The 438,762-nt window shown below is 38.0% G+C and overlaps 11 protein-coding genes, 1 long non-coding RNA gene, 1 other non-coding gene and 1 pseudogene across 30 annotated transcripts; 6 read left to right on the top strand and 8 right to left on the bottom strand.

Annotated features, from left to right (window-relative positions):
- Positions 1 to 2,506: 2,506 nt before the first annotated feature.
- Positions 2,507 to 46,346, bottom strand: LOC114089037 (dixin). 4 transcript variants are annotated; one of them, XM_071616703.1, is made up of 16 exons: positions 46,072 to 46,136; positions 42,728 to 42,840; positions 40,827 to 40,975; positions 38,022 to 38,111; positions 36,843 to 36,896; positions 35,416 to 35,466; positions 33,099 to 33,203; positions 32,648 to 32,701; positions 32,091 to 32,183; positions 31,939 to 32,010; positions 31,184 to 31,273; positions 30,564 to 30,725; positions 29,874 to 29,940; positions 8,206 to 8,311; positions 7,158 to 7,266; positions 2,507 to 5,803 (listed from the first exon to the last, which is right to left on the bottom strand). In XM_071616703.1, exons 3-16 carry the CDS (start codon positions 40,860 to 40,862, stop codon positions 5,723 to 5,725), a joined length of 1,170 nt encoding a protein of 389 aa, XP_071472804.1. In that variant the 5' UTR covers positions 40,863 to 40,975; positions 42,728 to 42,840; positions 46,072 to 46,136; the 3' UTR covers positions 2,507 to 5,722. The 4 variants fall into 4 exon arrangements, with proteins under 4 accessions (XP_071472804.1, XP_027786588.1, XP_071472803.1 ...); XM_027930787.3 differs by lacking the exon at positions 46,072 to 46,136 and adding an exon at positions 45,381 to 45,490; XM_071616702.1 differs by lacking the exon at positions 42,728 to 42,840 and having other exon boundaries at positions 46,072 to 46,346.
- Positions 44,673 to 45,298, top strand: LOC139706905 (uncharacterized). Its single transcript, XR_011708603.1, has 2 exons — positions 44,673 to 44,704; positions 45,118 to 45,298. It is a non-coding gene; the product is annotated as an uncharacterized lncRNA (long non-coding RNA).
- Positions 46,347 to 49,592: 3,246 nt separating the features above from the next.
- Positions 49,593 to 89,611, bottom strand: LOC139701328 (dixin-like). The gene is made up of 6 exons (XM_071616992.1): positions 89,295 to 89,611; positions 58,627 to 58,648; positions 55,560 to 55,689; positions 52,587 to 52,712; positions 50,306 to 50,537; positions 49,593 to 49,735 (listed from the first exon to the last, which is right to left on the bottom strand). Exons 1-6 carry the CDS (start codon positions 89,609 to 89,611, stop codon positions 49,624 to 49,626), a joined length of 939 nt encoding a protein of 312 aa, XP_071473093.1. The 3' UTR covers positions 49,593 to 49,623.
- Positions 89,612 to 90,534: 923 nt separating this feature from the next.
- Positions 90,535 to 97,225, bottom strand: C9H11orf52 (chromosome 9 C11orf52 homolog). Its single transcript, XM_027930601.2, has 4 exons — positions 97,194 to 97,225; positions 92,065 to 92,102; positions 91,017 to 91,078; positions 90,535 to 90,783 (listed from the first exon to the last, which is right to left on the bottom strand). The coding sequence occupies exons 1-4, from the start codon at positions 97,223 to 97,225 to the stop codon at positions 90,535 to 90,537; spliced, it is 381 nt and encodes a 126-aa protein (XP_027786402.2).
- Positions 97,226 to 101,667: 4,442 nt separating this feature from the next.
- Hspb2 (heat shock protein family B (small) member 2) lies at positions 101,668 to 102,882 on the bottom strand. Its single transcript, XM_027930598.2, has 2 exons — positions 102,728 to 102,882; positions 101,668 to 102,255 (listed from the first exon to the last, which is right to left on the bottom strand). The coding sequence occupies exons 1-2, from the start codon at positions 102,819 to 102,821 to the stop codon at positions 101,801 to 101,803; spliced, it is 549 nt and encodes a 182-aa protein (XP_027786399.1). The 5' UTR covers positions 102,822 to 102,882; the 3' UTR covers positions 101,668 to 101,800.
- A 657-nt stretch (positions 102,883 to 103,539) lies between these two features.
- On the top strand, positions 103,540 to 107,047 carry Cryab (crystallin alpha B). 3 transcript variants are annotated; one of them, XM_071617170.1, is made up of 4 exons: positions 103,540 to 103,589; positions 103,684 to 104,081; positions 105,153 to 105,275; positions 106,707 to 107,047. In XM_071617170.1, exons 2-4 carry the CDS (start codon positions 103,881 to 103,883, stop codon positions 106,908 to 106,910), a joined length of 528 nt encoding a protein of 175 aa, XP_071473271.1. In that variant the 5' UTR covers positions 103,540 to 103,589; positions 103,684 to 103,880; the 3' UTR covers positions 106,911 to 107,047. The 3 variants fall into 3 exon arrangements, with proteins under 3 accessions (XP_071473271.1, XP_034491718.1, XP_071473272.1); XM_071617171.1 differs by lacking the exon at positions 103,540 to 103,589 and having other exon boundaries at positions 103,626 to 103,687; positions 103,879 to 104,081; XM_034635827.2 differs by lacking the exon at positions 103,540 to 103,589 and having other exon boundaries at positions 103,597 to 104,081.
- A 13,458-nt stretch (positions 107,048 to 120,505) lies between these two features.
- Cfap68 (cilia and flagella associated protein 68) lies at positions 120,506 to 124,583 on the bottom strand. Its single transcript, XM_027930746.3, has 4 exons — positions 124,126 to 124,583; positions 121,544 to 121,774; positions 121,020 to 121,086; positions 120,506 to 120,799 (listed from the first exon to the last, which is right to left on the bottom strand). Exons 1-4 carry the CDS (start codon positions 124,165 to 124,167, stop codon positions 120,627 to 120,629), a joined length of 513 nt encoding a protein of 170 aa, XP_027786547.1. The 5' UTR covers positions 124,168 to 124,583; the 3' UTR covers positions 120,506 to 120,626.
- Positions 124,548 to 129,355, top strand: Fdxacb1 (ferredoxin-fold anticodon binding domain containing 1). The gene is made up of 5 exons (XM_027930747.3): positions 124,548 to 124,746; positions 125,017 to 125,173; positions 126,398 to 126,601; positions 126,761 to 126,919; positions 127,740 to 129,355. The coding sequence occupies exons 1-5, from the start codon at positions 124,575 to 124,577 to the stop codon at positions 128,914 to 128,916; spliced, it is 1,869 nt and encodes a 622-aa protein (XP_027786548.2). The 5' UTR covers positions 124,548 to 124,574; the 3' UTR covers positions 128,917 to 129,355.
- A 1,494-nt stretch (positions 129,356 to 130,849) lies between these two features.
- On the top strand, positions 130,850 to 215,712 carry Alg9 (ALG9 alpha-1,2-mannosyltransferase). 5 transcript variants are annotated; one of them, XM_027930705.2, is made up of 16 exons: positions 130,850 to 131,060; positions 131,930 to 132,068; positions 133,809 to 133,943; positions 138,810 to 138,880; positions 143,628 to 143,716; positions 146,292 to 146,427; positions 148,950 to 149,037; positions 149,207 to 149,312; positions 156,267 to 156,389; positions 160,223 to 160,377; positions 162,895 to 163,024; positions 163,838 to 163,985; positions 165,226 to 165,355; positions 194,862 to 194,992; positions 212,077 to 212,195; positions 212,474 to 215,712. In XM_027930705.2, exons 1-16 carry the CDS (start codon positions 130,930 to 130,932, stop codon positions 212,509 to 212,511), a joined length of 1,869 nt encoding a protein of 622 aa, XP_027786506.1. In that variant the 5' UTR covers positions 130,850 to 130,929; the 3' UTR covers positions 212,512 to 215,712. The 5 variants fall into 5 exon arrangements, with proteins under 5 accessions (XP_027786506.1, XP_071472798.1, XP_071472800.1 ...); XM_071616699.1 differs by lacking the exon at positions 130,850 to 131,060 and adding an exon at positions 131,117 to 131,229; XM_071616696.1 differs by lacking the exon at positions 130,850 to 131,060 and adding an exon at positions 131,269 to 131,653.
- A 12,847-nt stretch (positions 215,713 to 228,559) lies between these two features.
- On the top strand, positions 228,560 to 262,365 carry Ppp2r1b (protein phosphatase 2 scaffold subunit Abeta). Of its 5 annotated transcripts, XM_071616692.1 has the most exons (18): positions 228,560 to 228,703; positions 229,443 to 229,533; positions 229,951 to 230,051; positions 232,998 to 233,063; positions 233,238 to 233,470; positions 233,756 to 233,903; positions 235,991 to 236,146; positions 236,346 to 236,460; positions 236,840 to 236,910; positions 237,269 to 237,403; positions 238,777 to 238,950; positions 242,390 to 242,450; positions 246,812 to 246,966; positions 247,341 to 247,483; positions 248,047 to 248,138; positions 252,442 to 252,563; positions 261,161 to 261,260; positions 262,216 to 262,365. In XM_071616692.1, the coding sequence occupies exons 1-17, from the start codon at positions 228,590 to 228,592 to the stop codon at positions 261,224 to 261,226; spliced, it is 2,043 nt and encodes a 680-aa protein (XP_071472793.1). In that variant the 5' UTR covers positions 228,560 to 228,589; the 3' UTR covers positions 261,227 to 261,260; positions 262,216 to 262,365. The 5 variants fall into 5 exon arrangements, with proteins under 5 accessions (XP_071472793.1, XP_071472792.1, XP_071472794.1 ...); XM_071616691.1 differs by having other exon boundaries at positions 261,161 to 262,365; XM_071616693.1 differs by lacking the exon at positions 232,998 to 233,063 and having other exon boundaries at positions 261,161 to 262,365.
- Positions 259,079 to 380,869, bottom strand: Sik2 (salt inducible kinase 2). 4 transcript variants are annotated; one of them, XM_027930720.2, is made up of 16 exons: positions 380,575 to 380,869; positions 368,479 to 368,595; positions 365,686 to 365,749; positions 304,790 to 304,951; positions 289,992 to 290,116; positions 289,442 to 289,565; positions 287,911 to 288,131; positions 286,178 to 286,330; positions 279,227 to 279,391; positions 271,648 to 271,876; positions 268,638 to 268,922; positions 268,337 to 268,500; positions 267,283 to 267,393; positions 266,603 to 266,694; positions 265,266 to 265,880; positions 259,079 to 261,332 (listed from the first exon to the last, which is right to left on the bottom strand). In XM_027930720.2, exons 1-16 carry the CDS (start codon positions 380,707 to 380,709, stop codon positions 261,320 to 261,322), a joined length of 2,775 nt encoding a protein of 924 aa, XP_027786521.1. In that variant the 5' UTR covers positions 380,710 to 380,869; the 3' UTR covers positions 259,079 to 261,319. The 4 variants fall into 4 exon arrangements, with proteins under 4 accessions (XP_027786521.1, XP_027786520.1, XP_071472791.1 ...); XM_027930719.2 differs by having other exon boundaries at positions 259,079 to 265,880; XM_071616690.1 differs by lacking the exon at positions 265,266 to 265,880 and having other exon boundaries at positions 380,575 to 380,868.
- LOC114088960 (Golgi apparatus membrane protein TVP23 homolog B pseudogene) lies at positions 268,930 to 271,640 on the bottom strand (annotated as a pseudogene).
- LOC114089058 (U6 spliceosomal RNA) lies at positions 334,509 to 334,615 on the top strand. Its single transcript, XR_003582114.1, has one exon. It is a non-coding gene; the product is annotated as a U6 spliceosomal RNA (small nuclear RNA).
- A 37,621-nt stretch (positions 380,870 to 418,490) lies between the features above and the next one.
- Layn (layilin) lies at positions 418,491 to 438,362 on the bottom strand. Of its 2 annotated transcripts, XM_071617169.1 has the most exons (8): positions 438,121 to 438,362; positions 437,498 to 437,521; positions 434,780 to 435,077; positions 429,079 to 429,236; positions 424,656 to 424,688; positions 424,023 to 424,106; positions 421,373 to 421,475; positions 418,491 to 419,724 (listed from the first exon to the last, which is right to left on the bottom strand). In XM_071617169.1, exons 1-8 carry the CDS (start codon positions 438,305 to 438,307, stop codon positions 419,361 to 419,363), a joined length of 1,251 nt encoding a protein of 416 aa, XP_071473270.1. In that variant the 5' UTR covers positions 438,308 to 438,362; the 3' UTR covers positions 418,491 to 419,360. The 2 variants fall into 2 exon arrangements, with proteins under 2 accessions (XP_071473270.1, XP_027786473.2); XM_027930672.2 differs by lacking the exon at positions 437,498 to 437,521.
- Between the last annotated feature and the right edge of the window lie 400 nt (positions 438,363 to 438,762).

Below are 438,762 nucleotides of genomic sequence, written 5' to 3'. Positions count from 1 at the left end.
ATGTGCCCTTTCTGCAAGGCCCAAAGTGACCCGGCTTGGGGCCTCGCCCTGTGCGGGCTGTACTAGGTTACAAAGATTTAATTTCAGGTTTGTAGCCCCTCCGGACACGGCAGTACCAGGTTTTCCAGCCAGGTGGTGTGAAGGGCAGCCAGGCGGAAGGCACATTCCCACAGTCAAATGTACTCTAGTAGGATTAAACCTACTTCCTGTATGAAGATTTTAACAAGTTTGCAAAACAGATTTGTGTTACCTCCTAATCACCACAGAATTCCTTTAAATAGCCAAAAAGCCTTCCTTTAAGGTGCAATCATGAGAAATTTATTGTTAGTCTATTTTGTGGTTGTGTGAACAGAGTGCTACAATGTCACTAGGCGATATAATCTTAAGGGCTCGCCATCATATATTAACCAAACACCGTTATGTGGCTCATGAGTGTATTTCATGTCAAAACCAAATTATCCCAGTGGGGGCAGGAATCTTTGTACTGTTCTTCGCCATCTTCAGAGTTATAGTATATATAGTACCTGGTAAATAGTGGGTGCTAAATGCATTTTTGAATTAATGAACGAAGACTTATGTACACAATTTGTTAGGTACACCTCTATTGTACAGTTATTTCATAATTAGAAAACAGCTCATTATTTCTTAGCTGAAGATGACATTGGGAGGAAGTCCCCATTGTACACATGGTCAGGGAACGCCAAGAACACAAGAAGAAATTGGGGGGAAATCAATGTCTGAAAGCATTCAACTTCCCTGATAATTAATTTGGAATAATAACAAAGAAAGCCTCGTGAGACTATTTCGTACCTACTTAAATTAGGAATGTTTAAGCAGGCACAACTGCCCAACAATTTTATGTAGACATCATAACTGAGAAATAAAATTTCCAGATTAAATGAAAATGCATGTTTGAAATAATTAAAATTGAGTAGTAATTTTGTAAAATTTTTACTTATGAGTAACAATTGGAAGAAGCAATGGAAGATTAATTGATGAAATGGCTTATACTGTAACTTAATAAGTGGTTATAAAAATGCTGAAACTATTTTTAATTGACTAAAATATCTTGCTACTTCCACTGCATTTTAAAGGTTGGTTCTAAGCCTTTTTTATAAAGTATAAGGTGATCTGCAGTTTTACTGTTCACTTGAGTAGGCTTGCATAAACCTTGTTTTGCATTTTTCAACAATAGTTTGCATTTTGAATGTACTTTACATTTCGGTATAACTAAATTGTAAGAGAGCACAGCTTAAATAGTCCAGGGGTAGCAAGTTGATCCTAGAATTAGGAATTTGATTAATGGAATTTTGTTTTCAAGTCCTAAAAGAACAGCCTGGAGTTGCCTAAACAGATTGGATAAAGAAAATTGAAAACTAAAAGACTCAAAAAGTCCTAAATGGAAATATCACTGATACAAAGTAGGTAGATGGAAAGAGATGTTAGTTAGTACTGAAATATTCTGAATTGTTTTGAACATATTTAACAGTAACATAATGATGGGATAGCCAATTAATAGTTAAAAGTATGTACTCAGGCCAAGCATGGTGGGGTGGCCCATGCCTCTAATCCCTATAACTCAAAAGGCTGAGGCAGGATTGCAAGTTTGAGGCCAGCTCAGCAATTTAGTGAGGCCCTAAGCAACTTACTGAGACCCTACCTCAAAATAAAAAATAAAAAGGGCTGGAGATATGACTCATGGTTAAGCACACCTGGGTTCAATCATAAGTTACCCCCCCCCCCAAAAAAAAAGCCAAACAAAAACACTCAAGGCTAAAGGTTTAGATTTATCACACATTTAAACTGCAGTGCTAAATAGAGCCTACTTAAATTTTGAAGCTTTCAGACTGATTTGGAAATTCTAGTTCTTTTAACTACATGTCTCTGCCTCGGTCTTAGTGCTGACCTGTAGTCTGCCATTCACAAGATTCACACTTGAGCCCACCAAGAGGTGGAAACTAGCCCAGGTAAGACAGTGAGACTTCATCTGAAAATGATAAGTAAATACACATTTTTGGCTGGAGGGGTGTAGTTTAGTGGAATAGCATATAGTGTTCTGGGTTCATTTCTCAGCACCAAAAAAGAAATCTCTGAATCTTTCCTTAGTGTTTGTATTTGCAAATTAGAGACTTCTTTTGTCTCTCTGAGGCTTTTATTTTTACTTTTACAGTCTGAGGATGTTGCTTAGTAGTAAAGCACTTGCCCAGCATATGTGAGGACCTTAGTTTGATTCTCAGTACCACCCAAAATAAATAAATAAGTGTATTTGTGTATTTACATATAATTTCAAAAGAAGAGCAAAATTACATAATCCTCTGATCATAATTTTGTGCTTAATTAGAAATACCAGTAGTAAACTATCTGTAGCAATAAAGTAATCTTCATCTCTACTCTCCAGATAATGAGTAAACATGCTACCAGGGAGAACACTTGAGGAAATCTGCCTTCACTAAATGTAATGGCTTTATGATTAATCTCAGTCAATAAATGAAAATGATTGATGGGATTTTGTTTGCAAACTCCATTTTATTCTCTCTGTGTGTGTGTTTTAATTCACAAATCTGGTACAGGCAGTTAAAACTGGTTATTAATAATCAGAAGCTGCTGGTATAACATAGTTTTCATGAAAACACTGTAAAATGGAGAATACACAATAATAATCTCTTTGAAAGCAATGGTTGCAAACGTCCATGTTTCTAAGAAAATATAATTTTACATATATATGCATTTTAAGCAAGCTATACCTCTTACATAAATTCAGACAATTGAAGGAGTGTGCAATCATAATACTTATTTAATGGAAAAAAATGAAAATAATTTTAATCAACAAATGCTTTTAAGTATAGTCCTCTTAGATTGGATGTAAAACATAAAGATATTTTCCCTTACGACCATCTCAGTCAAAAAGAGCTGAAAAGTTCATAAGTAGGATTACCATTACCAAGTGTATTTAAACCAAATTCTTTAGGTACAAATTGTGACGTGTTCTAATCCCAGCTAATTTAGGGAATGAACCAAGAAGAGAACCAGTCTTCAGTTTTTAAATGACTTTTTTTTAAAGAACTGAGCTCTCAACTAGTTTTGTTTTTAACCAAACATGGTTTAGAAATTATGAACTCTATAAACATTCTAGTTCTTCACTTTTTCTAATGAAAAGAGAACTTCAGCAGTAGCGGGATGGTCTATCCCAGTAGCACTAGAGGACAACACTATACATAAGTCACAAGGCCCCCTAGAATGCCGCCAAATAGAAGTCTATTGAAATACAATGAATCAATGCCTATACCTGCTCAGAAGCTCCTCTCACTTTAGAAACCAGAATGATTACCACAACAATTCACACAGTTATGAAAGTGATGTCCTCCAGTAGGATGCTTAGTCATTATCCATGGTACATGAGCTAAAGGTTGGGAAGTTATCTTTTGTGTTCTCCCCTGAATTCAAATTACACTCTTTATGGAGGGATGAAGGCCATATAGCTCCTTTTCAAAAAAGAGATAAAACACAAAAGTAGAGGACTGAAATTTTTCTGATTTAATTTTCCTGAAAAGTTAAAAATCCACATAATGGTAAGACTGTTCACTGAAAAAAAACAAGTAAAAACTGATTTAAGAGACAGACATTCAAGATAAATTTACTGTAAATACAGTAACAAACTTTTGGCCTGATAACCCTCATGCTGTCATAGAGGAAAACACTAAAATTCATGCAACAGAGAAACTGGTGACATAAGAACTTTTTCCAGACTTCTTGGGGGAGGAGGAAAAAAAACCTGAAAATATACTGTTTTCTTCTGTTTGCTTTCATAATGAATTATTACTGCTATGGCTGGCTTTCCCAAACTTTCCCAGTTATTTCTGACGAAAAAAATCATTCTTTAATAGAAGACCAGGTAAGCTTACACAAAGACCTGATGCCTTTTGAACTCTGTCTATCTGCTAGAAGAGTAATAAACTGGATTACATAGAACTACCTCCATAACTAAAATAGCAAGTAGAATCGGACAGGAATTAGTGGCCATTAGTGTAATTGTAATAAAATTAAGTTTGTTCTGAAACCACAGAGGTGTAAGAAGAGACTGTATAAAAGCTACTGGGTTCTCTAGAAAATGCGACACAGTATACAGAATGTGAGAGTATATAGAACTCACACTTGAGTTATAAAAATAGACATGGTTCTCAGACAAAAAACAAATGAGTACAAAAGAATTCTCCAAACATGAACTATTTTTAAAAGACACATCTATATAAAACAAGATGTTATTTCAAGAGTTCCAAGAGTAGTCTGTTCAAGTGGCTGAAAAGGGGAGATGAATTGGACACAGGTCAAGAACCCAGAACTGAGATCTGTTCTACTCTTCTATTTGGCAGTGTACATTGGTGGTTCAGACTGCTTTTGGAAGTTGTGTGGTGTGTGTGTGTGTGTGTGTGTGTGTGTATTTAATATACATATATATGTATATATATACATATATATATATATGTATACACACATATGTATATGTGTGTATATATATGAATAATGGCTGAGTGGTTGATGGTACTGGTGGATGAATGAGAAAATTCAGGTTGTTAAATAAACTCTGAAAATTGAACACTTGTAGCTTCTACACTTGACAGTGTTGCATATGCGAAATGATTCTAGGTTTCTTCACCCTGAATCAACTTTCCCATTTACAACTCATGCTCCATGCCCCATGGTTTCTATTATGCCCTAGAGGATCAGCCTAGACTAAACGTATAGTAGAAAATAACTCTAGCCTTGAAATGAGGGGCAGACCAGTAATTCATGTTCAATACGCATAAATCACAAAGAAACACTGAAATTAATGGTCTGTCTCCTCTTAACTGCAAAGATGATGTTATGAGTTAAAGAAAGTCATGAGACAAAGTCAAGAAGATATGGGTAGCAGCACCTTTCCATACCCGCCTGGATTTTTAAGGAGCCTTTCACTCCTTATTCTTTTCAAAAACAAAGTTCATCTGTTGGAAGAAAAATAAATGGCTCTAAAGTTTAAGAGTCCCCAGAGAAAACTAGCAGTACATGAAATATGCCCTATGTGGGCTGAACGACAAGATGCAGAACCAGATAAGACCAGAAGAGGCAGCCCAAGGTCTTAATTATGGTTTTAGAATAGAATAGCACAATTTGGGGCAGCCCTTTTTCCATCCAATCAAAAATTCAGCACCATCCATGTCCAGTTCAAACAATTATTGAAGAGTGGGCTTTCATCTTTGGTACCACCTCACGAGTTATTCTTGGTTTGTGGTATCTGCAAAGAAGCAGAAAAGTTGGTACCTTTGCCTTGTCTGTGAGTACAATGCTGGGACTCTGATTGCTGCAACCATTGAGGCCAATTAAATTAATACTGTAACACACAGGAGTAATGCATCCAATTCCTAGGTTCCAGATAATAGCAGCCATGCCCCTACAGGAGCGGGATCATCCATCCCCATTGGTTAAGGCCTTCGGTTTGTTATCCTCAGAGTGAACAAAACACTTCCCATGGACAAGGAACTCCAGATGAACCCATGGTCCACATATGGACAGGGATTTTAAGTACCAGACATGCCAGGCACAGAAACAGGTCTAGCAGATAACCATCATACTTGGAGAAGCTTCTGTTTTGGCAGCACAAATTAGAAACTTCTTAATGTACTCTGGTTTAAGTCCCCTTTCCTGAGTGAAGCAGCCAGGAGTGACCAGGTTCCAATACTCGGCATTAATTCTCTCCATGGTCTTCTTCCACCCAGGCTACAATTTTCCCTTCCCATCCTGGGATGGCATCATCATCATGAAAAACCTAGGTAAACAAAAAAGCCACAGTGAAAAAAAATACAGAGTATGGTAGGTAGTTTCACTAAACAACTGCTGCTGATAAAAGAATGCAAACATTAGGGATAGAGTATAGAAGCAACACTGGGAATTGTAGAACATTAATCTCAATGACTTGGGAGGCTGAGGCAGGAGGGCTGAAAATTTGAGGCCAGCCTCAGCAACTTTGTGAGACTCTGTCTCAAAAAATAAAAAAGACTGGAAATGTAGCTCAGTGGTAAAGTGCCTCTGGATTCAATCCCTAGTACCAATAAAATAAATAAATAAAAACAGGCTGGGGATGTACCTCAGTGGTGAGCACCTAGGGGTTCAATCCCTAGTACTGCAAAAGAAAAAAAAATGTAAAAGGAAGCTTGAGTGTTTATTTCTCTTTGGTTTTGTCCCTAATGTTGCAACTGGTATTTTATTTGTTTGTTTTGCCTTAGTTCCACATTTATGAAATGGCTTTTAAAAAATCCCTAATGCTGCTTTGTTCAGAGATTTATAAGAATTAATGAATTGTGAATCACAGACTACTCTGGGCTTCTTAGGACAAAGCAGCAGTAGACACATTTTTAAAATGAGAAAGGGAAAAATTTTGGTATTGGACATTGTGAAGAAAGGGTTGGAAAGAAGACCAACTCTGAGACACAGTTCTTTTCATTCATTTATTCAATTCATTTCCTAAGCCACTAACAAAATTAATAAAACAGGGTATTAAAACATTTATTTAAGTGAGGAACCTTTGCAAAACATTAGGTTTTCCAACTTTTTCATTCTGTAACTACAGTAAAGGTATTTGCAATAATAATACAGCAGAACCCAGAATTATCTTCCCCCAAAATGGCTATATTTGGCAAATGGATTATAAAGAGAGGCATAGGATAAAAAAAAATACCCAAGGAGTTGGAAATCAGCATAGATGGCTATCCAGAAGTTCTTTGTTCTCACTAGGAGAAACCACCACCACATAATATATAGTTCTGAGTCTTTGTGCCTGTTTATTTATTTTGTTCGATGTAGGAAAAAATTCTAAGATGCAGCTACAGCTAGAAAAGTCTTTATTTTATTGTCTTGAGGTTTTTATTTTCCCTAACAAAATAAAACCTTTTCCTTTTCAAAATAAAAATACTATCCAAAGTCTCAGTCAAGATGATCAAGTTCTAGAACTGAAGAAGCTATCATCTTGGCCATTCTATGACTTTATTAGGCCAAAGGTGCCAGAAAGTTCCTCTGACCAGATTAGGGAATTTAGGTACTCATGAGTACTAGTCCTTAAACAGGAGGTTGTGGAGTTCTAGTATGACCAGTAATACTACCCAGATTCCCCATGGATTCTGTACCTCCTCTTTGACAGTGCCAAACTCAGGATCCAATGCTTTGAAGTGATACCGATGATTCCCATCTCGATCAATAGCTGCTTTAAAATCCTTCAAAGTCACTTCTCCCAACCTGCAATAAAAGGAGAGTATCAACAAAATAATGGGTTGGAAAGATAAGGTGTTAGCTTTAAACCAGGCCCATGCCAAAGTCAACAGGCAGAAACAGCATGACCTTATGAGGTCACTGCCCCTGGAAACCAAGATAACTCTAAAATAGCAGAGGTTAGGAAACCAGTCACCACTAGGACATGAAAATAGCATTAAAAATCCAGTGAGCTGAGAATTTAAAGTAGATTTACTGCGTCAGCAGTAGCCAGATCACTTTTCTGTTTTTCTTTGGAAATAAGACATAAAGTCTCTGAAATCAAATTTGTGAAATAACTATAAACATGCTTAAGCTCTCTTGATTTCCTTCTTTTCTACAATATTCCAGTTCCCTAGGCTGGTAGAATTAAATCAGGTATCATTATCTTTATCTGTCTAGCTTTAGAAAGCTGTCTTTCAACCCAGATCAGATAACTAGATTCTCTGGGAAGGAAAAATTCCATAACTTCTCAGTACTTGGCTCCAGATTTTTAAAATCTATATTATCATAGGAGGAAGTATATTAACTGAGTTTTTGGAAAGCTTTCAACATAAATTCTCAATGTGGATTAGTTGCACTCATTAAATAGTAACAAAGATCAGTGAGTAAAAGCCAGACACAGTCCCTGTCTTTCAGCAGACCAATTTTGAACACTTAAAAAACATGTTTCCAAACCTGGAACATACTTGCATTATTACCAGGATTGGAAGTACTGTAATAACTATCTAGGAGTAGATCATGATTTGTCCTTTATAATGCTACTGGTTAGTGACAAAGTTGGCACTTGAATCTCCTGGGCTCTTCTTCATAGACGTGTGGCTTTTTAAACACCTTTCAACTGTTCGTTTGGGCAGAAACCAATGGTTCTGCCCTTCCTATTTATTTTACAAAAAGAAAAAGAAAAAGATGATCACAGCATCTCACCTCTTTGGTATATTGACCATGAAGGGTGTAAGTGACCGGTCAGTGAAATAGAGCACTTTTGTGCAGGTGCTGCTCACAGCTGGAGAACTCTGTGAGTGAGGCAATTCTGCAATCAAAGAGACTCTGTGGTTAGGACATTCAATTTGTTCCATAACACCCCTCACTTAGTTACGTAAAATGTCTCAGGAGAATGAGGCTGCATGAGGTCACAGCAAAGCTCTCACAGTCTTGCTAAATGCCATGTCCATAGGACAAGATCCAAAGGAAGTCACCACTAGAACCATGAGGAAAAGAGGTGCTTCAGGCATGATCATTATCACAAGGACCATCATTTCTCAACCATTCCAGGTATTTATAGCAGGGGAACTGCAACTGATCTGACAGGCACTGTTGCTAAAGATCAAAAGCAGACAGAGAAGCCCAGCAAGAGTTCAGCTGAGTCAGTGTAGACATACACAGCAGGACCTGCAAATTCTGCTACAGCCAGTTAGTAGTAGAGAATACTCATGTGATTCGTAACACACACACACACACACACAACAGGAACAAGAACCACAGAGGCAAAGGCAGTTTAGAAACTCAGATTCCAAGAGGTCTGTGATTCTTGTTTTAAAAGTACAAGATCTACTTTAACTCTTAACTATAATCTGTATGTGTTGGACCTGCGGACTTTAACTCAGGTTCCAAACTTGTCTCTATCCTTTAAAAAGGTACTTCAGAAAAAGTACAATTAGGGCTGGGATTGTGGCTCAGCGGTAGAGCACTCCCCTAGCATGGGCGGGACCCGGATTCGATTCTCAGCACCACATAAAAATAAAGGCATTGTGTTGTGTCCATCTACACCTAAAAAATAAATAAATATTTTTTAAAAAGTACAGTTAATTAATGAGTACTTATAATTGTACTTATAATTGAGACTAGGAGAAAAGACCAATCAGAAACTTTTGTCATAAGGATCAAAAACTTTTATTAAAATCTATACTGCAATTTCATGTACACACAACTTCTTAACTTCCTTAAGATGCTGACACCCATCAAAACAACAGCAACAATTCTGGGAAGGGGTTTAAAATAAGAGTATGAGGGAGTTTTTCTTCAAAAACTACCCATTATCATAACATACGTGCTATGATTTTCCAGCATCTGGAACATGGCAGTTGTGAATATATATTTACTTCTGGTATAAAATCATATAACTGATTCATTCATTCACTAAACATTAATTGAGTACCTTCTACACATTAGATTTTGAGAATATAAAAATCAACTACAACATGCATCATGGCACATGCCTGAAATTTCAGCTATTTGAGGGATTGGAGCAAGAGTATTGCAAGTTCGAAGTCAGCCTGCACAACTTGATAAGACCTTGTCTCAAAATAAAAATAAAAAACTGGGGGTATAGCTCAATGGTAGTGCACTTGCCTAGCATTCATGAGGTCCCAGGTTAAATCCCCAGCACCAAAAGAAAAAAAAAAAATCATAAGATTGACATGTTGCAAAGGCACTCCAGAAAGAGGGTAATGCACATGCAAAAGATATGAAATGGGAACATGTATTTAAGAAATGCATCAAGAAGTAGTGCATAGGCAGAGCCAGTCACAAGGACTCTGACTGGCTAAGATTTAAGATGTAGGTCCTGGGCTGGGGCTGGGGCTCAGAGGTAGAACGCTCGCCTAGCATGCGTGAGGCATTGGGTTTGATCCTCAGCACCACATAAAAATAAAATATTGTGTCCTCCTATAACTAAAAAATAAATACTTAAAAAAAAAAAGATGTAGGTCCTGCTGAATGCAATGGAACACACCTACAATCCCAGTGACTCCGAAGGCTGAGGCAGGAGGATCACAAATTTGAGGTCAGCTTCAGCAACCAAGCTAGGCCTAAGCAACTTAGTGAGACTGCCTCAAAATAAAAAGAGCTGGGGATGTAGTTCAGTGGTAAAGTGCCTCTGGTTTCAATACCTAGTACCAGAAAACAACAACAACAACAACAACAACAAAATGATGTAAGTCTTAAAGCTATGAGAAGATACTAAAAGGAAGTGATACATTAGACTGCACTTTGGAAAGATTAATCTAGCAACAAAGTATGAGTTGGATGGGTAAACACTGGAAGACAGAAGCCTCTTTAAGAAACAACTGAAACAAATTGTAAGATGAGGAAGGGTAAGATGTACCCCTGGAGCCAGAGAAGGAATGGATTTGAAAAACCTTTAGAAGGTAAAAGTCTTGATAGTAACTATACATTGAACATAGAATATTAAAGGAAAAAAGTTAAAAAAAAAAAAAGCCTTAAGATTTATAGTCTGGGGCTCAGGTTGTAGCTCAGTGGTATGGCACTTGCCTAGCATGTGTGAGGCACTGGGTTTGATCCTCAGCACCATATAAAAATAAAATAGATAAAATAAAGGTATTGTGTCCACTTACAACTAAAATTTTAAAAAAAGATTTATAGTTTGGGAAGACAGATGCACAGTGATACCATTATCTATGATATGAGCACAGAAGTGAATGACTCCATCTAATTATTCATTTAAAATGTTTATTGAGTGTTTATTGTGTATGAAGTATTAGAGATGAACAAATAAATTAGCAAAATTCCCCACACTTAAGGATCTCAAAATCTAGTGGAGGAAGAAAAAGGTACCATATAATAAAATACATACGCAAGCTAAAGTTGCCATGTCCTCAACCCCAAATTCCTATGTTGAAGCTCTAACCCTTCATGCAATCATATTGGAGAAAAAGGCCTTTTTTGTTGGGCAGGGTGTGGGGGTAACCAGGGATTGAATTTAGGAGCACTCGGCCACTGAGCCACATCCCCAGCCCTATTTGTATTTTATTTAGAGACAGGGTCTTACTGAGTTGCTTAGCACCTTGCTTTCATTGAGGCTGGCTTGGAACTCATGATCCTCCTGCCTCAGCCTCCCGAGGAGCCACTGGGATTACAGGCGTGCACCACTGCGCCCCGCCCTGTCTACTAATTCTATTGATTATTGCAAAAGGAATATTAAAGTCTCCAATTGTAACTGTGGATTTATTTACTTCTCCTTTCTATCAATTTGTGCATGATGTATTGCAATCATTTCGATCTTCAGCACTACATAAAAATAAATAAAGAGCTATATGATAAAAACTGATTTTTAAAAAAATTACCTTTTTCTTACTTGTAATATATTTGTTTCATGTTTTCATGTTTTTTGTTCCATTTTTCTTTTATCTTCCTTTTCTCCTTGCCTCCTTTTTTTGTTTTGTTTTTCTGTTTTCTAGGGGTTTTTTTGTTGTTGTTTGTTTGGTTGGTTGGTTATTTTGAACTAGAGATTGAACTTAACCACTAAGCCTTTTTTACTTTTTATTTTGAAACAGGGTCTTGCTAAATTGTTTAGGGCCTTGAACTTGTGATCCTCTTGCCTCAGACTCCCAAGTTGCTGGGATTACAGGTGTGTACCACTGCACCTGGCTCTCCTTGCCTCCTTTGGACTGAGAATTTTACCTTTTTTCCCATATTATCTTCAAATACCAGTGTGTTTTAGATTTTCAATTTTGATACATATATCAGTTCAATATAAAAGCAATATTTTTAACAATGAGATATTTCACATTCTCTTATTTTTGATACTGGATTGAATATATAATTTCTTTTTTATCGCTACTATAAACTATTTAATTTTTAAAAATTAATGGTTACTCCTAGACTTACAATGTACATTTTTAATTAGTCACAGTCTGTTTTTGTTTGTTTTATTTAGTTTGTTTTGGTGTTTAGGATTGATCTCAGAGTCTTAAATATACCAAGCACGCACTCTACCACTGAGCTACAGCCACAGCCCCAATTTTCAAATGACAATAGTATAGCTCATCCCTGCCCGGCCAGTTGAAATTACAAGTTTGCTTTAATTTGATTTCAATTGGAGTCGGTGGTCTTTTCTTTGCGTTCAACATTCAAGATTCTCTCTTTTATGTTTGATTTTCAGTAACTTGAATGTTTGTTATTATTTTTTTTAATATTTATTTTTTAGTTTTAAGTGGACACAATGTATTTTACATTTATGTCTGCTGAGGATCAAACTCAGTGCCTCAAGCGTGCTAGGCGAGCACTCTACCACTGAGCCACAACCCCAGCCCTTGTTCTCATTATTCATCCTTCTCAAGGTTCTGAGCTTCTTGAATCTGTAGTTTGATATCTTTTACTAATTTTTTTTAAATTTAGCCATTAGTTTTTCAAATATTTCTCTGTCCTGTTCTCACTCTTCTCCTTCAGGGATTCAATTATACATGTTTTAGTCTATTTGATATTGTCTCCCACAGGTATTGATGTGCTAGTTTTGTTTCTTTCCCTTTCCCTGCTCTTTTTGTCTTTGTGTTGAAGACTGGGTAACTTCCATTCGCCTATCTGCAAGTGTGCTGAGTCTTCAGCTGGCTGTGTTGAGTCTACTTAAGAACCCGCTGAAGGCAGTCTTTGTCTTTATTTTTATTTTTAGCATTTCTATGTGATTCCTTCTTAAAATTCCCATCTGAATGCTAAAATTCCTCATCTATATATGAATTTTAGCATTTCCATTATAGCATTTAACATATTAATCATAGTTATTTTAAATTCCTTGTCTGATAGTTCCAACATTCTTGTTATATCTGAGTTTGGTCGTATTGATTGCTTTGGCTCTTAACAGTGGCTTATTTTCTTTTTTATTAGAATTTTTAATAAAAAAATTTAGTCAGGAGATGAACTGGGATTGAGGCTTTGGTTGTTAAGGTTACCTTAGTGCACCATCATCTTCAAGTTCCTCTTGAGTCATGTTAAGGAGACACCTGTTTCCTAGAGGAATCTCCTTCAATGTTCCTGACCCACTCTTAGTGACTGACTTTCAAGTATGCCTTTGCCTCTGACTCAATTTCTCTATGCTTATGCCCCTCACTTAGAGGCAGAGTGCTGTTGCTTTTTACACAGAGCTTGCTCTCCTGGTTAAGGGAGGTGAGAAGGGACTCTGTGGCGTTGATCCCAGTCTTGAAAGTAGGATTTTTCTGTGATCCAGTTCCTACCCCAATGGTAGGCAACCTCTAATAATCTGAGCCCAAAATAGTTTCCCTCTCCTCTGTCAGAGGGTTCTCCCCCACCCCCCATTTCCCTTCTCCCTAGCAATAATGGATCCTCACTTTTGCCTGGAACAGGAAGGGAGGACACAAAAAAATTTTGCTGCCCTCTCCTAGTGGTTGAGGGATTTTGATCCACAAAGAGTGGTCCAGATGGGACTTTTGTGCTTCTTCTACAGTGGCAGATGCTCCCTTCCTCTGGGCTTGCACCACTGGAGGAAATTTGTTTTTTATATATGTTTTTTTTTTTTTTTTTTTTTGGTTTTGTGGTACTGGAAATCGAACCCAAGGCTTCATACAAACAAGTGCTCTACCACTGAGCCACATCCCCAGCCCCTGAAGGAGGTTTACTTTAGACTCTATCCCTACAACCAATCCTTTTCATAAGAACTCAGTAAAGCGGGTGGGGTTGTGGCTCAGTGGTAGAGCGTTCACCTAGCACACATGAGGCACTGGGTTCGATCCTCAGCACCGCATAAAAATGAAATAAAGATATTGTGTCCAGTAAAGCTCCACAGGAAAAGTCTCTAAAAGTTGGGACACACTCCTCTTGTATCTGTGGCCCCCAAGGTTTTCCTGCTTAGTCTTCAATGTTATTTGAAATTCATTAAAGATCTTAATTGCATCTTTCTGTTTGTATAATGGCCCCATCTTCCTCCCATGCTCTGGTACAAGTCCAGGGCTTGCTTCCTACTTCTCTTTGGAGGCCCATGCTTCTACTTTAGACTACTTGATTTCCCTGTGATCTCATCTTTCTAATGAGTTCAATGAAATTACAATATTTTAGATTATCCAACTTTTCTTGCTGTTCGAGTAGAAGTAAAGGTTCTACCACCTTTCTACATGATAGGCAGAAACCAGATCATATGGCTTTTTTTTTAGTTGTAGTTGGACACAATATCTTTATTTTTTTATTTTTATGTGGTGCTGAGGATCAAACCTAGGGTCTAGCACATGCTACGCGAGTGTTCTACCACTGAGCCACAATCCCAGCCCCTCACATGGCTTTTTAAAATTGTTTTGTGAGGGAGTTGGCTTAGGGCCTAAGTTTCTGAGGCTGGCTTCGAACTTATGATCCTCTTGCCTCAGCCTCCTAAATCACTGGGATATAGGCATGTGCCACTGTGCCTGGTTTTTTAACTCGCTTTTTAAAAAATGAGGTAAGGGGCTGGGGATATAGCTCAGTTGGTAGAGTGCTTACTTGGCATACACAAGGCCCCTTGGCATACACAGCACCACCACCAAAATAAAAATAATAATAAAAAAATTTAAAAAATGAAAAATGAGGTAAAATTCACATAACATAAAATATATAATTTTACCATTACAAAGTAGCATTTAGTATATCCAATTCAGTAGCATTTAGTATATCCAATTCAGTAGCATTTAGTATATCCACAATGTTATGCAAACAATCCCCACTATCTAGTTCCAGAACACTGTCATCATCCCGAAAGGAAACCTGTACCCATTTCTCCCTCCATCTCTCCGGTTTCTGGCATCTGTCCAATCTACTTTTCTTTCTCTATGGATTGCTTATTCTGGACACTTTGTATCTATATCTACAGATGCATACAATTTGTGCCATTTTGTGTCTGTTGTCTTTCGTGTAGCAAAAGGATTTCAAGATTCAACTGTCTCATCTGTGTTGTGGCACATGTATTAGGACTTCATTTCTCATATCAGCTGTTTGCATATAACAAATTTGTTTATCCCTTCATCAGCTGACAGACATTCAGGTAGTTTCCACTTTTTGGATATTGTTATTACTGATGTATGAACACATACATACCAGTCTTCCAAACACCTGTTTTCAATTCTTTAGGGTATATACCTAGAAGCAGAATTGCTTGGTCCTATGATAATTCTATTTTTAATTTTTTGAGGACTCACTAAACTCTTCCACAATTCCTGAACCATTTTATATTCCGAAAGCAACATATAAGGATTCCAATTTCTCCACATCTTTGCCAATACTTGTTATTTCCATTGTTTAGAAGCATCAAGTAGGTGTGAAGTGGTGTATCAATGTGGTGTATTTTTTGGTGCTGGGATTAAATCCACAGCCTTCTACATTCTATGCTCATACTCTACCCCCAAGCTACATCTCCAACCTTCACTGTGGTTTTAGTTTGCATTTCCCTAATGGCTAATGGGTTTGAACATCTTGTCATGGATCTATTCACCATTTGTTTATCTTCTTTAGAGAAATGTCTCTAAAAGTCCTTTGACCATTTTATATCATATTTTTTGTCCTTTTGTTGTTAAGCTTTAAGAAATCTTTACACACTCTTTTTTTCTTTTGCGGGGGTACTGGAGTTTGATTGAGGGGCACTCAACCACTGAGCCACATACCTAGTCCTATTTTGTATTTTATTTAGAGATAGGGTCTCACTGAGTTGCTTAGCACCTTGCTCTTGCTGAGGCTGGATTTGAATTTGTATCCTCCTGACTCAGCCTCCCAAGTCACTGGGATTACAGGTATATATTCTTTTTAACTATATGATTTGCAAGTATTTTCTCTTATTTTTATACACAAATTTTTTTAATTTTTATGACATCCAATTTTTCTATTTTTTCTTTCATTGTACATGCTTTTTTAAAAAAATTATTATTTTTTTAGTTGTAGTTGGACACAATCCCTTTTTTTAAAATTTATTTATTGTTACATGGTGCTGCAGGGTCTTGTATTGAGAAACTAGCCTCTACCTCAGAGCAAAGCCTGTCCAAGGAAGTGGGGCATGACCCTTGTCCTTGGAAAAACCCACAGAGCAAAATCCTAGGCACATACCCACCCGCTGAATTGTTTATCTACAAATAACAGGAGAGATCTGTGGCATCAGGTGTCCCTGACTCAGTCAGGCTAGGTGAGGACCCATAGCAACCCCCTAGTAACTACCAATTGTTGAGAGCCACAGCTGAAGGGGCCCCAGCAAACTTCCAGCTGCCAGCAAACTTCCAGCTGCCGGCTGATGATTGGCTCACAGCGGCCCCAGCAACATCTAGCTGATTGGCTCCTCGGCCCCAGCAACATCTAGCTGATTGGCTCCTCTGCGGTGATGCTCATTGGACTGTTTCCCTGCCCTTTCAGACCACGGAGCTGCTCATTGGGGGACTTTTTTGGCTCCGCCCACGTGACCCAGCCAATCGGCCTCAAGAGCAGGAGGATTGTGGGAGGTGGGGAGAAGCTTGTGTGGGAGAGAGAGGCTTGTGGAAAGCCGGTGGTGGCAGTTGAGGCTCTGGGGGTTTTTCCTGAGAGGCTGTTTTGTTTGGCGTGTGTGGTTCTAAAAATAAAGTTAGTTTCTTTTGACAAGTGGCTCCTGATTGTGCCCAGCCAGACTGCGGCATCTGGTGGCCCGCACAGGGAGCGACTGAGGGTAAGTGAACTGCTCGCCCCTGAGGGCAGGGCAAGAGGATGGGTAGCCATTTTAAGATTCCTCTTTTGTTATTTTGTTTCACTTTTGTTCTAAGTTGCCTGTCCCTGGAGATGTGTAAGATGGAAGAAAAACCGCTCACATCTGAGGAACAGATAGGGAGAAAGGACGGATGGACATTTCAGGAGGCTATTATAATGATTTTGTGTTGTTCCAATTTTGTTTCACTCTGTTTCAGTTTTGTTAGGCGTTATCTTGTTGGGTTGTATTATAGTAGAAATACGGGATCAGAAATTAGTAAAAAACAAACTGAAAGAGTGTTAAGTAAATTGTTAGAGGAAGGAGGCATCTCAGTAAAATCAAGAACAATCAGGGCATACGTTGATACAATACAAAAATGTAGCCCATGGCTTTTTAAGGAGGAGTTGTTAAATATATCACAATGGAACCATCATGGTGAAGATTTAAAAAGAATAGAAAAGAAAAGCCCAGGGACTCTGCCAGTTGGCACATTGACATTGTGGGCGTTGGTGTCTTGTTTGCTTAGTCCAAAGCCTTCAGTTCAGACAATGGTAGAGGAAGGAGAAGACATAATGATTCAAGTAAAAGAGAAGGCCTCTCAAGCTAGTCAGACAGAGGAAAAGATTCAAGTAAAAGAGAAGGCCTCTCAAGTTAGTCAGACAGAGAAAGAAAGTGTAAAACAGAAAAAGCCATCAGGGGGAAAGTTACAACAGGAGACTGCTACTAACACCTTTCTATCACCAGAGGGTGTAAGTGTCCAACCAACAGCACCACCTCTACAGGAGACTGCTACTAACACCTTTCTATCACCAGAGGACGTAAGTGTCCAACTAACAAGGCCACCTCCATATGCTGGGAGGTCCCCAACCCCCGCAGTTGATAGTTGGGATCCTGAGACAAGATCTCAAATATTAACATGCCCTGTATTTGAGGCAGGAGGGCAGCGATTTTACCAAGTTTTAAATTTCAAAACAGTGAAGCAGCTAAAAGAGGCTGTAACAACCTATGGTCCACAAGCACCCTTCACTGTAAGCATGGTCGAATCCATTAACAACTTGAACATGACGCCAGCAGATTGGGCTAATATGTGTAAAGCTGTGCTAAATGGAGGACAATACCTGTTATGGAAGGTTGCCAATGAGGAATTTTGCAAGGAGACGGCTAGGCGAAATGCAGCAGCTGGTTATCCTCAGAGAAATCTAGATATGTTGTTAGGAAAGGGACCTTATGAGGATCAGCAGCAACAAATTGCATATGATCCTGGCGTATACGCACAAATTGCTGCAGATGCAATTAAGGCATGGAAGACTTTACAAGGACATGGAGGTTTACAAGGTCAATTATCTAAGGTAATACAAGGAGCTAATGAACCTTATGCTGAATTTGTAGATAGGCTTATTCAAACAGCTACCAGAGTTTTTGGGAATACAGAACAAGCAATGCCATTACTAAACACCTGGCTTATGAGCAAGCGAATCGTTGGTGCAGAGATATCATTAGACCATGGAAACATGAAGATTTAAACACATATATTAAATTATGTAGAGACATTAATGAACAAGAGCAAGTCGTGGCAGCTGCAGTAAAACAGGCTTTAGATGCCAGAGACATTAATGAACAAGGGCAAATTGTGGCAGCTGCAGTAAAACAGGCTTTAGATGCCAGGCCAAGAACATGCTACAATTGTGAACAAACAGGACATTTTAAAAGGAATTGCCCCATTGGAGGAGGGTTTAACAAAACTAGGTATCAAAGGAGTAGAATACCAGGTATTTGCCCACGATGCCGTAGAGGGAGACATTGGGCTAATGAATGCCGTTCTCAAACCACCATAGAGGGTACTCCATTATCAAAAAACGAACAAGGACCAGGTGTTTATCCACGATATCGTGGAGAAAGGCATTGGGCTCCATTGCCAAAAAATGGACAGGGGGGCCCAATGCTCCGGGGCCCAAAACCACAAATATACGGAGCACTGGAGGAACCCAGCAACCCCATCAGGGTAGTGCCCAGGACACATTGTCCATCAGATCCCTCATCAGACAAACCAGAGGGAGCGCAGGGTTGGACATCTGCGCCTCCGCCAGAGCAGTACTAACTCCAGAGATGGGAGTTCAAATCATTCCCACAGGGGTGAAAGGACCTCTTCCCAAAGGAACAGTAGGCTTATTATTGGGACACAGCTCTTCTACTCTAAAAGGACTTATGATAAGTCCTGGGGTAATTGATCCCGATTATGAAGGTGAAATAAAAATTATAGCCAGTTCTCCAAAGGGTATATCAGTAATTTCACCAGGAGATAGAATAGCACAGTTACTAATAATACCCAGCCTACATGATAAATTTTCCAGTCGTACTGTAGAAAGAGGTTCCAAGGGATTAGGCTCCACAGGTGTAGATTGGGCTATGCTTTCTTTAAATTTAGATTCTCGCCCCATGCTAAAACTAAATATTCAAGGACATGAATTTAATGGGCTACTGGATACAGGTGCAGACCTTAGCATCATCTCTCATCAAGAATGGCCAAAACATTGGCCATTACAACAAGCCACTCAAACGCTTCGAGGCCTAGGAGTGGCGACTAATCCCCATAGAAGTGCAATGGTATTAGATTGGAAGGATCCTGAAGGATGTGAAGGAACTATACAGCCATATGTATTGGATCATCTTCCCGTAAATTTATGGGGACGAGATGTCCTAGATCAATTAGGTTTGACATTAACAAATAACATCAACCAAAATGCACCCACTATTATGACTAGACAAGGTTTTAGGAAAGGAAAAAGATTAGAAAAACAAGAACAAGGTATAGCAGCACCAATACAAATAGATCAAGGAACAGAAAGACATGGGTTGGATTTTCAGAAAGGGCCACTGAGACAATAAAAATTACTTGGAAATCAGAAAGACCAGTATGGGTTCCTCAGTGGCCCCTGACTAAAGAAAAGATACAAGCAGCCCATGACCTGGTCAAACAACAGTTAGCGGAAGGACATATACAACCTTCTGTATCTCCCCATAATACTCCCATTTTTGTCATCAAAAAGAAATCTGGTAAATGGAGATTATTGCAAGATTTAAGAGCCATTAATAATGAGATGGTTATTATGGGACCTGCTCAATCAGGGATTCCTCAGTTGTCTGCTTTGCCAAAAACCTGGTATGTTTTAGTTATAGATATTAAAGATTATTTTTTTTCAATTCCAATTCATCCTGAGGATAGTCCACGTTTTGCATTTACTATCCCTGCACTGAATCATGAAGGTCCTGATCAGAGATATGAATGGAAAGTACTCCCTCAAGGGATGGCTAACAGCCCAACTATGTGTCAAATTTATGTTAACAAAGCAATCCAGCCACTTAGAAATCAAAATCCTGAACTACAAATATTTCACTATATGGATGATGTATTATTAGCACACAAAGATAAAAACACATTGCTAGAATGTTATGCCACACTTACAAACTTATTAAAAAATTATAATCTAGAGATAGCAATAGATAAAGTACAATTAAATTTTCCAATTAATTATTTAGGAGTTCTATTATCCTCAACCATGGTCCATCCACCAAAAATTCAAATACGAGTAGAACAACTCAAATCACTTAATGACTTTCAAAAGTTATTAGGAGACATAAATTGGATAAGGCCTTATTTAGGTATACCAACAGGAGAGTTGGGACCTTTATTTGATATCCTAAAAGGTCCATCAGATCCAAATTCACCCCGAATGTTAACGCCTGAAGCAAGAAAGGCATTAAAAATCATTGAAACATATATGGAAAATATGCATTTGGATAGAATTGATATAAGTTTGCCTTTATTATTTATTGTACTACCAACAAAAAATATTCCTACAGGAGTATTTTGGCAAGAAGGTCCATTATTGTGGATACATTTATCTTATTCTCCTAACACTATTCTTACTAGGTATCCTGAGGCTGTAGGACAATTAATACTCAAAGGAATAAAAGCAGCAAAGGGAGTGTTTGGAATTTCTCCCAATAAAATTATTACTCCATATACTATGAATCAAATTGATGAGTTAGCTAATGAGTTAAATACTTGGGCAATAATCATGTGCAAATCTAATGTTTCATTTGATAACCACTTACCATCTAATCCTTTATTGTCTTTTTGGTCATTGCATCCTGTAATTTTTCCAAAAATGACAAGAAAAACACCTATCATGAATGCTCCAAATATATTCACCGATGGGTCAAATAATGGTACAGCAGCAGTAGTTACCCCTGATCAAACTTTTACATTTTTAGTACCCAAACAATCAGCTCAAAAGGTAGAGCTTAATGCAGTTTTACAAGCTTTTGTGATGTTTAAAGATTCTGTATTTAATTTATTTTCTGATAGTCAGTATGTAGTTAATGCTATAGTATCTCTTGAAGATGCTGGTAGGATTTCCCCTTCTTCTACTGTTTTCTCTTTGCTTTCCACTATACAAAGTCTAATCTGGGACAGAAAAGATCCATTCTTTATAGGACATATCAGGGCACATACAGGATTGCCTGGAGCCCTTAGTTTGGGCAATGATTTAGCAGATAAAACTACACATGACATACATATTTTTTCTACACTAGAAGAAGCTATAAATTTTCATAAAAAGTTCCATGTCAATGCTAATACTTTACAAAAGCGTTTTAAAATAACTAAGGAACAAGCTAGACAAATAATAAAACAATGTCAAAATTGTGTGACCTTTTTACCACAAGTTAATCTTGGAGTCAATCCTAGAGGATTGATACCTAACCATATTTGGCAGATGGACGTCACACACTTGCCAGAATTTGGAAAATTAAAATATTTGCATGTTACAGTTGATACTTCTTCTGGATTTTTGATGGGCTCCCTTCATGCCGGAGAAAAAACTAAAGATGTTATAGCTCATTGCTTACAAAATTTTGCCACTGTGGGTGTTCCAAAACAGTTAAAAACAGATAATGCCCCTGGTTATACTTCTACCTCTTTTAAACAATTTTGCTCAACATTTGGCATTACTCATATAACAGGAATCCCATACAATCCACAGGGACAAGGCATAGTTGAAAGAGCTCATCAAACTATTAAAATGTACTTATTAAAGCAAAAAGAAGGAATTGGGAAGGGGTATATATTCCCCAAAGATAAACTTAAAATAACCCTTTTTACTCTAAACTTTTTAAATTTGGATTCATCAGGACTTAGTGCTGCGGAAAGGCATATGTGTCCAAAAAATGTGCATAAGCCCAAGGTACTTTGGAAGGATATTCTAACAGGACAATGGAAAGGTCCTGACCCAGTAATTGTCTGGAGTCGGGGGTCTGTTTGTGTGTTTCCACAGGGAGAACAGCAGCCGATTTGGATTCCAGAGAGATTAACCAAGGTCCTGACCCAGTGATTGTCTGGAGTCGGGGGTCTGTTTATGTGTTTCCACAGGGAGAACAGCAGCCGATTTGGATTCCAGAAAGATTAACTAAAGCGATTTCTACAGACCAAAAAGAAGATGATTTGGCTCAAATCCATAACAACTGATATCCAAAACTCCAGTTTGGCTATTCTTACATCTGCAACAGAACAAGGATGCTTTTTTCAATATCTATTTTATTATTGCCCTTTGCCATATCATGAAGTTCTATTTTGTTTTTTGAGCTCATACAGACCTAGGTTAATGTTTTGCTGATCAGTTCTATTTTTTGACTATAGAGTTTTTAAACATTGCAATGGAGATTTCACCTGTAAAAAGTTATAAGGCCTTTACTATAATGTTATGTGTTGTATGTATTATATTATGTGTGCACAGTTGTGTTTTGTGTTATATGTTTGAATGTACGTATGTCCATATATCATATATGATGAGCGCTCATGATAAAATGGATCCAAATATTTTTTTTTCACGTGATTTATATGGTTTAATTTAAATTGGGTAAACAACTGTTGAGGATTGTTTTAATATGTAAACAAAAAAGAAGGTTAACAGATCTGTTTGTTTACTTTCACCTTTCCTTTTCATTATATTTAATAATTCTCTTAAAGATAATGTAAATTGTTAAGAAAATTGTTTTCTTTTAGTGCCTTCTGTAATGTTACATAATTTTTTCTTTAGCCATTATTGCCAGAATTCCTATCTTCATCCCAGTGCCGGTGAAGACAATGTAAATTGTTAAGAAAAGTGTTTTCTTTTAGTGCCTTCTGTAATGTTACATAATTTTTTCTTTAGCCATTATTGCCAGAATTCCTATCTTCATCCCAGTGCCGGTGAAGACAATGTAAATTGTTAAGAAAATTGTTACATAATTTTTTCTTTAGCCATTATTGCTAGAATTCCTATCTTCATTCCAGTGCTGGTGAAGTCAAAGATAAAACCAATCTACAGCTTCTACAATAGCCATCACTGAACTGCTTGCAGAACTTGCCTGAACACATTGTGAGCTCACCTGTATGCATTGTGAACTATCTGTTGGTGCAGCGACTTGTGGTAGTGTTGGGGTATTTTTGCTGATGATGTCACCGGTGGTACAATTTTTCAAAGGAGCCCTCAATTGGCTTAATGTCATGGCATTTTGCATCCTCCTCTACTAGTGATGGTCTAAAATTTGGGGGCCAACAGAGGTGAGGCAAAGAACCTCACCCCCCCCCACTGGTGCAAAGGCCTATCCACAAGTATAGCTGTATGCTGGACCGGTAGTCAGTGACGGGTATGATCCAATTGCAGTGGTACCAACCTAAGACAGGAGGCTGACGCCTAGAGGTCAGTTCATCCGATGACGGGTAAGGACCATATGTTGAATTGGACTGCCTAACAGACACGGTCCCTAAGCCACATGCTTATTGTTTAAACAGAGAGGGGGAGATGTTGAGAGCCACAGCTGAAGGGGCCCCAGCAAATTTCCAGCTGCCAGCAAACTTCCAGCTGCCGGCTGATGATTGGCTCACAGCGGCCCCAGCAACATCTAGCTGATTGGCTCCTCGGCCCCAGCAACATCTAGCTGATTGGCTCCTCTGCGGTGATGCTCATTGGACTGTTTCCCTGCCCTTTCAGACCACGGAGCTGCTCATTGGGGGACTTTTTTGGCTCCGCCCACGTGACCCAGCCAATTGGCCTCAAGAGCAGGAGGATTGTGGGAGGTGGGGAGAAGCTTGTGTGGGAGAGAGAGGCTTGTGGAAAGCCGGTGGTGGCAGTTGAGGCTCTGGGGGTTTTTCCTGAGAGGCTGTTTTGTTTGGCGTGTGTGGTTCTAAAAATAAAGTTAGTTTCTTTTGACAAGTGGCTCCTGATTGTGCCCAGCCAGACTGCGGCAACCAATGAGCATGAGACAGGGAAAATACCTGGGATGCCAGATGACCCCCCAGTAGTTTATGGTGGTTTGATAACATGTTGGGAAACCATGAGTTCAGCAGCACACCCCTCATGGCTTAAACCAATCAGTTCAAACGAATCCCCCCCCCCTTGTAGTAACCAATCACCCTTACCCAACTTGTTCCTGCCAATGAATATGCTAATCATGTTTTAAAGTTGTTTTATGATTTTCCCGTGGTGTGTGATGATTTTCTAAGAGATGCTATGATGTATGTGAAGTCCCTGCCTTCCCCGAAGAGTGTATAAAACTGCCGCAAACCCTGGGCTCGGGGCCTCTCAGCGTCACCAGTTGCTGTGTGCGCGTGGAGGACAGAGCTAGCTCGCATTAAACACCTCTTTGCTGCTTACATCAATTTTGGTCTCTGGTGGTCTTTTGGGGGGTCCTGAATTCGAGTATAACAGTACGTGCTAGGCAAGCACTCTTACCACTGAGCCACAACCCCAGCCCTACTGCACATGCTTTTGATGTTGTATCTAAAAATCTGTTGCCAAATGAACACTTTCCCTATGTTCTTCTGAAAGTTTTATAGTTTTAGCTCATATACTTTTAGATCACTGATCCATTCTGAGTTAATTTGTATATGGTGAATGGTAGAGGCCTTAGTTCATATGGATATCCAGTTGTTCCAATGCCATTTCCCTGGTCAACTGACTAGAGATAAACGAGTTTTTATCTGAACTCTCAATTCCATTCCACTAGTTTACTGTACTACTTTTTTTTTTTAAAGCACTAGGGATGAAACCCATCTGAGATACATCCCTAGTCCTTTTTAAATTTTTGGTCTTGAGAATGGGTCTAAGTTGCTGAAGGTCTTGCTAAGCTGCTAAGGCTGGCCTCAAATGATTTTGTGATCCTCCTGCTTCAGCCTCCTGAGTCACTGGGCCTATGCCATCATGACCACTTGTATTCCTTTTAAAATATGTGACAATTGTTGTTTTCTCTCAAGAGTAAATGGTAAGCAACAATATATGTAAACTTTGTAAAACGGTATTTAAGAAACAAAAATCAACTTCAGAACTAGAACAATTCTAAGTTTTGTACAAGCTCTGCCTTACCTGAGATAAGGCTTTGGGTGAGGATGGCTTTTGGCCTGAGCCTAAGCAACTCCATTTTAAAAACTCCAGTTTGAAAACTTCAGTCTCACCAGGCACATCCACAGAGCCCTCCAGTAAGGCCTCAAACAAGTTACTTCCCCTCACCCTGATAAACAGAGTGATGCCCCAAGTAGGCTGTCCTTGCCTGATAAGAAGGGAAAGGCAAGAAGATCAGGGTGGAGACCACCTGACCCCAGGGTAAATGATGTCATGGAAAAATCCAGTGGTAGCTGATAAGGATCAAAAGGGGGGGAGGGTAAAAGCCCCAAAATTTAGTATAAATAATAGAGCAAATGAACAGGGATTCAGCCAGCTGAAACAAGGATTCACTCAAGCTGGAGAGCCTGATGAGGATATGGATTGATATCCCATCACTTGTCATTATTTCCTGAGCCTCTGTGTGATCCTCACCACTCTCAAACTCCACCACCTCATCTGCACCTTGGTGAGAGCTGCAACTCCTCCTTACAACCCTCTCCTTAACCAGTCATCCACTCCAAGCCAGGAAAAGCCTGCCTTGGTTCTGGACCTGATCACCACGGTCTGAGTGATTGTGCATGTGCTGGACTTAAAGCCTAAGGCTTAAGATTTTTGATATGACATTTGAATTTAGCACGCAGAGGGAATGTCTGTCACTAGCCTGTCATAATTAAGTTTGTTTTACAGTGCTTAGAATTAATCTAGAATTGTCTGCAGTAAATTAATTAATCTAGAATTGTTTGCTGTGAATGGATAATGTCTACTGGAGTGCCTAGCATTAAGGATTGTCATTTTCTTCGTTAAGAATCTATAGATTGAAATTGTATTGAGTAATTTGAGGAAATAAAGCATTGAAAAAGGAAAAAAAAAGTAAATGGTAAGAAAGGAAGGGAGTTCAAAAAGAAGGCCAATTTTTAGTAAATTTGGTTGGTATGAAAGAGAAAGGTCATAGCCAGGGGGCAATAAAAGGAAGGTATTTTGAGACTTAACATTCACTTTATATCTTTCATATACCCCACACTTTACCAGATCATTTCTACATAATATTTCATTTAATTCTCAAATATTTCAAGTATATCTCATTCCATAAGCAAGAAAGTTGTGATTCAGTAACATTAATTGACGTTCTTGTCCACAGTCACACACTCTGCTAATCTAAGTGACAAAGTCAAAGTTATACCTCAGATCTGTCTGATTTTATTTTAACCTTTTTGGTACTGGGCATTGAACCCAGGGGTACTTAACCACTGAGACACATCCCCAACCCTTTTTATATTTTATTTCGAGACAGGGTCTCACTAAGTCACTTAAGGCCTTGCTGAGTCGCTGAGGTTGGTATTGAACTTGCAATCCTCCTGCCTCAGCCTCCCAAGGCACTGGGATTACAGGTGTGAACCACTGTGCCAAGCTTGTCTGATTGCACATTTTGTATCTTTCCTACTTGAGTGTTTTGTGGACATAAGTTTGAAGTCCTTCGGACCCGCAAAGAGAGAACTAACTGGCATTCAAAAATACATCCCTGAAGCTCAGAAAAGAGTTTGAAATTAAAGATAAAATTTAAAAATAATCAGTTCATAAGAGCAGTTGAAGCCATGGAAAAAGTTCACCTAAAGAGAATCTGAAAAGGTCTAGGTGTCGGCCTCAAATGGAATCCCAGGGCACATATAACATTCAAGAGGGAGGAGGAGGAGGACAGGGAGGAGGAGAGGGAGGAGGAGGAGGAGGAGGAGGAGGAGGGGGAGGGGGAGGGGGAGGAGAAGAAAAGGAGAGAGAGAGAGAGAGAGAGAGAGAGAGAAGGAGATTCAAGAAGATTTGGTAGTCAGAGAGTTAGAAAGAAAACAGGGTTATCTAGCTCACTAGATAGCAGGTCCCATGAGGGAAAGTACACAAGCCAGGTGCGGTGGCACAGGCCTGTAATCCCAGTGGCTTAGGAAGCTGAGGCAGGAGGATCACAAGTTCAAAGGCAGCCTCAGCAGAAGCCCTTGGCAACTTAGCGGGACCCTATCTCACAAAAAAAGAAAAAAAAAGGTCTGGAAATGTAGCTCAGTGGTTAAGCACCCCTGAGTTCAATCCCTGATAACAAAAACAAGTAAGCAGTTCCTCTTGTTCATTTTATATCTCCAATGTTAAACACTGATGATATAAAATGAATGTTCAGCAAATATTTGTTGAATAAGTAACTGGCTGACACTGAAGCTGAAGGAGAAGAATGTTTCCAAGAGACTAGGCAAGAACATTAAATGCTTTTGGAAAGACAATGAGGACCTGCAAAGATTACTAATTAAAAATGTGTATACTTTTCTCAGTTTTAAAAAATAGGACAGGAGCAGGGATTGTGGCTCAGCAGTAGAGCGCTTGCCTAGCACAGGCGGGACCCAGGTTCGATCCTCAGCACCACATACAAATAAAGGCATTGTGTTGTGTCCACCCACACCTAAAAAAATAAATATTAAAAAAAATAGGACAATGAAAGACAAGGTGTGAAAAGTGATCACTTGATTAGACAGTGAGCAAGACAGCAGTCAACAAAAAGAAAACTAAGGGGTTGGAGATATAGCTCTGTTGGGAACATGCTTCCCTCGCATGCATAAGGCCCTGGGTTCAATCTCCAGTACCACAAAGAAAGAAAAAGAAGATTAAGTCGAGTAACTGAGAAAAGTCAACTTAGTGGACTAAGCAGTGAATGGAAGTGAGGAAGAAAAGAAAAGCAGACACTATCATTTTAAGAAGTTTGATATAGGAGAATAAGAGAAATAAGTCAGTAGTTAAAGGGACAGCAGAGTGACACAAGTTTTTGGTTTGATGAGATGACAGACATTTCAACTTATTTGTGAACTTAAGTATCCCTACAACTTTTAACACTCTAGTGTACAAGCCACTGTAAACTTGTTTGTAGTGTTTTTGATAAGCACTATGTGTGAAAGAAAAGAATTTTTCTAGGGAGGGAGGAATTTATTGAATTTTTGAAAAAGAATTTCCAAATATTTAGAAGTATTTACATTGGCAGTTTACACCACTCACCTAGAGAAAATACTGAAAAGGATAACAAAAAAATTAAAATATTTTCAAAAAAACAGAAATGACTATTACAAAGCATTACTAGGAAAAGATACTCAAACTCATTTTGAGACTAAAATAATTTGTTTCATTCCCAACACAGATACCTTACCCAAGAGAAAAAAACGTATCAGAGGCTTGAGAATGCTATTTTTATTAACTCTACAAAAATATTTTTAATATTTACTTTTTATTTGTAGTTGGACACAATACCTTCATTTATTTATTTTTATGTGGTGCTGAGGATAGAACCCAGGGCCTCACATGTGCTAGGCAGGCACTCTACCATTGAGCTACAACCCCAGCCCCACTATTTTTTAATAATAGACATTTAAAAAATATTTTTTAGTTGCCAAAGGACATTTATTTTATTTACTTATACGTGGTGCTGAAAATCAAACCCAGTGCCTTACATATATACTAGACAAGCGCTCTACCACTAAGCCACAACACCAGCCCTACAAAAATATTTTAATTTCATATTTGTACACATATTTTAAGAATTTTTCTTTAGGATCTGTCTTTTAATGTGTTTTTTGTTTTGTTTTCTAGTAGTAGAGATTGAACCTACGGTTTCATATATGCTACACAAGTACTCTACCACTGAGTTACATCCCCAGTCCTTTTTAAATTTTAAGACAGGATCTCACTAAGTTGCCCCAGTTGGTCTCAAACTTGTGATCCTTCTGCCTCAACCTCCTGAGTAATTTATGTGATTTTTAAAATTGTATATATAACATAGGAAACCAGTTCCAGTCAAATTTTCACTATTTGGTTTTTATAAATTTTTTTGTTTAGTTTTAGATTTGAGTAAAAATAAGACAATGTAAATATCATTAAGCAAAAAGGTAAGATGTAAACTAAAATAAAAATTGACAGGCAAGGTAGATTTCCAACAAAGTGAATCTAACGGAAAAAAACAGAATGAGAGGGCATGGAGAGGGTTAAAACGTAATTCATAGCTATGGACACTAGATGGTGCAAATATTTTCCAGGACTTAAATTTTATTGACCTAATTACTCAAAACTTTTAAGGAAAATTCCCCCAAAGAAATTAAATTTCTTGACTCTATGAGAAAATTGATCTTTTTCTTTCTTGTGTGTGTATGTGTGTTATTTATGGCTATAGGGTGATTTGTATGTGTACATGTGTATCTTTGTTGTTTTCCATTTTGCTTTTGCTTGGCATAAATGTGTTGAACTTGCATATTTTCCAGATATCCTAGCCCTTCTGAGTCAGCAGCATCCTGCATGTGCCTAAATGACTGTTGGGTTGATGGTGGCGATGATTATGATATGTGCCCTCATGGTTTTAGAACTAACTCAATTCTACCACTGCTAAGGAAAAACATAAAAGCGAAGTACCACAAGAAAAATCTATCCCCCAAATATTGTTGCATGGAAAATAGCAAATTTCTTTTTTTTTTCTTTAAAAGTAGAAGTAAACTAAACTTACTTCTATTTTATTTATTTTTTTTCCAAATCGAAGTAAATGAGGTTTTCTGATCATTTATTTTTCCAAAGGTAAATTTAAGTACCATATCAAGCTAACATCACAAAATCCCATCAACAAACTTTAGCTATCTAGCCCTCTTTTAGATTGAAAGAATTGTATGGCTTTTCTACAGTAAGTCTTAAAAAATAGCAAATTTCTGGTCTAAGATGCTAGAAATTCCTACAGAGCCATGATGAGTACTTACTTGAATTAGGGGGCCAGGATTCCCGGTATTCACTACCTGCTTGCATTCTGGGTGACTTGCTCCAAACCTGGGGAGCCACACAAAAATCACAGAAGTTATGATCAATGAAAGAACTTAACCAAGAAACTTAAATCATAAAAGGAAACCTAAAATATATACTTTTCTACTACCTCTTCCACAAAATACAAAATTTAATACATTTATCTTAATGATAGTTGTGTCAATTTATGATAAGCTTTCTAGCTTCCAATGCATTTCTCATATATTTTTTCATCCAAGGCCAATTTCATTATGGCAGAAAAGGAAGAAGAATAAGCATTAAAGAGAGATCATGCGGTCAAAAGCCACAATTAGACAACTATGCAGCTGCTAAGACTAAGAGTTACCATGAAGAGTTCCTTCCCTGGATTGTCATACCATGATGAATACATTTCCATTGAGAAGAAAACCAAAGAGCAAACCAACTGGAATCTTCATCTTTTTTTTTTTTAACGTAAATTTTTTAAATTTATATATGACAGCAGAATGCATTACAATTCTTATAACACATATAGAGCACAATTTTTCATATCTCTGGTTATATACATAGTATATTCATCTTTTAGTGCTGCCTTCATCTAAATTAAAATTCATAAAACCAAGCTTGCTCATGGAGCTTGCTTAAGCGAAACATGGCAACAAGAGAATTACCTTCCTTTCTTGTTTCTTCTGTGTCTCCATGACGTGGAGGCGCTCCATTAGGCTGGAGATGCCCTGCTCCAGGCTGTCAATGGTGTGGTGCTGAGGATCATGGCCACTGAAGCTGTTGCGCAGGCTGCGGAGAGCATCTCGAACAATCTGCAAGTCACTGGTCTGTGGATGAAAATAAGGTGCTGTTGCCAAAGTACAGTACCATATTATTAGTCATGTCCCAGCCACTGGACTTAAGAAGGTAAAGGAGAGAAGTAGATCTTTTATTTTTGTGGAAGAAAGTTTCCTCCTCAGACACAGGCCTACTGTTTGCCCACTAATTCTTAATTTTAGTTAGCTAGTGCCTCACATCTTTTTTTAAAATTTTTATTAGTTATTGATGGACCTTTATTTATTGATTTGTTTATAAGTGGTTCTGAGAATCGAACCCAGTGCCTCACACATGCTAGGCAAGCGCTCTATCAGTGAGCCACAACCCCAGCCCTAGTGCCTCACATCTTTACACATCCATCAGAAGCAAGAATTAGGGGACTAGAAGCCTAGTCAATAGGGGATGGCTGGGACACTGTTCTGGTTTCAACAAGAAGTGGCAGGACTGTGTTCTACTCCTAGGAACCTACCCCTCTGTGGGTGATGGAAGCAGCTCCTTTTCCTGCTGTTGGAAGGAGAAAACCATTGCTTTGAGAATTGTGACTGTTGTAGTTGGTTACCTGTAGCAGCCAGAAGAAATGATGCCTGTTAAAGGGGAAGTTCTGAATCAAGACACCCTGTTTTAGTTTTCTTCTTTACATTTTTATCACTTCCTGACAGAGTATATAGTTATTTGTTTAACATCTCTGTAAAAATGTAAGCTTCACGAGCACCAATGCATTTTCCCGTTTGTTCCCTGCTAAATCAATGTTGTACTCAATGCTTGCAAGGCATGGTGGATGTAGAATGAATGAAAGAAAACTTTGGCCTGGAGGCCAACAAATTAGCCTCTGTCACAGTCACTGGAGGGTCTCCTACTCTAAGCACCTCCTCCCTTTGCTTTGTAACAAAATAAGAACAGTGTAATATTTTTTGAACCTGACTGTGGGTCAGGTTGCTTAAATACAACCATATTAGTTATGTGGATTATGTCAGTAGTATTTCAATTTTCCAGATAAGTCTTGCACTTAGGGCTCATCTTAAGGTCACACAGTGTAGACACAATAAAGCTGGAATTTGAAACCAGGCTTTTTTTTTTTTTTTATCTTGGAAGCTGCACTCTTAACCCCCTCCCCATATAGCCTCTCAGAAAACTGTCTGTGGCATTGGTTTAGCTCTTGGTGACAAACAGAATCTCCCTCTTTGCCAGGAAATGTGGGAGGGAAAACACAAAATTCTAGGTTACCTCATCTGCCTCTCTTTTCATACAGTGAGCCAAAAGGACATCTTTGTGTTCTAGTTCCCGTTCTAGATCCACCTGCAAAACAGAGATTAAATCAAAAAAGGGTTTCTTCAAGCCAAAGGGACAGGAAAACCAGTAGCTGAGTATGTTCTGACCTGCTGATGACTGGCATCTGAGAGTTTTCGGAGTGCTTCTTCCAGCTTGACCTGGTGCTGTTGAAGGAGGCGATCCTTCTGCCCCAGCTCTTTCTGTAATAGAGACAGTGCTTTCAGATGTGTAGCGAAACCCTATGTAATGCAATTACACAGAGCCTCAGCAGGCAGGCCTTTCCCCAATATACCAGGAAGGCGTGACACACCACAACAGCCTTACACAGTGCAAAGGATTCTTGGAAGGGTAAAGAGGATGGGAACTACCATTTGTAAGAGGACCACCATGTGCCATCCAAGCTAGTTAAAGACAAAGATAAACCTGGAACTGAAGTTTCCAGACTCCAGGTTCCGTGATCCTCCTAGAAATGCTATCTATTCTTTGGGGCTAGTAAATCAAGGAACAAAGAAAAAGATTTCCTTCCAGAAAACAAGGATGAAAACAGAATACTTTAGTGTTCCTTGAGCAACAGCAACAATGGGCTATTCATAAAAGGTCAGTCAGGTGGAAGTCATTTCTAAAACAATATTCATTCTTTTTTTTCCCCAATATTTATTCTTACTTTATATTCTCCCAAGAGCCGGTTCCTCTCGTCCAGCTTCCTCTGCAGATCCACCTGCGATGATATAAAGAATTTACTGGCATGTGCAGCAACCTTCCTAGAAATGAGCTATTTGGTAACCAGCATTAATGTTGGCAGTTACAGCATACAGCACAGAGAGGGCATAGTTATGATAAAAACACACAGCTTCTCTCTGTGTCTTTAAGTAAGATAATCAGACTACAGAACTACAATTTTGTCTCACTGTCCTCAAACTTCAAGAGGTCAAGGACCTTCCTGCCCAGTGTGGTATGGGCTTTCACCTAGGAAAAAAATTAATCTGATGGGAAATAAAGATAACTGCAGACACTGAAGGCAGGCATCTCAGAAGCAAGATAAAGAGACATCAGGATGGCGGATCTACAAGCAATAAGGGGTCTCACTGAGGTCAGAGATCATACATTTGACTCACATTCTGGTTCTGAAGCTCATCTTTGTCCATATTTGCCCTCAGTAGTTCTTGTTTGAGCTGAAGAACAGCTGTGTCCTGCTGAGTCAATCTCTGTTGCAAGGCATCCTGGGGGAAAAAGCATACTAATTATTACGGTTTCAATTAATCAATTAGTCAGTTATTATCAAAAGTTACTAAATCCTTGACCAACATTAGTTAAGGTAAACTGGGAGACAAAAAGAGTATACGGATCTTGCAATAAGAAGCTGACATCTGTCTTTTTTGAGGAGAGTAGCATCTAAGGAAAACTTTATCCATTGTCCTACCAACCTGACTGAAATTGGATTTTTTTTTTTCACCTACCACTCTTTCCTACCCTAAACTTCATTCCTGCTGCCTGGTGTCCTGAGAATAGGATCAGATAGACCTAGACTCAAATTAAAAGTCTACTTTTGTGACATTGACTTGGACAATGAACTCTCCCTTCTCCTACCCTGGCTTTCTCATCTATATCTTGGGCATATAAATACCAATCTAGGGCTGGAGTTGTGACTCAGTGGTAGAGCGCTTGCCTGGTATGTGTGAGGCACTGGGTTAGATTCACAGCACATATAAATAAATTAATTAAATAAAGGTTCACTGACAACTAAATATATTTAAAAAAAAAAATACTGCATCTAGCTTAGCTCTTTTTCCCTCTACCTCTCTGTACAGTTCCCATTTCCTAAAGGGATGGTCCTATCCCCAATCACCTCTCTGCTCATAAAGAATGCCGGGGATCACTTCCACTCTGGCTTCCAGAGCCCTGCTGCTATCCCACTTCCACTGGCTTCCAAAGCCTATTCTGAACCAGGATTGGGATTATATTTCCACTGTCAATGTGTTCTTGGACTGATGGCTCCTCATTCCAATTTATAGGATCTTACAGCTGTAGGCTGTCTTTCCCCCAACGTGAACCCTCTTAGTTCCTACCATGCCTAGGAAAAGATAGGCTGGATGTACTTACTTGGGGCCAGCTGTAACACATTTCCCCAACCCTCATGATCTCAAATGAACTACTGCAACGGGGCTGCATTCAGTATATTTATCCTGACTTTTCTCTCTTTACAAACTGCAAAGAATGGTGCAGGCCCTGAACAATGTGGGAGCCCGTTCTTAATTATGCTAACTGCCATGACAGTACATGGCAAAGGCAGTCTAAGATGTCCCTGGCATTGGTAGTTTAGAAGAACATTTGCAAAGTGTGCTCCATGGGATGTTAATGAGTTACAAGAAAAAAGTACTTTTTTGGTTAATAATTCTAATTTTTTTTAGGTCAACCTCTTTATGACAGACCTTCTCAGATCCTTTAACATGCTACTATCCACTGGGAATCTTCAAGATACCATAGCACTTCCCAAACTTCTTTGATCATGAAGCATATTTGTGCTTTCAAATATTTCAAAACACTAAGATTACAAAATACACTTTGGAAGATGCTTCTGAGTTATATTTCAGGCTAGTCCATGACCAGCTATGCAAGGAAGAGGGGAACAGCAGAGGCTTAAGAATATCCTCTTCTACTTTTGGGTATTTATTCAGTAGAAAAATTCCACTTAGATGAAGTAACATACATTAATGGTTATTAGCTAGATCATGGGTATTAGCAAAAGATTGGAAAATAAAATACCATCAATAGAAATATGATAAATACATTAGCATATATGTGTATACTAAAACACTATGAAAATATAAAAAATGCCTAAGAAGGTCTTTATTGAAACAGAATGATCTACAGGATCCCTTGCTAAGTGCAAAAAGCAAAGTGACAAGCTGTATTTACAGTATACTACTATTTGGGTGAAATAGACATTATACATATGTATATTTTACAATATATATACACATTTGCTGATAATTGATACGTTACCTCCAGGAAAGAGAACTAGATGACTGGGGGGACAGAAACGGAAGGCAGACTTTTCCTAATCTGTCCTTTCATACCTTTAAACCACTTGAATGTTATTAACTATTCCAAAGCTAAGTAAGTAATATTTTTCTTTGGGAATAAAAAGGACATTCTTTCATATTGAAGAGAAGTACTTTACACGTGGAGACAACTGAGATGGCACAGAGGGAAATGGTAGCACCATGAATCATAACTACCAGACATAAACCTCAGCAAAACAAAGATACATTCTTCAACATGCCTCAATTCCCACCCACAATAGTACAAAGCCTATTAAAGACCCCTAGCAAATTAAAATGATTCTCCTAGCACCCAACTATTGCCACTTACCAATAGACTACTTTACCTTACAGAGACTTTATTTAAAGAATTAAATATCTTCCTTTTTACCTTTATACCCTGTAAGTTTCTGGCTTCTTGTTTACATTTCAGCAGCTCTTTCTGCAAACCAAATATAGTTACATCAGATGGTGGCATCTGGGTTGCTTCAGAAGCATTACCTCATTCTGTCAGTGAGAAGACAAAACCCAGTTGACCATCCCATGAACGATTAACCCTCTACTGAGGCAGACAGATGTGATCCAATAAGCATTAAAGGCTGACCCACAAAAACAAGAACAGGACCTACTCCATTCTTCTCTGTGGCATCTCAGCTTAATTGCCCAGAAACAGTCTTGCCAAGGAAAAAAACACCCCATCAATCTCCACAGGCTCTCTATATTTTTCATTCTTCACCAACAAGAAAATCTAATCATAATAATCTAAATCCCTCTCACTGAAATATATAACCATATCTAAATATGCCTATGTCCATGTCATTAAATAATTATCTCAGTTCTTAAGGTTCAGCTAAGGATTGGAGAGCTTCTGGACTCCACTCTCTTCTTTTCCTAACACATCATATTTAATTTGCATTTCCCAATGCATCATATTTAAAATGCATCCATTTAATTAACATATCCAAAATGGGATTTTTGTGTGTGTGATACTACTGGGGATTGAACCCCTGAAGATACACCCCTGCTCAGAGCCACTGATCCAAACCCCACCCTTTTTATTTTGAGACAAGATCTCACTAAGTTGCCCAGGCTGGCTTCAAACTTGTGGCTCTACTGCCTCAGCCTCCAGAGTCACTGGGATTATAGGGGTGTGCTACCACACCAGGCTCTAAAATGGTATCCTTAACCTGGACTCCACAGATGGGATTGAAAATTACCCTATTAAAATTCACATCTGTGGGCTGGGGTTGTGACTCAGCGGTAGAGTGCTCGCCTAGTGCGTATGAGGCCCTGCATTCGATCCTCAGCACCACATAAAAATAAATAAATAAAGGTATTGTGTCCAGCTACAAATAAAAAGTAAATATTTTTTTAAAAAATTCACATCTATGAGTATGTGTGCATGCACACAGGTATATTTCTGGGGAAAGGGTTAACGTCTTTAGTCATATACCTATGACTCAAAAAAATTAAAAACCACTGACCTAAAAGAATTCTGCAAAGTATTCATAAAAATACCACATTGATATTAGACCCATTTTTTCTTTTAATTAGAAAAGAAATATTTCAAACATAGAGAAAGTACAACCAATTATAACACATATATCTATTACCCACAACCATGATTTAAAAGGTATTACTCTTTTTCACATGCTTGGATACATCTCTGTCTTTCAATTAAAGACAAAATACAGGTAGGGGTTCAGCTAACATCCTGATTCCGCATCCCCTTCCCTTCACACAAAATTGTCTTGAAGTTTGTGTGTAACACTCCCATTATTTTTTTTCAAAGGGTAAAAGGCACATGTCCTGACATACCTTTAGGTCCTGATTTTCCACCATACTCTGATCCAAACGACTTTGAATTATAACCTAACATAAGACAAAAACAGATGATTATACAACTATGATATGAAATTCAGAAGCCACTTTGTTTGAAAAATATTTATCAAGCACCTTCTAGATATCAGCTCTGCACTGAGGCTACTTAGAAGAGGAAACAGTTCCTGCCTTCTGATGGAAACATAGGCCCAAAGTGCAGCAAGTAGAACAATATGAATAATGCTTAGAATAAGTATGTGTGTATTGGGAGCAGGGGATAAGATAAAGGGAGAAAGAAAAATGACAAGAGATGAAGTTGCAGAAGAAAATAGGGGCCAGATCATGAAGGGCCAGTAAGGATGACAGGAAATTGATGAAGTCTTATGCAAAGAGATAACAAAGTGAAGTTGGCCTCTAGGAATATTATTCTTGTTATTTTATAGAAAACGAATTAGAGGACAGAAGAGGAATTAGGAGAACCAGTTAGCAGGAAACTAGAATGCTGGATGAATGCCTGAATAAATTAGTGGCTATGAGAATGGAGACAACTACATGTAGAGGGAAGGATCAGAAAGGATTCAAGGATGACATCCAACTTTCTGTTTGGGACATTGGGTAGATGCAAAGAGATGTACAGACATCCAAAAGGACAAGTAGTTTTGGCAGTTGGGTGGAAGACAGAAAAACTGTTCAGTTTAGGTCTCACTAAAATTGAGATGTTTATACCATATATAAATGAAAACAGTCAGCAGGCAGCTGCATGTTGCATATACAAATCTAGAACTCCAAAGAGTGTTTTGGACTGCAAATACAAAAATAAGAAACAGATGGGAAGTGAGTAAAGACACGGAGGCAGACTATACTGCCCAGGGGACTACATAAGACAGGTGAGGACCCAGAGTAGAACACTGAGAGGCACTAACATTGAAGACATAGTCAGTAAAAGGGAAGCTTCAAAGGGGAGCTGAATTTAAACTCTCTGAGGGTAGGGTCTTAGGCCTGTTTTCCTACTACCATATCTTCAGCACCTTGAAACAGCGCCATGCAGAGTCAGCAACAAGAGTTAGAGTCAGCAGAGAGCAGATTCCAAGAAGGTGTGGTCAGCAGAGTCAAATGCTAAGAATAAGTAAAATATATACACTAGATTAGTGTCCAGTAACAAAAGATGGAGCTCACCAGTTGTTCCTCCGGATTGGCTCCTGGTTCACAGAGGGCCAAAGGCCTTTCCTGTTCATCTTCAGGTAAGGATCCATTGAGCAACAAGGCCTGAATAACCAAAAAGGCAGAAAGAAACTTAAATTCCCATCAGATGACTTACTCTAGAGATGGGCTTGGTAAGCTCACTCCAACTGAAATCACAGTCTGGCTTCCTCCAGAAATCTCCTTGGTAATTTTGCCCCTAAATACTTCCAATTCCTTTCCTTGGGACCAGCTTCTTTTGTCAGACCCATGCTCTAGGCCTCTTTCATCTTTCTGTATACAAGTGAACCCTCTGCTCCTGGGCTCCTTAGCCCCAGAAGAAAATCTAAAAACAAATCTTCCTTTCAGAAGTGACAGAGCATATTTAAAACCAGAGCTGCTCAAACTGCTCAAACTAGAAAGGGTCTAAAAGCAGTAAAGAATTTTCCTGGATTAGAAAAGTGTATCATAATGACTTATTTGGAATACACATGACTTGAGATTGTTTGATTTTTGCTTTAATAATTCTTCATTTTTACTTTCTAAGGCAACCTGGATAGAATAAGAAGGAAGACTTCTTTACAAAGATGTCCTCATTCATTTTAATTCCAGGCTCTGTTTGCATTAGAATATTAGGGAGTTTCCAGGAATCCCAGGGACTTCAGAGGCTGAGGTAGAAGGATTATAAATTCAAGGCCAGCCTTAGAAACTTAGGAAGTCCCTCTTTTAAACTTTTACAAAATAAAAAGGACTGGGGATATAACTCAGTGATACAACACCAGTAGGTTCCATCCCCAGCACTGAAAAGAAAACAAAAAATTTAGTGACTGGAGGCGGGCAGTTAAGGAAGTCCAGCTTTAGGCCCCCTACGTGTGTTCTCTCAAGACCCTATCCTAATATTGTATTTATATTTCAAAACCTTATTCTTAAAGTTGAATGTCTCCCCAAATTGTATACTTTAGCACTCCCAAAACTTGGATCTGTCCCTTTAGGAAGGTATTATGAGACCTATCAGACCAGTGAAAGATTAAAAAATATGTTCCTATTTTATAATACAATTCTGTCTCAATTCAAAAGAGAAGAATTACAGAGGTTAAATCCTGGTTCAATTGATATAACACAATTTCATCATAAGTGTTGATAAAAACATCTTAAAGTCCAGCCAGTGATTGATCTACTAAATACTGCTAATAAAATATTAGTAAATCAAATTAATTTGGCTATTTCATAGGGTTATGGAGAGAAGCACAGACATGTACAAGACATGTATAGTCAGGGCTATACAGGGGCTAAGGGAGAGTAGCAATACAGAAATAGTGACTAATGGAAAATTGTTCAACAGGTTCTAACTAAGGCATACTAATAAATCGGAAATCCTCAATGTGGCTTAGCATGTAATTTGTTCATCCGTGAAAGAGTTAAGAAGTCCAGTGGATGCTGTGAGTCCTTTTGTATTCTACAATGGAACTGAATTCTCATTGTGATCATGTGCCTATGAATTAAAACTCCCATTTGCAGGGAATATTAAGATGCTGACTTTCTGCCTGTCAATTATCTTCTGTTTCTGTTTCAGCTGCCATCATATTTCTCCAAGGCTAAGAAATACAAACCAAACCAAGAGCTAAATTGATGGATATACATGCTCATATAATGCAAATTATCCTGGGAAAAACCTGACTGGCTACAATCCCAAAGTTCTCTATGGAATACGTCCTAGTCAAGCACAGGAAAAAAAAAAATCATTAAGATATTCCTTAATGGAGTGGCAGAAAAAGGACCTAAAATGCCTCATAAGCTAGATGTTTTTAAAATATGGAGCAAATAAAGGAAAAACCAACAACTTTCTTTGGGAATGTTTAGGCAGTAACATTCCTCCAAGCCTTCTCAGTTCCTGGGGATACATTATGCAAATTATTTTACCACAGCACCAATATCCTTTTTTCTTTAGGAACCCTTTGTGTCCCCACCCTGTTGCTGGCTGGCTGGGAGCACACCCTCCATTGCCTGCCGGCTGCCAGAGCCACACACATAATGTGGGCTTTGTTTATGTGTCCATAAATATTTCACAATTCAGAAGTGGTGCAGTTCCCAGCATAAACAGAAAGGAATATTCCTAGGCAATTTCAGGGTCATCAGCACACTATAAGGGCTCCCCCAAACAGAGATGGTCACACAAAGACAGAGGATTGAGGGGGTCATTCAGGATGGAAACTATGTCAAGTGGGTCACCAGTCTCTGAAGAGATTTGCCGAGCTGACACTGCAGGTACAGGAAAAACTGAAGGGCTTTGTTGCTCAAGGAAAACCTTTTCTACCTGATCATTGTGACTTGGCATCCGCTTGCAAATGCATTAGGAGTGGGCTAAATCCCTTAGCTAGAGGAAAATGGAAACCTGGCGGCATTACTTGCTCTTCTACCTTCCCTAGTGAAGAATTCCTGGGAGAAAATTCCTGACTATTCACAGTGCCATTCTTGGCTGAAAGCTGCAATTGCAGATTTGTAACCACCTAAAGAAGACTGCCTGTGAAGCAGAGTCAGAATAAGTGCTTGGTAGGGGCTGGTGATGGCCCCAGAGCTTGCAGAAATCCTAACAGCTGTGCTACAAACAGTCCACAAAGTCCATTTAAAGCACTCACATATTAGCAATTTTTGTTTTTGTGTACTACTCTATCTAAATTCCCTCATTCAACTCTGATCTCATATAAAACTAAAATCAGGGTTTTTTTTTTTCAATTTATACTAGTGACTTAAAAATAATAATCAATTGGTGCACTGAAGACAAACAACAAGAGAAAGAGCTACCTGTAGTCCTGATATCATTTTCTTTGCTTCCTCCATTTCTTTTTCTAAATGTTCTTGTTGTTCCAACAGCTGTTCTTCCCATGAGGTCTCCAGATAGGTTCTAGGGCTCCCAGGTCGCCAGTCTCGGGATAATGGAGAGTCTGTCTCCTCTACAAAATGAAAGGAAGGGGTATAGTTCATGTTGGAGGACACTGATTTCCGGCAGAAAGCGTTCACAAGAGTAGTTTACAGGTTCAGGTCACCTGCTTTCTGAACCTGTCCTCACATACAAACTGAACTCTCCACCAGGTGGGGTTTGTGAGGCATAAGGAACTGACTGTTAACTCAGGTTTCAGGACCAGCGAAGCATCATTCACTCTGCTATGGAAAACCATTTCTTAAACTCTAAGGAAGCAGTAGGACTCCCACCATCAGAGTCTTAATTCTCTAGAATTGGCATTCCCAAAGCCTAAATTTGCCAGATACAAAGAAAGAAACTGTCAGGTGTAATGAAAACAAAATTCCTGTTGGTTATGCTAGAGTTTTAGAAGGGAGACCATGATTCAATATTCCTTTGATTCCTTTGCATCACGACTGAACCCCTTTCACATATAACACTGTGTGAGTCACACAAGAAACAAACTAATAAAAGCTTGCTTACAAAACTGTTTAATATCACTCCCTGGTTTTATTTCCCTACCCTTAAGGCTTCTTTGCTCTGGTTTTCTCATCTATTTTATCTTAATTGTATTCAGAGTAACTTAAAATTCATCATGAAATAAAAAAGAGTATAAGCTCTTGGAGTAAATGTCTTTATTCATAAAAGGAGTATAATAATTCCTCTGGGTTGTGGTAAAGATTAAAAGAAGTAACTTATGAGTGCGGGATGTAGCTCAGTGGTAAAGCACTTGCTTAGCATACACAAGGCCCTGGGTTCAATCCCCAAGACCATAAAACAAACAAAACAAAAACACTTCTGTGCAGGGACTGGTGGTACCTGGTTCGGAGCAGGCACACAATAAATATTTTCCTCCTCCCTCTGTAAGGTCCCAGGAGTTTCTGACTCAGTAGTATGACTAGCTTTTTGGCCCTAATGGTAGGACTGAGGGGTAAGAAAGTATGGAAAAATTTAATTACAGCTTTTCTTCCAAGTACTTCGGTTTCATTACAATACTTATGAGTGAATGAAATTCAATGTAACTTTTATGCTATGCTTCTTCTTTGCTTTTCTTTATGTTTAGGTTAAAAAAAAAAAAAAAGGAGACCAATGAGACTGACCATGGAGAAGCCTAAACAAAGGGAAGTCTTTGTGGTCTCTCTGAAGCCTCATGTCGAGCCTGATGTAGACTTGCTCTCTACTGTGTGTTCTCCATTCATACTCTACATTCCTGGCCCTAATTTAAGTTAGAGAAGTACCAAAATTGTTTGTAAAAAAAATAGGAATAATAAAAGTTGTTGGGCTGGGGTTGTAGCTCAGTGGTAGAGTGCTTGCCTAGCACGTTTGAGGCACTGAATTCAATCCTCAGCACCACATAAAAATAAATCCACAAAATAAAGGTATTGTGTGTCCATCTAAAACATATATATATTTATATAAATTTTAAAAGTTGTTTACCTAAGTAAGGCTTCTAAATGTTCTAAAGGTCCCTAAAGTCCTTTCCTAATTAATAGGCAGCCAGACAGGAAAGGGCCTATCTATGCTGCTGCAAGATTTTTGACAGCTAGAATACCAGAAAGGACAGTAAGAGGATAACTACATTAATTGGCTCTTGGGCATTACAGCCCTCCACAGCTGACCCCACATGCACAGACCACAGAGAGGGACAAGGCTAGGGAGCTTAGAGGTAGATAATCAGGACCTCCAAACGCTTCAAGTTCAGAGACTTTCCTTGAGCCAACCCAAGCAGGCAGACAGACAGTACCTGTTCTGTTCTCTATTCCTTCAGAGGGAATAATCACAAAATCTGCCTTCTCCTCTGACTGTGTTATAATGGACTCACTCTTTGCACTGTGAATTGGACTGGGTGAAGTCAGGCTGTGATTGAAGAAAAAGGAAAAGAAGCAATTACTACAGTTGTTCAGAAGCCAACGTTCATTATTTATCCCAGAGAGAAGTCTTAATCATCTTACCCATAGTGCCTAACACAGTACCTAACCCATAGTAAGAACTATTTATTAGATGATAAACTTGTTTAATGAATAATCCAGTCCTTGAAAGTCTTTTCCACAACAAGGCTGCCTTTAAGCATCACTGATTAGAGAAGAAAATTATCAGGACAGGTAATCTAGCATTTAAATAACTTTAAGATTTTGTTTTGTTTTGTTTTTTATCTCTCACTACCTCCACCGTCACCATTCCCCAAGCCTGTGTTCTGAGACAAATGCCAGCATGTGTCCTAGTACCTTTTGGAGCTAGAAAAAAACTTTTATTTCCAATACACTGATCTCTTACACAAGCAATACCAGCAGAGTGATCACAGATCAGCTCTATCCCAAAAGAGATAGGGTCAGGATAGCTCGGGGTAGAAATTGCTGGAATGAATATAGTGTATACAGGCTGAGCAGAGGGGCAGTGATTTATCAACAATTGAGCCAGAAAATAAGAGTAAGATGTCAAAAGGAGAAAGATCTGCAAGGAGTAGTGAAATAAGGGTTCACTTGATTTACTCCCATCAAAGTAAATCATTACATATCTCTGCCGCAGTATTTTCAAATTGTCATCAGAAACCTCTCAATAATTCTTAAGTTCTGATATAACTACTATCCTTCAGAGGCACTGTTCAGATTTTCAGGGAAGAGGAATTTTAAATCTTTGGAACCACAACAAATAATAAGACTAGATGGGAATGTGAGGCTGATGCTTCGGTCTGAGAGGGATAAAGGAGTCTGAAGAGCCATTTCTCCCTGCACTGCACCTTGAGAATATCAGCACTGAAACAATCTCAGGGGCTGTGGGGTTTGCAGGCCCAGCCCCCTTATAGAATTCCTTCCAAATTCATCACCCAGACAACAGTGAAAGTGTCTAGGATTCACTGACCCACTTAATGTGCCCCTGAAGTCTTCCAGGCTAATCCTCACAACAACGATCAGGAGTTAAGATATCATCTTCCTAGAAACCCACAAAAAACAAGAGCCAACCACAGTGAAACAGCCAAAGACTTCAAAACCTCATGTAAAGCAGCCTGAGGACTAGTGTCCACAGTTGAAGTGTTTTGGTGGATATGACCTTAGTGAGTACTATATTCTGTTTCTTCTTAGAACTACAGGAAAAAAAATTTATAGTTTTGTGCTACTCCACATTAAAAAAAGTTGCTTAATAATATGTATAGATCTCCAAAAGGGGTAAGGAGGATGAGAAACAATGAGTGCTTTCCAGAACTCCTGTTCATCTCTCACCACCTATGCAATCTGAGTTTCAGACCAGCATGAATTAAAATGCTGGAAAAGCTCTCAACTAAGACTGCTATGTCATTTATAAGATTTATGACTGCTCAGGCCTCAGCATTTACCTCTTATAGAAATGGGAATCCAGGTGCAGAAAGAAACCTACAACAGCTGCTCCTCTTTGAGGAATAAGGCAGCCCCACTTTCTCAGATGACAAGGTGCTATTGCTGAGATGTTCCACTGCCTGCATCTGGCTGGACCACAGGAAGTAGGTGCCAGACAAAGCGAGGACGGGGACAGGGGTAGTGTGAACTTAGGATGCTGGAAAACTGCTTTCCTAAAAGCGCAGACGCATGCTCCGTTCCTCCTCCTCCTCGTAAGTGAGTTGTTCCCCATATAAGGGCAGAAGGGGGCGGATGCCTGGATAACCAACCCCTTTGGGGGCGTGGCAGAGCAGCCAAAGGAAAACAACATTTCTTTTTCTTGAACTGAGGCTGCCTGGGTGAGGCCAGAGGTAAGACCAGGAAACTAGATGGCCAAGTCAAAAAAGGGGAAAGACCTGAGAGAAAAATCCAGAGGCGCAGGCCAGAGCAGGGAGGGTGCTGCCTCCCTAAGTATTTCACGGATAAAGGAGATGCATTAAATCCTCTACCTCAGGTCAGAGAAAAGTATTTTAATGCTAATTAATTCTAAGACTTTGGCTCCTCCCGGACTAGTTTAAAAGACCTAAAATAAACAAAAAATCCCCTACTTGCTATCATAATCCTCTCTGAGGTCAGAGAACAAATGATTACAAATCAGGTCCAACTGGTAATATTTTTTAATTCCCACAGGTCTAATATCTCTCCAATGCTAATTTATTAGACAAGAAATCTCCCCGGCAAAGACCCTTCAAATTAGACTCAAATCATTTTTTTTTTTTTTTAGGCGATGGGCGATAAGGAACAATCCTGTCTCCTCCCGAAGACACCTCCTTTAGCAGAAACAGAAAAGGGCCAGTCCTTCCTCTATAGCTGGCTCCAGATGCCTAGAACCACCGTATTTTATAGTTATAATCCCAGGCCAGCAGCCTGTCCTCCCCAATAAAGCGCCACGACTGATCCCCGTCTCTGTGGCCAACAGCATCCTCCAGTCCTGGCCTTGTTCCCACCCATGCCCCCACCTGCAAAGCCCAAGTGGCTTCAGCTCACCATTTGACTTGGGTCCCTCCCATGGTCCCCCTCCTGGATCGGGCTTCAGCAAGCCTGCTTCTCTGGGTGAAGTGGAAGGCTGAGAGTCACAGCTCTCCCAAATCAGGCATGTCTCCCCGCTCTGGGGCCCGAAGAACGACTCCCGGGAGGAGCCAACCCGCGGAGAAGCTGGTCCCAATTGCCGGAGAAAGTATAAAGGGCAGAGGCCGGCGTCTCGGCACCAGAGACAGGGATGCTCCCGGGTGTGAAGCGCACTGTCCCAGCAGCTCAGACTCTGCCGCAGCCCAGCCTCGGAGGAAGCCGCCTCCTCTTGTCGACAGCCAGTTCCTGGCAGCTGCATCTTAGTCTCCGCGGCCGCGCGGCTCTGGGCATCCCCGGAGGCGAAGGCATCTCAACCCATCTCCGACCCGGAGAGAGGCTCCCAGCAGCTCGGGCTGCGCGTCGAGTCCCCAGCCGTGAGCGTGCGGGTGATCCCGCTCCGCACCGCCTCCCCTATCCCTCCCACCTCACCCGCCTCCCTCCCGAACCTTCCCAGGCTGTCACGTGCGACAAGGCAGCGCTGGGCTCGGACCCAAGCGGCTCTGGGCAAAGGTAGGGGTGCGAGCTGGGGATAGGGGCGGGGTCCGGGCAGCCGGGGACAGTTTGGAGCCCCAGGATAGGCGGGGGAAGGGCGACGGGTCGGAAGAATTACCCGGAGGGCTCGAGTGATCCTGGTCCTAAGAAGCGCAGATTGGAAATCGCTACCGCTCCACTGCGACCCCTCCCTTAGTGGACAGGGTCTAACGCGCTGGTTTAACCCGCAGGGAGCCCAGCCCGGCTTCCCGCAAGAGGGGGAAGCTAGCGGGGTGGAGACTCAGGCTGTCCCTAGGAAACCCGTTGGACGCCCATTTCCTCCCACCTTCCCCTCCGGCATTTTATGTTTTCTCCTCCCTCCCCCGCCCACTCCCCCCCCCCACACACCGCCGCTCTCCCCACCAAACTGAGGATCTTTTTGCTAGGATACAGTGACAGACTGGCCCGAGGTTATGGAGCAACAGGCGGGCAGGGCTATGCCCGGGGTGTTCCTGGAGCTCCAAGGAAAGGGGATCAAACCTAAGGGGCTATCCTTCCTATCTTCCGAGCCACTCTCCGGACCACCCACATCCCTGGGTCTCCTATCAAGTCTCCTATCCCCTTCAGGGGTACTCCCTGGGGCGGGGCGGTGGGCGGGGACAGAAGTGCCAGGGCCTGCTGGTCCCTGGTAGCTGTGAGAAGCCCACTGCTTCCCTGGGCACTTCCGGAAGAAAAGGCAGAATGTGAATTCTCAGTGAGCTGAGTGAGGGACTGGCAGAAGAAGAAAATGGCAAAACCAGGAAGGAGAAGAAAACAAAGGAGAATGAATACAAATTATTCTCCTCCAACCCCTCTCCTAGAACAGTGTCCTGAGCAGCCTTCTTTCCAGTGGGTCCCTCAATTACACAATCTCAGGAGCTCCAGCCCCAATCTAAGTCCTCCTGCTTGGAGGAAGGAAGCAGGTGCTTTCAGGAGGAGATCCATTTCCTCATCTCTGTCTAACTAAAACAGGCACTGTCATCAGAAGAGTAAAAGGCTTATAGACTGCAGGAAGCAACAGATCTCATTATACAAGGAAATATCTTTTGATTCTGTACCAACTGATAGTCCAAGCAGAAAGCAAAAAAGCAATGGTTCAGACTGTCATTAAAAGCACACATATTGCTCAGTGGTTATGGGCTTACTTTTGGGATGATGAAGATGTCTTCCAACGGGATAGTGGTGATGGCTGCACATTATGAAGATACTAAATGAGTGTGCTGGATTGTATACTTCAGAATGTTTAATGGTTGATGTATGTGCATTTTATAAATAAAAAAGAACACCTCTTAAATGTGAAAATTTTAAAGTTGATCAAGGTTACCAGTATATTAAAATGCTGGAAAGAGTTCCATATGACCTCAATAAAAATGGTCTGTCAAAATAGGATGGATTTTTATGAGGGAAAGACATAAGAGAAAAAAACAAATATATAGAAGGAACAATTAGGCTTAAACAGAATAGACTTCACTGGTTAAGGTACGAGAAAAAAGTCACTACAGCGTAAGTAAAATATGATTCATCAATAAAATGAAATTAGTAAATAAGCTAACATGATCTGAGGATGTGTTTGCAGGAGTGTGATTTACATGAGTCAGGAAAATAATCTTTTTCTTTCACTACTCTTGGCATTGGTCAGGCTTTTATTAGAGCAGTGTCCTGTTCTTGTCTCTGCCCTTGGCTCTAAAGGAGACTGAGACAGCCTCTCCACCTAGAGTCATAAACATTATTAGCCCACTCAAATACATACTGATCTGCCACCATTCCCAGCCCTGAAATTGAATATTGGAATACTCTTAATGCTTCAGACAACTCTGCTGAATTTCCTTTCTTGCTATGAGATTTATACAGCTTTCTCCAGACATAACTTAAGAGTCATACTCAGGATCCAAGACAGTGCAATGAAACTGGCGGTCATAAACACTGGCAGCTCATTATGAAGTCAAACAACAACAAGTGCTGGCGAGGATGTGGGGAAAAGGGTACACTTGTACATTGCTGGTGGGACTGCAAATTGGTGCAGCCAATTTGGAAAGCAGTATGGAGATTTCTTGGAAAGCTGGGAATGGAGCCACCATTTGACCCAGCTATTCCCCTTCTCAGTCTATTCCCTAAAGACCTAAAAAGAGCATGCTACAGGGACACTGCTACATCGATGTTCATAGCAGCACAATTCACAATAGCAAGACTGTGGAACCAACCTAGATGCCCTTCAATAGACGAATGGATAAAAAAAATGTGGCATTTATACACAATGGAGTATTACTCTGCATTAAAAAATGACAAAATCATAGAATTTGCAGAGAAATGGATGGCATTAGAGCAGATTATGCTAAGTGAAGCTAGCCAATCCCTAAAAAACAAATGCCAAATGTCTTCTTTGATATAAGGAGAGTAACTAAGAACAGAGTAGGGACGAAGAGCATGAGAAGAAGATTAACATTAAACAGGGATGAGAGGTGGGAGGGAAAGGGAGAGAGAAGGGGAAATTGCATGGAAATGGAAGGAGACCCTCAGGGTTATACAAAAGTACATACAAGAGGAAGTGAGGGGAAAGGGAAAAATAATACAAGGGGGAGAAATGAATGACAGTAGAGGGGGTAGAGAGAGAAGAGGGGAGGGGAGGGGAGGGGAGGGGAGGGGGGAAAGTAGAGGATAGGAAAGGCAGCAGAACACGACACTAGTATGGCAATATGTAAATCAATGGATGTGTAACTGATGTAATTCTGCAATCTGTATATGGGGTAAAAATGGGAGTTCATAACCCACTTGAATCAAAGTGTGAAATATGATATATCAAGAAATTTGTAATGTTTTGAACAACCAACAATAAAAAAATTAAAAAAAAAAATAAACACTGGCAGCCGGTACACAAATGTCAGCACCACTAGGCTGGGATCTGACAGGTCCCAGGCATGCCCCCATGTGGTCACAGCTAAGCATTGGCACTGAGGCTCCACAGTTTCTCTGTGCGAAAAATTCACCAGCCTCATTCACTTCCTGTCAATACAAAATCACATGCAATGCTGAGGGCTCTCTTTTAAAAGTCAAACTGAGGATAGGAAAAGAGGTTAGGGAGCTGGGGGTGTAGTTCAGTGGGAGAGTACTTGCCTAGCATGTGTGAGGCACTGGGTTCTATCCTTAGCACTGCATAAGAAAACTAAACAAACAGGGAGTTGGGGTTGTGGCTCAGTGGTAGAGCTTGCGTAGCATGCTTAAGGCATTGAGTTCGATCCTCAGCACCACGTAAATGTAAAATAAAGATATTGTGTCCACTTGAAACTAAAAATATAAAAATATTTTTTAAAAACTAAACAAATAAATAAAGGCATGCTGTCCATCTGTAACTATAAAAAAAAATTTTTAAAAGAGGTTAGGGGGGCTGGGGATGTGGCTCAAGCGGTAACGTGCTCGCCTGGCATGCTTGGGGCACTGGGTTTGATCCTCAGCACCACATAAAAATAAAATAAAATAAAGATGTTGTGTCCACCGAAAACTAAAAAAGAAATATTAAAAAATTCTCTCTCTCTCTCTTTAAAAAAAAAAAAAAAAGAGGTTAAGTGTCTTAGTTGCTTGTTGTTTTGCCACCTGAAGTTGAGAACCCTGAGAATACCCAAAAATTCAGCTGTAGTATAAGGAATCTGAGGCCAAATTACCTGGAGCAGCTCGACTCAGAAGGAGACCTTTGCTGTCCTTCATACTGCTGCACTAGTGCCCGCACGCTCCAGTATGGATTCTCAATCTCCTCATCCATGCTACTATTCCTAAAGCCAAAGAGTAAAAAAGGGGAGAGTATCAGTTCTTCAAATCAGGTCAACTCTAAAAGTACTGATACTCTAACACTCTGTGAGCACCATAAGCAAGAAAATGAATAAGGCAAAACCCACCTCAAAGAAATCTAGTAGGGAAGGCAGGCCAAAAAAAAAAGGAATTTCATCAATCTCTGCAACATTTCAGGATTGTTCTCTCCCTCATCATATGCATAATCCCCAAAGGACCTTCTGCCATGACTCTCCAGGACAGCTCAGTCTTCTGGATATATACCAGGGTAGATCCTCCCCCAGACGGACTAAAGTGTTACTCCTACATCTCTCTCTGTGAACCAGAGGAAAAACCGAACACATATAGTTCCCTTACATTCTAGTAACTGCAAATAATCATCTCAAACAGAAATAAACTTTTCTCTTGGAGTACCTTCCCAAACCTCCACTCCATGTTCTTTTCTGCAATGTGGGGCTATTTAAGTGATACTTCCAATTCCTGCACTAGTATTGTCTAAGAGAAGAAATACCAGAGAGAGATATCAGTTTCCATCCCCAGATTTCTACTCTTACCTCTGTCTGTATCTGAAGACATCCCGTCCTGATCGTGACATGTCATGGCACACATCAGCTAAAGCAGCAGCTGCTCCTTGAGCCACGGCAGTGGCACAATGTGGCTGGTGACTCTGTAGAGGGGCTCTGGAGTCTTGTCCTTGGCTCACCATCCTGCTAGAGCCAGGTTTGAAATGAGCTGCCAACGCAAGGACCAGCCTCATGATGGACTTCAGGTTTCCTTCCACGATATCTGAGGACCAAACAGACCAAGAAGTCCTGAGAAAGAAGCAGAGGCTGAAGACTTGCGTTACAAAGTGCTAGTGACACACAAGAAAGGAAGTCAAAGTCTTGGTCTTCACAAAGCCATGTTCAACAAAGGAGACAGAAGGTCTAAAAGCAATTACATAATAAGTACAATAACATTCTGATCACAGAAGTACAGAAGTCTTTGGGAGCTCAGAGTAGAGGCATCTTAGAGGCTCAGGGATATATTCTTAAAGGAAGTGAGTCCTCAACTGAGACTTGTTTGATGAAGAGTGGTCCATGAGATGAGAGAAGGGAAAAAAGTAATCTGGGAAGAAGGAAAAGTAGGTTTAAAGGGCCTGCAAGTGAAAGAGCTGTACTGTCTGACATAGGAGCCACAAGCCACATGCTGCCACTAAGCATTTTAAATTTCACTACTCTGAATTGAAATGTGCTCTAAGTATAGTACTTACTTAATACACACACAAAAAGTGAATGACAAATATCTCATTAGACTTAGTACAAAAATAGAATATGAAATATCTCAGTAATTTTTGTACTGATTTCAGAATCAAACAATAGTATTTTGGATATATTGAGTTAGATAAAGTATCATCTCATTAATTTTTTATAATATGGCTATTAGAAACTTAAGTTACCAGTGTAATTTATGTTATATTTCTGGGGCTCAGCTTTGTGGTGAAGGAACTGAGAGAAGTTCAGCATGGACAGAGTACTGGATCCAGAGGAAGAAGGGAAAGATGAGCAGTGATGGAGAAATAGAGGTTGGTCATACAGGACAGAGTAAGCCATAGGAAAGACTTTGGATTTTATTCTAAGGGCCCTCAATGCAGAGGAATAGCATAAGCATACGCATTCTTAGATCATTCTGGCTGCAGTGTGGAAAGCAGAAAAGGAAGGGGGAAAAATCAATGCAGCAGGACTAATTAGGAAACTGTAGTGCTTCTCCAGGTAAAAGACAATGATGCCCTGAATGGCAGGGTTCCCTTAAAAATAGCGACTTTACTGGGCCAGATCCCCAAGCCCACTCCACATGGGGACCAGATCAAAGATATGGTTCTCTAAATTCTGCCCTAGAAAAAAAGGCAAAAAGTAATGTGATAGAACTGGTGAAAATTAACTCAAGGTAAAATTCTCTTTATTTAGCCTCTTAACCTTTTAAATATACAAAACTTAGAAAAGGATTATTTGATACGTCCTCTGAGTGTTCTCAATGGTTCAGCATTTGCCCACCTGAATGACCCCTACACAAAGAATTCCAATAATCCATCATGAAAGGAAGGCTCCCTTCTGACTCCATTCTCAGACAGGCAATCAGACCCAGAAACTGAAGCTGCAACAGAACTAGATCCAATCAATTCTAGAGAAACAGCAAAGGGTTAGGGAGCCTGTGTTTTCTAAGGACACCTATATTGCTCTTTCTTTGCAGCCTGGTCAAACCCACCTGGGTCATGTCAATACAGAAGAGGGCATATTCAGAGGCCACAGAGCCTGGAATGTATTGATATTAAGAAAATGCTATAAAATATTTTCCTTCTAGAAAACTGGGAGAAAGAAACATGTTATGATAATGTGAAATAATATTTGGTAAAAAAACCCAAGGAACTTGAAAAATATTATCTATTTCTATTTTTGAAAACTTAGAAATTCTAAAATTAATATAATTTTGTCATTTATTTTTGTACCATTAATTCTCCCATATATACTCAAGGAGATCTGTATCCAACTACAAAGAATAGAGAACTTCTATCTCCACCCAGGTTTCCACAGCACTCAGATTCTGATAATCACTCCATCCCAAGAGGATAACTTTTGTTATGGAAAAATGACATGAGGCCATTCTACAACCCTTGGCTAGCTGAGAATGTGGCTCCGTGGAAAAGCACTTGCCTGGCATGTATAAAGTTCTTATCTCCAGCACCAGGAAAAAAAAAAAGAGCCAGTGGCTACACAACCAAGAGTGTTGCTTCTAAGACTGGCAAACACCAGTAAAGCTGAGTGTGTTCATCCACCAAGGATGTGAAGAGACACCAACCTTTAGCTGAAGTCTGATGCATACGAATCTTTTTGGAGGCCACAAACTGTAGTACTTTCTCCACATTATTCTTCATCTCTTGTTGGTTACTTGGACTCAACTGTACCCCACTCAGCTTTTCTCCTGCTGTTAGAAAAGAAAAACAATATATATATATACATACGTTACATGGAGAAATATTATCAAAATTACACGGCAGCTAGACACAAAGGAAGGGAATATTTGATATGAACAATAAAATTATCCAGAAAATATGAGTAAATTACATCCTGGTTTTTGTAATTTGGATGGGGAAGAAGAAAATGAAAGCCTTTTGGAGGGCCTTCAAATTTTTATATCTAAACCCATGGACCTATGAAGGTAGTACATATACATTTATTCATTCAAAAAAATATTAAGTAAGCACCTGCTGTGTGCCAAGCACTGTTCATGGCATCACAGAGAGCAGTGAACAAGGTAACCTTTCCTTGGGGAGTTTCCATCTCTAGGGATGGCAGATTACACATAAATGCTTAATATAATTTCAGATAATGAATGATACATGCTATGAGGAAAAATACAGAAGTGTGATCATGGCCTCTCTGATAATACATTTGTGCAGAGACTGAATAAATGATGTTAAGACTTAAAAATATTAAGTTGTTAAGATTTGAAGAGGAAGCATTCCAAATTAAGAAACCACAGGTAGGATTGGAGCTCAGCATATCTGAGGCATAGGAGCAAGACCAGTGTAGCTGGAGTGGAGTAAGCACAGAGTCCTGGGAGAGGCCAGAGAGGTAGCAAGGCCAGGTCCTGTAGGGCTTTGTGGACCACAGTAGAGAGCCTAAAATTTTATTCTAAGTGTAATGAGAAGCCAATGGAGAATTTATTTTATTTCATTTATTTACAACCCAGGAGAGCTTTACCACTGAGCTACATCCCCAGTGCTTTTATTTTTTGAGACAGGCTCCCATTAAATTGCTTAGGGCCTCACTAAGCTGCTATTGCTGCCCTCAACCTTGCAACCCTCCTGCCTCAGCCTCCTGAGTTACTGGTATTATAGGCATGCACCACATTACCTGGCAAAACCAATGGAGAGTTTAAAATAAAGGACTAATGGTCATCTGGTTTATGTTTTTCCAATTTGAGTTTGTGTATATTGATTAGGCGAAGAAGATAAAGGGAGATTAGTTAGGAAAATAATGAAAATATTCATGACAGATAATGATGGTTTGGGGAGAGGAAGAGATGGTAAGAAGTCATATATTAAGTATATTATAAATATAAAGCAGAAACTACATGTAAATGATTAGGTTTAAGCCACAAGAGAAAGAATTAAGAATGATTTCTAAGTGTTCTGCTTTAATGACTGGTTGAATGGCAATGTAATATATTCCTTAGATGAAAAACCTTGGAAAGGGATCAGTGAAAGGAGAAAATCAAAATTCTGATTAAGACATGTGATGTTAGAGCTGCACACTAGACACCAAGTAGAGATGCTGAATAAGAAGCTGAATATTCATATCTTCAACTCAAGGGAAAGTTAGTGGCTAACCATACGAATTTAGGGAGATAACTTGAGGTTATTTCTATATAGCAAAGTCACAGTGGAAAGTAGGGTTCAAGGGCTGAGGATGTAGCTGAGTGGAAGAGTACTTCTAGCATGTGAGAGGCTCAGGGTTAGAGCCCCAGCACAAGAAATTAAACAAGATAGAAAGAGATTAATCCTGGCAGCTGCTACTAGTATTGACGTTGTTATTATCATTACAAATAAATGCTCTGATGAATTCACCAGCTGTCCCAACAAGGTAATGCCTGTTGCAAACTTTGCTTCTTCCATACCACTCGTAAGCCCTACAGCCCTCAAGGACTCTAAGCATGGTCCATTGACTAATACAACAATAAATGTTTGAGTACCTACTAGGTCCCCATGGTTAGAGGTTGTGGAGATAGAAAAAAAAAATGATACTGTGCATTCTCTTAAAGAGTTCAGTCTTTACAGAAGAAAGGTAGATAAATAAACAATTACCACAAGTAATTACCATTTGGTAAGAAAAACAATTGCAGGGCCGGGATTGTGGCTTAATGGTAGAGTGCTTGTCTAGCATGAGTGAGGCAATGGGCTCGATCCCCAACACCACATAAAAGTAAAAACAACTGCAGAGCTATGAACATAAAATTACAGTAACATCTAGTAAAAATGGTGCCAGGGTTTCAAGAGCAAAAACCCTTTTATGTAGTGAGTATTAGAAAGGAGTGTTTTGCTGGTAACATCCTCATTTTGCCTGGCTACTACTTCCTTTTCTGGTCTTGGTTTAGACATCAGTTCTTCTGGAAGGCGTCCATTTAAACATCTATCTATCTATGTATCTATTTATACACACTAGAAATTGAACCTAGGGGTACTTAATCATTGAGCTTTAGCCACATCACCAGCCCTACTTATTTTTTATTTTGAGACAAGGTCTTGCTAAGTTGCTGAGGCTGGCTTTGAACCCAAGCTGCTGAGATTATAGGCATGCACCACAACACCCAGCAGACGTCAATTCTTTTGGCAGGCTTCAGTTTAGACATGAATTCTTCTGGTCAGCCATCCCTGAACCCCTCAGACTGGGAAGGGTGTCCCTTCTATGCACTTCTTTCTGTGTTCATCCCATCAAAGCACCAAGCACATTAATGGAACTGACTTCACTTTCCAGACTTTCCAATTAGATTGAGAGACTCCTGAGAACACCGACTGCATTCATTATGTTCCCAAACTTAGAAACAGTGCCTAGTACACAGTATTGACCAATGAAGAAATGATTTAAGTTTTGCCAAGTATCTTGTATAACTAAAAAGGACAAATGAAAAAATTTTTAAAAAGAAAAAAAAAATTTGGCAAGTATTTTTTTCTCCACTTCCACTGCTATATATTCTAAAGAATCAACCTGTGTCAAAGGGCATATGAAGGATAAAAGTCTATGGTAACATCAGAGTCCAGGGCCAACTGACCAACAATTTCGATGAGATATGCCAGGATCACCCCATCGCGGAGATCCTGTCGCAGGTCCTGCACAGGCCTCACTGATGGCCTCTTCTTCAGCTGTGCATTCACCCAGGCCACATAGGCCTGGAGCTGTTGCTGGAAAATAAAAAGTGGAAATGAGGGAAAGGTAGCATATTAGTCTTATCCCCTATCCTGCACCTCTAAGGCCACATGAGAGGTCGTAGTATGGTGGACAATCTATATCCAGAAGAAGGAGATTTTAAGGAAAGAGAGAAGGAAGCTTGTACAGGCCATACCCTCTAATTTTATGCTAATCTCTAGGGATAAGCTACCCTGTGACTTAAATGGCATTGGAGAGATAGAAAAAGAGATGAGTGTTTAAATTATTGTCATTCCTCCTCTCCTTGAATTTCGCTCTGTTGACAGGGCTAGACCCAGGACTCCAGCCAGTTTTCAGGCATAATCACTGCGGCCAGCAACCCATTATGCTTTCCAGTAACAATCCCTCATGCACCATATTCACAATGGACTGTGATACTCATACAAATTGATCCTGTGGAAGGAGAGATAAACAATAACCCAAGCTCAGAGCTGCCTCTCCCATAGCTGCTTTTTTCAGAATGAAACTTAACTGAAATCATCTCAAAGTCAACCCAAGATTTATTCTCCTGAGCCCATAATCCTAGGATTGCTACAGAGTTAGTTTTAATCCGCGCTTTATGTTGTCAAAAAGGATCTGATTAACTAAAACCACCACAAAGAAGGGAAAAGAAAAAGGATATAGTGAGAAGGGTATAGTTACTGAAGACTGAGGGGCATTTTCATTCACTTCAGACAAAGTTAAGGCCCTATATTATCAGAAATCTGCCAGGGGTCAGATGTGATGGTCCATGCCTATATCCTTTGGGGCTGGAAAATCACAAGTTCAAGGACAGATTAGGCAACTTAGTGAGAGCCTATCTAAAATTGTGAGCCTGTTCAGATATTAATTAATTAGTAAAATTTTGATGAAGAATGGAAGTTTTATATAGTTTCAAAGTAATTCTCTATAGTATATTTATTCATGTGAAGGGGTAAAAAAATCTTACAGTGGAGAAGTCTGGCTGATACTACTTTAATCAAGCTATGGAAACGACTGCTGTCAATAAAGGACAAACTGAAATGGTGCAATAACAAGAATAAAAAGTCTTCTTCCTTCTCTGCATACAAATAGTTGCCCTTCCCCACTTTTTGAAGTTAGGCATGACCCCATGACTTGTTTGGGCCAATGAAATGTGAGAAGTGACATAAGTCACTTCACTTAGATAACTCTGAAATAGGTAAATGGCTTTACCATTTAATTTTTATTTATTTATTTTTTGGGGGGGTACTGGGGACTTAATTCAGGGGCAATTTACCATTGAGCCACATCCCCAGCCCTCTTTTATTTTTTTTTATTTTGAGGCAGGGTCTCAGTAAGATGCTTAGTTGCTGAGGCTGGCCTCAAACTTGAGATCTTCCTGCCTCAGCCTCTTGAGTCAATGAGATTACAGAGATAAACAATAACCACCATGCCTGATTACATTTTCAAAATAAATCAATTTAAGGCTGAAACTGAGAAAGAGAAGCCACAGATATCCTCCATGTATTCCATTTAAGATTTAGGAGCCAGTAGGTGATTAACTACTTCTCTGATTTTTTTCACCTGTTCTTGTGAGCATGTGTCAAGATGAAACCCATGTTGTCCTCGCTTCATTGACTATACTAAAAATCCCTCCCAATTCCACCCTGTTTAGACATATAGAATGATAGAAAAACAAATAATTGTTGTATGAAAAATAAATAAAATAATAAAATTTAAAAAGAGTTGGGGATGTGGCTCAGTGAAAAAGTGCTTGTCTAGGATGTGTAATCCCCAGTACTCGGGGAAAAAAAAAGAAGAAAAGAAATAAAAAGAAACCTGTGGAGCTCTACATAGGGACAATATAACTCATTTCAAACCCTTGTTCAACCTTATATATTTCATATTTTGTCCACTAAACAGAACTTTTATTCAGAAGGTTATTATGATTATTTGGTCAGAAGAAGAGCCAACATCTAAACAGTATGTAAACAAGGTCGTAGTCCAGGCAGCAACTCCATCTGGTTTCTATAGCAGCCCAAGATCCTGAACCTAAATATTAAGTTCAAGGGCTAATTGTTTTAAAATTATAATTTGGTTAAAGTACCATAGATTTCAAAGTCCCAAGTACTTCCTTAATTAAATGATGTTGGAAATAACTCACTGGCTGCTTCCTGGCTTAAATTAACTGTCCATTAGTTTCACTCTCTGTCAATTTGTGGGAATAAAATCATTGGGAAAACAGTGCTAAGGTAATCTATCAGCGACTGACAAACTGTAGGACGTACAACGATCAGGAGCAGGTTGGGGAGTAATCTAATGTTTACTGATTACCTACCATGGAGTTTTATACAAATATATTTAATTAATGATATACCTGGCACAGGGCCTGAAACACAATTGATACTTACTAAATGGTCATTATTGTGATCATCACCATCATCATCCAATTCAATTGTGTCCTCTCCTCACCCAGGGGCGCTTAACCGCTGAGCTATATCCCCAGCCCTTTCATTTTTTTATTTTGAGACAGGGTCTCACTAAGTTGCTTAGGGCCTCACTAAGTCACTGAGGTTGGCTTTAAACTTACAATCCTCCTGCCTCAGTCTCCTGAGCTGCTGGGATTACAGACATAAACCACTGCACCCTGCTGATTCAATTCTTGAAAAAGCACCAGTCTGTATTATCTCCATTTTACAGATGAGGTTCACAGAGGTGATATAACTTCTCCAATGCCCCCATAGCTTCGACATTGCAGATTTAGTACTGAAACCCAGTAAATGCTGTCCAAGCATTTACCAAGGGTCTCCTGCTATCCAACTCACTTTGTAGAACAGAAATATAAAAGCTGCACCTTCTGCCTAACAGGACCAGACACCCATCCCCAGGAACTGGATGAGCTATGTAATGCTCCAAGGTCTGCTTGCATCGCACAGCCACAGCTCTTCCAGAGGCACACAAGGCAAAGGTACCTCTGGAGTGAACCACTCTTGTCTGAGGAAAAAGGGGTAAGACCATAAAAGGCATTAAGAGTAACTGCTAGGGTCTGATTAATTGGCTTATATATAAAACTCCTAACCAATTTCTCTCTAATAGCTGTATATAATATCACCCTCAAAACATTCCTGCATAAAGACTCCCATTATCTTCGAGATAAAATCCAATCTTCTTAGCTGTCATTTAAGTCAGTCATATGCAGCTAGCCCTTGCCTGTACTCCAGCTTCACCCACTACCCCTCTGCATCCCCCACATTTCAGCTCATTCAAACTATGTGTGGTTCCTGGCATGCTTTCCTGCTGCTCTACCTGCACCTACCTGCTATCTTTTTCTAAGTCTCAACTTAAATATTACCTTTTCCAGAAAGCCATTCCTGACTCTTACATATTTCAGACATTTTGAGAGCATCATGTGTTACACAATCAGATCAATAACAATTTCAATGCAGGCACTATACTAAGGATGGGACAACAAAGAGCCCCGTGCCTTCAAGAAGCTTTCAGGAAAGAAAGGGAAGAAGAAAAGCTTGCAGATTGGTTGAGGCAAGTGCTATGACAGGGTGCACAGGGAGCTAAGTAAGTATTAGCCCAATATTAAGACAAGCTTCAGAAGGAGGGTTTCCTGAAGGAGGAAAGAAAGCAAGCACTCAGAAGAGGTAAGATCTGAAATATGTTCTATGCAGAGTGTCAATAACAGTTAAAAATTATTTGACTCTTAAGAGTAGCAGATCCTTGGGGCTGGGGCTCAATGGTAGAGCGCCTGCCTTGCACATATGAGGCACTGGGTTCGATCCTCAGCACCACATAAAAATAAATAAATAACAATATTGTATCCATCTTCAACTAAAAAAAAATTTAAAAGAGTAGCGGGTGCTCAACAAATATTTGTTTTGAGCCAGTAAACCATTTGTCACTTTTCATTAGGCCAAGACCTCAGATGACTGCAAAAGTTAGTATACATATGGAGTATGGTAGTGCATACCTGTAAACTCAGCAACTCAAGAGGCTGAGGCAAGAAAATTACAACTTCAAGGTCAGCCAACAACATAGTGAGACGCTGTCTCAGAATAAAAACCAAAAAAGGATGGGGATGTAGCTCATTGATAGAACACCCTGGGTTCAATCCCCAATGCCCCAAGGGGAAAAAAAAAAAAGTTCATTATGAGGGATAAACAAAAACAAGTATCTAAAGGAATTTAGACCAAAATAATTTCTACTTAAAACCATAGCCTTCCCTTCTCTGTAGAATAGAAGTTGTTTCTGATGCAAAACTGATTAGAGGCTCCTAGCCATAACTTTCATGCACATTATTCACAGTTTTGGTCTTCCAATAAAAGAGGATTCCCTAGCATACATGATAAAAGTTACCACTTTTCTGAATGCCTATTCTACTTTATTGCTTTAAATATATTTTTTTCTCATTCTAATCTGCCAGGAAAATGTTAAATAAGGTGAAACAAATTATTTTTAAGGTCATCCAGACAGTGAACCATTGGATTCAGATCTAACTCCCAAACCAATGTTCTTTCCACAACTAAATACATTTTATCTCTGAGGTTTAAATGACTTCACTAAAACTTTCAGTTTGTGCCTTAATCTAAACCACCCTCTTACCACATCCTGGGCTTGAGTATATAGTGTAATAATCTACACTAACTGGCTGTCTCCTAATCAAAAGGTGGTTACCATATCAGCAGCATTGGCACCACTCTGGGATCTGTTAGAAATGCAGACTCCCAGGCCCCTCCCGAGTCTAACCTACCAAATCAGAACTTCTATTTTAACATGAACACCTAATAACTCACATGCAGAGTTAAGTGTGACCAGCCCACTGTTCCCATACCTGGTTGCATATCAAGGGAACAAAGGAAGCTTTTCAAAACAGACCTTACCCCATGTTATGGTTTGGATCTGGAGTATCCCCAAAGTCTCATATGTTGAAGGCTTGATGTCCAGCAATGTCCAGAGGTGGGACTTTGGGGAAGTGATTAGATTGAAAGATTTCTGACCTCATTAATGGATTAATCCATTGATAGCTGAAAGGACTACTAGAGGTAGTAGAAACTATAAGTAAGTGGGGCATGGCTGAAGAAAGTAGACCTTCCCTCACCCTTCCTGGCTGCAATGAGCTGAGCAACTTTCCTCTGCCATGTCCTTCCACTAACTGCCCTGATGTTTTCTGCTTCATCTCAGACCCAAAGCAATGAAGCCAACAGACCATGCACTGAAACTTCTGAAACCATGAGCCAAAATAAATCTTTCTTCCTCGAAGTTGTTCTTGTCAGGTATTCTGGTCACAGCAACAAAAAGCTAATACACTCCAAATATACCAAATTATCTCCAGGGATAAAACTCAGCTTTATTTGCCTAATCTCTCCAATATGATTCTTCTAGAGCTGACCTGAATCTTTTTCTAGCTAAATATTCCAGTTCCCTTAACCAAAGAATTCATATCCCTGGTTACTCATCAGAATCATCAGCAACGCTTTTAAAAATAATAGCACCTTGGCCCCACTCTATAGTGGGAATTATATAGTCAGAATTTCAGAAGGTGAGGCGCAGGTGTATCAATATTCTTTTTTTAATATTTATTTTTTTAGTTGTAGTTGAACACAATACATTTACTTTACTTATGTTTTTTTCAATGTGGTGCTGAGGATTGAACTCAGGACCTCGCACATGGTAGCCGAATGGTCTACCGCTGAGTCACAACCTTAGCCCCTGTATCAATATTCTTTGACTGCCTGTGCTACTTCAGTGTTACATGCTTCATGCTTGTGTGTGGCTGCTGCTCTCTGGAATACTCTAAAGCTGGAATACTTCCAAACACAGAGTGTTCCTAGGTACATGCAGAGATATGAACCAAGGGGAACCATTCCTGACTTAAATGATTATAATTGCTGGGCACACTGGCACATTCTTATAATTCCAGTGATGTGGAAGGCTGAGACAGGAGGATCTCAAGTTCCAGACCACCCTGGGTAACTTAGTGGGGCCCTATCTCAAAATAAAATATAAACTTACATCCAGTGAGGTTAAAGCGCTCCTAGCAATAATTCCTTACAGTATAGAAAAAAAAAGTTAAAAATTATTGCTCTTCTGGGGCTGGGGATGTGGCTCAAGCGGTAGCGCGCTGGCCTGGCATGTGTGCGGCCCGGGTTCAATCCTCAGCACCACACACAAACAAAGATGTTGTGTCTGCCGAAAACTAAAAAATAAATATTTTAAAAAAAATTCTCTCTTTCTTCCTCTCTCACTCTCTCTTTAAAAAAAAAAAAAAAGAATTATTGCTCTTCTGCTTTTTTTTTTTTTAAGTCTCAAGCCTTAGGCTTTTTTTTTTTTTTTTTTTTTTTGAGAGAGAGAAAGAGGGAGAGAATTTTAATATTTATTTTTTAGTTTTCAGCGGACACAACATCTTTGTATGTGGTGCTGAGGATCGAACCCGGACCACACACACGACAGGCAAGCGCACTACCGCTTGAGTCACATCCCCAGCCCACAATGCCTTTATTTTATTTGTTTACTTCTTTGTGGTGCTGAGGATCAAAGGTCTGAGGAGTTTCCTTTGTACCTCATTGTGCAAGGCAAGTGCTCTGCCCTTGAGCCACACAACCCCAGTCCTCAAGTATTATTTTTTAATTCATTTAACTTTTCATTGTGAAATAACTTCAGGCTTGCAAAGAACAAACAGTATAAAGAGTTCCCTATACTCATTATCTAACTAACCAAATTGTCTACATCTCAACAGAACCACGTACAATGACCAAAACAGGAAACTAACACCAACAAAATACCTTTAACTAGAGAACTTATACAAATTTCTTTTTACATTTTATTTTTAACTAATACATAAAACATGGTAATGAGGTATCATGTAATGTTTGATACATATATACATTACACAATGTTTAAGTCAGGCTTAAATATATTTATCTCTTCAAACATTTATCATTTCTTCATGGTTTATTCAGATTTCACCAACTGTCCCACTGATGTCTTTTTTGGGGTCCAGGATCCAATCCAAAAATCTCACACTGCATTTAGCTGTCATGTCTCCTTTTTTTCCTCCAATCTGGAAGAGTTTCTCAGTCTTTTTCTTTCATAATTTGGGCAATTTTTTGAAGAGTATTGCCTAGTTATTTTTTAGTGTCCCTCAGTATGGATTTCTCTGCAGTTTCCTCATGATTAAATTCATGTTATGGATTTTTGGTAAGAATACTGTGCCCTTCTGAGGGCATCATCTCATAAGCCACATGATGCCAATATATCACATTATTGATGAGGTTAGCTTTGATGGCTTGGTTAAAGTAGTGCCTAGTAGGTTTCTTTATTGTAAAGCTGCTATCTTTCCTTTTGTAATTAACATCTTGTGGGAAGATGCTGTAGATTGTGCAAATATCCTTTTTCTCATCATTACTTTTCCCCATTCATTTTAAATTTAAGATCCATTGATTTTTATTTCCTGCAGCAATTATTACTATGGTGTTTCCCAAATGATGATTTTTCTAATTCTATCATTCATTCTCTATTACTGGGAATTCTTCCCGTGAGGATGAACTCTCTTTTCCCTCATTTATATTAATATGAGCTCATGGATAATTTTTAAAATTTATTCAAAAATTATATTAATCCATTACTATAACTCTTTATGTTGCTGCCCAAATTATTTCAGATTTGGCCACTGAAACACCCTCCTGTTTATTCCTGTATCCTTACCACACGTCCAGATCATTTCTTTTTGTGATTAAAAAAAAAACAGAATTTATCATTGTAACCATACAGTTCAGTAGTGTTAAGTATATTCAGATTGTCCTACAATAAATCTATAGGCCTTTTTCATTTTGTAATGCTAAAACTGTATACCTTTAGAACAACTCTACATTTTCCCCTCCCCCTAGTCCCTGGCAACCATCTTCTACCTGTCTATACAAATCTGACTACTTTAAGTACTTCGCATAAAAGGAATCATATACTATTTGTCTTTTTGTGACTAGCATATTCCACCTAATATAATGCCTTTAAGGTTCATCCATGTTGAAGCATATGAGGAGTTTCCTTTCTTTTTAAGGCTGCAGTATTCCCCTGGATCATACACTATATAGTTTGTTTACCATGCATTCATTGATGAACAACTGGGTTGCTTCCACCTCTTGGTTACTAGGAGTAATGCAGCTATGGGCGGCATGTGTGCAAATATCTCTTCAAGATCCTGATTTCAATTCTTTTGGAAATTACACCCAGTGAGGTTCCTGGATCATTTTTGAACATTTCTTTACTTTCTTGCATCATAAGATATTCCTGACTCCTCATCTTTTACTTTTTCTGTCCCAGTTCTAGAATTAGCTATTTCTCAAAAGAACTCTGGTTTCTTTTATTGGAGAATGGTTTTTAGAAACCAAGATTTGGATATAACATACGCTCAACTGTTACTGGGATAGCAATTTAGGTCCTCTCGGCAGATGGAATTAGAAAAAAATATATATACACATACTATATCTACCTATCTTGATAGATATATATATGTATGTGTGTATATGGTGTGTACATGTTTATATGTATGTTCATATAATTTATACCATAAATTACACCAATACCTCTTCTAACTTAGCGCCACACGGTTCATCTTTTATTTTATTTTTAACTCCTTTATCCATTTTTACTTATTTGCTCAATTCTAGAATAGACACAATAGTTTTACCTATTCCTTTGTGAAAAATAAGTGTACTAATCAGAAAGCAGAATTTATATAGTATTTTGTCTTTAGCCTTGCAGCATATAGTCAAAGTACTGATTTCAACGTTACATAGTTTAGTTCTTTTCCTTTCCATCCCTTTCAGTGTGATTGTTATTTAATTGTAGTACAGTTAGGCTCAATTTTTACTGTTAATAGTCTATTTTGGGTTCTCCTCACATTCGGCTATATTTTAGTTATTTATATTTGGTAGGTAAAACATGGCTCTAAAAGTCAAAACTATTAAATAAAAAAAAGTCATTCTGGGTGTGGAGATGTAGGCCTGTAATCCAGCTACTCGGGAGACTGAGGCAAAAGGATCACAAGTTCAAGGGCAGTCTCTGGAAACTTGGTAAGACCAGGTCTCAAAATAAAAAATAAAAAGGGCTAGCGATGTAGCGCAGTGGTAGAGCACCCCTGGATTTAATCCCATATGTACTGCCAAATAATAATAATAATTTTTTATATTAATGTCACTTTCTTCCTAGCCCACCCATTTTCTCCATTCTTTGCCCCATTCCCATCCACTTCCTTGTAGGTAAACCAGTCTCATCTGTTTCTAGTTTATCTGTGGAGAAATCAGATACACATTTCCTTATTTCCCATATTTCCTTGTTTTTATTTTCATTTTTTAATTATAATAAGTTTGAACCTCTTTTCACAGGTTTTGAAATCTGTTTATATCTTCAGCTTTCATTTTTCTTATGTTCTCTATGAATTGTCCCTTTTCCCCACTTTTCTACTGAAGTTTCTGGTTCTCTGCCCCTCATTTTAAAGATTTCTTTATGTACTAAGAACATTAGCCCTTTGCTTTCAATATATGCTGCAGAAATTTCCCAGTTTGTGAGCTGCTTTGTCACTTTGTTTATGGTGTTTTGTTTGCTGTTTGTTTTTTCAAGGGATAGGGTTGGGTAATAAAAAGGTGTTGTTGTTGTTGTTTTTAATGTTTTTTAGTTGTAGATAAACACAATACCTTTATTTATTTATTTATTTTTATGTGGTGCTGAGGATCGAACCCAGTGCCTCACATGTGCTAGGAAAGCACTCTGCCACTGAGCTACAACTCCAGCCCAAGGGTTTTTTGTTTTGTTTTGTTTTGTTTTTGTTTTTTATTAAGACCACACTTACTGGTATTTTATTTCTCTGAATTTTGAGTCTTTGTCAAAAAATCTTTCCCTACACAGAAATGAAAGAAAATTTTACCCATCTTTTGCAGTTCTTATATGATTTCATTTTTAGATTTTTGATCTTTGATCCATTTGGAGTTTATTCTTATATATGATATAAGAATACAAGTTTTTTCCAAATGGCTAACCAGATGTTCCAACACCATTTTTAAAAAGTACCTCATTATCTTCATGATTTGAGATGCCATCTCTATCATATACTACATGATATAGAGTATTCCTATTCAAAAATAGGGGATATTTTTCCATTTGTTAAAGTGTGTTTTTCAGAAATGTTTTAAATTTTCCTCCTGCAAATTTCACACACATCTTGTTAAGTTCATTCTCAAGTATTTAATCTTCTCAGTTGCAATTGCAAATGAAGTTCTCCCTACCATTACATTATCTAATATAATATACATGAAGCCTATGCATACATTGATTCTATATCCTATTACATTACCTTTTATTGTTTGAGTTTTATTACTGATTTTCTATGGTTTCCAAGATTATTATTATATCATTTACAAAAGATAAAGTTTTCTTTTTTCTCAGCCACATAAAAATAAATAAATAAATAAATAAAGATTTTTTTTCTTAAATACAGAGTCCTATTTTCTCAAGTGTTTTCAATAAAGAATGGATGTTGTTTTTGGCAAGATTTTCTAGCATTTATGAAAATAATTTTGGGATTATTTTTCTTGAGACCTATTGATGCAGTACATGATATTAATGGATTTCCTTATAATGAACCTACTTTGCATTCTTGAAATTAGTCTCACACACATAGTGAATTATACTTTTAATGTAGTGTTGGGTTCTTTTCAATAATAAAATATTTATTAGTGCTATATTAATGCTATATATTTTGGACTTTTCTATGGATATTCATAAATAATATTATATAGTTTTTTTACAGTCTTTATAATATTTAGATATTGATATTATGCTAGCTTCACAAAAGCAGTTGGGAACACTCCCTTCATTTTTTTTTCTTTTTCTTTTTTTTTTTTTTAAGAGAGAGAATTTTTTTTTTAATATTTATTTTTCAGTTTTCGGTAGACACAACATCTTATGTGGTGCTGAGGATCGAACCCAGCACCCTGCACATGCCAGGCAAGCGCGTTACTGCTTGAGCCACATCCCAGCCCCACTCCCTTCATTTTCAGTGCTCTATAATTTATAGAATATTACAGTAGTTGAAAGTATAAAAGAATTGTCCTTTGAAATCATCTGGGACTGCTACTTTTCTTGAGAAATACTTCCCTTAAGGTTCTCTATTTCTTCTTCAGAAATTGGTCTGTTTAAATTTCATATTTCTACCAATTATGGTAATCAGTAGTTCCCTAGGAAATTATCTATTCCATCAAAGTTTTTAAATGTATTTGCATAGAGGCTTAATAAGTCTCTAGTAATTTTTTTTTCCAGTTTCTTTTCCATTGTCACTTGTTTTGTATATTTGTGGGGGTTTTTTTGTGGGGTAGGAGGTTCTGGGGATTGAACTCAGAGGCACTCGACCACTGAGCTAATACCCAGCCCTGTTTTTTTTTTAATATCTATTTTTTTTAGTTGTAGTTGGACACAATACCTTTATTTTATTTATTTATTTTTATGTGGTGCTGAGGATCAAACCCAGGGCCTTGCACTTGCTAGGCAAGTGCTCTACCGCTGCGCCACAACCCCAGCCCCCCCAGCCCTATTTTGTATTTTATTTAGAGGCAGGGTCTTACTAAGTTGCTTAGCTCCTCGCTTCTGCTGAGGCTAGCTTTGAACTCACAATCCTTCTGCCTCAGCCTCTGGAGCCGCTGGGATTACAGGCATGTGCCACCCCACCTGGCTATTTTGTATATTTGTGCTTTCTTCCTTTTTCTTTCTAGTTGAATTAACTAGTGATTTTTCTCTTTTAGTTATTTACCAAAAAAAAAAAAAAGACAAAGCAATTTCAAGAATTGTTTAAGGGCTGGGGTGTGGCTCAGTGATAGAGCGCTTGCCTTACAAGTATGAGGCACTGGGTTCGATCCTCAGCACCACATAAAATAAATATATAAAGGTATTGTGTTCATTTACAACTAAAAAAAAAAGTGATTTCAGACATCTGGCCTCCAGGATTGTAACACAATAAATTCACATTGTTTAAAAAGAAAAAAAAAAAGAATTGTTAAAAAAAAAGAAAAAAGTAACTGTTACCTTCTGGTCGAAGTACCCTCTGAAGCCACAATACCTAGAATCAGGCAAAAACTTTGAGTATGAAACCAGACACTCAGGTTTCTCATTGATATTTCTTTCTATTCTTTTTTTTTTTTTTTTGTCATCACCTCATATGGTTGATTCACACTGAGCTGTCAACCAAAGCTCCTGAATAATTTTAACATATTCTGCTGTTAAACCACCTCTCTTTCATCTTTGTACTTGTAAATTTTGTTTTCCTGCTCTATACTTACCTTTAATAAACTTCAACTTGTTAGTTCTGTCTCACAAGCATTCATTTATTCCAACTAACATTTCCTGAGTCTGGCATGTGCCAGGCCAGTGCTTACAGACACAGATATAGCTATGTTACAAAGTGATTACTGCTGCACTGGAGAAACACTAAAAAAAAGCCACCAGTGCAGAGAGGGAGCAGAGCAACAAGATGGGAGAATGAGGGATCAGGGAAGAGCCAAGAAGGCAGGAGACATCTGCTGGTACTTTAGGATATTCACCAGTGCAAGGTGGCACAAGGGCAGAGACTGCAGCAGGAAGGGCTGTGAAGGCATCTGGTATCTTGAAGCAACAGCCACTTAACAAGGTAGTGTGGGTAAAACTGCCAGTGGCAGATGATGAAGATAGAGAAACAGGTAGGCACAAGACATACCAGCTCTCAGACTTAAAGCTAAAGACATTCAACAGGAGAGGGAGGAATTTTTAAATAGGAGAGTGAAACTGTTAGGTCTGTGGCTTAGTGATCTCTCTGGATACAAAATAGAATGTGAGATAAAAGAGGTACAAGCACCCAGGCGCCATGGCTCAGGATTGGGAGACTGAGGCAAGAGAATGCCAAGTTCAAAGCCAGTCTCAGCAACTTAGAAAGGCCCTAAGCAACTCAATAAGACCCTGTTTCTAAATAAAATATTTTTAAAAAGGGTGGCTGAGGATGTGGCTTAGTGGTTAGGTGCCCTTGGGTTCCAGCAGATTGGGAGAAATCAATGAGGAGATAAGGTAACAATTCAACTGAGGGAAGATAAGAGCCTAAATTGAAGTGGTGGCAGTTAGAAAAGGACAAATTCCAGAAGCAAATCAAAGGTATGAAAGGATGCAGGCAGTCCAAAATGACATGCCTGAATGACTGGCTAACTGGTGATGCTTTATGTGAGATTGAGAATACATAGAGAACAAGTACTGGGGGGAACCAAATAGTTCAGTTTTGAGCAAGAGTAGAACACTGGGGTAGAGATATTCCACAGCAGATTGGCACAAGAGGTAGGAGTTGGGCACAGGATACACATTTGAAAGTATCAATGTGTAACTTTGCAAGAGATAATACCTACGCAAATGAAATAACTATCATCAACTAAGTACTTACTGCATGCCCAGTATTATGCTAAGCATGGAATCCCATCTTTTCCCATTTATAGTTTCTCATGGGACCAATTTTCTTACATATATTTCCTCATGGGATCAACTTTACAGATGTGGAAACCAAGGTTGCCAGCAAAAACATGTTCCAAGTCATACGGTCAGGAAATGGCAGAGCAAGGATTTGAACTCAGTCTTTATTCCCTCCAAATCCTGGGCTCTACGATATTTCAAAAAGTAGGGTGACTGAAACAAAGCTACTTGGCAGGAAAAGGAGTGGGAAAGGAGGGCACTGAAAGGAAATAAAAGAACTCAGTGCACTGAATGCCACCTCATGTCAACCGGTGAAGGAGGCAGTTTTATGTATTATCTTTAATTTTCACACACAACTATTAAAGTCAATATTATTAACCCATTTTTCATATAAAAAAATTTGCTCAAGATGATAGTGCTGATAAGTGGTCTACCTGGGATTTGAACCCACTCCATCTTTCCCCAAGATTATATTATTCTAGCCAGAATGGTAGTGATGCATGCCTGTAATCACAGCAACTTGGGAGGCTGTGGCAGGATAACTGCAAGTCTGAGTCCAGTCTGAACAACTTAGAGACACCCTGTCTCAAAATTAAAAATAAAGAGGGCTGGAGATGTAACTTGGTGGTAGAACACCTCCCTAGCGTGTACAAGGCCCTAGGTTCAACACAGCACTGAAAGAAAGAAAGACAAGTGAAGTGAGATGATATGGGTTATGTGGGAATCCGGGGAAGAAAGGCAGTTGATAAAGTCAGTGCTATAGAAAAGTCAGGCTGAGGACTAGAAAGACAATTTGATTTAGTAACCTATTTGAGAACCACTCACCACTAGTGGTGACTAAAGTCAGATGGCAGTGAACTGAGAAGACCCCAGGAAGCAGGAAAATAAAAACAACCAATTGATGAGAAAGAGTATTAGCTAGAAGGGAAGGTGGGATAGAGAGTGAGGGTTTTGGGAGATGAGATTATTCGGAGGCTGGGTGAAGGAGTCAGTGAGGGAGAAACAGAGATCAAGAAAGGGTTAAATGGTGCAGTGAGGTTTCAGAAGAGAAGTAGGGACCTAAGTGGTAGAATGCTGAGGTGGAGAGAAGAGCTAAAGGAGTTCAATCCCTCATTCATATGAGGTGGGCCAGCTGATCTGCTGAGAAAGAAAGGGAGAGTGAGAATGAAGGAGGCTTCAGGAAAGGTTGGAGCAGACCCAGTGGGAAGCTGGAAAGAAAAGTGATCACTAAAGACATCCTGGCAGCACCAAGAACTCAGCTATGGCTGGAAACCATGATGCTGTGAGTCAGTCAACCAGCTGTATTACGTGATTTGCTCTAGCAGTGCTCAGCAGGCCTGGTCCAAGAAGGGGTCCATCTAGGGCTGGAAATGGCCAGAGGCCTGATCACCAGGGGAAAAGGAGTGAAGGTGATGGTGAAAGTATAATTAAAGTGACTGACTGTGAAGTCTGAGCCAGGGAGAAGAAATTAAAAGAGATCAGATAAGCTGAAAAGACAGAGAACAGTAAAGAGAGGACAACTTGGTAGAAAGGGGAAAAAAAAGTTTAATGGAAATGTAGGAGTGTGAAAATTGGGGTTTTGAGCACTGAAGAAGTTTAAGATTTCAGGGATGGAGCCACACTGTGAAGTAAATTACAGGTGTGGCCTGGGTATGTGGTTTTGTTGAAGTGGCATAGAGGGGGACAGTCGCTGCAGCAGAACAGTCCAGGTACTGGGAGGCTAGCCTATCACCATCCTGGATCCTCACATCTTCCAGGGAGAGTGGCAAACTCTAAGGTGCTAAGGATACTTAGTATTCTGCTCAGATTCATGTAATTTGAAACACTGATGAGCAAATCATCAATTAGACCATTGATTTTTTTTTTAAAAAAAGACCCTTAATTGAAGAAAGGTTTTTGACATATCACCATTATATCTCATGGTAACATCTAACAGAACAATCAGAAATAAAAAATTGTGTGATGCAATTTTTACCCACAGGTGAAGGGTTACACTGGGATTGTCTAGGTGTCTACCTCTCCTTTAAAGTCTACTCTGGGGAACCAAACTTGAAACTGAGTGTCTGTCTTCCCATGGTTGCACTTCTCAACCAAGGGGTCGATGAGACCCTTTTCTCAATACAATGCCCGCTGCTGTCTCTGAAAAAACTGACTTGAAGGACAAAGTTGACACTTTTGAGGACCAGCCACACCACCCACTTCTCCCACAAACATGTTTATCTTAGAAGCAGCCTGTGATGCAAGCCCAGGGCAAGTGCTCTACTGCTTGGTGCTATTGTTTTAACAATAGATCAAGGATTCTCCTTCCACAGCAGATGAAATGCAGCTTTTTTGCAAAAGGCTATTACTCTCCAAGAGTTGAACTAGTTGTTTGTTTTTTCATATATATTTTTTCTTTTCTTTTCTTTTCACAATATTAGGGATTGAACCCAAGGCCTTGCAAATGCTAGGCAAATGCTCCATCTCTGAGCTACATACCTGGCTCAATATTTTTTTAAAATAATAACTTACGCAAAAGCCAGATTTTTTAAATAGGGGAAAGCAGATCTTCTCTGGCTAGGGGAAGGGACTCAGAGTGCAGCTTATTCACCCTCTTTTTCTTCCTCCAAGCCATCCTCCAAATCCCCCAACCCACCAACCTCCTCCCCATTCCACCTGTACCCTGGCATCTAAAGCAACTTCTTAAGGGCTTCTTGAAACACACACACACACACAAAAAAAAAAAAAAAAAACCTCACTGCATTTTCTTTCCTTTCAGCACTGTCATTTTATAAGTCTATTATTCAGTGAAGACGAGATGCAACAGGTTCACATAATAAAAATATCTAAAATATTAAGATTATCTGATCATGCCCCTAATTCTTGGTCTGTTTCCAACGACAGCTGGAAAGGCACAGTAGGACCATGACAGATTCCAGCCAGGCCTGTGGCAGAGATATAGCTAACAGCCCTTGGGGTAGCTGCCTGGCTCACACTCACTTCCTCTTCTATGGGAAGATAGTCCTCTGTGTACACAGTGGTGAGCCCCATGACCAGGATGGTAATTAGTACATTACTCCTTCCACTAGCCATAGTTGATTGGTCATAAAACTTAGTTGGTGCCATATGCCAGGCTGCCCACTCAAGAGTGAAAAGCTATCCATAGTAGAAGGAATAAAGCCACCACGGCAAGTGGAAACAGGCAATAAGCAAGGGGGGAGCCATCATTCCAGTGTTTGAGCTCCTACTTTTTACTGTTTCTGAGACTCTGCCCTCTATATGGTTTAGTTTTTCAGACTTTCCTAGGATTCCATGAGTCAGTAAATTCCACTTCCTATCTCTGCTAATTCAAATTGGGTTCTTGGCATTTGCAACCAAATTAAAAAAAAAATAGGCAAGATAGTTGGTACATACTGTCAGTGGCAGTGTAGAACTAATCTTAGTCCCACCCGAGTTTTATCTCGAACTTGTTCTGCAGAACCTAGAAAGATGCCAGTGTAAGGCAGAATTCTAGAAGGACTAAGTGTTTTTATGGTAATATCTTGAGACAGGCCCCAGGGGAAGGAAAAGGAGACACAGGAAAGTTCTAAGCTATTTGGGCAGGATTTTGGTCTGATGAGACTAGACTCCCCTAAAGTTGAGAGTACTGGTGGTAAAATAAGGCTTGACCAACATGAAGAGGTCTCTCCAATCCCAGTCTCCATCAGCCTCCAAGACACTGCATATAGCCCTGTAATTTGAGTTCAAACTCTTTCAGTATAGACAATTCTGTCCATGTTCTTCACTGAGCAGGAAATCTTGACCTTGAAAGCTTTCTTGCCGCCAAACTTTCTGTTTTTCTTTAGGACCTGCCCTTCCTTCCAAACAACTTTGTAAATCTAGCCTCTGTTCTCTATCTTCTCCAAGACTCAAGGTCAAAGAGAATTCCTGCAGGGGATTTGTTTGGTTAGAACTGCAAATGCACTGAGTGGGTTTTACTTTGGAAGTCTAAGGGACCTCCTGTTCCTAGTGTAGAAATATCCAAGTCAGCTCTACTGCTTCCTGCTGGCAAACAAGTAAAGCTGGATGCTTTTGTGATGTGCTGTGGATAGTTCAGGAGCAGACATGAATGGTACAGGAAGGAATTTAGTTCTTCAGTGAAACAAGACACTAGTTTAGAACTCTGAGACCCTCCCGCAGCAGATATTGCATTGGGGCAGGGGTGGGGGTGTTGCTGAGAAATGAAGGACAGGTTTGGAAACTTTAAGTTATGACTGGCCTAAATTAAGCCAGTTTAAAGAACACAATATTGTATTTCTTTTCTATTAAGTCTTTTTAATTTTTTATTGAACCGGGAAAAGTTCTTTGTTCATTGTACTTGATGGCTGGTAAGGTAAAATTAAAATTCACAAGTAAAAATAAGCTTAAATTTCTGCTTTTTCATATGGAACAGGGCTCTTCATATTAGTATTAAGCCCAGAGGTCAAAGCACAATGTATCCAAAAGTGAAAAGCTAATGATTTTCTGAAAGACAGCATCTTATTATGGTTGAGGTATTAAGTATTCCCCAAAAGCTCACGCATGAGACAATGCAAGAACATTCAGAGGTGAAATGATTGGATTCTGAGATCCTTAACACAATCAATAAATTAATCCCTTGATGGGATTAACTGAATGGTAACTAAAGGCAGGTAGGATGTGGCCAGAGCAGGAGGGCACTGGGAATATACCTTTGGGATGTATATTTTATATCTGGCAAGTGAAGTGCCCTCCACCTTCTTTTCAATCATCTTGTGAGTAGCTTCCCTCTGTCAAACTCTTCTGTCATGACTTCTACCTTACCTCCAGCCCTGAGGAATGAGCTGGCTTTCTTGGACTCTGAATTTGTGAGCCCCCAAATAAACTTTTCCTCCTCTAAAATTGTTCTTGTCAGGTCTTTTAGTCACAGCAGCAAAAAAAAAAAAAAAAAAAAAAAAACTGACTAAAACACATCTCCTTACCTTACTTTTTAAAATTATCATTTTAAGTTCTCTAAACACTTTCTGTTCCTTCCTGAGTACATGTTATAAGGAAAGTGCTCAATAAATGCATGAGAATGAAGGAAGGAAGGAATGAGGTATCTCTATAGTTTTGGCTGTTCCTTATCCTAGAAAAAGGACATAGAGCCCAACATTAGGGCTTTGACATTGGTCCTCTATCCCCCTACCACACCTGGCCACTGAAGGTTATATCCATAACCACTTCAATGGGAACTAGTTTAGGGGATAACAAACACAGAAATGCTTTAAGGAAAGTGATGGTTTAGCCTTTGGTCCTTACAACCCAGAGAACAAGGCCTGTTGTAGCAGATGAAGCATTTTACATGTTCCCCAGACCCTCTAAACTGCCTGGGAGAATGGCACCCAGCTACAGTGCCCTATCACTGCTCCACAAGCCTGACCAGCCCATCACTCAGCACGAAGAACACAAAGCTGCCTGATAGCCTGTGGCCAAGGAGCATCTGTTAAACTGGCATTGACTCTTTTGGGAACAAAGCCAATGAGCCAAGGCGGGGAGAGGAGAAATTAGGATTAAAAAAAAAAAAAAGGAGGCGGCTGAGAGGTGGTGCTTTGTTAACATTAAAAACTTAACAGGCCGTTCATTTATACAGCAAAGCAGAGGAATTCATTGTGGAAATGTCTGAAAGGCTCTAGCTGGCTCAGTGTTGCAATGCTACTCCACAGAAGGCATGAGGCACTCAGGAGGGATGTTGGCGGCAGCTGCTCCACCTGCCAATCCTTTTTCTCACTCAATGTTCCCCTTATGGGGATAAAGCCAGATAATGGCTTTTCCTGTCTTTCTCAGAAACATCCAAGTTGATGAGTTTTGTTTTGGTTTTTTTTTTCTTGAGGTAGGATCTCATCTCAAATTAGACTCAAGTGATCCTCCTGAATCAGCCTCCTAAACAGCTGGGACCACAGTTGTGTATCACCATGGCTGGCCAAGCAGATAAATCTTAATGTGGGATTTCAATTTCTACTTTTCTGCTAAGAGGAAAATTGGTAGGGAAGATCTGCCAAGCCATATGTTCAAAATGTTAAGGCTCAGACAACTGATTTCCTTTCGACTAACCTTTTCATAAACTATTCCCACAAATTTCAGCCTCTCAGAACATTCACGACACAGTTTGGTATGGGTTCACTCTTCCTCACAAACAAGATATCTATATGACCACAATTTTCCCAAGTATGATACTTTGAACATTTACTTTTTTATCTTTATTGGCTTGTGAGCTTCATTAGGGCACAGACTTTATTATTTGACTTCTATTTCTAGAGCCTGGCACAGTGCCTGGCAAACATAGTAATTCATCCAATGTCTGGTGAGTGACTGCTTACATGCAAATGCCAGACAAGGAGGAAAAACATCTGGGCTCAGTGAGCAAGAAGGTTGGTAAATATTTGGTGCTTTTTCTACATTAACTACATGATATCTCCACAATCTCCCACAAACATTAGTTTTTATAACATTTATCATAGTGAGCATCCTATTATGATTTTTCTAGTTCCTTGAAAGCAGGAACTGGGTATTTTCAATTATTTTACCTATTCCCTCACCCAATCAATAAATGACTGAATACCTAAATGAATGAATGATGCACAACTGATTCACAACAATGAATGCTTTTGACCAAACTATATTACAATCTCAGGTCCATTAAAATCTTCTCACAAGCACAAGTCTTCCTTCTTTTTTCATTTTTTTTTTCCTTTCTCCCAGTACTGGGGATTAAACTCAGGGCCTCATACATGATAGGCAAGTGCTCTACCACTAAGCTACACCTCAAGCCCCTTTATTTTTTTATTTTATTTTGAGACAGCATCCTGGTAAGTTTTCCAACCTGGTTTCAAACTTGCAATCCTCCTGACTCAGCCTCCTGAGTAGCTGAGATTATAGGTGTGTGCCATTGCATCCACCCAAAGTCTGTTATAGAAAGTTCAGTCCTTAGATTGAGTGTGGTGGAAATGTAGAAAAAGCACCAACTATAATCCTAGCTACTCAGTAGACTGAGACAGGAGTATCGCAAGTTTGAGGCCAACCTCAGCAATTTCCTGTCTCAAAATGAAAAATAAAAAGCTTCAATCCCTAATACCAAAAGACGAAGAAGGAGGAGGAGGAGGAGGAGGAGGAGGAGGAGGAGGAGGAGAGGAAGGAAGGAAGGAAGGAAGGGAGGGAGGGAGGAAGGAAGGAAGGAAGGAAGGAAAGGAAGGGAGGGAGGGAGGGAAAAGAACAAGACAAAAAAGGTGGAGACAAGTTCAGTCCTTAGAAAAACACTGGGCATAAATTCGTGTTGGCATATAAACCAATGTTCATATAACACCACCAATATCAAGTGCCATAGAAAACAAATAACATTGAGGCAGATGCAAAACTGGGAAAGTGTGAACTACAGAAACAAAATAAAACTGTGCCCAGCTCTCCAAAACGGAGCTGGGCACAGTGAAAGCTGGGCACAGTGGTGCACACCTGTAATCCCAGAGACTGAGGCAGGAAGATTGAGAGTTTGAGGCCAGTCTCAGCAACTTAGTGAAGCTCTAAGCAACTTAGTGATACCCTGTCTTAAAATATAAAATATAAAGGGCTAGGGATGTGGCTCAGTGGTTAAGCATCTCTGGGTTCAACCCCTAGTACTCTCTCCAAAAAAAGTAGAAAGTCCAAAACAGAGGAGATAAGGTGGTTTGCAGAATGCAGAAGTACCTAAAACTTGTGACTAATTTGGTGAAAATTAACCATGTCAATAAAAGAGATTGCACTGACATCAATGACATGGATCAATTCTGAGTTGCCTGGCATATAGAGGCCAGGGATCTATGCAGGAAATGTGAGAGAAGAAATTTCTATCATGCATAGTTATACATAGTGGCATGTGGTTTGAGAGCAGAGATCAACAGTGGGTAGAGGAAAGCTTTGATTCAGAGGGCAGGGTTTCTCTCTGCTGCAGGGTTTCCTTATAATTACCAATTAGGGTCATAGCTCTGTTTCCTGTGGCAGTTTTTTTCTACCACAGAGAATGAGGTCAGAGCCCTAACCACATAGATCTATAATGCATCTAGGTGATGAAGAATATCTTCAAATATACTTGGATCATTCCCAGGAGATAGCTGGATACATGTGTGGTATTCTTAGCCTCAGTAGAAAGAGTTTCTCAAAGGAATTAAAGTGTATTCTGACATTAGTTTTTAAATCTCCATTTACATCCTTACATGATGCTAACATTTATATGACTCTTAACAAAAGAGACTGAATATTACTGGATTTAGCAACCTACAGGATGGAGTAGGTCAAACAGGGCCCCACAGACTCTGAAGTTACCAATCACACCATTATTCAGTAGCACTAAGTGTGATACTATATGTGCACATTTAACAAAATTTATTATATACATGAAAGAATTACTTAGAGAATTTTCACCATTCAAGATTAACAAATCACTATTATTTAGATGATGTAAATTTTTTCAGAGAAATTAAAAGTATGCATTCAATTTCACAGTTTAAATTTACTAAAGGAAATAGATGTTGGGGCTGAGGTTGTGGCTCAGTGGTAGAGTGCTCACCAAGCATGCATGAGGCACTGGCGTTCAGCACCACATAAAAATAAAATAAAGATATTGTGTCCCCCTAAAACTAAAAAGTAAATATTAAAAAAAGAAGGGAATAGATGTATATTAGTCTAAAGAGGGGGTGGAGTAAAGTTTACAGGATGAGTAGAAAAATCAAATATCAGAGAGGGAAAAGAGGCATTATTGCATTATTCTCAAGATGAATTAATTATAAAGTTAACTGGAGGTTTTATGAAGACTCCATTACCACCACAGAAAGAACTCTACTGCTCCCCTTTTCCCTTGTTTTGCAAAAATTGGAGATCAGGGAAAGTAAGAAAAGACAGTCAATTTTCTTGGTTTACATGGTTCTTCAGCTAAAAGGTTTAGAAATGAAAATGAGCAGAAAGCAGACTAGGACTGGCTTTAGGTGGTTCCTCCTCTTAGTGGGTCCAAATACCTGGGAGCTGCATTAAAATAAAAACAGGAAACAGGGAGAGGCATGAGAGGACCAATGGAGCTTCTGCCATGATTGGTGAATGAGTCAGACCTATGCAACTAAGGACCAAGGGAGGCCCAAAGACAGAGAAAGAGAAAAAAGGAACCAGGAATACCAGAAGCACTCAAAGAGTTAGGCTTCCTGGCTCTTGTGTTTAAACTCCCAGTCTGTAGCTCTTTGTTAACAATCCCCTTACATGTGTTCAGACAGAAATGATGCAAGGATGAGGAGCCCTACAGTGCAGGCCAGATGCAAGTTCTGCCCGTTAGTGAAGGCTGCAAATACATCTCAGCCAAAGGAAAATTCCAGCTTAGTTGGTTAGGCTGGGACAGCATTTCCTCTGTGTCAGGAACAAGGTTGGGGCAGAGGGGCCAGGACTGGGGAAGGTTTTGAGGCAGGTCAGGCTGCAGGGCTTCTTAATTAGAAACAGGAATCAAGGAAAGAGCCTGTGGTGCAGCTGCAGAAAGAAAATCTTATACACAAATTCATGAGACTAGTTACTTCTGGGGAAAAGGCTGGGATGGAGAGCAGGGTGGCCAAAGGCACTTTAGCCTTGTCCTTAATGTTCACATTTAAGAAAAGAATAAGCAGGTAGAGCAGAGGTACAGCACACACTTAGCCTGTGTGAAGCCTTAGATTCAATATGCAGCACCAACCAAGAGAAGAGAATGCATTCATATGTTATATGACTGAAAACTGATTTAAAAAAAAAAACTTGAATTTAAGGAAGAAAGTGAGAAAGGGAAAGAAAAGGAGAAGGAGAAAGGAAGGCACAATTAACAGATTAAGGCTTTCATGGATGCTGGGCTAAAAACAACCAACCCAAGAAGGTGGGGTTCCAAAACAAGGGAAAATGGCAAGGGATAAAGGTCTCAAATCAGAGTCGCCTGGGTTACAGGAGAATCGGATGGAAGAGACAACAGAATCGTGAGATAAAACATGTGAGGGGACAATGACCCTTGATTAACCCTAGCCCATCCTGACAAGAGTGAGGCCCCCATAATGGCTCTCACAGAAGAATGCCGGTTCCCTGAACTGGGCCCAGCTCCTCATTCAACCATGTCCTCAGTTATGGAAAAACCTACTGCCCTGTATTCAAGAGATTCAAATGTGGAGAAGGCCTTCCTGTGAACCATCTGCAGTCTCCTGCCCTCTCTCAAACTTTCTACCAATGCTATGCCACCCCACCCCTCTCTTGGCTCAACTGGTTAGCTCCTGAAATAGAAATGGGCACCTCTGCCATAATATTCATGGTTTCCCCGAGGATTTCCCTCGGGAGAATCCGGGGGAGGGTGGAGACCACCTTTTCTGGAAGAAGATGACTTCAGAATCTGTGGTCCTGTCCTATGGGCTCAGGTAAGTGAGCAGGGAAGGTCACCGCCTAGCTTAGCTGGAGGCCAGCAGCCCTTTTGATTTCTACCGGTTCATCCATCCACACCGCACCCACCACCTTTGCGCCCCTAAGGTTCTGTGGACGATTTGCTGTGGGGGTCTCTGAGAAGATGGTGACCAAGAAGTACCCCTTCGGAGATTAGGCGGGAGGCTAGGGGTGGGGGGAGGGGAACTGGGGAGTGGGAGGAGCAGGACAGTTACCTCATTGAAGCCCTCCTGCAGGACGTCCAGTAAGTTCCCACGGGTCAGGCAGGCTAGCATTGTTCCTACCGGGGGCTCCCCGGGCGGGGTCTCCAGCCGGGCGGCTGTCGCCGCCGCCTCCTCCCTCTGCACACAAAGGCTCTCAGCTCAGCTCATTGGGCTCTCTCTGGAGTCCCGCATGCCACTTACTGGAAACCTAGACCCGAGCCAAACTAGAGGTTTGCACTGGGCATGCTCACGCGGGGGCCTCTGCCGGAGGGGCCCGGCGCCGCCGTGGTTCCTATAGAAACAGCTGGGCGCGCTCTGGATGAAGGGGCTGCGGGCGGGCCGCCCCAGGCCCGGCGTTCGTGCGGGGAGCCCGCGGGCGCGCAGGCGGGCGAGCTAACGTGTGCGTGCGCGCGTCTCTCTCTTTCTCTCTCTCTCTCTCTCTCTCTCTCTCTCTCTCTCACTCACACACACACACACACACACACACACACGCTCTCACTCCGGGCGGTGGGATGGACGTTTGTGGGTGCGCTGCAAACCCCGACACACACCAGTTTTGCTGGCAGGGGTGCGGGTATCCGCGCGCGCTGTGCGTGCATTCAGTCTTACACATACACCCGCCGACACACAGGCGGGCGTGCCAGTGTGCGCATATGTTTGCAATCACACAAACGCGCACACACCAAGCTTGCAGTTGGTGTGCTGGCTAGAGCGTGCATGCATACACACACACACACACACACTGCTGGTTTAAGGCCGCAAGCACCCCCACCACATTCACAAGGTGGGTGGGAAAGGGAATGAATCAGAGCAAACAGCAATCTTTTTTCCATGTGGCAGTACAGTGAGGCTAGGATAAAATAAGAGGAAGCAGAAAGGAGAGGAAGAAAAAAATAAAGAGGGGTTAAAGAACTTTGGGTAGTGATTGTAACATATTTAACAGGACAGTGCTAAACAAATCACAGGATCACAGCAAAAGCATCAGTAAACAAGCATGACCAAGGCTTAACCAAAATGTGTTTCTTCTTTCTTTTAAAGATAAACTGCTAAAATTTAAAACCCAGCCTGGGCTCAGTAATCCCAATGACCGAGGAGGCTGAGGGAGGAGGATACAAGTTCCAGGACAACCTCAGGAATTTAGTGAGGTCCTAAGCAATTTAACAGGAACTTGTTTCAAACTTTAAAATAAAAAGGGGCTGGGACTGTGGCTCAGAGGTAAAGTGCCCCTGGGTTTGATACCCAGTATCCAAAAGAAAGAAAGAAAACCCATACTTATTATTGAGGTTTTTTTAATAAATAGGTTTTAATTAAAATTAAAAAAAATCACAAAAACGCCCTGGTGCATTTGAAAGAGCTAAAATCTTCCACAAGGGAAACAGAACTATTCCCCTCTGTTTCTAGGTTATTCAGGCCACAGCCTTGATTATTTATTTTGAAGAACATTAGTCATTTGCAAGTTCAGTGCAAACTTATTTTTATAGAAAAACAGGAAGCTGATTGAATGCCCATCTTACATTCCACCTTACCATCCCAGATAGAGGGGAAAGGTTTACACAGCTTGTGAAGACTTAAAGAGAGGTCTGGGGCTGTAGGTCAGTGGTAGGGCGCCAGCCTCACATGTGTGAGGCACTGGGTTCGTTCCTCAGCACCACATTAAAAAAATAAATAAAGATATTGTGTCCACATACAGCTAACAAATATATATTAAAAAAATATATAAGAGAAATTCAGGGCCAGGCACTGGGACACAGCTGGTCAGTGAGTGGCAGCTCAAGAAGCTAGGACTCAGCTGGGTGTGGTGGTGCACGCCTGTAACCCCAGCTATGTGGGATGGGGAGTTGAGGGGACAGGCAGGAGGATCACAAGTTTGAGGCCAGCCTGGGAAACATTGTCCTAGAATTTAAAAAAAAAAAAGGCCAGGGATGTAGCCTAGTGGTTAAGTACTTGTCTAGAATGTGAAAGGCCCCAAGTTCAATCTCCAATACTGCCAAGAAAAAAAAAAAAAAAACTCTACACATGATTTTCCAGAATGCCAGATTCCCTCCTCAAACCCCCATAAGTATCTTAGCAAGAACACTCAGTAATGAGTCTTATTCAACCTAATGACTTCCTCTTCAGGTCACTAAGAAAAAAAAAAAAAATACTGGAGCAGCCAGATTAGCAATATCTTGTCTGAATGTCTGTTAAACACAAAAATGTTTCTGGAAAAATACACAGAAGCAGGAAGCATAGAGCCAGCACAGGTGTTGAGCAGCTGCTGTAGGTTAAATGTTGTAGACTCAATTCTGGATAAGACTAGGAAAAGCTGATACCAAATCAAACTGAGCATGAGCTACCATTTATAGTCAGCTGGAGAGTTTTAACTGGCTAGAATTCCCTGCACCATTATGCCAATTTGTGGTGTAATACCATACCTATGTTAATGCAATGAAGACTTTTATAAAAATAAGTATGAAATTTCCAATTCCACAGAATTGCATGCAAAACATTAACATGCATAAAGATGTGAAACAAGCAACCAGTTGGTGGTTTCATAGGTAGAGAATTCTGATTTTAAGAGCCCATCATGCTTTGGACAGAAAATACTCAAGACACTGAGGCTTACTGACAATTATCTATGCCAAGAAATCTCTGTTTTTCAAACTTAAGTTTTGTCAAAGTAAGACCTATTAGCTCAAAGCTTTGGGAGAAGGACTTATTAAGTAACTGAATTTTGGCTCAACTCCTTATTTCACATAAAAAGGAATCAAAGCTAAGAGAGGTGCTCACAGTCACTCTTAGCAAGCCAATATGGGAGCTAAGATCTGAATCAAAGGCCTTGGAGCCTGACCCTGTGCATGGCCTTTCACATCATGCTGGAGAAATTAAGAGAGCATTGTAGTGACTTGATAAAAGATTTATTATAGGGAATATGGTTCAAGGTTGCACTATTCCCTGAAAGTCTGTAACTTTATCATTCACATATTCTAGAACTTTCCGTGAAAATGGAAATGTTCTATATCCACACTGTCTAATACAGTAGCTACTGGGCACATGTAGCTACTGAACACTTGAAATGGGTCTAAGGGCAACTGTGGAACAAAAATTCTTAATGGTATTTAATTTTAATTCATTTAAGTGTAGATAGTCTGATTTCAAAATATTGTTTCATTGTCTCTACACAACTATTGAAATGTTCCAAAAACACATTAATTCACATATAGTCAGCCTTTCACACTTGGAAGAAGCACAAAATCCCGTTGGACCGTATGATGTCTTTTTTTTTTTTTCTTTCGGAAGATATGTTCACTATACTTATCATGATCTGTCTTAGAAAGTGAACCAAGAACTAAGCATTAGCTCTAAGCAACACTAAGATTTATTATTCCATTATCCCTATGCTCCTCTTGTGATAGCAACACAAGAGTTGGGAAAATAAGTGGGTTAGCTGAAAGAACTAGGATAACTGGGGCAATGATCAACATCATGTAGTCCCTGTATGTGGGAAAACTGCAAGCAGTCTGGTTAGCTGGAACCACTCCCACTGCTGCAGGCCTGTCATTCACTCTGCCTAGGAGAAGCCAAGAATCGCCCCAAACTGCTTTCTGCATATCTCTGCCATGCTATTTGATTTCTGAACTTATATCTGGTCTCCTCAGTCCTGTATTATTTTGGCAATAATGACAAACATTTCCCCCACAAACTAAAAACTACCCAAATATCTAATATAATAGTAAAACAGCAAGTTGAAATTTCACTATGTGCCAAGTCCTATACTAAGCACAAATATGTATATATTTTTTGGGAGGTCACTATTTCCATAATGTGTGTGTGTGTGTGTGTGTGTGTGTGTGTGTGTGTGTGTCTTTCTCTCTCTAAAATATGAAGGACAAGAAGTTTGAAAGCTAAGTAATTTACTCCAGGTGCAATAGCTACTAAATGGTGAAGCCAAATTCCAGGCTTTTAACCATTATATAGTACTTTTATAGGATGCTTGCTACATAAAAAGTACTCAATAAATGAATGAATGAGTAATGAATGAACCAATGTACAGTTACCAAACACATTCATTATCCCTTCTATTAATAAATCCAATAATATGTTTCCCTAAGTATGACTTTAAGCCTTAAACAAAGCTGTCATTTGGTGAAAATATTGCCTGTGACTTCTTTCTGAGTAAAAGATGTGTGAAATTCACACCTATGAGAAATTTAACACATCTATAATGGGCAATCATTCATGACCATAAAGAAGCAGAAAGGCAGTTTCAATAAACAAATAATTAAAATTATCAATGAAAATATATTAAATGACCTTCTGAAACAATTTCTTCATCATTCTTCTGTTTTCTCATGTTAGCTGAATTCCTTGAGAGTAATGTGTTTACAACTTCTATTACATTTACATTCAGAGGTATCAGCAAAGACCTACAAAAAGACTCATACCTGCCAGCAAAGATTATGAATAGTCCTGGCTCCTAAACTGTGTATTTATTTGTTTGTTTATTTATGTATGTCTTGCAGTGCTGGGAATCAAACCTAGGGCCTCTCACATGCTAGGCAAGCACTCTACCGCTGAGCTATACCCCCACCCTAAACTGTTCCCTTTGTCTCCAGACTTTTCCATCTGCCAGTCCACATTCATCTAAATCTTTTTTAGACAATACGTTCTCTTTGCTGCTCTATATCTTCAAACACTCATTTTTCCTAGTATATCAATAAATTCTTTGTGTTCAACTCTTAAGGCCTCCTCCAGAACATTCTGTTCAGGTTTTAGAGCTCCTCACTATCTCACAGTTTCACCGAGCTCATTTTCACCTCCATTCCTCTGCCAGGAATGCCTCACACTCTTTCAGTCACCCAAATCATCGCTATGCCTACCTAGTTCGAGTTTCATTTTTTCCATGAATCTCCTCTGACCACTGGGTTTATTTGCAGTGCTGGAGATCAGACTCAGAGTTTCATACATGATAGGTGAGCAGTCACTATTACTGAGTCACTCTTGATTTTGATCTCTGGTCACTCTTTTTTTTTGGGGGGGGGGGTACCAGGGATTGAACTCAGGGGCACTCAACCACTGAGCCACATCACCAGCCCTATTTTGGATTTTATTTAGAGACAGAGTCTCACTGAGTTGCTTAGTGCCTCGATTTTGCTGAGGCTGGCTTTGAAGTTGCCATCCTTCTGCCTCAGTCTCCTGGGCCACTGGGATTACAGTCGTGCGATTATAGTGTGCATCGCTGTGCCTGGCTTCTGGGCACTTTTTGATTTTGATCTGTCTCAAACACTAGTTTCCCAGATGATCTCTGGCTCACTTCTTCTCCTCCTTCAGGCCTCAAATGTAACTTTATTCATTCAGCTTTCTCTTACTTCTTTCTTTCCTTTTTTTTTTTTTGTTTTGTTTAATTTTCATTACAGTTTTCATAGTGTAGACAGTTCCACTATAAAGATATGCCTAAAACCCAAAGGATTTTCTGTAAAAAGTTTTACCACTATATTGACATTACTTGTTCATTTCATCCATTATCAGCCTTCCCCTGAAAACTAGTGAGGGCAAGGAATTTTATAAGTTTTATTATTGGTTTATCCCCAGAACCAAGAACATTGTCTGGCACATAGAATATGTACTGAATGAATGAATCTTCCTCTTTTTTAATATCTAGCATGTTCAATACTGTATCATTTAGCATTTAATTACAGTTAATTTAGGACTATAGATCTTTGTCTCCCTCTCTCTTTGGGCTTTTTGTTTGTTTTGTTGTTGTTATTTGTATTTGTATTTGTTGTTGTTGTTGTTGTTTTGCTTTGCTGGCAATAGAACCCAGGGCCTCATGCACACTAAGCAAGTACTCTACTAATGAGCTACACCACCAGTCCTTTTTGTTTCTTTAACTGTATTCTCAAGTCAAATATAATTTTTGATGTCCTGATATATTTTTGTCTTCTTTGTCCATGCTTTATTTCATTAAACATTAATTAAATACAGGTTGAGCACCTATGTCATATGCCAGAGGTCCTATTCTTTTAGCAAAAAGTTGAAGCACTGACAAGTACACATACATATGCACATAACACATAAAGGGGAGAAATAAGACCAGAAGAAAGTATATTAAAAGGAGGACAAGTAAAACTAAGAACCCAACATTAGGACAGAGGAACAGAGTGCACAGGGTGAATGTGACAGACCAAGTGGGTAGAAGAAAGAAAGTGAGACAGAATAGTGAGAGACTAAGACACTGCCAAAGTAATCACCAGATGGTAAGGCTTAATATAAATTGCACCAAAGCAGATATGCAAATATATTCTACATGAATTTTTAAAATTCACATTTCAAGTTATCTGCTAGCTATCCTGTGGATAAAAATTGGATCAAGATAGCGACATCTGGTGGACATTTTAGAAGTGACCCTGGAGTTTCTCTACAATGAAACCATAAATACCCCCATGCTTCTACACTGACAATCATAATGTGTTAGGGCTCCACATTACAAGAGTAGCCAATGTTACTTTATATGTTTGATCTTTCTTTTTGTGTGTGTAGGGGGAGATAATGAGGATTGAACACAGAGGCACTCTATCACTGAGCACATCCCCAACCCTATTTTGTGTTTTATTTAGAGACAGGGTCTCACTGAGTTGCTTAGCAACTGGCTTTGCTGAAGCCAGCTTTGAACTCTAGATCCTCCTGCCTCAGCTTCCAAAGCTGCATGATTACAGGCATGAGCTATCGCACCTGGCTATGTTTGATCTTTCTATCTCCCAATTGACTTCCAACTGCTCTGAAAGGATGTATACAAAAATTACAAAATCTGACATCACAATTCTTCTTTTACAAGATAATTTCTTATTGTAAATGTTCACATCCTTTTAAGTTGTCTTAAATTACTTATTTGTAATATGAGAGGCAAGGCTGGAGAATCTAAAAGTCCAATGACAAAGCACTGGTCAAGAAAAATCACAACCCTTATAAAGTTTACCAAACATATGTAGCCCCAATAAAACAAAAATTTTAACAATTTCCTATTAAGAAACACGGAGGGCTGGGGTTGTGGCTCAGTGGTAGGGTGCGTGCCTAGCATGTGTGGGGTACTGGGTTTGATTCTCAGCATCACATGTAAACAAATAAAGTAAAGATCCATTGACAATTAAAAAAAAAAAAAAACTTAAAAAGAAACATGGAGTGATCTGGGCATGGTGGTACACACCTGTAATCCAAGTAGCCTGGGACAGCTGAAGCAGGAGGATCGCTATGTCCAAAGCCAGCTTTATCAACTTAGCAAGGCCCTAAAGCTACTTATCCAGGCCCTGTCTCAAAAATAAAAAATAAAAAAAAGAAGCACTGGGGCTGGGGCTCAGTGGTTAAACACCTTTAGGTTCAATCCCTGGTACCAAAAAAAGAAAGAAAGAAAGAAAAGAAAAAGAAAGAAACATGGGGTGAAAAAAAAGCAAAGTCAAAAGGCTGGCACATAAGCTGGGTGTGGTAGCACATGCCTATGATCCCAGCTATTTGGGAGGCTGAGGCAGGAAGATCATAAGATTGAGGCCAGCTTCTACAATTTAGCAAGACCCTATCTGAAAATAAAAACGGCTGAGAATGTAGCTTAATAGTAGAAATATTCTGGGTTCAACTCCAATACCAGAAGAAAAAAAAATTTAAACTTGTACATAATATGATCTCATGTAGAACATTCATAAAGAAAAAAAGATTAGACAAATATATTCCAAAATATGAACAATGTTTACTTCTGGATGGACAACTTGTGGCCTGGTGTTTTTTTTTTTTTTTAACTTCTTTTTGATATTTATCAAATACTTTGTAATTAATATATGTTATTTCTAAGTCAAACTTTGTCTTTTAAACAATGCATATGTTCTTATTAACTGCTAGAGTTTTTCAACTTTTGTCTGACTTTATTAATTTCAGAAAAAGATGATGAATCAAGGCTTATGTGAGCTAGAATTTCCATAAGGAGAAACAAGAAAAGAAGGCAAACATAAAAATTCTGTTCCAGGATGTGAGTTCTAGTGGCGAAATCCCCCCAAATATAGAGGTATCCTGAAATTCCAGTAATGTCACCACATTCCTCTCAGTAGTGCACCAGACTTACAGAGGGCTTTGCTGGCACCAAGGAGTTACCGAATCTCATAATCACTTGAGTTCCCATCTTCAGAGTCCCCAGAAGGCCAAATCAGAGCCACCTTAAAATAGGAAAAGAAAGAAATGGGCAAATATTCAGGAAGAGAAAGAAATTCCACAAGCTAAAACAACTAGTTGGATCAGGCCCTGTCCCCCAAACCTATCTTAAGCATCTTGAAATACCAAAATAATACCTTGGTTAGCAGGAAATCTAGCCTAAGGTATTATAATCACAACAGAGCTATGCCAATGGCATTTTAAATTCCAGTTACTTAAGATTTCATAGTAATAAAGAGCAATTCTCCTATCCATTTCCCTCATTCATTCACTTATCAGCCAAGGGCCATAATGTATATTCTGAAGATAATTAGGAGAAATATTGGAAGCTTTGCTTCTTGGCATTTATTCTTTAATTCCCAGAATTCATCCTTAACTCCAAAACGTATAATTCTAATGTAGAAATGTATATACAGCACTTTAAGCTTACAGAGTAAACCTTGGAATTAGGGGTAATTTTTTTTACCCCCAGGCTAACATATAGAAAATAGGGTAGGCATAAAGAAAAATTAAATAAATCATTTCATTTTCAAGTTCATGGAACTTGACATCATTATTTTAAGTGAAATAAGCCAAACTCAGAACCTCAAAGGTTGAATGTTTTCTCACACATGTGGAAGCTAGAGGGGGAGAAAGGAAAAGAAAGGTGGGGAGTGATAGAATAAAAAGCAAAGGGAGATCGTGAAACAGAGAAAAGGGACCATGGGGTTGTGAGGTAGTGTTGGGGAGGGATATTAGCCAAATTATATTGTTGTATTGGGTGCATGTACTGATATGTAACAACAAATACCACCATTATGTATAACTAAAACGCACCAGTAAAAAAGAAAGAAAATAGGGTAGGAGTTGCTCCAACAATTAGTGGTGGCAGCCCCCCTGGTCCACATTGTATAAATCTACTTGCACTACCTAGGTCTGCACCAAAGCACAAGGAGAACAAGCCAGTAAAATAATAATGGTGATGATGATAGTGGCAGCCAACATTCGAGTACGTATTATACACTGTTGCTAGTCCTTTAAATTCTCACAAGCACTCTCTGATGTTGATACTATTCTTACCAACTTTTTTGTGCTGGGATTTCATTTTCACTACTCTTACCCACCTTCAGAGATTAATCCGTCTTAGGGACCAACAGAGGGTCAGCGACATTTGGGTAGGAAGGTGTGCAGGTTGAGAAGGGGAAGCGCGATACCCCTCGTCTCTATACTCTTGAAGTCTAAAACAGAAACTGCACACTAAGAATCTCCAGGGCTCAGAGAGGAATCCGTCTCATTCTTCTCATCCCACCGTCTCCCCCTCGCTCGATCCGATCTGGACATTCATTCGTGGTAATATTTTCCAGTTACCAGTCACTTTTAGCACCTACCTTTCAAAGTACCGATATGTCTGGTTCAGCATCTCGGTCCCCAGCCATTCTGGACTCGGCCTGCGCTTTCTCTGGCGTCGCCGCTGCGTTACCGCTGCCATGGTAACACGGAGGCGTCCCCGCAGCTCCGCCTTCCTGCAGCCAGCACGAGCTGGCCCGGTCCGGCCCTGATTCCACGCCCCCGACTTCCGGACCCCGCCTCCAGCCGGCCCGAGCCCGCCCCTGCTAGATCGCGCCCCGGACGCCGGGGACCCAGACTCTACCACCTGCCAACCCAGACTCCGCCCCCACCATCCCGTACCCGCCTCCCAACCCATCAGACCACCACTCCCCGCAGGCCTTGATCTGGCTGTCCCCCTGGCCACGCCCCCTGCGAATCTGGACCCTTGTCCTGCCGGCACCGCCCAGGGCCTTCCTTCAACCAATGAGAGTCCTCCCACTGTTCAGCCAAACTACACCCGAGTCCCGCAGCTGCGCGGGCAGAGAATGGGGTCGCTCAGGTGCTAGTACTGGTTGAATTTTCTGCTGGGCGGGGACTCGCTTCAAAACCCCGCCCCAGAAAACGGACCAGGCTTGTTCCTCACGCTGTTTATTGATTTTGCGGCTCCACGGAGCAATAGCTACCAGTTCAGCCAAGAAGAGTTTCCGGGTTTCTCCACGCTGTTTGGTGACTTGAAGTTCCCGTGGCCAGTGGTTGGAGAAAGCTTCTTCCGTGCCTCAGCGCACGCCCCCATTTATCTCCCTAGGTGTGGGACCCTTGATCCCGCCGCCACTGAGGGAACTGCCCAAGCCAGCCCTGGAGGCTGTATGCAAAAGCTCAGAATGGTTTTCCAGAGCACCCCCTCTTCAACTTTGGAGTTTAAGGTGTGTAAAAGTGATACCATTAAATAAAACTTAACGCAATCAGCTCATCGTGAGCCGGATTTTTCCGCACTTGAGAGCCTGAGCAATGTTAGGAGTCAAGGGCCTACCTTCCTGCACAGTTCACTTAACCTTTTTTTTTTTTTTTTTTTTTTGTGGAACTCTTTCACCCATAACTAACCTAATCACAGCTCCAAGCTAACAATGGCAAATAAGAAGCCTAGGAGAGAGGCTGGAGACATCCATAATTCCAAAGGGCTCTGGAGCTCTTTAAGATTAAAATGTGGCCAACATCCCTGGGCCACTCATTCCCCAAAGCAGTGGATTCTCCCCACAGGAGTAGTGGTAAAAAGATGGAAACTGTTCTTGCTCCGGAGGCTCACACCAGAGTCCCATTCTTGCTGTCATATCGAGGTGTGGCCTGGGGGAAGCAAAGGGTAGCATACTCTGTAGCATTTTCTAAATACCAGTGTTTCACTTCACTGGCGGAGCGTGGTTGGGTAAGACTGTTCACTTGAATATCTGCATAATGTAAGTTGCTCTCCTCCAACTTGAGGTCTTGATTCCTCTTTTGAGATTTAGGCTGCTGTAACACCTGCTCATACATGTGTCCTCTTATTTCATGGTCCTGCAAGGAATTGGCAGAATTAAAGATGATGCTTGGCTTGGTTTTACCCCTCACCGCTAGTGCAGAGCAAACTAGACTGAGGTCCCTTTACTTTGCTCCTTAGGGACAGAGGAGGCTAAGCAGAACCAGCAAATTCTACAGATGACTGAGATGTGTTTGTCCCAGGGTAAAAAAGATAAATACTGGGATCCCATGTCTGAGTAGTCCCAAGAGGCGATGAGGCCTGTCATTACCTTTGTGAAATTCTGCTGCAGCTGTTGTTGCTGCTTCTTCAATGTGCGTCTTGCTTGGCTCCCTGCAGGGAAGAAATCCAACTTAACTCCATTCTCTGTTTCTGCTGAGACCGCCCTTTTCGATCTTTAGTTAACTACTGTGGGGGGCTTCTACACTTCCTGTCTCCATTCCCAATTCTTTCACTTCTGTTGTTCCTACATCTGAACTCCTTCGCAGGGTATACCATCTGTCTTTTTCACAATCTGGTCATAATATCTTCCATCCTCATTTTCCCCAGCCCCTGACATAGTTTCATAAATATACGTTGAGACTCTGTGCCACGTTTTAGGGATAGAAGCATGAGGAGGCGGTTTCTACTGCTTCAGGGAGCTTAGAGACTACTGGGGCAGACAAATTAGTAAACAGACTGACTACTATGTGGTAGGTTAGTGCTCAGTCACATTAGTGGGCCACTTTCAATCAAGTCTCTCTCACTTTCTCCTTTCTGTATCTTTCACATGAGTGAGTATCTATTACAGCTATAATGTTATCATTATTTGTTTACATGAGTCTACCTCTCAAACTTGATTTTCAGCTCTTCCAGGGCTGAGACCATGTGCCCTTCTTGTGCTTCTTTGCCTCCACCTCACAGAGTGGCTCACATTCAATATAAATGCTCTGTGATATTTACTAAATGAATGAAAGAATGGGTGCCCCAACCTGCCACTCTGAGATAATATAAAAGAAATAAGATCCACAGACTCAGGGCTACTCTTGAACCCAGCAAATTAAAGATTCTCTTTGGTGTATTATCTTCCTTTTTTGCATCCAAGGCCACTTGTTTTTTTTACCCTTATGCCCTTTCCTTTATTATTTTTTTATTATAATTATTATTTTTTTAGTGTGTGTGTGTGGTGCTGGGGATTGAACCCAGGGCCATGTGCATGTGAGGCAAACATTCTACCAACTGAGCTATATCCCCAGCCCCACCCTTTATGCCCTTTCCTAAGATATCATTTGTCTTGTCTCCTCTAATTTGCTCTACCCAGGGCTTTCCCTCAAAGTTACCTTTTTTCTTTTTCTTCTGGAAAGTTGATGGGCAGCTCCTGTGATAGGAAAAACAGATCACCTATGTGCAAGAGCTCTGACCTCCCTTCTTTCATTATTTGTTCTGTGGTCTCTGTAACATTCCCTAAAAATTCATCCTGAGCCAGGTTCAGCCTGAAAGCATTTCTCAAGGGTACCTCTCCCAGATGGATGGTTCTGGAAGGTAGAGTGGTACAACTGACATAACCAAACCCAAAATACAGCTTTAGGCAACCAGCACTACATGCCAGGGAAATGTTGCTGGCTTGAGGGCTATTCTGGGATTGTCTAACAAGCTAATCCCCAGCAGAGGGTAAGGGAAACCTGCCAAATAATGGGATATTCCTGGATCCAGAGACCCTCTTGCTTCTTCTTCTGTACTATTTTTTTTTTCAGGGTCTTTACCAACTTGAGACTTTCATTCTGGGAGTCATAAAAGCTGTTAGAGCTAATTAGTTAGGACCCCTCAAAGTCCTTTTCCAATAAGTGACCTCCCTACTGGCTTCCCTGTCCTTGCTTTTAATTAGCAGAAAGTGAGAGATGTTTAACCTTTAATGTCCTTTGGAGTACTTTGTCTACAGCACAGGGAGCACTGAATTTGGTGAGTGACTCAGCTAGCTTGCCCTCACTGCAGGACAGACCTCTAATATTAATTTCTAAGCCCCTAGGGTCCCCAGAGCAGCCAGTGTGTCTATGTAGTTGTCAACTGTTTGATACCTAAAGAAAAAACACTTGTCTGAGGAAATAGGCTGAATAGTTTTGGACTTACTCGGATGCTTTTTCTTGCTAGTACATTTCCAAATCTCACCACAGCCGACCCTATTTGTCTGTCTGATTTCTCCTCTCCCCGGGGAGTTTCCTTCTTTTGCTAATTGAAAAGAAAGAGAGGAGACAGACTTCTAAATTATGTTGACTGTACTATTGTAGAAAAAAATCAGGATTTTTCCTTATACTTTTGATAGAGGTCTGGGTTTTGGTGTGATTTTTGGTTTTGATGCCTACTGAGTTGAGAGCAGTTACACTTCATCCAAATGCTACAAGTAAGTGGTTCAGCAGAAAAAACAACTTCTCTCTTTCAACTTCCTCCTCTACCGCTTCAGTTTTTGTTTTGTGTTACAGCTGCCCGCTAATAGTCTTATCCTAGAAGCCAGAGAATCGCCTAATTCCTTGCCCCTTGTCTTACTGCTTTCCTAGTTATTTCTATTTAAATGGATAGAAAAAACATCAATTCCAAAAGACATGACTAGCCAGGTGCAGTAGCATACACCTGCAATTCTAGCTAATTGGGAGGCTGAGGTGACAAGTTTGAGGGCAGTCTAGGAAACTTAGAGAGACCCCAACTCAAAAAAATAAAGGGGGGGGGCTAGAAGGAAGCTCAGGGGCAGAGTGCCTCTGGGTTTAATCCTCAATACTGCAAAAATAAATAAGTAAACAAACAAAATGACTAGGGCTAACCAATTTTAGTAAACAGAGCCTCTTTCCAAATTGGATATTGCACAGTGCTTGGATACAACCCAGAGTGTTAATAGGTGACAATTTATTTTTACATCAGACTTCAAGAAACTAAATGGGCACTCACAGTTGTAGTAGGCTCAATCCTTCCAAAATGCAATTGGAAATAAGCATGAAAAGCCTTAAATATAGCAATTCTATATCCTAATAAATAATACATCATGTGCAAATATGGCTACTCTTTGTAGCATTGTTTATAATTTCAAAAAATAGAAAACACCATGAAGTTCAATATTTGGTTACTGACCAAATGGTATATCCAGTCAATGGAAAAAAATTGGGGGGCTGGGGATGTGGCTGAAGTGGTAGCACGCTTGCTTAGCATGCGTAAGGCACTGGGTTCAATTCTCAGCACCACATAAAAATAAAGATATTGTGTCCACTTAAAACTAAAAACTAAATATTAAAAAAGTCTACCTTTAAAAAAAGAAAAAAAAGTTTTTTACATAGTTGTAGATGGACAGCATGACTTTATTTTATTTATTTATGTGGTATTGAGGATCAAACCCAATGCCTCACACATGCTAGGCAAGTGCTCTACCACTGAACTACACCCCAGCCCCACTCAATGGAAATTCATGTAACCACTTTAAAAAGGATGTCGGGAGAACACCTAATAGCATGAAAATTTTACTTTTTATTAAGTTAATAAAAAGATAAGAAGCTGGGCACAGTGACACATGCCTGTAATTCCAGAACTCCAGCTGTTGAGGCATGATAGTAAGTTTGAGGTCAACTTGGGAAACTGAGCAAGACCTGTCTCAAAATAAAAAATAAAAAGGGCTGGAGATGTACCTCAGGGGAGAGTGGGTGCCTTATTGATTTTTGTTTATTTTTAAATTGATTTTCATTTTCTTTTTTTAAAATATTTTTTTAGTTGTAGTTGGACACAATACCTTTATTTTATTTATTTTTATGTGGTGCTGAGTATCAAACTCAGTGTCTCGCTAGGTGAGCGCTCTACCACTGAGCCATAACCCCACCCCCTCATTTTCTTTTCTTGGTTATTTTCCAAATTTTCTGTAATGAATGTTTATTACTTTTTTTTTTTTTTTTTTTGTACTGGAGATTAAACCCAGGGGTACTTAAACACTGAGCCACATTCCCAGCCCTTTTCTATATTTTATTTAGAGACAGGGTCTCACTGAGTTGCTTAAGGCCTCACTAAATTGCTGAAGCTGGCTTTGAACTTGTGATCCTCCTGCCTCTGCCTCCCTAGCCTCTGGGATTACAGGCATGCACCACCACACTCAGCTTATCTATTACTTTTATAATCTGAAAAAAAAAAAACAACAACAACAAAGAATATTTTAAAATAAAAATCTTTGGGCTGGGGATATAGTTCAGTTGGTAGAGTGCTTGCCTAGCATGTACAAGGCCCTGGGTTCAATCCCCAGCACCACTGTAAGTAAATAAGTAAATAAATAAGTAAAATAAAAATCTTCACTTGTCATAGTATCATTAAGTCTTTGAAGGTTTATTGAGATAACTAGAAACAGAACCATTTTTATCTGATCCTATTAATATTTTAATAGGAACAAAAATAGATTTGGTTAGAATGTCTGTCAAAGTGTCTCTAGAATGGGTTTTAGAGTCAGACTGACTGGTCAGGTTAGCTGTAAGACTTCAGAAGGTTTTGAACTTCTCTAGTCTTCTATTTGAGCATTAATGAGGATGATATTAGAATCTAAACATCATGGGGCCGGGCACAGTGGTGCACATCTGTAATCCCAGTAACTCAAGAGGTCTAGGCAAGAGAAGATCCCAAGTTAAAGGCCAGCATGAGCAATTTTGTGAGACCCTATCTCAAAATAAAAAATAAAAAGGGCTGGGGTTGTAACTCAGTAGTAGACCACCCTTGAGTTCAATAAAGAATATGGAGGAGGGGCTGGGGATGTGGCTCAAGCAGTCGGTCGGGCGGTAGCCTGGTATGCGCGGAGATCCTCAGCACCACATAAAAATAAAATAAAGATGTTGTATCCGAAAACTAAAAAAAAATAAATATTAAAAAAAGAATATGGAGAAGAAGAGAGGGAAGAGAAAGCAGAGGGCAGGAGAAGGAAAGAGAGAATCTAAACATGGGACTATTGTAAGGATTAAATAAAATAGTGAAGATACTACGCACATTTCTGTCTATAATGAGCATCAATAACGAAGCTAAGATGACTATCAATAATTACCACCATCAGAAATGAACAAACCAATAATAAAGAACATAAACACTTGGGAAGATGGGGAGTGAATGAGATGTTATATCCCCTTCTCTAGAAGCTGTTCTGCTACTAGATGTCCTGTTTTATAGACATCTCACTATTTTAAAGAGTGTTTTTTATTAAATTAATTAATTTATTTAAAAAATTTATTCTAATTTGCTATATATGTTAAAGAGTATTTTGTTTGTTTGTTTTCAGTGATAACAACATTCTGGAAGACATGTACTTTTGTTCCCATTTTATAGATGGGTCAACTAAGGCCTTATAACTTTGGTAACTTATTCAAGAAGGCAAGGATCAAATTTATTTTCTTTTTTTTTTTTAGTGTCTTCTGCATCTATCACTGTGCCCAGTATATATAGAATGTTCAATAAATATTTGTTTAATAAAGGAAAATAAATAATTAGTAGGGATAGGACTTGAATCCAATGTACTGACCCTAAGTCCTATTTGCTTTCCAATGTACCTTGCTTGTCTCTTCAAATATAGGGATTTTTTTTTTAATCAACAAGACAGCCTTAATATTAGTGCTGACTACAGAATGATAGTGGTCAGTATTAGGTCTTGGAGTTTATGGTGAAAATTCTGCAAAAGAACAGCTACAATACCACAAATAACTTAGTATGAGGTTTTCACATATACTATATTCTTTGCTCTTCAAAACAAAACAGTGATCTAAACAATAAGAGTTACGTTAATCTATATTTTGCACAGAGAAATTAAAGGATTTGCCTAAGATCACATAGCAAATAAGTATGAAAGTTATATTCATATATTCCATGGATATTCTCCTTTCCACTTCCACCCTTTTAAACAGAAACTTTTTCTAAAGCTGATCTGCTTGATCTGTGATTACTAGTGGTGGAAGAATGGGTTGTGAGGTCAGGCAGGCTTGGGTTGGAACCTTGCTTTACCTGCTTCTGGCCAGGTCACAGGACCAGAAAGTTAACTTCTCACCTCTCTGAGCCTCAGCTTTTGGCTGGCTATAAAGTGGGAGGAGGGGTAAGACCACTTACTCATAGAAGTGTTGGGAAAATTAGATGAAACTGTAGAGTGCCTGGCATAGAAAGCTCTCAAATGCTACAACTATTGTTATTACCTGGGGAAGGAGGGAAAGGAGAGAAGGGGAAAGGAAGAAAGAGAACAAAGAGAAACAATGCCAATTCACCATGTCCAGCCCTGCTAAGGACACTGGAGTGGGGTATTGCTGTCTTTTCTAAGGTCTCCTGAAAGGAGTAAATGGGAAGGAGATGCTGTTCTGGTGTGGGGACCAGGAGGTACCAGGCTGAGGAAGGTGGCAGTGGGAGGCAGTATCTCCAGGCTCTCTGATTCCCCACATATACCAACAGAGATGATAGATACCCTCTGCCCTTCCACCCTACTCACCAGCTTCCCCTGCAGCAGAGCTGGTTTCCCATGGCGTATGGTCCCCCGGGGAGCACAGCTGTTTTCCAACATAAAGAGGCTTGTGCATTTCCTGGTTCCTGGTTTAGCTTTCTGTGGCAGCTCCTAGGGAGTCTCTGTCAGTGTCAGATTTCAACCTAGCAGGTTGGACTTTGGAAGTCACCTGCTGGAATGATTCCCAGGTGACTGTTCCCAGCCAAGAGTAGAACAACATACAGGGCTCCAGGTGACAACTATCTCACCGTCGGGATTTGAGGCTTCTTTTAATGAAACCATGAACTTTGAGCTTCCAGCTTCAAATAAAAAAGAAACCTGAGATAGAAAAGGACTCTGCATTTCCTTAGGAAAGTTTTTCCACTAGATCATGCTGCATTTGAAATATAGCCTCCATAGTAGAGTCTCCCCTATTTTCGCCAAGCACCTCTCAAATTTGAGTTTCATTCCCAAGGTAATTGGTACCAATTGTTTATGATTTCTGTCCAGAATCTGGGTTTGAATAATAGAGTGTCTTGGAAACTGAATTTTAGGAAAATGGATTTCTTTTATATTCTCTCTTGCTATTGGAATTAATGTGGGCAAATCACTTAAACTTTTAGAGACTAGGTTTTCAGGATTGTAAAGCAGAGGTAATAAATTTATCATCTAATCCGCTTTCTGGTATAGAATCAGATGATTCTATGATTGGAATGGTCTCAGCATTTCTTGACCACTAACTTCCCCATCCCTAGTTTCAGGACTACAAAATCTTCACACAGCTGTGGCTTCTGTCTCTAAGTTAGACTCATTCCCCACTTTCCAGCAACTAGGATGCAGCTAAGCAAATTCCTCTGTTGAAATTATGAGTTCTACAAAAGTATATAAAGCCCACAAATCTTGTTTTCAGTATTCTCACCTCATCTTTAGTGTCTTCCTCAGCTCTGGACTCCACAGAACACCCTGGACTCTGAACTTCTCCCCATCTTCTTAGAAAAATGTGGATAAGAATGACAACCTCATAGGATTGTGGTGAAGATTGAATGAGATATATGTAGGCAAAACACTAGCTCAAGGCCTGACACATGAGAAGCTCTCAGTAAGTCTTAGCTGTTGTTATTATTATTGCTTCTTGTTCTCCGGTAATTATCTTATATTATTACCTGTGCCCCAATCTTTGCATATGCTCCTGCCCTGCAGACCATTTTGTAGTCTACCATTAACTGTGTTCTTTTCATCCTGTTACCTGCTCATCTTCCCCCCAGTCAAAAGCTATCAGTAGGGCTGGAATTGTAGCTCAATGGCAGAGTGCTTGCTTAGCATGTGTGAGACTCTGGGTTCAATCCTCAATATCTCATAAAAGTAAATAAAATAAAGGCATTCTGTCCATCAACAACTAAAAAACAATGACAACAACAAACAAATAAAAACTATCAGTAATTTCCTGTTACCTACGTGATAGAATTCCAGCATCTTTTTTTTTTTTTTTCAGATTCTGGGGATTGAACCCATGGGTGGTCTACAATTGTGATACATCCCCAGCTCTTTTAATTTATTTTGAGATAGGGTCTTGCTGAGTTGCCCAGACTGGTCTTGAATTTATGATCCTCCTGCCTCAGCCTTCCAAGTATCTGGTATTGCAGGAGGATGCCAGGGCGACCGTTTTAGAATTCCAGTTATGGAAGCTTTCCATAATTTGGTCCCTTTCCAACAACCTCTTCTGTAATTTACAGGAAATCACCTAAAAGATTTTTAGATATCCAGAAACTCCATACAGTGCATTTGTGGCAGAAAACCTGATGTGTTTTAAGCAATATTAATAGGAATGTAGAGTGATAAATAAGGTTATTGATTATTCTACTGAAGTCTCTAGTATACTAGTCAATTCATGCTTGGAATAATAATTTTAGGTCTGTATGTTGAATTTCAAGTTACACTGTCAAATGGCAGTGTGTTCAAAAGAAATCTGTGTAGTATGTGGTATGGAAAGTGCTATAACGTATAGCTGAAAGAACTAGGCACAATTTCCCAGAAAAGGGATGCATAAAAAAAGCAATATGATTTACATTTAAATATTTGAAGGACTTTCAAGTGAAAGATAATTGCATTTGTTTTCTGTACATAAACAGACCAATGGACAGAAGATACTCAAATGCAGATTTTGGAACAGAAGGAAGAATTTATAAGTTATGTCCGAAAAGAAAATGGAGTGGGCTACTTGATGAAGTTCTAAGTTCTCTGTCATTCAAATTGCCCCAGAAGCTGGACATGGTGACATACATCTATAATCCCAGCAACTCCAGGAAGATGGCCAGTTTGAGACTAGCCCAGGCAACTTAGGGAGACTGTCACAAAATAAAATAAAAATATAAAGGGCTACGGCTGGGGTTGTGGCTCAGCGATAGAGCACTCGCCTAATATGTGTGAGGCCCTGGGTTCAATCCTCAGCACCACATAAAAATAAGTAAATAAAATAAAGGTATTGTGTCCAACTATAACTAAAAAATAAATATTTAAAAAATATATAAAGGACTAATGATGTAACTTAGTGGTAGGGTGCTTACCCAATATATGCTTACCTTGCATATTGGGTAAGGGCCTCATGTCTGTCCTGAGGTCAGTAGGAAGGAGAGAGAGCCCTAGTTGAGGGGGGGTGAATGGGGAGTTTGAGTGGGAGATGGATTTCAGTTAAGCCTGAAGTGGGTTCAATCTTCAATAATGAGAAAAGAAAAAGGGGGAAAAAAATCCCAGAAGTTGATTAATAACTAAATTTATTCTTTTAAGAAATCCTTTTCTTTAGGCAGAGCTCAGAAGCTGAGAATGTAGCTTGGTGGGAGAATTCATGCTTTTTTAAAAATATTTTTTTGGTGCATTATAATTATATGTAATAGTGGAGTTCATATGCATTCATACTTAATGGGCATAAGGCCCTGGGTTCAATCCTCAGTCCCCAAATAAATAAATAACGGAATAATATGAAGGTATTCTGGTTGAAGTCTGAGTAGAATTCTTTTTTTTTTTAATTTTTTTTTTTTTAGTTGTAGTTGGACACAATACCTTTTATTTAATTTATTTATTTATACGTGGTGCTAAGGATCAAACCCAGGGCCTCACGCGTGCTAGGCAAGTGCTCTACCGCTGAGTCACAACCCCAGCCCTAGAATTCTTTTTTTATTCTTCTCAACTACATGGTAAGATTTCTGAGTATATAAGAAAGATTTTCATTTTTATAATTCATATTTATAATGTATATACCCCTAGTGCATTACTTGGAGTTTGATAAATATTTGTTGAGTGAATGAATGGATCGATGGATGAATGAACAGTTGAACATAATATTATTTCTTCTAAGTGCATTTTGATCTTTAATGGAAGACAGTCCTTTAATCAATAATTGAATTCTTTAAGTGAGGATTCTTATCCTAGGGATCCACAATCCTTAAAAGGGGCATGAATGGATCCCCAAAATTGTGTGAAACTATTCAAACAGTATTGTCAAATTTGGGAGCATGTGCATTTTTCTGGAAGAGTATCTACGGTTTCATCAGATTTTCAAATCAGTCTGTTACCCCCAAAAGTCAAGAAAAATCACTTAAATGGAAGAATTTCAAGTGTCTACCACCATCTGGAAAAAAATACACTCTGGGGCAAGGAAATCTTCTAATGTTCCCCAAATCATAGACGTGCACAACCGCTTGATTAAAGAGTAGGTATGGGGATAGACCCCCAGGCTTTCCTGAACACACCATGCCCATAGCCTTAAGACCTTACTTACAAGGGACGCTTCCCTGCTAACCACCAACCCAGTAAGAGACCTAGATCCCTGCATTTAGTCTTGGATTAGGTGAAGTGATGCAGTAATTCCTCTTTTTGAGACAATGCTTCCTCACATGGGCCTCCCTTGTACAGAGGATGAGGAGGCTGTGGGGTTCAGTGACAACGGTGGAGGCTTTTGTGCCCATGTATGCATACTCAGACCATCAGAATCAGAAACCATTTCAGAGGACAGACCTTAGTATGGAAAAACAAAGCATTCACTCCAGGGCTTTAGGCAACTCTCCCCAGCCAAAAATCATTTTCCCAACCCCTACCCAAAAAGGGCCAGACAGTCTGGAGACCCTTGTTTTTGTGTCTCTAATCACCAGCTCAGACAGTGCCCTCTGGGCTGTTTGGATGGCATATCCCTTTTCCCTCCCAGGATCACTCTCTCTTTTGTTGCATTGTGAGAAAATTATGATTAGGAATTTGATCTGGAGCCAGTGTTAGCTTCCGGCCGTGATCTCAGCATCTAAGTGTGAGCTCAGGGTACTGTGACGTTGAACACATATAACAGGACCTTTTTGTCTAGCTGGCTATGATCTCTCCTTCCCACCCATCCCATTTTCCAGGCCACAGAATACTGAGCAGCACAAAGGAGGCCCCAAGATTTGGGTTTATTCAGTTCCACCCAGAACTAAACCAAATGCTATAACACGTCCCCAAAAGACCAAACCATACACTGTGGACCATGCACCTTTCCCTTCCCCCAAGGATGCTGCTACCTCTGGGGTGGTGGGCAGCTGCTCAGATCACTTCGGGAGGTAGAAGGGACTTGCTGGGTGCTGGGTCTATGGCAGTCAGGACTCAACTCTGGCTGCTTCCTCCTCTTCCTCTGGATCAGGAGGTGCAGAGAGCAGGGAGATGTAGACCTCATTGACCTCTGTGTCCAAATGACGGCCACCTCGTGGTGCCTCCAGGTTAAGGATGCCATCATGGGAGAGAGCAGCTTTGACTCGCCAGGGGTCAACATCAGCAGGTAGAACATAGGTGCGGCAGAACTCTCGAGACACGAAGCCGTGGCGGTCCAGGCGCTGGGGGTGCTTGGCAGACACCTCCAGTAGGTTGTCCACAGTCCTCACGGTCACCTCATCTGGGGTAAAGTGGCTCACATCCAGAAATGCCTGGAACTTGCCCTCACTGAGCCTGAGCTCAGAGGCCCCTGCCCTGCTGCCCTCCCCAGCTTGGGTGGCCCGAGGCCGCACATAGTAGCCATGGTAGAGGGTGGGGGTCAGGATCTCTTCTGGAAGTAGGCCTGAGGGCAGAGAGAGAAGGCAAGAGGCAGGATGAGGGAGGATAAGGTGGGCACAAGGGTGAAATGAGAGATCATGAGATGCAGGAATGGGAAGAGCCGGAGGGGAGTCAAAAGTAGGGAAGGGGAACCAGGCAGACAGCTGGGAAGAGGGTGGTGTTGAAAGGAAATGAAACTGCAGTAGAGCAGGGAAGCCAAGCCAGGATTTGGTGGGTAGAAGGGACTTAGGGAAGCGCACAAAGAAAGGAAAGATGCAGGTATCAAAGCACTGCAGGGCCCCATGTCTGTCTTGAGGTCAGTAGGGAGGGAAGAGAGCCCTGGTTGAGGGGGGTGAGCGGGGAGTCTGAGTGGGAGATGGCTTGCCCCAGGAGTTCAGTTAAGCCTGAAGTGGGGTGGAAGCCAGTAACTTTGGGAGGTCAGCCCAGAATATCGGGAAGTGGGGGTGGGAGGCACTGGGGTGGCGACCGGCCCATACCTTCGCCAAAGCGCTGCTCACCCAGGCGGCTGGGGTTGGCAAATTCGTACTCGGCGGTGGCCGGGTGGGCATGTGGCACTGAGCGGCCCGACATGGCGGCAGTCGCTGCAGCAGTCCTGCTCCGAGGTGCGGCCCCAACAGGCGCAACGCGACCCCTCCAGCTGCCGGGAGAGCTAGAGCTCAGTCGAAGGCGGAGGCGGGGTCTACACCACCCAAAATAGTGCAGAGCCTCTGCGGGGAGGGCAGGGAGCAGGGGCCCCGAGTGCAGTGATGAGGGTGTGACCAACGCCGCCTGACCCAGACCCCCAGTCCCCTCCTCTGCACACGCTTCAGCTGTCGCAGGGGGCCTGAGAGGACAGCTGGGAGTCCTGACCCTGGAGTGAGCTGGGGAGGGGAGCTGGTGCTAGCTGAGACCCTCACCTAGCTGAGACCCTCACCAACAGTTTGCACATTTCCACATCACCTTTTCTCCTCAGGCTTAAGCAACATGCATGATGCTTAATAAACACTCTAGATTTAATGTTATGCCAGCCCCACAGCATAAAAGATATAAGAAACTTTACTGCCCTTTTTTGGGAGCACTGCCCAGATTGTCAGGGTCTTCTCCTGAAACCAGGTCAACCCAGGGCACCCAGTATATGCTTGCTACTGACATATTGGCATTCACTGCTCTCCCCCAGGGACCCACAAAGAGTTAATGTCCCTGGGGCCCAGCCTAGGAAGATTCCAGTCCCTGCCCAGGCCCAAGATAGTTGCTGGCTCAATTCCCCTGGCATGCAGTACTGGAAGGGAGGAGGAGGGGCCGGCCAGCGCCTGCTTGGGATTCCTGACTCTGTCCAGATCTAGAGAACAGAGGATGGGGGTGGGTGCCACTGGGTGTGGACAGAAATCCAGTGAAACAAGACCATGACAAGTCACTGGCCAGCTCAGACGTGTTTGTGTTTCTCTTTTCTTAGCTCAGTGAGTACCGGGTATGTGTCACACTGCCAAATCCCCGATCACAAGTCTCCATGAACTGGCGGTGAGCTGGGATAATAAAACCCCTGACATCACCATTCCAGAAGCTTCACAAGACTGCATATATAAGGGGCTGGCTGTAGCTGCAGCTGAAGGAGCTGACTAGCCAGCTGACCCCTGCATTCACTTAGCAGCCATGGACATCGCCATTCACCACCCCTGGATCCGGCGCCCCTTCTTTCCTTTCCACTCTCCCAGCCGCCTCTTTGACCAGTTCTTCGGAGAGCACCTGTTGGAGTCTGACCTCTTCCCAACATCCACTTCCCTGAGCCCCTTCTACCTTCGGCCACCCTCCTTCTTGCGGGCACCCAGCTGGATTGACACTGGACTCTCAGAGGTGAGTCTCCCTTTTGCCAGGACAGGAGCCCTTCCTGGAATCTCCTGAATATTCTCTATTTTTCTTTTTTTTCCCCTGCCTAAGCCATTTAGGCACATGTGTCCAGAATTGAAAAAAAGTGGGGTTAGTAATGCTTCCTTCCCCCAGGCACCTGTTTCTATTTGATGCTCCTCTGTATCCCATTTATTACATTTTTTTAAAATACACAGTGAAGATCATCCTCTGTTCCCTTTTAAGCAGGATAACCCTTTTGGTTTGATTCATAATAATCTACAAGGAAAAAGCTGTCTTCAAACTCCTTTGCTCATCTCTGCTAATATCTCATACTCCTAGCAGATTTTATTATGAAGTTCTAGAGCCAGGGAGACCTATCTCATCCTGAGCTCTTCATCCCCACTGAGTGGAGCTGGAGATAACAGTCAACTGTTTTCTTTCATTCTGTTCTCTCTATGGTTTTCCAGGTGCCTTAGGGCTGTGGCAGGGCAGTGGCCTGGAGCCAACCCTTATATGGAAATAACCAGGGTCCAGTCTTAGGACCCCCTTTTATCCTAAGAGGGTGGGAAAATGTGGTGAACAGAGGCTATCATAGATAAGCTCTGGTTTAAAAATATTTAAGTGTGAGTAAACAGCAGCTGAGTGGGCAAGGGCTTTGAAAGGACAAGCAGGATCAACAGAACATTCCAGATTGAGTGGGTGGGAAATTTGGCAGAGAACTGAGCAAAAAGAAGGGGCCTTTGTCTCACAGACAAATGACAAAGCTAGGCACTGGGTCAGCAAGGCAGCAGAAGCCAGGCCCACATCCATCCTTGTGACGGGTCTCCTAGGTGGTCAGTATTCTTTCCTGTTTACCTAAATAAAGTTTGGGCCTGTGGCCAAGAAGTAGGCCTTGGGTACCACTGTGGTGGCTACCCTGAGCCAGAGAGCCATGTTTATTCAAAAGTTATTTTTAATACACAAGAGGAAGATGAAATACCTAGATAGAAAGCAAGTCTGCAGAATGAGACTGCACCAGTGTAATCAACATTCTTGCCATCTTTTCTCTTCCCTACTCACTTCCCTTGCTGTTTCTAGATGCGTATGGAGAAGGACAGGTTCTCTGTCAACCTGGATGTGAAGCACTTCTCCCCAGAGGAACTCAAGGTCAAGGTGCTGGGAGATGTGATTGAGGTGCATGGCAAGCATGAAGAGCGCCAGGTATGGAGTTTTTTTCCCTTATGCTCATTCAGTGTATCCTGTACACCAGGTACTGCCATCAGCCTCTGAGACTGGAAAACTAAATTAGGGATAAACTTGTTTTGTTTGCCCAGAGAAATGGCCTTTGTTGTTCTGATTGCTTTGGATAGGGTGTTCACTCCCCATTTAAGCCAGGGGTTTTCAACCTTGGCTGCATTAGGATCATGAGAATTTTTTTAAATTCCAAGGTTCAGGCATACCCCAGACTAATTAAATCAGAATTTTTAGGGGGTGTAATTCAGGAATCAGCATTTCTTAAAGTTCCCTGGGTAATTTTAATCTATAGCCAAGACCAGAACCATTGCCTTAGGTATAGTGTTGTCTTGACACTTGGTTGCTTTACGTAATTACATAAACTACATTCACCCTGAAGGCACTGGAGTTTGTGACTTTTCTTTTAGATGTTCAGGCATTCATTTCTCTTAAGCCCATCTGAATGTTAAACTACTTGGTTTGCCTACTTTTCAAAGCTTATCAGCACCTAATCCCTTGTAGGTGGATGAGGAAATCAGTTAATTGAAAGTTTATTTAGATAGATGTTTGGGATTCAGCAGGCATAAAGTTTACAGTCAACTGTTTGATTTTTCTATTTTATTACTGGAGATTGAACCCAGGGGGTGATCTACCACTGAGGTATTCTCCAGCTCTTTAATTTTTTTTTTTTTTTAATTTGAGACAATGTCTTGCTTAATTGTCCAGGCTGGCTGGCCTTGAATTTGTAATCCTCCTGCCTCAGTCTCCCTACTAGCTGGGATTGTAGGCATGTGCCACCATGCCTGTTTAGGGTCAATAACTCTTGCAGGGGGATTCTGAAACATGCAATGGTTTTCCATGACTTTCTGAAAATTTAAAAATTGCTTCTGAACAATTAATGATAACTCAGAACCTTTTCAAAATTTGTATAATTTAATGTCCTCAGGCTGTTTCAGTTTTGCTCATGTGATTTCAGACCGGGTCAGTCTCCATGGAGTTGTTTTTTGTTGTTGTTGTTGTTGTTTGTTTTTAAGCAGCAGTCCTGTGTGTCTGGAACATTCCTGAAGAGTCTGGACAATTTCTGGGTTTTCTCAGGGACTCAGATTCTCAATGTCAGAATGAGATTCCAAATCTTGTAGGTCTAGCCAACACTGATCTAAACCTTTGTAAAATACCCCTAAACATAACAGTGCTTCAGTGTTATAAAGAACTAGTTTGAGGCTGTTGCAGGTTTCTCAGACTTTTATTTGTAGGAGTGACCCTCTAGGCAACCTTATCCTAGCCACAAACCTGAAAAGTTGTTGTTATTATTGTCTCATGTTGTTATGGCTTTTGGTCTCCCCTAAGGGGAATGAGATATCTGAGTTTTGGGCAAGTGATATTTACTTCTTTGCTTCTTTCTTTCTTCTCATGGATTAGGATGAACATGGTTTCATCTCCAGGGAGTTCCACAGGAAATACCGAATCCCAGCTGATGTGGATCCTCTCACTATTACTTCATCCCTGTCATCTGATGGAGTCCTCACTGTGAATGGACCAAGGAAACAGGCCTCTGGCCCTGAGCGTACCATTCCCATCACTCGTGAAGAGAAGCCTGCTGTCACTGCAGCTCCCAAGAAGTAGATGCCCTTCCTAATTGCATTTTTTAAAATAAGAAAGTTTCCCTACCAGTGAATGAAAATCTTGTGACTACTGCTGAAGCTTATTAATGCTAAGGGCAGGCCCAAATTATTAAGCTAATAAAATATCATTCAGCAACAGATAGCTGTTTTGTGTTTGAATATTTTATATGGTTTTAAATAAACACACAAATACAGCAGATTCATTTTAATCATCATATGATTTGGGGGGTTCCAAGTATTTAAGAGTCAGAATGACTGGTTTCCACCACTTATTAATGACAAAAATTTAGGCAAGTCACTTTATTTTCTCAGTCTTCAGGCCTTCCACTTATAAGATGGGTACTGATTTGTATAGTAAAGAGTAAATTAAGGAGAAAAATTATGTGAAGGGCTCAGTGGTAGAGCATTCGTCTAGCATGTGCGAGACCCTGGGTTCGATCCTCAGCACTACGTAAAAATAAAATAAAAGGTATTGTATCCAACTACACCTAAAATAAATAAATAAACAAATAAATAAATAATGTGAAGCCCCTGAGAAAACTGGAGGAATATCAGTTCTTCTCTCTTTCCTCTTTGAGATTGTAGCTCTCAATTTCAATGAATGAACTCTGGCTAACAATACACAAAAGACCTAGTGCATTTCTGAAATTAATTACATCAATGTGGTGACCCTAATGTTATTTGATATTTTTCTACCGGTAAGCGGTGTCTTTAGCTGATTCAACACCCAACAAGCCATCAAGTATAGTCTAAATTATCAAGCAAACGCCTAAAGTAAGGCTGCAAAATATTCAGTGATTTACCACAAAAGGTTAAATTTTAGAATTACAATTAATTACTGATATATATGTATTTCTATTGTTTAGCTTAAACAAAGAAATACTACTCTATAAAAAAATAGAAATAAAACACTTCTCCTGCCCCCAAATATACCCACAAACCTCTTTTCATTTCACTTTTGTGAATCTAAACAAGACTTCTGATTCACTTCTGATTTTGAAAAATAGCCCTTCTATAGGTTATCTGGAATAAATGTTTAGAAAGACCACTCTTATTTTTTACCACCTTCAGCTGATTTCCATTTTTTTAACACACACACACATATACATATATATATTTATATTTATTTATTTTAGTTGTATATGGACACAATACCTTTATTTTATGTGGGAGTGAGGATTGAATCCACCATTACCATTACCTCGTGCATGCCAGCGCTCTACCACTGAGCCTCAGCCCCAGCTCCTATGTTTTTGAGGAACCGCCAACTGTTTTCACAATAGCTGCATCATTTTATATTTCCATTAACAGTGTATGAGGATTCCAATTCCTCCATTTCCACATAAATATTTTTTTATTTTCTGTCTTTTTGATTATAGACATCTTTTATGTATCTGACAAATTCTTTCTTTTTTTTTTTTTTTTGGTGTTTGTGTGTGTGTGTGTGTGTGTGTGTGTGTGTGTGTGCGTGTGCGCTGGGATTGAATCCAGGGCCCTATGTATGCTAAGCATGCATTCTAACACTGAGTTAGAATGTAACACCTCCAGCCCCTTTGACTGAATTATTAACATTATATAGAACTTAGTAATATGCAGAGGGGAGATATATATAGGAAGAAAGAACAGCATGAAGTGCTCAGGCATTTAGGTTTGGCTGGAGCACTGGATATATGAGGTGGTATATGGGAAATTTGGCAAGAAAGAAAGAGGTTCTGCTAATTAGTTTGGTATTTATTTTGAAGGCTATAAAAGCCAATGAAGGAGTTTAGCAAAGTTAATGCCATAATCAACTTAAAATTTTAAAACTTCTACTCTAGGGGCAATATAGTGATGGATCAGTAGGGACCAAAATGGAAAATAGAGACATTGACAAAAATGGTATTGCAAAAAACAGCATGATATTGGCACCAAAACAGATATGAAGACCAATGGAACAGAATAGAAGACACAGAGACAAACCCAAATGCAGTTATCTCATACTAGACAAAGTATGAGATAAACATAAACATACATTGGAGAAAAGATAGCCTTTCAACAAATGGTGCTTGGAAAACTGGGAATCCATATGTAGCAAAATGAAATTTAACCCCTATTTCTCACCCTGTACAAAATTCAAAGTGGATCAAAGACCTAGGCATTAGACCAGAAACCCTGCACCTGCTAGAAGAAAACAGACCCAAGACTCTATCACATTGGCTTAGGAACTGACTTCCTTAACAAGACTTCTAAAGCACAAGAAGTAAAATCAAGAATCGATAAATGGGATGGTATCAAACTAAAAAGCTTCTGAACAGCAAAAGAAACAATCAAGAACATGAAGAGAGAGCCTACAGGATGGGAGAAAAATCTTTGCCACCTGAACCTCAGATAGAGCATTAATCTCCAGGATATATAAAGAGTTCAAAAAACTTAACACACACACAAAAACAAACAAACAAAAATAACACAATCAATAAATAGGCAATGGAACTGAACAGACACTTTACAGAAGAAGAAATACAAATGGTCAACAAATTTATGAAAAAACATTCAACATCTCTAGCAATTAGAGAAAAACAAATGAAAACTATACTGAGATTTTATCTTACTCCAGTCAGAATGACAACAATCAAGAATACAAGTAACAATAAATTTTGGCAAAGATGTGGGGGGAAAGGTACAATCATACATTGCTGGTCTGACTGCAAATTGGTGCAACCATTTGGGAAAGCAGTTGGATGTGGGAGACCAACCTTGCATGTGACTGAGTCACTCCCCAGCTGGGTTATTGAGGCAGTCATGCAACAGCCATGCCACTAGACTGCCCCGCCCTTCTTGGGTCTTCGTGCATGGGTGTGCCTTCCTACATCCCCACGAGTGGAGCTATGCTTACCTGTTCCTTTATAATATTACCCCTTGTCCTGTTTGGGATAGAATGTTTCATGGAAACACCTTTTGTGTGTCCCCTTATTTTACTGTGCCCTTTGGTATGGCCTACCTAGATGTCAGTCAACCTGCTGAAAGCAGGCATCATTAAGCTAGACTCAGCCCCTTGAAACCTGACCCCTTGCCTCATTTGAACAGCTTCTCCTCATTAAAAGGGGTCAGCATGTGCCGGCTTCTCTCTTTATCTCTCTCTCTCTCTCTTCCTGCAGTCCCTTAAGGTCAGAGGAGCCATCACAGCAACCCCAAAGGAAAAGGTATTTCTGTCTCTTGTGTGGTTATTTCACGCAGCCCAGTTAGCCCAGTTCCCCTGGAGTGACCCCTGAGTGTTTTAGTCGCAAGAGTTGGCAATTCCTCAGAAAACTTGAAATGGAACCACCATATGACCCAGTTATTCCACTCCTTGGAATATACCCAAAAGACTGAAAGTCAGCATATAAGAGTGATGTAGCCACATCAATGTTTATAGCAACTCAATGCACAATGGAACCAACCTAGGTGCTCTTCAACAGATGAATGGTTAAAAAAAATGTGGTATATATACACAATGAAACATTACTCAGCCATAAAAACAATGACTTTATGACATTTGCTGCTAAATGGATGGATCTGGAGACGACTACTGTGCTAAGTGAAATAAGCCAATCCCACAAAACCAAAGGTTGAATGTTCTCTCCAATATGTGGATGCTAACACACAACAAGGTGGGGTAGAAAAGGAAAAACAGAAGTTCACTGGATTATACAAAGGGAAATGGAGGGAAAGAAGGGGGACAGGAATAGGAAAGACAGTGGAATGAATCTAACATAACTTTCCTATGTACATATATGAATATACCACAGTGAATCTCCACACCATGTACCACAAGATTGAGATTCTAATCAGAATAAGAGATACTCCATGTTTGTGTAAATATGTCAAAATATACTCTACTGTTAGGTATAACTAAAAAGAACAATTTTAAAAAATTAGAAATGAAGTAAATACAATTAAAAATTGAAAACAAACAAACAAACAAAAAACACCCAAAATGGTGTTGCAGCAGACTGGGTGAGAAATAATGGGAAACTTAAAAAGAACAAAAGCAACAGAGATATAACAAAAGGAATCAAGAGGAAATATGGAAATAGAATTTACAAGACATGTATCTATTTGGCTGAGGAGGATGAGAAAGGAGAAGATAAAATAATTCTTTAGTTTCTATTTTTGATAACTGTGTGAGCTTGTTATATAACATTTAATATTAAAAATAAGAAAGAGTGGTTAAGATACATAAAAGAGAGCTATGAAATTCACCAAGATACAGGGGCTGGGGATGTGGCTCAAGTGGTAGCGCATTCGCCTGGCATGCGTGAGGCACTGGATTCGATTCTCGGCACCACATAAAAATAAAATAAAGATATTGTGTCCATCTAAAACTAAAAAATAAATATATAAAAAAGAAATTCACCAATATACAGAATACACTAAAGAAAAATCTTCAAGATACAAGATTATGGCTGAGCATGGCGGTGAATACCTGTAATCTTAGCAGCTTTGGAGGCTGAGTCAGCAATATTGAAAAGTTCAAAGCCAGCCTCAGCAAAAGCAAGGTGCTAAGCAACTCAGTGAGATACTGTCTCTAAAATAAAATACAAAAGGGCTGGGTATGTGGCTCAGTGGTTGAGTACCCCTGGGTTCATTCCCCATTCAAAAAAAAAAAAAAACCCAAGATTATGAATACAATTTATATTGTGTTGACTTTGTGGGTTCTTTAAATTTTAAATGGAAAGGCTGGTGTTATAACTCAGTTGGTAGAGTGCTTGCCTTGCATGCACAAAGATCTGGGTTCAATCCTAAACACCAGAAAAAAAAAATCCCAATGGAGAACTTCAGTAAGTAGTTGGATATTTAAATCCAGTGTTCTAGAGAGATATTGGGATAGAAGTTCAGGTTAAGAATTGTAATCATAAAAGTGTGAGTGAAAGTATTCGAGTAGATAGTTCACCTAGGATTAACAAAAGCTTTGGCCAAAAACAAAGGGCCAAAAACAGAATCATGGGAAAGGCAAATTTAAAGATTTGTCAGAGAGGGGCTGGGGATGTGGCTCAAGTGGTAGCGCGTTCGCCTGGCATGCATGCGGCCCGGGGTTTGATCCTCAGCACTACATACAAACAAAGATGTTGTGTCTGCCGAAATCTAAAAAAAAAATAAAAAAAATTCTCTAAAAAAAAAAGATTTGTCAGAGAAAGATGAGCTCATAAAAGAGACCTAGAAGTGATTAGAGAGATGAGGAAAAAAATCTGTTTGACACAATGTAATAGAAACCAAAGGGAATGAGGTTCAAGAAAGAATTAGATGGTCAAGTGGATTATCAAATGCAGAATATAAAAGCCAAATAACATATGAGCTGGTGTGTCCATTATATTTGACAAAACTTTGACTTTCATAGATTCACAGTTTCAGGGAAGTGTTGGATTAAAAAGAAAATGAAGGAAATATTTGACAGAATAATAAGCTCATATTTAATGCATGGCCTCTGCTCTAAATGCAAAGCAATGGTGAATTTTAAAGTAGCAAGATAAAGATAAGTGATGATATGGAAAAACTATAAAGTATTTAAATAAATAAAATTCAGGAGAGTGGGCATAATGGAATTCTAGCAGTAGGCAGTGGCAGCTGATGAGTTTGACCCCTATTGGGTTAAGAAACTAAAAGTGCTCAACCCAAAACGGAAGAAAAAACTTGGCTCATTCTTTAAACCACACGTGGCTGTGGTGCAATTTTCCCACTTGTGAAAGAAAGCCAGAAAAATCCTGTCTATCTGCCCTCTCAGGCTAAAGTTGAATAGAAACTCTGGGCTTAGTGAGTCAGGAAACCAACAGATAGCTTTATGATTGGGAATTTATATATGTTATCCTGTAACTCAGTGATATATCGAATGTGAGAGCAGGACAGTAGCCCCATTCATCATTATAAAACCTGTTTTAGAACTGGGGAAGGGAAGTAAAGTGTATAATGAAGGCAACTATAAAACTACTGGGGAATAGGAGATGATGAGCACAGAGGCAGAGAAAGAAATAAAGAAAAGCAAACCAAAAACTTCCCATTGTGAATTGAAATTCCAAAACACACAAAGAAATCTAATACTGAGAAAGATAAGACAATAAAATCAACAAAAATAAAAATAAAGGAATAGATTTGAAAATAATAAGAAATATTAAATAAAAACAAGTAAAAATTTAAAACATACAGAGATAAAAAGAACCATTCAGATATATTAGAAATAGCTGGGCATGATGGTGTATGACTGTAATCCCAGCTACTCTAAAGGCTGAGGCAGGAGGACACATTTGAGGCCAGCTTAGGAAACTGAGCAAGACTCTATCTCAAAATGAAAAATAAAAAGGGCTGGGGATATAATCTAGTGGTAAAGTACTCTTGAGTTCAATCTTCAATACTGGAAAAAAAATAGAAAGAAAGGAATGAATGAATGTTATAAATTCTGTAAGGGATAAAACTATGGATTTATAAATTTAAAAAGCTGAGGAATTCACTAAGAATACTACACATAGGGGAAAAAGACCTTAAAAAATAAAAATGATTAAGATATATGAGAGAATGAAAGACTGATATATATCCAAATAGGTGTTTGGAAGAATGAATGGAAGCAATGATAAAGAATTATTTGAATCAATTTTCCAGAATTGAGGATGTGAGTCCTTAGATATGGGGCAAGATAAATAGGATTTAGTATGCATTTAAACATATGACTATAAAAATTCAGAATAATAAGGATGAATGGATTTTTTTTGGCAGTTCTAGTGATAGAACCCAGAGTCTTGCAAGTGCTCTACTATTAAGCTACATGTCCAGCCTTAAAAAGAAAATACTATAAGATAGGAAGACAAAAACATGTATCAATTACAAATAAATTATAATTATATCGACAGCAGGTATCTCAGCATCAGTAAAAATCAAAAGACAATAGAGAAATGGCTTCAAATCACTGGTGGGTAGAAAGAGCTGTTAGCCAAAGTTTTAGTTAAATTATCACTTGAAGTAAAATATCCCAGGATTTTAAGGATGGTATAATATTGGAAAATCTCTCAATGAATTTACTCTATCAATAGACTAAAATAAATTAAATCTTACAATGTGTTGCTAAATGATGGTTAAATAAACCAACTGATGCATGGTTCAGACTCCCAATTTATAGAGAGGGAACCTCTGTTAGTCAACTAGTAGTAAAAGGAATTTCCTAGCTGGGTGTGGTAGTGCATACCTGTAGTCCCAGCTACTCAGGAGACTGAGGCAGAAGGTCAAGCAAAAAATGTTCAATACTAGGCTAAGCATCATAGTGAGATTTTTTCTTAAAAAAGCAGGGGAGGGAGGGCTGGAGTTATTGCTCAGTGGTAGAGTGCTTGCCTAGAGTGTGGGAAGCCCTGGGTTCGATCCTCAGTACCACATAAAATAAATAAATAAAATAAAGATATTAAAAAAATTAAAAGGGGGGGAGGATGGGGGATTTCCTTAAGTCTGTAAATATTATATAACAAAAACCTATTACAAACATTATACTTATCAAAGAAAATTTAAATACATTCTTTTTATTATTATGAACAAGACAAGGATGCCCTCTATCACTCTTAATATTTAACTTGGTACTAAAAGTTCTAATCACTTCCATAACAGAAGAAAAATAAAGAAGAAATGTAAGAATTGAAAGGGTACTGAGGAATGATACTGACCAGAATATATTGTTATATTGTGTGCATGTATGAATTTGTAACAACAAATCCCATTATGATGTATAATTATAATATACCAACAAAATACGAAAATATTGGAAAGACAAAAATGCAACTATTGGGCTGGGGATGTGGCTCAAGCGGTAACGCGCTCGCCTGGCATGATGGGGCGCTAGGTTCGATCCTCAACACCACATAAAAATAAAATGAAGATATCGTGTCCACCTAAAACGAAAATAAATAAATAAATAAATAAATAAATATGCAACTGTCATTATTGTGAATGATAATAATCTGCCCAAACAAATCCCAAAGAATCAACAGACAAACTATTAGAACTAACAAGAGGGTTGAAGATGTAGTTCAGCTGTAGAGTACCTGCCTAGCATATGTGAGGCCCTGGGGTGTATCCCCAACACTGCAAAAAACAACAGCAACAACAAAAGAAAAATAAGGAGAAGGAGAAGAGGAGGAAGAGAAGGAGGAGGAGGAGAAGGAAGATAAAGATGAAGAGGAGAAAGAAGAGGGGGAGGAGGAAGAAGAGGAAGAAGAAGGAGAAGAATGAAAGGGAGAAAAAGAATAAGAGAGTTTAACAAGTTTGCAGGATAAAATATTAATTTATAGAATCCTGTTCCAGTTATATATTCCTACATATTGTACTACTTCCAAATTTAGTTTTTAAAGATAATCATTATATTAGACCTAATTGGTAACACAGGGCTTCAGCACCCCATGGCATTAAAAGGGGTCACTTTTTGGTATTTAAACAAGCAGACGTTCTTCTCTATAGGTCTTATGGTGGTTTTTACCCTTGTTCCTGATGCCTTGGCAGGGATGTATGCCAGTAAATTGCAAATATAGATGAAATAAATAGATTTCTGAGAACACGTAATTTCCTAAAACTGAATCATACATAGAACATCTGAATAGATCTATAACTAGAGTAAAGAGATTGAACCAGTAATCAAAATAGCGCAACAAAGAAAAGCCCTGGACAGATGGCTTTACATATGAATTCTACCAAACATTTACTAACATCAACTTTTATCAGACTTTTCCAAACTGCAGAGAACACTTCCTAACTCATACTATATGAAGACAGAATTACCCTGATGCTAAAGCCAAAGATGTTAGAAGAAAACTACAGACCACTATCCCTTATTAAGACAGTAATATTGGAGGCTAGGGATGTTGCTCAGTGGCAGAGCACTTGCCCAGCATGTGTGAGCCCTGGGTTCGATCTCCAGCATAACAACAACAACAACAACAAAAAAAAAAAAAAAAAAAAAAAGGAAGGGGAGAGAGAATTAATAATACCACCATAAAGAATCAACTAAATACCTTAAGTAAACTTAACACATAAAACAAAATACTTGAACATTGAAAACTATAAAACATTGCTGGAAGAAATACAAAAGACATAAGTAAATGGAAACACATCTGTTATGAATTGATGAACTGTAAGACTTACTTCTGTTAAAGTATCAGTACTTGCCATGGTGACTTAGAGGTTCAATGAAGAATTATGAAAATTCCAATGATTTTTTTTGAGAAGTAGAAAAATGCTATCTCAAGGGTCCCTGAAGAGCTGAAACAATCTTGAAAAAGAACATTTTAAGAAAGACTAAGACTTCCTTATTTCGAGACTTATTACAAAACTATAGTAATGAAAATGGTGTGGTATTGGCATAAAGACAGATCTATAGGCCAATGAAATACAACAGGGAGTCCAAAACAAACCTTAGCATATACGGTCAAATGATTTTCAACAAGAGTGCCAAAAAAATTCAATAGGAAAAGCACAGTCTTTTCAGCAAATGGTGCTGAGGAAACTGGATATCAACATGCAAAATAATGAAACTGAATCCTTCCCTTTTACCATATATAAAACTTAACACCAAAAAGACCAAAAATCTTGTCATAAGAGCTAAGAAAAAACACAGGGGGAAAGCTTCATGACACTAGATTTGGCAATGATTTTTTGGATAAAATTACTGAAAGCATAGACAGCAAAAGAAAAAAATAGGTAACTGAACTTCATAAAAATTTAAAACTACTGTGCATCAAAGGACACTATCTAGAAAGTAAAATGACAATCCACAGTATGGGAGAAAATATTTGTAAATCATATATCTGATTGGAGATTAATATCTAGAATATATACACAGTGCACACATATATAACTCCCACAATGCAACAACAAATAAACAATCTGATTTACAAATGGGCAAAAGACTTGAATAAACATTTCTCTAAATAAGATATATAAGTAGTTAATAAGCACATGAAAAGATGCTGATTAGGGAAATGCAAATTAAACTGGACACAACTTTATACTTACTAAAATAACTATTATAAGACAAAAACAAAAACAAAAAATAGTAAGAAGTGTTGGTCATGATGTGGAGAACCTGGAACCCTTGTGCATTGCTGATGGGAATGTAAAATAGTAGAGAAGCTATGGGAAACTTTGGCATTTCCAAACTATTACACATAGGATTATCACATGATCATGATCCAACAATTCTACTTCTTAGTATAGGCCCAAAAGGAATGAAAAAAAAAATGGACTCAGATACTTGTATACAAATGTTCACAATGGCATTATTCACGAATCCAAATCTAAAAACCAAAGTGTTCATCAACAGGTAATGGAACAGCAAACTATAAGTATATACATGCAATGGATTATTTTTAAGTCTTAAGATTTTTAGATAACATAGGTAAAACTTGAAAATGTTATGCTAAATAAGCCAGACACTAAAGGGCAAATATTATGTGATTCCATTAAATGAGATACTCAGAATAGCTAAATTCATAGAAAGTAGAATAGAGGTTATAAAGGGCTTGAAGTGTGGGGGAAGAAAGATGAAAAATTATCGTTTAATAAATACAGAGTTTCAGTATGGGAATATGAATAAGTTTTGAAAATGAATTGGTGATGGTTTCTTGATATTGTGACTATAAGCCACTTAATTATTTATAAAATAGTTAAAATGGTAAATTTTATGTTATATTTTATCTCAATTAAAAATGTTCTGGATTCATAGAGAATAGAATAAGATATATAACATATAAACATAATTTTATATGACAAAATGTGCCTGTAAAACAATATTCATGTTGCAAGAACACACACATGACTTATTAACACTAGTGAGACAAGAACTCAAATATATTGACCTAACAATGCAATGTACATTTTTAAAAAATTATTTTTGTAGTTGTAGATGGACAGAATGCTTTTATTTGCTTATTTTTGTGTGGTGCTAAGGATTGAACCCAGGGTCTCACACACTCTAGGCAAGCGCTCTGCCACTGAGCTACAGCCCCAGCAATGTACTTTTTTTTTTTTTTTTTAATGTTGATGGACCTCTATTTTATTCATTTATTTTATGCAGTGCTGAGAATTGAACCCAGTGCCTCATATATGCTAGGAAAGCGCTCTGCCACTGAGCTACAGCCCTAGCCCCTCCAATGTACTTTTAATCAATATACTAATAGTAAATTTTTTGTAGAATAAAATGATCCTGAATTTTTTTTATCCTGAATTTTATATGAAAATACCAAGGGTCAAAAATAGCTAAGAGATTCTCTGAAGAAAGGTCAAAACGGGGGCTGGAGTTGTAGATCAGTGGTAAAGCACTTGCCTAGCATGTGTGAGACACTAGGTTCAATTCTCAGCACCACATATAAAACAAATAAATCAATAAAATCCATCAATAACTAATAAAAATATTTAAAAAAATAAAGGGCAAAAGGGCTGAGATTGGGCTTCAGTGATAGAGCACTTGCCTGATACGTGTGAGGTACTGGGTTTGGTCCTCAGCACCACATAAATAAAATAAAGTTATTGAGTCCATCCACAACACCCCCCCCCAAAAAAAAAAATAGATGACTAGATAAAAAAGTGATATATATATATATAATATATATATTATTCAGCCCATAAAAAAGAATGAAATTATGGCAGTGAATGGATGGAACTGGAGAGTATCATTCTAAGTGAAATAAGCCAATCCCCAAAAACCAAAGGCTGAATGTTCTGAGATGTGGATGCTGACACACACTAAGAGGAGGAGGAGGAAAAAATAGAAGTTCAATGGATTATACAAAGGAAAATAAAGAGGAGGGAGGGGAGATGGGAATAGGAAAGAGAGTAGAATGAATTGGACATACCTCTCCTATGTTAATACATGAATACATGACCAGCGTAACTCCATATCATGTACAACCACAAGAATGGTAATTATACCCCATGTATGTATGATATGTCAAAATGCATTATACTGTCATGTACAACTAAAAAGAATTTTAAAAAATTTAAAAAGTATTTGATCTATAAGGCTTAATTCTTATACAATTATTATAATTAAGATAGTGGAATAAGTAAGGCAATGTACTAAAGATAACACAAGGAATAATAATTAGCCTAATACAAAGAAACAACAGCCTAATAGAAACAAATCTACATATACATAGACTGTTGATTTACAATAAAATGGTTTTGAAGAACAGCCGTGAAATTATGGTCTTTTCAATAACTAATGGTAGGACAACAGGATAGCCATATGGGGAAAAAAAAAAGAAACTTAGTCACTACCTAACATCATAAGCAACATAAATTCCATATATATATATATATATATATATATATATATATATATATATATGGAACATAAACAATGAAGGTTTGGGAGATAATATGAGAGAGATTTCCTATTTCCTATTTAAGAAGATAATACAGCATATGGGATCCCATGAACAGTATATTATCATCTTCTTTTTTAAAAAATACTTTTTATTTATTTGTATATGGTGCTGCTGGGCTTTGAACCCAGTGCCTCACACATGCTAGGCAAGTGCTCTGCCACTGAGCTACAGCCCCAGCCCCCAGTATATTATCTTTTTTAAAAAAAATTTTAAAAATATTTTAGTTGTAATTGGACACAATATCTTTATTTTATTTTTATGTAGTGCTGAGGATCGAACCCAGGGTCTCACACATGCTAGGTGAGTGCTTTACGCTGAGCCACAATCTCAGCCCCAGTATATTATCTTCTTAACCAGAAGATAAAGAGGAAATAATGATAAATTTAACCATATTAAAGATTATTGACTCCCTAAGTTTACCAACTCTAAAGATTTACAACCTTTTCTTAGTCCCTCTATCAGTTTTCTGCTTTGAAAGATCCATCTTAAACCAGTGTCCTACTCAAACACCTCCCTTTTTAACTGTTATCAAGACTCTGCATCAAGTTGATGTTCTTCCTTGCTCCAGTAGGTTTAATAAGCTCAGCTTTATTTGATCAATTGACAATTTACAGGGTTTTTTGAGATATATACTGAAATCATTATAGATGAAAGTATATTTCTCAGATGTGCTCCAAAATAAATTCAATGAAGAAGAAAGTAGGTAGAGAGACTACTCATTAAATTGTTGATACTGCATAATGTTACATGGGAGGTCATTAGGCTATTCAGTCTACTTTTGTTTATATTTTAAATTCTTTGTAATAATTTTAAAAAGTTATTTTTCTTTTCACAGTCCTCAACAGGGGCTGTTCATTAAGGTCACAAGACAATTATGCTCCATGACTATTACTACCAGACTTATATTGAGAAAATATCCAGCAAAAACCTGTTTTACTAGATTTTGCAGTTCTGTCACTGATCAAATGCAAAGTGGTAAAGATTTCAGAGACATATCTATTTAAAAAAAATTTTTTTAGTTGTTGATAAACCTTTATTTATTTACATGCAATATTGAGAATCAAACCCAGTTCCTCACTCACACCAGGAAAGTACACTACTGCTGAGCCCCAGCCCTAGCCCGAGAAAATAGCTATTTTTAATGCCTTTCACAACACTTCTGATACAGAACAAAAAATAGATAAAATTAACTTAAATGACATTTAAATGATTAAAAGAAAAAAAGAGGATATTTTCTGTGTCTTGTGCTTTATTTAATCAAAGAGTAAAACTGTGTTAGGGTGAGCTGAGTTTTAGAATGTGCTCCCTCTTACATTTTATTCTAGAAAATTGAAAGTTCTTATTCTTTCTTATCATCTTGGACCCTGAAATTGGTCAATATTAGGATTCCATACACACGGAGAGTGATGCTTGATTTGAGGTTTAGAATAGTCAGTCATGTAAATTGACTTTTCTGTGCATTTGTATTGAGAAGGACTCAGTTCAGGTTGATGTCCTGGGAACCAATGAGGCTCTCGCTTAAATCCTGAGGGAAGGAAAGACAAATGGAAACAGTCAACAAGGAGTTTTAACCGATTTTTCACTCTTATTTGAGTGAATAGACATCAAGACCTGTCAAAAGTTGAGAAAAGAGAGAAAGTGTTCAATTATTCACCCATTTAGTTTACTGTTTATTTCAGTTCCTTCTATGTGCCAGACACAGTACAGTTCTGAGAATGTAAGAATTAAAAAACTAGTCCACCTACTATGGGTTGAAAGTGGTATTTTGCTGTTGTAGCTTGTATCATATGTTGTTTCAAAGTAGTGTCCAAACTGGAAAAGAAAAATTCATAGATTAAGAATCTAGGAGTCTATAGCTAATATTGGAAAATAAAGGATAATATAATATGAATTCTAATGGGCTCTGTCATATTTGAGATAGCCTAGAGGCCTACATGTTGTTATCCCCATCCTACTAGCTTTCATATCCTTTGTATGTTTAGGAGATATTTAAAGGCAAGATTCAAATAAAAGTCAAGTCCAGATGGATTAACAGATGAATTCCAAACAGAAACAACAGAAAAAGTGTACTACCCATCTGGTTGATACCTTACACATAATATTCCTCTTGATAGTAAAGTTGGATAGGTGGTCCAGCTTAAGACTGCTCCCCTCCCCCAATCATTTTTTTTTACTGAATGGAAACCTGAGAAGTTATCAGATTCCTGCCTCTCAAATGGCCATTGGCATTTTCTTCTGCAAACAGAAGGAAATAAGAGAGAAAGATTACCTGGGAAGGCAAAGGTTTGGGCTGTACAATATTTCTTATGTCATATCTTTCTTGGTTCCAGTTGCCTACCAGGGTACGGTTTGAATAGGAATTTTCATTAGTGGAACATCTCCATCCATATTGGAAAAATTTTGATATATCATTCCAATCTGTCCACACTTCGCCATGGCCATCTGCATTAATGAGGCCGCCACAGTGTGGATTGATGAGGACACAGACAAGGTTCTTTCCCTGGAAAAAAACAAGAACAGAAAAGCTTATTGCATAAACCAGAGGACAGAAAAGTCATCCCTTTCTATCCTCCTCTGCTTTATATAGCAGGATATAACATAAGTCCACCTTTCTAATACTCGAGGTTTTCCTTCAAATTAAATTGATGTTTCTTCCTCTCCAGGTCCATCAATCCCTGAACCTATCCTCTCAAATCAGCAATGGATGACTATATAAATGCCACCCTCACCTTGAAAAGACAGGAAAACCTTCAGTATTCCCAATACTATATGGAGAATTCACTGAATATCTTGGTAATTTTGAGATGTAGAAGTTGAGGGACTGGGGCTGGGGTTGTGGTTCAGTGGTACAGCGCTTGCCTAGCATGAGTAAGGCACTGGGTTCGACCCTCAGCCTCACATAAAAATAAATTTAAAAAAATAAAATTCCATCAACAACTTAAAGAAATTTAAAAAAAAGAAGTTGAGAGACTGAGGGTATTGATGCAGACAGAGAATGAGAAGAAATAAGAATTGAATAACCAGATAACACAATTATCAGGTGATGATAAATTCTTTCCTTCTAGGCCCACTCAAAGAATGCTTTCCCTGAAGTTAACTTCTCTTTCCTTTTATCTCATATACAACTTTATCTTTGCCTCTTTCACTGTATTATATCTTCCTATCACATTATAGTTCTTCAAGTATATGTGTTATCTCCCCTACTGAACTATATGGTCCTTGAGCATAGGGTCTGTTTTATTCATTATTGTACCCTGTTCCTCTGCCTGCCCTCCCAATCAATAGCACTTAGCATATACTAGAAGATCAATATCCGAATTTCATTTTTTTGGTAAGGAAGGAGAAGTGCAACCTTTTTTTTTTTCTTGCCAAAAAAATTAGTCCCCTGGCTTAGGAACAATGCAATACCTTCTCTGAAGAAGAGCTCGAAGAGACTAACTTCTTTAAAAATTTAAAAGAGTTACAGTAATCCTTATGTGGTTGTTCCATGTCTGTTGGGAATATGTCAGCAAACCTGGTATTCCCAATTTTCCAAGGAAAAAAAATACAGATCACTATGACCACACGGTCATGATTTTGGAGCCACGACCCAGCTGCCTTTTGGCAGGCAGAGAAAAAGCAAGTATGGCAGCATTAAAGGGTGGCATCTCAGATAACTGCCTTCACACCAAGTGCCTTTGTGAAGACAGATGCATACAATGATGTCACCAAACAGTATGATGACTAGAGCAGCAGGTCCCACATAGTCCAATAGGCCTAATGCTTAGATTGGAGAACTAGGTGATGCTGTCCTTAGGGCTGAAATGAGACATTGCCATCCACTGCTGTCCAAGTCAGAAGCCTGAGACTTCTCTTTCAGAATTCATCAAATCACTTAAGTCTTGCCGATTTTTGAGTCAGTCCACTACTCTCTATTTTCACTGCCAAGTTTCAACTCAGGTCACTGTCAGTCTTTGTTTCCATTGCTGTGGTAGCCTTTTATTTGATTTCCTTGCTATCAACTTTGTTTCTCTCCAATCCTTTCTCCACAGGAAAGTGGATTTTTTTTAAAAAATATTTTTAGTTGTAGATGGGAATACCTTCATATTTACTTATTGATTTTTATGTGGTGCTGAGGATCGAACCCAGTGCCCTCACACATGCTAGGCAAGTGCTCTACCACTGAGCCACAACTCCAGTCTAGAAAGAATTTTTATTTTTTATTTTTTTAGTTTGACACAATACTTTTATGTTATTTATTCTTATGTGGTGCTGAGGATCGAACCCGAGGCTTTGTACTTGCTAGGCAAGCGCTCTACCACTGAGCCACAGCCACAGCCCCTAGAAAGCAAAATTTTTGAAAACAAAAGTCTTATTGTGTCTATCTTCCTATTTAAAATCTTTCAGTGGCTTTCTGTTTTCAGAATAAGGTTCAGGCTGTTAAAATGGCTTACAACAACCACTCTATATGACCTAGCCCCTGCTTAATTCTTCAGTCTCATGTTACCCACTCACCTCAACTGTTTCAGACAAACTCAATCATTTTGCTTTTGCATACATTGTTGCTTCTGCCTCATCACTGCTTTGGATGCAGGCAAGTCTCCCCCGACGCCTCCTATTAGCTTTCAACTCAGATTCACTTCAGGAAAATTGCCTCCAAACTTAGTAAGGTTCTCTTTTGTGCTTCCATGGAACCCTAAATTACTACACTCAAAGCACATACCCCGCGATCTGAGCTGCCTCTTCTGCTGTGTGTATTCTCCACTAGGCCACATCTTGTCCACCCACATATAGAACCGCCCTCACAGTAGCCTGGCATATAATAGGCACTCAATATTTCTTAAATGAATAGAAAGTAGGAGTTAGAAGCACCTGGTTAAATTCTGAGCAGCAGAGAAAATGGGAGGCAGCCATTTGGACAAGATGAAGGCAGTTACAATATCTGAGTCAGGAACCTGCAGGACACAGCCCAACCTCTTCTTGGCTTCAGCCCCACCCCGCTTTTTGCACTCATTACTCAACCCTCTGCGCTTGTGACCTCATGCAGGTGTGACGAAGTCGCTCAAGGCAATCCAAGAACTAAAAGGCATTTTGATGTTCCCGAGAGGTGAGGTGAGAGAACAGATGGATGGATATCTCGCTTTTGCCTTCATGGTCATAGTCCTCCTAGGGAGTCGCTGCACTAGTTTGTCAAAGACAACCAGGCGCTGTGGGTGCGTCATCAAACAGTGACCGGTGGGGAAGGAGCGGGCAGAAATCTGTGAAGGAAGTGACGTCAAACGAGCGCCACAGAAAATGCGTGAGGTGAAGCAGTGAAGGCCATGGGCCCTCGGCGCCTCCTGTTGGTTGGGGAGGGGAATTTCTCCTTCGCCGCCGCTCTAAGCGAGACCCTGGATTCTAGCGTTTGTCTCACTGCCACTTGCCTTCAGCACCCGGCGGAGTTGGCCCGGGATCCGGTGGCCCAGGAGAATCTGCAGCGCTTGCGCGAGCGAGGTAGCAAGACCCGCCCTCCCGCGAAGCCCCGCCCCCGCGAAGCCCTGCCCATCCGCCTGCACCTCTTAGTGGAAGGGATGGGGATGTGGGGATTGCTCTGGAGCTTCCTAACCATTTCGCAGGAATCCTTGTGTGTTGCTAGGCCAAGACTGGTTTGCATGGCAGCCTGGAGGGTTTGGGAGTTGTTTTCTTTTTCTTTTTTTTTCCCTGTTGCCTGATCTTAAGACATTTTCCTATCTGTATTCTGCGCCTCTAAACTTCCTTTGCCAGGTACCGAGATACGTTTCTGTGTAGACTGCACCCAATTGGCAAATGCTTTTGAACCACAAGACAGAGAGTTTGATCGAATTTATTTTAACTTTCCGCACTGTGGACGCAAAGCTGGAGTAGCTAAGAACAGGAAGCTACTTGCCAAGTTTTTCCAGAGGTGAGGAGAGCCATCACAAGTAAAATGTTTACAATGTACAAAACATAGTGCACTCAAATACTATAAGTTTAGAATATAAAGCTCCGAAGGACTCCAAAGCTTACTTGGAAAGGCATACATACAACCCTGAATGCTAAATAAAAGTAGAAATAGCATGCTTTTGGTAATAAAGGGGATAATATTATTTTATATTTATTTATTTTTTTAAAAAATAATTATTTATTTATGTATTTATATGTGGAGCTGAGGATCGAACCCAATGCCTCATACATGCAAGGCAAGCACTCTACCACTAAGCTACAGCCCCAGCTCCTTATATTTATTTTTTAAATTTTTTTTTAGTTGTAGATGGACACAATATCTTTATTTATTTTTATGTGGTGCTGAGGATCGAACTCAGTGCCTCACGCATGTGAGGCTTGTGCTCTACCACTGACCTACAACTTCAGCCCAAGGGATTATTTTTAATGCAAAATATTGACAGCCAGTATAGTTGGATGCTGAGCGTGGGTTTAGGAGCTAAACTGCCTGGATTCAAATCTGGCCCACCACTTAACAGTTGACGATTATAGGCAAATACTTATTCCATTAGGTACTTATATTTTCTCTTCTATAAACTGAGGATACTAAAGGTAACTGCCTTATAAAATTATTGAGTTTAAAATCATACTAGAATTTATAGTTTTGTTTTTTTTCCTTTGGGTACTGGCGATTGAACCCAGGGACACTTTACTATTGAGCTACATGCTCAGTACTTTTTATTTTAAATTTTGAGTCAGGGTCTTGCCAAATTGCTTAGGGCCTCCTAAGTTGCTGAGGCTGGCCTTGAACTTGGAATCCTCCTGCCTCAGCCGCCTAAATTACTGGGATTACAGGTTGTGTCCCTGTGCCCAGCAAAGTATTATAGAATTTTGATAGGCAGAAGGCAGTGAAAAAAATTTCTAAATGGGAAGAAACAGCCCAAGCAGTGAATCATGTATAGGAACTTTGCAAATATTGAACTTTCTGTGACATATTAATGAACAACACAAATGCATAGCAGATGATGAATGTTGTTAAAAGGCATTTGACTACATTGTTCTTGTATGTTTGCGGTTTAGCAGACCTTGCAAGTATGATTGGGTTTTAATTATTTCAAGGCTAAGCTATGTGTATATTACTGCCCTTATGGTAATTTCTACTTGTTTCTGATAAATTTCTGTTTTTTTTTTCCCCCTGTACAAGCTGTGTAGATGTTCTTGCAGAGGAAGGAGAAGTGCATGTGGCATTGTGTAGAGGACAAGGTGGAACTTCTGCTGATAAGCCCCAGAGAGAATGGCACAACAGTTGGCAAGTGGTTGCCATGGCTGCTCTTGGGGGCCTCATTTTAAGTGATGTGCTTCCCTTCAGGTGTGAGGCTGTGCCAGGATACAAATGCACTGGATATAGGTGAGTACCTAGGCCTTTTCCTTGTTCATCTCTCTCACTAATGACAAGAAATACTATAGAGATTTCCCCTGCCAATTTCCCAATCCAGTCTCTAGAAATATTAGAAATACTTGCTTTCTTTAATAATGATAGATTTCATATTAATGTCTTTTCTGCCAGGAGTCAAGATAAGTCCTTTCACATAGAAGGTGCTTTGAATCATATCTTTACCCGGAGCCTACCTTTTGAAGGTTCTCAGCCCAGAGTCTTCAGTATAAAACTGGGAGACCAGTGGTTTTCCTTTTCAGAACCAAAAGCACTTGCAGGAAAGTTGAACAGGTAACTTATTATTTTGCTGGAAATCACTTCCATTTCTAATTGTATCCTAATTATCTTGGTGGCAATCATATTTTGAATAGATGGTATATAAACTGTTAATGAGGTTGTGCTGTGAATGCTTGTCACTAGGGCATATTGTAGGGGTGGTGGCTGCCAGAATTCTGGAATACATGTTATCTCTCCTGTGCTAGCAGTGTAGTTCAGTGGTCAAAGCTCTTACCTATCATTTGTGAGACTCTGGGTTTGATAGCCAGAACTGGAAACAAACAAACAAAAAAGACCAAAAATCCTCTGTGATAGTTCTCTTTATGGTAGACCATTTCTTTGTTTCCTTTCAGGGTAAACTTAAGGATAATTCTTTTCTTTTTTTGGTACTGGGGCACTTAACTACTGAGCCACGTCCCCAGCATCCCCAGCCCTTTTTTTTTTTTTTTTAGTATTTATTTTTTAGTTGTAGTTTGACATATTACCTTTATTATTTATTTATTTATATGTAGTGCTGAGGATCGAACCCAGGGCCTCGCACGTGCTAGGCAAGCGCTCTACCACTGTGTCATAACCCCAGTCCCCCTTTTTTATGTTTTATTTAGAGACAAATTTTCACTGAATTGCTTAGGGCCTTGCTAAGTTGCTGAGGCTGACTTTGAACTTGTGATCCTCCTGCCTCAGCCTCCCAAATCGATGGGATTACAGGTGTGCATCACTGTGCATGGCAAAGATAATTCTTTTCTGCATAACCATTTGTGCTTTCAATTCTAGCTATATTATAATTATTATTTTAAGTGAGAAAAGCTATTTTTTTGTGTGTGTCTTTAAATAGGGGTTTCCTGGAAGCATCTTCTTGTCATCCTATCAAAATCATAAATGAGAAACTCATTGTTGAATTGGGCAAAATTTTCCCTCTTAAAAGGCTGAAGTGTTCCTTCCCTTTGCTGCCACTGGAAGGTACCAGTGTTCTCCCTTCCTGGAATTGTGACAGTATGTTTTCCTTTTGGATCAATCTCCATGAAGATAACTCAGATTCTGAGTTCCTAAATGGTGAAATAACAAAAGAAATGGAGGACTTTCTTGTGTCATTTTCACAATTTAGCATTTACAAGAGTCCTAGAAGAGATGGCAAAGAAGTTCATGAAGGAATCTCTGGACAAGCCAAAGTCTGGCTTAGATCTTCTCTTCTAGTTCATGTTCAGGCCATTATCCAAGCACCAGACTTCCTCCCAGGTTCTTTGTATATCCTCAGTGGACCTGTTTTTCGGAAATGTCACATTTTGCCTTTCACGATGCCGGCGTTTCATGAGACTTTATTAATCCTTGGGTTTAATCAAAGTCTGAAGGATGGCTGTCTTCCGTCACTGCTGAATCACCTGACAGGAATTCTAGATAGCTTCCTGACCCAGACATTGCCAGAGGGATCAATGCTGAGCAGTTCAGTGGAATTTGTCCCTCAACTGAATGCAAACAATTATATGATTCACGTGAAGTCTCATAATTTTGGTCCAGATTGTGCCAAGGATCTGATCATTGGATCTGTCACCTCATCTGCTGCAAACATAACACATAAAGACCAGTATTTTGTGTTTGTGTCTATAAACTTGGACTTATTAGCCATGCTTACTTGGGGTATCGCTGATTGGAGAATGTTGTGGACCTTTGATAACCGTTTCATGAAAAAGTTTGTTCCTGGAGAAATAGAACCCTTTAAGAGTTATTCCCTGTATCCTCCATGTTATGTACATGATATTAGTTTTTGGTTAAATGAGGAGAAAGGATTTGATGAACTAGAGTTTCACACTGTGGCTCGAGCAGTGTCCCAGGACACTATTATATCCATACAATTCCTTGGTCGTTTTCATCATCCAAAGACTGAGCAGGTCAGTCTCTGCTATAGATTGACCTACCAGACCTGTGATAAAGCCCTCACCCAGCAGCAGGTAGCATCAATGCAGTCCCAATTTAGGAAGGAGATTCAACAACAGCTACATGTTATACCTCGATAGTTTAGTAAATTCATTTTTATAGTATGATCCTTTGTTGGTGTGGTTAAAAAACAACAACTTGGACAAGGGATGTAGCTCAGTGGTAGAATGCTTTCCTGGCATGCCCAAGGCATTGGGTTTATTCCCCAATACTGTAAGGGGGGAAAAAATAAAAGAAAAAGAACAACTTATAACTAGTTGTCTTTTCTGGACTGTGTTTTATATTGTAATATCATGTTCTTTGTGACTCTATCATTGTTGGTTGACCTTAAAGATAATCTGTGACTCATCATTTAAATTTTTAGACTGTAATATGATCAGTGACCCTTGGAATTGTGTGTTATTTTTGTCTGGAGTAATGAATAAGACAACAAATAAAACAGTATTTTGTACTTCAGATGCTCTATTGCTGAAGAGGCAGTAGAATTTGGATGTCTTATCAAATATATTCATAAATATATTTTCCACATTGTCAGTTCTCTTCCCTTAACTCTATTTATCATCTCACTAAATCAATTTATGAGAGTGTTTTTGGGAGTTAGATCAACATCTCTTAGGTTGGTAAGTTGTAACTTATTTTTTAAATAACATATTTTTTAAAACATATTCTTTTAGTTATACATGGGCAATATCTTTATTTTGTTTATTCATTTTTATGTGGTACTGAGGATCAAACCCAGTGCCTCACACGTGGTGAGCCACAACCCCAGCCCTGTAATTGGCATTATTATCATTGTATCATTGTATGCTTTTTAAGGTTATTTCTCATAGCTTCTCTTATTGTATTTCTTTTGTGGTTGACCATTATGAAAGTCATGGAGCTAGTAAGTATCAGATTATGGTTAACATTTGGGTTTGACTCTAACGACATGTTCTTTCTGTTATTTTCTGTTACTACTTTCAATAGGAAACAGATATATTAGATATATCCAAGTTGGATATTTGACCTTGTTAACTCAGGACTGCATGTGGGAATTGAACAATATGATCAATCTCCATTTTTTAATACTGAGAAGTTTCATTATGAATCATGATCTTCTGGGGCCCTATCAAGTTCAGCACGTCCTATGTAAACTATTTAACTTACTGTTACAAACCTCCACAGGGCAGGACAGAGATGCTGAGATTGGAGAATGGACAGTGTTAGGATTAGATGAATGATCACTGAGAGTTGCAGATATGTTATCAGCAATGTGCCTTTGTAAAAATGCTGTTAAGTCAAGCACTTTGCCTTGATCTGGTGGAAAGGACATAGGTTTGTAGTCAGTTCAGTCAACAGTTGGAATATAACTCCACCATTTGCTAGCTGTGGAACATTTAATTTCCTTCTCAATAAAGCAAGGTTTCCTTCTTTATTGAGAAGAAATAATTTCCTTCTCAATAAAGCAAGATTGTGAGAAATTAAAAAAGGATAAAATAGTACTACGGCATCATAGTAGTCATTTTACCTAATGACAATGACTTGTGTTTGGTTAAATTTGCTCCACAGAATTTCATAAGTCTTTTACTTTTCAGTTCATATTCTGGCATTACTGTTTTGTGTCTCTAAAAGCAGTCATTTATTAGCTACTAGCTCTGTTACTATCACCAAAATACAGAGAGGGCAAGGTGTTAAAGTGAGCGGTTAGGGACCTTTCCTGTGATAGACAGTTGTGCTGTGATCTTTAACTGAATTCTCTGCACAACTCACTTTCCAGGTCGTTTAATCACTTTGTATTTGTGCTTTCATTTAATTAGGGTAACTGAAGGACAGATTTTTGTATGTAGAAAGAATGCTGAAATTTGAAGAGGAATGTTAAAGTGGGGAGGACTGCCAGGGCTGGAAGGAGGAAGGGATAGCCATGATGGGGAAAGATCCTATTTCTTTTCTAAGGAATTTGCCCCAATTGGCCAGTAACATTATAATTTAGTCTTTTCTGCGCATGTCAAGGTCTTTTGTCCCTCGGCGGACACCGTTTGCCAGCCAAGCTATGTGTGCGCTCTGGCCGACTTCGTAGCGTGTTGAATTCTACCTTTTTAGCCCCTTCTCTTGTCATGGCTAGCCGAGGGGGTCGGCAGCGCCTGAAGGGCGGTGGCGGCAGCGGCGGGGAAACGGCATCAGCCGCGGACAAGTTGCGGGAACTGCTGGGCAGCCGAGATCCGGGAAGCTCAGAGCACCGGCCGGAGTACGTGTGCGGGAGCGGCGGGGGCGTGGCCGGCCGCCGGCGCTGTCGGGGCTACTCTGGAGGATTTCACCCGCGCGGCCTCCCTCGGCGAGGCCCGGGCCCCTCCAGCCTGGTGCTTCCACTCTTTCGGGCGGGTCGGCTTCCGAGTTCGGTTTTTGCTATGCCTTAGGTCTCTACACCTCGGGATCCTTGTCTAGTTTAGAAACCTTGAGAATGCGGGTCTGTGACGCTCTGGCCCAGGCCCAGAGTGGGCAGGCTTCTTAGTCTTGAGTTGGCAGAGCTGTGGGAGATGTTGGCAGGATCAAAGAGTATGCTTTTTAAGGCTGTTTCTCACAGCTTCTCTTATTCTCCCCGAAGGCCCCCTTTACTCTTCTGCGTGGGCCCCCCCAGCCTCCAGCACCCGCAGCCACCTCTCCCCAAGCCAGGAGACTGCAGGCTAGGAACTGTCAACACGTGGAATTCGAAGAGGTCATGGACCTTGCACATATTAGGCCTCTATTCATTTGAACACATGGGAAAATGAATAGAGCCATGGAAAGTAATGACCTTGTTAAGGAAAGAAAGAAAAGGAGAATGAGCTTTGAGGCCTTAAAGTGAGTGAATAGTTGGTTTGAGATGAAGTGTTGAAGTTGCAACAAAATAAAGTGTATGAATGAACTTATGCCTTAAAAACAAAGTTGAAGGAGTGATTAAAGCCTTAATTCCTTACACATTCTACTCAGAACAACAAACGGTTCACCTTCTTAGGTGAATGACTTAAGTGCTTTCATCTCCCTTGCCTTTCTTGTCCTAATTTTAGTCCTTTTGGTTAGTAGGTCCTTCCTGACACATGCTTTTTATTGTTTGTTTTGTTCTTTGCTTCTGAGCAGGTTATCTGGAAACAAAGCAGGACAGGTCTGGGCACCTGAAGGATCTACTGCTTTCAAGTGTCTGCTCTCAGCAAGGTTATGTGCTGCTCTCCTGAGCAACATCTCTGACTGCGATGAAACATTCAACTACTGGGAACCAGTAGGTGATTCCTTTAGTTTTTGGGTTTTGTTCCTGATTTTGCTGCTGGGTTCTTATTACAATCAAGATACAAGTGTGACAACTAGAACAATAGCTTTTCACTCTAGTAGCCTAAAAACTTGACTTATCTACTATTGAAGATGGAGGAAATTTCAGTGTTTTACTCAGAAGTGTTATTTGTAATTACCTTTTAAATGTTTTCTTGGGCTGGGGTTGGGGCTCAGCCGTAGAGCACTTGTCTCATGCGGGACTCTGGGTTCGATTATCAGCACCACATAAAAAATAAATGAGTTAAATAAAGGTATTGTGTCCAACTACAACTATAAAATAAATATTAAAAAAAATAAATGTTTTCTTAAAATAATACTTGGACATTGTTTTTATAGTTAACAATTACTACAAAACTCGGAGGAAAAACAGCTCCTTATTCTACTTCTTATGTCCAAGTTCCACTTCCTATAGGCATTCACTTTCTTTCAATCTTTTTAGTTATTTCTTCTGATGTACCAAAATAAACTGTTACTAAATAATATGCTTACAGTGCTGTTTCTTTTTTCCCCCTTTTTCACAAATATTTTATTGGTTCATTATAATTATATATAATAGAGATTTCCGTACTTACACTTAACATAATTTGGTCAATTTTATTTCCTAGTTCCTCCCCTTTACCTCCCCTCCTCACATCCTGTCCCCTTCCTCTATTCTGTTGGTCTCCCTTATATTTTCACAAGATCCTTTTTATCCCCTTGTTCTCTCTAGCTTCCATGACAAAATACATTGACCCTTGACCTTCTGGATTTGACTTATTTTGCCTAACATGATGCTCTCCAGTTCCATTCATTTTCCTGCAAATGATTGAATTTTATTTTTTTCTGGCTGCATAAAAATCCATTTTTATAGCTACCACATTTTCTTTGTCCATCGATCCATTGAATAATGCTGTTTTTTTGATTTATATATTTATACATTACCTGTGGCTTCTTTTTATAGAAAATTCACAAGTAAAATTTTCTGATCATATTTTGCATCAAAAAATGGAGAAAGGATGGTTAGTGTGGATAGTAAGGAAAGTGTAGGATTTAGAATTTGGGCTGGGCTGAAGTTCAGTGGCACAGCACTTGTCTAGCACTTGTGAGGCTCTGGGTTCGGTCCTTAGCACTGCATAAAAATAAAAGGCATTCTGTCCATCTACAACTACCAAAAAAAAAAAAAAAAAAAAAGATTTAGAATTTGTCTATGTTGCCTAAAGACTACTAAAAAAAATAGGAGTAAAATTTAAACTTTCGGTGTTGACTAAGCAGCAATCTTGTAGAATTTATATCATAATATTTTATTTTTATTTAAAAAATTTTTTTTGGTACCAGGGATTGAACCCAGAGGTTCTTTACCACTGAGCCACATCCTCAACCCTTTTTCTAATTTTAATTTTTATTTTGAGATAGGGTCTTGCTAAGTTGCTCAGGGCCTTGATAAGTTGCTAAGGCTGGCTTTGAACTTGGAATCCTCCTCCCTCAGCCTCCCAAGTTGCTGGGATTATGGGCATGCGCCACCATGCCTGGCTCTTAATATTTTAAATATTGGGTCATTTTGATTCTGATCCACTGGTTTCAGATGTTGAGAATTTTGCATTTTTGGTGTACCTTTGTCTCTTTAATATTTTTACTCAGAAACTTTATGTGTATCCTCTTAAGAGAGATTTTTGGTCAATATAATCCTGAATCTGTCTGTTTGTACTTGTAGACACACTACCTCATCTACGGAAAGGGGTTTCAAACTTGGGAATATTCCCCAGTGTATGCCATTCGCTCCTATGCTTACCTGTTGCTTCATGCCTGGCCAGCTGCATTTCATGCAAGAATTCTACAAACTAATAAGGTAAGGACAGGCCGACTTGAAAGCAATCACAGCTGATTAAGAGGTAAGTCTCTGCAACAGTTTGAAGAAGAGACAAAGCTGATTGATAGTTAAGAGGGGACCTTTTTTCCTTTCCTTTCTTCTTTCCAGACAGGATTTTGTTACGTTGCCTAGGCTGGTCTTAAACATCTGGGCTTGCATGATTTTCCCACTTCAGCCTCTGCAGTAGCTAGAACTACAGGTGGGCACTGCCACACCCAGCCAAGAGGAGGCTTCTTTTGGAAAAAAAAATATTTATAATACCTCATTCAACAAATATTAATGGAATAGCTTTTATTTACTAAGACGTTGTGATATGGCTATAACAATGACCAAGTAAGTTCTTGCTTTATGGAACTTATAGTTCAGTGGGAAAGATGAACACTGAACAAGTCATTCTAAGTGGCGGTAGGTTTTACAGGGGAAGACAATACATCCAAGGTGCATACAAGGTGCAGTAGGATAGCATTAGGAAGTACTGATTTAAGCAGAGTGCTGAAGAATAATTGATTTAACTGGGACCTTACCTGATTAGTTTTCAGGAATTTGATTATGATGTCTTGACGTGGAGTTTTTTGAGTTTGCTCAGATTGTTGTATCTTTAAGTTTATGCCTTTTGCCAAATTTGGGGACTTCTTGAGTACTTTTTTAGTCCTGTTCAGTTTCTCCTCTCCTTTCGGAATTTCAATGACAAGAATTTTTTGTTATTAGTCCTACAGGTCCCTGAAGTTCTGATCTTTATTTTTCCCCTAATCTGTTTTCTCTGTTATCCACATTGAATATTTCTGTTCTTCTGTTTTCCAGTTCACTGATTGTTTCCTGTGTCTCTTCTATGCCAGTATTGAGGCTAGAGAGACAAGCCTTGATTGGAGTGTTTTCTATATCTTTAGAATATTCTTGAGTGCATTTTTAATATTTTATCCAGAGTTTTTTTATTTACTTAGCAAGAGGAATAGGGAAAAGGCTCATCTTCCTTAAAGCAGAAGTCTCTAATTAGAGAACTGAAGAAGTTGGCTTGATGAGACTAAAGAAGTTGGGAAGAGCCTTGTAGACCAAGACCTTTAGCCTGGAAAGAAGCAGCATGGTCTTCTTGAATAAATAGGTTTGAGTCTTGGAAGAGATAGAGAGGGGTTGAGTGGATTAGATGAGACTGAGGAGGTAGGAAGAGGCCAGATTATATAAGGATCTATCAAGGATTTGACTATTTTTTTTCCCTCCACATTTATAGAGCATTAAAAGGTTCAATACCTGGTACCAAAAAAAAAAAAGAAAGAAAAAAGAAAAATAAAAAAATGATCAGAAAGGTAGCACTGGTGAAAAGTGACAGAATGACAGAACACTGTCCCTCCCTCCCTCCTCTACCTAGTATCTCATTTCTGTTTTTCAGTTTGTCAGAGGAGAGAAAATATAGGATGAAAGACTTAGTAGAGAACTAAAAATATGCAGTGTTTGGCATTTTTTATTTCCATTTGTATATCCACTTTAAATTGACATGTTTGACATAGTTTTTCTCTTAAATCAATTATCCTCTTTTTTTTTAATAGATGGACACAATACCTTTATTTTTATGTGGTGCTGAGGATTGAACCTAATCAATGCCTCACACTTGCTAGACAAGTGTTCTACCACTGAGCTACAACTCCAGCCCTCAATTACCCTCTTATATCATTGATGTGAACAGCAATTTCCTTCTTCCTGTTAGTTCTGTCAATGGAACCAAAAGAGAACCATCTGCCAAAGGGAATTGTAGTTCAGAGAGTCCCTGCCCCAATATAGTAATGCTGAGGAGTAGAGAAAGATGGTTGTTGCTGTGAGAGTATGGTAATAATTCACACCTGTAGTGATGGCTACCTTTCTAACTTCTTGCTACTCCAAACGAGAACACCTTTGTATCATCTCCTTCTGGATCTGTGTATGAATTTCTCTGAAGTATGCGCTCAGGAGGGAATGCCACACATGGATCCTTAGGCTTATTTACCTCTGAGTCCTGCCAGATTGCTATCCATATGGCTGCACAAAATTGAGGTTCTAGCTTCGTCACTTCACTTAAGTGTTTGATATTTTTTACTTTCTTGTGAAAGTGAGATGCTTCTCATTTTGATTCCATTACTCTGATACTGATGAGGTAGAATGTTTCTACATATATGTGTTAGTCTTCTTATTTCCTTTCCTGTGAATTACCTGTTCATGTCCTTTGCTTATTTTTCTATTGGGTTTTTGCTCTTTTTTTTTTTTTTCCCCCTGATTGGGTTTTAGATATTGGACATCTTTCTCTTGGAGTGTCATATGTCATTAACTTCATGGTCTTAGTGAGCAGAAATTCTTAACTTTGATATAGTCTTGAAATCAATCAATTTTTTTCTCAAGGTTGGTGGGTCAGGGAGATATTTATATGTGTTCTCTTTATAATTTTACCTTTCACTTATAAGACTAATCATTTGAAGTTTAATTTTTATAAAAAATTAAGCCGGAAAGATCCAGCTTTTTTTTTTTTTTTTTTTGCTATGTGGTAAAGTGAATTTTCTAGCACCATCCACTAAATCTCTGAGACTGGACCCACTCCCAAGAGATAGCATTAATTCATTCATGAGGGTGGAGCCCCATGGCCTAATTAGTTTTCTTTGTTCCCTCTTAAAGTTCGCTCTTTTTTTTTTCTTTCAGAATCTTAAAGTTCACTCTTAACATCACTGCACAGTGACCATGCTTCCAGCACATGAAGCACCGCATGGTTTGGATAAACTGTTTCCAAACTATAAGAGTATATTTAGTTTCCACCATTCTACTCCTTTTATCTTATTTATTTATTTATTTATTTTTGGTGTGTGTGTGTGTGAGTGTGTGTGTGTGTGTGTGTGTGTGTGTGTTTGTACCAACTAGGTACTGTGTTGAATATTAGTAGAGGTGGAGCATTGTTGTCTTGCTTCTTAATACAATTCTCATATAAGTTCATGTTAATCTTTAACTTTCTAAATGTTTATTTGCACTCCCATTAGGAGTCCTTAAACAGACAATTGCCAAAAATTATCTATGTATATCTCTTTATATATGTATATATAGATGTATATGTGTGTGTGTGTGTGTGTGTGTATGCACATGTATATATTTAAAATTTTGTTGTTGGTGTTGTTTTGTTTTTTGGTATCAGGGAATGAACCCAGTATCTTTTTTTTTTTAGAGAGAGAGAATTTTTTTAAAAATATTTATATTTTTTTTTAGTTTTCAGTGGACACAACATCTTTATGTTTTTAATTTTTATGTGGTGCTGAGGATCGAACCCAGCGCCCCGCGCATGCCAAGTGAGTGCGCTACCGCTTGAGCCACATTCCCAGCCCCGCCCCCCTCCCCCCGCCCAAGCCAGGGGTTCTTAACTGCTGTGCTACATCCCAGCCCTTTTTATTTTCTATTTTGAGGCAGAGTCTCCCTAACTTGCTTTGGGCCTTGCTAAATCACTCAGGCTGAGGCTGGTCTTGAATTTGTGATCCTCCTACCTCAGGCTCCCGAGTCACTAGGATTACAGGCATAACCACATCTGGCTATCTATATTCTTGTGTGTGTGTGTTTGTGTGTGTGTGTGTGTACTGGAGATTGAACTCAGGGGCACTCAACCACTGAGCCACATCCCCAGCCCTGTTTTGTATTTTATTTAGAGACACGGCCTCACTGAGTTGCTTAGCACCTCGCTTTCACTGAGGCTGGCTTTGAACTCGTGATCCTCCTGTTTCAGCCTCCTGAGCTGCTGGGATTACAGACGGACGCCACTGTGTCTGGCCCCATCTGTATTCATTTTATTTTTCTTTTTAAACATTTATTTTTTAGTTGTAGATGGGCACACTACCTTCATTTTATTTTTATGTGGTGCTGAGGATCGAACCCAGTAGCTCACACATGCTAGGTGAGCACTCTACCTCTGAGCTACAAACCCAGCCCCCATATCTGTGTTCTTAATAGCATCTATAGTAGTATTCATTGTATAGTATATTTTATTGTATTAATGAACCTGGAATTACTTGGATCATTTTATTGGACTCATTTTGAGATTTTGTTACAATAACGAACATGGAAAGTATTTCCAACTTATATGTATTTGTATTAATCATACTTTGTATTTAGTGCTTATGTTCTGAGGAATTCAGTGCTCTCACAACATATGTATTCTGTAGTATAAAAAGCTATTCAGTATAACTACTTTTTTTGTTATTTTTTGTTTTTAAAATTGATGTCCTTAATACAAATTAGTAAAACCACATTACAGAAGTTTGGAAGATAGAAGGAAAAATACTAACTTAAATTCCATCAGGCTGCCACAGCTATGCTTACCATGTATTATAGTTCTTCACAGTCTTTTCATATACATATAGTTTTCATAGCTGTAATTCTAATGTATAATAATATTGTATTGTACATTTTCACTTAGTCATTTGTGAGAAGTTATTACTTAATATATTTTGTCTGAAGTGCTTGTGGAGTGAATGAGTATTATATTGCGAGAAATTGTCTACTATCATTGTAATTATGAATTTTAATATCTATATAATATTTCATGAAATCAACATAGCATAATTTATTTAACTATATCCTTGTAATTGGACATTTTTAAGTTTTTAAGACAGTTTTTACTAAATTAATTGCAATTGACATTTTCATGAATGGCTCCCCTTGCTGCTGGAAATAGGTATCATGAGTCTAGGGATATGAAAGTTTGTGTGGTTCTTTATACATATGGCTTTTCAAAAACTTGTATCAGTTGATAGAACAGTTTGTTGATGATGACAAATGACAGTGATTTCATTTTTATGAGTTTTGTTTCCTATCTGTGACTTCTGTTTTATTTTTCTGGGTTTTTTTCAGATTCTTGTCTTTTACTTTTTGCGATGTCTTCTGGCTTTTGTGAGCTGTATTTGTGAACTTTACTTTTACAAGTGAGTATAAAAGCTTTGCTAAAAAAAGTTCTAGGAGAAATTTCATTATAGCATAGATCATTTCTCTGATTGTCCAGGCAATGATCAGAAATAGAATGTACTTTCCTTCTAGCTCTGAAGTGCAACTTCTTGTTTGCAAAAATAGTTGAAGAGGAATATTTCTAATTATCATTTTCTTTTCTGTGTGTGTGTATACACACATATATATATATTTCATTATATATATACATCTTGGAGAAGTTCATATATCATATCATTAATTTTTTTTATGGTACTGGGGATTGAATCCAAACCCTTGCATATGCTAGGCAAGTATTTTACCACTGAGACATATTCCCAGCCCTCATATTATCATTATTTATTTATTTATTTAAATATTTATTTTTTTAGGTGTAAATGGACCCCACAGAATGCCTTTATTTTTATGTGGTACTGAGGAACGAACCCGGGTCCTGCCTGTGCTAGGTGAGCGCTCTACCTCTGAGCCACAATCCCAGCCCCAGGCGCTCATATTATTAATTTTAATTCTGTTAATCCATTAGTAGGATTTAATAGAACTTTATTTTTGATTATAAGTTACAGAATCATGATTTATCTCTCCCCTAGAGCATATCTGATAGAAACTATTCCCAATGCAGGGTTCTTTGCTCTTATTGGCACAAAATACATTGACTTTCATAAAGTAACTATCAGTTGATTGAATGTTAATGGTATTATTAAGCATTTAAATGTTCTAATAACAAGAATAGTTCCCATGCCGGGTGCGGTGGTGCATGCCTGTAATCCCAGTGGCTCAGGAGGCTGAGACAGGAGGATTGAGGGTTCAAAGTCAGCCTCAGCAATGGCGAGGTTCAGTGAAACCCTGTCCCTAAATAAAATACAAAATAGGGCTGGGGATGTGGCTCAGTGGTCAAGTGCCCCTGAGTTTAATCCCTGGTACCTAAATAAATAAATAAAAACAAGAATAATCAGTCACTTTTTTTTACATGGCATATAACAAACATTTTAGTAATGCTTTGATGTATCAAAAGGTATTTGAACTTAACGATCATTATTAAAAATCTTCCTACAGCTAAATATGTCAGATTTAAAATAAACCCTTTTGTCTTAACTTTCAGTGGAATAGAGGAAAAAACAAAGCCAGTGCTGATTTTGAGAACTATAGCCATAAGTTGGTCTTCAGATGGTTTGGGGCATGAGTTCAAATTACCCAAGTAGTTCCCTAAACCCAAAGTTGAAGATTTGCTTTAAATTGTAGTTTCCCCAGGCGTCTTATAAAAATTTCTGTTGATAACTGGACCTTTAACCCAGATGTCAAAGAATTACCAGATATAAGATCCTAGTGAACAAGAAATTATAATAAATGTAAATCACAAAATAGGGCAATCACAAAGACAGGAGTAAGACATTATGAATTAGAGCCAGCAGAAATAATAATCCCAATGACTTTCTTCATAGAACTAGAAAAAGCAATCATGAAGTTTTCTGGAAAAATTAGAGACCCAGAATAGCCAAAGCAGTGCTTAGCAAGAAGAGTGAAGCAGGAGACATCACAATACCAGAACTTAAACTATACTACAGAGCAATAATAACAAAAATGTCATGGTATTGGCACCAAAATAGACATGAAGACCAATGGTACAGAATAGAAGACAGAGGCAAACCCACATAAATATGGTTATCTCATACTAGAGAAAGGCGCCAAAAATATACATTGAAGAAAAGATAGCCTATTCAACAAATGGTGCTGGGAAAACTAGAAATTCATATGTAGCAAAATGAAATTAAACCTCTATCTCTCACCCTGCACAAAAATTAACTCAAAGTGGATCAAAGACTTAAGCACTAGAACAGAGACCCTATAATTTAATAGAAGAAAAAGTAAGCCTAAATCTTCATCATGTTGGCTTAGGACTTGACTTCCCTAACAAGACTCCTAAAGTGCAAGAAGTAAAATCAAGAATCAATAGATGGGGGGCTGGGGATGTGGCTCAAGCGGTAGCGTGCTCTCCTGGTATGCGTGCGGCCCAGGTTCGATCCTCAGCACCACATACACACAAAGATGTTGTGTCCACCGAAAAATTAAACAATAAAAATAAATAAAAATTATTTAAAAAAAAAAAAGAATCAATAGATGGGATGGATTCAAACTGAAAAGCTTCTTCTCAGTAAAGGAAACAATCAAGAATGTGAAGAGATAAACTAGAGAATAAGAGAAAATCTTTACCACTCGTACATAAGATAGAACACTAATATCTCCAGGATATATAAAGAACTCAAAATACTTAACACCCAAAAAACAAATAACCCAATCAATAAATGGGCTAAGGAATTGAACAGATTCTTCACAGAAGAAGAAATACAGTCAATTAACAAACATTAAAAATGTTCATCATCTCTAACAATTAGAGAAATGCAAATCAAAACTACTGTAAGATTCCATCTCACTCCAGTTAGAACGGCAACACTGAAGAGTAAAATCAACGATAAGTGTTCATGAGAATGTGGGGAAAAAGGTACACTCATGCATTGCTGGTGGGACTGCAAATTGGTGCAAACACTTGGGAAAGCAGTATGGAGATTCCTCAGAAAACTTGGAATAGAACCACGATTTGACCCAGCTACCCCACTCCTTGGTTTATACCTAGAGGACTTAAAATCAGCATACTACAGTGACGCAGCCATATCAGTGTTTATAGCACCTCAATTCATAATAGCTAGACTATGGAACCAACCTAGGTGCCTTTCAACAGATGAATGGATAAAGAAAGTGTGGTATATATACACAATGGAATATTACTCAGCCACAAACAACAGTGAAATGATGGCATTCCATCCTAAATGGATGGAATTAGAGGCGATCATGCTAAGTTAAATAAGGCAATCCCAAAAAGCCAAAGGCTGAATGTTTTCTCTGATAATTGGTGCTGATCCGTCATGGTGGGGGGAGTGGGTAGGCAGAATGAAGGAACTTTGGATTGAGCAGAGGGGAGTGAGAGGAGAGGAGAGGGTGTTGAGGTAGGAAGGAAGGTGAAATGAGAAGGACATTATTACCGTATATACATGTATGACTAACTGTGTGACTCTACACTGCATACAGCTAGAGGAATGAGAAGTTGTGCTTCAGTTGTGTATAATGTGCCAAAATGCATTCTGCTGTCAGTATAATTAGAACAAATTAAAAAATAAATAGTAAAGAAATAACAACAATTAGCTAAACTGTAAAACTTTACTTATTAGGTAAATATACTAATATTTTATTTAAATATACTAATTAGGTAAATATACTAAATATATTTAAATATACTTATTGAAATATACTTATATAAATATACTTAAATATTAAAGTATATTTAAATATATATTTAAATATACTTATTAGGTAAATATACTAATATTTTTCTTTAAATATACTAAATATACATTTCTTTAAATATACTAAATATACATAAGTATATATAGTATATTTAAAGAAAAGTAAAATAAGTATATTTAGTATATTTAAAGAAACAAAAAAGGGAACTGAAAAAATGAACAAGAGAAAAGAGACTACAAAAAGGACCAGGTAAATTTGAAAAAAGAACCAGAACTTGTAGAAATGACAATATAATTATATTCATATTATTAATTTTACATAATGTTGTATAATAAGCAATATTGATATAATATTCGTAATACTTATATATTATAGATATTTAAAACTCAGCAGGTAATTTTAACAGCATTTTTTGGATACTGCTAACAAGTAAACTAGTAAACCGGAAGACTGATTTGAGGGAATTATTAAGAATACAGTATTGATAGACCAAAAGAAGAAAAAGAAGAAGAAGAAAATATAGGAATATGTCAGAGGCTAAAAAGTATGTAAGGTAGAGCTGAAAGATTTGATATAGATCTCATCCGAATTTAGGAAATGATACAGAAAATGAGGAGAGGCAATATTCAGGAAATAGTAGCTGAGAATTTTCTAGAATTGGTGGGAAAAGTGATAATCTCTAGATTTAGTAAATCTTATATATCCCAAACTATATTCATGAAAAGAAATCAGTGAAACTATGTAAAACCCCATGGACAAAGAAAAAGATGTTAAAAGTTGACAGAGAACTACTGGAATATCTATAAAGGAATACTAGAAAAAATATTAGACAAAAAAAGGTGTCTTCAAAGTGTTGAGAGAAAATGGCTGTCATTCTAAAATTGTGTATTCAGTCAAATCATCTCACAATCGAGCTAAATAAAGGAAGGCTTTTCAGAAGAGGAATAAAAAAAAAGAATCCAACCAACCAAAACCCAGAGGATTTACCATTAACAGATTCTCATTAAAGGAATTTCTAAATGATGTACTTGTAAAGAAACAAAATGATTTCAGAAGGAAGCTCCAAGCAAAATAAGGAATCTGAGCAAGGAAAAGGCTATCACATAAGTGTATCTGAACAAAGCAATAATAATATCTAAAAATGTTTAATTTGTGGAGTTAAAAAAAAAAAAGAGACCTGGGGCGGTGATTGTGGCTCAGTGGTAGAGTGCTTGCCTGGCTCATAATTTTAGCATGTAAAGTATGTATTTCCTCTTGGATAGGGAACTTCACTCCTATGTCAGGAGTAAGATGCACATGAAAATGCTAGCAAACTTATCAAATGAGTTCTATATTTGACTTTAAATTTTCAGTATTATCTCTGATAACATGTTCTTTGATTTAAAATGTCTGTGTCTATTATCTGTGATACTAATAGTCTTTGCCTTTTAGGGCTGTGTGCAAAAAGTTTGGGCTCCATGTGAGTCGAATGATGCTAGCCTTCTTGGTGCTCAGCACTGGCATGTTTTGTTCATCATCTGGTAAGTAAAAGTACAGGTGAGGGGATAGCAGTTTCTTCCATGATTTGCAGTTGTATTGCAAGGAAAAATTTGTCCAGACATAGGTTATATTTGTATAAAATGTCAGTAATTTGCAGAGCACCCTTATCTACATTATCTTGATTAACCTTTACAACAGTCCCGTGCTATAAATAAGAGAAACATTTTCTCATTTTTGCAGGTGAAGGCACTGAAACTTAGCAAGGTGAAAAGAACTTACTAGATGTCAAAATTCATAACTGAAACTCACCATGGTGCTTTTTATTACATTCTTGCATCAACCACCCACTTCCTTTCTTGGCCACTATGGGAAGGGAAGTGATTTTTTTTTTAAGAAGTTCTTTGAGAATGCTGGGGCTGTGGCTCAGCAGTAGCACACTTACCTGGTATGTGTGAGGCATGAGGTTCCATTCTCAGCACCACATACAAATAAATAGAATAAAGGTCTATCAACAATTAAAAAGGGCTGGGGTTGTGGCTTAGCGGTAGAGCACTCGCCTCGTACATGTGAGATCCTGGGTTCTATTCTCAGCCCCACATAAAAATAAACAAGTGAAATAAAGGTATTGTGTCCAACTACAACTAAAAAATAAATATTAAAAAAATTTTAAAAAACGTTATTCTTTGGGCCTAAAAACTCTTTTCTTGATTATTTTGTTTTCTGCCCATTATTTGAAATGTGCAATCTTCTATTTTTTTATTTATTTTGATTTTGAAGTTAGCTTCTAGGAATTTAGAATAAAACCTTTCAAACTGTGCTGCCATTGAGCATCTGTGTTTTGTGTGCTGAACCAATACAGCCTGCTAAAAAGGTATACTGTCAATTACTAGTTCTCTAGAAAAATTAAGTTACTAGAAAATTAAGTTACTAGGTGTCATTGTCTCAATTTTAGTTTCTGCTTGTATAATCTAGAATCTAATGTGCATACTAAATATATACAAAATATAGTATACACAAAAATAGTATCTGGCACAAAATTACATGTTTACTTTTCCACTGAATATATTGAAATTAATGTTGCTTTGTGGAAAGCTCAGGGTTCTACCCTGGAATAACTTTGAGATCCATTGTCATAAATTTGTTGATGCTTTATCCTGGAAGCTGGCAGAGACCATGGATACCTCTGTACTTTTGTCCTCTACCTCAGTAGGTGGAATTGATAGCATTGGATGGCATCATATTATGTAGCATTTATTTTTGAACGTTGTACCTCATGTTTTTTTAGTTACCTTGCCACTCTAAAAATTGAGTTTTATGTGTGGGAGATTTCTGGGAATATCTTTAATTTTGTATAATCAGTTGAGGCACAGATAAGTTAAAGGAAGCTTTGATACAGAGCCTCTGAACCCTGTTCTGAGTTTCTTAAATCTCACTGCTTCTTTTTTGTAGTTCTTAAAATCAATTGATTTTTCTTCTCTAGTGCTTGCTGTACGATCAGATCTTTTGCAGCAGGAGAGATTCAGATTTGAATTTTTTTCCCCAGTACTAGGTATGAGCCCAGGGCCTTGTACATGGTAGGCAAGTTCTCCACCAGTGTCCTACATCTAAAATGCTGCCCCCACTCCTTTTTAATTTTGAGACAGGGTCTCTCAAAATTGATGAGGCTGCCCTTGAATTTGTTATCCTCTTGTCTCAGCCTCCCAAGTAGCTGGAATTACAGGCATGCCCTCTTACACCTATTCAGATCTACATTTTTGTTCAGAGTTTTTAGAAATACTTTGATTGTTGTTGCAGAAGCCCTGAATATGCTCATTCCTCTGCTGTATACCACAACAAGGTTAAGGTACATGTAAATAATTAGGAGACTATCCAAAGACCAGATTCTTTATGTCAGTGGATGCAGGATGCAAAGTGGTGCTGCTGAACTGGCATGGTAGGGCAAGCACGCCTATAACCCAGTGACTTGGGAGGCTGAAACAGGAGGATCGAAAGTTCAGAGGCAGCCTCAGCAACTTAGCAAGGCCCTAAGCAACTTAGTGAAACCCTATCTCAAAAAAAAAAAAAAAAAAAAAAGGCTGATGATGTGGCTCAGTTTTTAAGTGCCCCTGAGTTAAATTCTTGGTATGAAAAATAAAATAAGTGCTGCCATCCAATGTCTGGTCCTTGAGTCAGACTTCCTAGAATTACTGTAAGGTACAGGTTAGGAACTAGGACAGTCTCAGGAAACTATTAAAAGATAACTTTCTTCAGAAATAAATTGTTGGCTATGGCTATAAGACTTTTAAAGCATTTGTCTGCCTGGAAATATAACCTGGAGTAATTCCTGAGGAAACTGGAATTTATAAGTTTTAGATTTGAGGAACAGGCTAGGAGAAAAATGATGAGGTTAGTCTATAATTGGGGCCGTGTGTTGATACCTAAAAAGAGTGAGAAAATAAGAAAATCATTGAACATTCTTTTTAAAGGAAGGTCCCTTTACCGGCTATTTCTTGTATTGTATTGCCCAAAATATGTTGCTAGTTATTGACATTTTTCAGCGTAAGTTAATTTTTAATAATTGATACCTAATCTTAGACTCTTGTCCCCTTCCCTCCTTTCATTTCTTTACTCTTATAGCATTCCTTCCTAGTAGCTTCTGTATGTATACCACGTTGATAGCCATGACTGGATGGTATATGGACAAGACTGCCATTGCTGTATTGGGAGTAGCAGCTGGGGCTATCTTAGGCTGGCCATTCAGTGCGGCTCTTGGGTAAGATACTAACATAGTTCCTCTCATATATTCCTGGGCATAAGGTAAATCTTAATGTTGAATTAACTCCATATTATCTAGGTATCACCTAAAGTTATAGGAATCGATTGTGCCTATGAAGATTCTGGGAAGCAATAGCATGTTTTTATTTACTTTTTTTTAAATATATTTTAAGTTGTAGATGGACATAATACTTTTATTTATTTATATGTGGTGCTGAGGATTGAACCCATTGCCTCATATATGCTAGCAAGCACTGCACCACTGAGCTACAACCCCAACCCAAAAGCATGTTTTTCTTAATGCTTATTATTATGATTAATTCTAATAATAGTAATGGCTGTTAAGCATCTGCTGTATCTGAGGCACTGCTAAACCCTTTGTAAACTTTATTCCAGAACCTGACAACAGCTCTGCAGGAGATCATTAGTGCTTTATAATTGAAAAAATAGACTCCAAAAGTTTGAGTAATTCATATTTAAGATTATGTTTGCTTTTGAATCGAGGCTTTCTGATTGTTTAACTGATATTTTCCCCCCCCACACTGCATCATACTATGCTATACATTTTCTTCTTCATCAAGGCTTGAAATCTGAATTTGCTTCAGTCCCTTTTTCCTTGTCCCAGTATTGTTTTTTGTTCTTGGCAGAGGACGGTGGGTTGGTACAGGGGATTGAAATCGGGGGCACTCGACCCCTGAGCCACATCCCCAGCCCTATTTTGTATTTTATTTAGAGACAGGATCTCACTAAGTTGCTTAGTGCCTTGTTTTTGCTGAGGCTGGGTTTGAACTCACGACCCTTCTGCCTCAGCTTCAAGAGCTGCTGGGATTACAGATGTGCACAACTGTGTTGAACTCCAGCTTTATTTTTTCCAAGTTCAATTGTATCTCTCATTCCTTTCCTTTACTCTTTGTTCTCATATCTTTTATTCTAATTTGTGCTGCTTTAACTTATTGACTGTTCTAATAATTAAAAAAAATTTTTAGTTTGATATTAAGGTTATTATAAAAGTAGTATTTCTTTGCTTAAAAAAAAAAGTACCAGAAAGTGGGTGGTAGCTAGGCATTTGCCTAGCATGCAAAAGGCCCTGGATTCAATCTTCAGCACTGGAAAAAAAAAAAAAAAGTTGTATGATTTAAAAGGAATTCCTAATTCTTTTCTCTTCTAGCCAGTCCTCAGTGACAGTCACTGCTAATAATTTTTGTATGTCTTTCCAGAAATTATCCTTGTGTCTATAAATGCATAGGCATACACACACACACACACACACACACACACACACACACATACTTACCACATTTTGAAATAAATAGAATTATTCTGTACATACAATACCTTTTATTTTTTTGGTACTGGGGATTGAACCCAGGGGTACTTAACCACTGAGCTATATCTCCAGCCTTTTTTACTTTTATTTTTTGAAATGATGTCTTGCTATGTTATTTAGGGCCTTGTACACCATTGTGCCTGGCTATTTATCTTTTCTTGAGCACAGATTTATGTCATTCTCTATCAGTTGCATAATGTTCTATTATACAACTGACTATACTATAATTTATTTAACCATGCCTTATTGGTAGTTTTTGTTACTGAACATAATGTTTCAGTGAACATTTTTTTTGTGTGTGTGTGTGGTACTGGGGATTGACCCCAGGGCCTTGCACATGCTAAGCAGGTACTCTACCACTGAGCTACATGCCCAACCCTTCAATGAATTTTGTACATATATTTTTGTATACTTGGTAGAATTTCATTATGGCATAAATTTTTAAACAGGAAATTACTAAGAGGATGGGTCATTTAAAATTTTCTTCATTTCCTTTTAAAAGTCTGGTTTCCCTACCTCCAATATGATCTATTCTTCGTATCATCCTAAAATTATTGTATCTTTAAGATTGTATCTTAGGCTGTTTTCTGTAAGTTCTGCTGTCTATAAGTTCTGAAGGAATGTAAAGGAAGAAGAGTTAATGGTGTTGGAAGAGGATATATCAGAATTGAAGTCAGAGTTTGTGATATTATATTGCTAAAAGCCTGCTAAATCTTATAAGAGAAAGATCAGTATTTATTTGCTGAGATCGGTGAAGGATAATAGGGTCCAGTTGCTTATAATTAATATCTTTTTTTATATATTATATTTTTTTAGTTGTTGATGGACTTTTTTTTATGTGGTGCTGAGAATTGAACCCAGTGTCTCACAAATGCTAGGCAAGTGCTCTAACATTGAGCCACAACCCCAGACTCTATAATTAATATCTTTTAAATGTCCATTATACAGAAATATGTATAAAATGGAGTTTGTTTAGCAACTCAGTATTTAGATTTGTATATGTATGGGACACATTGATCTCTAGGTCCCTATGAAAAGATCACGTATTTTTCAGAAGATATACTCTCACATACTGGTTTTCTTTCCCTTTGTCACTGATAGAGACATTTTATTCTCAACTTGGCATAGATACGTGTGAATATGGCCTGTTAAGTATTTTACATAACTTCCCATTTTGTTTCTCTGTTGAATAGTTTACCCATTGCCTTTGATTTGCTGGTCATGAAACACAGGTGGAAAAGTTTCTTTCATTGGTCACTGGTGGCCCTAATTCTCTTTCTGGTGAGTTTTCTTTTTTCTCGTTTTGTTCTCATATCATAATGAAAATAACTTCTGATGTGGAAAAGGAAACATTAGGAGGTGATTTTGTTTTTCATTCTCAGCATTTTGAGAATATTCCTAGAGTAAAACTCCATAATTCCTGTACTTTCTGTTTTCTGTTCTGTTTTAGGTGCCTGTGGTGGTCATTGACAGCTACTATTATGGGAAATTGGTCATTGCACCACTCAACATTGTTTTGTATAATGTCTTCACTTCTCATGGACCTGATCTCTATGGTAAGGATTTATGAAATTTGGGGAAGAGTAGAAAATAGCTTCACTTACCTAAACTTCAAAATTTTAATTCAGTTATCTTATTTCATTAAATATAGCATTTCTTTGCTGGTGATCTTTTCCCGCTTTAAATTTAAAGAGAATGATATTTGACTGGTTATGGTGACACATGCCTATAATCCCCACTACTCGGAAGGATAATGCAGGAGGATCAGAAGTTCAAGGCCAGCCTGGGAAACTTATCAATACCTTCTCTCAAAATAAAAAATGAAAGAAAGGGTTCAATTCCCAGTACTGCAAAACAAACAAACAAAAAACCATTTGAATGTAGCACAGTGATGTCATGTAGCCACTTAAATACTTCTCCTTGAAAAATGTGATATTCAGATATTAGTCCTCTGTCTTGGTATGTTACTCCCAATTTCCAGAGATAGAGTTTTGAGAACTATTGAACGTCCATGGCTTTTGATGCTACTTTTTTTTGTTGTTGTTTCTGATGTTGAGGATTGAATCCAGGCCCTTGTTAGGCAGGCTTTCTACCAATGAGTTCAACCTCTATACTCTTTTTCCCCTTTATCAGAAAATTAATGTGATAACAAAAAGAAAATAATAACATCATCCCATCATTTCCATGTGGCTATTGTTGACACTTGGAAGTATATACCTCTAGACATTTTCTGCACACACAGATACTTTATATTACTTTTTTTTTTTTAATTTGCATCACTTCAATACCAGATATTAGGAGAGAACATTTGGAAAAATCTGTAAACAAAGTGTAACAAATGGGAATGGAGTCATCAAGAGATGGTAGGTAATTTGGTCATTTAGGGTTAAGAGAAAAAAAATTGAATGCCGTTAAACTGGGCTGCTTCATCCAGTGTACTCCCATCTTCACTCCTCCTTTCCTGCCTTTCTCACCAGTTGTTGAGCCAAGGTTTTGTTTTGACCCCTGAAGGCATATGAGTTATAGCTACATAGGTTTGAGCTGGAGATTTTTCTGATCAGATCGGCCATGGAGAGAAGCAGATTTTTCATTAGAATAAGTATAATTTCTTCTACTTTAATCTTTTAATCTATAGAGTGTTCTGAATATGTGAATGTCTTGCCTATTCTATGAAGCTGGTCAATATTGTCACCTTGTTTGCCTATTATAAATTGAAGTCTTGTTGCTAGCCATGTCCTTCATTTGCCTGAGCCACGGTATAAGTAGATCCAATAGATTGCACGAGAAGCTTCAAGTGAGATTTACTTGAGCTCTGGTATTTTGGAAATATTTTCATTTTAGATAGCAAGTAATAGGTCACAATAAGGAGTGCTTTGTTTGGTGAACTATATTCACAAATCACATAAAGAAAAATTGCTAAGTGAAAGAACTTTCAAAGGCTCCTTTATGGTTCCAAGGTCCTCAAGGATCTGAGAAAGGCCTCTAATTCTAAGCTCTTGCCTCTAGATGTCTCCCTTCAACTAGGGAAAGTTTGCATGTTTTTAATTGTTCCTTGTTTTAGTTTATAAGATTTTATTTGAATCTATAAGACAGTAGAAGATTTAAAACCCAGATGGCATTGATAAAAATTGTTTACATTCTGTATAGGTGAGATAATTTCTACTTATTTTGAAAAATTGGCTTCTCCAGTATTATGAATGGGTTATAATATAATAATATTCTGATTGCTTATTTATAAAACCTTTGTTAGAGTACATTAAGGTGACATTTTTTGTAGCCCTCTAGATTGATAAAGCTTATAAATCTAAAAATAATAATGTTGGTAGGGAAGTAAGGAAGAAAGAATACATTCTGATTTTACGTTTATACTTCTAGTTTAACTATGGGTTGGTCAGGGTGCTGTGGTAAGTTTGAGGATCCAATAGAGTAGTGTCCTGTTCTTCTTTGGACATTAGCATTTGTTATTCATTTCAGCTAATGTTTTACTAGGAAAGAGTCCTTGGGGCTTCTGTTCTGCTTTGGTGTACCTAGGATGGCTTTGGTTCAGATTTTCCTGTTTTGGATATAGATAACTGATCACTGTTCTAGTGGTGGCAAAAGCTTTGTTGGGATAGTGGAAATAGTCAGACCAGCCATGAATAGGACTGATACAATGCTGTAGTAGCTAGCCTTAAGGGAATTATTCCTCAGTAGTAGAATTTTTGAGCTTTTATCTCATCTTTGAATTGACAGATTGTTTTGGTCTGATTTTCATTCTTTAAAGAGTATAGGCTGGGTTCAGTGGCATGTGCCTATAATGCCAGCTATTGAGGAGGCGGAGGCAGGCAGATCATAAGTTCAAGGCCAGCCTGGGCAACTTAGTTAGGGATTTTCTTCTCTCTCTCTCTTTCTTTCTTCTTCTTCTTCTTTTTTTAAAATGTCCCCTCTCTGGCTTGGGATTTCTTGATATTGAACAGGAATAAAATAGATATAAAATACTTAAAAATACTTTATAATTGTCAATCCATTCAGAAAATATCAAAGACTTATTTTATAGGTGCATTGATGATGTAAAATTATCAAACAGTGAGATGGTATATCTTCAGTGTTGGAAGTTCTATTTCATTTACGTATGTGTTTGGCACATTTTGTATTATTTTGACTATTTTATAAGGGTTTCCTGCTCCAAGTGCCTCATTAGCTATTGTAGGCACACACTTTATCTGAAAATGGAAATGCATTATGCTTATAGTGTTTTACATATTTTTTAGTGCTGCTTCTGATACATAGGAACATAAAAAGCCTACATATACTTTTTGTATGAATAGACTTCAATTGAAGAAACAGTGAATAAATTGCCTTTCAATAGACTGTCTCATAAGGCTGCAGGCATACGGTAATTATAGTACAGTGTATTATGTGTTACAGTGGGATGAAGAGAGTCAGGGAATCATAAGAGCAAATTCCTCTGATGGTATCAGGAAAGATGTAGTGATTGAGTTGAGCCTGGAAGGAAGAGTAGGAATTTGCCTAGTAGATGCTGGGGTGGGGGTCATTTCAGACAAATGGAGCGTAAAGTATAGGGACTGCTGAGGAAAAAAGATTGAATACTGAATTATTTTTAAACACAACATTTTAGAGCATTGACTGAATTTTGGGTAGAAACTGTTTGGTCATGAGCAATATGATTTTATTATTTCCATTGTGATTATAATAATATAAATATTTACCTTCTCTATTGTTCTTGGTTTTCAAAGAGAACTTTCTACCTTTCTTGGCTAGATAGCATATATTAATGATACATTGCAGACCTGAGCTGACTACTTTGTTTTGAAATCAGGGAAAAGTAAAGGAGTACTTCTGCACAGATAGCAATCACAATGCCTTCTGTTTACTGAATGCCTGTTACATTATATGCCAGAAAATTTTCACATACCATCTTCTTCCCCTCATAAAAACTCTGTGAGATAAAGATAGGCATAAATTATGCACAGATGAGGAAACCAAAGTTGAAGTGGTGAAGAACTCAGCACTTAATTAAATAAGTAGAACAAATCAGATGAGAGCACAGGATTGTCTGACTCCCAGGCCTGTGTTCTTTCAATTGAAAATACCCTTAGCAAAACCCTGGAATTTAGCCATTGAGATTCTACAGGAGAACAAGTTTGCAAAAACAGGCAGCATGAGTTCAGAGTAGTAGAAGGTAAGAGTCAACCCAAGGAATGAGGGGAAGTGGCACCTTTGAAGGGTTTTGGCCTTGGAGGGCTCAGAGGGCAGAGTGATATGCATGCTGGCAAGCTGTTTGATGTGGGAGCAATGTGCTTGATCCCTTTTGAAGAAAGAAAGAATGTTTTGATAAAGTAAAGAATACTTGGTGTAGGAAATTTAGAGTGGTATAGACTAAAATTGTAAAGTCATAAGCAAGATCTTACATGATTTGTAGGGTCGAAGATCAACAGGTAAAACAACATCGCAGAAAAGAAAAGTGATTCGTTTGGCACTGATTTTTGCCTCTGGTAATGTTTCAAGTTTCCAGATGTTGATGTGGGTGAGTTTTGTTGTCTGGTGTTTGCATAGAAGTGCTCTCTTATGAGGAATTCATTGGCCTGGAGAAGGTATGGGAGGCACTTAAATGAATCACTTTTCCCTCAAAATCAACAGTGGGTCTACTCAAGACTGTCACTTTGCAGCTTAGGACAGGACCCTAAACCTTGTTTATGTGTTTTGTCAACATTAGTCAGATCACTGGACAGGAAGTTTCAGAAGGTAAAGGCAAATGCCTGCTGTTTGAAGGCTTGCTGTTTCCCATCCTTGCAGCAATACAGGGTAAAGCTCCAATGGAGTCTTATGACTGCTTAGAGTTGACTGCCAGCCAGAACTGTTCTGGAGCCTTCATTCTCTTGTTAATCATTTCTGTGGAATTTTGGTGGCTTTTCCCTCTTGGGGGTACAAATTTGACATTTGTGAGGATGACTTGCTGTAATTTAGTTCCTACATACCTGTTAAATATCAGGCCCATAAAAACGTTCTCCTTCATTCAATCTGTTGAACAGTAAATATCATTCTTTCTTTAAGCCTCTTTCAAAACACCCTTTAGATCATTTGATTGAAAGGAATTGAGGCATTTTCCAAAAAGGGAGAATTGTGAGTCACTCCCTGCAGAAACCCTGCTGCCAGCTTGCTTTACCTCACATCTTGCACAGGTTCAGTGCTCTGCTTATCATTCTGAAGTGTTTTTGTCTGCATTGTTCAGCTTTGATATTTTTTGAACATTAGTTTTGAGTTCCCTGGAAGAAAATACAAGTTTAAACCTTTTTTTTTTTTTCCCCCTAAGAAAGTATCTCAATATGTAGGGAATGATACTAGCTAACAAAATCCCCCCCCCCTTTTTTTTTGGGTCCCTGTTCACCCTTGTTTATTAAGACTGTTGTCACTTGAACTTTCTTTACTCTTGGCTTATCCCCCAATTTTTGTACCATCCTTCAGAGAAATAACAGCCTGTTATGAAATGCTCAAAGCCTAGCTCACAACTTAATGCTTCTATACTTCAAAGTGTAGTATACCTAGGTAAAAAGACAGCTCAAACAGAATGGTATAATAAATTGTGATAGAGACAAACTTTCTATAAGTGGAACAGTTTTTCTGAAAAAAAAATCTATATTTGCAAATATCAAAGAGACAAGAGGCTTTTTTCTTTTGATGCTTACTCTCTGTAATGCATGGTGTAAAATATAACCCTCTTTCTCTCTGGTCACTCTGTGTTTTCTTTACAGGCTCAGATTTTCAAAATTCTGTTAAGAAAAAAAGGAGTTAAAGGTTGATAGCACTGCCTCCACACTGATGGTCAAGAGAGGGTTATGTGAAAACTCCTCTCCAGTAGCTGGAATCTAAAGGACTCAGTTTATGTTTTTAAGTATTAATTAAAACCCAGAGAAGGCATGTATTTCTGTTTTGAAAATAGCACCATCCAATAGTTTTTCATAAAAAAGAGTGGTATATAAAGAATACAAGATTAAAATATCCCTAATGTTCTTGCCTGGGTCAGGATCTCTGTTGCTGAACAATCCAGTTAGTATTAATTTTTTTAACACATTTTAATTGTAGAAATTGATGGGTTTTACTGTGACATTTCCATGTGTGCATGTATTGTTCATGGATCATGTCCATCTTCCCTTTTGTCTTCTCCTCACCTCCCTGCTCTCCCTTCTTCCCTGGCCTCCTTCCTGATCCCTAATTGTTCAGTCTTTGTGTTTAGACAGGAAGGAGTGAACTTTTCCCAAAGATTACAAGAAGTTGAACTTGAACTCTTCCTTAGTATGCCCTCCCCTGCCTTTTACTCCTTCCCTAAATGTTTCTAGCATTATGAAGTTTGGTTTCTAATCTTATTTTGCTGTGCAAGCTGCAAAAATTTTGTCAGGTTTTTCTGACTATTCCTCTGCCTCCTGATTACCCTTTTAAGCAATGCTGATTGCAGGAAATTGCTGTGGTGCAAGGCGGGTGTCACAACACGCAGTGATTAAAACCCGCATGTGTCATTCACTGCCTGATTGAAGTAATCATACGGAGGAAAAAAGCAGATGAAAAACCTGCTAAATGTGCAGAGGAGGACTGTTTCTCATTTAGATTTAAGGATTTTGAGCTAAAGATTGAAATCTGTGAGTGAGGCTTGTGTTTTCAGCATTTTGCTTCATTCTGAATCTTCTAAGCTTCTGAGCACAGCCTGATCTCAGTATGATCCTACAAAACCAAATTTGTTGCTTCTGGTGATATTAATAGGTACTCTGTGTACAGGACCATAAAATAGTGGTTGAACATATCAGGGGAAAGATGCTAGAATGTAAATGCATCAAATAGGTGTGAATAAGATGGCAGAGGCCTGAATATCTCAGACCAAGTTTCTTTATTACTCTTTTTTTTTTTTTTTGGTCTGTAGTGATAAGAGAATAGTTAAATTGAAGTGGCATTTTTTATAATTTTTAGCTCTTTGTGGCTCTTTTCCTAAACTATTTAAATTATTTGGTGGTTCATAGTAAATTTCTGTCTTTGTTTGTGCTGCCATAACAAAATAGTTGAGATTGGTAATTTATAAAGAACAGAAATGTATTCCTCACAGTTCTGGAGGCTGGGAGTCCAAGGTCAAAGCTCTCTGACAGCTTTGATGTCTAGTGAGAGTTGGGTCTCTACTTCTAAGGTGGTGCCTCATTGCTGCATCCTCTGGAAGGAACTCTTCATCCTTATGTGGTAGAAGGGAATATAGATAGATAAATTTTCTATAAGTAGCCAAGAACAGCTAAATATTTAAAACTTAGTTTCTATCTAAAACATCACAACCAATCCATTTCTCTTCTCATCTTCTGATTTTGTGCCACTGTGTGTGACTGAGCATAGAAAGAGAATAGACTTTATAGAGTCTTGGTCACTTGAGGCATTGGATCCTCAATATTATTTGAACAAAGAACATTGTGAGTCAGATACTATAATAGGTGTTGAAAACATCCATTAATGATTTCTTGCCTCTTTTTCTCCCTCAGGTACAGAACCCTGGTATTTCTATTTAGTTAATGGATTTTTGAATTTCAATGTAGCCTTTGCTTTGGCTCTTCTGGTCTTGCCACTGACTTCTCTTATGGAATACCTGCTGCAGAGATTTCATGGTGAGTGGCATAAGAGATGGAAGGTTTGGGGGTAGGGGAGGAAAGAGCAAGAAACAACGTGTACCAGTAAGTGAAAAAGAATTCTACTTATTTTATTCTCCATTTTCTTTATATGGAAATAGTTGGTTTATGGGATTTTCAGTCTGTATTTGTAGATTATGTGACCCTACTGAAGATTTAATTAGTTGTTTCAAATTAGACTAGAAGGAAGAGCTTTACATCTCTTTAAGTGACAAAGTCAATATAATTTACACAGTTCCAAAGGAAGCAAAAGTATTTATAAATCTCAATATAACAAGCCTTTTTGAGTTTTCTGTCTGAATACTGTGTGTTAACCTGATAGATTGCTTACTATATAATCCATTCTAGAGGCAGACTTTCTTTGGGAAATTATTTCAACCAAAAATTTGAAAACTGAACCATTCAGGGATTCCCTGAATTTGATACTGAAGTAAGAGAATCTTTGGACTTCCTAAGAAGCATGATGCTTCTCTTGGTTCCATTTTGCTTCTATGTTTGCCTTTCTGTGAAAGTTTGGTGTGTCATTTATTTTACTTGCTCTGATTCTGTATTGCACAGCTGATGTTTTCTCAAGTTGTCATGGCTCTGGATATCTGGAGCCTAGATTCATTTATGGGAAACAGATTAGAGCATAAATTCATATGAGTTTAGAAAGATTTAATTTCAGACTTTTCAATCTTATTTGGATGTCACATGATTGATTCCTCTTCATCTCACCCCAATTCTGCTTTTCTATTGTTAATTGTTTATAGAGAGTTCACTGTGTTAAAAGATTAGAAGGTGCAAGCGGGCTTCAGAGTCATGTTGTTTTAATATAACCACATTGCCATTATTCTAAAAAATTAACATAATCCCTTAATATCATCTAATACCCAAATGATATTCAGATTTCCTAGATTGTCTGAAAAATAGGTTTTTACTGTTAGTTTGTTTAAAGCAGAATGTAAACAAAAGTTACGTACTGAATTTTTTGTTTCTTTAAGCTTTTCCTGAAATGTCTCATCTTTTTCTCCTAAAAAATTTCTTTCTTTTTTGGTACTGGGAATTGAACCCAGGGGCACTTTACCACTGAGCTACATCCCCATCCCTTTTTGAGACAGGGTCTTGTGAAGTTGTGTAGAGCATTGCTAAGTTGCTGAGGTTGGCCTTGAACTTACAATCTTCATATCTCAGTCTCCTTAGTCACTGGGATTATAGTGTCTGACTCTCCCAAAGATTTCTTTCTTTTCTTTTTTTTTTTTTAAATATTTATGTTTTAGTTGTAGTTGGACACAATACTTTTGTTTTATTTATTTATTTTTATGTGGTGCTGAGGATCGAACCCAGGGCCTCACATGTGCTAGGCGAGCGCTCTACCACTGAGCCACAATCCCAGCCCCCTAAAGGTTTCTTAAAGAAACAGATCTTTCGGGTTGTATAAGTATCCCACATTTTAGATTCAGATGTCTGCTCCCTTGAGGTAACTTGTTCCTCTATCTCCATCCCTTGTATTTACTAAATATCACTTTTTCCTTTTTTAAAGTAACTTTGTTTTGAACTATAAAAATAATTTATGCTTGTGGAAAAACTGAAAACATTTGTGATGTGAATTAAAAAACAGGATGTTCTCTACAGTATGAATCAAATTTTGATTTTAAAATGTTTATAATGTACATGTGGCCACCTTATAAAAATATGAGTGCTGGGGCTGGGGTTCGGCCCAGTGGTAGAGTACTTGCCTAGAATGTGTGAGGAACTGGGTTTGATTTTCAGCACCATATAAAAAAAATTTTTAAATATTGTATCCATCTAGTACTAAAAAAAATTTTAAAAACAAAACAAAAATATGAGTGCTTTCTGACTTGTATTTATACTTGTATGTGTATTTTACAATAGAAATGATACTTTGTTTTTTGGTACTGGGTTTTGAACCCAGGGGTATTTTACCACTGAGCCACATCCCTAGCCTTTTTAAAATTTTTTAATTTAAAAAAAAAATTTTTAGTTGTAGGTAGATACTGCCTTTGTTTTATGTGGTGCTGAGGGTTGAACCCAATGTCTCATGCATGCCAAGTGAACGCTCAACCACTGAGCCACAGCCACAGCCCCATTCTCAGCCCTTTTTATTTTATTTATTTATTTTTAAGGAATTTTTTTTCATAATACCTTTATTTTATTTATTTATTTTTATGCAGTGCTGAGGATTGAACCCGGGGCCTCACACGTCCACGTGCCAAAAAAGTGCTCCACCACTGAGCTGCAGCCTCAGCCCTATTTTTTATTTTGAGACAATATTTCACTAAGTTGCGTAGGGCCTTCCTCGTTTGCTGAGGCTGGCCTTCAACTTGCAGTCCTCCTGCCTCAACCTCCAGAGTCACTGGGATTACAAGTGCATGCCACTGTGCTGGGAAAAAAAATTAAAAATATAAAGAGCCAGGAAAGAAATTACCCATGATTCTACTATATACCACTGTGGTTAGTGATTATATATATTTTATATAGGACATTTCAAATTTTTGATTATATTTTTTAAAAATTATGTTTGATTTTAAAGTACAAAAGAGAAAAAGACTTTATAGTAAAGTTTATTTTCTTACAATAAAAAAAATAAAATATACTTACCTGAAAAAGGTATAAATCTGAAAGTATAACCTTAAATCTTGTGATAAAATCTTAGAGTGAAAGATTTATAAAATAAGCTTGCTAATGAAGTTCAAAAAAATTTTTTTCCCTAGGGAATTCTGCAGAGCGACATAACCTAGATAGCTAAATTAGGCATTCTGATAATTGTCCTGGACTAAATTTGCTCACTATAAACTTGATCATTATAGACATAGTGGACACCAGGGGGCGCTGTCTACCTATCCTTTGCCAGCATTTTTATGCACTGTTCATTATCTCTAATATAAACACAGTAGGAGATGCCTTCACTGTGAGTTGCAGTTTTATTATTCAGTGCTCATGTACCTAACCACAGGAACTTTCCAGCAGGTGCCTGGATCTTAGTGTTCATTACATTCCTTTAATTCATTTACATGCTTTAAGTACATTTTTTTTCTAATTTTGAGATTCAGAGTGGTTGGATATTATAGAAGAGGAGTGAAAATCAGTGAACTTTCTTTAAGAGTATTTTCACGTTTACCTTAAAACAGCTGTCATTTGTGGCTTGATGAAAGGGTTTGAGAATCCAACTGTTTTGCTTTCTTTTGATTTAGGTCTGCTTGAACAATTAGACAATTGGTGTACAGATAAAAATAACTAATGTTTAAACATAGGAAGTAAAACTCAAGAAGTGGGTTTACACTAGGCTTTTGGTTAATCTTAGGAATGATTAGTCTTTAGTCTTAATGGTGGGACTCGTTAGAGGGAAAAGGCTTTCTTTCTTCACCCAGTGTAGAATTTATTAAGTTCTATTAACCATTAACCTGATTTTCATTTTGCTCTAGCCACACCCAGTATTGTATCTCTCTTTAAATTTTAGATTTTCTTGGTAAAGTTAAGGAGTGTGTTCCTCTTTTTATTGATGTGTTTGGAGAAAATGTGAATATATTAGCTGCAACATTTTTATGATGTGCCTTTGGACATACTTCCAAATTTTAAGATCAAGAGAGCATTGAGGGGCTGGGGATGTGGCTCAAGCGGTAGCGTGCTCGCCTGGCATGCGTGCAGCCCGGGTTCGATCCTCAGCATCACATACAAACAAAGATGTTGTGTCTGCCGAAAACTAAAATAAATAAATAAATATTAAAAAAAAAAAAAGAGAGAGCATTGAGACTAAAGATGTTAATTTATTCTAATATGATGAAAGGTGAATATTTTTCTGTGTCTTGCAGTTCAGAATTTAGGCCACCCATACTGGCTTACCTTGGCTCCAATGTATATTTGGTTTATGATTTTCTTCATCCAGCCTCACAAAGAGGAGAGATTCCTTTTCCCTGTATATCCACTTATATGTCTCTGTGGTGCTGTAGCTCTTTCTGCACTTCAGGTAAGTTTCAGGGAAAACATTTGTGCCTCATTCTGTTTCACTTATTAAATCATTGCTCATAAAACTTAAGAGCAAATTATAGAGTACATCCATCTAAGATATTTTACCCATAATGTTATACCTAATCCAGATCATATTATTAAAAAATTATGTATTGATAAAGCTATTTATCATATTCTTATTTGCTAATTAAATATTTGCATTATTAATTTTTGTTGTAATTTGTCTCTATTGTCAACAGGAATCCAATTGCTAATAAAGGTGCATTTTTTTATGAGGTAATTTTTTTATAGCTTTATTTTTTTATTCATTTATTTTTTATGTGATGCTGAGGATTGAACCCAGGGCCTCACATGTGCTAGGCAAGTGCTCCATGACTGAGCCACAACTGTATCCCATAAAGGTACATTTTTAAGTCACATGATAGTGGCACCTGAGCAGAGCTAACAAATGTCTGCTCTGCTGGATCAGACTAAAACTTGCTCAAGACTTTGGGATTACATCAGGCAGTTATGTAATCCTGGTTTAAAACCTGTCCAGGTCAATTCCCTGTCAGAGCTAATCTTAACTTTGAATATCTCTGTATTTATGGCCTCAGCAACCTCTGGATACTTTCTTGCCCTCTGCTGTCATTTTCACTTGGCAGAAAAAAAAAATAGATGATAGATTTTTGTTGTTGTTGTTGTTGTTTTTTGGGGGGGGTATTGGGGATTGAACTCAGGGACACTCAACCACTGAGCCACATCCCCTGCCCTATTTTGTGTATTATTTAGAGTTGCTTAGCGCCTCACTGTTGTTGACTCTGGCTTTTGAACCTGAAATTCTCCTGTCTCAGCTACCAGAGCTTCTGAGATTATAGGCATATGCTACCACGCTGGCAGATGATGTTTTATTGTTAACAGATTTATTGAGATATAAAATCCACAAACCATGAGTTCACCTATTTAAAGTGTATGATTTCAGTGGTTTTTAACATATTTACAGATATATGCAATCATCACCACAGTCAATTTTAGAACATTGTCATCATTTCAAAAGCTTTGTACCCTTTGACTATCATTACTTCTACCTTCTTTTCCATAGCTCCTCATCCCTAAGTAATTAGCAATCTATTTTCTATGTAGATTTGCCTATTTTGGGCATTTCATGTAAATGGACCATAAAATATGTGACTCATTTCTTTCGATTAGCATGTTTTCAAGGTTTATCCATTGTAGAATGATAGTTTAAAAATAATTTCAATTATAAAAGTAACTGAATTTCATTTCAGATAATTTAGAAAGTCGTGAAAATTCTTCACCTTTTAACAAAAACACTTTCTAGCATTGGCTTATTATGATTGTAATAATAAGTGTGCATATAACGTTATATCCTTTTTAACTTGGTATTATGTCATAATGTTGTCTGTGTTGCCATTTCTATATCCATCATTTAAATAGCAGTATAATGTTCTATTGATTTGGGTATAGTATATAATAATTGGATATAACATATATAACATATTGAGTTGTTAATATGTAGAACAATGATATAATTCATGTTAGAATTTAGGTTACTCATTTATTTAGCATTATAACTACTAGTAGAATAAATATTTTCATTTAGTTATTTAAATATTTTCATTCAGGTATTTAGATTATTTCCTTAAGATAGATTCCCAACTTCTGCCCCATTTGTTTTTTTAGTGGTGCTGGGACATAAACCCAGGGACTGACACATGCTAGGCAAGTTGCTTTACCACTAAGCCACATTCCCAGCTCTTCTCTAAAATATTAAAAGCACTCTACATATTTACGGCATTTGTTATATGTTGCTAAACTTTTTTCCAGAAATAGGTTCTATCTAGGAAGGAAGGAAGGAAAAAAAGAAATCTGAGGAGAAGGTACTTAAAGATAGCAGATGGGCTGGGGATATAGCTCAGAGATAAAGTACATGCTTAGCATGTGGGAGGCCCTGGATTTGATCCCCAGAATCACATATAAACAAAAAGAGCAGAATTCATACATGCATGTATATATGTTATATAACCATCTAGTTTATTAAGTTGTTAAGCAATAATTAACAACATGTTCCTAGTGTTCTATGAGAGGAATTCTTTTTTTCTTGTTTGGTCATGAGACATTTTGTTCATATTAAAATCTTCAATGAAAACTTGAGGGTAAGGAAGTAAAGATAAATTCTTATATCAAAACAGATTTAAATACTTCATATGTCAAAGAAAACTACCAAAAAAGCATTTAAAAATAATTTGAAATAAGTTATTAGGACTTTAAGTACAAGCAAAATATCTAAATAATTTTCTTGAAAGCTAGTAAGAGTATTGGCAAGCCAGATAGGCTGACCCCCAGATAGTATTAGAGGACTTGGCTTTAATCTTTGTATTTGGAAAGGATTCCTTTCTAAGTGTTCCTGCTCAGACTCAATCTCTGCATTCTTGGCTTTTCTGTGATGTTTCATGATTATGTGTATTCTGCAAGGTGTATCTTCTTTTATCAATACAATTTTCTTTCCTTCTAGAAATGTTACCACTTCGTGTTTCAACGATATCGCCTGGAGCACTATACTGTGACATCAAATTGGCTGGCCTTAGGAACCGTCTTCCTCTTTGGGCTTTTATCATTTTCCCGCTCTGTGGCACTATTCAGAGGTAGATGTGCTATACGGGTATCTTAACTCACCCTCACAAGGCTCTTCACCTCAGGTTTCCCTTCATGCAGGCTTGTTTAATACATATTCAGCTTATGCTAGGAAGAGGTCTTCTTTTTTTTGAAGGAAGGGGGTGGCACAGGGATTGAACTCAGGGGCACTCACCCACTGAGCCACATCCCCAGCCTTATTTTGTATTTTATTTAGATACAGGGTCTCACTGAGTTGCTTAGTGCCTCACTATTGCTGAGGCTGGCTTAGAACTCACAATCCTCCTGCCTCATCCTCCTGAGCCGCTGGAATTTTAGGTGTGTGCCACTGTGCCCAGCAAAAAAAGGTCTTTCTTGAAGGGGGAGCATATAGAATTAATGAGTATGATGTGACTTCTTTACCTCATGATTGAAAAAGAGATTGAGAATTCCTCTTGGTATGATTAACTACACATTTTTTCTCTGTTTTTATTGATTTCCCCCCCTTTTAATGGTTATTGATGAATTAAGGAAGCCTAAACTTTGTGCTAAATTCTCATGATTATATTTTCTTACAATCATTATTGGGATCTAAAATATGAAAGTATGCTGAAAAAAACAAGATGTTTAAAGGGCAAGAAAGCCCTTATATTTGGCAAAATAGGGTCTCTGCTATAGCTATCTTCCTAAAAAAGAGACATTTTTTTATGTGTAGGGCAGGCTTGGCCCTTCACACTTCTTAAATTTTATGTGGATTATAGTGGAACATTAACATGTATTATAACTACATGTCAGAAATTCATCTTACTCATCTTTGGCTTTTATTGACTATTCCTTCCTTCCAGGATACCATGGGCCCCTTGATTTGTATCCAGAATTTTATAGAATTGCTACAGACCCAACTATCCACACTGTCCCAGAAGGTAGACCTGTGAATGTCTGTGTGGGAAAAGAGTGGTATCGATTTCCCAGCAGCTTCCTTCTGCCAGAAAAGTAAGTTACCCTTTAATTCCCAGAGTTTTAAATCAAGGAATAAAATTAGCAATCTTATGGCAGGGACTTTTTTTTTTTTTGGTGGTGCTGGGAAATGAACCCAGAGCCTTGTGCATGTGGGGCAAGCACTTTACCAATGAGCTGTATCCCCAGCCCATATGGCAGGGGCTTTTTAATTTTTGTTTTGCTTTGGAGTTTTTACAGAAAGTTATTGAATCATTTCTGTCTCTGATTGCTGTGGAATCTGCACCACACACCTATCTCTTGTATTCATTAGACTAGGTGCCATGTGTGGGTGTGCACCCTCCCCTACTTGTATCTACAATGTCAGAGGACTTTTGAAAATGTTCTGGGCTCTAGGCTTCTGCTGACAACTCATTCTGAAAATTCCTGTTTATAATTCTGTAATTATTTGATATTAATCCATTTCCTAAAGGGTCTTTAGAAACTCTAGCTAGAAAAGTATTTTTAGAGAAGAATTTTTTTTTTCAAACAATAAGTTTTTCACCAATGTATGAACACTGGGGAAAGCTATTATTAAGACATCTGTACCAGTTTCCTTTACTCTGTTGATTTGATAGCATATGCCCTGGAGTTCCTTAATTCTTTTTTTTTATTTTGGTCCTATTTAAGTAAAAGGGAAGTCTGGTTAAGATGAGTCATATTGTTCCATTTAAGACTGGCTTCAGCAGCTTAGCTTTACCTGGTAGTAGTATTATGCTTAATAAAAATCCTGTAACAAATTGAAACTTATTTTTTAAGGGGTTGACTTTGGCCTTTGCTGTTTACAATTGAAATTGTTTCATAACTGAAGATACTTTTAAGGATTATTCAGTAACAAAGTTCTGCTCCCTTAGCATGTTCTTAGTGCCAATATCACATTTCATCTTTTTCATTATATCTGATGAGTTTGCCTCAATTTTAATAAGTCCCTTTGATCACATGGTAATTGGCAATAAACTTTGACATTTCTCTGGTTGTTTCATGATATAACCATCTGGTAGCAAATTTCACTTCTGAAACTTGGTGAAAAGGATTGAGAGACCTCTAGTCACAAATTTCTCAATGATTTTTGGATTAAATTGTGACCTCTGCCTTTATGCTCCCTGGTTAAGGTTTTAGCAGAAATATTTTTTTCTTCAAATGAAATGTCTTCACATGATTTTTGTTTGTTTCAAGTACATTTAGCAATATGATCCCCTTGTGTTTTTCTTATTCTTCTTATTTGTGTTTCTGACAGTTGGCAGCTTCAGTTCATTCCATCAGAGTTCAGAGGTCAGTTACCAAAACCTTTTGCAGAGGGACCACTGGCTACCCGGGTTGTTCCTACCGACATGAATGATCAGAACCTAGAAGAGCCATCCAGATATGTAAGAACTACGTTCTCTTCTTTGAAAATAATTCTATCCCTAAAATCTCTTAGCATGTATGTTAGAATATTGATAAAAGGAGAGTTTCTTAGAAAGTGATTTCTGTAGAATGAGGGGTATAACAACCTTTGTTGAGAAAGACCAAACAGTATCACTTTTATCTTCAAATTACTTTTTATATTCTATGTAAAATATAGAATTCAATATAACTTCTAAGCTTTCCAGTGGGCTAGAAATTTTCTTATGTTTCATTCTAAAACACATTTTGGAACTCATATGATTCCTTGGCCTATTAAAATACTTGGTGGGGAACTTTCAAGTTATCAGGCTACCCTTGACCTAGCTATGACTATATTCTGGTTTTAGTACATGAATAATCAGGAAGACTATTTCCATAGTAAGTGCCATGGCGCAATCTCTGTCAGTGCCATGATCTTCTACCTACTTGACTTTACACACTCTGAGATCCCAGATGGATTTTATTTCAGTTCCTTTGAAAGATGACACTTTTTGGGCTGGGATTGTAGCTCAGTGGTAGAGTGCTCACCTCCCACGTGTGAGACCCTGGGTTCAATCCTCAGCACCACATAAAAATAAATAAGTGAAATAAAAGTATTGTGTCCAACTACAATTAAAAATTTTTTTTTAAAAAGAAAGATGACACTTTTGACATTTGATACATATAAGATCTTTGATGGCAAAAAAGGTGAGAGTAGTAAAGATTGTGCTCCTCTTGGTTCACAGAGGCAATGAAAGTTCATTTTATAAACTTATTGGAGAGCACTTCTTTTTTTTTTTTTAGCAATCTGTTAAAGAAATACTTAATAGTTTAAATGTCAAATATATTTAATTTAGGTTTTTTAAAATATCATGTTCTTAAAATGTAAAATAATGAGACTTTTACTTCTCTTCTGAAGCAAACTGGTAGCCACATATGGCCTTCTTCTCCAGATTGGGGCTGATTATACTTTCATGGAGACCCTTAGGGTTTGTTAATAGTGAGTTTTACTGTGTGGACCTTAGCTATAGTTTGTGTAAATGTGCATTATTAAACATATCCTTGGTCTGGTTCCCTGAGAAGGTAAGATATGCATTCCTACCATTCTTTTAAAGGAAGACCCTTATTCTTGTTAAAATGAAAATATCCTTTGTCAGATATGATGGCACATACCTGTGATCTCAGCTACTGGGGAGGTTGAGGCAGGAGAATCATGAGTTCAGGGGCCAGTGTGGGTAATTTAATGTGATTTTTGTCTCAAAAATATGAAGAGCTAGGGATATAATTTAGTGGCAGAGCACTTGCTTAGCATGTGTAAGGACATGGATTCAATCCTCAGTACTGCAAAAAAAAATTTTAAAATAATAAAACAAGTAAAAAGGAAAAATAAGAAAAGAAAATACCCTTTGTCAAGGTAAACTATTACAGGTCATTTTTATTTTAGCTGCAATCATTCTCCTGAAAGCAGGTTTTTATTTATGTACGGGGGATCACCATAGAGACACTGGAAAATCAAAAAGAAGGAAGCATGCACCATGAGGGGGAGACAATTTGAGTTTAGAGTGATGTTATTAGAGACTTCTTTAGGAAAAGGTAACATGGGGAGGTAAGGAAAGAACATGGACTTTGGATTCAAATAGCCTAGGTTTAAATCCCAGTATTATTTTTTTTACCTTAATGACCTTGGGCAAATTAGGTAATTTCTCTGTTTCACTACTTTGTTTCTGTCAATAAAATGGGAATAATGATACCTACTTTGGAATTATTATGAGATTTGATATTGCATCTCTATCATATTTAGCATAGATTTTCCGCATGAATGTTCTTAATCTGATATCCTTAAGAGGAAATATACTCTGCTCAAATCTCTCCTTCCCTACTGTAAATTTTTCCCAATCTGGTTTTCATTCCAGTCCATGCAGGCTCATCATTCATTGTCTTTTCTGCCTCAATGTTTTTGCTTATGTTAGTGACCCTGCCTGCTTATGTTAGCTACCCAAGAAGCCTACTATTTAAGTCTGTATTGAGTAGTTCTTCCTTTAAGGATCTTAAGTATTTATCTGTTCATTTAGCCTTTTAATTTCATTCTCTTATTATCTAAATATTTCTAATATGTATGTCATACCATTCCTCATCAGATTTGTGAATGCTATGAAGGGAATGACTACATCTTATTTCTTTTGTATTCTCACCAGCTAAGTGCCTAATGGTTAACCTTTAGAGTAGTCTTCTCTTACCTGCAAGGTTTTCAGGAGATTCCCAAAACCATGGATGGTACCAAACGCTATGCCTACTACGTTTTTTTTCCTGTGCAAGCATACCTATGGTAAAGTCTAATTTATGAATTTGTCACAGTAAGAGATTAACAATAAACAATCACAAAATAGAACAATTCTAACAATATACTGTAATAAAATTATGTGAATGTGGTCTCTTTCTCAAAATGTCATATTGTACCATAAATCTTAGCAACCTCATCATATTTTTTTTCTTAATAATTTGAAAAATTTTACCTCTTCACTTAAAGAGAGTACTTTATGGCTTATTTTGGGCATACCCAAATTGCCAGCATCACTACTTTTGTGCTTGGGACCATTATTAAGTAAAATAAGAGTTATTTGAACAATAGAACTACTGTATTATTATAGTTGATCTGATAACTGAGATGGCTACTACGTGACAGGTAGTACAAACAGCATAGATATGCTGGGACAGTGTGATTTCACCATGCTACTCAGAATGGTGTACAATTATAAACCTATAAATTGTTTAGTTTTTGAATTTTCTATTTAACATTTCCAGACTATGGTTGACTAAGGGTGACTTGAAACCATGAGAAAAGCAACCTTGGATAAGGGAAATACTTACTATATGTGCTTTCTCAGTGGAGAATGAATATTCATCATCATTGTGCTAAGGAGGTTGAGAGAAAGCTGATTAGAAAATCTACAGTGACCTTTTACAATATATCTTAGGCTTTGGAGACTGATTAGATCTGGTTAGATCATCTTCCCATATTTTCTGCAATCAGACATTATGAAATTTAGTTAAGTGACTATGTATTAGCTTTACCCCAAAGGTGGGGATTTTTCAGAATGCCAGTAGGAGTCACCATAACGCCAGCTGATAATAGAAGGGACAAGCAAGTCCTTTTCTGCTAGGCATAAAATCTCCATTCTTGTGTTTGTCCTTACTTTTGTGGCTAAGAGTTATCCTTCAGAGTTCCCTGTGTTCTGCATGCCAGGGAAAGTGCCCACTCACCTTTGGCCCTTTGTGAAGTAGCAGGGACATTTGGTGATTTACTACTAATTTTACATATGAACTGTGATCGAGGATCACGTGTTTTAGCTGTTTTAAAAAATTGTTTTCCTGTGATAATAAAAGTGGTAAGCATTCATTGTATGAAATAATGAAAACTATGGACAAGAAAAAAATAATCTGTCATCTGACTACCTAAGTGTTAACCACTGTTGCCATTTTAATGTGTTTTGTTTTTCTTTTTTGCAGATATGTACATTTGTATATAAACAGAAATCTAAATAATTTTTAAATTTTAATGTGTTTAATTCTTTAAGAAATAGTACCAGAATTATGGCTGTCATGTCTAAATCTTTGCTGTGTTACACTCATGTTTGTTACTTTTGTATCAGCCCTAGTTGTAAGTCCAGGTTCATTCAAGAAGGTATGGAAATTCGGTTCTCCATCAAATCTGAGTATCCTCACTAGTGGCATTATTTTTACCTGCCCTTTCGCTCCGAGTAACAGGTTTTTGCCAGCTCATAGTTCAATCTGTCCTGTTTCTGTTCTGCATAGAAATGAGGAAAAATGTATGACCTCCTTCATTTCACTATACTCCTTAACCTCTGAGTTTGTCAAGATTTAGGAGTATTTGTAAAGGTTCTGTGGTTTCTATCGTTCTGTTAAAACTGTGTTGCAGAACTAATTTTTTTCCTGCATATGTACTTTCCATGGTAGAAATCGAATAGCTGTTGAACATTCCATTATCGAACAGTGGACATTTACAATAGTTCATGTCAAGATTTTCTGTTAGAATCAAGGTCCAAATTTATTTTATTTTAGATTTTTTTAGTTGTGCTGAGGTTAACCCTAGGGCTTCATATATGTCAGACAAGCACACTACTCTTGATCTACATCTCCAATCCCCTCCAAATCAGAATTTAGAAGATAATGTTCAGTGTCATTGCTCTAGTTATTGAGAAATTTAAACTTTTGTGAGTGTGTGAGGGTGAATGATATCTTTCTTACTCCAAATCTGCTATTGGATTTGGGAGCTATCTAGTCAATGAGTAAACCTCTGGAAGAAAGTAGCTGTTCAGGAGAGAGCTTATAGGGAAAGACTTGAAGCATAAGTGGACTTGCCTATATATAGTATCTTTGAAAAATAGAGTTTGATCATTGATTAATTTTTTCCTCAAACAGCAATATAATAATTTATGCTGCAATGAAGCTAAAAGTCATTGTTCAGTAAAACCCACAAGATTAGTGGGGAAATGGGGTTAGGGACACAATATTTGAAAACTTAGTGATATGTTAAAAAAAAGAGGAGCCTGATGTGGTGGTGCAGGCCTGTAATCCTAGCAGCTCTGAAGGCTGAGGCAGGAGGATCACAAGTTCAAGGCCAGCCTCAGCAATTTAGCAAGGCTCTAAGCAACTTAGCAAGACCTTGTCTCTAAGTAAAATATAAAATAAAAAAGGGCTGGGGATGTGTCTCAGTGGTTAAGCACCCCTGGGTTTAATCCCTGGTACAGGGTGGGTGGGGTAAGGAATCAGGCACAGTGATGCACACCTGTAATCCCAGTGACTCAGGAGGCTGAAGCAGAAGAATCCAAGTTCAAGATCAGCCTCAGAAACTTGATGAGACCCTGACTCAAAATAAAAAAACAAAAAGGGACTGGGGTTGTGGCTCAGTGGTAGAGGACTTGTCTAGTACATGTGAGGAACTGGGTTCCATGCTCAGGACCACATAAAAATAAATAAAATAAAGGCATTGTGTCTATCTACAAGTAAAAAAAGAAGGACTGGGAGGGAGGTAGCTCGGTGGTAAAGTGCCTCGGAGTTCACTTCCCCTGTAAAAAAGAGAATAAATAGGAACCTAATAAAAATGTAGCACAGCTTTTTACATGTTAAATGGTTAAAAGTTCATAAATATTATAATAAATATGGCAGTTTACTTTGTAAATGTTTGGCATTTGCTTTTGGGATGGTGTTAGAAGAGTTGCATCTTGAAGTAGTGGATTATCTGAATCTGACAGTGTTAATACCATAGTGGATTGGTGAGTGTGATGTGGGGAACTGAGGAGGGTATGGATATTTGTGTGTGCTTTACGTCCTTTTTAATTTTCCTTCTGATTGGTTCAGCTGGGCACAGTTTCCTGCGTTCGCCTAGTGTTTCTTGTAGATGAAATGATACATAACCAAATGGAAAAATTAAATTATGCTCATAATCTTCCCTAATATATCTGTTGTGTTAACAAATTTGTGTTTTCAAAATAAGTATTAACACAAAACTGTTTATTCAGTTAAAGCTTCCTTTATCTCATTTTTCTTTATCCGTGCTTTTTCCAGTTACCAATAGGAACAATTATGGATTTAGAAGGGAACTTAAGGTATCAAGTCTTTGATCTCCTTCATTTTATGGGTGAAAGACTTCAGGTTTAGGGAGATTGGAACTTGACAAAGATTAATCTTGGTATAAGAAGCTTTGTTTCAGGATCCTCAGTAGTCTTTTCTTTCCCAATAGTGAGGATTGAACCCATGGGTGTTCTACCATTGAGTTACATCCCCAGCCCTTGTCTTTTTTTTTTTTTGTGGTGCTAGGGATTGAATCCAGGGCCTTGTGCATGCAAGGCAAGCACTCTACCAACTGAGCTATATCCCCAGCCCGTCATTTTTTATTTTTGAGAAAGAAAGGGTTTTTCTAAGTTGCTAGGCTGGCTACAAACTTGTGATCCTCCTGCTTCAGCCTCCCAAGTTTCTGAGATTATGGGCAGTCACTATGGCACCCAACTCTACTTTAGATTATTTATGACCTTCTGGAATTTCATATAAATAGAATTACAAATGTATGCAGTCCTTTATGTCTAGCCTTTTTTTCCTCAACATTTTTTTCCCCCAGTACTTGGAGATTGAACCCAGGGCCTTACATATACTAGGCAAGTGCTCTATTACTGTGTACGTTCCCTTTTTTATTTTTTATTTTGAGACAGGTTCTTACCAAGTCACCCAGGCTGTCCTTGAACTTGTGATCCTCCTGCCTCAGCCTCCTAAGTTGCTGAGACTATAGGTGTGCACTTCTGCATCTGGCACCTGGATGTTCTTTTCTTACCTCTTCTTTCATGTTATCACATGATGGTTAATCATCTTTGATGTAACAAGATTGAATACATATAAATAGCATTATTTTTTTCAAAGTCACTTTTCATTTCTAGAGCTGTTTTATTTGTGCCACATACTTTCAATAGTAAATATTGTGTTTATCTATAAATAGAAATTATTGGGGTATCACCCCACTTCTTTCTTCTCTTTTTCTCTCAATTTGTTCTTTTTCCTTCCCTTATTAGAGGAGAAAATAAATCGCCATATTGGTCTCCTTTCTAATTACCAGTGTCGGGTATCAGAGCAAGCAGATTCAAATTGCTGTCATAGATACAATGTGATCAAATTGGAATCTACCAAGAATTTAAATGGAACTTTTCAAAAAACTTTTTGCTTTAAACTAATCCCCTAGTTTTCATTATGTTGATATTTAGGAAAATTAATTGATGTTTTCATGATGTATAGGGATTGAATGACCAAAAATTTTTACATGTAAGTTTACATTTTTATAGTGTAGTAAATTTTTTCTTGCAAGTTTAAAGATTCAGTCAACAAATACATATTTAGCATAACTGTATGTGGGATAGGAAAACTATAAGATAGTCTGTGCCTCTGGATGGCGACTACATTTTTTTAATTTAGCTGGAGCATATATAAAAGAGGAAATGAAAAGCTAGAAAAATACTTGAACTCTTTCCCTCTCTAATGTTTCCTCCTAGGCTTAGTGTTCTTATTTCAATAAAGGAATTACACTAGGAGAATACTGATGATGGGTAGCATGATGTCATTCGCAAAAGCACTGACCAGGAGTTAGGAGAGCATGAGTGTCTTTTGGGAGCCCAATGAAGTGTATATTCTTTTTAAATGACAAGGATTTTCAAGACCCTTGCTTTTTTTTTTTTTTTTTTTTTTTTGGCATCTCTTTCCAATTTGCAATAACTATATCTGAAATCCAGTTGGAGTGTTTATATCACAGTTTATTCTTTTACTTATTTTCTTATCAAATACTTTATGATGGTAAAATTGACTTTGAGACATGATTCCTGGGCATGTACCTCATGACCAAAGATAGAAGTGGACTTACTGCTTCTGTCCCAGAGGTGATGAATAACTAGTAATAACTAAAAACTAATAACTAAAAACTATGAGGGACTGACTCTGTGCTGTACTGATGTGTGAGAGTTGAGAAATTATCACTGCAATCTCAAACTCTGACAATGTTTCCATTGCAGACAATATTTATTTTATTACTGCTTAGCTCTCCTTGGTTCATGCCTCCCCTGACAAAATGCACACCTTGTATTATTGGTATCTTAGCCTCTATCTCAGGTCCTGTTTTCTTTGAGGATATGTATTTTTGTTTACTTTTGTGGTGGCATTAAGTTGTCATTCTTCACATGTTTATTGATGTAAACAGTGTAAAATCTATGATCATTAAGTTAACTTGAATTTCCTCACCATTACCTGTTTTTCTTTGGCTTAGAGGTACTCATTTGTTCTTCTCCAAAGCTTCTAGTGGGTTGGTTAGAAATGGAAAATAGTCACATTTCTTTCAAAATGAGTCTTAAATGCTTGTGTTTTACAAAATTTTAAATTAAGGCATATTTTTAGCTTCGACAGCTGGTTGATATGTAGCCTGTGACTAATGAAATGAAACACATTTTTGTTTCACGATCATGTGTTAATGTCACCCTACAATTTTGTTATTTTTGATGCAAGAAAGAATGATTAAATCTGAAGAAACAAAAAAAAAATGAGCTCTTTGCTTACACTTAAGGCAGATTTAAATCTAGTCTTTTGATTTTTGAATTGTAGATGATGTAGTTATGGAGCATAATCTCAGATTTTGCAGTATGAGATATTCATAAAATTGAGAAAAGAAACTATTCTTTCTGATTCTAATCCAACTAGTATTACTTTAGCTTTTAGAGCCAAGGGGCAGTAGATATTTGGTGATACCAGGCGTTTAGACTGAGGAATTGCAAACTAAAGATGGGTTTTTACTAAAATGGTATATGTAACATGATCCAGGTTTTGTGAGGAAAGTCAATGTCTGCAGAGGAAAAGGTCTGGAATATTCACTGACAGGTTGGTGGTGATTTTATTTGGATAAGAGTGGTGTGATTTATTTATTTATTTATTTTTGTACTAGGGATTAAACCCAAAGGAGCTCTACCACTGAACTACATCCCCAATTATTTTTTTTTATTTATTGCCTTGAGACAGGGTCTTGCTAAGTTGCTGAGGCTAGCCTTAAACTTGGCATCCTCCTGCCTCAGCCTGCCAAGTCACTGGAATTATAGGCATGAATCATCACACCCTGCCACATAAATAATTTTTAAAAGTACTTTTTTCTTACATTTTTTAATAATAAATCATATTGTACTTTCATCATTCAAGAAAAATAAATAAAGATAGTAGGTTTATAGACATCAAACCTTTGAAACTGCCTGGAAGATCTATCTGAGGTGTCATTTAAAAACCACTTAGCATGTTGTCAGTGATCTGAGTTTCTGTCTAGGCACAAGGAGAACTTTCAGCTCAATATTGAGAGAATTTTTCTGTTAAGTCATTTTTTGCCTCTTAGCCTTTGGCCTCTTAACTAAATTAATTAAGTCCTTATATTTAAGGGCTAAGGTTGTAGCTCAGTGGTGGAGCGCTTGCCTAGTACATGTGAGGCACTGGATTCAATCCTAAGCACCACATATAAACAAACAAACAAATAAATAAATAAAGGTTTTGTGTCCATCTACAACTAAAAATAGTTTTTATTTTATTTTTTGAATGTGATAAAGCTTTTAATGAAGAATTTATTCTTTTTTTGCATTTTATTTTATTTATTTATTATTTGTTTTAAGTAGTTACACATGACAGTACAATGATCTTGACATATCATACATTTGAATCAGATGGGGTGTAATTTCTCATTTTTCTGAGTGTACAGGTTGCAGAATCATATTGGTCATACAGTCACGTATATACACACAGCAATAATAATGTTTATTTTATTCTGCTGTCCTTCCTTTCCCCCCTCCCCCTCCATCACTTCTCTCTACCCAATCTAATGTGACACACTTCTTTTTTTTTTTTTCCCTCACATCGTCATACATGTATTCTGTATAACAGTAAGGGTCTCCTTCCATCTTCCGTGCAATTCCCCTTCTCCCTCCCTTCTCTCTTCCCTATTTAGTGGTAATCTTCTTTTCATGCTCTTCCTCCCTATCCCATTTTGAGTCAACCCCTTATATCAGAGAAGACATTCGACATTTGTTTTTTAGGGATTGGCTAACTTCACTTAGCATAATCTGCTCTAATGCCATCCATTTCCCTGCAAATGCCATGATCTTGTTATTTTTTAGTGCTGAGTAATATTCCATTGTGTATAAATGCCACATTTTTTAATCCATTCATCTATTGAAGGACATCTAGGTTGGTTCCACAGTCTAGCTATTGTGAATTGTGCTGCTATAAACATTGATGTGGCTCTTTTTAGGTCTTTTGGGTATAGTCCAAGAAGGGGAATAGCTGGGTCAAATGGTGGTTCCATTCCCAGCTTTCCAAGGAATCTCCAAACTGCTTTCCAAATTGGCTGCACCAATTTGCAGTCTCACCAGCAATGTATGAGTGTATTTATTTCACCGCATCCTCACCAGCACTTGTTGTTGTTTGACTTCATAATGGCTGCCATTCTTACTGGAGTGAGATGATATCTTAGAGTAGTTTTAATTTGCATTTCTCTGATTGCTAGAGATGGTGAGCATTTTTTCGTGTATTTGTTGATTGATTGTATATCCTCTTCTGAGAAGTGTCTGTTCAGGTCTTTGGCCCATTTGTTGATTGGGTTATTTGTTTTTTTGTTGTTTAACTTTTTGAGTTCTTTGTATACCCTAGAGATTAGAGCTCTATCTGATGTGTGAGGAGTAAAAATTTGTTCCCAGGATGTAGGCTCCCTATTCACCTCACACATTATTTCTCTTGCTGAGAAAAAACTTTTTAGTTTTAATTCATCCCATTTGTTGATTCTTGGTTTTAACTCTTGTGCTATAGATGTCTTATTAAGGAATTTGGGGCCTGACCCCACGTGATGAAGATTAGGGCCAACTTTTCTTCTATTAGATGCAGAGTCTGTGGTTTGATTCCTAGATCCTTGATCCATTTTGAGTTAACTTTTGTGCATGGTGAGAGAAAGGGATTCAATTTTATTTTGTTGCATATGGATTTCCAGTTCTCCCAGCACCCATTTATTGAAGATGCTATCCTTTCTCCATTGCATGCTTTTAGCACGTTTGTCTAATATAAGGTAGTTGTAACTTTGTGGGTTGGTCTCTGTGTCCTCTATTCTGTACCATTGGTCTACCAGCCTGTTTTGGTGCCAGTACCATGCTGTTTTTGTTACTATTGCTCTGTAGTAGAGTTTAAGATCTGGTATAACTATACCACCTGTTTCACTCTTCCTGCTTAGAATTGCTTTAGCTATTCTGGGTCTCTTATTTTTCCAGATGAATTTCATAATTGCGTTTTCTATTTCTGCAAGGAATGCCGTTGGGATTTTGATCGGAATCAAAAGTCTTTAGGGGCTGGGGCTAGGGCTCAGTGGTAGAGCGCTTGCCTAGCATGTGTGAGGCCCTGGGTTCGATTCTCAGCGCCACATACAACCAAATAAATAAATAAAGGTCCATCAATAACTAATAAAAATATTTTTTAAAAAGTCTTTACATTTAAGTCTATCTTTACTGCTCTTTCTGCAAACTAGATTTAGATTGCTTTAAAGAAATAGATGTGGTTTACCTATTTGTAAGCTCTGAGGAATAACTTTTTTAGAAACCCAACTAAAGAGGATAACTGTAGTGGGTAAGGCAAATAGACTATGTTAAATTCTTCCAGGCAGGAATGAAATTAAAGAATCAAATCTTAAATAAAATAAATTTACCTATTGTTGGGGTTTGGACAAAAGCCTTGTCTATTTGGTTAGGATGCTAGATACTGCCTGTTGACTGGGGCAGTCCCAACAGTCCTGGGTCACTGGCTTACAAAGACAATGATCTGAAACTTTAGTAGCACAATATTGTTAATCTCCAATCCTTTTTGTTCATAGTCATTTTGAAATGTTTTTTTAGCATCATAATCATCAGCTGTTTCATCTACCCATTCACTCAACTTATTGTTGTTTCTGATTGTGCTGAAAATAGTCTTGTCACTTAAGAAGAGTTCCTAACAGAAAAGGGGGGTGGTGGTGTGATAAATTGGCGAAACCACAAATGATAGGAAAAAATTTAAATTTCTATAGTCACTATTCTCTGACAGATTTAACATTTGGTATTCATAAAATAAAAAAAAACCATGTTTTGAAAAGGGAACCATAGGAAATACGAACTTACAGAAATTAAAAATAAGATGATGGAGATTTTAAAAATTAGTAGAAACCAGACACAGTAGCATGCTACTGTAGTCCACTACTAGGAGAGGCTAAGGAGAGGATCACTTGAGCCAAGAGTTTGAAACCAGTCTGGCCAATATAGCAAGATGCCATCGCAAAAACAAACAAATTTTAAAAAGTGAGTATGTGATTAGAGAGTAAAGTTGAAGCACTCTTCCATACCATGAAAACAACATTGAAAACCAAAGAGTAAAGAAATTAGGAAAGGAACAGTAATATCTAGCATATAGCTAGTAAGAGGTCAAGAAGGAGAGAACAGGCGAGGGGCTGGGATTGTGGCTCAGTGGTAGAGTGCTCGCCTAGCACTTGCAAGGCCCTGGGTTCGCTCCTCAGCACCACATAAAAATAAAATAAAGATAATGTGTCCACCTACAACTAAAAAATAAATATTAAAAAAATAAGAAGGAGAGAACAGGTGAAACAGAGTAGAGAAGATTGCCAAAGATCATGTGAAAAAAGTTCTCAGAAGTTCAGGTCAATAGTTTTCAGATTGAAAGAGCCTAAAGAGTAAACTTGAAATGATGAGTGAGAAAAGATCCATATCAAGATTATCAAGTACAAAAAGAAGTTAGTGTGCATTATTATTTGATAATTTTAAAAAATCAAAAGCTACCAGGAGAAAAAACACTGGAAGAGTTGTGAGTAGTTGTTTCTGGGAGGCTGGTCCCTGAAATATGAAGGGTCCTGATGATTTTTTAAGCAGTTTTGTGTACTACTTAAGATTTTTAGTTTGTGTGCTTTTATTGTTTTGATAAACCTAAAGATGAATTTAGAGTATTGTAGGAGAGTCAGACTATTATTATTCAAAGTGTAAAATGAGTGCTATTATATGCTGTGGGAATATAGAAAGAGCGAGAGGAATCTTCCTGCTTCTCTATTTGGGGATAACTTCACAAAAGAGGTGGCAGAGGAGCTGGATCTTAGAGGATGATTTAAGAGTTCTCTAGCAGAGGAAGCGGCTATTGACATTCTAGCCGAAGGGAAGGGCATATGCAAAGGCTTAAAGTATGCCAGAATATTGTTTAAGAGAAATTCAGTGGTTTGAGGTTTCTAAGTTTTAGTTAATTGGGCGTAAGCATATTTCATTTATTCCCTGTTTCATTCACTTTCACATATAATTTATATAACTACATTCTTCACTAAATTATACATTTATTTAAGGACAGTAGTTTACATCTTTGTCCTTAATCTTTGAAATTGACACAGGACCTAGAACATAGAACTTTACACAACAGATGATTTTTAAAAATTTTTTTACTAAAATAGCTGGGTGTGGTGGTGCACACCTGAAATCTCAGTGGCTCTGGAGGTTGAGGCAGGAGGATCATGAGTTCAAAGCCAGACTCAACAACTTAGTGAGGCCCTAAGCTAAGTTATTCTAAATAAAAATATAAAAAAGGGCTGTTGATGTGGCTCAGTGGTTAAGTGTCCCTTGGTTCAATCCCTGGTACCCTAAATAATGATAATAATAAAAAATGTGGCTCAAGCGGTAGCGCACTCGCCTGGCATGTGTGGGGCGCTGGGTTTGATCCTCAGCACCACATAAGAAAAATAAAAATAAAGATATTGTGTCCGCCTAAAACAAACAAACAAAAAAAAATACAGAACTAGGGCTGGGGATATAGTTCAGTTGGTAGAGTGCTTGCCTTGCAAATATAAGGCCCTAGGTTCAATCCCCAGCACCACAAAAAAAAAAAAAAAAAAAAAAGAAAAACAGAACTAGCCCTCCATTTAATCTTGAACTAAAGAGAGGTCTCCCCAAGTCGTGTTAATAACAGAAAGGCTAATTAGGACCCTAGACATTTTTCAAGGTCTATTTAAACTTCAGGAAGAGTAGTAGGTTACAAGATACTAGAGGACAGGGATCATGCCCAGTTTTCTTCTGTCATTTGTTTCTAATGTGAATTGGCAGAGGTTAGTATTTGGAATGTTCCCTATCAAGTTTGGTATATTATATGGAAATGGAATACTTTTCCTTTAGCTATATTAGGTCTCTTTTACATCAGTGCTTTTAAATTCTCCAGTCAGGGTCATTTATGGAACTCTAATTGAAAGCATATACTAAGCATGCATGGGCCCTGGATTCAATCCCCAGCACCAAAAAAAAACAAAAAAAAAAAACCTGGGACTCAAGTCTACCTTAACTTATTTTCTTCTACCTAGCCTGTTTCGTTCACTTACGTCTGTGAGTCTTTACAAAGATAATTTATTGTTCCCATAATGCCAGTGTTTTCTAATTTACCACCTTTTTTCCCACCTAGTCTGTCAAACCACTTTTCTGTCTGCTTATCTGTTTTCTATGGAAAAAAATCTCCTTTGAAAAGTAGAGACTCAATATAGTAATCACCAGAAAAGTGATCATCTTCAGTTCTTTTCCACCGCCTAGCTCTTCTCAACATTTCAAACCAGAAACAAGACATGTAATTTCAATATAGATTGATGCAAATCTCTTTTTTTAAGATTTTTTAAAAGATCTTTACTTTATTTATTTTATCTATTTTTACATGGTGCTGAGGATCAAACCCAGTACCTCATATGTGCGAGGCAAGCGCTCTACTGCTGAGCTATAACCCCAGCCCCTGATGCAAATCTTAACCTGGGTAGACCTTCACTTATTTAATTTACATTCTTTTAAATAACTGAAAAGTTTTGGGTTTAAAAAGACAAGCAAGTCTGGTGTGGTGACACAAGCCTGTAATCCCAGCAGCTCAGAAGACTGAGGCAGGAGGACTGCAAATTCAGCCTCAGCAATTTAGGTCCTAAGCAACTTACAGAGACCCTGTCTCAAAATCAAAAGTAAAATGGATTGGGGATGTAAGGTCAGTGGTTAAGTGCTCCTGAGTTCAATCCCTGATACCAAATAAATAAATAAGTAAAATAAAATGACAAACCAGGTGTGGTAGCACATGCCTGTAATCCCAGTGAGTTTGGAGGCTTAGGCACGAGATTGCAAGTTTGAGGCCAGCCTCAGCAACTTAGCAAGACTCTGACTCAAGATAAGAAATAAAGAGGTCTGGGATGTGGCTCAATGGTAAGCACCCTTGAATTCAATCTCTGGTACCAAATTTTTTAAAAAGACAGTTTTTCTTAGATGGCAAAATATATACCAGGAACTGATAAGAATGTCGGTTAATTGATTAAACAGAGAAAATGATAATAGCAAAAGATTTTATAATTGAGTTTTTCCAACTCTGGATAATTGAAAATTAACTTCCCATTATTTTTTTCAGTTATGCTTTAGTATAATGGCTTTATTCTGTAGGCTAGATGCCATTTAAAATTTATGTATCTGATATTGTCTATCTTGAATAGTAAGCTTCTAAAATGCAGTTATCTATCTCTATATGTGTCTTCTTTTGGTCCCCTTTTAAACTGTAATGAGAACATAAACACCTTAAGGAAAATAAAGAAATTTTTGACAAAAATGATATTGAACTTTTTGGATACTTAAAAAGTATTACTTAACTCTAAAGTAGAACTTCTCTAAAAAATTTTTTTGTTGTTGTTTATTTCTTAATTTAGTACTTCTTTCTTTTTTTTTTTTTTGGTTCTAGGGATTGAACCCAGGAGCACTTTATCATTGAGCTACATCCCTGTTTTTTTGTTTGTTTGTTTGGTTGGTTGTTTGGTTTTTTTCTCTTTTCTTTTTTAAAGATAGGATCTCTCTAAGTTGCCCAAGGCAGGCCTGAATTTGTGATCCTCTTGCCTTAGCCTCCTAAATTGCTGGGATTATAGGTGTGTGCCGCAATACTTGGCTAAGGCCTTTCTTTCTTTCTTTTTCCTTTATTTTTTTTTTTTTAGTTATTGATGGACCTTTATTTCATTTATTTATTTATATGGGGTGCTGAGAATTGAACCCAGTGCCTCACACATGCTAGGCAAGCGCTCTACCACTAAGCCATAACCCCAGCCCAAGGCCTTTCTTAATGATGGTAATGACAGTGACTTTTTTTTTTAAATTGTAGTTAGACACAATACCTTTATTTATTTATATGTGGTGCTGAGGATCAAACCCAGGGCCTCGCACATGCTAGGCGAGCGCTCTACCACTGAGCCACAACCCCAGCCCTGACAGTGACTTTAATCATAAATACTAATGAATTTCATATTGTCACACAAATATAGTCTTCAGATATTTTCCATAAATTGATATTTTTGAGTACAATTTGGGAAAAAAAAAACCCAAACCCGAATTAGTTGCTATAAAACAAATCACACAATCTCCCATGATTTCTCAATTTTCTAATCTGCATTTTTATATAAAGTAGGAGGTCTGTTTCTATTGCATACATTGTTGAGAACTAAGTGATATAATCAGATTGGGTTTCATTGAGTTGCAATTCAACCATCCTGGATGTTCATCCCCTTATACTGATCTTACAAGGTGGTCAATAGTTTCTTTCTCCCCCTCCCTTTTTAAAAAAAAATTATTCATTCTTTTTTTTTGTGATGGGGGTCTTGCTGTGTTACTTAGTCTGGTCTCAAACTCCTAGATTTAACTGATCTTCCTGCTTCAGTCCTCCCAAGTGCTGGGATTACAAGTGTTCATCACCACTCTTGACTACAAATAGTTTCATTTCATTTAATACTTATCATCACTTGGTAGTGACTGACTGGAGCCCGGTATTAAAAAGCATGAGACTGTGTTTAAACTCAATAGAAGAATGCCACAATTGATTACTGAAGTCTGACACAAACAGTAGGAAGGTGTATTAGTCCATTTTTTGTTACTATAATGAGATAGCTAAGGCATACTAACTTTATAAAGAAAAGTTTCTTGAACTCACAGTTTTGGAGGCTGAATGTCCAGACAGCATGGCACAGGTTGTGGCAAAGGGCCCTTTTGACGTATCACCTCCTAATGGATGGCAAAGGCAGGAACTTGTGTGGGAGGAAGAGATCCCATTAATAGGCAGGAAGACAGAAACTGGGATCCCATTGGTCATGAGATCCCCTTCCCAAGGTCATGACCCTCATGACCTTATTAAGGACCTCTTTAAGGTCCTTATTTAACCTATTAAGGATCTCCTATTAGGCCCCACAGCTTAACTGTCCCACCTCCCAAAATAACCACCCTGAGGACCAAGCTTCCAATATGTGAACCTTAGTGGGGACAGACAATATCCAAACCATAGCAAAGGGAAACAACTGTCAGAGCTTTCTGTATTTGTTATCATCCAATTTCAGGTTAGATTTATGTGGTAATTCTAGGCTTTGTAGGTAAGACATGATGTATTCCCAAATCATGTCTTTTATGTTGATAAAACACTTGGAGGAGTTGTGGCTCAGTGGCAGAACACTTGCCTAGCATGTGTGAGGCACTGGGTTTGATTCTCAGCACCGTGTATCAATAAATAAAATAAAGGGGCTGGGGTTGTGGCTCAGTGGTAGAGTGCTCGCCTAGCACGGGCAGGACCCAGGTTTGATCCTCAGCACCACATAAAAATAAAGGCATTGTGTTGTGTCCATCTACACCTAAAAAAATAAATATTAAAATAAATAAATAAAATAAAGATTCATTGACAACTAAAAAACTTGGAATTCAAGAAACTCTATAAAAATTTAGAATATTTCAAGTATGCAAGCTCACAAAATTCTTCTAACCCTTTCAATATTTAACAATAATAATATATTTTTTTCAGTTTTGTTTTTTTAGTACTTGGAATAGAACCCAGGACCTCAGGCATACTAGGCAAATGCTCTACCACAAGCCATAAACACTGGTTTTATTTTTATTTTTTAAAAATATTTATTTTTTTAGTTGTAGTTGGACACAATACCTTTATTTCATTTATTTATTTTTATGTGGCGCTGAGGATCTATCCAGGGTCGCGCATGTGCGAGGCGAGCGCTCTACCGCTGAGCCACAACCCCAGCCCCTTAAAATATTTTTTTAAATTTATTTTTTAGTTTTAGGTGGACATAATATCTTTATTTTTATGTAGTGCTGAGGATCGAACCCAGTGCCCCATGCATGCTAGGCGAGAACTCTACCACTGGGCCACAACCCCAGCCCCTAAACCCTGGTTTTAAATAGCTCCTTGACATTAACAAATTGAGAGAACTTAATAATCTTCTTTTGCCTTTACCATTCATGATAAATACATATCTTGTTTATTTTTGTTTTTGACACAGTTTCTCACCACATTGTCCAGGATGACCTTGAACTTGAAATTCTCTCATCCTGTTGAGTAGCTGAGATTACAGGCATGTGCTACCATGCCTGGCTCAAATATGTATCTTCTATGTTTAGTATAAGAAGTAAAACATAGACTTTCTAATTGCTCACATCACGGTAGTATAAAAAGCAGATCCTGTATATTTTCTCCCTCTAGCACAGAGCTAGCTGTCTTTTAACATAGTAATAGCATCTAATGATGAGTAGCAGTAGTTCAGAAAAGAATAGAATCAACCATGTGATATGTGTTTACAGTTTTAATTAATTTTTCAACAGTGGTCTTTTCTAGAATTGAGGGAATCTTAGTGGTTTATAGTCCACACCTTTTAGAGGCATGGTAAAACCTCTCATGCTAGGTTAAGTGACTTTCCCAAATCACAGAGCCAGAATTTAGCAGTCCCATTTTCTAACAAAAGTCAAATATTAGATAGATTTAAATATGAATAGCACTTAGTTAGAGGCAGAGGATACAGAGCATTATTTTTGCTTTTCTCTGTTAGTTTGGAGAGTTGCCTGCTTCAAATACTAGTTTAATTGTGTGCTGATATAATCCATATCCTAACTTGCCTGGGCATTGCAACAAGATTTTTCTTTTGTTACTATTTATAATAAAAAATTCTGACTAAGGGCTAGGGTTGTGGCTTGGTGGTAGGGCTCTTGCCTGTTATGTGTGAGGCACTGGGTTCATTCCACGGCACCACATAAAAATAAACAAATAAAATAAAGGTATTGTGTCCATCTACGTATATATATATTTTTTTTACTAAAGTGAAGTTAAGAGGTATCTTCTTAGAGAAGTTCTTAACATGCAGAAAGTTCTGCAGAACTACAGAGTTTGACTTGGTTGTCTCTTAACATCTTGTCTACATAATGACAAAACCAAGAAATATTTCAAATTGGAATTTGGATTCACGCTATGATTTAAATATGTCCCCCAAGTTCATGTATGGAAATTGATTTCCTATGAAGTACTGTTGGGAAATGGGGCCTAGCAGAAGGTGTTTGGGTATGGGGTACCATCCTCTTGATGCAATTGTTGAGAGAATGGTTTTATTCATGAAAGAATGAGTTTAGCCCTCTCTTGCTCTTTTGCCCTTATCCTCCTTTAACCCTTCTGCCATGTGATGCCTTCTGCTGTAGGATCAAGTGAAAGAAGGCCCTTATCACGTGCTCATGCCTTGATCTTGAAATTCTCAGCCTTCAAAATTATGAGGAAATAAATTTTTGTGCTGAATCAATTATCTATTGATAATTGTTATAGCTGAACAAACAGATAACAACAGTTGCTCTTAACTGTGATTTTTTTGTTTATTTCTGTTCCCTTTGGGTTCTCTAATTTCCTTCTTAGTAGCAGAAGCACACTCATAGATCTGAATGGAGTGGTGTATTAGGATCACAGTAGTGGAATCCAAAAGGCTTAGTCAAAATTAGTAGTCAGTTTACTGGAGCTTGAACTCATTTTGTTAATTAGAGATGCTTAATAGATTTATTATAATATGATTTGCTCTCTATTATACAATATTATGGAGGAAATAGATTGTCATCCAGGGGCTAGAAGCTCAGGGAAGAAATTTTTGGCATTTATAGATACTTGGTCGTAGTTTTGAACAACTTGGTGTTTGAAGTATTCAGCATCCTGGTGAAGCTAGTTACCATTTCTTCTTCAAATAACTTTTGGACTGCCTGATATATGCCAGGTATGGTACCAGGCACCATGGATGCAATGGTGAAAAATGAAAAACCCAATCCCTTCACAGAGCTTGTAGTACTCAGCTATAAAAAAGCCTGCCTTTGATTCATTTCCTCACAGAGGAATATAAGGAGAAATGGTAAATCAAAATTTGTTATATGTTTGGAAAGAATTCTCAATACTGCCTTAAAATTGAGTATTAAATTAATAGCATATGTCAGCCTTTGTTGCTGTTGGATTGCTTCAGTTAGTACCAAATTTTACTTAGCTATGGGCAAAATGTCTAAATGGTGTTTTCATCTGTAATCCTTGCTTGCCTTGGAAGTTACAGGGCAATTGATTTCAAATGATCTTTTACATTATGGTTTGAGACTCTTAAATAGGAGTGTTTACTGCAGTTGTTTACCAGAAAACTTTGAGTGACATCTGAGAAATAAGATCTGTCTTATATGTAGAGATGGTTTCTCTGTGATGTTCCCTGAACTTTACGTTGGCTTTGCCAGAGATCTCTATTTTTACAGTTGTGTGCGTCATTGTTGTTTCCAGCTGATAGATGTCTGAATGCAAATTCACATCCTTCCTGTTTTAGAACTTGTGGGGCTTGGCTTCAGCAGCTGGATAGACAGCAGGGAGGTCACTGAGAATAGAAGGTTAGACTATTAATTCTTTCCTTGTCCCCATACAACATTCTGTGTTAAATTTATTTGCTACATTAGTTGAAAGCATTTCAGCTGTTACATTTTCTTGGTCTTCAGCCTCCTTACAGCCTTTCTGTTTAGTTTGAAATCCACTCTCCTACCCTGATTTTCAAAACTGTGTACTTCTTTGCTTCTGCTCTTGTGTTCTCTCTAGTGATCCATTCTGTTCTTGCATCTTTTACCTATCTTTTCTGCCAAGTATGAATAGCAATTTCCAAAGCTTTTTCTGAGGCCTTCTCTTCCTTTCTGTTCCCTTCTCAACCTCCCTACCCTTTCACCTTTTCTTTTTTCCTTTACTTCCTCTCAGTTTTTCAAAAGCATTCTTGTGTCCATTTGCTAAATATACATTTACTTGGCACCTGTGGTGTGTTTTACTGTACTAGGGTTTTGGAATATAGGAGTGAATGAGATAGGCACAGCCCCAGACTTCATAGCATTTACAGTGAATTTACCAATTAATTCATAGATCGTAGTTGTGAAATATTTTGAGAACTACTGGTTGATGTAAGAACATGTAATTTGGCAATCTGTTATAGTTTAAGTGATCAGTGAAGTATTCCCTAAGGAAATCATTTTCAGCCAAGATCTGAAGTTGAGTAGGATTTGTGAGGTGGCAGCAGAGCATGTTCCAGAAAGCAAGTCCCTCTCAGTATTCTAGTCATATCTGTCCTTTATTTGAATACACCATGCTTCTTCCCACTTCACTAGGTATGATATGCAAGTTACCGTCTTTCCTCAATCCCACCTAAACTGATTCTTTACTGTAATCCCCTTTCCTCCCCAGTTCACTGAATTAAAACTTTTTGTGTCCTTGATTTCCTTTGAAATAGATTTGAGATTTTCTCTTTCTTCTTTATTTTTTGAGACAGGATCTCATTAAGTTGCCCAGCCTGTCCTCAAATTTATGATCCTGCCTCAGCCTCCCAATTAGGTAGGATTGTAGGTATATGCCACTGTGCCCAGTGAAGACTCAGTTTTTATCGTTTTACTCCTTGGCTAAAAAACCTAGATTGCTGATGCACAAGATCCAGATTCTCCTCATTTGGGTCCTTCATTATCCTCCTCAGACTTTCCAGTTTTCTTTCTCAGCACACACCTTTTAGGACCAGCAGATATTCCTCTAGTTCCCCCTGTAAACCATGCTCATTTTGCTCTTTTTGCCTCTTCCTTTCTGTTCTCCCTTTAACTTTTATCATCATCTTCAGGAAAACCTTCTTTCCTTCTGTTGTTGTTTCCAGTACTTGGGATCAACCCCAGGGCCTCACACTTGCTAGGCAAGTGCTCTACCACTGAGCCACATCACCAGCCCTTCAGGAAATCTTTTCAACTGCCGCGGCCCTCAGCAATCTCTTCTGTTCTGAACTGATTGCTCTTACTCAATTTTCATATATGTTAATGTCATTTTCTGATCTAAATTATGAATTTAAGAATGGGGACTAGACTTACATCAGTTTTGTATTCTTCAGTTTAGGATTCACCAAATAGGTACTTAATGCTTTGATGATGCCCACAGATTGATTTGATTTGATTTAGTGGTTATTAATTCATTTTTTAGATATCATCTTTAAAAAAATCTTTTTATTTTTAATGTGGTGCTGAGGATAGAGTCCAGTGCCTCACGTGTGCCAGGCAAGTGCTCTACCACTGAGCCATAACCCCTGCCCTATTAATTCATTTTTAACAAGGGACTGTGAGTGGCTAATGTTGTCACTTTTCTATCCTACATGTTGAGTTTAACTGAAATGAACAGTAGATACCAATCTAGATTGAAACAAGAAAATAATTCATTTTAGTGGGCTCTACTACTCCAGGGTTATTTTCTACCAGTTAAATTCTCATATTTACAGAACCTGGCAAAAATTTCTTTTAATATTATAGCTATTTCTATAGTTCTTGAAGTTTACAAGTTTTATTTAAATGATTTAATTTAAAGAAATTAAATTTATTTAATTTATCCTCATCACAACTTTTTTGAGTTAAGTAACATTATGTTCATTTTACATAACAAGAAATTGAGGTATCAAAAACATAAATAACGGTCACCCAGCTAGTTCATAGTAGAGCTCTGACCTGAATGTAGGCCCACTGACTTTAAACTCCTTTGCTAATAACCTTAGTTTTCTTAATCAAGAACCTGCCCTACCAGGTGTAATAGTGCATATCTGTAATCCCAGTGATTACCTCTGGAGGTTAAGGTAGAGGATCACAAGTTCAAGGCCAGCCTTGGTAATTTAGTGAGACCCTGTCTCAAGCAAAAAAAAAAAAAGACTGGGAGATGTTGCACAGCACAGCACCTGGGTTCAATCCCCAGTACCAAAACAAAACAAAAAGAACTTGCCCTTGGGCTGGGCTGGGGATGTAGTTCACTAGTAGAGGACTTGTCTAGCAGGTATGAAGTCCTGAGTTCTATCCATAGCCCTTGATCAGTAGTAGTACCTAACCATTGTCTTGTGAGGACCTTTGTCATTGTGTGTTTTAGTTTTTAGCAGTTTCTTTCCCGAAAGGATGATAAAGAAATTAATTTTTTTTAATGGGTTAGGGATCCCAATGATTTTGCCTTGGCATCTTTCTAAGACTTTAACTTAGAAAGAATTTATATGGAATTTACTTATGAATAAAGTGATGATTTAAGCCTAAACTGACTGATGTAGTTCAGTATTAATTAGTTACTACCTATATCTCCAGTAGGCTGTGTACTCAGCACCAAATCTCGATGCCTGACTTTTTCTAGTCAAGTATTAAAATGTATTACCAGGGCTCCTTCTGCAGAAGTGTCTATGAGTGAGACCATAAAAGTCTCTGCCTCTTGCTGGTTTTGTCTGATTACAGAGGCATGGCACTTGTAGAATTTAAAAACTTATTTTGTGTTCTTACAATGCTTAGGAGCTACAGAGTGGGTGTTCAGACAAAAAAGCCTACTTACTGAAGTGTTTATGCAAAGGATCATTTTTAGAGAGTTATGTGGAATGGAATTGGGTCTGACGTCAGTATTCCGTGTGTTTTCTCTCCCTTGGAGGAATAGCCCATATGTAGAGACAGATGTGAGACTTAAGTCTTTTTTACATATAAATAAAGCTGGAGAGAATGAGAACTTCACTGTAAAGTAGAAGTTAGGAAAGAAAACAGCTTATGTAAATGAGAGATGACCAAGTTTCTCTCTCTCTCTCTCTCTCTCTCTCTCTTTTGTACTGGTGATTGAACCCAGGATGTTTTACCAAATTATCAAGGCTGGCCTCAAACTTGGGATCCTCCTCCCTTTCTCCTGAGTTGCTGGGATTACAGGTGTGTACCACCATGCCCAGCTTCGAGTTTCTTCTAAATGCACTTTTTTAAACCTTAAGTCATGTATAATCTATAAACTAAATGTACAGTATAATTTGATAACAATAGAGCAGGTACTTGTGGGACTATCACCAAGGTCAAATAATAGAACATTCTAACCTTCTAAAAGTTCCCCCTGTTAGTTCCTTTTGATCCCTTCCCACAACCACACTTTCAGTGGCAGTCTGCTGACTTTTATGGTGATAATTTCCTGAATTTATCTTTTGATTCACTGCTTCATTATACATCCCTAAATGATTCAGTTAGTTTTGCCTGAATCATCCTATATTTATTCTTTTATGTTTTGATCTATCACTTAATATTTGTTTTAATAATCATACTTGTTATTATATATATCTGTTCTTAGTAAAATATTTTATTGTACTAAAATTTATTTATTATTTTACTATTGATGAATGTTTGGTTGTTTTCAGTCTGAGTCAACTACAAATAATATCACTTTGAACATCAGTGAACTCATTTTTTGGTGTAAGCATTTCTGTTGGCTATACTTGAGCTTGAACCATATGAAAACCATTTTTGTGGATCAAACATATTGATCATATGGTATTACTGATCATTAGATCACATCATATGATACAATGTCTAGATTTAGGTATTAAATAATTTCCTATGATTGTTGGATTTTAGGATATAAACATTCAATTTTAGTAGATTCTACCAAATAGTTTTCTAAAGACTTTGTATCAACTTAATCTCTTATCAGCAATGTATATATAATTGTTGCTCCACATTCTGGCCAATATTTGGTATTATAATTTTTCATTGTGGTTTTACTTTGCATTTTCTGGGTACTAATGAGATCAAGCACTTTTTCATTTGTTTTGGCTTTGAGGTACCTATTCAAATAATTTGCCATTTATTTATTTATTTATTGTAGATGGATACAATACTTTTATGTTATTTATTTATTTTTATGTGATGCTGAGGATTGAACCTAGTACCTTATGTGTGCTAGACAGGCACTCTACCACCGAGCTATAGCCCCAGCCCTTATTTGACCATTTTTAAAGATTTGACTATATCTGATTGTTTAGCAAGAGTTCTTATATATTTTAGAAATAAATACTTGATGGTTAAATGTTGCATATATCTGCTCCTGTCCTATGCTCATCTTTTCTTTCTCTTAATGGTACCTTTTGATGAACAAATATTCCCGATTTTAATATTATTTCCAAGAAGTTTGATTTTGTTTTTTCTCTTTTAAGTCTACAGTCCATCTAAAGTTGACTTTTGTGTGTGAAGTGAGGTTGAAGTTAGGTTCCATTTTTCCCCTAATGAATATTCAGTTATGCCAGCACCAGTTCACAAAAGGACTGCCCTCTCCCCACTGCTTTCTGGCATTTGTCTGCCATAAATTGGGGTCTCTATATGCCTGCATGCTAAGCTGTCTATTCTGTTTCATTGGTCTAGTCCTGAATCATTAACTTCCTGTCATAATTACTATAGCTGTATGGTAAGAAAGCCTCTCATCTTATTTTTCCCCCAGTTTTTCCAACAAGTTTAATCCTATATAATTCCAAGACATTTTCTTTTTTTAAACAAATCTACACAGGAAACATGATTTTTAAATATAAACAATAACTTAAATGCCCTATCTTGACTACATGGAAAGCGTGTGGCATCTTTGCTGAGTCTGAAAGGAGGGCTGCCCAGATGACTCGTGAGAGGAGGTTAAGAGGAATCTCTTCCTAGGACCTTGGTATTGTGAGGGCCTTCCTGTGCCTATTCCCTGGGACACAAGGCAAACCTCCTTCCTTGCAGTTGAGTGCAGTCCAGGAGCGATCAAGTCCATCATCTTTTTTCCTGAGTGCAGATGTTCTTGTTGAAACTGCCAAGCTGAGAGGACTGCTTCATAGCCCTCCCTCTTGTAGTCAGAGACGGTGTAGTCTGTGAGCTGCACCCACCGACTGATGGCAAGGGCTGCTGCTCTCCTGCCACTTTATGACTGCACACATACCATGTGCCCTGCAGCATGCCATCTCTCTGCACATAGTAGTTATGAAATGAGTGGACTTGGGCCCCCAGCAGTGCACCCAAACCCATTCACTGAACTGACCCTGTAGGCAGGGGCCTGCCTCAGCCTCTGCTGTCACCCAAAGCTGTGTTATTCTGCTTATAGTGCAGGGAGGAGTACAGCCAGGGATCACTTTTTTTTTTTTTTTTTTTTTTGGTAGTGGGGATTAAACCCAGAGGCACTTTACCACCGAGCTACATCCCAGCCCTTTTTATTTTTATTTTTTTGAGACAGGGTCTTACTAAGTTGCTAAATGCTGGCTTTGAACTTGCAATCCTCTTGTCTCAGCCTCCTGAGCCAGAGATCACTTTTCATGACAAGATGCTGCAACTGGCCATGGTCAAGTTTTGGGTGTTGAGGCCAAAGTGCCTGCTGGCCTAGGGGAATCTCCCAAGGGTCCCTGGCTTTCAAGCCTCACTCCTTTCAGATCAGAAGCTGAGCCATAGACTGGGGAGAGAAGATTTAGGCTGGCCTCAGCCCTCCTCTGGCCCGCGAGCTGCTCCTATGATGTTATTCTCTTATTCTTTTTTAAGAGTGCCTTGGCTATTCTTATTCTTCTGCATTTCCATGTACGTTTCAGAATTAACATGTAAAGTTTCATGCTGGGTTTCTGTTCTCCCGACTATAAGGCTCAGGGGTCATTCCAGGTAAACTGGGCTAACTGGGCTGTGCAAAATAACCACACAAGAGACACAAATACCTTTTTCTTTGGGGTCACTGTGATGGCTCCTCTGACCTTAAGGGTCCACTGGAAGAGAGAGAGAGAGAGAGCATCGCATTGACCCCCTTTTATTGAGGAGAAGCTATTCAAATGAGGCAAGGAGTCAGGTTTCAGGGGGCTGAGTCTATCTTCATGATGTCCACTGTCAGCAGGATGATTGACACTTGGGTAGGCCACACCCAAGGGCACAGTAAGAGAAGGGGACGCACACAAGGCACTTCCATGGAAGATTCTATCCTAAACAGGGCAAGGGGTTATATTTCAAAGGAACAGGTGAGCATAGCTCCACCCATGGGGCTGTAGCAAGACACACCCATGCAGGAGACACCGACCCTCTAACCCAAGAAGGGTGGGGAAAGCTCTGCCACATTTCTGTGATTGAATGCCTCAGCACCCAGCCAGGGAGTGTGACTCAGTCACATGTGAGGTTGGTCTCCCACAGTTTCACAAGTCTGTGGGAATTTCGGTTGTTTATAATCTACCAATTTATTTCTAATTGACATCTTTATAATAGTTTTTGTCTAGGAATAAGGTATATCCATTAATAAATTCTACTTTATTGCCTCTCAAACATTTTTCGAGGTAATATTTGTTATTTCAATTTTTTTAATTGAAAATAAAATATATATATAACAAAACTTACCATTTTAAGTGTATAATTTGGTGATTTTTATTACATTAATAATATTGTGCAACTATCACTAATTTCTAATTTTAGAATATGTTCATCACCTCTCTTTCCTGAGAAACCCATACCTATTAAACTGTCATTCCCCCAGTCACTAGAGACCTCTGCTTTCTGTCTTAGAGGATTTGTCTGTTCTGGACATTTCATGAAAATGAAATTATTTAATACCGGCCCTTGGTGTCTGATTTCAGTTATAAGTGTAATGTTTTTAAAGTTCATCCATGGTGTAGTATATATCAGAATTGTATTCCTTTTTATGGGAATACTATTGTTTTGTATGGATGTCTCACATTTTAATTATGTGTATATACCACATAAAGTCATTAGCTGATGATCATTTGTCAATGAAATTTCATAATGTTTTTAACAGAGCAGTCTCCCGCCTTTTATTATATTTTCAAATTCTTGTAAATTATACTGTTGTTTATTTAGTTTATTGATGTATACAAGAATATATGATTTTGATTTTTATATCCTGTGAGTGTAAAGTTTAATAAACTGTGTTAGTAATTGCAGAAAGTTGCTGGGTGCAGTGGCATGTGCTGTAGCCCCAGCTTTTCTGGTCACTGAGGCAGGAAGATCACTTGAGCCCAGGAGTTGAGTTCAAGACCAGCTAGGGCAACATAGAGAGACCCTGTCTCAAATCCAAAAATATTCTCTAGATTCTTCTGGACTTTATATATATATCAGTCATATCATAATGAATGAGTTTTGTTTCTTTTTTTTTCTATGTTTTCTCCCAGTTGCTTCTTTCTTTAAAAGAAGACAGGTTAATGCTGCCTAGAACCTCTAGCATGATGTTGAACAGAGCAGTGATAGCAGGTAGCTGTGACTTATTCCTAATCCCAAAGGAAAAGCTTCAACTCTTCACCACTAAATATGAGATTTGCTATAGATCTATTTGTGTCTTAGGTGGTCTCTATTTTAGCTGAAGGCTGGCAAACTGAAAGGGCTTTCTGGTGTCAGTTTTTGTATGTTTTTTGTGGTGCTAGAGATTGAACTCAGGTCCTGGAACATGCTAAGCAAACATTTTAACACTGAGCTATACTACAACATCAGCTCTGGTTTTTTTTTAAGGAAAATTTAGATGAGCTCCTTAGAAAACTTTGCCTATGATTCAATTTTTTCACTCTTGAGATATGGCTTTTGAAGTCATACTGACCTAGTTCCAAATATGGCTCTGCTATATGCTCATATGATTTTGTGAGGAATATCCTTTTAGGCAGAAACTGTCATATTTATTTGTTTCTGCATCCTTAGTTCTAATTTAATGTCTGATACATCACAGGTACTTAAAATGTGTATGTTAACAATATGAAGTTAATTTGTCTGAGTCTTGACTACCTTATTTATAAAATTGGAATAATTCCTTATAGGCTTCATTATGATTATTTAAAAATAATATATGTAACATAGTTGGCATGTAAAAAGCATAGAAATGATTAGTTTCCTTGAGATTTAATTTTCTTTAACTGATTACATTAGTAATCTGTTTTCCATCTTTAGGAAAGAAGTTTCTCCTAGAAACTTTTTTAAAAAACTTTTTAAAAACTTAAAATGTTTAAAAATTCTCCTGTGGTTGCTAAATATTCTGATGGCTTGGAGATGAGAGGGAGAATTTGATTCTAATTTGAAATGAACTTTTTAAGAACAGAAGGAACCTACAGATGGTGTAGTATGATCCATTGAATTAGTCAATTTTGTGAAAAACATAGTACCAACCTGCTTTTAAATGAATATATTAATATTCTACTATGAGTTCTGGTGAATTCATATTGTTTGCAACTAAATGACTCTAGTTCTGCTAAAACATATTTTTCATAATCTTCTTCACCCATGCAGTTCTGATATCTCAGTTGTACTAAACTTTTGCTGCAGGAACAGTTCTGATGTCTTGGTGTCAATTATGTTGACTTTTCAAAGGAGATGATACACATGATATTGCTATACCATCCATGAGGTACAGTGTATCCTTCATGGCTCTGTCAGAAGTGTCAGGCTTCCTCACATATTAGCTTTTGAATTTAGTCATGCCCTTTTGTTGTCTGGAATAGAGGTGATAGATTGGAATGGGGCAACAGTAAGCGGAAAGGAGGTTTTCCAGAAGTAACTTGTAGACTCAAGATGACTTCAAAAGTATCCGTGGGACTAGAGGGATTTAAGAAGCCAAACTATAAAAAGACCACCTAAAGCTTATATACATGTTTCCCCACCAATCAGTAATCTAAATAATACCCTTCCACTCCTATTTAAGTGAAGAAAGCACAGGTTACATTGTCTGAGGGCATGACTGTTTGTTCCTCTAAAACCCTGTGGAAATTCTTAGGATTGTAATTAATGTTCCCTACCCTGCAGGGACCTTTGCAATTACTGATGAAAAGTTGGCCTTTCTCCATTTCAGATTGACATCAGCAAATGTCATTATTTAGTGGATTTGGACACCATGAGAGAAACACTGCGGGAGCCGAAATATTTATCCAATCGGGAAGAATGGATCAGCTTGGCCCATAGACCATTCCTTGATGCTTCTAGGTATGTGGCTTTAATCCTAAGAGAAATACTAAGAACAATAGGGTGAAAAATGGATTATAGGATTAAATAGCTACTTCAATCAGCCAGGACTGGAAGTTATCATTTCTTTTTTTTAAAAAATGTTTTTGTCATTTCCTGAGAAATCTAAGAATGCTCTTTTTCAAGGCACCTGGAAACAAAATATACTGAGGTATCATTCAGATGAAAGGCTTCTAAGTAATGCAGACGGGTCTACTGTGGAAAACTCAAATAAATCAGTGTTCAATACTGATTATTTTTGGTAATCAACATAAGCTACGTAAACTGAGAGTATTCTGACACTATTAGGAAGATTGTGTCCTTGAGAAGCTAGAGGTTCATGTCTATAATTTTCAGTTTCAAATCTCAGTCAGCATTGGGATAGGTCGTATTAGATCTTAAATAGAGACACCTTATTTGGTTTATTTACCAGGGCTTGTCTGACTCTTCAGAAAGGTCTCAGAATGAATGATAGGAGATCAGGAGATTCAGGTGTAGGAGTGAAGGGAATGGTGATTTGGTGGTTTGGAGATGGACAGGAGAAACATACAATAAATATAATAAGACATAAATTATATAGTATATTAGAATATGATAAATGCTAAGGGAAAAGATTAGCAAGTTCAAAGGACTGAGAGTTAACTAGAGCTAAAGGCTACATACACCTTTAGCTACATGGTTAGGGTAGGCTTCACTGAAAAGATGGTGTTTAAACAAAACCTTTGAACAAGGGAGGAAGGAAGGCATGTTGGTACCTGGTGGAAAAGCTGTGAAAAGACTTTGGTGAGGAAGCAACAATAGGAGGTTAGTGAGGCTGGAGCTGAGCAGGAGTGGGGAATGACAGGCTCTGTGGCCAGGGTGTATTTTTCTAGTTATGTATAGCTGTAGCCACACTAGTAAGGCACAGATTAGGTAAACTTAACAGGGTTGATTTTTTTTTTTAAATACAACTTTATTGAAGTATAATATATAAGCCATTTTTAGTGTACAACTAAATAATTATTAGTATTAGTAAATTCATCAAATTGTATAATCATTACCACAATTTACTTTTATTATTTTAAAAACCATTTTACTTACTTTTATCTTTTTGTGGTGCAGGGAATGGGACTTGGGATTTGATTGGCTGGGCAAGTGCTCTACTGCTAAACTACAGCCTCAGTCCTAAAATTCTATTTAACAACATTTTCATCTTCCAGTAAGATCTCTTTTTCCCACTCCAAATACCAGGGATCCACTAATCTATTTACTGTTTACATATATTTGGCTTTTCTGTATTTTTTGTTTTCCATGGTGCTGGGAATGGAACCCAGGGCCTTGCATATGCTAGGCAAGTACTCTACCATTGAGCTACATTCCCAGCCCCTACTCAGCATGTTTTTGAAGTCCATATGTATTATAGCATATATCATAAATTTTCCCTTTTTATTGCTTAATCCTATTATTATTTACTTCTAAATCATGAATATACAAGTTGATGGACATTTAGATTATTTGTATTTTGGGGCTATTATGAATAATACTGCTGTTATGATTAATATGTGCACATTTCTGTATATGGATTTGGATTTTAGACAAGAAATTTTAACAAGCAGGTGTGGTAATGCACACCTGTAGTCCCAGACACTTGGAAAGCTGAGGAAGGAGGATCACAAGTTCAAGGCCAGCCTTGGTAACTTAGTGAGACCCTGTCTCAAAATAATTTTTTTTTTTCCCATTTGGTATAGGGTATTGAACTCAGGCACTCAACAATTGAGCCATATCCCCAGTCCTATTTTGTATTTTTAATTTAGAGACAAGGTCTCACTAAGTTGCTTAGTGCCATGTGTTGCTGAAACTGGCTTTGAACTTGCAATCCTCTTGTCTCAGCCTTCCCAGCTGCACCACTGAGCCCAGCCCAGCTTTCAAAATACAATTTTTAAAAAATAGCTGGGGATATAACTCAGTGGTAAAATGCACCTGGATTCGAGCCCTAGTACTGCCAAAAAAAAAAAAAAAATTAACAAAGTGTGAGAGGGGACAGAGAAGTTGGTTTATGCAGGGAAATGATTTAATGAGTGGTATTGCTTTAACTTGGCAGCAAGGGATATGGCAGAGGGCATTTGGTGGGTGAGAGACAATGAAAGGTGTTGAGATGTGGGATGCTCAAAACAAATTGGGGTAGCAACAGAAGTGAGCTGGAAGAGTGATGCAGCAGTGATGGTGTGAAGGTCTGTACCTCACCCGTGTTCTTGCTGTCTGGCTTTTTTTTTTTTTGCTGTAGGACTTGAGATAGGTAAGAGCCTTTAGTTTTCAGTTGAGACCTGAGTTTGGAAAGATGGCTAGCTCTGAGGGAACAGCAACTCCCAGACAGTTCTCAGTTCTGGTGAACTGAGGAATGCCTTCAGAGGGGTTTTATTTCTCATAAATTGTACTCAGGGCATCATTTTCATGACCTATGCTAAAGTCATTGGCTTGCAACTTGAAGAGGCATGGTTCACATGGAGGTGAGCAGAGCACAGTGAAGACAGTGTGGGGTTTGAACCTGTGAATTTACTCCTGGCCACTTGCTTCTAGTACCTCTCTCTGATTCCCAAATTTCCTCATCAGTTTAACAGAATTAACAATATTTTATCTACTTTATGGGGTTGTTGTAAGGATTAAATGAGTGAGGAAAAATGAAAGTGCTTTTAAATTCTAAAGTATTATTGAAATGTCAGATCTTTCAATTAATTAGCAAGCTGCCTAGGGTTCCAAAATTATGCTGATTTTCTTTAAATTTCTCTTCCTCAGCTTTTCCTGCTATTTATTCGTCTAACTACAGAAACAGCAGGATCCTACAGTCCCCTGCCACAGCAATTTTTATTGCCAGCACCATGACATCTCATGTTGCTGACTTTGGACCAATTAAGTTAGATGGTACTGTCAGAATCTGTAAGCCTCAGAGCTGTCACACTGAGGTTATGTGTGCAGTGCTTTGGGGTACATGATCCCAAAATGCCTCAAACCTATTCACTAGGACTGTTAACATTTTCTCTGTCTTCTAGAAATGATGGCTTTGTACTTGAGCAATTTACATAACAAGGAGAAATAATGGTACCTTCCAGATGAAATGGTCACTCATGTTTTAGACTTTAGATCAGATGGGGCAATAGACCTGCCTATTCTCTAGCTCTTTCTTTGGAACGGGCAAGGTTTTAGTAAGCTTGTGCATATAGTCACCTGGTTTCTTCAGAAATGTAAGTAGATTGATTTCTCAAATGTTTAAGTCCCTAAAATCTTAATCTGCTTTCTTTATGTTCGTTTCTTTGAGATAATTTATTCTATCTTCCATTGTTCATCTGTCTTTCTATTCATCATCCATCCAGTCAGCAGATGTTTATAGTATACTGGCAGGTTCTATGATGGATCACAGGTAGACGGTAATGATCAGTATACACCAAGTTCCTGTCCTCTTGAACCCTACAATATAATGAAAAGGCTGGCATTAGATAGATAGTTATACAAATCAACATGGAATTATCAAATGTGTTAAGTGCTTAAAGGACATGTATTGGGTGCTGTGGGAAGAGTGAGCAACAGGGAGGTGCCAGAGTCTCTTGTTAAGTTCTTAAGCCAGCTGGTTAAGCAGGTTTGGAAATCAGAAAGTCTTCATTGAGTATCTATTATGTGTGTCTTGCCATAGAGCTAGATTAAACCTAGGGGTGCTAAACCACTGAGCTACAAACCAGCCCCTTTTATTTTTTTATTTGAGACAGGGTATTGCTAAGTTGCTTAGGGCCTTACTAAATTGCTGAGGCTGGCTTTGAACTTGTGATCCTCCTGCTTCAGCCTCCTGAATCCCTGGGATTATAGGCATGTGCCATCACACCTGGCAGAGCTAGATTCATAAAAATATGTAAAAGAGGTAATTACAGACACACTTTGCTCTTGAATAGCACTCAATGTGGGAATACTTACACATATGAAAGCAATTTGAAAATAGTGCTCAAAGCCAGGTTCAATGGCATATACACTTATAATCCCAGCTACTCAGGAGACTGAGGCAGGAGAACTACAAGTTTGAGGGAAGTCTGGGCAACTTAGACCCTGTCTCAAAATTAAAGAAAAAAAGATCTGGGGCTGTAGCTCTGGGTTCAGTCCCCACTACCAAAAAAAAAAAAAAAAAAAAGAGAGAGAGAGAGAGAGAAAGAAAGCAAGCAAAATAGTACTAAGGCCATAGAAATGCCAAATTATGTGCTAGAACTTCAAAGGAAGAAGATGCAAAGGAAGTTAGAGAACACCAAGAGGGCTTCCTGAAGGAGACGGTACTTGAGCTGAGACATAAAGGAAATGTAAGATAAGTGTTGGTGGTAAAGAGGTAAGACTCACTTATTTAATTCAAGGAGAGGAAATCATGAGTGTGGATGTAAAGAAGCCTCTTGGATGAGGGACCTGAGGATGAGTTTAATATACCTCTTTTACTGGTTTGAATTTGCTTTTGTGTAATCTGTAATATATCATTCAAATCAGAACTCTTTTGAAAATAAAAAAAAAAAAAAGCTCTGTCTTGGGCAGATAAATATAGATGATTTCTGCTTTAAAGTGACAAAAGAAAGAGGCTTGTCCTAAAAAGGGGCAAGAGAATGAAGCATAGAGATGTAGTTTCTTTGTGCATAGTCCATGCTTACTATATGGATTTGACCATAATTTATTTACTTGTTTTTTTCATTATTTTTTTTATTGGTTATAATTATACATAATAATGGAATTCATACCTGCACATGATATAATAATATAATTGGGCCCGTATCATTCCCTAGTATTTCCCCCTTTCCTCTTTTTCCTCCTCCCTCCTCCTAGGTTTATTTGATTTTATTTTATTTATTTTTTTTTTTTTAAATATTTATTTATTTATTTTTTAGTTTTGGGCGGACACAACATCTTTGTTTGTATGTGGTGCTGACATCACTTATTGTTGGAGCCTAGATTGGGTCTCAGGTATCTGAAAGGGAAGCAATCAGCATAGGTAGAAAACAGTCCCAGCATACTAAAAAAAAAAAAAAAAAAAAAAAAAAAAATCCTACTCTCAAGTGTGTGTTATTGAAGATTTCTTGCCAGGGAGAAGCAACCTAAAGATTATTAGGGTAGTTTTATGATTGGGGCAGACTTAGGAATTCCAAAAATTAGTGAATATATGAAGAAGCTTATTTTTTTGTTGTTGTTGTTGTTGAAATTATTATAAGATAAGGCGGCGTTTGCTGGTGAACTCATGGAGAGTAAAGTTAAAGGTAAAGTAAAGCTACAGGGTATCTGCCCATTTGGGAGAATGACAGCTCAGCTTCTCCTCCACTTCTTTTCCTAATTGGCTTTTTTGCTTTATCAGAGGCTTAGGAGGGACACAAGACACTATTAGCTTGAAAGAAGATCTAGGAATAAGATCTCAAAAATTAGTTTCTAGTCTCCACTCACACATAGCTGATTCTAGAGCCATATTTTCCTCTCCTTGGGTTTGCTGTGTCTGTGTCTGGCTAATTTTATTAAGAATTATGAGATTCCTAGGATATGGGGTCTAAACTAATTGGTAGTATCACTTTTTATACCAGACATATTTGTCACTCTATGGCCATCTCATATTATATACTTTCTAAAATAAGAGGATTTTTGTCTTTCTTTGAACCATGATATAATTGCTACTTGTATGAAATAGCTTGACAAGTGGGCGGTTATAATGCCTACTCTGAGATTCCCCAGAGACAGTGAAGGGAGAAGATAGCAATAAATTACCAGCTTGGTGGTGGGTTCCTTTCTGAATGTGGTAAGAATGTTGGGCTGTGGGAGCCTGGTGGGAAGTGCCTCTCCAGGATGTTGGAGCTGGCCTCCTGAGCAGCAGGGTGTGTGTGTGTAGCTCTGGAAACAAGTTGAGAGGCCCTGCTAACTGCTTTGCACAGCCACTTCCCACTCACTGTTTCCTCCTTCATTATAGGTCCCTTTTGTCAGGTTTGCTGTGTTTTCACCTGTGGTCTTGGGGTTGTGAGATTTTATACTTCCCTATTTTAGAGCATGTTAACCTTATCTAATTGAATTTTATGCTTGCCTGATTAGAGACTTTAGACAATTTTGGGGGACTTACACAGGGCAGGATTTCAAAGCCCTCCATATTTGTCATTATAGGTGAAGATCAGATGTAAGAAAGGAGAAGTCAGACCCCTCAGCTGATATGGTAGGAGAAGGGTCTCTTCTAGTGAAAGGACCTGCACCCCAGCAAGGTTGAGAGTGTGCTGATAACGTGCTGCTTATGTTCTTTCAGTGCCAAGCACAGAATTCACAGTGGCCACTGAACTTTAACTGCTCTGGAGAATTTTTACTAAGACCATGGCTCTAGTTTTAACCTCCAAGAAGAAGTAGAAGGCTTAAAGATCCCATGGAACCTGTGCCCTTCATTTTTGTCCTATTCCATAGGGTGGTCTGGTTAATGGAAGCCATTGTCGCTGCTAACCCCCCAGCTCTGGCTAAGCAGAATCATTTATTTCTGGAAGATAGTAAGACCACTGGAGTAATAGCAATAAGAGTAAATTATGTATGTATAATATGTCACAAATAAATTCTACTGTCATGTATAACTAAAAAGAACAAATTTAAAAAGTTTAAAAAAGAGTAAATTATGTTCTAGTTATTGCAGTATAACAATTATCTAAACTTATTGGTACAGTACAATAGTTTATTATTGTTTTTTCTTTTGGTTTTGGGATTTGACTGGACTTATCTAGCCAGTTCCCACTCAGGGTCTCTTATGCATTGGCTAACAGATGATGGCCAGGTTTGGAGACATCTTAGAAACTTCCTTACCCATACTTCTGGCAGTTGATGCTGCCTCTTAGATAGATCTCAGCAGGGGTGTTGACCAGAACCCCTCATACATGAGGTTTCTCCATGTGATCTGGGCTTCATTACAGCATGGTATCTAATTTCCAAGGGGAAGCACTCAAGAGCTGTATACTTTTTATGACCTAGCTTTGGAAGTCACGCAACATCACTGCTGACTCATCCTATTGGTTGGAAGCTAGCCACAGGAATAGTTCATGTTCAAGGGGAGAGAAATTGGAAGTCTCCTATTGCCGCAGTCCGGCTGCAGCAAAATAACCAGGGGGTGACGAGCAACTTGTGTACATTGATACAGCAGGAGTGGGAGCCGTTTATTGTAGGACAGGAGGGGTATATATACATTCCACACAGCTTATCTTAATTAACATAAACTAGATACAGCAGTCAACCAATAAGGAATCTCCACACTTAATGGCTCACTGGCGTTACTTCACAAACCACTCCCTCTGGCATTTTGCCAGGCGCCATCCTGACTTGTTTACAGACCCTAACATCCTATTTATGGGAGAAGTGTCAAAGAATTTATGGATATGTTTTAAAATCACCATAGTTTTTTAAATGCTGTTCTCCTTCCAAAATAAATAATTTTTCCTTTAAAGGTGATTTAAAAATAGGCATAAGGTGTACAAGATTGTCTGACAGGCTGTTTCCTTCTGCAACTTCTTACAACTCAGGTGGAAAGGGAGATGACACCCTGTGACATCTATGAATTTGGTTGTAGGCCAAGGGTTTTTTTTAATATTTATTTTTTAGGTGTAGATGGACACAACACAATGCCTTTATTTTTATGTGGTGCTGAGGATCAAACCCTGGTCCCTCCCATGCTAGGCAAGCGCTGTACTGCTGAGCCACAATCCCAGCCCATGTAGACCAAGTTTGACATGCTTCCAATGGTGTTCCAATCCTTTAGGTAGCATTAATTCTCCTGAGAAATAATTTAAGTGAGCTTGTGTTTTCCTCACTGATGCCAAGAACACTGAGAAATAGTAAGAAAGAAGATACCAACATTTCTGTACTTTCGTACTTCTTTATCAGCTTATTATTCTCTTATGCTTACTGTTACATTATCGTTTCTTGGCTTTTTCTCTTTTTTCTTCACCCCCAGATGCTTTCCTGAGACCCTTCATCTGGCAGTTTCCCCATGCTAGATTTGTCTTCAAGACACATTAGTGTTTTGCTCAGTATATTATTCAGTTGCTTAATCATTGAGATCTATTGACATTTTAGAAAGAATAAAAAGAATAAACATTTATTCTCCTGAAGACTTAGTCTGCTTTCTAATTGTTGTGAAATTCATTCTTTAGAAAGAGGCCATCTGCAGGCCACCTGGGTTCCAAGTCCATGCTATAGAGACTCAAGTTTGAAGACAGTGTACATAGTGTACAGATTTTTAGGACTGCTACTGCTTTTAACTAGTAGGCTAAGTGTCTGGAAGCATTAAAATCTTTGTTCTATGTTCCTTGAGAACATAGATAATCAACATCTAATGGTAATTCTTTACAGCATGTTTTAGGGTCTCAGAAAATATTTAAATATGTATTGATTATTTATTGTAGTTTACATTCTTCTTTGGGGGAAGGGGATACCAAGGATTGAACCCAGGGTCACTCAACCACTGAGCCACATCCCCAGCCCTTTTTATGTTTTATTTTGAGACAGGGTCTTGCTAAGTTGCAAAGGGCTTCCCTAAATTGCCGAGGCTGGCTTTGAACTTAAGATCCTTCTGCCTCAGCCTCCAGAGCTACTGGGATTACAGGCATGCACCACTGCACCTGGTAGTTCACATTCTTAAAACTGCATTTATATTAGAATAAAAAGGAAAAAAATGTGAACCAAGGATTTCTTAAGAAGTGTCAGGTGTCCTTATTTAGTAAAATAAAGATCACTGAATTATTTTAAAGTATATCTATTGTTTATTTCTTCTCTGTAGAACTTTGGCCCCTGAGTCATTTACTTAATGTGACTTCCAGAGGTTCTTCTGTTTTTCATATAGAGGTAGCCCAAATGAGGGTCCAAAAAGAAGGGGCAGAGACCCTCTGAATGCTGTTGGGCATCTTCTTGACAGGAATGATGAATGGAGCATATGCCATCTATATCTTTCAGTAGCAATCACTGAGAAAAACACTGGAAAATAGCGTTTCCCCAGTGGTGAGACTGAGGTCAGAAAACGTCCAGTTGTCTAATAGCAATCCTTTTTCCATTTTCTACTTCTGAACACTGGCTCAAGGTGACGGGTCAAGAGGTTATGATGTTATGCCCAGTGTTGATCAGGGCCACAACTCAGCAGAGTGATTCACTCTGGATACCAGTGCTGCAGTGCCATGATCCCAATTTGTGCCTCAGCAACATTCCTACTCATTACACATATGGGTCCTTGGAGGCTACTCCAAATAGTCAAAACTGAGAATATATTCTTTGAATAACAAGAGTTTTTTGTATATGCCTGCTGAAAATAAAGTCACATGGAAAATAAAGTCACACTGGTCAAATTGGTAATGATGACTCAGCAAATTCTATGTAAACCCAAATCTGGAGAAGGTTACCTGACCAAAGGCAGTGATATTTTCTTTGCTAACAGACTCTTCCCATATTTCACTTGCACTCTAATATCCCATGGGCTACCAAGCTCCCCCTCCACTCCACACATACTGCAGGCACCTGCTTTACTTTGCCCACCTAATGGTTATAGTACCAAGTTGTTTGGGAGGAAAATATAAATAATGTCATTGGTTTTGAAATTTCTTTTTCCTTGTGGAAGATGAATATTTCAAGAAAGGAGAGGGGAGTAAGCCAGATGTTCTAAGAGTCAGGGCATATTATGTTGTTCACAGAATAATACTGAGCACTTTCTTTGGCAGTAGATAGGTAAAGTTCTGTGCTCAGGGAACTGGAGTTCTAGTGGAGTAGAACATATAACATGTCACTCCCGTGTCTATTTTCTTTTGAGGAACAGGGTTAGAAGTCCCTCTGCTCTTATTGCCATTAGTGTTATGTCCCTCATCCCATTTTCTGTTAAAGACTATTAAGAACAATCATATTTTTGCTCCTCACCAACTTTTTTGAGCAATTCTTAAATTGCTCAATAAGAGATAATAGGTTGTCTACAGCTAAGTCTTGAAGGAATTCTGAGATTGTCTGAAGAAGTGAAAGTAGCTGTGAAAGGTCTCTCACTTTGCTAAGCACAAGAGAATAAAGAGAGAAAACCAACTTTAAAAAAATAAAAATAAAAAAGCCCCAGCCGGAAAGAGAACTAGCAATAGGCCTGTGTACATGTTTATTGGGGATATTGATGTTTTAATGAATGGATGGATAGGTAGATTTAGATTTTCTAAATGACAAATTGCCCCAGCATTTCCATTTGTGCTTGCTGAACTGGTGACATCAGGGACTGGCAGCCAATCTTCCATTGACGTCAGCAAGTGCAGATTTAAATCTCCACAGCAAAATTCTCCCCAGCTCTGATAAATAGGGCTAGTAATTGAATTAGAAACATTCCAAGCTGTCAGCTAATTATGCTGTTCAGGCAATTGCTTTGTCCAGATCTGTTTCATCCTTGTATCGCTTGAGTGACTTTCTCACTAGGAGGGGAAATATTTCAGTTTCCATAATAGAGGTACATATTTCATGTCTCTGTGATTTATGCTGTGCTCCCTGGGGTCATTTAGCTTTTCCCTTTATTGCAGACATTGTTGTGTGAGTTTTGATAGGCATGAATTTTATTCTAGTTTGTGATTCAATCTAATCTTTGCTTCCGCGCATGTAAATGTGTGCACATCCATAGTATTCTAATACTCAATTGCTTTCTTCTTTCACAAAGGCAAATAACCAATTTGATTACCTTTTTTTGGTACTAGGGATTGAACTCAGGGGTACTCAACCACTGAGCCACATACCCAGCCCTATTTTGTATTTTAGTTAGAGAAAAGATCTCACTGAGTTGCTTAGTGCCTTGTTTTTGCTGAGGCTAGCTTTGAATTTGCCATGCTCCTGCCTCAGCGCCGCTGGGATTACAGGCGTGCACCAGCACAACACAATTTGATCATCTTTTTCCAACAATTATACAATAAATTCAAAATGCTCCAGTCATGCTTAACATATTAAAGCTATTGATGGTAAAGAAATTAATCCAATAGAAAGTTTAGTTTGTTGGGGCTGGGGCTATAGCTCAGTGGTAGAGCGCCTGCCTCACGTGTGAGGCACTGAGTTCGATCCTCAGCACCACATAAAAATAAAGATATTGTGTCCAACTACAACTAAAAATAAAATTTTAAAAAAAGAAAGTTTAGTTTGTTAATTTAAAAAAGAAAGAAGGGCTGGGATTATGGCTCAGTGGTAGCGTACTTGCCTGGCGTGCGTGAGGCACTGGGTTCGAGTCTCAGTACCACATATAAATAAATAAAGGTCAATCAACAAATTAATAAAAAAAAAAAGAAAGAAAGAAGTTGAGATTAGCAGCTGTAATGTTAGAAACTGAACATAAGCCAACTTGTTTTTTGGTTTAAAAACAAACAAAAAATTTAACAGAATTTTCTCATCCCAGCTCAGAGATGAGAATGGTATACCTTGACTGGTTCCTTATTACTTCTAGAAGTCATTTAGTGGCTGTGCATGTTAAGATAGATGATGCTGTCAAGATCACACCCAGAGTTGGCAAGAGAGAAGGAGGTTCATTTTTTGAGTGAGGGTTTCCTAGTGCCATACTAGAAAATAGATTCTTCTTAGCATCTCCTTATATTTAATCCCCATCTTTTATACAGTTTCATGTTCAGACTTAACTAGAAATGCCTCCTTGTTTTACAAGCACATTATTTAGAACTAGGTACTGATTACATAATAGTCTTATTACTGAAGGAACATAGCAGAATTGGGTGTTTCTTGACTTTCTTGATGTATTGAATTGAAACCCATGTTTGTACTCAGTGAGATGGTTTTCCCAGACCACAGATTCTTGGATTTTGAATTCCTTATTGGCAATAAAAACCCTTTCTTGTTCATCATTGCATTTCTGGCACTTATTTAACTCATTCTTGCTGTAGTACTCAGTTACTTGGGGTTGAACTAAGTTGACCTAAATTAATACCTTGTTTGTGTAATATCCCTCCCTTGCTCTCTTCGTTCATCTGTTTGTTCATCCATCCATCCTTCCAACTTTTTTTTTTTAACATTTATTAGTGCCAGACACATATTGGTAAGTAAAGCAAACATGGTCCCTGAAGTCTAGATGTGTGGGTGGAAGGAAAGACAAAAAACAAGTTAACCAACAAATAATTACAGATCGTGAAGAATTCAATGAAAGAATTTGCAAGGCACACTGAGACAGAATAAGTAAAAGTAGTGGAAACCTAGTATTTTATAGGATGGTTAGACATCCTCTCAAAGTAGGTAACTTTTAAGCTGAGACATGAAAAATGAGGTGGACTCAGACATTAGAAAAACAGATGGAAGGGTGTTCTAGTCTGAGGAAACAGCATATTCAAAGGCCCTAGGATGTGAAGGAATGTGGTGGATATTTATTTTAGGGAGGTACCAGGGATTGAACTCAGGAGCACTCAACCACTGAGCCATATCCCTAACCCTGTTTTGTATTTTATTAGTGACAGGGTCTCACTGAGTTGCTTAGCGCCTCTAGTTTACCTGCTGGCATTGAACTCTTGATCCTCCTGCCTCAACCCCCTGAGCCACTGGGATTACAAGCGTGCACCACTGTGCCTGGCTATTTATTTATTTTTGTTGTTGTTTTGTGGTACTGGGGATTGAACCCAGGGTATTCTTCCTAAACTATATCCCCAGCCCTTTTTTATTTTTTATTTTGACATGGAGTCTTTCTTAGGTTGGCCTTGAATTTATAATTCTCCTGCCTTAGCCTCCTGGGGCTCTGGGGTTGCAGGTGTATGCTAGTATGCCCAGCAGGTACTTGTGTTTTTTGAGAATTGAAAGGAGGTTGGTGAGGTAGGAGCATAGAGGGGAAAGAGGAAAATGACAAGGTGGGGTGGGACCAGTAAGCCATAAGGAGCTACATCCCCTATGGCATTGTAGTCCATGAGAAAGAATTTGGAATTTATTTAGTTTGTCTCTAGTTACTGTTGAGTGGACAGAGCATTTAACCTCAGATCCCCATGAATTTGGTTATGATTGGAGAAGTTGCTTTTTTCACTTTGTACCTTGGAATGTTGAGTGGATAAAATTAAATGATGTAGGTTATATGCTTTTTTGCAGCCTTCACAGTTCGATCACAATATTATCATTTTGAATTTGTGTATCAGTGATTTAGTATTTAGAATATGCTAAATTATAGTTACATGTCATCTGTATTCTTTTTCTTCCAAGTAGATTGTTAGCCCTTAGAGAATAGACTTTTAGATCTACCTGGCCAGTATACAAAACCTTACACATAGTAGGCACATAGGTTTTCTTAGGTTTTTTTTTTCTAAAGAATTTGAGGTTAACTTTTTTGAAATTTTTTTCTACTAATTGTACAATAATAAGTATATATATATTTGTACCCAGGGACACTTTATCATGAAGCTCTATCCACAGCTCTTTTTATTTTTTGAGACAGGGTCTCACACAGCTAACAAGGCTGGCCTCGAACTTCAGATCCCTCTGCCTCAGTCTCCCAAGTTGCTGGGATTACAGTGTGCATTACCATGCCTGTTTGTTACCTATTCTTATATATGTTTGAATTTTTCTGTTACAAATGGAAAATCAAGTTGTTTGTGAAACAAGAAAATAAATAAATGAGATGGGGGGCTGGGGTTGTGGCTCAGAGGTAGAGCACTTGTCTAGCATGTGTGAGGCCCTGGGTTCGATTCTCAGCACCATATAGAATAAAAAATAAAAGGTTCACTGACAGATTTTAAAAAAATACTTGAAAAAAATTAAAAGAATAAATGAGATGGTATAAAGTAAAAACTAAAACTACTATATCATAGGGAGTGCATAATTTTTAAAAAATATTTTGTTTTAGTTGTAGTTGGACACAATATCTTTATTTTTTATTTTTATGTGATGCTAAGGATCAAATCCAGTGCCCCACATGTGCTAAGTGAGCGCTCTACTGCTGAGCCATAACCCCAGCCTCGATAATTTTTGTTTTAATTGATATTGCTAGAATTGCCTTTTTAAGTGGCTGTGTGGATTTACATTTTCACTGGTAATGTCTGTTTCCTAATTCTTCACCAGTATTTGATATTGATCAGATTTTTTAACTTTTGCAAGCCTGATTATTGAACATTATATCTAGGTTTGCATTTCTGTGACTACTAGGAAGATGCAGCATCATTTTAGGTATTTATTGGTCATTTGCATTTATCTTCTATTTATATCCCTTATCATTTTCCCCGAGTTTCTTGTCTTCTTATTTATTGCAGGAACGTTTTATATGTTGTAGATATTAATCCTCCATTCTATGTACTGCAAATATTTTCCCTAATCTCTGCTTTTATCTTTTTTCAGTTGAACATTTGTACTAAAAAATAATGCATAGGAGTTTTTCTTCCATTTTAGCCCAGTCAGCATTTTTGATGATGGTATGTCCTATGTGCAGCCCAGGATAGTTTTCCAAAATATCTTTGGAACTCCCTGGCACAGTCTGTCAGCATACCAGGAAAATAGTCATCACCATCTACTGTCTCAGTCCAGTGGACTGTTTTTATACTTTTAAGCTATTTTATATGTAACTTACAAAAGTAAGAATAAAAGGATAACAATTTTTTTTTCATTTGAAAATGTAATAATAACTTAAATATAACAACTTTTTCCATATTCTTGTAATTGTAAACACACATATACCACTGAAATGAACATTGTCCCTGAATGTAACTAACTACTCATTAGCTGTCATATTTTCTTTGTTTTTTGGAAGATTCTTAAAAAGAATAAAATTGTAAATAGAACTCGTCCCCAATAGCAAGGAACTTCTCCAAAAAAGAAAGTATAAAACTGCACATGGGTCCAGTGAACTCTGATGTCATACCAAGGGCTGAGTTGATCAAAAATACATAATGAATATATTGATGAAGCTTTTTTTTTTTTTGTGTGTGTGTGTGTGTGGTGACATCTGGAATGGAAATAACTCCTAGGTTTGCAGGAGTTTGCTCCAGCTTGCATCTTTATGTTCTGATCATCACCTTATCTGTGCATCCTGAACAAAAAGAGTAAACTAACTTCCTTTTGTCTGAGGCAGGTGCTTCCTCTTCCTGTTCATTCTGTTTTCAGCGGCCCTGCATTATCTTGTGTGTCCCTCCTCTAAGCCTCTTTTCTCTATCAAAGCCCTTGAGCTGTTAGTTGCTGAAGTGAAGTGCATCTCCGAGCACAGGGCACTGCCAGCATCCCAGTTGGGAAGTATTGCTAAGAGGTGTGTTTGCCAAGCACACGATATCATTGTGTGCAGGCATTGCAGGAGTCTGCCAAACCTAGAGGTAGGCTGCCAGTACAAATGCCACGTTGACATGACATTTACAAGTTTAGAATTTGGAAAAAGACTGGCAGTGGAACACCCCTGAGCAATCTCATTTAGGATGGCAGTAGGTGGGCCAACTTTAGATTTTCAGACTCAGAAATCAGTCAGGAAGTAAAGCTTCATATAGAATTTGAAGCTGTTTCAATAAAAGAAAATAAAATCATGGCATTTGCAGGTAAATGGATGGAGTTAGAGAAGATAATGCTAAGTGAAGTTAACCAATCCCAAAAAACCAAATGCTGAATGTTTTCTTTGATATAAGGAGGCTGATTCATAGTGGAATAGGGAGAGGGAGCATGGGAGGAATAGATGAACTCTAGATAGGGCAGAGGGGTTGGAGGGGGAGGAAGGGGGCATGGGGTTATAAATGATCATTATTATCCAAAGTACATGTATGAAGACACTAATTGGTGTGAATATACTTTGTATACAACCAGAGATAAAAAATTGTGCTCTATATGTGTAATAAGAATTGTAACACATTCTGCTGTCATATGTAAATTTTTAAAAAGTAAAAAAAAAAAAAAAAAAAAAAAAGAATTTGAAGCTGTCACTACAACTTTTTTCTAGGAAAGGATAGATTCTTTTTGCCTATTCCTGGGATATAGGATAAACTATAATTGTTAAGCATGCAGACTCTAGAATCAAGCCTGGATGTGAATGAATCTCCATTATTTACTGGATGATCCTGAACAACTTACTTAACCTGTGTGACTTGGAGCAAGTTTAAACCTCAGTTTCCCATCTATAAAAGAGGGGCTGGGATTGTGGCTCAGCAGTAGAGTGCTCGCCTAGCACATGTGAGGCCCTGGGTTCAATCCTCAGCACCACATAAAAATAAATAAATAAAATAAAAATATTGTGTCCAGTTACAACTAGAAAATAAATATTTAAAAAAGAGGGCTAATAATGTCACTTTGCTCATAGGATTAGCAGATTGATTGAATTACACATTTAAAAGCAAATTTTCTGCACTTATTACTTTCTTAAGAAACTCTTGAGAAATTCAGGTTTTCAGTTTTCATATTTCAGTGATAAGTAGATACAATTTTCCAGAGACATGTGTAGACTCTCAGGAAACAGATTTCTTTACCTATCTAGAAAAATTCAGATCTGGAGTCAGAATCATTACAGTATTGGGCATCACTACATTTTCTTAGATGTAGTAACTATTTGGGTGTTAAGAATTCATTTCAGGAATAGCAGCCCTTTGATTGACCTAGAACTCTTTTGTGGCACAGTTTATGCAAAATGAAGACTTGAGAGCTATTTTGAAGGGCATACTGTGATTTATTAGGGAGACTGTTTGTCATGAGTAACAAGGTACTTGTTCTTAAGTATTTTATCATGAACAGGCTTTTTTGTTTTATGAGCTGTTTGTATAAGATGTAATCCTCACAGAGGAAGAACTGGGGAATGTAGTTGACCCAATTATTCTGTGTCCATGTATGAACATATTACAGTGCATTCTATACCAATTAAAATATACCAATTAAAAATAAGTAAATAAATAGAAAGAAGACCAGTAAAGTAGAGGAAGGAGATCAGTGGGAAGGAGGAAGGGAGGGAAAGACGTAGCACTGGGGATTGAAATGGAGCAAACTTTCTTATATGCATTTATGGATATGTCAAAATGAACCTCACTATTGTTGTATAACTATAGTGCACAAATAAAAACATAAAAATAATCCTTACCATAGAGTTTCCTTTAAGTATCATTAGTAAATTCTCCCAAGTGATAAATTTTTTCCTTTTTTTTCAGATCTTCAAAGCTGCTTCGGGCATTCTATGTCCCCTACCTTTCAGATCAGTATACAGTGTATGCAAACTACACTATCCTTAAACCCCGGAAGACAAAGCAAACCAGGAAGAAAAGTGGAGGTTAGCTACACACCCATGGTCCCAAAGGACAACCATCTTGTTAATTAGTGATTCCTCTGACCCGACTCCCTCCAAGTCATTGCCTGTAATATTTGTAATAAAAGTCGTCTGACATGAATACTGGAATCTGCGTGTTTTGGGCTAGTCATAGTTGCATTTGCTTCTAGTCTGTCTCTGTTCTGCATGTAAACTTCTTGCAAATAGAGAAAGGCCCTGAAGCAGGGAGAGATATATTGCTCCATATCTCATTGTCTTTCTTCTATTAAATTATTCACTAGACCGGAGAAGAGCAGAATCATCTCACAGGAAGAATTGAAAGTCCCTGGACTGGATGCCTGTGTTAAGCTGTTCTCCACACTCTGGCCTGGCATCTGAGAACTAGCAAGGCTCTCTTAGGCCATGTGGGCTCCTCCACCAAAGCTGTTGGCAGCTCCTAGCAGACCTTGTTCAAATCCTAATGCTGAAATTGAGCATAGCCTACTTGTCATCTCCAGCAAGACAAAGCTTCTATCAAGCACTTCACAGGACTAGTACCCTGTCCTGGAGCTATCTCAGGAAAAAGGCGACCATTTGAGGAACTGTGACCCGATTTTATTATATTTGATGCCTCTAATTTTCATTTTATTTCCTTTATAACTAACTTTCACTGTATGGTTAGTTTTTTGTTGTTATTGTTATTTTAAGTTTTAGCATGCTGTATAATTCTAAACTTCTCTGTATAAAGGTATCAACAGACTAAAATATAACTGAGTAGGGCATCATTGACGAAATTTGGTTCTATCAGTTGGTAGATTTGGATGACATCATGTTTTTAAGTAATGTATTCTAAGGCCATTTCTGAAAAAAAATTGTTTTTTTTTTTTTTGTAACAACCTAGTGAAAAGGACTAGTATATAATTATAGCACCTATTTTTCAGCTCTATTATAAGCACATCCTGCATGGGGCACTTCTAGGCAAATAGGCAATGATAAGGACCCAATTAAAATGTAGTAAGTGTATACTATTACTTTACCTTTACATTGTATTTCACAGTTGACAAGACACTTTCCCAACATCTCATTTGATCCTCACAATCAGTGTGAGGTAAACAAGGCAGGTGATTTATCTCCATTTTACAGATGAAGAAAAAGACTAAGGATTGGAGGTAAAGTGACTTGCCTGAGGTCACAGTCAGTAAGTAGTTGAGCAGGGGCTAGCTAGAACCTATGTTGCCTAACTTTTCTCATCTAGTGCTTTTCCATGCTTCCTCAACTGTGAAAACATACTGATGATGAGGTTGACCAGAGACCTGATTGATAGTGTAACTTTCTATTTTAAGAAAGAATTTTATTTATATTTCTTTGAGTTCTTTGGAGCCTTCAATCTGCCTGAATGTTAGATAAACCAACAAAGCAGTGCTCTGTGATATAGCCAGGCCCATGGCCAGAAAGTACTGCTTATTTTGGAAGTCATGTTCCTTTGCAGTCACACAGGATCCAACTATCAGTACTATTTCTATTGTCCATTGGGGGCCACATTATAGGTGCCTTATTTCCTTAAAGGTCAATATTTTTGGTATCTGAAAACAGAATGAATCTTTAGTTTTCCATCTTTTACTTTTCAAGAAAAGATCTTCCCCACAGGAACTGAACCCAAGAAAGGAGAAGATGTGATAACAGGAAAAATGGGAGTTATAATAATAAAAAAAAGTCTCTCTGGAGATTCATGCTAAAGGAATATCTGAGCTGGAGTTGAAGCACTGGAAAGGTAATAGGTATAGACAGTAACTAGAAAGTAAAGATAGACTGAAGTCCCACTTGTTTGAAAAATCTCCGGCTTTTAATTCTCAATATTTGATTACTGTTTCCTAAAGCAAATAGTGAATATATGATCTGCCCACAGGACAGAGAACTGTAATTGAAGCATTTTGCCTACTTACTTATAAGTAGAAAAGTTCAGTGATGGAGGTCAACAGAGAGTGCTTTTTTTTTTTTTCCTAATGAAAGTGGTACAGTAGCTCTGTTGTAGAGCATATGCTTAGCATGGGCAAAGTTCTGGGTTCAATCCCCAGCACAGAAACAAAAAAGTGTTAGAATGCTTATGATTTTATCATCTTGCTTGTTTTTGGGGAAAAAAAAATGTTTAAAAAGACCTTTTAAGCGAGAACTTAATTATAGCACCAAAAAAAAAAAAAAAAAAAAAAAGTCCAGAATTGATGCAGGGCCTCCTTGGGAATATCAGCTCCTATCCCTTTGAAAACCTTATTTTGGCTTTCTCTGTTCTATGTATCTTTAGTGAGAGCACAACAAATTGCAAAGCACTGTGCCATCTGCTATAGGTAAGGAATTCAAAATGAATGCTTTTTGTGTGAAGGTGTTTTTTTTGTGTGTGATATTTTATAAGTATGTTTTAAAGTGTCCATCTCTTAGCAATACAGGGATGTTAGCTTTACCTCATCTGGTCAGAGTAGCATTTCTCCTCCAAAGAGTCAAAATTCAGCTTGTGTTAACTCCTCTGATCCTGGTAAAGAAAAAGTATCTAAGATACTTATTACTCCAGAGATTATTAAATATTGAAGAATGAGGACTACAGATTATTCATAATAGACCTTGATTGTAAGCCTTTAATTGTGGCAAATCTAGGATTCTCTCATCTCCAGCTCTCGGGCAGCCATCTGAAACTGAATTTTGTGACACTTAGTACCAGCCATTACTGAACCAGTCTGTGTGGTAGACACCTATAACCAAAACTTACCTCACACCTGGTAGGTGTCATCTGATAAAAAAGAAGACAGGTCATTTTAATCTTTTGGGATAATCAAGCAAATTGTAACCCATACTTTTTATTTCTGAATTCAAGTTCAGAAGCAGATTCTTTGATTCAAATCAAGGTAATTCTTGATCCCAGCTATTTATTTAGGTCATACATTCTAGTTTGAATTTCTGAGAAAAAACTTTGAACACCCTATGTATTTCTGCAGCATGAGATCTGGGGTAAACAATCCTATCTTGTATTTTGCATTTCCTGAGATTTATAGAAATAAGAATTCACTGTGATTGTATACTCACATGGCCATACCAGGCAGCCCTGCTCTTAATTTGGTTAATTTTAGTTCCTCTAATGAGAGAAAAGAGGCATAATTAAATTTGACTCCCACAGACATAGTAAATCTCATATGTTAATCCATTCTTATACCCCTACATTAAATGCCTTGACTAAAGCAGATAAATGGACATGGAACTTAGCTTTAATTTTTTTGCAACAGAAAGATCAAAATTCCATATGGCATTGTTGGATTTTAGAGGCTCTCTGGTGTATTTGTAAATCTGAATGTTGCCTTTAATTTTTTCAATCTATTTAATCATGTGATTTATGCTGCAAATGAAATCAGGAAGCAGTACAGCGTGGAAGCAAGAGTATTATCCAATTCATTTGTCTTCCTGATCTTGTACTTTATTTCTTGTGTCAGTGTTTACATGCCATACTTAACTGTATTTTCTGTGAAAGAAAAAGTTAAAATAAATCTTGACACTTTAATTTTCCTTTTCTTAGGTGATTTGTTTTCTTTTGCTTTCAGCTTTTAAATCCTGCTTCCCTGAAGCCCACCCCTCAATGCACAAACTTTCCTTCTACCAAATAGTCCAGAATATTTGTCCTGAAACTTTTGGATGAAGCCTTTGGGAAGCTCAATGAGGGCTAGTTCTTTTTTTTTATGGAAAAAAAACAGGTACAGCAGGACTTACTTAATGTTTGAAAACCATACCTAAAAGAGTTAAAATTCCTAGATCCATGTTAAGTTTTTGGATTGAGAATCTCTAGTCTGTGAAATTCTACTTTTCAGAGAAATTCTGATTCAGCTATATCTAACATTTGGATAATTTCCCTGTTGTTGAGGGTTGTCAGGAGGAATAAAACATTTTTCTAAACAAATTTCTAACATCATCCTATACCCTCCACCTTATATCTAATAATTACTTCTAGAGGCCATCAGGTTTTGTACCATTGTAATCATTTTTCTCCCCATAGGACCCAAAATGGCCTTGAGATTTGGTTTATTCCTCTCATGTTGTTTAGGAGGAGAATGCCTTTATTAATTGAGTTCAGTAGGGAGAAAGTCACAGCCTTAATTTTTTCCCTCTGTCTAGAATACCATCTTCTCTGTTACTCCTTTAGGTCTGAGTCTCTTCTAAAAAGCCTTTCTAGACTTCACACCCTGTGATTTCTTCTTTTTCTGAACCCTGTTGGGTACACAGTGTCTTTACTAGGGCATAGAACTTGAATGTAGAAACCTTGTCAGCCTGTCTCCCAAGAACATTGTTTACACATCTGAGATAAGCACCTTGCCATGCTTCTGTGTATCCCAGTGTTTAACAAGGTTTCTTGTACACTTTGGTTCTATCCATGTTTATTGACAATGAAGAGCAAAGACACTTGGAACTAATAAACAACTGTTAATCTGATTTTGGGATGGATTCTTGGACCACAGAAAATATAGCAGGTCGTAAGTCCTGCAAGTCCTGAAAGGGCAATTTATGAATGAGGCTTCGAGTGTGTATAGTTCAGTAATTCTCCTGAAGTACACAGTCTTCTGTACAAATTCCTCAGGGTAACTTGTAAGTAGAGAATGTTTTTTCCCTTGAATATTTCTATTATCACTTGATTTTGAAGCATCATACCTATTGCAGGAGACCTTCTGAATGTGTGTGTGTGAGCAAGCCTGGCCTGCAGGTGAGAGTCCTACTCACAACATGCCTCGCTAGGGAAAGGGTGTCTGACACAAGATGACTTTGTAGTCACACATTCAGATCAAATAATATTAAATAGTAAGTGATATTTTAAAAATCTGTTTTGGCTGTCTTCAGCTGTGGAGTTCACATAGACCTGACATTTAAACAAATTATAACTGACAAATTTGATAAATGAGGGAAATCCCAATTAGGGATATGAGATTATGGAACTGTAGTGATAAGGACAGACTAAAAATTTCCTATTGTAGTTTTGCAGAATAAACAGCTCATGTTTAAATTAATAATTGGGAAAAAATAACAATTGGGTTCAAGTAGCATTTTACCAGAATATCAGCCTTTATTTGTCTTCTTAAAATGTAAGTGAATCTTCGAATACCTTTGTGAAATACTTCAAGATAAGTAGAGATTTTTTGTTTTGCTTCTAATTTCTGGGCTTATTCTGTCATTCCATGCTTAGACATAAAAGCATAAATCAGGTGTCTTCCCAATGGTGCTAATAGCCAAAAGTGCGTGATTTAAGACAAACTTCTTTTTTTGTTTTGTTTTAGTTGTAGTTGGACACAATACCTTTATTTATTTTTTTAGTACCTTTATTTAATTAATTTATTTATTTAATTTTATTTATTTTTTATGTGGTGCTTAGGATTGAACCAAGGGCCCTGAGCCACAACCCCAGCCCTAAGATAAGCTTCTGATGAAGGTTTTCCTGGGACCTACAACCATGGATTCCAGAATTACCTACCTCAGGAGGGCTGTTTGGTCTTTTGCTTGCAGAAACAGTGTTTGGCAACTGGTGCCCTTGACCTTTGATTTGTCATTTTAGCTCAGAGTTCCAAGTTGCCAAATGAGAATGGGCTGCTTTTCAATTTGTTTGCTTGCTACTTCAGCAGGGTTGTAGTCAGTGCTGGAAAGTTGTACTCTATGAGGCAGCTATTCTCAGCCAGAGTTGCATAAGAGAGTTACCTGGGGACCTTTTTTTAATTATTTTATTTTTTTACCTGGGGACCTTTTAACATTGACACTCTGGTTGACCCCAAGGAATTCTGAGTTAGTATCTAGGTGTGAGTCCAGGCACCATTACTTTTAAAAAATGCCATAGATGATTGAGCATATTGGTGCACACCTATAATCCCAGTTTGAGGCCAGTCTGGGCAAAATAAAAATAAAATAAAAAATAATAAAACAGTTTGGGAGTGTAGCTCAGTGGTGAAGCACTTCTGAGTTCAATCCCCAGAACTGCAAAAACAAAAACAAAACAAAATCTCTCTAGACGATTTTTCTGATTGTAGCTAGAGTTGAACACCACTGCTGTTGACAAAGACTACAGGCAAACCTCACAACAAAGATCAAAGATAATTAAAAAGAATATTTCATGGCTTTTTCTAATTCTGATCTAATTCTGGTTACCTAGACCTTCATGTAGGCCTCTTTCCCCTCACAGCCCCTTTTCTTTACCTACTCTGACCTGTCAAACCTTACTTGCCCTATCTCCCATGCCCTTTGGGCCCAACTTGCCGGGAAACAATTAACTAATATAGCACTGAAGTACACTAATGGATGTTAATAATTTACTGCAGTTCTCCTCCCATTGATTCTCATCTGAGTACATTTAATGATAATACATCTGGAAAAAAAAAAGAGATAACTATAGTTTTGGCAATTTCAGACCTATTCAGTGCCGTTTATTGATTTATTTATTAGGAAATAATGAGCAGGCAGGTCACCTTCAGGCAGACTTCCTGCCTTGAACCCTAACATTTGGTACTACTTAGCCTACTCAGGTAGGACCTGTGGCTGTATTGAGTAGGATAGTGGGAAATAAAATGTCTGTGGATATTAAGCTCTTCATACAGCTCAGGACACACTGGGGAAGTCAGCTTTTACAGTTTTAAAAAACATTAGTTCTGTTTATTTGAGATGAGTACAGTAAAGACCTTCCTTTGTTCTTTTGCCACTGGTCTGTAGAAGGAGCTTCCCTGGGGCTGCTGCTACCCCCTCACACATGAGAGCAAAGGTTAATCTCATTTTGAGAGAAATTACCTAAAATGTGTTCAGTCACCCAACAAGAAGACACCATGTTCCACATATAAGTTGGTCTCACCTTTTTATTGTGTCCCTATTAAACTATGTCTCTAACCCTCCCTGGTATTTCCTATACCTCATTCCAATTCTTTTCTTGCCAGTGAACTTTGTGGAGATATGTAGGAAAGGAGGCTGATTTTTTAGTGCTACATTTATAAAAGAATCTTAAGAATTTTTCTGACTGTCCTACTCCCTTTCCTTGTCTTTTTCTATATTTGTGTTCTTATAGCCTGTGATTACTAGAGATATTCTAAAAAAAAAAAAAAAAAAGCAGTACTAAAGTTTAAATTTGCCATAAGCTTTTTTTGTTGTTTATTTTGCTGTCTCACAACTTTAGGCCACCTTGTCTGCAATGCCATTGTAGAGGATCCTCTACTGTCCAGCAGAGGGCATCATACTCTCACTAAAAACTTCAAAACGTCTTTCCCTCCTGCAGTAATGTAGTTTGTTTCAGTATTTTGTATTCATGGTGTAATTTCAATATGTAGATTGTATTTTTTAAGAATCATGCACCCTACACTGCTTTCTTATAACCTTTTAACAGTTGCAAAACTTTCTTGAAGAAAACCATATCCACAACTTAGCAGGGGATGAATTGTCCATCCTAACAGTGATTCCTTGGTAGATGATCTATAAGCGGACACTTCTCCATTAATTTCAGTTCTATTTGCCCTGACCTTGATTGTATATGACCATAATAAAAGATATGTATTTAGTTGAAGGGGGAAATATATCAGCCACCTGCCCATTTTCAAATTTTCATATGAGAGCAAACCATACCACATACACATTGCTACCTTTACCACTGCTAATTTTTACTGGCATTGTCAAAGACAACTCAAAGGATATATAAATGTCTAAGTTTTTCTCCTTCAAATGCCTAAACATCATCTATAGCTCAGTAGTTTAATGGAGGGCAATAACATTTAGCAGAGTCTGAGACCTGTGAAAGAAAGACCTTAGGATATCTTCATGTTCCCCATGCCTACACCATGTTGTGAAGAGTGAACATTTGCAGAAGGAAGTAGAATTTGCTTTTTTTTGGGGGGGGGTGGGTGGGTATCAGGGATTGAACTCATGGAAACTTAACCCTTTTTATTCTTTATTTTGAGACAGGGTCTCCTTGAGTTGCTTAGGGCCTTGCTAAAATGCTGAAGCTGTCTTTGGACTTGCCATTTTCCTGCCTCAGCCTTCTGAGTCTCTAGGATTACAGGAGTGTGCCACTACACTCGGTTAAACTTTGCATTACAAAAGTGTCAGATAACCCACCTAGGCAGACTTGGTCCTTGAGGAATAAGGTCAGCTCTGCCAGATATAGAATGGGGATTCCCTTCTTCATGTGTGTGACACATGACACCTTCCTTTGAGTGTAACATTAGAAACATGGGGACTATGTGGGTTTGGGGCTGGTATTTTGTTTGTTTGTACTTTTTTATGTGTATGTAGTATTGGGGATTTAATCCAGGAGCACTCCACTGCTGAACTACACCCCCAGACCTTTTTACTTTTTTATTATTTTGAGACAAGGTCTCACTAGATTGCCGAGTTTGTCCTTGAACTTGTGATCTTCCTGCCTCAGCTCTGGAGTCACTGGTATTACAGGCGTGCAGCACCATGCCATATATATATATATATATATATATATATATATATATATATATATTCTCTAGATTGTCAGATTTGCTCTGTGGAGAAATAATGCAAATAACAATTAATACTTAAGAAGCATTTGGGCTGAGTGTTAGAGCAATTGCCTCTGCATAACACCATGTTCAAGACCCTGAGTTTGATGCTCAGCACTGCAAAGAAAAAGAAAGAAAATGTTTGCTTTATGTCAGGAATGATTTAATTTGCTTCTTCTCTCATGATCCTTACAACAATTTTATGAAGTAATAACTATTAACCTCTTCACATAGATGGGGAAACTAATGCTCAGAGATATGGTGTTTTGCCCAAGATCATCTAGGTAGAAAATTGCAGACTGGGATTCAACCCAGCAGTCTGGTTCCAGAACATCTCTTTTTAACCATGATCTCCCTGAATTATGAACTCTTTGTCATCATCCTTGACCTGATTGTTGCTGTTTTGTGGTGCTGGGAATGGAACCAGGTCCTTGCCCATTCTAAGCTTCACCATTGAGCAATATCCCTGGCTCATTTTGACCTCTTTGAAGTCCACAATCTTTGACTTCCTTTCTGGATGTTATGATGGACAACCTGGAAGGATTAGATGGGTAGAGACAACAGGATCTAGTCAAAGTTGTTTTTTTTTTTTTCTTTTTTTGAAATCCTCTTCTTAATCCACTTTCCATAACCAGAGCCTGAAGATTGTCTTCTGAAGACACAGTGTGTAGATAGTACATTCAATCTTTGTAGGGGCTTTTCTAGAACACTGTGGGGCCCAGCTAATTTTAATCACATAGCTAGATCAAAGAGGGAGCTAATTTCCTGAAGTCCTAGAAGTTAGTGGAAATTCCAGTTTCTGATTACAGACCCAGCAGGATTTCTGCGGAGATATGAAAGGCATGTCCAGGGGATCTTGGCAGTGAGCCCTTCTCACTCCTGTGACTTTTCTCCTAACAGTTCTTTGGGGAGATCAGAAAAGGAAGCAGGAAGGAATATCATCTTCAGGGTAGACTCCGACCACAGGCTTTCTGGGGAACAGGAATGTTTTAAGTAAGTCCTGCCTTTGTGAAATCAAACTTCTGTGTAGCTGGAGCCTGAGGCAGTGTGCCAGCTGCTGAGAGCTCTGCTTACGTTGGCTGGGTCTAGTGCAAGACATGGTGATAAGAGGCTTGCAAAAGTAAGAGACAGGAAGCAAATCTGGCCTCTACCTTCTGGATATAGCAGGGCCCTAACAAGGAATAGCTGGGCAGGAGGAATCTATTAACTACATATACATCTGTGGATGTCACAGGCAACAATAGCCAGGAGGAAGCAGAGGAGCCTGCAGTATGGTAACCAAGACCAAAAGGTTTGTTTAATAGGTAATAATCTTCATGGTTCAGAATTAAAAAGCCTAGATGCAATGGGGTATACAGAATTGAATCCTGCAACAGAAAAGGGGCAACAATGAGAAAATGGATGAAATTTGAGTAAAGTCCCAGATTTGGCAAGTAGAACAAAATAAGGTACAAATTTATGCATTGAAAAATCTCCTATGTCTGTTTCCCACATACATAGTTATTTTACCACATCAACCAGTGTTACAAGTACATGTCCTTCTAGAGTTTTTAAAAATACATATACAAGCACATATGTGTGTATTCTTTTTTAAACAAATGGTAAGATACTATATGTACTGTCCTGGTTCTCACTTAAAAAAAAATTAAGATTTTTTTTTTCCCCCAATGGTGCAGGGGATGGAATCACCTAGGGCCTTGTAATGCTAGGCAAGTGCTCTACCACTGAGCTACACTCCCAGCCCCTAAGAGAATTTCTGATATCTATTAAAATCAAATTATCCACTTAGGAGGAATCTATTCTGAACATTTGCAGCTCAAATTATACCTGCAACTTCAACAAAACTATATACCCTGCTTTTTCACTCGATACTGTAACAAATTTTTGTTGAGCTATGTATAACATCCAGCAAGAAAACCAGGGGTCCTATCTGGAAAACATTAGAGCCTATAGCAGGACTTGGAGGCCAAGACTTTTCAGAAAGGTCCGTGTGCTTGTTTGATCATCTTAAGTCTACCACAGGGGGTAGAAGGAAGTCTAATTCTGGCTGCTGTTCTTGGGGAGTTGGGGTGCATTCCCACCTTAAGCATAGGTCTCCAGATGTTCTCTTTTTGTGTTTGGCATGGGCACCAGATTCAGTGAGTCCTTGGTAATAAGTGACACAACTTCTAACATTTGTGTAGTGTTTTCTATTAACAAAGCACTTAACATTGTGATCATATTCCTCACAACTCTTGAGAGGTAAAATTCCTATTCTACAATGTAAAAAAAAAGTCTTATAGAAAGTTTTATAGAAGGCCTTGAATCAGGTCTTCTGAGTCATGTACCCCTTTCATTCTTTTATACAGTCTTCCCTGTTGGCAAAACTTGATTGACCAGAATGTTTTCTTACCTGCTTCTACTTTCTCAGTAGATAATTACTATTGATGGCTAATATTTGAGGCTTCCTATTGCCAGGCACTAATTAAGCACTTTATATGAATTTGATCTTCTTATCAACCACATAAAGGTAAGCTTGACAATTCCACTCTATAGAGGCAAAACCCAAGATTCAGAGAGGATACATTTTTTGCCTGACTTTATGCAGCTAATAATTGGCACAGCTGGAATTCCTTCCTTCCTCTCCCCCACCTGCCTCCAGACAGAATCTTACTAAATTTCCATGGCTGGTCTCGAATTTACAATATTCTTGCCTCAACCTCCCCAGTCACTGGAATTATAGGAGTGTGCCACTCTATCTTCCTTGACTTCCAGAGCATATTCTCTTAACGACTATATGTACTGTCCTGAACTAGAACTGACAGTTCCATTTCTTTAATTTGCTTGTTCCAAAACTTCAAGCAAAGTTTTGCTCTGGAAAACCAAATTTAAACGAAGTCATAAGCTGTGGAATAGTAGGGTCAAGGCAGGGAGTAGTGATATACCTGATTATGATTTCCACAGCTTCATCTGATTAAATTGTGTGACTTCAGGTAAAGTCTTTTTTTCTTTGTTAGAGAATTCCTGTCTATAAAAAATAGGATTAGAAATTTGCCCCCAAAGTAAACAGAGAAGAGAAAAAAGGCAAAAATATTGAGGGGAAATGAGTTCCACAGAATGATGACATTGTTTGCATAAATATAAATTTAAGATATCATTAATTGATAATTACTACTTTGTAATTATTTAAGTATAGACCCAGGAATTAGTTTACCAGGGTCATCTCGCTAAATGAATACAGTTGTCACCTCCTTATCTGAAGGTTCTGCACCCATGGATTCAATCTACTATGAAACAAAAGTATTTTTCAAAAAATTATCTGTGCTGAACATGGAAAGACTGTTTTCCTTGTCCTTATTCCTTAAACAATATACCACAGCAACTATTTACATAGCTTTGACATTGTATTAGGTATTATAATTAACCTAGAGATGATTTAAAGTACATGGGGAAGACATATGTAAGTTATATGCTGTTTTATAGAAGTGGTTTCAGCATCCTAAGGTTTTTGGCATGGGGAGGGGGTCCTAGAACTCATCAAATACTGAGATACCTAGGAATGACTGTAGTTGGAAAGTACCTCTGTGTGCCTTAAGTTTTCTGTACATGAACTAGGCCATCTGCCACTCTCTTGATGGCCCTTTCAATAGGACAATAGTCTGGTCTGCCCTGAGAGAACCACCCACAGTTCTCCTGCAGCTTATCTTCTCTCCACTGGCTGACTCTGGATCAGATCAGCATTTTTTTATTATTATTAGTTACACATGACAGTACAATGATCTTGATATATCATACATTTGAATCAAATGGGGTATAATTTCTCATTTTTCTGAGTGTACAAGTTGCAGAATCACATTGGTCATATAGTCACGTATATACATCCAGCAATACTATATGAGCACCTATTTGTAAATCCCCATCACTGTGAGAAAGAAGTAAGCTTACTAAATATGCATCTAGGGGCCCAGAGAGGATGATAATGATGTCATTCAGATTCCTCAGAATTGATCCTTTTCTCTTGTGACATACTGAGAGCTGTTTTACACCCAAGAGGTGATGGCTGTCAATTCCACCTGCTGTGTCTCCTCATATTATTGATGTTTTGTCTTATGGGAACTGGGCAAGTCCAAACCTGTCTTTCCTGGATTCACCCTGGATGAATGAACTGCACATGGGTGTCAGAACTCAATGCTTTTGTGCCAAGAATGTCATTGTTTCCTGAGAGCTGCCTTAAACCCTCAACCTAATCTCAGCCAATGCCTCCGGTGCTCCCTGGTCATTAGTTTTTAGTGGTGAGTGAGGAAAGTAGAGAGGAGGCCAAAGGGAGCAGTAGAGAGGAAAGGAAGATGTGGAGATTGCTCAATGCCACAGTACTGAACTGGTAGAGCTTGGCTACCTTCCAGGAATCCAGCAAGATGGATCATCTTGTTAATCTGGTAGAATCCATAGCTAATAGGAACAGAACTGCTTATTGATAAGAAGCTAGAATTATTGTTTGCTTTTATTCTGGGCAGAAGTGACCTCCAAAGATTCTTTTCAGATCCTACCTGAGTAGATGTTTGTTCATTGACATGGAAATTATTTTTCCAAGTGAACTTTTTAAATGGATGTCTTTCAAATGTCAATTCATGTTAGAATTACTAGGGAGCACTGTAAAACATCTGGCTCCATTCTTAGGGACTCTGATTCAGTTGGTCTAGAGTGGAGGCCAGGAATCTGCATTTTTTTTTTTTTTTTTGGTACCAGGGATTGAACCCAGGGTGCTCAACCACTGAGGCATCCCCAGTCCTGTTTTTGGTTTTGTTTTGAGACAGGGTCTCACTAAGTTGCTCAGGGCCTTGCTAAATTGCTGAGGCTGGCTTTGAACTAGTGATCTTCCTGCCTCAGCCTCCTGAGCAGCTGGGATTACAGGCATGTGCCCCCACTCCCAGCAGGAATCTACATTTTTAACAGACATTTTAAGTGATTTAGATGGTAAGCAGACCACACTCCACCAAACACTGTCTTGGCCCAGTTTTTGAAATAGCTTCTTTCTTTCATAGTCTGTTTGATCACTTTCTTTATTGAAGGATTTATTGGCATTTCCATGTTTATTACCTGAGTTATTCTCACAGCATCACAGAAACTAGAGCAGGAACCAGAAGTGGTTAGCTCTATTTTATTGAGAGTGAGGGGGCGTAAGGTACAATTGAGGCATAGGGAGAGGTCATGAGTCAGATGGCAGTGGGAACTGAAGTCCAGCATTGATGACTCTAAAACCAGACAATTTTCTGGCGCCTATTTTCTCAGCTTGTGATTTCATATTTAATCATAGTTATTCTTTAGGTCTCCAGTTCATTGGCTTGGGTAAGCAAATCATATCTGAATTTTAAACAATATAGCTTAGCATCTGTGTGTCAGTTTTTGTTAGCCTATTAGCTCTTCTAAGCTGAGCTAATATCAGCGATGATATATGTGGAACTGACTTAATCTGCTCTCTGAGCTTGCTTCCTTTGTCATTTCTGAAGACTTCTTACATAAAGAAAAAAGGATCAGATTCATCCTTTCCATAACAGTAGGAACTCTCTCTGATCTTTTAACTGGTAAAGTACTAAATGAAAAAACTCTTATCCCTCTGTCTCTCAAATTTGAGTAGTATATGGGTCATTTATATATATATATATATATATATATATATATATATATATATATATATATATATATATATATTAGGTGTAGTTGGACACAATGCCTTTATTTTATTTACTTATTTTTTATGTGGTGCTGAGGCTCAAACCCAGGGCCTCGCATGTGCTAGACAGCACTCTATCGCTGAGCTACAACCCCAGTCCTATGGGTCATTTTTAAAGGAAAAAAAATTCTGAAAACTCTCAGTCAACTTAAATTATCCTGACTATAATGTAACTTAAATTTACAAATATAAACTAGGAATATAATGTTCTTTTATTTTTTATTTGTAATTCTCATACAATTACAAAACCAAAACAGACTTACAAATGAAATACAATCACAAAACTAATACTGGCATGGTGCGGTGGTGCATGTAATACCAGCGGCAGGGAGGCTGAGGCAGGAGGATCACAAGTTTAAAGCCAGCCGCAGCAAACTTGAGGCACTAAGCAACTCAGTGAGACCCTGTCTCTAAATAAAATACAAATAGGGCTGGGGATGTGGCTCAGTGGTTGAGTGCCCCAGAATTCAATTCCTGATATTAAAAAAAACAAACAAAAAACCAAAACCCCCCACAAAAACAAAAACTAATACTATTCAAGTTATTAACATGAAAAATGATGTCTTTTGCTAAAACTAAAGCATTTCTTATATTGTGACTATGATATTGCCTGTTAAAGTTCAGCTTATTTTGAGTTCACCAAATGACCTATGGTATCTTAATTTCCTCACCTCTTTTGGAACTATTGAGACCGCACAGCCCTGTGATATCATTTGGCTTTTATTTTGTGCTTAAAAGCATCTTTTTCATTTTAAATCTGTCTCTCTTCTTTTCTCATTATCTCAGAACAATCAAAACAGTACTGAAATACACAAGTAGATGTAGGTTCTGAACTTATGTCGCAATACTGACTTACAGTCATCCTAATAATCTGAACATGCTTATGTAAATCTAAAAAATTATAAAAACTAAAATTTAAACGCTAGAGAATACATCTACCCAGAACTAATTTGAGAAAAACTGTTCAGGTCTACTGATTCCCAAACTTTCACTACTACTAAAGGCTCTGTCACATGGACATGTGAGGAGCATAGTGAAGAGAAGAATGTGGTTTTTGTTGACTTCCCAGAGGCTCATGCTTTTAAAAAACTCTCCTAAATTTATTTATTAGCAATTTTAGTTTTATTACATGTATAATCATTTCAGAGCTTATCATTCTAAGTTGCTTAAATTCCACTCCAAAACAAACATAGACAGGACATTTTAGTTATTTTGTGCTGACCTAAAAGGGTAAGGGAAGACTTTCCATAGCTTTGTAAGAAAAAACTCCCAGATCCTGTCTCTTCCTACTGCTGCCTTTGAGGACTCTTGGAGGTCTGGGGAGGCCAATTTAGGACTTATTGTACAAGCAAAGATTCTACCCCACCCAATTTGGAAGGATTAAAGCTTGTCCTAGTTTTGCTTGATTGTTGTACTTCTTGCATGCTAAAGAGCTAAAAAATGGGAGGAAGAAAATACAACAGAAGGCACCATTCCAGTACCAAACTGAAAAGAAACACAAAAACAAGAGAGCAGCATGTTTTCAACAGCTTGCGTGGAAAAAATATTGACTGGGGAGTTTGGACAGCACTGTTCATTTTCTCTCACCGCCCGCGTTATTTGTCTTTCAGAGCAGGAGCCAGGCCAAAGGAAGAGGTGGAGTGGGTTCTGTAAAGGCTTGAGGCCAAGAGGGGGAAATTAGGGCTGGCGACCCAATGGCTGGGCGCCAGGATTAAGCCAGAGGAGACGCCAAAGCCTTTTTCCTCCTCGCCTCGGGCACCCTCTTTGGCTGACTGAGTCCTGAGCAGGCACAACACGCATCACTCAGGTGAGGTCCCTGGTTGCTTCAGACCACAATGGCCAGGATGAATCCCTGCCCCTGTTTCTTTCGGATGGGTAAAGGTCACAGGGGTTCCATTAGCTTTCTTAGCCCACCCTTTAGGAATTCAGACCTACACCTCCTGCAGTGTGGGTCGGGAGAGAGACTTCATCAGCGAACCAATTTAGTTCTCCCACCCGCTTGGAAGATAGGCACCAGTTTCGGCCCAGCCCTCCTAGGCGCGGGGCGGGGGCGGGGCCTGGGCGCGGGGCGGGGCCTGGGCGCGGGGCGGGGCCTGGGCGCGGGGCGGGGCCTGGGCGCGGGGCGGGGCCTGGGCGCGGGGCGGGGCCTGGGCGCGGGGCGGGCGGCGGCGACCAGCCGGAGAAGAAAGAACATGGCGGGCGCAGCGGGGCCCGGGACCGGCCTGGGGGCAGCGGGCGGAGATGGAGATGATTCGCTATACCCGATCGCAGTTTTAATCGACGAGCTCCGCAATGAGGATGTGCAGGTAATGGGCTGAGGCCGGGGAGTTGAGGTGGGCCCAGCAGGGCGTGTGGTTGGCGCCCGCGATGGTGGAGGCCCACGGGTTGAGAGACCGAACTCGGAGCAGAAACTTGAGGGGGAGGCGAGGAAGGACTCTCGGGGGTCTATGATGGCCGCTCCCGACCGTCCTTGGGACCTCTCCCGCACCCTTTCCCCGGGTCTGTGAGGCGTTGGCTTGGTGCCCGTCAGTGCCTGGCGACCGTCGGACAGCCGGCTTCCCGTCTCCGTGCTCCTTCCGTGCTACGCCGCGTCCAGCGCTGGGCCGGCGTCTTGTGGATGAGCCGTCGCGAGCGACTGGGGCGGCCTGCGGGTCTCAGGATGCCAAGGGGCCCTTTGAAGTTCAGTGTAATGCCTTCCTCGGTTTTGGAAACTGGCCGGGCTTGTTGGGTGGAAGAAGGTAGGGATGGCTGATTAACCCAGATGAGTCGGTGTATCAGCTGCGATGAAATTTTTCTTTGAAAAGGCAGGTGTATTCAACCGTTTCATGTGCTTCACTACTGCCAGAGTTTGTTCTTTTTAAAATTATCTCAGTTCTTGAGTATTTTCATTCAGTCCTTTCTCTTATGGGCTCTTCAGTGTTTTGCCTAGGAAATCTTTATTTTTATACCCGCATGCCCTCATTTCACCTGTTTGCCCCTTTTGTTTTTTGGTCTGAATTGCAGTCATTTCTTAGTTTGTTCTTATTTCCATTTTCTTTTTTAAAGCTCCGTCTCAACAGTATTAAGAAATTATCAACAATTGCTCTAGCACTTGGAGTAGAAAGGACCCGAACTGAACTGCTGCCATTCCTTACAGGTATGTATGTGTCTTTGTTTAAAGAAAGGCGTGGACATTCTGTTTTCCAGTGACTTTCAAAACTTTTTTTTTTTTTTTTTTTTTTAGAGTTTGTTACCCAGCATATCATTAAGTACAAAATTGATCATGGTGCTTTCTGTGCGAAAGAAATAAAACATATTGTAATGTTAATAGCTAGGTATATTCAAACATTACTCATTCAGCTAGTGGGAAAGTAACTGATCTGGGAGTATGATTTTTTAGTTCTGTAAAACATATTCATGAAGACTATTGATAAAGAATGAAGAAAATGCTGTTAGGATTTTGACTAGACCATCTTACTATGTACATGTTGAATCTGTTTCTGTTTTTGTGTGTGTCCTGCTCAGGCCATCCATCTATTCTTATTGATGAGTGTCTGGTTGTTGTCATTTCCAGATACAATTTATGATGAAGATGAGGTACTGTTAGCTCTTGCTGAGCAGCTGGGAAATTTTACTGGCCTAGTGGGAGGTCCTGATTTTGCCCACTGTCTGCTGGTAAGTACTTATCTCCTGCCTATCCTCCTTCTAGAACTTTTGTGGTATAAATGACACATTGTTTGGTGATAGACACATCAGCATTTTTTATGCAGATCATTTTATAGGTGCATAATCATAATGTTAGCCATTGAGAGAATAAATAATTTCTTAATTTTTCTGACTGAATATAAAAACTTCACCTTTATGCTTCTATAAACTTACTAGTGTAGAGGAGGGGAGGAAAAAGATTTGATTGTTTTCCCCATATTGGAAGCCTTAATTTTCATCTAGCAACATTTTGTCTTTAATTGTTCTTGTAACTTTTGCTTCTGACTTTGTGAATTTGATAAGTTCTATTTAGTTAACATTTATGAAAGCCTAGTGTGTAAGGCACATTGTAAGTTATAGTATAAAACCAGTATGAATCGAATGAGGGTTTTGTCATTATGTGTAGACAAATTATTACTATACAGTCTTAAATTGGAAAATATAAACACATGTAAAGTACCCAAGTAATAGCAAAAGGGGATTAATTTAGCATCTATAGTTTCCTTCTACTATTCCCTCCCTCCCACTCCCGGAAGACTTCTTGGAAAATGATGTCTATGCTAGGTTTTAAAGGATGACTAGGAGTTCAGCAGTTAGACGAGGTCAGCAGTTAGATGAGGTAGGGATGTATGCTTCAGAGCTTTAAATATTGTCTATGTGATGCTGGCTCTTGTGATTTTTTTTTTTTTTTCAACATGTAACCATTTTATGGAACTCCAGAGATAAATGGATTAATAGACAAGTATAGATTTATACAGATCAGTTAGATATGTACTATATATATGTATTTCTAAGTATGTCTGCCTGTGATTTTTCTACTTGAATGTCAAATAGATACTTCAAACTTAACTGCCTAAAACAACTCAGTTTTTCCTCACAAATATGCCTCTTATTTAGTTATATCACCACAATATCATCACTATATCACCCAGCTACACAAGCCAAAATGTAGATTTCTTTTTCTTTTTCTTTTTTCAGTGCTAGAGATCAAACCCAGTAAATCACAGCTCCTAGTCAGCCACATGATCAGGGTACATAACTGATTCTCTACAGTGTGGTTGAACTGTGATTGTTTGGTAGGTTAGGTATATTCAAGGTATTTTCAATTTATGATGGGTTTATTGGGATAATTCCTTTGGAAGTGGAGGTGCATCTGTAGTTTCCTTCCACTATTCCCTCCCACTTCTTCAGTTTATTTTTCACCTAACATATGTGTCACTCTGCTGTGGTTCCAGGAAAATCCAAACTCCTTAGCTTAAAAGACCTTTCTGTGACCTGCCTCTATAGGCTTATCATATATCATGCTTCCTCTTCATAACTTCATTCCAGTCACATTGGTCTTCTTTTTATTCAAATAAACCAAGCTAATTATTGCCTTAAGACTTACTCTTAAGTATTTTCTTTATTCTGTTTCTCTATGGAGTATCAGTTACCTACCAACTGATTGATTGTCATTCCTCCATTAGAATGTAAACTTCCCTAGAGTAGGGAACCTGTTCACATATTTCTTCTGTATCTTCAGTGCTAGAACATAACAATAATTGCGTATTGAAAGAATGAGTTTTGTAGACTTGGATTTGTGAAAGTTGTTGGGTTCAAAACTTCTGGAGAGCCGACCATGGTGGTGCACATGGTGGTGCAGCTCCCAGCAGCTCAGGAGCCTGAGGCAGGAGGATTGCCAATTGAAAGCCAGCCTCAGCAAAAGCCAGGTGCCAAGCAGCTCAGTGAGACCCTGTCTCTAAATAAAGTACAAAATAGAGCTGGGACTGTGACTCAGTGGCTGAGTGCTCCTCAGTTCAATTCCCGGTACCCTGTCTACCTCAAAAAAACAAAACAAAACAAAAAACAAAACTTCTGGAGAATGAAGAGTTGGGGCTAGAAATAAGCAGGTAGTCAGGAGCCAGGAGGAAAAGGACATGGAGAAGTGGGCAGAGTTCAAATTAAGCAACAACTCACAAATGGTTCTGTAGAGTTTGGCCTTATTCTATAGTAGTGATAGAGATTTAACTAGTGGTATTGTGTGTGAGGAAGTAATATAGACAGAGGCCAGATCATGAAAGACCCTAGCAAGTAAAATATTTTTTAGAGGACTTCTGATATATCCTCTAGGGAAGCTGAGTACTGTCTACCTCTGTATATCAAACAACTTTTGAAATATATTACTTGGCAGACATAGAGTCCTTATTCTTCTGTTCACTTTGTTGATCAACGCGCTCTGTGTGGGGTTTTGTGTTTTTAATATGTGCAGCTTGTGTATCCTGAATTTACTTGGACTAGATATAAACCCAGGAAGGCAGTGTTTCATAGATTCTCTTTTACTTTTTCACTCGGTTATGTCATATTTATTTACTAACGCTAGTCCAGATTATTAACCCCTTTGCTCTCTTCTGTAAAGCAGCAAGAAAGGTCATCTCCCAGCTCTACTCTTCACTTGATTGATCTGTGAGAAGCTCTTGCCCTTTGCTCATGGAAAGATTCTGAATATTTTCTGAAAAAAGTGATTTTTTAATTTTAATTTTTTGTAGTTGTAGATGAACTGCATGCCTTTATCTTATTTGTATGTGGTGCTAAGGATTGAACCCAGTGCCTCACACATGCTAGGCAAGTGCTCTGCCACTGAGCTATAACCCCAACCCCAAAAGTGGTTTTTGTATGAGCCTTTATAGGTTAAATGAATTGATGGTGTGGAGCCCATAGACAGGGTTGCTTGCATATCCAGGAATGATAGAATAGTGCTCAAAAGACCATGGACTCAGTGACCTGACATGATGTCATCATGTAATCTTGGTGCCCAATGTTGGTCAAGGAAATATACACAAACTTGTCTGAATTTGTCTATGTATCATTTGAATCTAGTGATTTGGCTCCAAATATTATTAATATTGTGTCAAGTCTCTTCCACTGTGTCATTTGTAGACACCATCTGGGAATTGCCATCTGGGACATGGGATCTTGGCTTTCCTACAGAAGTCGTGTCTTCAGGTTGGCCACACCATATGTTATCACTGTGTGAACTGAAAGTAACCATTTGGTATGATATAGCTAACATTCTGGTTACATGTACCACTTCCCTTTAGTCACACTAAAGGTGACAATTTGTATTTAATGTGATTCATTTAAGTTTTCTTCTCTGGTTTTCCTTTATGATTTATGCAGCCTCCTTTGGAAAGTCTGGCGACTGTGGAAGAGACTGTTGTTCGAGACAAGGCTGTGGAGTCCCTGAGGCAGATCTCCCAGGAGCATACTCCTGTTGCTCTGGAAGCTCATTTTGTACCTCTGGTGAAACGCCTAGCAAGTGGGGATTGGTTTACTTCTCGAACATCTGCTTGTGGTTTGTTCAGCGTTTGCTATCCCAGGGCTTCAAATGTTGTCAAGGCGGAAATTAGACAGTAAGATATCACATTTTTTAGAAAAACATTTGGGGCTCTTGGGGACACATGGCTGACAACTTACACAGTACTCTGTTACCAGTGAGTTGCCAATACCAGGATAGTAGAAATGATGGCATCATTTTTATCATCAAGTTGAATGTACTAGTGTTTTTATTTTGTTACTTCTATGAGTAGGAACCTAATTACTGATATTTGTGAAGTAAAACCTTTAAAATGTCTGTGTGGAGGCATATTCAATTGAGAGTATATGGTAGAAAATGCTTTCATTATTTTGTGCTGCAGGCACTTCCGTTCCTTGTGCTCAGATGACACACCAATGGTACGACGAGCTGCTGCTTCCAAATTGGGTGAATTTGCGAAAGTTTTGGAATTAGACAGTGTGAAAACTGAAATTGTTCCATTGTTCACTAATCTAGCTTCAGATGAACAGGTAACATTAACTCTTTAGTATTAAAGGAACACAGATATGTTCCTCTCCTCCAACATCTTAAACATTTCTTTTGAGTAGTTTTGATTCTTACGTTAGGATTCTTTTTTGCAAAGTTAATACTTAATTCTGTCCTTAATCCTAGCTTATCTGAGTGTCCTTATGTTTCTTTCTTAACCAGACCATAATTTTTCTCTCTTGTATTGGTAGCTTTAAAAGAAGGAGGAGGCAAAGTGGAAAGGGGAGTCCTAATTAGAAAGGAAGACCAAAACTGTATCAAGGGATAATATGCCTTTGGAAATTGGCTGTATTGTGAGATGGGGGAATAAAGTTTCCTGGAATTTTGACTTTAAGATAAATAAGCATAGAATGTGCTATTTGATTTTTCACTAGTATATGGCATTGCTTTGCATAATAGCAATTTTAAATCCAAGGATTTAGATTTCATTGTAGTAGAAATAGTAATAAAAATAGAAAACACCTAAATAAAGTACTTAATACACTTACAGTTGTCATTTTGTATGGGAGCCAGAGATGATGGCTGTGAACTCAGGTGGTAATAGTCAAGATGGAGAGGATCTCCATATAAGGTTTGGAGGTGGACACGATATTTTAATACTGTTGCATTGGATGAAGGGAAGAAGAATCAAGATGTTCTAGATGGTGGTGTCATTGCTAAGATGGAGAAGTGTCTGGAAGGAGAAATAGGTGTGGAGGAGGAAATCAGAAGTTCTGGAAGAGAAGTGATTAACAGATTAACAAATATTTGTGCACATATATTTTAATAGATGTCAGTGGTTCCTTAATTTAGCATCTTTTTTAAAATTCAAAAATGCCTCCATAACAATGACCAAGAATAGTTCTGCTTTTTTTTTTTTTTAACTTTTTTACTCATTCTTATAGAAGAATGAGTATGTCTTAGACATACAGTCAGTTATTTTTGATCTACAGTTTTTTTTTTGTTTTTTTTTTAATGGGGATTAAGCCAAGGGGTGCTTTACCACTGAGCTACATCCCCAGTCCTTTTTTACTTTTTATTTATTTATTTTTTGAGACAGGGTCTCAGTAAGTTCCTTAAGACCTTAATAAGTTGCTAAAGCTGGCCTCAAATTTACAATCTTTCTGCCTCAGCCTCTTGAATTGCTAGGATTATAGACATGCACCACCACGCCCTTCTTTGAGTTTTTATTTATTTATTTATGTATCTTTAGTTTTAGGTGGACACATTATTTTGTTTTTATGTGGTGCTGAGTATTGAACCCAGTGCCTCATGCATGCCAGACGCACACTCCACCCCAGCCCCTCTAATTGAGTTTTAATTGTATATTTCCACTTGCTCAGAGAAAAGATGTGTCACGTTCACATTTGGCATTTACATTGGAAAACCGAGTTCATTAATCCCATACCTTTCTAATACTTTCTGCTGTGTCTTTCTAGACATGGTTACCTCCCAGCTGAGTCTGTCTTTGATTCTCAACATTTAAATTCCACTGGGTGCTGTGGCACATGCCTGTAATCCCAGTGTGTTGGGAGGCTGAGATAGGAGGATCTTGAGTTTAGTGAGATGCTGTTTCAAAATAAAATATAAAAAAGGGCTGGGGATGTGGCTCAGTGGTTAAGCACCCCTGGATTCAATCCCTGGTACTAAAACTAAAACCAAACAAACAAAAAAACATATAAAATCCATTCTTTTTGGTACTAACTTCATTTGTTCTGTGTGTTTCTTTCCAAATCACAATCTCATGCCTAAATTTTTCTTATTGCCACTTCAAACTGAATATTTTGAAAATTGAACTTCCTAAGTGATTTCTGTTATAAGTTATGCAAGTATAATTTTCATTTTTAGACATCTTTAAAATATTTTTTCCACTTAATATTTACATTTTATTTTCTTTAATAAAAACTATTCCAGCATAGGTAATTTTCTTTTCACTTTAGAATAAAGTCATTTCTATTTTTATGTCTTTTACATGTTTTATTTATTTTAGTTGCTTATTTTTCTTTTTTTTCAAATACAGCAGCACTGCCTCACACCACACACAGTGCTCCATGGCTCTTGGTGTACTAATAGAAAATTTTTGTTCCTTTAGGATTCAGTGCGCCTCCTAGCTGTGGAAGCTTGTGTTAGTATTGCCCAGTTATTGTCTCAGGATGACCTTGAGGCCTTGGTAATGCCTACACTTCGACAAGCAGTAGAAGATAAATCCTGGCGAGTGCGCTATATGGTAGCTGACAAATTTTCAGAGGTAAAATGACTAGACTGGCATTTTTAAGTATTAAAAAAATAAAAGAAAAAAACTCACAGGTTTGCTGTTACATAAAAAGTTGGTGAATTAATTCTTTTGAATGGATAGTATGACAAAAGTATATACTTGAACATTGCACTGTCTTGTTCCTATTCATTATTTTGTTGGTATATTAAAACCAGTAAAAATTCTTTTATAGCTCCAGAAAGCAGTGGGTCCCAAAATCACCTTAAATGACCTCATCCCCGCCTTTCAGAACCTACTTAAAGACTGTGAAGCTGAAGTCCGAGCAGCTGCTGCCCACAAAGTAAAAGGTTAAGGAATTTAATTTGTGTTGCAACATGTGTTATGTATTATTCATTTTAGTGCTTTTTTTAATGCCTGTGAATATACATATTTTTTATTTTAGAATAGGTTTCAAATAGAGATGATTCATTGTGTGAAAATGTCATATTGTCATATAAAGTTGCTTTTTTATATTTTAAGCCAAACAATCATTTTGTCTTGTTTCTATAAAAATGCACTTAAAGATTAGGTTTGTATTTGATACATAATGGCATAAAGATGATAGACAACCTGCATTTAAAATAAGAGTCATTTGCTATGATTTGATTGAACTTGCAACTGTTAAATTTCATCATTTGACTATAAAAGGTTCTATGAAAGCATTATTTTTTTCTATTTCTCTTTTAGAACTTTGTGAGAACTTGCCCATTGAAGGTAGAGAGACCATAATTATGAATCAAGTTCTACCCTATATAAAGGTACTTATAATGTCAGTTTATTTTGTTTCACTCTGCCCTATATGAAGTTAAATTAAACCTTACTTCAGTTTTGTTTTTCTTTTGCCTTAAAGCTCTTGGAGTTTAAAAGGTGGGTAAGGGATGAATGGGCAGATATGTTAATTTATGATATTATTTATCACTTGTCTTTATTTATTATAATTTTAAAATACTGTTTGGTACTTAGAGCATTTTAGTTGGATCTCTTGCTTAACAGATGATCTGATAAAATGTCAACTAATTAATCTATGTTGAAATAATGTTGTCTTTAAAATTCTTGGGAGATGGTATGGAGGTTCTGTTATCTTGCATAAAAGACTTCATTTTGATTTTATTTTAGGAATTAGTATCTGATACCAATCAACATGTCAAATCAGCTCTAGCTTCTGTAATTATGGGATTGTCTACCATTTTGGGCAAAGAAAATACAATTGAACATCTTCTACCTCTTTTTTTAGCTCAGTTAAAGGATGAGGTAAGTCTGGCTATAAATTTTCTTGCTTCTGATAGTCATTAATAGGATGTGATTTTGGCATTGGGTTTCACGAAAATAGGAACCAAACTATGGATTTTTTTTGTTGTTGTTGTTGTGGTTCTAGGAATTGCACCCACGGCCTTGTGCATGTGAAACTATGGAAACTTTTTATAAATTTTTTTTTTTTCAGTACTAGAGATTGAACTCAGGGGCACATCAAGATACACCTCAGGTCCTTTTTATTTTTTATTTTGAGACAGTCTTGCTAAGTTTCCCAGTGGTTTTTTTTTTTTTTTTTTTAAATATTTGTTTAGTAGTTGATGGAACTTTATTTATCTATTTATATGTGGTGCTGAGAATCGAACCCAGTGCCTCACACATGTGAGGCAAGTGCTTTACCATTGAGTTATAGCCCCAGTCCCCCAGTCTAGTTTTGAACTTGGCTATCCTCCTATCTTAGTCTCCTGAGTAGCTGGGAGTATAGGTGTACATCATAGAGCCTGGCTATATAACTTATTTTAAAGCTGTTGGGATCTGGGGTTACAGATTATTCAGGAAATGGGGACAGGGATCTCTTAAAATGGGTTTCTTTAAGTTAATATATCTTTGATTTAAAATGTTTTATTTAATTTTACAGTATCAGAAATTATAACGATAACTAACATTTATTAAGTAATTAATATGTGCCAGGTATGATCCTGTTTTATTACATGTAATCCTCACAGTATTATGAGATTATTATAATCTTTTTTTTAAAAAAGAGAGAGAGAGAGAGAGAATTTTTTAATATATATTTTTTAGTTTTTGGCAGACACATCTTTGTTTGTATGTGGTGCTGAGGATTGAACCTGGGCTGCACGCATGCTAGGCGAGTGCACTACCGCTTGAGCCACATCCCCAGCCCTATTATAATCTTAATAATATTCCTATTTTATAGAGGAAACTGAGGGCCAGAGATCTTAAAATAACTTGCCTCAGGTTTTTCAGCAATGGCAGATCTGAGATTTGAATATATTTAATTTAATTCTAGAACCTGTATTCTTTATCATTTTATGGATTTTTCATAGAAAGTTCTGGTTCAGATCAGTTGCATTTATGTGTCTTGAATTATTTGTGACTCAGTATTTAGTATTTCTTTTCAGTCTATCCCCCACACTCCTCATGATATTGGGGATGAAGCCAATCGCCTTATTCATGGTAGGCAAGTGCTTTGCTACTGAGCTACAACCCTACCCCTATACATTTTTTTTATTTGATTCAGTACTTTATAGTTTTAAAATTTGCTTTAGTAGTTTTTACATTATGACAGTAGAACTTAAGACAGAAGACTTAATGTTTATATGTGGTTTTTGGGGACTTATGTATTTATATAGTGTCCTGAAGTTCGTTTGAATATCATCTCCAATTTGGATTGTGTAAATGAAGTGATTGGAATCCGTCAGCTCTCTCAGTCTCTCCTTCCTGCCATAGTGGAACTGGCTGAAGATGCCAAGTGGCGGGTCCGGTTGGCCATCATTGAGTATATGCCACTGCTGGCAGGCCAGCTGGTGAGTATATGTGCTTCATGAACCAGATGGTAGCATTAAATAATAGAGATTAACTATGGCAAGTAGAAGGCCCTAAAGGCCTATCTGATTCTGTTCATTTAGATGCATGAGAGTGTAATCTGGTTCTTGTTGCTTATAGGATATTCTTTTGTTTTCATTATTGTATTAGCTTCTAATAAAAAGGGTATTATAGAAACACATTTCACCTTGCTGCTATCTAAAAGCAAAGCTATAGAAGGATATAATAAATTTCTTGGTGTATATACAAATTTTGTCATATTTAATACCTGTATGACATAAGGACTAATGAACAGAAAAGGGAAATGTGATTTCAGGATAAGTCAGCTTAACTTTTTGTTCAAGGCAGCTTCCCTGTTTGTCTATATACCAAGAAAAATACCCCTAAGAACCACTTTTCTGTTCTGATTAAGGGAGCTAAGGAATCACCACCACATAGAAAAGTTTGTAATGCTAGTTATTTTGACCAAAGCCTATATTATCATATTATCTCTTTTTGTTTGAATTTCATGATTAGTTTTAATCTGATATTACTGTAATCAAAATGTCAAAGCTGGACTTTATAGCCATATTGCTTTTTTTCTTCTTCAGTAGGTGCTCTAGACAATTCTAAGTTTGATATACTCTTACTTGTGTTGGTAGCATTTATTACAGTGTATTATAACTATTAAAATCTAGTTGAGGAGAAAATGATCTATTTTAGGGAAGGGGCTCTGTTTGGTGCTTCATTTTTAGTGGCTGCTGTAGTTCTTGTAATTCATTAGGCTCTTAACATTTGTCGACTGTTGAATAAATAAGCTTGGGAAAACTCATGATATATGTCCCTGTTCTGCTGACATTAGACCAGTTTATACTTCCCCAGTCCTATTTCCATTATTTTCAGATCCCAATGTATGGGGTTTATTCTTTTCTTAGACCACTGAATTTGTATTGCTGATTTTGGTACATGTAGTATATGAACATGCATGTTGTTTTATAAAATTTGAAGTGTCCCTCTTCTGATTGGATGACAAAGATATCAGCATATCTTTTTTAAAAAATTTGTTCTAATTAGTTATACATGGCAGTAGAATGCAAATTTTGACACATCATATATAAATGGAGTACAACTTCTCACTGTTCTAGTTGTACATGATGTAGAATCACACTGGTCCTGTAATCATATATGTACATAGGGTAATGTCTGATTCATCCTATTATCCTTCCTACTCCCATTTCCCCTCCTCTCCCTTCACTCCTCTCTGTCTTATCCAAAGTACCTCAATTCTTCCGTAGTCCCCACCCCCTTATTGAATTAGCATCCACATATCAGAGAAAACATTTGGCTTTTGTTTTGGGGGATTGGCTTATTTTGCTTAGCACAATATTCTCCAGCTCCATCCATTTACCTGCAAATGCCATAATTGCATTCTTATTTAAGGCTGAGTAATATTCCATTGGGTATATATACCACATTTTCTGTATCCATTTATCTGTTGAAGGGCATCTAGGTTGGTTCCATAGTTTGGCTATTGTGAATTGAGCTGCTATAAAACATTGATGTGGCTATGTTACTGTAGTAATCAGCATATCTTTTTAAAAATTTTTTTGGCTGGGCACGGTGGCACATGCCACCCAGTGGCTCAGGAGACTGAGGCAGGGGGATAGCAGTTCAGAGAGCCAGCCTCAGCAAAAGTGAGGTGCTAAACAACTCAGTGAGACCCTGTCTCTAAATAAAATACAAAATAGGACTGGGGATGTGGCTCAGTGGTTGAATGCCCCTGAGTTCAATACCTGGTACCCATATTAAAAAAAAAAAAAATATTTTGGTACTGGGGATTGAACCCAGGGGTGCTTTGCCACTGAGTTCCATCCTCAGTCCTTTTTATTTTGTTGAGAGAGGGTCCTGCTAAGTTGCTTAGGGTCTCCCTAAATTGCTGAGGTTGGCCTCAAATTTGCAATCCTCCTGCCTTAGCAGGAGTTGCTGGAATTACAGGTATGTGGCACTGTGCCCAGCACATATCAGCATATCTGATAGGGTGAGATACTTCTGTCACCCTTTTCCACTATTACTTCCAAATGCTGAGGGGCGTTTTCTGTTCTTTGCTGGTGACTGTCATGGATCATTCTCCAGGGTGGAAAGCAGCTAATGGGTTTGCTGAAAACTGAAGGAAGGAGGTTGAATTTTAGTGCCATTTCTTTAAACCCCTGCTTCCCCTAGACCTGCAGTCTCTAAGGGCTGCTAACTGTACAGAACAGTATAGAAGTAAGACTAATGATGCCTGTCTGGCAGAGTGACATACGTCAGTCAGTCATGGATGTTTTGTTTAACAATTTCAATCTTTTGTTATTATGTATATTGTCCTTAATTTTTCTTTTTGTGTAAAGATTTTTAAAAATCATTTAGTCAATTCATAAAATTCTCTCAAGACTGTATACATAGTCTGGCTTATAGACCATAGTGAGTAAATATAAAGTTAAAGCACAAATACCAGGAAATAAAAGTTAATTAAATTAAGTTAAGACTGAAGGAAAATCCTCTACCTGAAATTAAAAATTTCCTCACTCTTCTAGTTGTACACGATGAAGAACTTTTGAGAACTTTTATGGTAATCTTAGTGTCTGCCAGAATCAATCACCGTTTCCAGAACTTTTAAATTATATCTCTTTATTTAAAATATTTCATCACTGGTCAGGAATTTCATTCCTAGAATTTTCATTTAGGAATTTCAAAAAACCAAAAGTCTAAACATGTAGACCTCAGAAGGTAATCACCAGTAAAGTACCTATTATAGTGCTTACCCATGTGGTATGAAGCCAGGGCAAGAGGTCTGTGTAAATCAGCTCCTAAAGCTTTTCCCCAGCCTGTATTGAGGTGGCCCCATTAATAAGAGGAGCAGGGATGGGAAAGCCAGCATGGTTCTACTTGCGACTTCACGCTGGAGCCTTCTATTCTTGTTCCTGCTTTATTCTCTCTCCAGTACTTTCTCCCATCATCCCAGAAATAGTCTCTTTAATTGAGGATAGCCAATTCCTAGAATTGGTTGTATTAACCAAAAAGGGAAGATAAGTAAGAGTTATATTGACAGATATTTTCCTGGGTAATTTATTTTTTACAAATGAATTTTGCTTCATAGACTATCTACATTGCATTCTTCCTACTGTTCTCTAGTATAGTGTCTGCCCTCTGAATACTCTCTTCTCTCCTGTTTAGCAAGCCTGTACCATCTCATTTATGCTTCTCTTATAATTTTTATCCAGTAAAATAGATTTATAGTTAGTAAATTCCATGGTTTTCTTTTTATGGTGGTTTCATGAATTCAATTTATTGGAAAACAAGTTTTGTTTTTGTTTTTTAAATCATTCAGGTAATCTTTATAATAGAACATCTTAATTTCTAAACTTCAGAGATGTGTGTTAATGGAATCTTCTGTATCCATAGGGTGTGGAATTTTTTGATGAGAAGCTGAATTCTTTATGTATGGCCTGGCTTGTGGATCATGGTGAGTAGACAAGTTAAAAACATTATTATGGTAATTCTAGGATTTTTGCATATATCCCATTCATGTTCACATACTTTGCTTTAGAAAGGAATCCTGCTCTGACCAAGAATTTTGTCTTAACAATGTAGTGGTGAAGAAAGTCTTTGATTAAATTCCTTTTAGCTTTCTCAGAATACAAATGTGACATTTTTACTTTATTATTTTTTTTTTTCTATCTTACCTTTATTTTTTCCATTAAACAGTTTCTTTGCCCTATTTTTTTTTTCCCCCTTTTGTACTAGGGATTGAACCCAAAGGCATTTAACCACTGAGCCAGATCCCTATCTCTTTTTATTTTTTTATTATGAGACAGGGTCTCATCTCAAACTCATAATTCTTCTGCCTCGGCCTCCCAAGCCACAAGGATTACAGGTGTGTGTCACTGTGCCTGGCTCTTTGCTGTATTTCTTACTCATCTGATTGTGTCATCTTCAGACTCTTGTGTATATACTTATTCCTTTCTTATCCTAGGGTCTTCTGCTTGCCATGCTGCCATTCAGCAACTATAGGTTAGACAGGGATTGAAATCAGATGGAAGACCTGGGTGGGAAGAAATGACTACTTGATTTTTCTGAGGTAACATATAGAGAAGGAGATACATGATAAGACGCTATAGTACAGAATTCTTAGGACTGGGAGACATTACCTGTTCCCTGGGATAGAGAGAGCTTGGATTTCTCTTTGGGGTGAAAGGAAGGTTTCCTGTTTGCTCTCTGGCTGATACTGCTATGATGCTAAGAGAGGGAGAGCTCAGAGCAAGTTAGACAAAATAGAGGAATGAGTAGCTGACTTTTGGTGAGGTCTCAAGTAGATGTATATGTACATATCTTCTTGTCTGCTAGGTAGCAGTGGGTAGCAGATATAATCTGTGTGCCACCTAGGTTCCAGATCCAAATTTGGCCACTTTGTTGTAGCTTTAAACCTGATTCGGTGAATGCTGTTGAGTGCTTATGTGACATTGTCTTGTGAGCTTTGGTTCTGTATTTTGGTGGACATTATAAGCATTCTGTATCAGTTATGCAGTGTTCTATATGTGCTTTATCTGTGTATTGAGTTTATCTGTGAGTGCTGTGTATTTATTTGGGAGGAATGAGGATACCGCAGGTAGCTGGTTTTGTTAAGAGCATATTTGTATCATATGGGAGATCATATGGCTAAAAGTTATGAAAAAAAAAAAAAGGAAGGGTGTTAAAAATATGTGACAATCTGTAAGGGCACATACACACACACACACACACACACACACATATATGTATATAGATGATGAATACTTTTTTCTCTAAAGTTTTCTTTAGATGGCCTGTTTTTTTCTTTTAAAATAAAACTTAAATTTTGCAAATTATAGGAAAGTAATTCCTGTTTTCTTTAAAACTTTAAAGTGTTTATATTATTTCTGATAAATATTTTTTTATTAGTGGGAATGGTGTGTCCCAGCCGATCATTCTATACTTCCTTTGAAAGCTGGCATTCTAGATTAAGACAGTTTTTAAAGTATTCCTTGAGGAATCAATTTTTTTTTTTTTTTTTTTTTGTACTAGGGATTGAACCCAGAGGCACTTAACCACTGATCCAGATCCTCAGCCCTTTTTCACATTTATTTAGAGACAGGGTCTCTCTAAGTTGCTTAGGGAGCTTGCTAAGTTGCTGGCTTTGGACTTACCATCCTCTGCCTCAGCCTCCTGAGCCACTGGGATTATAGGTGTGTGCTAGTACGTTTGGCAAGAATCAGATTTTTTGACACATATTCTATGTAGGCTTGTACCTGTGTATAATTCAGCTTTTCTTTCTCATTTTGGGTTTTTTTTTTTTTTTTTTCCAATTTGGGAGCTGGAGAGACCCTTGTTTATTTTCCTGTAGCAGAATACCAAAGTGGGGACGTAGGCATTCTTTGAACCAGTGATATGGCCATTCTGAAAATGTTCTGTGAGTTACTGGTAATCACAAGAGTTTTCTGTTCTTTTGCTTTTGCATTTCATTTTAGAATTTTTAGTGTGTTTTATAACTTGAAGAAAAACTTTGCTTTTGCATTTTAGATAAGTATTATGTAGTGATCACTGATCATCTAGATTTTTAAAAACATTTTTCCTGGTTATTAAATTATTAAAAGAATATTGTGGAAAATCCAGAGAACTTTAAGAAAAAAAAGTGTGATTAAGCAATGTTCCTATGGTTAAGTGGTCACTATTGATCAGAGGGAGGGATTTATAAGGAAAATTATATTTTTTATAGGAGAAAGGAAAAAAGAATCAATGTTGGTGAGCATAGATTGAATTAGACATATGAAGAAACGTTACTGATCAACTGTACCTTAAGGGGAAAGAGAGCAAGAAAGAGCAGACAAGGGGAGAAAACAGAATTATAGAATGGTTTGCATTCTTCTGTCAACAAAATCAAGAAAAAATAAGAACATAGTAGAACATAAGAACTGGCCAAGTAGAGTTGAATGCAGTTAAGGCCTTAGTCAGGGCTGAGTATTTGTGTGCTTGGTTTCTGGTTACTCTGGCAGTGTGATCCCTTCCTATGGTAATGGCATTGTGATGAGAAAAATCTCAAAATACATTAAAAAACAGGAATTAGAGGAGAAGTAGATGTTCTAGTTAGCTCCACCTTAGAGGAAAGGGCATAGGAGGGGTTTGGGCTTAAAAGACTGGATATTACCGAAAGAATATCTTTTGTGTAAAAAGGTTGACTTGAGCTTGCTCCTATGTACTTCTGAATGTTCTTGATAAATTGCTTCTCCCAGAGTCTTTGGTCAGTTTAAGCATTGGTAAGAAATTGTATAGTGATTTGTATATTCTGTCTTGCTTGTTTCAACATCATTGCCTAGAAGGATCTATAGACTTTGGAAAAGTTCCATATTCTTCTCTGGAGGCCTGTATAAATTATCTGTGCTCAGGGCTGTGGCTTGGTTAGCCATTCATATCTTACCTTGAAGATTGGGCCTGGAGACAGAAAGAGAATAAGGAATCACTACCTACTACTCTTGATTTGTTATCTAAACTCAAATTTTGAGTCTTAGCAGACCTGTGAAATGAAGTGACACAGAGGTTTATCTTTGTTTGTGGCTGCATATACCAACTAATTGTGAGAAGGTAGTATCTCAGACCTAGATGATCTAGATTTATGATTATGTGTTCAATAAATGATTTTATAGGTGGTCATTAGATTTTAAAGTAGGCATATATATATATTTTTTTTTTTAAAGAGAGAGTGAGAGAGGAGAGAGAGAGAATTTTTTAATATTTATTTTTTAGTTATCGGCGGATACAACATGTTTGTTTTGTATGTGGTGCTGAGGATCGAACCCGGGCCGCACGCATGCCAGGCGAGCACGCTACCACTTGAGCCACATCCCCAGCCCTTAAAGTAGGCATATTTATCAGAAGATATTTGACTTCTTGTCTGACCTTAAACCTTTTTATTGGAAAAGAAGCAAGTTGATCTTAAATTTTTATTTGCTCTTGTATAGATGACCACAGTGACCTCTCCAGTTTTCTACTTGATGTCCTTGTACTCTCAGCTTTTCTTGCCACTCTGGATAATCTTGCTAAAATACTACATTGGTCATCTGGTTTATCAAGAGTAAATTTAGCTTTCAGAAGTTCTGGGCCCATTCTTAACTGTCTAAACTCAGACTCAGAGATTGGGGGTTTTTTTCCTTTGTGCCTTGGGTACTTCCCCCGCCCTCCCTTTTCTGGAATTCTACTGCTCTTCTGTTTACACAAATCCTCCCTGATCTTCACTGCCCCAGTATAGTGCCTCTCTCTTTTCCTCAAGCTGTCTCAGACTTCCCTGTTCACTCCTCTCTAAACCCTATAGTCCTTACAGTCTTTACTACACAGTACCATACTTCACTGAAATCAGTCTCATGCTTTGTGATTTCTTGGATTGCCTTAGCTTTCCTTTCTCTGATAAGAGTATGTGATCTTTGACCTGATGTATTCTTTTTTTTTTGGTGGTGTTGGGGATTGAACCCAGGGCCTTGTGCACACGAGGCAGGCACTCTACCAACTAAGCTACATCCCCAGCCTTCTGATGTATTCTTTCTGTAGCTCATAGCTCCTTGTAGACACTTGTATTTGTTAATTAATTGATGATGCATCTCATGAGTTTCTGGCTTCCCTTTTCCTTGAATATATACATTTTGAAACTGTAATAGCAAATCAGTATGACTTGTGGCCCAAAGTGCTTATCATTGTGGTATGAGTATATTTGGGGTATTGTTTGTAGAGAGGTTTTGGTTTTGGCTCATGTTTGATGTTGATGTAAGTAAATAAGGTTATTAAAAAAAAAGAAAGTAAGGACTGACAATTTGTTTGCAGTATATGCCATTCGAGAAGCTGCTACCAACAACCTCATGAAATTAGTTCAGAAGTTTGGTACAGAGTGGGCCCAAAATACCATCGTTCCTAAAGTGTTAGTAATGGCGAATGATCCTAATTACTTGCATAGAATGACCACTTTATTCTGCATTAATGTAAGTATTATGTAGCTATTACTAATCAACTCAGGCATGAAAGCAATTATTCACAAGTATATTTCTGAATTCTGATATGTACTGTCTTCTATTTGGAATATGTTTTTTACCGTGATTAAATTTGGACAGTTAGAAAATGAGAGAAAATGTTGACTTTAAAATTGATGTTAAAATTTATAGTAGTTTTTTAATAGTTGCAACTTAGTTGTAAATTCTGGTCTAGTTCTCTGATTCTTTGAATGCTACCTTGTGTTCCTCATTTAGATGCTGAAACTAGAAGTATTTTTTTGTTGGTCACTTTCTTATTAAATATTAATTTGTTTCACTAGATTTTTTTTAAGTGTTTTAAGTATGCCATTTATTTATTTTTCTAGGCACTGTCTGAAGCATGTGGTCAGGAAATAACCACTAAGCAAATGCTGCCCATTGTATTAAAAATGGCAGGAGATCAAGTAGCAAATGTTCGTTTCAATGTGGCCAAATCGCTACAAAAAATTGGACCAATTCTTGATACCAAGTAAGATTTTAGTGCTATTCTTGTTTTAAACGTACATTTTAACTTTTACCTAGTAGGTAATAATAGCTGAAATTAAATTATTTTCACTTTACTTAGGATATGAGTTTGTTTAAAGAAAATAATTAACCATTTGAGGATGTCTACTCTGACTTTTGTATTTAAGCTTAGTATATGTGTAGATCATTGTCCAAAGCTAATTTTGCTGAGAACTTCTTTAGATATTATTTAGTGTATTTGTCAAGTTTATAAGTGTTTTAAAATAGTTTTTGTTTTAGCCAGGCACAGTGGCACATACTGGAGAGAGTGAGGCAAGAAGGCAAGTTTGAGGCCAGCCTAGGCAACTTAGCAAGACCCCGTTTATGGGGGGTGTGGGGGGAAGGACTAGAGATGTAGCTCAGTGGTAGACTTCCTGGGTCAATTCCCAGTACCACCAAAAAAAAAAAAAAAAAAAAAAAAAAAATTTAGACTTCAGAGGAAAAAAAATTACTGTGGAGCATATGCATAATAAAGGATTTCTCTGGCCCACTAGACTGCCTTTCACAGATAATACTTTTAAATTTTAGTGCTTTGCAGGGAGAAGTTAAGCCAGTATTACAGAAGTTAGGTCAGGATGAAGACATGGATGTCAAATATTTTGCACAGGAAGCTATAAGTGGTATGTATTTTATTTTCTGCCTTGAAGCTTACACTTTTATTAATGAGGGATTAATTTCTATTGTGTGAGGGGTGGAAAGTGGGAAGGGTAATAAGCATGTTGGCAAAGAGGGAGGGTGCTGAGCTCCTGGAATGCTGGGGCCCTTCTTTGGTTAGAAACTTCTTGGCCTGCCACTCTCTCCTAAGTGAGCAATCCATTTTTCCAGTTCCACATCTAGGATTTGGTAGGATTATGATTCTTATTGGCAAGAATAGTTTTAGTTTGGACTTTTATTTAGTCTTTAAAGTTTAACTCCTGATTAGACTGTAAGAGTAAAGAAACTGACCATAGTGGGATGTTAGTTTCATGCATTGGGATCATTGTTGCATGCTTAACCTTCATATAGGTAGATTGTTCATGAACTTTCTGTACCACTAACCTGATTTTGTTTGGAATTTTCCAGTTCTTGCATTGGCATAATGAGGAACAGGAGGGAAAAGCCTTTACTAAATTCTTATCACAGATTTCTAGTCAATGTGTCCTTAAACTGGGTGGAGAAAAAAATGGAAAACCTTCAAGATCTCATCCAAGCAAATGGCAGCAACTTCGAAGAAATCAAATTTCAGTGACTTCTTTCTAAAGATGAATGGGATTGTTTTTTCACTCATCTCTTTGTTGAGATAATTATTTAAGCCATTCTTATTGACCAATTCCTGATACTCTATATCTCATGTTGATTCAGGCCCCAGCCACTTTAAATATTCTGGAAAAAGGCTGGATGGGTTTGGATTCAGACATGAAGTGGAGTGATTCTTTTAGTGTTTACATATATGTGTATACCCTCCACCTTTCTAAGTTAAATGTACATGATTTAGAATAATTTACAAACTCTCTATTGGGAGATAGATTGAAATTTGAATGTAGTAAAAGCCATATTTTCCTAGATTATGATGGTCTGCATCAATGTCTTACATGAAAGGGGAATGTGGAGTCTCAGGGTTAATGTATTTGGTTGTTTTGATTTTTATTTCCTTGATTTTGACTGTAATCATGTCATTTAGAAACCTAGTGTGGATGTATCTTGCTGCTAACGTGATGTTGAAACTTAACAATTTCAACAGCTCACCACTGTGACTGCCTTGAAAGATTTTTCTCTTCTTTCCTGAGAAACTAACTTTAGTGCCTCCTAATAAGCAGTAGTTCTACTGTTTGATTTTAAGATTACAGTTTTGTCTTTCAAATTAGTGTAGGAACCACTACTATGATACTGTGTGGATTTTCCTGCTCTTTACCTGGTTCTGCTTCCAGCAGTATTAGCATCCCATTCTTTGTCTATAGTAGCTTTCCAAACTGAAGTTTCTTTGCTAATTTTTTTGGTGTAGGTGATGCTAGAATCTTTTTGAAATGTTTGTTTTTCTACTTTCACAGTAAAGCCTTATTAATTCATTCTAGAGTTGAAGATAATGGGTTAAGCTGAAGTATTTGCTGAACAAATTCATAGTATAGAAGGAAACCTGTTAGAACTACTTAAACAGTTTTAAAGCTCTCTTTAGAAAACACCCATTTACCAATTGACATGCCAGTTACCAATCAGTCATTCTTTTCAGTTATATCACATACCTTCCATACGATCTCTGATAGGTCACACACAGATAAATTCAATATACTTTTTGTCCTTGAAATATATACATTTATGTTTCATGGAGAATTTAAATATTTTTCTAGTAAATTTATTTACATTTTTCACCTAATCAAACTTACTTTGTCTCTAATAAGTTTTAGTTACTGAGGTTTTACTGTAACTTATTTTTCTCTGAGTGCATCTTGCTGTAGTAGTTTGGTATTTCTAGTTTTGCTTTTTGAATTGTTGATTTCATTCACAAGCTCTTTTAAATCTTGTGAGCCTGTTCTGTTTTGTGAAGACCCAAGAACTATAAAATTTTGTACTTTATAACTATTACATGAAACCAATTTTGACTGAATATTTTCAAATTATCTTACCTTAGGAAAACAGAACAGAATTTATATCAGAAATTATCTGTCTGCATTTTATACTGCCAAGTGACCTTGTAACAAGATTCCATTTTATGTGTTCTTGTGTCATGGATTAAATATTTTCCTAAGCAAAAATCTTTTTCTGCATTCACATTTTAATATTGTAAACTGTTACGTTATAAACATTTTAATTTTAGTGTCATGGATCTTATTTGTTTTATTACCTACAGGTTATGTTCCTCTTTATTTAATTCCACATATGAGAGACTCTTATCTTGATTCTTGAAACAAATTTGCACTGAAACCATTCTCTGCTTTACTCTTTGGTTGGAAATGCCATTGTTTTGGGGTAGACTTTTAAAATGACCTTGTGGCTCCCTCTGGAGAGCCCTGGGCATAATCTTTCTGCTCTACACCGTGAGTTCTTACTTTCTGAAATGTGGGCCATGGAGCAAAACAGAGTCTCTCTTTTTAGGTGGTCCCTTAGGGACTTCATTGTTTCTTTTTGACTTAAACAATAGGAAATCCGTTTGAATTTAAAAGAATTTATTCTTTAGAATAATTGTTCTTTGGCCAGTAACTTGGCCATTTTCTCCACGGATTAACTTTTTTTTTTTCAATGTTGACCAGATTGGTCTTAAACTCCTGGACTCAAGGGATTCTTCCTTCTCAGCCTCCCAAGTGCTGGAACTACAGGTGTGTTCCATTGCACCCAGACAGGATTAGTTTTCCCATCTTGATTTCACTGGAATGTAAAGTCTAGGAGCTCTATGAGGGCAGGGTTTTTGTCTGTTTTGTCTTCTGTTATCACCAGTGACTGGATCAGTGCTCAATAAAAATGTGTTCAATGAATGAATTTATAAAGTCTCCTCTGTGTTGCATGCGTGGAACAAAGTCATCAAAGGTACTTGACGACCGTCTCATTTTCCCACTGACAAAATCTAAGGTTTTCTACTCTTAGGAAACAAGCTTTATGTGGCCCTTTTCCAGTTCCACAGCTTAGGCAGTAGTTACTTTTGGATTTGACTGATTGCCTTAAACATACATTGCTGTTGCTTTTCATCCTAGGCAGTTTATATTGTTTGGTTTTCCAGGAAAGGAAAGCCAAGACATACACACATACACTGATGCCAATAAAAATGTCTCATCAATAATGGAGAAACACCTTGGTATTTCTATAATTTGTGTGGGTTTTACCCCTCATGGGCTTAAGAGATCAGATCTTGTTTCTCTGTGCTGCCAAAAAGATAGGAATATGAAGATGCATCTTGTTTCAAAAGAGTAAACAGATTAATGTGTGTTTTTGAATGAGGCTTTGATGAAATAAAGGGCAGACTTTAGCTCACAGAAATACCATCACTTGAGTACTGTAACACAGGACTGTGGTGGTAGTGCTGGGGTCTTTGTTGGACAACTGTCTGGATCAGCAGAGACAACAGCTTTTGAGCTGCCTTGTGCAAGCATTCAGGGTGCTTGCATAGACCTCCAGGGGAAATAGACATGTCATCCCTGGTCCAAGGTTACACTGTCTCAGGGCTTTCTTGTTGCAGTGTTTATCCACTGTTGTTACTGAGCTGAAAGTCTGGTACTTTCCTATAAAAATTACATTGTTTCCATTCTCCCAGGGATGGCTGGGTAGGGTGGCCAAACCAGTTGGGTGCTTGTCCTTTCCTCTCACCTTTTCCTGAAATTCCTCAGACATTTTGCTTTTTCTTGGTACTTAACCTTAAAACCTAGATATAGCATGGTGAAGGAGACTGAGTGTTCTTAATTTAGCAGATGAAGTGATAGCCTTCCTTTCATCCATCCAGTTCTTTGCTCCTCTCTCCTATTCTCTCACACGTCTCCAGTCCTTTTCTGTACCTAGAATAGTCTTCCAATTCCCTGTGTGCCTCCACAGGGCTGCTGTTTCCAGGAAATTACATAATGTTCAGTTGAGATGGAAATCTGGAGGATGAAGTTTAATTACTCACTGGGTAGAAAAGCCAAGTCATTTCTTTCTCCAGAGTTGTCTTAAACTGATATTATCAGTTCTGAAAGGAGTCAGGTCTTTTCTCTTTGTTCAGAGTTCTGTAGGCTGTATAGCCAAGGTGTGAGGAACCCCCAGCTGGTGCCCTAAACCCAATGGTGAGGATTTCTGAGGGGGAGACACTTTAAGGTTCTGGGGTGAGCTGGCTTTTTCTGCACAGGGGCCCATATCCTCATAGATTGTTGGGCTTCCTATTGCAGTACTGGAGCAGCTGAGAGCATCCTGGCTGGGAAGTGCAGGTGGGTTTGGGAGGGATGTGCCCTGGTCAGGGACAGTCACAGTGCTGCTGTCTATCTCTAGTGGTGGCACAAAGGCTGAGGAAGCTAGATTTTCCTGTGAAGGACAGTGAAGAGCCCAGCACCCCTGGGGCTGACAAGAACCATTTCCTGAGACCCAGAGTGCTTGGAGAGGACACTGGGAAGGTAAGTGCCCCAGAAACCTGGGGCCAGAGTCCTGCCCACTTAGGGCTTAGGGCAGCTGGTGTGTGTGGCCTGGTTGGATCAAGGTGGGCAGAGGCAATACCTCATACTCTGCCCTGGGGAGATAGCTGTTTTTAAAGGCCAAAAGAGTATATACATTTTTAAGCCTGCTGCTCTCTTACTTCTGGAAATGTGTTTGGAGGTGGGGGCCTCACTTTCCAGAACTCTGTCACTCCTGCAGCTTGAGACCTATTGTCTCCCCCTATTCAGAAATGGCAAGACCCGTGCAGAGGACAAAGGTGAACTGGTGAAGAGCTGCTTGTAGAAACAGGATGTTTCCAGCCTGTTTGCTCAGAGACTAGAAAATTATTTTTCACAATTCCTCATGGGTAGTCATTTTCTTTTAAGATAAAAATCATCTCTGTCAAGTTTTTTTTTTTTGTATACCAATCTCAATATTTTACAAGCTCCATTTGATGCCACTGCTTGGAGAAGGGTACAGATTTCCAGCTGAAGGTGATGTTGGCCATGGCCCCAGGGCTGTTCAGAGGAAGGGCAATTTGACTCACAAATATATTCAAAAAAGGAGCACAGTGGGGCTTAGCTGCTCTGTGCTGATGTCAAGCTGCATTTAGTTTGCTGGGAAGAATTTGGCATTTTCACACCCTAATTGGTTTGCTTGGTGAAAATTCTACCAAGTTTGTTTTTTAGCCAGATGCAGTGGTACCTGTTTGTAATCCCAGCTACTTAGGAGGCTGAGGCAAGAGGATTGCAAGTTTGAGGCCAGCCTGGGCAATTTAGTTAGACCCTGTCTTAAAAAATGATAAGGGTAAGGGATGCAGTTCAGTGGTAGAGGCCCTGGGTTTAAACCCCTGTATAGGAGGTGGGGGGATGCCTTTTAAATCTCCATGGCTTTTCATTTTATGTGAACCAAGGTCTTGGAAACTATTCTTCCTGTTCTCCAAGTCCTGAACAGCAGCCAGTGTACTTGCCTTCCTGTGGGGTTGCATACTCTTTTCCCCAGGCCTGAGCTGTCAGGCTACCTATAGTTCAGGCAGCCCTGGGCCTTCTGCAGTGGTTGCCTGGTAAAAGGAAGTGCTGAATTACTGTTACTCACAGCCTTCTCAATTCCTGGGCCCTGACAGACATCTGAGGTGGCCAGCCCTTTGCATCTTTATGTTCACTTCATATAACTTAAGGGAGAGACTTTGGCTGAATTAGTGAGAATAACCATTATATTTTCTTAGGCCTAAACCAAAAACTTCTTAGGAAGAAAAGGAGATGTTTTTGTACAAATTCAGGGGTACCTGGCCATGCCATTAAACACAGAGTATGTACCTGAAGAGTGCTGATCATTGAGATGCCTCCTGCCGTGGCTGACTTGCTCAGCTCTGAAGGCGGCTCAGAAGCTGAGGACAGCATTAGCTGCATTCCCCTCCTGGGTAACTGTAGCATCTTGTCAAGCACTTGACCAAATCTTATTCAATTCTCACAACAGCCTAGGACTAGGTATTGCCATTTGTTTCAGATGGTCATGAACTTTCCCCTAGAGGCTAGCTGTGCTAGGCCTCTGGGCTGCAGTTCATTAAACCCAGACAAATTTGTCCCTTGACTTGGGGAGCCTTCCCTATATTTGTTTCATTTAAAGAAAATGAGGGTAAGATGGAAAGGGAATTGGCTGTTGCCAGGCAGAGGCCTGTATGTCAGGGGCCAGCGGCCAAGTGAGTGATCCAGGAAGTCATCCAATTGCAAACCAGAAATTGTTCTTAACTCCTCACTGTCTCTGGTGCACAGCAAACACACTGCATCTGCCCCAGATACAGTGGGGTAAGAATGAAAATCCAGTTGTTACAGCCCTGGGAACTGTCCTCAGTTTTTGGCCTCATGGTCCTGAGGGAACTATTTGACATCCCAGGGTTGTGCATGCTGCTTGGTCCAAAAGGGATCTCATGGGTTGAGATCTGGGTCCTCTTGAAGGGTGCCTCCACAGTGCCTTGGAGATGGACTATTGAAGTCTACAGAGCCTTCTGTACACTTGATGTTATGTATCCCTCATGCAGGACCTGCCAGGGAGCAGTGTGGGCCACCTCCCACACCCTGCCTCCCTAAGGTCAGCTCAGCTACTCTCTCCTGGATGGTTTGCAAGTTATTTTCTGATGACAGTGCTGCTGGCGGGCCTTTCAGGCAAGGGTTAACAGGGGATTTGTTTATTGAATCTGAAGTAGCTGTCACATGATTTTAATCAAAACACCATTACCCTGACAACAGTGATGTCAGTCTTGTTATTGCAGGAAGGAGCAGCTGTGAGGGACATTCAGTCTCCGTGCTGAGCCTAGGTTTGGATACTCAAATCAAGTGAAGCATCCATAAATAATGGGTGCAGACACTGGTTTACGGGATCCACCCTCCTCTTCCTTTTCTTCTTTGGACAGTGTGTCCTGTTCATTGACCAGAACCCAGTCCCTGTACCTTGGGTCTCAGCTAAGGCTGCACCTTCTGTATCCCTTGCTTCTACCCTTGGTTCTGCTTTTCTGTTTTTCCAATTTTCCCAGACTCAGAGAGTCACTTGGGTCCCTGGGGTCTGTCTCTGGCCTGTAACTTCCGGCATCTGTCTTTTTTTTTTCTCAGATCTAAACCTAATGAACAAAGCTGTTTCAGCTAGCCTGAAGTGGGGGCCATTCTGCCTCTCAGGAAGGCTCATACCTTAGATTGAGGGCTGGGGTGTGTAATTGCTCCCTGAGGGCGTCAAATTCTAAGGAGCCCAGATGTAGATGCCTGAGGTAGGAGCTCAAGGGCCCAACCTTTGGCCAGAGGATTAATTATCTTGAACCCAAAGACTATAGGAGTCCAGTCATAGGACTGATAACAAAGACCAAAGCCCAGGGATGTCTGATACCATCACCCCCAGAAGCCCTCCAGCTAGGGTGTTTGGATCCCAAAAGCCACCTAGAGGTCAGAAGTAGGTCAGAGGGCCAGCAGAAGCTGTTACCTTAGGCTCTGGCCTCCTTTCTGGGTCTTTACTACTGTGGGGGCTTAAGGACTGTCTGTGCACAGGAAGAGTCCCCTGGGTCTTCGAATCCCTCTCCATTCGGAGGGATGAAAAAGGCCTTCTAGATGGGATATAGGTTCTCAAGGATGGCTTATGCTGTTATGTTCTGCAGCTCAGAACTCATTTTAAGAAATCAAGAAATCATAGAGTAAGTGCTCAGAAAAGGGCACTTTTCTTAAATCTGATGAGAGATTTCACAGGCACTAAGCAGCCATTATCTAGTCTGGAATTGGGACAGTCAAGAGTTAAAGCAAGACAGGTAAAGTGAATGCTGTAACTAGTTCTCAAGGGGAGTTGGTGGAGTTGTATGGATGCTCTCATGTTAGAGGGCTGTGCCATGCCAGGCCGAGTTTGAATCTCACAATAAACTTGGAGAACAGTCTATGTTCGTTGAACGTTACCATTGGAAATGAGTATTTACAATGATTTTCCCAGATTAGTGGCAGGACTGGGAGCAGTGCCAGGGGCTGAGGAGTGGGTCAGAGGTTCTTGTCCCTGGCAGAGAAGGGGTAGACTCCACCCTACCTGGAGTGCCTTTCTGGCAGGGTGGCTGCTCTGAAGGTTGGAAGGCTTGGTCCCTTTCCCAGTCTTGCTCATTGCTCTGCCTTTCATCCCTGGGACCCCCTGACTGCCTGCCTGACGCTTGGTCTTCACTTTGCTGGCACAGGGAACTTGTTAAGACATTTGAGTTTCTCTATATTCCACTGGGTCCCAGGCCAAAAACAGGCGAGACTGAACTGAAAGTCCTTTGCATTGTTTATTTCAAGGAAAGACCTTGGTGGCTTTTTCTCAATTCAGTTGTGTCCTATCCCATCACCAATTGTCCAGGCAGCCCTTTAGGGCATTTTAGGCCCCATTATTCCATCTTGAGGAATAATGTAGAGGGAGAGCAAGTCAGAAAAACTCTTGTCTATCTGATGGGGAGAGTGACTCAACTCTCCTGGGGAGAGGCTGAATCCCTAATGTCTCATTTTCTTTGGGCCAAATTTTCTGAACTTTCTGTCCAGCCAGCTCTGAGGCCTGGCTCCAAGGGAAGCCTGCTTCCCATGTGCAGTGTCTCCAGGCACCTCCCCTCCAGGCACCTTTCTTGTTGTACCCAGACTTGGAGCCTCTCTCGGTCAATTTCAGGCCAGTTTGAGTCAGTCATTCTTAGGAAAGCCCTGCAGACAGACACAGAGGAAGGGGTCAGTGCAGCCTATGGGCATTTGCGACCAAGTGCAGAGGAATTCAGCCACAGTGTGGGATGGGACATCTGTAGCAGAAAGAAAGACCTGTGGCTAGAGACACAGCAAGTTCCTCACTCTGCCTGACTTCAAGTTCAGCTTCTCAGATTTGAGATCCAAGTAGTACATCTGGGAAGAGGCAGGTGTGCCAGTGTTGGCTCCTTGTCTGAGGTGTGAGGTGAGCATCCAACCCCTCAGGTCAGTTACCTATTCATGGCCATTGCCCAAGATAATCCATGCATAATGTTCCACTTCTTGACAGCTGCTCGACCTTTGATGTCAAGATTTGAGGGCTGAGCCATGCTCTCTCTTCAGCTCCCAGGGTGGAGCAGCTACTGTCTGAGCAAGTCCATTTCTTTTATAGCCACATAACACTCAAGATTTAGTGTACAGGGCTGGGGTTGTAGCTCAGTGGTAGAGCACTTGCCTAGCATGTGTGAGGCACTGGGTTCAAGTCTCAGGACCACATATAAATAAATGAAGTAGAGGTCCACTGACAACCAAAACATATTAAAATTTTTTTTGTGTGTGTGCAAAGTCCAGAACTACTTCCCACAGTGTCCTTGGAGGCAGAGCAGGTGGCTCCTCCTTACCTGGATCTACCCAGGGAAGGATTAGAACCTCTTAACATGGAGGGTCCTTGTAAGAACTCAGGAAAGCCTGGATGCTAAGTCAGGGGTTCTTAACATTGGTTCATGGGTGGGATTCAGGAACCAGCTCCTCCCTGGAAATTGTGTAAATCTCTAGTATATGTCTATGAAGGTGTCTTTCTGGGAAGAGAGTCCAAAGATTTCTCAGCATGTTAATAGGATCTATGATGCTTCAATTCAAGAATTAGGCAGAAAGGAGCAATTAGCCAAGAATAGAACCTTGGGTCTGTTCACTCCTAGCTGTGTGGTGACAGAGGACTTTGGAGGTGTGGGCACTGCCAGCCTCTTCTGTACATAAGCTCATCCAGGCAGAGGCCCCAGAGCTGGAGCTGAGCTGGTCCACTCTTCTTCTCTGCTGCATGAAGCCTTCACCTCACAAAGGCCACCGAAGTGAAGGATGGTTGGAAAAGTGTGGGGTGTGGGGACCTGACTGGCTGCTGAGCGTCTCTGGCCAGTGTCTGCTGGCAAGTCTGTTATTGCCTATACCCTAGGGCACTGGGGTTGCTTTTGGCAACACATTAAAAATGATGGAGAAATTTGGTGAAAAGGGGAAAGTTTGCAAAACACAGTTACTAAAACTTAGTGCTTTCCTTAAAAAAAAAAAAAAGAAACAAAAAGAAACAGTGAAACTGATTTCTCCAGTAACCAAGGGGTAAGAGCCATTTTGAAGACAGGAAATGAGTGCCTGAGAGCAGTGCTAGGCCTTGCAACCCAAGGAGGGGACTTGGCTCCTTCAGCCCTGTGCTGTGCAGCCTCTGCCTGCTGCAACCCTCTGTGTCCAATACTGCAGCCAGCCAGTGACAATTCTTGTTTGGGAACTCCCTTGGTTCTATATAACATGGGCTTTTGGGACAGCTTGAGTGAAACCAAATCTCCAGTTGAACTTGCTGCCAGAAAGCAGGGTTTAATCCTGCCCTTTCACTCAGGGTCTGGCACCACACAAAGTCCAGAACTCATGAGAAGAGCTTGACAAATGGATTCTCTAGCACCCTGAGGGCACAGTTGGGTCTCAAAGGATAGTGGACTGAGGAGTCCATGGTGTGTGTGAATTGGCAGTGTGGGCCTTTGGCAGACTTCAGAGCAGAAGTGACATTGTGACTCAATAGCAGTGTCTTGCTGACTTTCCTGGCAGCTTGGAGCACCTCCCCCCTCTGTCCCACCACTGGCTTTGCAGCCTTGTCTGTTCTGGAGGAGCTGGACAGCCCGGGACAACATCCCCATGTGCCTGACTCCCTCCTCCTACTGCAGCAGAAGGCACTGGCCCAGACTACCTGGGTTGATGGGCTTTGTCCTGAGACTCTAAATCAAGGAGCATTAATTAGGCCCAGCGGGGCCCTGTCTGTGTGCAGGCTGCGGTTAGCAGCGCTTCCGTCAGCGATCCACAGTGGCGAACGTGTACTCAGGCGATTCAGAGCAAGGTATTATTTACCCTGCTGACGTCAATGAGAACATATTATCCACTGTCCTTTTCTGAAGCCTGAAATGAGCACCAGAACTTAGAGAACACAACCACCTTCCACACACTTTTAAAATTCCATCCAAGGCCCCATGAGGTAGAGACCAATCTCATTAGTCTCACATTCATATCAGCCAGGCTCTTAGAAAACAAGTTGTTTTTATTTTAATTCAAGAGGGTTGGAAACATAAAAACAGTACATTTTCCTTGCAGAAAATTACCCCATTTAAATTACCGTTTGGTACAAAGATCATTTATTAAACTGCATTTTAGGCAATTTTCTAACATTGACATGTTACACTTTGATTTTTTTTTCACATTGGAGCTATTATGATTTGCACTCAAAATACCAAAGCTATTGAACTCACCAAATTTTCTTAGTAATTAAAAAACAGCACACGGAAAAAATAACTACAATTAACTTTATCAAAAGTAATTCTTTCACAGACCACACATCCATCAAGACCACCCTTCTCCCTTCAGAAATAAGCAAATAATCTTGCCCTTTCTAGAAAGTGCAAATACTTCTATTACTTTTATTTCTTAAATTGCAGTCCCTAAAGAGAAGCCAACCTCTGTTTTCTCTCTGCTTCTTTCCCCTTCAGAGATTTTGGTGAAGGCAGATTTCTTTCACCCTCAGTAGAGGGAAGGTACCACTTGAATTCTCTTGTCTGAGCAAATCTTGAAAGAGAGGCATCACCCAGCCAGCGGCAAGTCCCAGCTATCTGTATTTGCTAATGTAACATTTTTCCATCTGGGGTCATATTTTTCCAGGATGTTGTTTTGTAATTCTATTTTTAAAGCTCCCTGTTACCCACCCTCTTTGGCTCTGAAAAGTCAAAGTATTCATTCAAAGCATGTTACTGTTTTTTAATCCTAAAAGTGTCTAATAAGCACAAATTGACTAGATTTCACGGTAAAGAACCTTACGCCCTTCTTCAGGTAACAGTGAGTTTGTGATTCTTCTCTTGAGTAGCCCCCTTCCCTGGGCTTGAATGAGTGACCTGCAGCAGTGGTGGGCTGATGCCCTGCAACTTGGCCCCTTGGCAATCAAGGGTGTGTCCTTCCATCATATACTTCCACAGGGAATCACTGTGTGTGTGTAACTTGGAAAAGGTAGGGTCTTTGATGTGACCCTAAAATTCTGTAGTTTAATGGGCACTGAGGGGATGGTCAGTTTGTGGGTTTTGTCTACCTCAGCCTGGACCAATGCAGGGCACCTGGACAGCTGCTGAAGGGCACCTCTCTCCCAAAGCCAGGCAGCTGCCCAGTGGAGAGTGCAGCTGTGGGGACAATGTTACGTTCACCCGGTGCTTGGCCACAATGGGTTTATATAGCTGTTTGCTTATAAAAATAATCAGGTACTACTGAGGGGAAAGAGAAGCCTTCGAGAAGCAAGTGCATGTACTGGCTCCTCCACTTTTAACTAGAGTTCTGTGACCTCAGATAAGTCACGTACACACTCAGAGAGCTTTGGTTTCCTCAGCTGGGACAGTACCTCCCCAACCAATTTCATAGAATTGTTGTGAGGATTATAAGAGATGACTTGAAAATGCTTGGTAAGTTAAAAATAGAAGTGAGTGCTCCTTTTGGACAGGCAAACTGAATATTTGGGGAGGGATCATCAAAACTATCACTGATTGTCCCTGGGCAGCAGTGCTGCTCCCTGTCTCAATATATGCAACAGTATATGTCCCATCTGCCAAATGTGTTGAAATCCACCCAGATAATATGTGAACATAAGATGGTGGTGCAACTAGGATGGCTGGGAGTCTGTTAGAAGTCAGCCAGGTTTACTTAATTGGAAAAAACCCAGTAGAACAAATATGTGAGAGGGTATTGAAGACCAGAGACTCTAGGGCCAAAGGGGCCCTGGAAGGCCACTGCCTTGTCCACCCAGCCACCTTTGAGGGCAGACAAAAAAAGCTCTGGAGTCTCAAAGTCATTTGCCTGTGTCACAGGCCGGGGAGGACAGACTATAGAAGCTTAAGGGATGTGTATATATATATATATATATATATATATATATATATATATATAAATAATATACTTTTTAAAATGTTTTGTCCAGTTTAAAAACAGAGGCAGATAGGTGATACTGCTTTTGTCTTCCACAAATTCACTCTGAAGATAATAAGTTCTGTAAAAAAATTTTCCAGAAGCAACAAAATGATCAAATATCCCTGCCTGTACATGACTCCAACTTACTACCTGTTCTCCAGTTTTTACCTTTGATGTCTAGGCACAAAGAGACCGAGCGGCTTGGGTGGCTTCCGAGGAGGCAGTAGAGGCAGCCCAGTGTGGGGTACAAATGCAGCAAAGGTCAGTCCCGGCACAGGGATTCCGCAGCTGCTCACTGGGACCAATGTTGTCAAGTGACACTATGTATTGTCTCTAAAGGGGGAGGAATGTGAAAATGTTACCTAAAAATTAATTTTCTTTAAACCAATATAGGGAGCTTATATAGGTTTTTAAGTGTAATCCAGAACAGAAAAAGCTGATCCCAATACACTTCAGAAACTGGGGCTTGCCCAGAGGTTGGAGAACCCCGCAAAGGAGGCAGCACCTACTGTGTCCTGGGTGCTGAGCAGTCCACTCCTAATCAAAGGCTGTTCTCATGCTCTCATACCTGGCATGTGTGTGGGCATGGGAACAGCTTGACCAACTGGCCAACTGCCACTGGAAGCTGCTATTTTTCACCTTGCCGTAGCTTCTGGCTTATCATCTAATCACTCTCCAGCTGCGAACATGTTCTCCTTCCCAATTCTAACAACTAGGCAGAGGTCTTCATGAGTTCCCTGCCTTAGGTAGAACAACACCCAGTGCAAGGGGGGAGGAGGAAGAGGTCAGGGCAGGGTGGAGGGCATTACTCCATAGGGGCTCCCCGTAACAGTGCAGAGCCCCCATCACTCGAGTCAGAACAAAGCACAAAAGGCAAGGGCTGACTTCAGTCCTGCCTCCCCAACACCAGGACATGATTTAAACACTTGGGAATTCTTGATTTCTGAGGAAGGATTTTTTTCTTTCCTAGGGGACAAAAGTCTGACAGGAAGGGGTTTTGCTCCTGTCACTTCAACAGTAATTCAGTTTCATCTCTAGTCCTCCTGGTGTTTCTCTGTTGTCCCCTTTCCTGATCCCAAGGTAGTAGGAGGGCAGTATAGGCCAGAGTAGAGGTGGTGGTGGTGGAGCTGGGGCTGGTCAGTGGAGCTCCTGAGGAATTTTAAGTGTTTTCCCCCTCCTCTTTCTCTTATATTAACATGCTCTATTTGCCTTACAGGGACCAGCATGTCAGTTGCATGTAAATACTAGAGACACATTCGCCCAACTGGAAACTGCTGAACTAGTGCATTTTCCTCAAAGCAGAGACTAATACCCCTGGATTAAAGAGATCATAAACAAAAAATAAAAAAGTACCACACGTATTGCACTTTTTGCTGAATGAAATTTTTACCTCATGTTCATCTTACCAAAGTCTCTTCAGAGAAGTCTGGTTTACAAGCTAATAAAGCTAATAATGATTATTACACAGTAGTGTACACACTGCTGATGTGAGACAGACCGGCAAGCAAGTCAGTACTTCAGGAGTGGTCCTAAGCCTTCTTAGTGTTACTGTAGTATTTGTGAAGGGAAAACTCGCAGAAGCTTCCACAGGTCACTAGTTAAGGAACAGAGCCATTCAGGCGACAGATAGCAAACACCTAACAGGTCAACAGAAACAGTCTCTGCTTACCACTACATTTCAGGAAATACATGGGCTGTGGAATTTATTGATTTCTGCTGGGAATCAGTGACAGAGGCAAACAGACGCTTACAACAGAGGTTCCAGCAGGAGGGTTGTGCTCTTCACAGGTGACTTGTCCATATCATCGCCCTGTAAGTGCCTAACAGGCCTGGCCACTGCTGGTGCTTCCCCACTTATCTTTTGGTCCTGTAACCTTCCAACAGCCTCTCCGGCGCAGTCCCTCATGTTGTCATGTAACTGTCCTGACATAGCTCCTAGGTCTCTTGGGCTAAGCGGCTCACAGCCCTGTTTGGGGACAGGAGTCTATGCCAAGCTGTAATTGTGCCATTCCTGCAGTCCTGAAATGAGTGGCCCCCAGTTTCATTAAGATGCTGGGAGGCATTTTAATTTCGATGACATCAAAACACTTCTGTAGTATTTTGAGGAAAACATCCTCCTTCAGTCTAAACAAATCAATCCCTGTTTAATAACTGGCTTTTTAAAAATTATTGTTGTCTAATATTTTTTTATTTTTGTGGTGCTGGGGATTGAACCCAGGACCTTGTGCATGCTGGGTAAACACTCTATACCACTGAGCTATTCCAGCCCCAGTAATTGACTTATTTTGCAAAGACTTAAAATAGATCTTCATGAAATGATGAAAAGAAATAATATTTTCTATCTCAAGAAATCCATATTAAGCACAAGCAGGAATAAACAACCCATAAAAGGAGCATAATTCACTCTTCCTGGATTTTCATTGTGTTATTAAATCACAAAAATGACAAGTCTCCCCCCTCCCACTTTCCTGTTGATACCCAGAGTCCCAATCCAAGCAGAGTTCCTTTGTGAAGCAGCCTGGCATCAATGGGGAGCCCCTATGCCTACCAGTCCCTGGCCACTTTCAAGGACTGCTAAATTCACCAGCACTGGCAGGGGCTGGGCTGGGTCCAGAACAATCTCCTCCACTTGCATGCTTCCTTTCCCTGCCTGGACACTTACTACAAAGAGGAAAGGCAACTTAAAGGTGTTTCTAGATGCAGCGTCAGTGTGGCGTCTCTCTTTGTGCTTTAAGGAAGACGCTTTGTGCTTAACGCTTTCATCTGCTGATAGGACAAGCCACTCTAAAGGACAGAAATTATGGTTTTTGTAAATAATACTGAATTTGTAACACCTGGAGGTCACTGTCTAAATTGACAGATTACTCATTACTTCTAGGTATACAGTTAACTAATGTAGCATCTATTTTTCACTTATTGTGATGAATGATTGTAAGGGTTCAATTTTTCTAGTAATATAACATGTTTGGCAGATGATCTGCTTAAATGGTTAACACATTTGTGTTGTTTTGAGTATTGCTGTAATACTTTTGAACATTGCATTACAAGTCAAAACTTTAAGGAAATTAAGAATGCAGATTCCCACATGGTGGAAAATAAACTGAAGTGACTTTGGATTTAGCATTGACATTAATGGAAAACTTGATTTCTATAGAAAAGAAAGAATTAAAGCATGGTGGGGAAAAGGCACAGCACTACCACTTCACATGGGACATAAAAGTTCATTTTTTTGTGTCCTTAAAATTTCTAAGCCCTATATGAAACTGTCGAAATATACAAAGCTCAATAAACTACTAGCAACATAGAGTGTAAAGTCAAAGGAGTTACTACACTGTAGAAGACCTGAGAGGTCCTCTGGAGACCAAATGCCCCAGCCTGAAGTCTCCTCAAGAGACCGTGCAGAAAGAGCCTGTCTCCTGGCCCAGGGCTGGTGCTCCTGATACTTTCTCCAGTTTCTTGCCCCCAGCCTCCACTGTGGTGGGTCTCCTGTTGGTTCTATGGGTGACATCTTTGGAGCCCTGAGTATATTCTGACACATGGTAACCTAGTGGCACCTTCTGAAGAGGTGTGTCGCCTTCTCCCAGGTGGAGACGACTGCAGGTGTCAGGGGTCAGTACCAGCTGTTACTTAGTGGGCCCTGAAACAGCTCATGCTCCACTGCTTTTCAAGTCTTGGGAACAACCTGCATCAGCAGCTGAGAACTTAGGATTCAATGACAAAGTACAACTTTACTCCTGTGCATCAAATTCCATTATGTATTCTTGATTTGCCTTGAAGCAATGCTGTTGCTTGACTTCAGTGAAAAATATATTGTATTTTTGTTTTGCCCTATACACACGTGCACGCACACGCATTCCTACGCAACAGCACACATTGTTCCTGCTTTCACCAAGGTTTCCCTCAATAATGAACTGGTATAATTTTGCATAAAACCCAGGTCTGAATGTTGTTGTCTTATAAAAAACATTTGTTGGTGCCTCCCTCAAGTGCTGGCTTCACTTCACCTAAGGACATGAGCTTTAGCCTGCAACTATGTTCCAGCATTTGCCCACAGAAAACTTTGTGGTGGGACAGAGCCAGGAGGAAGCACATCCATCCCAGCCAAGTCCTCTGATTCCAGTTGGGCGACTTGATTTTTCCCCATTAGGAAGAGGACAAGAAAATAAGCTTTAAATTTAAAAGGCTGGAATAAAAATAAAAATACACAGTCTGCCTTTACTAGATCCACCTCACTTCCTGTGCTGAGATTAATTCACCAGGACATACCCATTGTGTTGTGGATCCACCGCATCTAGCATTTCACAATCAAAGAGTCCAGGTAACTCAGAGAGGGCTAGCGGGTCATAGCTGGAGGGCGCCTCTTGCAGTCCTGAGCTCCTGGGACAGTCCGGACCTGTGAGGCCACTCTGCTGGTCTCCATCCACGGGATACTGACAGGAAGTGGGATAGTCTGGCGCAGAGGAAGTGGCACTTGATAGCTCACAAGTCTGATAGGAGAACTGCAAGGGGGCTGGAGCAGCTCCAGGCTGTTGTGGTGGTGGAGGAGGTGGCGGAGGCGGTGGCTGCTGCTGTTGCAGCTGTGTGGGCAATGGAGGAGGAGCCCGGGGGCCAGGCGTGGAGGGCAGAGGCTGCAGCTGCATCTCCTGGTACTGGCTGAGGAAAGGGCTGTATTGTATTTGCTCAGAAGAAGGCTCCAGGACAGGGCTCAGGGGCTGGGTCAGGCTGAAGGGTGGGGGCTGTTGGGTTGGCGGTGGAGTCTCCTGGTGGGGAAGGGGCAGCTGCTGACTTGGCTGAGGGTAGGAGCTCTCTGCTATCTGCATCTGATTAAAATACGCCTGGAGCTGAGACTGCTTCTGGAGAAAGAGTCGCTTCTGTTGGAGCCTAAATTGGTAATACCAAAGGAGAGCGTTTTTAGATCTTCTCAGGTGATGGTGATCTTAATGAAAATCCAATACCAAGAATTAGCTTCAGGTCCCCATTTCTTTCTTTCCCATGTAAGGAAAACAAACTGCAAGTAGGAGCCCACTGTGTTGTGCTTCTAAAACCTAATTTCACTTTTTGCCCCCTAATTTTCACTGTCCCCTTGGAGTTAAGTGAGCACAAATGCTTATCCTGCAAGACACTGTTTCTCTCTCTATGAAGTGAGAGACTGCTTTTTCATCTGGATTGTATGAAAGAGAGATCACATCTTGGCCTCTATGGGTTGCCTATAGTTTAGGGTAAGCCTTGGTCAAGCTGTTTCTACTAGTGAGGCCTCTGGGTGGCATGAGCAATGGCAAGAGAGGAGGCTTTCCTGCAGTCTAACTCACTCAAACTGCTTCAGGCCACTGGTCCTAAAATCTGAGGGTTATTCATATTCCAAAATGGAAGTATTAGAAGAAAAGGAAAACAAAGCACATTTTGGGGCTGGTATTGCCAGACAGGCCCATACTTCACAGATGCTGAAATAGCCTCATTAGCAATTGTGCTTGAAAAGGCCATGGGACATGCAGCAAAACCTATGTTTCTAGCAGAGGCAAACATGAATGGGAAGGGAAAATACACAGCATTCTTAGGGCTTCCACAAAACTCAGCGACTTCACTGGCCAAATACCCCATCTTACCTGTGTTCTTGCAGCTGCTGCTCAAGGCTCCGTGGTGGTTCTTTACAATAAAGCTGACAGGTATTCTGCGCCTTTGACAGAAGGCTAGGCTTCTGGAAGCACAAAAACAATACAAGCATGATCATGTGCTGTCACCCAGGAGGCAGTCATCTCACCATGCTTCTGTTTCAAGGGTGAATCCAAGGGCAACCTCCAGATTCTACACAGGACGAAGGGACTGACATGCGCTCACTGAGACCCTGGAAGGGCACTGGTGAGCAGGCTGGGGTGACTCAGTTCTGATCTAATTTTTTTCCACTTCTGAAAGTCCTCTAGGATAATGAGGTTCATGGTGATTCAAAACAACGAGAAAAGTAGCCATAAATCTTGATAGTAAAGGACCAGCACTTACTGAATGAATGTTTCATTCTTAATGCATTATTTCTTAGAATCTTCATATCCTAGTGCAGACAGACATATTAACATTTTGCAGACTTCCAGATTTTCATTTTCTTTATCAGTATAGAAGTATAGAATTAGAAACGAAGAAGTCAGGTCTCCCTTTCCTACCACTCCTTGTCATATCCTTTGAAAGGCCTGAAGACCAGTCCTTTCCTACTACTGACACAGCATAAGGCTGTGCAGAAAGGCAGATTTTGAATGGACAAAGTGAGCTGGGTGAACAAGGAGAAGGATCCCACCTGGAGTCTATGCTGTAGGTACTGGGTTTCTAGACTCTGCCGCTGGGAAAGTTGAGGATGCACACTGGTAGGCAGAGTGGAGACACTTTCCTGCTGCTGGGAAACTTCCTCCTGAGGAGCAGGGGAGTGAAAACAATTTTCAACTTTCCATGTGGGAAAAAGTTTTAATTTTTAGTTTAAGTACCTTTTCAAATGACCAAGAGGAATCTCAACTCTCTGATATAACACTCCAATCTTTTCCCTAATTAGTAGGTTGAAGTTAATTACTTTGCAGAGAACTCATACATGTATTAACTGTTGTCAACAACTACCTAATCAGGATCACAGCAAAAGCTCCTGGTGTCATCAGGAGGCCATCATCACCTACAAAGATTCTTAGTGTACTAAAAAGAGGCTCAAAATAAAGCATACAGTATAAAAAAACAGTATTTATTGTATTTTTAGTATGAATGGTCCACTTGTTATATTTAATAAACTGATTTTCTGTTTTTTTTTTAATTTTGGTACTGGGGATTGAACTCGGGGGCACTCAACTACTGAGCCACATTATCAGCCCTTTTATGTGTTTTATTTAAAGACAGGGAATCTCTGAGTTGCTTAGGGCCTCACTAAGTTGCTGAGGCTGACTTTGAACTTTCGATCCACCTGCCTCAGCCTCCTGAGCTGCTGGGATTACAGGCGTGCACCACTGTGCCTGGCCTTAATAAAGTGATTTCACATCAAAAATAGTGGCAAAAAGCTTCATATTTGGGTAATGTTTATTACTCTTCATTTTTGTGTATGCATGGGGGTGAGGGAGTTCAAGGGCTGTAAGAGTCACCCACATACAATCTGTCCTGTGAACCAAACCTAGCTAGAGCATGTCTAGGCCTCCATCTGGGGCTGACACCTGGCAGTGGTGTGGCTTGGTCTAAGCTATCAGCAACAGAAGCAAGGAAAGCTTTCGGGCTATACTCTTTCCAAAAGAATGTCCTTGTCTAGAACTGGAAGTCCTTTAACTAAAACCCATGCATCTTCACTCAGAGTCATGGTGGGAAGGGCCTAGATTACCCACCTGAGGGCAACTGCTGTCGAGGTCTTGGAGCTGAGGGGCAGCTGATGTCAAATTAGGGTCTGCCTCTGGTCCCATCTGTTCATAAAGCAACTGCACTTTGTTCAACTCCAGAATTCCTTTGGTTCTAGCCAGATTCTGAAGATGTTGTCTAAATGCTACAATTCCTGAAAGAAAGCACAAAGACCAAACAGTTTAAGTAAAATACAAGGTCTTTCAGTGATCACAGGTTCAACTAACACAGCAACAAATGTCCCTCAACTGCTACAATGTAAGAGTTTGAAAAGCTAGAAGAAGCATTCACCTTGGGTGAGGGAGGTATCAGATGCCCTGCGGCCCTCTCTGAAGCTCACTGGTGATCTGTTGTGGGCCTCTCGTTTCTGGGAACTCAGAGCCTGCATGGCTGGGTTGGTAGGCCTCAGGCTTATGAAAGGAGATGTCATGCGGGGTGACGGTTGATTGGCTAACATGATGTCCTTAAGGGAAGGGTTGTCCTCCAGAAAATTCAGGTCTCTCTGAGCAGACCCCATATCATACTCAGAGTCCACACTATCAAGGGAGGGGTTGTCACTCATGGAGAAAATTTTACCTTTAAGAGAAAAAACAAAACAGAACAGATAGAACAGCAATAGCATTTTGAACTTAGAATAAAAGGATAATAAGCTTTAGTCTTTTTTTTTTTTTTTTTGCTTTGTAAACAATAGTTTTATACAAATATAAAGTTGTGCACCTTCCAAGCTATCACTCCAACACACATTTATTCAACTAAAACAAAACATCTTTAAAAATATTTTAACAATGTACAAATACATTCACAACATAATCTGCCGATTAAAAGACTCCAACAAAGTTTCTAGTACCTACAACAAAATTTACAACTGCCTACAATAATTTGTAGATTGGTTTAGTTTACAGTTAAATATATTGCCTTGTTTAAGAAATATTATTAATACAAATGTATGGTTTACAATATCCCTATTATAGCAAGAAAAATAGATTCATATAATGTCTTTAGGCATTTATTATGCCAAGTATTTAAATTATTATTCTTACTATGACATAAGAACAATATTAATTTAGTACTAAAGGATTTTATTAGTCCAGAGACCACTGAAGAGTTTCCAGGAAGTTCCAAAATAAAATCTGACTATCCTTTCCACGAAATAAATAGAACAGCAGCAATCCCTTGGGTATCCCTTAAACATAAACTATAAAGATTCCTTTTATTATTTAGGCCTTAAGTAAAAAAATAAATTTTAGAAACTAGTTAACACTACCAGCCTGAATTTGGTTTTCACTTGTGCATGTCTAAGGTAAGCAATTTCAACATGAAGTATATATTTAAAATTAACAATTTTTTTCTAATTTTAACTCATACACAAGCCAAGTGTTTACTCTTAATCATGGAATCAACTTATTTCTGAAAATAACCTACAGAAATAGTATGTAAACACACATACCTTTGACTAAGAACATTCTATTTTCTATGGCTCAAAATGCAAATATCTCTGTAACATATGTAAACTAACACATTAATTTGGGATATATGGATACTTTACTATATGCATACATATGTACACCATAAAATAAATTCTGACAATGTTCTTAATGATATCATACTTCCCAGCCTCAACTACTAGAAAAAATAAAAATAAAAACTTTGTTTAAAAAAAGAAAACAGTTTTCATAGTAACTTTGTAAGTGAAAACAAAACAAAACAAAACAACAAAAAAAAACCAATGCTCCTCTTTGCAACTGGACTGAGCTCTAAACAGTTTATAATCAAGAATCTCTTCAGCCATTCCTCAATATCACAGAAAACATAATTTTCTCTCTATTCAAGAAGTCTGTTCATTTCTGGTGTTTTATTTTAAAAACTGCTTTCCGAGATACGAGGTAGCCATGCTGGTTAAATTCTTCTGGCTGCCCACTTTGCACCTGATGTAACCATACAGGTTGGCACCCTGTAGTACCACACCCATGATAACCACTGCCAACCATTTTACTCTGAAGGAGAAGAGAGCACTAAAGGCACATATCACCCACAGTATTGGACAGGCAATTAGTCCTAACCAAAAGATTCTTGATTCAGCTTCTGAAACAGTTTTATTCTTCTGAGGAGAGGCCTTCCTGGACTCAAACACCCAATGACTCTTTCCATCCTCATCAATATGATTCCACCACCGAAGGCCTACCATCAGTCTACCTGTGACATTCTTCACTGCCCAAAAGTCACATGACAACAACAAGATAATTATCACCATACAGGCAATAAAGCTGCTGCTGAGCAATTCACAGAGAAGATAGACTATAATGGCACCGACTCGGAAGAACAAATGGAAAAATGATGCCACTGGATGTCGCATTTTGGATTTTCTTGGTCTATTAGTTGTCTCTTCTTCTGCATCAAACAATGAAACATCTTCAGTGTCATCATTGCTGTCCTGAGACAACATGGCCATAAGCTTTAGTCTTGACATCAGCAATGTTCTCACTATCCAATCAAAACATCTTTTCAAGTGGCAGAAGCCTGCAGTCCCAGTTTCTTGGGAGACTGAGGCAGAAGGATTGCTTGAGCCCAGGAATTTCAGAACAGCCTGATCAACACAGTGAGACCCTGTCTCAAACGAAAAAATGAAAACCCAAAACAAGCAACACCTTTTCAGGGGTGGGGAGATACAGCTTGGTAGTAGAGTGATTGTTTAGCATGTGTAAGGCTCTGGGGTTCAATCTCTAACACTGCAAAAAACAAACAAACAAACAAAAACCCAACCAACCAACCCAACACCCCCTCAAAACAAAACAAGAAAAACAAAACAAAACAAGAAAACCCCATATTTTCAGAACCCTTTCATAGGTCAATTTAACCATCTTCAAATTTAGTGGGGGAAAACACTCCAGAAGCTGCACCTTATGAAAGGAGATGTCATGCAGGGTGAGGGTTGATTGGCTAACATGATGTCCTTAAGGGAAGGGTTGTCCTAAGAAAGTTTAGGTCTCTCTGAGCAGATCCCGTATCATACTCAGAATCTACACTGTCAAGGGAGGGGTTGTCACTTCCAAAGAGTGGTTGCTCCCAAAGAGCCTGTCTCCGATGAAGCACCCCTACGAGTAAGGGGAATCAACTCACAAACATTCCATTTTAATCTTTGTCAGCTGCTGAGCAGGCCTAATCCTACAACCTGCTGCAACTGCTCCACAAAGGAGTAAGCACAGATTATATTCCAGGGACTGGTTGGTTTCATTACTTTGTGGTGACTTGAGTATGAGCTGGTGCCATGAAGACTTGACCTGATGCTTCTCTGATAACATACCTGCCCCAGGCATCACGACCAGTTGGTTGGTCACTTCTGACAGAGTGTGCCGTCTCTGCCCACTGCGCGTGGACTGAAAAGCTTCAAAGGCATGACTGGGGTCCTCCTCAGTCTCTCCTTCTGTCTCCAACCCTTCGTCAATGGAGGTCTCCATCATGTTGCTGGGCAGTGACTGGCATCCTTTCCTCATCAGGATAGGAGGCACAGGGTCAAGCAGACAGCCATTTACCTAAATGTCAAAGGTGTGACAGGAAACTGTTAGCTGCTGCTCTGCCGAGACATCAGAAAAATCCACAAAGCAAAAAAATGCCACGACTTATGGCAAACTAGAAATTAAGTAAAATATTAAAAGTATTCACATTTTTTTTCTAATGACAACATACAGAAGTTAAGGCAAGTCAACTGCAGTGCTTGGAGACAAGAGACCCTTATGACCCAAAGTGGCACTGCCACCCAGGTTCCTCTGAGTCATCATTATTACAATAAACAATATTGTTAGTGGTTTCCAGATGAACAGGGGGTATATTAGCTTGAGGCCTACCAGTTATTTATTTTTTTTTAATAAGAGAAATGAAGAGGGGGAAGATGAGATTTTGTTTTTTAAGTACATGGCTTATAAACTGAAGTGCAGTATCAACATTCTTCTAATTTTCAACCACGAGACATACTGGAAGGCTCTAGATATACTTCTATGTTCATAATTTAAGTACCTGCCCATTTGATTCAGTTTGTAGTTGGTTCTATGTGCCTCAAGAATGGAAAGTAAGAATTCTTTGTTAAAGACAGAGTGATACCACAAAAAGGATTGAAAAAAAAATTAAATGGCAAACAGCCAAAGCCTTCCATTATAGAATAACAAATGACTCACAGGCCCAAAATTCCTGCAGAGGTTAATAAGCCCCAGTGCATGAAATTCTCTCTTCTCTGGCAGTGACACACTATCTATGGCTCCTACCCACAGGGATGGGCTCAACACAGCTCCTGAGTGAGCACACTGCCTTCCTGGCAGTTGCCAAGCAAACCACCATTAGGCAGGCAGAAAGGCACACAAAGGGGAGTTGTGGTTTTGAGCTCTTCTGGCTGGTAAAAGCCCCAAAGAGGAGGCAATTATTTACCTCATTACCTTAACTATTCCCCTGTGGAAATCAATCCATTTTCTCCTATGAATAGCTGTTCAGGAACAGCCAGCACAGATGCTCAGTTCTAAGTACGACTTTCACCTGGAACATACTGACTAGAACTGTTGTTTCCTCTGGAAGCAGGAGCAGCTCATGTATGTGAGAGGTGATGTGGACATCCCTGTGCCAGACACAGGAAATTCCCTCTCATGGCAACTGTGTGAAGATATTTCATGGCCTTCTATTTGGAGAGGGGGAGTTAGGTGACTCAGATCTTTGTTTGCTTGGGGGAGGTGATGCTTATTCCATAAAAATTGTTCTGGGGCTAGAGCCATTGCCTGGGTAAGGTGACTAAGGCATTACAGTGTTGTAAAGTGATAAGTGGTCACTTCCCCATGGCACCAGGGAAAAAAAATCTGCAATCTGGCTAGCAGCTCTCATTCTTTCCTTGGACCTTCCTCAGGTTTGTTTTCCTTTTCGATGACATTTAACAGTTTTCTTGCAGGAAAGAATGGTTGAGAACTTACATTCACACTTCCAGGCTCCTTAACTATCTACTAATACAATTTTCTAAGACTAATCGAGGATGATTTAGAAATGAATAAAGCAATGGAGAAAAGGATGTTATTAAGTAATTATATACTGAGCGTTTTCATACAGCCTCTGTCAGGTGGCTCCTGCAGGATAAGTCATCTATATTCTTTATTTTTCCTTAATGGAAGAAAGTCACCTTTTCTTGAATCACTCAAAAAGCCCTGCAGTCTCCCTGAATTTACAATTTTACTTAAATTGTTACCCTATAAATTTATCCCATCCAAACTAGATGAATTATGTTTTTGATTAAGAAATGTTTACTGAAACAAATTTCATCCTCATACCACTAGAAAACAAGGATCTGATTTTTTTCACAGACCTGACTTTTCATCCTGGGGCAGCTGGAAAATAATAAACTAACTTTTTTTTTTTTTAAGGGATTGAACCCAGAAGTATTTTATCACCAAGCTACACCCCCGGTCCTTTTATTTTTTATTTTGAGGCAGGGTCTCAGTTGCTTAGGGACTTGCTAAGTTGTTGAGGATGGCCTCAAACTTGTGATCTTCCTTGCCTCAGTCTCCTGAGCTGCTGGGATTACAGGTGTACACCACCATACCTGGCAATATACTGATGTCCTGTGGGGTGGCTCAGTTCAGTTAACAGGTGTGAGTACTTCCAGTTCCAGGGTTTTATGACTGAATTACTGGGTTGATCTGCCTAGGTGACCTAAGCTGCTGGAAATAAGACCTTTTGCTTTAGGAACAGGAAACAATCTAGGCTGATGTGAATTAGAGAAACTTAAAATACAATGTGGGTGAAATGTAGTTTTCTAATATATTTTGTTTTTCCTTTAAGCTTAAGTCACTTCACTTCCAAGAGACCTTTTATGTAATACGTGATAAACATGTGGGGATCAAGTCCTCAGAGACCCCAAAACTAATTGAGAAAGCCCAAGAGTCTACATCAAGTACAAGATTCTAGCATAAGAGACTGGAAGACTGCTATGGACTGAATGTTCTATCCTTCCAAAATTCTTATGTTGACCCTAACCCCAACGTGGCTGTATTTGGAGACAGTGTTTCTAAGGGAGTAGGGCCCTGACCCCCAAAGGATTAGTGTCTTTATAAGAAGGGACAGCTGGCAGGCTTACTCCTAACTCCCCCTGGGGCACATGAGAGGTCTTAAGACAATGAGGTGACCATCTGCAAACTAGGAGAAGGAAGCTTATAAGAGACTGAATTAGCTGGAACTTAGATCTTAGACTTCTCAGGCTCCAGAACTGTGAGGAAACTCCTGTTGTTTAAGCCACTGTGGTATTTCATTATGGCAGGTGAGCAGACTGATTTAGTACACCAAAGCAGTTTGGTGAGTTTGGAGGCTGGGAATGTGTCTTAAATAATTTTATCCTAAGTGCCTGGTAAGTCTGCTACTTATTGAGGAAGTGCTATAGGCTCAAATCTCAGCTCCACCACTCAATGGTTAGAATTGCTTAACTTCTAACTCAATTTTTGCACTTATTTAACACTTTTAAAACAAGTGTTTTTGCTATTTTGAGGCAAATTAACTAACAAGGTGAAAAAGCAAAAAAACAAAACAAAACAAAAACAAAAACAAAAAACAAAACAAAAAAAAAAAAACTGAGTAACATCATTTCTAAAAATCTATCCTAAAGGAATAACCATTGGAATTAGATATGAACATTTACCTTAAGCATAAATAAGGATGAAAAAAAGCAAAGGAGAGCCATTAAATAAAGTGATGCCTAATACAATGTATTAGGCAGTTGTTAAAACTCATGCTTTAAAAGAACATTTCATGATGTGGGATAAATGTTCATGCTATACTGTAATGTAAAGAAAGATACAAAATTATATATAATAGAATATAACTTTGTTTTAAAAGTCCTTCTACCTACTGACCCATACTACCCCTACCCACCTACAGAAAGCACATCAAAATATGCTTATTTTTTCCAATTAATTTATTTATTTAGTTAGGTACTGGGGATTGAACCCAGGATGCTTTACCATTGAGCCACATCCCCAATCCTTTTATTTTTTTTTGTTTTGAGATATAGTCTCACTAAGTTGCCCAGGGTCTTGCCAAATTGCTGAGGCTGGCCTTGAAGTTGTGATCCTTCTGCCTCAGCCTCCTGGGTTGCTGGAATTACTGGTGTGAGCCACCACATCAGGCAATATGCTTATTTTTGGATGGTGATATTATGGATAAATTGATTTTTCCTTTATCCCCTTCTGAATTTTAGGCATTATTCTGACTGGTTTTATTTTTGATTTTAAATTAATATTTGTTATTAAAATTTAATTTCAGAAGTAAAATTGGAATTTCTTCTCCAAAGCCTTAGAGTTAGCATCTACTGAGAGTTTGATAAATATTTCCTTTTTAGAGCTTCTCTTTTTTTTATATACTTATTTTTTAGTTTTAAGTGGATACAAATCTTTATTTTTATGTGGTGCTGAGGATCGAACCCAGTGCCTCACACGTGCTGGGTGAGTACTTTACCACTTGAGCCACAACCCCAGTCCCTCAGAGCTTCTCTTATGTATACTACTTATATAATAAAAAATCATAATTATTACTTTTTTTTTTTTTGGTACTGGGGAATGAACCCAGGGTGTTTACCACAGAGCTATGTCTCCAATCCTTTTTTTTAAATTTTGAGGCAAGGTCTAAGCTGCTAAGGTTGGCCTTAAACTTGTGATCTTCCTGCCTCAGCCTCCCCAAGTCAATGGGAATACAGGCATGTGCCTTGATGCTCAGCTTCAAAAAATTATCAAATGTAAACGGACATGAAATACCTCTATCATAGTTGCATTTTCATGGTTTACTCTTATAATTCTTCTGTCATCCAGCTACAAAGATGCTAACTAAGAAATTCCTTTTACTATAGTCTAATAAAAAGCTAAAAATGACTGGCCTATTTGTGAATGTGTAGAAAAAATATCCATTATTTACAAAGAAACACTCAAGTGAGGATATATGTGCTCTGTAGGGTTTATGCACCTGCCATTCCACATGGTCCCTGTGTCACCTGTGGGTCTCAGTTACTGTTTTTTTTTTTTTTTTTACCCAGAATGGATAACTCAGAAAGGTGCTGGTTTTTGCAGGAACCCCAAACCAAAGTGTCCATTCAGACTCCTTAAGGGATTTCACTGACAGTTTTAAGCACTGAAGATATCCAGGAGGGAAGGAGAGGTGTGCTCTCTTGGAAAAGCACAACACTTATCCCTGATTGACAGCAGAAATGAAATGAGCAATATGTGTAGCTGTGAAGCATCTTTCAGAAAACAAAATGGGCATTACAGTAAGTATAAATGAAGGAAAATGAATAAAAGGAATTGTATTTCTATCTGGGAGTTTTGTGTATGTGCATTTATTTATGGGCCCTAAAGAAAAAGGCAGTAGGGAGGGAAGAAGAACAAACATTTTACTGCAAACCAGGAGAAGGAACAATCTGCAGTAAGACCAGCGGATGTTTATGGCCTGGCTGAGTGTCACAGTGGCAATGCCAGTGTGGGTGGCCAGTTCCAGCGTGGCACTGCTCTTCCTGCAAATGCAAATACACCATCTAGCTACTGTCTATATCTTTCACAAAATCATTCATTTCCTGTCTGTTTCCTAGTTACGGTAACAATCACAAGCTTTAAAAATAGCTTGCCCTATATAATATAGCAGACAGTGCCCAATCTGTGTTTTGGGCCTGGTGCCCTCACAGACAAGACTTTAGCAGACTGCATTTTAATTTTTTTGAGAGAATTATATCTTTAAAGTAAATGAATTACATTACTCTAATTTATGTCTGAATTTCTGAGCAAGAATGTACCAGTAATTTATAAGGTTATTTAACATACAAATGCAGGCAGAGAAAACAGACTGTTCAAAGGAAGTGGAATCCTAAGGGGCTGTGACACCAACAGGTCCTGTTCATCAACTGGACTTAACACCTGCTGGGGAAGCCTGGGCTTGAGCTGTCTTCTCGGCTGTGCTCTAGCTAAACTGATTATTTAACTTCTGAACCAACCAACTGGATCTTCAGAGTTCCTGATTTCTGAGAAGGCACTTATACTCCCAATAATCAAAATCTTGTTAAGGCTTTTCTCTTAACCCTGACATCCTATCAATTTTATCTTCAGTCTCAATGCAACCATCCCTCCTCTTCTGTCCCATAACCCCTCTCCCAGTTCAGACCCACATCATCTCCTTTGGAGACATGTGCTCTAACTTCCCATTCTCCGTCACCAGTCTCCCCTGTGTTCTGCATGCTAGGGAGCCAGCCAGCCTAATTTTCTGAAGCGCAGAATACATATAGTGCTTCCTTGCTCAAAATCTTCAATTGTCTCTCGTTACCTTAACTCTTCAGTTGTTTCATTTGATACTGAACCCCACACCCATGTTGAAAGCACCCACCAACAGAGCAAGTATTAATTGCCTGGCTTGCCATTCTAAGCTAACCTATCCATTTTTATTTCACACAACTTCTCTCCATATACTTTTTCCCTCAGATAAACTGAACAATGCTCTGATTTAGATGAGCCTTGAAATTCCTTAAGTTTGTTTGTTTTTGTTCAGGCTTTTGTCTCCATTGAAGACATCCCACCCTATTTTCCACCCACTTTGATTCTATCCACTTCTCAATTACCTGCTTTGACACTTAACCCAAAGACTCTCCTGATCAAACACTAAAAGCAACTCTCCTTGCCACCTTCTAGTTTCACTTTGATTTATATCTCCTTACAGGGCCAATTATATTCTCTTTTATCAATTTATTCAACACTTGGCACATTGCTTTTTTTTTTTTTTTGGTATCAGAGATTGAACTCAGGGTCATCTACCATTGAGCTACATCCCCATCCTTATTTTTGCTTTTTATTTTTGAGACAGGGTCTTGTTAAATTGTGGAATCTGGCCTTGAACTTGCGATGCTCCTCTCAGTCTCCCAAGTTGCTGGGATTACATGCGTGTGCCACCATGCCTGGCTGGCACATTGTCTTTTGTTGTGTATAAGGTTTCTTCTGTTAGACCATAGTCTAGCAACATGAGGCAGAGTTCATGTCTGACTCATTTTTTTTTTTTTAATTACCTGAAGAGGCCAAAAAGACAGAAAACCAATATTTACCGAGTATGTAAAATCTTCCCCACTTCTTACAAACACTATCTCAATCCTCATAATAGTCTCATAAATTCGGTATTCTCATTTTACACAAGAGAAAACTGAGGTTCAAAGAGTTCACACAACCTGGTAAAGAACACAGTCTGAATATACTCTAAGGTCTACATTCTTTTGTGACACTCTGCTACTCATTAATATGATCCTTTGTATATCTCTTGATGCTAAGTATATACAACTCATATTAGAAGTTAAATAAATGTCCATTGCTTGAGAGAAGCTGTCATCTTCCATATCCTAAAAGCCAACTTTATAGTTTGCCAAATGTAAACTTGACTCCTTCAAGCATGTCCAAACTAGACCAAAAACAGAGGTTTAGCTGACCAGAAAGCCCATCATTTTGTATCTATAGTATTCTCAGCAGAAGAGAAGCAATACTGACAAAAACAAAGCCCAATTCAGCATAGCAAGTTAACTTTTTGTTTTCAGAATTACAATTTGTTAAAAAACAAATAAAGCTAAACACTTGTGAGGAATTTAGAAACTTGAAGAAAGAAGGAGGAAAAAAAGGGGCTTCTGGGGGAGGAGAGATCTGATGAGTTATGTTATAAAACAGCTGTAATGATAAAACACTGATGAGAATTTAGCTTTGGACATTTCTTAGGTTTTCTCCACAAAAACAACATTCCTGACTGACTTGACAAAATGAGAGTTCAGCTAAGCCACAGCACAGCACTGCAGGATCAAACAAGTCTACAGCCATATGGCAAGCTCTGAGTCTCTCAAACACATCCATCTGTACCTTTGGAGTGTCGACACACTCTTCTTCCATAAATGCAGCTTCCGCCTGACAGCCGGAAGCTGGAAATGAAAAGGCCTCCACGTTGGATGTCTGTGGGAGGAGGGCAGATCGCATCAGCCTCACGTTTGGGGAATGCATGGTCACTGGGAGTCCCACAGTTTGTGCCTGCAAATATAGCAAGAACAGAAAGCAGAGGAACATTAATACTTTCTCTGTAAATACATCGAGTTCTTAGAATAAAATAATTATTCCTGGGACAATTAAAGTATAAACAAGTTATTTATTAGAACTCCCCTCCTCTGGAAAAGATCTGATGAAATATGTATAGAAAATATACATTCATATATAGGGTATTAACTTGAATCAATCAGATATTCTGAAAAGGTTTGTATAGAATTTTATTTCTGTTCCATATTGAGAAGCCTAAGTTTCACACAGATGACAAGAAAGCTTGTCTCTGAGGAGTCAAAGAATATCCTTGGGATCACGAGTTCAAAGCCAGCCTCAGCAACGGTGAGGCACTAAGCAACTCAGAGAGACCCTGTCTCTAAATAAAATGCAAAATAGTGCTAGGGAGTGGGGATGTGGCTCAGTGGTCCAGTGCCCCTAAGTTCAATCCCCAGTACCATCCCCTCCCCCCCAAAAAGAATGTCCTCTGTTTCAACTCAGAAAACATATATTGCCTTCTTCTTTAAATATATTACCTGGAGAAGTATAAGGGGGAATAGGAAAGTCCCTGTTGGTATGATTCTGTACTCTGAACCAGGGATAGATACATACACCCTACAACCAACTATAATGCAAGGGGCACTGAAGTGAGTTCTGTCTCTGTCTCTTGGTGGGGTGGGATGATACTTATTTCTTCATGCGGGTGTGTGGGACAAGCAAGAAAAGAAAAGCAGCAGTTCCTTGGATATGACAGGACTGTCGTCCTTCCTTCAAGGACGCACATAGCCTGCTGGCCCAGTAGAAGGAGATATGCTCATTGCAGTGCAAGTTATGACCTTGAAGTCAACCTACTATAGGAAACTCTGGATGACTTTAAGTCCATTCTTCTGTCTCCTTTGTGAACTACTTTAAGAAGCATCACAAACAATTCTTAAAAGAGAATCTTCCTAAGACAACTGGCAAGGGTTGATTTTAAAGATGAAGCTGCTGGATGATCCTTTTATCCTGATCCCTTCAAAACTAGCAGAATAATTTATTAGATATGTTTTGAACATAAGAGACACTGCAAAACATCTGAGGGAACAGTCATCACGCCAGACTATGACAGGCAGAGGACTGGCCTATATTCTTCTTGCTATAGTCACGTCAAGGGATATAGGATGGTGAGTTTTAGATTCAAATAAACAAAAGGCACAAAATGGTATTAGGTTCTAGTTCTCTCTCAGGAAGTGGGCTTGATTCTTGGCTCCATCATTGGCTCATTGTGTGAACTTAATCAGGTTACCTAATTTCTTTGAATCTTATTTTCTTCACCTGTAAAAAAGGGCATAAATCCTATTTCACAGTGAAGTTAGGATTCTAAAAGGTAACATATAAAGTCCTAATTCAGTAAGGTTAATTCCTCTTCTTTTTCTTCTTTTTTTTTAAAGGGGGGGGGGGAGAGAGAGAGAGAGAGAGAATTTTTTTTTAAGTATTTATTTTTAGTTTTCGGCGGACACAACATCTTTATTTGTATGTGGTGCTAAGGATTGAACCCAGTGCCGCGCGCATGCCAGGCAAGCACATTACCATTTGAGCCACATTCCCAGCCCCGCTCTTTTCCTTTTTTAAAGTCCTAAAATCATCACAAAAATATAGGATTTACACTGTAAGATGAATGTAGTTTTGTTCTCAGATTCTATTTAATGGTTCCCAGTTAGAATTTTCAGTTTGACAGCTGTTCAAGAATGGGAGTATATGTTACTACCATACTTTATATTTCAACATATTTTGAATATACATAGGATATATTTTATATATGGCAGATCCAAATATTGCTATCTCCAGATATACCACATGAGATAAAGAATAGAGGAACAGGGCTGGGCCGGTGGCTTAGTGGTAGAGCACTTGCCTGGCATTTGTGAGGCGCTGGGTTCGATTCTCAGCACCACATATAAATAAATAAAATAAAGGTCTATCAACAACTAAAAAATATTTAAAAAGAAGAATAGAAGAACAACAGCAAAGTCTCAGAATTATATGAATGGTAAGAACAGGAAAAAGATTACTGCATACCATTCTGCGTATGATAAAGAAATTTCTTTTCTTTTGCATCATTCTTCAGGCTTACACCTGTGCCACATTTGATGTTAAACAACTTTTTTTTCTTTTCAAGTATTAGTCATTTAATTTCTCTAGTCAATGTCACAATGTGAAATTTAAACTTTCTAATTTGTTACAGTCTTCCAACCCTCATTGTTGTATTTTCAATCAAAGGATAGAACTGAATTTTGATTTCTATTTCCCAAATGTATTATTCTGTTCCTTTTATATGAAAGTAGGGAAACTATTACCTGGGACACTACAATGGAAATGAGATGGCCACACAAAAACTACAATGTGCTGCTCCTTCTCAGTCCTGACTTTCATCAGCTACAATTCCTTAAATGGCAGGGCTGCTGTGCTAGACCAAGGATTGTACATTTTCCTTGAAAACTTTTGCACCTAACCTGGACTATAATGGACCCATGAACTTGGAAAGGATGGAGGAATAACATTTTGTTGTGATACTTACTTCCCAGGAAATAGGATAGTAGGTATCATACATCTGCTTTTTAGAAGTCTTGCAATTGCTAAGGGGTCTAAGGTAGTCTGTCTGGGCTGGGGTGTGGCTAGTGGTAGCGTGCTAGTGGTAGCATGTACAAAACCCTGGGTTCTGCAGGGCATGGTGGTGCATGCCTATAATTCCAGTGACTTGAGAGGATGAGGCAAGAGGACTGAAAGTTCAAGGCCAGACTCAGCAACTTAGCAAGAGAGAGTTCTGGTTGTCTCTTCCTCTTATAAGAACTAATTTGGAGATAAGGCTTTTAAGGAGGTAAGTTAAAGTTAGATTAAGTCATAAACATGAGATCTTGATCCAAGAGGTCTGGTGTTCTTATAAAAGGAAGAGACCACCAGAACTCTCTCTCCTCAATTGACAGATGGAGAGGCACATGAAAAAAGAGTAAGAAGGCAGCCATCTACCCACGGGAGTTAGCCTGCACCAGATGCTGATGGCTTCAGGAACTGTGAGGAAATGACTTTTCTGTTTGAACCCTTCAGTCTGGCATTTTGTTATGGTAGCCCGAACGAATTAATACAATGCCCACATTGGTGAGGACAGTGCCTGACAGATAAGTGCTCTATTTGCTGAACTCAACTGCTGGTTCAGGTTAACTAATTTTTACTCAGTAGCAATCTTATTAAGTAGGTATTGCCATTTCCATTCTATATTTAAGAATAGAGGAACTCAGAAATTCTTAAGCAAAGTCACCTCAAAATCATGCAGACCTTCTGCATGGAACTAAAATTCTGCAGGATTTTACAGTTCATGTGGTCTTTGTATAGGATAATGTTGTTTCCTCAATTTATTTTCTTTGGTACTGGGGACTAAACCCAGAGGGACTTAACCACTGAGCCACATCCCTAGCATCCCCTCCCTTTTTTAAGATTTTGAGACAGGGTCTTGCTAAGTTGCTCAGGGCCTTGCTAAGTTGCTGAGGCTGGATCTGAACTTGTGATCCTCCTATCTCAGCCTCCCAAGTTGTTAAGATTACAAGCGTGCACCACCATGCCAGCTGTTTCCTTGATTTCTTATTGCTATTATCAATATAGCAATCTGTGGCCTTAGAGGTACCTAAAAAACTGTGCCTGACTTTAAGGAGTTTATAGTTTGGTGATAAAGTACCTGTTATTATTATTATTTAGAATACAGTGAGATTTCTTCTTAGATAGATTTAAAGTACTTTTTATTTGCTGTACAATATGCTGGAAATGTTGCATTTGACTTACTTTGGATAACTACTGAGAAAAATGTCTTGCTTTTTTTATCTTATGAACTCTGACCACTGGTTTTTAACAATTTTGCCACTCCATGGTTTGTATCAATTGTAAGCAAACACGAATGCAATGGGCATCTCAGCTATTGAATTACGGATTAGGAGTTGCCCACTGTAGAACACAGCATAGTATTAGTGTGCCCAGGCTGCCATAACAAAATGCCAGACAGGAGGGGCTCTTTAAAAAAAAAAATTAGAACATAAAGGAATTAAAACAAGAAGGCTCTACTGAAATTTTGAGCATATTTAGTATCCATAAAACCAGAGAAATCTGTACTAAAAAGTAGAACGTGCCCCTCCGAGGGAAGGAAGTGTTTTCCTCAGCAGCGCTGCCTCCTGATTAGCATCCAGCAGCCTTTAAGACAAGTTTGTAGATGAACACTGAAGACTTCCATTTGGATTGCATGTATTTTAAATTACAGTAAGTAGGTTTCTATGATGACATGGGTCAATGCACAAAGTGCAAGAACTCATGGGAGGCTTGGTAAGGAAACAAAGTTAGCAGACGTAAGAAGCCATCTTATACATCTCAACTCCAAGCCAAATTAAATAAAATTTGAGATATCCAGGGGAATTTGCTTAAAGTCTAGATAGGAAAAGATATCAAATAACATATGCACATGCTCAGGAGCAGTTGTTTATGTAACCCTTTACCACTCACTCACTTGCATGTTTAAGAATAAAGATACTTGGCGGTGGGAGGGAAAGGGAGAGAAAAGGGAAATTGCATGGTAATGGAGGGAGACCCTCATTGTTATACAAAATTACATATAAGAGGTTGTGAGGGGAATGGGAAAATAAACAAGGAGAGAAATGAATTACAGTAGATGGGGTAGAGAGAGAAGATGGGAGGGGAGGGGGGGATAGTAGAGGATAGGAAAGGTAGCAGAATACAACAGTTACTAATATGGCATTATGTAAAAATGTGGATGTGTAACCGATGTGATTCTGCAATCTGTATTTGGGGTAAAATTGGGAGTTCATAACCAACTTGATTCTAATGTATGAAATATGATATGTCAAGAGCTTTGTAATGTTTTGAACAACCAATAAAAAAAAAAAAAAGACACTTGGCAAGGAAAGCCTGCTACTGCACTGGGAGTCTCTGCCTCCTGTCCTTTTGCCTGGCTGCACTTGCAAGAAGGAAGGGACACCATCCCAGCTCATGAACTCTCATTTCCCCTCTGTCTTGTAAGCAATACCTAATTAAACTTTGAAGGTTTCTACATGTGAGAAAGTCTAACTCAAATATCTAGAATAACATTGATAACATTATTTAACTCACATTTGTTTTGGTACTCACATTTTCTATATAAAGCATATAAACAAAAATACAATTTGCCTATGAAAATCAAGATTTTTAATTTCCTTGGTTTTTTTCTTTGTACACACTATAAAAAAATGCCAGAATTTCTTATAATCTTGCAAATTTTGTAAACCTGCCAAAGAAATTCAATATGAAAATTCTACTCTTAATTTCACTTTGAATAGAGTCACTCATAGAAGAGGACAAAAATCCTAATAGAGCACTGGAACAAGCCACTCTTCTCCTCAACCTCTATACAGATGATTCCCCAGACCTCTCTACTCCAGCATCTCTCCTGGGATCTATGTCCATATCCCCTCTTGGCAACTAAGTTAATGCCACCACTGTTCTCTCAGGCCTAGCTCAAGACAGAATTATCCCTAACTCACTTTTGTCCTCTAATCCCCCAACATTTACTTATATACAAATACTTACATAGCACTCACTTACTATGTAATAGACACTGTTGTATGTATTCCAAAAATATTAACTAATTTTACTGGCACAACATTCTTATAATCTTATCTATTTACACACAGGAAACTGAGGCACAGAAAGACTTTAGAAATTTTAACCACCATAAGAGCTACTTCTCCAAACCATCACTAGGTTTATACAAGATATATCTCTGAGGTTCTTTTACTTGCCTCTTCCATCTGTTTCTACCAGTGCCACATTAATTTAGATCTTCAGTATTTCTTATCTCAAATACTATAATAATCTCCTAATCGATCTCTCCAAATTTCTTCTCTTCTCTGTCCTGCCCATCATTCCCAATGCTCTCAGATTAATGATTGTAAATAATAACGATATTCTACCACTCTTCCGCTTAACTACTTTCATAGTGCCTTACTTCTTCCTGAATTGTAAGTAAACGCTTTACCATGGCGTGTGGACCTCTTTACAATGTGGCTTCAACTTATCACTCCAACTCCTTATTTCCTTAGACTTCAAGTGTATTTATTGGAACAAGTCCTACAATTGCCAACATAAATACTTCTGCTCATCTTCCGCTGTTTCTGTCTACCTAAAATGCCTTCAAGTACTGCCTCTCCCTGCCACTGTTCCACACATCTGTGAAGATCTGTCCTAACTGCCACCTCTCTCATGATTTCGTTCCCATTCAGATGTGACTCTCTCATCCTTGTCCTCAGTTCTTTAACAGCACTAATCTTTCCCTTCTTTGAATTATGATTATTTGTAGTCTATTCTTATTTTGCTTCCACAGTGTAATGACTCTGAGGGCAAGGAGTGTACTCTACACATCCTAACTCCTAGAGTACCTAAGAATAAAGGTCTACACATGGTAAATCCACAATAAAAATGTGTACATGAAACTGAATGTATAGGTTAGTTACACTAATTCTCAACAGAAGCAAGGGATTAAAACACAAAACATCTCTTTATGAAAAAAACTGTTTGAAATAAAGTTAATCCTTACAAACAGAAAGGTGCGCCAAAACATTTGAGAATTCAGTGAATGATTGAGGGAGAAACTTTCTAGAAAAACAGAGTGTAGAAGATGAAATCCTAACCTTTGTACTACAAGATAAAAAATGTGTCAAACATGCGAATAGGCACATGCACAGATAAGACTATTGGCTAATGGGGCGTTACCTTGGCAACTGTTTGTTCAGCAATGGTGCTAGGCCGACGCTGTCGGCCATCTAGTCTCTGCTCCACAGGAAAACTGCTTCTATGTGATTTCAGGCGCTCCACCAACAAGAAATAAATGGCAGCAAAGTGGTTATAGCTCTTGTTCTGCAAAGACTGAAAGAGAAAACAACTGTTGGTTGAAAGTAGAGTACCATAAAAACCAATCCAATGATCTGTACCTTTCTAAAGCAAAAGTGGGTGTTCTTAAAAGTAAAATAACAAAGTATGCCTCAGAATGAAATCTAGACCTGAAGGCAGACAATTTCAAGTCTTTAGTATTAGTTAAATAAAGGTTGATGCTTTAAAATTACTTGACTGGACCTTTTACATTATCAAGATCTATTTATTTTTCTGCACTAAGAGAAAATGCCATCACTGTTTTATGTAAGCATTCTCACTGCTGTCACACGGTTCCATCTCATAGCTGTAACTACGGTAGAAGCGCAGTTAGCACCCCGAGCCCAGAAGCTCTAATTGCACTGCTTCAACCCAAGTCCAAATCACTGAAAACCATGAAGTGAATGATTAAAGCCTTTGGGAACTTTCTGGTGATTATTTTGGGCTGGAGAATCACATCTGGATACTAGATGGAGAGACACTGTGTCTCCATTCTTAGGTAATTTTTTCCTCTTGTTTTTGCAGTCCCACCCTTTTGAAGCCTTGAAAATAAAGTTGCTTCCCAAATTTTCACATCTTTAGCCTGCCAGTTTTCCAGGATGCTAGTGCAACAGAGAAGCAACTGCTCCTCTGGCTTCTAATTGTACCTGACAGCCTGCATGGGTGCTGGGCAGAGTACCCATAAATGAACGTGGAGCATTCTCAGCAAAACTCACAGGCCAGCAGAACCACGCTCACAGCTGCCATTCTCGATCTACTTCATGGATAAGTACAGAAAAACATCACTAGGTACACAATGAACCAGGCAGGAAAGCCAGTTTATTTTACATACAGCTATGACAGGGGAGGAGGCAGTAGTTTGGATCCTTGGTCTTTCACAGCAAACATGGGGGCATTTGATATTCTTTCTTGTTTCGCTTCTTCCTTAAAAGCACTGTTTTGTTTTTTTGTTGTTGTTGTTGTTGTGTTTTCACTATTGTGGAGGTATTAAAAACATGTATATTCTATATTATGCTAACCACTAGAGGACAGGAAAAAAAGCCAAGAGGAATTTTCCAGGTTCACGACCTTTTTAGTTCTATTATCCCTAATATTTCCAAATCAGGACCCCACCTGTTTTTCTGCCTTCTTAGTTTCTCTAGTTCACAATTAAATCCCACTGGCTTTCTTAAACCCAGTGCCTTTCCTTGTTTCCTGCGTGACCTTCAGCCTTGTTCCATATCTGCATATTTACATTCTACACAAGCTAGTATAGTGCTGATATGAAACTTAATGCTTCGTCTAGAAATAAACTTTCTATCTTGTTCTTTTTAAGCTTCCATCTTCAATTTTCCTGCATCTTCTATAAAACCTCTTGAACTTTTTGGCAGATGAGGCAAAGGAAGGAATTTAGATGTTGAATAAAAGCAAATATAAATAGAGTCTGATGTAACTGTCAGGGAACACTGAACAGTAGGCCTAGGTGCCAGAGATGGATGTGCTAAAAGACCAGGATGACAGGTGTGAGAATGAAATTTCAAGTTACTAACTGCAGAGGAATCCTAACATATATTTAGTCAAATCTCTCGTCACTTTACCTCAACAGTTTTCTGTTGATCTATTCCGAGGCTGTGCATCAATCGCAGGACCTGTTCATTAAACTCCCCAATAGATGGCTCGTTTTCTTGTTCTTGTGGATAGAGAATAGGTCTCTGTACAGGAACTTCTATAAGCATCCACTTATGCTCCTTGATTTGAGCTATGGTTAGTCGTTTGGACGGATCTAGGACCAACATCCTTCGAATAAGGTGCTCACAATCTGTAGAAAACACAATGTTATAGAAGTCGCATAAATCACCTTGCACTTCAGGATTATTTGCTTGACTCCTGTGACTTCGTATAATGGTATTAATCTCTGTGCCCTCCACTGGAAAGTAGACGGTCAAATAAAAAAATGAATGCATGGAAGATACTTATATTTGTCAAGTTCACATGGTGAACTAAGAAAAACAGGAATGTATGGGTCTGAGTCTCTGCTAAATGAGCCTTTCTACTAACGTTGCAACTAAAAATATCTACTCACAGACTTAGTTTTGTATTAAAGAAAAAAACTAAGCCTCACTCCTAGAATGAGAAAATGATAAATTGCTTCTCAATCACACTCAAGGCTGATACACTAAGGCTATGCAGGTAAGACAGAGATCTCCAGTGGGCTGTTGCTTTTCTCATGAGTGCTGCTGAGAAAAAGGTCCACAAAACATTATTTACTTCTGATTACACTAGGAAAACTGCACTGCTGCAACTCTGAGCACTAGCTGATTCTCTGAGCTGATATCATGCTCTTCATCACCCTCACACGAGGGGGTGATGTCATATCACTCACTACACCTCAAGCACCACGGTAAGTGCTTTGTACAGAGTAATTATTCTCATGATACCCTAGGGTAGAAACAATTATTATTTCCATTTTATAGATGAGGAATTGAAGCCAAGAAAGGAATATGACTGCCAAAGCCATACGGCTGTGAGTGGTGGAGTAAGGATTAAAACCAGGTAGAGTCTGGATATAAAGCTCCACAAACTATGCTCTTATCTGCTCAAAAGCATTACTTCTACTATTAGTAGGAACACCAGAGGTAGGATGGAAAAAAAAAAAAAATCACAAAACTAAGGAGTAAATTTAACTACTGCCTATGTAACAACCCAATACAGATAGGCAGGGATTATGGCATTTCAACTTAATTCACTAGAGTTCTGCCAGTTGGCTTTTAATTTAAAATTTTTTAATTTTGCAAAATCCATTTTGTACTTAGAGTAAAATGGTTGTGAGCCTGTATCTATGAAGTGCTTCTATAAGTCTAAAATAAACATGGGACATTTATAGACCCAGAGTGAATGGGAAGACTTGCTGCTCTTAATCTGGGAAACTTCTGTTCTCAGTTATAAGTAGGGAGGCTGGAACTTGTCTCATCTACATGATGGAGTGGGTAGCTTATTTCTATGGCTTTTAAAATGACTAAGTCATTTTATTTGTACCCAAATCTCAGAAAAAGGGAAGCTTTAGCCTAGGCATTTCATTTGGGACAAAAATTCTATAAAGTACACAATTAGTAAGAGACAACTTGTTACCTTCTGACATGAAATATGGAATCCGGAATCTTCCTTCCAAAACTCTCTGCCTCAAAATTGGAAGAGTTGGTCCATCAAAAGGCAGAGCTCCACAGACCAGGACGTACAAAACAACTCCCATGCTCTAGGGAAGAAAACAGTACACTTTCCAGGGAGAACTTTAAACACTCTATCTTCCTCAAAATCCTCAGGGCTCTTAAAATCATACGGACTGAAATATTCCTGTCCAAATTTATTACTTTCTCAGAATTTTGGGGGAAAGAAACTCCAACCCTGACTACTGCAATAAGTATAAAAAATAACAAATGATCTGAATTTCATCATTTTGCTTACTGCTTAACTTTAAATTATTGCTAATATTAGGATGATAACACCTGTCCCTAGAAATTCTTTCCTAGGGATTGATTTCAAGATGCTCTAATTACACTCCAGCAGATGGGGAACGTATGAAATACTGCTTATGTGTCAAGTGCCAGGAGTTTCTACCATGGGCCAAAGTAGCAAGTATTATCATTATAGATGCATTTAACACAGCAAAGCAAAGCAATACCCAAATATCCAGCTGTGGTCCTTCATACTGCTGCCCTTCAAAGACTTCTGGGGCTGCATAAGGGGGGCTGCCACACCATGTTGCCAGCAGTTCACCACTTTTAAAGAAATTTCCAAAACCGAAATCTATTGGAATGGAAATAAATGTTACTTTCATCTATGCTCTCAAACTACACTGCATTTCTCTGCAATAGATTTTATAATATGCTCCATTAACAATGTCACCACTATTCACTCTGTGAGAACTGAGATGACATCTCTCTAGTGAGGAGGCTTCCCTAGCAATTAGCACAATGACCCACAAATTTCAAGTACTCAATAAATATTGATGAATGAATTGTATACATGAATTGAGGTTTCTTCTCAAAAAAGTGAATGAGAGACTGGAAAAGGACTTTTTAAAAGCAAGTATTTTTAAGGTTCAAAGAAAATTTGCTGGTGTGGATAACCATCATGAATTTGATAATCACAGAATTTTAATTACTTGCTGATTGATAAAGATTTTTTAATCTCATATGTTCTATAGGAAAAAAACAGATGAGTAAAACATATTTAAGTGACTGTGGCTGCTCTGACAGCCACTACCTGGGGGTAGCAAGATATATATAGATCGATCTATCTATCTATCTATCTATCTATATCCTTTTAAGGCAACAAGTACAGTTTCCTAAGCAATCACTCTCTCAGTGTTCATCCATGCAACCTGTTTTTAACCAGATACCCATATGAATAACTCACTAATACAGATGGCATACGGCCATCCAGGATGGTATTTTTCCATCCTTAGGCCACCTAGCACCATTATCATTTATTTACTCATTTATGGAATACAACGGCATTATACTTCAAAACAGTGAATAGCCTTGCCCTTATACTCCTCCTCATATGGTATCTACAACTTTTATATGCAGAATGCTCTCTGAATATCTCCTGGCAACATGGGAATCTGAAGCAGAAAAATGCCAAGATCAGGGTCAACCTTGGCAACTTAGTGAGACCTTGTCTCAAAAAATAAATGAATGAATAAATAAATAAATTAATTAAAAAGGACTGGGGATGTAGCTAGTAGTAAAACACCGCTGGATTTAATCCCAGTAACCAAACCAAACCAAACCAAAAGTCAAGTTACAGGGCTGGGATTATAGCTCAGTGGTAAGAGTGCTTGTCCAGCATGTGTGAGGCATTGGGATGATTCTCAGCACCACACATAAATGAATAAATAAAAAATAAAGGTCTATCAACAACTAAAAAAATACAAAAAACAAAAACAGAAACAAACAAACAAACAAAACCAAGCTGCACTCTGGAAACATTGTACTCAAATGTGTACAATATGCACAAAAAGCCCAGTGCAGTGGCGCACACCTGTAATCCCAGCAGCTTGGGAGGCTGAGGCAGGAGGACCTTGAATTCAAAGCCAGCCTCAGCAACAGTCAGGTGCTAAGCAACTCAGTGAAACCTTGTCTCTAAATAAAATGCAAAAAAGAGTTAGGGATGAGGCTCAGGGGTTGAGTGCCCCTGAGTTCAATCTCTGGTACCCTCATCCTCCAAAAAAAAAGCACAAAAAAATTTAGTGAGCTTTGGCATGAATTCAAGTTTCCTATCTTGCTAAGCCTTTGTACAATCTCATGTTCTAACTGGAAAAATATATTCTAACTTTTTGTAAGCTACATGCCTACTGTTTGATGTTGTCATGTACTATCTTAGGGACTGACTACTCCCAGCTGGTGCACAGCATTGTTATGCATAGTAAACTTTAAGAAATTCCCCACAAGGGACTGGATCCAGTTTCCATTGCCAGACTGATTAGCTTCGGGATTTTGGTGAGCCTTAGCTTCCCCACTTGTAAAGTTGCAATAATAAAGTACTCAATCAGCAGCTTGTTGCGAGGGTCCATGGTGTTAATGTGAACTCCGGCTCAGTTCACACCTTCAGACCATGCACATTTGTACCTCACGCAAAGTACTCTCTCCCTTGGATGACATAAGAACTGGGAGCAAGCAGCCCTAACAGTAATAACAGTAACAATCCTCATCATCTCAGCTTCACGGGGAAAGCACAACCATGAAGTCAGGGAGAATAAAGTGACTTTAAGTTTTGCCACTTTCTAACTTCCTGTGCCCTAGGGAAGTTAACTTCCCCACACCATAGCTTCCCTATTTATAAATGTGGGGATAGATAATTCATCTACCCGTTAGGATGCTGTGAAAATTAAATGAGATTAAGAATGTAAAATGCCTAGAGCATAGATGTGAAATGTGAGCACTCCTTCTGTGAAACCATTATTGCCAACTATTTAGAGAAAAAGTCCCAAGGAAATATACAGGAAGGGTAGAAAAAGTGTAGTAATAGTTTTTAGGTTCAGAAGAGAAAAGGGAGTGCATCTGTGAAAAGAATGTTTGACACAGTCTAAACCTGGTGGAATCACATTGTGGATCAGGAGGCAAAGGGAAGCCAATGAGAACTCTTCACAGTGTATCCTCAGTTCAGTTCTGTGTTCCAATTTCCAAAATGGCTGTCAGAGAGTTTACCTTCTCTATGCAACTTAGGACTAACCACTCCTATTCACCTTGGAACCCACATGTACACACAGAGATACATGTTTCTTATTTTCTGGAAAACCACAGTCTCAAATGAGTCAAGGACTAGATGTTCAAGAATCTGGTTTAAGGAAGAAAAGGTTAATTTCAGTTACACTGAAAAGCATAAGAAATTCTGGGGTGTGTATGTGTGGAGATCCTGAAATAGGAACTAAAATGGTTGTACTTTAAACCATAATCACAGGCTGAGTTTTAGAATGTGTAAGTTGAAGATACCCTCCAAATAGCATTGTGAAATTTCAATCTCAAAGAGTCCTTATAGAGCCACTTCATTCTGATCTTCCCCACATCCTGGTGAAATTCACAAAAGTCTGATGGGGGTGGGGGCAGGCCTGTCAGGAAGGTGGTTTGGTCAATGTGGTCTTTGGCTCTCTCCTTGGTGCAATTCATAGCAGGAGAGGGAGAGCTAGGGAAGCATCACCATGCCTGTAGTAGTTCAGTTGCAATACTGGTTTTGTAGACTTAGGACCAACAAAGCAGTTCATTCACAGGAAGAGAAGTACTAAGCATTGTGTACTATTTTCTGTAGTAACTTTCAACAGGAACTTGAGATTGCGGGAATATTAAAAGAAACACCAAAATGTAACCAGGCTCACTAAGCACTACAATATCGTATATGTAGAGGTCTTCCACAACCTTGTCAGGGCATTTCAAATATATTTATAATCACCTGATGAATGGATTAAGTAAGACTCTGCAGTCAGGCAAATTTGGGACCAAACCCTGGGTTTTCTACTTAGGCATGTATCTTGGGCAAATTACTTAACTTCTCAGAGCCTTGATTTTCTCATTTATAAAATGGTAACACTATTACTATCAAGAAAGTTGTAATAATATAAGTAGAAAACAAATATAAAGCTATTGAAACACAGAAGGTACTCAGAAAATGGCAGCAGTTTTTGATATTACCATTATTGTCATTATTATTTCACTTATAAACCAGATTAGAGGGAAGTAGAGTGTGGAGGAAAAAGACAGTCTGAACTCCCAGCTGTCCCAGCCCCACATCATACTGTCTGCAGACAAGAGTAATCCAATAAAGATTTGCTACATGATTATTTTGTCCATCTTTCTCTCTTTTTAAAAAAACATTTTTAAGACGTTGATAGACCTTTATTTAATTCATTTATTTTTATGTGGTGCTGAGAATTGAACCCAGTGCCTCACACATGCCAGGCAAGTACTCTACCAGTGAGCCCCAACCCCAGTTCCCATCTCTCTCTATTTATTTGGCAGTTCTGGGGAAGTCAAACCCAGCATCTCATGCATGCTAGGCAAATGCTTTACCATTGAGCCACAACCCCAGTGCAAGTCCTTATCTCCTTTAAAAGTGCTTCACTATGTTGTACTAGGTGCTGGTCTAAGTTCTTTGAAGATGTCTTCTTAGTAACCCTATGAAGAAACCTTATTTTAGAAGAAAGTTATACTGCTAGCTATTATGCTGTGCAGCTTGAATAAAAACCAAGTATGACTAAAGAGTTCTCACTGTTAAGTGCCACCTTTTCTTCTTTCCCTGGCACAGTGATATGTAGCTATTTTTGAGAAAGTTACTAATTGTCAGCCTTAAGAAGTGGTAATGGGAAGGCACTTAAAAGACTTTATTTCTTCACAGGAATCTGGATAATTTTCTTCATTCACGGTCTGTGGCTTTCTATCTAAAGCATATAGTGAAACAAGAGTCGAGTAAATGGGATGGAATATGAAAATTCAGGTGTTTCTTTTCTTTTAAACTTTTTTAGTTGTAGATGGACACATACCTTTATTTTATTTATTTATTTTTAATGTGGTGCAGAGGATCGAACCCAGTACCTCACACATGCTAGACAAGTGCTCTACCACTGAGTTATAACCCCAGCCCCTCAGTGTTTGTTATTGCTATTTATTTAAATGGAATGGACTATACACAGTTGTCCCTCTTTATTTGTGGGAGATTAGTTTCAGGGCCCCTCATGAACACAGAATCCACAGATGCTCAAATCCCTTATTTAAAATAGTGTAGTATGTGTATACAACTTACATATATCTAGATTACTTATTACTTATCTCTTAGATTACTTATATAATACAATGTAAACGCTATGTAAATAGTTGTTATATTGTATTGATTAGGGTATAGTGACAAGAAAAAAATCTATACAGGTTCAATACAGAAGCAATTACTGCAGGCCTATCTACCAACTACCTTTGGAAAACAAACATACAATTTTCCCCCTGAGTATTTTCCATCAGTGGTTTCCTGAATTCCAGCAGGTGGAGCCTAAAGATACGGAGGGCAGACTGTCTTGATATTTCATCATATTAAGCAAATCCATTCATTTCTTCATTAAATATTTGAAGGCCATTGATATGTTAGCCACTATAGAAATGCCTAAGAATCACACAACAACAAAGAAAAAAGACCCCACAAAGTCACCCAATTTTGGAAAGTATTATGAATACACTGAAATGTCTCTTGGTCTAAGACAGACTCAGGTGTTCTTGGCTTTGCTGGGAAGGAAACAACCTTTCTTGTTTAATTCTCTGATCTGCAAGTCAATGCCTACACCTATGGCTACCATGTTCCTCAGACATTTTACTTGCTCTTTCTGTCATAAAACATATGTCATGCAATTTTGGACCCACTTTGTATTTCTTTAACTTTTTATTTTGAAATACTTCAAAATTTTCAGAAGAATTTCAATGAGTAGAATTTCCTATGCCCTTCACCCAGCTTCCCCTAACACTTACATTTTACATAACTCTAGTAGTACAGTGATCAAAACTAAGAAAGTAACATTGATTTTACTATAGGCTTTATTTTGATTTCATCATTTTTTTTCATTGATGTCCCTTTTCAGTTCCACAATGCACTTAGTGTCATGCCTCTTGAGTTTTCTTCAATTTTAACAGTTCCTTAGTCTTTCCTTGTTTTTCATGATGAAGAGTATTAGTTATCTTTTGTAGACTATCCTCACATGGGGTTTGTCTGATGCCTTCTCATGATTAGATCAAGGCTATAGTCCTCCAGGAAGAACATCACAGAGGTGATGTGCTTGTCTCAGTGCATACATAAGGGGACAGTGGTATTATGTCTAATTACTGGTGTGTTTTGAGCTTGACCACTTAATTAAGGCAGTGTCTGCTCAGTTTCCGCATTGTAATGTTACTATCTTTCCCTTTGTAATGAATATATATTTTTAAAAGATACATTGAGATTATGAATAATCTGTTTCCCTTTGAATGTTCATCCACTAGTGTTAACATTTGCTGGTAGATCTTGGTTGCATCAACAATCAGCTGCCACTCTAATGATTAGCTTTAATTTCCCTTATTCCTATTTATTTAAAAAATTTTACTTTCAATTGACAAATAATAGATATATACATTATGTTTATGGGATAAAATGTGATGTTCTGATACACATTTACATTGTGGAATGATTCAATCATGCTCATTTAACAAATCTATCACCTCATTAATAACAATTCCTAAGGAAGAGTTATCCTTTCCCCGCTTTGTTTATTTATTCATTTATTATCCTGCTATATTATATACTGCATCAAATATTTTATTTTGAGTTATCATTCAATACCATTGTTATTATTTTGATGCTCAAATAGTTCCAGGTTTGGCTATTAGGAGCTGATTCATGTTGAATCCTGTGTCTTTGAATTGCTCCCATTTTTAAAAATTTTGCACTTCCTTAATGGCACCAGAAGATCTTCCAAGTTCATCTTTTATTTTCCCTGCCTTGAAGCAAACACTTTTCTAAGGAACCATGTTTTTTTTTAACTGAAAATGGTATTTAGAAACTAAGACCAGGGCCTAGATCTGCTCTTGATGTGCCCAAGAATCGACAGCTGCAAATGACTTAGCCAGTATTCAAATACAGGTCAGATGTTCTTTTTTACTATATCACAGATGTTCTAAGGATATCACTAATCCAAAGCTTAATCCAATTTAATATTAGAGGTGAAGCTGTCATAGCTCAGGAAAAATCCTTTACATTAAGATGAGAGATGTCCTAATTTATCACAGGGATATAATTACTATAAAGCTATGCTAACAGTATCCTTACCAAGTGAATGGGAATAATGAGGATGTTTATAGACTAAATATCAGAAATATATATCTACATTCATTTTAGCAATCTACATTAATTGGAGGAGTACATGATGTGCTAAATACACACATCTTATCCTTATTGTGCCAAGATGATACATGTTCTGTTCCATGATACCAAGTCATGTACCTCAAGGTTTTACTCTCACAGTGGTTTTGAGATTTGATATTTCCATATTCTCATCTAATTTCTGTGTTGCCTGAATGTTCATAGGAGATAGGATCTGGCTAGAGTCTTTAGCCACAGAGCAGTTACTGGCTCTCTTGGAAATCAACTAGTCCCAAGGCTGAGTCCTGTAACTATCTCTAATCTGACTAACCAGTAATAGGCCATGGATATACTTGACCACGTACTAGAACTCCTATTACTGTTTTCTGTTCTATATTTTCAAAGTTGACTGAACTTTATCTTCCTGATAATAAAAACCATTATTACATAAATTATCAGTGCCCAAACAGCATTAGCAAAGAGCCAATGGTTTAGGAATAACAGTCTTGCATGGAGTAAATAAGCTGATCCTGGTGATAACTGTCTAACAGGAAACAAGCATAGGAGAGAATTCTGCTTGTTGGAAGGAAATAATAAAATAGATCCAACATTTAAAAAGCACCAGGGGGATTGCTAAAATGCAGATTCTGATTTGTAGGCCTGGAGTGGGCTGAGATTCTGTAAGTTTAATAAGCTTCAAAGTGATGCTCATGTTGTTGGTCCCCAGAGCACTATGAGAAACCAGAGAACAGAATAAGAGAAGTTGTGAACAAGATACAAAAAACTTGTAACAGTTTTATCAGTGTTTACTGTTGCAAAATGATTATAATTACTAAATACTTTTAGGATTTTTATTTAGTTAGAGAGAAGTTGTTAGATAAACTTAAGTCATTTTTTAAAAAAAGAGGTTAAAAACAAAAGATTGAAAAACCTGTCTTCAACCTAAGAAAAAACAAGTAACTTCTAGGAATCAATACAACCAAGGTAATTTTTAATCTCTAGAAGCATGTTATAATGTCTAATTTATAATTTAAAAAGTCCTCCTACAGAGCAGCAGATGGCTTTGGGGTTAAATTTATCCTTGTTTCTCAAATTACCAGTAAATTTAGTAATCCAGCTTTGATGAAGAGTTACACATTGTTTGTAATTATTATAATAGAGTGAGAAAGACAATTACGAGGCAATGAAAGCTGACAAATGAAAGGTAGGGGAACAACTGGGACAAAGCTCACCCACTGCACAAACTGAATACCTAGCAGCCAACACTGATGTCAGTGAGGAGACTTTGTTGTCTACTAGTAAGAAAAGGCCATTTACACAGTTCACTTCCAAACATCAGTCACTCTCCCTGACAGAAAAGCAAAGGAATACTCATTACAGTTGAGATGCTATGTGACCTTAAGACTGGTATGCCATTTATTTTTCCTATCAGGGAGGTTCAGTGAGCTAAGAAGAAAATAAGTGATCTTCCTTAGCTTTAATGGAATAAGGGTGGGATGGGGGAAACCAGACTAGCCAAGACCTTTGAGCTCTCCTCCATGTTCCAGATTTAATATGCTGCTCCTACTAAGCAGGACTGAAGGACATAAGTCTCATTGTGCTTGCTCATGCAAGAAGGCTCTTATACTTTTCACATAGCAAAAGGATAACAAATGGAAGACTTCTAATAAATGTTTTCCCAATCCTGTCTTCATCACCCTCCACCCATTTGTAGTTCTAAATTGCATACACGGAAATCTTAGATCATCTAATAGTAGAAAATTTATTAGAAGTAAAGGCAGAGATGATGGGCTACTACATCAAACCAGAAAGAAAGCATCCTTTTTGAGCTAAAGACAAGTGTCTTGTGATGCACAAGCCACATTAATTAGCCCAATTAGTTAGGAGTATAATTAGCACATGCCTGTAATCCCAGCAACATGGGAGGCTAAGGCACGAGGAATATAAAATTTGAGGCCAGTCTTAGCAACTTAGAGAGAGACCCTCAGCAACTTAGTGAGACTTGTTTCAAAAACTGGCTAATATACATTACCAAATACATTTAAGATTTCTCTCAAAGGAAAAAATTAATCTGCACCAAGTAGAGAAAACTTTGAATATAGATGACAAATTTCTACGCCTTTAAAATTTGTATTAAGGCTTTAGGACTGGTTAATTTTATGTATGTATGTATGTATGTATGTATGTATGTACATACATACGTACGTATGTACTGGGGTTGAATCCAGAGGTGTTTTACCACTGAGTCACATGCCAGCTGTCTTTACTTTTAGAGACAAGGTCTCATTAAGTTGCTTAGGGCCTTGCTAAGGCTGGCCTCAAACTTTTGATCTTCCTTCTTTGGCCTCCAGAGTTATTGGGATTACAGGTATGTGCTACTGTGCCTGATTAGGGTTGGTTAATTAAAGGGGAAAAAAAAATGTGAAGGGGGCTTTATGGCTATCAAAATATAAGGCTTTATTTTCACATGAAATCAATTATTTATTAAATACAAATAATAGCCATCTTTTATTGAGTATTTACATGGTGCCAGGAGCTTTAATTAACAATTTACTTAACAAATACTTAAGCAGCACTCTGTACCAGGCACTATTCTAAAAGTATACTCTACAAATATTCAGGTAATAACCACTATGAGATATGAACTCGTCTCATTCCCTTTACAGACAAGGAAACAGAGTAGAGAGAGGTTCAGAAATGCGTCCAAGGTCATTAAGCTAGTAAGTGGCAGTGCCAGGATTCAAACCAAGGTAGCCTGGTTCTACAGCTCATACTCTTACCTAACGCCATGTAGGCCTCCTGGTCTCTAACAATCACTCATCTCTACAGTATCCCGAAAAACAAATTAATCTCTATGTAGCAGATAGAGAAAACCTGAGAGATTAAATAATCAGTCCAAGGTCATACCTATAAGTGGCATGGCCAGAATTTGCACAAGTATTGTGTGTTATCGAACTCAGTACTCTACATGAAACCTTGTTTGAATTGTGATTATTTTCTGAAAACTTCCTCCAAGTATTCATACATTTTATCCATATCTAAGTATTTATTTATAATAAAAATCTCAGATTAGGAAAGTTTGAGAATAAAACTGCATGTTCTTTAAAACCTTAATAGCCATAAGCTAGAACAGCCAAGAGGAAACACTGTAATTACTAAAACCACTGAAAGTCAATATAGCTTTGCATTCAGCCTCTGACTCTGAATATCTTAATGCTCATGTTTTACTAGAGCTTCATAAGGAAATGAGCACACACAGGTGTGAGTGAATCTATAGATCCTTAATTCTGAAAGTCCTTACTCATTGTAGGGAGCATAAACTAGAAGCTGATCTCATGTTTTTATGTATTAAAGTTAACCATCCCTGGTACTTCTATTCCATTTTCTGCCTTATAAACACAGATACATATTTTAATTTAAACCTGGTTCTGGTTTGTGCTTCTTTTTAATTTCAACATACTAGGCGGCTAATGTTGTATTTTACTTTAGGTTCCTGCAATTTCTTTCCATGTACCAGGCACTATTCTACCTTTCCTGTTAGATTTCTCTAAAAGCCAAAGCCAGGTGGGATAGAACATGTCAGTAATCCCAGCAACTGGGAAGGCTGAGGTAGGAGGATTGTAAATTCAAGACCAGTCTCAGCAATTTAGTGAGACCTTGTCTCAGAATTAAAAAAATAAAAAGGACTGGGGGCTGAAGATGTAGCTTAGTGGTAGAGTATTTGCCTAGCATGTGCAAAGCCCGGGGTTCAATCCCCAGCATTGAAAAAAATTGTCTAATTTCCACTTAAAAAAAAAAAAAGATTTCTTTAAAGGTCAAGAATTCTCAGAGATCAGAAGATAATGTTCTTAAAAGTAAGGAGGATCAACAAATTGTCTTACTATCTATGGATAAAAATAAATATCATAGGGAAATTCTTTAAAACACCCAACCACACCTACACTTTTAATGACTGAGGTGTGCAGTCCTTCCTGGTCTGGCCCTGCCTCCTGTCCAGGCTCTTTCCCTTTCATTGTTACTGACACTTCTTACATTCCACTAGCTCACGTCTGTCTGTAGTTTCCCTAAACACTCTGGAGTTTTTGCTGGCCTGTCTTTGCACAAGCTGATCCAGATGCTTTAACAGCCACCTTGATGCTGACTCCTACACCTCTCCTTCTCCATCTCCATCTGCCCTACCCCCACCCACCACAAATACCTTCTTGCTAATCAAATCTTAGCTTATAATTTCCTTGACTCATCCACTCCTCTTTCTCCTAGTCTCATGGCCTTAAAAACAGTGATCCTTTTGTATTATATTTACTTAGAAGTCTGGTGCTTTAAATTAACTTGGAGTAAGAGAGGGGTTAAAAGTTTTTTGTTGTTGTTGCTATTGTTTCTGTCATAACATGTATGCATCTCCAGGATTTAGCCCAGAGCATAGCTGAAGCTTAATAAACATTACTAAAATTTGGGGTTAAGGGTAGTGAGGATGACAGAGAAAAAAGTGCAAGCAAGAATATATTTGTAGGGGCTGGGGTTGTGGCTCAGTGGTAGAGTGCTTGCCTAGCATGTGTGAGACCCTGGGTTCATTCCTCAGCACTGCTTATATATAAATAAAATAAAGGTCCACTGACAACTAAAAAAATATTAAAAAACAATCAAACAAAGAATATATTTGAGTGTTTAGACATACTGTGTTCATCTTTTCACTTGTGAGGAATAGAAGCCAACATATAGATATAGAATGATAAACCCAAAATTCAGTTTGTATTACTTGAGGAAGAACTGACACATGCTAGGAAACTATAATATTGTGGCCACAGGGACCTAGTTTTGATTTGTAAGCCTGCTGCTTATTATCTGTGTCAATTTAGCAAGTTATTTATTTTCATTTCAGCTTTCTCTCCTAAAAACTGGCAACAGCTACAAGTATTTAGCAAAGTACCTGAAAATTATGCTTCAACTAGCATTTTATGATAGTTGAAACATATTTATTTATTTATTTTGCTTCATGCATGCTAGGCAAGCAAAGTGCTTATGACTATCACTGAGCTACATTCCCAGCCCTGTCACACTATCTTAACCAAAGGGAACAACTTTGGGTACCTGACATTTTATTTGTCTTCTATATAATCAGAGTGTAGATATTAAAGAACAAAAATAAAAGCAGTAAAACCCAACAAAACCAAACCCTAAACATCAGATAATAACATCAGACACACTATGTTGATCCACTTATGTTTCAGGTAGGATTATAGTAATAGGCAGAACTTGGTTACAATCTTAAATCAATTTTCTGTATTTTATGTTTACAGGTTTCTCTAGTCCTACTTTGATATTTTCTTTTGAGATGTCAGTGACAGAACACTTTGTAATTCCTATGGCATATGACTTTCACATTTAACCTTTCCCTGTTTAACAAGACTCCTAGAACTCCTCAGAGCTATTGTTTTGATAATAAGGAAATACTAAGGCAAAGTAAGGATTCTTTCTTCCTTCTTATAGAACTAGGACTTTTTTAAAAAAGACAATTTTAGGGCAATCCATGCTTTAAAGATGTAAACAAAAAATTCCAGTGAAATACACTACTGAAGATTGGAAAAATGAATGAAATAAATAAGACCAAATGGAAAGGCCAAAATATGATGGGGGAAAAACAAACAGAAGAAATAAGTGTAGACATTAAAAAACTATAGAGCCAGGCATGGTGGCACATGCAAGTAATCCCAGCAAATTGGGAAGCTGAAGCAGGAAGTTCATAAGTTTCAGGTCAGCCTCAGCAATTTAGTGAGGCACTAAGTGACTTAGTAAGACCCTGTTACAGAAGAATAAAAAAAAAAGGGGGGGGGGCCTAGGGATGTAGATCAGTGGTAAAGCACTCCTGAGTTTAACCTCATTAACCTTCCCTCAAAACGAAACCAAAATGATAGAAGCAATCTATTACTGTGTATTGTATTTTCACAACAACAACAAAAATGACAATTCAACCCAAATCTTTATGTGTGTGTGTGTGTGTGTGTGTGTGTGTGTGTGTATATATATATATATATATATATATATATATATATGACAAATCAACAAAAATACTTGTCTTATTCAGATAATCCTATTAGGGAAAAGGGAAAAAAAACAGAATACAGAATGGAAAACCCATTACATATCCCGTAACATATATAACATTGGCATTTAAAACAAAATGAGGGATAATTATATTTTCCAAATTGTCCAACATAAAAACTATTGGAAAAGGGTACAGAAATAAGTCAGTTTGATGTACAAATTAAAGGCGTTGAGCTTATCTTTGATACCACAATGCAGCAATCCAGGGTAGTTGTCTTGTCCTTACACTTACTAAGTCCAGTTGAGTATCCAACCTCGCTAGTGAATTAATAATTGCTTGGTCAGCTCCTCTCACCTGATCTCCTTACTCCTCTATAACCATTTAGAACAAAACATCATCATTTGTAACTATGCTAAGCATTTAAACCATGCCCCTATTTTCTTCAATCCTAACTAAAATAATCCTCCCTTTCTCCTATGCCTTCAGCCTCTACTGTTGCTGCTTTATTCAGATGTGCATGCTCTTTGTTGGACTAGTGCACTGGATTTTTCATAAATCTTCTGTTTGCAGTCCTACCCAAAGCTTCTATCCATCTAACTCTGCTGCCACGAACAGAACTGCTAATGTGAAAAGCTAATTGTGATATCCCAAAACTACTTTACTTACATCTGTGCTTGCGAATTTTCAATAGATTAGATTCCTATGACTTACATAATAAATACTAAAAATTTTTTACATGGTATTAAGACTCTTATATTCTGGTCTATACCTAGCTCCTCTTCCTCTATCACTCTCCCGAGCCCATAGATTTTACATTTAAACAGTACTGGGCTAAAGTTCCCACTGTTCTAATCTCCATCTACCTGCCTGCAACATCCTGCTTCTGTTTAAATTTCTGGAAAGCTTTTAACTCATCTTTCAAGCTACGTTCAAATATTTCCTCCTTTGTGAAGCTTCCCTTGACTCTTAAGGTAGACTGATGTTCCCATTGTAGTTTGTACATATTCCCCTGACATACTTTGTGTGTGTGTGTGTGATGCTGGAGGACTGAATTCAGAGCCTCATGCTACTTAAGTACTCTATCAATGAGCTATATCCCCATTTCTGTATATACTGTTTTTTTTTTAACGTACTAGAATTCAATCCAGTGGAGCTTTACCATCCAGTGGTAGAATTACATCCCCAGTCCTTTTTATTTTGATATAGGGTCTCATTAAGTTGCAGAGACTGGCCTCAAACTTTCAATCCTCCTATCTCAGCCTCCTTCTTCATTTGTACATACCTTTTTGGTGGCAATATAGCACTGAATTTTTTTTTCAGTTTTATTAAGGTATAATTAAGAAATAAAAATTATATATACTCAAGATGTACAATGTGATGTTTTGATACATGTATTGACTGAGATGATTTCCACATATCATATTATATTTAGCACAGTACAGTAACTGATACATAAAATATTTACTGAGTAAATTAAAGTTTGATTATGTGAATAAAGAAACTTAGAATACAAAATATAAAAACTTTTACAATTGTAAAAAGCACAAAGAAAAATAAGCAAAATAATCTATCATTAGTCTCCTTGTTATTAATCAAAACTCTTATTTGATCAGAATAAGGCAAGGGCTTTTGTATTTTAAATGGTTCTTATTCTACTTCCATCACTTCTGTTATCTTTTCTGTCTATAACCTCACTGTGGTCATCAGCTATAATGAGGAAAGCAGAATAGAGAGCACCAGCAACTTGCACTCTTCTCTGGTCCTATCCATCCCTCCAATCACTGTTACACTTAAGACAAATGTCCTCCTCCAACAGAGCCCCGCAAGGCACCTCAATGAAGATGAGACCCCCAGGTATAGCCCAGCCAATATGTATATTAATAATAAACTTATTTCCTTTGCTTGTAATTACATACAGGGCTAAGGTAATGAATAAAGTACCCTTTGAGAAAGCTTGACGCCATCAGGTAGAAATGCTCCTGAAGCTGTGCCTGCAGGGCTGTTTCAGCGCACCATGCATGATGGCTCACATCTGATCATTTCATAGCCAGCTGGGTCCCAGTTACCTGCTATTTTGATATTCATGTTGTTATCCAGCAGGAGATTTTCAGCCTTGAGGTCACGGTGCACAATCTTCCGACCATGACAATAATCAACAGCAGACAGAATTTGCCAGAATTTTCGCCTGGCTTCAGACTCATTTAACCGGCCATGATTAGCAAGATAGTCTGTAAAAGAAGAAAGAATTTAGAATTATTTGCTCAAATAAAATAGCCCAAGCACTAGCATTCAGAAATATTTTTTTTGCCTCTCTCCCCTCAAAAGTTTTTTTTTTTTTTTTTAGTGAATAATGAGTGTTCAAATAACATGCTGTTTTTCAAGATTCTTGCCTGTGGAGAAGTTAATTCTAATCATATTTAAATGGAGTCCAGATAAATGGTAAGAGTCCAAAATCAGATAACAGCAAGTATCACAATAATCACAGAACAATTCAAAATTATTTTTATGGCTAGGCATTTCCTTTTTGTTGAAAAATATATTAGCTATTTCTCTTAACCACATTTAAAAAATAAAAATTATGTAAGACAGAGAACATGAATGAATTCTCTGGCATCTCATCAGAAAAGGGACATCTTTCCTTAAATACTATTTTCATACAATTATTATATAAATCTCCTCTAGCATGAAATATGGTGGAATTTTCAAGCAACTTAAATAATTGCCAAACTTTCAATCCATAGGGATAATTCTGACCTACTCAAGAACATGCATACTTGTTTTCCAAACTGAACACTGTTCTGATAGCCATGACAAATGACTGGAAGGCATGAGTATAAGAAAAATATGTTTTATAAGACAAGTTAGCTATCTTTGTGCAATGTTACAATCTTCTTAAAAGCAGTTTACCTTAAAATTAATTCTATATATACTATGTACATAATTTCTGATAGAACTAAACATTACAATTTATTGAACTTTTATCTGAAGATCTAAAAAACCCCTGAAATTATCTTCAGGGGGAGTGTTAAAGTTCGATATGAGGTATTCTCCAAAAAGCTAACGTGTGAGACAAGGAAAGAAAGTTATCAAGATGAAATGACTGGGTTATAAAAGGTTTGACTAATCAGTATATTAATTGCTTGATGGCGATTAACTATAGGCAGGTAGGGTGAGGATGGAAGAGGTGGGTCCTTGCGGCTGTGCCTTTGGGGTTTACATTTTGTCATGGTGAGGAGAGCTCTCTCTCTCTCAGCTTCCTGATGGTCATGTCCAGAGCCACCTTCCTCTACCACATTCTTCTGCCAGGTTGTCTTGCCTCACCTGGAGCCCTCAAGAATGGAACCAGCTATCTATGAAACCATGAGCCCCCAAATAAACTTTCCCTCCTCTAAAATTTTCTTGTCAAGTCTTTTGGTCAGCAATGAGAAAGCTAACTAAAATAGGGAGAGAGATCAATATAAATTCTAAGAGACTTTTATTTAAGATATATTTCCTAACAGAGAATTTTGTCGGTGAGTCAGTATTCAGTTACCTTAACACATTTTCTGCTTTAGTGTATATGATTTACTGGTTTTTAAATTCCATGCCTTTGACCCACGTTGTTCTCAATACAAAGTTTACTAACATCTGTATAGTCTCTACAGTTTACAAAATATGTTCATATTGTACCATTTCATTTAACCTTCCTAAAACCTCTACGACAACCACTATTCTAATTTTCACCCTAGATTTAAAAAAAAAAAAAAAAGCTTATGATGGGGGATTAAATAATCTGGCTGAATTTGTACAATTGCTAAAGAGTTTCTTAATCTGGGACCAGAACCTCTGACCAAAATTTTTTTTTATTACCTCAAGTGTCTTTACTAGCTTCTTGCTGAAATTCTAATCATTCCTTTAAAGCCCTGTTAAATTGCTACCTTACCCATAAGTAGTCCCTCATTACTTCACATAGATGTCGTAATCTTTCTTCTCCAAACCCCTTATAACTTATCATACAGTGCATTACACTGTATTATTCACATATTTTTCATAAATATTCCAACATGTACACACATAGCCCTAACTCTAACACACTGGGTTTGAAAAATAAAAGATATCTTTAAGCTTCCTGAGAACAGGAACCATGCTATTCTCTTCTGGACTCTCTGCAATGATAGGCCTTATACAAAACATGGGTACTTACTACTTAGCTGATTAAAGTCCTATTATAGTTGACATCTGAATTTGTACAATTGCTAAAGAGTTTCTTAATCTGGGACTTTTCTATCAACAGTATTAAAAAAATGTGCAAAACATCATGACAATGACTGTAAGCCATGACTATTCTAAATATTCTATGTATAACAGTCCACATAATATAGATTTTAAATATAAATGGACATTTTGTCTATTCTATATCTGCTAGTACCAGAAACTGAGATGGTTGGCTCAAAACATTTTCCTCTTGCCTTTATAGAACTGCATAGTAGCCATCTATAATTCTAAGAGAGGATCACTTTAGAATACGTAGAATTTTTAGTAAAACCTTTCATACTGGGGCTGGGGATGTGGCTCAAGCGGTAGCGCGCTCGCCTGGCATGCGTGCAGCCCGGGTTCGATCCTCAGCACTATATACAAACAAAGATGTTATGTCCGCCGAAAACTAAAAAATAAATATTAAAATTCTCTCTCTCTCTCTAAAAACAACAACAACAACAAAAAACCTTTCATACTGTTATCATGGAGATGACATTTAATAATTGTCCAGTGGACAATGTGCCTTCTATGTGTGAGAGCGAGCCAACATCTCACTTCCACACTGGATAAGTTGGGAGAACCATAAGAAAAGGTTGGCCCCTTGTACAAACAACTGCAATGTGCTTTCTGTGAGGGAATCTTTTAATTAGTTTCTTTTGACTGAAAATGTTGAGTTAATATGTATTAGTGGGAAAGATTTTTGAGACTTCAGCAACACAGAGAAACCTACAGATTCAATGTGAACAGGTACAAGTTAATATATCTGAAAAAAGATCCCAAACTACCAACAAAGAAATGAATCACAGGAAGCATAATGAAATCTATAATTACTGTTTTTTTTTTTTTTGACACTACCAATCTAAACTGGCATTACCACAGGAAAGAGAGAAAAGACACTCTGAAGCTTGGCATCAGGAAGGGCACTGTCTAACGAACAAAGGCACAGTGTACTTTAAATGACCAGGGAAACAAAAAAGGTCATCAAATATCAATCAATAAACATACGACAGTGTAAGAAAGATAGCAACATCCAAAATAAGGAGATTAAAAGACAACCTATTTCAAGAGGTGGTACTTTCATTCTTTAAGTGAAAATCTCAGCAAGTACTCCAGTATACTTATTATTTTCCCCATTCTTTGTTATTTCTGTAATCTAGGCATCCATGAATACTCTATCTGTTGAGAAATCAGCAATAGAAGTAACAAGCAGAAACCTGTGGCCACAAACACAATTGTTTTAGAATACACCATTCACTTGAGGAATGCTGTTACCAGTTCAACTCAAGTGAATGCCTAAAGTTCTCAAGTTACCATGCATAAAGCACACTCATGTTTCACATTAAAAACTTCATTTATTATAGAACAAACTCATAACTGTAATATCCATTCTCTATAGTGATTTCTTATGTATTTATTTTTTATGAATGGATAGTTTTGAAATCAATTCTTTTTTCCCATGTTTACATTTGTTCTGATTAAGTGAAATGTAACTTTATATTTATTGACCTTAGTAAAAACATTTTGGTTATATTTCATATGTCCCCCTGTCCTGTTTTGCTTTTCTTTTAAAAATATTTTTTTTAGTTGTAGATGCACACAATACCTTTATTTTATTTATTTATTTTTATATGGTGCTGAGGATCAAACCAAGTGCCTCACACATGCTAGATAATAAGCACTCTACCACTGAGCTACAACCCCAGCCCCTGTTTTGCTTTTCTGGTAATTGACTTTTTTTGATAGTGCTTGGGCTCAAACCCAGGGCCTTATGCATGGCAGGCAAGCATTTTATCATTGAGCCACATCCCCAGCCCTCCCTGTAATTGATTTTTATTGTATCTCATAAAAATCATGGTCTGTAATAGATTGGACAATTTAATCAATACTAATAGTCTTAGAAATACTAGTATAGGCAGGGCCCTCAGGAGGCTAAGGCAGGAGGATTGCAAGTTCAAAGCCAGCCTCAGCAAGTTAGCAAAGGCCCTAAGCAACTGAACTGAGTGAGACCCTGTCTCCAAAAAAAAAAAAAAAAAAGCGGGGGGGGGGGGGGGGTGGGGGAGCTAGGGATGTGACTCAGTGGTTGAGTGTCCCTGTGTTCAATCTCCAGTATCATAAAAAAGAAAGAGCAGTATTAGACAAGCAAACAGGTAATACAATGTGATAAAGGATAGCAAAGGATAAATATAACCTAATAAGTTTACTATTTTCAGCCATTTTTCTAAAATTTCTAACTTTTTATTATGAAAGTTTCAAACATACGTAAAAGTAGAGAAAATAGTGTAACACATTCCCCAGATTCCAAAGTTCTCAATATTTTGCCACTTGATTCATTTCTTTTTTTTCCTGTAGTAACATAAAGCAAATCTCAACATCATTTTGTTTCACCCTAAATACTTTGTATCTCCTAAAAGAAAAAAAAAAAAAAAAAAGAGAGAGACATTTTTCTACATAGCCAAAATATCTTTACACCTCACAAAATTAAAATTCCTTAATATCATCTAGTACCAGTTTGAATTCACATCTCTCCAGTTGGCTTATTTGAATCAGAATCCAAACAGAATGTACATTCTGTATTCACTTGTCTTGTCTTTGGAGCCCACTTATTCTGAATTAATTTTCCTACTCTCTGCTTCCCCTTTTCTCCATGACACTGACTTGAAAACACTGGTTGGTTGTTCTATATTCTGGATTTGTCCTTTGCTTCCTCACTATATTGTTTTACTTATTCTTCAATCTCCCTATATTTACTATAAATTGGAACTCAATTATAAAGGATTGAATAGATTTAGGTTCAATTTTTGCTGGAAGGTAGCAAGAATATGTCATAAGTGCATCTACTAAGAGAATGTATTATTAGGTTCTCCTGATTTTGAGTGTTGAGATTGATTAGTGAGTTCTGAGAGTGAGACCTTGATCCTTCAATTAAAGATGACCATCAATCTTTCTCCTAATATGATGGTTCTCAAACTATATCTAACCTTTAGAGGGATTGTTAACCACAGACTACTGGGACCTATCCACAGAGGTTCTAATGTGTTGGAGAGGGTCCTAGAACTTCTTATTTTTTTAGAAGTATGCAGGCAATGCTTAAGATGCTGATACATGGGCCACACTTTGAGAACCAAAGTGCTAACAGTTTTAGTGTTCATTGATGGCCATTATGTGAATCAATGATTTCACTAGGGATTACAAATTGTGATTATTATGATTTGGTTTCAGGCACAATTACAACATGGAATTCTTCTGTAGGGAAATTTTTCTCTTGTCAACTAGGGTTGTTTAGTTATTGTGAAATACAATCTGAATGGGTTAGGAAGGAGGAATGCTAAATTCTTTCTAAGTACCAACTTTCAGAGTAAGGAACTGGCACATTAGATGACTATTAAGATTTATATGTCTGTTGGGCTGGGGTTGAGGCTCAGTGGTGGTGTACTTGCCTTGCATGTGTGATGTACTGGGTTCAATCCTCAGCACCACATAAAAATAAATAAAGATATTGTGTCCACCTACAACTCAAAAATATTAAAAAAATATTTATATGTCTGTTTATTTTATTATTTAGCATCATTTTTTCTCTTTCACAATTCTTTTAAGTATCATAATGAACACCTGAATTTTGTATATTCAATTTGTTTCAATCAACTGTAGATATTACTTTTGACACTCAGATTTTCCTATCTTTGGCCAGTGAAAACAATTTCATACTGTTTTTTTTTTAATTTTGTTTTGTTTTTGGTGCTGGGGATTGAGCCCAGGGGCACTCAACCATTGAGCTACATCCCAGTGCTTTTTATTTTTTATTTTAAGATAGGATCTGACTAAATTGCCAAGGCTGGCTTTGAACTTGCGATCCTCCTGTTTCAGCCTCCTGAGCCTCTGGGATTACAGGCATGTGCCACTGTGCCCATCTGTTTTTTGTTTTAAACATAAACAAAGAAATAGTAAGCTTTGCTGTCTTCTGGCATAATAAAAGTGCCCCATTCTTATCTTGAACATTTCCTGGAATCATTTCTCTAAGAAGTCTGGCTCTCCTCATAGGGAACGGTACCTAGGTGTGCATGGTGCTTGTTACTGCTGGGTCAGCACTGCTTTTAAGCCTTTTCAGGACAAAGCTAAGAGGTAAGTACTTTCGTAAAAAGTTCATAAATGCATGCTACTTATGTTCATAAATTCATGCTACTTATGTCCATTTCAAATTTAACATTCTAAAAATTACATTTCTTTGAAAATGTATACCTTTTTCTTACATTAAAAGATCTTGGTTCTTGGGGCTGGAGTTGTGGCTCAGTGGCAGAGTGATCTCCTAGCACATGCGGGGACCTGGGTTCGATCCTCAGCACCACATAAAAATAAACAAAATAAAAGTATTGTGTCCATCTACAACTAAAAAATAAATATGAAAAAAAAATCTTGGTTCTTTTTTTTTTTTTTTTTTTGGTACTGGGGATTTTGAACTCAGGGGCATTCGACCACTGAGCCACATCCCTAGCCAAAGATATTTTATTTTAGAGACAGGGTCTCAATGAGGTGCTTATTAGCACCTTGCTTTTTGCTGAGGCTGACTTTGAACTCACAATCCTCCTGCCTCAGCCTCCCAAGCCTCAGGGATTACAGGAGTGTACCCTTGTACCCAGCTTGGTTCTTAATATTAACATAAATTATTAGTTTTATCCTACAGTAAACATAAAACAGTTTCAAAATAGCTGTACAAATAGTACTACTAACAATGAAGTTGCTGGATAAAATTTAAAAGTTAATATTTCTTTATAGTTCTTTTTATCTTGAACTTTATTATTGTAGAACATGGAGTTGGAAGAGCTACCTGTGTGTGGTGTGAAGCCAACGTGACATAAGACAGGTGTGTTTGCTTTCAAATATTAGGAATTACTTTTCTCTCTCTTCTTTAACCCTATTTTTTGAATAATACTGGATGCTTCACATAATGCCAAAATTAAAACCGTAATAAGATTTACACTAAGTTTTGCTGCCATCCCTGTCCCCTTCCTCTCTAAGTAACTTTTTAAAATTAGTTTTTGGTTTACCCTTTCTGTATTTCACTTTATGTGAGAAAATCTATTTATAATTGTATTTTTCCCACTTCATATATAAAAAATATTTATTCTATAAATTCTGCAGCAGAACACTGAAATCTTCAACATTCCTTTATAGGATTAGAGATATATTTTGATGTTTAATATAATGGTGCTAAAAATGAAGGGTTCAAATTGTCAAGCTTGCTAACTATGGGACCTTGAGCAAATTCCTCGACCTCCTGAATCCTCCATTTGCTAATCCCCAAATGGGGATAACAATAGTATCTGCGACCCACAGTTAAGCAAAGATTGAATTTTAAAAGTCCGAATAAAAAACAAAGCCTTGGCATAGTACCTGAGACATAAAAGTGCTCAAAAATCTTAGCTACTGCTTCAGTTATGATTATTACTGTTGCTATTAACCTGAGAGGTTGACTCAGGCTACCTTCCTTTCCTAACTTCCTTTTCTACCCATCAGTCCCTTTGATACAGTTTCTATGTTTCACACCCCATTGAAATTCCTTTCAAGTCACTCAATAACTCCCCCTAGGGTAAAGCCATTAACCTTTTTCAATTCTCATTTTTTATGACTTTCAATTACATCTAACACTTAACTGGTCTCCAAAATAAACACCTCTCCCTATTGATTCTGTGTTTACCTGGTCTTTCTCCATCTTCTTCACTAATTGGCTCATTTCCCTACATGAAAGTATCATAGTCTAGTTTGGGGCCTTTCCCTTTGTTTTTCCAGATTCCTCCCCTAAACCATTACCTTTGTGTTGATAACCTTTGATGTGCTTTATTCTTCTGGACAATTATAATTCTTTTTCATAATCTTGTCATTTAGTTCCTATCTCAGGGATGCCTCTTAGTCTCTCAGTTGAGATATGTCTTAACTGTGTGTCCTGGGATCTTCCATACACAGATATATTGAGAATCTAGTGAAAATTATACACATATACAAATGAACATTACAATTTGTATGCAATTTCAAAAATGTATAAAAATCTTAGGTTTAATATTGGCTTAAGAAACTCTGTCTTCTGTCCTCTGTTCATTACCAAGAATTTTAATAAAAATAATCTCTAGATTTGCCAAGTCCATTTGCCCTTTCAACATTCACTTGATATCAGATATCTAAACAAATTTTCTTTTTACCACAACAGTATCAAGACTGAGCTCATTACAATCACTTAACCTCAAAAATTCAAATTTCTCACCAACTTCTAAATTACTGAAGGCCTAGTAAGTAGATTTCAAATTATACCGAATTGTTTTATATAAAGTATAATTAATCAATGTTTTCATTCTGCTTTTATTGATAAATCTAAATTCCATGGCATAGTGTCTGACACATAATAAATGCTCAATAAATGTTACCAACTATCATCATTGTCATCATTATTTATGGCATCTCTTCCCTCAGGGATAGAGGCAATTTTCCCCACACTTAATCAAAGAAGTGGGAAAACTAACCTAGCTAAGTTCCCTCATGTTTTAGGGATATCAAAATCTTTGCATAACTACTATTAAACCTTATATTCTCCAGTCAGAAATTATCAGCATCCCTTAGAAGTGGAGCTGAATGGCAGTCCAAAAGATTAATAATTTTTGCAATTAAATATTTAATATTATGTTTAAAGGATTTAATATGTAGTTTCATCAATTTGTAATTTGGGAATAAACATGCTGATGCCAATTTAACGTTTGATTTTTAAAGTTTTTAAAAACTCAGATAACGAAATCCTGGTCAGAGGTTCCAAACTCACTAATTTGTGAAGACCTTGCATTCTTAATTTCTAAATTTAAAGAAAAGTGTTTTCAGGAATTGGTACACTATGAATCCTGAAGCTCCAGCAAGGCAATCAAAACTGGTTCATCTGTGCTTTTCAAAATATTTTGAAAATCTATTGTTTTTAATTCCTATATCCAGATCTCTACATATCTTTTTCTCTAGTAGTTCTTTCCTCTAATTGGTACAAAAGTGTCATGTGAAACAAAACACTTCTTATTTGTAGATCACAATTCTTTGACATAGCTTATGCTGGTTCTTGCCAAGCAGTATTGAATATAATAACTAAGAATGGAAGGTCCATAAAATAAAATAAAACCCTGAAAAAGTTTTTAGCATATTAATATATGCACCATCTGACATGTAAACACTAGCAGAGGATTAATTAGGTGCCTAATCTGTATTGATATAATAGGATAATCTGGTTGTTTTAATTTTATATATTAGATTATAAATTATAAAATCAAATTATATTAAACTTTTAACCTTGAGACACATTTGTGAATATGAAACTACAGATTATAAAACATTTTGCTTTATTCTGTTTGTTTTTGTAAGCACATAATCATTTCAAATTGTGTGTTTGAAGAAAATTAAGGAAATTGTTGCTTGTGGTATACTCTAGCAATTTAATTGTGCTTTCAGCAATTTCCCTACATTAGACTGTTCCCATCTGTTAGTCTCTGAATCAGTTCTTCAAGCTATGTGGAACTACTGAAACAAATCATGTTTTTCTGAGAAGTAAAATGAGTTTTTAGCTACATAGTTTAAATTTGTAAAGGTTATTTACAATTGACTTCCATGACTATATGTTCAAGTGTTCAGTAACAACAACAAAAAAAAAACAATAAATAGTCAAACTTTTAAAAAATTATTTATAATCCTTTCATAGAAGCTGAGAGGTTGTAATATAGTACATGATGTTAGTAACAGATACACAGCAAACATACATATATATTTAACATATAAATACACAAATATTTATATATTTTACCTAGGGATATTCTAAAATGTAATAGAAGTAAATGAGTTGGACAAGCCTAATTTTAAATCCTGGCTCTGTTTCTCACTGCTGTGTGACCTTGGGCAAATTATTTAGTCCTGGATTACTCTTGATTTTCTCAGTAATCAACTCCCAAGTTTTGTTCTTACTAGAAGAGTCATGCCTCAAATTGCTCTGCTTGTGAACCGCAACTTTATGTTAAATAACCCTTGGAAGGGGTTTTATTTCCATACCTGTTGTGTAAGAATATCATGTCCTCAGAATCTAACAAGATAGTTACCACACAAACATACATTATGGGAAAACTAAAGCTTCCAATTTTGAAATACTTAATAGGGCAAACTAAGGCTTATAAAGATAAACATGTACAAAAGACATGATTTTTTGGCTAAGCTTTCATTTGGGGTCTTTGAAAACCCCAAATCACTTAAGTTACATTATGAGCAATGGGCACAGTAGTATAGGGCTCCTTAGGGCCCTCAACTGTGCCGTCTTCAGGAGTACAGTGCTTTCTCCCTTATGGAATTGAATTAAGGAAGAAAGAAGTTCATAGAAAACTATGAATTTAAAGAGTAAGAGTTATTCATGTATTTATTAGTTCAACAAATATTTGAATGACTTTGTGTCACGTGGCACTTTCTCCTCATGATACTTCTACCTCAGTGGAGAAAAAGATAATAAATAAGTAGACAAAAATGATAACTTCAGGGTACAATAAATGCCAGAGAAATAGTGTAATCAACTGAAAATTACCTGAAAGAGGCCACTCTAGACAGGATGATCACGAGATGCTTCTCTGAGAAGGTACTATTTCCACAGAGAAGAAAAGCACCCTAGGATAAGATGTAGCATGCTCATGAAACCAAAAGGAGACCAATGAGGAGAAAGCACCAAGAGCAAGAAAGCGGTAAGGCATATGATGAAACAGAATCTGAAAAAGTCATCAAACTCAGCAAAATTTATAGGCATAAGGAAGAATTCTGGATTTTAAAACATTGTTAAACCAGTTAAGGGTTTTAAGTAGGTAAGGAACCTGATGAAATTTACCTTTTAAAAGCACTTAAAAATAATCTGAAACTGTGAACTCCTTATTATAAGCTGTACAGCTCCAAAAGTTAAATAAAAAAAAAAACATAAGCACTTTTATTGGAATAGTCATAACAGCTGATGTGGGAGCCATAAGGAAATAAAATTCAATTTCTAAGCAAACAAATTTATAATTCATATGAGAAAAGAAGGTTAAATAGTAAAAACTTTAATTGCCACTTCAAGACAATCACAGAAGAAATGTCATTAAACAATACTGGCTTGTAGACAAGATGAGATATTGTCTGAAACACTTTAAACTCTCTCAATATGATTTCAGAACAATAGCTGGGTTTTCTTACTGATTTTATGTAGTCATGTTTCATAGTCCCAGAACTGTTTTTTAGGCAGTGATTTTCTTCTTTTGAATAATGTCAACCGAATAGCCTGGGAAAATGCCCAAATTCATATTTCATCCTTCCACATGATGATGATGATGTCATCTTGATGGTATTAAATATTCCAGACAATCCCCCAAATAGGTATTTTTCAGTCTACTTATTTTTGTCATCTCTACAAGACCACAAAGTCTGCTGAGTTATTTCTGAGTAATGATTCTGACTGGACTGATAAATGAGTCATTCTAAACTGAACTACTGATGTTGTGTGCTATTTACTTAATTTATGGTAGTGTTATAATAATATTTATAAATGCAATCTGGTCACACTCCTAACACGTTCTTTACACAGATAAATACATCCAGATAGCTGTTTTGATATGCAATTATTTCTTAAGAAGGAAATAAATGTAGTCTAAACATTAGGGTTTAACAAATCATGCAATTTTTAGGAATTGGGATTCAAATGTCAAATGTGGAGAGAAATGTCTAACTTGGAGAATAAAATACTAATTATAGAAGTAGATTTGTTAATTTTAACATTTTGCTTTCTGCGTAAACATACTAAAAATATTTACATTTTTGGCAAATTCTTGAGATCCAACTCATTGTCATATTCACTCATAAAGAACAATATATGCCTCTCTTTTTCACTGAGTTTTTCAGGTGAATCCAAAGAATCCAGCCACACTGGATTTTTTTTCATTCAGAAATGGCTACTGGGCACTCAGCCACATCAAAGTTTACAGCAGCACAATTCACAATAGCTAAATTGTGGAACCAACCTAGATGCCCTTCAGTAAGTGAATGGATAAAGAAAATGTGGTATATATATACAATGGAATATTACTCAGCATTAAAAGAGAATAAAATCATGTCATTGCAGGAAAATGGATGGAGTTGGACAATATAATGATAGGTGAAGTAAGCCAATCCCCAAAACCAAATGCTGAATGTTTTCTCTGATATAAGGATGCTAATACATAATGGGGATGATGGGGGGAGCATGGGAGGAATAGGCAAACTTTAGATAGGACAAAGGGGATGGAGAGGGCATGGGGGTAGGAAAGACGGTGGAATAAGATGGACATTACCCTAAGTACATGTATGAAGACACGAATGGTGTGACTCTACTTGTGTACAACCAGAGATATGAAAAATTGTGCTATATATGTGTACTATGAATTGAAATGCATTCTGCTGCCATGTATAACAAATTAGAATAATAAAAAAATGGATACTGGGTACCCAAAAGTATGAATTAAACTGTGTTAAGCAGGAACCATTTTTCAATGAAGCTCTTGTAATAAAGTTAGTTGAAGAGTAAATCAAGGTTCTTGGACAAACAAATTTATGAAAATCAGTTCTTTAGTTTATTAACCCATTGCCTGACTGTGATGCATGCTTACTGAGGTCCTACACAGGAAAAAACAATGACAATGTTAAGTTACTTGTCAAAGAGGAAAAATACAATAGTGAAAGGGAAGGGTCAGGTGGAAAAAATAAGATTCTAACCAGTTGCTCAACCATTTAGAAATAAAAGAAGACAGGTAATTCAGTGACAAACACATTATAATGCTGGAATATTTTTGTGGTGGATTACAATTCCCATTTTTTTCACTTCCTTCCCATACCTGATTTTCCTATACTCTTTGTCATAAGACTTTGCAATATCTCCCAGTAGAACAAGTGGTGTACAATTCTTGTCTTTGGTCTTGGTCATGGGGAATATGTGAAGTTTGCTTTGATCTCTTGTTTCTACAATCTACCATGAGAAGAGTATGCTCAGAATGAGAGATGAAGCACAGATCTGAACCCAATCTGTAGCCCAAAGCAGAACCACACCAGTGACCTACACACAAGAAGTACTTGTTGATGAAAACCACTGAATTTGGGGGACTGCTGTGTAACAGTATCACAATGTAACAATGACTAGTACAGTTTTCAATATTGGAAAAAAGAAATATGCTTAGATACAAAACTCACAATTTGTACTAAGAAATCTTTTGAACATTTGCCACACAATTTGTAATTGTGATATTTTGTGTTCTTTAACTATTACACATATATTTTATCATTTTTACATATCTGAATGACATTTTTAGATAACATCATCAAGTGGCCTTGAAGAATATTTGCTTGGAATCTGCTCCTGTGGACTATATTAATTATTGACTCCATTATAGAAGATGATGTATAAAAGAGTAGTTGGAATTTTTCCCTCAAAATGAGGTCCTTTGAGCACTTTTTTCAAGCCAGTTTACTCATAGCCTCCTGTTTATTTCTAGGTTCAGTGCTGGGAAGGGGGCACAACTAATTAGGCAGGTTCTGGAGAATGAATTATCGTTCCATTCCAGAAGCAAAGGAAGATAAAAGACATAGAGGGGTTACTTATGGCTAACTCCTAAGTCATGGGAGTAATTATAAAAGCTTCCAGACAACATTGGCTAATGTTAAAAACACTGGGGCTCTCTTCTCAGTTCTTGGGAAGATAATTTAATCTTTATAGCCTTCAGTTTCTAGATATATATAATCAGTATAACCTCTAAGGTTGCCTTTTGATTCAGTATTAATACTCCAATGGATATCAGCTTTGTATAAAATGTGACTTCAAATTCCCCCTTAGTTCATTTTTTTAAATACTTTTTTTAGTTGTAGATGGACACAATATCTTTATTGTATTTATTTATTTTTTAATGTGTGCTGAGAAAAGAACCCAATGCCTCATACCTGGGAGGCAAGTGCTCAACCTCAGAGCCACAACCCCAACCCCCCTCCTTAGTTTGTTTTTACCTCATTTCTTCCCTATAATTTCTAGTTCAAAAATTCTTAGAGCATTTATTTTAAGACTAGAGAGAAGTTAGATATATTGTGACAATAGTTTTGACTTCTTTTTTTCCAGCAATGAGGCTGAAAGGCCAGAATTCTGAGTAGAAAATGATTGACAGCTAGAAGACAGAAGACAATAGGTCAAATCTAAGAAGCCCACAGGAAAGATGAAAGGTAAATGGTTCCATTTTGGACAGTAGCTAGGGATTTAAGACAGGCAGCAGAGCCTGTGCCTCCACATAAGGTAGCATCAGAAACCAAGATTCAACATTTCCCAAAACAATTAGTAGTATACCAAGAGTGTGTAGAGGGACAGAAATACAACCCAATGACAGAAGGATAAGAGACCCTGGAACCCTGTAGCTATTTAACAAAAGTCTTTTTAATGGCAGAAAAAGAAACTGGCCTGCTGATCCTAAGAACTTAGTGATGATGACCCTGAGTAACAGGGGAACAGGTATAGTCTTGAGCAAGGTTTTCTTTTGTGGCCTTTAAAAGATTAATGTTCAGTAAAAGAACATGACTTCATAGAGCTGGGTCTGCAGATCTGACTCTTACATTGAATGGTATCTCCAGGTGGTTTAAGTGGTTAGTCTTGTGCCACACCGTGGTTAACCAGGAAAGAGATTAGCATGGGTTTTTAATCATTACTCTTAAGAAAACCAAACACACTATTACTGTGTACTGCTGACAAGTAAAAGTTTAAGATAAAGCACCCTAAGACACCATTTGGTATCTTTCCATAAATTTTGTTAAAGCCAGAGTTTAAGCTAACAGTGGTGGAATCAACAGAGTTTAGTATATGTCTCACCCTGTGTGCTTAGCTCAAAGCTCCAGTTCTAGCAAAATTAGAACATGGCTATAGGACTTGAAAGCCATCAAAAACCAAAAGGGTCTACAAAGAAACTGCTAGAGTTAATAAATGAATTCAGCAAAGTGGCAGGATATAAAATCAACACGCATAAATCAAAGGCATTCCTGTATATCAGCAACAAAACTTCTGAAATGGAAATGAGGAAAACCACTCCATTCACAATATCCTCAAAGAAAATAAGATACTTGGGAATCAACCTAACAAAAGAGGTGAAAGATTTATACAATGAAAACTACAGAACCCTAAAGAGAGAGATAGAAGAAGATCTTAGAAGATGGAAAAATGTACCCTGTTCATGGATAGGCAGAACTAACATCATCAAAATGGAGACATTACCCAAAGTTCTCTACAGGTTTAATGCAATGCCAATCAAAATCCCAACGGCATTTCTTGTAGAAATAGATAAAGCAATCATGAAATTCATATAGAAAAACAAAAGACCCAGAATAGCAAAAGCAATTCTAAGCAGGAAGTGTGAATCAGGAGGTATAGCGATACCAGATCTCAAACTGTACTACAGAGCAATAGTAACAAAAACAGCATGGTACTGGTACCAAAACAGGCAGGTGGACCAATGGTACAGAATAGAGGACACAGAGACCAATCCACAAAATTACAACTTTCTTATATTTGATAAAGGGGCTAAAAGCATGCAATGAGGAAGGATAGCATCTTCAACAAATGGTGCTGGGAAAATTGGAAATCCATATGCAACAAAATGAAACTGAATCCCTTTCTCTTGCCATGCATAAAAGTTAACTCAAAATGGATCAAGGAGCTAGATATCAAATCAGAGACACTGCGTCTGATAGAAGAAAAAGTTGGCTACGATCTACAGCTCCAAATTCCTTAATAGGATGCCCATAGCCCAAGAGTTAATAACAAGAATAAACAAATGGGACCTACTTAAACTAAAAAGTTTTTTCTCAGCAAGAGAAACAATAAGAGAGGTAATTAGGGAGCCTACATCCTGGGAACAAATTTTTACCCCTCACACTTCAGATAGAGCCCTAATATCCAGAATATACAAAGAACTCAAAAAATTGAACAATAAGATAACAAATAACCCAATCAACAAATGGGCCAAGGACCTGAACAGACACTTCTCAGAGGAGGACATACAATCAATCAACAAGTACATGAAAAAATGCTCACCATCTCTAGCAGTCAGAGAAATGCAAATCAAAACCACCCTAAGATACCATCTCACTCCAGTAAGACTGGCAGCCATTATGAAGTCAAACAACAATAAGTGTTGGCGAGGATGTGGGGAAAAGGGTACACTTGTACATTGCTGGTGGGACTGCAAATTGGTGAGGCCAATTTGGAAAGCAGTATGGAGATTCCTGGGAAAGCTGGGAATGGATCCACCATTTGACCCAGCTATCGCCCTTCTCGGACTATTCCCTGAGGATCTTAAAAGAGCGTACTATAGGGATACTGCCATATCAATGATCATAGTGGCACAATTCACAATAGCTAGACTGTGGAACCAACCTAGATGCCCTTCAATAGATGAATGGATTAAAAAATGTGGCATTTATACACAATGGAGTATTACGCAGCACTAAAAAATGACAAAATCATGGAATTTGCAGGGAAATGGATGGCATTAGAGCAGATTATGCTAAGCGAAGCTAGCCAATCCTTAAAAAACAAATGCCAAATGTCTTATTTGATATAAAGAGAGCAACTAAGAACAGAACAGGGAGGAAGAGCATGAGGAAAAGATTAACATTAAACAGAGTCGAGTGGGGGGAGAGAAAGGGAGAGAGAAGGGAAATCATATGGAAATGGTAGGAGATCCTCAATGTTACACAAAATTACACATAAGAGGTTGTGTGGGGAAAGGGGGGGGAACAAGGGAGAGAACTGAAGAATAGCAGATGAGGTAGAGAGGGAAGATGGGAGGGGAGGGGAGGGGGGATAGTAGGGGATAGGAAAGGTAGCAGAATACAACAGTCACTAATATGCCATTATGTAAAAATGTGAGTGTGTAACCGATGTGATTCTGCAATTTGTATTTGGGGTAAAAATGGGAGTTCATAACCCACTTGAGTCAAATGTATGAAAGATGATATATCATGAGCTTTGTAATGTTTTGAACAACCAATAAAAAAAAATTTCCTGGTCTAATTCCTAAGTCTTTGATCCACTCTGATTTGACTTTTGTGCAGGGTGAGATAGGTATCTAGTTTCAAACTTCAACATAAGGATATTCAGTTTTCCCAGCATCATTGGTTAAAATGGCTATCTTTCCTTCTACGTATATAAATATTTAATATCTTTTTAGTTGCAGATGGACACAATACCTTTATTTTGTTTATTTTTATGTGGTGCTGGGATCGAACCCAGTGCTTCACACATGCTTGGCAAGCGCTCTACCACTGAGCCACAACCCTGACCCCTCTTCTACATATATTTTTGGCACCTTTATCAAGTATCAGATGACTATAACTTTGTGGGCTTGTCTCTGTGTATTCTATTTTACTTCATTATCTGACCTGTCTTTCTAATCAATCTTTTCCATTCTTTGCTGACAGAAGGAAAAAATATAATTTATTTGGTAAATACATTTGCTTTCCAGGAATATGTTATCTAATTATGGTTTAGCTATCTAATTATTAAAAAAAATGTTACTAAAAAATTGTAAGTCTTTCAGAACTTCATATACAATTGAGACTGTAAGGTTTAGTAAATATCCTGGGCATAAGCATCTCATAGATAAATATTAAGAATATTCCAATAAAGTTTAACATATCTCATAATACTACAGCCTGTTAGCACTATATAAATTCAAGAGGAGCTAAAGTTAAAGCCTTGGAGGAAATTCTGAGGTTGTTCTACTTGAAACTTAAAGTTCATCATGCCCTAATAAAACCAATAGTTCAAACAGAATACCTTCTATACTATTCAAATATTTGTGGACCATTAAGCTTCTATATAAATAAGGATGTCTATTAACCAAATAAGTTGGAAAAAGGTAGTGAGATCTGTCAATGTGTTTGGATTTGATTCTTTGAAATCTACAGGATTAAGAATCAGTGCCACACCTAGTATGTGCAAGGCCCTGGGTTCAATCCTTAGATGGCAAAAAACAGAACAAAAAGAATCAGTGCTGGGATGAATTTCTGATTCACATGCATTGAGTTTGAGTGTCTGGTTTTATGTTTCCTGAATAAAATGTGATCATGTAGATGATGAGAAAGATTAAATTCACATTATTTTAAACTACTATAATTAGTTTGTGCAGTTTGTGCCACGGATGGAATAAAGTTTTATCAAATGTAAGCATCCCCTTAACACATGGATAAAAGGGAGAAGATACTTTAAAAGCTGAGAATATGAGTAGTATCTGCATATATAGTTTATGGTCAGTGAGAAAGGAACAGCTGAGATCGAAGAGGATGTAGGGGTTAAGGAAACGACACATTCAATAGGCAAACAAAAATCAGGGTCTAAAGACTAGGAAGTCTAAATACTGGGTAAATTACCATAGCCAGAACACAGTAAAGGATTAACAGCTCAACTATTTACCAAGAGTCTTTCTAATTCAATTTATTAGGGCTGTGTGTGTGTGAAGAACATTTCTGATACTATATGGAAATTAAAATAAAAAGAGATCTTCTTTTTTTAAAATATTTATTTATATTTTTAGTTGTAGTTGGACACAATGCCTCTATTTCATTTATTTATTTTTACGTAGTGCTGAGAATTGAACCCAGGGCTCTGCATGTGCAAGGTGAGTGCTCTACCGCTGAGCCACAACCCCAGCACCCAAAAGAGATTTTCTTTATGGTAACTTTGATGAAGCACAGCAATTCCATAATATTATATCTCCATGCAGAATTATTAATAGCAACATTTTTTTTTTTTTACTGCACCTGACTTCTTTCAAACTTTTGGTTCATACATTTCCTTCTTTATTTATGTGTCAACCATTCATTCATTCATTAATAAAATATTGCCATCCTGTTCTCTGGCCTCATCTATAAACTGCCTACCCACCAACTCCATACATTTATAGACTATGCATCTCAAACTTAATATGCCCCCAAAAGAACTCTTGGTTATCTCTCTCCTAAACCTGTACCTTTCATTGTCTTCTTTATGAAGTAAAAGGCCACTCAAAACTTAAGAGTTAAGACTTTTTTCTCTTTCTACACCCAGCCAATCAGCAAATCCAATCAATTTTAATTTTGACATATGCCCATAATATCACTATTTTTCTTTAATTCCATCAACCCCCTTTTAGTTCAAGCCATTATTATTCCTTGCCTGAACTATTACAATAATTCCTTAACTGGTTTTCCTGCTTTTATCTTTGCCTCCCTGTTTTCCATTCTTGACACAGTAGCCACAGTGATCTTTAGAAACAGTTATATCTTGTCAGTCCACTGCCCATAATCCTGCAATGGCTTCTCATATTCTCGGAGTAAAGCCAAAGTCTTTACTATGGACTAACAAGCCCCTGTGTAACCTGAAACTGAAAACATCTTTGATTTACTCAAAATAGTTTGAATCTCAAAATTACATAATATGAGGTGTGACTGATCATAGCTCAGATTTGATATGTACTAAGATTTGTTAATGGTGATTATTTAAACTAAACTCTTTGATACAATTACATTCATGGGTTTGGAAGAATAACTGTATATTTATTTGAAATAGCCCAAATTATCAAATAGTCTAAAAGTCTATCAATAGAAGAATGACATACTATGGAATATGATGAAGCTGTTAAAAATGTGTTGAATTTTCTGTATTTATAGGGAAGTGTCTGTCTCTTTCATACAAATCCCCCACTTCAGTAATTCCACACTGAGCGCAGTTCCCTAAGTATTTCTATTATACTTGCTGATTCTTCTGAATATCTCTGTCTTCCTCACCATACTGATTCCTACTCTTCCTTCAAGCCTCATCTCCGAATATCATCTCATTAAAGAAGTCTTTCCTGACTTATCTGGCTAGGTAAAAAAAGTACTTAATGTTTGTTGAAAAGAAAAAGGAAAAATATCTATTTATTACATATTCTAAGAATTAGCTTAAAATTTCTTTCTAAAACTTAATTGGTATCTACTCTCTTTTCCCTCAAATCTATGTAATTTATTATTATATAAGAAGATTTACTACTAATACAGAACTATGGCCTTTCCTCAATTGAGCTGAAATAACATCACTTGAAAATGTGTTGCAATAAGGACTAATTTTTTCACAGCTTTATTGAGATATAGAACACCACATACAAATCATCTGTCCAAATTTAAATCCAGAGGGACAATATACTTTTTAAAACAATAATAAAATAGGCTAAGTTTTTTTTTTTGGGGGGGGGAGGGGTACGGCAGGAGCAGTGCTAAGGATCAAACTCATGATCTCCTATGTACTAGGCAAGTGTTCTATCACTGAGTTTTATCCCCTAAACAAGAGTTTGAAAACCATCAATTGGTTATTACTGTAAGAAGAAAACAGATGGTTTTTTAAAAAAGCAATCATTCTATCCATACAACTGGCTTAAAAATGTTTTCTCAAGAAAATTCATGTGAGGACCATATTATTGAGTTATATGTGGGGAGGTTGAAGAAACCTGAACAAATATACCTTGTCAAATGTTTAAAAAGGACATCTCTAGGACTGGGGATGCAGCTCAGTGGCACAGCACTGTCCTTCCATGGGTGAAACACTAGGTTCAATTCATAGCAACACACACACACACACACACACACACATCCCTGTAGGGTTTGATAAGTATTTGTGAAACTAATAGAATTTCCAACCATTTAGCAAATTCTCTTTCACATTCAACAAGTTAGTTACTTAGTTCCTTCCTTCCTTCCCACTAATGGCATCAATATTCCCTTTACAGTTACAGTTATCGTTGAACTCTGGCTCCGTTTTATTTTGCCATATTCTGTAGTGGTTTCACTTGTAATTTCATCACTCCAGATTCACACTCAGACATAATAATTCCCTGCTTCTACTAGGTCTATCCAAAACCTTACCTGAAATTAGCCTCTTGGTGTTTTGAAGTATATGGTATGCAAAACAAACTTAAATCTTAGTCCAAACTCAGACTATAACAAACTGGGTCTACCTCATCATTTAAAAATATACTAATTTCATTAAAATAACCAACAATAGCTATTAATCAATATCATTTGAACAACTGTACATTTCTTACTAATCCTTTTTATTATCCACCCTAAGCCTAACTTTTCTTATCTCCAAAATCTGATTTTAAAATGCTAACATAATCCTGCAGATTCTCCTTTCATCACATACCTTTCAGGAACCATATTCATTTTTGGCATTGCAAATTAGTTACTTATTTAAGAATTTTACTCTAATTCTCTTGTTCTCTCAAATATTGGAAAAGGTAATGACTATCTCTTCAAACTGGAACATAGAGTGTAAATACATCATGACTATTTCTCTGCAAAATTCTACTTTCATTCAGTTCTATAGTCTTTTGTTATTACTGCCCCCAGTATTTGATAATTAGGTGTTTCCTAAAATTTACCTTCAAGATCCCTATTTTAGGCAAATATGATATCAGAATGTAGACTGTTTCAAAAAAGTTTTATAACAGAAGTTTTAACTGAAGCCATCAGAAATTTATTAATTTGATGTGAAAACCATGAACATGATCTAAGACCAAGGACAAAGACATGACAACAGAAGAAATTCAAGTATTTGGATTTTTCTTAGTGGCCCAAAATAAGATGACTGAAATTGGAGGTAAAAAGCAGAGACAGCCTAAACTTGAATAAACTATGAAGTGTTGTTGCTGGCTATTAGTAGTATTACCTCGAGCTTTTACAAATCACCTCTAACACAGAACACCTTTTTTAAAAACATCTCTTACTTTCAAACGTAAGTGCTTATCAGAAAAACAAGGACAGATTTATATTTAGGGCAATCTACTCTTCCAACCCCAAAGATTTCAATTAATTTTCATAATGGGTCAAGAAATAACATAGGGAAGAAATACCATTAGGAAAGACCTTAGGAGTAAACAATATCTGGAACCCCACCTCCCTCTGTAACATCACTTTAACACAAACCCCACTGTAACTGTAACTTTGAGCTTGTTACACAAGATGGACTGAAATCTTCAATGATCTCCATGCAGTTGGGGGAAGGTTGAATGGCCAACATTTTAAATCTTGGAGATTCCAATAAAAAACAAACATAATGTGTGTTTCAGCATCATGTGTAAGTCTTCACTTTATTTCATGCCAGTAAAGTAGTGACAGACACATTTTAAAGCTTCTCCAGCCCTGCTGTTTGGAACTCTCCAAGGTTCTGACACTCAATGGTGGTCTAATATCTAGAGAGCAACACTAGTAAAGCCCAAGTCCACAGAAAACAGAACTATAGGCTCAGTGGTCCTTGGCATTTCTAAATATCAATTCTAATACCTCCCACCCACTTTGGACTTACTCAGGTCATTTCATCCATCCTTGGTCTATACCTGCTTCATGGTACCCCAGGGACATCACCAAATGCTATCAAATCCCTACAGCACTTAATCTACTTGTTTGTTTTTTTTATTTCAACCATTTCCCCGTGTTCACTATTTTAGAAGCAGAATTCAGTGGATTGTGGGAGAGATTTAATTTAATCTTGATTTGTTTGAGTAGATTAGAGCCACTGCAATTGGAAAAATATTTCAAATGTATGCATTCTTGAGACGCTTTCTTCCCTCTCAGAAAGTATGCTAAAGCCCCTGAGCTATGGGGGAAAATAGATAACAGTAATATGACTGGCAGTAGTAAAGCTTTACTGTTCCAGCACGCCCATCAGAATCCAAGTAAGTAGGCCATAATGAGCAGAAAAACAAAAGGCTGTGGGCTGAGGCTGTAGCTCAGTGGTAGAGTGCTCCCCTAGCATGCGTAGGGCACTGAGTTCCATCCTCAGCACCATATAAAAAGAAGCAAATAAAATAAAGGCATTCTGTCAATCTACAACTACAAAAAAAAAAAAAAATTAAAAAAAAAGAAAAGAAAAGCAAAAGGCCTTTTGCAATGCCCTAACTGCTATCCCATTTCTCTAATATGAGGTGTGTGTAGAGGGCTGTGCAGTGTGGGTGGGGTGCACGGTAGGATAATATTTCAAAGAACTGTTAGAATTACTCCTAAAAGAACCCCTGGCTTTTATCCCACTCTCTCTTATACTCCAGCCTTCCCAGCACCAGTCTATCCTGCCCCAACCTTTTCCTGTGGAGAAAAAGAGTCAGAAGACATGATTTCCCCCCAGAAACTTTGTAAGTCTTCCAAAATAGTTTCACAGGAAAACAAGGAAAAGGGCAAGGTTATGCAGAATTAGCTCAAATACTAAGCTGATTAAAGAAGAGGAAATTCAACTTTATTTCTTAGGAGTTCTGAACACACTGGTGGAATATGAAAGCAAAAGCATTATTATACGGTGTTTGCCAGAGGAAACAGAAACAGGGTCTTGGCCAAGGATTTCCCTCTACTTCCTCCCTGGGGGGACAGTATAATGGTGAGAGCACAGGCCCTGGAGTTATAATTCCTGGGTTTCAAATTCAATGCCACTACATATTAGCCTTATGACTGTGGTAGGCTACTTTTCTGGGCTTTGGTCTCCTCAACTGTAAAACAGATATGATAACTGTATCTACTTCAGAAGGTTTTATGAGGATTTAATAATTAGGGTTAAACATTGAAAATAAAACCTGGTACACAGCGTCACCAACTTGTGTCAGCCTAACTTTCAAAATTTACTCTGAAGCTGACTGCTTACCATCACATGCACCTTCCTGGGTCCAAGCCAACACTGTCTCCTGCCTGCACTATGGTAATGGTCCCAACCAGTTTGTCTCGACTTCAGCCTGTTCTCCCAAAAGGAGTCAGAATGACCAATGAAAAACTTAGTCATACCATGTCACTCCCCTGCTCAAAACTCTCCAAAGGCTTTTAGTCTCACTGGATATAAAATGTCAAGTCCTTATCATGATCTATTAGGTCCTACATGAATTTATATTTCCTGTTTCTTCCCACACCTCCCCTCCCCGATTCCTATCACCCTCTACTCACTCTGCTCTAGTCACATGGGGTTCCTACCTCAAAGTCTTTGTCCTGTGTTCCCTAAGCTTAGATTCCCACAGTGCTTTTTTTTTTTTTTTTTTTTTTTTTTAAGAGAGAGAGAGAGAGAGAGAGAATTTTTCAACATTTACTTTTTAGTTTTCGGCGGACACAACATCTTTGTTTGTATGTGGTGCTGAGGATCGAACCCCGGGCCGCACACATGCCAGGCGAGTGTGCTACCACTTGAGCCACATCCCCAGCTCCTCCCACAGTGCTTTATTCCTTACTTAATTCAGGTCTCTGCTTAACTCCAGGTCTCCCTCTAATCACCACCCTGTGGATTCTACATTTAGCCTTCTTTACTTTTCTTTTTAGTACTCTTCAACACTTGCCATTTTATGTATCTGTTTATTGTATTTCTCCCTTTCTTAGGATGTAAATAAACTCCAAAAGAACAAAGATTTTCAATTTTTTCCCAGTGTTTCCTGGATCTAGAACAGTGCTTGGCACATAGGTAAGGCTCAATAAATTTTTGGTGAATTGATGGATGAATAAATATTTGCTGTTACTATACCATTTGTGATTTCTTTATACCAAATTATTCCAACAGCTTCCAAACAAGATTTTATGTTCCAATCTCTTTTATCTCCACTTCATCCTACACTCTACTAGCTCACTTTTACTGAAACAGTGCTTTTGTAATGTTATTCCTCTCCTCAAGAGCATTCTTATTTGATCTCAGCAGTCCCCCAGGGTTTTCTAAAAGACATTAATAGAGGCACATGAAGAGAGAGATTAAAGACATTTGTATCATTCACTGTAAAAGTTCTCAGTCCTTAATTTACCAAGGTGCACTGTGACTCTTCCAGGAGAAGGATTTAATATGTCCCTCTCTTTGTGACCACAGAATTCTTTTTAAAGGAGCAGGTCAAGTATTTTGTGGAAAATGCTATAAGAAATACTGGCCTGTAGAAGTTATCTAAGACCATTTTCAAAAGTATCCATCAGGACCCTAGGTAAAACTGAAAAGAAGACAGTAATCTTTCATGCCCGTCCTGTTTCCTTTTCTCATCTCTCATCCACATTCTAAGGCTTCCTTCTTAACAAAAAGGCTTATTAAGAAATCAGTTGGGTTTCCTAGACTAATTCCTAGGTACTTCAATAGATGAATGGATAAAGCAACTGAGGTATATATACACAATGGAATATTACTCAGCATTAAAAGAGAATTAAATAATGGCATTTGCAGGTAAATGGATGGAAATAGAGAATATCATGCTAAGTGAGTAAGCCAATCCCAAAAAACCAAAGGCTGAATGTTCTCTCTGATAAGCAGATGCTGATCCATAAGGGGCAGGGGGGAGACAAGGGGAAAATGGAGGAGCTTTGACAGGGCAAAGGGGAGGGAGGAGAGGGAGAGTGCAAGGGGGCAGCAAAGATGGTGGAATGAGATGTACATCATTATGCTAGGTACATGTATGACTGCGCATATGGTGTGATGCTACATCTTGTACAACCATAGAAATGTACAGTTGTGCTGCAATTGTGTACAATGAATCAAAATGCATTCTGCTGTCATATATACCTAATTAAAATAAATTAATTAATTGAAAGATAAAATAGAAAAAAAAGTTCTTTAGAGTTGAATTGGTTGGTTGAGAACCTAAGAGGAAGTCTACAGGAACTTTTTTTGGTTAATCTAAAATTTTTAAAGAATTATTAAAAAAACTTCACATCTTTTGTAACTGAGTGGTTTCAATATTTTTATAGTCTGAAATGTACTGTATTCTTTTCTCATTCTAATTTTTCTATACTTTTGAAATACTGATTATTGATTTTTTTTTCCCTCATAAAGTTCTAATAAATACTTTAAAAAAAAGAAAAGAAAAAGAAATCAGTTGGGGCTTGGGATGTAGCTTAGTGGTACAGCCATTATTGCCTAGCATGAACAAAGCCCCAGGCTAGATCCCCAGCACCATGAAAACAAACAAACAAACAAAAAACCAAAACAAACCAAACAATCAGTCTCAAAATGTAAGTGTACTGGCACATAGCTTTGAAAAGAGAGGTTTTCCTGGGCTTCTTCTAACCTATTTTAGCTTTCTTTTTTCTTCTTCCTTTTTTGGGGGGGCAGGGGGGCTACTAGGGATTGAACCTAGAGGCTCTTAACCACACTGAATCACATCTCCAGCCCCATTTATATTTTATTTTGAGACAGGGTCTCACTAAGTTGCTTAAGACCTTGCTAAGTTGCTGAGGCTGGCTTTGAACTTGCAGTCAGCTTCCTGAGCTACTGGGATTACAGGCATTCACCACTGCTCCCAGCTCTACTTTAGTCATCTTTTTGACCCAGTCTTGCTCTTCAGTGATACTGTATTTTGAATCTTTTGCCTATAAACCATACCAAATAAAGAGAAACAGCAGGTACTCGGTATTATTAGATTCATTTTAATAACTGGTGTGCACAAACTCAGGAAGATACAACCCCTGTAAAGTGTGACTCTCCTTTCCACAAATTACTCCTAAAAATCATATTACATAACACAGGTTGGACATAAAATCTATTAGGCTAAAGTTTTGGAAAATATATTTTTTAGGTACTGTGGGTTGGACTCAGGGGCATTCAACCACTGACTGAGCCACATCCCCAATCCTATTTTATATTTTATTTAGAGATAGGGTCTCACTGAGTTGCTTAGCACCTTTGCTTGCTGAGGTTGGCTCTGAACTCGGGATACTCTGCATAAGCCTCCCAAACCATGGGGATTACAGGCGTTCACCATGGTGCCTGTCTGGAAAATGCATCTTTACTGGTACATGGTATGTTCATTATGAGCACTGTGAGTGGAGGACTTTCCCTAAATGATATTTCAAACTTTGTAAAAATTTTATGTGACTTGCTGGAGTTGTGACTCAGTGGTAGAGTGCTTGCCTAGCATGTGTGAGGCAATGGGTTCGATCCTCAGCACCACATTAAAATGAGCATATAAATTAAAGGCATGTGTCCTTTTTTAAAAAAAATTTATGTGACTGGCTACTTGATATATTTTATGACAAATAGTAAAATGCACTATTTACTAAAAATCAGTTCATTCATTATTGAAAATTTGAGGGAGGACTGTGTCTGTAAGAATTCATAAGATAGACACAAAGAAGGTACATTGCAGGATATCTATCAACAATGCCTTTCTGGGGAGTCACTGTTCATAGTACAAAATAGTCCTGTTTTATACTACATATGCCAGATGCATGCTACTATAACAAAACACCTGAGGTAATTAACTTATAGAGAAAAAGGTTTATTTTGGCTAGAAGTTCTAGTCCAAGATTGAGTGACTTCATTGCTTTGGGCCTCTGAAGAGGGCAGTACATTGTGGTGGGAGCATGTAGTGAAAATTGCTCACCTAATGGTAACTGAGAATCAAGAGCTGAAAAAAGAAGGGGCTAGAGTCCCAATATCTCCTTTGAGGATATACCCCCAATAAATTTAAGAACCTCCCCCAAGGTCCTGCCTCCTAAAAGTTCTTCTACCTCCCAAAAACACTACACTGGCAACCAAGTCTTTAACACACGGACCTTCGGGGAATGCTTATCCAAACTACAGCATATACTATATCTACATACTAAATATGGACTATATACTACATAGATACCCATCTGACCCAAAGATAATCACAGTGAATGTCTTTCATTCTGACAGAACTCTAATTTTCTTTAGTAATTTCTTCCCACAGTAATTTTTTTTTAAAAAGAAAAGCTTATGCACCAATACATACATCTCTATCTATATACACACATATACATATACATATAGAGAATTGTGTGTGTGAGAGTGCACACACAGGAACGTGATAGACATCATTATACAAAGTACATGTATAAAGACACGAATTGATGTCAACATACTTTATATACAACCAGAGATATGAAAAATTGTGCTGTATATGTGTAATAAGAATTGTAATGCATTCTGCTGTTATTTATTTTAAAAAAATAATAAAAAAAAGAGAGTGCACACACATGTGCTTGGGTCCTCATCAGTAGACTGCCACTCTCTTCCATTCTCTAGGTATAAGCATTCATTTATCACAGAGGAAAAAGAACTCAATCTCAATACTACAGATAAGTCTGATTTATTTCAGGGTAGTCCATTTCCTCTTGAGGAATAGTGTATTTTGACAGTTTTGCTTTCTCTAACAGAGCTTATTATCCCAAACAAATCTCTAATTGCAAATGAAGTCAACAAAACCTGAGAGGAAATGTGCTCATTTTCAGGGTAGCCTTAAGGAAGCAATTTCTCACTTCTGAGAAAAAGCCATAGGAAAAAATGGCCACTTTCTGCTCTGAATGTTATTACCTCTGGATGTGATATCTGGAACTGAGTAGCCATTTTGCTAATAGCTATGCCAATGATGGCAAAGTGAAAGGACACAGAGTACCTGGGTGCTTGACAATATTGTTGAGTCTCAGTCAACTAATTCTAAAAGCTGCCCTTCCACTGGACTTCCTATTTTATGGAAGATGATACATTTCCTCCTGTCTCAGCCAATTTGAGTCAAGTTTTTATTACTTGTAGCTGAAAATCTGCTGGACCAGAACGAATACTGAGACTTGGATTAGAAAGCGAGTTGAATCAGATTCCCTTTTCTTGGAAAAAAGAGACACAAAGAGGGAAGCTAACAGTTAGTTGTAAGATACTGAAGTGAAAGAGTATATAAAAACATATAAAAACTGGGACTTGTATGAGCCACTGTTAGGAAAAAAAACAAAAGCAGAGGAAGACAGCTAGGAGAGAAAAAGAAGAGGTAGATATTTGCACAAAGAAGAAGCCATTAGAAAGAACATTATTGCTTCTTTAAGAAAAAGACATCTTTTAATTAGATTTCTAGTTCCTGCGATATTTTAGCTAACCTGCATTTTTAATTTACTTTATTTATTCTTTCAGATAAACATGGCAGTAGAGTGTATTTTGACATGTTGTATATACATACATGGAGTATAACTTCTTATTCTTCTCATCTGCATGATATAGAGTTACACTGAACATAGGAAAGTTATGTCCGATTCATTCTACTGTCTTTCTTATGCCCATCCTCCCTCCCTTCCATCGTTCCAATGAACTTCTATTCTATTTTCTCCCCACCCTCACCCCAACTCATTGTGTGTTAGCATCCGCATATCAGAGAGAACACCCAGCCTTTGTTTTTTTGGGATTGGGCTAAACTGTATTTCTGAAACTTGAATTACCATGAGACATCTCTGTAACCTAACATCTCTGTATTTCCCTTCCCAAGAGTTGGGTTGAGTGTGTGCTCTGCCACTCAAGTAAGAAAAATACATGGTATGGGGTTGGAGACAGATGGAAATACAATTGTCAAATTACACCCAACTGCAAGCCTGGCCCAGTGGTGTACTCCTGTAATCCTAGAGGCTCAGGAGGCTGAGGCAGAGGGACCGTGAGTTCAAAGCCAGTCTCAGCAATGGCGAGATGCTAAGCAATTCAGTGAGACCCTGTCTCTAAATAAGATACAAAATAGGGCTGGGGTGCTTGCTTTAACAGCACATATATTAAAATTGGAATGATATAGAGACAATTAGCATGGCCCCTGCTCAAGGATGACATGCAAATTCATGAGGCTTTCCATATTAAAAAAAAAAAAAATAGGGCTGGGGATGTGGCCCAGTGGTCAAGTGTCATGAGTTCAATCCCTGGTACAAAATAATAATAATAATAATAATAATAATAATAATAATAATAATCAACCCAAACTGTAAATTAAAAGGGGCCAACAATTAACAGATGAGGGACTAAAGAATGGCTCCAATGAGAATAAAATTTAACAAAGACTATAAAAGTAACAAAAAAATGAAAAGATCATATAATCAGTATTATACAAGCTGGCTGTTAAGAGGGAATAAACCATGTGTCAAAGATGTTCCATCTGTAGCTAAAAAGTATCCGGATCAAGCATGAGATTTTTCAAGTCTTTTCCTGACACATTTTTATCTTCCCTTATTTGTACACTTTTGGAAAAGAATGCCAAAGCTTGACATTCTCTGGGCAGTATTGTTCCTATCTGGTGCATCTTTATTCCACTTTCTTTCCCAGTTGAGTTCCATCAATATTACCCTATACTAGTCCTCACTGTATTTCACTTTGGTTCCTGTCAAGGTAATCCCTATGTCTCTAATATCTCCCAATTCCAATACAAATTAATCTTTCCAAAGCAGGATTCTGAATGTGTCATGCCTCTATTTAAAAACTCTCAATAGCTCTCCCATGCCTATGGCATTAATGAAGCCAAGGTTATTCCTTATCCTAGCTTATATATAGAACCTCCATCATATATAGCTTCAGTCTGCTTTTATGCCCTTAATCTCTCTTTCTATTACCATCTCTTCTTACTACCCCTCCCTTCCACCCTCATTTATTCCTGTTAACCTGAACTACTTTGTTCTTTATATGAACCTCATAGTTTTCTAATTCTGAGTTTTAGCTCATGCTATTACTTTCATCTGATACTTACACCTCCAAACATACAACCTAAATTTCCTTCCATCTTTATAGAAGTAATAGGTTTTCAGAAATAGAAGTATATTCTTATTAATAAAACAATCAGATGAATCTGAGTCTGTGTAGAAATGTGCAAAATCACTTTAAGAATGACAAAGTCAGTAATACCTTACCAAAACAGAAAGAAATGTACCCAAAATGGGAGTTTACCAGAAAAGTCAGCAGCGATCCAAGTGCTATCAAAAAGTATCAGTCAAGACTATAGGCTTTCAATAGTCCTTCAAATTTCACCATATTCAAAACACTCTGCCTTGCTCTTTAAGCTTAGTTACTGTTATATCAGTATGTCTCAGCTATTACAAAGTACTTGAAAGAAAAAAAAAACTTTAGATTGCAGTCTACAGCACTACGATTAATGACTTATAAGTAATAAATATTCAATGAATACATGCACAAATTTATTCTTAGTCTATTGGAAAACAAAAAGACACTGAGTTTTCTATTTTCAGATTAAAATAAGAAAGTTCTTCACTCCTGGGATAAGTTAGCTAAAGATCTCATTTAGTATCATCCTTAAAGTGATTTGTACATTTCTACAGTGACTCAGATTCATGTGATTTTTTTATTAATCAGAATACACTGCTATTTCTTTTTTTTTTTAAATTTTAGGTGGACACAATATCTTTATTTTATCTATATGTGGTGTTGAGGATCGAACCCAGTGCCTCAAGCATGCCAGGTGAGTGCACTACCACTTGAACCACATCCCCAGCCCCAATACTGCTATTTCTAAAAACCCATTACTGTGCTTTAAATGTGGCCTCTTCAAAATTCAGGCATTGGAACCTATTGGTCAATGTGATGGTACTTTAAGATGGGGTCTTTAAAAGGTAAATGGGTCCTGAGGGCTCCTTCCTTGTGAGTGGGATAAAGCTTTTAGAAAGAGATTTCATGGAACCTGGCCATTCTGCTTTCCACCATTTGAGGACACAGTGTTCTTTCTTACCACAGGATGCAGCTGGGAGCAAGCCTTGAACTTGGACTTCCCAGTCTCCAGAACTATGAGAAATAAATCTGTTCTTTATAAATTACCCAGCTTGAGGTATTTTATTATAGCCTCATACAACAGATTAAGAGTATAAGAACAAAAATAAAATGTATAATGATATTACATTAAGGGAAAAATAGAAGTTTCTAAGAAATGTTAGGTCAGAAAATTGAATGGGAATTGGGCAACTGGCCATCAACTCAAGGTAGAATTTCACAGAATGATTTATTTTACTTGGAATACCAAAATCCCTAATAGTAAATATGAATATGTGTAAGTACAAATGTTCAGATCAGACATTTCAGAATAATTAACAAATGCATTTCAGAAACAAACTGTATAAGCTATTTTGTATAATGAATTACTTGGTCCTGTTTCTTTCCATTAACTTCAATGAATTTCTCTAAAAAGAGATTTTAAAAAATGGTGAAACCACTATGTCAGTTATCTTTATGGAACTGTAAAAGAGAACTGGTGAGCTATTCCTATGTATGATGGGTAACCAGCTTGAAGTAACATAATAAGGATCATTATGATCATTAAGGCCTTAACAGGCCTTATTGACAACTGAACAAAACTGTCTGCATATAAATATGTTTAGGTCACTGAGCTTTCTTGGTAAACTGAAAAATAACACATCCCCTAGTAAGTGAATAACTAGAACCATTTTTAACAGGTAAATGTTTAAAAGCAATTTAAATATGTCCTTGACCAACTCTATCTTGGTCCACAGACATGCAATCTTAGATCAAAACAGTAATTATCAATGTTAGAGAGTCAATTCTTTCAAACCCTTAACAAACATTTACAGAGTATTTATAATGCGCTGTGGGCTAAGCACTCTGCCAGGTATTGGAGATACAAACATAAGTAAGAAATACTTTTTGTTCTCAAGGAGTTCAGTCTAGCAGGAGACAGACATATAAGAACATAATTATAAAATAACAAATACGGCATTGAGAGGTATGTGGGGGCCATTATGGGACCACAGAGATGGGACCTCCACTTAGCTTACCTAGTATGAATGAGTCCAGAGAGGCTTCTCAGGCCATTATTCCTTTAATAACATTTATTACTGCTATCCTTATCATTGTCAAAAATCTTACCGACAGCCAAAAACACAGCAGATTCCTCACAGAGATTTTAAGCAACGGTTAATAAAAAATTGAAATAAATATATGATTATATTCCCTGACCTGTATAAAGAAGTTTAAGACTTCAAATTACTGGTAAATAAGATAACCAAAGAAAGAAGATGAGCATTTTTTTTTTAAATTTAAAAATGTAAGTAAAATAATTTAAAAATTCTCTTGTCTCTCATATAGCATTTATATATACTTGAAGGATCCACTGATAAATTACTACACTTAGAATAATGCTTTACATATTCTGGTTAAATTCTCTCAAAGGAATGATTCCAATATATTTTAAAATCAGATTTCATATTCATGATTATCTTCTATAGTATATGTATCTTTAGTGAAAAATAAAACTAGTCCCTACGAGGGGGAGGGGAAATTTAATTTCATCTACAATATAGTCATATTCTCCATGAAGCTTTATACAATATTGCTCTAAATGTATGAAGTTGATGGGTGTACAGATTCTTAATAAGACACAACAGATGGACATGGTTAGTGAAACATGGTTAAGACTGAGGAGAAGAGGCAGTTGATGACAAGCAGAAAAATGTACAATTCTCACTTGCATTTAGACGTGGGGAACTAATTTAAAAGCTACTTAAGATGCCTGTCTTAGAATTGTAAAACACCACTTTAAAAAGTTACTTTATACCGATTAAACAAAGTACAATATCACAGAATGTGTCTTTATTTCAAATAAGTAGTGATTTTTACATAAATAGAACTATAAGTATGGCACCAAGTGACAACATCATAGAACGGAATCAAGAAATGAGTAAAGAAAATGAGGTAGGTAACCAATACCTATTTGGGCCAAACAGTCTCATGTATTCTGTAGAGCAAAGATTAAAAGCCTACAAGAAGATCATGTGACAATCAGAGATTTCAACAAGAAAATGAAAAGGAAATCAGCTACTTTAACCTTGACATCTCAGTATTTTACATTTTTCCATAAGGATCCACCTAATTAGTAGAGTTTCTAAGAGTTTTCCCTCTCCTTCAACTGCATTTATTTTGTACTGAAATAACACAATTGAAATTCCTTAAGAGGAAATAATAAGATCATTGTTGTGGAACAGAAAAATATTTACTAATATACACTTATTGAAATCATGTTCTAAACAAATTTCTATTTTTGTTTTGCTCATAATCTTTGCTTCAAATTCTTCACAATAGATCCCATCTTAAAATTTGTTTTTTTAATTCTAAAACACACATACAAATGCCACAGAATAGTCAATTAGCAAAATGGAATAAAGCAAAATGAAATCAAAGAGGTCTTCAAACTACATAACTTATGATAATAGTCAAGGAAAGGAGGCAGATCTGAGAAGGGAAAAAAACAAAACAAAACAATTCTCATCACAGAAACCTTCCAGTAGAACATTTGGGTACTAGCATTGAAACAGGATGGAATCTTCTTCTCATATGATTCTTTGACATAAATCTGCATGCCATTGCTACCACTGACCACTCTGAACTGTTTTAAGTTCTTAGAAAGCTCTCTGTGAGGCAATATTCATAATCATGCTTGGATCTAATCTGATCTCCACACTGAGAGGAAAATAAGCCTTCTTTAAACTTCATTTTTAGGAATCTCTCTCTCTGAAGTACTCTTTACTATGAAAATGACAATTTGCTTTTTTTACTGCCCTTTTTGCTAGATTTTCCTTCTGCTGTTGGGGCAATTCTTCTGGTGCTAGGGAAGAATAGTTGGTGTCAGGGCCGAGGGTGAAGTTAATGAGCATTTCTGGGCTAAGGAGAAAGATAAAAGGCTGTTTTTCTCATTCTGGTTCCCAAAGCAATTCCATAAATGAAGCAAAATTCAAGTGACTTTTACATCCTGTAGTATGACCGAATTCCAACTAAGCCGTCTTTCCATAATAGAAGTAGCAATTTCTTTACCCAGCTCTTCTAGTGCTGCATGTTTTCCTCTTTGTTCTCTAGGAGTGGCCCTTCTGTTTGAGGGGAAGGGTAGTTGTAACCAGGGCTGAGGGTCAAGTTACTGAGACCTTCTATTAGCACTGCTAAGCAAGGATGAAAACTTACTGTGTGTTTCTGGAAATTTTTCTCCTGGAGGATCTGGAAAGACTCAATATTCAAGGGTGTGTTAAAACTTTGGTGGTTGGTTCGTGACAACCAAACTCCTGGATCTGTAGATTTAGATAGGACTGGATGCTTAACACTCTCAAACTGCTACAAGTTGGCCTACAAAGGACTCTACTCAAGTTTGGGAGCGGGGAGTGAGAAACTATGACAATTATTATGAATCTGTATGTACTAGGGACTAGGCTAGGAGCCGGAGACCAAGGAATAAAACCCTCATCTCAAGGACACAATTCAATTAGGAAAAGAGACAAATAGTTGAAGTACAATGTTTCAGAATGATTATACACATTTGAGCAAGGTATTAACTGAGCAGGAAAAGTTACCACACAACTCTGTTCAATCTATTGAAAACTTTCCTCTCCTTCCCTCCCCTTCTTTTTTCTTTCACTGGTACTGTACCACTTTTTTATTTCACTGGTACTATACCACTGAGCTACAGTCCCAAATACCACCCCCTTTTATTTTGATACTAGGGATTGAACTGAGGGGCACTTAACCACTGAGCCATATCCCCAGAAATTTATATTTTTTATTTTGAGACAGGGTCTTAGGGCCTAGGTAAATTTCTGAGGCTGGTTTTGAACTTGCGATCCTCCTGCCTTAAGTCTCCTGAGCTGCTAGGATTATAGGTGTGCTCCACCATTCCTGGCCCCAACCCTTTTTAGAGCCCTTTTAATTTTGAGACAGGGTGTCATTAAGTTGCTGAGGCTGGCCTCAAACTTGGGATCTTCCTGTCTTAGCCTCTTGAGTAGCTGGGATTATAGGTGTGTGCCACAGCACCCAGCTGGGAACTAATTTTCTAAAGCACTGTCCTAATCTTTATTTCAAAGTTCTCCAAACTCCCTATATCATCTAACCTATATTTTTCCAATAAAGCAAATATTGCCAGCCCACATGAAACTTATTTACACTTCCATGATTTTACTTGCTTATATTACTGCTATCAGAAATACTCTTTATTCTTTTACTTATCTGTACTTTTCATTTTCATACTCAAACTAGATAGAAGGAAGTTTCTTACACTTTAGTGTCCATAGAATCACCTTATGAAAGTTGCTAAAAATGCAGAGCCCTGAATCCTATACCTAAGGAATCTCAGTCAGCAGGTTCATTATGGGACCTAAGGACCTTTCTAAATAGTTACTCATTATAATAATTTCAATGCTTGTAGTCTACAAAACACTTGGAGAAACACTATTATATAGTTAAGAGTATGGGTTTTACAATAAAGACACATTTGATTTAACCAAGATGACTTCTATTTATTAAACATGTTACCTTGAGTAAATTTATTTTTAACACTGAGTTCCCTTTCTTCATCTATAAATGGGATGTCAAAAGAGAGCACCAGGATATTATGACATTATCATCTATCATACAATCTAGGTTCTTGGCAAAACTGCAAACTAGGTGATTTGATTCTGGTGCTCTAACAATTTCTGTCATCCCACCCCCACCCCCAAAATATGCGTGTTCCAACTGACTGCACAGATATTAAAAAGGCACAGATATTAAACAGTCAGAAGTAATTAATTTTGGTCATAATTCCCAAGCCACCAATTTCCCAAAGATTTAGTGTACTCAATGACAAGACTTAAAGTTATATGTATTTCTAATATTAATTCAACTTTTACATATGTATGTATTTACATATGTATGTATGTATGTGTGGTGTGTGTGTATAATATTTATCCCTTTTATTTCTTTTCTTTTCTCCCTCTCTTTCTTTTTTCCAGTTCTGGGGATTGAACCCAGAGCTGTGCACTTGCTAGGCAAGCACTCTACCACTGACACTAAGCTATACACATACCCTCCTTTTCATTTCTGTGTTTTTCAATGTGTACGTAATATACCTGATAAATTAAAGAAACTGTTTAAATGAGATCTTGGAAGCACTGAAGCATTATCTTCAGTCATATAAAGTTATGTGGTATACATATTTGTATAAGGACAATGCCACTAGCTCCTTGGTACAGTTTATAATTATTCTTATGTAGTGTTTATGTAAGGCTTTTAGAGTAGAAAATTACTTCCATTAAAGTCATTGGTCTGCAATGGCACAGAAGACAAAGAGACAAATCCACATAAATACACTTATCTCATACTAGACAAAGATGACAAAAATACACATTGGAGAAAAGATAGCTTCTTCAACAAATGATGCTGGGAAAACTGGAAATCCATATGTAAGCAATATGAAATTAAACTCCTATCTCTCACCCTGCACAAAAATCATTTCAAAGTGGATCAAGGACTCAGACTCTATAACAGAGAGCCTGTGCCTAACAGAAGGAAAAGTAGGTCCAAATATCCACCACATCAGCTTAGGAACTGACTTCCTTAACAAGATTTCTAAAGTGTAAAAAGTGAAATCAAGAATCAATAAATGGGGGGTTGGGGTTGTGGCTCAATGGCAGAGCACCTGCCTAGCACGTGTGAGGCACTGGGTTCAATTCTCAATACTGCATATAAATAAAGGTCCATGGACAACTAAAAAAATACATTAAAAAAAAAAAAAGAATCACTAATTGGGATAGAATCAAACTAAAAAGCTTCTTCTCAGCAAAGGAAAAAAAATCAATAATGTGAAGAGATAGCCTACAGAATGGCAGAAAATCTTTACCACATGCACCTCAAATAGAGCATTAATCTCCAGGATATATAAAGAACTCAAAAATCTTAACACCAAAAAAACAAATAACCTAAGCAATAAATTGGCTAAGGAACTGAACAAACACTTCACAGAAGAAGAAATACAACGGATCAACAAATATATGGAAAAATGTTTAACAGCTCTAGCAATTAATCAAAACTACACTGAGATTCCATCTCACTCCAGTCATAATAGATATCAAGAACACATGCAACAATAAATGTTGGTGAGGATGTGGGGGGAAAGGTATACTCATATATTGCTGGTAAGACTGTAAAGTGGTACAAAGCAGTATGGAAATTCCTCAGAAAACTTAGAATGGAACCACCATTTGACTCAGTTATCCCACTTCTAGGTTTATATCCAAAGGATTTAAAATCAGCATACTATAGTAATTCAGCCACATCAATGTTTATAGCAGCTCAATTCATAATAGCTAAACTATGGAACCAACCTACATTCAACAGATGGATAAAGAAATTGTTAGTATTTTATATATATATATATATATATATATATATATATATATATATATATATATATATATATATTAACAATTCTTTATTAAGAAATAATATATATATTATATATACTATTACATACACACACACATACACACAATAGAATATTATTCAGCCTTAAAGAAGAATGAAATTATAGCATTTCCTGGTAAATGGATGGAACTGGAGATATCATGCTGAGTGAAATAAGCCAATCCTAAAGAATCAAAGGCTGAATGTTTTCTCTGATATGTGGATGCTAATTCACAATAAGGGGGTTGGGGTTAGGGAAGACTTGAGATACTTTAGATTAGACAGAGGGGAGTAGAAGTAGCAGAGGAGGTATGGAGGTAAGAATGATAGTAGAATGAATGGAATATTATTACCCTCTGTACACATATTATTACATGCCCTGCATAACTCTACATCATGTACAACCAGAAGAATGAGAAGTACATTCCATTTATGTATGATGTGTCAAAATGTGTTCTACTGTCATGTATAACTAATTTGAACAAATAAAAAATAAAAACAAAAATTAAATTAAAATTTTAAAAAAAATAGTCATCAGTCTGCCAGAAAGAAAGCTAGAGAGCCTGAAACATACTCCTGGCCAGGGTAATATACTGGCACTAACAAAGCAAAAAAAAAAAAAAAAATCACAATTTATACTGATGCAAATTAATCAACATAAAATACCTGCCATAGTGTAGGTATTCAATGGTATCTGTTTAATGAATGGTATACAATGGTTACCTTTAAATACAGCAACTGTAAGCATAACATTTTATCTTTATAAAAATCTCACTAAAACTAAAACCAAATAAGTTCCCATTAGAACTCAGTCTACCTGATTCCTATAAATTACTATATTAATAACTCAAATTTAAGTTACCCTTATTTAATTTTACTTTAGAGAATCCAAGAACCATCTGCCTTGAATATGGTAGGTGAAATATTAAGCATTATAGAAAAGATTATATAGCTTGAGGCTAACATGTTCACTTTTATTTTCATGTTTAAAATTAAAGTTAAAAAACATAATTTTACCTATATGCTGAAACTCATAATGAAATAGTACTGAATCTAGAAAATTCATGCTTACCGAGACTGGGTCTTTGAGAAACAAACATGTCTATACTCTTAAAAGTTGAGCTCACTTTGGTTTTAGCTCTATTCAATACAACCTTATTTCAAGCCTATTATTTTTATTTTCATTTACCTTAAGTGATTTTATTAAAAAAACATTTTTTTTTTCTATTTTAAATATAAAGTAAGTATGGAAAAACAAACAACCTGATCTTTCAAAGAATTTATATTTTGCTGTTTGAATTACTAGAGATATGAACAGGAAAAATGTAAGAGACTGCGAATAATTATTTAAGATAAACAAAATCTTTGTAGTATTTTTAGATATGGGTGCCTTGCCTTTATAATTGTATGAAAGTTATCATTACTATTTCTGCAATGGATACACAATAAATATCTTTATAATGATAAGCAAAGAAGCTTTTGTGCTTTTTAGGGAAATGCTACTTTCATTAAGAGCTTTTCTTTATTGACTTTCAATGTAGAGGTTAAAATTCTCTCTCTAGGCTTTAAAGAACAGCAGGTAGAACATATACCTGCTGGTGGTTCTATTTGTTTTCCTCTAAAATTCTGAGGTTTTTTTCTACTTTTTCAGCAAGTTCATAACAGAGATGATTTAACCAAGTTATAAGTTCTAACCTAGTTGCTCAAGAAAGCCAGAGGAAAAGATAATTAACTGCTAAAGCTACGATTTAAAATATATATAAATTAAGGATATTAAGCTATATTTTAGCTATTAGCATTTTTGTACAAGGAATGTACATAAACTTATCTGATGTTTTATGAGGCAAAGAACAACATAATTGCAATCAAATAATAAAACTTTCAGGTGTAATGAACTGTTGACAACTAATGCTGAGAAGATCTAATTGCATTTGTATATAACTTAAATTTGCATTTGTTAGTAAGTCACTAAACCATATTATTCTCTTTATCCCCTAGATCAACTCCTGGATTTGCAACTACTTACATGAGTGCTGTTAGCATAATTAAAAGATTTTTTATGAAGAACTATTCTGGAGAAACTTGTTAGCCATGAAAGATGCTAAAAAAGTACTAGCAACGTCTTCCTTCTGTACTCCCACCATCAGCATGACACTACCACTACCATCTGTGCCATCACAAGAACTCTGAATGAGCACAGTAGCAAAAGTACAGACCTACAACTGCACTGCTACCATTTATAAAATGCTCTTACATACATTATCTTGCATAATTCTCATGAATGAATTAAATGTTCATTCCTTGGTAGGTTACCTCAGCAAGCAAGTATCATTAGCCCCAAGTAGATGACATAACTATAGAAGTACATAATGGCTAAGGTAATTAATTATAAGAGTGGCTTTTCCATAATAGTACTATGAACTTCACATATTGGAACCCCTGAACTTGGCTATCTTCATTTTTAGACAAAATGTTACCTGATTTGGGAAAATAATTTACTATGCTCTTGCAAAAACAATACATTATTTTAGAACACAGTGGTCACCAATTAAAGTGTACAGTGTTTGATTAGCAAATTCAAAATCCGAGTATAGACAGATACATGGAATATGTGCAAGGATCAACAAAATGCTGTACTCACAGATGGAGAGACAAATGCGCAGAAAAAAGAATGAAACTATGTGACACTACCCTAACCAGCTACGGTATGTTGAAATATAATAGGCGCTAGAACACTGGAACTGACAAGCTACATAACATATCAATTATAAAATATGCGTAGCCTGACAGACTTTAGGAAAGAGTAAAAGTATTCATTTTGCTAACTATTCAAGAACACACTGACTTGAAGACCATAATTGGTAAAAAGAGATATATTCTAGAGATAAGACACATTTCCCATAGTCTCCTATCTAGTTGGATCTTCTCCCAAAGATCTGTAATTTAAATTATCTCTAAATTGAACTATAGAACTGTCTCATTATTTCCAAGTTAAAATATACTTATTTTTTCTAAGAATAAAACTAATGCACACCCATTGTGAAAAAATTCAAATACAGAAACACACAAGGTACAAATGAAAGCCCTCACAATTCCACTCCTTAGACAACCACTGTACAGATTGTTTTTTATTTTTTAAACTCTTCCCTGTCCATAAACATATAAAATTAAAAACAAACATTTTATGTAGAAATATATTTTTCCTTTTTAAAATTGAGAGGTTCAGAAAGCTTTTAAGCATGTTAGTTAATAAAGTTATGTTAGATTAATAAATCAAATTTTTCATACAATGTGGAAGTAAAACCTCATGACAATTTGAGTCTTTCAGTTTTCTTTGTCCTTGGATTCCTTCATATTTTGCAACATGAGATATTGTGCATTAGAATAAAAGCTCGGAAATAAACTAACAAGTGAAGGTACTGTTTTCATTACAAGAAAATTTCAATTAAACATTAGAAATGTAAGAGCAATCACTTAGACAATGAGATATGTGCTATATGCCCAATGTTCCCTTTTTCTTAGCTCCTTTGGAAAAGATTTTTCTCGATTTGTCTGACACTGTGGCAGACATTAAATATATCATCTTAGTATAAAGTTTTTTTTAACTATTCTCACATATTGTCTACTTCCCAAGAATCAATAACTATTATAAATTATTAGTTCGTTATCAAAAAGCTATTGAGAAACAGTTTCTCTTCATAGATTTAAAGATTGCCTTACTACTCTACATTCACATGTACTTTTTTATTTAAAAAGCTTTTAATTCTAATTTGTTATATATGATTGCAGAATGTATTACAATTCATATTACACATATAGAGCACATTTTTTATATCTCTGGTTGTATATAAATATTTTCACACCATTTGTGTCTTCATACATGTACTTAGGGTAAAGATATCCATCTCATTCCACCATCTTTTTTACCCCATGCCCGTTCCCTTCCCTTCTCACCCCTTTGCCATATATAGAGTTCATCTAATCCTCCCATGCTCTCCCTCCCAACCCCACTATGGATCAGCCTCCTTATATCAGAGAAAACATTTGGCATCTGTTTTTTTGGGATTGGCTGACTTCACTTAGCATTATATTCTCCAATTCCATCATTTACCTGCAAATGCCAGGATTTTATTCTCTTTTATTGCTGAGTAATATTCCATTGTGTATATATACCATGTTTTCTTTATTCATTCATTTACTGAAGGGCATCTAGTTGATTCCACAGTTTAGTTATTGTAAATTGTGGTGCTATAAACATTGATGTGGCTTTGTCCCTGTAGATTACTGTTTTTAAGTCTTTTGAGTACAGACAGAGGACAGGTATAGCTAGGTCAAATGGTGGTTCCATTAGCAGCTTTACAAGGTTTATATTCTTAATAGCTGCCATTCTGACTGGAGTACATTTACATATACTTTCAAAGCAAAACAAATTCTACTCATTCTTTTAGTTACTGAGTACCTATTATGTATTGAGGATACAGAAAATGAGTAAGACAGATCCTACCCTGAAGAAAAATCAGTGGAATAGGAGAAAAATACATAAATCAAGAATAGTACTTTACAACTGACAAACATAGGAGAAAATGAATGAGGGAAGACCTCATGTCACTAGAGGATGGATGAGAGAAGGCTTCAAAAATGAAGTGAAATCTGAACTAAGCTATGAAAAATTAGGATTTTTGCTTAGTGAAAATAGGGGCAAGGGAATTCTGGAATTGTGATAATAAGAAATATGTACTATTTGATCTTTGTTTCCAGTTCTAGATATAGAGTTGCTAAATCCCCTGGAATTCCCAAGTGATAGGAACATTTTTTAGTATTTGTGACAAGCCCCTTTCAACTATACTGGAGTTTATGCTGATGAGGTGAGGCTCTGGGTGAGTTCCTAGATAATTTCAGGATGGGGCTAGTTGTTATAGGAACCAACTATGATTAAGAGGGTGGAACTCTGGGCCCCGAGGAGGAAAAGAGGTTGAAGATTGAAATAATAACCAAGGATCAATGATTTAATCAATAATGCAACTTCCATAAAATCCCCAAATGGCAGGGTTTGGGGAGGTTCCAGGTTGGTGAACACATTGAGGTGTTCCAAGGGTGATATGCCCAGAGAGGACATGGAAGCTCCACGCCCAGCCCTATATGTCTCTTCCATTTGGCTTCCTGAGTTGCTTTATAACAAATTGTCAAATATGAATAAACTGTTTTCCTAAATTCTCTGAGTCATTCTAGCAAATTATAGAACCCGAGGAGGACCTATGTGAAATACTGACAGATTTTCGGGTAACCTCCTAATATGACTAGCCTATGAAGAAAGGAGAGTTTTGTGGGGCCGAGCCTTTAAACTTGTAGAGTCTAGTGTTAACTCTGGGTGGTATGAGAATTGAATTGAATTGTAGGATTACCAGGTGGTGTTGGAGAACTGGTATAGGGGAAAAAACCCACATATTTAGTGTCAGAAGTGGTGGGAGTGAAAAACAGTTCAGAAGGGTAAGGGCATAGATATTGAAAAACATGGGCCATCCGAAGGAGATTAACATTTATTAAGTACCAGGTACTATGGTATTAGAAATTTTAGTTAACCTTATTATTCTATACACCAATCATGTTACAAATGAGAATCTGAGATTCAAAAAAGTTAAACAGCTTCCATAACTTACTTATTGTTAAAAGACAAAATTAACAACAAATCTAGTTTTGCAGATCTTAAATGGCTTTATTTGCAATTCTAGAATTGAGTAGCAGTTTGGATCCAAAATGGTTCAGAATTCTCTTGCTTCACCACATGGGCAGGTTATATTTATAACCAGAGGAAAGGAAGTAACATACAGAATATGGAGGTGAGGTACAGAGACAGCCTGAATGATTACAGCTCAAGTCTATCTTATTGGAACACGGTAAAACGGAGGTGAGAAACTGAATAAACTCTCTAGCTTCCCTTGTTTTCAGTTACTTGCTTTTATCAACAATTTTAGGGGTCATGTAGTTAAGCAGTATGCTCCCAGTAGCTTTGCCATAGATAACACCTTTAATGTATGGGTTATGATGATAATGGTTGCCAGGAACTTGAAACCCCCAATTCTTCACTTGGGTCTGCTCAAGTGTTCAGTGGGTGTTCTTTTGACACCAAAAGGCCAAAACTCTATCCTCAGATCACCCTAAGGCACCATCTTCTGAACATGCATCCTATGAAGAGGCATGGAGTTTGATTACACGGATTAGTTCACTTTCTCCAGCCTCCAATCACCTTTTCCCATGCCTTAGACTATCCTGCTTTTTTACTGCACAAATAACTCCTACACTCTATCCTTGGGGAGGCGAATTTGAATTTTGGGTCCCCTGTCTCCTGTGTGGCAGCCTTTTTTTCTTATGCAAAACTCTTGGTTTCAGTGATTGACATGTTATGCAGTAGGTAAAACAGGCCTGTTTTGGAAACAATGGTTTCGACAGCTGGCTATTGTGAATGACTGAGACTCAGTTACTCCTTTAGAAGAGTAGATTACAGTCTGTTTACACATTATTAGGTTACATTCACTATGGACAGAGAAATCTTTAGGCAAAGTTAAAATATGTACAGAGGCAGCATTAAAGCAAAAGTAACACTACACTACACACACACACACACACACACACACACACACACACATACAGTTAAGCTATGGCTGAGCTGAAATAAGAATCTAAGTCTGTGACTACAAAGTACACTGCCTCTCATATTGTACATATAGGGAATTTAATGGAAGTAAAATTAGAAAAAGAAACTAAGTCTATAAAACAAAGGACCTTAACTATCTAACAAAGAAGTTGGTAGATGAGGAGGAATTATGGAACTTTTTTAAAAACAGAAGCAACAATCCAAGTGGTATTTTAGATTAAACTAACAACTACACATGAAATAGACTCATAAGAGGCTGAACCCGGTGGTGTACACCTGTAATCTGAGCTACTTGAGAACCAAAGAGGACTGCAAGTTCAAGGCCAGCCTAGCCAATTTAATGAGACTATCTTAAAATATAAAAAATGAAAAGGGCTGAGGAGGTAGCTAAGTGGTAGAACACTCCTGTGTACAATCTCCAGTACCCCCCCAAAAAAAATTGATAAGGGAAATACTGTAGATTAGATTCTAACTGATATTCTAATCATAAACTGGAAGTGTATTAGTAAGGGACTAAATTATGGTTAAGGCGGTGGAAATACAAAGTACATGAAAACAAATGATAAATATTTCAATGAAAAAAACTGCAAGACTAGGCAACTAATAAAAGAGTTCACAGAGAGGGAATGTACAAAATTCCTCCTCTTGGGGACAGGCAAATGAAACAGTGGTCTTAAAATCAGGAAAAGAAACCTGTCACAGAAGAGAATTTCCAAAGAGAGAGAGAGAGAGAGAGAGAATATGAGAATTTGCTGAGTTTCAAGTTGCTGCAGGGAAGACAAAAAAGAAGCAGGCAGATTGGTAGCTGGTTCACTGGTGACCTTTATCAGATGCTACATTGCCACTGAATCTGTAACTCTGCACCTTGCAAATATTATCTCTGCTTGTTAATAACTGTCTATCTCTTTCTGGTTTTTCTTTTAAATACTTTTTTTAGTTGCAGATGGGAACAATACCTTTATTTATTTTTATGTGGTGCGGAGAGGATTGAACTCAGTACCTCTCACGTGCAAGGCAAGCACTCTATCACTGAGCCACAACTTCAGTCTCTCTTTCTGGTTTTTCTAAAGTACCCTTCTTGTACTTTCCAATAGGAATCATCACAAAGTGTAATAAAGCAGGGTTGTCAGTGTTTTTAATTCTCCTTTAGGCAATACTCTCCTCGCCAAATGTGAGAGAAGAAACTGAATAATTATTTCTTAAATGAAAGGTCAAATAAATGGCTTACAATGGGATAAAGAAGCAAAGAGAAAATGTTATACTATTTAATATTTAGTTTGCCAATAGCAAATCTATATTTTAAAACCTCTGATATTTAATGACAGAAAACTGTATTAATTAATTAATTAGCGATCACACAAAAACAAAAGGATTGATGAGCTAGAAACGGAATCATAGGCTAAAATCAACATGGATCTTAAGAGGTAATGCAGACACAAAAAACCACCAATAGAACGATCAGTGTTCCCTGTCCAAAGGTGTATATAGGAATAAGAAAGGGTCAGAGACAACCAATAGCATTATTAATTGAAATAGCACTATTTGATTGGGGTATAGCCAAGTCTAATCACTTTGGGTTTATACCCTGCACAACCCATCCTGGGCAGTGACAGGATCTGATCCCAGAAGAGAGTAATGTGTATTAGATCTTAGAAACAAAGGGAAGTGTCCTGGGCCACCTGGAAGGAAAGGGAAGCACTGATTCTCAGCAGATCAGCTATCAGGATATCTAGCCCAGAAACACTTACTACTCACTCCTCTACTCTCACTGAAAAATCCTTGGGGTAAAAACCCCAATGGCAGGTCTTGGCTCTTCTCCCAGGAAGGCTGCATAAACAGAGTTAGGAAAGAGTATAATGAGGAGTTTCAATGATAAAGATGCATATACAAATCAGAACAAGCAAACTCTTGAGGAATGTAAATTCCATTTAAGACAGAAAATGAGTTCAGCAAATGAAAAAAATCCTCAAGAAACAAAGTTAAAACACAATCAGAATAAAATTTTAAAGATGTAGTAACATGAACTAGATTTATCCTTCACTTAGAATAACTAGCAAACTGCCATATGTGTGGGGTGTGTGTGTGTGTGTGTGCCTATCCATCACACAACTGTTTTCAGCCACTAGACAACAGGTAACCTAAGACTATGATTACTGAAAGAGGAGAAACAAATTAGATGAGGCCTAGGATCTCCTGGTTTTCTGCCTAGAGGCACTTTATGAGCTTGACAAGAACAGAGATTCCAAGCAGAAAGGTCTTCAAAGGTCTTACTCAGAGACCTTTTTCTGAAAGCAAAAAGGGTATTCACCCAAATGGGAAGAAAAAATAATCTATATGCAGATTATGGTTTTCCTGTTTTTTCCCAAGTAGAAAATCTATCTTTTATACCACCTTAATTCACAGATGAAACCTATCTCTGGTTCTCCCTTTTCCACAAAGAATTAGTTTTCTCTGAATCAATTCAATCTTACTGAGATTCCTAATAAAATAATTAGCTTAATAAAAATTGATCCTAAAAATAAAATAAAACAAACAAATAACCCCCTCCCCCCAAACAGAAAATTAGTGAACAAATCAAAACAGACGGCCAAAGTTCTCACATTAACAGAATTTGAGTGGATATGGTTATAGCCAAGATCAGGACAGCTGATGTTTCTCTCTCTCCCTTCACTGTAACCAAGCTACAGCTGCCAGACACAGGAATACTCATTGCTCACAGTACAGAATGTCAGCTTTGAACCATAACTAAAGGCAGGCAGCCAATAATCAGCAGGAGATAGCTGAAATTTAAAATAGATGTTAATAGGCAAACAGGACTGCTTTTCAGAAACCTGTCGACTCAATTAAGGTCTGTTATGCTTCTATTTCCAAACCTATGAAGTTTAGAGACAATTTATTTAATAAACTCTGGCAAATCCCTACCATTCATCAAATGTATGTTCAGAAACTCAACTTTATAAATGTAGAAAACTATGAACTCCTCCAATACAATGGTCAAGTCACTCACTTCTTTCATTTTCTTTTAAATACCCAGCACTAGTCATGGTGTTGAGCATGTAGCACTTCCTACACTCACACAGCTCTGATCTGCTCTTTGATATGCCGAGGAAGACAGACATTGAGGTTTAGAAATGATATGTGACTTGCCAAAGGAGGTTTATGTTAGAAGTTAATGTCATAACTAGAACTAGCACACAGACCTTACTCCTGACTTTAATGTCTGACCCAATTTAAACAAAGGCAAGAGAGAGCAATAACAACTTCTTGAATCATGAATCATGCTGGCGCTTTCATGTAGTTACTAGTTTCTCTAAAAGTTAACTAAAAAGATTTACACATAATCCAATTAGACCTGACATCTTCAAAGATAACTTCATCACACACATCTAATAAAAACTCAAAGGGAAAGATCCTAAATATTACATCCAAGGACAGTCTAATTTTATCTGCATGAATTCAACATTTGCATACCCTTTCGAACTACACACCAATTTAATATCTTTCTACACTGACATCTACCATCTTCAGATGTGTGAAAGTGTTTGCCTATACATCTGCAGAGCAGTTATATTCAGTCAATAAAACCATATAACATGTCTTAGGATGTGATTGGATATAATCATTATATAATTTCATACTAACTTTTGATTTTATACAGAAGGCAAGAGGGAATTAAAGAAATACTTTAAGCAGAAAAATGATTATCTGTATTACAGAGGGATCATTTTGATAGTAACACGTAAAACAGATTAGAAGAGGAACTAGTCTAGTGACAGAGGGACCCTAAACTGTCGAAATAATTAAAGTGAGAAATGATGAAATTCTGAACTAAAGCAATGGTGGAAAAATACCGGAGAAGTGAGAAATTTGGGATTAGGACCCTAGTTAATAATAAGCTAAAAAAAAAAAAAAAAAAAAAAAAAAGAATTAAAACTTAGAGTCCTATTGGTTAAGTAAAGTGAGTTAAATTTTTTTTAAAACTCATAGTAGAAAGCAAATAAACTACTTTCCTAATATTACCTTCAGGCTGTTAAGACAGTAACCAACAGCCATAAAAATTGTCCCTTAGGTTCTCTCAGTAACCAAGTGTCTAAAGGAATTTTGACTAAACAAAGCCCTTTTTCAATTATCACAGCTGGCATCCTAATATGTTACCATTGAAAGGGAAAGACAGGAAATGAATCAATAAACCACAGGCACATGCTCAGCCTGGAAAGACACAGCATATCAAGGAGCACAAACCTGAAAACAAAGACCTTGGGTAATTTAATTACCAGGCCGGAATCTGCTGACTGCCGGTTTAATTGTTTGAACAGTGCCCAAATTGTCTGGGAGGTGACCACCCTATGATTTTGCACCATCTACTGCATGTGACCACATGAACAAGTATGAAAAATAGTTATAAAGAATACAGAACTCTTGAATAACTTTAATTAACCACACCTAAGATTCCAAAGGAAAAAGTTAAAAGTCAAAACTTTTTAATAAATAACCCAAGGCTCTTTTTTAGCAAATTCATTTGCCATTATATAGTCTATGCTGCCAGACAAGAAAAATAATATTTATAAGGGAATGAGCACCAACTGCTATATAAGAACTGGAAAACAAAGGTTACCCAGATTAAATGTACATGCTCTTATTTACCATGATATTCTGAAAAGGTTATTTTAAGGGAGGTGTGGAAGTGGAAGAAAGAAACTGTAGGGTGGTAAGTACTCAAAAACTGCTTAGTATACTAGAGGAAGCCAATTTTCTCCCTTGATTTAGTTTGTATTTCCTCATTCATGTTTATCTCCTAAAGAGTAAACACTCCTTTCAAAAACTGAACAAAGAAGTATCTCAGACTACTTGACCTGGCAGTGTTCTTCTGTTGGCTTCACTGAGTAAATAAGATCTATAAGGTCAAAGAGGACTCTTAGACCATTCATTCAGCAGGCATTTATTAAATGCTTTATATTGTGCTGAGTCCTCACCAGAAGCTTACAGTCTGTTATAGATAAAAGATAGGCATGAAGACTTTTTAACAACAATAAAAGGTAGTATGTGGAATGCCTGTAATTCTGGTGAAACAGGAGGCTGTGGCAGGAGGACCACAAATTTGAGGCCAGTCTGGGCAATTTAGTGAGACCCTGTCTCAAAATATAAAATAAAAAGGGGGTAGGGATAGAACTTGGTGGTGAAGCATCTCTGGGTTCAGTCTGCTGTACCCTCCCCCGCACATACACACGCATGCACGCACGCGTGTGCACACAAAAAAAGGGTATGTAGATAAAACTTTCAAAATGAGTTGTTCAGTAAAGAGAACTACATAGAATGCTCTCATAAGAGGAAATCAACATCGACAAAACTAATTGGGAAAGCCTTTATTGAGGAGATGGAACTTCAGCTGGAACTTTTAAAAAGGTAGGATGTGAATCTATAGAGAGCAAAGGGCTTTCTAGGGCACAGATTTTTTTTTTTTTTTTGGTTCTGGGGATTGAACCCAGGGGCACTCGACCACTGAGCCCTATTTTGTATTTTATTTAGAGACGGGGTCTCACTGAGTTGCTTAGCACCTCACTTTTGCTGAGGCTGGCTTTGAATTTGAGATCCTTCTGTCTAAGCCTCCCGAGCTGCTGGAATTACAGGTGTGCACCACCACACCGGGTGAGCACAGATTTTTTAAATTTTATTTTATTTTTTGTAGTTGTAGATGGACAGAATGCCTTTATTTTATTTGTTATGTGGTGCTGAGGCTTGAACCCAGTGCCTCACCCGTGCTAGGCAAGCACTCTGCCACTGAGCCACAACCCCAGCCCTCGAGCATTTCTGTATCAGAAATTATGTTCTACTTTGAGATCAGCTCAAACCAATATGGAGATCAGCTTAGTTATATGTTTTGTAAGAGACAGTCATTAGATTTGGTAAGAAGTCCACTAAGCAGTTTCCAAAGTATTGAATGAAGGAACCCAAATACTTCCTACTTCCATTATAAAAGAGAAGGGAATTTAGGGCTAAAGCTACATATTACATCAAGAGGAATTGTTATATTCACTATAGTGGACAAAACCATTAAATGTTTTCCTAGCTTCTAGCTTTTAATGATAAAACTATAAAATATCCATCAAGATTCAATTCAATTCAATGTTACACTAAAGGAAATGAAGGGTGGGCAGATGATCCTTTTGGCAGAAGAAACAGAAAAGAGTAAAGTCACTGAGCTAGAAGTGGTTTGTTAAATTCGAAGAAGTTTGAGAGACCATATAACTAGTTAGTACATCAGAGGTGGTTATCAACTCTGGGTACAAAATCAGACTACAGCTTCATTTGAGTAATATTATTTAACTGCTTACTTGCTTTGTGACTCTGGGCAAATCGTTTAAACTTTCTGCTTCTCAGTTTTTCCTACTGTGTACAAGAATGAATATATATGGGGGGATTTTGCTGGGGATCAAGTCCAGAGCCTCCCTCATGCTAGACAAATACTCAACCACTGAGCTATATATTCTCAACCCCAAAATGAAGATATTAATAGTACCCATCAAGTATTCAAGACATAACCTTCACTGTAATTGTTTTTAAGGACAGGGTGACTATAATGTAATAATTCTTGATGGCTCTGTTAAATACCCTGGGCTTTATTCCAAAGCAATAGAAGCTCCTGAAAAGTTTTAATAGGATCAGATTTTTGTTTTAAAAAGATTACTTAGTACCTTCTATAAAAAACCCCAAAGGGAAAATTTATCCTAGAATTTATTAATGAAGTCTTGCTTTCTTTCAGGAATAAGTACCCTTCTTTCTCTTCAATAAAATTCTGTACATGATTATATATTCTTTTCACTATGACAGCCTGAAGATCACAGCTAAATGTGAAGCTCTTAGGCCCAAACTGCCTGCATATTTGTATTCCTTTTCTTCCCCCAACAATCGTTTTCTACTCTTATATGTATTTTCTGGTTCAGCTCTCTTGTTATTTATATTTTAGAATTATTTTGGAATTATTCTCTTTTTAAAATACTTTCGCTCTTTGTGGAATGAGATGCAATATAATTAATCAAACAAAAATAAAGCATAAGCACCACGGCTTCACAACGCATGAATCATGCACTGTAGATGCACTCCCAGCATGCTACCATAATTGCTCTTTTGGCGTTAACCTAGTCAGATGGAGCAAGAAAACCAGATGGCACAGGAAACCTCTCTCTATGCAAAGAAGAGGAGGAGGAGCATGCAGACCTAAGGCTTTCCCTGAATTAGTAGGCAATCATGCCAGGAGTAGAAGAGAGCTTAAAAGTAGCAAGAAGCTGAGAAATTATGTACAAGCTCAAGGCTATGGTTTTTAATTTTTAAATATAAATGTGTTTTTTTCCCCCTAAAGTCTTCACCCATTTCATAACCTTCGGTCTTTTTACTGTCTACTTTCACATATCATAAGACTATTTTGTTGCTTTACTTAGTTCTCTCCAGAACTCTCCATTGATTTCTCAGTTTGCCTTTTCAACAATAACCTTTCTGACGCAACTCTTAACATGCATTTGACCTTTTACCATTATAATCCCCAATCTTGGACATTCATATTGTCTACTTTTTCTCCTCTTAGGTTGAGAAGCACAGCTGGCTGTGAGCTGACCACAAACTCCCATATTACTAATTATTGATCCTTTTATTCATGGCTTGACTCTCACAGGAGTACTGCTGTTAAAAACCTTTTCCCACTGTTTCTGTTATACTATACTTTCCTTGATGTCTCATCTGCTACATTTCAGAATGGATTAAATCTATCCTCTATGAACACACTCATCTTCCTTTTCTTCTACCACAGAGCTCCTCTGTACCACATCCTTGGCATGATCTCTAATTCTCATTATAACTACACCTATGCACACCTCTCAGGGGAGGACACTTCCTCTCTTCTGAACTGACCACTCTCTGTGCTCTTATCCATCATCTCATTTACTGTGGGAACTTATTTCATCAACTGCCTCTTCTTTCTGCTTTTATTTTTTTCTTTTCTAGTTTCTTCAAACACCAAAATCACAAGGAAAATCATGACAAAATAATGAATTATTCAGACCCTAACCATCCCTCAGTTCATTCTTTCTCTCCTTCCTTTCACCTTGAAAACCTCAAATAGTTTCATAATACCTTTCTCCCTTTCTTAACCACCCACATATCCTTAACCTCTTAAATTTATTGAAAGATTTTTCTTTAAAGTAATTGGTAATTTCTTTTTTTTTTTTCCTTTTCTTTTTGTACCAGGGATTAAACCCAGGGGTACTTAATTACTGAGCCACATCTCCAGCCCTTTTTTATGTTTTATGTAGAGACAGGGTCTTGTTGAGTTGCTAAGTGCCTCAATAAATTGCTGAGGCTGGCTTTGAACCTGCCTCCATCTCCCAAGTTGCTGGGATTACAGGCATGCACCACTGCGTCTCGCCAATTGGTGATTTCTTGATGATCAAATACCCCTACTCCACTCTAAGCTCTTTCCTACTTTGACTACTCAGGACAGAAACTATTTCCAAGACACTCTTCAACCTCATCAATTCCTCTTTTCCACTTGCCTTCTATATGAAGGTATAATTAAAACTCACTTCTTAGGTTTCTTCATTCTGAGATTTCATTGTTAAAGTTTCCTTTATCACTTCTATAGAGATAATTCTCAAATCTATACCTTTATTCTAAACTCTTCTTTTTTGAGAGAGAAAAGAATGTATCGATGTATAATTTACATACAATAAAATGCAAAGTATTAGGTGGTTATTTAGATATAATAATTTATACTCTGTGTGACTATCATTCAAAATAAAAATACTTCCATTATCCAGGATACTTCCCTCTTGGTCCTTTCAATTCAATTTTCCTCTCTCCTTAGAAATGATCACTTTCCAACTTCTATTACCATCCATTAGTATTGCCTGTTCTAAAACTTTACATAAACAGAACCATATAGTTTATATTCTTTTGTGTTCACTATCTTTTGCTCAGCACAATGTCTGTAAGATTTATCCATGTTGTTGCATGTGTAAGGAGCTCGCTCCTTTTTCCTGTTGAGTCATTTTCCATTGTATTTCTACCCACAAATTGTTTTGGATACCTTCTCCTGCTGATGGACATTTGGGCTGTTCCTGCTTTAGGCAATTGTTAAAAAGCTGTGATGAACAGTCTTGTACAAATCGTTTTTACGAACATCTGTTTTTATTTTTCTTGGGTTCGAGCACATGGTAAGCACATGCTCTACTACTGAATTACAGCCCTAGCCTGACAATTAACATCTTAATACAGACATTCAACCTCTTACATCTAAATAACTAAAATAGAGATGGCCTCTTTCCTCTGCCTTCAGACTATATATCACTGCTGGATTTACCTTCCTAAAAATGGCCTTTCATACATCATCATCTTTTGGTTTAAGGATGGCCATTCTAACAATCTTAACCTTATCCTAACACTCAAGGGCTTTCCCAATTGGTCCTAACATATGAGAGTAGGGGGAAGAATTCAAAAGGTAACCAAAAGATTGTGCCTAAAAGAGAAGAAAAGTCCAGAAGTGGCAATATAAGCATATTTGGCAAATGGAGGTAAATTCAAACTGATCAACTACAAGAAGTGAAAGTGGTTGCTTCTGAAGGAGTAGGGAGGATGGACGACTGGTATTTTCTGTAACAGATCTTGCAGAATTATCTGACTCCTTGAAGTTTACTAGCACAAGTATATGTTTTGCAAAAAAATAAAAACTTAGACGATAAAAGATAGGAAGGGAGAGAGGGAGAGAGGGAAGTAAGGAAGGAGTGAAGGAGGGGAAAAAAAAAAAAAGCTGGGTGGTGGCACATGCCTGTAATTCGAGCCTCAGGAGGCTGAGGCAGGATAATTGCAAGTTCAAGGGCAGGTTCAGCAACTTAGCAAGATCCTGTCTCAAAATAAAAATTAAAAAGGGCTGGAGATGTAGCTCATTGGTAAAACACCCTTGGGTTCAATCCCTAGTACCAAACAAACACACAACAACAACAACAACAATGATTTATTAATTGAGGTGAATATTATACTCTAATTTGGTTGTCCATTCCTAAGGATCATCAATAGATCTACGCAAGGAATAGTTGGACACATCCATGGTCTTAGTGGAGCTACCCTATTTTGGATTTTATCCAGTAAGCAATAGGGTAGTAAGTGAAAGTCATTTAACACAATTGTGATAAAATAAAAATAATATATTTGGAGGATTAAACAGGAATTGTACTGAAATGTACTTGACTGGGGAAGAAATAGGCTATGGTAAAAAAGAGATCTTCACTTCACTAAAGAGCAGAGGTGATGAAAGTCTAGATCAGGGTGATGACTGCAGTGACAGAAGGATTTAATTTCAAGTAATTCTGCAAGAACACAGGGTATGATCTGCTGGCCAACTAAGTATGAAAGGAAATAAAAAATAAAAAAAGGAACACAATACCCTTCTAGCACAGAGTAGGCACTGAAAGAAATACTAGCAAAGAGTGATTCCAAGGCTGAGACAGGAGGATTGTGAGTTAAAAGCCAGCCTCAGCAAAGAGGAACGCTAAGCAACTCAGAGTTCCTGTCTCTAAATAAAATACAAAATAGGGTTGGGGATGTGGCTTAGTGGTCAAGTTTTCCTGAGTTCAATTCCTGATACCAAAAAAAAAGTGATTCCAAAGTTATAAAACTAAAGATAAATCTTAATCCATAGTCCTAAGTAAACAATTTAATACTGTTTGTGTGGGTATTTCTCATTTAGGTCTCCAGTTGACTTAAAACATTTTTGGCTTAGGTCACTTAAAATCTTATATATGTATATTTTTCATTACTTGATTAATGTTGCGTGGACTATATCTTCAGGAGCCACATGAAATTTCAACTCTTTTACTAAAAACATTCTCATGCCATTACCTTGTTTTTTAATTTTTTTAAAAATTAATGATTATTATAAAAAACTCAGAAAATAAAGATAACTAACATGACTGTTTTTGTGTTTTAGAAAGATAATTCTGGAGCCAGTGTGAATTATAACAATTAGGAGGAGGCCGCATAACATAGATAAGGAAGAATGAGCACCCTACCTGAGGAATTAGCAGTGGGTATGAAGAGATGGGGACTTCTTAAAGAGATACTTAGGAAGCTGTAGGGGCAGGATTTAAAACTATCTGAAGAGGGATGAGGGAGAAGAAATCAATACTAACACCAAGGTTCCCAGTTTTTAGATGACTTTGTACAAGATGAAGCCAAGTAAGGAAAAGTACAGAAATAGTTTTTGTTAGAAAAGACAATAGAGTGGTTGGGCTATAAGCTATATGACAAAGTCAAAATAAAAAATCAATTGGACTAAATGATCTCTAAATTCTCTTCAGAGTCTTTCATTCTAAAATAGTGAAGATTATCCAAAGTTTTCATCATCTTTTTTAAAAATTTTTTTTTAACTTGTTGATAGACCATTATTTTATTACTATATGTGGTGCTGAGAATCAAACTCAGAGCCTCACATGTCAGGCAAGTGCACTACTACTAAGTCACAGCTCCAGCCCTAAGTCTTCATCATCTTTTAAAATTAAACTTTATTACTCATTATCTTCAGTGCTCAAGAAATAACTGTACCAGGAAAATAACTAGTATTCACTGTCCAACTTTCCTATCTTCTTCAGATTTTTTTTCTCAGAACTTGGATTAAACATTTACTTTAGACATTTAAAAATAAATTTTATTATATTTAAAATCTCCAAATTATGCCTCAATTTATATAAAATAAAGTGATACAAATCTGTTTCAGGAGTTTGGATAAGTTCTTAGCGAGAATAGAACTGAGACAATCCATTTTTATAGAAAGGACACCTACCATGTAACAGCCATGTCTAGTTTAATGAAACTACAGCTTAAAGTTTTAAAAATATCCCCATAGGTAAAGGCTTAAAAATCTTTCTCTTGCTGGGCATGGTGGTTGCAAGTTCAAAGCCAGTCTCAGCAACTTAGTGAGGCCCTAGGTAATTTAGCAAGACACTGTCTCAAAATAAAAAATAGAAAGGTCTGGGGATATGGCTCAGTGGCTCTGTGGTTAAGTGTCCCTGGGTTCAATCCCTGGTGCAAAAACCAACCAAACAAACAAACAAACAAAAAAAGCAAAAAACCCAACAACCTCTTTCGCTTGATCTTACTGTCCTTCTCAATTTGTTTTGGATAAAAAAATCAAACACACACACACACACACACACACACTTTGTGCATGTGAGTGCATGTGCACTAGGAATTGAACCCAGGGCCTCACCTATGCCAGGCAAGCCCTCTCTACCATTGGGCTACATTCCTGGCCTCACTGTCCTTATCAACTATCTCCCCATTTCTTTTCTCCCTTTTTGCAGCAGAATTCCTCTGAAGAGTCATCTATTTTGATCTCTTCATTGTTCTTTTCTCATTTTCTTTAAATCCCTTTAATCAAGCTTTTGACCCAGTTGCTCCACCAAAACTGCTCTTACCAACTGCCAAATATAAAGGTAAACTGTCATTTCCCACTATTCTTGACCTATCAGCCTCACTGACACAGATGTTCACTCCAGCCTCCTGAGATTACTTAGTTCACTTGGTTTCCAGGATACCACATTCTCTTTTTTTCCTTGTCTGGCTCGTTTGCTGGTTTCTTCTCTTTTCCCAACCTTTTAATGTTTGAGTGCCTCAGATACGAGGCTTTGTCTTCTTCCATAATTATATTCACTACTCACTACTTAAGTGGTCTTTATCTGTCGAAACATCTTACTGATTTTTTCTTTCAAAATATAGTCTGAGTTCAACAATTTGTGACTTATTACCCTCCTTCAAACCTGGTCTGAACTATCATCATCTACTACAATAGTCTCTGACCTGATCTTCCTGTTTCTATCCCTTCCCACTATAGTCTGTTCTCAACACAGCAGTGTGTGTCTCAGTGATACTTTTAAAATGCTAGATTAGATTCAGTTCACTTCTCTGCTGAAACCCTGCTGAGAATGGTTCCCTAATTTTATTCAAGGTAAAAGTCAAAGTCCTTAAAATGGCTTATTAAGGCCCAAATCTGCCCCACTCCTGCCTCAGATCTACTTTCTAACATCATCTTCTACTAGTCTTGCTCACTCTTGCTCTTTCCTTTTGCTTCTCTCCAGCCCTACTAGCCTCCCTGATATCTCTTGAACACACCAAGCAACTGTTGCCTCAGAGCCTTTGAATTACTCTTTTCTATCTCTGGATAATCCCCCCTCTCCCCATAGCTACAGGATTGTGCTTTTTAAATCTTTATTCAAATGTTAGTGAGGTGAGCCTTGATCACTATATTTAATATTGCAGCCAACTCCCCCAATCCCCATCCCTCCATCCTTGTATGTAAAGAAGCAGGAAAACATGAACATATCTGAGGAGAAACATCAACCAGTCCTGATCCAGAACTGACAAGTGAGGCTGGAATTAGCACACATGGACACTAAAAATTATTATACTGTATTCAAGATGTTCAAAAAGCTAAGTAAATACATGGAAGTTGTAAAAAAGTTTCAAGTTCCTTCTAAACTTGTACAACATCTGAGATGAAAAATATACTGGATGGGGAAAATGGCAGATTAGACACTGCAGAAGATCAGTGAACTTGAAGACATAGGAAACAGCAGCTACCTAAAATGAAAGAGCAAAAAGGAAAAAGAGTATCCAGTGAGCTGTGAGTCTATTTCAAACAACCTAATAAATGTTTGACTAGAATCTCTGACAGAGAGGAAAGAAGAAAGAGAAATGGGACAGAAAAATTAGTTAGGAAAACAACAGAATGAATTCAATTTAGGCATTTAGACATTTTTTAGCTGTTGTTCACAGGTCCAAGAAGATCTGTGAACACCAAACAAACAAACAAACAAAAAACCATAATGAAAACCACACAAAGGCATATCATAATCAAATTGTTATGTGATAACCAGTAAAAATGGGAGATCTTAAAAGTAGACACAGGGGGGAAAAAGCCATATTATATAGAAAGGATTTAGAACAATAGCAGATTTATTATCAGTAACAATGCTAATGAAAAGACAGTGAAACAGATATTTAAAGTGCTAAAAAAGAAAAGACAAGAAAACCAAAACAGTCAATCTTGAATTCTATACCTAGTGGAAATATCTTTCATAAACAAAGACAGGGATGGGGCATAGCTCATGAGAGAACACTTGGCTACCCTCTATGAGGCCCTGGGTTCAATCTCTAGCAATGCAACAACAACAAAAAAGAAAGTCAAGATAAAGACTATTTTAGCATATAAAAGCTGAAAAGATTTCATCACCTATGCTATAGGAAATATTAAAGTAAATCATTAAGCAAAAGAAAAATAACTCTATATGAAAGTATGAATCCACACAAAGGAGGATCAAATTATACATGTACATAGAGGAATGTGGCACACATAATGTGGCAATGGTTACTACACAGGTAAATATGTAGGGGTTTACAAAAAACACTGAAGTTTTTATAAAAGATACCTGCTAAAGGAAAACTAACAAAACTATATCGTGTGGCATAACAGACATAAATAAAATATTATAACAAGAACATAACGCGCCAACCCCAAAAAACTAAAGGCCGAATGTTTTCTCTGATATGCAGATGCTAACACAATGGGGATGGAGGGAGAAGTTCAGTGGACTAGACAAAGGGGAATGAAGGGAAGGGAGCGGATATGGGAATAGGAAAGACAGAATGAATCGGACATAACTTTCCTATGTTCATATTTGAATACACCACAGTCAAACTCTACAACAGATACAAGCAGAAGACTGGGATTCTAATTAGAATAAGTTATAGTTCATATATGTATAATATGTCAAAATACACTCTACTGTCATGAATATCTAAAAAGAACATAAAGGCCAGGTGGGGCAAAATAGAAGTATATTATTTTTAGGTTCTTATACTATATTTGATGTGGTAAATATTTCTTGAAGGTAGACTGTGTAAATCAAAGACTTGTATATGAATGCTCATAGTAACTTACTCCTAATAGCCCCAAACTGAATCCAACCCAAGTGTTTGTCAACAGACGGATGAATAAGCAAACTGGGGTATATTAATATAATAAATGACTACTTGGAAGAAAAACAAATTTTATGTTGATATATACAACAAAATGGATGAATTTAAAACAATTATACCAAGGAAAAGAAGATAGACTAAAAAGCGGTACACATCACACATTTATATAAAATTCCGGAAGCTACAAACAAATCTATAGAACAGAAACAGAAAGTAGTGCTTGTAAGTACAAAAAAACTTGAAAGTGATGGATATATTCATGTGGTGATGGTTTCACAGACATGTGTATGGATATCAAAACTTTTCAAATTGTACATATTAATTTAAGTATGTATAATTTACTGTATGTGAATTATTCCACAATAAAGCTGTTTAAAAAACAATTTTTGAACGAATTATTTAGACACCAGAATACTGTGGTTACATAAAGTAAAAATAAATAGATATTTTAGATGACAGCTAGAATAGAATACTTTCAATTTTTAGGGTAGAATAGATCACAGAGACCAACTAATTGAATACTGTTCTTATTAAAGATAAAGGAATCAAATCCCAGAGGGGGTTAGGGACTTGCCCTGAGGTCTGGTAGCTGTAGTGACACAAGGACAGGGATTAAATCAACATTATATCCCCAATACCTAAACCATAATAACATGACTCAATAATTCTTTGTCCGATCTTTCCCGTGGAAAGAAAGGTAAAAAAGAATATAAAAGTAAAGAAAACCTCTATTGCAACATGACTGAAAGTTTCTCCTTATTTTTGATTATCCAGTCTCTTTAACACTAATAGGAGAATTAAGCATATTACCCCCCCCCCCAAAATATATATATGTTAAGTTGTAGATGGACACAATATCTTTGTTTTATTTTTATGTGGTGTTAAGGCTTGAACCCAGTGTCTCACACATGCTAAGTGAGCGCTCTAACACTGAGCCACAACCTCAGCCCCCAACTCTTAAATAAGCTGAAAATTGAATATGAAATAACCCATCCATGTAGATTAGTGACCTTTTCAAATTAAAAAAAAAAAAATTAAGGTAAAAAACTTACCAAAAATTTCTCCATTTTTGGCATATTCTGTCACAAGGTACAACATACTCTTGGTCTCCATTACCTATTGATACATAATTTCATATTAGTCTCACAGGAAGGACATTCTATGGGGTTACCTAAATTAAAAGTATTAATAAAAAATCAGTTATGAAAAGTTCAGAGAAGTGTACAAGGCAATATCTGTATGCTAATATTTTAATGAAAAGCCTAGATCCTTTTTCTAAATGTGTCCAAGGACCAGTAGTAGCAACATTACCCAGGTGCCTGTTAGAAATGCAGAATCTAGGGCTTCACCTTGGACCTACTGGATTAGAATTTAATAAAATTGTGAAGTGATTTGTATGCACATGAAAACTGGAGAAGTACTAACATAGGTAATGGAAGTTTTGAAGATCAACTTTAACACCACCTCACAGAGTTTTTGAGCCCTAAGTTTTCGTGGTACCCTTGATTTTAAGAAAAGAAAAATAAAATAGAAGAAATTCATTTATCTGGCCTGCAGCCTAGCTAATCTGGTACAACATAGTATTCTTCCTCCTGTACTTAAATATTGTTACAAAGTACTACAATTGTAAAACACTGTTTGATAGCTTCTTCTTCATAGGTCTATTGCTAAATACTTAAAACTTTTTTTTTTAGTTGTAGATGAACACAATACCTTTATTTATTTATTTTTTTATGTGGTGCTGAGGATTGAACCCAGCGCCTCATGCATGCGAGACAAGTGCTCTACCACTGAGCCAAAATACATCCTTTTATTTTATTTTTCAAGGTTCACAAAGTATGTTGTCATCAATCTGACTTTTCAAACTATACTGAATACATATCTATTTAGAAAGGAAACTAATTTTTAGATTCAAGATGATTGATTTGCTTTTCTATAACCCAATTTGGGCTTAAACTAATCAAATAATAACTCTACTTTAATCAATTACTTAATATAAATAAAGATAGGATTGGGCTTGGGTTGTAGCTCAGTCGTAGAGTGCTTGCTGAGCATGTGTGAGGCTCTGGGTTTGATTCTCAGCACCACATAAAGATAAATAAATAAAATAAGGTATTGTGTCCATCTATAATTAAAAAATTTTTTAAATACTCTTTAAAAAAATAAAGATAGGATTATCATGTGAATCATAATAATGATACTCTTCAGTTTACAAGAGATTTCCTAGAATAAGTTTCCCAGAAGTATTTTTTTTTAGGAATTAAAAAAAAAAGTTTAAAGAAAGAAATACATTGATATAAATTTGACCTAAAAGGCTTCTGTAGTTTTAGAATGTTAGGAATTGGTTTGAACAGCACACTACAATCTTTCATTCTTGGATGCTATCTCATAAGCCAATGGTCTCCAATATTTTTTATTGCAAATGTCTACCAATAAATGTTAGTCAAATATATATGCAGGTTATATTTACATGTATATGCATGTATTTATGTACACATACACAGATATACAAATTATATACATGTCCCATTGTATAAATATACCATGTACACTATGAGATGCACAGAGGAGGACACAATAAACCTAACAGAAGTTCTAATATTTTCTTCTTATACTTCTCACACTTCCAAGTATAAGAAGAAATAAAATATTAGTATAAGAAGAACTTCTTATATTCCCAAGGACACTTTTACTAACCCATTTGAGAGCACACTAGTGTGAAACTGAATTGGATTTCTGATAAAAGTAAGGGCTGTGACTAATTTATGAGGTATATGTTAATGTGATGTTTATCAGCAAACTTCTAAAAATGTAATAATCAATATCACAGGCCAGTACAAGCCAACTTCAGAATGCCATGGGTATAAACATCATACTTTGAAGATGAAAGTCACAAGTCAGCATGCTGGGACCTTTCAGTTTTAGAAGTGTTCTGATTAAAAATGCCTACTTAACTAGTGAATAGAAATATTAGAAATGTTTTATATTACTATTATTAAACATGAAGTATTCTTTAAAAACCTGAGAAAAGGTTTCTTTTAAAACTGTGACTTAAAAGAGGTACAGTTTACAAAACTTTAGTCTTAATAAAGTTGATTTTTTTAAAAAAATCTTTTATTTAAAAAAAGAATGGTTTTATTTACTTTATGTGGTAAAATCAACCCCTCAAAAAAACAGTTTGGTGGTAACACACAATAAAGGGTGGAGGAGGGAAGAATAGAAGTTCAGTGAACTGGACAAAGGGGAATTAAGGGAAGGGAGAGGAGAGGCGGATAGGAAAAACAGTAGAATGAAGTGGACATAACTTCTATGTTCATATAGGAATACATGACCAGTGTAACTCCATATCATGTACAATCACAAGAATGGGAAGTTATACTCCATGTATGTATAACATGTAAAAATACATTCTAATGTTATGTATAACTAAAAAGAACAAATAAAAACTAAAAAAAAAGATTTGACTTTAGGTATTACAAAGTATCCACTAAATAATATTGTATTTCATCAAACATAAACAATATGCTTTTAAGACAAGCACAAGTGCCATATCCTCATTTCTGGCACCACTAACAAAACCCAGAAAGTTCAGGCAGGGTATCATAAATGCACAGTTGCAAAATAAATAACCAGCAATTGAGAGACAATTTAAAATCACCTGTTAGCTTCTGATTTCCAGATTTTTATTTAAGGATAATACAGAAAAATAGATGTGTTTGGTTTAGTAAAAACATATGTTAATTCTTCTTTTACAGATTAAAAAAACTAACATAAAAGGAAAAAGCATGATGCAAAATAGAGATCTGAAAATGGCAACCATGAAGAAATATAAGGCTAAACCATACCTGATAAAGTTTGATGATGTGAGGGTGGTCTAACATTTTCATTATTTGTACTTCTCGATAGATTTTCTCAAGGTTCACTGCATCCAGCTGAGACTTATCTATTATTTTTATCGCCACCTGTGTCCCAGAAATAAATACATTCAATATGTAACAGTTAACATTTTCTGTTAAGAATTCATCTAATAAATGACATCTGACTTTGCCTGTAAGTTACTATGACCATGATAGTTAGTTTAAATTCAATGCATTAATTCATTTATTTAAGAAATATTTTTAAAACTCTTACCACGTGTAAGGCACTGCAGTAGATTTTGTCTGGCAGTGTCTTTAGCATGCTATGAAGAACAACTCTGCAAAGTTACTTTAATAAAACATTTGGGGCTGGGGTTGTGGCTCAGTGTTAGAGCACTTGCCCAGCATGTATGAGGCACTGGGTTCCTTTCTCAGCACCACATATAAATAAATAAGTAAACTAAAGGTTCATCAACAACTAATAAAAATATTTTTAAAATAAAACATTTCACTTCAATACAACTATAATTTTTTTTACATCATCTATAAACTGAATAAAGTCTTATAAGTTTCAATTATCTCACTGTAAAATAACTACAAAGTAATAATCTGCCTGAATGGATAGGGAAACTTTGGTATATATACATAATGGAACATTACTCAGCATTAAGAGAATAAAATCATGACATTTGCAGTTAAATGGACAGAGCTGGAGAATATAATGCTAAGTGAAGCAAGCCAATCCCCCCAAACCAAAGGCCCAATGTTTTCTTTGATATGAGGATGCTGACTCATAATGGCTAGGGGGGGTGGAGGGGGCATAGAAGGAATGTAGGAACTTTAGGGCAAAGGGGAGGGAGGGGAAAGGAAAGGGCAAGGGCAAGAGGGTAGGAATGATGGTGGAATGAGTTAGACATGTATGAAGACGCGAATGGTGTGAAAATACTTTGTGTACCATCAGTGACTTGAAAAACCGTGCTCTATATGTGTAATATGAAATGAATTGCATTCTGCCATTGTGTATAACAAATTAGAATAAATGATTTAATAAAAAAATTATATGGTTGCAAATTATATCTTAATAAAGATGTTTAAAAAATAATAAATGTAGGACCAAAATTTGCTGTTACGAAGGAAAAAAAAATAAAAGACAGTAAACATTCTGGGGGGAAAAAAAGTAATAATCTGCCAAACAAAAAGCTGTTTAGAAGTCAGTTTCAGTTGAACTGAAATACTATATCTCCAGAAGAGTAGGTGATAGGTTCCAAATAACAGACATATTTTTCTGGGGATAGAAAATGCTGAATATAAAGAATTGAAATTCATCTACATGAAAAAATATCAATTGGATTAAATTTCATTTAAAAATAAAAATGAAAAAATCTCAAATATGAGTAAACACTACATTTTAACTTTCTAAAAGGAATTTGATTTCGGGAAATACAGCCTCATTCTGTCATAACTAAATAGGAACCCAAACAATCCCAAGGTTAAGAATTTGGTGTTTTATCATTGTAATCAAAATACTTGAAAGCTGAATGTATTAAACTTTAATTGCTAGATAAAAGTAGACTGATTAAAATTGTACTTGCGATTAAATTAATTTGAAGGTGAAATGACTGGGTAGGCAGAAATCAACAATCACACACTTTTTTCATGCAACTAAGAAGAATCAATTTAAAAAATTGTAGATATTTGGTTGAAATTAAGGCAATATGATTTAAATAAAATTTTCAGTTAATTGACACCTCAATTTAATTCTAATGTTTTGAAGAAACTTCAAAATGTACTTCACATTCTATAAAAAACTATTCTAAACCTATAAAAAAAAAAAACCTATTCTTAACCTTATGATGCTTCAAGGTAAATTTTAATATCAACTATTTATGGCCCCTAATAATTCATCACTATTAAAAAGGTATGCAAGGGGCTGGGATTGTGGCTCAGTGGTAGAGCGCTCGCCTAGCATGGGTGGGACCCGGGTTTGATCCTCAGCACCACATAAAAATAAAGGTATTGTGTTGTGTCCATCTACACCTAAAAAAAAAAAAAAGTATGCCAGAGAATAGGACTAGGCATGGTATCCTGTTCATAAGATTTTTTCCTTCTCTTCTAATGTCTGGGCTGTCCTTTGCTATTATCCCCTAAAGTTTATAGTTTATTTCTTCCTTCCTCTATTTCTAACTTGCTATGCATAGCTTCTTTCTTATTTGAATTAATTGTAACCCACAGAACCACCAAGCTCCTCAGGGGAAATCAGATTACTAAACATAATGTGTAAAATTAAATTACTGCCTCAGAAGAAAAAGGTTAGTAGCTCCTTTTCTAGGCAGTAAAGTACGTGAGTTCTGTGAAAGCTATTTTCATTTTGTTTAGTGGTGTTTTATTATTGTAATCAAAATACTTGAAAGCTGAATGTATTAAACTTTAATTGCTAGATAAGTAGACTGATTAAAATTGTACTTGCGATTAAAGATACTACGGGGCCACATCAAACCTAAAGACATTTAAAGAGACCCTTTCCCCCCATGAAGAATATGACAAAATCCAGTTTTATCAGTTACTTTGGCTAACTTTGGGTAAAAATTGCCATACGTTGGGTTGGTGTGTACTTGAATTTCCTCAGTATTCCTTAGGAAGGTACATGGAATTTCACAGATAGGCATATTTTGAAGAAAATGTCTTGCCCTACAATTTCTGGAGTGTGTCTAGATACCAGCACCTACTCCTCAACAAAAAGCTTTTATTAAGAAATGGGTTACAACAACTTAATAGAGTTGGAGAGAAGGAATCATGTTTCTTTCAAATTACATGATTACTATCATTAGAAAATATTGTATACACTTTGCGTATCATATTTAATGTTAAAGGAAAAGTTTTAAAATACAAATTAAAGCAAGATATTATCCAGATATTTCCTCTTTTATATTCTTTTGGAATCTTGGCCTCAACAATAAAAAAGTAAAAAAATAAACAAATAAGATTAAAAAGCTATATAAATTGTCCAATGAAACTTTAATTATAAGCCTCATTTTTAACTTTTCTGAACAGACAATTCTCACATGATAATTCTGTCTTCAATTTCATCTTGGGTCACAGAACACATATATCTACAAATCTTTGTAATTATTTCTTTGATATTACTTCTTGTTTGTAAGGCTGTTTGTTGAGAAGATGCTGCTTCTCTAAAGAAAAAGTGGAACAAATATTGGCATGCTCTTATAATAGGATAGTCCATCTGCTTTAACAAGAAGACCCCAAATGTATTATGATTCAAGTACATCAGAAGTTTATTTCTTGTTCATGTAGAAGAATTGGATGGGTAAAGTTAGTTAGCAGACATGAGATTCAAAGTGGTGTTTCTATATTTAAGGTGTTTTTCTAACGTTACTTTGAAGGTTGTCTCTACTGCAGCCAAAAAGAGGAAGAAAGCTCAGAAAGGACTCTCATAGCAGGTTTTTATGAATGAGGCCTCAAAGCAGTGCATACTATTTCTGCTCATTCCAAAAGTTAGAACTCAGTCACATGACCGCACCTAAATGCAAGAGAGGAACACAAACAGTCTAGTTGTATTCCCAGAAAGAAGAAAAAGTAGACCTTTTGGTGAACAGCTAGGAATCTGCCATACTCTCGATAGAGTTCTTCAGTAAGAACTTCTCAGAAATATAAAAAAAATGATGGTGACTTTCACAACTGGATAGCACTTTTTAATTTTACAAGACACTTTAAGGTATTCTATCGCATTTGTTTTCCAATTCTGTAAAGTAAATAGTAGTAGTAGTACATCCCTGAGCTCATGAAACTGAGATTCAAAAGGTGTCACATATTCACATTCATATGGGGTTCAATTCCCAGCACCAAAAAGGGGAAATAGTCATATAATCTTCCAAGTTCCTAGAGCTATAATAAATTAAGGGTAAAAACCCCTCCAAGTCTTCTAACTCCTAGTTTTTTTTTTTTTCACTATTTCAGAGAGCCTACAAGTCACATTTACCAAACAATTGTTATATGCTAGGAATGATGCCTGGGATATAAAAATGAATGAGATGTGTTTCTCATCCTCAAGGAATGTAATAGGTCTATGAAAACAAAATGAACTAATTTTATAAATTAAAAAAAAATCTGTATCTTGGGATTTCCCCAACGGTGTACAGAAAGTTCCCAACTTAAGTTGTGTTCTTCTATTTTCCTGCCTAAACTTCTTCTTTAACAAACATGTATTATTTTTCTAATCAGAAAAAAAAAACAGATAAATGAAATGGAGTTATTTATAATACATGCCAAATTCTTCGTCTATGAAACACTGTAATCATTTTCGTACTATCTAATTTTCCTAGAATATGGCTATATTATTTTATATGATTTACATATTAAGAAGCCCATATACATAGAAATGTCTCCAAGAATGTTAAATTTAAAAATCCATGAGTAACAACTATGTAAAATACAAATTTGCAAGTACAAGAAATTAAATGTAAGACCAGAAATGAAAACTGTCAAACTGATGAATAAAAGAACTGTCTTTCATTTTTATTTTCTTTCTTTTTTTGGTGCTGGGAATTGAACCCAGGGCTTCATGCTTTTCAGGCAAGCACTATATCACTGAGCCACGTCCTCAGTCCCTGTCTTTCATTTTTCAAATCATAATTTGTCCTTCTGAGGCACCGAGTAGCATCATCCTTACCATACAATTAGATTTTTGAAGTTATAAAAAAATTCACTTTGCAAGCTTACATAGATGGTGTCCAACTTATGATGTTTGAACTTAAGATTTTTTTCAATTTTAGATGGTGCAAAGATGACATGCATTCAGTAGCAACTGTGCTTCAAATGTTTTATCCTTTCCTCGGCTAACAATGTCTGTCGAGATTCTCTCCATGCTGGGCAGCAGCAGTGATGTGCAACTCCCAGTCAGCTATGTTATCACAAGAATAAACAACCAGTACCCTATAGTACAGTGCGTTGTTAAGTGATGATGTTCGTAGGTTAGGTAAAGTAAATGCATTTAAATTCATAATACTGTCAATTTATAATGGGTTTATTAGGATATAGCTCCATTGTTTCGTGAAGGAGTGTCTGTTTATCAAACACCAGTGAAAATACAAGATAGCAGCCTATGAGACGATTGAAAAGTCAGTGTGAATAAGTGGTCTATAATGACAGGATTTTTGAAAGCAGTAAAAACACGAAAACTAACACAAAATTCTCTAGTTATTCTTTCATAGTATATAAACTAAACTTTTCCCCCCATGTAATTTGATGTTAAAATACTTGTATTTAGACAATAAAATAAATTCTCATTTATATTTGACTTTTTGTAACAGTGGGTAAGGAAAAAAGACTAGAGGAAAGGTAAAGGGCCCTATGCTTTCATAACCACAAAAATTGAACTTAGAATTCTTAAGATTATAAAAGAAGCAATTAAAAATAATTTCCTACCTGAAAAATATTTAAGCAGATCAACAAAAAAGACAGTGTAATTTAAAAATGGGCCAAAGTACGAAAACACAATTCAAGAGAGAAATGCAAATAGCCATAATGCTTTAATCAAATTAATCAAATAACACAAATTTAAATAACAAAATGAAAACAATTAAAAAATAAAAATCACAAAGAATATTACTTCCCTCTACCAAGCTGGCAAAGATTTAAAAAGCAGTATTCCTGAAAACTATGTGTGCTTCCTTTTGAAAATTAATGGGTACTCCTTTTCTGGAGGGTAATTTGGCATCTCATGCCATAAGATAGGTAATGTACAGATTCCTTGACGTAAGGATTCCATTTCTATGGCATTTCCCTTAATAAATAATCAGGTACATACACAAAAGTGTATGTAGAGGAATACCCTCTGAAAGATTATTTTAGAGAGAAATCAAGAGAGAGAAATAAACTAGATATTTACTAATAGGAAACTGATTAAATAAAAACACGGAGGAAAAAAAAACATGGAGGATAGGGTGCCATGCCGCATGCCTGTAATCTTAATGGCTTGAGAAGACTGAGGCAGGAGGATCTTAAGTTCAAAGTCAGTCTCAGCAAAAGCAAGGCACTAAGCAACTCAGAGAGACCTTGTCTGTACATAAAATACCAAATAGGGCTGAGGATATGGCTCAGTGGTTTAGTGACCCTGAGTTCAATCCCTGGTATCAAAATACAAAACAAACACCAACCAAACAAATAAAAGAACATGGAGGATCATATTCAAGAATACTATTCAACAATGTTTTATTTTATTTTTTTGGTACTGGGGGTTGAATCCAGGGATTCTTAACCACTGAATTACAGTTCCAACCCTTTTTAAAAATGTTTTGAGACAGGATCTCACTAAATTTCTTAGGGCCTCAATAAGTTGCTGATGCTGGCCTTCACCATGTGATCCTTCTGCTTCAGCCTCTCAAATTGCTGGGATTTCAGGTATGTGCCACAGTGCCCAGCTTAACCATGCTTTAGACAGATTTTTTTTGGAGGGGTGGGAAATGTTAATAATATGTGGTTGTAAAGTTCTGTGTCGAAGGAACCACTGAGCTAGAGCCAGTCCAACGTTAATAATATGTGAAGTAAAAAATAGACTGTGCTGGGCACATGCCTATAATCTCAGCAGTTTAGGAGGCTGAGGCAGGAGGATCTCAAATTCGAGGTCAGCCTGGGCAACCTGGTGAGATCCTGTCTCAAAATAAAAATTCAAAAGGGCTGGGGATGTAGCTCAGTGGTCCAGTGCCCTTGGGTTCAATCCCTTGTACCAAATAAATAAATGCATACGTACATTTTTTTTTTTTTTTGAGAAATAAAAAGATGGAAGTAGAAGGAGGAAAGGTAGTAGGTTCACTAAAAAGGAAAGAAAGATATTAGAAGAAATTCTGGAATCCATTTGACATCACTGCTGACCTGAAATCAGCAGTGGGCCATAAATCAAATGTCATCATGTGAATCCAACAAGAGGAAGAAGCCAGTTTCAGTTATTTCCAAATAAATGTTTTCTTAATTGTCTGATACTGAGATAAAATTTCCCAGAGGATATAAAATCAGAACACATTAAAGTCTGTTAAAGTTAAAAAGTTTCTGCGGAATATAAAAATTTATACAACTCTTATTTTGAACATTTTTCTCCTTCCCGAAAAATAACAAGATAATTTTGAACAATATTTAGTAGGATAATTTACCAATTGTTTTTTTGTCTGTGATGCCAAGAGATGAGAAAATGTTTCTAATAAAGCACATGTATATTATCTGACAAATACAATTTGTTTGAACACAATTAAGGTCATACATAGGCCTAAATACAAATATTAGTGGTTATTTGATAACAAGTCCTTTGATTACACATAGTACCACTGCTTCTTGAAATTTGGAATATTTTCCAGTGCGTGCAAGATTGATACCAAGACTACTGAAATGAGTTTTAAAATTTGAAAGCAAAAAATAGTAAATATAGTCCAAACACATTTAAAAAATAAGTTCTCTTCAATAAATATTATAGTCATGGTGTAATATCCCCTTTTCTTGTTTCTGTCCTTGCTATGAAAGACAATTTTGAACTTTAACTGTTTGGAAAGCTTTAAAAAATCCTAGATTTTAAGGTAGTAGTTTAAGAATTAAACCTAAATATGAAAGTCCCAAAATGCACATGGACAGCTTTTCAGTGAACAAAAGCAGTTTTCAGAATGTCCTTGATTTTAGTTCTGCATTCCAGGTTCTCTTAAGGATAAGTAAGTAGCCTAACACCTACATGCCATTTTAATAAGGTAATTTTTAGAACCTCTGTGAAAAATCTATTAAGATTCCTTAGACCACACATCTACATGCTATTTATGTAAGAACACAAGAGGTACCGTGTTGAGGAAAACTCAGTTATCTATCATAGGAAAGAGATGAAAATAACTAATGATAGTTATCCCTGAGTTGTGATATTATAAGTAACTATTTTCATTTATCTAAACCTCTAAATTTCTCAATAGTAAACATAATAGATTTGGTAATAAAAATATGCAGCTCTTTAATGTAAAAGTAATACCTTCTCACTTAGGAATTTCCCTTCTAGGAATTTACCAGCAATTCCTTCTTCCTAAAAAAAAAATTGTAAATACAGACACAAAAATGTTCTTTGCCAATTACTTACTATAAGTGAAAACTGAAAATAATAATATTCAACAATAATGGAAACTTTAAGTAAAATGGGGTTCATCCTGTGCATGCATGAATTACAACAACTCCCATCAGCATGTATAACTGTAATGCACCAGTTGAAAAAGTAGGGAAAAAAAAGGGGATTCATTTACAAGGCAGAACACTATCCAACTATTATAAATGTTGTTATAAAGTTATACACAATAAGCAAAATGCTTCAGCATTAGTGTTAAATGGAAAAAAATAATGTAACTTATATATGTGTATCATGAACTTTCATCTATGGAAAAACACATTTAAATAGACTAGACGGAAATGTGACATAATGTTACGAATGGTTTATTCCCACTGGTGGAAAAATTATATATTTTTTGTACTATATGCCTCTTTATTCTTAGCATTTTCTATAGCGAAACATTTTTTAACCACTGGAAAACAACAAAAGGGGCACAAAAGGGCTTTTTCATAATTTTGCTTAAGAGACAAAAAAACTACACAGTTAATTAGAAGGAAAAAGTTGTTTCCTAGTATTTTATTCATAAAATAAAACATTACTCAAGGATACTCACAGACTAGAAAACTAGCAACTGCTATTTCCTAAAATAGTTTAATAGCCTAAATGCTATCATCCTTTTCCCATTACACTAATTTTATAAAATTAGCTTCTCTAATTCATAAGCCACAAACCAGTACTACAAGCTTTCATGAAGTATTATATTAGGAAGTTAGATTCTACCACCAGCTGCCTTCCATTCTGAATGCAAAATTTATAGAGATCTAACATACATATATCGCTTGAGATGATGTAAATATATTTCTTAAACAATGTTAAGCTGTTTGATAGATTAGACAAAATGAAGATCTCTTTTTTCTACTAATTTTTTTCCCTGAAAGGGAAACAGATTTGGATCTCCCAAACTCTGCAGAAAATTTATCATTTTTGAGTGATACAGATAAAGAGATGGAGAAGAATCAATTAAAAATAAAAGAATTCAATTGTTCATCACACAGATGTTTAAGCTAAGCCCTAAAATTTTCTCCATGAGCAAACTTGGGAAAAAAATATCTCTGAGGTTTTTTTGGGGGGTGGGGTGGGGTGGGGAGGGGTACCGGGGATTGAACTCAGGGGCACTGGACCACTGAGCCACATCCCCACATCCCCAGCCCTATTTTGCATTTTTATTTAGAGACAAGGTTTCACTGAGTTACTTAGTGCCTCGCCATTGCTGAGGCTGGCTTTGAACTTGTGATCTTCCTGCCCCAGCCTCCCAAGCTGCTGGGATTACAGGCGTGTGCCACTGCACCTGGCTGATCTTTGAGTTTTAAAACACATAAATTTACATTGATGTTAAAGCATATGAAACATTAGGGTTTTTTGTTGGTGGTGGTGGTGATGTTTGTTTTTGTGGTGCTAGGTAGAGAACCCAGGGCCTTAGGCTTTACTAAGCAAACACTTCCCCACTGAGGTACACCCCCAGCCCAATGTAGTTTTAAGGTAGTTGTATTTATCAAAGATGCAAATATTTATCCAATGAAGGTAACAATTACTGATTTAAAAAAAAAACTCATTGGCAACAAATAGTATACTTTACGAAACCACTGTATTTGTGTTCTTGCTAAACAATTCTTAAAGCAAATTATGTGTGAAAGTTCACAGATCCACTTTACATATTTTAAGATCTCCCAAAACTTTTGTTCAGCAATTGCCAGGCCATTTTCTTCATCCATCTCTATCTTAACATCTCCAATCACACCAAATTACCACAAAAGCTCACACTCATACTTAGTGATGTTCACATTATTTCTTTTTTAATTTTAATTAATGATAATTTCTTTTAAGAAGCACAAGGGGGATGGGATCTGCAAACCAGCAATTTAGCGTTTAACACAAATTATTTTTCACAAATATATAATACACAATTTAGGATCTGAGTGCTCTTTCATGATTTGACTGGTGACTTCAATTACAAATGCATTTGATCTCAAGCTATCTGATAGCCGAAGGATGACATTACTCCACAGTGCCCCCTAGCTCATTAAGCTGTATCAGCTTGAAAGAGACACCATTGGAACTGTCAACCTCAAGAGAAAGTATCAGTTACCATCACTTCCACTAATAGAGTTCTTAAACAGATGTTATATTAACTAAATTTGACCTGACAAAATAACATAAGTAAAATTTACTAGTAATACTAATAAAGAGCTGTTGAAAAAATATTATGAACCATGGGACTGATATTCAGTCATGTAATAATACAGCTCAAAAGTGTTACAGAATCTCTATACTTAGAGATTCTGTACAATATGTTTGATTTTTAGATAATCATTAAACAAGGGCTCATATGAAATACACGTTTTAAGTGTTTTCCTTTTTATGTAACTTAAAGGAAAATGGCATGACATTCAGCCATGGCTCTTTAGTGGAATGAACCACTTTCTTCATTAAAAAAAAAATACTGGGATCAGATTACACTATGCAAAGATTTAGTAATGTCATTATAGTCATATTATCATTACATCTCAGTCTAAATCGCTAAAACTGGAAACACCGCCAAATTTGTGCAAGAAAAATTTATGACCTTGGTCCTAATGCCTCAAATAATTCAGATTTGGGTTGCTTTAGGATCAGTAGAGGGCAAAAAGTGAAGATGACATGATATATTCCCCTTCTTTTTAAAAATGGACATTAAGCAAAACTTTTAAATACTACTACTACGAAAATCATTCAACCTTTCAAATGCCCTTCGCCTTACGTAAGTCATCCTAGAAAAAAATAAAAGTACTACTTTATTCTAAATTCAAAGTCCTCAAAGTCTAGTGCATTAGTACTAACAAGGGCGGGGGGAGGGAAGGAACAGGATGAAACTATGGGGAAAACTGAAAAATGGTGAAACTCCAGTGACAATTACAACGAGGCAGAATAGAGTATGTCAAAACCACTAGGCTTTATTCTACAGAATGGTTTTGTTTCTTTTTCCCCCCCCAAGATATTTAATTTGCACATCTTAAAATAGAGACCCTGAGGAGAGCAGCTTGAAGCAGTGGAAGGAAGGGGGGCGGGTTAGGTAAGAACAGAGACTTGTGAGAAAATATGTGCGGTGCATTAGAATGTGCAATGGAGGGGGGGGGGGTGTGCTGGATTCGCCGTCAGGAAGCAGTTGAGGGCTTTAGGAGTAGAGAGGCATTCTGATGTGGTTTAAGGAATTCATTTTTACAGACAGAATGCACACCTGGTAAAGGGACAACCCTACACAAGTAAAACCAACCCACCAACTGTACAAATATCGAGATGACCATTTTAACCAGTTCTTTTGTCTGGAGTATTAGATGGAAATGCCTCAGGCAAGAGATCCAGCTAGCCAGACACCAAATCAGAGACCTTGCAAGGCAAAAGGAGGGAAAGAAGGACAGTGGCCGCCAGGGCATTCCCGGACACGGAGGCCCCTTCCTAGCTGGGCAGGAGGAAAGCCAGGGTCGGGGGCCGCGCGATCCCCGTGCGCGGAGCCCGAGCGCAGGAGGTCCCCTCCACGGGCTGGCGACATCTCTCACCGCGCAGCCCGGGAGCACCGAGACTTCCCCTCCCACCCCACCCCCAGTCGAAAGCGGGGAAGACGCGGAACTTGGGCTCCGGAGCCGAGGCCACAGACCAGGTCACGGCCCGGGTGGGAGGCTCTGGGAGAAATTCCGTGGGCCACCGGGGGTGGCGTAGGGGAAGGCAAAGCCCGGGGGGACCGGGCTCCCTACGGACGGCACTCGGGTCTGGGTGACCGGGCCCGGGTCCCTTCGCTGCTCACCGACCCCCAGCACCTCTGGGTCCTCACGGTCCCAGGCCCGCTCGCCTAAGCAAGTGGCGCGGCCTCTCTGGTGTTCCCGGTCGCACCACTGCAGCCTGCCCTTTCAGTAAACAGCTTCTCTCCCAAACCCTCTCTTCGGACGCTCCCGCCGAGCCCCGGGCCGCACCTCCGTCTTGGTGATCCGGTGCCGCCCCAGCTTCACCACCGCGAAGTTGCCCTTGCCCAGCGTTCCCTCGATGTCGTAGAACCCCACCCGGACCGGCCCGCGCTGCAAGTGCCTCGGGCCATCCGCCATGACCATGCTGGGCCCCGCTGCTAGACACGGCGACTGGAGCGTGAGCGGGCGGGCGGACCGGCTGCGCGGCTCGGCTCGGGCGACGGCCGCTCCGATCGCTCCTTCACTCCTTCCCTCCCGCTCCGCAGGGCCCAGCCAGGCGCGCGCCGCCGCTGACGTGCGCCGACGTCAGGGGGCCGGGGCAGGGGGCGGGGGCGGGACCGGGCCTCGATTGGTCACCATGGCGACCGGAGCACCGCCGACGTAGGCGGCGCGAGGGAGAAAGGGTGGGACTGCGCGCGGGGAGGGGCGCGGACCTGGCCGGCGCGGTCCTTCCGGGCTTCGGCGCCCTCCGCTCTTTCTCCGCCTCGCTGCTGCCAGGGGCGGGGTCGCCGCCCGGCCCGCCCGGTTTCCCGGCCTTCCAGCGGTAGGGCAAGAGCGAGCCCTGGTGGGCCGTTCGGAGGTGTGCATCGACCTGCATCTGGCCTGTGGGCTGCTGCTCTGCCCCGGCGTTCTCCGCCCACCTGCGGACCTTCCCGCCAAAACCTCTCACCTATGAGTAGAGTGCTCCCTAAATTTGGCTTCAGCAAAGAACTGTGGCTGAGTAACGCGTTGCTCACAGGCTTCTTTCTTTGTGTCCTTTTCTCATGTTGTTGCTATAAATGTCCTTCCACATTTTGATGTCGCTGAGGACTCATTCTGACAGCATATAGACTCACAGAATTGAAGAGACAGACCCTAGAGATTCTTAACCCAGGCATTTGGAAGCTCCAGTGGCCTTTGGAAGCTGGAACGCCCTGAAATTGTAGGCAAAGTTTTGCTTATTTGAGAGTGTCCCTGGGGAAAGGGGATCATAGCTTTTATCGGATTCCCAAACTGTGAGTGACCCTGAAAAGATTAAGAAATGTGTTTTTAATCCAGTTCCGTTTGATATGACGAGGGAGGCAGCAAGGAATGAAGGGAATTGCCAAGATCATACAGGTAATGCTAGGATTATGAATTATCACACCAGTCTTTCATATGGTAAAACAGGAACAGCAAAATTTTAATATTTTGAAATATATTATGTGCCTCCAGATCTTGGTTTGTGAATACCATTCTCCATTAAAAGGAGTCAGACTCCTTAGCAAATTGGCTCATTTGAAGGAAGAGACAGGGAAAGTATAAAGTGCTCTTAAAAGATTTTGTACCAGAAAGCAAGGAGATTTCTTGTATATGTCAAGGATATGTCAAAAGACAAAAGAAGACAGCTTGAAGTTACCCCCACTTACCAAATCAAAGGCAATTTAAGTATCAAAAAAGAATAATGATAGATATGGATTATAAAACATTGAATTTTAAAAAAGAACCCATATTTTCACTTTAACTTTTAAATACATAAATATAATAATATAATAAATAAAATACAATCTATTTTAAATAAATATGTAAGGGGGGAGAAATTACAGTTCTTGACAGTGGCATGCCAAACAAATGCATGTGGAAGAAATGGTGAAACTACAAAATCACCATTTTGCAACTATTATGGTAATAATTGATTCAGACAAATCTGTTAAATGGTGTTAAAATCATTGGGTGGGACAATCTGGGGAAAATGATATGTACACAATCTCAAAGTATCTTTGGATTGCTTATTATTAGAAAGGGTTAGCAAAGGCACCTTTACAGTGAATAAAGCTGACAGCTGCCACCCTAACCAAGTGATGCAAGTTGATGTCACTATTAATGAATAAAATAACATGATGTGCTTCCTGATGTGAGGCATTGAAGACGTATTTCATATTCAATATCCCTGGAAACAAAATGTATATTATGAATCTATCACAAAGCGACAATCAGAAAAATGTACGTTGAGAAACATTCTACCCGATACCTGACCTGTACTCTTAAACAATGTTAGTGTCGTGAAAGACAAAGGGCTGAGGAACAGTTCTAGATTTAAGGGATTAAAGAAACATGCCAGTTATGGCAATGTGTGATCCTAGAAAAACATGTTATAAAGGATGATTAGTTGGGCTGGGGATGTGGCTCAAGTGGTAGCGTGCTCGCCTGGCATGCGTGACGCCCGGGTTCGATCCTCAGCACCACAAACAAACAAAGATGTTGTGTCCGCCGATACTTGAAAAATAAATATTTAAAAAAAAAAAAAAAGATGATTGGTGAAATTTGAATATGGATTTGAATTTGAATATTAGGCAAAAGTATTGTCTCAATTTTAAGCTTTTTGAATTTCATAATTGTACTATATAACGAAAAAGGGTGCCCTTATTAAGAAATACTACTAAAATATTTAGGGATAAAAGTTTGTGATATGTGCAACTTACTCTCAAATGGTTGAGCAAAGATAGGTAAGACAAATTTGAAATGTTGACTTGATGAGTATTACTAAAGTTTATATGGTCATTCACTGTATTGTTCTTACTTTTCTTTGGTTTTAATTTTTAGTGAAAGTTAATATGTGTTATGTATCTTCTCATCCCTTCCTCTTTCTTTTATTTTGTTAGTGCAAGACTGACTGGATTGTAGGCCTGCCACTGCTCAGTGTGCTTCTGCTCTTCACTCTCCCCAAATAATACCTTATTCTACTGCAAAGTATGTTATTTGTGAAAGTGAGGGGAGAAATGGGAAAAGGCTGATCAGATTTCTGGATTGATGGGAGTAGTAAATGAAAGTTCCTCTAACTAGAGCAGGAACTGTCCTATGTACCTCATTTCAAAAATAATTCCTATATACATTTTCCACTTAAATGGTTGTGTTTTAATTGTTTTGGGGGTAGGGTTTTTTTCCTGGGCATTGATGAAAAGTCACTTATACAAGAACCAGAGAATGCACATAGACTTACTAGAATTAACAACCTCCTCCTTTAAAATACACCTTTTGAACAAAATTTTTTACTAATTTTTATCTGATTATTTTAATAGGATAACCAGGCCAACCAACTACCTACTTGCACAATCTGGGAATAAGAATTGATTTGAGACCAGAAAGAAGAAAGGGGTGGCTGGGAGTACTAAAACATTTTTGGAAAACCAGAGTTCAGTTGAATGTGCTGTGTATCTTCAGATTGGAGAAAGAGAGGCCAGAGGTAGGGGAGAGAGAGGAGGGATTGTGCCCCAAATCAGCTTCACACATATGGACATGCAATGAGTGTATCACTGAAAATGACGACTAGGTGTAAATATACCCCTGAAGAACTATAGGTAGGTTAATTTAGAATACTGAAACTTCAGATTCAGATTCAGTTTGTTTCTTTGATACAAAAAAACCTACTCTTCCCTCTCCTATTTCAATCTTGTATGTCTCTTAGGTGCTTATATTTCCCATTAAATGATAGCTATATGCATTTTTGCAATTTTTAATTTTATTCAACTCTTGCTTTCTTCTTCTTCCCTTCCTTTCTCCTTTCTCCCTGTTCCCACTACTACCACAGAGGCCCTCAGGCAAATAGGATAATAGATGTGGGATACAGAAAAGAAAGAAAATTTCATACGGTTCCCATATTTTCATCTCTGGTTTTAGTATAAGTGAAGTAGAGCTCTCTAATCTCCAGATTTCTATTTACTTGACCTTTAAAATGCAACATTTCCATCTAACGCTTAGTCCCTATATTTTTCATTGAGTTGAATAATAATAATAATATAAAGGTTAGCACTTCCAAAAGCAAAAGGGTGTTCACAGAGAAAAAATTAAGAAAGATGGTGAGAAACTGAGATAAGAATTAAATCTAGGACTGGGGTTGTGGCTTAGCGGTAGAGTGCTTGCCTAGCATGGACAAGGCACTGGGTTCAATCCTCAGCACCACATAAAAATAAATAATAATAAAAATTTAATTAAAGATATTGTATCCAACTACAACTAAAAATAAATATTAAAAAAAGAATTAATTCTATAACACACTTGTGTAAAGTAGAATTACAAATGCATGGAATGAGGAGAGGAGTTAGCAACAAGGTAATGAAAGAATGCTACAAAATTTGAGGAAAGAAAACTTGCAGTATGTAGACACTTTGCTGAAGCAGACAGCCTGTGAACTTGAAAAACAAGATATGTACCATTTGTTTTCTTGATTATGAACAATATCTGTATTTTTATTGTTTTATCATTTCAGAACTGAAGGTAAGTTAATATACTAATAGGCCTAAGCCTGGATTTAAATTTATTTCAAACTAAAAACTAGTAAAATCCTTATTAGATGACTTTCCTTAGGAAAAATAAATTAAAAAGCTAAAAAGAACTTTACTTTTTATATTAACAAAGGCAGAAAGTACATGAAAAAACCCAAATTACTGGCCCATGCCTTTATTCATAGAAAATATGGGTATTTGTGAAACATGCATCAATTTGCCAGGTTAATGAAAATGTGGGTGCCCCTATATACAAGATACTATTATAGAAATAAACTAGAGGATTGAGGTTCTTTGAGGAAAACTTTCTTTGGTGCTTTTATTTTATTTTTTAAACACCTTTATTGAGATACAACTGATTTCTATGCAAAAACATGCAATGGAAGTGGGATTGATGAGTCACATGATAGTTTAAAAAAATTTTTTTTGGAAACTTCAATTTTCGGTAATGGCTGTAATGGTTTACATTCCTACCATGAGTGTATTGAATTCTCCACATCCAGGCGTCAAATTCTCTGCATCCTTGCCACTATCTTTTTTTTAATTGATAATAGCCACCTATAAAATATAAGGTGATATTTCATTTTGGTTTTGATTTGCATTTCCCTGGTGAGTAATAAAGTTGACCATCTTTTCCTCTACCTGATATCCATTTGTATATTGTCTTTGGATAAATGTTTATTCAAATTCTTCGCTCATGTTTTAATCAGTTTATTTTTTACTTGATTTTTAAAAATATTTTTTAGTTGTCAATAGACCTTTATTTTATTTATTTATATGTGGGGCTGAGAATCGAACCCAGTGCCTCACACATGCTAGGCAAACACCCAACCACTGAGCTGCACAACCCAATAAATAAAAGTCCCTTTTATTTGATTTTGTTTTCAATTGAGTTATAGGTGTTCCTTATATATTTTGGATATTAACTTCTTATCAGATATATGGGCTACATTTTCTCTACCATTCTTAAGTTGCTTTTTCATTCTATTGATGATTTCCTTTGCTGTATGGAAGCTTTTTAGTTCAATGTTGTCCCACTTGTCTATTTTTGCCCCTTATCTGTGATTTTTGTGTCATATCTAAGAAATCACTGCTAAGATCAATGTCAAAAAGATTTTCACCTATATTTTGCTCTAGAAGTTTTATAATTTTACATCTTATGTTTAAGTTTTTAGTTCATATGAGTTCCTGGAAGATTCTGGGATAAAATTTTAAAAGAGGGTCCTTGACATTCTAATACCAATGATTCAATATATATGCTTATCAACTCTCAGTTACTTCCCCCTTAGTTCTTTCTTTCTGTTATTGGAATATTTTGCTATCTTCCCAAATCTACTAGATCAAAACTTCTTTGAAGGTAAAGATTATATCTTAGTACTTTTTGAATTCCTAAGATTTTTAAGCAGAATTCACCAAATGCTATTTAGTTTGATGTTTATTATGTTCATGTGCTGACTATCCTGGTAGATGTTTGGGATAAAAGCATAAATAAGTATTTTTGGTTTGGAATGGAAGCTCAAAATCCAACTTAGGAGTGAATGTGGCTCCACCACTTACTAACTGGTAACTTTGAGGAAGTTACTTAATCTGCCCCTCTCCCTGCCTGAGTTTCTCATCTGTTAGATAGTGCTAAATAACAGCACACATCGCAGAGGATTATTGTGAGGAGGGTAGACACATAAACAAATCATTTTAATGTAACATGGAAGAATTAAGGGGTTTGCACAAGGGGCTCAGAGGAGAGGCATTTAGCTCAGTTTAAGGGCTCCCAGGGGAGCCCCCCCCCAAAAAAAAGACTGATCAGAATTGTAAAGGCCTAATAAGTGCCAGGTGAAAAAAGATTGGATGAAGATTTGAAGAAATGAGATAAACAAAGATCCCAAAGGTAGGCTGAGGTAACTACTATGCTGAGGTAACTACTAGGCTGAGGTAACTACTATCAGTTGGGAATATCTAGTGATGAGATTGTCTGCAGATAAAACTGAAAGATAATGAAGACCAGGTTATGGAGGTCTCTCTTACCCCTTCTAACCACACTGATTTTCCTGAACACTTCTTTAGAGGAATTCTGTGACTAGGTTGAAAGCTGCTGAAGTGATGGAATCTGACAAAGGCATTGATAAGATGTGAAGGATGGGAGAGAGAGATGTTGAAGATTGCTCTCAGGTTGTTCACAGGAGCAAATAATCACTGAGAACTGACCACTTCACATTCACTCTGCTGGGCACTGAACATACAAAAGTGGATGCAATATGGTCCCCAGCCCTCAAAGAACATTATAACCTATTTCATTTAAACATTTAGCTTTTATTCTTACAAAGATATTATAAAAGACTGTTATATAACTTGCAGAAATCAATACATATTATGTCTGTGTACCAGAGCAAAATGAGTTGTGCTAGGAGTCAGATGTTCTAGACTGACATTTATAAGTTCTGCATACATAATTCTGAAACTCAGGAGCAAGATCTAGGGTGAAAATGTAAAGATTGATAGTTTTGGTAGTTGAAATCAACGGTATGGACAGTATCATCCAATGGGAGTATCAAGAATGAAGGAGAAGGCAGAATCCTATAGTATTTGTTTATCACTCACAAAGTAAGCAAATAAAGAGAAGTATTTTCTCCCCACCAAAATGAGAGGCCAGGGGAATAAGAGAATAGATAGAAACGGGAAATTTTCTTAAAATCTAGGGAAAGAATATTTTTGAATCACTGAAAAGATGTTAAGCAAGATAAAGATTTGAAGGAATTCACTGGATTTAGTCACAAAGAGATGATCTTTGCAAGTGTTTCAGAGTGCTGGGGATGGAAGACAAATTGGGATAGGTGGGGAGTGGTGAAGAAAAGTGAGCGTATAACATTTTTTAAAGAAACTGGTTTTGAAGAAATGAAGATAGAAGGGGAAGTAGAGTCAGGTGGCAAGTTTGGTGTTTCTCTTTTCTTTTCCCTTCTTTTTAATTAGTGGTAAGATAAACATTTTTAAAAATAAGCCAAAAGAGGGAACAGTTGAAATAAAGGTGATTGAAGATATCCTAAAGAAGACAAGCCATTCCTCAAGACAAGAGACTTTTTGTAGTTAGAAGGGGAGATACTGCCTTTACTCTGATATGGGTGGGGAACAGAAGTAAGGACAGTTTTACCTTTAGCTAAGTGGGTGGTTTGCAGTATGGAAAGTTCACCCTTAGTATCTATTTCCTCTGTGAAATAGGAAGTGGATTATCTGCAAAGAGTGTAAGGGTAAAGGTATTTAAATGAGTTGTGATAGTTTGAAAAATCTGCAATGAGAATGGGATAGGAAATTGATTAGGACCCATATAAAACTTTCTGGGACATAAGAAGGTATTTATACACCATGGAGTATTACGCAGCACTAAAAAATGACAAAATCATGGAATTTGCAGGGAAATGGATGGCACTAGAGCAGATTATGCTTAGTGAAGCTAGCCAATCCCTAAAAAACAAATACCAAATGTCTTCTTTGATATAATGAGAGCAACTAAGAACAGAGCAGGGAGGAAGAGCAGGAAGAAAAGATTAACATTAAACAGATACATGAGGTAGGAGGGAAAGGGAGAGAAAAGGGAAATTGCATGGTAATGGAGGGAGACCCTCATTGTTATAAAAATTACATATAAGAGGTTGTGAGGGGAATGGGAAAATAAACAAGGAGAGAAATGAATTACAGTAGATGGGGTAGAGAGAGAAGATGGGAGGGGAGGGGAGGGGGGATAGTTGAGGATAGGAAAGGTAGCAGAATACAACAGTTACTAATAAGGCATTATGTAAAAATGTGGATGTGTAACCGATGTGATTCTGCAATCTGTATTTGGGGTAAAATTGGGAGTTCATAACCAACTTGAATCTAATGTATGAAATATGATATGTCAAGAGCTTTGTAATGTTTTGAACAACCAATAAAAAAAAAAGTCCAATTGAAAAGAGAAAACCGGGCTTGGGTTGTGGCTCAGTGGTAGAGCGCTCACCTAGCATGTTCGAGGCCCTGGGTTCGATCCTGAGCACACATAAAAATAAACAAATAAAATAAAGGTATTGTGTCCAACTACAATCGAAAAACAAATTTAAAAAAGAAAGAAAAGAGAAAACCGTGAATTGGTAGAACTATCAATTCACATGACCATGGGACTTTTTGCAAAAATGATTAATAGCTTAGATGTCACATTGATAAAGGGTTGGAGTTTGGTAGGTGGATCCTACAGAATGTCAAAAGAACAGGGAGTTGGGGATGCAGCAAGAGAATTACTGACAATACATATCATGTTGTCTGGTTAGAGAAAGAAGTGAGGATAAGGGACAGGGAGACTAGAGAGGAAATGGGGGGCTTAAGAGTCTAGAGCATGAATTAGATGAAATGAAAGTCTTGAGAAGGAATCACGTTCTGTGTTGTCATATTTGAGTTAGTGTTCTATCCAGGTATGGACTCAAGAATGGGTGATTAAAGTGAAGAGGAGGGGGCTGCCACTTTCCCCACTGTATTGCTAGTACCTAATATAATGCCGGGAACATAATAGTTCCCAACATATATTGCTCAAAAACTGAATTAAAATGCTTTCCTTTCTGACTCTCAGTGTACTATACCAATTTCCCTCTTCCTTACATTATTTTATCCATTAATTATAATTATGGCAAATGCTTTAAAAGAAAAATACTGCATGCTATGAGATTGTGTAATTAGGGAGTTCTGATCTAGTCTGAGGGGTGGAGGTCAAGAAGTTTTCCTCAGGAAATGACAGTTGAAATGAAATCTGAAGAATCTGTAGGAGATAGTCTGGGGATGGAATATGAGGAGAGCCTTACCAGAGAAAGTTTCTGAGTTTGTTTTTTGTTTGCTTGTTTTTCCTTTGATGCTGGAAATCCCAGGGCCTTCTATGGGCTCAGCACATTTTCTACCACAGAAATACATCCCAACCCTCTGAGTATCTTGAAGTGGGAAAAAGCTGAAAGTGTTCCATCTGGATAGTAATGAGGGAGGAAGAAGGATGGGGCCGAAAGGGTAGGTTTGGGCCATATTGCATGAGGTCCTATATATGCTAAATCATGAAGTACATTGTGATCCATAAGACTTGAAATGGGTAAAGTTGACTTATTGTTGTTATTCACTTATAAGCATTCATAGAATTATAATATTTTATGGTTTTGTGATTCTACTCAAATTTGAAAGTTGAAAAAATATGTATTTGTAAAAACATCTCTTCTACCAGCCTGCTGCTGCTTTTCTCAAAGCCCATCCTTTTGGAGTAAACAAAGAAAATGTAATTATATTTTGTAAATCACTATTAAAGTGCACTTTGGTCCTGAAGAGACAGTCTCTAGGTCTCCTTCCTCTCTGATATTTTGATTTTTTTCCTATTAGCATCATGATTAGTGTCTTACTCCATTGGAGTTACTACAACCTTAACTAATACCTACAAACAAAATACCTTAGATTGGGTAACTTATAAATGATAGAAATTTATCTCTCACAGGATAGAGGCTAGTAGCGTTAAGGTCAAGGTGCCAGTAGACTTAGTATTTGGTCAAGTCTTACTCTCTGTTTCCTAGAAGGGGTTAAAGGAGGGACAGGTTTTCTCTAGCCTTTTGATAAGGGCATTAATCCCATTCATAAGAAGTCTGTCCTTAGGTTTCAATATATGAATTTTGGAGGGGAATGTCTACATTCATACCATAGCAATTAGGTTAATTAAAGCTTATTTGTTTGAATAGGGAACAAATAAGCTTTAATTAATGGGATGGAAAGAAAGCAAACAATAGAGAAGTGACCTTCCATGGATAATAAGGATGGGAGACTCCAATAGGTAAACATTGTGAAGGAGATTTTGGATCTTGGGCTGCCTGGAGTAGCTAAAGCTCTGGGGATACTTGTTTCATAATTTGGTCTAATATCAATCTATGTAAAACCTTGTATTTTTCCAAGACAGTTAATTAATTTCCTAACCCAAGGTAAATCTTGGAGGAACTTTTTTTGAACTGGCATGTGTATATATATGTGTGCTGTAAGTATTGTATGCATGAGTGTGTGTGTGTGTGTGTGTGTGTGCGCGCGCGCACGTTCACCCATCTGTAGCCTGGGGCAGGGAGCTTCTGTGGAAATTGGCAGCAGAGGCTCAGACCACTGGTATTAGTATTCATAAGGATAACAATCAGGATATTACAGAAGCCAGAGTATAGAAAACTGGTCAGGATTGGCTGACTTGGGGCTAACTCTCCCACTGCTCCACTCCCACTATCCCTCAGGGATGATGATGTACAATCTAGAAGTGCCTTCTTTTCAGGCTGCTTCTCCTTGGACAGGGATAGAGGTTGTCAGTGGTGGAGGTGAGTTTCCAGGTAGGGTTATAACCTGGAGAGTTTATTGACGGCATGATACTAGTCTGAGAAATGAAGGTAGCTTAGTGCTTGGAGCTCTCCATTCTAGTGCTTGTCCTCCTTTCCTTGAGCTCACTGGATGTTGACTCACTGGGATCTGGCCTTTGGTCTTTTCCCACTGCAGACGTTTAGACAGAATCACTGATAACCATCAGAGAAATATATACTCACAGGCCAAAGTAATGAGACATCTCAGAAGCATACTTGCTTCAAAAGAAAGCAACAACTTAGACTATATATGTCACCAGGAGCAAACATGTTAGATGGGATGGTTAACAAATATACTTAAAAAACCATTAAAAATAATGTTTATTAGTTCAGTATTGTTTCACTAGTTAACAGGTTTATTTTGAAGCTACAGTATATGAAAATAGCATGGTATTTATTCAGAAACAGAAAAATAAATTTGGCCAAATAGAGAACTCAGAAATAGACCTGTGTATATATGGAACTTTGACAGAAGTGATATGACAGACCAATGGACAAAGGAAGGTCTGTTCAGTAAGTAGACTTGTAAAAAAACGGTTATCTGTATTGGAAAAAATAATATTGATCCCTACCTCAAACCATACGTAAGAACAAATTCCAGAGAAATTAAAGACTTAAATGTTAAAAGTAAATTTTATTAGAAAATGCAGGCATATAGGTTCCTGACTTGGGGGTAAAGAAGAATTTATTAAACACATAAAAGAATAATTTATTAAAACATAAAAAACTCACTTAGCAAGAAAAAAGGAAGATAAAACTGACTACAAGAACTTTCAAATATCAAAAGATATCTTACAAAAAGAAAATACCAGTTAGGAGAAGATACTCATAACATAATTAACCAACAAAGAATTAATAGCAAGAAATGACAGACAATTTAAAGAAAGTGATCAAGGAATATGAATAGGAATTTAACAGAAGACTCATGTGACTCATAAAAAATGATGAGATGGCTAGGCATAGGGGCAAATGCCTATAATCCCAGTGAATGGGGAGCCTGAGGCAGGAGGATCACAAGTTCAAAGCCAGTCTCAGTGACTTACTGAGACCCTCCCTAAGCAATTTAGTGAGACCCTGTCTCAAAATAAAAAAAGGTATAAAAAGGGCTGGGGATGTGGCTTAATGGTAGTGCCCCTGGGTTTAATTGTTGGTACTAAAAAAAATTATAATAAAAAATGATGAGACAGTCAGTTCCATTGTTGACAGGGAAAGGAAAATTAAAACAGCAATATATAGGGCTAGGGCTCAGTGGTAGAGCACTTGACTAGCATGTGAGAGGCCCTGGGTTCTATCCTCAGCACTACATATAAATAAATAAAATAAAGGTATTGCTGTTCCCAACTACAACTAAAAAATAAATATTAAAAAACCCAGCAATATACTATTTTATGCCCATTCAATTACAAAATGTGATAATATCAAATGAAGGAGAGAATGTGAATTAGCAGAATGCCTTATACAATGCTCTTGAGAATGTAAGTGGATACAACCACTTTGGAAAGTCTGTCATTATCTAATGTTGACTATTCCCATATCCTATAACTCAGGAAATTCTATTTCTAGGTATTTACTTAAGAAAAACTAAGGTTAATAGGAAACATGAACAAGAGTGTTCCTAGCAGCACTTAGTAAAGATTTAACATCTGACCCTTTTTATAAAAGTTAAAAACAAATGAAATTAAACAATATAATTTTTAGGAATACAAATATGTAATAAAGCTATAGTTTCAAAAGCAAGCTAATAATGAATGTGAGAATTAGGAAAGGTAGAGGAATGGATTAGGGGAAGCTCTTGTTCGGTGCAAATAATTGCTAATGTTCTAATTCTTATATTGGGTGGCTGGTTCACAAATATTTATATTATTAATAATAAGCAAATATATAAGTAAGTGCATAAGGATATATAAATAAAAACAAAATAGGCCACACTTGGGCCTATGAATGAAAGTATATCACAAATAAAAGATAATCTAGTCCTATGCATATTAGTATAAAGACATAAATTAACCACATTTTATTTTTACTATTATCATTAATCTATCCAATAATCCTAGTTTTGTACTATTATAGTCCCAATTTTACAGATGAATCAAAGCTTAAGCGAGTTAATATAATGTGTTCAAGTGAATGAAGCTAGCATATGATAGAATTCAGAATTTGAGGTCTCATCTGTTTAACTCTGGAGCTTGACCTTTAATGACTGGATTGGGCTTTAAATCTCTAAGACCATTTCACTTACTAAGACATTCATTCACCAAGAGCAATGATTCTGTTGAGGATAGCAATCTCTCTCTATATATATATGAAGGTAAAAGTTTACTTAATGTTGAAATATTTTGCCATACAAAGTATGCAATAGCAAGTTGAGGAATTTACATGTGTGTCACAATGGAAAATCTGTGTTAAAATGAAATCACATATCATGTCATTGAGTAATAAGAATTTGAATGCAAGAGAGCTCAAATAAGGAATGCCCTGCACTGTTGGATGAGGAGTGATTCATTCCTTGAGTCTGCACAATGTTCCTCTTTCATATGCCCACACAGCAATGTACAGATATAGAGAGAATGTTCCCAAACTTTTTTGGTTGTTGTAAATTTGTTAGACACCTAATTTATTTTGCATTGTGACCTTACCCACGCACCCTGGGTCCTGGTTTCTTATTTCATTAAAGAATGAAGCTCATGCCCCCTCTACTGGTCAGCCTCATTTTGTCAGGTATGTCTTTATAAATAGGCATTCATCCATTCCTGTGGGGAAAGAATTTAATGCTTATTCCTAGTGCCTGTATTTTTCTTTCTTTCTTTCTTTCTTTTTTTGAGAAGACAGTTGGCAGTGGGAAAGATAGAGGAATATATTTTTTTGTGTGTGAATAAGACAAAATGTCACCAAGACCTGACTTGTGGGCAGATGCTATAAAACTAAACTTATACCAAAACTTTGAAGGAATGATATTAGCAGTGTGGAGATCAACTTCAGAGGCAGCATCTCCAGTCTTTGCTTTAAAGAAAAAACAATCTGTTAATTTTCCTCAATTCATCATCCAGTTAAATTTATTAAGTATTTCAAGACCTGTTTTACTGTGCTAATCTCTACCTCTAACAATCTGTTAATTTTCCTCAATTCATCATCCAGTTAAATTTATTAAGTATTTGAAGACCTGTCTTACTGTGCTAATCTCTACCTCTACCTTTTCCCCCTCTGAAGGTGGTGTTCGTTTCTCCTTCCTGTGTTTACGCGTCACATCTATTCATCAGAGTAAAATGAGGACCTCTGAGGGCAGAAATCACATTTAATCTTCTGTCAGTTTCAGCCTTCAACTCCCAAATAGTGCATACCATATGGTAAATAACAATTATGCTACTAGCTACCCCTCTCAAATTGCCATGTAAGAACAGAAACATCCCCATTCAGTAGCCCAAGGAAATCCAAATCAAAAGGATGAAAGAAGATGCTGACCACACACCAGAAGACTAAATACAGTAATTTTATTGTTGCTCCCATAATCACTATTTGACTAGAAACATTTCAGGATATGTTGATTCCCAGATGTCAAAGTTCAATGACCAGGTTCAGAAAACATCTATTAAAATTATATCCCTTTTCCTCTGTCCCTGAACCTCTAAACTGTTAAATAATGAGAAGAGCTAAAAAATATGGTTCTTTTATTCTTTTCAATTCATATGCTACTTGACCACAAAACCCTAAAAGTAGAAGCATTTCTGAGCATCAAGGAGCTAGGTATGAAGCAGTAAGTTTCCCTGGGTGGGCTGCCAGGATCCTTAGGTTGTGGACTTGTCTCTACCAAGTTATAGTCAGGTCATAATTGGAGAGTCCCTTCAATTTAATTTATGCCTCAGTTTCCTTATTTTTAAAGTATAAACTGCTTTGTATGCTAACTCACTAGGGTAAGTAGATATTGTAAATGCATTGTGCCTAGGTCTTCTTCTTACTTAGGAGTGGGGAGTTGGGATGGGCATTCATATACCCTCTTACTACTCCATTATGCACTCACAGACTGAAGGCTAAAGAATGCCCTCAGACTGGGTCAAGCAAGGCATGCTCCAGTTTTAGTGTCACATATGGCAAATTATACAACATGCACACAAATTATTAATGAGGGCATGAGTTAGTTTCTCACTCGGGCTTTCAGTACTGGCACAGCATGGCAATAAAGCTTAAGTGTTCACTCTTATAACTAGCACTGTTTTGGCTACAGGAAAATGTTTTCCCACATTTTTTGTTTTATGTCCTCAGCACAGCAGGTGGCTGAGTTGGATGCTTAAAGGTTTGTGGGTTGTGACATTTCCACAGATGGGTCCCACACTACTTGGAAGTGTAGAGAGCATTTGAGTGATGAAAATGCTTAGGTAGGAGGAAAAAGAAAGTTATTCTTCAAATTTTCTCTTTCAACAAGAATGAATCGATTTTTCCTTCTTCAAGTATTGTTCTTCAACAGTACTGAATGGAATGTACCTTTTCCTTTTTTTTCTTTTGAGTGTTCATAAACTAGGATGGTATTTGCAATTGACACACATGTTGGCTGAAGAATATTTTACAGTATTGAATAATTCACATTTCTCTTCAATTATATATGTGAAGGTGTGTTAAGCTGCCATAACTACCCCAAACTGAGGGTTTAAATAACAGATATTTATTTTTTCACAGTTCTAAAGGCTGGAAGTCCACGATCAAGATGTCAACTGGATTAGTTTCTGATAAGGTGTCTCTCCCTGACTTGTGGATGCCACCTTCTCCATGTGTTCTTACATGGCCTTTTCTTTGTGCATCATCATAGAGAGCACTCTGTTTTCTCTTCCTCATTTAAGGACACCAGTCCTATTGGATTAGAAACCTACACCCTTATAACCTCATTTAACCTTAATTACCTCCTATCTCCAAATATAGTCATATTGGATGGAGGTTGGACCTTCAACATATGGAGGTTCAATTTAATCTATAACTAAATGAAACATGAAGCATGATATGAATTATTTTCATTGGCAACTAGCAAGACAATGAATGCTTGCTAGGGGTGGTGGCACACTTCTGTAATCCAAGCAAGTTGGGGGCGCTGAGCAGGAGGATCTCAAGTTCAAAGCCAGCCTGAGCAACTTAGCAAGACCCTGTCTTAAATTAAAAAAGGATGTGGCTCAAGCGGTAGCACGCTCGCCTGGCATGCGTGCGGCCCCGGTTCGATCCTCAGCACCACATACAAACAAAGATGTTGTGTCCGCCGAAAACTAAAAAATAAACATTAAAAAATTCTCTCTCTCTCACTCTCTCTTAAAAAAAAAAAAAAAAAAAAAAGGAGTGGGGATGTGGCTCAGTGGTAGAGTGTCTTAGGTTCAATGCCTAGTATACTCCCCACACATATACTCAAAGGACAATAAATTTTGAATGAAGAAACGATTTATTTTTTAATTTTAATTTTTTTTGTTGGTGCTAGAGATTGAACCCATAACTTTGTGCATGTGAGGCAAGCACTCTACCAACTGAGGTATATTCCTAGCCCCTATTTTTATAAACTAAAAATGTTTAATTAAATTTTAAAAATTAAAATTTCAGATTTAAATTTAATTTAATTTAATTAAAGTGTAATTTAAAATGTTGATATTTATTAATTCTTATTTTTATTTTGCTTTTTAATATTAACAAATGATTTGAATATTTTAGAAGAGATGTGATGTGATAATATATGAAGAATAATTTCACATTTATATTTTAATTTTTGCATTTAGTTTACAATTTTGAAATATAAAATCATATACAGTTTGAGTTCATTTTCATTTTAATTTTAATCTTTTATATTATTAAAACACAAGTTATGTAAAAATCTTGAGTATAACATCTTAGTGATTTTGCTAAAATGAAAATAAGAAAGATAATAGATGCTCCTCAATATTGGATGAGTAGAAAAAGTGCAATTATTTTTAAAAATGGTTAAACATGGAGCTGTAGTTGTAACTCAGTGATAGAGCACTTGCCTGGCATGTGTGAAGCACCGGGTTCGATCCTCAGCACCACATAAAAATAAATAAATAAAATGAAGGTATAAAAAATATAATAACTTTAAAAAAAGAACTGCAAAAAAGAATTGCTTGGAGCTGGGGTTGTGGCTCAGTAGTGGAGTGCTTGCCTAGCACATGCAAGGCCCTGGGTTCAATCCTCAGCACCATATAAAAATAAATAAATAAAGATATTGTGTCCAACTAAAAAATAAATATTAAAAAAAGAACTGCTTGTCTTATAAGAAATGGTTAAACATTATATCTTCTGCTAAATCAATTTCCTCTTTAAACATTTGTTTCCTTAAGAAAAATTGTAGGTTGTGAGACTTGAACAAATATTTGAGAGATATAGGACTTTGGAAAAATTTTGCATTTCTTAAAACTTTTGCTTTGGGTCACTTCTCCAGATCTGGGCTTTTACACATGAACATGCTTCTCTCTCTCTCTCTCTCTCTCTCTCTCTCTCTCTCTCTCTCTCTGTGTGTGTGTGTGTGTGTGTGTGAGAGAGAGAGTGTTGTGTGCAGTTTACATTCTTTGAGTATTTCAGTGGAAAAGTTTAAGAAGCACTGGAAAACATAATTACTCTTTAGGACAAGAAGAGTTCAGATGAGAGTTTCTGGGGAGGGACTGGAAGAAGATTCCAAGTTAAGTCTTTTGTTTGAAAAAGAGTGAGGCATTATACCATGTTGCCTGCCTTTATTGATTGGAGATCAAGGAGAGCTGATCATTTATTCTGTTTCTATGTGGGATGGTTAACTGAACTCTTTTTTCCATTGCTGAGGTGATCCAACCTTGGCGGAGCTATTCATTAATGTGTTATGTTGGTCATTAGCAAAAGTGAGGGAGAGAATGTAGATGGCACAACACAATGTAATAATACTTTGGAAAAACAATGAAATGGATGTTTCTACTGACAGTAAGTAGTGCTTCCTTCATATAACTCTGTACTCAGTTTTCAGTTCCTCCAAGGCACTGTGAAATTGGGAGTGCTTCATCTTCCTTTCTGTTCCTCTGTTCTATTTTCTTCTTCTGTTACTAAGGAGAAGAGTCAGGGTGGTGAGGCAGGAAAAAAGAAACAAGAATATTGGGAGTTAGGTGGCCTGATCCTGGTCCTACATAAAGCACTAAGCAGCTATGGACTTGGAGCATGTTCACTGATCTTTTCCAGGCCTCCTTTTTCTCAGTTGTAAAAAGTCAAAGTTTTCATCACTTAATGACTTCTAAGCTTCCTTATAATTCTAATATTATGGATTAATTTAAACATTTTCCTTTACTTTTGCAACTCCATGGTATGCTAACTTAATGAGATTCAAGAGTTTAACCAGGTGCTTCCAGGACACTTGTTTGGGCCAATGAGTTTCGAGCTTCTCTAAATATAACAATTTTGCCTATAGTCCTGCTTTTGAATAGGAAATATTGGTATCAATGATGTGATTAAAAAAAATTGGGGGTTGGAGTTGTGGCTCAGTGGTAGAGTGCTTGCCTAGCATGTGTGAGGCCCTGAGTTCGAGTCTCAACACCACCAATAAATAAATAAATAACAACTAACAATATTTAAAAAATTTTTTTTCCTACCTTTGTTCCTTGTAAAGGCTGAGGGATAAAAACTAAACCAGTGACAACCAGCAATCCTAGTACCAAGAATGAGGTCATTATGTGCTAGCTTTCTTTAAAAGTAATCAAGGTATATGATGGATGCTGTAGTGTGCCACTAAATACCTGTCCCAGAACTAAGGCCCCAGTCCCCTGGTTGCTGGCTGTTGACTCTTATTTAAGTCACTCAGTGGGTATTGCCCTAATCCAAAGTTTCTCAGCTTCATTACTATGGACATTTTGGAGTAGATAATTCTTTTTTAAAAAAAAATTATTATTAGTTGTTCAAACATTACAAAGCTCTTGACATATCATATTTCATACATTTGATTCAAGTGGATTATGAACTCCCATTTTTACCCCGCATACAGATTGCAGAATCACATCAGTTACACATCCACGTTTTTAGATAATTCTTTGTGGCTGGGGACTGTTCTGTGAATTAGAAGATGTTCATCAGAATCCCTGGCTTCCACCTACTAGATACCAGTATAACCCTACTTCTGGTTGTGACTGAGAAACCAGCCTCTACCTCAGAGCAAAGTCTGTCCAAGGAAGGGGCGTGACCCTTGTCCTTGGAAAAACCCACAGAGCACTCCTAGGCACATACCCACCCTGCTGAGTTGTTTGTCCACAAATAACAGGAGAGATCTGCGGTGCCAGGTGTCCCTGACTCAGTTAGGCTAGGTGAGGACCCATAGCAACCCCCTAGCAACCACCAATCAGCTTGAGACAGGGAAAATACCTGGGAATGCCAGATGACCCCCCAGTAGTTTATGGTGGTTGATAACATGTTGGGAAACCATGTAGTTTAGCCTGTACACCCCTCGTGGCCTAAACCAATCAGTTCAAAGGAATCTCCCTCTTATACTAACCAATCACCCCTACTTAACTTGTTCCCGCCAGTGAATGTGCTAATCAATGTTAAGAGTTGTTGTTTGATTTTCCCGCGGTGTGGAATGATTTGCTGTGTGATGTTGTGACGCATAGAGTATCCCCCCAAAACCTATAAAATCTCACTGAACAAAGGACCGGGACTCACTCCCTGGGACCGCTGCATTGGGAATGGTTGTGAGTCCAGGCTGGAGCTTGCAATAAAGACTCTTGTGTGCTTGCATTGGATTCGGCTCCTGGAGGTCTATTGGGGTCCCATGAATCTGGCATTACATGACAACCAAAAAATACCTGTAGATGTTGTAAAATATCTCTTTGTGGGCAAAATTTATGTGATTGAGAACCATTACCATAAAATGACCAAGGTCAAAGTTACACCCTCCCTTTCCCCAGGGGCAGCCTACATTCAATGACTGTTTAATGTGGGTTACAACATTCTGGTTCTTTGGACATCTTGAAGGCCTAGGCCACCTCTAGCTCTTTGTGGGATTGTTGATTGTGCTGTGGCTCAACTCCTTCCTCTACTGGGTTCTACTTTTGTCTCTTCTACAGGTGTTGGCTCATGATGTAGTCCCCAATAAATTCTTGCATTTAAATATTCAGTTCAGTTTGATTCCTGACAGAACTCAATCTGAGACAGCACTTAGGGAAATGACTGATTCCATGTTGGAATTAGGAAATTTGCCATATTAAGCCTGGAACATTTTGTGATACCAGAAAGTAAGGAAGCTATCTGTGAGTACTGGGGCCATGTCAAAACAATTCAGGAGTCAGCTGGGCACGGTAGCCCATGCATGTAGTCTCAGTGACTTAAGAGGCTGAGGCAGGAGGATCACAGGTTCAAGGCCAGTAGCAGAAACTTAGTGAGGCCTTAAGCATCTTAGTGAGACCCCCCTATCTCAAAATAAAAAAAAAGGAAGTCAGTGGTAGAGTCCCTCTGGGTTCAATCATCAGTACCAAAACCAAAAAATAAGCCAAACAACAACAACAAAATAGTATTCAAGAGTCAATTTAGATAAATTCTCAATGGCCAAATATGGTCAAAGATGAACAGCAAGAATGATAATTCAATGGATTGGTGCTTAAATTCATAACATGAAGAAAAAAAGTTGCTTAGAAGATACAAAAAACTACCTCTTAATTTTGAAAATTGATACATAAAAGAATTAAGTATTTTTTCCTGTCTCTCTTTTATATTACATCAAATAATCAAACAGTTGATGAGAGGCAAAAACTCAAGTTAATAAAGAAAAAATGATAGAAACAGAAAATCACCATTTTGTAGTCCCTGAAGAGTTAATAATCTTAAGCAATGATCATCAGTAGCTGATAACAACTAAAAAGGAAATAGCCAGATGACCATGTACCACCTGATGGACACTATCATGCTATAGTGGTCTTGTGGGAAGTTTAGGGGGCAATTAAAAAAAAAGTAGCCAAGAAAAAAAGTACATAGGGCAGAATCCAGAAGAGTTTCAAATATGGATGTTGAGTTGGCCTCTCACTACGGAGCTGTAGATACCATTACTTTTCTGGTATTTGATGTGTGACAATATGTATAGATTATTGACAAGCAAGGAAACTCACCTGAGCTTTCCTGTCCAGAGATTTTATTTGGCTGACTGCCCACATGACTTCTCAATCTGCAGCCATATAGAAGTCGGGATTATGTGTGACACAAAGCTTCCACACTATATCATGTTGTCGTACAATTCAGCTTGACCCATGGCCAGTAAACACACAACACCACTCCTGTTAAGCATGAGATAGATCCAAGAGTTTAGAGGTTATCTCTCAGAATGGAGATCAAAGACCAGACCTCTTTCTGAGCTAGATTAAACTCTTTGCATGTTACACATCTTGGTAAAAGAAACGTACAAAAAAATCTGAATCTTTATTCCTTTAGATCCCAACTGATGATTTACAGGAAACAGGGATAGAGAATCTATCTATCCTAGTGTCTTCTTTTTTTTTTTTTTTTTTTTTTGGTATTGGGGATTGAACTTGACCACTGAGCCACATCCCCAGCCCTACTTTGTATTTTATTTAGAGACAGGGTCTCACTGAGTTGCTTAGTGCCTTGCTTTTGCTGAAGCTGGCTTTCAACTTGCAATCCTCCTGTCTCAGCCTCCAGAGCCGCTGGGATTACAGGTGTGTGCCACGGTGCCCAGCCTATCCTAGTGTCATTTAATGACACTACAGCAAGTATTGCTTATGGTTAACAGGTAACACCAGGCTGATCAACTTGATACTTTTAATAAAAAAACTGCAAGGGAAAAATGGGATTTAAAAGAAAACTATAAATTAAGCTCCAAAAGATATATTGCTTAGTTGCAATATATCTTATTTAGATCCCAATGCAAATAAACCTGAAAATGTTCACAAGAGAATTGGGGAAATGTGAACGCTAGATATTTGATGATGTTAAGGAATTATTGTCAATTATATTATGGTCATGTTTAAAGAGCACAGTTAAAGAGCATAGTAAATAGTCTTTATCTTTTAGAGAGACCTGTCAAAATATTTACAAATGAAATGACATAATGTCTGGAATTTGCTTCAAAATAAACTGGGGGGGTGGAGTTGTAGTGGATAGAGTTTTGGATGAAATAAAACTGACCATATGTTGTAAGAAAGCAAAAAATATTAGGCTGCATATTAATTCATGTGTTCAGGGTTGCAACTTCAAAAAATGTAAAATAGACAGCTTGTGGGGTACATGTGAACTTCAGTGGACCTTGTTTTCCTGCTAAAGTTTTTCTGTATCATTCTCAGTTACCTCCCAGTTTTCTCTAGGCCTTTGAAAGAGCAAATGTTGGCTACTTTGGTTGAAAGTTGGAACTAACATGCTTAGTAGTTGAGGATATACAGGTGTTGCAAAGAGATAAATGTGTGTAGGTGAGGTAATAGAAGTTTTTTGTCTTTATTTTTCATGAGATATGTTAGAGTTTTACTAAGATGTTAAATTTAATGTGGATAAATATTACCCTGTAATATTCTGACAAAATCAATGTTTTGAAATTTAAATAAAAGAATCACATTTGCCATTTGAGCACATATCTAAATATATGTATATAATGGAATATTAAATTTATTAAGCAAAGGGAGTTTATTAGTGTTGAAGAGGAGAAAGGTAAAGATTTCAGAAAGACATTAAGCTTTGCAGACAACCTGCTCTTAATAAGAAATAAAAGTTATTCTGTGCCCAGCTTGCAGAGATTACAGATGCTACTAAAATATACTTTTTTGAAGTCTGATAACATTTATTTTGTGAATTTTTTTGGTCATACATGGCTGTAGTTTGGATTTCTTTTCTTATTTTTTCTTTCTTTTTTACTTTACTGAGGCTGTGTACATGCTAGGCAGGCACTCTACCTCTGAGCTGTGGCCCCAGATCTTGCAATCCTCTTGCCTCAGCCTTCTGAGTAGTTGGGATTATAGACATGCATGACCACACCTGATTTTATAATTTGAATCTTGAAAGTCTGCCAAAGGCTTGTGTGTTAAAGGCTTGGTTCTTAACTCATGACATTGTTAGGTGGTAGAGGAACCTTTAGGAGGTAGGGCCTAATGAAAGGAAGTTAGATCATTGGCAGTGTGCTCTTGACAGGGATATAGGGACCCTGGCCCCTTCCTGTTCTCTTCACTCTTCAGATGCTGCAATGTGAACAGCTTCCTCTGCTATGCGGTCCCACCATAACAAACAGCTCAACACAGACCTAAAGGAACAGGGTCAATAGATCATGAACTGGGGCCTTCAAAACTGAGCCAAAATAGACTTTTCCTCCTTATAAGTTGATTTCCACATGTATTTTGCCACAGCAATGCAAAATGAATAATTTTTAAACAGAAGTCTACTTCTGAAAAGGATACAGTTCCTAATTGTTATTTGCTAGTGTATATTTTCACTATAAACAGGATTATAATAATTTCTTATAGCTAGTCACTTAGGACTTATGTTCCCATCTTGTGTCCTCTGACAGATTTTTATAATGGCTTTTCCAAATTCAGGACCTAAGTTCTTTTATATATATATATTTGTATTTGTTTTTATTTTTTAATTTTTATTTGTTTTTATTTTTATCTGGTGCCAGGGATCGAACCCAGTGCCTCATGCATGCTAGGCAAGTGTTCTACCACTGAGCACAGCCTTGGCCCAGGACCCAAGTTCTTAATAATAAAACAACTAAGAAGGATGATGGAAATCATTTGGTGCACTTGTATTCTCTGTACTGTGAGAACTGTTTGTCATTGCCCTCATTGTTTGTATTATTTTACAAATTCTCTTATGCATTGTGTCTTACTTTTATTCTCATAGATACAATTAGTTATTATAGTAAATTAACCCAGCCATTAAGTCTTATCATCAACAGGCAGTTTCTTCTTTTTCTTTACAATTGCTTAAACAATTAGGCAAATAGTTCAGGGATGCAGTCAGGAATGCCAGCTTTACTTAAGATCAGCAAAAATGCCACTTCCTGATAGAGCAGGCACATTGACAGACTTAGAAGGAATCTTAGAAGGAAGACAAGTCCACTTATTAGTTACTGAGGTAGAGCTTAGTAGAGGAAAACTGGATGCCTCTTTTCCCTGTCTCGGAAGAGATAAGCTAGTTGATAACAGCTGTTCAAATGCATCTATGACACCAATGTGACCAAAGCATGATTAGGGACTATATGAAGCTTCTAGACAGAAGTTAAGCTGCCAAGCCCTGGTATTACATGGCTTTAATTTGTTAAACCATGCATTTAGGAAATCTTCCAAGTATTAATCAACACATCTTGTGTAAATGAGATTGGCCAAATAGAAAAAACTACCAAGTTAATGATATGAATCAGAAATTTCTGAACAAATCTGTGTTGGGTTAAATCCACACTTAATGGGCAGGAACTGGCCAGATGGAGGAACTAAGAAAGCAGGAATGATTCCTGTCTCTGATGCTGTTTGATTTAGCACACTGTGTACTACAGTGACCCAAACAAAACAAAATTTAAAAAAGCCCTGAAAACTCCACAAATACCTGGCAGTCTTAAAACACTAAAAAAAGTAGAAATATCCTGCCTAATACTAGTCTCTAAATAAAGACCCACACCCTTCTTTTAAGCTGCTTATAGCCTAAGACAATTTTACTCCTAATTTTTATTTTGATGTCTATAGATATGTGACCATCTTCACAAATATGACAATCATATGAGGAACAAAGTGGCTGTACTTTTGGTAACTTCTCATGTTTTTCTCTAAATACCTGTTGTGTTCTCATTTGTAGAACTCAGTTGTTCTGATGTGTTGTCTGCCTTGCAAAACAGCAAAAGTCAAAATTCTTCCCTTAATACTTTTGTGCCTGAGTTCTCCTTTTATACTTGATAATTGTCAAAGCTGGGAGAAAGGTATGTCAAGTCCATTTACTCGTCTCTAATTTTGTGCATGTCTTTAAGTTTTCCATAGTAGAAATGAAAATAATATGTAGGGGCTACAAAAACGTATCAAAGAGATGCTGCCGGTGCTTTCCTACACAGGAGTTAGTCTATTTTTAACTAGTTTCCAGACTTAAAGACTACTTTGAAGCTGTTTTCTGTTTTAAAGCACATGCAGCTAGTAGAAATAACGAACTCCAAAGATGGTTCTGCCTAGGATCAAGGAAAGTTATCTCTTGCATTTGCGAAGCTGGTGTTTTCTGATCTCCCTAGTGAGGTCAGAATCCTCATAATGGCAATGAATGGAGCTAGAATTTTCATATTATTTGCTGCATTTAGTATACATGTCAAAAAATAAATTTGAAAGCTATGGTAACTGAAAAATATTTGTTTAAATCAGTGTTGAGGAAACACATATTGGCATTTGGCTTCAGGACCAACATCTTCAGCACTGATGTTGGCAGATCCAGTTCATAATAACATCCTATGGCACTTACGGTTTTCAAAGTTCCATAAGTACTTATTCTGTAACACCTCTTAGCACACTTTCATATTTTTGTTTCCTGAGAGGTTTCTTGGATTTATTTGACTTTGATGTGATTGTTTATTATCTATTCCTTGAAAAGAAGAAAGGACACACATTACCTTTTGTCATTTATATGCTTAGCAATTTTTTTTTCTTCTTGTATGTGCAAAGCATTGTTTTAGGCATACTAGAAAAATATAAAAATGAATCAGACATATAATGTGATCTCAATTTCAACCCAATAAGGGAGTCAAGTTGTGGGCCAGGCATTGAGCCAAGTGCTGGGAATGCAGAAGAAGGTATACTTTTGCTGGGCACAGTGGTGCATGCCTGTAATCCCAGAGATTGGAGGCTGAGGCAGGAGGATCACAAATTTGAGATCAGCCTCAGCAATTTAGCCAGCCCCTGTCTCAAAAATAAAAAAGGGAATGGAAGTATAGCTCAGTGGCAGAGTGCTTCTGCATTCAATTCCCAGTACAAAATGCAAAGCAAAACAAATAAACAAAAAGGTATACTTTAAGGAGAAGGAACAGCAGATACACACAGAGGTCCTGGAATGGAAAAAAAACTTGTGTGTCCCTTTTTCTTGTGGGGGGGGGGTACCAAGGATTGAACTCAGGGGCACTCAACCCATGAGACACATCCCCAGCCCTATTTATTTTATTTTATTTAGAGACAGGGTCTCAATGAGCTGCTTAGCACCTTGCTTTTGCTGAGGCTGGCTTTGAACTTGTGATCCTCCTGCCTCAGTCTTTCAAGCTGCTAGAATTACAGGCTTGCACCACCACGCCTGCCCCCCTACAACCACTCTTTTTTTTTTTTTTTCAGATCTAGAAATCTTCCAGGCTCTCAGAGTAGACTGGAGCCTGGAGATCACATTTCAGGAATCAAACTCATGGTGAGGTTTTATGTGAAACAGAATAGCAATTTGTTGATCTGTAATGAAGTATTGTTCCAAAGATTAGAGAATCTATGACTGTGAATATTTCTTTCCCCATTATTAGATCCATGTGATTGTTTATAAGGTTGCTTTGTAATCCTGGCATCAGAATTGGGGGTTAGTAGCATGATTCAGAGGTTCCCAGTCTGTGATTGCTAATGTGTGCATCTCTGCAATGTGGAGCAATGGGAATAGGTTGACTAATTTGAGGGCCTTGTCCCTTAAGTAGTAATGGAAGTGCACATTGATCATCATATTTTTTTTTTCTGTGATTCCCTCTTTTCTCTCCCTTGTGTGGGCCATCTGGTTCTGATTGCTACTTTTAATTTTTTATGTGCCCAATCAATTGCCAAGTCTTATTAATTCTTCTTCCTTAATGTCTCTTGAATCTATTTATATATATATATATATATATATATATATATATATATATATATATATATTAGTTGTAGATGGACACAATACCTTTATTTTATTTTTATGTGGTGCTGAGGATTGAACCTAGTGCCTCACGCATGCTAGGCAAGTGCTCAATCACTGAGCCACAACCCCAGCCCCATATATCTAATTCTTTTAATTTCCATTATCCCCATAATTGCTTGCCAGTACTACTGAAGTAACCTCCTAAGTGGTTATATTATCCCTGTTTTTTCCTCCTTCAATCTATTTTTACAACTTGGGCATAATAAGCTTTCTTTTAATTTATTTTTTAGTGCCTTTTAATAATACAGAATAATGGGTTTCATTGTGGCATATTTATACATGCATATAACACACTCTGATCATACCCATCTCCCTATTACCCTCTCTCACTTTCCTCCCTGCAACTGGCTCTCCTTCCTCTTCTCTAATTGTCTCCTTTCTACTTTCATATCATCTTCTTCTTTTCCCCCTGAATTCCACATATGAGGGAAATACATGATACTTATCTGAGTCTGGCCTATTCACTTAACATTATGATCTCCAGTTTAAATATGATGAGCTCTTTCTTTCTTTTCTTTTACTGATATGAGGATTGAACCCAGAGGTGCTCTACTACTGAACTACAGCCCCAGTTTTTTGTTTTTTTAAATTTGAGACAGAGTCTTGCTAATTGCCCAGGATGACTTACAACTTGCTATCTTCCTGCCTCAGTCTACCAAGTAGCTGAGATTATAGGTTTGCACTACTGTGCCTGCCTCATCGTGATGATCTTTCTGAACTACAAATCTGAACATGTGATGTTCCCCTTAAAACCCTTCACATCTCCCCATTGCCTTTAGGATTGTATGAGTTAGGATCATGACATGAAACAGAATTGTCTCATATAGTTAAAAGGAAGAGACCTTAATGAAGTTATTGTGTACACATACATCGAGTTAAGGAAGCAGACTCTGAATGGGAAGGTACCCATAGCACCCTAGCACCAAGGGGACAAGAACAAATAGAGTTACTGGATTACCACTGCTGGAGGAGGAGCCAACTCATAGAGCCTTTGTTGCAGAGGATGCAAGTACTGCTGTTGTTATTAAGGGAGTGGGGAAAACATACCATGACCTTTCCTTCCCTGCTGCCCACAGATGACCTGCTGCAGCTTCCCATTACTACCCATATTCTATGGCAAGTCAGATAGAACAATGGAGTTAAGTGAAGAAGTCTGCAAGAGTACACAGGAAGGGGCTGGGGATGTGGCTCAAGCGGTAGCGCGCTTGCCTGGCATGCGTGCAGCCCGGGTTCGATCCTCAGCACCACATACAAAACAAAGATGTTGTGTCCGCCAATAACTAAAAAATAAATATTAAAATTCTCTGTCTCTCTCTCTCCCTCTTTCACTCTCTCTTTAAAAAAAAAAAAAGAGTACACAGGAAGGTAAAAAATGGATCTGAGTGGGGATTTGGTGAGATATGGCAAAAGACAATCAGCAGAGGGTCAAAGTCCAAATTCCTTATTCAGGCTTATGAATCCATTTGTGATCTAACTCCTTCTCATCTCAGTCTTGTCTCTCCATCCCTACCCAGTATCCTGAGTTCAATCATGCTAATCTGTTTGAAATCCTCCATAGGTGCCATGTTCTCACCTCCTCTAGAATTCACTTCATTTTGGGCTCACCCATTGTCTTATTATATATTGCATTATCATAATGTATTTCATTGACTCAATCTAGCATTTTATTAGACTTCCATTTTATAGCTTTCACAAGGGTAGAGACTGTATCTCATTCACCATTTCCACATCTCTAGTGTCAAGCACAGTACCTGTCATATAGCGGGTGCTAAGTATGTATTTGTTGATTCACTGAATAAATATATTGATACCATTTGTTCTGCAGCAATTACAGACCTATAGTCAGACTTCACTTGAAAGTCACTCTCAAATATCTTGAAGACACTTTTTCAGTCACAAGTCTTTGTCCAGGTACAGATTGTTTTCCATAGTTAGATGCTCAAGTGGCTCCTTTATTTCTAGGTCCCAGGCAGTACTCTGCTGCTGGTCCATGCAACGCTTATGGGCAACAAGTACTGAGAACCTGGAGAATGACAGATGTAGTTAAGGGCTAAAGGACTTTAAGGAAGAAATGCTCTTAACTGAGTCTTGCAGATGGTTAGGACTTGTCACATAAAGATGTAGAGAAAGGACGTTCCAGATTGAGGAAAGAGGATAAGCAAAGAAAAGCAAAGGGAAAATATGTGCTGGGTTTGTGCAAAAGTCTTGATTAGAATTAGGGGAGTGGTAGTGAGTAAGGTCAGGGAGTTGGAAAGATCAGGAGGCCACTGGATGCTGGGATAAGAAGCTCAAACTGGATTCTGTGCAGTGTGCATCTAAATAACAAAAAGGGAGAGACTTTCTAAAGCAAAATGGTTTTATTTGGGAATGAGCAGGGAATTTGCAAATCGGGGGGATGTGTGCTATGCTGAATCATAGAGATATCTGGGGAGGTAAAGGAAAACATGGGTTTTTAAAGGTAGCTGAGGAAGGCTACATAAGTTCTTTTTGCAATAATTTGGTTATAAGGATCAATTACAAGGGGCGTATCAATTTACATTTCAACAGAGAGTTGTTGGGCGTACAATCTCACAGAAATGGGATTTTTTTTTTCTTTTGTCGTTTGCTTTTTTTTTTTGTGAAAGATTGCAGTAACCTTCGTGCAAGCTTGTAGTTTTCACAGAGATCTTATAATAGTTTATGTAATAAGCATGTGTGCTTGGGAGCTTTCCCTTTAGGTCTTGTGATTCTATTTTATTAGGTTTCAACTTAAGTGACTCCATTTTGATTCTGATGACTTTCCCATTGATTTGTTGATGATTTTAGATCAGAGGGAAGATCCTGGGACATCTATCCATTTAGGAAAAATATTGTAGCCTTACAACTGCCTATATTGAACCTATTACTAAAGTGATTGGCCCATAAATCCACAGTGTAGGCTGGGCTGATGTCTTGTCTCAATCTTCTTTCTTCCTCTTAGTTTCGCTATTCATAACCTTGGCAACTCGTAACTGATGATACCTCTCCTTTTCCAGGAAAAGAGCCTTAGAACTCAGGAGATGATGAAGACATTTCATGAGCATATCCAACAGAGGAGACATTTACCATTATATTAGTAAAAAAGCAGAAAAATATGAGGTTATCTTGGGGAGGATGGAGAAGAAGGACAAATTGGTAGGAAAAAAGAGCTGATCCCAAGATGCTAAGAGCATTTTTGTTGTTAAATGGCTCAATGATCCTGAACGAGCTATTTTGAGCAAGTTCCTTTCAAGAAATAAAGGAGGAGGAAAAAGTGATCTCTTGCAAAATGAAAGAGGCCAGTTTCTTTCATGAACAAAACAAAACAAAGAAAATCAGTCTTTCAAAAACATAAGCTGGCTAGTTGTTTTCTAGAGCACAGCAGCTTCCTAGAATGTAACTATTTACATTGGATCCCGGACTTTGTGAACGAAGTATTATTTCATAGAAGCTGATTTGATCTTTGCATTTTTCTTTATATCTGATTATTTTGTAGATATTGAGAACCCACTGATTTTTGTTAAATTTCCATGCTGAATATTTCTAGAAGCAAAATAAGGAAAATTGAAAGGGCAGTTGGGATAGTATAAAATTAATCCTGGCTGTGCTTGTCTGGAAATGTTTTTCATTTCATGTAACACATTGATGGCTAGATAAGTGCAAGGGACTGCTCTAAGAGTTGGGAGCCTTGAGGGTGAATAGGAGAAGGTTGGTTCCTGCCTTTGGATGGCCCATGGGACAGCCATGAATTCTAAGGTGAGTCAGACCATAAAGGATGCTATAATAAGGTGTATGTTGAGGGCTGCAGGAGAAAACAGGTTAGTATTTTATGGGAGCTTGGGAGACTTCTATGGGTAGGTGGGACTTTTAGAAGTCTCTTGGCCAGGTGAAGGGGAGGAGGTAGGATAGATAAGGTTCTTCTTTCTATATGCAATAGCTACCTCTTTGCTGTATGTTGATGGTGACATGTAATATAAGGTGACATTTATTTCCAGGTGTCCCCTCCCAGCTGGATTGTGAGCAGCGTTAGGGCAGGGTGGTATTTATCATTTTGTCTACAGTTTTTGAGACTCAGAAGGCACTTAAGAAACATGTGTCAATGAGAAAAATGGTATGTGCATAATGTGGAGAAGTCTTATTTGTGGAATGATTTGTGGAATATGCAACAATAACAAAAAAAATTCTCTACTGGTCGGGTAATCTTGACTCTTCCATAAAAATAATAACCACTTTGCTGAGCAATATTATTATGAGGATTTAAAAAGGAGATGTTTGCAAAAGTACTGATTCTCTGTGAATTAATACCCTGTCTAGTTCATCATACCCCAGTCCTTGACAGGGAGTTGATGTTAGTTGATGTTTTAGTGTTCTTTCCATGCCATATTATTATTATTATTATTTTGGTACCAGAAATTGAACCCAGGGGTGCTTAACCACTGATCCACATCCCCAGCCTGTTTTTTATTTTTTATTTTGAGACAGGGTCTCACTAAGTTGCCTAGGCCCTCACCAAGTTGCTGAGGCTGGCTTTGGACTTGTGATCCTCCTGTCTTAGCCTCTCAAGCTGCTGGGATTTCAGGTGTGTGCCACTGCACCTGGCATATTATTATTTATGTTAGAAACTCACCAGAGTTTCTGAGCCTTTGTCCGTCACCCTCAACAGACCTTCCCTCCTCAATAGGAGGGAAGACCTACAATTCTTTTCTTCTTTCCTATTCTTTTTATTTTTAAAAATTTCTAATAGAAACATATGTAAAAGCAAGGAGAATAATACAGTGGACGTTCATGTGTCTCTCACTTATTTGAGGATATTATCAAGTTTGTTAATCTTGTTTCATTTATCCTCTTACTGTTTTTTCTTGTTGGCATATTTTAAAAGAAATCTCTGAATCATGTTATTGTACACGTTGTTAGCCAATAAGACCTTATATTTTTAACAAAACTGCTACACCTTTATTATCACCTCAGTAGAAAAAAAGACAAATCTTCTATTTTATACTCAGTCCATGTTCAACTTTTTCCAATTGTCTAGAGATATCTTTTTTTGATAGGTTTGTTCAAATAAAGATCTAATTCCAATTCAGGAATTTTAGTTTAATTTTTGTCACACAGCATACATGTTCTTGACCTGGGTTCAATCACCTGTACACACACACACACACACACACACAAACTCCCAGTCCAACCTGGTGATGATGTCTATTGTGGAGGAAACATGTGGCATTATCTTAAGGGGGCCGTTTGAGGCCATCCTGGCAGGTAATAGCCTGCCCTCTTTTTTCTGTAGTATTCACAAAAGAGCCAATTCCAAATCTACCTAACTGCTGACAGCACCCCAGCCTACCCAACAGGGTTCAATCTATTCAATCCTGCAGAAGGGAAGATTTGAGGTGAATTGCTGGCTGGGTATGTTAACTTGCTATATCACCCATTTCATCTCAATTTATTCACCTTTCTTATTTATTGCCTTGGGGATTAGGGATAAGGTGTAATAGTAAGGAGGTGTGTGGGTTTAGGGAAAGTTCCTCAGCCTTAATCCTACATAGCTGATTTTTAATAAAACTAGTTAAAAATTCTAGATACTAACAAAGAAAAAGAAACACACTACTATCCATTTTCTCTGCTGCCTTCCTGTTCCCAGCTTCTGAATTTTCAAATAAAAGTGACTGAATTATATCCACTGAGATGAAAGGGAGGTTTTTAATAAGTTGTTATACCCAATTTTCCAACCAGTAAATAGAAATAGAGCCCTCTGATAATAGGAACTAACACACCTATATTATCTCCTTACAACCTGTGGCCGAGGGACTCAAATTCACATCTGGGCCTCCAAATCCTACTCCTGACCTCGTGGTCATGTGGTCTCTCCATGAGCATCCCAAGGAGTGGAGACCTCATAGGGTTCATTGTTTGCAGGCATCCTGTGTTTCATGGAAAAACCTGTTCCCTAAACTTTCCAGTCACAGTTCAAGTTTCACACTCAGTCCCTTCATAGAATGTCACAATTTGGCAGGAGAGACAGGAGATATAAATCCATGATAGCTGAAAAATGACCTTTAATTTGAAGTAAAAACAATATTGTCTTAGTACAGTTAGATTAAAAGTATACAGAGCTAATAATACCAGCTAATATTTAATGAGCTTTTACCATGCATAGTATTAGTTTGTTAGAGAATTCGTTTTGCCATAGAAAATTAGTACAACTGGGTACTAATCTATTTCTCAACATGCTAGAAGTTAGAGGTCCAAGATGGAGGTGTTGACAGGATTGGTTCCTTCTGAGGGCTGTGAGAGAGACTCTTTCATATCTCGCCTGTTTTTGGTGGTTTGCTGGCAGTCTTTGGTATTCCTTGCCTTGTAGAAGCATCACTTTGATTTCTGCCTTCATTTCCACATGGTGTTTTAATGACTTTATCTGCAATGACTTTGTTTCTAAAAAGGTCATATTTTGAAATATTTAGGGGTTAGGACTTTCATACATAAATTTGGGGGATTCGCACGGTTCAACCCATAACATGTACCAAGTGCATTGCACATATTTTGTAATTTTTATTCTCATGGCCTTCCAGATAGGTACTATGACTCATTTTAGGGATAAGGAAACTGAGGCTTAAATAATGAAGTAGTTGGTTCAAGATTACACAGCCAGTAAGTGACAGAAATAGACCTTAGAACCTAGATGCCCTGATTCCAGAATCCAGAATTTTAACTACTTCATTATACTGTCTTATCTCTCCTTATGTCCTTCCTCCACTTCTCTTTATGGTTGCAGGGAGTTACATGCCAAAACCTGAATGTTAAAATTAGGTAAAATTTCTATGGCATCCTAACATTGCCACCTGGTGGTGTAAGCAATTAAAGCAACCTCCAGCTTCCTCGCAGAGTTGCATCACAGGAATTGATCACAGACCTTTCCCTCTAACACAACTACTCTATCAAGCAGTTATAAATTCTATTCGATCCTGTTTTAAACCAAACCAGGGCCTATGAAATAGAACAACACAAACTTTGAGACCCTGATATAAATTTTGCTGATTAAATGTGTAACTGATCATAGAAATTTTGAAGTATTTCTTCAGTAGGGTAATATAAATGTAATAGATTAATATTTTTTTGAAACCTCAAACCTGACCTTATTCTATTTTGGAGAACTTGCTCTGATGAATAATTCTTGTCATTATTTCTGCTGTTCAAATTCTGGATTAAAAAAATAAGATTACTTAACAATTCACTGTTCAAAGAAAGAAAGAAAGAAGGGGCTGTGCATTGTTGCTTCTTCATCTCTGGGTATGCAGTTTCCTAGGTCTTCATCTGGTACCTCTATCTCCATAATTATGTATGTCTTAGAACAAGTTCAGAAGTCATATGGGCATGACATGCTTTGTAATAATTTGTGAAAAAGTCATATTGAAATAATTTAAGTGCTGGAAGACACTATGAAGTTTTTTTTTGTTTGTTTGCTTTCCTAGTCTAGATCACACAATGGGAAAAATGGGAAATCTTGGAGGAAAAGGATCTTGGAATTTGCTTTGGCAGGGGGCTCATCATAGTTCCCTGTAGACTGCCAGGACTTGGCAAAAGGAAGGTTTGAGAAATATGCCTGAACCTGGAGATAGGGTACTGATTGATAGCTTTATTAATGATTCATGTTTGTCTTGCATCAGAGGCTCTCAGGTGCCCTCAGTCACAACGTCATAACAAACTGGTGTGTTGAGCTTAGACGCAAGGAGTATTGTAAACAATATATTACCAGTGATTATAGTACCAATGCTTGCAAATGCTCTTCCTTAAAGTATTTCTAAGGGGAAAAATTTGCAAATATAGTACAATGAACACCCCCTCAAATCATCTGAGAGTACGTTGCCAACCTGATAGCCCCTCATCCCTTAATACTCTATTATGTGTTTCTTACAGTCAAGGACATTCTCTTAGATAACTGCAATACAACCATCAAAATTAGAAAATTCGTATGCTATATTACTATCATTTAATCCTCAGGCTCCATTCAAGTTTTGTCATGTGTTCTTTCATAGAAAATGGATCTGGTTCAGAATCAGGTAGTGCCTTTTGTTGTCATCTGTCTTTACTCTCCTTTAATCACAGTAGTTCCCCAGTCTTTCTTTGATATTTGTCATCTTGAGACTTAAAGTCCACAAGCCAGTTATTTTGTAGAATGTCCATTAATTTGTTTTTGTATGATGCTTCCTTGTCATTAGGTTGTGTACTTAGGCAGAAATAACACAGATGTGATGCTGTGTTCCTTTCACATTAGGTGCTATGGTTTCAATTTGCCCCATTATTGATGATCTCCACATGGATCATTTGATTAAGGTGGTGTCCACCTGCAGTGTTGCTTTGGCAATTAATGAGCATTTTGTGGGGGAGACACTTTAAACTGTAAATATCTCATTCTTCATCAAAGTTTCGATTTGTTCATTTATTATTTTATATCAGGGTGGGCTCATGATTTTCATTTTATCTGATAGGTTATATCCTATCACTATAATTATTGATTTTGATGCTGAATTATCCCAGTTAGCCAAAGTAGGCCACTATAAGCAGACTTCTGTGATCTACTGATATATTCCCCTCTTTCTTAAATACTTCCTTGCTTTCTGTCAGCAGAAAAGTCCCCAAACTATTCTTTTTTTCACATTTTTAAACATTTAAACAATTTTTGATTAACATATAACAGCTGTACATATTTATGGGATACAGTGGGATGTTTCAATGCATGTATAAAGTATGTACTGATAAAGTAAAGGGAAATTAATATTTTCCATCTTCTTACCCTTACTTTGTGTTTGAAGACTTCCAGCTCCTCTGTTGCAGTTATTCATAAAATATACAATAGGTTATTGTGAACTTTAGGCCCCTTATTATTCTGTAGAACACCAGAACTTATTACTTCTATCTAATTGTAGCTACTACCCAAGGCAAATCTTGTATTTTTCCTGGTTCCACCCTGCAATCAGCCATTTTTTCAAGAAGTTCTGGTTTCTTTTAGTGGAGAATGTACATACATAGATACATATGTATATCTATACTTGATATAGAAAGCGAAGAGGTGAAACTCATGTTTGTAATTTTGATCTAACATCATGGGGTATCTATTCTAGTCTTCTCTCTTTTTATATCTGTAGCCCCCTTCTGTGATAGTGAGAAGCCTAGATGTCATTATCTTAAGTCTGCTTACTTATTTAATCAATCCCCTGTGTGCAGCCAGTGTCCCATTGTTGCTGCTGTCCCCTCCCCTGTGTGGATGGCCTCCTCACCTGCTCAGGCCACACAGGCACCCAGTCTGCCCTCTGCAAACCTTCTTTCCTCATCCTGCTCGGGCCTGACATCCCATCTGAGCTACCAAGTCCTCTCCATCCCCAAGATACAGATGCCTAACTTTCTCTCATGTTGGCTTTAGGACATAACTATTCAGGAACAGAAAGGAAGGGAAGGGAAAGAAAAGGGCAAATAGAAAGAGCTGCAAATAATTTAAAAAAAACAAATTATAGCAAATTCTCTTTCACTCGTGTCTGATATATTTCTTTTCCCCTCTAGAATATAAGCCCTATAAATTGGAGTCAATCTATATTACTTATTGCTATATGTCTAATACCTAGCATGTCTCCCCACAAAAAGTAGACATGTTTAAAATTTTTCAAATAAATGAATGAGTGAATATAGTATAAGAGAAAAAAAGAGCCTCACAGCTACCACATTTGGCAATGTATATAACATATAACTAGATTCTCCAAACCTCAGCCATAAATCCAGCTGTGGGCCACATTCTAGTACAAGGCACATGGTGGGTATTCAGGAAATACTTGTGGAGTAGACAGATCATAGGGGTTATCTCATACATACAATTCATCTGACATGTGTGTCACAATGGAGGAAAAAGGTCAGGAACTGCTATTTTTTTTTACTTATTTATTTATTTTTGTGGTGTTGGGGATCAAGTTTAGGATCTTGTGCATGCTAGGCAAGCACTCTACCTCAGCCCTAGGGGAATTACCATTTTAAATGATGATACAGGCTTACTAAATTTTTAAATAATCCTGGCCTAATGAATAAGTTGTTGTTCAATTTGAACACAGCAAACACTTAAGAGTTAGAAGATGTTTGTTACATAAGTGAAGTGCAATTATTAGAGGTAGAAATGGAGTTGGATAAATATAAACTTGCACATGTGAAGAAGAAAAAAGGAAGTGAATAATTAAAATATAGGCTAAGACTTACTGTGTGTAAATAGGTAGTAGAGATCTGTGGGTCCTGGCAGAGATAACACACTAATGATAAAGGGAAGATGCTAAAGAGCAAAGGGCCTGCTCTGCTCATAACCTGATTGCCTTTATAGGTTGAGAATGGCTCTTCACGAGGCCCTAAATAACTCAGCAAGACCCTGTCTCTAAATAAAATACAAAAAGGGCTGGGGATGTGGCTCAGTGGTTGAACACCTCTGATTCAATCCCTGGTACCACTGGTATATAAAAAAAAAGGCTCTTCATTTAAAGTTTTGTGACATAATTAAAATAAGTTGTTAACATAATTCAGTAGCTTCTAGTTCCTAGTGGCTATGCTTCCTCCTTCCTAGGTAGCAGGAGGTCTTTTCAAATTAAAATTGTTCATTTACCTCCTCCACCTAGGAGGCATGTAAAAAACAGGTCCTACAAATTTTTCATCTGAAATATTTAGTCAATTTCACATCAGTCTGAAAGAATCATTGTGCATCTATCTATTCAACAAACATTGGTTGCATACTCTGCAAGGTGCTGTCATAGGTTGCAACAAGTAGAATGCAGAGGGGCAGGTAGAGTTGCTATCCTCATGGAGTTTGCAGCCTTGTAGCAGGGGATAGTGGGGACACAGTAGAGGATAAAGAGACAGGTTTTAGAGTAACCTGTATGAGGCAAAGTGGGAATTCGGACATTTTAGAGCAATGAATTAGTCCTTCAGACCGCATGCTGCTCACTGCTTTTGCTTCAAATGTTGTAACTCCACAAAACACACTTCTAGAACAGACAGAAATAATATTTTTGTTATCCACCCTGTTCTCTGACTTACTAGGGCAGATAGTTGGGCAGTGGTTACAATTCACTGCATTTGATACTGCTGACTCAGACTAGTTAATTGTCTGGTTTGGGGCTCCATATATGAGACATAATTGCTAGACTATTAAAAATAATTCCTAAGAGGGAAGTGGTTAAAATGATAAGATTATTAAGTTGATAGAGGGAGGTTGCTGGTGATTTAAATAATGGCTTTCAGATTTTTGAAGTGTATATGACTTACTAAATTACATGACTGATACCAGGCCTTTGGTCTCAAATCCAGAAACTTTTCTCTGGATTTGAGACCAAAAGTATTTGAAGTAGTCATATAGTCATGTCCTCCACCCCGCCCCCACCCCCCAAAAAAAGTAGGATTGTTATCATTCTTAGTAATATGTTGATGCTATAGTAAAATGCATGTGCAAATAAGACAACGTGTAGTATCAGGGCTGGGAGCACAAATAAGTTTAGAAGCACAGACACAAATTTCATTTTTAGTTTCTAAAGTATTTCCAAGTTGAACATTTCTAAGTTTAGATGTCAGGAGAAAAAAAAAAAAAAGGTCCCCTGAGGCCACATGCAGAGGAAGGGCTGTAGACACAGACTGACTAACATTCTGTTTCCTGCTTTTTATTTGATTTTATTCTTTGAGGAAAAAAAAAAAAAAGATATGAAAATTGCCGATGGGCAGGCCAGCCTGGGGCTACTATACTTGGGCTTTGAAAAGATGCTGTAGTCTATCTCTTTGTGATTATGTGTGCTGCTGTATAGAGCAAGAAAAACAGAACCTAGAGGTGGGCTCCCCATGTTCTACAGCTACAAGCTCCATCTTTGTCAGTTAAAGTACTGTTTTTTTTAACTGACAGTCGACTGACATTTATTGGGACACCACTATGTGCCAAGGTGCTTTTAAAAAAATATTTTTATTAGTTATTGATGGACTTTTATTATTTTACTTAATTGTTTATATGTGGTGCTGAGAATCAAACCCAGTGCCTCACACATGCTAGGCAAGCGCTCTACCACTGAGCCACAATCCCAGCCCCCAAGGTGCTTTTTCATAAGGTCCCGCTGGGTGAGAAAGAGGCTGGGACAAGGGATAAAGCCAGAACTTGGGAACCCAACAGGGGTTAGTGGGGATCACATGCTCACCCCCAGGACCTGATCTGAGCATTTTCATAGACATTCTGAGTACTTCCCTTTATAGAAAATAGGAGAATTTTCTTCTTATATATTTTCCATTCTTATCAGTTCAAATTTTTTTTTCATGTGTCCTAGTAACCATATATTTCATTTTCTACCCATCTGCATTCCTTGCTCCTCCCCATTTGGTCAGGGGAGAACTCATAAATGTCATTGGTTACAAATCCACTTTCCACACTTGCCATAGTCACAAACCCGCTTTCTGAAGGGTTCACAGCTATGTTGTCATAGTCACAAGACATGTTGTCAGGAGTGGCTTCTCCTGAACACACCCGGAATGAAATGTTCTTCAGGTCTGGCCGGGGCTCAGCTAAATCGGCTTCACTTTGTTTTCTTATGACATTGTAAACCTCTAGGTCTGGGCTGTGTTCTTGGTGAGGAGAGGGCCAGATGTTGTGTTTTCCTTTTATGCTAGGGTCTGCCTGTTCCCGTGTCCTGGGAGAGGGAGAAAAAGGGTTGAGTATTGAGACCAGGCAATTGAGGTGCTCCCCTGAGAAAATCTCTGAGCTTCCTGAAAGCAGAAGGGAGTATACCCTGGCTGTTCCTCAAAGTGTACTTCTTACTTACCAAAACCTACAGGCCAGGGCTTTGGGGAGGGAGGAGGACAAACCAGGAAAGTGTTAAGTTCAAAGCAATTATGTATATGTCGTTCACTGAGGCCAGAGAGTGGGACACGGGTTTCTATCCTGGGCACCCAGAGTCTTGGGAGGGTCCAGGGATAGAATTTGATGGGCAAAAAATGTCACTCTTTTCGAAACTCATCTATAAGTGAAACACAGAATGGCCTTCCATTATGAATTCAGTTATTAAACCAGAGTAGAATTAAAAATGTCTTTGACTTGATCAACAACAGGAATCATAACTATTTTCATATCATATCACAGTTATCATAGTTGCTTCCTCTCAACTTCAAAATTATAATAATTATACCCATCACTAAATAAAGAGCAATTAATAAAAAGCACATGAAAATGCTGTGTCATGTATTCATATTTGGAAATATTTTTGCTAAACAATATAAAAGTCTAATTGTTTCCTTTGCAACCCAATGTAAATTTCAAGCATTTAAAAATTTTGTTCTGGGAAAAGAGCCACAGGCTTCACCAGACTGCTACAGGGGTCTATGGCACAAAGAAAGGTTAAAAACCCTTAGAGAGATAGACTCAAGCATGAGTTACTATTCCCAAATCCTGGCGAGGTGCTAAATAGATAAAGAAGGGAAATGAAGAATCAACTGCAGAGTAAACAGTTGAAAAATATATTTGTAATTTTTGAACTGAATTCTACTTTTAGATAAAAACGATCAGAATAATGGGTGACATTTTTAAGTACTTATCAGATGCCCACTCTGCATGTATTCATTGCTTTGATGCTTGTAATAATCCCTTAAGGAAGTTGAAAAGTTGTACATCAGAATCTTACTAATTAGTTTCAGATTGGTCATCAAAGGAAGCCAAAACTTAAATTGAACCTTTTTCTATCGTAAATGGGAATACTAGCCTTCTATGAATACCATGATCCTGGGGAATGAAAAGGTAACTGAGAACAATTCTGTGTGCCTAAAAAAAAGGGACACTGATCCTGCCTGCAAAAGAGGTTGTCTATACTATCTAGTGTTTTGAACCAATCTACTCCTATGCAATCAATTTTTTAAAAGTCAGTTAAAAGGAATTTGGCTCTTTCATTCTGAACGAAGTGGCTCTGTTTCAGAGGCTTACCAGAATGCTTTGGAACAGTCATTCTTCACATGGCCTACCAGTCATTCCTTATTCAACACACTTTTGGAACCAGGACCTATATTTGTGAGAGCACTTTTGCTGGGTGATAAGTGGGTACACAGGAAGTGAATAACATAGTTTCACTTTTCAAATTGTTTAAAATCTTCCACATACCCCAAAATAAAGAATATAATATCACTCTCTTAATCTCTGAATACTCTGAGCCTGCCAGATAATTTACTCTCCAATCTACAGTGGCCATTCTCTTGGGGCTTCTGTGACTTTTAATGAAGTAAACAGGGCAATATCCAAATATTCACAAAGGCAGAGGACACAAAGGTTTACATAAAGAAGGTTTTACTTGCCTCCTTCTGTAGATCCAAACCCAACATATGACTGTGATGACCACAAGGAGGAGGAGAAGGGGAATGCTGGGGATTAGGATGTAGGCAAGATTCAAGGAAGCTTCTGAAAAGAAAAATAGCACACTATCAGCATTGGTGATTTTTTTTTTTTTTTGGCATGTATGTGTGCTTCAAACCTGGCTTCAAAAGGTATCATCAAGGGGCTGGGGTTGTGGCTCAGTGGTAGAGTGCTTGCCTAGCATGTATGAGGCACTGGGTTCGATCCTCAGCACCACATAAAAATAAATAAAATAAAGGTATTGTATCTATTGACAACTAACAAATATATTTAAAAATTTTTTTAAAAAGGCATAACCAAATACAGGGTATTCCAGAGAGCACATTCCTAGGAGGTAGATGTAGAATTACCCAGTTAGTAAAGCATCTTCTAGTTTCATTAAATATTTCCTTTTTTTTAAAGAGAGAGAGAGAGAGAGAATTTTCTTAATATTTATTTTTTAGTTTTCAGCAGACACACATCTTTGTTTGTATGTGGTGACAAGGATTGAACCCGGGCTGCACGCATGCCAGGTGAGCGTGCTACCGCTTGAGCCACATCCCCAGCCCCTCATTAAATATTTTCTACCTGTCTTTTTACCCTAAGTAATAATAATGAAAATAATTTTAATTTTTTGAGTCTTGCAAATACCAAAAGGGTACTTTTTATAATTCAAAGAGATTATTTTTTGGAGAAAAGATATTCTTTCTTCCCTTGTCTTTCGTAGCAAAGCAGAGACTATTGGTGCAGTATTGATGCCTTGGCCTCTGAGAGCAGCCATGGTAGTTCCCAGTGTAGGGGTTGGGGAGAGGAAGCAAAGAAGAATCCAGTCAAAAGTTCTGGGGTCATTATTGCGAAACAGAAGTTCACAGAGCACACAAATTAGACTTAAATGCTTCCCAACATTTCTAACTAAGACCAACTGGCTTCAGTTGGGTTCATGAGCAGTGACTATGAAATTCTCTTAGAGGTCTTCTTTTCTGTACCTTTTAGTCCTTTAAGACTTAGAACCAACAATAAGGTTTTGGGAGGAAGCAAGAATTTTAGACTAACTCCCTTCCTGTTCCCACTTATCTAAGATTCCAGCCATCCAGTGGCTATTACTGTTTTTTTTTTTTCCCCTGTGAAGCTGCAAACCTGACAACCATCAAAAACCAAAACCAAAATACTCCAAAAATCCTCTTTAAGTACCACTATAATATCAAAGAGCAATAAAAATGCCACACACCTTTGCATAGCATTTTATTTTTTTTTCTAGCACATATTACGTTTGTTGTATCATAAAAAAATTGCCCCTGGTTCCTGGGAAGGAGGGTCTAAATACTTGAATTTCCCAAGTAATAGAACTGACTTTGTTATTCATGAGCATCTTGGATGGTACTAGAATTTATTGTAAGGACCTGTCCAAGACAGTGGTGGCCTGTGTTTGTGGGGGGCTGGCCACACAAGAAAACTGGACAAGTGATTTTTGGGTGGGGGCTCTGAGCCTGATGACATCAGCCTGACCTCCTTTGGAGACTGAGTTATACCACATGACTGGTGATAAGATCTACCCCACCTAAGTAATCAATGAAACTCCTGTAAACCCCCTGGACACCAAAGATAAGTGGAGCTTCCTGTACACATCAGTATGCCAGGAGGAGGATGATACATTCTGATTCCACTGGGAGAGAACATGGAAGGGCCCAATTAGAACTCCTTTAGACCTCACCCCATGTTCTTTTCTTTGGCTGTATCCTATGTAATAAAATGCCTAAGTATGTACAGTATTTTCCTGAGTTCTGTGAATTGTCTTAATGAATTTTTGAACTTGAGAGAGGGTTGTAGGCACTCCTGGAATTGTAGCCAATTGGTCAGAAGAGATGTGACCTGAGGATCCCTAAACTTGTGGGTAATGCTTGAAGTGAGGGCAGTTATGGACTGTGCCTTTAAGCTATGGGGGGGGGCAGTCTGTGCCAACTCAGGTGGTTAGTGTCAGAACTGCAACATTCTATTTCATTTTATGGACACAGTAATGTTCCCAGGTAGCTAAGAAAAATATTATTACTTCTATTATGCAGATGATTAAACTGAAGCACAGAGAACTTAAGTGTTTTTTTAAAGTTGCCCAGTAACAAAACCCCAGATTTCCTTCTTGAAACTCAGTGTGAGGGTGAGGTTGAAAGTCCATTAGCACTCCAATTTATCACTCCATTTTCTTTTACCTTTTATGATCTTTTTAAATGTTTTGGTCCATTTCCTCTATTTCACAGATGGCTATTAATCACAGGTGTTATGCATTGTGGTACAGGTCTTTCCGCTCTTCTGTCTCTGCATCCATTCTCTCAGTCCCAGCCCTATCCCACCTCTAGCCTAAGACCAAGGGGCTTTGTCTTCCTGCAGGTCTTTTACTTCCTGACTAGTCTGATCTCCTCAATTGTCTTATGATAGCTCTATTTGCATATTTCACTGATGAAACCTAACCTTAAATACAGTTTTGGCAAAGTCACAGATAACGGTCTAATTCCATTTTTAAGGAGCTGTGGGAAAGAACAAAATAGGGAATATAAACATATAGTAAAGCAATCAAGAGAGTCTCATTGTCTGTTTTCCCCAAGTGAACTCTGTACATACCTTTACTTTCTTTAAATGTTTCTTTGGCATCTTCTTTCTGTGTTTCCTCTGGAATTGTGGGTGTTGCTGGCTCTGTTCTTTCACCTGGAGAGAGACACATGGACTTGAGAACTTGGAAAAAGGAACTTTAATGCAGATATTCTCTGAGGTCCTACCATGTGTAAAGTGAGATGCTAAATAGCAGTAGCAACCTGGCTATTGACACTTATATACATAGGAAAGTAAAGATATGAATTTTACTGTCGTTAGGTGAGGGTCAGGCAGTAAAACAAGTGACAGGCAGCTGGCTTAATAGCCACATGGAGGAGTGAGGTGCCGAAGGGAAGGGCCAGTGACTCTCTGCTAGAACGATTCTGTTTGGCTCATTTCTTGTCTCATTAAATTAAATAATTCCCTTCCTATTGTCAATAATAATAAATAATATCCCAAACTGAATTTGCTACTGTTGTTCTTCAGTTTTGAAAGAGACAATACCAAAGAGTGAGAATAATGGACTCATCATAGCTGGATGTGGTGCATCCAAATTGTCTGGGTTAACACCATCATCTTCTGTTGAATAATCTGGTCTAAAGAACTGATTCTAACTTAATGGAGAGGGGCTGAGTTAACTCAAATCTCAAATGACAGCCTTACCTCCAGGTCTTGTGGAAGCAGCTGTTGGTTTCTCTGCAGAAATAAAAATGAAAATAATAACAAAATTTTCCTGCCATCTGAATAAAATCAGCTAGAGAATAGCAACCATTTCCAATAAACTTTATTGTAATCAGATTATTTTCTGTTATCAGATACCAGGACTAGGTTCATTAAATCAAAAGAATTGCTTCTGCATAAAGACTAGCCTTCCCCCAGCTTTACTTAGGTGTTTTTTCTTAAAAAAGAAAACTATTCAAAAACTTTAAATATGAGAATTTTTAAATATACACCAAAGTAGAAAGTCTGTATGATGAATCCCTGTGTGCTGTGATGTAGCTCCTGCTTCTATCAATGTATAGCTCATCTGATTTCAACAGAAAGCCCTACTTCCACATTTACACTCCTGAATTATTTTACAGCAATCCAAGACATTTTAGCAACTCATATTGCAGATGTTTCAGAGAGCAACAAGCACTGATTTCCAAGCAATAAAAGTGTTCGAGGGACTGGCTAGCCCCAAATCAAAAACTGGTGATTGGCCTTGAATTATTTTAAATAGTTCCAAGAGCTTCGGGAAAGTGAGGTTGCACAGACAACCTATGTCAAATGTTTTGGCTTCTGACTGAACTGTTGTATTGACAATGAGTCACTTATGCTATTTAGATGCCCTGGAGTTGATAGTGACAGGGTTCTTAGGGGCAAAACTTTAGAATTCACATTCCTAAGGCTCAGATGGCAAGCTTATTCTGAAGTTTCATTCAGAAAGGACAGAAGTTTTTAATCATCTTCCTATAAGTGTGTGTACGTAGAGGTGAAGCAAATATATTTATTTTAAAACTCACTTATATAATGCCTACAAATGATAGAAACTATTCTAAATGTTTTATAAGAACAAGCTCAATCTCGATAATGACCTGACGAGGGAGTCAGGTTTTTTGGTTTTTCTACATGAGGAAACCAAAAGTCAGGGAGATTAAATAACTTGCCCAAATTTCATAACCAGTAAGTTGCTAAACTGGAACTTCAACCAATTCAAATAAAAATTAATAAATTCAAATAAAAGTTAAAATAGTAAGGAGATATAACTATGCCATGCAACAGCAAATGAGAAATAATCCTGGCCCTCTAAGGAGCTTATATTTGACAAGATGGCCATAAAATATGGACATATAGGAGAATATTAATTCATGTTAATTTCATGATATTACATTGAAATACATAGTATATTCAGTGACATTTAATGATCTATTCGTATTGTTGTTCCTCCATAATTCAGTCTACTGTGCAAAATTGCAGTAAACATGGCACCTCGATGCCATGCATCTGCCATACATCTGAGTAGTGCATCTGCCATACCTTGAATGGTTTCTCTCTAGTTTTCCCTGAATATCCCTGTGCCTTTACCGTATTCCTGGAGTAGTCAAATATTCAGGTCTGGCTTGCATGCCATATGGCCACATTCTCAACCCTAGTTTTAGAGATGATAACTGACCCAGTCTCTTGATACTGTGGCATGATAGGACAGAATGTCATCTTTTGGGAACCACAGAAGTGATCTTCCCCTACTTCATCAGTTGGCTAGACAAGTATGTTTCCAGACTTCTTGTAAGCATATAGCAAAAGGGACAAACCTGGAAACGGGAAGTGAAAGTACTGTGTATGAGGTGCTTCTGGTTCTCACAGGAGGATCACCTAAACTTGAGGGGTCCTGGAAAGCTTCTCCAAGGAAATTATTTTGAAATAATTTCAGATTTATGAAAATTTGTAAGAATAGTACAAGGAATTCTCATATATCCTTCACCTTATTATTTTATTATATTTCATTTGCTTAATTATTATCTGTATCAATCATCTACCTATCTCTATATGCTTATATCTATATATACATAGATACTGAATTTATAATATACACATATTTATATATATACACATATGTAACTTTTTTCCAAAAAGAAAGTTTCAGACATGGTATCCCTCTACTCTTAACAACTTCAATTTATATTTAAAAGGGAGAGAGGCATTCTTTTATACTATATCACAATCCATTGATCAAAACCAAGAAATCAACATTGATATAATACTGTTATCTAATCATATGCACATTCTGCCAATTGTCCTAATATTGTCATTTATATAAAATTGTCATCATCACTGTCACCATCATCATCATTATCATCATGGTCTGTAATCCAATCCAGTATCACTTGTTTTACTTTGTTGTTATGACTTGTGTTACTTAGTTGCTTAGTAAGTTCTAGATAGTCTGAGCATCTGGGTTCTTGCCCTGATGCTCAGACTATTTAGCCAGACACTGCTGCTTAACCTGAACATGAAAGGTGAAAACAAGTTGAAAGAGAGAGGGAAAATGTGTTCTACACACAGGAAACAACAGTTAAGTCTCTTGGGGAACTAAACTAGCAGAAAGGCATTAGGATAGCATGGGGAGGAGAGGTGTTAGAATGGTGAGAACTGAGACTGATCTTGTCCACCCTTATTTCAGCATGCTGAATAATATGAACTTATGCTGAGGATGGGAGGCCACATAAAGGCAATGTGTTAGTTCTTTGCCATGTGCCTATCTCCCACTATTGGATTCATTCTGATCTGGGCTGATCTCTATGGACTGTTTCACCGGGAATCCTTTGGTTTCTTATTAGACTTAGCCAGTGGGAGGCAAAGCAGGAGATCAGAAGGTAGGAGAGAGAGGTCACAGTATTTATTCTTCATGGTCCCTTGCTTATCAGCATAATTTTACAGTAATTGTATTTTGTGGTTACCATTTCTGTTGAGGGGATTCTTTTTTTATGACCTCAAGCCTTTTCTGGATTCTGTTAAAAGATTCTCTCCCTTTGCCCTTTTAGGCCTAGGGGTGGTAAGAGCTTCCCATTGTAGTTAGTCTCTGGGTACTTTACCATCTCCTGCTCTTTGCTTACCACTTCTGCAAATATCCTTTTTACTTTATTCTCCTAGTAAAATCTTTGTGTATGCCATATTTTTCTGGACAGAACTCGGTCTAACTAATATGAGCAATAGCAAAAGTAATGATGAATATGATTTCTTTTTAGAAAGGAACCAAGCTAAAAAATAAAAGAATATTAAAGCAATTTTCAAAATCTCACATTTCAAAAAATGTTTAAAAAGTAAAAATGTTTAGCCATGGAGTTAATATAATATAATTAATAGAAGTAATGGAAAGCCAGTTTGTAACAAGTGTTTTCCTTTCACTGATCTATGAAGGTGACCTGATAAGCCAGTCTAGTTCTTTAAAACCTCCCAGCCTGAGACAACTTGGTATGGTAGGGAGAATCTTGGTATGGTCACTATATAAAAGAATTTGTCTCAGAGATGAAGAAGGAAAAATATCTTTTGGGGCTGGGGATATGGCTCAAGCGGTAGTGCGCTCGCCCGGCATGCGTGCGGCCCGGGTTCGATCCTCAGCACCACATACAAACAAAGATGTTGTGTCTGCCGAGAACTAAAAAATAAATATTAAATCTCTCTCTCTCTCTCTCTCTCTCTCTCTCTCTCTCTCTCTCTCCTCTCTCTTTAAAAAAAAAGAAGGAAAAATATCTTTTAGTAGCAAAAGTTACCCCCGGAGCATAGTCCAATTTAAAAAATTTTAAATGACAGGATTCTTAGTCCCAAACTAGATATAACTAACAAGTCACTCTACCCCTGTCAGGAAATAATGCAGAACTGGGGCCAAGAATTTGGCTTCAGGGAGGTGAGAAACTTCAGGGATAGATCAAGAATCAGTTCAAGTTTAGATCTATGTCAGTTTTAATAAAAGAGTCTGGGAAACCTCAGCAGGGTGAGACTGGATTTATAGCCAATTTGCAACTCTTAAAGATCTAGAAGCAAATGCAAGTTAAGGTTGCAAGACATATAGACAGTAGGTAGCCTGGGGAGTTTAAACTTGATCATCAATGTGCCTGCTATTTTTTCCTGGTGCCAGTAAAATTGGTGTGTTTTATCTTCTGCCTCCTCTGGTTATTAGTGTGTTTCTTTAAATTCTGAGAAAATATCTCACATAGCTGTTGGAAGACTTGTAGGAGCAATGGTCAGCTTATTCCAAGCTCCTACAGCTAACTGTGCATGTAGAATGAGTAAGAATTTTTGTTTGTCCAGAGAGAGAACTTTTTTCTTTCTAGATGTTCTCATAAATCTTGCTTTATCACACATGAAATATATTCTTTCTTCTTTTCATCCATTCTCTTAGCATCTGATAATCTTTCCTTTCCTATAATTATTACTCAGTGAGGAAGTATCATTACATATCTCTTTACAAGAATTCCTGAAGTTTATCATTGCTGGCATTTGTGATAAGCATTCTTAGTGACCACATACCAAATTCTTGGTACGAGAAGCTGCTTATGAAATAAGAGAGGAGGTTGAGAATTCAGCTTGGGAGAGCATTCATTACCATCAAAATATTTGCAAATAAAGTTGTTCTTCATGTTGCATCGGTCATCATTCCACTGGAACTTGTAGGGGCCCCCAATGCCAGCAGGTGCTGAAGGCTGATGGTACATGACTACACAGACTTCACTACCACAGGAAGGCTCATCCACATACCAGTTCCTGTAGGAAAGGAATAAACAATAGAGGCAAGTGGAGAAACATACTCCAAGACTTCCAAGCCTTTGTTTTCCCATCAGGTTCCACTGGGACACTAACATGATACTTGGCTTCAGAACATAATACACAGAGAGGAGGGATTGAAGCACTGCCAATAAACAGAGCCACATACTTTCTAATATGGACATCACAATCAATCATCTGACATTTGCCACAACCTCTTTGCACGGAGGAATCTATTACCATATGATGTCTGCAAAGGAATTATGAGAAAAGGCAGCTAGTAGGGCTGCTCATTTCTTTTTTGCTTTTTGCTTTTCGTTTTGTTTCCCTTTTTAAAGAGATCATACACATTGAGAAGAGGCATAATATGTCTCATCCAAAACTTGCTCTGTTTCCATCTTTTTTTGCTTTTCATTAGCCATCACTGTATGACCCTCCAAAATATAGAGGCTGTTAAGTAAGGTAAGGGGTAGACACATGGGAAGAAGGACCATTTGGTCTTTTTCAGTTTTTACATCATTTCCATGTGATCAGGCTTGTAAGCCTTTCAGCCTCCACTACCAGATGTTTTCTCTTTGCCTTCCTAGACCCCTGAAGGGGTGCATTAGCAGTTACCCAGTAAAACCTGGAATTAAATGGTGCTGCCACCCAGTTGGTTATGTGGGTGCCAGGTTAAAGACTTGGACCGCGTTGAGAGTCTAAATCTGAAGCACCTATCTCAGATATTAACTCAGGGATGGGCTTTGTAGTCTGCCTGATCACCCACCTGAGCTGCTTCCCTTCAGGGCTGGGTTCTTGTCCTGATGCTCAGACTATTTAGCCAGACACTGCTGCTCTGCTTGGCTCTTGTCAGAGTCCCTCCTGAATAAAGAGACAGCTAAGAGAAGGAAGGAAGGAAGGAAGGAAGGAAGGAAGGAAGGTCCTTTTGCTCTACTTGAATTTCCTGAACAATACATAAGCTTGCAGTAAGCACTCCTTAGACATTATGTGGACAGCTGGGGCCCCTGTCAGGAGCTAGGCTTTGTGCCTCATTAGTTACCTCCATCCTCTTTTCCAAACCCCTTGACACTCCCTACTAGCCTTTACATTATTTCATCTCAGGGAGATATAGAACATTACGGCTGAATGTAATTTTTGGATTTGAGTCAGTTTTCAGACTCATACTAACTGATAGAGGGAAAGGTCAGGTTTCCAGGAAGAAGGACTCTGAAGTACCATGGCAGGCACATGTGATAATAATTTCCCCTGTTCTTTCCCCAAAGGAACCTCTGGCCATTTACTTAAGTAACCATATGCTGGGAGAGGGGAGTATATCCAAATATTACAAAGAGCTGTTTGACACAAGGTATAAGTTGACACTGATATTCAGACTTGAAGTGCTATTACCCATTTGGAGTGGGAACATATTGGGACCAGGTATTAATAGAGGTCAGCTCACAGAAGGACCCAGCCCGTAGTCATTGTCCGGGTCCCCACATATATGAATTGAATAGACATATTGGTAGTTGGTATAGTTCCATGTTGGTTCCTTAGGCTACTATAGTGGAGCAGATCAAGTAGAAGCCTTTGAAACTGCACTCCTTCCCACCCCCTCCCAAGTTACTAAACCAACAACCATATCTTTAATCCAGGGAAGATGGCAGAAAATGGTGCCCTCCTTAAAGACCTAGAGAATGCAGTGTGATGTTCCTCATCATATCCGTATTTAATTTACTACTCTGACTCATGCAAAAATCAGGAAGATCTCTAAAACTGTAAGGCAAATAAACTTTTCCTCCTCTACGTTGTTCTTGTCAGTATTTTGGTCATAGCAATGAAAAGCTGACTAACACAATGATAGCACAAACTCAATCAAGGTGAAACCCTGATTTTAGCTGCTGTGCCATAGGTGATATCTTTGCTAGAGCAGGCTGATATGCAATTCAGTACTTAATATGCAGATCTGGTGAACACATTCTTTTCCATCTGGATCAGAAAGAATCTGGAATGGTTTGTGCTTATTGGCAATGGACAATAGTATACCTGTATGGTCTTGACTGAGGCTGCATTGATTTTTCCTACCCTCTGTTGTAATATGGTATGAAGAGGCCTGAACTTCCTAGAAATCTTACAGAAAATCACACTGGTTCACTTTATTGCTGACATTATGCCAGTTGGACCAGATGAGTAAGAAGTAGGTATTATACTAGAGGTCTTATTAAGACTCATGTTCTCCAGAGGGTTAGAGATAAACCCTGTGAATGAATATTCAGGAACTTGCCACTTCATTAAAATGTGTAGGGATCTAGTGATCTAGACAATGCCAGAGCATACCTTTCAAATAAAAGAGCAAACTATTAATAATTTTAGGAAGTAAATTTTATACTTAGCAGGCCTCTTTGGGTTCCAGAGGCAGCATATTTTACACCTAGGAGCACTGCTTTGAGGAGTACTGGAATTTGAGGTGTACTGAAATACCAGTGGTGGGAAACATATTCCCATATAGAATTCATGACAACCCCAATGACAGAATCACATTGCAGATTCCTAGGGTTTTATAGCAAAGTCATATCATCTGTAGCCAAGAACTAGTCACCTTTTGAAAAGCAACTGCTACTTTTTTTTTTTTTTTTTTACTAAGCAAGGACCACCAACCAAGAGACCATGCAGCCTGACCTGCTCATTATGAGCTAGGTATTATCAGACACATCTTATCACAACTCAGGTAGGCTAGAATCAATCCGTTATAAGGTGGAAGAGGTATATCTATGACCAAAGGGGTGCTATATGAATAGTTAGAGCAGACTGCCATGATATCTACCACTGTTGTTCCAAAGCCTCTGCCTCAGCTCACACTTATGGTGCATGAGAAGTTCCTTATGGCTAGCTGATACAGGCAGCCTGAGCTTGGTTCATGAAGGTCAGTTAAGTATGAGTGAAGAAGCCAAAATGGACAGCAGCTGAACTGCAGCTCCACTTGGAGGTGGCCTAGAAAGACAGTGTGCTAGGGGGACACTCTCTCACTGGACATTGCTTTAGTTCATGCACCTAGTTAACCCCTTTGTATGGAAATAGAAGTTATGGAAGATTAGAATACATAAAGACTCAGGGGAAAAGCAAACAGCATGGTCAGCTGATAAGAATCTAAAGGGAAAAAGACTGGAAGACTGGGGACAAGGACTTCTTGAGTAGAATGATCCATATCACTGGGCATAAAATATGATAATTTTTTATCACACATGAAAGCATACCAGGGAGCATCTCTCATGTAAGAGGCACTGAACAGCCAAGGAGACAAATGACTCATTCAGGTAATGCCAGCCAGCTGGTTATCAGTCACCCTAGTACTAGCACACTAGATATGCAAATATAGTAACAAAGGAGGCAGAATGGAGGCTATGCACGGATTCTACAGATTGGATCCCACTAATCAAGACTGATCTGGCTACTACTACTGCCAAATGTCCAGCCTTCCAGCAACAGAGGACAATGCTGTGTCTTTGTCATAGCATCAATACTTGAGGTGATCAACATATCTCCTGGTGGCAAGTTTACTACATTGGATCCCTGAAAGGGACAATGATTCATTTTGGTAGGAACAGACACACAATCTAGGCATGAGTTTGCCTTTTCTGCCCAAGAACCTTAGTCAGTACCACTATTCAAAGGTGTATATAATATTTAATCTATCAAAACAGGATCCCAAACAACATCTCATCAGACAAAGGCACCTACTTTATAGCAAAGAAGGTGTGGAAGTAAGTACCTGGCTATGGGAGTCACTTGTCAGATCACATATTGCACCATCTTGAAGCTGCTAGCTTGACAGAGTGATGGAGAATAGCTTGTTGAAAACTTAGCTTAAGTATCAGCTTAGAGGCAATACTTTGGGGGCAGGGCATCATCCAAAAAGAAGTACACGTTAAATCAATGATTTATAAACTTCTGTGCCTCCACTAGTAGAATACATGGGTCTGGGAGCCAAGGGAAGAAAGCAGGAGTTCCATCATTGATAATGGCTCACTCAGGGAATTTGTACTTCTTGTCTCTGCAATGCTGGGCTTTGGGAGTTTGGAGATTCTTAGTTTCCAGAGGGGAATAGTTCTTCTAGAAGACAGAGTAAGTCTCATTGAGCTATGAGTCACTGGTTGCCACTTGGACATTTGGGGTCCTTGTGTATAGGAACAAGCAGGCAAGAAGTGATGTCATTCTCTTGGCAGGAGGTAGTTGACTCTAATCATCAGGAGGAGGTAGGTTTGCTATTATATATTATGGACAGGGTGAAGACTCTTAGGTTATCTACTTGGGTATCTTTTTGTACTTACTTGCCCAATTTTGATGGCCAATGGAAAAGTCTGTTAACTTCACCCTGAGAAGTTCAAGGTAACTAGGGCCTAACACTATTCAGAGATGAGGATTTGGGTCATGCCACAAGGTCAGTTATTGACAGCAGCAGAGGGTGGGGGAATCTGGACTGGATAGCAGAGGAGGGAGATTGATAAGTCAGTCATGACCTTGGGACCAGCTACAGTGATGTGAAGAGTAATAACCTTCTACTCTTCCTACTAACCATCATCTTTTAGGAAGAGAAGTCCATAATGCTATTGGAGGAGCTACTCTCAGAACTTATATGAAGTTCAGGAACATGACTAGCATAAAGAGTTGTGATGGATGCTACCTACATACTGTTTTAAATGTAACAGGTAATTTTTTAATCTTTACCTTCAATTAATAATGACTTTAAACTTTTTTCTTATATGATTGTACACCAATTAGATTTTCTATTTTGTGAACTATCTGCTCAGGTCTTTTGCTTCTCTATCCTTTGGGGCCTTAGTGTTTACTACTTATATAAACTATCATGAAAATATATTAATTCTGTTAGAAATTTTACAGTCCTATGTCTGTCTCTGAATTTTGATGTTTTAAAAATTTTTAACAATGTCACTGCATTTATAGGGAGGGATGATGGCAATGTCATAGTGTCTTGGTGGGGTGTATGAGAGCATCAGTGTCTCGATGCTAAGGATTTAGGAGGGTCCTATAAACTGCAGTCTTCCCAAAGTTCCACTCTTGGCCAATCTGTAGAGTTAGGTCTTGGTTCTGATTTTCTGACCATTATCATAGTTCTGTGTAGTCCACAGTCCTATTCTGATTTCAACTCTATGGACCTTCAGTCTCTTAATGGGGATTCTAGCTATAGCCAGATATCTAGCCAAAAGGACAGACTGACTTCAAGGGATAGTTGACCCTAATCATCAGGAGAAGGTTAGGTTTGCTGTTACATATTAAGGACAGGGTGAAGACTTTAAGCATCATGTGTTCTTGACATAATGCTGATGGGCTCGCCCACCTGAGTAGAACTCTTTGGACATCCATGGGGCGCAAGTCAAGGCTAAATCCACCACTTTCACCACACTGTCCTGGTCAATGGCTCTTCAGGTGTTACTACCCCCAGGCCTCTGTCTGGCTGGGTCTCCTCCACTTCCCCAAGGATCTGGCACTGTGGATCCAGCCTGTCTCTTTTCTGAGTTATGTCAAAGAAGTCAGCTCCACATACTTACCTAAATTTTGACATGCTGCCATCAGTCCAAGCATAAAGGTCTTGGCAGGCTGTGCTGTTGCTTCTCTTCTCTTCATGCCTTCTGAGTCCAATCCAGAAATCACCATCAGATGCTGAGAGGTTTTCAATGAACTTTTCTATCAATCTCTGCTCATCTCCAGATTCGATGCTGACTAGGTGGCCCCCATCCCTCCTGCAGGCTTCTTTGGCTTCCTCAAAGTTCAGTCTTCGAGAAGCATCATGGAGATAAATGACTTTATAACAAGGCCTCTGTGTCCCTCCCTGGCAAACCAGCTGCCCTAGAGATAAAAGAAGGCAACCTGTTTCAGTGTACCAGAAATGTATACAAGAGCAAGGAGGCTCAGAGGCATCAGAATGGAGCTACTTCTGGACAGAATTATGATTACTTATCACCAGAAGGTTATGTCAGAGTTCTTAGAGAAAATTAATACTGCTTCCAACATGGAGTTGGGGTGATTTAAACTCTGATGCTCAGATTATGCAGGGACACATGTTTTGTTTGCTCAGTTATAGATTCTTGAAAAGCAGACATTTTTATCTTTTAAGGGAAGTTGATGAAGATTTATGGCTTAAGAATTATAAATAACAATTTTATGTTTTTAGGCAATCTCAGGGGAGAGTGTGTAAAGTGAGTATCTCTGTTGAGTGATTCCTTCAGGTAAGAGAGTTGTTCTGAAGTCAGACATGGACTCCTCTACCCTGAAACCTTCTGCCTATGAGCAGCAGAACTAATTTGCTCGGTCTCTGATGTGGGCTGAAGCTAAGTACATGATATCTGTGGGGTTTTCTATTACTGACAGTCCCCTGACCTAAAGACAATAGCTAAGATTTACTGAACTTTTCCTGTGTGCCATTAACTGTGTTAAGGGCTTTACATTTATATATAGACTTTATCTCATTTAACCCTCATAACAGTACCCTGATGTAGATGTTGTTTATGTGCCATTTTACAAATGAGAAAATTGAGGCTCAGAGAAATTGAGTAATCTGATTAAGGTCACATAGCTTATCATCAGTATTGTCCAAGTCAGGACCCAGATCTGATTACAAAGTCAAGCCAGTACCTCTCAACTAGACTGCTCACTCCCCACTCCACCCCGGGCTTGGGTTGTTTTGGGAGTCTACTAGTGTGTCTCATATGACTGACACTGAAGGGCTAAAGACTCTTTCAGATAAATGGATGGAATTCTACTGAGAAGCAAGTAGCAAATTGTTCCTCAGCACACATTGCCCTTCCTTGTGTCTGGGTGATTGAAGCCTTGCTGCAGCAGCTAAACCTCAGCTTCATTACTCATTTGTTTGTTTTAAAATTTTTTGTCTTTTTTTTCTTTAATTCATCCTCCTTTGTTCAATCAACATGTATTGAGTGTACCTTTCGCCTAGCACTGTTCTAGGTGCTGGAAATACAGAAACAAATGCCAATTCCTAGCCCAGGGGAGAACATGGCTTATGTCTCTGGATCTAAATTATACAAAATGAAAACCACATTTCAACAAAGAGAGTAGTCCCTGCAATGACAGAGCCAAATTGTGGGCTGTGGGTATGATGAATTGCTACCACAGAGTAGGGGTAAAGGATTTTATTTGGGGACCTCTTCCCAGACCTTCTGGAATGCTCTTGTTTCCCCAACTTGTTTTGCAGTGCTGCAGGGAGCCAGATAGCTTTCATTATTCCTAATACTGTCCAGAATGCAGGGCAAAGGCTGCAGACAGTTAACTACATTATTAGTGCTAAATGGAAAAGAGCACATAAAGATGATTCAGAAAGCTGCAGTGAATTTTTATTTTCTGTTTCTCCTCTCATTGCTTTTATAAAGAAATTCTCAAAAAGCAACAAGTTAGAAGAGTCTTGCACTTTTCCCCTTTTCCTTCCTTCCTTCCTTCCTCCTCCTCCTCCTCCTTTTTCTTCCTTTTTTTTTTTGGTTATTGCTGCTAAATAGAGAAGCTCTCACTAGACGGGTCCACCAGCAAATTAAAAGGGCTCTTTGACATTGATGTTTTCACCAAGCAGGTGTTTCAGAGAGGCAGTGACAGCAGCCAGATTGCCTGGAAAGAAGGCTGGGCCAGCCAAGCCTCTATGATTCCTTAAAGGGGGCTCCAAATCAGGCAGCAAATGGAAGGCAAATGAGCCACTAGGAACACCCCCAAACTTGCCACCAGCATAACTGTAAATTGGAGTTGAATTTACTGGCAGCCCTCATTTTTCCATGCTAGATTGTCAAGAGAAAATGTAACACCTTAATCGAATTTCCTGTATGGTCCAGCCTGGCCACACATCCCAATCCTGCAGTGAGTGCCAGAGACAGCCAGAGCTGGAAAGAGGCGGAGGGCCCATCTGGTTCCCCTGCCTTCAGGAAGTGTCTTTCTTTTCTCATTTGCAGGAAGGGGAAGAGTAGGCGGGCCTTCTACCCACCACTATCAACTACTGAGCTCCTGCAGCCCTAACCCAAGCAGCTCAACTCAGTTACTCTCCCCATTTACTGCCCCGCACTACACCCCATCTCGAAATCAACCCTAGAGGGCTAAATCAGTTCCACAAACTGGGATACCCCCGAGGAAGAGGTTACTATTCTTCCTCCTCCCTCCTCTTGGCCAAGCCGTCGACGCCCAGCACAGGAGAAAAAGGGCACCAGTATTCGCCCTCTCCCCTCCCGCCACACGCAGAACAACTGGAAGAGGCAAAAAGCAGAGCACTGTACCTCCTCTGGGGTCCGAATCCGAGGCTGCCGTGACACGACACAAGGAAGGAAGCAGACAGAGAGTCATTCCCCAGAGCCAGACGGGGCTGGTCCCACGCTAACTAAGCAGCTTTCCCCATCTCTAAGCGCTCCTATTCCAGCTGCTGGAGCCTGCCATCCTCCCCACAGAGGAGACCAGGAATAACTGGCAAGGTTCCCACAGCACCGCGGATCCAGGATCTCCACCCCGCCGTCTGCGTGGTGGACTTCTCGAGTGGGAGGTAAAGGGGGTTGGTGAGCCTGCTCCGTGTGGGGTTCTTAGGAACTATAGAGCCGTGTTCTACCGAGCTGGCTGAGCTGGAGGGGCACCCGCTGAGCGGGTTCGCCCACTGCCCCACCCAACCTAGTTCTCAGACCCATTAGGGTAACCCTCGGCGGGGAATGGACTTCCAGCATTCCAGGACTCTGAATGGCCCCAGGAACCGGTCCCGATCCCAGCTGCGGAGCAATTGCTCTCTGGAAGCAGGAGGTTCCGAAGGCTGGGCCGGGGAGTGTAGCGGGGAACGCCTCCCTCCCCACCCGGTGCGGACTGCTGGGGTGCGGACTGTCCCGGCAAGAGCTCTCGCCCCAGCGCACGCACTCACCGCTCAGAAGGCGACTTTTCACGCCCCGTGGCCCCGCCAGCAGCACCGCCAGCAGCACAGCCTGCAGAGCCACTCCTGGCTGCATGTTTCCACTCTGGGTGATGCGTCTTCGGACCCGGGCCCAACAGTGGTAGAGCAGTCTGACTGGCGAAGGCGTGCGCGACAATTGCAATCGTGGTAGTAGCATTTCCCGAGGACCGACGGACCTGGCTCTGGGAGAGGCAGGGAGGGCTCAGAGTCAGTTGATCACCCCTCCGCCCCCGGGGACGTCACTGCGGGAGGGCAGCCCCACCGGTTGTCCCGCCCCCGACCTCCTCTTCCAGCGTAGTAGGCGCCAGAAATACTGCCCGCCAGGGGGTAGCTAGCCACTGAGAGGGCCAGATCACCACCTCTCTAAGCTTCCCAGGGAGATCCTGAGTTTGCCTAGGACGCAGGGTGCAGGAGTGAGTGGCTTTTCTGAAATAGGATGAAGGGTGCAGTGTGGCTAAAAATAGTACCATATGTAGTCCTTACTCTCCAGGGCCAGAGCCAGCTTCTCTTAGCTTTGTGGAGTGGGCCAAAGGCAGAGGCAGGGCTCAATATACCTGAGGCTCAGTAGGCCAGTCCCAGCCCTCAGGGATACACCCTGGAAAGGAAGGGTGG

Source organism: Marmota flaviventris, chromosome 9 (assembly GCF_047511675.1).
Source record: "Marmota flaviventris isolate mMarFla1 chromosome 9, mMarFla1.hap1, whole genome shotgun sequence".
Lineage (NCBI taxonomy): Eukaryota > Metazoa > Chordata > Mammalia > Rodentia > Sciuridae > Marmota > Marmota flaviventris.
The sequence above is the reverse complement of the archived record's forward strand: the minus strand, read 5'-3'. Positions and strand labels throughout refer to the sequence as shown.

Excerpts from the sequence above, each read along its gene's own strand:
- Cryab (XM_071617170.1), top strand. The coding sequence starts at position 103,881 with ATGGACATCGCCATTCACCACCCCTGGATCCGGCGCCCCTTCTTTCCT. Across the intron at positions 104,082-105,152 it reads TTGACACTGGACTCTCAGAG|ATGCGTATGGAGAAGGACAG; the intron begins GTGAGTCTCCCT and ends TGCTGTTTCTAG. Across the intron at positions 105,276-106,706 it reads GCAAGCATGAAGAGCGCCAG|GATGAACATGGTTTCATCTC; the intron begins GTATGGAGTTTT and ends CTCATGGATTAG.
- LOC114089037 (XM_071616701.1), bottom strand. The coding sequence starts at position 45,720 with ATGCAGCTGCCAGGAACTGGCTGTCGACAAGAGGAGGCGGCTTCCTCC. Across the intron at positions 32,702-33,098 it reads ATGAGCTTCAGAACCAGAAT|GTGGATCTGCAGAGGAAGCT; the intron begins GTGAGTCAAATG and ends ATATCATCGCAG. Across the intron at positions 7,267-8,205 it reads ATGGTCAATATACCAAAGAG|GTTGGGAGAAGTGACTTTGA; the intron begins GTGAGATGCTGT and ends CTTTTATTGCAG.
- Alg9 (XM_027930705.2), top strand. The coding sequence starts at position 130,930 with ATGGCTAGCCGAGGGGGTCGGCAGCGCCTGAAGGGCGGTGGCGGCAGC. Across the intron at positions 138,881-143,627 it reads TGTGAACTTTACTTTTACAA|GGCTGTGTGCAAAAAGTTTG; the intron begins GTGAGTATAAAA and ends TTTGCCTTTTAG. Across the intron at positions 212,196-212,473 it reads AACCAGGAAGAAAAGTGGAG|ACCGGAGAAGAGCAGAATCA; the intron begins GTTAGCTACACA and ends ATTATTCACTAG.
- Sik2 (XM_027930719.2), bottom strand. The coding sequence starts at position 380,709 with ATGGTCATGGCGGATGGCCCGAGGCACTTGCAGCGCGGGCCGGTCCGG. Across the intron at positions 279,392-286,177 it reads CTGAACAAACAGTTGCCAAG|GCACAAACTGTGGGACTCCC; the intron begins GTAACGCCCCAT and ends CTATATTTGCAG. Across the intron at positions 265,881-266,602 it reads CAGCAGCTGCAAGAACACAG|GCTCCAACAGAAGCGACTCT; the intron begins GTAAGATGGGGT and ends TTACCAATTTAG.
- LOC139701328 (XM_071616992.1), bottom strand. The coding sequence starts at position 89,611 with ATGGGTTGGGAGGCGGGTACGGGATGGTGGGGGCGGAGTCTGGGTTGG. Across the intron at positions 50,538-52,586 it reads GCATCAGACTTCAGCTAAAG|ATATCGTGGAAGGAAACCTG; the intron begins GTTGGTGTCTCT and ends TTTGGTCCTCAG. Across the intron at positions 49,736-50,305 it reads GTCTTCAGATACAGACAGAG|GAATAGTAGCATGGATGAGG; the intron begins GTAAGAGTAGAA and ends CTTTGGCTTTAG.
- Hspb2 (XM_027930598.2), bottom strand. The coding sequence starts at position 102,821 with ATGTCGGGCCGCTCAGTGCCACATGCCCACCCGGCCACCGCCGAGTAC. Across the intron at positions 102,256-102,727 it reads TGAGCAGCGCTTTGGCGAAG|GCCTACTTCCAGAAGAGATC; the intron begins GTATGGGCCGGT and ends CTCTGCCCTCAG.
- Ppp2r1b (XM_071616692.1), top strand. The coding sequence starts at position 228,590 with ATGGCGGGCGCAGCGGGGCCCGGGACCGGCCTGGGGGCAGCGGGCGGA. Across the intron at positions 236,461-236,839 it reads TGCTGCCCACAAAGTAAAAG|AACTTTGTGAGAACTTGCCC; the intron begins GTTAAGGAATTT and ends TTTCTCTTTTAG. Across the intron at positions 236,911-237,268 it reads AAGTTCTACCCTATATAAAG|GAATTAGTATCTGATACCAA; the intron begins GTACTTATAATG and ends ATTTTATTTTAG.
- Cfap68 (XM_027930746.3), bottom strand. The coding sequence starts at position 124,167 with ATGGCTGCCTCCCATTTTCTCTGCTGCTCAGAATTTAACCAG. Across the intron at positions 121,775-124,125 it reads GCTGCTCAGAATTTAACCAG|GGAAAGAACCTTGTCTGTGT; the intron begins GTGCTTCTAACT and ends GTTTTTTTCCAG. Across the intron at positions 121,087-121,543 it reads CCAAACCTTTGCCTTCCCAG|TTTGGACACTACTTTGAAAC; the intron begins GTAATCTTTCTC and ends TTTCTTTTCCAG.
- Fdxacb1 (XM_027930747.3), top strand. The coding sequence starts at position 124,575 with ATGGGCCCTCGGCGCCTCCTGTTGGTTGGGGAGGGGAATTTCTCCTTC. Across the intron at positions 124,747-125,016 it reads GCAGCGCTTGCGCGAGCGAG|GTACCGAGATACGTTTCTGT; the intron begins GTAGCAAGACCC and ends TTCCTTTGCCAG. Across the intron at positions 126,920-127,739 it reads CTTGCAGGAAAGTTGAACAG|GGGTTTCCTGGAAGCATCTT; the intron begins GTAACTTATTAT and ends GTCTTTAAATAG.
- C9H11orf52 (XM_027930601.2), bottom strand. The coding sequence starts at position 97,225 with ATGGGAAACCAGCTCTGCTGCAGGGGAAGCTG. Across the intron at positions 92,103-97,193 it reads CTCTGCTGCAGGGGAAGCTG|GAGCTGCCCATCAACTTTCC; the intron begins GTGAGTAGGGTG and ends TTCCTATCACAG. Across the intron at positions 90,784-91,016 it reads TGCAGCAGAATTTCACAAAG|GACCATGAAATAAGAGGACA; the intron begins GTAATGACAGGC and ends AATTCCTTGCAG.
- Layn (XM_071617169.1), bottom strand. The coding sequence starts at position 438,307 with ATGCTACTACCACGATTGCAATTGTCGCGCACGCCTTCGCCAGTCAGA. Across the intron at positions 424,689-429,078 it reads TATTTGCAAATATTTTGATG|AGAAACCAACAGCTGCTTCC; the intron begins GTAATGAATGCT and ends TTATTTCTGCAG. Across the intron at positions 421,476-424,022 it reads AACATTTAAAGAAAGTAAAG|AAGCTTCCTTGAATCTTGCC; the intron begins GTATGTACAGAG and ends TTTTCTTTTCAG.